General features: G+C 44.4%; 7 protein-coding genes, 1 long non-coding RNA gene and 1 pseudogene across 10 annotated transcripts; 4 read left to right on the top strand and 5 right to left on the bottom strand.

The window, feature by feature from the left end:
* Positions 1–89,851: 89,851 nt before the first annotated feature.
* On the bottom strand, positions 89,852–93,925 carry GCC1 (GRIP and coiled-coil domain containing 1). The gene is made up of 2 exons (XM_046021549.1): positions 92,517–93,925; positions 89,852–91,639 (listed from the first exon to the last, which is right to left on the bottom strand). Exons 1-2 carry the CDS (start codon positions 93,546–93,548, stop codon positions 90,344–90,346), a joined length of 2,328 nt encoding a protein of 775 aa, XP_045877505.1. The 5' UTR covers positions 93,549–93,925; the 3' UTR covers positions 89,852–90,343.
* Positions 93,926–96,822: 2,897 nt separating this feature from the next.
* ARF5 (ADP ribosylation factor 5) lies at positions 96,823–99,938 on the top strand. The gene is made up of 6 exons (XM_046020794.1): positions 96,823–97,001; positions 97,528–97,608; positions 97,959–98,068; positions 98,616–98,687; positions 99,211–99,336; positions 99,453–99,938. Exons 1-6 carry the CDS (start codon positions 96,935–96,937, stop codon positions 99,537–99,539), a joined length of 543 nt encoding a protein of 180 aa, XP_045876750.1. The 5' UTR covers positions 96,823–96,934; the 3' UTR covers positions 99,540–99,938.
* Positions 99,939–101,475: 1,537 nt separating this feature from the next.
* Positions 101,476–107,318, top strand: FSCN3 (fascin actin-bundling protein 3). The gene is made up of 6 exons (XM_046020135.1): positions 101,476–101,616; positions 102,547–103,243; positions 103,574–103,692; positions 106,020–106,179; positions 106,630–106,800; positions 107,113–107,318. The coding sequence occupies exons 1-6, from the start codon at positions 101,476–101,478 to the stop codon at positions 107,316–107,318; spliced, it is 1,494 nt and encodes a 497-aa protein (XP_045876091.1).
* Positions 107,319–112,460: 5,142 nt separating this feature from the next.
* On the bottom strand, positions 112,461–119,194 carry PAX4 (paired box 4). 2 transcript variants are annotated; one of them, XM_046021302.1, is made up of 11 exons: positions 119,080–119,194; positions 116,892–117,000; positions 116,381–116,511; positions 115,876–116,091; positions 115,509–115,584; positions 114,791–114,916; positions 114,496–114,578; positions 114,080–114,149; positions 113,527–113,648; positions 113,167–113,283; positions 112,461–112,817 (listed from the first exon to the last, which is right to left on the bottom strand). In XM_046021302.1, exons 2-11 carry the CDS (start codon positions 116,902–116,904, stop codon positions 112,719–112,721), a joined length of 1,053 nt encoding a protein of 350 aa, XP_045877258.1. In that variant the 5' UTR covers positions 116,905–117,000; positions 119,080–119,194; the 3' UTR covers positions 112,461–112,718. The 2 variants fall into 2 exon arrangements, with proteins under 2 accessions (XP_045877258.1, XP_045877259.1); XM_046021303.1 differs by having other exon boundaries at positions 113,593–113,648.
* A 23,749-nt stretch (positions 119,195–142,943) lies between these two features.
* On the bottom strand, positions 142,944–149,950 carry LOC123952142. The gene is made up of 3 exons (XR_006820565.1): positions 149,722–149,950; positions 146,234–146,421; positions 142,944–143,538 (listed from the first exon to the last, which is right to left on the bottom strand). It is a non-coding gene; the product is annotated as an uncharacterized LOC123952142 (long non-coding RNA).
* A 398-nt stretch (positions 149,951–150,348) lies between these two features.
* On the top strand, positions 150,349–568,704 carry SND1 (staphylococcal nuclease and tudor domain containing 1). Of its 2 annotated transcripts, XM_046021639.1 has the most exons (25): positions 150,349–150,645; positions 181,496–181,645; positions 187,845–187,965; positions 191,616–191,694; positions 194,419–194,579; positions 195,331–195,422; positions 196,056–196,214; positions 197,997–198,103; positions 200,696–200,786; positions 213,204–213,317; positions 301,074–301,163; positions 337,851–337,951; positions 376,042–376,152; positions 393,236–393,308; positions 415,370–415,511; positions 468,646–468,755; positions 552,094–552,282; positions 558,674–558,812; positions 562,246–562,369; positions 563,238–563,307; positions 564,302–564,415; positions 565,977–566,180; positions 567,949–567,993; positions 568,100–568,204; positions 568,443–568,704. In XM_046021639.1, exons 1-24 carry the CDS (start codon positions 150,568–150,570, stop codon positions 568,163–568,165), a joined length of 2,730 nt encoding a protein of 909 aa, XP_045877595.1. In that variant the 5' UTR covers positions 150,349–150,567; the 3' UTR covers positions 568,166–568,204; positions 568,443–568,704. The 2 variants fall into 2 exon arrangements, with proteins under 2 accessions (XP_045877595.1, XP_045877594.1); XM_046021638.1 differs by having other exon boundaries at positions 568,100–568,704.
* On the bottom strand, positions 351,785–354,844 carry LOC123952095 (annotated as a pseudogene).
* Positions 356,357–356,894, top strand: LOC123952294 (6-pyruvoyl tetrahydrobiopterin synthase-like). The gene has a single exon (XM_046021641.1). The coding sequence runs from the start codon at positions 356,357–356,359 to the stop codon at positions 356,798–356,800; it is 444 nt and encodes a 147-aa protein (XP_045877597.1). The 3' UTR covers positions 356,801–356,894.
* On the bottom strand, positions 503,883–507,761 carry LRRC4 (leucine rich repeat containing 4). The gene is made up of 2 exons (XM_046021640.1): positions 507,622–507,761; positions 503,883–507,431 (listed from the first exon to the last, which is right to left on the bottom strand). The coding sequence occupies exon 2, from the start codon at positions 507,329–507,331 to the stop codon at positions 505,379–505,381; it is 1,953 nt and encodes a 650-aa protein (XP_045877596.1). The 5' UTR covers positions 507,332–507,431; positions 507,622–507,761; the 3' UTR covers positions 503,883–505,378.
* Positions 568,705–576,716: the final 8,012 nt, after the last annotated feature.

The following is a 576,716-nucleotide window of genomic DNA, read 5'->3' as shown; positions in this document are numbered from 1 at the left end:
TGCAGGAAATATTAAGGGGGGTCCTATAAGAGAGGAAAAATCCTAAGAATATCATTGAACAGAAATACAGAAACAATTTATAGACAGAAAGACTTCAAAGGCAACACGATGTCAATAAAAACCTATCTCTCAATAATCACTCTCAATGTGAATGGCCTAAATGCGCCCATAAAACGACACAGGGTTGCAGATTGGATAAAACGACAGGACCCATCCATATGTTGTCTACAAGAGACCCATTTTGAACCTAAGGATACACCCAGACTGAAAGTGAAGGGATGGAGAAGCATCTTTCATGCCAATGGGCCTCAAAAGAAGGCCGGAGTAGCGATTCTCATATCAGATAAATTAGATTTTAAACTAAAGACTGTAGTCAGAGATACAGAAGGACACTACATAATTCTTAAAGGGACTATCCGCCAAGACGATCTAACAATTGTGAATATCTATGCCCCCAATATGGGAGCACCCAATTACATAAGAAAACTATTAATCAAGATAAAGAGTCATATTGATACGAATACAATAATAGTAGGAGATCTTAATACGCCTCTCTCAGAAATAGACAGATCATCGAAGCAGAAAATTAATAAAGAAATAAGAGCATTGAATGAAACATTGGACCAGATGGACCTCATCGACGTATACAGAACATTCCACCCTAAAACAACAGAATATTCATTCTTCTCAAGTGCACATGGAACCTTCTCCAGAATAGACCACATACTGGGTCACAAAGCAGGACTCAACCGATACCAAAAGACTGACATTATTCCTTGCATATTCTCCGATCATAATGCTTTGAAACTGGAGCTCAATCACAAGGAAAAGTTCAGAAGGAACTCAAACACCTGGAAGCTAAAGACCACCTTGCTTAAGAATGCTTGGATCAACCAGGAGATCAAAGATGAACTTAAACAATTCATGGAAACCAATGAGAATGAAGACACCTCGGTCCAAAACCTATGGGATACAGCAAAGGCGGTTCTAAGGGGGAAATACATAGCCATCCAAGCCTCCCTCAAAAAAATGGAAAAATCCAGAATACACCAGCTGTCTCTACACCTTAAAGAACTGGAGAATCAACAACAAATCAAACCAACTCCACATGCAAGAAGGGAAATAATCAAGATTAGAGCAGAGATCAATGAGGTAGAAACGAGAGATACAGTAGAACGTATCAATGAAACTAGAAGCTGGTTTTTTGAAAGAATCAATAAGATCGATAAACCATTGGCCACATTAATCCAAAAGAAAAGAGAGAAAGCCCAAATTAATAAAATTATGAATGAAAAGGGAGAGATCACAACTAACACCAAGGAAATAGAAACAATCATCAGAAATTATTACCAACAGTTATATGCCAATAAGCTAAGCAACCTAGATGAAATGGAAGCATTCCTGGAAAGCTACAAACTCCCAAAATTGAACCAGGAAGAAATTGACAACCTGAATAGACCGATATCTAGTAATGAGATTGAAGCAGTGATCAAAAACCTCCCAAAAAACAAGAGCCCAGGACCTGACGGATTCCCTGGGGAATTCTACCAAACTTTCAAAGAAGAAATAACACCAATTCTCCTGAAGCTGTTCCAAAAAATTGAAGCAGAAGGAAAACTTCCAGACTCTTTTTATGAAGCCAGCATTACCCTGATCCCCAAACCAGGCAAAGACCCTACCAAAAAGGAGAATTTCAGACCAATATCACTGATGAATATGGATGCAAAGATGCTCAACAAGATCCTAGCAAACAGGATCCAGCAGCACATTCAAAAGATTATCCACCATGACCAGGTGGGATTCATCCCTGGGTTGCAAGGTTGGTTCAACATTCGCAAATCAATCAGTGTGATAGAACACATCAATAAGAGAAGAGAGAAGAACCACATGGTCCTCTCAATTGATGCAGAAAAAGCATTTGACAAAATCCAGCATCCGTTCCTGATTAAAACGCTTCAAAGTATAGGGATAGAGGGAACATTCCTGAACTTCATAAATAAATAAAATCTTAAAAAAAAAAGGAATATACAACATTAGCAACAGTAATGTTTGTCAATATAAAGATGCATAGTCATCTTGTCATACCTTTGCATCATTTAATCATTACAGGAATTCTGCAAGCCGATACTGTTAGCCCCAGGTCACATGCTAAAACCTGGATTTGAAGCCAGGTTCACTCTAGCTCTAAAGCCTGCAGTCACATTACAAATATGGCAGAAAAATAACAAGTGTTGACAAAGAGGTGAAGCAACATAAAGTCACAGCTGGTGGGATTGTTCATTGTTACATTTCGTTGTTACAATCTGGAAAATATTTATTTGAATGTGTACACTGTGTGACCTAATATTCCTACTACTAGTTAAATTCCCTAGAGAAACTCATGCACATGTATGGGGAGACACATACAAGCATATTTATAGCCTTTGTTGGTCATAACACAGCAACAAGAAACAACACAAACGTCGATCAACAGTATAACAGAGCACGAAGTGGTGGTGTGCTCATTTATTGAAGTGACGTTCCCTAGTGAAAAATGAATGACCTGGAATAACATGTATCAACAAGGATAAATCTCAAAAATCCAAAACTGAGGCCAAGGAGCAAGTTACAAATGAATACCTCAGTATGACTGCATTTCAAGAAAGCAAAACAATGTGCTCATTAAAATGCATACGTGGGGGTAGAACTGTAATGAAATAAGACGGTATGGTACAAAAATTGAGCCAGGAGGAAAAGGAGTATGATCTGGCCGGAACAGAGAGGGGGCATTTGGAATATGGCGAGGCTCTACCTCTTGGCCTGGATGAACGTTCATTTTGGTCTTTTTCTTTTAACTAAAAATGCTTCCTTTGTACATGGCCAACCATACCCGTTGTCCTCCCTAGCACGTTTCAACACCTGCAGCTGGTTTGCCACACTGCAGGTCTCCGCTGATTGCTCGCCTATGGTCCACCCCGGCATGACAGGGCAGGGGGAACCGAGCTGACTGAGGTCCCTGCCCCCACACTGACCACATAACACTGAAGTCCATTGTTCACCTGGGCAACGGGCTCTAATAAGTGTTTGAAAATCTGTTATATCAATAGATAGGTCATTGCTTTCCTAAGGAATCTCTGTGAAATGACACTATTATTCAAACTTACTAACGTGAAGATACATGATTGTCCACTTTTCCTTTGCATCACAGGTAATCACCACCACAGATCAATGATAACCACAGTTTGCTAAATGAGTAGGCCTATGTTCAGCGTTCTTACAACAAGAAATAATAATAATAAAGGAAGAGGGTCGGAGGAAACGTTTAGAGGTGATAAACACGTTTATGACAGATTCTGGTAATGGCTGCATAGGCGCATACATATCTCCGAATTCATCAAGTTATGTACATTTTATATGGACAGCTTTTTCCATGTCAATCATCTCAATGAAATAGTTTTTAGGAAATCACCACCACATGCCACTATGAAATATTTCCTTAGAAACAAAAGACTCATCACACGGGTGTAGAGGTGGTAACCACAGTCTCTATTATGAACAAATTTAGCAAAATTTGTCATGCACAAAGGACAGTAAAATTGTGTTTGTAGCTTGGTACTGAAGACAGATGTAATGAAAGAAAATTTTCACTGCTTCAGCGTGGAAAGGTGACATCATTAAGGAAGAAAACAGTGCTTTTAAATAATGCATTCTATTTTGCAATACAGATATGCTAGGGCAAGAGAGAGTAAAAATGTCTTAAATTATCAAATTTTTCCACTTTCACAAAGGAAATAAATACAATAATTAGAAAAATCCAAGTGAAATATATTTTATTTCTACTCAGCAAAAATGCAGAGCAGAAAGACTTCTTAGGGTTTTTTTCTTTCCTTTAATAGTATGTTAATTTACAAATAACTGAAGAAAAAGAACTATAAATTATAATCTTTTTTCCTCTCATGTCAAAGCCAAGGTTTACTACTATTTTAACAGGTAATATTAAGTCAAAAAAATTAAAATTCATTCATAGGAAGGCACATTTTTTACCAGATTAAAATGAAACAGGAGGGGCACCTGGGTGGCTCAGTGGGTTAAGCCTCTGCCTTTGGCTCAGGTCATGATCTCAGGGACCTAGGATTGAGCCTTGCATCGGGCTCTCTGCTCAGAAGGGCGCCTGCTTCCCCCTCTCTCTGTGTATGCCTCTCTGCCTACTTGTGATTTCTGTCAAATAATAAATAAATAAAATCTTTTAAAAAAATAAATAAAATAAAATGAAATAGGAAGTTACTCATCCAGTAGGAAAAAACACACTGTCAGGGCAATTTAAGAGGGAAGTCTTTTTCTCCAGTTGTGAAACTTTATAACAATATATTTTTTAAAATTACTAGTTTAACATATTCCATTTCATCTTAATTTTATGAGTAATACATTCTAGAATCAGTTGATCTTCTATTACATGTGCTTAAAATAACTATCTTCAAAGCAAATAATAAAATCAACATTATATAATGAAGGTTCAGGTTTGCTTTTAGTAATATGAATAGGATTCCCTAGTAACACTCATGATCATTATTAATACAACACTACATTCCCTAAATCTTTCTGGGACAAGAGTAAATATAAGTAAAATATAGTATAAAATCAACTTCACCATGTTTGTGCTGAGCATTGTACATTATCCTAATCCTTACAACATCCCTGCAGGTCGTTATAAGCTCCATTTCAAACAGAAGGACAGGAGGCTTGGAGAAGACAAGCAAATTGTTAAGCACTGCACTGCTGGTAAATGGCCAGATGGGGATTGGAATCTAGTTGTCTCACTGTTTCCATGTTATTATGCATATTTATACTCATGTCAGTCAAAATGTGGCCTTTGGAGTACAGCAACTTTAACACAGCAATGCCTGCTATGGAATGCACAATTTGTCATGTCCCCAAAACACCATCATTTTAAAAAACATTCTACTCTAGGGGCATCTGGGTGGCTCAGTCAGTTAAGCATTTGCCAACCGCTCATGATCCCAGGGTCCTGGGATGGAGCCCAATGTGGGAATCCCTGCTCAGTGGGGAGTCTGCTTCTCCCTCTCCCTCGACCCCTTTCCCTTGCTGGTGCTTTCTCTAATAAATAAATAAAATCTTCTAAAAAAAGATTTAAAAAATAAAATTAAAAATGTTCTATTCTAAAGGTGTTTTTCTGTTATTTAAAACTCAACTAGAGGGGCACCTGGGTGGCTCAGTGGGTTAAGCCGCTGCCTTCAGCTCAGGTCATGATCTCAGGGTCCTGGGATCGAGCCCCGCATTGGGTTCTCTACTCAGCAGGGAGCCTGCATCCCCCTCTCTCTCTGCCTGCCTCTCTACTTGTGATCTCTCTCTCTCTCTCTGTCAAATAAATAAATAAAACCTTTAAAAAAAAAACTCAACTAGAACATAGATTTATTCTAATATTAAACCTTTGCATTATCCAAAGGTTAATAAAGATACATGTCCTGGACTAGCAGGCACTTCTAGATATTATTTTATATAATTAACTGGAAGAGAAATATTCAATAAAGATATTATTATATTCACTAGGAATCAAAGCATGATTTCAAGATAAAGCAATCTTGAAAAAGAACAAAACTGGAAACAGTAAACTTCCTGTTTTCAAGCTATATCTCAAAGCTAGAGTCATCAAAATGTATGACATTGGCATTAAAAACAGACATGCAGATCAATGGAACAGAATATAGAGCACAGAAATAAACCCATGCATATATGGTCAATTAATTTATGACAAAGGAGCCAAAAACACACAAGGGGAAAGGATAATCTCTTTCATAAATGGTGGGGGGGGGACTGGATAGCCACATGCAAATGAATAAAATCAGACCTCTATCTTACGCCAAATGCAAAAATAGAAGTCAAAATTGATTAAAGACTTAAATATAAGATCTGAAACTGTAAAACTCCTAGAAGGAAACACAGAGAGTGTGCTCCTTGACATTGGTCTTAGCAATTATTTTTTTGGACTTCACACTAAAAGCCAAAACAAACAAGTGGGAGGAGTATATCAAACTCAAAAGTTCTGTTCAACAAAGGAAACCAACAACAAAATGAAAAGGCAACCTATGAAATGGGAGAAAACATTTGCAAACTACATATTCAATACGATTAACATCCAAAATATAAAAGGAACTCATACAGCTCAATAGCAAAAAAGAAAGCAAAACAGATCATCTAAATTAAAAACGGACAAACTCAACAGATATTTTTCCAAAGAAGATGCAAATGACCAACTGAAAAAGGTGCTCAACATCACTCATCATCAGGGAAATGCAAATCAAGACAACCACGAGATATCACCTCACACTTGTAAGGACCGCTCTTACCAAAAAAAGAGATAGCAAATGCTGGAGGGAGTGTGGAGAAAAGGGAACCCTCATGCACTGTTGGAAGGAATGCAAACTAGTACAGCCACTGTGAAAAACAGCAAGGAGATTCTTCAAGAAGTTAAAAATAGAACTATCTTATGATCTAGCAATCTCAACTCTGGGTAATTTCCAAATGAAATGAGATCACTATCTCAAAGAGAGATCTGTACTCTAGAATTTACTGCAACATTATTCACAATAGCCAAGGTTTTGAAACAAACTAAGTTTCCATCAATGGATGAATGGATGGAGAAAACCTAGTATACACCCCACAAACACACACACTAGAATATTATTCAGCCTCAAAAAAGTAGGATATCTTGTCATTTGTGACAATATGGATGAAACTGGAGGGTATTATCCTGATGAAATAAATCAAACAGAAAGACAAATCTTGTGTTCATCACTTATATGTGAAATCTAAAGAGAAAAAAAGAAGTTGAACTCATAGAAATGAGAAGTAGAAAAGTGGTTGCCAGGGGTTGGGGGGTGGGAAATAGGGAGAAGTTGGTAAAAGGATACAAATGTTCAGCTCCAAGATAAGTAAGATCCATAAAAGGATCTAATGTATAACATGGTGCTGTAGTTGATAATACTGTACTGTAAAACTGATATTTGCTAAGAGAGAACTTAAATGTTCTCACCCAAAAGGGGAGGGTGTGTAAATATGTGAGGCAATGGATGTGTTAATTAACTAGGTGGATGTATTAACTAACCAGTGTTAATTAACTAGACATATAAGAAATTATCACCTTGTACACTCTAAATATCTCACAATTGTGTCAGTTATACCTCAATAAATCTCAAAACAAAGATCCAAAGCATAATTTCAAACTGATCTCTACTTGATGAGTTTAAATCACCAGATCCTTATGTAAGGGAGATATCTTTGGAAAACGACACAATCATTCATGTTCTCAAATAGATGAGCACACTACAGTTTGACATTTTTAAAAACACTGCATTAATAAAAGACACTGGCTCCAATAAATAACAAGATTGTGATTTTTGTCCATACTGAATTCTCATAGCAGCAGAAGGAAGAAGGAGGAAGTGGAAGAAGAGAAAAAGAGGAAGAAGGAGGGAGAAGAGAAAAAAGAGGAAGGGAAAGGAAAACAAAGACAAGGAAGAGGTGAAAAAAAGAAAAAGGAGTGGTGAGGAGGAGGAGAAGCTGCTATGATATTCTAACTCCAGATTGTTACTTGAAATTCTATTCACAAGTATTTGCAACTCTCTGAGCTGTCCTGGATACTTGAATTATGTATTATGTATTGTACTAGATCCTACTTTGGGGCAGATTTTAAAAGGATTGCCTGGGGCACCTGGGTGGCTCAGTGGGTTAAACCTTCTGCCTTTGGCTCAGGTCATGATCCCAAGGTCCTGGGATGGAGCCCTACATCGGGCTCTCTGCTCAGCAGGGAGCCTGCTTCTTCTCTCTCTGCCTGCCTCTCTGCCTACTTGTGATTTCTGTCTGTCAAATAAATAAATAAAATCTTTAAAAAAAAAAAAGATTGCCTAACAAGTCATCTCTGTCCCTCAATTTTGACACCACTGCTAGAGAGTAGAGGCTCTATACTATAAGTTGGAACTTGCCACATTAGGGAGTATAAAGTTCAATTTACCAAGAGGGGAAATAGAACCAATATTTCTGAATGCCTACTATGTAGCTAGGACTTAACAATAGGTATCTTTTTTTTTAAGATTTTATTTATTTATTTGACAGAGAGAGATCATAAGTAGGCAGAGAGGCAGGCAGAGAGAGTGAGAGGGAAGCAGGCTCCCTGCTGAGCAGAGAGCCCGATGCGGGACTCCATCCCAGGACCCTGAGATCATGACCTGAGCCGAAGGCAGCGGCTTAAACCACTGAGCCACCCAGGTGCCCCAACAATAGGTATCTTAAATATGTTTTATCACTTAATAACATTGATATTATTATAGCCATTTTACAAAGTGGAAAACTGAGGCTTGGAGGGGTTAAGTAACATTCCCATGGTTGCACCCAATTTGGCAGCCCAAAATTTAATCCTGTTTGAATCTTCTATGCTCATCTCTTACTTCACTGCCCTATATCAATATGGTGCTTGTTAATGATTCATTCTAAATAGCAGCTCAAGGCTCCTTTCTCTTATTTCTCCTTGAGAAAAGCTTATGTGGCCAGAAGTCAAAATTACTACTAGTGATTTATGGGATTATGGACTCAAGTTTTCAGTATGAGTTAAAGACTCTTGTGCCTTGGATTCCTTACTTTAGCCTCCCATTCTTAGCTTCTCACCTGTTTAGACTGACATACAGAGAGACAAAACCTAGCTGAGGGGAGGGATGGACACTGTGTGTCGTTGTCCATGGTCCTGAATCAAGGGTTCTTCCTCTGGGAAGAGGAGATGTGGCACAAGGCACAAATACAGGAAGGTCTGGCAGAACTAGACATGGTCCAAAGGAAAGGATGCATGGCGTAGATGCCTTAACCAGCACAATCCAATAGAATTTTCTGTAATGGTGATAATGTTCTAATTCTGCATTTTTCAATGTAGTAGTCATTAACTACATGTGGCCATTAGGCACTTGAAACGTGGCTAGTAGATGAGTAATCAAGTTTTTCTTTCATTTAATTTTAGCTAATTTAAATTTAAATAGACACATGTGTACCATATTGGACAGCACAGAACAGGTCGTCCGCACTAAGCTGTTTCCTGAAAATGTAAATTCTTGGGCACCACACCAGAAGTACTGGGTCACAATCTCTGGGATGAGTCCAGGGATGTACACTTTTAACCAGGAAATTCCTGTGCTCACTGACATTCAAGACCCACTGTCTTGCAGGATCAGTCTTCTGAAACTTCTCCCTTAAGCCCACTATTGCCTGCCATTTTCACTTCAGTTCAGCTTGTCCTGACTTAGAAAATTTAAGAGCCTCAACTCCACTCTCAGTCCTGCCTTTATACCTGGGACCCAGTGACTCAGGATGGTTGTTGAGTTTCCACATCCTCCCTCTTCATCCCAGTATTAATTAATTAAGGGCCAACATTAAGGGCACTCATGACATGGAAACTCTAAGCTTCTGTCTACCCTGCTCTAAGTTACAATACTTCCAAATTCATATGCAATTTCCCTCCCTACCCATGTATTTTTGTCTAGCCCAGAGAAACAAGCATTTGCCTTGGTTTCTGCCTCCTTAAGTTCCCTGTCCTTTCCCTAATTCCCCCTACTTGTAGGGATGGTTCCTTCCTAGTTTCCACCAGTCTGTCTCAGATGAATACTCATTTCTACAGTCTCTAATCTACAGTCAGGATGTGTGGAGAGCTCTGGCGACACTGACCACTACTCTTCTGACTTTCAAGTTAAACTCATTTAGAATGGACCTCTAGGTTCTGATGAATGACCAATTCCTAAATGTGATATATTTTTGAAACACTGAGCCTAGGACTGCTAATTCTCTGTAACTAAATCCATTTCTCCAAGCCTCATGTTTTGATTACATTACCCAGATTACAGCATGTTACACTTCTGAACACACCTTGACTGAATATTTTTAATATAATAATGGAAGTCAGAGATAAAACTAAATATTTTCAGGGCCATGAATTCAATATACACTGAAGTTTTCATATCTTCTCTCCATCATAACCACCACTCATATACACATACACACCACAGAGAATGTACACTGATATAACACTTTAAAAAATCATCTGCTATGGTTTGCCACATTTGACTGAGAGATTGGGTAGACTGTTAGACAAATCATCCCACGAAGAGCCTCCATACTGGGGCATAGGTTCCTCTCTCATGGACCCTGGGCTTGGTCAAATGACTTGTTTTGACCAAAAAGGCATTTAGCAAATATAACAGGAACAGAGATTTGGCAAGCACTTGCACCCAGAGACCTGCCTTCTTGGAATTAATACTATCAACACAAAGGAGGCACGCCTCTGCTGCTGAAGCAGCCAGACAGAGAACTGAGGCACTCTGCTGATGGTCCCTGCTGACTTCCAGGTGGGGTGTGGCTATGTTGGCTTATCTGGCTCCACTCAAACCCCCAAATCACTGTACATGCATGAGTGACCCCAGAAACCCACCAGAAGAACTGCCCAGCTGAACCCAGACCAAACTGTGAGCAAATAAATGATCATATTTGAAGCCATCAAGTTTTGAGCTAGTTTGTTACATAGCAACAGATAATGGATACACAGAAAGACCCCGGGAGATACTACCATTATTCCTATAAGTCAGGAATGTGAAGTTCAGAGAAATTAATTTATCCAAGATCTTAGAGCTAGAAAACAGAAGAGGATCTAGAATGTTAGCCTCTCCCCAAGTTCACTCCACAACACTAGGCTGCATCTATACAACCACCATTCAAGTAGTAAAGGGTCCCTCAACAACCCCAGTCCTTCCAGACCCCATTTGCTGACCTAGTCACCAACCTCCTGCATCCCTTTATTGAGGATAAGAGTCCTTTGACTCCCTCTTGGCCTGCTGGTGACCTCCCCTTGTTACTTTCATTCTGCAAAAACTAAGGCCAGGAATTATTTTAAAGGAACCACTTGAATACAGCTAGTGGAAGCATTAAGAGTGAGATCTACCTTATATGCAAAATAAATATTCTGGTCTACAGTGCTGACATATGTCATCATAACAGAGAAAAAGAGAAACAAATGTATCTGGTGTGCAGGAAAGCCATAAGAATTATTTAAGGATTAGAAGAAATTCATTAGTGGAAAACAGATTTTGGAATCAAAGTTCTTATTCATAGAGAACACTGAGTTACATTAATTCTTTAATGCAAAACTGAAAAATGAAATGGATTTAAATGTCAAAATCATGAAAATGTGACACAAAACTGAATAAAATTTTTAAACGGAAATCTTGGAGTAAATAAGGCCATGACAAAAGTAATTTTTTGAGATTTTATTTACTTAAGAGAGAGAATCAGAGATGAAGAGTTAGAAAATGAGTGGGGGGAGGGACAGAAGGCAGAGGGAGAAGCAGGCTCCCTGCCAAGCAGGCTCCCTGCCAAGCAGGGAGCCTGATGCAGAGTTCCATCCCAGGACCCTGGGATCATGACCTGAGTCAAAGGAAGATGCTTAATAGACTGAGCCACCCAGGTGTCCTGGGACAAATATATTATGAAAAAAAAAACCTCACCAGGTTTTGTACAGGAATTTGTACAGGAATTTACAAAAGAATAAGGAGATGTAATAGGTTTTTTATTTCTTTCGCCAATTCTTAAATAAGTTCTTCATGTCCATTAGGATAACTGTTGAGGCAAATTATTTTAACGAAATCCCTGTTTCTTGGCAAGAAGTGTGCTTACTTTGCTATCATCAATAGACAAGTGAACCAGTCTTCTGAGATTTTGGCTTGGGATCCCAAGACTTAATTTTAAAATGAAAATTTTCAGATCTGAATGTTATCTTGCCCATAGTGATAAAACAGTAAGAAAGCATCTAGCATAAATTAACTGAACCAATTTCCAATCATCTGAAGAATAACTCTTATTGTAAGGATGTGAGGTCATTATGAAAACTGGCTCACCCACAAGGTTCAAAAGACAGTATGGACAAAACGTGTGAGCTCATAAACTAGCTTTCTGAGGATGCATTCCTTTTCCTGCAGTCCTCTGTCCACACAACAGAGCTAGCAACTGCACAGGTGTGTTAAGTAGCCTATACAATCCGACTTGTGTTTGTTCCAGAAGAGCTTGTGTGCCCACATCATTTCACTCAAGGAAGGAAAGCAGAGTGGGCGAGTGAGGAAGCACCACTGCCTTTAACCCATCATTTAACCTCTCTGTGGCTCATCGTTCTGTAAAAGGTGGGTAGTAAAAGTGCATGCTTCCTACTTCACAGAGCTGCAAGCATGAAAAGTGTAAACGTGCTTTGAAAGAAGTTCAAAGTGCTGCGTGGATACAAAGGGCTTTATATCTGGTGAAGAATATAAAAAGGCAGCAGTCCCACCAGCCAGCCACAAGGCTGCTGGTGATGCCTCACATAAAAGCAGAGGCATCCAAAAACACAAAAGACCTAACAGGGAGCAGAAAATAAAGATATGCTGCTCGCAAAAGAAGGATTGCGCTTATTCTGGGATCCTCACATAAGAAAATAATATTTTGAAAAACTGTCATGTTAAATTTAAGCTACCCTTGGGTGACTCCAAGCTATGAAATTTGCATTTAGCACAGGCTTAATTATATCCTAGAAGAATTCCTCTAATTCTCATTCATGACAATAATCCCACAAAATTTAACTTGGATCCACTTACAAAGACTTATGCACAAGGTCAATGATAATGAATCAATCATTTCTTTCTTCCCACCTATTTTCTGAATAATGATTCCCTTTCTTCCACATGGTACAAGGGTTCCAAATCCTGTTTGCATACAAGCCACACATTTTTCCCGTACCTTATCTCCATTCATAATTTCACATGCACTAACACAGAAAAAAGAGTGCTCTCTGTTCAAGCCAGTCTATCTCATTCCATGAAATAGACTTTCTTAAAAATTATATTATTCTGGTGCTTTTCTTGTACCTACAACACATGTATTTGACACTGTTTTTGGCATTTAGAGGGGGAATACAGTTAGGAAAAAAGTCTCTGCATCCAAGAACAGTACTCTAAGAGAGAGGGTAAGAAAAAATCAAAACACTAATACAATCCAAAATAGAAGAGTTTTAGAGAGGTTTAAAAGGCTCTCAGTGGTAAAGAAAGAGATCACATCTTGTCTTGTCAGGATGAGGTTTCAGAAGGATGCTTTCTAAATAACCCTCAAAGCAGAAATAGAAATAGAAATGATGTGTTATTTGCCAAAAACCATGTTATTTGCAAAAATTAATCAAAGCTTGGGTGGGAAGAGGAGGAAGGACAAATGCAAAGGCTTTGTGATACCAAAGCAAAGAGCACAGTCAGGGTCTACTGGTGGTGAGATGGGGGTGTAGAGGACACCAGTCTCTACAAAGGGAAGAGTGGAGAGATGAAGCAAATGAGCTCTTCTTATTCTGAAGAGCCTTAATTGCTGGGTCAACAAGCAGGATGTGAGAGGGTCTTTGAAGAGAGGAAGGCAGGAACCATAAAACCATATCTCTTTCTGTTACATAATCATTAACACAAATCATGGATAAAATTATAAAATCAAATGTATACATTTGCATTAAAATCCTGATGAAATACTGCTTTACTATTTCATGTATGTATTTATAATATTATTGCTGGCTCTACCTGTAATTAACTTCCTATTTTTTAAAAAAAAAGCATTGTCATGGGGGTGCCTGGGTGGCTCAGTGGATAAAGCCTCTGCCTTAGGTTCAGGCCATGATCCCAGGGTCCTGGAATCGAGCCCTGCATCGGGCTCTCTGCTCTGCAGGGATCGTGCTTCCTCCTCTCTCTCTCTGCCTCTCTACTTACTTGTGATCTCTGCCTGTCAAATAAATAAATAAAATCTTAAGAAAAAAAAAAGGCATTGTCATGTTTCATTTTGTGGTCATCAAATGCTATCCAGTTATTCAGTATTAGGAAAATTTACCCCAATATAATATCAAATTGATATCTGGGCTTTATTTCCTTCCAGCAGTATGGTTAACAAAGTACCCTTCTTGATCTTCCTGCAGAAATCAAAATACAAGTTAAAATACAATAAAAATATTTTTAATACATCAATTATCTGGATTTTGAGTAAGGGGAACTCAGTGAAACTAGAAACCCAGAGAGGTAATCAGAGAAAATGAGAAGCCACTTTTCTCTTCGAGGGCATTTGCGAAACTGAATGAACACGCTCCTCGTTTTTTCCAAGCCCATAAAGCCATAGAATAAAAGCCACAAAGCCCAGGATTCACCCAACATGAGGGGTTTAATAGGAGATCTCCTTTCATAAAGCTTACCTCCAGTGTAAGAGTGAACAGGAAAATACTTCTGGCACTTACAGAACTGAAAACAAAATTACCTATCCAGAAATGTAGTCTCAGAGAGGGTGGGACTCTTCCCTAAAATTTAACTACAGTCAGTCTTCATATAGTTTTAAAGGCCAAATTCACACTATCTGGCATGTCCAATAAACCACAAGCTTAAAAAAGCCAGTTTAGACTTTGTCCTAGGCTGTTAACTCTCCCAGGTTCCTGGCAGAAACAAATTCAGATCCTTTTTGGAAAATTAGATTTATCACAGTTTCAAAGAATTCATGCAAATAAGTTCCCAGAAACATGTGGTCACCAAGTAAACCCCCACCCAAATACACAAAACACATGGGAAAAAAGAGTACCATGAGCAAAAGCCAATGTAACCGACTGAAGAAAAGTCTAAAAGGCTTTATATCTAAATAAATTTAAGAATGACTTAAAATAGGAAGAAAAAGACACCATAGAAAGGATGAAGCAGATATTTAAATTAAAAAATATATGCATAGTGCTTATTTTGGCAGCATATATACTAAAATACAACTTCTAGAACTAAAAAAAAAAAATTGTTTAACTTAATAGACTAACAAAGATGAAGTGTGAAATGCGAAGATAGAAACAATCATCCAGAAGGCAACATAGAGAGATCATGATAGAAATTACAAAAAAGAGATCAAAAGATAGGTCAAACCAGGGGTGCTTGGGTGGCTAAAGAGGTTAAGTGACTACCTTCAGCTCAAGTCATGATCCCAGAGTCCTGGGATCAGAGTCCTGGGATCATGTCCCATGTCAGGCTCCCAGCTCGATGAGGAGTCTGCTTCTCCTCTAACCTCCCCTCTCATGCTCTCTCACTCTGTCTTTCTCTCAATCTCTCTCAAATAAATGAATAAAATCTTTAAAAAAAAAAAAGATAGGTCAAACCAGAGCTCTAAAGGGAAAAGAGAAAAAAGAATAGGAAAAAAGAATATTTGGATGGATGAATAAGAATTTTTCACAAACAGTAGAATATCTCTTCCCAAGCTGAAGAAGCCTAATGAATCCCAAGCTTGATCATTAAAAAAAAAAATCCATACTTAGATATTTGTCTGAATCTCTGCACTCCCAAGATTGAGTCAGTTTTGAGCTTTATGAATTATCTCACCCATTAAAATTAAAAACAAAAAACAAAACAACAACAACAAAAAAACAGAGAGTAGCCTTGAAAATTCCCTGAGCAGACAAACCAGTTTTAGTCATACAAAATTTAATTTAGCTTATTTTGCAAGACTAATTTGACCTGGGTCATTTCTTGCTTATGCCTCTGAAAAATCCTAAGCAAGACTTAAATTGTTTCCCAAGGTTGATATTAGGTAATCATTGACTAGTTCCCTATCATTTAAGAGAATTCTTACATTCTGTGAAGAATAAAGTCATTGTTTTCTCACTACATAAGGTACCTTATGATAATATACTCCTAAGCCTTGTTCCATGTTTTCATTTGGGTGTTCTCAGTTTGCAAATTGTCTTATTGGTGTGTGCACAATAAACTTCTACTAATCACTACTTCGGTGATCCATTAGTTTTACCTTGGCTATTTCTGGACATTTTTGGGTTTTTTGTTTGTTTTGTTTTTAAATATTTTGTTTATTTGACAGACAGAGATCACAAGTAGGCAGAGAGGCAGGCAGAGAGAAGGAAGGGAAGCAAGCTCCCTGCTGAGCAGAGAGCCCGATGTGGGGCTCAATCCCAGCACCCTGGAATCATGACCTGAGCCAAAGGCAGAGGCTTTAACCCACTGAGCCACCCAGGTGACCCTGGACTTTTTTGTTTTCTTAAGATTTTATTTTTTTAAGTAATCTCTACACCCAACATGCAGTTTGAACTTCCAACCCCGAGATCAAGAGTCACATGCCCTACCTACTGAGCCAGTCAGGAGTCCCTGAACTTTTGACGCCCCTCTGGCAGTTCTTTTTTCCAAGCAAAAAAAAAAAAAATCTTTACTTCAAGAAGAGGTGAGCAGCCTCAGTGGCCAGAGAGTCCATTTCATAGCAACATCTACTTAGTATATTCTAAAATATCTTGTCACATAAAACCAAAGAAATACCCACCAAATTTCAGTCACTGAGGGTTGTCCCAAATGCTCTTTAGGTTCTCCAAAAGAAGCTTGTTTTGTGTCACATTATTTTTCTCCCTATTTGTGGGGCAGATTCAATTTGTCACTACTTGGATATTGAACACTTTTTGCAAATTAAAGAGAAAGTCACCTTAGGCAACTCTCAAATCCAGGCTTATTGGAAACTTGATGATACTGTAAATCATTACAGAGCTTAGGTTCTGTAGCACTGCCCTCACTGATCAAACAGAGGGCACTGCTTTGAAGCCAGCAAGGACCCCTGGGACTGGCCTAATGCTTTTTGCCTTCAGCTTCTAAAGTTTATCACATTACCAATGTTTGAGCTTCTGGATTCTGCTGGCTAGTTTAATCATCTTGAGGTACAATAATACCATTAACAGTGTTAGAAATGATTTATCCTTCGTTGTCCTATTTCCTTCTGCTTGATTCATTCATTTTATTTATAATTTTGCAATTATAAGTTTTCTTCCCATAATCCTTCTCTTTCTTCCTGGTCAAAGTAAAGAGCAAACTATCCCATCCCTTTTATGATCATCTGTTGCTATGGAAATAGAGTTTTCAAACAGGGATTGAATGATCCAAGAGTAATAAAGAAAAAAAAAGTACTTTCTAAGAGAAAAATGTGTTTTCAAATACAATGCCTTTAAATTAAGCTGTTACATAAACATCATGTAATTATTAATTGAGCCCTATATACCTAGCAAGGTGCTAAGTCCTAAGCAATTCAGAGAAACATAAAGTCCATAAAATTGTGTCCAGTCAAGGAAATAAGACATGTAACACAATGTGGTACTGTATATAATTCAGATGTTAAAAAAAAAGTTTGGGATCAAAAAATCAGAGAAGACTAATAAATAAAGGCAGATGGGCTTGATATGGATACGCCATTGGAATAAAGCCTTTAAAGCCAAAATCGGGAATTTTAATTTCATGATTAGAAGTTATGCTTAGAAACAAAGTGTAATGTGATCAACAGGCTGCCCAAGGAAGATGACTTCATTTATTCATTCAGTGAACATTTTCTGAAGGTCTAATTGACCTTGGGTCCTGGACTAAGTACGAGGGCAGGGAGAACAGAAAATATTGACCCAATATATCTTGGATCAGTTTCCCTAGAAGCAGAGCCTGAAACAGGGGTTTGGGTGCACAGGATGTATAAAGGGTGTGCTCCAAGGAAAGAGAAACTAAGAGAAAGAGAATAGGGCTGGGGAAGGAACTAAACTAAGATGTGTCAGCACGAGTCTCGCTTCAGCTAGATCCCTTCCAAAGCCTCCAGAATTGTTCCACCTTGAGGCAATGGTAAATGCCTATATTCCCCTATCAGGAAGCAATTGCCTGAGGCTCCCCAAGGGGTAGTGGTGAGTAATTTAGGAGTCACAGAGTAAAGTAGGCAGGAGTGAAGTGTTATAGCCAATGCTCACACCAGTTGATGGATGGGGGCCCTAGCCTGCTAAACGGGGTCTGAGTGGGACACCGGCCAAGTAAACAATGTTTTCAAATTAAGAGAAATTAATTTTGAATTTAGAATCTTATACCTGGCCCTCAAAGTACTCTGAAAGAATTACTTGAGAGCAATATTGTTGCTCAAGATAATGATAAGATAAATGAACTCAAGAAAGAAAAATGTATGGTATACAAGAAAAAATGATAGATAAGAAAATTTCTAGTTAATTCTAGTAATTGCTAATGCAGAAAGCAAGGAAAAATTGGAAATAGAATTCCAGATGCTGGTATAGGACGTATAGGATAGGGAGGAGTAAAATGAAAGTATCCTAAGGTGAGTAGCTGTGTAGAGGAAAAAATAAATACAGATTAATTCCAGGCCTGCACCCTCCAATATAGTTGTTAGGGACTGAACTGTGTCCCTGCAAAATGCGTATGTTGAAGCCCTAATACTCAGTATTTCAGAATGTGATTATATTTGGAGATAGGGCCTTTAAGGAGGTGATTAAGTTAAAATGAGACTGGTAGGGTGGGACCTAATCCAGTCTGGTGTCTTGCTAAGAAGAGGACTTGTGGATGCACAAAGAGTCACCACGGATGTATGTACACAGAAGAAAGGTCACGTGAGGTCCCAGCAAGAAGACGGCCATCCACAAGCCCAGGGAGAGAGACCTCAGGGGAAACCAAGCCTGCCTACAGGTGGTTATTGAAATGTGCATGAATTTGCATTAATTAAAAATAATTAAAATTAAAACTTCAGTTCCTCAGTTACGTAAGTCACATTTCGAGTACTCAACAGCCACATGCAGCTAACAGTTACTCTGCAATAATACAAGAAACAATCTTATCTGCAGAACATAAGGCATTTCCATCACCACATTATTTTCTACTAGATAGTGCTGCTCTAAAATTTGAGGGCAAATTTTAAACTTAAATATATGGGATAGGGTGCCTGGGTGGCTCAGTCATTAAGCATCTGCCTTCAGCTCAGGTCATGATCCCGGGGTCCTTGGATCAAGCCCCTCATCAGGCTCCCTGCTCGGCGGGAAGCCTGCTTCCCCCTCTCCCTCTCCCTCTCCCACTCTCCCTCTCTCCCACTCTCCCTGCTTGTGTTCCCTCTCTCACTGTGTCTCTCTCTGTCAAACAAAAAAATAAAAATCTTTTAAATAAATAAATGGGATAAAAACTGAAAGGAAAATGACTAGAAAAGAGAAACAAAATTTTAAATAAATAAATGGGATAAAATCTGAAAGGAAAATGACTAGAAAAGAGAAACAAAAATTAAATGAAGAAAGGTAATAAACACAGCAAAAACCTAAAAGGAAAAAAAGATCAAGAAATAATGATAAATATAAGATAAACTAGTAGAACTATAATTAACCATAACTATAATCACAATAAACACAAATATGTTAAGTTTCCCCCTTTAAAAGACAGAGATTTACACATAGGGTAAAGGAAGAAGGAAGAAAGGAAGAGAAGGAAGGAAGGAAGGAAAGGAAGGGAAGGAAAGAGAGAAGGAGGGAGGGAAGGAAAGGAGGAAAAGAATTATAAAGAAAATTTTAAAATAGAAGTATGGAAAATACACAATTGGTAACAAAAATAGCAAATTTAGCAATATTAATACTAAACAACATGAGATTCAAGATTAAAAAACAAAAATAGTAAATAAAACAAAAAAGAATTTTTTATACTAAAAAAGATATAACTGATTACAAAGACTAAATCTTGGAAATAAAAGGTAAAATTGACAAATCTTCAAATGGCTACATTCAGAAAGGAAACTTTCTCCTCACAAATGGAAAATACACTGTTGGATGGTAAGGAAATGTGACATATATCAGATCACAGGTAAAATTTCAATAAATTTCAAAAGCAAAAAAATTTACAAGCCACATTAACTGACCCTATCACAACAAAAAGATAACTTAACCACACACACACAAAAAAAGTATTTATCAACGGGGAACTATTTTAAACATCTTTCTAAATAATTCCTGTGATAAAGAGGAAGTCAAAATGTTTTTTAGAAACACCTTTTTTTAAGAAACACTATTTTTTTTTAAGATTTTATTTATTTGACAGAGAGAAACACAGCAAGAGAGGGAACACAGGCAGGGAGAGTGGGAGAGGGAGAAAGCAGGCTCCCCGCTGAGAAGGGAGCCCAATGCAGGGCTCCACCCCAACACCCTAGGATCATGACCTGAGCCGAAGGCAGACGCTTAATGACTGAGCCACCCAGACGCCCCTAGAAACACTATTTAAAAAGTAGTAACAATGAAAGCATGTATCTAGTCAAGATTCTTTTTTCCTTTTTAAGATGTTACTTATTTATTTGTCAGCAGGAGAGTGCCCAAGCAGGGGGAGCAGCAGAGGGAGAGGGTGAAGCAAGCTCCCTGCTCAGCAGGGAGCCTGATATGGGGCTCGATCCCAGGACCCTGGAATCATGACCTGAGCTGAAGGTAGGTGCTTAACCATCTGAGCCACCCAGGTGTTCCACCAGTCAAGATTCTTATTGGGAAGCAATAGAAACCAATGCTGACTGACTTAGGCAGAAAATGACTTTAGTAAAGGAAGCTGGTTAGCTCACAGAAGCAACAGCTTAGCAGGAGGACAAAGCTGAGAGCTGCGCAGTGAAGACAATGCCCAGGAGCGTGCCACCAAACTAGTCTGGCCAGGGAGATGCCCCTGCCGCCACCAGGGGCCAGCAGCTGCATCCAGCACCACCGCCCCTGACAGCTCTGGATGCTGAGACTGCCCCTGGCAGTCCTGTCACTGCTGTCCCAAGAACTTCCTCTTGCTGCAAGATGTCACCTGATGTCACCTGAAATCACTTCTGTGTATCGCTGACAGTCAGTTCAGACACCAGGGTAGCACCCCTATATTTGGAGCCTAGATCGTGTGCCCAAGACTGACACTTTCAGCTTTTAGTAGAGAAGGGGGTCTTTGTCTCCCATAAAATTAATCAACTCAAGAGCAAAATAAGCCCAAAGAATGTAGAAAAAAAGCAACTAAGGAGGACAAATACAAATATTAACAAAATGGAAAAGAAAGATAAGATAGACTTAATTTTTGAAAAGACCATTAAGGGAAGAGAAACACATTTTTGGGTTAACAAAAAGGAACATAACTATAGAGAGTTCTTGTTTTTAAAATAATGTTACATACAGGTTATTATCAACAAATTTGAAAACCTAGAGTAAGTAGATTTTTTTAAATATATAAAATAATTGAGTCAAGGGAAGGTAGAAAACACAAGGAGACCAACAACCAGAGAAAACAGAGATGTGATTCTAAAAATCTATCCCTGAGAAGGCATCAAGATGATCTAGATGGTTTTACAAGTGAGTTCTAGAAAAAGTTAAGGAAAAAAATTATTTCTATTTTATTTTTTAAAAAGATTTTATTTATTAATTTGACAGACAGAGTTCACAAGTACACAGAGAGGCAGGCAGAGAGGAGGAAGCAGGCTCCTTGCTGAGAAGAGAGTCCCATGCAGGGCTCAATGCCAGGACCCTGAGATCATGACCAGAGCTGAAGGCAGAGGCTTAACCCACTGTAGAAAGTTTTCCCACTTTATTTTTCAACTGAAACATAACTTTGCATACTAAATTGTACACTAAATAAGACAGTTATTGACAATATTATTTAAAATATAGGTGTAAAATTCCTAAACCAAATATTAGTAAATCAAACAGAGCAGTATATTAATATTATTAATTATATATATAAATTGACTAAGGTTTGTTGTAGGAATGCAAGGATGAGTCAGTGTTAGGAAATCTCACTGACAAAGGAGGAAATGTCAGGATTTTCTCCATTTTGATAGATACAAAAAGTGCATTTGAGAAAAGACAGCAGTTTTTGAAGTAAAAATCCCATTTTAGATTTCAGAAAACCTTTAAGAGATAGGAATAGAAAGAAACTTCCTTTCTCTAGGAAAGTTAACCATCAGAAACATGCAAATAATTTTTGATGGTGCATTTTTTTTTAATTTTTATTTATTTTTTTTCCATTTTATTTATTTATTTATTTATTTATTTATTTTTAATATTTTATTTATTTGACAGAGAGAGAGAAGTCACAAGTAGTCAGAGAGGCAGGCAGAGAGAGAGGGAGAAACAGGCTCCTCACTGAACCGAGAGCCCGATGCGGGGCTCGATCCCAGGACCCTGAGATCATGACCCGAGCTGAAGGCAGAGGCCTAAACCACTGAGCCACCCAGGCGCCCCCCATTTTATTTATTTTTTCAGCGTAACAGTATTCATTCTTTTTGCACAACACCCAGTGCTCCATGCAAAACGTGCCCTCCCCATTACCCACCACCTGTTCCCCCAACCTCCCACCCCTGACCCTTCAAAACCCTCAGGTTGCCCCAACCTCCCACCCCTGACCCTTCAAAACCCTCAGGTTGTTTTTCAGAGTCCATAGTCTCTTATGGTGCATTATTAAAGGCATTGTAATCAAAGCCAAGACCAAGAAAATGTATCAGGTAAAAGTGTCTGGGTTGCAAGCAACAGAAATCAGTTCTGATTAAGTTAATCCAAAGGGAGCAAGGATTTATTGGAAAGCTTGTAGAAAGTTCACAGCACCAACCAGAATGCTGGAGAACCCAGCTCAGAAACAGACAGGAATTCTTTGGTCTCTGGAGTCAATGAATTGCAGTTTTTCTTGCTCACTTATATATGCTTCATTTTCTTCAAGAACCAAAATCTAGGATGGTAAGTCTAATTGGCTAAGCTTGGGTTCTAGACTTGCCCATTGACAATGCAGGAGCACTGATGGGAAAGACCTAAGAAGAAAAAATCCAAGGGCCCCTTCTACTTCCATAATGGGAAAGCAGGGTCCCAGGATGTACGGTTCTTCCATGACTGCCAACAATGGGGGAGAGGTAATCCACAAAAACAAATAATTCATCAGTCAATCAAGATGTGATTAGGAGAAAGGGATGCTGGAAAACAAACAAAAACGCTACCACAGAGACACATGGGCAGCTCCGTCGGTTAAGCATCTGCCTTCAGCTCAGGTCATGATCCCAGGGTCCTGGGATAAAGCCCCACATCAGGCTCCCGGCTCAGGGGGGAGCCTGTTTCTCTCTCTGCCTGCCACTCCCCCCGCTTGTGATCACTTTCTCTCTCTGACAAATAAATAAATAAATAAAGTCTTTTTTTAAAAAATGGTACCACAACATCCTACCCCATGTAATAAAGACAAAAGAGTTTTTAAGAAAACGGGGCTATGGACATTGGGGAGGGGAGGCGAACCATAAGAGACTATGGACTCTGAAAAACAACCTGAGGGTTTTGAAGGGTCAGGAGTGGGAGGTTGGGGGAACAGGTGGTGGGTAATGGGGAGGGCACGTTTTGCATGGAGCACTGGGTGTTGTGCATAAAGAATGAATACTGTTACGCTGAAAAAATAAATAAAATGGGAAAAAAAAAAGAAAACGGAAATAAGTGGGAAAGATCTGAGAAAGACATTAAACACTTATTATTTGGAGATGATGTCACTGTCAAGCTAGAAAGTTCATTAGAGGGGTGCCTGGGTGGCTCAGTGGGTTAAGTCTCTGCCTTCGGCTCAGGTCATGATGCCAGAGTCCTGGGATTGAGCCCTGCATCGGGCTTACTGCTCAGCAGGGAGCCTGCTTCCTCCTCTCTCTCTGCCTGCCTCTCTGCCTACTTCTGTTATCTGCCTGTCAAGTAAATAAATAAAATCTTAAAAAAAAATAAAGTTCATTAGAATTTGCTGAAAAAATATCAATATATTATATAAATAATAGATATCTAGGGGATCTGGGTGGCTCAGTCAGTTAAATGTCTGACTCCTGATTTCGGCTCAGGTCATGATCTCAGGGTCATGAGATCCAGCCCCGCATCAGGCTCTGCGATCAGTGGGGAGTCCGTTTAAGATTCTCGCTCTCCCTCTGTTTCTCTCCCCACTAAAATAAATAAATTAAATCTTTAAAGAAAAAAACAGAAGTTCACTAAGGTGGCTAAGCACAAATCAACACACACACACACAAACATCAGTAAATTGCTTGCATCCCAACAATAACCAGTTAGAAAATGCAATGAAAAAAATATCCATTCACGAAAAAAAACAATAAAAAATAAATAACAAGTCAAAAAATAAAAATATACATTCACAGAAATAACAAAAGCTGAAATATCCAGAAACATCCCTAATGAGAAATGCATAAAGCTTGGTAAATAAAACACAAAATTTTTCTGAAAGATAGCCTAAAGAAGACCTGAGTAAGTGAAATATACCATATTTCAGAATGAAAAAATTTTAAATTATAAAACTACCTAATTAATCCAAAAATTCAATAATCTCAATCATGATCTAAGCATGGGAGGGAAAAAAAAAAAATCCAAGCATGGTTCTTATGGGATTTACAAACTTGTTATAAAGTTCACCTGGAAAAGAAAAACATGAATATATTTTAAAAAGAACAAGGGAGCATTTACCATACCTGGCTTCAAAACATAATGATTTAATGATTAAAACATTAAAACGTTATTAAAACATGTGGTATAGTCAACAGAGGACATGAGGGAATCTAGAAGCAGCCACTTTTCTGTTATCATAAAGGCAGCATTTTACATCAAATGGCATTGGCACAAATAGCTAACCATTTGGAAACAAAATTAGATCCCTACTTCCTGTGTTGCACAGAAATAAATTCAACATGGATTAAAGAGCTAAGTGTAAAAACAAAACTATAGAAGCGTCCTAAGAAAGTACAAGATCCTTTTAATATAATCTTGGAGTAAAAAGTTTTTATCAGATCCAGAGGTCATATATTGGCCATTTCATTATGTAAAAAAATTATAAACTTTTAAATAATACAAAGTACTTTGAAAAAAAAATAAGAAAAAGCAATGGAGTGGGAGAAAGTATTTGTAAGAGTTCCTACCAATCAGTTAGAAAAAGACAACACAATTTAAAAATAGGCAAACATATCAGAACTTTTCACACTGAACTTGTGAAAAAATTATTAGGATTAATAATTGATCCAAAGCATGCAAATGAAAGCAACAATTGGATACTTCTTACAATCAGATTTGCAGACATTAAATATTCAGTGCTAGTGCAAGAGTGTTAGGTCTTTATGAAAGTATAAATTGGCCACAGCTGTTTGGGAGACAATTTGGCAATATCTATTGAAATTTTCGATGCTCTTTGACCAGGAATTCCACATTTAAGTATCTGTCCAACAGAAATATGCTCTCAATTATGGCACAGTGTATGTAAAACTTTTTTTTTTTTTTAAGATTTTATGTATTTAGGGACACCTGGGTGGCTCAGCGGGTTAAGCCTCTGCCTTCGGCTCAGGTCATGATCTCAGGGTCCTGGGATCGAGCCCCACATCGGGCTCTCTGCTCAGCGGGGAGCCTGCTTCTCCCTCTCTCTCTGCCTGCCTCTCTGCCTGCTTGTGATCTCTCTCTGTCAAATAAATAAATGGAATCTTTAAAAAAAAGATTTTATGTATTTATTTATCAGAGAGAGAGAGAGCACAAGTGGGGGGAAGGGGGAAGCAGTCTCCCCACTGAGCAAGGACACTCCCTGCCCCATGCAGGACTAGATCCTAGGACCCTGGGATCATGACCTAAGCTGAAAGCAGCCGCTTAACCCACTGAGCCACCCAGGCACACCTGCAGAAAGCCTTTTATAGCAGTATTGTCTGTAATGGCCAAACTTTGAAAACAATCTAAATGCCCATTAGCAGAAGAAGGGGAAATTAAGCCTCTTCTATGTAAAATAATGGAGCAAGTTAAAGAATTATGTGGATGTGTATATACTGAGATACAAAGAATGCTAAGACATTAAGAAAAAAATTCAACTTGAATGAACAGTATGATCCCATTGTTGTTCAAATCAAATCCCACAGTTTATGAATCTATGAGTATATATAAATGCATAGGACAAGGGCCAGAAAGACTCACAACACATTGTTCATGGTGATTATCCCTGGGGAAGAGAGTGGGAGTGGGGAAATGAGACTCATTTCTTACTTAACCTTTCTGCTTAAATATTTATAACAAAGGGGCGCCTGGGTGGCTCAGTCAGTTAAGCACCCGACTTGATTTTGGCTCAGGTCCTGATCTCATGGGTCATGATGAGATCAAGCCCTGTCAAGTGGGGCTCCCCACTCTGGAGAAGTCTACCTAGACATTCTTCTCTTCCTCTGTCCCTTCACCCACTCACGTGCATGCTCTCTCTCTCAAATAAATAAATAAAATCTTTTTTAAAAAAGATGTTCATAACAAAAGTTGTACGAGTGCCTACTTGTACGATCTTACTATAATTTTCAAAAACTGAAAAATCACAGTGGTGGCAGAGTGGAGAAAAGATTATTGAGGAGCAAGATGAGAGAACGCTAGACCAGTGAGGAGCGTACCATCGCCAAGTGAGCAAGAAGGGACTGGCCCAGGGAGGGCAGCCGTCCCGGGGATGCAGAGGACAACGATTCAAGAGAGAGTGCACAGGTGTGGCAGGAACAGGAAGGAATATTAAAAGGTATGCAAGTTTGGGGGCAACTTAGTAGAGGGAGGGTATGGAGAACCTGGGAAGAGGAGCAGGTTGGGAGGAACTCTAATGAGTGCAGTTTAGGCATATTTGGGGATGCTCTGGAGTGGAAAAGTGGAGAAGCCCTGGACACAAGCCTGGAGGTACAGACGGAGTGATAGGTGCACATGTGATGCCTGGAGCTGTAGGTTAGAGGAGACCTGACTATGCCATGGCACACAGCTGGGGAAAGTAGCAACCCAAGCAGAGAGCCCGAGAGAACACTGACCCTGAAGGGGTGACCAGAGCAAGAGGGAACCAGAAAGAAGACTGAGAAGGAATGACCACAGAGGGGGGAGGTAAGCCAAGGAAAGGGGGTAACATAGAAGTGAGGACAGAATTCGGAGATGGGAGAAACGATCAGCAGGGCTTTCTATCACTAGGAGGAAAAGCAAGAGCCAGAACATGTAGAGGTCACTGGTGAAGGACAAGGTCAGCTTCACTGAAGGGCAGAAACATATGCCAGGACACAGGGGCTTCTGAGGGCCATGGGCCATGAAGAAAGGCAATAGCAGATGGAAACATCTTTTACAAGAAACAAGGCAACTCCTCACTCCCCAATGTTCTACAGAGAACAAGTATTACCATCATAATAAGCAAAGGAAGCAAAGATAATATTTTAAAGGATAATGTGATTTAAAATAAAAATTTTAGGGGCACCTGGGTGGCTCAGTGGGTTAAAGCCTCTGCCTTCAGCTCAGGTCATGATCTCAGGGTCCTGGGATCGAGCCCCACATCGGGCTCTCTGCTCAGCAAGGAGCCTGCTTCCTCCTCTCTCTCTGCCTGCCTCTCTGCCTGCTTGTGATCTCTGTCTGTCAAATAAATAAATAAAATCTTTAAAAAAAAAAGATTTTAAAATAAAAATTTTAAATAACTATTACAGAAAGGTGATGTAGGATGCATACAGAGGAGGACGCATGACTCAGGATGGGGAAAGATGTTCCTTAAAAGGTAGGAAACTGAACATTAACACAGACTGTGGAAGAGAAAGAGGGAAGACCCAAGAGAGCGGAAGGAGACAGTGAGGCGGGGCCACCAAGGACAGAAGAAGCTGAGCTCCTAATCCACAACAGGGCACCATCTCTCCTATTAGGACAAAGAGAAAGAGAAAGAACAGGGGCAGATGGTTGTGTCTTTCTTGGTAGAGGAAGATGTTCAAGGGGTTTGGCCTGACGGCCTCTCTGGAAAGTGAGGGGAGGACAGCCCCCAGAGATTCCTGAGGAAGAGGACAGAGAACAGCGCTGCGGACGGAAGGGAAATTTTATTTTTTTTAATTTGTTAAAGATTTATTTATTTATTTTAGAGAGAGAGTGTAAGCCACTAGGCAAAACAGATTTGAAGCCATCAATCACTTTTATTCTACATTAAGAAATACATTTTAGGGGCACCTGAGACTCAATCTGTTAAACATCTGAATTTGGTGCAGCGGTGTTCCCAGAGTCCTGGGATTGAGCTGCGGGCATAGGGCTCCCCGCTCAGTGGGGAGTCAGCTTCTCCCTCTCCCTCTGCCTGCCACTCCCCCAGCTTACACTCTCTCCTCCCTCTCAAATAAATAAATAAAATCTTAAAAAAAAAAAAGAAAAGAAAATATATTTCCTCACTTTCCCTTTGGCCCTCCCCACCCCAGAGAGAGAGAAGGAAGGAAGGAGAGACAGAGACAGACAGACAGATATTTTAAATTATGGTCCAATACACACACACACACACACACACACACACGTATAACACAAAAGATTCATGAAACAATACTTACACTTCCTTTCTGAGATAAATGCTCTCTATCCTATTTAATCTAAAAAAAAAAAAAAAAAAAAAAAAACCAAAAACCCACTAGAATGAGCTCATCAATGGGTGGTTACTCACAGTTTGAAAAACCCAATAACTCACAGTTGAGTGTCCCCTACATAGTTTCAGGTTCATCTAATTTTGTGAGTTTTCCTGCTCCACCTACCTGATAAGGGGGCAGAGAAGTTGAGGAGGACGTATTAGAAGGATAAAAATTGGTAGAGTCTACGGCGCCTGGGTGGCTCAGTGGATTAAAGCCTCTGCCTTCAGCTCAGGTCATGATCCCAGGGTCCTGGGATCGAGCCCCACATCAGGCTCTCTGCTCGGCAGGGAGCCTGCTTCCTTCTCTCTCTCTGCCCGCCTCTCTGCCTACTTGTGATCTCTCTCTGTCAAATAAATAAATAAAATCTTTTTTAGGGGCGCCTGGGTGGCTCAGTGGGTTACAGCCGCTGCCTTCGGCTCAGGTCATGATCCCAGAGTCCTGGGATCAAGCCCCGCATCGGGCTCTCTGCTCCGCAGGGAGCCTGCTTCCTCCTCTCTCTCTGCCTAGTTGTGATTTCTCTCTGTCAAATAAATAAAATATTAAAAAAAAAAATCTTTTTTAAAAAAATTGGTAGAGTCTAGGATAATGGCAAGAAGAGCATTTAGAGATGGACACAGGGCTGCATCAGTAAGACCAAGGACTCTAATGAGAACAAATAGGGGGTCCAGGACCTGGAAGTCCCAGGGTAACTGAACAGCAGGTGCAGTGACATCAGAGAGCAAAGTGACTCAGAACCATTTCTTAGTTCTTAGATTGAAGCATCAGAGGCAGTGCTCTGGGTAATGATGAGGCCCCGGTGTGACCCTCAGTTTCAGGATGATTCTAGAAGTGCTTTGTAAGGATTGAGAAACTGGAGAGAACAGACCGTAAAGTTCTGGTCGTAGAAGTCTAGGCATACTGGGGTGTCGCCTAGGTTAGCTGGTGGAGAACCTCAAAAGCTCAAGACAAATATAAGAAAGGTCTTGAGTCAGCGTTGTCCAAAGAATTTTGTCCAGTGCCAGAAATGTTCTGTATCTGGCCTATCCAGTTCAGCAGGCACTAGCTCCATGTGAGTCCTGAACACTTGAAACATGGCTAGTGTGAGTGCCAAACTGAAGTTTTAATTCTATTCACTTTAATTCATACAAATTTCAAGAGCCGCACATAGCTAGTGGCCACGGTAGTAGGCAGTACGCTTCGAGATGAAGAACTATTCGAAGACACAGCCAGTTACAAGTACCACAATGGGATGATTCTAAAGCACCGAGAATCTGCTGATACCAGCTACTTTGATGAAAAAAAAAAAAAAGCAATGTAATCTGTTTATTTTACTTAACAGAATGTTACACACACAGAAATGTACTTTAGAGATTCAGAATTCTTGGTCGGCAGAGATATAAGGTATTAGGGCAAGAGGTGTAGAAATACAACTTATCCATATAAGCTGGTACATAAATCGATGAGCGGAGGAGTTTCTCGAGATAGCAAAGGTGGTAGCAAACCAACAGGGCTTCATATGGCCACTGTCATGTACTTAGGGGAGCTTGTAAATTAGTGATGCGGGGAAGAGGCTGAGGGTTGATGTGGGAAATATTGTAGGACTGCAAAAGAAATATAAAATTGTAAATTATAAAGTATTTTAATGACTCAAAATATTCATTTGCACGTTTACAGCTCTTTCTGTTAAATTTTTCCACTTACTTCCATATGGTTTGTGTTTCTCCCTTTAACTTTTACGAAATTCAATTATCATTAAAAGCTATCCCAGGTTTTGAGTCAAACACGATCTCAGCCTGAACTCAGCCATAGCTCACCAGGCAACCACTTCCTAAGTGCAGGAATCTCAAATACAATGAAGCATCATACCCACTGGGTTCTGTATTGTGGCTATTTTTGGCTTATGACTCTTCCATATAAAATTGACAATCAGTTTTTCCAAGTCCCACCAAAAAAAGAAAAAATCCCTGTTGAGAATTTGATGGGCATTGCACTGAATTTATAAATTAATTTGGAAAGAATCAATGGTCCAGGATATTGAATCTTCTACTGTATCAACATAGGCTATCTCTCCGTTTATTTAAATCTTCTTTAGTATCTTTCTACAAAGTTTTATAATTTATTTCATAAGGTTTATGTACATATTTTGGGAGATTTATTCATAAGTACCATTTTTTTGTTGCTGTTATAAAGGGGATATTCTTTCTCTTGTTACATTTTCTAATTGTTGATGGCAAATAGTTTATATAATAACATTATAACCAACCACCTTCTTAATTCTATAATAAGCCTCTAGATACTTTTAACTTTTGGGGTAGAGAATCAAACAATATGCAAATAATGAACTACTTGCTTCTTATTTCTTGCCTTGCTATAAATACAATAAAATGTTAATGAAAACTAACAATAGTGGATGCCCTTGTCTTTTCTGGATCTTAAAAAGAATGCTTCCAAGATTTCATCATTAAGAATAATGTTCACTGCAGGGTACTGTTTGCTTAATAACCTTTATCTGGTTAAGGGAATATCCTCCAATATTTGGCTTCATGAGATTTTTTAAAAATCATAAATAGATCTTGAATTTGCCAAAATAATTTCTGCATCTACTGGATTATTTTTTCTCATTTAATCTCTCATTATAATGAATGAAATTTATAAATATCTGAACGTTAATCTATTTTTCTATTCCTAGAGGAAGCCCAATATAATCACAGTGCATTATCTTTTTTACCTATTGCTGGATTTTGACTTGTTAGAATTTTTGCACCAATGTTCAGGAATGAGACTGGCCAGTAAATTTACCTTTTTGTACTGTTCTTGCCAAATTTAGGTGTTAGGTTTATACAAGGTTCACAGAATGAGTAAGGAAGTATTGTCTCTTTTGCTATATTCTAGAAGGATTAGACTGAAATAATTTATTCATTAAAGTTTGGTAAAAATATCTGGGCCTGATATATTTTGTGGGAAGATTTTAACTACTCATTTAGATTACTTTTTCCTTTTTTCCCCCTCTGATGAGTTTGAAATTATGGAATCTATTTCTATTCTTTTAATAGTTACCTTTATAATTTTAAAATTTCTTTCTATTTTAATCAGATACATATGGACATAGCTTAGAGTCAAATAGGGTTTTGTTTTTGTTTTTAAGATTTTGTCCATTTATTTGAGAAGAGAGAAGGAGAGAGCGCATGTGTACGCCTGCACAAGAGCAGGGAGAGGCAAAGGGAGAAGCTGACTCCATGCTGAGCAGGGAGCCCAATGCAGGGCTCCATCCCAGGACCCTGGGATCATGACCTAACCTGAACCCTGAACCAAATGAGCCACCCAGGTGCCCCAGTCAAATAGTTCTTGAGTCAAATGCAGCCTCATATCCTGACCCCCCAGAAGTAAGTACTTTCAACTTTTTAACCAATTCTAATGTTATTTGTGCCCATATCTCTACATAACATGCTTATGTTATCACTTCTTGATTTTTCTGTTTCAGGCATTACCTATTGCCTTCCCACTCAGGAAAATAAAGACTTAACATACTTTCACATATACCCCCTATCCTCTTATAACTTATCACATACACACAAACATGGTCCCGCAATCCATACAACATAGTTATTTGAATTTTAGATAGAGGCTGCTCCTTTGCACACACATTCAGTACCTACACTTCAGTGTTTAAAGTGTAACCCTACTGCACCCCCAACTGTGCCTGCCCCCCTCCACCGCCAGCTCAGAGGTCATGAATCATCTTACCCATAGGAGATCTTCAGGGAGCTGGGGGGCTAGCCACTTCACAGAAAACCTTTCAACCACTCCTCCATCCGTGCCCTCACCTTCCCTCCACTGCCAGGAGATGCCTCACGACCCCAGGACCATCAGAGGATTCCTCAACCAGTTGCTCCTCAACTTCCTCCAACCATCCCACACGATGCCATTTATTTCTTCCGGGTACACATGGCATTTCCAAGACGGTCTTGTTGCTTTCCTTTTTTTTTTTTTTTTAATATTTTTTATTTAATTATGCAACAGAGAGAAATCACAATCAGGCAGAGAGAGAGAGAGAGAGAGAGAGAGAAGCAGGCTCCCTGCTCAGCAGAGAGCCCGATGCGGGACTCGATCCCAGGACCCTGAGATCATGACCTGAGCGAAGGCAGTGGCTTAACGCACTGAGCCACCCAGGCTCCCTGCTTTCCTTTTTATGCGAGGACATATGTTATTTCTTTCAGCAATTTTGTACCTAATCGGTGATTCCAAATCTGAAGTTCTCAGGGATCTAAATCATTTTTCATTGTTTCTGCTGACTCCTGTGCAGCTCGGGAGTCAGCTTTCCCAGGCCCTCTGAGAAAAAGATCACCCGCTTTCCTAAATGAGCTTCCTAGATTTGGGTGCTATTGTTTCCTCACTTGCTCCTATAGGATTCTGTCTTTGGGGGGGGTGCGCAGAGGGAGAGGGGGAGACAGACTCTTAGGTGGGCTCCATGACCCTGAGATCATGACCTGAGTGGAAATCAAGAGTCAGACCCTCAACCTGATAGCCACCTAGGTGCCCCTAAATGGATATTTTGAAAAGACAGAAGCCTAGATCAGCAGGGGGTCTATGTTTCCCCCTCTGTCCCTCCACCTGCTCATGCATGCACACACTCTTTCTATCAAATAAAATCTTTTAAAAAATTTTTAATAAAAATATCCATTTATGGTCATGCTTATGATTTGGGGAAGGGAGTGAAAATAAATGCAAGCGTCCAGTTGATAATGTTTAACTGGACATCTTCCATTCTTAAAACATCTCCTTCATATTTAAGTTAAATCCTAAAGCTATTCAATCCCATAGCCTTCGCTCCTGGACACCCTTCCCAATTTACAAGCCACTGTCCTGCATAATGTAACTCTAGTATTTTAATCCCCACACATAAGATGTTATTTTATACACATAAGATTCATTAGATCACCAGTTTCTTTGTTCACTAGATCTTCTTCCATTTCAGACCTTACTTCTGGAGACATTCTTCTCATTCCTTTAGAATAGCAGTCTCAAAGTGTGCTTTATGGACTTATAAGGGTTCCAAGACCCTCTTAGGAGGAGTCTAGAAGGTCAGACTACTTTCATAATAATACTAAGGTATTATTTGTCCTCTTCACTGCATTGACACACACCTTAACGGTACAGATGCTATGGTGGGTAAACGTGCTGGTAAGGAAAAAATGAAACAAGTTGGATTGGGAGGGAGGTAAACCATAAGAGACTTTTAATCTCACAAAACAAACTGGGGGTTGCTGGGTGAGGGGTGGAGGGATAGGGTGGCTGGGTTATGGACATTGGGGAAGGTATGTGCTATGGTGAGTGCTGGGAAATGTGTAAACCTGATGAGTCACAGATCTGTACCCCTGGGGCAGATAATACATTATATGTTAATAAAATACTTAATTTTTTTTTAAGTGCTGGCACCTGAGCACAAATCAAGACAATGGGCCAAACTATGCTAGGAATCGATGTGGCCTTCTCTGTCACCCACCCTTAGCAAATGCTAGTTCACTTGACAGTATGCTTGGTGAAGCAGAAAAGAACATATTAATTTTATTAAATCTTGGCCCTTACACAATGTCTTTTTAATATTCTCTGTAATCAAATGGGAGGTAAAAAAAACACTTCTCAATTCCGAAGTATGATGGTTGTCTCAAGGAGAACACTTGTGTGACTGAGTTGCAAGCTGACGTAACCAGTTTTTTCATGGAACACCATCTTTACTTAAAAGAATGACCGACAGATGAACTATGGCTATTCAGACTTGGATAACTGGCAGACATTTTCTTAAAATTGAATGAAGTGAGCCTGTTATTTCAAGGAATACAGCTGACAGAATTTGTTGCCAATGACAAAATTCAAGTTTTCAAGGAAAATTCACACCATATACTTGACAGCTTTTCAGTATATGGGATTTTCCTAACAAGATCAATGATGATGTTAACGAATATGACTTTTGTATCAATGTTAAGAAGACCTACATTACCAATGCTTTCCAAATTGCCAGTCCATGATATTACAAAATCATACACAGGTAAAAGATTCATCTAACGTTTAAGATAGAAAAACAAACTTTAATGTAATAAAATGCAAAAAAAGCTTACTGATATGGCCTTCAAATTCCACATTGCAACTAACCATTAGGAAATTATGATTTGTTGACTTTTGCTGCAGTATCAAGAATAATATCCACCATTATCTGAAAAGGCAATTAAAATACTTCTCCCTTTCCAGCTACATCTGTGTGAGGACAAATTTTCTTCATTTGTTTTAACCAAAACAACATACAGCAACAGAATGAATGCAGAAGCAGGTATGAAGATCTAGCTGTCTCCTATTTATTCAGACAATAAACAGATTGTCAGAAATACAAAACAATCTCTCAGTAATGTTTTTGTGTATGAAAATAAGTTGTTTTTTCTTAAAATACATCATTTATGCTAACATCAAATGTTTATTGTTGCATTTTTTTTTTGAGGGAGTGGGGAGGGGCAGAGGGAGAGAGAGAGAGAGAGAAAATCTTAAGCAGGCTCCATGTCCACCAGGGAGCCCAACATGGGGCTCCATCTCATGACCCTGAGAACATGATCTGAGCCAAAATCAAGAGTCAGATCTTCGGGCACGTGTTGTCACGAGCACTGGGTGTTACATGAAAACAATGAATCATGGAACACTGCATCAAAAACTAATGATGTCCTGTGTGGTGACTAACATAATAAAAAAAAAAATAAGTTGGTCAGAGAAAGAAACACAATATGATGTCATTCCTATGTGGAATTTAAGAAACAAAATAAATAAACAAAGGGGGGGAGTGAGAGAGAGACAAACCAAGAAACAGACTCTTAACTATAAAGATTTTATTTATTTATTTGACAGAGATCACAAGTAGGCACAGGTGAAAGGGGTAAGAATACAATTATCTTGCTGAGCACTGAGTGATGCGTAGAACTGTCAAATCAGCATATTGTACACCTGAGACCAATATAACACTGTATGTTAACTATACTGAAATGAAAATTAAAAACTTGAATATTAAAAAAAAATGAGTCAGATCTTTAACCAACAGAGCCACCCAGGTACCCCAAATGGTTTTTTTTAATAAATTAATAATTGTTTTTAACACTGTGGGTTTAACATCTAACAGGGAAAATACTAATAGATATAACCCACATATACAAAAGTTCTTTGGGGTCCTCAATAATTTTTAAGAACGCAAAGGATTTTTGAGGCCAAAATGTTTGCTTTAGGAGTTCATTTATTGAGGGCCTGTTGATGACAAACTCTCATATTTTCTATCTCTTTGTCTTTCTATGCTGCATTCTGGGTAATTTCTTTCAATCCATCTATCAATGATTCTCACTTCAATTGTTTAATTTGCCGTTTAATCAACTCACCAATTTTTCAAAACTTAACAATTACATTTTCTCATTTTGAAATTTGTATTGGTTCTTTTCAAATCTTCCTGCTTATTTGGGATAGTTCCTTACTGCTTTCTCATTTCTATGAGATACCAGGTTATTTCTTTAAACATTTCATACACGGTCATTTGATGTTTTACATCTGATAATTCTGAAACCCGAATTTATTAAGGCTCTAAATCCTTTGTTTATTGTTTCTGCTGACTCTTCTCGTGGTGAGACAGAGGCTTTTTCTTCTGTCATTTTGGTGATCTTTGAGTGTGAGTTTATATTTGGTGGATATTAATCTCTAGAAATCTTGAGGGTCAATGGAGGTTGCCTTTCTCCAGAGCAGGTTCCCCCTGGCTCCTGCTGGGGGCCAGGGAGCTCTAGTCCTGGAGCCTCCTTATCTCCTTTCCAGGGTCTGGACCTAGAATAGAAGTCTCATGTTCTATTCATTCACCTTCCATTGGACACAAAGCTTAGTCTCCTGATTGCATTTGCTTACTGCTCACTGTATCTGCTAGTCAAATTTCAACAAACTATTCTTTTTTACACTGTTAGACAGTTCCCTCATTTCCTACAAACAGCACTGCATTTGAAATCACGATGTTCCTCAAGCACATGTGTATCATAATGTAATCAAAACACAACTTTATTTTTGCCTCCCACTGTTCCATTAGGCTTTATTTAGCAGGGGTAATGTTTCCCTGGGCTTGAAAGAAAAACAGTGTTGATTCAGAAACTAGGATGTCCAATTCTGTATAATAATTATAACTCTGGGCTTGATTTAGCAGTAAATCTCCTCCTCTCCCAGCTCGCTTCTGCTTCGAGCTGAAAGCCTACAATGAGAGAGGCTGATTGGCTTCTTCCCTAATTCACTGCCTTGTGCTCCTCTACTCTTTCTTCCTCTTCCCTCTCCCAAGCTGATGTTTTGATGTCATCAGGGTCAAAGTAGAAGGATGACAAAGAGACATGCGACAAACATCCATACATGAACTGATATCCTCATGGGCTGAGGGTTAATGAGCTCTGTAGTGCTTTCTAGCAGTGGATATCTTTCTTTCGTAATATCTAGCTCCAAATGGGTGCCTTTATAACCTGAGTCGTCCTTAGTCTTTGCACACCAGTGGTATATAACCAGCCTCTATGTTCTGATATCTTCTCACCCATTGCAGATGGCAGGGTGTAAGAGAAACCACACTGGCTTTTTCACCCAACCACCCACGTCTAGTCTCTGAAACAATGAGACAGTTTCTGCCAAAAAACAAAAACAAAAACAAAACAACAACAAAAAACCCTCAAACAAACAAACAAACAAAAACTCCCAAAGTCTGCCACAGGGTGGTTGGTCTGCCCTTCTCTTGCCCTCTAGATTTCTGACACCAGAATCAGACTCCAGTCCATACACAACAAAGCTCTCTAGATGGTGTCATCGAAGTTCTCCCTGGGCCTGAGATGAAGAAGGAAGTAGCTCCCTCTGTGTGTGTGGGGGGGGGGGGGGGAAGCTGTGGGATTTATCACATGGCTTTCTCCAAAGATAGCCTCCTCACTCACTTTCCTCTCCCCTGCAATGATCTCTTTCGTGTCCTTGATCTACTACCTCATCGACCGTGGTTCTCAGAATGTTCTCCCTCTCTTTGGTATCTATCATGTAGGTTCTTCAGTCAAAACTCAGGGCTCGAGCTCTCTCTCTTTCTAAAATGAATAAACAAATCTTGCACCTGGGTGACTTAGTCAGTTGAGCGACCCGCTCCTGGCTTGGGCTCAGGTCATGATCTCAGGGTTGTGGGATCAAGCCCCACCTCAGGATCCATGCTCAGTATGGAGTCTGCTTCTCTCCCTGGCCCTCTAGCCACCGCCCTCCGCCCCTGCTTAAGTGCATGTGCTCTCCCACTCTCTCTCTCTCAAATAAATAAATCTTAAAAAAAAAAATTCTCAGTAGGAAGAATTTCGGTCCAACATTCTGTTACTCATCAATAAGTATGTTCTGTCCAGGAACTAGCTGAGTATTTAGTTCACCGAACTGGAGGAAGCAGGAACATGTTCTAATAAACTTACTCAACTGATTTAGATTTTGTAAATGTACGATCAAATACTTTAAAATAAGGCTGCAGTATTTAGTCATACATGGAAGGCCCTGAGCTGTGAAGAATAGTGTAGACACGCCCACAAATCAATGTCATTTCTGGAAAATAATGATCAAGTATACTACAGTAAAGGACCTGCCTTCTTCATTATCCAATGTGCTCCATGTACCCGCTTACATGACTGTGTCTCAACCCACTTTTACCTCATTTAGATGCACATGAGGCCGTTTATTCCTCACAGATACACATTGCATAATTATTTTCCGCTCTAGTAAATGAATAGCTTAATTAGCTCTTTAATTTGATTTTAAGAGCTGAAAAATATAAGTAATAGCACATTCTTTTTAAAAAATATATTCTAAATGACCACACTTTGTGGCTAGTTCTTACATATACAAACTGTGCAAAAAGAACAGAAAAAAAAAACAAAAAAAAACAGAAGAAAGCAACCTCTACTAAAAAGCTATTTTTGACAATTAAGAGGATTTCTCTTGTTTACATTAGAGGAGAAATAGTACAAAAGTAACTGAATACATGCCAGAATAATTAGCAGCTCTTGGCTCATTGAAATTATGTGCACATTGCCATTTTAATGCATTTTTTAAACACCCACTTGCAATTCTGTTTTATTCTCAGAAGAAAATTAATGGCTTTCCACTAGGTGTGACTAGTAAAACCAAATTTGTTTCCTGTTTTCTTGGAAAACATATATCTTCCTGGCTTTATGGACCCACTTTTAATAATAATTAAAAACATAAAATAATAATAATTGTACTTTGGAAGTATACAGTACTTCTGCATGAAAAGTAGAAGCATTCTTTTATGTAAGATAATGCCTCTATAGAGATATCATGTTGTTTCTTCACAATCACTATATAACATGTTGAATCTAAGGATAATCTAATGTTAATAACACAAGGATTAGGACTGTGATTTTCTGTTTTCTTTTTCTTTCTTTTTTTTTTTTTCAGGAAAATACTTCAGTAGCTCCCTAAAAACAAATTCAGGTCATGAATTTTACCTATTTTCCTCTAAATTTAAGGTCCCTGATGATTAGTCACAAAGTAGTGATTAGCAAGAAGTACATGCATAAGCATGCTTCATGTCCTAGGAGATAAAAACAGGGAACAAAAAGAGAGGAGACAGCCACTTTCTCCTTTATGAAGACATAAAGGCAGAAAATTTGGTCATAAAGACACCAGACCCACTGATCTGAAAACTGTAACCCAGACCAACAAAAGTTTTGTTGTTAAATGTTACAACATATACGGCTCCACTAACTATCATGATAGACCTCATTCAGACTTCAGAATATATAGAAATCATTGACACACTGTACCCAATCTGCTCCAGGCCCCAACCAGATGCCATGTGAAACCACAATAGGAAATGTATCTTTGAAGCAACCTGAGCCTTCCAGAAGCTCCCAGGCTATTGAGAGATACGACTGGTGCATAGGGAAGTATTCCATCAAGGTAAAGAGTTAGAGATTCTCTAAGACAGAATTGGACGGAGTGCTGAGGAAATTCACAGGAGGGAGCTATTACTTCTGCATGGAGGGGCTGGGGAAGGCAAACTCAGCCCCCAAGCATATGGCCAAATAAAGCCATGAAAGTGCTTGGGCTGCAAGAGGGGCCATTTCAGGCTAATGTGAGCATTTGCCACAATCACCGGAGAGGAACGGAGTCCCACTTCACTCATACGAACATTTGCATAAGCTGTACAAGAACGGAGCAAGAGCATGCCTATCCAAGAATTGTCCATAAGCCAAAGAGAAGGAGGCAAGGTCAGAAAACATGATCAGGTGATCCAAGAAGACAAAAAGCGGGGATTCTAGTTGGGTAATTACCCTGACACATGGTATTTTTACCTTTAATTCTAGATCCAAATCTTAAATAGGATATTTCAGAAGCAGTGATCTGGTCACACAGTGTTAGGGAGCTGTCATGCGAGGGAGAAACATGCATGTCATGTGACATGTCCATAGCCACTCAGATGCTAAGAAGGACAAGCACATGGGTCAAACCCACGTGGGTGGAGAAGGCTATGCTGTGAGCCTGAAAACACCAGAATTTTCCACCTTCTATTAGAATATTCACTTCCAGGTGCCTGGGTTGCTCAGTTGTTAAGCATCTGCCTTCGGCTCAGGTCATGATCCCGGGGTCCTGAGATGGAGCCCCACATCAGGCTCCCTGCTCAGCGGGAAGTCTGCTTCTCCCTCTCCCACTCCCCCTGCTTGTGCTCCCTCTCTCAGCGGTGTCTCTCTCTGTCACATAAATAAATAAATAAATAAAGTTTAAAAAAAAAATTCACTTCCAGGGGTGACTGGGTGGCTCAGTCAGTTTGGCATCTGACTCTTGATTTCAGCTCAGGTCATGATCTCAGGGTTGTGAGCTGGAGCCCTGAGTCGGGGTCAGTGCTGGGCATAGACCCTGCTCAAAGACTTTCTCTCCCTCTCTCTCTGACCCTCCCCTCAACACCAGAAAAAGAATATGCACTTCCGTCTTTGCCTTGAAAGAAGGAAAACTAATTATAATAGTGCCATCTTTATTTTTGGAGGCTTATTCTCTTCATTTGATGATCTACAATCAAGCTACAATTGTGGAGACCAGATACATCACCAAAGGGTCCTTGAAATGATGCATTCATCATTTCCAAGATACATGTGCAGCAATAACATTCATATTATTTTATCCTCTTTTTGACAACAAAATAACATGTGTAAGATATAGGCGTTAAAAGTAATACTTTTTACAGAAGCATATAAAGATCTGATTATATATTTAAACACTGCTCTTCTAGCTCATGCAGAACTAGTTCGTGAGCTGATTTAACCTGATGTGTGAGAAGTAATCCACATCCTGTCTTCAATCCATGCATGTAATTCCATTGATTTCAGCGGAATCCATCCTCAAGGCAGGGACAGAATCACTCCATAATTATCTCTACCGATCTAATCGTTATATTGATTACAAAAGCCACTTCACCTTCCGTACCGACTTTTGGAAACTCAAAAGCACATACATTATATTCTATTGAATTTATTCCTTCTGTATGCAGAGTATGAAATCCATCATGAAATTTATAATATCAAATCACCAGAACAAAAATGTATCTGAACTGATGAGAGTGAATACTTCTGAATATTTCAAGGGGAGGTACAAGTTCACATTTACTTCTTTAGTATATAGCCCAGGGTAGAGGGGGAAAACCCTCTGTGGGTCTCTGATTAACATTCAGAAATAACACCGATAATCCTTACGTGGAACGTAAGGATTCCTTCAAAATGGTGGGTTTTAGCTTTACCTTTTACAAATCTCTCCCTAATTCCTTTCCAAATTTCCTCTATGACTTGCCCCAACAGTACCCTCCAGCCATAGTCCAACAATATAATATGGAACTTAATTAGACGCTAAACACTGAAAAAGGCACCTTGTGCTTCTGAAACTAGAAGACTAGGTCATGAAACAATCAGTACTGAGACCATTAAACCGGTTCACTGAGCTCTTTTCTAATAAGATATCAGTTAAAATTACTCGAGCCCACAACAAATAAACGGAGCAAGAAAAATGTCATGGAATCTTTTTTTTTTTTTTTTCCAGAAAAGAACTACAAAGTCAGGTATTCTAATTTTTTTTCCCTTGAAGCCCCAGTTTAATTCTCTTCTAGTTAATGTCTTTTTTTTTTTTTTTAATTGGAGTAAGGAGTTTCTTTCTTTTTTTTTTTTTTTGAAGTTCACATGGAAAAAAGTCCAGGACTATGCCCATGGAAATCAGAAACATTTTACGTTTGCTTTGCTGTTAAAACCCATACAGTTTATTTGCAGGGATGTCTATTTTGGTATCAAATGACAGTCTTACCAAACAAGTACCACCATGAATATAATCTTCAGGAGCCAAAAGACTTTAAAATTAGCTCATATCACCCAATTTTTTTTTCTATTAAAAGTACTGACTCCTTCTAAACAAATTAAGTCACAAGGGATCATGGATTTAAATATAAACCATAAAACTACCAAACTTTTAGAAACCAAAAAAATAAGAAAACCTTCGGGTCTCGGATAGGCAAAAAGTTCTTAGACTTGACACAAAAAGCATGATCTATAAAAAGAAAACTCAATAAATTGGACCTCATCAGATTGAGGACTTTTGTCTTATAAAGGACCATGCGAAGAGGATGAGAAGCAAGCTACAAATGGGAAAAAAGTACTTGCAAACCACATACCAAACAAAAGACTAAGATCTAAACACTATAAAGAATTTTCTGAATTCAACAGTTAAAGAAAGGTAACAATCCATTAGAAAATGGGCAAAAGATATGAACAGATATTTGAATGAAAAGGCTAGACAGGTGGCAAATAAGCACATGAATAAGGTGTTCAACATCATTAGGCATCAGGGAAAGACACATGAAAACCAACCACAACAAGATTTCACCACGCACTGTGAGAACAGCTAAAATGAAACACAGACACCATCACGTGCTGACGGAGATGCAGAAAAAATGAATCTCTCCTACATCACGGGTGAGAAGGCTAAACAGCAGTCACCGTGGGAGACAATACGCCAGCGTGGCTGGCTAACTGATGGCCCCCAAAAGGTGTCCATGGCCGAATCCTCAGAACCCTTGAAAACTTTACCTTATGTGACAAAAGAGCCTTTGCAGATGTGATTAGATCAAAATCTTGAGATGAGATTATCATGGATTATCTAGTGGGTGTAACGATATCATAGGAGGGTTCTTAGAAGATGAAGACAGGTGTCAGAGAGAAGAGAAGGTGCTCCAAAGTGGGCTTTAAACATGGGGGGGGGGGGTGGGGGAGGCAAGGAATAGCTTCTCCTCTGGAAAATCCAGGAGGAATCCACTCTGCCCATCAGGTAAGACTCAATTCAGACTTCTGAGTCAATGTGTGTTGTTTTAGGCCACTAAGTTTGTTACAGCACTAAAAAATTAACACAGGAAGTTTCTTACGAAGTTAAACATACCGCTATCAGGGGACATCGTAATTGTCTCTGGGGTGTTTATGCCAGAGAAATGGAAAACTTATATTCACACAAAGGCCTGTGCAGAAAGAGACATAGCAGCCCTGTTTGTAATAGTCACTAACGGAGGCAGCCCAGATGTGCTTCGCCAGGTGGGTTCAACAGCAGTAGATTGTTCATAGCACAGAACACGACTCAGCAATACAAAGAGATGAATCATTGATACATGAAACGATTCAGAGGAATCTCAAGGGAAATATGCTGGGTGAAAAACCCAATCCCAAAAGGCTACAGGCGGTGTGATTCCATTTGTCAATCTTTTTTTTTTTTTTTTACAGATTTTATTTATTTATTTCAGAGAGAGAGAGAGATCACAAGTAGGCAGAGAGGCAGGCAGAGAGAGAGAGAGGAGGAAGCAGGCTCCCTGCCAAGCAGAGAGCCCGATGCGGGACTCGATGCCAGGACCCTGAGATCATGACCCGAGCTGAAGGCAGAGGCTTAACCCACTGAGCCACCCAGCCACCCCTCCATTTGTCATTCTTGAAATGCAAAGTTATAGAAATGGAAAAATGACCAAGTTTTGGAAAAGTTAAAGTTAGGGACAGAAGTTGTGGCAGGAGGGAGATAGAAAGATGTGCTTACTAAAGGGAAACACGGGATCCACATGATGAAAGCATTCAGGGTCTTCATTGTAGTAGTAGATACGTAAACCTACACATGTGATAAAACTGTGTAGAACCAGGGCCCCTGGGTGGCTCAGTGGGTTAAGCCTCTGCCTTCAGCTCAGGTAATGATCTCAGGGTTCTGAGATGGAGCCCCGCATTGGGCTCTCTGCTCAGCAGGGAGCCTGCTTCCCCCTCTCTCTCTGCCTGCCTCTCTGCCTACTTGTGATCTCTCTGTCAACTAAATTTTTTTTAAAAAGTCTTTTTTTTAAATAAAAAAAAATTTATTTATTTCTTTTCAGTGTAACAGACTTCATTGTTTTTGCACCACACCCAGTGCTCCATGCAATACGTACCCTCCATAATACCCACCACCTGTCTCCCCCAACCTCCCACCCCCCACCCCTTCAAAACACTCAGGTTGTTTTTCATAGTCAATAGTCTCTCATGTTTCATCTCCCTTTCCAATTTCCCTCAACTCCCTTCTCCTCTCCATCTCCCCATGTCCACCATGTTATTCGTTATGCTCCACAAATAAGTGAAACCATATGACACTTGACTCTCTCTGCTTGACTTATTTCACTCAGCATAATCTCTTCCAGTCCCGTCCATGTTGATACAAAAATTGGGTATTCATCCCTTCTGATGGAGGCATAATACTCCATAGTGTATATGGACCACATCTTCCTTATCCATTGGTCCGTTGAAGGGCAGCTTGGTTCTTTCCACAGTTTGGCGACTGTGGCCATTGCTGCTATAAGCATTGGGGTACAGATGGTCCTTCTTTTCACTACATCTGTATCTTTGGGGTAAATACCCAGTAGTGCAATTGCAGGGTCATAGGGAAGCTCTATTTTTAATTTCTTCAGGAATCTCCACACTGTTCTCCAAAGGGGCTGCACCATCTTGCATTCCCACCAACAGTGTAAGAGGGTTCCCCTTTCTCCACATCCTCTCCAACACACGTTGTTTCCTGTCTTGTTAATTTTGGCCATTCTAACTGGTGTAAGGTGGTATCTCAATGTGGTTTTAATTTGAATTTCCCTGATGGCTAGTGATGAACATTTTTTCATGTGTCTGATAGCCATTTGTATGTCTTCATTGGAGAAGTGTCTATTCATGCTTTCTGTCCATTTTTTGACATTTTTTTTTGTCTTAAGAAAAACTGTATAGAAACACACACACACGCACACAGACATAGATGAATGCAAATAAAATGGGGACAATCTGGATGAGAAAGGTGGATTATACCAATGCCAATATCTAGGTTGTGATATTGTACTACAGTTTTGTAAAGATGCTACCATTGGGGAAAGTGAGTAAATAGTACATGGGATTTCTCTGCATTCTTTCTTTTAAAAGAATATATATATTTTTTATTTATTTGACAAAGGGATAGCATGTGCCCATGGGGGAGAGGGGCAGAGGGTGATGTAAAGATGCTACCATCAGGGAGAGTAAGTAAATAGTACATGGGATTTCTCTGCATTCTTTCTTTTAAAAGAATATATATATATTTTATTTATTTGAGAAAGGGATAGCATGTGCCCATGGGGGAGAGGGGCAGAGAGAGAAGCAGACTCCCTGTTGAGCAGGAAGCCCAATGCAAGCTCCATCCCAGGACCCTGGGATCATGACTGGAGCCCAAGGCAGATGTTAACTGACTGAGCCACCCAGTCACATCTCTCTGCATTATTTCTTGCAACTGCATGTGAATCTACCATTATCTCAATAAATCTTTAAGATTTTATTTATTTATTTGTCAGAGAGAGAAAGCACATAAGCTGGGGGAGCAGCAGACAGGGAGAAGCAGGCTCCCCGATGAGCAAGTAGCCTGATGCAGGACTCGATCCCAGGACCCCAGGATTATGACCTGAGGCAAAGGCAGACACTTAGCCGACTGAGCTAACCAAGCATCCCTCAATAAATTTGCAATTAAAAAAGGCATGTATTACTATCTGCATACTAAAATGATATCTTCCTCCTTAAAAGACATTTTATGTCTATCATACAAACAAATACTATTAGCTACTTTTGTAACTATTACAAATGGTTACATATGGGTATATAAACTTTTTAGTCATAGAAGAAAATGACCCTTAAGTCAGATAGGGTTCAATACTCTAAATATCCACTTTTTATTCTTCCCATGTGTACATTCTTGTGTGCCCCACTCTTCTAAACCCTTCCTATCAACCACCGTGAGTAGAATGGTGTTTAATCAAAATATGATTTGATTTTAATCAAAATATGATTATTGGGGTCAAACCCAAGTTTCACTATTTATGACTTACATGTGCTTAAGTTCTCCATGACTTAGGTTCCCCCACTGAGAAATGGAGTGAAGACTAATAGCTACCTAAAAGGGTCATTGTGACAATTAAGTGAGTTCATAGATGCATATCAAGATTGGACACAGAATCTTACACAGAGAAAACAATAAATATTACTTATTATTCTGGTACATTACAGATACCAATCTGGTACATATGATACCAATAATGGTATCATTATTCCTGCTATTTTATCACTATCAGAGTATAGGGGTATACAGGTATATATATGCGGAGATACTCTATGACTGCACCCAGATGGGATCCACAAACCTACGGGGAGAATTTGTAGAGTAAAGGTCATGCCAAGACAAGGGAGCATCCATCCTTGTGATGACATGAATGGGACCACTTGCTGCCAGCTAAATGACTTATTCCTGGAAATCTTTAGGCTCTGTACTAAAAAGCCACTCCCTTTCTCTCTTGCTGCCCATGCTCCCACAGTCACATGACACAAGTTACTCTCTTTGATTAAATTGAATTCAGGGTACTTCTAAATAGTAACGGATTGTGTTTCCATGTTTTGTTTGTAGCTTGATTTTCTTGGAACTTAGAAGAGATGGTTTAGGTTTGTAATAACAGAAAAGGCAAAAAGTCATAACTTTAAAAAATTGTGGTAAAAAACATGTAACATAAATGTAACATAAAATGTACCATTTTACCATCACTTTTAGGTGCACAGGTAAATAGTATTAACCATATTCACACTTTTATCCAACAGATATCTACAACTTTTCATCTTACATCGTAAGTGAGATCACAAAGTATTTGTCTTTTTGTGGCTAGTTTATTTCATTTAGCATAATGTCCTCAAGCTTCATCCACGCACAGACACAATGGAGTATTATATATTATATAATTATATATATATAATTTAGTGTGTGTGTGTGTGTATATATATATAAAATTTTCTTCATCCATTCATCCACTGAAAACATTTGGATTGCTTCTACCTCTTGACTATTATGTACAATGCTGCTATGAACATGGGCATACAAACAGGTATCTCTTTGAAGGGACACTGGGTGGTTTGGCTCAGTCAGTTAAGCATCTGCCTTTGGCTCAGGTCATGATTCTAGGGTCCTGGGATCAAGTCCTGCATCGGGCTCCTTACTTAGCCAGGAGCCTGCTTTTCACCTCTGCCTGCCTCTTCCCCTGCTTATGCTCACTCTCTCTTCTGACAAATAAATAAATAAAATCTTAAAAAAAAAGTTAAAAAAAAATTGGATTCCTTCTACCTCTTGGCTATTATGCACAACGTTGCTATGAACATTGGCATGCAAACACATATCTATCTCTTTGAGATCCTGCTTTAAATTCTTCCTTTTTTCTGCTTTAAGTTCTTTTGGATATATATCCAAAAGTGAGATTGCTGGATCATGTAGCAGTTCTATATTAAATTTTTTGAAAAATTATTATACTGCTTTCCATCGTGGTTGCACCATTTTATAATCCTGCCAACAGTGCATAGGGTTACCAACACTAATTATTTTCTGTTTTTTTGAGAGTAAGCCATACGAATGGGTGTGAGGTATTAGCTCATTGTGGTTTTTGTATTTCTCTTATGATTCGGTGAGGTACAGTGTCTTTTCATGCTTGTTGGCCATCTGTCTTTATGTCATCTTTGGAGAAATGTCTATTCAAGTACTTTGCCTATTTTCTGAGTTATTTTTTATAGAAACAGTTCTTTATAAATTCTGGATATTAAATGAATGGAACTTTGAGGGACGCCTGAGTGGCTCAGTCGGTTAAGCATCTGCCTTCAGCTCCAGTCATGATCTCAGGGTCCTGGGATCAAGTCCCACATTGGTTCTCTGCTCAGTGAGAAGCCTGCTTCTCCCTCCCCCTCTGCCTGCTATTCCCTGCATGTGTGTTTGCTCAGTCTCTCTCTCCCTTTCTGACAAATAAATAAAATCTTGAAAGAAAAAAAAAAAAGAATGCAACTTTGAAGGTAGAAATAAAAGGGAGTGAATTTTTTGTAATATTATGAGTCAATAAGTACTATAATTGACTATGTCAGTGGCTTGAATGGCTCTTACATTCAGCAAGGTTTGGGGCAGGGTCTTAATGCTTTCTTTGTTTCTCCCTCTAGCACCTTATCAGTGCTTTATACCCAGGACCACCTTACGTTCTTTGTCAATGGCTTCCCCTTCCTCCCTATGGACAAAGCCAGAAACTCCACTCCACTTCTTATCTCCTATTTCCAACGGGTTTCCAAATACTATCCATTTCATCCATGACTAGATAACCTGACAGGAATATTAAGTACCTTCTTAGGACAAAGATGAAGCAGTCTCCAATGACATGAAAAAAAAATTTGACGGCACCTGGGTGGTTCAGTCGGTTAAGTGTCTGCCTTCGGCTCAGGTCACAATCTCAGGGTCCTGGGATCGAGCCCCGCATCCCATCTGCTCCATGCTCAACAGGGAGTCTGCTTCTCCCTCTCCCTCTGCCCTTCCTCCCTCCCCCCACTCATGTGTGTGCTCGCTCGCTCTCTCTCCTCATAAATAAATCTTACTTTAAAAAAAGAAAAAAAAACAAAATTCAAAAGAAGTGGATATTCGATGTTTCTATAAAAAAATCATAGTATTGTCATAGGCAAAAATCAGAAATTTATTGGATTTTATTATATTTATTTTACAGTTCAGTGCTGTTTTTATTTTAAACAATGTATGGGGGCACCTGGGTGGCTCAGTGGGTTAAAGTCTCTGCCTTAGTTCAGGTCATGATCTCAGGGTCTTGGGATCAAGCCCTGCATCAGACTCTCTGCTCAGCAGGGAGCCTGCTTCCTCCTCTCTCTCTGCCTGCCTCTCTGCCTACTTGTGATCTCTCTCTGTCAAAAAAAAAAAAAAAAAAAAAAATCTTTAAACAATGTATGAGGGCTGGGGGTTGCCATTAACTTGTCAGTGCTTAGGGTCTTTACATTTCTTAATCCAACCTAATTTTACCCTAAATTCATGTCTCGCTGTTCTTTGCTGTCCAACTGCCACTGCTCAGGTTCTGGCCCTACATTATAGCTTATATGACCTGCTCCTTTTTTTTTTTTTTAATATTTTATTTGTTTATTTGACAGAGATCACAAGTAGGCAGAGAGGCAGGCAGAGAGAGAGGGGGAAACAGGCTCTCCGCTGAGCAGAGCGCCCGATGTGGGGCTTGATCCCAGGACCCTGAGATCATGACCTGAGCTGAAGGCAGAGGCTTTAACCCACTGAGACACCCAGGCGTCCCTATGACCTGCTCCTTTTAAACGACAGCCCTTGCCTCTCCTCAGAATCGCGCTTCCGCTACCCAGATTACTTTTCGCAAAGACATATTATTATTTCCAGCTGGAAATGGCTTCCCACCACCTGGGACCCAGCCTAGATTACCTAGCATAAATTTGAAGACTCTCTGACATCTGAACCCAAAGTACCTTGTGAGTTTTGTTTTCTATTATGTCCTTTCACATATCTTGCCAGGCTAGACAACCTGTCCTCTGTCTTCTCCCACACAGATCACCTTCAAAAGCCCCCCTTTACTCATGTTATTCTCTTGGACTGGAATTCCTGGCCATCTCTGCCACACATATGCCCCCCCCCCCCCCCGCCAACCACCACCACATTTCACCCAAACAATGATCCATTGTTTAGATCAACAAAAAGTTGATGGGATGAATTCATGGACTGTGGTGCTCAGGCAGCCATGACAGCCATCAATTGTGACCCAACCTTGCCCGTGACCAACACACAAGAGCAAAAAGTTATTAGTTCTTTTCCCAATATATCTCCTATACACATGATATGCAGACCTTGATTCCTCCACATCTGCCTCATCAACAACCCCATCTCAGTCACTGACTAGTTGCTTAAGAAGGAATAGGGCACTCTTGATAACGTTGCCACTCACAGCTGGCCTTTGACCATTGGGGTCCAATGGGAGTTCTCTTGACTTTGTGTCTCCTGGTTTTGGCTTTCTGAGTCATGATCAGAACCTCTCCCACAACTTCTGGCAAGTCACTAGACTTTCTAGTATTATCTCAGCACAATTCCTGCTGCCAAATATGTACAATTGTAAGCTAAGTATCTAGCCCCCAGCATCCAGCTGCCATATTTCTGGTGTCTAACGTGGCTTCAGCCATGAACAGTGAGGATGACACAGTGAAATGTGCCACATCCAAACATCTCAACACATACTATGATGTCACTGGCATCGACCTTGTCTGCTGATGGAATGAGCTTCCTCACACTCTACGTTTGAATCCTCCTACTACATTTTATAGTCATCATGATTAGATCACTACCATATGAAAAACTTTCTCTTTCAGGTTTCCGGGACCCAATGGCCATGTGGCAGGGGCCAGGTGGAGGTGGGGTCCTCCACACTACCAAGCAATTCTTGGGACACCAAGTGGGTATCCATGAATTCAACTCAGTTCTGACACTATCTACCCCTAGAGAGCACCAGATTCCACAGGTTGGGGGTACAGTCCCACAACATGACCCTCCCCCAACCTCACACCCCACTAGCAGCCCAGATGGTTACCTGATTTCTGACCAACCCGCTACAGACTGGAGCTTCCCACAACCCACTCCTTGTATTTCAGACTCAAATCAAATCCAGGTTGTTATCGCACTTCCCACCAACTGGCTGTAAGTCTGAGGTTCCCAAGACCCTTCCCTTAAATTTGATTCATTTTCCAGAGCAGCTCACAGAACTCAGGAAACCTGTTTACTCACTAGATTACCGATTTACTATAAAAGGACAAAACTCAGGAACAGCCAGATGGGAAAAAATGCCTGGGGCAAGGTATGTGGACAAGGCACAGAGCTTCTGTGCTGTCTCCCAGCCATGCCACTCTCCCCCATCTCCCCAAGTTTATCCACCTAGAAGCTCTCTGAACTCTGTCTTTTTGGGTTTTTACAGCGGCTTCCTTACATAGCCTGATTGATAGAACTCAATCTCCAGCGACCCTCCCTTCCCCAGAGGTCAGGAGAAAGGGGAAGTCCCAACCCTCTGATCACACAGTTAGCTGCCCTGGCTACCCCATCCTTAGAAGCTTTCCAAAACTCGCCTCATTTGCATAACAAAAGACACCTTTAATGCCCTCATCACCTAGGAAATTCTGAAGGTTCTGGGAGCTCTGTGCCAAAACCAGGACCAAATATATTTATTTTTTTATTTTTTTAAAAGATTTTATTTATTTGACAGACAGAGATCACAATTAGGCAGCAGAGAGAGAGGAAGGGAAGCAGGCTCCCTGCTGAGCAGAGAGCCCAATGCAATGTGGGGCTGGATCCCAGGGCCCTGGGATCATGACCTGAGCCGAAGGCAGAGGCTTTAACCCACTGAGCCACCCGGGCGCCCCTATATTTATTATTATAAACCACAATGTCACATCTTCCAAGTGCTGAGAATTCAGTATTATCTCTACCTTGTAACTAGCTAAACTGAGTTCTGGAAATCGAGATTATTTTCTCCAGTACCAGCAGTCAGAGCCAAAGTTTCCTTCCTTTCAGATACAATGTTGCTCGAAAGAGCAGGTGGTCATATCTGGGAAGCCAGGCAACAAGGAAGGCCAAACCCTGAATAGATTTGAGAATACAGCATGGCAAGCCAGCTGCAGGTGTTGGGAGTACCGCTTCTCCCCCTTGACCTTGACCTTGACCCCTGTGTCATTCCTTCTTACCTGTGCTTTCACCAGACGGGGGCTTTACCTTGTCAACCCCATCCATAGAGGGAAAAAAAGTTAGACTAGGCCCCAAAAATTCAGTCTGCGAGCTCATCCCCATTCAGTCCAAAAGTGTGATATCCACAAAACAGCTGGGCCCCAGCCTCCGTGACACCTGGACATGCAAAGAGAAGGACTGTGCACACTATGCAGCTGTTGCATCTTCTAAATGGATGTAAGTTTTCAGAGGCTACAATGGAGACTGGTGAAAGAATTATTATGGCCCTTTTAAGAGCCAGTGACTGTGTCCAAAAAAAGATACACGCTAACATTTAGCCCATATATTCCTCACCACTGACTATTTTCCCAGTCCATTCTAAGACATTCATTATCAGTTTCACCCCAATGCTATCATTTTACAGTCTGTTGCAGAGTTACTCGAAATGACATCAGCTCTTGTCCATTCTCGCGATCAGATAAATGGTGTAGAAGCAGTGCTCTGTATGTAGAAAGCTTTCATTACAATGCACTCTTGCCGGCATGTCTTAAGGGGGAGAGAAAGCCGATGATATTCATATACTAAATCAGAGCCTTAAGTAGAGCAGGAGAGGAGAAGCCAAAACTCAGCCTCGGATCGCATCACAACACTGACATCTGTTGGCTACAAGCGCACTGGATCTTCTGGTCCCTCCTTTCTCTGCAACTGCAGGCCCGCTCCGTCAAAACTACATCTCCTAACAGCCCTCGACCATTTAATGTAGGTTATGTCCTTCATTCCTAATAGATTGCAAATTTGTGTTCAGCGTTTCTCATGTTAGCCTTCAACTCTCTCATGAAACAAGCCTTTATGCCATTTTAACTCTTCTCTAAAACAAACATTCGTGTATGCAATATCTGCTTCCAGCCAAACGCGAGCTGCATAATGAGACCGGTCATTTACTGATATGGTCCTGAAATGTACATCAGGAGGAAGATCACACAGAGCATGCTTACTGACCCATCCACCTGTCCCCCACATACATGCTTCCTGTTATTCACCTGCTAACTCTTCTCTCCTCCTTTCTGGACCTCATCCTCCTCTGTGTTCTTCTCTTCTTCGGGATCCAAAACTCCTCTTTTTCTTCCTCTGCCTAATTATGAGGACCCACAAAGACTCTCTCTCTAGGCCACCAGGGGCCCTTTAACTCACAGTGTCTACGGAACTGCATCTAAGCACACGGTTTAAGATCCCATAAAATAAGAACATAATGACTTTTCCTCTCCTTTATCCTCCAAGTTTTCAAAGACTTAGAATAAGAGGGATTACCTCCAAGGTCCCCTATTGAATGTTCTGTTTTATCAATATTAATCAATATCTGTATCAATACCTACGACCTTATCATAAACACTGAGCTAGTTATTGTCCTCTTCTGAATCAACACTCCATTCCAACTCCCCCATTTCTACCAAATGCAGCACCATCCTCCCTGGCAGTTGAACGCGTTGTCACGTTGTCATGGCTGGCTCCCCTCTTTTCTCTCCCACATTCCTGATCCCGAGCTACAGCGCTAGACTACTTGTTGCCCATGGACTAGAAGCTGATGTAACTAGCACTACTTAGCATTTACAAAGCTGACGGCCATCCCCAAGGCTCTTTTATTCCATCCACAGAACAGAGGGGACTCCTGGGTCTTAAAGGATGATGGGACCACGGGGTAGAAGAAGGCTAGGCCCCCGAATGAGACTCAGGACGCTGTCTGCCAGGAATACCCATACTGGGCTGTGTGCGCGGAAGAAACCCCCGGGAGAGTTCTGGGCTTGTCCCTTACAGCCCCTGAAGCACTCTCTGCCACTCCCTAGGTCAGGGCACCATCCCTGCTTCCCCCAGGTTACTGCAGGGGACTCTCAGCTGAGCTGTGCCTTCAGCCTTGTCTGCAGGCCCCTGGGGCCTAGAGGCTCCAGGGAGACAGAGGCTGGCTGGGCTTGTTAGGCCTGTGCGAGGACTCCCATCAGCTAGCCCAGTGCCTGGTATGTAGTAAAAATGACTAGGATCCCTTTCTTCCCAATGTGTCCCTAGCTCATGCTCTTCCTGTTTTGGTTTCTATTACCGTGTGCCCCTCTCTCTCTTACCCTGACACTCACACACACACACACACAAACACACACACACACACCCTCTCTTTCTCTCTCACCAAGAGTACACTTGAGCCCTCCTTCCAGTCCTAACGTCCCATCCCTTCCCATTCCTTCCTGCCAAGGCCCTTTCCTCTCAAGCTGCTTATAGCTCAGCTTCTGTGAATTTTTCTCTTGACTTCTCCTAGGACTGATTATTCTAACATTCAGCTGTATTATGTGCCTTGGCCTAGACCTCCCCTTGCATTTACAATTAACCCTTTGTGTCTGGCCTGTATTCTGTCCCACATCCTGGGCTATATGAGCCACTCCTGAGGGAAGAATTGAGGTTCACTCTTCACAGAGCTTCTCAGCAAACACTCAATAAATACAACCCACTGAAGCCAATAATTTGCCTTAAATAATACTCTACCTGGCATCTTCCAGATGCCTCTGGGTCCAGACATTTTTTTTCTTTTCATATATTTGAATTGGAGGGATTTTAATAAATGATACATAAATCTAAAATGAGACACACTCTTTACAAAGAAAAGCATCTCTCCATTACCTCCTTGGTGACTATGGAGTTTTCCAAAGGGGAAATGGATTGTTACAGTATGAAATAAGCAATTAGTTCCAATGTACAGTTATCATTAATAATAATTAATAAGTAAAATTATCATTCAGTGTCTATTAAACCACTGCCAGGCACACACAGTAAATGCTCTGCCAAACATCTCATCTAGTTCCAACAACAACCTGTAAAGTATTTTTCTTGCTGCTTCTGAATTGTATCAAGGTCTTCCCGAGCTTCCTTTCTCGAAAGAGTCCAGAACCGTGGAAGGGAGCTCTCCTTGAGACCTCCGAAAGGCTCACTGCAGAGGCATTGCAGAAGACACGGGGTCTGAGGAGCGCGCCAAGACACAGCTCGGGAAGAAGAGTCAGGGGCGGTCAGCCTCAGGGAAGATTCCCCCATCTTCGCGGAGGGGCGGCTGGGAAGGTAGGGCGACATCCTGGAGCCACAACGCCAAGTCCCAGACAGACACCAATATCAACACTGGAATCGACCCGTGTCAGATGCTGCACTCATCACATGGTCCGTACGTCAATGTCTGCCATGTGGTCAAATGCCATGCGTCATCTTAAGCCTATGGGAACTGTGCACCCCACATGCCTAGGATGCTGACACACAGGCCAGCCGGGACCCACCTCTCTTCAAACCATTCAACTTAGAACCCCCCAAAGAGACATAACCTACCTCCCAAGTAAACGTGTTAAAGCCTTCAGCCGTGCCTTACCAGGAATTTGAAAAATTATTTTTCATTTGCAAGCTGTGCGTTATCACTATATGATGCTGCACAAAAATAATTAATTGCTTATGAGTGACAGAGTAATCGGCACGACCCTGGTTATTCAGAGTTATTCATATTTTTATGCATAATAATTACCCACTTCAGTACACTAGACAGAATTTCATGTTCTTGAAAATTAATACTATTGAAGGACTTGATACAAAAACATGTAATGTTCTTAAATTAAAAACTTGTCACACACGGATAGAGTCTCACATTGTTGGCTATTTATCAACATTTTGCCTTGATCACTTCAAACCTTTTTATCAAGATACAGAGCCTGAAGCTCATGTCAATTCAGTACAACTGAATTCTAATCACTCACGATCTGGATGAAAGTTTGCAATAATAGTATTACATGTTTAATGTTGTCTTGAAGACCTAGAATCTTTTGCCTACTGACCTGCATTATGAGTTCCTTGAAAGCAAAAAAAAAAAAAAAAAAAAGGCATTTATATATGATCCTAGTAAGTGCCTGGTATGCTAAGGTTGCATGAAATATATTAAAGAAACAGAATAATATGCAATAATGATGCCCGTGAACTCACTAGAAGAAATTCCGTCTTCTGCAGTAGGTCTAGGTGTCATACAAGAGATAAAAGACATGGTTGTGAAGCTGGATGGGCTCCTAACCGACAGACATCCTTCCTGGAGTGAGAATACCAAGGTAGGAGATCTGTCATTACGCTTTTTTGATTGGGTATGGAGAACCTGCCCCCTTTAAAATGACTTAATCCCAGTCTCCCAAAATACTCGTGACTTCCTCTTCAGTGTTGTGGATCAATTTCTGCTTACTGCAGTCTCTTTCTTTTTTTAAAAAAGATTTCATTTATTTATTTTTTAGAGAGAGACCGAGAATAAGAGAGAGAGAGAGAGAGCGGGCACAGGCAGGGGAGTGGCAAAGGGAGAGGGAGAAGCAGGCTTCCCGCTGAGCAGGGATTCCCAGGCTGAATGTAGGGCTGGATTCCACCCTGAGATCATGACCTGAGCCCAAGGCAGACACAACTGACTAAGCCACCCAGGTGCCCAACTACAGTCTCTTTCTTTCCTCTTCTATTCTGTTCGCCTTTGTATTTTTAATAGCACAACAAGTTTTATAGGTTTCGTTGAGGGCCATTCATCTGGTAGGTCTTCACTCTGCCAGGGTCCCCCCTCCCACGAACTCCCAGGCCACACCAGCCATCTGGGGGTGGCTTTCCTGACTAGTCTCTCCTGAATTCATTTTCCCTGATCCCTCCTTCCTGATCCTGTCTATCTTTTTTCTCTTGCTCAGCAGCTGGCCAACATACGGAACTATGGCGAGCTTAAACTCGTAATTCTTAAGTGTTTCCATTGCACTTTCAGTTGCCCGTTCCTAATGCAAGAACCAGATTCGTAGACTCTTTTCTCAATCTTATTACTTTCTTATAATAATAATTAAAGTTATGTTTTACTCTTGTGGCTCATGAATTGTCTTTTTATTTCTGTTAGCAGAAGTCCCTTAATAGAAAATGATTTCCCATCCCAGTACAGTGGCCTAAGAGATATGAATCAAAGAATCATAGAACATTTTACTATTATTAGTTTTTTAAGAAAATTAAGGTTAGAAAAGACAGGGCTAGAATCAATTTTAAATGTGAAGCCAAAATTCTAATATTTCTTCACAATCGCATTAGTAGATTAACATAATTTCAAGGAATGGACTATATTGTTCTAATATACATCAATTTAATAATCAAAGTGATATCTGCCAACTTGATTAACTCCTCTAAACTTGCATGAAAAATGTTTTTTACCACATACTATTATAAAAAATCAAAAGGGATTATAAACCTAAGATTTTAGTTTTTACAATAATAAGAACTAAAACTACACATTTCACTCAGAAGGAAAAAATAGGAGTAAATCTTTGTGACCTTGGATTAGGAAATGTTTTCTTAATATGACCAAAAAAAGCACAAGTGACCTAAGAAACAGATAAATCGGACTTCATCGATATTAAAAACTTTGTGCTTTGCAGAGAGAGTCAAGTATCATATGGTCTCACTTATTTGTGGAGCATAACAAAGAACACGGAGGACATGGGGAGATGGAGAGGAGAGGGAGTTGAGGGAAACTGGAAGGGGAGATGAACCATGAGAGACTATGGACTCTGAAAAACAACCAGAGGGTTTTGAAGGGGCGGGGGGGGGGGGGAGGTTGAGGAACCAGATGGTGGGTAATAGGGAGGGCACGTATTGCATGGAGCACTGGGTGTGGTGCAAAAACAATGAACACTGTTATGCTGTAAATAAACAAATAAACAAATAAAAAAATTTAAAAAATAAAAAAATAATAAACTTTGTGCTTTGGAGAACACCAACAAGAAAGCAAAAAGACAAACCACAGAATGGGAGAAATATTTGCAAATTACACATCTGATAAGGGTCTACTATCCAGAATATAAAGAACTCTTCACACTCAACCCAATTAAAAATGGGCAAAGGATCTGAGTATCTATTTCTCCAAAGATGATATACGATGGTCAATAAGCACAAGAAAATATTTTCAACATTATTAGTCATTAAGGAAATACAAACCCAAACCATTATGAGATACTTCTTCACACCCTCTAGGTTGGCTACAATCAAAAAGATAGACAATAACAAGTGTGGGCAAGATGTAGAAAAACTGGAGCTCTCAGATCCTGCTGTGGGGGATGTCCAATAGTGCAGCCATTCTGGAAAACAGTCTGGCAGGTCCTCAAAAATCTAAACAGAGTTACCATCTGGCCCAGTAATTCCAATCCTAGGTGTATGGCCCCCACCCCAAAAGATGAAAACACACATTCAACAGCACACCGGGGTGACTCAGGCAATTGAGAGTCTGAATCTTGATTTTGGCTCAGGTCATGATCTCAGGGTCGTGGGATCGAGCCCCACATGGGGCTTGGCACTCACAGCAGACTCTGCATGAGATTCCCTCTGCTCCTCCCCCCAAATAAATAAAATCTTTAAAAAAAAAAAATACACCCATACAAAAACTATACATGAATGTTCATAGCAGCATTAATAAAGATAACCAAAAAGTGGAAGGACCCAAATGTCCACGGATTGATAAACAAATAAAACAAAATATAGTATATTTATGCAACGGAATATTTTTCATCTCCTAAAAGGCAACTGATTCATATTACAACACGGATGAACCTTGAAAACATTATGCTAAGTGAAGGAAGCCAGACATAAAAGGCTGCATATTGAATTACTCCATTTATTTATGTGCAAAATAGGCAAAACCATAGAGACAGAAAGCAGATCAGTGGTTGCCAGGGGTTGGTGATGATTCCAGCAACTCTGTGAATATACTAAAAACCAAGGAATGATATATTTTAAAAGGGTGAATATTGTGATATGTAAATTACATCTCAACAAGCTGTTATTTCTAAGTGCTTATTGCTAGCGTGCACTTTGGGATGTCATCACGGAAGGAGTTTCCCGAGATGGGGGTGGGGAAGTGTTGAAGGCCTAGAAGGCAGAGAATTCCATTCCTGGACACCAGGCTCTCCACCAGGCCTTCACCTTTTTTTGCTTTACTTAGTTAATTCAGAAAATCAGCCGTTTTTTTGTTTGTTTGTTTTAAGGTTTTTATTTATTTATTAGACACAGAGAGAGAGAGATCACAAGTAGGCCAAACAGCAGGCAGGGATAGAGAGGGAAGCAGGCTCCCCGCTGAGCAGAGAGCCCGATGAGGGCTCGATCCCAGGCCCCAGAGACCATGACCTGAGCCGAAGGCAGAGGCTTAACCCACTGAGCCACCCAGGTGCCCCAATCAGCTGTTTGTTGATGTCATTTTAGATACGCTAACTTCTCTGACCTCAGTTTTCTTTTCTAAGGCATCACCCCAGGGAGTTAGCACCTGGACATTCTCAGCACACACCCAAGTCAGGGGAGCTACCATCAGACTGGAGATCTGCTCATGTTAGTTTACCTGGCCAGGCCTCATTCATCCTCACTGAAAAATGGGGATAATTTACACTCACCCCACAGACTGTAGTGAATGAAACACTATACATTTATTGGGATCCTTGACAGGGACTGAGCGCTGTGCAAATGCAGCTTTTTATTGGCTCAAAGGCTCCTTCCTATTCTAAAAGTCTGCGGTAGCCAAAGGAAGTACAGCTTCCGTGGTGTACGGAATAAAAATAGTAACACCAACAGTTGAGAAAGTTGCAGTTGAGAAAGTTGTCATAACTCAGGGAAGTAGGAGCCCAAAAGGTTGGATTATAGAGCAAGAGTTGTTTAGCCAATCAGTAGAATATAAGAGCTTGTCATCTTCCGCATGCAGCAAATGAAAACTAAACAAGGGGGAAAAGAGAAACGAACACAGACTTAGCACTTAAGTCGACTCAACACAGAGATTAAAATAGTAAGAGAAAGCCGAAGTCCTTCTCTCCTTCTGTACAATCTCTGCCATTACAACGGGGTAGACTGGAGGCTTTTTTCCATCTTTTGCCTGATTGCCCAGAGAAAGTCGTTTCCATCATCTGGCTAGATTCTGGGCCATGACTTTGTTCTACTGAAGACTGCTCCGGTGGCTCATAGGACTGACGGATGGGTAAGTGTAAGTCTATGTTAAGCCATGGTAACACTGTCCTCTCTGCCCCTTATGTTCTGAGTCAGAGAGAAGACAGGCTGACGACGGCATAGGGTTTTTCCCTCCTCATTTGGATGCCTTCTTGCATTAGATGCTATTTCTTAGATCATCAAGCAAGCATGATCGCCATCATTTGCCAAATGACAAATGACACAGATGTCTCCCCTGACTGCTTTGATGGACTGACTTCTAGCTCTCAAGGTACCTTCCCTTTTCCTCCAACAATAATTTATCTAAAAGTTAATTACCACCCATTAGCTCTCCTACTGAGCTAGCCCAGCAGTCTAAGTTGAGTGTGAAGATAGGGGGGAATCATGTAAGTTACCCTCTGATTTTTCTCGAAAAACAGAGAAATAGAAGCAATACTAAAAGAGACTCTTAATACCAACAACAACAAACTCTTGAAAGAAAAATCCCTTAGACTGCTGCAAGATAACACGGTTTCATTTCATTTTTAAAGGAATAGGTGTTCCACTAAGAAACAGTAGCCTGTGATTAAATCTAGAGCCATTCAAATCCCTCCAAGCCTGGGAACATATCATAGAATAAAAAACATACTGGTGTTCATAGGTCAGCCTGTCTGTAGTAGATTTGCGAGCGTGGGAGAAGGGGAGAGCAGACACCTGCTTCAGATAATCCCTCTAAAACTTATCAAGGTTTCTACAGCAAGCTTGTCCTTCTTCTTCTAAGGTGCCCGTGGGGAAAATGACAATCCATGGACACAAACAAATGACACATTATCCGGAACCTTAATTTTAAATAAATGAAAATGATGCCATCCAACAAATTATTCCATAGTACCAGTAACTGTTAAATTACGCAGGCCTCATCAAAACAGCGGACACGCACAATGACATCTACAATAACATTATTGCATCTTAATCTAGTGTTGCCATTCGTGAGACTGCACAATTAACACAACCTACCATGGGCTACTGTTTTGGCAAACGGGAATATTGTATGTAAGTGAAATGGACACTTGATAGAGAAGTGGATTCAGAAAAGGGAACCAAACCAAATTCCAGAAAATTTGAGGCATTAAAATAAAAATATTCGGTATTCAAATAGATGACCTATTATAAAACTTCGCATTTGCATAGTTTTTTTGAAAGGGAATGAACCCCAGAGCCAGATAAACTGGGTCTGAACTTTGGTTCTTCTTTTTTTTTAAGATTTTATTTGTCAGAGAGAGACAAGTGAGCAGGAGCAGGGGGAGCGGGAGGCTGAGAGAAGCAGGCTCCTGCTGAGCAAGGAACCCTCAGGGCTGGTCCCAGAACTCTGGGATCATGACTTGAGTCAAAGGTAGACACTTGGGGCGCCTGGGTGGCTCAGTGGGTTAAGCCTCTGCCTTCAGTTCAGGTCATGGTCCCAGGGTCCTAGGATCGAGCCCCACATCGGGCTCTTTGCTCAGCAGGGAGCCTGCTTCCTCCTCTCTCTCTCTGCCTGCCTCTCTGCCTACTTACGGTCTGTGAAATAAATAAATAAAATCTTAAAAAAAAAAAAAAAAAAGAATTTCAAAGCTAAATGCGAGAACCCACAATGGGAATAAACAGACTTCATTTAAAAAAAAAAAAAAAGGTAGACACTTAACCTACTGAGCCACCCAGGCTGAACTTTGGTTCTGCTAAGCTACATGACCTTGGGCAGTTTAACTTCTCTGTGCCTCAGTTTTCTTATCAGTAAAATGGGTTTTGAAAAGCAAATTAAAAGAGTTAACCTGAGTAAAATACTTCAAACAGTGTCCGGTGCATGGGAAGTACTACATAGGAGTCAGCTGTCATTATGTCTACGGTACTAGATGGGGGGCTCCAGTAGGGTATCGTTTTGCATGAAAAATGCAAGTGAGTCCCTTGGCTTGGCACTTCCGGATGCTTGGGCCCCAAAATGCAACATGACTGATGATCTGAACCAATAGATGAGCTCTTCTATTAGCAACGTAAGGAAGGATTCATGAGTTCTGTTTTGTCCGGGTAACTTCAACTCCTGAACATCCAAGGGATGGGGAAGAGCATGGTCCAGATCAGCGAACGTTAATTAAGAGATATCATAACAAGACCATCCATGCATTACCACATCGCAGAAAATTGTGAAACAGTAGAGTCTACCCATAATAACATTTGTAAAACAGTTTTGACAAGTCAGAAAGCACTTCGTGATCTGAGCATTATTATGAGCCTTTGGGATCTCTATACTACAGAGGTATAAACATAGAAGAATATCGAGTTGAACTTACATTAACTCTATCCTAGAAACAGTCCTTTTTTTTAAACTAAATATCCTTGATGTGAGTGTTCTTACTTATAACTCAGCTTTGGGGTTTTTTGCTGCTCTTGTTGTTGTTATTTGGGTTTTTTTTATTTTTCCAGTTCACTGTGTCCTCTTTTTCTGTTTTTCCTCTGGCCCCTCAGAGAGTTTTTCCCAGCTCCCCTCACAGGCTGACTGCCCTCTGAATGTAGAACCCCAAAACCAAATATCCAGCGCTAGCGAGACCTGGAATAGCAGTTCCGAATATTCTGACCTCCTTTTATTTTCTTTCCCCACAATGTTTTAACAGATTTTATCTACAGAAATGCAATCAGTGGCTCTCCTTGTACTTGCTGAAGGACACTGAAGTGTTTTCCAGTGTTTAGCGATTACAAATAAAGCTTTTATGAACATTTGTGTACAGCTTCTTGTGTAAACGTAAGTATTCATTTCTCGGGGGTAAATGTTCAAGAGTGCAGTTGCTTGGGTATATGGTAGTGCATGTTTCATTCTATGAGAAACTTCGAAACTGTCTTCTGGAGTGGCTGTGCCATTTTACATTCCCACACACGACCTGGGAGTGACCCATGTGATCCACATCACCACCCGCATTCACTGAGGTCATTATTTTTCAGTATAGTCATTCTGGTAGGCATAGAGCAATAGCTCATGGCGGTTAAATTTGCATATCTCTAATGACTAGTGATGTTGAACATCTTTTCATGCGCTTGTTTGCCATCTGTGTATCCTCTTCAGTGAAATGTCTGCCCATGTCTTTTGCCCATTTTCTAACTGCACTATTTGGTTTTTCCTGTTGAGTCTTCAAAATTCTTTGTTTATTCTAGATGCTTGTCTTTTATCAAACATGTGGTTTGCAAATATTCTCTCCCAGTCTGTAGTTTATCTTTTCATCTTCTTCACATAGTCCTTCACAGAGCAAAAGCTTTTCATTTAGGGAATTCCAACTTATCCATTTTTCCTTCTACGAATCCTGCTTTTTGTGTCCAGCTTGAGAACCCCACAGCAGGAGTCACTGCACCAGAATTAAGGTGACCACCAACTCACCGAGGTTTGTCCAGGATGGGACTTTACTGGCTTTAACACCGAAAAGCCCCCCATCTTGGAAAACTCCTCAGTCTTGGACAAACCAGGACAGTCGCTCACCCAAACTAGAACCAATGGAGTCCTGCCCCTCTTTTGCAACAAAGCAGCCTCAACTGAGCAGTGGAGGGGCTAATGCCAGAGAGACACCCATCTTGGGACTTAGACTCGGGATGTGATATCACGGACACACGCATACACGTTGAAGGGTACACATGGTAACTTTGCCAATTCCTCTCTCACAACGATGGGCATGATGTTCTAGAAAGGCAGGCTGGCAGGAACTCTTTGGGCCAAGGATGCTCAGTCCTGGGTGCACCAGATTTGCCCAAAAGGCACTTCAACACTGCTGATGACCGTGCCCCATCCCAGACCAGTTAAATGTGCCTCTCTGCAAATGGGAGTGGGGCTCAGGCATCTTAGTCCCCAAAACTCCCGAAGTGATTCCAGTGTGCAGCCAGGGTGAGACCCTCCACTGCCAGCTCCGGGAGTGCAAACCGCGAGTGGCCAGGGATGCGAGCTGTTTGCCACCACTGTGCCCCCAGCACCTCGCACAGCGGCCCAGATAGTGGGCATCCAATATACATTTAATACGTTTTTTTAAATGAGGGAATAATATAGAAATGATAAAAGATTGGGACCAAATACCATTTACTTTGTCTCTCCTGCTGGGAACTAAAAGGATGAAAAGAGGAGCAAGACAAACTGTAGGATAAGCCTCCTTAAAACTCGACTGTCCCAAGCCTTTCCCAATCTCTCAAAAAGTTACGGGAGTTGAAAGGCCAAGAAATCCCTGATGGCCTCAATGGGCATTTCTCTCGCCATCATTTTACAGATGGGTAATTGGGCTGTGGGACAGCGAGAGCGGTACCTCATCTCTTTGGGAGTTGAGATCCAGCCCCTCAGCAGCATCCCTGGGGAGCTTGTCAGCAATGCAGATTTTCAGGCCCCATCCCAGAGCTGCAGAATCACAGGGTACATTTCAAGAAGACCCCAGGTCCTTTGCACCTCTTTAAAGTTTAAGAAGCCCCATGGAACACAAGAGGCTCAGAGGTCCCCATGGGAAAGAATCAGCTGCCTGCGCTGGGCCCCTGGCAGAGCCTGTGAAAGGAAGAGCCCCCTGGAGAGTGTTGGGGAAGGGGTGGCCATACCCTGAGGCCAAATGTCAGAGCTTTTTTAACCTTCACAAAACCCCCAAAGCATCTAAGGACTTGAATCCTTAACTCACCAAGTCTAAACCTTAAGCAGGCAAATTGACAGGGCCTGGAGGAAAAACCTGTAGAGGCCGAATAGTGTTTCTATTTACTTCTGGAAGGATCTGGGTGAATTTAAGGCCCTGATCAGTTACTAAGTATCCTCCTGAGAAGGATCAAAGAATGTGGCCCCTTCTCAGAATCACAGGGCTGAAGCAAGCTCTTTGGGGTTTGCTCAGCGAGGCTGGGTGGGTGGGCCTCCTCGCTCCCTCCCCCACGTGGCCAGAGTTCTGTAATTCCCACATGACGTCCACTGTGTTTGCTAGGCAATCCCCCCCCCCCCACCAACCCAAGCACCAAGATCCCTTAGGTACCCTGGCTCTCGCTGGCTTGTAAACCACCCCCCACCCCGCCCTGCTGGATGTTCCTTAGCCTAGGGCACCCTCACAGGCACTTGCCCTGGGAAGCTGTTCTTGTCATCATTGCCTTCAACCTAAAAGCAGCCCCCGTGGGGTTGCAGATGGGAGGAAGTGGCTGTGGTTGTCTTTTCTTTTGTATGGCATGGGGACTTCCACCTTCGAGGAAATCACTTACTTCTTCTGTTGTTTTGGTGTTCTGTTTTTTGGCAAATTCTAGATACCTTTATGCAAGTTTCTCCAGATTCCAGTATCACCTACCCATCGTTCCCTGCAGAGACAATAGCAGAAGTTTCCGGAGAACAGCCCCCAAACCAGTGTGAACATCAAGGGAAAAACTGAAGCCTCAGCTCCCTGCATCTGAAGCACCTCTTTGCCCTTCCTGTAACCTGACCATAGCTACACACACACACAGAAGCCCAGAACCGGCGCTCTTAGCTAGAAATCATTATGCTCTGCCCTCGACAAAACTCATTTAAACTTTCTGCTTTACAACATCATACACAGCAAACATTTTTCATGCCCCAGCCATGGCCCGAGGCAGTTTTTGCATTTTGCATCAGGAGGAAATTGATTAATGTGAATGTTTTAGCTGTGGTTGTTGTTTGTGTATAAACTTTTGTTAAAACAAGGACGGCAGAATAAATGACCTTTATGTAGACACCTATTAAGGCACTAAAAGGCTTGGCTACATTCATCTGAGACGCATACACATAACGAGTGGAACAATGAGGGGATCAGCAGCTGCAAGGAGTTGAATTGAATTCTTCAACAATAGAAAAGTTTTTCAGACCCAAATACCAGCAATCAAAGAGAATTTTTGCAGATAATCCGAGAGAAAGAAAATAATAAAATAAAAAAAAATGCTAGCCAACTTTGCGCCAGTTAGCATAAGGTTGCCATCTGAAACATGTCAGCTTAAGAGCGGACCGTACCACCATTCTTTTGCCCAACTGCAGTATTCAGAACTGTTTCCCCAAATAATCCCAGATGGCATGCCACAAAATTTCAATTCATTTTAAAAGCTTTCTTTGCTGTTATTATGTGATTGAAAGTGCAAAAGCAAGTTGCCATTCTCATGGCACTATTTGCATTGGCTATTATCCCCTAAAATCCCCTTTAAACAGCTACATTGTCAGCCCATAGGCCTCATTTAGAACTACAAAAAAGCCCAGATTAATTCGATCAAAGAAAGAGCCAAGTACAAAATGCACTTTTCAAACTGTATCAGAGTGGGTTCGCTTTACAGATCGCTTCGGGGCAGGAACGGCAGGGGAAAGAAAGTCCTGAAATAAAGCTTGGTTACGAAGCGAAATAACTAGGTTTGGCTCCTTCTCTGATTTATTGGAGCACCTCAAGGCGAAATCTCCAATTAAAAATTCTTAGAGGGAAAGATATTTAAATATAAATGCTGAAACAGACCCCCACAAATCGCAGCATCCCATGCGTACCCTTGGCTCTCCGCCACCATTCTTAGGAGGCCCTTGGAAGCCTCGCCTGGGTAACCTGGTTAGGAGGAAGCATTTGTGAAGTCGCCTACACCGCATTCAGCCCGAGGGCTTTGCACTTGTAAACATTTATATCCGACTTTCCTCGCCCCGTCCCCAGAGGAAATGTTTTTAAGTTACCACCAGAAAAGAAACGGCTGGAAAACAAAGGAAAACGGTGATGACAACATTTCTTTCCACAAAACAAAACGTGCCCAAGATTCAGGTCGGATTCCGGGCTTAGGAGCCTGCTGGCGGGCAGACGGGGCCGGCGGCCGGTCGCAGGGGGCTGTCGCTTTGTTTTAGTCTCACCTGGGGGCCTGGAGGTGGGGGAGAACGCTGGAGCTGGGGTCTCTTAGGGACGCTGCATTAGTGTCCTAGGCGGGGCGAGCCGCGTGCGCGCCCGCCGGAGCCGGTACCGCGGCGCTCGGCCGCCGGGCTCCCTCCCTCTCCGCCCGCAGCCGTGCCCCTTCAGCGGCGGCTTCTGGGCGCTGAGAACATTTTACTGGGGAGGGAAGGGCGGCACGGAGGTAGGGCTACGGGGCGGGCGTGCTGGCTAGGTGGGCCGCTGCCTTTTCGGGGACAGAGCGGCGCCAGGAGAGTGCGGAAAACGCGGGCAGCTGCAGTAAGTATCGGTCATTTGCAGGAGGGAGGAACCCCGGGCGGATCTCAGCCGGGTGTTTGAGTTCACGCTCCGGGAGGCACGAACTCCAAGTCCTGAGGGGTCTGCTGGTCCCGAGACCCACCCTGGAGACAAAAGGACGTCGTGCTGCTGTAATCACATCTCGTAGAATGTTTAGAAAGGGACACGCTTAGCCAGACGCTCCAGCCACCCAACGCCAGTCCCGAACCTCCTGGCCGCATGCTTAGCTAGAAACGCACGGGGCTAATAAAGTATTCCGTTGGCTCCTAGGTGTTCACCACCCCCCACCGCCAAATCCTCGTCCTCCTGAGAGTTATCCAGAGGAAACAGACACGGATAGAAAACCGCAAATTGGGTGCTGTCCACCTCCCATCCCTGAAGCAGCCAAACAAAGAAGTAAACGGGAAACACATGCACGGGAAAGAGAATATAAAATCGAGTTGTTCCAGTGAAGCAAAACACTCCATCCTTTCCCCAGATCTCCAAAACAGGTTATTCAGACTCTTTCCCTGACTTTTTTTTAAATATTTTATTTATTTGACAGAGAAATCACAACTAGGCAGAGAGGCAGGCAGGGACAGAGGGGGAAGTAGGCTCCCTGCGGAGAAGAGAGCCCGATGATGCGGGGCTCAATCCCAGGACCCCGGGATCACAACCTGAGCCGAAGGCAGAGGCTTTAACCCACTGAGCCACCCAGGCGCCCCTGATGCTCCTAACTTTTAACCACAGCAACACAGTACAAGGATTTAAAACGGTTCTGATTTTTTTGAGACCTGGATAAACTTTCTGAAATTCTGCAAGCCTGAGGGGAAAGACAAGAATCATCTGTTGATTCATTAGGAAGCAAATGGGAGCAGTGAGAAAGCACACCCACCCTAACTTCTTTCTGGTGACTTTCAGCAGACTGGTAACTAGTTGGAATGTGACTGTTCGCTTGACTTTATGTAGGTCTCACTGAAGTCCTTTTTTCCTTTTTTTTTTTAAGATTTTATTCATTTATTTGACAGACAGAGATCACAAGTAGGCAGAGAGAGAGGAGGAAGCAGGCTTCCCTGCTTGAGCAGAGAGCCCGATGTGAGGCTCGATCACAGGACCCTGAGATCAGGACCTGAGCCGAAGGCAGAAGATTTAACCCACTGAGCCACCCAGGCACCACCCCCCTATATAGGTCTCACTGAAGTCCTAACTGAAAACACAATTATTCCCCTTGATGGGAAATACGTGTTTGATAACCAGTCAAGAACATTCCAAGCAAAATGAGAAAGGAAGATCAGTGCCTTCTTAGTTATCACCACTGCCAACATTGAGACACCCAACGTGGTCTCATCAGGACTCACAAGGATGTTTTTAAAGGCAAATCCCTAGGGGCTTTTTTGTTTTGTTTTGTTTTTTGTTTTTTTTAAGAGCAGGAAACCAAAGGAACAGGTGAGGTGTATATTGTAAAGGCCTCGAGGCTCTGTTAGGAGATCTGAATTCTGGTCCTGACTCTGCCTCTGACTAACAGAATGACCTCGGCTTAGTTGCTTTCCCCCTCCAGATTTTACTTTCCTCATCCATAAAACAAGGCTAAACTAGATGATTTCCAAGAGCCACCTCAGAAATAACATCAAAGGATGAGAGCATTCCTCTAGAGAACGCAGCCGACAGTAATATAATGGGTCTAAAATTAGTTTCTCATGTTATGTGTTTTCTATGTAACAGAATAGCTTCACCGGCCCAGGGTGGGCTTGAAAGCTCTCCTCCTCACCTGCTAGAGACTGGTCCTCCCAAGGCTCCACCTAAGAATTAACTTCAACCAGGTCCATTTGAAATTAGCCACAAAGATTCTAGCCACTGGATGCAAAAACTGATGCCCGGTCTGAATCCTCCATAAGGAAGCCCACTTGACCTCTCTGGCTGTGGGACCCAAGCTGTTAGTCTTCTAGAAACAGTTTCTATGTTTTCTTCAGTCAAATGAAAAACAGGATGCCATTTTAAAAAATTATTTGACAAATATACCTCATAAACATTTTATATTTATAAAGGGGAACTCTTGGTTTAGTCATGAATTTTATTACATGTATCTAATTTTATTACAGGTGTCAGTATCTAACCATTCACTCAAGAAATATTTATTGAAAAAAAAAAGAAAAAAAAGAAATATTTATTGAGCACTCATGTTGCACCAAGCACTATTCTAGATTCAGTTCAATAAATATAAGAATGAAAAACAGTTAGTTCTCTGCTCTCATGGAGCTCACCCTTTAATGAGAGGGGCCAGGAAGAGACAGTAAACAAAAATAAGATTACTGTAGAGTGGTGGGACAGGAAGCCGGTGGGCTACCCCGCATCTGTGGACTCTTCAGGAAAAAGTAGCCCTGCACGGCTCAGGGAGGAACACGCTCCGGGCAGAGGGAAGAAGAGCTCGGGACAGAAAGCAAGCCAGCGTGGCTAGAATGCCCTGGTGGAGGAAGTGAGTGGCGTGAGATAAAGTCAGAGAGGTAGGCAGAGGTAGGCCAGAAGGCTTACGTGGTTGGATTTTATGCTAATTATAGGAGGAAGTGTATCAGAGAGTTTTAAGCATGGTGGTGACAGGCTGTGTGTTCCCTTTTTAGAAAGTACTCCTGCTCTGGGAAGAAGGGACTCTAGGTGGAGCATGTGTAGAAGGGAGGTTATTTCAAGAATACAAGCAAAGGTAAAAGCGGCTTCTGTAGAGAAGTGAGTGTATGCAAGACGTGTCTTGGGAGACTTGTTCCTGGAGCAAATGGGGATGAATCAAGGGAGAGGACACCGAGGAAAAGAGAGAAGTATAACTTCTAGATGTGAGAATTGAGCAACTCATTGAGAAAGAAGCAAGTCCGGTGGTGTGGGAGGAATTAAGAGTTCTGGTATGGCAACATTAAGTTTGAAACATCTTATTAAATGTGTACATGGCGAGATCAAGTGGGCAGTCGGACACATGAGTTAGGAGCTGCAGGGAAAGGTCACTGGGATAAGGTCAATGACAATCATGGTCAATAACTGATTATTAAATGATAATACATGAAAGATAAATGGAACAGAGGCCCTCCAACCCAATTCATCTGGGATTTGTAGTTGGTTAATAAATCAAATACTTTGAGACACCTGGGTGCTTCAGCAGTTAGGCATCTGTCTTCAGCTCAGGTCATGATCCCAAGTCCTGGGATCAAGCCCCACATCAGGCTCCTTGCTCAGTGGGGAGTCTGCTTCTCTCCCTCTGCCACTCCCCTTGCTTGTGCTCTTTCTCCTGATAAATAAATAAGTAAAATATTTAAAAATAAATAAATAAATAAAACACTTCTTTCGTGCTACTATGGTGCTCATGGTCTCAACTGAATCCAAGGATTTTGGTCACTCATTTAGACCCAGCTGCCACAGTGTCTACTTTTGTGCCCACACCCTCCATCTCTCACATCGACCTCCAGGTTTTTCCGGAGGGTCTCCCTATTGAAGGGGACCTGCCTGTATGTGTGTATGTGTGTGTGTCCAACGTACATGCAACTGGGAAGTGTGAGGAAATTAATGCCGCGTGGGGTAGGTCTTTGACTGAGGCAAAATGGCAACTGACAGGTTCTTCCTTCCACGGCATTCTTTATGAAAAGACCTGAAAACAAAACACAACAAAGCCTGTCAGAAAATGAAATCACAAGATTGAAAAATCAGTCATCCTTTTTTAAAAAATTATTTTATTTTTAAGGGCGCCTGGGTGGCTCGGTCAGTTGAGCGACTGCCTTTGGCTCAGGTCATGACCCCAGGGTCCTGGGATGGAGCCCCATATCACGTTAAGACCCATCTCAGGCTCCCTGCTCATCAGGGAAGTCTGATCATCCGTCTCCCACTGCCCCTCCCCTTGCGCATGCTCTCTCTCACTCTCTCTCTCAAATAAATGAAATCTTTTTAAGAAAAAAAGATTTTATCTTTAAGTAATCTCTACACCCAATGTAGCACTCAGACTCACAACCCTGAGATCAAGAGTCATGTGCTCCACTGAGCCAGCCAGTGCCCTGAGAAATCAGTCCTTCCCAGCTCCAAGCGGTGGCCAGTTGACTAATGCATGCTCATATGCACTCACTCTCCTCTCCTGCTTCCCTACCCCTTTTCCCTCACCTTTCTCCTGGGATTGGATCGAGGATGCAGGAGTCCCAGTGGAGGGGCAAGCTGCTCTGCCACCATATCACTCCCAGGTCTGGTGGTGCTGGAAGCATCTGTGGTGAGTTAAGAATACCGTGTGGCTTTTCAGAAAGCCGCAGTGGGAGAGTTATTGAAAAATCCCAGGGTGATAGAGCAAGGCGACATAATCTATGGCTAAGAATTAATTTCCATTTGAAAAACACCTCCTGGGATGCCCCTGGGTCCTGGTAGAGACTGATTGACCTTGGAATACCAACTGACTATGCAAATGAGTTTGAGAATTGCCCGTCCAGCTGGATATGATTAGATTCACTGAATCATGAGGTCAGGCAAGTACAGCAATCCACTAAATGATGGAAAATGAGGTCTAAGTAAATTACATGCGCAGGTCATCCAGACTCCCATTCACTTGTCTCGATGGCATCCATACCTCTTCCTCAGCTCACTCCCGTGGCCTCAAAGAGGATTCCTTAATACCAACTAACAGGTGGAGAAAGAACTCAAGGTTGATTCATAGATGGGTTAATAATATATTGGAACAAAACCAAAATAAGATAAAACAAAATAAAGCAAAAAAAAAAAATTCTAATAAAATAAAAGACTGCAGCTCCATTACTGAGGAACAGACCTAAAGGACAGGGATGAAGGGAAATTCTCCCTGTAGGCAGACCTCTGAGTAGTCTGCTTGGTTGCCCACTCCAGTATGGAATGGCCTGAAGTACAGATACGCAGAGATTCCTGGGCAGTGGCAAAGAATGGCCTGTTTGGTCAAGTCTTGAAAGGAACAAGACTGCACTATCAGGAGTAAGGAGGTCTGGGGAAAGAGGCATGTGAATGATCGAAGGAAGGAGATATCAGGTGTTTAGATCTTTGTGCCTCATGTTAATGTCCATAGGAAGTGAAGGCTCTCACCCACCAGATGGACAGAGTGACTTGTCTTATAGATAGGAGACAGCCTTTCTTTCCTGGCCACCATAGTGCTTGTACAATAGATCCATGCTGTATCCATGGTCTCATCCAAGGTACCATGGCATGGGTGGGTTACACAGCATGAATTACTCCCCATCAAAAAGGACACAGCTAATACCACTGCTGAACGCCCAACCTGCCAAGAGCAGAGACTGTCACTGAAGTATTTATTAGCATAGCATTATTCCTCAAGGAATTACACTTATACCACCTGCTACCCTAGATGAGGAACACTTGTTCTTTCCAGATGTGACATCTGCTTCAGTTAAGGTTTGCCTTTTGTCTCCACAATGCCTCTAAAAGCACTGCCAGCCAGGGTTTATAAAGGCCTGTTCTACGGACATTGTATCACACAGAACATTGCCTTGGTCCAAGGGACCCACGTGATAGAAGAGAAAATGTAACAAGGGACACATGACCATGAACTCCACTGTCTCACCAAATGCCTCATCACCCCAAAGCATTCAGGCTAATAGACAGTGTATTTGTGATATTAGGGAAAAGAGGAGAGGCAGAACACGTTGTGTGTGGAAATTCCAAGCCCCCCACCACATGCTTCTTAAGAATCTCAAGACAACAGCTGCAGAACATTAAATTCCAGGGGGTCGGCCTCCTCCTGAGTTTGGGGCCCTGTATGACTGCACTGGTCACCTGCCAGGCAGCCAGTTCCTGTGCCCATACGTGCCTCCATGGGAGTGTAAGAAAATCAGCACTCCATGGAGCAAACTTTTAGCCAACGGGAGAGGGGAAGCAGCAAGTAAATTCTTCTCCCTCTTTACTCTAGACATATTGTCCTGAAAAGCACCCATTTATCTAGCCTCTCAGAAAATGGTCCAGTAAGATCAAAAAATTGGTCACACATGATTGCAAGTGCAGGCCAGCTCAGTTTGGCACTTTCACACTTGTGCCCCCTCCTTCCTTGCCTCATGCCCCTCCTCTTCATTCTGCCTGGGTCGCATTCCTGGTTAAAGCAATAGCCGAGAACCCACTTCCACCAGCTCTGTATTCTGGGTAACCAGGCTAAGACAAGCCGTTGACTGAAAAAGCAAGGACCCAGGGAACATACTCTAAATATTTTATTTTAATTTAAACATTTACTTTTAATTTAAATGTTATCTCGATTTAAAACGTTGAAGCGTGCATTTGTTTGCCACTTCTCCAAGGGTTTTTGGGTTTTTTTCAAGATGGGATGACAGATTGAAGTTCTATTTTATCTTTGTTGACTCAGTCACAACCAAAGCGCGTCACTCCCAACTTACAGCCTTGATTTATTTAAAGTAAAACTGTCATTTAAAGACTCCGTTAAAGCAACTTGAAGGAATAATTCCTTCAAATTTTTATAGATTTTCATTCCTGGTCTTTAATAGTTGCCCCAGCAAACCAAACACTATTTTAGAGAGGACCTGGGCTCTTTTTGGCAGCACATACACGATTTTAGTGAGCACCTCTATTAAGTCCTTGCAAAAACGTTCAGCTTAGTTTCATAGTAACAACCCTTTTTTCAACTATTTTTCCATAGGTTGATGTGAGATTTAGTTAAATTACAACCACAAGTACGCTACATATAAACAAATCTACACTGTTAGAATTGTAAAGATTTTCAATGTTAGATTTTTTTATACAATTTTCAATGTAAAGATTAACAATTGGGAAGACTTACAGTTATAATAGTGTAAATTTCTAAATATAATATATAGACACAGATTTCAGGACACACGTAAATGATGCCTGGTAACATTCAGCTCTGCCTACAAGGACAGAAGACTGTGGTGTCCTTAGATCAGCCTCAAAGTGTGTCCCCAGACCCCAGCATGAGTGTCTCCTGGGAACGGACTAGAAATGCAAAATTCCTAGGCCCCACCGCAGACCAACTGAATCAGAAACTCTGGGAACAGAATTCAGAGTTCAGAGATCACTATGTTAAGTTCCCCGGGTGATTCTGAGCACAGGTAAGCTTGAGAACCACCGTCCCACAGTGTGTAGTTTAGTGGCAGGAACATTGTAATGAGCAACAACTAGCACACCTCACTAAGGAAATGGACAGGACCATTAATTTCACAAGGTCATTAATTGGCGGTCAAAGTTCAAAGAGCTTCTTCTGTGTTTTACTTAGGATTAGGTTTGGCTTCATTGAAACAAAAGCCAAAACGACAGCAGTTTGTGTGAATATAGTTAACACTACTGAAATGTATACTTAAAAATGGTTAAAGATGGGAAATTTATTTTACTTTTTTACCATAATTTTTTAAATGAATGAATACATTTGTTAAAAATTTAAAAACAGGGGCACCTGGGTGGCTCAGTGGATTAAAGCCTCTGCTTTCAGCTCAGGTCATGATCCCAGCATCCTGGGATGGATCCCCGCATCAGGGTCTCTGCTCAGCAGGAGGCCTGCTTCTCTTCCTCTCTCTCTGCCTGCCTCTCTGCCTATTTGTGATGTCTGTCAAATAAATAAATAAAATCTTTAAAAAAATTTTTTTAAACAGTAGCTTAAGCAAATTAGAAATTTATGTTTCTTTCATCTAAAAGAAATCTACACATAGACAATCCATTACTTACCTGGCACTCCGCAAAGTGATTGAGGACACAAGGTGTGTGCCGGCTCACTCTCCACCTTCCCTCATGTGGGGCCCTCCTCCTCCTGGTCTAAGAGGGCTGCTACAGCTTCAACCACTGCATATCCATCCCAGGCAGCAGAATGGAGCAAAAGAAAAGGCAGGGGTACTTCCTCCCTTAAAAAGAACCTTCACAGCGATGCCAAACAACCCTTTATTTCAGGGGCTCCTCCAGCGGCCTTCACGGCAGTCACATGGTCTTGCATAGCTGCAGGGACCTTAGCAAATGTCTTTGACCTTGAGGCACAATGTGCCCATTTAGATATTGAGATTCCTTTTTTTTTAGAAAGTTCTTTTTTTTTTTTTTAAAGATTTTATTTATTTATTTGATAGAGAGAAATCACAAGAGAGGCAGGCAGAGAGAGAGGAAGGGAAGCAGGCTCTCCGCTGAGCAGAGAGCCCGATGCGGGACTCGATCCCAGGACCCTGAGATCATGACCTGAGCCGAAGGCAGCGGCTTAACCCACTGAGCCACCCAGGCGCCCTAGATATTGAGATTCTATCGCTAAGGGAGAAGAAGGGAATAAGCATTGGGAGACAATTATCAGAATCTATCACATATTGTAACTGTAAATCATGCAGGCCATTACCCAAACCCCAAAGGAAGAAACCTCCCATGGAAACATTGCTGGGCATTGCTGCAGTAAAAATACACATAAATTCAGCTTTCTTTTGAGGAATAAGAGTTCTCCTTTTTCGTGAGATTTTAAAGGGAGAAAGGGGGAAGAAAAACACCCTTCACCAAGGCCCATGACATGCCAACTGTGCCTTTGTATCTGTCCTCGCGCTGATGGTCCGCCTGCAGCTACGGCAGGAAGTCTGACTTCCTGTGATAGGATGGGCTAGATTGAAAAGAAAACTCACTGGCTACTTCCTGGGAGGGAGATAGGGAAGTGAAGGAATACTCGAGAGTTCCTATAGGTCAAAGTAAGGGACGTGACCATGCCCAAGTTCTAGCAGGTGACCAAGTGCCAGGAGAACTGGAAACATCAGTTCCTAATGGCCCACGGGTAGAAGGAAGCTCCTCGACACCAGAAGCCGTGACTCACTGCCTTTGTAATTAGCATCTGGCCCATGTCCTCACACATCCAAGGAGCACGATACATATTGAAGTTGAACTGCTTGTTGATTCTAAGTTTAGAAATCCCCTCCTCGCCCCAACCTCACGTGAACTTCAATCTTCTTTCTGGAGCCATTCTTCTTCCCCAAGATTTAACTTCAGTAGCATTTCTTCTTGAATTCACCCAGGTAATGAAAAAGTTAGAAATTGCTGAGAAGTGGGCTCTACCCCATGCTGTCCACACTGCCTGCTGCCCAGGGGAGAACTCCCTGAGACTGTGTGGGCACCAGCCCTCTAGTGGAGGAAGCACTTACTTTGTTCTTCAGGCTGAGGGACAATTTGATGTGTCAATATTCTGCCTGCCCTTTTACAAGGCAGTAATAACAGATGTTGCTATGGGAATTACATTTTTCCGATAATTGGATTATATAGCAAACTAATCACTTTTGCTTTTATGAAGTGCACCACCACACAGCTGGAGTTGTTATTAGCGATTGTCAACTAAATCATTTAAGCGGTGCTGTTTACGTAGGTCCCTAATTACTACTGGGATTTGTGCAGAAGATAGAATTAATGATCTTTTCTGTCATCTCTCTTCTGCAATGTGATGACTTTTGTGAGCTTCCTCCTTCTAATTGCATAAAACAAGGCAAGCACTGCATTAAGGAAAAATGGGCAAGAAAATAGTGATGAGTAAAAACCCACCTAATTAGGACAGGAGTGCCAGAGCTGAGCCCAGAGCTGCTTGGGGGCACACTTCTAATCATTACTGGATGTCTCAAACACAAACTGTGCACGAATACACCAAGGGAAACGGCCAGTGTCATCCACCCAAGCATCCTCACCTGCACATTCCTGGGCCTCTAGAGGCAGGATTTTAACATCATTCGCAATGGGATTCGATAGCTTAACACCACATTTGGAAATAAGCTTTATTACATGTGTTCTCATCCCTCCAGCCCGCTTTGGATCCAGAAACACTTTAAGGTTTTGGGTGTGTGTGTGTGTGTGTGTGTGTTAATGACCGTTGGACCACTGCAGACTTTTGATCTTGCCTGTGATCAACAACACAGAGGTGTTTGCTGGCCTGGACGCTAACCTAAGGCAGCTAACGTGAGCAGCAAGGGAGAGCAGCCAGGAAGTACAGACAGAAGTGAGACAGCCTCAAAGCTCAGGACCATGACTACACAGGAGGCTCTAGTCTCATCAGCCTGCTGGGGTTTACCAAGAGCAAGGCCAGAAAGACATCATTGCAGAGGAGAAGGGCAGAACTTACCTGCACAGAGGAGGATGAAGACAGGGAAAAAGTACTTTTCCATCCACTTAAGGGACATCGAAGGGCTCAGGCTGGCCTGAGGGCAACACAAAGTGACCAAGAAGAGTAGCCTCTACATCAGGGGTAAGATCTGGAAAGCCACTCAGGTGGCTGGAAGGAGCTATTAAACACATTATATGTTGGCCTGATTTCCTTTAATGTATATTTGTGTCCTGAGATCCCCTTGCATCATAATAGAAGTTAGTATAGACAAGCTCTGTCAGTCTATTGATGGGGTGATTCCTACACTCACACCAAATGTGATTCTGTGTGTGTGTGTGTGTGTGTGTGTGTGTGTTTTACTTCCTTCAATACTGTTCAATATCTATATTTCAAATCTTCATTGGAAACTCTTTATGAATTCTTCATTTCAGAAGAGGGAAGGTCTGTGGTTCTAGCAGAGGGAAGAGAGACACATCAATCCAGTGCTTCGAACACCCCAAGTCACAAGGGGCTGGTAGGCCGGGTGGAAACCCTGCATGGGCCATATGAAGCTGGAGCTCAAGGAAGGGTCCTGAACTGGAACACAGCTCTAGGGGGTCACATGGTGGTGGCAATTAGAGCTAGGGCCCTAGAAACATCACCAAAGTCAAGAGGAGGAAGGGCAAAAATGAACTACTGGGACTTCATCAAGATCAAAAGCTTTTGCACAGCAAAGGAAACAGTCAACAAAACCAAAAGACAACTGACAGAATGGGAAAAGATATTTGCAAATGACATATCAGATAAAGGGCTAGTATCCAAAATCTATAAAGAACTTACCAAACTCAACACCCAAAGAACAAATAATCCAATCAAGAAATGAGCAGAAGACATGAACAGACATTTCTTCAAAGAAGACATCCAGATGACCAACAGACACATGAAAAAGTGCTCCACATCACTTGGCATCAGGGAAATACAAATTGAAACCACAGTGAGATACTACCTCACACCAGTCAGAATGCTAAAATTAACAAGTCAGGAAACAACAGATATTGGGAGGATGCAGAGAAAGGGAAACCCTCCTACATTTTTGGTGGGAATGCAAGCTGGTGCAGCCACTCTGGAAAACAGTATGGAGGTTCCTCAAAAAGTTGAAAATAAAGCTACCCTATGACCCAGCAATCGCACTACTGGGTATTTACCCTGAAGATACAAATGTAGTGATCAAAAGGGGCATGTGTACCCGAAAGTTTATAGCAGCAATGTCCACAATAGCCAAACTATGGAAAGAACCTAGATGTCCATCAACAGATGAGTGGACAAAGAAGATGTGGTATACATATATACAATGGAATACTATGCAGCCATCAAAAGAAATGAAATCTTGCCATTTGCAATGACGTGGAAGGAACTAGAGGGTATCATGGTGAGCAAAATAAATCAATCAGAGAAAGAGTTATATGATCTCCTGATATAAGGAATTTGAGAGGCGGCGGGGGGGTTATGGGGGATAAGGAGGGGAAAAAATGGAAAACGATGGGATCGGGAGGGAGACAAACCATAAGAGACTCTTAATCTCATGAAACAAACAGGGTTGCTGGGGGGTAGAGGGGAAGGGATACGGTGGGTGGGTTATGGACACTGGGGAGGGGATTGCTATGGTGAGTTCTGTGAAATGTGTAAGCCTGATGATTATCAGACCTGTAGCTCTGGGGCAAATAATACATTATATGTTAATTTTAAAAATAATAAAATAAATAAAAAGGAAAAAAAAAATAAAACCACAGGGCTGTGAAGGAGATCCCAGAATGTGTGTTAATGAGGAACTGCTCTATCACTGGGGACTGGAGGGATGAAAGAGCCTGAGCACTCAAAGCAGAGCCAGCCAGGGGTGTGGGGACAGGCACTGCTAGTGCACACCCCCCATGGAGATTAGGGACACAGGCAGCCCTAAGGGTCATCACCCTCCAAACAGATGGGTAAATTGCATGGTGGGCCACAGGGACATACCAGGCTCACAGAGCTCCTCCCCTGCACCATCAGGGCCAAGGACTCTCAAAGACATTTATTCTCTTAAACAGGAAGTCTCTCCCATGTGGGGACATTATCAGGATCAGGGGCGTGAACCTGATTCCATTCTGTGTCCATCAGCACATTCTCTCCATAGGGACCAGAAATGCCATCTCTCTCCCTGGCTGGGGCCAGGTAAGCCTCATGTAGTGAACATTCTGCTATTTGTAGTAGGGGAGGAGGAGAGGAAGGAGACCTAATACATGGGAAACACAGGGCAACCACTCTGAGGCCTGGAGAAGGAACTGGGGGGAGGGGAGCAAACAACCACCGGGAGATACTTTTTCAATCTCTTGTCTGTGTCCTCTGATTATTCATCACCGATTTTTGCCTCTTTGACCCTCCTAGCATGCTTTTAGTAACGTTATTGAGATATAATTCACATATATTGACTCACTTAAAAGTGTAAATTCAATGGCTGTTAGGGTTTTTAGCATATGCACAAAGCTCTTCAATCATCACCACTCATTCCAGAACACCACCCCCAAAAGAAACCCTGTGCTTATTAACAGTCACTTCCGTTCTTCCCTCCCTGCTCCCCAGCCCCTAGCAATGACTGATCTGTTTTCTGTCTCTATGGATTCACCTGTTCTGGACATTTCACATAAATGGAATCATACAATACGTGGCCTTTTGCATCTGGCTTCTTTCACTTGGCATCATGTTTTCCAGATTCATCCATGTTGTGGTGTGTATCAGTATTTCCTTCCTGTTTATGGTTGGATAATATTCCATTGTGTGGATTATACCACACTTGTATCCATTCAGCAAGCAGATGGAAGACATTTGGGTTGTTACCACTTTGTGGCTATTATATGTACTAAGAGCCCTTAGTGTACGAGTTTTTGTATGGAAGTGCGTTTTCAATTCTCTTGGGTATATACTTTGGAGTGGAACTGCTGGGTCCTATGGTAACTCCGTGTTGAACTTTTTGAGGGGCTTCCAACGACTACACAAATTTTTTCACAAGAACAAAAAATGAATTTCTCTGCTATGGAAGCCAGTGTTCTTTTGGGTTTTGATATACGTACAACTAAGCCACATTATAACTGGTACCCTTGGCCATGAAGTCTCTAGTGTTTTGTAAATGGATACATATATACGCTTTAATTGCCAGGGTGTGTCTTGTCTGCCCCAGAAGACTGGAAGCAATTTGAGGATGGAGACCGTGTTCTTATCTTTCTCCTTCTATCACAGAGCCGGGTATTGTACCATGCCCACCACAGAATTCATTTAAATACTTCTGGTTATATGCATGGATGTGGGGGCTCACAACGGAGTCTAAAGGACAGATTGGAGAGCTATGGATGAAACTTGAAAAGATTATGCTAAAAAAACAAAGCACGAGAACAGCTAGAAGAGAGAATCATCAGCCTTCTGCCTCTATGAGTGGTGAGAATTTCCTTTCTCCGCCCTCAGGCACGGGGCTGCACCTTGTATTCTACCATTTTAATTGCGGGACACTTTGTGTTTTCTGCTGAAATTTATTTGGAGAGACACTAGGTGTTGCTGGTTTCCCATGTAAAAGAGTATCGCTAGGAACCATCCAGTAGTGCTGGGAGCCTTTATTACTGGGAAGTTAGAGGGAATTTTCATTTTCCGTTTTTGCTTTTGCTAAAGTTCTTTCCAGGTAAATTATTTGCCAAACATATACTGTGGTGGGCAGACTAATGTCCCCAACCCACCCCCAAGACGTTCATTTCCTAATTTCCAGAACCTGTCAGGTTACATGACAAAGGGGAATTGAAGTACAGAGATGATCCTGGATTATCTCAATGGGCCTAATGTAATCACAGGATCCGTGAGAGTAGAAGACAGAGGCAGAAGAGAGCTAGAGAAAGGGGTGACTCTGGGAGAAAGGCGAGAGAAATGTCACATCGCTGGCTTTGAAAATGGAGGAAGGGGACCAAGGGAATGCAGGCAGCCTCTCGAAGCTGGAAGAGGCAAGGAAACAGCTTCCCCCTGGAGCTTCCAGAAGGAACAGAGAGCCCTGTGGACCCCTTGATCTTAGCCCAGGGAGACCTCTCTCAGACTTACAACTTCCAGAACTGTTAGGTATAATTTGTGTTATTTTAAAGTCACCAAGTTTGTGATAACTTGTTATGGCATCAGGAACGAATCAATACTTCTATTAATATTTCCCCCCACTTCATCCTTTTAAGACTATGAATCTATTTCTACTTCCTTAGGAAGACAGTGGAATGGGGGAGCCAGGCTGGAGGTTAATTTTACCAGCATGTAGTTAATTTGCCCATGTATCATGTTATCTCATGTATAAAATATCAGACATTAATAATTCTATTTTATAGTACTTTACACTTTCTTAAGATTTTATTTATTTGCTAGAGAGAGTATAAGCCTAGGGAGGGGCAATGAGAGACAGAGAAGTAGGCTCCTCACTGAGCAGGGAGCCCAATATGGGGCTTGATCTGGAGATCCTGAGATCATGACCTGAGCCAAAGGCAGATGCTTAACCGACTGAGCCACCCAGGTGCCCCAATATTTTTTTTTAATATTTTATTTATTTATTTGACAGAGAGAGATCACAAGCAGATAGAGAGGCAGGCAGAGAGAGAGAGAGGGAAGCAGGCTCCCTGCTGAGCAGAAAGCCCGATGCGGAACTCGATCCCAGGACCCCGAGATCATGACCTGAGCCAAAGGCAGCGGCTTAACCCACTGAGCCACCCAGGCGCCCCAGGTGCCCCAATATTTTACACTTTTCTAAAAAACTTAAAATACACTGCTTGATTTGATCATCACAATAACTTTGAGAAAATACGTAAATGCATTGTTTCCCCTTTTGACACATTAAAAGCAATGAGTCACAGGGTAACTAGGTAGCTCAGTCGGCTGGGTGTCGGACTCTTGGGTTCAGTCTGAGTTGTGATCTCAGGGTCCTGGTATCATGCCCCACACTGGGCTCCGTGCTCAGCAGGGAGCCTGCCTGAGATTCTCTCTCTCTCTCCCCGTCTCCCTCTGTCCCTCCCCAACCTGCACTGCACATGTGCGTGCGCTCTCTCTATATATCTAATAAATAAATCTTTAAAAACAAAACCAAAAACAAAACAGTGAGTCACAAAGTTCCCAGAGACAAGTGAAGACAAAATTGGTATCTTGTTTTTATCTCTTTCAGGAGTGATCCTCAGCCTTTTCTCTTACTCCTTCAAAGAACTTGAATCTCAGGGTGCTAGAAATCAAAAGCCCACTTTTCCTAAGGACACTTTTATGTTTGCAGGCATTCTGCCACCACATCTAGCTCTTATGGGAAGAGTTCAAAGACATTAAGTTAACTCAGCATTCCCACCGTTGGGCTTCTAGGCCATGACCTGAAGTCAGGTAGGCAAGTAGTCTAGGCATTCCAGACCTATCACAGTAGCGTGCATGGTTTCCACAGCAAGGGAACCCGAAGATGCTACAGGCTCCTTCCTTCCTCCCTGTCCTTCCCTCTCCCCTGGCCTCCACCCTCTTCTGAACCTTGGCAGCCCCTCTTTGGGCCAAGGGCTCACCATTTGGCTGACACTAAGCAGCTCTGGCTTGCACTCATCCCTCTGGGCCGTCCTACTCTGGATGCCAGAAGTAGAAAACCCCAGCCTGTGGGGCCCCTCCCCACCCAACTCCCCACACAAGTCAAACTGACACCTGCTGCATTTTATGCCACCTGCCCCCCCAGTCTCCAATCCAAGGCCCACCACCTTTCCTTCCTTCTTTCCTTCCTTCCTCTCTCCCTCCCTCCTTTCCTCCCTCTCTTCCTTCCTTCCTTCCTCCTTCAGCAAATATTGAGGGCATATCTCCTCTGCACACTGCACAGGGCACTAGGGATGAGGGGATAAAGAATAGACCCACTCCCTAGCCTCTCGGTTCTGACATCTATTGAGGAATGCACACGTACATTAAATAATTTCTGAAATGGGGAAACAGTGGGCACTCACATTCACTTAGCAAGAAAACTGTCTCCAGATCCTTCAACAACTTTGGATTTGGTCCTTTTAAGCTTAGCAGTACCTTTCTAGAGAGGCATTGTAGGGTAATGATTAAGAACCCCAGCCCCAAAGCTGGACGTTCTGGGCCCAAATCCTGTACCTCCTGTTTGCAAGCTATGGGATCTTGGGCAGGTTACTTAACTTTTCTTTGTCTCAGTTTCCTCAGATGTAAGGAGGATGATGAAAACAATGCTTCATGGGGTTGTTTTGATGATTAAATAATGAATAATTAAATTCATTGCAGGGAGAAGCTCTTAGATCCGGTCTTCCGTATGTACAAACGCAGTAACTGGCACGTTAGATTGCGACCATACGAAATCGCTGTTGCTCTGGGTTGAATGCCGGCAACTCTGTGAGTCTTCAACTTGGCAAACACAGCCTAAGTGTAGTTGCTGTCTGTTCTCCAAAGTGTTGGGGTGGGGGATGGGGGGGGTGAGCAGATGAAGGGGCAAAGGCGTGAGTGGCCAGGGAACCCCAGAAACTCAAACAAAGGAGGCCTCTTCCTTCTTTAATCACCACAGCCATTAAAGCAGGGGAGGGGACACATGGAAAATGAAACACATTATAAAATAATCTCAAGTTAAAAAAAGCCACCAAATTAGCACACAGACTATCCCATACGTGCAGCATAAAGGCAGGCACTCCTGTGGACAGAAATTGGAAAGGGAGCATCAAAATGAAAAAAATGGTTGCTGAGTCACACAGCAGGAATATGTGTGAATGCTGAAAAGTCATTTCAAATCGTGTTGGAATGTGGTTTAAAACTTGACAAGGCTGGGGCGCCTGGGTGGCTCAGTGGGTTAGTCTCTGCCTTCGGCTCAGGCCATGATCTCAGAGTCCTGGGATCGAGCCCCGCATTGGGCTCTCTGCTCAGCAGGGAGCCTGCTTCCTCCCTCTCTCTCTGCCTGCCTCTCTATCTACTTGTGATCTCTGTCAAATAAATAAAGTCTTAAAAAAAAAAAAACTTGACAGGGCTGAAGGTGCCTGGGTGGCACAGTTAATTTGGCATTTGACTCATGCTTTTGGCTCAGGTCATGATCTCAGGGTCGTGGGATGGAGCCCTGCCTCAGGCTCCATGCTCAGCGCAGCCTGCTTGAGACTCTCTCTCTCCCTCTGCCCTTGTGCTCACCTTCTCTCTCTTTCTTTCAAATAATCTTTTTTTCTTTTAAATAAAACAAATTAAAAAAATTTTTGACAGGGTTGAGCCCTCACTCCATGATGATTTCTTGAAAGAATTTCTTGAATTCTTTGACATCCCCTCCCTGGATTTCTCCTCCTTTTCTGGTTGTTCCTTATCTGTCTCCCTGTGCTCTTTTCACTCTGTCTACTTTTTAAATGTTAATGAAGCATTTAATATTAATGAAACATTAAAGGCCGCCATCCTGGGGTTCTCGCTGTAGAAGGAAACACAAATACAGAATGGGTGGATAATACAGAAGCACTGTGTGGAAATGGATTAGAATTGGACGTATGATGTGAACTCATGATTTGTGAAGTGTGTGGGCATGTGTATAGCCACATGCGTATGTGTGTGTGTACATTATATGCATACATTTCCTATATGCATATATTTCCTGCCTGCTGTGAGGACCTAAAAACAAAGATACTCCAGTAACAATGGGCTGACATCACTCCCAGATATTGGTTTCTAACACCAGTCTCCGCTAAAAGGAACCAGGATCCCCCAAAGAAATCACTGATTTCAGGACTAGGGTATAGAACCCATGAGCCAGAAACACATTTTTATGCCAGAAATGATGGGAGAATGTCACCAGAACATAGGAGTTTGAAGGGACTTTTACCAAATCTGAGAAATTTGAGCCAAAATAATTAAGGAAAATAGTGAATTATATAAACTGTGGAAAAATAGGAATACATCAGTTCATGCTAATAATAAATAGATAAGTAAACTATTAAATAAGCAATAGAGAAGGCAGGGCTCTTGCTTAAAAAAAAACCCCAAGGGGGCACCTGGATGGCTCAGTGGGTTAAGCCTCTGCCTTCAGCTCAGGTCATGGTCTCAGCATCCTGGGATCGAGCCCTGCATCAGGCTCTCTGCTTAGCAGAGAGCCTGCTTCCCTTCCTTTCTCTCTGCCTGCCTCTCGGCCTATTTGTGATCTCTCTGTCAAATAAATAAACAAAATATTTTTAAAAAAACAAAACAAAAAAAAAAAAAAACCCAGGGACCAAAAGATAAATGCTGGAGTTGAAAATCATTTTGCAACCATCAAGACCAAGAGAGTAATGATTGGATTATCATGGGTTCATGCTAAATTTAGGAGGGAAACTTTGATGAGGAGCAGGATATTTGCAGGGACTTAAAACATCTCCCCAGGGGCGCCTGGATGGCTTAGTGGGTTAAGCCTCTGCCTTCAGCTCAGGTCATGGTCTCGGGGTCATAGTCTCAGGGTCCTGGGAGTGAGCTGCGCATCAGGGCTATCTGCTCAGCAGGGAGCCTGCTTCCCCCACCTTCTCTGCCTGCCTCTGTACCTACTTGTGACCTCTCTGTCAAGTAAATTAAATATTAAAAAAAAAAACAACCTCCCCATAGATTGATTAGTACCAAGGCAGAAATACTAACCACGCAGTGAAGAAATCAGATATCTGTCTGGGTACCACAATTAATATCACCAATGAGGGGCAACGGGATAGCATTTGCTTCTAGATGTGATATTCTGAGATCATAATATTCTGGTAGGGACTGGACCACCAGCATCTAATCATGAAGAAACATTAAACTCAAGGCTGGGGGGGTGGGGCACCGTATTATCATGCCACTGTCGTAAAAGATCATGAAAAGGCGAGGAACTATTCCAGACTAAAGAAGACTAAGGAGATATGACAACTAAATGCAATGTGAGGCCCTTGACAGGATCTTTTACAAGAGGAAGACAAATCCTATAAAGAATATTATTGAGTTGGGTGCCTGGGTGGCTCAGGGTGGTGTGGTGCGCCCTGCTCAGCAGGGAGCCTGCTCTTCCCTCTCTCTCTGCCCTGCCCCCACCCCATGTCTCCCTCTTTAAAAAATAAAAAAAAAAGTACAGGAAATCACTGTGCCCAAGGTCAGTGTGAAAAAAGTGCCAAAGGACCTCAGAGAAGGAAGCACCTGCATATGGCTAAGCATAAGAAAAATCGACATGGAGGAAGTGACATTCCAGCTGCGCTGGAAGGCTTAAGAGCGTACTGCTGGGGCTGGCTTGGGTGAAGGTAGAAGGAACAGTGCCAAGGATCCCCGTTTGGGATGGAAACTGACCACGTGACCCCGCATAGGCCTGCAAACCTAACACAACAAGCTTGGCCTCCAGACTCTTTCTAGTCTCCACTCAGTTCACTAAAGCCCCACACTCTGCCCCGCAGAGTTAGACGGGCTGCTGAGACAGGATTCCACCACCCCCGGGGGAAGGGCCTGTGATATTCCCTAGACTGAAGCTGCAGTTTTTTGAGTTTTTTTTAAGATTTTATTTATTTATTTGACAGACAGAGATCACAAGCAGGCGAAGAGGCAGGCAGAGAGAGGAAGAAGCAGGGGATGATTCCAGCACCCTGGGATCCTCACCTGAGGCGAAGGCAGAGGCTTTAACCCACTGAGCCACCCAGGAGCCCCTGAAGCTGCATTTTCAGAGGCCTGGGAGCTGTTGAACTTAAGAGAAAGACAATGGACTCTACTCTAGCTTAGCTAGTACACTCCTCAGATATGTGTGTTTGCATTCTGATTTGGCCATCACCAGCCCTGGGCCTTGGGCAATTCATCTCATTCCTCCCAGCCTCAAGGTCCTCATTTTTAAAATAGATAACAGTTCCCAAGATTGGCGTGATTAAGTAAAACAATGTCTTCCCAGGATTGGTGTGATTAAGTAAAACAATGTAGGCCAAAAGCCAGCAGCGTCCTTCATAGCAGGCAGTGCACAAAAGGCCATTGTTGTTTCTACTTTCGCTTACAGCAGCACTTGTGGGTAAGAAACACTGGAATTAAATCCCGAAAGCTCAGCTTAACTTCTGTTCTGTCACTTAAATACTCTGGGGGAGGGGGGAAGCATCCAACGAACGTGGTTTAGCACCTACTTTGTTTCGGGTACTGGGCTGGTTCTTAATGCACTTAATTTTTCTTTTAAGATGAGGATAGGACCTGGAAATAGGTATTATCCCCATTTTAAGAAAATTAACTTCAGTAAGATTAATTTATAAGGTCACAGAACTGATAGGAGATCCGATTGAGATTTCAATCCAGGATGTGCGAACCTCGTTCCTTGCTCCCCATCCATCTGTCAAGGTGAGGTAAGCAGGCTGCCTAGTGAGGCACAGAAGACATAGGAGGGGAGGAAGTAAAGCGGATGGGAGATAGGTAAAGTGACCCATTCGTTAGCTCTCTATGTTTAATTCCCCAAGCTGTTTGCCCAGCTTTACTAGAGATTAGAGTTGGAACCCACTACAGCAGTACCCAGCCCTCTGCTCTGTTAGTGATCCAAGTCCTAAAAATGAGCAGTCATCTAGAGCCTGGGGGACCGGGCAGCTTTATAAAGAACCAGCGTTGCCTGTTTAGCTCTCCAGCGTAGCCACGTCACTTGCTGCAGTTGTACAGCTGGAGACTTTCTCTCCATTTGAACCCACCCAGTTCAACCTAGAGATCAGTCTCTCCAGACACAGCCTTCACCTGTGGAGACAGGCACTGACTCTTGAAAGTCCTGAGAAGACAGCACACCCAGACTGAGCCGCGCTGGGTACTCAGACCTGGTTTGGACACCTAACAGCTACATGACCCTGGGCAAACGTTAACACCTCAACCACTCTCTCCTGGTCTGTAAAAATGGATGATACAACACACGTGTGGAGTAAATGATGCATTGGGTGTGAATGGCTCGACACAGTGCTGGCGTGGTTGGCAAGAGTTCCCAAACACAGCCCTGCAGTGGCAGCTTCTCAAGAAAAGGCCAAGAGCCCTAGAGTTCTGGATAACAGATGGGGTCCCACATCTAGGGCATGATTATATGGCTATTTATTCCCCAGAGAGTAGATATGCAACAAGAGATGGGGAGCAAGGAAAGCAGAAAGCCCTTAGAATGATCAACTTGCCTTCCCGGCCCCTTCTCCCTGCATCTGTTCTTCTCAGCAATCCTCCCAATTTCTGTGGTAATAAACAATAAGGTCGTCTCCCTACTTAATGTTGACACACCTCATGCAATGTCTGCTACTGTGGAAGCAAGGCCAAGGGAAAACTTATTTTTCTCTGACTGTATCTGATCTCAATTCTTTTTCTCTCCCTTTCCTTTCTTAGAGTATCCAGCACTGGAAAACCAGTCAAGAAACTGGAAAATATACTTGGGAGGAAAATGTGGGGAGATAAAGACCTTGTGTTCTTCTTAAGAGTGGGAAGGGACCAAGCCTTTTCCTTCTCAGTAGGGAGTGTTCACAGGCTTATAAGTATTAATAGTTTTTTAAAAAATTATTAATCAGAACTTGACTTGGTTCTTTGCCTGTATGGTATCTTCTCAAAAGTCAAAAGCACAGGAATTATTAGTCCTAGGAAAGTAGCTGTGACCTTGGATCCTTCTATGCTGTCTAAAACCACCTAGAAATCACAATCAAAATATGTGCTACATTTAAGGCGATCACAATTAAGAGATGATGATTTTAGTTCAGTCTGAAATCCTAGAAACTTTTGCAGAATACTGTAAACCCGGATTTGAAGCATAACAGCATTAAAAGACTTGATTACTTCTAAAGTTTCAAGCAGCAATTATGGAAGTTTCAAGCCTGACCACCAAACCCAGGATAAAGTGTAGTGTAGCTGCTTACACACACACATAATTGGAGGTTGAAAAATTTGTTTTGTAATTGAGGTAGTTAAAGCACGGAGAGGTTCCTCTCTAGATTCAAGCTCCTGGTTTGTTTGTTTCAAGGTTTTATTTATTTGAGAGAGAGAGCAAGCAAGCATGGGGGCGAGGAGGGGCAGAGGGACAAGCAGACTCCCTGCTGAGCGCAGAGCCTGATGAGGGGCTTGATCCCAGGACCCTAAGAGATCATGACCTGAGCCAGAGGCAGGTGCCTAATAGACTGACCCACCCAGGTACCCCTCAAACTCATGGATTAATATATTATCTCCATCCCTTTTATTCACCACTTACACTCACACTCTGTATATGTGTATATACGTGTGTGCGCGCATGCACGTGCGCGCACATGCATGCAGACTGTTAAGAAAGCACGTAAGTCAGGTTGTTCAGATTTAACGACTTTGCGGTCTGTTATCATTTGAACACATCGCATCTGTTTCATTGAGTCTGCTGTTCGGAGACAGTCTAGGATATCCAGCCTCCCAATTAGAATATTTAATCAAAGTCTTCTGCACCCTAAACCCTCACAAAACAGCGCTCTGTGATGACAGAACAGATACATATTAGTCCAGTCAGTGACAAAGCACTGGTCTTTAGGGTCCAAAGATCTCTACAACCAGATCAAGAGCAGATGGAGGAAAGGGCAGAATAGGGGAACTGATATTGTCCGAACCCAACTTTTCTGAGTCCCTCCTTTCCAGACAGCCTGAAGCTCCCTTTCCTTATGTGCAGATTAAATCTACCAAACATTAAAAAAAAACAAACAAACAAAAAAAAAAAACAGGGAGGAGGAAGAATTATAGTAATGCATGTAGGGAAGATGAGGATTGTGTACTCAAACTCTGTGACCCGCTAAAGGAGTGGGCAAAATACCCTGGAGGCAGTAACCCATGAACACCCTGGCTTGCAGGGACATGAAGATTTAGCCAGAATGCTATCCACGGGGCAGCTGGCACCCCCAGCCCCTCGGCTGAATTTCCACCACCTTCTTGAGAGGGTGACAGAATCTTCTAAAATCAGCAAATCCTCCTCTTCTCAGTCCCTACAAAGGCAGAAACAGCTGCGGGGAGGTGAGGAGGTTGTAAATCTCTGAGCTAATTCTTTGTAACCAGCCAGGCTCAAGAGTTTCCCAATCAGATCCTCCACTGTAAGAAAGCCAGGGGTTTTTTTCTTAATGGTTAAGTTCAGCATTGAGGAAAAGCTAGCAAAATCATGTACTCGCAATCCCAGACCAAGCTGAGAGACAGGTTAAGGCAGGGTCAAATGCAAGAGGCCCACAGAAACCCTATCCAGGCCAAAAGCAGTTTACTCAGGAAATCCCTAAGACTGACATGGTGCTCGGGGCCCTCTACATACATACTACATACTTATAGGTATGTTTTGTCCAGACTGACCAGGCCGTACCTAGCCCCAGCTAGATAAGCTTCCCAGTTCCAGGACGGAAGAATCTGTGGACAACAGGGGACAATCTGTCACTATTTCAAACTTCTTGGCTCCTTTCCAGCCCTGATTTATGTCCCCAGAGAATTGGGGCAGCGGTGGGCCAGACTCAGATTATGAGATGGGGCATAAACAGCCGGTCCTTGTGAGTGTTTAGAAATTACTAAACTCCCTTTGGAGTCACATTAACTCCTGGTTCTGTGCTAGGAGTGTAATACTAAAACAGAAAGTCTTATTTTAAAATATTCTCACCACCTCCCCAACTTTGGCACCTCCCAGTCTTCATCTGTCCCCCGTCTTCCCCTCACAAGTGCACCATCCGAGTATTATTGGGACATTTTCAGTATCTCTAGGGCCCACGGACAATGTGGCATTCATGGCATTTGGCAGAAAATCCCATCCCACATTAAAGACTCTTCCAGTTCAACACAGTGAAGAAAAAAATTGTAATGTTAAGAGAAGGGGCAGCAGAAACCAGTCTGTCCCTTCCCACACCAGAGGCACAGAGATTTCAGGAGTCCTCGAAAAGGGCATTCATCTCTTGCCAGAAGGCCACCAGCCACCACCGGTGGGGAGGCGCGTGATGGCTTGCTTCTCCTCGGGACTGAAATGCAAGATGGTCAGGATGGCTGTGAGGGTCTGCTGGCGGCCCAGGCTGTCAGGCAAGGTCAGGAAGCGGTAGATGATGTTTTTGAGGTACTCCAGGTTGGCTCCCTCCCTGCTCTGATCCCTGATGTTCTTCTCAATGTGGCTCTGCAGGGCGGCTACCTGCTCGCGGTGCCGCTCCCCCTCTTCCAGCAGCCGGTCCTGCAGCTGCCGAACCTCCCCCTCCAACCTGTGCTTCTGCTTGCGCAGCGACGCGATCTCCACCTCCTTGCGGGCCAGCTGCTCGGCGTACAGGAAGAACGTGGGCTCGTTGGCCGCGGCCAGCTGCAGTGCCTGGGTCAGGCTGTCCGGGGCTGACGCGTCGGCCAGGTCCCCAGGCCCCCCGCCACCCACCGGGCTCCTGCGACCTGGCAGCCCAGAGGACAAGGCCACGGAGCGAAGCTGCTCCAGCTCCAGGTCCTTCTCGGCCAGCACAGCCAGGGCCCGGTCCCGCTGTTTGTGCAGCTCCTCTTCTAGGCGCAGCGCACGCTCCCTGAAGTCCAGTTGGCTCTGCTCCAGCTCCTGGCGGTGCGCATGCTGCAGCCGGGCCAGCTCCTGCTTCCAGTCCTCAGCCTCCTGCCCGTGCTGGCGCTCCAGTTCCTCGCAGGACAGCCGCAGGGAGATGTACTTCTCCTTCAGCTCGGCGAGCTGCTCCTGGGCCTCCTCCAGCTCCTTGGCCAGATTGCCGTCCTTGGTGTTCTTGCTCTTGAGGACCACCTGGGCCCTCATCTTGTACCTCTCAAACTCCTCCTTCAGCTGCTTCAGCTCCTGTTGGTAGTAGAGCGCCGAAGCCTTCTCCCCGTCAGCAGCCTCTGAGCCAGCCATTATCTCCAGGTCACAGAGCTTCTCCACGTCCAGGGTCACCTGGCTTTTCCTGGCCGCCACCTGCAGCAGCCTCTTCAGCTGCTCCATCTTATCCTTCAGGACGTTGACATCCAGACTGGACTCCTCGCCATGGCTGTCCAGCGGGGAGCGGCTGGAGGCGGCGAGCGCCAGCGTCTTGTTCTCCAGGTCCAGCTGCAGGATGCGCTCCTTTAGCTTCTGGATAGCCAGCTGGTCCTTCTGCTTGGCTTTCTCATAGGTGCCCAGCAGCTCGGACACCTCAGAGATTTGATTCTCCAGGGCCGCCACCCTCTGCTCCTCCACCCGAGATTGCTGGCGTAGCTGATCTTCCACAAGGGCTGTCTGTAAGGCAAGGGGAAAGATGGAAATGCGTCCAGAAAAGCCACAAAGGCCTAGAGCAAACTGAGAGAGCAAGAGAGGGGAGCAAAGGGGTCACAGGACTCAGATGGCCTGGTGAGAAGGGGCACTGGGGCTTTTCCTGTTGCTTTGGAAACTAAAGAACTTTCCTGTAACCTGGTGGGGTTCTGCTCCAGAGATACATCACAGCAAACCACATTAAGAACCTCCCGTATCTGTTCTGCTCTAGTGTCTCCTGTCATACACAAGGCTCACACGAGAACTGCGTTATCTTTGTCATCTGTTGCCCCAAATCCCACTAAGAAATCACAGGACATTCTTTTCCTCTCCCAATACTCCTGGAAGTTCAAAACTCAGTTGGATTTCTCTCCACGCTGAAAGGAGCACTGTAAAACAGCACACCTTTCCAGAACAGGCTAACTGACTAGAAGCAATTATAAGAGGTTGCTTCTGAGACTTCCTTTTGCATCATCTCCCCCTCCCCGCAGCCACCCTACCTACAGGGTATACCGCTCCCTGTGTAACGCATCTGCCTAGAGGCAGACACACTCCTTTCACCACACAGCTGAAACTATGCTTCCCCACAGAGCACAGCTGCTAAGATGCCAAGGCCAGAAGTTCAGAGGCGTCTCGCCCCAAACCAGCCTATACTGAGGAAGCCCATGACCTGTTGGAAGCACATTCTGTGGATACTGTCAACACCACACTGCACCGACTTCCCAGGACTCACAGTGCAACCTTCTGAATAGCATCAACAATGGACACGGCAGCCACTTAGTTCTAATTACCAAAGGAGACAAAACCCTGGTATTTCCCACTTTAGGCTAAATGACTAACATTTGAAGGAGATGACCGTAATTACCTTCCTCATTTCCTGCTGCAACTGAGCCTGGAAATGGCTCTTCAGGCAGGCAGCCTCTTCCTGAAGCTCCCGCAGCCGAGGGTCGGGCCGATTCTTCTCATCCCGAAGAGCCTGCAGCTCACCTTTCAAGTCCTCCACCTCACGGGTCAGCTGCTTGGTCTGCAGCTCAAACCCTTCCATCTGACCAGCTGCATATGCCCGCCCTGCCAGGGCTTCTCTGGTCTCTTCTAGCCGAAGCTCCAAGTCCTGGCGCTGGGTCCTCTCCTCCTGCAGCAGTTTCTGGAGCTCACGAAGCATCAAGGCATGGTCACTCTGCTCTTGGGCCCGATCATGCTGCTGGGTGATAAGTCGGGCTTTGGTTTCTGCTATCTGCTCCTGCAGCCCCTTCAATTCTCCCTCCAGACGGCCCCGCTCCTCCTCTGCCTTTTTACTGGTATCCTCTAAGTCCTGTTTCATCTTCTTCTTGTCAGCCAGGTAAGAAGCTTCCATGCGAGACTTCTCCTGGGTGACTGTAGCCAAAGAGCTGGTCAAAGTAGCCAACTGAGTCTTCAGCTGGTGCAGTCGTTTGTCCACTTCCCCACCCCCAGATGGTCCATCCCCACTGCTACTGCTAACTCCACTCTCGGACCCACTGGCTTCTTCGGACTTTGGAGGTGGGGGTCCACGAGCCAGCCTGTCCTCCTCTACCCCAAATTCACCCTTGGTGCTGGTGAGACTTGCCGCAGTATCCAAGCTGGTGGCGGTCCCAGTGCTATCCTCGCTGTGAGTAGAACATCGGTCATCCGCAGAGTCAGGAAAAGAGAGGCCTGGAGGCTGGACACCTGTGAGGCCCACATCCGCCTCGTGGGATACCGACAGCACCTTAATACTGGCCTCTAGAGCCTCCTTCTCTTTCAGGAGGCTTTTATAGGCGCGGACCACATCCTTAAGACGTGCCTGGTACTGGAGGAGCTGCTTCTTCTGCGTCTCAATGGTCTCCAGCAGGTCCTTCTTGCTCGGTCCGCCCCCGAAATTCATGCCAAACTTCTCCATGTTCAGAACGGGTTGCTCGACGTCGGCTAGAAGAGCGTCGCGAAGACCTTGGCGGGGGCAGTGAACGACGGGGAGATAACTATTCCCGAAGTCGCCCCTTCAAGCTGTCGGAGACCGGATGCCGGACGCGGGGCAGCCTGCAGAAGCGCCCGCCGGGTCCTAGGCACCGAGAGCCGCGACCAGTCCTATCCTAGAGGCGGGGCGACGCCGCCACAAGAGAAGCACACGGCCAGGATTCTCCTGTACTGTCTCAGAAGCTGCTTCGCACTCGCCCGGGCCACAGCAGTCCCCGCCGGCCCTCGGCCCACGGTCGGCCGCGGATTTAAATCCAGCGTATCCCCATCACGACTTTCTAAGTACAGCGGCCGGAGAACGGCGCTTCCGGGTCCCCTGGAAGTGACGACAGCGGGACGCAACAGTCTCCGCCCCCAGTGGGCGCGCGGTAGGCGGAGCTACTTCGGCGGGTGGGTGGGAGGTGGCCTGTTCTGAACCCAGCGGGGCTACGAACGTAGGGCAAGCAAAGTCGAGAACTCCGGGGTGTTCACGTTTTCCTAACGGCGCCCGAGCTTACCTTCGGGCTACGAGGAGCGAGGGGCGGGGGGGCAACGCCGCATGAGTCCTTCTCAAACACCCGGATGAGCGACGCTTCCCACATTTGGGGCTCAGTATCTCTGTCCCTAAAGATCAACAAGTCAGACTCCCATTTGGACTACGAAAACTGCAACCCTTGACAGGACAGTTTCGGCACCTGTTCGGTGCACAGTATAATAATTATTAGCACCCTTCCTGAGTTCTGCTGAGTTGATTCAACAAATATATGTGGAGGGCACCCTATGGCCATGACCTCCATCTTATGTGCCAACTGTACTCCAGAACCTTCACAAGAATTTTGTTATTTAGCCCTTGCAGCTATTCTGCTCAGTGGGTGGAAACTCGAGACATAGGTTAAATAACATGCCCAAGGTCACACAACTAGGAATCCTATCTATATCTGTCTACCTCTCAACATACCAAGTCCTGTTCCAGGTGATCACGACGAAGAGACAAGGCTCCCTCAAGGAGCTCCTATCTAGTGAGAAAGCAGAGATAAAAACACAAGTCCTGCTCTCATACCGGCATGTATGGGTATATTCAAAATGCTACAGAAGTTAAGAGGAGGGAGGCCTGTCTAGGGGAAGCAGAAAAGGTTCAGGGAAAATGCCTGGGGATCTGAAGCATAAGTAGCAATTATCCATCTAACTAAAGGCGAGGGAAACAAGCATTCTGGGCAGAGGGAAAAGATTGCTGGGACTCCTAGGGCATCAAAGAGCCTGGCTCACCGGGGAAGCACTGATAATCACCCCATGGCCATAGCTTATGGTATGTCAAGGAGGCTGGCAACAGATGGGCCAGGCACAATAGGTGGAGATCCAAATTAAGGCATTTAGACTTTATCTTGGGCGCTAAGAAGACACCAAAAGATTTTACTCTTGGGTGGCATCATCCAGACTTAAATGAGCAAGAGCTCAAGGAGCTCAAGGAGCAGGAAACTGGTAAGGAGGCTATTTCTGTCTTGAGGAAGAGATGGTAGTGAAACAGAGCAAGGACAGCAGGGACGGACAACAGGGATTGGCTCTTTTAATTAGAGTTAAAGATGTGGAACTGACCTGATTTCCTCACTACTAGTTCTGTTATTATATTGAGACTCTTAAATGCACTCTTCAACCTTGTAAAAAGCCTTCTTAAGAATGCAAGTCTATAGCTGAAGTCAAGGAAAGTCATGGACTCACTCATACCCAGTGCCCAAAGCCTGTTCTCTTTACAGACTTTTCAGATCAGGACAGGGCAGACCCTGGAGGTCTGTTCAGATAATTTGTCTGTTCAAACAATATCTGTGGCCCAGATAAAATCCAGCTGCACTATACAAAGCATTTAGATACATTGTTTCTCCTTTTGTAGAAAATAACAGGTTGTGAGGATCGTTGAAGCTAAGCCCTCCAAAAAAGGGGGTAAAAGGCAGAACTTGAGAATTGAATTGAGACCTGGACCAATGGTACATGGTAGGCATTCAGTCTTTGTTGAATGAGTGAATGAATGAAGGTTCTCTGATTCTCAGCTCACCTCACAATGTCCAGTCCATAAGCAATTGATCCTACAAGCCTACTGGCATGTAGGTTTCAAATCGCTTGACTTTGCTCCACTGAGCCGCCTATTAGATCATCCAAACCAAGTACTGTATTTGTTAAGCATTTATTAGGTGCCTGGCACTGACTCAGGCTCTATCGTAGAAGAAATTTAAATTCCTGACTTGCTATTCCCCCTCGTTGCTGAGTGGGGAAATTACTTGTGAAGCACTTTTGTCGAGGGTGACAAGAGTTTCATAAATTCCTGGATTGGAGGACATTAAAAATCCGGGTTCCCAGGTCTGTGGCAAAGTGAAGAAGCTTCAAAAAAGCTGCCTGGCACTGACTCAGGCTCTATCGTAGAAGAAATTTAAATTCCTGACTTGCTATTCCCCCTCGTTGCTGAGTGGGGAAATTACTTGTGAAGCACTTTTGTCGAGGGTGACAAGAGTTTCATAAATTCCTGGATTGGAGGACATTAAAAATCCGGGTTCCCAAGTCTGTGGCAAAGTGAAGAAGCTTCAGAAAAGCTGCCTCGGTCAGCTGAAGGACATTGAGTCTGGGGCCCTTCCAGGCAAGGGCCTGTTTCTCCTGTATGCAGGAGTAGATTCTGCTGACTGCGAAACCAAGAAAGCCAGCTAGCGCTGGGGCACCTTCTTTTCCCACCTCCCGCGCACTCCTCTCGAGATTCTACGGTCACTTGAACCACCTGCAACGCTCAAAGCCCCTCTCGGCGCTGAGGGGGCCAAAGAGAAGACTAAGACGGGAGCACAGAAGCTTCCGCTCCCCTAGGAGGGCGGTGCAATACAGTGGGTGATGCTAGTTCGCAAGAGCTAAACTGAGAGCAGGGTGGACTGGACGCGATGAACCAAAGCCCAGGGGCCGGCCACTTAAGCTGCGGGTCGGGGGCCGTTGTGAAGCATTATAGACTCTCCTCGGCCCCGCTCGGGCTGCCGGTGAAGCAGCCACAGACCTGCCAGCGTTCTAGAAACGGGGAGAGACCGAGACCCCAAGCCTCTTTAAAGCCCGCGCGGGACGCCACGAGCCTGCGGAGACTCTCCAAGCTTCAGATTTTGCCAGAGCCGGAGCCTGGGGGCGGGGAAGGGGCGGGGCGGGGGCGGGGCCCGGTCGGGGGCGGGCCCGCGATGACGTAGGGCGGGCCGGGACGCGCGGAGGCGGTGGCGGAGCCTCCTTCTCCTGCTGCTGCGCCCCATCCCCCAGCGGCCGGCCAGTTCCAGCCCGTACCCCGCGTCCGTGCCCGCACCCCCTCCCCCGGGCCCCGCCATGGGCCTCACCGTGTCCGCGCTCTTTTCGCGGATCTTCGGGAAGAAGCAGATGAGGATCCTCATGGGTGAGGCAGCTCTAGCGCGCGGCCCAGACCGGAGCGCCGGCCCCCGCGCAGCCCTCCCGCCTCCGCGTCCCTCCGAGCCCAGCTCAGCCGGGTCTCTGACCTGGAGTCACCTGCCTCCTAACCCCCCGGGGGTCACTGCTCTCCGGCTGGTCGCGGTCTGCAGCGCCGATCCCGGGGCCTGAGCCTGGGGGCTGCGGGCCTGGGTGGGGTGAAGCTCCCTCCTCCCCAGCCCGGCTGGGAAGAAGGGAGGATTCCGCCCTTGGAGACGACTTTTAAAAGGAGCGCAGCCCTCCTCCTATGCCCTTTCCCCCTCTGGCCGTCTCCCGCCTCTCGCCCGCTTTGGGGCACGAGTTGGTGCTCACCACCCAGACTGCTCTTAAGGCCTCGAAGGTAGAGAACAGAGCGCACCTGCAGGCTCTTGGGCTCTCCGCCCCCGTCTCCATCAGCTGTCCTGGCTTCTCCCCTTTCCTGGTCTCTAGAGGGCTCCCTCGCTCCCGTCTCCATCCCTATGCCCCTCTCGTTGCAGTTGGCTTGGATGCAGCTGGCAAGACCACAATCCTGTACAAACTGAAGTTGGGGGAGATTGTCACCACCATCCCCACCATAGGTGAGTTCTGAGGTGAGGCCGGGAGGAGCGGGAGGCTGGCAGCAGGCCTTCTCCGGGTTTGCTACCCATTCTGCCTGAGGCCCTTATCTCTGTGCAGGGAGCTGACCCTGACACCAGACACTGCTACCTGAGAAGTGGGTCACAGTTACCTTTAGTTGCTGGATGGTGCTGAGGCAGGGTGTATGTGACTTAGCCGGGCCTGGTCTGTGGACTGCCTGTTCTCTGGGGTTCTCTTCCCATGGGACTTGATCATTGCCTTCTGGTTTTATGTCCCCAATGAATCCACCTAGATTTAGAGAGTTCCTTTCTTTCGGGACTTTGTTCTCATATTTTTTTCCAATTATCTCCAGGCTTCAATGTGGAAACAGTGGAATACAAGAACATTTGTTTCACAGTCTGGGACGTGGGAGGCCAGGACAAGATTCGGCCTCTGTGGCGGCACTACTTCCAGAACACTCAGGTAGGGTGGGGCTCTCCAACCCCAGGAGAGAAGGTGTTAGGGCTGCGACTGAGATGTTGGCCTAGGCCTGTCTCGCAAGCCAGGGGAAGAAACCTTTACCTCCTCTCCATCCACAGTTGTAGCCTTACCTCTCCTCATCCTTCAGGAATGCCTTTAGTTTTCTGAGACTTAGCTACCTTAGCTTCTGAGAAGCAGAACTCTGGGGCCATGCTGCCTCATTTATTTGTTTATTTATTTTTAAAGTAAGCTTTTTCTCCCAACGTGGGACTTAAACTCACAATTCTGACTGAGGCAGCCAGGCGCACTTGTGCTGCCTCATTTAGCTCTCAATCTGGTCTTTCCCTGTTCCCTTGAGCTTTTTCTAACTACCTTGCTTGCCTGAGGGCAAAGGCTGTATCCTTTGCACGGTGTCTCCAGTTGGTGCCACCGTGTCTGCAGAAGCTTGGTGAAAAGTTTTAAGATGAGAAGGTTTAGACACAAAGAAACAGCCAGACTAGGTATGTCCCAGGTGGGAGTGATGGCTTGTCCGTTCTTCCTTCCCGCCCAGGGCCTCATCTTCGTAGTGGACAGTAATGACCGAGAGAGGGTCCAGGAATCTGCTGATGAGCTCCAGAAGATGGTGAGCACCCAGAGCCCTGGGAACGGAGCCCTCGTTTGGAGACAGAGCTCTGAGATCTCTGAGCTGGGATGAAAGTCAGGAAATGTCTCACAGGCCTTGACTGTGTTTCTCTGTGTGGACGCAGTCGCAAGGCATACCTCCCTGTGTTTTGAACTGGAGTTAGGTCAAAGCCCAAGACTGACTTTTTCCTTGAATCCTCACGTCTTCACATCCGAGGTGTTGGTGGGGAAAGCGGAATTATGTGTGGTGGAGAGAAACATCCTCTAAACATTTCTTGTTTTTCCATTGAGAAACGTTGCCGTTTTGACTAGGGCAAGTCATTTGAAAAAGGGTCTTTTTGGATTTAAGGCCAGATGGCTGCAAGCTGACTTATGAAGCTTGTGTTCAGCTCAGACTACACGATATTACATTTTTCACACAAATATGTTAGAAGGCAGAAAGGGGGGTTCCCCTGCACAGCAGGATAGGGGAGGCCTGGAGACTCTGCCAGGATGCCGGACTCCATCCCCTTCACCCGTCTCAGCTGCAGGAGGACGAGCTGCGGGATGCCGTGCTGCTGGTGTTTGCCAACAAGCAGGACATGCCCAACGCCATGCCCGTGAGCGAGCTCACCGACAAGCTGGGGCTGCAGCACTTGCGGAGCCGCACGGTGAGGGTCCCGCATCGCCCGAGGGTGTCACGGTGGGGGGGGGGAGCCGAGGGGCAGGACGTGAAGGCCTCCCCTCATCTTCTCTGCTGCTGAACTCTCTTTTCTTCTCCCCACAGTGGTACGTCCAGGCCACCTGTGCCACCCAAGGCACAGGCCTGTATGATGGGCTCGACTGGCTGTCCCACGAGCTGTCCAAGCGCTAACCCACCAGGGGCCGGCCCCTGCTGCCCGGAAGCTCCCGCGTGCACCTGGGACGGCCAGATTCCCGGACTCCTCAGGCAGTGTGCTTCTCTCCCACTCCTCTCCCACAGACACGGGCGTCCGCTCCAGCTCCCGCCTGCATGTTCTCTCTGTCGTTGGAGCCTGGAGCCTCGCTCTCTGGACCAAAGGAGTCCGCTCTCCTGCCTGCTGGGACCTGTGGAAGGGGGACTTCTCCAGGGCTAAGGCCCCTTCTTCCAGAGGAGGAGCAGGGATCTGGGTTTACTTTCGTTTTTTTCCATTTCCGGAGTCCCCTTGGGGCCAGGTGGGGAGGGAAGGTGAGGGCTCTGGTGGTGCTATGATGTGGCACTGGACATTGAGTAATAAATTTGCTGTGGTTTGTACACGTGTCGTCTGTAGCCGAGACGTGAGGGGGCTGGGTTGTTGGGTACAAAGGGATGAGGCGATCTGAGGGACGTCAGAGTCAGAGACTGCAGAGCGACCCCCTCCCCCAGCGTGCGCACAGACCCAGCTGCCTTCATCCAGCTCAGCTTCTCCCTCGTTATTCTTGAGGCTACAAGCACTCCCCAATTCCAGGGGGCCTTTGCTGAGGGGATCTACTTTCGTGATTCTGTAAATCTACATCCTGGGCCTTTCCATCTCCTAGCTACTTAGAACAGTGGTTCTTAATGATTACTGTGAACATTAAAATTGGGGGGAGGTAGTTATTAACAATAGCACCCTGAGGGGCACTTCAGAAAATATGACTCATTAGGACTGATCTGAAGCCCAAGAATGTGCATCTTAGAAATCACGCAGGTGATTCTGTCATTACTACTCTGTTAGCCTTATTCTATGAAACACCGTAGGGTCCTTCTAATCCTTGGGGATTAAAGTTCCTCACCGTGCAAGGCAACTCTTTCTATCTGAAAGACACCCCTGGCCCTGTACCACCTCGCCCCCACGGCAGGAAGGGGAAAGTATGTGCACGGAACTAGGTGTGGGCGGTTCTCCAGGTGTGGTTCACTCTGCCTGTTCTTTGAATCCCTGCGAAGCTTAAACAAAACCTGCCTTTGCCACCATTATTTCTTCTTGCCTTTCTCCTTTCATGTGGTCAGTTTCTCCAGGTACCGGCCTGATTTTCTCCAGGAGCTTTGTAGGAAGTGAGTCCCAGAAGCTGTTGGCCAACAGGGACCGTTTGAGGGGAAGGGCTGGGATCCTTAGGAACTGTGAGACGGGGGTTTATGAGGAAGATGCCCGGGGCTCTCCCTACCTAGGACATTGCCCTTCCCCTGCTCTGAGCCAACCCTTCCTGATGAATATGAGTTGTTTGATCCTTGCTGGTTATCTATCTAGGGTTTCCTCACGCTCCCTGAAAAGCACCTTCTGAGACATTTTGGCCTCATTCTCCCAAGGGCTGTAAAAATTAATAATTTTTTCCTGAATATCTTGAACTTGAAAAACACTTGAGTCCCAAGAGAGCCAAGCAGACCCCACTTCGTGGAGAGGAAAGAGGTTGGTTTCTATCCTGTGATTAAAATGAGAAACAGAAAGAATGGAAGACACTTGCCTGTAGTCACAGGTTCTCACTGGCCCAGGCTGGAGTTCTGATTCTCAATCTTAGCTCAGCTCTGTTGGTGCCTGGAGTTGCACGGGGAGCTTGACGCCAGAGGCCCTAGACCCACTTCCTTTGGGCTGTGGATTGACCATGGCCCGGCCAGTGCCATTTCCCCACTATGGATAAGAGGCAGCCCTCACAGTCACAATGCTCCCGGGTCACAGAGGCGCTGGGCCCTAGGCCAGCCTCTGCCTGAGAAATTCCCTCTGGGAACGTCTTCTGGTGGGTACTACAGGCCTGATTCCAGGCCCTATGGCCTGTGGAACCGCACCACTGGGGGGAAGGCTGGGCCGGACAGAGTCATCACCTGTGGTGCCGGCCCCATGGAGGAGGTGGAGTGGACGCGAAGACCCAAGCCTGAGGAGCTAAGGGTTGGGCTCATCAGCTGGGCAGGATCCTATCTCACTTTTGAGGCATATAAGAACACGGTCACTGCTACTGCAAAGGGCTTGGGCCGGAGACAGGTAACCTGTACGGGAGTCCTCTTTCCTAGTAGCCAAGCTCTGGTGTGAGTGTGCGCGCACGCGCGCGCGTGTGTGTGTGTGTGTGTGTGTGTGGTGGCTGGGGTACACTCACTATCATTTTCCTAGCCTTTGCCATTACCAGTCCGAGACCCTCCTACCCCAGGCTTTTGCTCACAAGTCTCGATCCCTCCCTCTCCCCCTTTCTCAACCTGTTCCGAGAGGCAAAGCCTCAGCCCTTGCTGCCTTGCCTTCTCTGGCTGCTTTCTTCGCTCCACCCTGGCACCAGGTGTGTGTCATCACAAAGAGGAGAGGTGAAGAGCCCAGGCTGGAAGGCAGGATTGTGGGCCTCCAGCGTGCCAGGGGCAGCAGCGGGGTTGCGGGGGGGAGGGGGGTGCGGTGCAGGTAGGGATGGACTGATTCTGTTCGGTTGTGGGTTGTGGTTTGGGAATCCTTATCCCTGGAGCCTGGGCCTGCCAGCCCCCGATGTAAAAGGTCTTGACTTTCTCCTACCCTGCTGGGGAGGTGGGCTCTGGGGAGGGGAGTGTTAGCTAACATGCTCTCCAGGAGCAACAGTGAGGAAGAGAGAAGTCAAACTTAAAGCACTTCTTAGAAAATTAGGCATTGAAGGAAGCCACCAATTAAGAGAGAAGGAAGTTTACCTTTGGTGAGCTGGGAGAGGCAGGTCCTTAGAACTTTTCTTGGGATCTTGAGACCGCACCCTGATTCCAGGAGGAGAGGTCTCCTGAAATCTTTTGATCAGTTGGATGAGAGTGTGTGAGAGCTGGCAGTCTCCGTGGAGGCCGACGTGGAGAGGAAGGTAGTTGGTCGCCATGAAGGTTCTAGGGTGATGTCAGGCGTGATGGCATTGGATACCCTGGCCTGGTCCTTCGGCAATACTGATCTCCTGCCTCTCCCTCCCACCGCCTCCAGACCTGGGAGATCTTGGTGAGCAATGAGCATGACGCGCAGGCCGTGGTCCGACTACGGGGCTTGCAAGGCCTTTACCTCCTGTGCGAGGCAGACGGCAGTCTATGCTATGGCCGGCCCAGGACCAGCCACCACGGGTGCTTCCTCCTGCGTTTCCACCGCAATGGCAAGTGGACCCTCCAGTGCATAATTAGTGGCCGTTACCTGGAGTCTGACGGGGAAGATGTGTTCTGCAACTCCAGGGTCCTCTCAGCCTACCACATGTGGACCCCCCGGCCGGCCCTGCATGTCCACGTGATCCTCTACAGCCCTGTGAACCACTGCTACGCCCGCGCTGACCCCACCGTGGGCCGTGTCTGGGTGGATGCGCCCGTTCCCTGCCTGGAAGAATGTGGCTTCCTGTTGCATTTCCAAGAAGGATGTTACCACCTGGAGACCTCAACACACTTCTTCTTGTCCCATGTAGACCGGCTGGTCCCCCAACCCTCAGCGCAGACGGCTTTTCACATGCAGGTGCGGCCGGGAGGGCTCGTGGCCCTGAGCGACGGAGAAGGAGGCATGCTGTACCCGCAGGGCACGCGCCTGCTCCTGGGCGTGGGCTCCAGTCCCCACAGGGGTGAGGAGTGGTTTGTCCTACAGCGCTGTCCCACCTGGGTCAGCCTCAGGTCCAAGACTCGGAAGTTCCTCTCCATCGTCTATGGCAAGTGCTGGGTCTAGGACAGCTGCGGAGGGAGGGAGAGCTGGCTCCTGGAAAGAGAAAAATGTATTGGAGAGCAGCAGATATTTTGGAAGCTGCTTAAATGGAGGATCCTAGGGTCCCAACAGGATCTCTTAGGCCATGGAGTAGCGTGTTAAGGCAGGGGCAGGAACTTCAGGGAAGTAGCTTGGGTGTTCTCCAGGCTCCTGTGGTCTGCAGAAGGTGGTAAAGGCTGAGGAGGGGAACCAGAGGGAACCCAGACAGAAGGAGGCGGGGCTGAGACTGAGTTTGAAACCAGACTCTGGCTCCTTCTGACATGATCTTTCTCTGCAGATGTTGAGGTGTGTGCTGCCTCTGAGCACATAACCCCAATGTCCTTGTTCCAGTTTGAATGCGACGATGAGAGCCCCACCTTGCAGCTTCGTGCAGCCAATGGCTGCTACCTAGCCCAGGTGAGACCTTGACCTTCCGCGCAAAGGAATCCTTCATCTCTGAGCTCTCCCATTCTAGACGTACTTTCTCCTTCTTCAAGGCAGGTGACCAGAGGCCGAGGTGGAGGACGGTGGAGACAAGGGTGGAGACCCTTGTCAATTTTCAACCAATGGGTCCAATTTCATTCAATGGGGCCTCTTTGAAAAAAAAAACACAACAACAACAATTTTATTGTGGCACAATTTATATACAATCAACTCTACTCGTTTCAATGCGCAATTCAAGAAGTTTTGACAAATGTATACACTCATGCATGTATACGCACATGTATACACCCAATCCCAAGTTAAAGATTATTTCCGTCACCACAGGAATTCCCTCTTGCCCCTTTCTAGTCAGTCCCCCTTTCCTCTTGCCCTCCCCTCCACCCCTGTTACTTTTCTGTCGCTGCCGATTAGAGTCACCTACTCTAGAGTTTCCCATGAATGGAATCACACCACGTTACCATGTGTATTCTTCCTTTCATCAGCATATTTTTGAGATTCATGATCCATGTATCAGTAGTTTATCCTCTTTTATTGCTGAGCAGTTTCCCATACTACTACTCATCAACACAAACATGATTTATTTATCCATTTACTTGTTGATGAACACTTGAGTCCTTTCCAGTTTGGACTATTGTGAATAAAGTTGCGGGGCACCTGGGTGGTTCAGCCGATTAAGCCTCTGCCTTCAGCTCAGGTCCTGATCTCAGGATGCTGGGATGGAGCCCTATGTCAAGCCTGCTTCTCCTTCTCCTCCCCACTTGTGCTCTCTCTCTCTCTCTCAATATCTCTGTCTCTCAATCTCTCTCTCTCTAGTAAATAAATAAAATCTTTAAAAAAGTAAAGTTGCAAGGAAATTTGCATACAATTTTTTTTGTGGGTCTGTATTGTCAGTAATCTTAGGGGTAGAAATACTGGGTCACATGATAAATGTGTGTTTATATTTTTATTTTTTAATTTTTTTAAGATTGCATTTATTTCCTTGGGAGAGAGCAAGCTAGAGAAAAAGAGAGAGAGCGCATGCACAAGCAGGGGTGCGGGGGAAGGGTGGAGTGAGAGGTTAAAACAGACTCCCTGCTGAGCAGGGAGCCCAACGCAGGACTCGATCCCAGGACCCTGGGATCATGACCTGAGCCGAAGGCATACACTTAACCAACTGAGCCACCCATGTGCCCCATGTTTACATTTTTAAGAAAATGTTAAATAGTTTTCTAAAGTGAGTATTCTATTTTACATTCTTGCCAGCAATGTATAGGAGTTCTAACTGTTCCACATCCTCATCAACACTTGATATTGTCTGTATTTTTAATTTTAGCCACTCTAATGGATGTGCAGTGACATCTTACTGTGCCTTTGATTTGCATGTCTCTTATAATTAGTAACATTGAGTATCTTTTCATGGGCTTATTGGCCATTTGCATATCTTCTCTGTGAGGTGTCTGTTCAAATCTTTTGCCCATTGGGTTGTCTTATGATCAAGTTGTAAGTATTCTTTCTTGTGTTCTAAAGTCAAAAGTTCTTTCTGTGTTCTAAAGGCAAGTTCTTTGCCAAATATATGTATTGTGTTTCCTCGCAACCTGTGGCTTGCCCTTTCATTTGCTTAATAGTGTCTTTTGAGCAGCAAGTTTTTTATTTTGATGAAGTCCAATTTCTCCATTCTGTAAATGATTAGTGATTTTTTGGTTCCAATAAATCTTTGCCTGCCCCAGTGTTGCAAAGAATTTCTCCTAGGTTTTCTCGTAGATGTTTTATGGCTTTGCTTTTATTTATGTCTTTGATCCATTTGGAAATGATTTTGTTATCTGGGCTGAGGTTTATTTCTCTCCATGTGGTTATCCAGGTCTTTTTTTGATAATGGACTCTGGGATATAGCCAAGACTGGGGAAGTGGGGGAGCTGAGACCACAATATGTTTTCCAAAAAGGATGTGAAAATGGGGCACCTAGGTGGCTCAGTTAGTTAAACATCTGCCTTTGGTTCAGGTCATGATCCCAGGGGATAGAGCCCCTCATGATCCTGGGATAGAGCCCCTCATCAGGCTCCCTAGGGAGCCTGCTTCTCCCTCTCCCACTCCCCTGCTTTTGTGCATGCTCGCTCTCTCTCTCTCTCTCTCTCTCTCTGTCAACTAACTAAATAAAATCTTTTAAGAAAGAAAAGAAAGGATGCGAAAGCATAAAGCATGCCCTTGGAGAATGAAGAAAGCCAGTGGGTGGGATGTGGGAAAGGGTCTAGGACTAAAAATGATGGGAAGAAAGCTGAGATTTTGTCCTCGTTTCTCTTTTCTGCTCCCTGTAATCTCTCCAGAGGCGCCACAGGACAGTGGTGGCTAATGGGCACCCCATGGAGCCTGATACCTTCTTCCGAGTGCACTGGAATTGTGGCAAGATCATCCTGCAGTCTCCCAATGGACGCTTCTTGGGCATCATAGACAATGGCCTGCTGATGGCCAATGCCACCATCCCAGGTGAGGAGAGTGGCCCTCCCTCCAGTAGCTGGGCTGTAATAGAAAAAGCACTGGAGCTGGGGTCTGTGTATTTGCTGAATCACTGAATTTGCTGAATGACAATGAATTTTTGTCATCATTTGGGCAAACACATCTTTCAGCCCCAGTTCCACTGGCTCCCTTACCAAGGGGGGTGATCTCCAACCCACCTGCCTCCCACGAGTTGTGTGAAGATTAAATAGATTCACACCTCTCAAAGGAAGGAAGGATATTAAAACCTCTTGGGCTCCACACCCTATTCAGTGTTTTGACAAACATTTCATAAGCACCCAGCCTAAGATCTGGCACCTAGTAGGTGTTCAGTAATTGTTTAAATGTTGACAACCTGCAATTCGTGTCCCTCCTCCTGTTTCTACCTGGGAAAGCATCTGGAAGCAGCTCATCCAGATAACTCCTCTCTGTTTCTTCCAGGCTCCAATGAGGAATTTGGGATTCGACTAGCTAACCGGCCCTTCCTTGTACTACGAGGTCGTTACGGGTATGTAGGCACGTCCTCAGAGCATGACCTCATGAAGTGCAACATGGACCAGCCCGACTGCATCCACCTGCTGCCTTGCCGCCAGGGCATCTACCACTTCCAGGGTGAGGAGCTCCTCTTCTCCGTGAACTTCTCCTGGGTTTACGGTCTTGTCCTGCCTTAGCCCCAACTCAGACTCCAATGTCTTCTGCTCAGAGCCTACTCAGCAGAAAAGGAAAAAATGGAGTTTCTCTTTGTTTTCAAACGTCAAGGCCCCCCGAGTGTGTTGGTAGACCGAAACCCAGCCCTCCCACGTTTCCATGAATGGACCTGACTATATAGGCGGAGTGGGGAAGTCAGAGGGGCTGGCGTGCTTGCCAGGAACCTCCTCTAGCCATCCAGCGGGAGGACTTCATCCTTTACCCTTCCCTCCCCAGCACAGGGTGGATCCTTCTGGTCAATAACATCCTTCGGCACCTTTCGTCCTTGGGGGAAGTTTGCTCTCAACTTCTGTATAGAGCTTCATGGGAGCAACCTGCTCACAGTGCTTGCGCCCAATGGCTTCTATATGCGATCCGACCGAAGCGGCACGCTGTTGGCGGACAGCGAAGAGATTACCAAAGAGTGTATTTGGGAGTTTTAGGTAAGATCAAGTGGGTCAGGACCAGGAGGTAGAGGAGAAGGAGCTGAGGGGCAAGGAAAGAAGGGAAGTGGGTGAGCATGAGACCAAAACACACCCGTAGACTGACTTCTGTCCCACAACCCGATCAGCTCCAGACATTTATTCCAAATCCAGACTCTCCTCTCAGGGCTTCTAGAGACTGACTTGCTAGAGAAAGGAGGGGAAATCAGATCTAGGTTTCTGATGAGGAGACCACACTGACACGTGTGTGCCAGCAAGCTTGTGGGGGACAGAATCAGCTGTACTCATGTGTTTATCTCTTTGTGTTAAGATGCAGAGCTTTGCCCCACTCTTAGGGAAGACAGATAACTTTGAGGGTATGCCTTCTAAACTATGCACTTTCTATCCCTGCACCCCTGGATCCCTGGAGTGCTGATGGCTCCCAGATATTCATCTGCAGCTCTGACCCTTCTCCTGAACGCTAAGCTCCTCTCTTTCCAACTTTCTGATTGACAACTGAGTTGACTTTGTCCTGCCATCCTCTCAAACTCAGCCTCCTCCCCCTCCCTTCTGCAGATGATTCTTCCGGTCCTCCCCCATGGCCATCTAGAGTGTTGCTGTCCTCCCAGATGCTCTGGATCAAGATCTCAACACCATCTCTCCTTCCTCCCTTTCATTCCCTTTACCAAACCCTGAAAACTCTTGGGTACTTCCATAACCATGACTTGAGCGCTTGCTCCTTCTTAACTACCTTTGCTACCGTGTGAATCCAGGCTTTTCACCCAAAGCCTGCACTGTGATGAGGGCTCCCCAGCAGCACTCCCTGCCTCCAGATCCGTCCACACCATCTCTTCTCCACGCCAAGTTTGCTTTCCTAAATCATTCCCTGTTCACAGGTCTTCAGGACACCTCACTGCTCTTTGCCCTGTTTCCTCACAGTTGACCTCGCTTTCCTGGCTTGGAAGAGCATGAGGATGTTGTGGGAAGAAGAGCTTTGGTTTTGGTATCACATAGACCTGGAACCTTGGGGAAATTGCTTTAACATTTTTAGGCCTTGGTTTCCCTATCTGTAAAATGGGAATAATATCTACTTCATAGGATGGTATGAAGGTTAAGTAGCCATATGGATCTAGATATGGACCCCCACTATATATGTTCACTCCTTTCTTGCATTTTCTACTGGTTTTCTTTTTTCCTACTGGTTTTCTTTTCTTTTCTTTTCTTTTTTTAAGAGTTTATTTATTTATTTGACAGACAGAGATCACAAGTAGGCAGAGAGGCAGGCAGAGAGAGAGGGGGAGGAAGCAGGCTCTCCACTGAGCAGAGAGCCTGATGCGGGGCCTGATCCCAGGACCCTGGGATCATGACCTGAGCCGAAGGCAGAGGCTTTAACCCACTGAGCCACCCAGGCACCCCTCTACTGGTTTTCTAAACAAACCCTTTGCTAGGGCCAAAGTGGAAAAAAAAAAAATCAAATGAAATTCCACCAGGCTTGTTTTCTTATCTGTTTCATGAAGGGTTTCAATGGAACTAAATTTCGCAGGCTCCTTCCAAACCATGACATTCCAGTAGACAATGTATCATAGTGGGTATGAGCTCATTCTTGGACATTGAACTGGGTTCTTATTGGATTTTTATCAGTTAAACTTGTTTGACCCTGGAAAAATGAACCTCTCAAATCCTGTTCCTGGCCAATAAAATGGGAATATAGTATCTATTTTGTAGGATTTTGTTGTGTTATGAGAAATAATGTTTATAAAATGTATAGTAAATAGCCTGGAATCTAGTGCAGGGTCCTTTATCAGAAGCCTTCCCCAATCCAGTTGAATTCTTAGTAAATCTTATCTGTTGACTATAGTATCCCTTTGAATTCTGATGCTATTTTTTATACCATTAATCTGATTAAAAATAATTTTTACTGCCTTTGCCTATAAATTAATTTCACATATATCATATACACATACACATACAACTTCACATTCATCAAGCATGGGACAAAAACAGGACAGTCAGTTGCCTAAGTGTCTGGCTCTTGATCTCAGCTCAGGTCTTGATCGCTGGATTGTGAGTTTGAGCCCTGTGTTGAGCTCCATGATGGGTGTGGAGCCTACTTTAATAATAATAATAATAATAATAATAATAATAATAATGGGACAAATCACTTTATTCTGTCTTTTCCCAGTTGATCTTACCAGATTTTTCCAGCAAATCAGCAAATGATTGACTCAAGGTTTCTGTTTCCTCTTCCCTTTCCAGGTCAATGGGATGCCACCTATGGAAATCCAAGTCCTCCGGGAGAAACTACTGCACTAAACACAACAGGAACCCCAGAGTCAAGATCCATGAGAATATCTGTTACACAACTTTCCCTACCCAGTTTAGCAAAACACCTGTTTCGAGCAACAATACACAAAAGGCCACCCCCAAGACCCCTTGTGTGCATCTGACTCTGTACAGAATAAGGGTCTGGAGGTGGGGGGAGTCCAAGGCCCCAAGCACCACCCCCCGCCAAGTTCTATCCAGAAGAGGCAAGACCAAATGGTAACCAGTGCTTCCATTGATCTTCCCCCATCCCTGCCAGGACCACTAGAATTTTTCCAGTAATCATGTGAGAAGCCAGTTTTGCCCTGAAGGATTCAGAATCCAGAAATGATTAGCTGTCCTTTGGGTTTTAAGAGAATGAAGGATTATGAGTCCTATGGGCAGAGGGTAATCATCATGATACATCTTATGCCTAGATGGCTTGAAATTTACCAATCATCTCACCTTTGATCTTGTCAGTTGGGCAAGACAGGTACTTTCCCTGTCATCACCCACCTTTTACAGGAAGTTGAAGTGAGGGTCCCATGACTGGGAGCTCTGACTCAATTCTTCGATTAGGGAATTGTAATGTCCACTACTCTTTCCATCAAAACAGAGCTTCCCGCAATGACCATCATTCTTGTACTGTCTTTATAACTTTGGCCTTCATCTATCTACCATTTGTTCTATCAATGTCTTTATTGACATAAACTTTTAAGTAATTCTATTTAGAAAGGAATATTTTAGAGGTGCCTGGGTAGCTCAGAGAGTTAAGTGTCTGCCTTCGGCTCAGTCATGATCCCAGGGTCCTGGGAATGAGCCCCACATCAATCTCCCTGCTCAGTAGGAAGCCTGCTTCTCCTTCTGCCTGCCCCTCCTCCTGCTTGTGCTCTCTCTCTCTCTGTGTGTGTCAAATAAATAATAAAATCTTTTAAAATAAAAAAGGACTATTTTAATCACTATCACAAAATAGGAGACTCACTTGCCATAAATAGAAAGTGACCTTAAAAATAAATACAATGGGGGCGCCTGGGTGGCTCAGTGGATTAAGCCGCTGCCTTTGGCTCAGGTCATGATCTCAGGATCCTGGGATCGAGCCCCACGTCGGGCTCTCTGCTCCGCAGGGAGCCTGCTTCCTCCTCTCTCTCTGCCTGCCTCTCTGCCTACTTGTGATCTCTCTCTCTCTCTGTCAAATAAATAAAATAAAATCTAATAAATAAATAAATAAACAAATAAATACAATGAAAACTAAGTGATGTTATCAAATCCTAGTTAGATTTCCCTCCCCACTGCAAACCTCAGAACCAGAGGTTCCGTTTCCCTCTGTTATAAAAAAGGTTAACAGTTGTTACAGAGGACCAAAATGAAAGCTTTCTCTTCAGTGCAATGAGATTTGAAAGGAAGTCAAAAGGGGAATAATGTTCTCATTTCTGACTAAATATTATCTAAAGCAGTGTCTACATGCCTCCTGAAATGTTCTCAAATACCAACAGTGATGTCTGACCCCCACTTCAGGAAAATTGCACCAGACCATAATGAGTGCCTGGTTTTTCAGTCTGTTAAGAAAAGAAGCTAAAACCACAACATGGGAGAGAGTCCATTTGCATAGAGGAAAATGACCTTGGGTTTTTGTAAGTATGTTTCTCCTCAAGAGATAGAAAAAAATTCTTTTATTTTTTTTAGAAGATTTTATGTATTTATTTGACAGAGAGAGAGACAGCAAGAGCAGGGGGAGTGGGAGAGGGAGGAGCAGGCTTCCTGCTGAGCAGGGAGCCCGATGGGGGGCTCGATCCCAGAACCCTGGGATCATGACCCAAGCCGAAGGCAGATGCCTAACAACTGAGCCACCCAAGCACCCCCAAGAGATAGCAAAGAATTTTGTAAAAATTTTAATCTAGCAAGCGAAGCTTTAGAACGCTAGAGCCCAGGGTATCCCTTTCCTAGAGAACATTAAGAATAGACCAGAGATATGAGTTGGAATACAGTACACTCTTCAGAGAGACTGGACCTTGGGGTCATTTAATGCAGAATCTCTTCCTGAGCATTCCATAAATGCTTATACAAACTTAGATGCATGAGCATTCATTTGCACGGAGATACACACACACACACACACACACACACACACACACCACATAGTCTGTTACCCCCATTCCCCACTTGAATGTGCTCGGCCATGGGGCTTCAGCGGGCAGCTGCCTTCATTGCTGACCTCAGTCCTACAGCTGAGTGAATGGTTTGTTCTCAGACCGTACCGTGTGGATTGTCACCCCCCAAAACCTCACCCCATTTTCCCGGGCAGTCTGTCAGCAGGGGCAGGGGTAGGGTATGCTCCATCACCCTTGGCATTTCACTCGAGAGCTGTGCTGGACCATAGAACTTTCTGTGGTGATGGAAATTCTAGATTGTTCTATAACATTTACTATCTGATACAGGAGCCAGGGGACACCTGTGACCATTGGGCATTTGATATGTGACTGGTGTGAATGAGGAGCTGAATTGCTCATTTTACTAAATTTTAGTTACGTTTATATAGCAACATGGGACTGGTGGCTGGTTGCTGAAGAACATGGCACTAGACTATTTGATGAGGAGATAAATGCTGGGTGAGTACCCCTCCCCGATGGGAGAAACCAGACTTGCCCTCACTCCTCTTATCCTGCTTCCCACCATCACCATCCTACCCCAGCTCTTCAAAAGGGAACAAACTGGAGGAATGAGCCCCTCCCCCTTCAAGATAAGATTATTGTTAAATATAGGGGTGTGAGTATAAATATTCATGGGGAAAAATCACCAACAGGAACTACTGCTAACTTAAAAAATGTTTTTATTCCTGCCAAGTCAAGGCCATTTAAGGCCAGTGTGAGTAGTGGGTGGGCACAGCTTCTCCAGCCCCTCCAAACAGCTGTGCTGCATCAGAAGCGGGGGGGCGGGGAGGGATGGGTGCAGCGAGGCAGGGCCACAGGTGAAGGAGAGTCACAGGAAGGAGGGGGCAGCAATAATGTGCTTGGGCAGGATGATACTAGGTCCTCCCTACCCCATCGCCTTTCCACTCTGGCTCTCCTCCCTCATTCCAGGTCTTGCAGGGGTGGGGAGCAGGGCCAGGGCCAGAGCAAGTCCTCAGGGGCACCAAGACTGGCATTGGGGGCAATGGAAGGAAGGACAAGGGTGGTAGAGCAGGACTGAATCCAGGGAGCTCAGCTGCAGGAGGCAGGTAGCCTGCGGGGACAAAGAGAGGTTGAGTTTAGTTTGTTGCTGTGATCCTACCCTTCTAAGTCACTGGTGGGGAGCACAGACTATATATATAAATATATATATATACATATATATATAAATGATGGATACATACACTCAAATCCCAATCCCATCCTCTTTTCCTGCTAAGGCTGTCAGTGGTACTATAGACCCTGGGGGTGCTAGTCTCCAACCTTGTAAGCCATGCAAGAAACGAAGAAAGCTGTGTCAAGATTCCTTGATGACCCCGACTGAAGATTTCTGCCTTCTCGTGGGTCAGGAAGTAAGCCTCCCCACACCATGCAGCAGTGAGGCCTAGCTTGTGGACTCTTACCCCAGCAGGGCTTGAGAGAGGCCTGGGGTGCGGTGTCACTGAGGCACCTGTCTGGTGCTGTCCCCCAGCACAGCTGATAGCAGGAGGGACCCAAGGATTCGAGGGCAGGCAGGACCACTGTGGGCACACTGCAAGGTGACTGCTAGAAAAAGCAGAGAACCCGCCCCCCCATGCACACACACACTGTCAGTGATGGCTCCTATTCAGCAGCCCTGGGGCTCTAAGGCTGACCCCGGCCTCCGGCTGTGTCCTGTACAACTCCGGAGGGCACCATTCACACGGTAGACTAGGAGGATGGTGCTTTCCGAAGTGTGCAGTGTAGGAATTTAGAATAGTCAGGAATTCTAGCTCAGGCCTCACTGGGAATGGGAGAAGCAGTGAGCTCTTGTCTTCCCAGGTCACCAACTCCCCTCTCTTCCTGGATACCTGTGCAGAGGTGGCCCCTGGGGAGGTACTTGGTAGACTCAGATCCTGGGAAGCACCTACAAGGTGAGAGCAGATCCACTCAGAAGGAGGAATGGGTCTAGGGAGTGGGGAGGAGTGGGGAGCAGCAGGGAGGTCCTAGTAAAGGCAGCAACTTCTGGCAGGGATGGGAGGAGATAGATGCTACAACCCTAAATGGCCTCCTCCCCGAGGCAGAGCCTTGGGAAAAACTGGAGAAGAAGGATTAAATCTCGGGGATGGTAAGCAGGGGACAGTGCAGACCTGAAGAACAGAGACTGACTGTGGAGTATCTAACACAGGGCCTGGCACATGGAAGATGCCGAGTAAATGTGTGGTGGATGGATGGATGGATGGATGGATGGATGGATGGATGGATAGGTGAGTGGAAGGATGAATGGATCCAATGCATGCATGGATGCATGGAATGATGGGTGGGATGGATGGAAGGATGGATATGCAGAGAAATCACCTGGAATCTGCATTTCCCACTTGAGCTTCTCTTGTCGGCGCCATTTGGCTCTTCGGTTGGAAAACCAGACCTGGGGGAAGGCGAAAACAGCGTAGCTGGCTGTGCTCCTCAATCCGTGGCACCTACTGCTCTCGCCACACCTTTGTGGTCTGGACCTAGAGCGCAGACCTGATGCCTTCCCTCCCTGCTTTGGCCTTTGTTCTCTGTCCCCTGCCTCACCTCAAAGGCTTGGAGTGGGGAAGAGAGGAGAACCATCAGCAGAAGGAGAACAAGGAGGATCTTGGGTCTGATTTCTGCTACAAACAAATCTGTTTCCACCTTCTTGACCCCTTTTCCACCTCGCCAGAACCCAAAGCCTTCTCATCAGAGACTCTCTTCTTGCAGTCTGTGTGCACCGTGTGGCAGAGCTCACTCACCCTCACGGTATCCTCAGGCAGAGAGGTGGCAGCGGCCAACTTTCCACGGGCCACTGAATCGGGATACTGCCCACGCTGGAACTCTGCCGAGATTGACGCTTGCATAGTAAGGGCACCGGGAGAGGAGCAAGGCCCGGGTCTCCCTCTCAGGCTCCACTTTCCCCTGCTACAACCCTAAACTCCCCTCCTCCCCAAGTCAGGGCCACCCATAGCCTCGCCCACAGGCCCCAGGAACATTGCCTCCATGGGTCACACCAAGCACCCGCTAACCCACCATCTGCCCCCACCCTGGCACCTTTCTCCAGCGCTTCGGCTTGGCCTGGGGAGAAGATAGTCCGATTCCGGTGGCCAGTCCCTGGGTGGGAACCCCGGGGATCCTCAGAGCCACCATGGGGAGTGTGAGGGGTGGGAGCCAAAACAGCTGTAAAGGGGGACAAAAGTTTGTGGTGGTTTGTGATTGCGATTCTTCTCCTACGATGGGTTACCCAAGCCCCTAGGGCTATGGACAGGAGGCAATATGAGTAGAAGAGCAGAGCCATGCTGGTGGAATATTTACAGCTCCTTGAAGTTTACTTCAGGGGCACTGAGTGGGGGGCATGGCCAATGCCATGGTCAAGTGCATGCTTAGTGTTTGGGGAAACAGCAGCAAGGCAGGTCCAGGTTTGCATGATCCCACAGAATGTAAAGGGTGCTCTAAGAAGCTGTGCATGAGGCAGAGGGATGGTGTGGAAGGTCCAGTCCTTCCTCTTCCTCAGCAGATCCTGTGAACCTGAGGGCCCAGGGACCTGGGTTCTGTTCCAGAACCTGCCAACAGCTAGCTGGTAACCTTGGGTATGTCCGTTTCCTTCTCTGAGCTTTGATTTTCTTCTGCCCAGAGAGAGCAACACTCCCTGCCAGGCCCTCCTTACTGTCTTTCCATGAGGGTGACACAGGAAAGAACAAGAATGGGCTTTGCAAACCATAAAATGCCGATGTTTGCTCTGAGCATCCCTCGGGACATCTCCAAGACCCACCTGGAGATCTGAGCTGTGCCCAGGGCAGTCTCTGGTCCTCCTGGAGTGCCCGAAGGACACGGTTGATGGAGGAGACCTGGGGGAGTCGAGGTGTTGAGTGAGGAGATGGTGGGTAGACCCAGGGTTACATCCTGAATCCTTTCCCCAATATCCTTTCTCTCTGTCTGGGACCCCACATCATTCCCAGGGCAGCCTCCTTTCTTCCCATGCTTTCTTCTTCTCACTTGTCCCACGACCCCACTTTTCAGAAGACAGTCCCTCAGCCCTGCCTCCCCAGACTGGGATGGCCTCACTGCCAAGTAAGAAGGGGTCTTCTCCCCGGATGGCCAGTTTGCCAGCCCCGGTGCCGGGAGGGGAGAACACTTACACTGGGAATCTTGTCCTGTGTGCAGAGCCCTTCGGCACAGAGCTGGCGTTGGATCTCCCAGGCAAAGAGGGCAGGACACTCACCCTTCAGCTGGGCAATTCGAGCTACCACAGGGGGTGTGGCCAGACGTGGCTTGCTTCCCCCAATCCCCTTGGGCTCCAAGACACCGGTGCGGTAGTAACGTGCTAAGATCTTGCTCACACAGCCGTTAGATACCTGGGTCAGGTGAGAAGCAGGGACAGATGATGGTGTGATCGGCAGAGGGTGAGAGTCCGTGAGGCAGAAGGAGGCTACAAGGCAAAGTGAGCCATACTGGCCCAGGCCGCAGAGTTGAGCATTCAGCCTTATCCCTGGGAGCCTGAAGATCTCCACCCCGGACCCCGAGGGTCCCTCAGGAAGTAGCCCAAGCCCCCAAAACCCTCAGAGTCTGCAACAGCCTCAGACTTGCCTTCAGAGGGTGCTGTGTCCCTGCTCCTTGTCCCCAACCCTGGGTAAACCTTACTACCTTAAGACTCCGGGAGATGTCACAGGGGCGCATCCCGCTGACCGCCAACTGCACGATCTGCTGCCGGGTGTCCAGGGGCAGGGGTCGGCCATTCACAAAAAGCCCCCCCAGCTGATTCACACTGCTGATCCCTGGGCATGAGAAGAAGGCGTCCACACACCTCCCCCTTCCCCAGCCCACCTGCGGCATGGAGGTCCCTGCTGGGAAGGGTTTCTCAGGCCACTCAGGTCTGGCTTCCCATTTCCCATCACAGAGAAAGTTCCCCCCCACCATGGTCCCCCAGCTCCCACTTTCTTTGCAAGGTGGCTCATGGGTAAGTCTTTGCTTTGAGAGCAGTTGTGCCGACCCTTGTGATCTAAGGGAAGCAGGTGGAGCAAGAAGGAGTGCCAGGATGAAACTCCCCCAGAACGCTGGCCAAGGGCACAGAAACGAGTGGAAGGAAGCCAGGCCCTGAGATAGCCCCTCCCTCCTTACACCAGCCTGTTCTTCCCACTTCTCCCAGGCATCTCACCATCCTGCGGCATGTTCCAGGCCGATGCTCTGCCCAGAAGAGCAGGAACTGGGAAGACTGGGGAGAGGGATTCCTTCTAGAAATTCCTTCTTTTGTCTTGGGGCTGGATCTGCAATGACCAAGGTTACTTGGGTGAAGTCTCTTGCTCAGAATGGTCTTGGGTGGTAGTGTTTTGTAATAGAGGGTCAGGTGTCTAAAATTTGCCAGCAGGTTTGTTGAGAAAATTCAAATTCTCGCTATTTATACCCTTCAGTGATGAACCAACATATCTCAGGGCCAGCGGAGTACAGGATCATAAGGGCTTGGAGGATGGGAAGGCTCTCATTTCTCACACTTTTCATTGTAAGAGGTCGGGGAAGTAGAAAAGGATTATGCATCCAAATACTCAGGCTTTCCCCTTTGCAAATGGACCTCTGTTGTCATTGATCCCTCCAAAGCCTTCTCAGCCTGGGGGACGCGCTTCGACCTCCTATGTTCAGATTCAACAGGGCTAAAACCCAAAACGTAGAATATTCTGCCCAGCCAGAAGAGGGCATCAGTGACCAAAGATCCCATTTGCCCTGGTCTGAGGTTAGAGACCAGGTTCAACACTGCCTCCACTATCATGCATCTCCTCAGCTTAGTTTCTCCAAACCACCAACCAGAAAACATTCCTCAGAGCACTTCAGGGAGAGTCTTGCTCTTGATTTTATTTTATTTTTTTTTTAATAGTCTCCAGGAAGCTCTAGGAAACATGGGGGCTCTGCTCCAGCCCCAGCACTGAGGCTCTGGTCTCATCCACTAGAAGTAAGGATGAACTAGAAGTAAGGATTACTAGAAGTAAGGAGCAACAAGCATCAAGTTCAGGCTTCTCTTGGGAGACACATCTCTTGGCATCTTCTAACCTGCTGGGGTTGTTGGTTCCTATCAATTCTGGAGAGTTCTAGATTCTGCAGTGAAGCAGCTTTACTCTCAGAGACCAACTGTCTGGAATCAGACACGCGCTCGTTGAACTACCACTCATGAAAGCGTGTTGTAAGAAGAAAGCGAGGAACAGGAGAGAGTTGCATGCTGACTGACACAGAACACAAGAGACAAGAGAGACAAGAAGAGACAGAGAAACAAGAGAGTCTCTGAACAGCCAAAGATGCAGCTCCTGGGCCACCATGCCTTTCTTGCTTTCACCAACAAGCAAAGGGAGTAGAAACCACCTCCTTTCTTGCCTGGTACCCTGGCAGGGCTGGAGGTCACCCCCAGAAAACAGCTCATGCATAGAACTTTCCTGCAGAAACTATGCCATCTTGGCTCAGCTCACTAATCTGCAATTATTTGCTGAATAAAGTATTAATCATCAGCACATGGCCAGTTGTTCAGGATGAAGGGAGTGAAAAGAAAAGGAACAAGGGTTTTTGCCCTCCAGGAGATTACAGTGCAGCTGGGAAGCAGACACAAGCACCGGAGAAACAAGGAACTTCCCAGAGTGTGGAATCCAGAGCTGTTTTTAACTGAGTGGCTGAATTGGCTTTTACTCACTCCTGTCCGGGGAGGTAGAGACATATTCCCCTTCAAGCTATCATCGTTCCAGAGAGCCAGGAAAGAAGACAGAGATCTTTCCAACAAGAAAGGTGAGACACAGATTAGGGTTCCTACAAATCTGGGGCCACCCAGGGAGTAAAACTCAAGTAGGGTTAGAAGCCAGTCCCTCACCAGAAGCCAAAACTTCAGCTCCTAATCCTGGGGCTCTTTGTCTTCACCCATCCCTGCCTCATGTTTGTGTAATTGCCACTGAAGCCATGGAGAAAGGAGAGCCAAGCTGGGAATAGATAGGGCTCTGCCAGGGTAGAGGGATGGGATCTCAGGATATCAGCCAAACCCTTGCTATGACAGAGTGTCCCCTCTAAGGGACCAGAACTCAGAGGAGGAGTGGAGACTCAGATTCAACATCCAAACCCAAATCATCTCCAAACGTAAAACTCACAAACAGAAACCCCATTCCCAACAGCCACCCCACTGATTCCCAACGTTCATAACAACTTGTCTGGTAAAAGAGCTGGTGCTCACAAGATGGCAAAGCAAAGTAGGGAGTTGGAGGGGCCAGAGGGGTGCTAGGCTGCCAAGACAGAGGAGGGGGGAAGTTGGCTTGGCCACACAAAGACATGGAGACAGAGCATGGGAGGCAGAGCAGACAATGAGGCTGCAGGTGAGCTACCTGTGTGGAGGCAATGCAGTGGGTGCTTCAGGGGGAGGGTCTCAGTCTCCTATGCTGGGCTCCCGAGACCCCTGCCGGCTCCAGGGGTGATGGTGGTCTGGTCCTAGGAACAGTCTCCACTCTGCTCCAGCTCCAGTCCTGCCAGGGGGTCCAGAGCTCCAGAGAGACCGTGCTCAAGAGCAGAGGGCAGCCTTCTGGGAGCAGCCAGTGATGTCACAGGCCATGAGCAGAGGAGAGAGGAGGAGGGAGGTGTGTATGGGGTTGACTGACACTGGCCCTGAGGCAGAGCAAGGCACAGCCAATGGCCCATTCTGTCCTTCCATGGAAAGTCCTCGGAGCCCACCTGGTGTCCACCTGCCACCTTAAAAGCAGGTACAGAGCCATGTCTCATGCAGACCCCCTGGGCCCCGAGCGCACCCACTCAGGGGGCCAGGACCCCTGGAGAGAATGGGGAAATATGCAAGATGGGGGAATTTCAGGCTGTATCCTCAAGGCTTTGAATGCACAGGAGCCCAAGGGTGACTTCCAGAACCTCGTAGAACTGCCCAGCCAGAATGCACATGCCAGGGTTTGGGGGTCCACTCCTGGGTCTTGTGTGCATTACTATAAAAAATAAATGGGTATAGACTCATCCCTAACACCGGCCAAGTTGCCTCCTAAGTCTCTGAGAGAACGATGGTCCATGTGGAAAAGCGCGTGTCACAAAGCACCAGCTCTCTCCACAGAGCGTCTTTACCAGTTCTCCAACTGGCTCCTTGACTGAGCTGACGCCTAGGATGGATTTTCGCCTAGAAATGGGGCACCCTGGATTGTAGAGCCCTGGCAACAGCGGTAGTGGTAACGAGCCTCCAAGGGTAGTGAAGGTACGGACAGGGTGTTTAAGAGGAGGCGTGAAGCTTGGGGGTCGTTCTTCCATCTCTAGATGTTATCAGGTTCCATTCCACCAGGGAGTTGGTGCTTTTGAACTCTCTGTTATGAATGACCCTCCAGCGCCCACAGAGGACACTGCAGGGTATCGGATCGTTGTTGGGGTGGGGGAAACCCGTAGCTGGCTAGGTGGTTCTTGGGGAGTGGGGTGCTGAGAGAGAAACATGGCCCAGCAATGGCAGCTTTGTCACCACCATGGTCTTGGGCAGATCCTTCATGAAGAACCCAACAGGGAAAGACCTTTGCGTCCATTCCATACCTTGGATTCTGTGAAACCCTCTCAGAAGTCAGGCTGAAAGTAAGCAGGGTGTAGGGCAATAAGACTAGACCCGGAGGGTGGAAGAATAGATTTCACTGGTAAATGCTTTGGTTTGGCGGGATTGGGGATGGGTGTTATACATTCAGCTTGATCCTAGGGTTGAGAACCCTTGTTCTCAAAGCAGGGCCAAATGTATCGCAGAAATGGGTGTTCTATCTTACCCCCACAAATACTCCCCTCCTCTTCTAGCCTCCTCCAGCTTCCTCAGGCAGGCTAGAGCCCCGGGCCCTGAGGGGAGACCATAGCAGGTGGCTTCAGCACCGTGGGGAGGACAGCACATCCACTAGTACCTACAGAGCCTTTCAATCCCTGGGCATCTGGGACTGCTTCTCATTCTACTCAGCCATGTCTGGGTGACAGAGGGTCCCATGGAAGTTCTAAGGTAGCCCTGCCCTGAGTCCTCCTGTCCTGCCTCCTCCCTTCCCCCCACATCTGCCCCTGCATCTGGGGGCACAAGGCTCCATGTCCTAACTTGCTATTCCCATAGACAGCTGCATGAGGGGTGGAGAGAGGGGTGTCAGGGGGAGAAGGGACAAGCCCTGGCAGATGGCGGTGGCAGCGATTTCCCCCATAAACTAGCATCTCCCCCCGCCTTTACAACGCGCTCTTGGGTCTGAACAAACAGAGGCTTTCGACCTAGAGTTGATGGGGGGAGGGAAAAGAGAGGAAGGGCCCTGGCAGGGGGGCCTAGCTAGCCCAAAGGCTCAGCCACTCAGCCCTCTGCCCAGCGCACCAGACTGTTTGAGGAGCAAATATCTGCCCGCACTGTCTGACTCTCTCAGCCTCCCCCACCAGGTTTGGGGCTAATTGTCCCTCATTAGCTGGGCCCAGGCTGCCACCAGCCCCCGCCATCTGCTCTAAATTATACATTAACTCAGAGGTCTTGCCACCCGCCAGCCAAGCTGCGCGCCCCTCTCCAGGCCGCCCGTGGCCATTCCAGTCAGTCCTTCACCCTGATGTGGAACCCTAACTCCTGGCTTCTCCTGCCCTCAGGAACTCCTAGTATAAGGTCGGGTGGCTGTGGGAAAAGATCAGTCCTCAGGAGGGGTGGCTGGAATTCCCTTACGCTCCTCAAGGGGCCAGAGGACAAGACAGGCACCGTGCGTAAAGCTGGAGAGGGCAGGGCGCAGGGAGGGCAGGGATGCCGGAGGCGGTGGAGGCAGACAGCTTTGGTCTGACACCTCACCTGGGATTTCTGGCACTCGCTGGGGGGGTGACACCCGTTCCAAGCTGTTTCCACCCCTCCCTGTGGCATCTGTTAGTAGGCTGTGGGATTCTGTCTCCCACCTTCCCTCTCCAGCAAGCACCATCTCAGCCAGCCCGCCGCTCTCCAGAGCGCACGGGCTAAGCGCCTCCTCTCCAAAAACCACTCTCTGGCAGCACGTGACTCAAGTTTAAAGTCATAGTGGTTTCCTTGCTATAAAAGTATGGGGAGTCTTCAATTTCCCTGCATGTTCCTAAACTTGGCCTTGAGCTTGCAGCCCCTCTCCACCCCACCCCCCAAGCTTTACATAGTCGTCCTGCTTTCTCCACCCAGACCCAGCTCTAACACTGCAAATCCCTGCACTTTTCGCTCAGTTTCTAGAATGCTGGCTATCCGGCTCCCTCCCTCTGAATGCGCCAGGGAGGCAGTAAAGAGGGCATCCTCCCAACTGTGGCTTTGAACTGGGGCATAGAAAATGCCTCCTTTCCCCCTCTTTTTTACCAAGAGCTGTTAGCCTCTGAGTTCAACCCTTCTCCATGTTTCTCTCAGGACTGGGCTTTGCGGGTAGGGTGGTGAGTCTGCACTTCCCTAAAGAGAGCTGGGGAGTTCAGGGGTTAAAACTGAGCCCCAGGAAGGCCAGGCAAGGAAACCCATGGGGGTATGAAGGGCAAGCTAGGAAGAGCCCAGCCCAGAGCCGCTGGGACCAGCACTGGGCACCTCAGAGTAGAGCAGACTGGGGCAGACAGATGATGCTCACTGGCCACCTGTGAAGAGTATGTCCTTGGGTCCCCGTGCGCACCAGCCCTGCCAGCATGGGGAAGTTGCTGTGTCCTGGCTGGGGTTTTCACACCCACCCAGTAACCTGAAATTCAATCAGTTCCCTGGAGACTGCCAGCTCTGTGCTCCCCAACACTTCCCTCTCCCTCCCCTCCCCCACCTTCCCAGAGGATCTGGGAAGGCAGATAGCTGTCCGCTTTTTATTTTTTATTTTTTTAAAAGATTTTACTTATTTATTTGACAGGCAGAGGTCACAAGTAGGCAGAGAGGCAGGCAGAGACATAGAGGAGGAAGCAGGCTCCCTGTGGAGCAGAGAGCCTGGTGCAGGCTGGATCCCAGGGCCCTGGGATCATGACCTGAGCCGAAGGCAGAGGTTTTAACCCACTGAGTCACCCAGGCGCCCCAGCAGTCTGCTTTTTAAATACACTTGAATAAACTTTATTTTTTAGGACAGTCTTAGATCTACAGAGAACTTTCAAAGATAATACAGAGTTCTCATACACCCTATTATTATTAACATCTTATAACAGTATCGTATACTGTAATGGTTGTAACATGGGACAATTTCTCAGACTCTTGTTTTCGATAACTTTGAAAATGTTGAGAAATCAGGTCTTGCAGAGAACATCCTTCAGTTAGGATTAGTCTGATGTTTCTCTCATGATTGCACTGAGCTTGTGAGTTTCGAGGGAGAAGACCAAAAAAGGCAAGTGCAATTCCCATCCCATCACGTTAAGGGTACCTGCTGTCAGATGATTTATCTCCGCTGATGTTGACCTTGATCGCCCGGCTGAGGTCGTGTCTGTCAGGTGTCTCCACTGAAGTTATTCTTGCACCTCGTGCCCCATCACTGCTTTTCCAAAGGAAGTCCTTGCGCACAGCTCCCGCTGAAGGAGTGGGAACTTACGCTTTCGGCTCGAGTGCGGACTATCTACGTAAGTCATTTGGATTTCTTCTGCCCAGATTTCTCTCTTCTCTCTCATTTATTTATTCAATAATTTCTTTATAGCAATATGGATTTGTGAATAATTATTTTATTCTTGGGATAAAAAAAGATTTTATTTATTTATATGATAGAAAACACAGCGAGAGAGGGAACACAAGCAGGGGGAGTGGGAGAGGGAGAAGCAGGCTTTCCTGGGGGCAGGGAGCCCCATGCGATGCAGGACTTGATGCCAGGACCCTGGGATCATGACCTGAGCCGAAGGCGGACACTTAACAACTGAGCCACCCAGGCTCCCCTATTCTTGGGATTATAATCCAGTATACTACTTTATACTTAAATTGTTCCAACTTTGGCCATTGGGAGCCCTTTCAGTTTGACTCCTGGGTCCCTTTGGTACAGCCCCATTATTGTGGAGTCCGGGTTTTATCGTGTGTGTGTGTGTGTGTGTGTGTGTGTGTGTGTTTCCTTATTTTTTGACACTGCAAGATGATCCAGGCTTATCTTTATATTTCCTGCCCTGGGTCTAGAATCAGCATTTCTCCAAGAAGCCTGGTAACTTTTGCTGGAGAACGGTACAGGAATCGAGGATTTGGAGACTGATGTGTTTGTTGCTACTGGGCTGTCAGTGCCTGTAGGTTCTCTCAGCTGACAGAGCAGAGAAATAGATGTGTGCGAACTAACCCGTGTCTATAGACATATCTAGAAACAGTTCTGTATGTAACCATTTGAATCTGTATTAAACGAAACACGAGTTTATGTTTAACTAAATATGATGTCTCCAATTCTAATCCATTATTATGTGAATCCGTCCCTCCTCGTTTCTGCAAACTCTGTGTAATATTCATGTAGCCTTACAGATTCCACTCATTTCCAAGGTTATTTAAATCAGCACCTCCCCTCACCATTCCCTTCTCTGAAGCTATTGCGTACATTTGTAATACAATCAGGTTAATTTTGTCACATTCTGCCTTTCATCTTAGGAACCCCTGATCTCAGCATCAGTTTTTAAAATTTGCATACATTAAAGTTCACTCTTTGTGTTATAAAGTCCTTTAGCATTTGATAAATCCATAATGTTATCTATTCACAAGTACTGTTATTATGCAGAATAGTTTCACTACCCTAAGAAATCCCTGGTGCTCCCCTACTCAACCTTCCTCCCTGTCCCCAAACCCCTGGCAACCACTGACATTTTTACTATCACTGTTTTGCCTTTTCTAGAATGACACATAAAGGAGCCATGCACTATGTGGCCTTTTCAGACTGGCTTCTTTCTCTCACTAATATGCATTTAAGTCTCCCCTATGTCTTTTCACCGCTTGCTAGCTTCTTTCTTTTTAGTGCCAAATAATATTCCATTGTCTGGATGTACCACAGTTTCTTCATCTGTTTACTTACTAAAGGACAGATTGGTTGCTTCCAAGTTTTGGCAATTATGACCGAAGCTGTTACAAACATCCACGTTCAAGTTTTTGTGTGGACAGAAAGTATTCAGCTCCTTTGGGTAAATAACAAGGAGGCAATTGCTGGATCATGTTATAACAGTAGTTTTGTGAAAAACTGCCAAACTGTCTTCAAAAGTGGGGGCACGATTTTGCGTTCCCACCAACAATGTGTGCGTTATTTGTTGCTCAATATCCTTGCCGGCATTTGGTGGAGTCAGTATTCCAGATGTTGGTAATTCTGTGTGTAGTGGTTATCTCATTGTTGTTTTAATTTGCATTTCCCTGATGACCTATGGATGTGGATTACCTTGTCATGTGCTTATTTGCCATCTGTGTATCTTTTTTTGGTGACATGTCTGTTATGCCTTTGGCCCATTGTTTAATCAGATTTTTGTTCTCTTATTGTTGAGTCTTAAGAGTTCTTTGTATATTTTGGATAAAAGTCCTTTGTCAGATGTATGATTTGCAAATATTTTCTCATAGTTTGTGGCTTATCTCCTGAATTTTTTTTTCTTGACACTGTCTTTCAAAGAGCAGAAGTTTTTAATTGTAATGAAATCCAGTTTATTAAATCTTTCATGGATCGTATCTTGGGTGTTGTATCTAAGAAGACATCGCCATACTCACAGACTTCATTTTTTAGAGCAGTCTTAAGTTGACAGCACAACCTTGAGGAAGGTACAGGGATTTCCCACAGACCTCTTGCTCTCCAACATATACAGTCTCCCCCATTCAATATCCCCCATTTGCTACAACTAATGAAATTAAGCTATAGGTTTTGTAGATTTTCTTTATCAAGTTGAAGAAGTTTCCCTGTATTCCTAGTATACTGAGAGTTTTTATCTGAATGGGTATTGGATTTTGTTAAATGCTTTTTCTACATCAGTTGATAGGACTTTTTTGTTCTTCAGCCTATTGATGTGGTGGATTATATTGATTGATCTTTAAATATTGAACCAGTTTTGCATGCTGGAATAAATCCACTTGGCCATGGTGTGTAATTCTTCTTTTTTTTAAGCTTTTATTGACTCATTTGAGAGAGAGAGAGAGAGAGAGAGAGAGCACGAGCAAGGGAGGGGCAGAGGAAGAGGGAGAAGCAGATTCTCCACTGAGTAGGGAGCCTAACACAGGTTGATGCCAGGGCTCCCCCCTCACCCCTCCATCATGACCCAAGCTGAAGGCAGATACTCAACCAACTGAGCGCCCAGGTGCCCCTATAATTCTTTTAATATATTGTTGGATTCAATTTGCTAATATTTTGTTGAGGATTTTTTCATCTGTTTTAATGAGACATATTGGTCTTTGGTTTTCCTTTCTCATAAGTTCTTCATATCCTTTGGCATTAGGGTAATTGATGTTGGTCTCATACTATGAGTTAGGAAGGTGATCCCTCTGATCACCAGCTCTGAGAGTGAGGGCAGGCTGTATCCAGCAGATGTAACTCATACTGAGAGACACACAAAACTCACCTCCTGTAACTGTATCCAGGACACTATGATGCAGTATTTAAGAGGAGGACTTTAGGGGTGCCTAAGTGGCTCAGCGGGTTAAAGCCTCTTCCTTTGGCTCATGTCATCATCTTGGGGTCCTGGGATGGAGCCCTGTGTTGGCTCTCTGCTCAGCGGGGAGCCTGCTCCCCCACCCCCGCCCCATCTGCCTCTCTGCCTACTTGTGATCTCCATCTGTCAAATAAACAAATAAAATCTTTAAAAAAAAAAGAGCAAACCTCAATTTCTATCCCATCTCTGCCATGCTATCTACAGGATCTTGGGCCAGTTAACTGTTAATTTAACAAATAATTATTGAACACCTACTGTATGCCCAGCACTGGGATAGCAGCAATGAGTAGTCAGAGAAAGACCAATCCCATATGAGTTCACTATATGTGGAATTTAAGAAACAACAAATGAGGAAGAGAGAAAAAAAAAGTAAGAGAGAGAGAAAGGGGGAGAGAAGTCAAGAAATAGACTCTTAACTACAGAGAACAAACGATGGTTATGGGGGGGTGGGAAGGAGCAGGTGGATTGGGAGAAATAGGTGATGGGGATTAAGGAGGGCACTTGTGATCTTGTGAGGAGCACCAGGTGATGTATGGAATTGTTGAATCACTATATTCTACACCTGAAATTAATAGAACACTGCATGTCAATGACTTTAAATTAAATTACGTTAAATTAAATTAAATTAGAAATATCCTAGCTCTTTCGGAGCTTTCTTTTTTGGGGCCTATATCTGAAAACTTTTTTAAAAAGATTTTATTTATTTGTCAGAGAGAGCACAAGCAGGGGGGGCAGCAGGCAGAGGGAGAAGCAGGCTCCCCACTGAGCAGGGAGCCCCATGTGGGACTCAATGTCAGGATCCTGGGATCATGACCTAAGCCAAAGGCAGACACTTAACCAACTGAGCCATCCAGGCATCCCACATCTTAAAATTTTTTTGTGCTTCAGTTTTCGACATCTATAAAATGGGATTATAGTAGTACCTACCTCATAGGACTGTTGTATTACATAAGTTAATATACGTAAAGAACATTCTATACAACGATTATATTATTATTGTCACTACTGTTCTTACTACTACTGTTCTGTGCCAGTAGGTAATCCCATTATCTACTAATCGAGTTCAGTAATTCTAGTCTAGATTTCCAGCCCCACCCTTGTTGTCCGTACTTGGCACTCTTGTCACTTCTGTCTCTATGGTTCTTCAGTTGACCCTCCTGATCTCTGGGTTCATTAAGCCTATATATGAAATCCCTCCCCTGACGTAGAGTTACCTTACCTGGGAGATAGTTGGGTGGCTATTTTTCTCCTGTCTTTGAAATATAGTAAAAGTTTTTCATTTTTGAAAGAGAGGGGATGAGAAACAAAAGTGATCTATGATCCAAGGTCTTTGCCTGTATGCTTTCCGAAGGTTGTGGGGGGTTGGTCAGGCCTAGGATAGAGTGAGAGGGGACTGTGTTAATTTAAGCTAGCCATCACTAAAACTAGACCTGTAGCAAGTCCTACAGAAGAAAGCTCAGTGTTCCAGCTTGGGTAACTTTCCATTGTTTAGCAAGACCCAAAGGCAATTGGGAAAAAAACTCCACCCCCCCAACACACCCCCCAAGGATAAGGATCTTACCTCTGTCTCAGAAATCCAGAGCTCTAACTTTTATTGTGCCTCCAAAGCCCTCCGAAGCAATACCACTCAGCCCAGCAGAAGTCACTACCCTATCCAGAGATCAAGCTATGTAAAGATAGATAGACACAAAGAAAGTCTCATTACTGTCTCTGGCTTGGCACGATCCAACACAATAACCAGATTCTGAGTGGCACAGGGTCGGGATTTCAGCCCTAGTCCCAGCTGGCCGCCCCTTCACCACCATCCTCAGCTTGCCTGATTCCTCCTTCCTGGCGGGTCGTCAGGTCCACTCTTGGTCCCACATCAAACTGCTCTTACTCTCAAGTCTCCACTAGCTGGAATCAATGATTTTAGCCTTCCCTGAGCTGCTCCACATACCGCCCCCCCCTTTTTTCCCTGGAAGACACACAACACTAATGTTCAGGGAAAGCCTCTGTTGACCCTCTAACTCTCTTTCTCCCACTCCAGAATTTAGACCGCTGACGGCAGCCCTAACTCACTCCACCCACTATGGCGGTTTTTCTTCAGCTTCCTGGTCCCTTGAGTTTTTTCTCTTAGTTTTCTTTACTTTTTTTGAAAATTTAATGTATAATAATAATTGTTCGACCAAACGGTGGTTGGAGAGAAGGCTGACTCGCTGCTGGACCCCACGGAGGTCAGCCTGCAGATCCCGGCGGAGCGCTGGGTCTGCACGCGGGCTCCCCCTACAGCCTGCCCAGTGCCCCTGCACTTGGTGGGGACACAGCATGACAGTTAACCTTGGGTGACCCAGGCTTCGCTCCTCACAGTTCCCCCTGAAAGCCCGAGCGGTGTGACTGGCAGGGGAGTCAGCACCAGGTCAGAAGCGGCAAAGGAGACACAGACCTGGACAAGACCTGGCAGCTGGGAGCGCTCTGAGGCGCCAGGTCTCTTTTCAACGCCACATCCTCCCCAAACCCTCTCCTGCATCACCATCTTTCTGCCTCCAGGGACGGAATTGAAAAGACAGGTTCTGGAATCCAACAGAGTAAAATCTTTTAGGTATTGTTGCCACTGTTGGAGGAAGCTTGGGTTTGAGAATAGAATTCTTTTTTTTTTTTTTTGAGAAAACAGGGAATTTATTTTAAAACAAACAGTAAAAAATCAAATTATTTAACATAATTGCTCAAAGGCACACTCAGAAAAAAGTTGTAATTATGTAGGATCTGTAGTTTAAAATGCTGGTTTTACCTCTAGTCCTTTTTTTCCCCGTTGCATGAAAATATGCATAACATAAAGCTTACCATTTTAACCATTTTTAAGTGTACAATTCAGTGGTATTAAGCCACAACATTCACAGTGTTGTACCACTGCAATCATTCCCCATTTCCAGAACTTTTCATCATCCTAAGTTCTGTACCCATTAAACTGCAACTCTGCATTCCTCCCTCTCCCAACCCTTAGACCTCTACACTACTTTCTTCCCATGAATTTGCCTATTCTAAGTACCATATATAAGTGGGATCATGCTGTATTTGTCCTTCTGTGTCTGGCTCATTTCATTTACCATGCTGTTTTTGAGAAGGGAATTCTTGTGCATTCTTCTACTTGCCCTCATCTTCATCACCCTGGTCTCAAAAAAAATTAAAGCTTATTTTGGAGCTATTGGTAGAACCATGGGGAAGAAGGGAGGTATCTGTCTATGAAGATGATGGGTAGAAGCAAAACAAGTCTATAAAGAATAAACTCCCTTAGGGTTCGGAGTTCACACATCTTGAGTACTGGGAGAGCCCCAGTCGAGAGAGAAGACAAGGCAAGAGAATGTGATTCCACAGAGATACCAAGTTAGTCCACGGAGATACCAAGCAATTCAAATAAGAAGATGGCAGCTGGGGCGCCTGGGTGGCTCAGTGGGTTAAAGCATCTGCCTTCAGCTCGGGTCATGATCCCAGGGTCCTGGGATTGAGCCCCGCGTCGGGCTCTCTGCTCTGCGAGGAGCCTGCTTCCTCCTCTCTCTCTGCCTGCCTCTCTGCCTAGTTGTGATTTCTCTCTGTCAAATAAACAAAATATTTTAAAAAAAAGAAGATGGCAGCTTATCTTCCTCAGATGCTGGGGGTTCTCTGCCCTAGAGGATGAGTCCCCTGAGCTTTAGTCTCCTTAGGCAGCTGACAAAGATGTAGAGACAAAATAGAGGAATGAAAATGCTCAGTGAGTCCTGCCTCCTACCTTTCAAATCGTTCCTCTCCCAATTCATTCCCACCTTTTAAAAACTCATGGAGTAGCAGATAAAAGGGAACAGTTTGGAGTAGGAAGAAGTAGTATGTGGGAGGGGAATGAGAAAGAGAAGACGTGAGAAAATCTATGCTCTTGACTCCCTGGCATCTTCTGTCCTGACCCATCAAGATATGGTGGGAGGACACCATTGGCAAGCGTGTGGAGGGCTAGAAAAAGTGATATTTAGGCCAAACTCCGCCATTTATTTGCCACTTATTTGTCAGTTTTCTATGAATAAACTAACTGTAGTTCATTTTGTCTTGTTATAGGGAGGCTTGTTGTTCTGGAGCCTGGAAGTCTGGTATCGAGCTGAGAGCAGGGCCATACTCCCTCTGAGGGTCTGGGGAAGGATCGATGTCAAGTCTTTCTTTTAGCTTATGGTTGTTCATTGGCTCATGGCTGCATGACTCCAGTGTTCCCATGGTGTCCTTCCTGTGTATCTGTCCTTTCACAGGCATTCTTCGATTAGGACACCTGTCATATTGGAATAGGGGATCACCATAACCATACTCCAGGATAACTCAACTTTAACTGAATTAATTACATCTGTGATGACCCTGTCTCACAAACAGTCACATCATATGGTACTGGGGGTGAAGACTCCATCACATGAATTTTGGGGGGACAAAGTTCAACCCATAGCAAGACTGATTCCATTGTTTTAACCAGGACCTCTTCTACTGTAACCTCTTAGCATTGGGGCTGGAGAGAGATAACCAGGCCCTTCCTGGCCACATCCCAAAAAGAAAGCATCTTCCACTCTATACTTCCGGTCTGGTCCCCAAGATGAGTTCCTACCCTAGAGCAGGGTAGTAACTCTAGAGCAGCAAGGCAGTAATTGGTTCACAAACATGCCATTTCTCCTTTCACCCTCACTTGCAAGTGCTTCTTGGTAGACCACTCCATGAGGCCAGCACCGCTTCGTGCTGCTCATCATGTTCTTACAAGTGCTTTTAGAACTCATTTTAGGTTCATCCTGTCTCTCCCTGGAATTTCTAGGCCCCAGTAAGGAGGAGATCAGAAGCTGTCCAGGATCCATCTGATAAACAGCCTTCAACTTAACTGACTGTCTCCTGCAAACACCTTGACTATCCTATGACATCCAGAATACATCAGTTGAGATAGAGAAAGAGGTCATAGGCCAATCACTGGGCATGCCCTTCCAATAAGGCTTTGCTGGGCAGCCAGAGGGCAGCATTTGGTCACCAAGTATCTGGAAGGAAAGAATCCCCAAGAGGGGGCAAAAGCCCTGGAAATGGAGATGGGACTGGAACCAGCAAGGACTATTAAAGTGAGTCTCTTCCTTAAAAATCATTCCTTGGGGGCACCTGGGTGGCTCAGTGGGTTAAAGCCTCTGCCTTCAGCTCAGGTCATGGTTTCAGGGTCCTGGGATCATGCCCCACATCAGGCTCTCTGCTCAGCAGGGAGCCTGCTTCCCCCCTCTCTCTCTGCCTGCCTCTCTGCCTACTTGTTATCTCTCTCTGTCAAATAAATAATAAATAAAAATTTTTAAAAATCATTCCCAGGACTTCAAAACCTTCTCAGATATGGTCGGCTCTGTCTGAACCCAAGAGGGAGTTTAGAGGAGACTCCCTCTAAGCTCTACTTTGTAAGAACAGAAAATCTCTTGGCAGAGAAAGGACAATCAAGTTAGATTAAAGGGGAAAAAAAATTTCCCAAGGAGCTAGATAACAGTTTCTGTAGGAGGAAAGCAGAGAATTGCCATAGTGCCTTGCAACAGTGACTCATCTTTCCAGATTTTTGTTTCTAGGACCGAAATAAAAGGATCATTTGGTGGAGAAAATAAAAGATGGGTAAGCAAGAGGACGGGTGAGCAAGAGGCCTAGAGAAATAAAAAAAGAATGGGCAGATAAGGTGAATGTTATTAAATGGAACAAGTTTTTGACAATGACCTCAACCTTTGGGTGGGGTGGAATGGACTCCAAGAGGCTTCTGAAACAATGATTCATGAATAAAAATTAATTGATAGAGGGACGCCTGGGTGGTTCAGTCAGCTAAGCGTCTGCCTTTGGCTCGGCTTATGATCCCGGGGTCCTGGAGTTGAGCCCCGTATAGGGTTCCCAGCTCAGCGGAGAGTCTGCTTCTCCCACTCCCTCTGCCCACCCCCTTGCTCATGCTCCCTCTTTCTCTCAAATAAACAAATAAAATCTTAAAAAAAAAAAAAGCATTAACTGAGAGAAGGATTAAGAGCTTGAGTTTAGGAGTCAAACAGACTTGGGTTGAAATCCTGTCCTCCCGAGCTTCAAGTTTATTGTCAATATAATGGAAACATTTCCTCCCTGGGATTCTTAAAGCAATTTCATGAGATTCTATGATAATATATTCAAAATATCTGGTACTATGCCTGCTGCATTGTAGAGACTGAATCAAAGGCAGTGTTTTTAACTTGCTTACATGCCAATAGAAGGAAACATGAAGCTTCCTTGTTATCAAACATGAGGAGCACGTGGATTACGCAGGCATACCTGAGTAAATGAGTAAATACTGACATAAATGAGTCTTACAAACATGAAGCAGTAGACAATAAAACCTTTTTTTTTAAATTTTATTTATTTATTTGATAGACAGAGATCACAATTAGGCAGAGAGACAGGCAGAGAGAGAGGGAAGGAGGCTCCCTGCTGAGCAGAGGGCCCGATGTGAGGCTCAATCCCAGGATCCTGAGATCATGACCTGAGCCGAAGGCAGAGGCTTAACCCACTGAGCCACCCAGGCACCACCCCAAAAAAACCTTTTGCAACAAAGTCTTTTGCAATTTTTCCCAGGCTGATGGCTTACAGTCATGTGGGACTCACTCCCATTCCTTCTTTCTCACCTAGGTCAATTCTGATCTAGAAGTTGGAGGGTGTACTATCAATCATGTTGTTACTGAGGAGAAGCAATCTGCTTTCTTTCCAGGGTGCACTCGAGGTCGTGTTGGCCAGTGGACAGGACTGGCAGGACCGAGTCCTGCAGAGTAGCCACACCGAGTGATTAGATGTTGATGTCCCTGACTGAGTGATTAGAATTGAACTTCTGGGCCCTTCTCTAGCGTTATACAACCAACACTCCCTGTGGGGTGCTGACCCTTAAAAAACACTCTTTCTATGGAGGCTGGGGGCAGGAGGGAGGTGAGGGCCCCTGTGAGCACCCAAGCAGTTCCAGGTTGCCTTGCTGGGGAAAAGTTCATCAGTACCGCCGACCTCCTAACCAACAGCTACCCTTTTCTGTGAGCATTTATTATGCTCCTGTTATGTTTTGACTCCTTTTCTGTCTCTTGCATTTCTTGGCCCTAAAAAAAGTTTTTACAATTTAGGTTGAAAATCTTAAGGGATTAAAAAAAAATGCTTGGGGGTGGACTTTTTGTATTGGAGGCGTTTAATTCCAACATGTTTATTTTTAGTTTGGAGAAAGAGATAAAGTCATTTAGGAATGCGAAGGAGTCCTAAGTAAGAGAAAAGATGAATGAGAGGAAGAGAAGAGAAATGAATGAGGATTCTGGGCAGCAGTTAACACTAGGGGGACAGAACAGATTTTCCCATTGGTCTGTCATGGCTTGGAAGAAGAAACTGGTCTCACATCTTAGAGAAGAGCGGGCTGGAAATCTAACTTCACTGGAATTCCATGGGTAGTAACTCCGGAGGAGAGAAACCATTTGCCTTCCAGGGGAACTCGAACAGTAAGATGTAAAGGTCTAAAGTACAGTTAAAATGCAGACACCCTCATGTTTGCCCCTAAATCTGGGAATCCAGAGTTCAGAAGAGTTAAATCACCTTGTCCTGGCCACAAGGGCTAGATGGGAATGGAAAAGTTTGTTTGTTTGTCTCTCATAGTGAGACAGGTGGAGAGCCACAGGCTCAAGTGGAACTTGGTTTGGAGGAGAGGTCTGAGATGGGGAGAGTATTACAGAGTTTGGGTCTCAAATGATTAAGTTGGACCAGGCTGCTTGAAGAATAAAGAGTTTCACTCTTCTAGGGTGACAGGAGTTTTATTTTATCAGTTGGTTTACAATTAAGAATTTCTAAGTTCTGAGAGCAGGAGAATATTTCCAGAATTAGGTCCTTTCTCACCCTCCTACCTCATTTTGGATTAGGATAGCATGTCAATGGCTACAATCCCAAAAGATGAGTTGAGGGAAGACAAATGATATGATGTCACAGTACCTCCCGGGATTGTTACTATTAATATGACTGGTAAAATAATAAAGCTCCTACGAGATAATACAGGAGAATATGTTTATGACCAAATGCCAGATACACATATGTAAAAATGCTAACCCATGAGGCGCCTGGGTGGTTCAGTCATTAAGCAGCTGCCTTCGGCTCGGGTCATGATCCTGGGATCCTGGGATCGAGCCCCACATTGGGCTCCCTTCTCTGTGGGAAGCCTGCTTCTTCCTCTCCCATTCCCCCAGCTTGTGTTCCCTCTCTTGCTGTGTCTCTCTCTTTGTCAAATAAATAAATAAATCTTTAAAAAAATAAAAATAAAAATAAAAATGCTAATCCTCATTAGAAATTAGGGAAATGCAAATTAAGACCATAATAAGATACTACTGTATGGGAGCCTAAGTTGGTACAGCACTCTAGAAAAAGCTTAGCAAGGGCACCTGGGTGGCTCAGTGGGTTAAAGCCTCTGCCTTTGGCTCAGGTCATGATCCCTGGATCCTGGGATCAAGCCCCGCATTGGGCTCTCTGCTCCGCAGGGAGCCTGCTTCCTCCTCTCTCTCTGCCTAGTTGTGATTTCTCTCTGTCAAATAAATAAAATATTTAAAAAAAAAAAGAAAAAGAAAAAGCTTAGCATTATTCACCTAAGTTAAAGATATTCACAACTTATGACCCCCGATTTTTCCCTAAAGAAATTCACGTGCATGAATGTTTATTTATAATATCTGAAAATTGCAAACAACACTGCTCCAGACACTGTTACTGTGTTTTAAACCACTCCAAACACAGAGGCATAAAACTACCACCATTTGGTTATGCTTAAGGATTCTGTGAGTCCGGAGTTCAGAAAGAAAGGATCTGGAGATGATCGCTCTGTAATGTGGCTTCTGCTGGGAGGCTCGAAGGCTGTGACTCAGTAGTGAGGGCCTGGACTCATTTAAAGGCTTTTTTACTCATGCATCTGGCTGTAGATGCTAGCTATTGGCAGGAATTCCGCTGGGCCTATTGGCCAAAAACACCTGAATGCAGCCTCTCTCTGAGGTAGCTTGGCCTTTCCCAGAGCGTGGTGGCGGGGTTCCCAATGCAAGCATCCCAAAAGAACAAGGTAGCAAATATCCAAGGCATATTTTATGAAGTGACTTAAGAAATCATTTTCACTGTAGTCTGTTGGTAGAGGCTGAGCAAAGGTTCACTCAGATTCAAAGGGAGAGACATAGACTCCATGTCTTACTGGGAATAAGGTCAAGGTCACTTGTAGGAAGAACACATATGTTGAGAGATATGTCTGTGGCCATCTTTGGAAAGTACAACCTGCCACAAACCAAATACCCATCCAAGTAGAATGGATAAATATATCATGGTATATCACTACAATGGGATATTATACAACAATGAAGATGAACACAAAACAGCTACATGAAATGGCATAAATGAGTCTCGCAAATGTGATGTTGAGCAAAAGAAGCCACGGGAAGGAATACTTATTGTTTAACTGCAGTCATAAATTCTTTTTTTTCTGCAGTCATAAATTTTTTTTTAGATTTTTTTTTTTAATTTGACAGAGAGAGATCACAAGTAGGCAGAGAGGCAGAGAGAGAGAGAGAGGAGTAAGCAGGCTCGCTGCTGAGCAGAGAGCCTGATGCGGGGCTCGATCCCAGGACCCTGGGATCATGACCTGAGCTGAAGGCAGAGGCTTTAACCCACTGAGCCACCCAGGCGCCACTCTGCAGTCATAAATTTTTAAAAACACAAAAAATTATAGCGTTTTGAGATACATACTTAGAACAATAATTAGGAAAGCAGGTTCTGGGGATGCTGCTGTCATTCTTGACTTGGGTGGTAATTATACTGATGTTCACTTTGTGATAAATCACTAAATTGTACATTGTTTGGGGCGTCTTCCTGGTGTCTTACAGTTCACAATAAAATAAGAAAATGATTCTTATGCTCATATGATGATTCTTTCAAAATAAGAAATTAATCTCTTGGCTCTGAGAACTAGGTTTAGTTGAAAAATAATTCACTATGAACTTTAGAGACAATAGCTATTATTGTCAGCAACCTGACAGATCATTAAGCTCTGTTAAAAATTCTGTTGGGTTATTTTTAATGCTGATATCTCTTCTTACCTTGGTATAATCAATACGCAGAACTCTTTTGCATCCTGGGTTTTTACATTGCACCATAAAGATAGCTTATACACATGCCATTTTTAAAAATAAATTAATTAATTTTTTAATAAACATATAATGTATTTTTAGCCCCAGGGGTACAGGTCTGTGAATCGTCAGGTTTATACACTTCACAGCACTCACCATAGCACATATCCTCCCCAATGTCCATAACCCCACCCCCCTCTCCCGGCCCCCTCTCCCCAGCAACCCTCAGTTTGTTTTGTAAGATTAAGAGTCACTTATGGTTTGTCTCCCTCCCAATCCCATCTTGTTTCATTTATTCTTCTCCTATCCCCCTAACCCCCCATGTTGCATCTCCATGTCCTCATATCAGGGAGATCATATGATAGTTGTCTTTCTCCGATTGACTTATTTCACTAAGCATGATACCCTCTAGTTCCATCCACGTCGTCACAAATGACAAGATTTCATTTCTTTTGATGTCTGCGTAGTATTCCATTGTGTATTTATACCACATCTTCTTTATCCATTCATCTGTTGATGGACATCTAGGTTCTTTCCATAGTCTGGCTATTGTAGACATTGCTGCTATAAACATTCCGGTGCACGTGCCCCTTCGGATCACTATGTTTGTATCTTTAGGGTAAATACCCAGTAGTACAATTGCTGGGTCATAGGGTAGTTCTATTTTCAACTTTTTGAGGAACCTCCATGCTGTTTTCCAGAGTGGTTGCACCAGCTTGCATTCCCACCAACAGTGTAGGAGGGTTCCCCTTTCTCCGCATCCTCGCCAGCATCTGTCATTTCCTAACTTGTTAATTTTAGCCATTCTGACTGGTGTGAGGTGGTATCTCATTGTGGCTTTGATTTGTATTTCCCTGATGCCGAGTACACATGCCATTTTTAATAGCTACCTAGTATTTTATTGTGTTTACATACCACACATTTCTTAGCTATTTTCATATCTTTGGGACTGTGAGTGACTTCAAATGTTCAAGATCACCACCACCACCACCACCATCATCATCATTATCATTCTCACCAAACTTACTTTTTTAGAAGATTTTATTTATTTATTTGACAGAGAGAGAGACAGCAAGAGAGGGAACACAAGCAGGGGGAGTGGGAGAGGGAGAAGCAGGCTCCCAGTGGAGCAGGGAGCCCGATGTGGGGCTGGATCCTAGAACCCTTGGATCATGACTTAAGCCGAAGGCAGCTGCTTGACGACTGAGCCACCCAGGCGCCCCTTCACCAAATTTATTAAGAGCTCCCTAGATCCCAGGCAGTGTGAGTAGAACTTCTCATTCATTATCTCATTTACTATCAGAACAACCTAATGAGATGAGTTCTATTTTTATTCCTATCTTACAGATAAGGAAACTGAGACTTGGAGAGATTAAGTAACTTGCAAGTTTTGCAAAGTATACATTTCACAAACAGTTCATAATTCTGACAATCCCAGTACCCTTACTCCCTACGCCTCTGTGAGAACACTTGCTTTGGACTCCTCCCATCCTGACCCAAGACATTTTTTTTCCTGGGGATTTCCCACAGTGGAATTGCCAAGTGGAAAGTCTTAAGCAATTTTAGAAGGCTTGTATACATCCAGATTATTCTCTATACACTGAACCAATTTACAATGAGATTGGGTAGGATTTAGTGAAGGGTCTGAGTCATGTCAAGTTTAGGGAATCCAATTGTACAACCTCTCCATACATCTTCCCTCAGCAAAACAGTATGTGCTAGCGAATGCCTTAATATTATTTTCACTTGACCCACTTAGAATATTATAGGTCTCATTTTCCCTTTCTTAAATGTTTTGTTTGACTCTCAGTACCTGGAAAGGAAGAATTAGTTACATTTGCCCTCTTTTTTTCAAGCATATTTTTTTCTTTATAATGATTGCAGTGTCCTATCAAACTCTCACTGAATTACTATCCAATAGTATTCCTTTAGATTATATATGAACTTTTAAAAAAGATTTATTTATTTATTTATTTGACAGAGATCACAAGTAGGCAGACAGGCAGATGAGGGTGGAGGGGAAGCGGGCTCCCCGCTGAGCAGAAATCCCGATGTGGGGCTCGATCCCAGGACCCTGGGATCATGACCCGAGCTGAAGGCAGAGGCTTTAACCCACTGAGCCACCCAGGCGCCCCCTATATATGAACTTTTTATAAGAAAGTGCCACACTTCTGCATGTTTTTCAAAACTCTCCTAAAAACATCACCCATTATCTTACCCACCGACTACTCTTTAGATAAGAGTCATGTAATAAAAACCTTCCAGAATTCAACGTCAAGGGAAAAGTTTGTCTCTTCCCATAAAATAGTGCACTTCCTTTAATCAGACAGGGAGATGTATATAACCTTAATGTGTCTTTTTTATTTTTGCCTTGGTTGCAAATACCTCTAATCCAAATTTAAAGTTCAGCCATCATAATCAACCCATCCTAATTTTCTGATATTAGAATGGAAGCTCCCAGAAGGCAGAGAGTTTGTCCATTTTCTTTCTTGTTGCAGGGACAGAGCTCCAGACAGAGTAAAACTGCTCAAGTCCTTGTATTGAGAAAGATGCTTTAAAAAAAAAAAAAAAAGGCGTGTAAACGTCACAGAACTCGATGGTTGTTCAGCCTGTCTGAATTGCAGCATAAAGCAACATCCTGTCCTCTGAAGTGCTCATAAGAGAGCAAACTCTATTAGCTGCTCTCTGTTGAGCAACAATTCTAATTTTAGAATTATCTTGCCTTTTCATAAAATCATTTCATATTGGAGTTTATGCCACTCTCGAATACATGAAACAAAGACTTGGGTAAGGAGAAAACAGAGGTGATTTTCTGACATCAGAAGGTCTCTGTGGCATTTATGTGGAACGTGGCTGAAGTAGGATGTACTTTACGTGAAATAGCTGTCCTTTGAGTGAATTAAGCTGGAGGAAATCCAGAAAAGGGCACCTGATAAAAATGCCCATTCGTGGGGTGCCTGGGTGGCTCAGTGGGTTAAAGCCTCTGCCTTTGGCTCGATCCTGGGGTCCTGGGATCGAGCCCCGAATTGGGGGCGGGGGGGGGTCTCTGCTCAGCAGGGAGCCTGCTTCCTCCTCTCTCTCTGCCTGCTTCTCTGCCTGCTTGTGATCTCTGTCTGTCAAACAAATAAATAAAATCTTAAAAAAAAATATTCATTTGTCCTGGAGCAGACCCCAACCCTGAGTCCCTTCAAACTGCCACCTGAACCCTGTCCTCTTGCCCTAGCCCCACCCCTGCTCTTTCAGCCCCAGCAGATGACAAGCCTGCCTGGACTCTGGTGGCTTAGTGCTGGCAGCTCGAACCCCACACACTCCAGCCACCCTGTCTCTGTTCCCCAAGCCCAGGGCCCAGTCCCCTACTTCTCTTCTTGGCCCCACATTCCCTTCCATCACCTCTCATCCCAATCCTAACCTCTTGCCATTCTTCCTCTCTTTTTTTTTTAAGATTTTATTTATTTATTTGTCAGAGAGAGTGAGCACAGGCAGAGAGACAGGCAGAGGCAGAGGGAGAAGCAGGCTCCCTGCTGAGCAAGGAGCCCGATGTGGGACTCGATCGTAGGCCGCCGGGATCATGACCTGAGCTGAAGGCAGCCGCCCAACCAACTGAGCCACCCAGGCATCCCGCCATTCTTCCTCTTGATCCCTCAGGCTCCTCTATGCTAACAGCTGACCCTGGCTGTCCTGGTGGGGACCATGCCAACCCACTCGAGAGTCCTGGCTGGGTTTGGATCAGCGGCTGGCTATTCCAGGCCACAGACTCTCCGGAAAGGGCCTCGTCTTTAGTCCTGGGGTCATGGCTCCCACAGGGACTCATCCCGTGTTCTGACTCCTAAGTTCTCCTAACTTCATGTGCAAGATTGAGAATGTCCAACGTGACCATCTCATCGTCCTTCTTCTCTTCCATGAAATGTCTCTGCATCATTCCATGGTCCATCTCCCTTTGCTCTTGACTCTAAAGGACAGGTGTGTTAGAGTCCCTGCCGATGGCTAGAAGAGTTGCAACCAGCCTGGGCCCTTGGGTGACTATGTGACTGGGCTGTTCTGTGAGAGAGAGTTATACCTCTGTGTTACTCAAGTCACCAAACAATTGTGAGTTCTTCTGTTTCCGCGACTGGTCTACTCTGAGACAAGGGGCAAACAGAAGTTAATGTATATGTGGTGGCCAGTGTTCCAGAAGAGGAGGGGACGCAGACAATTGGGGCAGGACTTATATAAAATTCATGCCTTGGGTGGGGGGCACCTGGGTGTCTCGGTGGGTTAAGCCTCTGCCTTTGGCTCAGGTCATGATCTCAGGGTCCTGGGATTGAGCCCTGCCTGGGGCTCTCTGCTCAGCAGGGAGCCTGTTCCCCCCTCTCTCTCTGCCTGCCTCTCTGCCTATTTGTGATCTCTCTCTCTGTCAAAATAAATGAATAAAATCTTTAAAAAAAAATTCACGCCTCAGACGAACTATCTTGTGTCTAGAGCTGTCCAGTGATGACAACGCCCACTATAATCCCCGCTTCTGCCTTAAATACCCAGACATTCTCAGTTTCAATTTCCAGAAAACATGAAAAAATATGTGATGGAAATAAGAGACGAAAAGAGGAAAGTAAGTCAGTCATCTCAGTCATTCAAACAGACTGGCTACTTCAGTTTTATTCCAAACACACTTACTGAGTGCTTATCCTTTACAAGGCAGTGCGGGGCCTACAGGGAACACAAAAACCAACAAGATTCATAGGAGCCTGTTACAAGCTCCCAGGCCAGCTCCGCTGTTGCACAAATAACTTTGACACGGGAAGAGTATAACGCAGAAATCGGGGAAAGTGGAACCCACGGGGCCTGGGATACAGAGGAGGTGGAAGTCACTTCTAATTGCAGGTGTCTCAGAAGATTTTGTAGGAAAAGCAGTAACTGCACCGAATAGAAGGGCAATCCGATGGAGGGAATTGGGCTCTGGGTGCAATTAGACTGAGGTTTCTGGTGCAGTAAGGGCTGCTGGGGCCGCAGTGAGCCACACAGGGCAATGCAACACGTGCTTCTGGCCTGCAGTAGATGGAAGGCTTTTCCACAGGCAGAGAAGGCAGAGCAGTGGAGGGAGTCCATGATCCCTCCACTCCACAGAGGCAGGGCCTTTTGTCGAGGAGGTGATAGGGAGGGCTAAAGTCCAGAGACAGCACACACGAAACACAGGCTTACTGCTTTGGGCTTTTTTAGTCTAGAAAGAAGGAGGGGACGGTATTCTCCCTTGAGAAAGGGAATGGGGCTTAGAAATAGGCCAGAGCTCCAGGAAGGGCTGACCAGGGCCAGAGGCAAAGAAGATGCCCGGTGCTCAGGCTGCCCCAGCACCCATGCCGGAATCCTCTTCCCTTGACAACTGAAAGGCCTTCTCAGCCTTCCCTGCAGCAGGGGGAGGCCTAGGTCAGGGACTTCTGGGAAGGCTTTTGCTTTCCTGATAAAAATGGGCAGATATTTTTCTGGTATTGGTCTCTTTCCTCTTTCTTGCCTTTTTCTTACAGTGTCTGGAGCCGAAGCAGGTATTTTGCAACCACAAGGGAAAAGCTAAGAGGATTACGGAGATACCCACCCTGAAATGGTTAAGCTTCTGAACAAATGCCTCCAACCTCTTGATCTGTGAAAGAAAAATATATACTTAGCCTATGGGTCACGTAGTTTGCTATTCCTTGCTCAAACGTTCCTAACTCTCAAGTTTGCTAGCCAGCGACTTCAGGATTGCAGGGATAGAGAAAAAGGAATCCTTCTGTTCTGTCCTAGCTTGATCGTCTCAGTTTGCAGAGAGGGGATTGCGATTCAGAGCAACACGCTATCTTGTCATAAAGAAGGCACACTGGCTGGAGCTGTCCTTATGTCTTTTTTCTTAGAGGTTCAATTATGGCAGGGAGGGTCCAAGGTGACAAAACATGATGGTGGTTAAAATGATGGCTGTAGCAGGAGAAAAATCAATATATAATTACCTAAGGCTATTGAGAACCTAGAGGCACTGATGAATAGCGTTTGGGAGAATGGAATTAAGGTTGATCTAACCCTCAAATGACAACAGGACAGGGTATAAAGTCCATTCATTAACTAAAAGATTTGAAACCATTGCCCAAATAATCATACAGTTGCATAAATGCGTATGACACCTTTATAAATCCTTTATGTTGACTTACTATTAGAGAGGGCAATTAGGAAGAATACATTATCTTTCTAAGGTTGATATGAATTTTGTTCTAAGGTTCATAAGATTTGAGAAACAATGTCTAAGTCTCAAGCAGAGGATAAATTGTTTCTTTTCTTTCTTTTTTTTCCAAAGAGGATTTAAGTTCTTCTTTTAATGTTATATACTTACTTGTTGTTTCTTAAGTTTTTTTTTTAATGATGCCTTATGTTATCATGCATTTTAATCAGTTTTGGAGTACATGAGGAATATAGAAAGCACTTAATTTAAAACTTACGTAGAAAATGATGGTATCAGATATTCAAGTTTTTTTTTTTTTAAGATTTTATTTATTTATTTGACAGAAAGAGAGATCACAAGTAGGCAGAGAGGCAGGCAGAGAGAGAGGAGGAAGCAGGCTCCCTGCGGAGCAGAGAGCCCGATGCGGGGCTCGATCCCAGGACCCTGAGATCATGACCTGAGCCGAAGGCAGCGGCTTAATCCACTGAGCCACCCAGGCGCCCCTCAGATATTCAAGTTTAATCAAGATTCAAGTTTAATCACATAGACTCGTGCTGTGTAATACATTAGTCACTAGCCTCATGGGGTGGTTTAAACTTAAATTAATTAAAATTAAGTAACATGAAAAATTCAGTCCCTCAATTGCACTAGCCAGATCTCAAGGGCTCATCAGCCACAGGTTCCTGGTGGCAATTGTGTTGGGCAGAGCATATGTGGAGGAGTCCATCATCACGGAAAGTTCTTCTGACCAGGGCTGATCTGGACAACTTGGGTTTGTGAGGCTTTTCTTTTAAGTAAATGCACAGTAGAACTTTGTATTAGTCAGTGTGGATGGCCATTACAGCATACTACACAGGGGCTGGCTTAAAAAACAGAAATTTGTTCTCAGAGCCCTGGAGGTTAGAAGTCCAAGATCAAGTTGTCAGGGTGGTTCTGGTGAGAACTCTCTTGCTGGCTTGCAGAAGGTCATCTTCTCAACTGTGTCTTCACGTGGCCTTTCGTCTGTGCATCTGCAGGGAGAGAGAGAAAGAGCTCTGGTCTCTTCCTCTTCTTTAAGGACTCAACCCTGTGAGGGGAGGGTCTTACTCTTACAACCTCATTTAACTTTCATTTTTTCCACAAAGGCCCTGTCTCCAAATACAGTCACACTGGGTGTTTGGGCTTCAACATATGAACCTGGGGAAGACACAATTCAGTCCACAACAAACTCAAAAAAGGAGGAGGAGAAGAAAAAGGAAGAGAAGGAGGAAAAGTAGGTCAGGGCCAGGTGGTAAGGGCCTTGTGTCCTACTCGGTGGAGTTGAAACCATCCTGAAACAGAAAGTGAGCCACTGCAGTGTTGAGGAGGGATTCTGTGTGACAAGATTTGCAGTTTAGAAAGAACGCCAGGTTATAAGTGTGGGGGGATGGGTTGAAACTGGAGGTGGGTCGAGAAAAACCGAGGCACAGTGAGTGAGTTTTCTAGCAGTGAGTTTTCTCCCCAAAGGAAGCTTACTAGAGAGTTGAAAACTCTTCCTTCGTCCTGCCTCTAGATCCTACACGTGCTGGTCTCCAGTGAGGAGGGCCTGTCTGGCCACCTTAGAAGCAGGCTAGTCAAACAGTTAGGAGCAGACGATGGTCAGAAAGTTCTGGACTCGAATTTTGACCCCATCCCTTATTAGCTCTTCACCTAGAGTTGCCTGCTTACCTCTTCTAAGCATTACTGTCCTTTGTAGAAAGAGATTGATTATATCCATTTCATAGGGCTGGTCTACGAATTAAATCATGTAATGCGGAGAAAAGCATTTAGCATAAAGTCTGTTTGGTGTATATCCTTGTGCTCTGTGCATTTTGGTTATTATTACTACTGGGGATATAGTTCTTAAATTTGCTCTCAAAGTGGGGTGCCTGGGTGGCTCAGTTGATTAAACATCTGCCTTCTACTCAGGTCATGATCTCAGGGTCCAGGGATCGAGCCCCAGGTAGGGTTCCCTGATCAGTGGGGAGTCTGCTTCTCCCACTCCCTCTGCCCCTCTGCTATGTCCCACTCTTGTGCTCTCTCTGACTCTCTCTTGTTCTCCCAAATAAATAAATAACATCTTTTTAAAAAAATTGCTCTCAGGGCACCCGTGAATCGGCCAGTTAAGGGTCTACCTTCGACCCAGATCATGATCCCAGAGTCCTGGCATTGAGCCCCTTGTCAGGCTCTCTGCTCCCTGCTCAGTGGGGAGTCTGCTTCTTCCTCTCCCTCTGATCCTCCCCCAACTCATGCTCTTTCTCAAATAAAGAAATAGTCTTAAAAATAAAGAAAAATTTCTCTCAAAGGAGTGCAGGAAGCAAGGTGTTTTGTTTGTTTAAATGAATCTTGTCCATCTCTAGAGTGTGTGTGTATGTGTGTGTGTGTGTGTGTATGTTCTTCACCACACAGAGGGAGTCAACTTTAAGGACCTGAAGTCTCTCTTTCTCTTTTTTTGTAAGCAGCTCCACTTATTTGAGTAAATAGCTTGTAAATAAATCATTGGTAAACATTACAAAATTAAATCATTTTCAAAATCTTGCCAGTATACATAAAAGTCACAAACATAGATCCTTTAAAAAATAAAATATACTCAGGGCCCCCTTGATAAAAAACGCCTGAGCCCTGTCTGAGGACCACGTAGAGACACCTTACAGTAGGTGTGTTTTCTGTGCAGAGGTGGGAGTGAGGGATGCTGGAGGGAAAGAAATTTGTATTCTGGCTTTTTACCCCATCCACACGCATCTGAATTTTGATCCTTCTCCAAGGAGCTGCTTTATAACTGAGAGACAGCTTAGGCACTTCTAGGTCTGGCTCCAAGCAACGGACTGGGGTGTACAGTTAGGACCAGGAGCTAGAGTTCTTATTACATTCCACTGACAGAAACGAGCGATGCGATCTCCTCCATGTTTCTAAACCAGCAAATGCTCCTGTATTAGCATTCTTGAGAGGAAGTGAGGCTTTCTCACCTCTACACCTGCTCAACGCTCAGTTCACCTCTCTGGTCTGATGCTGCCTGGGCACAGAAGTGACCCGAATCTACTTCTAAGGAAGATCAAAGTCTCTTTCTTTCCTATAAAAGTAAATTGATCGTGACCTGTAGAGTCACAAGAACTGGTGTCAAATCCTTTGTCCACCACTTATTAGCCCTGTGACCTCCAACAAACATCCTACATGAGTGTCTAGCTCCTTATAGGTAAAATGTGTATGATATCTTTTCTTTCATTCATTTATTAACCAATATTGACTGACCAGCTATCTGTACCACACATTGGGCTGGGAATTCCACTGTAAATAAATCAGACTGAGTCTCATGACATTTTAGAGGGCAAAGAGACCATTATGTTCCAAATCTGACAAGTGCTTTGATAGACCAAAAACAGGAGGAAAAAGAAGTAAACCTGTCATTCTTCTCAATGCCTTTCAGGGGAGGCACTGTGATTTCTAAGTGGGAAATTAAAGGATGGAGAGGTGGTAGCCCTGTGAAGTGAGTGGACGTGGAGAGGAGGACAGAGGGGTGGAAAGAGTGATGGGGCAGACACAAAAGTATGCAAAAATGCCTGAAGGCAAAGGAGGGCTTCCTAGAGAGAACAAAACCAAGTTCACTTGGCTTGTGTAGCTGTTCCACAGTAGAACTATGAAAGGAGATGTGGTGTGCAGAAATCCTAAGAGGGAATTGAGGAGAAGAGAAAGTGGCATAAGAAAACTCACTTTGGGACTCCTGGGTGGCTCAGTTGGTTAAGCGTCTTGACTCTTTGATTTCCGCTTGGGTTATGATCTCAGGGTTGTGGGGTCCAGCCAGAAATCAAGTTCTGCATCAAGCCTGTATTGGGCTCTGTGCTCAGCAGGGAGTCTGCTTCTCTCTCTCTCTCTCCCTCGTACGTGCGTGCTTGCTCTCTCTCAAATAAAAAAAAATAAATCTTTAAAAAAAAATGTCACTTTGGCTGCAGCAGGAAGAACGAATGGGGTGTGGGTAAGGAAGACTGCTGTTGGGGAGCTCTATTATAAGTCTGTATAGCAGTCCAAACAAAAAATATGCCAATATGCCAAGTTTAAGCAATAGATTTTTAATAATAACCATGAAGCATTTAACTTCATGATTGAGACAGTGTTCTATGTGTTTAACATATAGTAATTCATGTAACCCTCAAGACCAGAACAACCCTAAGAGGTAGGTTCTATTATCATCTTTATTTTACAGAAGATACAGTCCTCAAATAGAGATACCATATAACTTGGTGGTCTGTTTCCACGGCATGTGTGATTGATTATGCCCCTGTGGATCTAACAGATTTCAGAGGTTGACTAAGAAGTGGGAAAGTGATGATCTCCAGATTTCTGGTTGCAACTGGGTAACTTTTGGTGTCATTATTTGGGTTGTGACGCATACTAGGGAAGAGCGGGTTTGGGAGGAAAGATACTGAGTTCCTTGTGAGACATGTTGAATTTCACCTCCCAAGAACACAGCCATGGGCAGATATCCAGAGTATTGCTGAACACAGGATTTGGAGCTCAAGAGAGATTTTAACAGGAGTTATATGTCTATATTTGGGAATCTTTAGCATGCAGTCAGGGGAGTGGCGAAGATGTCTTAGGAAGAATGTTTCCAATTAGGAAGGAAGATGCCTTGAGAAGAAGCCAGAGGAACATCCATATTAAGAGTAAGCAAAAGAGGAGTCATTCACAACGGAGATAAGGAGGAACAGCTAGATAGATGGGAAGAATACAAGGAATATGCAAAGGAAAAATGCATTTCAAGGAACAAGTATTGTCAAATTTTATAGAGGGCTCAGCAAAGTGAGGTGTGAAAATTGTTCACTGAATGTAGTGATTAGGTCAGTATTGACCTTCGAGAGAACAGTTTCAGTAAATTAATAAGAGCAATAGAGTTCAGTGTGCTGATGATTGAATGCAGGGCGAAGATGAGGGAGGCAACAAACATAAAAAATTTCGCCAAGAGGGTTTGCCTGTGGGGTGGGGGGAGAAGAGCTACTAAAAGAGGGATGTGGAATAAAGGAAAGATTTATTTATTTTCACTATGCAAGAACTTTGAGAATATTTAAATGCTAATAAGAAGAATCCAGGATTACCTGAGTAGCTATAAAAACAGGAGAGGGAATTATCTATGAGGAGGATCCTTGGGGCACCTGGCTGGCTCAGTTGGTGGAGCTTATGAATCTTGATCCTGGGGTTGTGAGTTCAAGACCCGCTCTGGGTATGGAGTTCACTTAAAGGGGGGGGGGGCGGGGAGATACCTTGACAAGGTGAAGAGGGTAGATCCAGAACATAGATGGAGGGGTAGACTAAGCAGTAGGAGGATGTTTTTTCTTTGTAACAAGAGAGAAGATGAGGAATGAGAAGCAAGGTAAGTCTTCAGATCTGGTGTGGGAAATGAAGGGCGTTCTTGATGGCTTTAATTATCTCTCCCAGGTAGAAGGCTTATCACTATATGAGAGTGTAGGAGCCATTGGAATTGGAGTTAAAGGAAAAGAGGTTTAAAACAGACTGGTTTTTATTTTACTATATACCAGTGGAAGACAACAGGGATGAGGATACTGAGAGGAGGGGGCAAAAATGACAGAGGCTAACCAAGGATCCAGGAGAAAGCAGAACGAATGAAAAAGAATGGTGTGTGATTGGCAGCCTCTAAGATGATCGCCAGTGATCCTGCCTCCTGGTATTCACGCCCTTGTGTAAGCCTCTCCCCTTGAGGGTGGGCCCAACGGAGAGACTTTTCTAATGAATAGCATATGGCCAAAGTGATGGGATGTTACTTCTGAGATTAGGTTCAGAAGGACTCTCTTGCTCTCTCATTTGCCTCCTCTGACAGAAGCCATCTACCATGTGAGTTGGCCCATGCAGAGACCCACTAGCAAGGAACGGAGGCCTTCAGTCCAAAGCTCCTGAGGAACTGAATCCTGCCAATGATGACATGAGTAAGCTTGGAAGCAGATCCTCCCGGTCAGATAACAGATCTTCATGACACCAAGCTGCCACAGATGCCTTGATGGTAGCCTTGTGAGAGATCTTGAGGTAAAGGCACTCAGCTAAGTCATACAGATTTAAATTAATTCTCATCTGTAAAATAGGGATAACTATTGTATGTATTTAATATTTTTTACTGAGGATGGAATGAAATCCTGGCACGCAACAGTTAACCTGTATAGTCCACATCAACATTTGGCTAGCATTAGCTAAACACCTATTATATGCCAGTGTCTGGCACAAACTGTGAGATAATAAATGCTCATTGCTTAATACTTAAATTTTGGGGTAAATTATTCTGCAGCAGTAGATAACCATACAAGGTATAAAAGAAGTAACTGAATGAGAAGAGAGAAAGGTCAGTGATTATGACCAGAGAATGGGGGGTCTGGAGTTTACAATTTCAGCTATGGAACAATTGCCATACTTCATCTGTACTGAAGAAGGTGGCTAAACTGGCACAGAGGTCAAGTTTACTTAAGATAAGGTCAAGGAGCTCAGATTCCAGGGTATTGGGGCAAGCCAGGTTCATAAATGTTTAAGTCCTTCAGGGTCACTGGGTGGAGAAGTTCCCACCAGGTGTTGATTTCAAACAATGACAAGGTGGAAGTTGAGGCAGAGAAGACAACCACCTTAAATAGATAGTGGTATAAATCAGGTGGAATGAACCTTCACAAAGTTGTTTTAAGAGAGTGGCAAATTAATGGGATGCAAGGGACAGCACTAAGGACCTAGGCAGATGCTGATCCCCAAAACTTGACCCTGGGATATGTAAAGTGTGGAAGCATAGACAACCTCTTCTCAAAAGAGCTACAGGGGAAGTGGTGTCTGCAGTGTAGAGCCAGATTTGAAGATCAAGTGGTTTAAAGGAAAGGTTCTTGGCTCCACATAGGGGGCACAGGACAAGTATTAGCTATCTCCAAACATTCATTTAGACATTTCTATGCTCTTGCTCTGCACCGCTTCCCCAATCTCTTTATCTTAAAGAGACTAGGGCCCGGTAAAGGGCTGAAATGCGGTGGTTGAGGGAGGTGTGGCTCATCACAGGCGGTCTAGGGACTCTCTCGTCCGGGAACAGGAAGCGTCGGTACCAAGGCTTTCCCTAACTTCATCGGCGACTAGGAAGAGCCCCAAAACGAGGGTCATTCTCCCGCATGCACAAGGCACATCACCCCCTAAGAGACATTTCTCCCACCAACGAACAAGAGCCTTACAAGTGCGAGACACTGGCGACACAATTACGAGCGACACACACACTCCCCAAGACAGGGAGCGCGCCGGGCCGAGTTGCCGGTCAGCGCCAACAACCGTAGATTTCACGATGCTCAGACTTTTCCAAGTTCTCCCCACACTTTCAGCGGAGGTAAAATGTCGGAACTAGGTGTGCAGCCGGTACGCAGATCCCTTCAGGTCTTGGCCTTCATGGCTCCGGATTCCCCTATCTGCACTCCCCAATCCGGGTGCGCCCTTCAGGAACGCTGAGTACACGTGTGCTCCCGGGTGGCCCGCGGGGCGGAGCGCAATGGGCGGGGCCAGAACGGAGGGCGAGGCTGGCCCCGCCCTCGGGGCTCCCATGGCCCCCCGCGCCCCGCGGCCAGATGCTGACGTGTCCTTTCCTTCCCACTACACCTCCCGACACTACCTATTACGGCTGCCCCGGAAGTCCCGCCCCATACTTAGCCCGTCACTGCAAATCAGCTCTTTCAGCGCTTCCTGGAGCTTGTCTCCCCTATTTTGACTAAAGGGCGGGGCTCCGCGAGCAGGGTGCCTATTGGTTTGAGGTCCGGCGGGCTCTAGGCGCTAATTGGCCGGAGGGAGGTGGCGCTCTGGCACGCTTGCGCGGCGAGTAGAACGTGTGGCGGCGGCGGAGAACGCGTCTCCTCTTTCGCTCCCAGTCCCGCTGCTGCTTTCGTGAGCACCCGGCGAGTCCGTGCCGTCCATTGCCCGAAACCCGTCGCTTGCCAGCTCACTGCAGCGGCGGCCTCCCACCGACACCGACACCCACACTGACAGCTCCAAGCCGGCCCACCGTCTTATTTGCTGCCTTTCCATCTCCACACATGGCCTCCTCCGCGCAGAGCGGCGGCACCTCCGGGGGACCCGCGGTCCCCACCGTGCAGCGGGGCATCGTCAAGATGGTGAGAGCGGGGCCCGGGACACTGACCCCACGGCCCGCCTCCGGGCGGGTTTTGGCGCTGGGTCCTCTTCCCCTTCCGCCAGTCTGCATGGTCTCCCAGATCCCCTTTCCTCTGTCTCTTTCCTTACTTTTCACCCATTCTCGGAATTCCTTTCCTAGACGGTACCCAACACGGAATCCCCTTGGTACTTTGCTTCCCGGACACCCTGGCACCAGGGGTCGCAGTGATTTCCGTGGTCGCGGCGCTCAGATCTGCTGTTTACCAGGACAGATCGGTGACTTGATTGATTAACGGAGATCATAAGTTTATATCAGCCTTCCCATCCCCCCGTTCTTCTGTCCATTTTGACATCTGCTGAGCTGTGTGCAGCTTTTCAAGACCCTGACATCCGCACTTCCCTGAAACTAAGCGCATTTGGCCATCTTGAAGCTTTTCAGTTTCCACTGACGCTCACTTACTTACTACCAAGTTTTCTCGCTCTTTGGCCCTCATATTCCTTTTCTCTCCACCTCTTCTGTTAAGAGTGTAGTCCTGTAAGCTCTTACTATTTGTTCTCCCTCTCCTTTTGGCCCTTAAATGCTAGGCCAGTAGGAATTTTAGCGATCGTTACTGTTTCCTCAACCCTTACACCTAAGGAGACTGGTTTGAAGAGGGCAGTAACTTGCCTAAGGTCATCACGTGGTGGCTTGGAACGGGGCCAGGACCCGGGCCCAAGTGTTCCGATTCCCAGTCCACGGCCCCAACACTAGATTCTGCCTGATTTTATATCCCCTCTCTACCTACATTCTTGAATTTTGAATTTAAAACCCTGCCAGACTAATTTTTTAAAAATTTACCCTCTGGTTCCATGATAGTTTTGTAGTATAAATTCTCTTTATCCCTTGTCACCTCTGTTCTCCCCTGAACCCTCCCAGATCTTGGAACTTGACATTTCTTTGTTGTTAACAGATTTTCCTGTTAACAGGAACGTGTCCTTTCCTTCCCATTACACCTAATAGACTTTGGGACATTTCAGACCTCAATACTAACTTCCTTCTGGAACAGCAAATATCCTTTATGACATTTTCTTTCAAAGTTCCACAGTGGTTTTTTTTTGCAGTTGCAGAAAGTTTAAAACACATTCTGTTTTCTTGGCTCATTGTCTGTCAGGGTTAAAATGTTCTTTAGCTTGTGTGTGTGTGTGTGTGTGTGTGTGTGTGTGTGTGTGTAAATTTTTGAGATTTTTTTCTCCAGCCTAATTCTCATGTACTCATTTCTTTTTTTTTTTTTTTTTTTAAGATTTTTATTTATTTATTTGACAGAGAGAGATCACAGATAGGCAGAGAGATCACAAGTAGGCAGAGAGGCAGGCAGAGAGAGTGAGAGGGAAGCAGGCTCCCTGCCAAGCAGAGAGCCCGATGCGGGACTCGATCCCAGGACCCTGGGATCATGACCTGAGCCGAAGGCAGCGGCTTAAACCACTGAGCCACCCAGACGCCCCATGTACTCATTTCTTAATATTCTGTCACCAGCTGAGATTCCCAGGGTTTTCAGTACTGCTTTTCTCCTTTATGTGTAAATGGAAAGTCAGAATTTAGAAGCTGAGGGAGAAGGGAATATCCAAGGGCCACATATTTTTGCCTCTTTGAATCTTGTTCTGTCCCATGAGTAGCTTCTCTTACGTTAATTTTTTCATTTGCACTGATCTTTCCCTTCACCATAAGAACACGGCATCGCTTGATGGTAGGGTGGTGGTATTGGCAGCATTGAGTGGATCTTTCTGAATTTTTTCTTTTACTAAGGCTTGACTTTTTCTTAAAGGTCCCCCTCATTTGTGGGGTAGGAGTGGAATGAGGCTGGATATATTTTTGCTTGTATTAATGCTAAAGGCTTCCAGGGCATCTGGATTCTATGAGGTGGCCGTGCCCACAGATTACCCCCATGGATACTGAATATCAGCAATCACTTACTTATTAAGGGTTGGGTCTTGTGTTGAGTATTTTGTTTGTATTTACTCATTTATAACACCTAACAAATAGATAGTATTATTGGTTATAGTTTACAGATGTGTAATCTAAGGTTTAGAAAGAAAAGTTCACCCAAGATCAGGCACATTCACTGGCAGTAAGAGCCAGAGCTGGGACTTGAACCCAGGTCTGTCTGCCACAGCATGTGCTCTTGGACATCATGCTATGCTGCTTCTGCCTCCAGGGCATGACTTTAGTGGAGGGTTGGGCCAGTGATGGGTGACCACAAAATTGCAGGAAAGTGAAGCGGACTGTAATCACGTTGAGGAAGGATTAGATGTTACTCCTTGTCTTATCCTGGAGCTGTTATTGTGGTGAGTGACTTCATTTGGTGCTCATGGTCATTATGTGCATAGGAGTGTGGTGTGGAAGACACATTTGAATCTGGGAGGAAGCTTTTAAAATTCAGCCCTTGTGGGGCACTGGGTTAGGGGGGTGCTCAGTCAGTTAAGCATCTGCCTTTGGCTCAGGTCACGATTCCAGGGTCCTGGGCTTGAGCCCCACATCCAGCTCACTGCTCGTTGGGAGCCTGCCTCTTTCAATTCCCTCTGCCTCTTCCCCAGCTTGTACCCTCTCTCTCTCAAATAAATTAAAATCTTAAAATACACACACACACAAAGAAAATTCAGCCATCAAAAAGTCTATTCTGCTGTTCTTTTCTGTGACCAAATTGCAGGGATGGGTGGGTGAGTTGCAGGTAGGGGTTAGGGGAGGGAAGCCAGGTGAACTGCAGGGCAACGGGCAGATCTGTGCCAGGAGCAGAAGCCTTGTTTGGAATGAAAAATCGACCACTGGCAAATTGCTCTGTGTGAAGCTCTTCTGCTAAGCAAAGTTGTATTTTCCTGGAGAGTAATCATTTCCAGTGGTTCTAGGAACTGCTTCGTAAGAACTCTGCAAATGAAAATGGAGTTCTGTGACAGCAAACTGAGAAGGAAATAGTCTTATGAATTGGAAAATAGTTACTGCCTTTAGGGAGAGGGGTAGAACCTGGAACACTGACTAATCAGCCTTGTGCTTTTCAGGGGAGCCCTCCATAATTGTCTGGACTCAGGCTGAGCTGCCGATCTGAAACGGTATAGGGATGAGCTCTGCTGCAGTGAAGAGGAATCGTCCTTCCTCTTTTTAGGGGGCAAAAATCGGGTTATAGAGCCATAGAAGGTGCAAGTTTCTTCTAGTCTCTACCTTCTAATCTTAGTAAGTCCTGTGTTCTTTTAAGGTTAAAGAAGAAAGAACTCAGAAATCAAGTTGTAGGGCACCTGGGTGGCTCAGTTGGTTAAGCAACTGCCTTCCTCTCAGGTCATGATCCTAGAGTCCCAGGATCAAGTCCCGCATCGGGCTCCCAGCTCCACGGGGAGTTGCTTCTCCCTCTGACCTTCTCCCCCTCATTCTCTCTCTCTCACTCTCTCTCTCTCAAATAAATAAATAAAATCTTAAAAAAAAAAAAAAGAAATCAAGTTGTAAAAAGCCTTTACATTTGACCAGTTTTAAAAAAATGATGGTGACGATAGAGACTGTGTCTGCTTTTGAGAGTGGGAGCAAAGGGACAGCAACAGAGTTGGTTCTGGAATGTGTTTAAGGAGGAAGTGGGCAGTAAGTTGACACAAGCATTTTGGAGCTGTTCTCTTACTGCAAAGGCAGTGAGGATGATGGAAAAACTGAAGGTGGATTTATATTTCCTGAGTTGGGATGAGACTGGCAAGTGTGTGGGCAGAGAAAATATAACCTGGAAAAGTGAATGTCCCCGTCAAATCAGATACTATTTTCTTAAAACCCTGAAAGATTCTAACTCTGGATTTTTTTTGAATAATTTGCTAGACTTTCTTTAGCTGCAGTAGATTATTATCAGCACATGTTAAATAGATGTGACTTCGAGAAGTCTTGGAGTACTTGGTGTAAAATTTGGTCGCTCCACTTAGCCCCTATTTAGGGATGACTGTTTTCTCTGGTCTTACACACCTGATTCACTTTCTGCTTTGGGCCTTGAGCCCTTTTCTGTCTTTTCACCCTAACGTTCCGATTCTAACTCCGAAGACATGTTTGCATGTCTTCTCAAGCAGGAGTCACACGGGTTGCTTTCAGGACAGCAGAATGAGTCTGCCACCGTTCTTGAATCTTTTGTGCTTATCAGAAGCAGCTGTTGGAAGCCGCATATCTTACCCTGCTTATGGTGTGAAAGGCCAAAGGGAGGACAGTGCCAAATCTCCATTCATTTTCACCCCACTCCATTTACTTGCCTAAAGGAGAAAGGAAGCGCTCTGCTTTGGTTTTAGGCTGAGAGCCATGATTCTTTTTGGGTGACTAAGGCAGAGGGGCATTAAAAGGAGGAGATGGCCACAGTTTCCTCCTTCACCAGAAATTGTGCTGCCAGGTTGTTCTAAAGTGGAATGTAGACTTTCTGGTGAGTAGCTTAGTGGAAATTTCTCCAGTATGCAGCTTGTAGGAAATGATACCTGTAATTTAGATTATTATAGCTAGCTGTTTCTTAGGTTTCTGAACTAAGAAGTATGTGTCTTTCCAGAGTGCAGTGGGGACAAAGAGTAGTAGTCCATTGATCTGCTCCTTCCTCCGTGCCCTGAGCTCATGCAGACTGAAAGAAAAAAACATGTTTCCTAACCTACTTAAGTACTCTTACTCTACTACTCAGGGACAAGGTAGCTGAATAACAGTATTTTAGTAGAGCCATTTGCAAGGAACTAGGTAGAATAGGATGGAAGGCTTTTCCCTGTAGTTTTAAAATTGCCCACTTCTCAGCAGGTGAGCATAGTAGCTTTCAGTCAAGATTGTAAGTAAAGAAGCACTAAGTTTCTACTGTATCTTAAATGTTTTCTGTCATTTTTTTTTCCTGCATGAAAAGAAAGCATCCACGTGGCTCTAGTCACACTAACAGTGGCTGATGCCGTGTGCTAATGATGAGCAGTCATACTTCCTTTCTTTCTTGAATAAATTTTATTGATCATCTGCTGTGTCAAGCTTTGTGTGGGTATTGGAGAAACAGTGGTAAAAGTAGATCAGATTCCTGCTCCTCTGATTTTATAGAGGAGACAGACAATAAAAAGGTAAATAAGAAATAAGCATGATATTATAAGATAGTGATTTCCGGGGAATGAGACAGAGTGACTGGGAGCAAGGATAGGGATGTCTCCCGTAGAGAGGGTGTTCAGGAAAGGCTTCTCTTAGCATTTGTGCTGAGATCTGATGGACAGTGAAGAACCAGCTGTAGGGGAAGTGTGTTCTTGGTAGAGGGAACACCAAGTGCAAAAGCTGTAGGGTTCCCACTAATGTTTATCTTCAGTGTTTTTATAGTAGCTCTTTAATTCCTTCAATTTATGCAGAACATAAATGGTATGGATTGAACCTGAGCTGCTATTATATGTTTTGGGGTGATAGAAGGCCGAAAGGCAGTAGAGGCAGTTGCTGTCCTGGTACGCTGGTGAGATCGATTCCTGACATTAACTCAGTGTAAACAGTGAGAAACTGATTAAAAAAAAAATACTTGCTCTTGGTCATATTCATGTTCCTTACAGGGCCAAGACTAAGGTTTTTGACTTACTGTCAGCCAGTTCTGTGTATTCCTAAGGTCACCACCTTTCAGTGGAGGGTACTTAGTTGAAAAGATTAATGCCAGAAGCAGGCTCAGTGAGAGTCAAATAGCATGTAGAATTTGTTGTTGTTTATAGTTCTGTTAGCATCTTATACTACATGGAATGTTCTGCTGCTCTGGCCTCTGGCAACACTTTTAACCTAGCAAGCTTTAGTGACAGTGATGGTGAAAAGCAAAGTAGCATGCTTCCTAGCTCAAACTAATGGTCAGGAGGGAACTAGCGCATGCATAATGTGGCTTATTAACATGAGGGGAGACTCCTGAGGCTGGGGAGTGATCAGTACTGGTATAATAAGTGGGCAAATGATTTGATGGGGTCTCTGCCTCACTTTACTTGGAGTATGATATTTGGGAAATGAGTTGAAGGTTCTAAGGTCTGTTGTGTACTCACTGGTGTGGACTAGCTGTCCAGCTGACAGGTATGGTTCTAGGAGAGGGTGCAGTGAGATATCCTTTGGAATCTGGTCTTTGGATTTATTTTATTTTGTTTCTTCAAGGAATAGCATAGCTAAATATTGTAGGAAATTCGTTGCCTTTTCCGGGACAAGGCATGAAGTAAAGAGATTCAACTCTTCAGGGGCTTATGTGGTTTTTTCCTCCTATTTCTTTTCTGTTGCTAATTCCTCTCTTGGGAAACTGACATATGCATTTTGTTTTTATAGTAGAAATTGATGCAGAATCACAGGTTGTGAACATTTGATGCAGATGGAGTGTTCTGGGATTTCACTTAACTTTCAGTGAGACTCAATATGATAAACTAAGGTTTTCACACTTAGCTCTAATATTTAGGGAAAAACAGTGGTTTCAGTTGACATTTTTTGAAAATTCGGAAGTAAAACAACTTCATAGGTAAAAATCTAATGAAAATTTAGGTGATGCCTTTGGATATCATTTTTCAGATGTACAGTCTATGATATAAACTGGGCTTGGCACATTTTCTATTTGCTTATGATGAGTGATTGAAGGCACCATCTCCCCACTTATTCCTTAACACATTTTGACGTGCTTTAGCTTCTATATGGGAAGTAGTCTTCTCGGGATGATCTTGTAACACCACCCTCTTGTGTAAGAGGAGGAAGTGAAAAGATGGGAGAATCTGTGCCTAAAGTTAATAAACCTGATTTATTAATATTATCTTTGGGAAGCAGCTTGGCAGAGAAGAGAGATTGGCTTAGGATTCAGGGGAAACAGTTCTAGCCCAGGAGGTGCTATTCTCCACATGGGTGGTGTGGGGTAAGAGATTTCCCTTCTCAGACTCTTTCTTTCTTAAATGAAGTGGTAAACTCAGTCTCTAAACTTCTGACAGTCCTCAAAGGCTGTGATTGTATAAGAAACCTTATATTGCAAGATGAATCAAAACTGAGAAATCTATCGTATGGCAGGCTTCCCTTTGAATTGCTGCTTATCCCGCAATGAAACATGTTTTCTGTTCCTGTTGCTTGTTTTTTTTTCCTGAGACAGTAGATGAAATGTGAAATGTGGTTTTTGTACTCTAGAAGATGAGGGGGTTAGAATTTGAATTAGGCTAAGTGACTGGGTAGCGGAGTGGGTTAGAGGTGGTGGATAGAAATGAGCCAGTGGGTTCCTGACCTCGGTAGTGATAATCAGGATAGACTTGTGGGAGTACTTGTTTGGGACCCAGAGGAACATGCGAGCAGTGGCTTTTACTTATCATCTCACCTCTGCTTCAAAACAGCCTGACCGTCTCCTGGGGCAGCAGGTATTGACTTCAGAAGGATGGGGGTGAGGAGGGCATTCTGGAAACCCGTAGCTAATGGAGATAGTGTTTACTAAGGTCCTGCTCTTACATGGAGGAATCTGGGGGCACTTGGTAGGGTTCTGAGCTCTGCTTTTCACAGTTCAAGGCTAAAGCTTCTTCCTTTAGGTCATCCTAATTGTCTTTTGCAGATCTTTTCTACTTCATTTAACGGGCAAGTGTAGGAATCATCATAATCTATTTTTGGTAGTTCCTCACATGGTTTCTTTTCTTTTGAGTTGATTTTTTAATTGTTAAGCTTTCTTAATTTCTTTCTGGGAGTCGATTTAGAGAGAAGCAGCCCAGTGATTTCCTGACCAGATCCTTACTTCAGGACCACCTGAAAGGCCTTTCAGAGGCACTGAATTAGAAGCTCTGTGGGTATGGCCTGGGAATCTGTATTTTTTAAAAAGCCTCTTCTAGGTGATTCCGAGTCAATTTTGGATCAATTCAGGGATTGGCATTTGAGACCCACTGGTCTTGTTTAACTCCTTTTCTATATATAGTTGAAGGGGCAGGACACAAATGACAAAAAGAATTTCATGAGGGGAGGATACTAGTCTCTTTCTTTTTAGTGTTCGTTTTGATGGCTCCCAGGACACTTTGCATTGCTTTTAATCTGTAGCTCAGTGTTGGGCTGACATCCTCAGGGGTCCATTTACTGTGATCTGAGATTCTGTTCTTGGGTCACAACTGATAGCTGAGAAGTTGTTGTTTTACATGCCTGATTTCAGGCCATATGCTCATTTTAACACTCATCTGCCACTTTTCCTTCTATTTGCATCAATTCCCAAGATCTTCCTATAATTTGGCGCCAATAACTTGGCACATTATTACCATGGAAGTCTTTAATGTCATCTACAAACATGAAAATTCTGTGCTGCTCAGTTTCTGCTTTTGTAGTCCTTGGGAGCCACACGCTTGGGCCTTCTGGTTTGTTTCTATCCTGTTTTCTAAGCCCCATTCTTAACAATATCAGTAAAACCCTGAATGACCTCTTTGATGGTCTTCGTCTTTACTTTTTATTCCACTAGTTTGTCTGATGTGGAAATAAAATTTTCTTATAATTAAGTCTTCAAAGTCGTTTTGATTAAGGGTCACGTCTGCAGTTCCCTTGGTGACTTTTCCTCATTTTGATCAACAGTTATCTAGTTCATCCCTAAATTCCTTCAAAAAGTTCAGGTGAATGCCTACTAGCTTTAATAATTTAATAATGACCAATATTTAAGTTTTGGGTTTAATACCTGCTCATAGGATTTCAAATAGTATATAAGTATATAAAATTAAATACAAAAATCTCTCTCCCTCTGGCCTTATCACTCAGTTTTCTAACATTCATTCTCATTCCCCTAAGGAAATGTGTTTCCAAACTTTTCATGCAGAAATATACATTCTCCCTCTTTTCTTTAAGAAATAGAAATGGGGTCATAATATATGTGTCCTGCAACTTTTAAAAAAATGGTCATGGCTGTCTGTGTCATAATTACAGATCCTACCTCATTCTTTAATGGTTGAAGAGTATTCCATCATTTGGGTGTACTTATTTACCCATTTATTTGTTGATACCTGTTTTTGGTTTTTCATGATTCTAAACACTGCTGACTGAGTGTTCTTCTTTACATCTTTGTATTATTGTATTGGCATTTCCATAAGATGCAATGCTGGTATCTTTTAATATCACTTAATGTTTTTGGTGGTTGTGGAGTGGTTTTACTTACACCTCACCTGTTTATTTCTTACAAATAACATCGTAAGTAAAATTGGGGCAAATACAGCTTCACATCTCATTATTCATTAATCATTGCACAGGTGGTAGTGTTCTGTTTCTCCAGCGTATCCTTGAAAACCACTTTATCGCGTCATTGGAGGGCAGGGCCTAACCACATGGGGATCACTAAATAACTACTTTTTAATTGTTTGAAGACCCTAAGGTGTTTAAAGGTCCTGGTATTTATTTATTTATTTTTAAAAGATTTTATTTATTTATTTGACAGAGATCACAAGAGGCAGAGAGGCAGGCAGAGACATAGAGGAGGAAGCAGGCTCCCTGCTGAGCAGGGAGCCCGATGCGGGGCTCCATCCCAGGATGCTGGAATCATGACCTGAGCTGAAGGCAGAGGCCTTAACCCACTGAGCCACCCAGGCGCCCCTAAAGGTCCTGGTATTTAAAGGAGAGTAGATTCTTTAGCTTCAGTTGCTTTCTCTGGGTTCTAGAGAGTTCCATGACTAAGGAAGTGTGTAGCTTCCCAGCTACAGATGACAGGAGGAGCAAGGTCATGTGAGAGGTTTGACTTTTTTCTGTGGACTAGCACATAGCTTTTCTTCTTTTTTCTTTTTCTTCTTGGATAAGAAGGTAGGGATGGGAGGTGGTAAGTGTGACCACATCCTGTGTGGGGAAACCCTGTTTTTTTTAGAACTGTTTGGAGAGACTGGACCAGGGTGGTCAGTGTTGGTAGTCTTTCAGTCATTTGCTGATCCCAGCCTTGGTGTAATGGCTTTCCTTATGTTTCCTGGGCTCTGGATATATGCGTACCCTTACCATGGTTTTAGTACTGGAATACTGCCTCTACTTCTATTTGGTTTGAAAATCCTTTGGGCAATCAGCTATTTTAAAAGTTGAAAAAAAATTTTTTTTTAAAGAATTTATTTGCAAGAGAGAGTACACACGTGCACAAACACGGGGAGGGGCAGAGGGAGAGGGAGAAGCGGGCTCCCGGCTAAGCAGGGAGCCCAATGCAGGGCTCCATCCCAGGACCCTGGGATCATGACCAGAGCTGAAGGCAGACCCTTAACCAACTGAGCCACCCAGGCACCCCTGAAATACTATTTTTAAAGCAAACGTAATTTGGAGTGCCTGGGTGGTTCACTGTTGGTGTCTACCTTACGGTTCAGGTCACAATCTCTGGTTCCTGAGATTGAGACCCCCATTGGGCTTCCTGCTCAGTGGGGAGTCTGCTTTTGTTTCTTTCTCTCTCTCTCAAATAAATAAAATCTTAAAAAAAACCAAACAAACTTAATTTCACTGTTGGAAATGGAAAAGCTTTGTTACTTGCCGTAACTAGAAAGTACCTTAAATAATGCACAGTGAAGGGGTGCCTGGGTGGCTCATTCGGTTAAGCAGCTGCCTTCGGCTCAGGTCACAATCCCAGGGTACTGGGATCAAGACCCGCATTGGAGTCCCTGCTTAGTGGAGAGCCTGGTTCTCCCTCTCTCTGCCTGCTGCTCTGCCTACTTGTGCTCTCTCTGTGTCAAATTAAAAAAAAAACAAAAAACACACAATGAAAACAAAATATTACTAAATTCTAGCTAGGTCTCATGTCTTGTGGAGGGCTCTGAAGAAAGTTTAACAAGTGATGAGGGTGTGCTAAAGGCTTCCTGCCACCAAACTGGAACTTTCTTCATTTAATAGGAATCACTGAAAGAGAATTGGAAAGGGGACAGTTCTTATGTGTAAACATTAAATGCTGATATGTACAGGGTTCATTTACCCCTTAAAGCAGTTTTTGTTTGTTTTTAAACAGGCTCCCACATTGGGGAAACAGACGTAACTTGTGTCTTGGGGCAGAACTGAACTGATTTCTGGAGTGTCTGTGGTTCAGGTCATTAGCTTCACTGACTACTAGCCATATAACTATGGGCAGGTAATTTTACCCCTTTAAGTTCCAGCTTTGCCTGTAAATGGGTGTAATAACAGCATGCTGTTCATGGGGCTGTGGCTGATTAAATGAGAACGCGTGGAAAATGCTTGGTGCAGTGTCCAGCGCATGTAGCATTCAGCAGCCATTAGCTGGTCTTAGTCCAGCAGTTTCTGTATCAATCCTCAAGTCAGATGGGGATGAAAATGGAACTGGCTGAGCAAAATGAGAGGGATAAAGAAAGGTACCTGGCAGGTCTTGTGATGTTTAAGTTGTTTGATTTAAAGGACTGGTTTTAATTTTGAGATCATATTCTTAATACTTTTTCCTTTGCTGAACTAGCCTTTATTTTATAAATAATGTGATGACAGTTTTAATATCCTTGGCAAAAATAAAAACTAGGTAACAGGTTAGCCCCTGATTTGGGGGGGCAGGGGAATCTTACTTGTCTATGAAATTTAAAAGTCTGGGGTGCCGGGGCGCCTGGGTGGCTCAGTGGGTTAAGCCACTGCCTTCAGCTCAGGTCGTGATCTCAGGGTCCTGGGATCGAGTCCCGCATCGGGCTCTCTGCTCAGCAGGGAGCCTGCTTCCCTCTCTCTCTCTCTCTGCCTGCTTCTCTGTCTACTTGTGATCTCTCTCTGTCAAATAACTAAATAATATCTTTAAAAAAAAAAAGTCTGGGGTGCCTGGGTGGCTCAGTGGGTTGGGGCCTCTGCCATCGGCTCAGGTCATGATCCCAGGGTCCTGGGATCGAGCCCCACATTGGGCTCTCTGCTCAGCAGGGAGCCTGCCCCCCCGCCTTGTGATCTCTGTCAAATAAATAAAATCTTAAAAAAAAAAAAATTTAAAAGTCTGGGAACCCCTGGCACAGCAGAAAGGGTGTGCACCTGGCATATGTGTAACTCTTCTGAACTTCAGAGGTATTTCTTAATATTGGGAAAGATTAAACAAATTTAGGTAATGCGTGGAAGACTTCAGTTGTATGTATGAATACTAGCTGTTCAGTGGCACAGGAGTGGCTAGTTAGGTAGAAACTCAAGTGAGAAAAGTTCTGACTCCCTTTGGTTCCCTGCCTCCATTCTTCCAGCAACCCTCTATCCTCTGGCACTTTAGGACTAGCCTGGTTTTCATCCCCCTCCTCCAGTACCCTTATCACTGCTGTCTCAACTCCACCCCTGCCCAAATCCACATCAGAACTTAAAGTTGATATGGTGACATATTTAGAACAGTTTTTTCACTCCAATGCAAAACATTTTTTAAAAGATTTTACTTATTTGAGTGAGAGCGAACGTGAGGGAGAAGTGGAAGCAGACTCTTCCCTGAGCAGGGAGCCTGATGTGGGGCTCGGTCCCAGGACCCCGGGATCATGACCTGAGCCGAAGGCAGCCATTTAACCAACTGAGCTACCCAGGCACCCCTAAAACTTCTTTATAAATATTTTATTTATTTATTTTAGAGAGTGTACATGTGAGTGAGGGGGTTGTCAGAGGGAGAGGGAAGGAATCTCAAGCCGACTCCATGCTGAATCTGGAGTGGACTCAGGACTCGATCTTACAGTTCTGAGATCATTACCTGAGTGGAAACCAAGAGTAAGATGTTAACTGACCTAGGTGCCCCTAAATATTTTCTATTTCCTTCAGGGAGACTAAGTAATTCAAATTTGGTTTTTTGTTTTGTTTTGTTTTGTTTGTTTTCTGGGCTGGTTCCCTAAAACCTCAGTCTCTCAGGAAGGACATAAATTGATTCTTGGCAAGTAACAGCTGCTTACCTGGCCTTGGTACCTTTGTAAGAACAGGGCAGTTTACAGCCCAGTCTGCCTTGGGCTGTTGCTGTTCACACCCGTTGTCTTGACATCATTATCAATAACACCCCTTTTCACTTCAAACTGTCCTGATTGCAGGGGTAAAATGATAGTTTACTGTATTTTGTAAAAGCAGTCAAATCTGGGAGAGTGTGGCGTGACAAAGTTCACAGAGACCACTATAAACAGAAGGTAGATGTTTCTGTAAATCTAGCAACTGGGATGGCCTGACAGGAGAGTCACATGGCTAAGAAAACCTTTAATGGAGAGAAGGCAGCCTAGGCGTGAGACCCCAGGCTGTGTACTTGGTTGTGGGTAAAGCTTTGGGCTGATGAAATTTTAGTTGTCAGTCTCATTAAAATGTTGCTATTAAATAGAGGCAGGTAGCTTTGTTTTGTGATGGAAAGGGGAACTTGGGAATTTAAATACTGATGGTTTTCTTGGAGAATAGATGGGTTGGAAAATCAGATGTGATATTTTCAGATCCGTTTGTTTTAACAACCTTTTCTGGGGAGGTGGTGAAAGTGACAGGTCTTGACAGAGGCAGAGGAAGAAAATGGGTGAGATAAAAGGCAGGAGAAATGGGTAAGTACAGGTGGGAATACTCAGATAGTCTTGGAAGCAGCTGTGAGCAGTCTGGTTGCACTGTGCGGGGTTAAGGCAGCTTGCCTAAAGTGACTGTTGCTGGAAGTTTGTAGTAGAGAAAGGAACAAGAGGCTTCTCAGGTTTTGTTGCCAGTCTTTGGGATGCAAGGTTAGTGAACTTTTAAATTTGATGAATTCTGTTCCAGGAGAGGGAAAATTCATTATTTTATAGCCTTTAATACCAGGGGCATTTTTGTTTTTGGCAGCAACCCAAAACAGTGCGTTATTATGCCAAGTGTAATTTATCTGCTTACCTAACAGGACGCTCCTAGGTCCTCATGAAAAGTGATGCATTCTTTCCCTACCTCCTTTTCCTTCTGTGCGGAAGGGAGACTCTGGAGTTCCCGGGTCCTGGAATCCTGCTGAGATGTATTATTCTGTGTGCAGTAATTGCTTGTGTTATTACTCTTGGCAGGTGAGCCCTTTCACAGCCCAGAGGCCAGGAGGCTGCTTCTATTACTTAAAAGCTGAGTTATCTTGTTAAACTCCTCTCTTGTGAGATCTTTAGAATCTCTTGAGACCTCCTGCAGGCTCTATGTGGGGCACAGGCCCAGCTCCTGGGTTAGCCTGCCCTGCCCCAGTGTTGCCCTGCCTCACTGTTAGTCATCGGGATTCCAGCTCCGGAGGACTAACTTTCCGTTACATAGCAAGGCAGCAGAGGGCTGCTAGCTGGAAATGCTTGGTTTCCATTTAATTCTTAAGTGTTCCTGTTATCAGTGCTCTTAATGAAAGTACCTCTCTCACTCTTGTGTTAAAGAAAATGTGTTTCTTTGATTATCAACAGGAGAAGCTGAAAGCCAGTGTAGGGAGAAGCAGCAGTTTGGGGCTTAGATTATCTGAGGAACTTAGAAAATTGGTTTTTGAAAGTAGTTGTTGGCACAATGCAGAGTAAAGATGCTCCATGAATCTGAGCTGCCCATAAACTTGGATTTGAATTTTTTGTGCTTTATTTTAAAGAAACGTATTTATTTTGTAATTCATTAGAGAGTGTACTCCCTCTGCCCCCCACCTCCAAAAAGGAGAGGAGAATCAGAGCCGGACTTCTTCTTGGTTAGCATAGGATATGTAGAATGTTATGGATGATTTTATTTATATGCAGATATTTATATTTATATGTGGAAGAGCAGAGGGAGGGAGAAATAGACTCCCCACTGAGCAGGGAGCCCAACTCAGGGCTCATTCCCAGGACCCTGGGATCACGACTGGGGCCGAAGGCAGAGGCTTAATGGACTGAGCCACCCAGGCACCCCTGGATGTGTTTAATAAAATGCAGGAGCAGTGTTTTCTAGGCAGTACCTGCAGTTAAGATGACATGGGGGAATTCCAGATAGGCCAGTTAGCCTTCTGTTTGGTTTCTTGAGGAGGTTTGCAAATCTATGTGCATCGCAATGGAGGCTGGAGGAGCGAGACTGGGGCACCAGCAGGTTGCGGGAAAAGAATGACCACTTGTCTTGTGTTCTCAAGCTGTGTTAGATAAGTGGAGACTTCAGTTTTTACTCCCCCATGATAGTTTTCCTGGGATTTTAATGGTAAGAAGGATCCTGGGATGGTACATTAATTTAGCAATAAAGGACTCTGAAATGCTTATGGTAGATTTGTGATTTGTACTTTATTTTGACATCTAAAATTAAGCATTAACGTTTCAAATAGGAAAAGTTTCCAAACAAATCTGGAACATAAAAAGGGAAAAATTAATGCTTTTCATGGGTAGCCTAGAAATTCAATTACATGCTTAAGTTCTACAGTCAGTCCTGCATATAAACCAAAAAATATGTTAGATATTTTTTTTAAAGTTTATTTATTTATTTGACAGACAGAGATCACAAGTAGGCAGAGAGGCAGGCGGAGAGAGAGAGGAGGAAGCAGGTTCCCTGCTGAGCAGAGAGCCCAATGTGGGGCTCCATCCCAGGAACCTGGGATCATGGCCTGAGCCAAAGGCAGAGGCTTTAACCCACTGAACCACCCAGGCGCTCCTATGTTAGATATTCTTTAGAGTTGATTCACTCTGAGTAGTACCGAGTATTATGCTGTGTAAGCTAGTATCCCTTTTGCTCTAAGCTTGTCTTAAGGAAAAAAAAATGCGTAGGACTTTATGGCTGCAAACCTGAGAAATAATACTAAAGGCAATAATTTTCATTTCTCTCAGGTATTTCGGGGTCTCTGGTGTGCTTTCATTTAGCTGTATCTGGTGTCAGCTCTCCTTCCCCTCCTGATTACTGGGCTGCGATGTGACATTTTGTACTCTGGGCCACTGTGCCAGCAGAGCTGTGAGAAGTCAGAGATGGCAGCTACAGCCATGGGGGCTAGGAGGGTAGTAGCTGCCCTCTGGCCGCTGCCTCCCTGGATCAGGAATCAAGGGGCCACTTCCCTCCTTCCTTTGAGCATTGGTGATGCTGAGGAGGACAGAGTCAGAGTCGGGGGTGGGGATTGGACTCATCCAACAACCGAGTAGCGTCCGGAGTGAGCAGCTCCCAGAGTGCCAGCTCCCGGGTGCCAGCTCCCCGGGTACCGGCCCAGACTTCTCCACGCTGCTGTAGCGAGCCCTGCTTCGCCCACATCAGTTCCTCCAGGGTGGAGGGGTGGCCTCTTTTGTCATCAGGAACAACTTTTTCTTGGGTTTCCTTAAGAGAAGAAAGAAGAAGCCTTTGTGTTTGGGGAGCCGCATCTTCCACCTGTAGTGCGGACCCGGAAGTTTGAGAGGCATGTGATCTTCAGCCCTCCTCTCACGTGACCACACGAAGTAGTGCGGGAACAGTGTGGGCATGTGGATGAAATGTGTGTGAGCAGAAAAACCGCCTCCCTTATTGAACTCGTAAGACAGGCTGAGGCCAGATACTCTAGGAGTGTGTATTTTCAAGTGTTTAAGAAAAGGTACACATCAGTAGCTTTTTAATGTGCTTTCAGGGCTGTAAAATTTCTGGGAGTCCCTAACCAAATCTTGGACTAGGGCTCCAGTCCGTCATTATTTGGTAATCATTTTTACAGGTCGGGATGTGGAAAACACTCAGAAGGCACCGCCCTTGTCATCACTTACTGTGCTCATAGCTGGCACAGGAGCACATCTGTAAGGCTTTGTGCATGTACAGCGCTTAGAAGGGGCCTCTATGTGAGCCCTGGAGTCCACAGTTTGGTGTTTTTTGTGGCCACACTGGATGCCACCTGGGGTCTGGCTGGGGGACGGTAGGTTCCGGTGCTGTCAGAGACTGCTGTGCGCTGGCTCAGCGGTAGCCCAGGCTTGCTTGTGCCCTCTCTGAGCACTTCCCTCTCTGTCACAGCGTGCTCTCTGCCTATGCACTTACATTTCTCTGAAGATAAAAGGGAACTAGCATTAATTTTGTTGCTTTCAGTTAAGGCATTCAAATATATTTTTGTTACCTTGGTATTTGGATACAGGCTTTGGGGTATAAACCTACCGAGACATTCGTGTCTATTAAGTAAGAATAAATGTAAGAATCACGGAGAATATAATTGTAGAAGAAATTATCGCGTTTGCTTATTGTCCCTTTGGGGGATATAGGAAGTGACTGAGGGTAGTGGGAAGACAATTGAATATTGAACACTTAATTGGGAGATTCTCCAGTGTGGTCTGGGGTATAGATTCGAGTGGTTTCTGTTGAATAGAGTAGACTTGACAGCTCACAGGAAATAATCAATTGAGTAGTTAGACATGAGTTAGCTAAGAGTTTTTGAAGGAGGTAACAAGGGAAATTCGACATCTCCTAATAAGAGAACTGCTGAGGGAAGGGGGCTGAAGAAAATGTTCCCAGAAATAACACAAACTTCCTAGGGGTGAATGGAACGAAGCCGAAGGTAGTTGGGGCTGCATTAGGGAGGGCGGAGAGAAGGGCGGGCAAGGTAATGAGCTCTGGGAGTGGAGAATCCTGGATGAAGGCAGGAGGACTAAGGTGAGAACATGCCTCTCGGGGGGGTTGTGCCGAGGGGGTGGGTGACAGGCCTTCGGGCTGCTTGTTGTCATTTGGCAGAGAAACAGGAAAACAGCTGTGAGTGTGGCACACGCTCTTGAGATCGTTGCTCTTGTTAGCTTCATCAGAAATCTGCTAAGCTAGAAGTTGTTTAAGGACAAGGACCATGTCTTGATTGTTCTTGGCCCCTCTCTCCCGAGCCTGGCACTGTGCTTTATACACAGTAGGGCCACTCATTTACTAAAAAAAGTAGTGCTTCCTTTCTGTCTGGTCTTGTTCTGTGCTCTGGAGCCATGAGGATGAGTAGGGTAGACCTTGTCCTTGTCTTCATAGATCTTGTAGCTTTTTCGGAAAAACCAGTACTAAACAGCTCTTCTGTTTAGTGTTGTGATGTATTCTGTGGGAAGAAATACAGAGTAGTCAGAGAGTACATAAAGCAAAGCTATCCGACGCAGTCTGAGAATTGGGTTGGCCTCTTTGAGAAAAACATCTAAGCTCAATTTGCTGGAGAACATGTTTCTGAGCTAGGCAGTTAGGGTGGGGATAAAGAGACTGGCAATCAATAATTTTATTGTGCATACCCATCACTCAAGGGTCTTATTGAAATGCAGATTCTGCTTTTGGAGGTCCTGGGTGGAATTGGAGTGTCTGCATTTCTAACAAGCTCTCAAGTGATTGCTGGTCTGTAATCTTTTTCAGAGGTTCTCTGTGCATCCTTCTCACTTACGCATTTTTAAAATTCTTTTGTTTCAGTTGAAAGATGATGGGACTGAACTGGGTCGTTTTTCCCTCCAATCTGTAGCTGCGGAGGCTGCAGTGATAGAACTGGGCGGTGCTTTCTAGCGGGAGTTGACCAGCCGTAGAGACTCTTCTTCCTGTCCCCTCTGCATGATCACTGAAAATCCTACTCTACTGTCTTCCCTTTTGATCTGGACAACTTGCATTGTAGAGAAGGCCAAATGTATGGGGGACAGGAGGAGGAAACTTTAGGATTTTGTTAAGAACCAAAGAAAATCCAGTGTCTTGCATATTAACAGAATTTCTTTTGGCATCTCCCAAAACACCCCTCTAGATAAGCATGGGGGACTCAGGCATTGTTTTTGATAATCCTGTTCCTCTTTGATAATAAAAAAGGCCCACTCTGAGGGGTAAAGAGATTATTATAACCAGCTTAGAAGGTTTCACTGAAACTAAAAATGTGTTTGGTGCTCTTGTCTCTTATAGAATGTTCTCAACTGGGACGCCTGAGGCTCAACAGGTTAAGTGTTCACCTTTGGCTCGGGTCATGATCCCAGGGTCCTAAGGATCAAGTCCCACCTCAGGCTCCTTGCTCAGCGGGGATCCTGCTTCTGTCTCTGCCTGCTGCTCCCCCTGCTTGTGACCTCTCTCTCTGACACACACACACACACACACACACAAAATGTTCTCAGTTACTATTAACTGAACTCCCATCAGTTGTTTCTTAGAACTTTTGAGACATTAAGGAGTTTCTGGTTTGCTGAATATAAAACCTAATTAGATCACACATGTAAATTTTAAAATCCGCAGCAGCTAACTAACCTAGGAAGAAAGAGGGACTCTCCCTAAAACCTGAGACCCTTTTTGGGTGTGTTCACCTTTTTGAACTGTGCACTCAGAGGACATTTGAATTCTGTGATTTGAAAGCACTGTATTTTATTTGGAGGAAGAATGCGCGGCAGTGAATGGATCACATCAAAAGATGTCTTGCAACACAGTAACAACTTGACATTCACTTTCTTAGTGTTGTGTGCATAGAGCAGGGGAGGGAGGGAGGTGAGGAGCAAACCAACCACCACTTTCAGAACTACCAGTGAGATCCAGTTTTAGTGATTGTTTTGTCATAAGACTCTAAGGCAGCCTGTAATATGTTTAGCACCTAAAATTTTTTTTAAACTTTACTTGAAAAATTTCAAACTTACATAAACATTGCAAGGATAGTTCACATAACTTCTATGTTCCCTTCATTCAGAGTCCTCAGCTGCCATATTGTTTTCTCTGAATGTATTATAGTCCTTATTCATGGTAGTTCTGTTCTGTAAAGTTGTGAATGAGAGAATACTGAACCATCTCTCCCGTGAGAGGTACAGGGTTAGGTTCCTGCCAGCCTCTGGTCCTCACATTTTCATCGAGTGATAGATACCTAATAGATAGATTGTTCCGTATGTGCTTCTGTTTAAAGACATCTCATTTTAATATATATTGTTGATTCATTAACATTGAACTAATGACCAAAAGCACTATAACTCATGCCCGAATGAAATTTATCTACCCTTTTCTCTGTAAGGCATATCACAACATCTTCCTTTGTGCTTAAGATCACTTCAGGATGACACCTTGGGGCCACTTTAAATTTAAACAGTGAAATCTCCAACAAAAAGCCCCACTCACTGCAGTAATTTTTCTTTCCCTTTATTATAGGCCAAGTACTTGACCATAACCATTCAGTAGCAGGGTCAGAGTCCTTTAGGGATAATCTTTTATGTTCCGAAGTCAATTAATTTTTCTTCTTCTTCTTTTGGTAATTTTCACACGTGACTGTTGCTCACTTTGAAATTTTCTTTTGACAACTGGAATGGATTTCTGTGAAATGATGCTCACATTTGCCTGCCATATAGTTCTTCCTGAGTTCTTCTCTTATTTCTGAGTAATTTTCTCAATCTCTGGGTCCTTGACCACAGTGGAGCTCAGCATCGAGTAGCGAGGACTTGGTTCTGCAGAGGACTGTCATCCGGGGGATACCCCTGGTATGGGCTTCCCAGAGATTGAGTTACTTCCTTCATGGTGAGGCTTTATTTGTGCCGGAGTAAGCTACAACCTTGGCATTTTTATGTAAGCTACCAGTTTTTTTTTATTATTAAGGTAGAATTGATACACAACATATATTAGTTTCAGGTGTACAACATAACAGTGTGATACTGGGTAGTGTAAAATGATCACCATAATAAGTCTGCTTACTCTTAGTCACCATACATAATTCCAGAACTTTTTTCTTGTGATCTTTTAAGATTTCTTTTAGCAGGGGCGCCTGGGTGGCTCAGTCGTTAGGTGTTTGCCTTCTGTTCCGGTCATGATCTCGGAGTCCTGGGATGGAGTCCCGCGCGCCACCTCCCTTCTCAGCCAGGAGTCTGCCTCCTCCTCTGCCCTTCACCCTGCTGGTGTTCTCTCTCTCTCTCTCTCTTGCTCTTGAGTAAATAAGTAAAATCTTTAAAAAAAAAATTTTCTTTTAGCAACTTTCAAATAGGCAATACAGTATTATCTGTAGTTGCCATGCTGTATGTGACATCTTCATGACTTACGTATTTTTTAATTAGAAGTTTGTACCTTTGCCTCTCTTCACCTACTTTGCCCGCCATCACCTTTAGGCACCAATTTTTTGACTCACAGTTCTCAAATTTTAGCATTTGGTGTTTCCTGGGAGTGTGCTAGGAAAACCTGGGTTCTAGCTCAGCTGTACCACATAACTATGCTACAGGTTCCTCTGTTGCAAGATGAGGATAAATGTGCCTGCTCTGATTTGTTGAGGATGAAGAGGGGTGGAGGGTGGGGGTGGGGGAGGGAAGAGAGACCAATGTGCCCTTGACTTATACTTAGTACCTGCTAGGTGTCAGGTACTGTGAGGCATCTTACTTAGTCATCCTAACAACCCAGAGAGGATGGTGATAGTAATGTTGTCCTCATTTATATGGAGGGAATAGCCCAGTGCTTGGAATGCTTTTTCACTTGAGTTTGCTTTTAGACTCAAGACTGATTTCAGAGTTCATGGTGGTCTGAGGCTATGAGTGTCACCACACTTCATCAGGGATAAAGTTCAGTGCAGATGGAAGTTACAGTACTTCTTTACCATAACCTCTGAGGACAAAGATACTGACATAATAAGCACTTAAATCTACTCTCCTAGACTGGGGTATCTTAGCTGATAAATAGGGAAAGTAGATTATGGATTATTTAATCTTTTCTGATTGAATTCAGTTTTTGGTGACTTTTCCATGATTTTGATGTTTTATACTCCTGGAGGAAAGGTCCACTTTTTTCTATTGTATATACTCTTACAGTCTTTACTTGAGACTACACTTTGAGCCATTTTTCTTTTTTAAAGATTTATTTATTTTGGGTGGGGGGAGGGGGCAGAGAAAGAGGAAGGGAGTGTTCCAAGCAGACTCCCTGCTGAGTAGAGTCCGACGTGGAACTTGATCTCACAGCCCTGAGATCATGAGCTGAGCCAAAATCAGGAGCTGGACACTTAACTTAACTCCCTGAGCCATCCAGGTGCCCCTGAGCCATTTCTTAAGCAATACTGGCTGTTACTGGGTCTTTTGGCTGGCTATTTTTTTTTTTTTTTAAGATTTTATTTATTTATTTGACAGAGAGAGAGCACAAGCAGAGGGAGAGAAAGAAGCACACTCCCGTTCAGCACAGAGCCTGATGTGGGACTTGATCCCAGGACCTTGGTACCATGACCTGAGCTGAAGGCAGAGGCTTAACCCTCTGAGCCACCCAGGCGCCCCTGGCCAGCTATTCTTGTTCAGATTTCATTACAACTCTCATGGGTAGACTCCTATATTTTATGAATATTTATGAATGAGGAAACTGAGGCAGATAGAGCCAGTTAACTTTCAAAGGTCACCACTGACATTGATTTGATTCTGAAACTAAATTCTTACTGCCACATACCACTGTCCCTTCTCTGATTACAAAAAGGAGCAGTTTGTATAACTTGGAGTGGTAGTCCAGAATTTATTTTTGCTGTGCACTTGCTATTTAGACTACCATAAGACTAGTTTTCATCTCACTTCCTTGTCATAATACATCAGAGGTTGGCAAACTGACTCTGTAACGGGCCAGGTAGTAAATATTTTAGGCTTTGCAGGCCATACGGTCTCTGTTGAAGCTACTCAACTCTGCTTCTAGTGTGAAAGCAGCCATAGACAAACAAATGATCTTGGCCATATTCCAATAAAACTTTATTTATGGACACTGAAATTTGAATTTCATACTCTTTTCATATGTTACATAATACCCTTTTGCTTCCCCCCCCCCCCCCCAGCCATTTGAAAATGTGAAAGCCATTTTTAGCTCATGGATAGTACAAAAGCAGGCGGTAGGATGGATTTGGCCAGCGGGCTGTCATTTTCCAGTCCTGTTTTTATCGTTCTGGAGTTGTCTTCCTTTGTGTTTCCTTTTCGGGTGTTCTTTTGTAACATTGGACTCTTAGGTCTCTGCTTGCCTTGCATATGGTGGTATTTAAGAAGTGTTGGTTTGATTTCAGGCAGCCAGCCCATGGAAGCTTTCCTTGCTTAGTGATTTAGTCTTTGACACCTGCTCTGCTGACACATAAAAAATGGAGATTGTAATTTGGAAAGAGATTTAATCAGTAGGTAACCTCAGATTTAATCTGCAGGTAACTTCAGATACCGCTTAATAGGCCTCCACTCCCCAGATACTTGTTTCTGCATGTGTTGGCATAGTGGAACATCAGGCCTGGGGAACCTTGTGTCCTGTCCGTGCTCAGCCATTAGTACTTTTTGTCATCAAAAGTCATTTTACGTGTTTTGCGTGCAGATTTTTCATCTCTAAAATAAAAAGGCATAGATCAGGTGTTCTCTTTAGCTGCCCTCTCTCTGTAAATGTTTGTTATAGTCCCTGTGAGGTGTAAACTCCCCGATTTTCAAACTGAGGACCAGTTTGCTGTAGAGCTGGCCCGAGGAGCAAGGAGCGGGTGCTTCTGCTGGGCTCCGCTGAATGTGCTGGTGCGCCCAGAGCAAGTGAAATGAATGACTTGCCCTGAGGCCACGGGCTTCCAGTTCATCGTGTTTGAATGCTGGGCCTCTAATTTAGGTTTGCCTTCTGCTCTTGCCAGAAAAAGAAAGAAAAAGCTGGCTGTGTTGGCGAGATTCTGGGAAAGACCTCCCAGACCACACAGCTTATGTTCTTCCGGGATTGCTTGCTCTTTGTCTCAATGACTTTTTAATTTTCAAGTGATGATTCTTCTTGTGGAGGCAACAGCTCAGGCTGCCAAGAAGCTTTTTCCTGATATACTTCTGAAATTTTCCCCAATTTAGTTTCTCTTCAGTTACTCTTTAATTCTGTTGGTTTGGTTTTTTTTTTAATAGAAGTTTTTTGCTTCATGAAATTGTATCTAATAAAAGCTTTCCTACCCTATCCACAACAGCTCCTTCCCCATCCCCTGTTGGTGTTTTTAGGTAGAGAAAATGCCTGTCCAGGGAAGGGGCCCTGGCCTGCTGCTCTGTCACTCTGACATGCAGCCTCTGCCCCTGTAGCTTGGGGTATGACTGTCGCCAGTTTCCAGATGGCACCATGGCTCTTTCTGCCCAGTGACTTTCCTGGTTCTTCTCTCTGTGCCCCGGAGGGAAAGGAGTTCATTCTCCTTGATGTGTTCTTTCTTAGGAAGTGTTTATATTGTTTTCATCATTTTAGAGCATTGCAGATTTCGCTGAAGTTCTCCTTCCTTTCTGTGACTTCTACCTTGTTATTTATAGTGGACTTGAAAGTTTACAGTAGCCCTCCATTTTTTGGTGAGTCACCATCCCTAACTTTTGATTCTGAGTCAGCTGCCTTTTTAACACAATTTTTTTGTTGTTGTTGTTAGTGTTGATCAGCTAAGCATCTAATCTTCCTGCTAGATATGGGAATGCTCTATAGCGAAGTGTACATCTTACGCCACCAAGGTTTTGTATTTCCATGTTGGATGTTAAAAATTTTTTTTTTAACTGAAATAAATTCACACACCATAAAATTCACCCTTTTAAAGTATACAATTCAGTGGCTTTTACTGTGTTTACATAATGTTCAACATTGTCTAATTCTAGAATGTGAAAAGATAAACCCTATACCCATTAGCTCCCCTCCCTCCAGCCCTTGGAACCACTAATCCTCTTTCTTTCTATGGATTTGCCTGTCTTGGACATTGATATAAACAGAATTATAAAATGTGTGGCTTTTTCTGTCTGGCTTCTTTCAATTACTGTAATGTTTTCCAGGTTCGTTCATGTAGTATTAAGCAGTACTTCGTTTCTTATTTCCAAATACTCCATTTTATGGATATACCACATTTTATTTATTCACATTTGAAGGACCTTTGGGTTGTTTCCACTCTTTTTGGTTCTTATGAACTGTTGGAATAAATGTTTGTGTGCAAGTTTTTGTGTGGTCATATTCTCTTGGGTATAAACCTAGGAGTGGAATTGTTGGGTCATATGATAATGCTTTGTTTAACTTTTTGAGGAACTGTCACACTGTTTTCCAGAATGACTGGATTACCAACAATGTAGGGGGGTTCTAATTTCTCCACATCCTTGCAAACACTTATTGTTGTTCTTCTTGATTAAAGCTATTCTAGTGGCTGAAGGGACCATTCTGGCTTTTTTTTTTGTTAAGGATTTTACTTTTTTTTTCTTTTTAAAGGATTTTACTTACTTACTTGAGGGAGAAAGAGAGAGCACAGAGGGAGCGGGAGAAGCAGACCCTCGCTGAGCAGGGAGCTTGATGAAGGGCTCATTCCCAGGACTCTGAGATCATGACCTGAGCCAAAGGCAGACCCTTAACTGACTGAACCCCACCCAGGCCCCCCCCCACCCCCCGTCATTGTGGCTTTAATTTGCATTTCCCCTGTGACTGATGATGTTGAGTATTTTTCATGTACTTATTGATCACCTGTATATCTCTTTAGCAAAGTGTATGCACATCTTTTTCCCATTTTTAATTGTGTCTTTTTTTTTTTATTGAGTTCTAGTAGTTCCTTATTCTAGACACTGGATCCTCATCAGATATGTTTTGTAAATCCTGCCTTTTCACTTTCTTTATAGTGTTCATTGAGTCCCTAGGTTTTAATTTTGACAGTCAGTTTATCATTTTTTTTTTGTTTGCTTGTGCTTTGTAAGATGGCATCATATCTAGAAACCGTTGCCTAATCCAAAGTCATGAAGATTTATACCTGTATTTTTTTTCTAAGGGTTTTGTAGTTTAACTCTTACATTTAAGTTGGCTACTTTCTGAGCTAAGTTTTGTATGTGATGTGAGGTAGAAGTCCAACTTTATTCTCTTGCCTGCAGATACTGTTTTCTCAGCCCATTTTTGTTGAAAAGATTCTTTCCCAACTGCGTTATCTTAGCACCCTTTTTAAAAATCATTTGGCCATAAACATGTGGGTTTATTTTGGGCCTTATTGATAACATTAATATTTATCAGGTGGCTCCCCTTATTTATATTAGGTCTTCATATTGGCAGGTGTTGCTAAGCTAGTCCTCTTGAATCTTAATAGGCAGATATATCTGTTAATCTAGTTCTCCTTGCAGAGCTTAATGCGGTGTTCTCAGCTAATAAGATTCCATTCTTAGGCCAAGATGACTTTTACTCTTGGTACTGTGAAAAAAAAATACTGGCTTTATTGTCATACTTAAATGGATCTTCCTTTTTTTTTTAATAATTTTTTTTTAATATTTTATTTATTTGACAGAAATCACAGCTAGGCAGAGAGGCAGGCAGAGAGAGAGGAGGAAGCAGGCTCCCCGCGGAGCAGAGAGCCCGATGTGGGGCTCGATCCCAGGACCCTGGGATCATGACCTGAGCCGAAGGCAGAGGCTCCAACCCACTGAGCCACCCAGGCGCCCCAAATGGATCTTCCTTTTTGAAAAATATTTATTTATTTATTTGAGAGAGAGAGAGAGAGAGCATGTACAAGGGGGAGAGGTCAAGGGAGAGAGGAGCCCGAGCAGGCCCTTTGCTGAGTGTGGAGCCTGATGTGGGCCTCGATTTCACTACCCTGAGATCACGACCTGAGCTGAAACCAAGAGTTGGACACTCAACCACCTGCACCACCCAGGTGCCCCATACTTAAATGGATTTCTATATCATCATTTTCTTTTCCTTAAGTATATAGCATAGCTAAGGTTTTGTGTAAGTTTTTTCCGTCTTAATGTCTATGGTCTGGGGGTTAAGGGTTATGTGCACCAAATCATCTATCAGGATCTAGTAAAGTTTTAATGTGGTATTCTGTTGCTGGGTACATTTTAGTGGCTGCCTATAAAGTGTTTCACTGTAGGTAAATCTCCCTGTAAACCTGTAAGTGGGCTTGAACAGTTTGAGTCCCTATTTTCCTGCATAGCTGGCTTGTCTCAGCCTTTGTCACCATCTAACTTGTGCCTTGAAGCCAGGTCCTCTGAATCACACCAGTCCCTTTGCAACCTTTATTGGCAGAGCCGCGAAATGTCTAATCCATAACCTCAATCAAACTGATTCATTGTGACAGCTGTTTTCACAAACCTCCTGCTGTATCAGGTAGGGCTAAGATCGTTTTTCTAGAGTATGTCATTTTATTAATATAATTGGATAAAGCAGTTACCATATGACTTGCTTTTTATGCCCTATAAATTAGCAATTAAGGATAATTACTGCATCCATGAAAGTTTGCAACATGAATCAGTACAGCTTTGGCAGAACAATTATCTGTGACAGTTTCCTCTCAGTCTTAACATTATTCTTCTGAAATTAAAATTCTGATAAACACTGTATTTTATGTACTTATGTTTATTGTTTGTCTCCTCTTACTAGAATGTCAGCTCTCTGAGAGTGGATACTTTTGTCTGTTTTATTTCAATGAGTATGTCACTTGCCTAGAACAATACCTGGTACACAGTAGGCACTCAAATTTGCATATGTTTAATAAATGAATAAATGAATCAGTCAGTGAATAAAATTATAAATGTTATCCGCTTAGATGTCAGGTCTTTCAGAGAAGAAAAATGATTTGGTGCTATAGGAGATACAAGTTAAATTTGACATATAAATGCTTTGTCTTTTACATTTTTAAAGACCCTTTAAATATTTTTTTCCTCCAGAAGCTATTTCTCCTTAGCTTTATTTGGTGAAGAACCTTGCATAAGAGAAGACCATTAAAATATTTTTATTGAGAGGGACGCCTGGGTGGCTTAGTCAGTTAAGTGTCTAATTCTTGATTTCAGCTCAGGTCATGATCTCAGGATCGTGCGATTGAGTCCTGCACTGGGCTCCATGCTGGGTGTGGATCCTGCTTGAGATTCTCGCTTTCTCACTCTGCCCCTCCCTCCCTTCCCCCATCTCCCCCTCTGGTGCCCCCTCACCTCACTTTAGCTCTTAAAAAAAATTTTTTTTTTTTAATTGAGGAAGAACTTGAGTAGAGACTGTTGGCAAATAAGGCAGGTGGAAGGAGTTTAACAATCCTTAGAAGCTGAAATGGAGGTAGTTCAACACACACTACACCTCCTTTATGCGATTTCAGTTCCTGTAAATAGTAGGAAGGAAACTAGTTCTTCTCTTGTAGATAGGTCTCTTCTTTCTTAACGGTCTGCAGACGTAGTCTTTTCCTGCTTCTCTGCTAAGGCTATGGCTGAATGAGGGGCAGCGAGTTTCACAGGAAAGATGTACATGTGTCAGTGCTCTCCTCCTGGGGGAACAGGAATGGTGGTGCTTGCCACGATGAGCATCTGTTCTTACTGGTTAGGAGGTTGAATTGGTGCCTGCTGCCCGAATTTGTACACTCAGTAGTATAAAAGATGTCAAGTAACCTGTAAAGGAAGTCCTCTCTCTCCAATAGTAATCCAAGCATTGACTGTTGTCTGAATGGCATATTTAGTGCAATAATGCAGAGATGTTCTGAGTCTTCAGAATAGCATTCAGGGAGAGGGGAGGAGGTATAGAGGAAGTTTTGCAAAATTCCTATGCACAAGTTGTTTGCCAAAACACTTTATGGGGCCAGGGTAATAGTTATAGACCCATTACCCCCCAGGGATCTGGTTTACTAGGTAGAGGCATTAGAGGTAGCACCTTTCTGATATTTAGGGACAAAGGGATTTTTCTCATTGGTCACTCTGTTCTTGAGCTTTTTGGTGTTTTTTTGTTTTTTTGTTTTTGTTTTGTTTTACTTTTGGGTCAGACTTGAGAAATAAGCACCTTTCCCCCTCTCTAGCCTGAGTTAGTGCTCACTCATCAGGGTTTACCTTGGTCAGCTAAGGTGGGTTTTCTTGTAAATGGACCTTAGCTTTCCCAGCTGGGCTCACTGAGAAGCACTGCGTCTCCTGGGAATGCTTTATTACTTTTTGTGAAAGGTTGTCTACAACTGAGGGCCAGGTACTGGGGACAAATGCTCTGGTTTATATCCTGTATGTAGCTTGGCTCTTGTCAGCCCCATTCAGAACTTGTGCGTGAATGATTTCAAGCGCAGGCATCCTACAGTATGCTGTTCTTGCTTCTGCTACTGGCGGAGGCTGGACTATAAACGAATCCGATCCCAGCTCTTTTCTTTTATATCCTTTGGCGCTTCTCATTTCAGGAACACCAAGCATCCAGTGTTCTAGTATACCTGTTCTTTCCTGGCTTCACCTTGAAAGCTTGTCTTTTTAGAATGTCAGTTGCTAGGGATGGTGCCCAGGGCATGGGTTCTCAGGAGAGGCAGTTAGAAAAGCTGTTTCATTGGAAGCTATAGAGTTTAATTGCTGGTAGCACTTGATCAGAAAGGGTATAAATGAAGAGCATGACTTGTAACTAGATAAGAAAGACTGTCTTTTTTAGGTGTTTTCCTGATGTAGCCAGAGAAGAGCTATTTAGACCAAGGTCTATATGTTTAAAGTACTGAGGATACTGTCATGTTAATCAGAGCACTATTATTTTAAAATTGGAACATGTGTATTTGTTGGACAGTTTCTGTAAAAGTTAGTAGAATGGATAAAAATTGTTCATACAATGAAATATATAGCCATGAAAGTGAATAAACAAGTGTTTTACATCAACACAGATGAGTTTCGCCAAGAAAAACAAAACAAAGGCAAACAAAGCAAGTTACATATGGGCACACACAGTAGACTCAATTTATAGGGAGTTCAGAAATAGGAAAAAATGAAATCATACTGTGTAGAGATGTAGACATAAATGGTAAAACTATACAGGAAAGCAAGGGAAGGGTTGTCATAATGGTGGCAGGGGAAGGGGCTACAGGTAGTGGGGCACAGGGGAGCCTAGGTTCCAGCAGCGTTCCTAGTCCTTCACTTGGGTGGTGGTTACTCAGTTGTTTGCTTATTTTTTAATGTGTATGTGTGTATTTGAATGTGCTTCAGTATTTATATTTCACAATTTAAAGCACTAATTAAGGTGGAGAGGCGAGGGAGAAGTATTAGCTAAGCAAATGTATACAGGAGTACCTTCCTTTCTAGGCATCATTTCTTTACAGAAAACTCCATGGTATTGTCTACCATAGACCTCTCTGTTGGCAGAACTCTCCAACCTTCTATCTACTAATTTTTCAGCAGATACTTCTTATTTTGAAGCGTTGAGATTGAGAGTTTCTCAGATCTAGTGAAGCCAGTGCCTGAGCCCATCTGTTCATTAAGTTGTGCCTTGCTGAGCGAAGACAACTTGAATAGCCTGGGTGACATTTGTCATTTTTTTCTCTATGCCTTTTCTTCTCTTCTCCCACTTGAAATCCTCCCTTCTTCTCCCGTGCATATATTTTAAGTTAAATCTCAGTGAGCTTCAGAGCTCTTTTGCAAGTGGGTTCTATGCCTGGTGCCTTTGATTAGAAAGCTAAAAGGAGCTACTGTGCTTGGGAGCTGTAAGATGCCTCTTCGATTTTTCTGTTTTAATCCTGGAGAGCGTGGACTTTCTAGATCACTTCATATATCTCCCTTACTCTAGACTGAGTGCTGTCTGCAACGGAAGTGTAGCATTGCCCAATACTCACTTCCTTGCAGATGGACTTAGGGGCTTCTTCCTTCAGCTTCCCTTTTTCTTAGGTCTTCCATTGCTTGCCTCCATCCTAGAATTGGGATGTGTGGATGGGGAGACATTAACTTCTTAATAATTGACAAGAACGTGGTGGTGCTCACTGGGATGAAATTACAAACGTCATTCATCTCCATGTCTCATATGCCTCTTTATCATGAACAGTCTATTTATTTTATGACTGTTCCATTGTTTGTTTAATTCCTTCTTCTATCTCTGGGTCTGTCTTTTGAGAAGCTAGCCTGATGTTTCTGTAAGTATTTCTCTTATGAAATTAAAAACAGGGATGCCTTGGGTGGCTCAGTCGGTTAAGCCTCTGCCTTCGGCTCAGGTCATGATCCCAGGATCCTGGGATCGAGTACCCCAGCAGGCTCCTTGCTCGGCAGAGAGCCTGCTTCTCTCTCCACCTCTGCCTGCCACTCTGCCCGCTTAGGCGCATGCGCGCGCTCTCTCTCTCTCTTTCTCTCTCTCTCTCTCTGACAAATAAATAAGTAAATAAAATCTTAAAAAACAAAAAGAAGAAATTAAAAACAATCCCATTCATTTAGCCATTCACTAGTCATTCCACAAGTATTTGAATGCCTCCAAGGAGCCAAGTACTGTTTGAGATGTTGGGGATACAGTAAGTGAACAACTTCTGTTACGGTAATCTTACCTCTAGACAGTTAATTTTCTCTTTTTCTCTCCCTCTGTAGGTCCTCTCAGGCTGTGCCATCATTGTCAGAGGGCAGCCTCGTGGCGGGCCTCCTCCCGAGAGGCAGATCAATCTTAGCAACATTCGAGCTGGAAATCTCGCACGCCGGGCGGCCGCAACTCAGCCTGATGCAAAAGATACCCCGGATGAGGTAGGTGCTTCCAGAGGCTTCCCTGAGGCTGTGGACCTAGATTGTCACCCCATCTCCTTGACCGATGCAAGTTTTGTAATCTTTTCCTGTGTATTTTGGGTATTAGTTTTATATCGTGGGAGTGAGGGTCTGGACATACTTGTCATGGCTTTGCATGAGTTTACACATTCACCACTGTTAGCAATGATCCCGGTCTCTGGCCCTTTTCTCCTACCTTTTCCCATAAGCTTGGAGCCTCCTCTGGTTTGTCCATGTTTTCACTCCTTCTCTTGGCCTAGGTTGGAATATTTGCTAGGTTGTCTTAGTCATTTGAGGTTGCCATTGGTTATGACAGAGTTCTTTTATTAATTTGTTTGAATTCTTCATGTTCAAAATTCAGAAGGATAGAGAATAAGAAATCTAGTTCTCTCCAGGGACTACTGATGTTGTTAGTGTGTTGTATCTCCTTCCAGAGCTACTTACCACCTGTCCCAGCAGACACTCTTCCTTTCATAAATAGTAGTATACTGCATGCCTCTGCTTTATTACAGATTCTGCTTAATCTTGGATCCATGAACCCCTAAAGGCATTTTTGAACCCCCTGAAATTGTTTGCAAAGTTTTGTGTAAACATGCATTGTTAAAGGACGGAGTTTTTAATTGGTTTCTTAAGGCGGCTTGTGGCTCACAAGTAGTCAAGAGCCATTGTGTTATGGTGATTTGAGAGACTTCTGACCCGGTGTCCCAGCATCCCCTCCATTGCCCTGTTTTCCTGCCTCTAACGCCTGCCCACCTTGCCGTCTTTGTGGTCTGCTTTGGACTCCTTCAGTTCTTACATCTCCTAGCAACTACTGTGAGTCCAAATTTGGCATGGTTTCGTCTTCTTGGCTCCCATACTTTGAAACCTCAGTTCTTGTCTCTTCTTAAGTAGTGCTTGGCTATCATCGAAAGCGAAATTTCTGGATTGTAATTATTTGTCCTTTCCCCAACTTGATGATAATTGGGCAAGTTTGGTACCTCACCTTACCTCTGCTGTTCCCTGATATGGAAGTGAAAAAGAAAATTCAACTCTGGGGATCTTCTGTCTAAGGAAAACATGTAGTTTTTAAAAATCTATAATAAAGGAGCATTTTGTTTCAATTACAATAATGAATCAATATTCTAGAAAATGGAGAAAAGTCCCCCGTAATTCTGTCAGCAGAAATCCGGTTAGATTCTTGGGCTGATGACAAAGTAGGCCAAAGAAATTCTTTTTCACTGGTCGTCCATCAGTGACCACAAGTATTAGGAGTAGTGATAGTGTAGACATTGGGTTATTTAGTGAGGATGAAACAAGATCATGTCAAGTGTTTATTTTTAGCACGTGTCTATAAAGTGCTTGATAAATTTGTTAATTTCTACTGTAAATACTAGTACTGTTAGTACTAATACTGTTAGACCAAGCCCTGAAGATTAACTCTTTCATAGTAGTTTTCAGATTTTGGATCTTAAGTGCTTATCTTGACCAACATTTGGAATAGTTATTTTCCTTTCAGTTGTGTGTTGTGTAACAGCTCGAGTACTCATGAAAGGAGAGTTGACGCTGGCTGGCTAGGGCTGACTAAGTTCATTGCCCCAGAAGAAAGATGCAACATAGCCTCCAAGAAAGAAGGGTTGGGGTTTAATTTCCTGTTTCGTGGATGGGAATCTAGGGCAGAGGAACACAAGGCCAGCTGGAACTCGTTCTAAAATACTTTAACAGTATTCTGTGTAATAGTACGGTAAAATCTTACAGGAACTATCCTAGCTGAGGGAATACTACGGAATCTGATATCAGCGTTCATTCTAGTTTCATGTATTTGTACAGTGTGGTGCTTTTTTTTTTCTCTTCCAGAGCAGCTCCATCTCATTGTTTCTCCTGGTAACTCTTCAAAGGTCCTGGAAATGTGAAGTATTTGATGGTTGCAGATTTCACCCTTTCTCAGCCACAGTCACCACTTACCTGCCTGATAATTCAGTCTCTCTTTTCCCTGCTGTAATCCGCTTTTTCCCCACCCCCCTGCTACCTCGCTTTTGAAGCTGCTTTGGCTCAAGTGACCAGTGACACCAACTGGTAACCCAAATCAGAAACCCTATTTCCGGCGCCTGGGTGGCTCAGTGGGTTAAAGCCTCTGCCTTCGGCTCAGGTCATGATCCCAGGATCCTGAGATTGAGCCTCGCATTGGAGACTCTGCTCCGCAGGGAGCCTGCTTCCTCTTCTCTCTCCGCCTGCCTCCTCTTCTCTCTCCGCCTGCCTCTCTGCCTAGTTGTGATTTCTCTCTGTCAAATAAATAAAATACCAAAAAAAAAAAAAAAAAAAAAAAAGAAACCCTATTTCCTTTGCTCTTCCCTGTGACATGTAGGCCTTTATCAAGACCTAGAAAGAGTCCACCTCCTTTAAGTGATCTCTTCTCCATCCTTGAAACTTCATTGCTACTCCTGTTGTTCTTTCTTCCACTCTGATGGTCTGCTAGGAATGCTGAAATAATGGTCCTTCTGCCTTCATTCTCTTCCCCTCTAATCCTTTCTCCATATGCTCCCAGATCTTTTTGAAACAAAATTTCATTTATTCCCCTGCTTAGTGTTATTTCCACATTCATTCCATGTTTATATGTATGTCTTTGTCTACTCCACTGTAAGCTCTTCAAGAGGTGGGACCTTACCTCGCATTCCTGTTCTTGAGCCTCGTCAGTGCCTGACACGAAACAGATACACAGTGAATAAACATGTGAATAATGAGGTTAAAAAATCTGAGCATCTCCTTTTTGGGGATCATTGGATTATGGAATGTGGCATTATCCTTTTTCTCTGGTTTTCCTTTGTTTTGGAGCATGTTGTCTATTTTTTTCACGTTCAGAAGGAGTCAGGGTATGGCTCATTTGCTTCCCTTTGTATCACTGTCCCAAATATCATTTGGTTCCTTATTCTCTGCCTTCACTCATGATATCTTCTTTCAAAGAAGCCCCGTTCTCTTCTAAGTCTTGTGGTGGTAAAAACAGCTCTACTGTATGTCCCCAGTCATCACTGCCCTGTTCCAGGCTAATCCCCAGCGTTGCCTAGCTACTCTAGGCAGCCTACATACTGCATTGACGAGCACTGTGGGAATTACATACTTATTTCCCACAGATTTACTGAGTTCCTGTTATGTGTGAAGCCCTATGTTGGTTTCATGAGACATCCAGAAATGTATGTTACAATCTTGTGTTCAGTGGAGCCTTCAAGACTTAGGATGGTGGGGTGGTGAGCCATAGAGATATTGGTTATATCCCTTGGGGTACAGTGGATGGGGTGATTAGAAGATGGGATAAGAAGTATTGAGCATTGGGGCATGGAAAAAATTAGCTAGCTTTAAGGATTTACATACACTGAACATATATATACATACTGAACATACATCTCTTTAGTAGTGGAGGAGTCTACCTGGTTCAAAGAAAAGATTGGAATTAAAAAACTCATTTCCTTTAGTAGACTGTAGACCTTGCTTGAGGCAGGGAGCAGAGTGCAAGCTGCTAGCTTGCCTGCTGTTGAGCATTCTAAAGGGAAGAGGTGATTTGGAGTCTCAGCTACTTAACAGCCATTTGCTTCTTAGATTGAGTGCTGAGACATCATGAACAGACCACAGCTTTCCTTCCTGTGAGGCCATTCTGGAGCTCATTTGATAAATGCTTTGGGCAACTTTTCCTGTACTTGATTCCTAGAGTTGTTCTGGGAGGCTGTGTTGGGATAGCCTTCTCCAGCAGATAGGCATCTGTTGGCTGTCCTCCGTATGGACACTCGGACAAAGATTTGTCCTGGAGTGCTCTCTTGGCCTTGCGAGGAGTGATGTGGTCAGTCGCTTCCATGGGTCTCTCAATTGCCTCTCTTCATAGCTAAAATCTTGTGCGGTTTGGGAATGTGCCCAGCTCTGGGTGGAACACGACTCGAGAGGCTGGTTTTAAAAAAGTAAGGTTATAGAAATTAGGTTATTTTTTCTTATGGGATTAGATGTATGTCCTTTCTAAGACCTCCAGTGTGGCTTTCTCTTATTGCCCAGTGACTTACCGGCTGTAAAATATGAGGTCCTAATGTTGAAGAGAAGGATGCTCCTTCAGCGAGTCTTAAAAGCTTTTAGGACTTTTGTCTAGTTGGTAGAAATTGCAGGTTTCCCCATAGGTGCTAGATAATTCCTTGTGAACTGACCCTTGTTGAATGAGTCTTTACCAACGTCCTTTAGGAGTGCTTGTTTAGTCAGAGCTTTTCCAAGTATTTAGGAAAACCACATTTTACTGAATTTTAGATACTGGTGGGGCCTCAGAGCTGAATCCTGAACATGAAGTAGCTGTAGGATGTGGCTCAGGCTGTTGTAGAATTAAGTGAATCACTAAGGTCATCAGACTGGAGGAGGCTGGGTTTTAGTTTGTTCAGTACAGTTTTTGTGATGTGGTTGACAGTTGGGCTCATTTTTCGATTACAAGACTCTTTTTGGTGACAGGTGGCTGCTTTCATTTTTAGGGAGTGGAACAGGGAGTGGAAATGGGACATGAAAGTATGATGAACTTTGTAGGACTATTGAGTGATTGGCTCTTTTGCTCTTGGGTGCTTTGAGGAAAGAGCATTAGATGAATGAGGATAAGCTTGTTTTTGTGTCTTTGAGAATGCTTACACAGGATCAGGTCTTCCTAGAAGAATTCCCAACTGATGTTGTGTAACACTGCTAGTTTTGTGAGTACCAGCCCAATGGGTTGGTGGACTGCCATCTTTGGATTGGCTTCTGGTTTCTGAGAAGTCATATGGATGTTTTGCTTTTAGAAAAGCCTATTGGATAGACCCATGGAATAATCTTAATGGTCTGAAAAGGTTAGCAGAGGCTTCCTTTCCAGGCCAGTGATGTACTGTTTATGTTTACTCTCTGTAGCCCGAGCTCTGTGGCTCTGGGCAGTTGTAAACATGCACATCTATGCATACTTACCTTTCGTGCTTTGCGTTTTTTTTCTGCACACAAGGTCCTGCAGATCCTGTGTTCCTTGAACTTTTACCCCCTCCTTCCTCATTTCTGTTCTGAGGGAACTTGGGGGCACTGAGCTAGGTGTAGACTGTAAATTCAAGTGCAGGTGGCCTCTGACTGACAGGACTCTTTCAGAGGAGACCTCTTCCTTTGTACCATCCTAGAAGTGGTGGGGTGGGAGACTTTGCATTTTGTGGATGTGTGGCTCACCCCTTATGTCAGGGCCTTAGGTGGGTGGAGGGAAGAATGTCATTGTCAAGATGACTCCTTACCAGGGCCTGTTACTGGTGTCTTCCCTAAGATTCTGGTCTCTGGGTCCCACTGGTGCAGCCCCAGACTAGAGCAGGAAAAGAAAACATTTTGGGGAGACTAGTTCTTACCCTTCTCAACTCTGCTGTTCTTAAAAAAGGTGGAGGAAATGATAGAAGCAAGGCTCGTCCTTGAGCAGGAGACTCACTCTGAAATAAGAGTACTAGAACCTTGCCTATACTCTGAGGATGCCTTGAACTGGTTTCGGCTAGTGTAATAATCAGTGAAAGCACTTTGTAAACTGGAAAGAGGCAAACAAATGGAGATGGTAGTTGCTTATGTTTTCCCTTTGACTAGATGAGTTCCTGGAGCCTGGACTTCTCATTCAAGAGTGGGTTGATAAATATAAAGCATTTAGAGTAGTAGCTGGCTTATGGCAAGTGCTGAAAAATTATTGGCAAAATTGGAAATATTACTACTCATGAAGGAAACTATAGCTCTGAATAGAAAGTAGTGGAGGAGAAAGTCCTGCCAGAATCTGGGCAACTATGACTCCTGCTTTGAGGGCCTGTGCTAGTGAAACCAACTGCTGGATTCCACCCTCCCCCCCCTCTTAAAGGTTTTATTTATTTGACAGAGTGCAAACGAGCGTGAGCAGGGGGAGGGGTAGAGGGAGAAGCAGACTGCTCACTGAGCTGGGAGCCTGATGTGGGGCTCTGTCCCAGGACGGCAGGATCATGACCTGAGCCAAAGGTAGACACTTAACTGACTGAGCCACCCAGGCGCCCCACTAGATCCTCCTTTTTTATGAGCCCCGTAAAAATGCAATCTATGTTATGTGCATTTCATTTTTATATTCCCCTCAGGGCTTAATGTAGGGCCAGGATATTGAAGGAATGAAGTTGCTTGAATGCTGATTGTGGTCGGAAACTAGGCAGTTCTCATGTGACACATTTGTTTTGTCTTGCAGCCCTGGGCATTTCCTGCCCGAGAGTTCCTTCGGAAGAAGCTGATTGGGAAGGAAGTCTGTTTCACTATAGAAAACAAGACTCCTCAGGGGCGAGAGTATGGCATGATCTACCTTGGAAAAGGTGAGTTAGCAAGGAGAAAGGGACTTCTCTCTGAGTCCAGAGTTGCTCCAAAGATCAGATTTTATCTGGGGGAAGGCGGGTGTGAGTTCTGGTGGAGATAATTCTAGGACAGTTGGCTGTGGGTGTAATTGGAAGTCTTTTGAGTACTGGAGCTCTCGTGGTGCATAGGTGCTCCTGGTGCGGTGTCCCTGATTGCTGCTCCTTGTTTACTCCTGTGCCTGCTTGGCTGGCCTGGGTTAGGTGTGCGTAGTACCCATAGCATCCTTCCTTATATTTAGACCATCCGCCTGGGTAGCTCAACAGCTCTGTCCTTCTAGGACATCGTGCTAATTGAATTCCTATAGATTTCCTATTGCATCTTCTATTTCCTTTATCTGTCTTTTGGGTTTTCTTCTCCTGAGGCTTTTTAGGAAAGGAAGAGTTGTTTAGGACTCATGGGTTTTTGCAAGCCACATGGTTTGGAATGGAATGGAAAGAACACAGGCTTTGGAGTTGTGTAGATGTGGGTTAGAATTCTGGCTTCTGTTCCCATGTACTCTTATTTAACTCTTTTTTGTGTAAGTCCTAGTTTTTTCATTTGTAAGCTATTGAGAGAGCTGAAGGAGGTAGTGTGTGTGAAGTACTTGGCCCTGGCACAGAGTATGTACTCAGTAATGTGTGTGCACACGCACATATGGCTGCTGTTCAGCTGGGCCAGGTGGCTCATGTGGTAGGAGGTGTTCTGATCTTTTTTGGATTAGGGGGAGGAACAGAATAAGATTGTGGGATGAAGTTTGAACAGAAATAGGACATTGAAAAGATTGGTAGAGTGTTCTCCATAAAGCAGCCATTTTGGGAGTTATTTTGGGATCAGTTTTTTTTTTTTTTAATCTTTGATTAAATTCTGTGATTCTTTGATAAAATAACCTTCCCAATGAGCTGATGTAGATAATTTTTTGACTTGGGTAGTCAGTTAACTGGAAGTAAGCAAGCAGCTAACAGCATTCTCTTAAGATTCTGATTTTAACTGTAGAGGTCACTTTCCTAGTGAGTTGGATGACTCCAGGATGACCCTGGAGAGGTCTCATTTGATTTACCCGGTAGACAAATTCCTTTTTCAGCCTCCCAAACATTTGGCTGTCTGCTTCTTGATTGAATGGGAAATTATAGAAATATATAGAATCTTTTCAGAAAGAGAAGCAAATTTACCTTTTGCCCAACCTTCAAATAGTGTAATGGGAAGTAAACCGCTTAAACATTATTGTTAGATGGCTCCTGGTTAGAAAGAATAGAAGCTCATGGTCTTCAAAATACAGTTGCTCAGGGATTTTATCACCTATAAAACTGCAGTTCCAATACAGCTGGTCAGTCTTCTGTTACCCTGCCAGAGACCTACCTGAAACTACAGAAAATGGCAAGCACAGATAGCTCTATAAAGACACGACCTCTGAGAGTTCTTTTAAGTAAACCCGGTCTTCAACTAAAATGGTCTAAGTATTTTAAGGGAAGTTGACATTTAAAATTCTTTGTTGTTTTTAGAAGGTTCATTTTTAAAATTGACCCACATTATAAACTGGATGTATGTGCATGATAACATGCTAGTGTTTAGAATAAGACCTGGTGCCTAGGAAGTGATCAGTAAATACAGACTGAAAGAATGTTTGGAACTGCCTACACTGAATGTTTGGAATCATCTACATCTTTTAGTTTTAAAGGTTTAAATGACTTAAAAGTTTAATATTTTCACTCAGCTCTTTTAAGGAAATCTCCATGCCAATTCTAATGAAAGGATACATTGGCTTAGATAATCAGTATCCATATGTTTATCCTGTTTCGTGGCTACTCCCTTTTTGTGATGGAGAAGAATGGTAGAATTTGAGAATTTTTGATTGCCCTCAAACTTATTTTAAAAAAAATTAGTCTTCTGACTTTTGGAGAAAATATAGTCATCCACTTGCTCAGAATACCATCCCAGTTGTGACTTGGTCAGTTTTATAATTCGATAAGTACTAAGCAAGAATAAGATCCTTAGCCTACAAATTCCCCATTTCAGTATTCTATCCACCACATTTTGTTGCCGGAGTTCAGTCCAGGGATATACATTTTTCTCCCTTTTGAAGGAGCAATCAGAACTCACTTTTTAGAAGTGGGCCAGCCAAGGGCCATTTCAGAGCACCCTGTGCCAAGAAACTGAAAGCTATTTGGCATGCGCTTGATTGGCTGGTTTTGTGACCACACACCTTGTTTGTACCAGGGCTTCATTCTTTCTACTCCCTGACATCTTGGCACCTTATTGCTCAAGTTTTCATTTTATTGTTAAACCCTTCCTTTTGACTTTTTACTCTTTGGGATTCCTGTTGCTTTGAAACAACCAGTGTAATATTTGCTAATGTCAGATAGCTGTGTGTGTCTATGTCTGGCCTCAGCAGTAACCTCAGTGGAAAGGTTCTGGTGATCCATGCTCAGCCTCAGAACCTGAGAATTCGTTGTATAAATATCATTCATCTCGACTTGCCTTGGTAGGAGAAGAGGCTTGTAATTTGCTCCTGTAGCAATCTGGGCAATGCTAATGGCAAGGCATTTAGGCTGGATTTGGGGTTGGTGTGTATATTGTTACTACTTACCGAAGTCAATATATAGTGTATTAAATATAAATCTTACAGAATTTTATTCTTTGCTGCCAGTACCTATTAGCTAGACTCCTGTGTTTCAGTTTATCTGGGACCCTGTTCTCTGCCATATTAAAGATTTTTATGCAGCAGTTCCTTCACAGATGTCTTCCTTTATCGCTTTGTCTGACAAGCGGAGATTTAAGAGCATACAGAACCTGAAAGCTTTTTCAGTAGCATGGAAATGCAATTAATGTTTCAAGTGCCCAGGTAGAACCTAATCAGATTGGGTTTTAAGTTTACCTTCATTTTTCTTGCCTGCTATTATATGATAGATTAGAAATCTAGACACCACCTCTGCCCCTGTGTCTCTCAGAGCAGGAGAAGGTCTTTTGACAAACGGTGTAGCTTGTCTTGGTGTCCTCTTGGAGCAGAGAATAGGGCATCCTGAGAGGAATTAAGACTTCCGCTGTAAAACATGATAGACAATCCTAAATGAATCCATCTGATTGCACAGCAGGTGTGTGGACTAATTTTTTGTTTTTAATTCCTGTTGTATGTTGGGCACTGTGTTAGATTTACAGACATTGTGGTTTAATTTTCACAAGAACCCACGTGGTGGGTACACTTCCCATTTTATGGATAAATAAATGATGATACTGAGGGACCTTGTCTAAGCTATTAAGTGGTGGAATTTGTGTTCCGCTCCAGGCCCCTGCTGCATAGGTCAGTGTTCTTTATACTCTCCAGGGCTGCTGTGTGTGTCTTGCTTTTCTTTCAGTCTCCGTAGTTCCTGAGATTGCCTTTGGCTTGGGAGATACACAAGAAAATTAGAAACAAAGTCCTGAAGAAGATTTATAGACCTTTGGGTCTTTAAGACTAGACATTTTGGGAGAAGAAGTTTTCTGAAAAACCCAACACTGTATTTCTGCCTTGTCCAGTTCTCTGGCAACATCATTCTCCTTGAGGAGCTTAGGGTGAAGAGTGGTTCCATTTGAGCTCTGCTGCTTTTGGAGACAGATTGGCATCTTGTGTTTAATTAATTCCCTTTTTCCTCCTCAGATACCAATGGGGAAAACATTGCAGAGTCTCTGGTTGCAGAGGGCTTGGCCACCCGGAGAGAAGGCATGAGAGCTAATAAGTAAGTATTTATTACTCTTCCTACCCCCTCAAACTTCCTTTTCCACTGCGAGAGCTGGGGTCACTTAAAAGAGGTTGTGTAGTCAGCTCTACTGTGGCTTTGCTGCATTTTCTTTCCTGTCCCCGGCATACAGTGGATAACTGCTGGTGCTCTCCTGGCTTTTAGGACATTTCTTGCCCCAGTGTGGATTTTTCTGAGCCAGGAGGTCACTCAAGATTCACTAGTGGCATTTGACATGTGTAACTCCTTTAAATAAGGGAGTTAGAGACAAGGCACTTCCATTCATTATATTCATAAGAGCCAACAGGCTATGTCTTACGTGATAGACACTCAGTTCCAGAGTATTTATCCATCCGTCCCAAAAGATTTACTGAACACTTACTGTGTGCTGGGCTGTGTTCTGGGCACTGAGAATACAGCAGTGAACAAACAGTTTCTGCTAACATTTTAATGGGGAGACAGATAGGAAACCAATAAACAAATAGATATACAATATATCATGTGCAAAAAATAAGTGCAGTGAAAAGTAAAGTGGAGTGAATAAATAGAATTCAAAGCAAAATCTGTTGCTTAGGATCTAGGGAAACCGACAAGGGCTCAATGGTTCTGCTTTAAAGTCAGGGAAAATTTTCTGTCTCTCCAAAGCCTTTTTAGCCCATTTTGGTCTACCAGATCTGTAGATGCGTCAGTAGTAGGTAAAAATGTATTTGTTCAGCTAATGGCAGTGTGAAGATAATGGGAATGAGTGTTAGTTATGTAAGCTTTATAGCACATATATCATGTTCAAGTTCACCAGTGTTGGCTCACAGTAGGATGGATTGCAGCTGGCTTTAATTAACACTTTAGTCTCTGAAAAGTGATATATTACATCAGTAATTTGGAGGCTAAAGATGCTGTTTAAATCATTAAGTCCTTGTTATATTATATGACTGTTGTTGGTGTACAAAAGGCTTAAGGTAAATATTTGCACGAACTGTACTAGTGATGGGGATGAGCAAAGACAAGAATGTACTTTTTACATTCTTCCTGCCTTCGTAGACTTGAGGCCAACTCATTCACTATAAACTTCTGTGGGTCCTTTCAAACTGCAAAGAAACATTTGTTGGAGCCTGTAATTGGGGAGTGAGCATGTGGAAATTTTTTTTTTTTCTTTTTATTTATTTTTTCAGTGTAACAGTATTCATTCTTTTTGCACAACACCCAGTGCTCCATGCAAAACGTGCCCTCCCCATTACCCACCACCTGTTCCCCCAACCTCCCACCCCTGACCCTTCAAAACCCTCAGGTTGCCCCAACCTCCCACCCCTGACCCTTCAAAACCCTCAGGTTGTTTTTCAGAGTACATAGTCTTTTATGGTTCGCCTCCCCTCCCCAATGTCCATAGCCCGCTCCCCCTCTCCCAATCCCACCTCCCCCCAGCAACCCCCAGTTTGTTTTGTGAGATTAAGAGTCATTTATGGTTTGTCTCCCTCCCAATCCCATCTTGTTTCATTTACTCTTCTCCTATCCCCCTACCCCCCCGAGCATGTGGAAATTTAATTAAATAAAGGCCTTTGTCTTAGGTGGTGTTTTTGGAGGCTGAAGTTGTATCTTAAGGAGAACTATTGGCATGATTATGATTGCAATATTTTTTGGGAATCCAGTTTGCAACCAGAATGAAATTTTTAAAAAGCCCATAACTCTGTTTTACCATCTCAACAAAGAAATCTCTCTTGGAGTCCCAATCTTTTTTCTCGAAAGCTGTCTTGACTTCTCCTTTTTTCAGTTTCTGTGTTTGCTTCTGTCTCTTAAGCCACACTTTTTATTGAATTCTGGTTGCAGTCTTTGGTCCCCAAGGATGTGACTGTCTTTTTTTGGGGAAGAGGGGGAAAGAATAGTACTGAAGACTTCTGGCTTGAGAAATTATAGGTCAGGGATCTCTGTTCTGATATCCCTACTGCTTAAGGTGGGAGATTCAGTTTATGCATATAGCCTTTGATGGAATCAGGTGTTGAGATTGTGACAAGGCCTCAGAGTTCACTGTTCCCTTTAGCTCAGGGGTGTGTGTGTGAGGGTGGTGGCTGGGGGTGGGGGAGAGCCATTTTTGGTTTTGTTTTTTGGTCTATCTTCTGGTTTTCACTGTTCTCATATATATTTGGTTTCCTGCATCGTGAAGGAGGAGACTTCCATTTTCAAAATGGAAACTTTTACTGCTTTTGGCTTGCTGGTCTTTACTGAATGTGTAAGTAATTTTGGGGTGACATCTGTAATAACAGTATTTGCTCTGTATTCTCCAGCCCTGTTCTGTAGACAGTAGGGAGTAAGGGTGGTTCTTAGTCACTTTTCTTGTGCTGTGTCCTGCCGAGCTCTTCCTGGATCCAGTTCCTGAGTCTGGGGTGGTTAAATGAAGCTGTATCCCCTGGAGAGGCTTCCCTCTGAGCCACCAACTTGTTCTGTTGGAATCACTGATGGTGGCAGTACTGAGATGTGTGTTCTTTGCATCTTCTCATCAAATGCTCTTAGGAGCGAATTTGTTGTTTGAGGGAACAAGTCTGGAATCCGGAAATTACACTCATGGTGATTTTTCTAGTTGTAGGCTTGGGCCTGCAGCCATAGATGTGAAACAAATGCTTTGGTTTCTTCAAGGGGAGCAGATGCTGAAGAAACCCAGAGTTCAAAGAAGAACCTGATCCCCCCCCCCACACCCTGTGAACTCATCGCATGTGTTTCTTTTTCGTGTCCCAGTCCTGAGCAGAACCGGCTCTCAGAATGTGAGGAACAAGCAAAGGCAGCTAAGAAAGGAATGTGGAGTGAGGGGAACGGCTCACATACTATCCGGGACCTCAAGTACACCATCGAGAACCCAAGGCACTTTGTGGACTCACGCCATCAGAAACCTGTCAATGGTGAGGCTGGTGGGGAAAGACATAATACGGAGTGATTTCTGTTTGTTTTCAAGTTTCTCGAAGTTTATAAAAGCTGTTTTACTCAGTAGCCAGAGGAAATTGTTAAGAGTGTAACAGCCCTGTGGTATTTTGGAAGGTAACTTGAATCCAGTTATGTAGGTTACAACAGATGTGTTCTGACAGAGGTTAATCCTTTGCTGGTTCAGGGGAGTGGATTGCTGGTAATTTTCCACATTGGGTATCTTCCTGTTTTCTAAAAGCTACCACTTAAGTAACATCCCTGAAAGTATATTCTGTATACATGTGTAAACACACACACACACACATGTGTGTGTGCACATGCACTCATTCACACTGTAGTTCTTGGCCCAGTTTTGAGACTTATTAACTACAGACAGAGTAAAATAAAATGATTACCAAATCTGAATTATTACTTGTTTCTTGCTGTGTACTTGGTACTTAAGTGGTGAGCCAGCGAGCGTATGGATAACAAAGCTTAGGTATGAGCTGTGAGATCCCAGAAAGTGGAGAAACCTAGAAGTCGGTCTAATCTATATTTTTATTCCCAGGAATAGTTGTAGAAGAGTCTGTTGTATGGATGCTCATGATCTTCCAGTGTTTGATCCCTTCTCAGAGGGAGGCTTTCTGAGGGTTTTGGGGGAGATGAACTGTTAAATGCAATTTGATTGGGCATTGTTTATCCCTGGCACAACTTTGGCTAATGACTTACGCTCTTTGTTCTGTCACACAGCTATCATCGAGCACGTGCGAGACGGGAGTGTGGTCAGGGCCCTGCTTCTCCCAGATTACTACCTGGTTACGGTCATGCTGTCAGGGATCAAGGTCAGACCATATACTGGGCTATGGGCGTGGATTAAGGAATTGTGGAACTGTTCACTGACAGGTAGCTTCTTCTCCTCTGGGACTCTGGATTTACTGATTCTTCCCAGTGTTAACACTGACTAGAGTATTTTCTACTGTATACATTGCAGTGGGACTATTCTCTGTTAGATCAAATAAGATTTAAAAACATTTTTTTTTTAAACTACTTAGCGTTTGCTTCAAATGGGCTGTGTGAGGAGGTGGTTGAGATGCAAGAAGTGAACTTCAGAGCTTCCCATCTCCCCTGAGAATGACTGTCTCAATGTAAAATATTAATTTTGATTAAAAAAAATTAGGGATTTAAAACTAGACACTGGTGACTCTTTTTTTTGGCAAGGGGTAATTTTCAAATATAATTTAAAATTGCCCCATGATGGTGACATGCATTTTACTTACTTTCCTAAGAAGTCTGACAAGATGCTATTTCGATTCCCTTTTACCAGTATGTTTTAAAAAGGGGTTTAGAAGGCCTGATTTGAGACCTCCCCTAGCTTTACTTTGTGGTATTTGTGGTTTTGGGTGGCTCGGTGTGGTTTTGGAGTCCCTGGCACACACCTTGAGGCTCATTACCCACCTACCTTACTTTTGCTTTAGTGCCCAACTTTTCGACGGGAAGCAGATGGCAGTGAAACACCAGAGCCTTTTGCTGCAGAAGCCAAATTTTTCACCGAGTCTAGACTGCTTCAGAGAGATGTTCAGATCATTCTGGAGAGCTGCCACAACCAGAACATTCTGGGTACCATCCTTCATCCAGTGAGTGTGCCCATACAGACTGGGCTGGGTGGGGTTAGGGGTGCATTTGGTGTTTGATGGGCTATGGTTTACTTCTCTCTGTATTTAAGAACCACTTAAATCTCTTGGCAGGATTATCATCTGATTGTTGAGGCATTTTCTAGGGGGACTTCAGTTAACTGATAGAATTGGGCAGATCCGTCAAACTTACTCACTTTAAAAAAGGAACCTCAGCTTTTGAGTTTGTAAGGGGAAGAGAACTCCTGTTTCCTCAAGTGTTGGTCCTTGAGGTTGGGAATAGGCAAGTTGAGAGGCTGCCCCATAGATGAGCAGTTGCACTGAAGTGTGTAGAACAAGATTGCTGAGCTTTGTATGTAGGTCTAGAGGTAGCTCTTTAAAGTATTGATGGAGGGCGCCTGGGTGGCTCAGTGGGTTAGGCCGCTGCCTTCGGCTCAGGTCGTGATCTCAGGGTCCTGGGATCGAGTCCCACGTCGGGCTCTCTGCTCGGCGGGGAGCCTGCTTCCCTCTCTCTCTCTCTGCCTGCCTCTCTGCCTACTTGTGATCTCCTGTCTCTCGCTGTCAAATAAATAAAAAAAAAAAAAATAAAAAATAAAAAAAAAAAAATAAATAAAGTATTGATGGAACCAGGGACACCTGGGTGGCTCAGTCAGCTAGGTGTCTGACTGTTGGTTTTGGCTCCCATCATGATCTCAGGGGTCCTGAGATCGAGCCCCTCGTCGGGCTCCCTGCTCAGCAGGAAGTTGGCTTGAGATTCTCTCCTCTCTTTGCCCCTTGCTCTTTGCCCCTTGCTTGCTCGCTCTCTCTCAAAGAAATCTACGTATTTATTTTTTGAATTCTATCAAATATTTATGTATTTTAAAAAATATTTTTAAAATTTTTATTCTGTTAATTAAACATAATTCAAATGTTTAAAAAAATAAAGTTTCGGTAGAACTATGATGAGGAAACTTTTTTATGGAAAAAGTAGTTTGTGTACTTCAGGCCTTAGCAATTTACCTTCTAACTCTGCTTTTGAGCAGGAAATAGTTTCTTTATGTTCATCTAGTTCTTCCCATACGTAGACTTTGGTGAGTGGGTTCCTCTTGGAAGGAAGTGATGTTGTTTTGTACTACCCAAGTGCAAGTGAATTTTCATTCTTATAACCTATGTCCAGTATAGAATAAACTACTGTTACTTATTCTTTGACTAGAGAATACTTTCATGCTGGCTGTTGTGGAAGGCTGGGAGGCTTGGTTTGGAATGTGCCAAGGTCATGTTTTGTCTGGAGGACTAGCTGTCTGCTGTGCCCTACCAGATGTCACAGTAGAATGGAAATTGTAATTCACTGGGAAAATGTAGCTGAAGTTATTCCTTACTCAGCCTTCAGCTTTCTCCTTCAGCTTTCTCCTTATGAGAAGGGGAGTAAGTGCTGATCTTAGGGAAGGAAATAATAAGGTGTAATCTCTACTAAAGATTAACATCCTCCTCTGCCCACAAGAAGAGCTATTGAAATGTCAATTCCATTCAATGCCACTAACATTTATCCTACTCCTGTTAAGTGAGAGTTACTGTGCTGGGTGTTGTGGGGATGGAAAGCCAAGGCTGTTAGGAGTTGCCACAGAGTGATGTCTCCCACCTCAGAGCTGGTTTCTTAATGAGAGAAATGCTTTATTTCTTTCCTTTTTTTTTTTTTTTTTTTTTTTAATATATGAACTGCAGTATGGATTGTGGCTGTTGATTGTGTCAGCATTCTAGAGAAATGGATTCTCTTGTGCCTGCCTTTTCATGTGCCTTGTTTTTCAGAATGGCAACATCACAGAGCTCCTCCTGAAGGAAGGTTTTGCTCGCTGCGTGGATTGGTCGATTGCAGTTTATACTCGGGGCGCAGAAAAGCTGAGGGCAGCTGAGAGGTAAGGTCTGTCAGGGAAGGCTACCAGCCAAGGATCTTGTTGAGGATCTTTAGGGAAAGAAATCTAGTGATCTTCTCTCACCTATCTATGTCAGTATTTGTTATATTTCAGTAAAGGATTAAGGAAATTCCAAAAGAGGCTAAGATCTCATTGAGGAGTTGCTTAGTTGTAAGTCTTTGGGTTGTCTGATTCATTGCTCTGTGGTAAGGGCTAGATTTTCATTCAGCAAACCCAATTCGCTGCTTTACTGTTTTTGGGTCACTACCCACCCCCCAAACCCCTCACTGAAATTCTGGGTTTTAGGCATTTGGAATGAAATAAACTTGAGGCTCATTTGAGGATAATGTAATCTCTTATCAACTACTACCAAACAAGCAGGTTGGAGCCAGGGGTATGATGGAAAGATAGAGCCTTTGGGTCCTAAAACAGGACCAGTCAGTGTTACTGTGAGACCTCATGCCCTCATTTATTGAAACATGTTTTAATTAAAAATGTTAGGGTAGGGAGGGAAAACATGAAACAAGATGGGACTGGGGAGGGAGATAAGCTATAAGAGACTCTTAATCCCAGGAAACAAACTGAGGGTTGCTGGGGAGTGGGAGGGGAGGGATAGGGTGGCTGGGTTATGGATACTGGGGAGGATATGTGCTCTGGTGAGTGCTGTGAAATGTGTAAGCCTGACTACTCACAGACCTGTACCCCTGGGGCAAATAATACATTGTATGTTAATAAAAATGTTAATGTAACTGTGAGGTGCTGTTGCCACATTTTTAGCTAGGTGCTTTTTGATTAAAGACTATATAGAAAATAACTTATTTCTAGAAGAACAGTAGTTGGATATTCCAAAGATTGGATGGCTATTTCAAGTGTCAAGGTCAGGAATATCTAGGTGTAGGTGAACTTTGTTCACTTGATGGGGTAAAAGAAAGAAAATGAAGCAGGTACCAAGAGTAGATGAATGGAGATTATGCTTGGGGAAAGCTCCAGCCCACCATCTCCCAGGATACATTTAAGCAGAAGACCCACCAACTACTGATGAAAATGGTCCACTCAAGGTGTGTTGTATGACTTACTTCAGAACCATTAAGTTATAATGGTATTGACAACTTTACGTTTTTGGCCTTTGAGGCACACAGCTAAGAGATGTACAAGAACATGAACTGGATGAGTATAGTTTTCTTCCTTTGAGTCTTTTGTATCTTCCTGTACTCATAAACAGAAAGACTTGCAACTTTTTACAAAAGTAGATTCTAATCTGGGCCATTACATATGGCATATCTGATTTTAAAAATTATATAAAGTTTTTTAGTTTTTATGTTCCACAATTAAATTCAAAAGATAGAATACTCTTACCAAATACAGTAGTTCCAAATACCTCAGATTATTCAGTGATGCTCCTTTTTTTTTTTTTTTTTTTTTTTGGTTCAGAAAATTCTGTAAGTCCATTATTCTAAATATAATTTTGGTTGATCATTCTTTTTGCATTCTTAAAGTTCCTGCCTCTCTTTGAAGAAAGTGAGTACAATGGCAGTAGTATCTACATGTTTCGTAACATCTTTAGATTATATGGATTTTTAGCTCATCATTAAAACACAGGTTTAGACCAAGGAATGCAAATCGTATTTCAGTAATCTGTGATTACTTGCCTGCTCTTTTGCATGCAGTATTTGACTTGCTTGCATTGTTAAATCCGTGTCAAAATATTTTATGTATTTTACAACTACTACGTGCTACTTTGTCTCTTTCTCATTTTAGTGCTGCTTTTTAAAAAAAGGTTGCAAATAAATAAATAAAGTTTGCAATACTGTTTTTACAAGTAAGAGTTCCTTTCCCTTGCACGTGAGTCCATTTATCTGTAAAGACTTTTGTAAATAAAAAACACAAAAAGTGTATTTGAAATTACAGCTGTTCACTGGTTTTTAAAAATCTTTGCACATATTCCATTTCGCTCTCTTAGCCTAACTGAAAAAATTCCTAATGGCTTTGGTGCCGTAAAACCAGTGTCTGCCAACACCTTTTTTTCACTTTTGTCTGTGAACTTCTACTGTATTTTTGTCCTTTTTCTTCTTCTTTAGATGCACTATGGAGACCATTCTGTTCTTGTTTTTCACATAAGATTTGGTTATCTGATAATCTTTTGTTTTGGTATTCAAATGGAAATTGAGCAGGCCTGTGTTTTTTTAAAAATGTATTTGTTTGTTTAGATGTGGGTGTTGCACCCACTTCAGAGAGCCATTGCTCTGCGTCTGTCATTCTGGCGCCTGGCGTTTAGTAGTCCCTCAGGAGAGACTGGATAAGCTAACGAGCTATTCAAGATGGACTTGTACTGTCTGGGCTTGAGAAAGTGCATACCTAGACCCCGGTCTGCCAGCCAAGGGTGTATGGTCTATATCTGTGTTGGACAGTTCAGTTGCTGTATACTCTTTCCTGTGTCTTTCACACTTTGTTCTGGTTTCACAGGTGGCCTTTCTCTTGGGTGTCTCGTTGCTGAGGTAGAGTAGGGTTCTGTACTGTTTGCCCCAATGGTGATGGTGGATTCCATTTGCTGACCTATTCTTTCTGAAGGATTTCCATCCTTGTTTTCGTTGCCAGGTTTGCCAAGGAACGCAGGCTGAGAATATGGAGAGACTATGTGGCTCCCACTGCTAATTTGGACCAAAAGGACAAGCAGTTTGTTGCCAAGGTGAGTCATTCTTGGCATCTTAAGATGCCCGGTGGACATTGTCAGCTAGTGCTAATACAAAGATCTGAACAATCAACCCAGAGCTGAAACGTTTCTGTTTTAAGCCACTGGAGTTTGCATGCGTGTGCAGTGATTGCGTGTGTGTGTGTGTGTTTATTGCAGGGACTTGGAAACTGTAAGAGCTTTCTTATCATACATTTGCGTAACTTCATTTAAAAGTTCGTGAGTTAAAGTTGTGGACTATTTTAGGACTTCTGTCTGCCTGATAAATGGCTTTTTCTTCGATTTCCATGTCAGAGTGTATGCGAACTCAAACTTCTTTCTGTTTGGGGCCTCTCATGGTTTTGAGTTTTTTCTCATGTGATGTGTTTTTCTGAGAGCTCTCCTGAAGTGTCCCAGGATGGATTCCTTTGACAGGAACCAGTACTGTTGAATAGACTGTTTGGGTCCTGCAATGCGCTGTATTTCTTCTTAGTTGGTGGGTTTGGTATATTGAGTGGTAGACCAGTTTTCCTCACTTTCCCAAAATGCTGTGATGTTTTCCAGTCTGTTTTTACTTTTGGGAAGAGATGCTAGAAGCTTTGTTTTTTTTATGAGGTTAATTAACATATCTATCCACTTAGAGGTGGCTGGCCCATATGAGTTTAAGATGGGAAGCCACTAGGTGGCACTGTCAGCCTGAAAAAATCGTGGATCGGTTTCTTTTAGACTGGTAAAAATTTTAACAGTCTCTGAGGAATTGTCTGAATTTCTTCACTTTCTTTTTTATGGTGCCCAAAACAATAAGTCACAGAGTACTCAAGTGTCTTCTTTCCTTCATGTAGTAGGTGGTCCATCTCCAAGCAGCTGTCAAGTTAGCCATAATTGGGTGTTTAGTGGACATTAGTGGGAATAGTCCCTGGTTGGATTCTTCCCCATGCAGGATTCTCCCCATCCTTCCAAGTCTTGGTACAGACCAGAATGAAACCCTGCTTCCTTTCTGTGTGAGGACCATACAGCTTGGAAACTTGGGCACAGTTGTTCTACCTAACTGGAACTTACTTGCTTCTGCATATGTTTCCTGTATCTCTTCTGTTCTAAGACTATAGCCACAGAGTGAAAGAATAATCATTCACTCAACAAAGGAGTCAGGCCTTCCGGTTTTTACCATCACTTTGAGAGGCTGTGATATTAGTGATGTAGATGAGGCTTAGGGGAGTCCTGTTATCTTGTACTGTCCCTCCTGGCCTCTTTCCAGTTGAAACTGAGTTTATAGAGAAACCCAGAAGATTTTGGAGGATTTTGAGCCTTTGGTCATTGGGGGAACTCTAATGCATTGCTGAAGGTAGAAATTGAAAAGATTAGATGATCGAGTCTGTAGCTTTGTATTTTTCTTAAATATGACTTCATTGGTAACTAGAAGAGAGCTGGCACATTTCCTCTTTAAATCTAGGATTCTAGGATATGTGTGTTGTGTTTTAAAACAGAGTGAGGCTTTTTTTCATGATGATGAAGTTCTGTTTGTTAAAATGGTGGAATAGAGGAAATTGCCTTTAAAAACCATCTAAGGATTATGGGGAATAGCCATTTTCCTGTAGTATCTTTAATATAAATTTAGGTCATTTGAATGGAGGCCTGCTCAAAGAGCAGAGAGGGAGATGTATTTGTAGTTAGATAAGTGGTTTTAAAACTTCGTGAGTTTTAGATATTCTTCAGCATCACTATTATTCTTTTAAATAGGAGAAAAGCATAAAAAGGAGAAGAAAAAACTCTCAAACTAGATTAATCTACTGTCATACAGCGTTTTTTTAAAAAAAAGTTTATTATACTGTCCCAGGGTTGGCAGACTGTGGCCCATGGCCCAAGTCTGGCCCACTACTTGTTTTGTATGGCCTGTGAAGTATGGATGGGTTTTATATAGAAAAAATATGGGTTTTACGTGAAAACGATATGACATTTAAATATCAGTGTCATGAATAAATTAGATCATGGCCACAGTTTTGTTTGTTTACATGTTGTCTATAGCTGTTTTTGTGATACAGTGGCAGGGGTGAGTAGTTGTGACAGATACTATATAGCCTGCAAAGCCTAAGTTGTTTGCTCTCAGGCCCTGTCCAGAAGAGTATGCTGACCCTTTATCTCTACCAGTCCTACTCAGAGTGCAGTCCTACTCAGAGTGCCTTGATAGAATATAAGGAGCTTGAGCCAGAATGTAAATCAAGGCATTGCTTCTTTCATCAAGAAAAACTTGCTCCCGGAAAAAACATCAGCAATGTTCTCAGTGATGTAGTTGATTTATGTTCTGGTACAAGCTCCTTCCCTCATTGCAGACTGGCAGCCACTTTTGAGTAGTACTGAACTGTATTCTTTTGTGTTTAATTTTCAAGTTGGTAAGTTTTTATTTTTATTTATTTATTTATTTTAAAGTTTATAGTTTTTCTTTTTCTTTTTCTTTTTTTTTATAAAGATTTTATTTATTTATTAGAGAGAGAGAGAGAGAGAGAGCACAGGCAGACAGAGTGGCAGGCAGAGGCAGAGGGCAAAGCAGGCTCCTTGCCGAGCAAGGAGCCCGATGTGGGACTCGATCCCAGGACACTAGGATCATGACCTGAGCCGAAGGCAGCCGCTTAACCAACTGAGCCACCCAGGCGTCCCAAGTTTTTATTTTTTAATGCATAAAAGTTTAAAGAACTCTGCGGACATATTAAATGTGTTAGTCCGTTTTCCCGGTCCCTTTAGGCAGCCATTTTCACTTCTTGGCTGATCTGTATCTTTGAATAAAATGATTATATCACTCTTTCTTAACTTCCCAGTGTTAGGTATGACCCTTTTCCTGCATACCATGGAAGATGAGGATTCACATGGGTGTGCATGTACTTTTCCTTAATCCTTCCAATAGGACTGTATCCTAAATCTCGTCCAATCTTTACTTTGTAAATGCTAATTACCACCAAGCCATATGATACATTATGGTTACATTTCATTTTCTGCAGAGCTTTTTGTTTACCCTGGATTTAATAATTTTAAAAGTTTATGTATTTTTTATGTACTTAATAATTTGACCCCCAGACTCTACTTCTGTAAATCTCTTCTTAAGACATTGATTCAGCCCGTTATTTTTATCTTTTTCATTAATACTTTCCGTTATTTTTATCTTTTTCCAACTAGTCCAATCTGGAGTAGTTCTTTTGTTCTTCTTTTTTCATTGTTATAGAGCTGTCATCTTTGGATATCTTCACCATTTTCCTGGGGTTTTCTTTGCCTTACTCTGGGCTGGAGCTATGTTTGCTGGATCCCATGGCTTCTTTATAATTTGCTACTTTATTTCCGTGGCACACATTCTCTAGCTTCTTGGGAAGAGTGCTTGGCAGGTAAATGTTTTGAGACTTTTCATGTCTATTTTGTAATTACACTTGATCAAATGTTTAGCTGGATACAGAATACTATGTTAGAAATTATTTTCCTTCAGAATTGTGAAGGCATTGCTCCACTGTCATTTAGCTATTGGGGGTTTTTTTTGTTTTTTTTTTTTAAGAGTTTTGATACCATTCTGATTCCTCATCCTTATATGATTTTTTTCTTTCTGTGAAGTCTTCACATATTCTTTTTTTATACTGAAGTTTCATAATGGAGTACTGTGTTTATCCATGTGGGAGCATAGTATGCTTTTTAATTTTTAGTTCTTTTGTCTGGGAACTTCAACTATTTTTCATTGCTGATTTCCAATAAGTTTCTCTGGTATTTTCTAGCAGATGTTTGACTTTGTTGACTGGTCTTCTAATTTTTCCCTCCTGTTTTTCATCTTTCTAAGTTTTTTAATATTTACCTTTTGGCCCTGCTACTGAGTATTTCATTTATGATACTGTATTTTAAGAGCTTGCTCTTTGTTGTTGTTGTTCTCTGTTTCTTTTATTTATTTTTATTGAAATGTAGTTGGCATGTAGCATTATATTAGTTTCAGGTATGTAACAGTGATTTGATGATTCTATGCATCATACAGTGCTTTCCATAAGAGTAGTTACCATCCGTCATCATACGAAGCTATTTTGTAGTCATTGACTATATTTCCTATGCTGTACTTTCCATCTTCATTATTTATTTTATAACCTCTTTACCTATTTTGCTTTCACCATTTTCCTCAACCCCCGCCCCCTTCTAGCAACCACCAACTTGTCCTCTGTATTTATGAGTCTTTCATTTTATTTGGTTGCTTGTTCACCCATTGTGTTTTTCTGTTTTCTTAAGATTCCATGTGTAAGTGAAACCCTCTGGTATTTGTTTTTTTCTGTCTGACTTACTTCACTTAGCATGATATCCCCTAGGTTCATCCATATTGTTGTACATGGCATAATTTCACTTTTTAAGGTGGAGTAATATCCCAGTGTGTGTGTGTATGTGTGTGTGTTTGTGTACATACCACATCTTCTTTATCCATTCGTCTATCAGTGGTTAGGTTGCTTCGATATCTTGGCTGTTATAAAGCTGCAGTAAACATAGGGGTGCATGTATCTTTTCAAATTAGTGTTTTTGTTTTCTTTGAATATGATCTGTCTTTCTTTTCTTTTCTTTCTTTCTTTCTTTCTTTCTTTCTTTCTTTCTTTCAGGAACCTCCATCCTGTTTTCTGCAGTGGCTGCACCAATTTATATTCCCATAACTAATGGTGAGGGCTCCCTTTCCTCTGCATCCTCACCAACACTTCTTTTTGATACTAGCCATTCTGACAGGTGTGAGGTGATATCTCATTGTGGTTTTGATTTGCATTTTCCTGGTGATGAGTGAGGTTGAGCATCTTTTCATGTCTGTTGGCTATCTATATGTCTTCTTTGGAGAAATGCCTGTTCCAAGTCCTCTGTTTTTAAATTAGATTGTTTTTTGGTGTTGTTCTATTGAGTTCTTTATATTTTGGATATTAACCCTTTATCAACAGATATTTCCTTTGCAAATATCTTCTGTTCAGTAGCCTTTTCATTTTTGATGATTTCCTTTGCTGTCCAAAAGCTTTTTAGCTTGATGATGTAGTCCCAGTAGTAGTTTATGTTTTGCTCTTGTTTCCCTTGCCTGAGGACACGGATCCAGAGTAAAATATTGCTAAGGTCGATGACCAAGAGATTATTGCCCATGTTTTCTTTTAGAAGTTTTATGCTTTCAGGTTGTACAGTTAAGTCTTTAATCCATTTTTAGTGTATTTTTGTGTCTGGTGTAAGAAAGTGATTCAGTTTCATTCTTTTGCATGTTACCGTCAAGTTTTCCCAGCACCATTCACTGAAGAGACTGTCTTTTCTGTATTGTATATTCTTTCTTTGTTATAGATTAATTGACCATATAGCACGAGTTTATTTCTGGGTTCTTTATTCCATTCTGTTGATTTATGTGTCTATTTTCTCTTGTTATTTTTTAATAGTAATATCACTTGTTTCAGAGATGAAATACCATCTATTAGCTTTCAGAGGAATTAATTATAATTTTTTGAAAAATTTCTTTTCCCTGCATAGTATGTATTTTCCAAGTTGTTTTTAATTCTCTTTGGTTATTTTGGCACCCCCCCCCTTTTTCTTTCTTTCTTTCTTTCTTTCTTTTTTTTTTTGATATGAGATAGCTGGTGATCCTTGCTTATCTCTCTTATTTAAGGATGAAGTCTTGAACACTGGGTTAAAAGCAGTGAACTTGTATATGGGGTTTATGGTGTAGATCCGGAAATCCAGTATAGGTTTTGGTCCCATTTTCATTTCCACTTGAGATTCCTGATTTGACAGTTTCTTTGTGTTGGCAGGTGGAGGAAGTTTGCAGTGTAAATCAGATTGGCTATTATGTTTTCTTATTACTAGCCAGGATTCAGCTTCTGTGGAGTCTGTTACCACTCATCCATCTGCTTTCTAGCTTCCAGTGTTTTGTTGCCATTTTCTTCTCTTCCATTATCTTTATCCTATTGGACTTATGCCCCCAGCCCAAATCCATTTATTTTTGTTTAAAGGTATTTAGGGAGGATGCCAAAGTCAATGTTTGAGCTTGCTTTAGTTTGTTCATAATGTTCCATTGTAAGACTGCATAATTTATGTAACCAGTCCCCAATATGTCGATATTCATATAGTGTATAATTTTTCCATTATTCAGAAAATGGCATAAATCTCTATGTAAACGGCATTTATTTCCACAGGAATGTTTTAGAGCACATTTGCCAAATAGCTTTCTAGGAATGTTAACCATGTGTAGCCCTGCGTGTGTTCATTTTCTAATATGTTACAGAACACAGGTGGACCCACTTTTTCCTAAGGGACCATATAGTAAATACGTTGTTTTGTGGGACATGTGTCTCTGTTGCAACTACTTGACTCTGCTATCATAGCAAGAAAATAGGCTGTAGATATTATGTAGATGAATAGGCATGGTTGTGTTCCAGTAAAACTTTATTCACAACAATAGGCAGTGGGCTAGATCGCCCTTGGGTCATAGTTTGCTATTCCCCGTTGGGATATGGGATATCTACATTACATCCAAAAGGAAAAAAATGATCTGCATTTCTTTTCATAACCTAGAACCCATCTGCTATTTTGTAATCCTTTTACCTGATATAAAATGTCTGTTAATACTAATGCTACCTTTGGGGCGCCTGGGTGGCTCATGTGGTTAAGCGTCTGCCTTTGACTCAGATCATGATCTCCAGGTTCTGGGATCAAGCCTCATATCTGGCTCCCAGCTCTTCCGAGTCTGCCTCTCCCCCTGCTTCTGTTCCCTCTCTCTTTCTCTCAAATGAATAAATCTTTAAAAAAATTAGAAAATACTAATGCTGCTTTTTCAAGGAAACCTAAAAGGGTCCTAAGGTACCCTAGGACATCACAAACCTAATCTGACAGTCCTACAAGTTTTTACTGAAGGATTATGCTCTGAGGCTCATAGGACTGTAAGGCTGGAACAAATAATGACTCTCTCTTTAGCACTCATCTGCCCTGTGTCCTAGAAACTAATTGTACAGGGATCAGCTAAATAGCCTGAAAAAGCCTGCAGAAGATAACCTATGAACTCTTGAACTGGGTGCGTCTTGGGCTCTGTAGGTGATTTCTGGAACTGATGCTGTGGATGAGACGTGCTGGCCAAGAGTGTCACTTCTGTCTGAGCAACTTGAAACCAACAGAGTATTGCCTTGGTACATGCAGCCTGCTGAAAGAATGCTTTCCATCCTCTGCTTAAACAGTTGCACTTCTTAAGGAAGGATATGCAAGGGAGGGCTCTCCTTGTCTCTCCAGGTTAGCAGAGAAGCATGTTCACTTTCACAGCGATTAGCTGAGCCTGCTTGAGACTTTTGTGCCTGTCGTGGCTTGCCAGTTTCCTGCCTGCCTTCCCTGTGGCGTTTTAGCTGATCTGTGCTGTTTGTAGCCATATGGTCCCCTGAGCACGTGGCTTGGCTTCCCTGTCCCTGCTGCTGGATTCTTGGGCCTTGCAAATTTTACAGACCTGAATAACACTCAGGGGTGGTGGGAGGGCTGGGAAGTGACAGCATGTTTTCAGGAGGTGGAGTCTTCTCACTGCCCTGCCTGCTTAGAGGCCTCTTGCTTGGTTCTCTGTACCAAGTGATGCCTAAATAATTTGAGAAGGCACGGAAGAATGAGAAGTGCTTCCTCCTTTCAAGGAGCTTACCATCTAGGGCGCTGTCTGGAAGATAACCTTAAGTAGTCAGCTGTCAGGACTTGGTGGGCATGTGCAGTTTTGGAGGTCAGGTTAATGTTCTTCATGGATGCATGCAGTGGATTCTAAGACCGACTTGGTTTGGCCCTAATCATTTTTTGCTGTGCTTCTAGTCATAGCTCTGAATGGAGTTCATTGTCATATGCTTCTTTGAGATGGTTTTTAAGAAAAGCCACCTTTTAATATTTTTGGTCTTATCTAGATTTTCCATTGTATTTGCATTTGGTAATGTGGAGAGAACAAAAACAAAAAATACTAGCTATTTCCTGGACTTCTGCCATAGGGCTTTCAGGTGAAAATGAAATTCTGGGGATGGTTTGGTTAGGAAGGTGGCCTCTGCACCAAAAAGAGATCGAGACTTGGTTTGTAGCTTAAGTTACAGTAAACTGATTTGCTGATAAGAATATAAGGTTGAATTAGAAGAGATTTGTAAAAAATACCTACTTGTTTTTTTCCATTGAGATTTTATTTTTTAGAACAGTTTTAGAGTCACAGAAAAATTGAGCAGATGGTACAGAGTTCCCACATTACCACTGCCCTCCTAGTTTTTTCTATAACCTGACATGGGTATGGTACATTTATTATAATTAGTGTACCAATATTGATATGTTATTATCAAATGAAGTCTTTTCTTTAGTCAGATTTCCTTAGTTTTTCTCTAGTCTGTTTTTCTGTTCCAGAATCTCATCCACCATAGCACACTAAATTAAGTTGTCATGTCTTGTCAGGCTCCTTTTGGATGTGGTCTCTTGGACTTTCTTTGCTTTTGATGACTGTGACAGTTTTGCAGAGTACTGGTAGGGTATGTTGTAGGGTGCCCCATCTGTTCGGATTCATCTGATGCCTGGTTTCTTTTCAAGTACTTCTTACCATCTAGTCTGCTTACTCACGCTAAGGTGCCTGGAATTATGTGCATCAAGACATTGCTGGGCTTCGTCTTTTGCCAGCGGTACAGGATGGCCACGGTACCCTTCTGGGGGTGGCTCCAGGCCATTGCTGTAACAGTTACGGTGTACTCCCTTCTTACCTACTTCCGGTGCTGCTTCAATAGTGTTTCCATGGTTAGCTTGGGGGAGAAGAGACCAGCACACAGCCTTAGGGAGCAGGAGAAGCGGCTGGGTGTCATGATTTCAGACAGTAATAAGGGTATTTGGTGTCCCATTCCCAGTGGCCACATCAAGGGCACACCTCGGTGGCACCCAGAGAAGCCCTGGGTGTGCTGATGGTCCTTTAATTTTTGTCCAGCACTGATAATTTAGGTAGCTTTGGGAGTATTGGTAGTTGCATCTGGGGAGCTATTCTGAGGATCTCCTTAGCGCAGGAAACTGTTGATGGCTCTTTTTGCTCATTTTATATATGCTGCAGAGGTTTAGGAAGCTGCCCTTGGCCTCCCAATGAGCACTGTGGACGGGCTCTGCAGATGGGGAGTGTGGCAGCAGGCCAGAGTTGGGAATGGATGTCCCTTGCCCCTGACAGAACTCTGCACTTCTCTTGACTTGTGGCAGCCCTTAGCCTACACTCATCATCATTAAGGCATTCATTTTTCCTTTTACAGTTGGGCTTCAGGAAATGGAGAAATTGTCTTTAGGGCTTGTATTGTGAATACAGCTAGTGACTTTTGCTGTGCAGAAGCCCCTGTCCCTTAGGTTATCTCCTGGAGTGTGTGGTTTGGTAGGTGTGTATAGGGGATCTGTTAGCTTGCGGAGAGAGCAAGTGACGTGGGCATACAGGGACTTACCCTGGTGAGGGCACCGTAAGAAATAGCATGGTTGGAAATGTGGTCTGCAACGGTGCTGATGAGCAGGCTCTGAGCAGTAATCCACTCTGCATTTTACTTATTGCACAGTATGCGACTGTAACCACTATTCTATTGCTTCTTCCGTGTCTCTGCTCAGGAGCTGCTTGTTCTCTGGACAGTAATGACACAATTTAGAGAGGAATAAAAAGTCATAAACCCCACTTACATACACACATTGACACACACACGCACTCACCATACACCTCTTCATCAGAAGGCCGAGCCTCGTTAGGTTGCCAGCGTCAGAGTGTGCAGTTCCTGAAGAGGAGGTTTCTAATCAGGGAGATGCCGAGCTGCTGCTGAGGTCTGAAATTTACAGCTCGAAGAATCCATTTGCTGCTGCTGCTAACACATTCTAAGGGGTGATGAATACCAGTAACTTGTCACAGGGGTATGCTCAGATCTTCGCATTCTATAATCAGGGGGTGAAGGTGTGAGCACTACGGTGCTTTCCCTGGTTTTATTCTCTGAGCATGATGAGGGAATGGAGACTATCTAGGTATTTCTCATGTCTCGATTATGGGGATTTCCCTATGTTGTTGGCACTTGATAATTTAATAACAGTTAGTTTTGGTGTGAGAAGAATGTTTAGCTCTGTCCATCGCTGAGATTTCAAAATACTGGGAGGTGTGTACATTTGAGATGATGGTCTTGTCCTTTGAGGGAGGAGCAGTATTGATTTGCTGTCGTGGTGTTTTGCTTGGTATGGCTTTGTGGAATTTTTCTTCTCTTTGGTTTGAAGGTAGAATAGCAGAATAGCCTGTATCATGGATACGTTACCCTGCGAAAGTTTTGTATCCAGTTTATGATGCTTCTCCTTTTACCCAAATGTGGGATTTTGAAGGATAGAGAAATTACTAGCTGTGGTCTTTCTTTTTTGTTCAGGTTGTCCAAGCCATTACTGATATCTTTAGGGAGTAGGAGGAAGGTGGGCATTTTTGCTTGGCATTAATGTGCCTAGATGGTAATGGGAACAAGATGTACTCCTTTTCTCTCAGTTGGCGAGTCTGTAGTTTTGTTTATACCTTCTGGGCTGTTTTTAAGTTCTGTGTGATTATTCTTTGCTTTCGGGGGTCTGGTAGACTTTCTTACCAGCCATACCCAGGTAGCCAGCCCTGGCCTTGTGGTCCTCATGTGACCACAGATCTTGCTTTTGATTGCCCTTGGACTCCACCAGTTTTTTCTGGCCAGCTGAGTTTTGGGTTCTGGCTGTCTGGATTTTAGTGTTTAGCTTTTGCTATTCTCAGACCTGTCAAAAAGGTTAAAGCAGAATGGCAACGGCTATTTGAGACTGGTCTTTTGCCATGTTGAGGTTTGCAGGTTAACCTTATGTATTTGAAAATTAAAAATACCCGCTCTCCTCATCTATACCGTTCTTTCTCAGACCTTTCATTACTCTTCTGGTCACTGGCCTGTTTTCCCCTACACTTGCTTCCCATTACTTACGGTGGTAAAACCCAGGGATATCTTCCCATCTGCCAGCCATATAGTTAGTCTTCTATGGACTACAGCTGGATTCCAGCTGTCCTTGTTCTTTTTTCATTCATTCTCTCTTATGGCACTTTTTCCCTGCTATTTCCTGTCACGTATAATTTCTCACTTGCTTTTGGTTTTTGTTCATCCTTCACATTGTTGCTTCAATCAGTCCTTACTCTTTTTGGTGTGTGGTTGGCTGGTTCTTTGGAAAAGGTAGAGAATAGCCATTTTTGGAAGAGCCTGCAAGTAAATGGGTCTATTCTGTTTTAAAAGGTGTGAAGCCTTCCAGGAAATAGTTAGTGACGGCTCCTACAGGGTACTTATCAGTATGATATCCACCAGAGCAAAGAAGAGTCTAGCTCCTTTTGTTTCTCACATGAAAGAGAAGGGGAATTTTGCGAGTGTGCCCTCACCGTGGCAGCTGACCCTGTAGTTTGTGCAGCTGCCTATTGGCTCCTGATGGGGCCTGATTGAAGCCTGGGAGAGTTGGTTTTGATTCTGCAGACAAAGGGGATGGTGACTGTGATACGTAGTCAATAGCTACCCTGTAGAAAAGTATTACTTGTTCAGAAAAAAAAAACAAAAAAACAAAAAACCCCCCAAAACCCAAACAGCCTTGTAACAACAGCCTCTGAATATAATCGAATGAATTGTAGACTGCTAGATGAATTATGGGTTCTAGTTATAACCCTGATGTGGTCCTAGGTAGTTTCTGTCATTTTCCTTCTGTACACATTGGTGGAATGTTCTAATAACCTCCACAGAGGAATATTTGTGCTTTTGCCCTTTGAATAGATATCCTTGTAGGTTACCCAAGAGTGGAAGTTAATCTTCTTTCGCTGAGAGTGGGCTCCAATGCTACCGATATTGGGGTCTAAAACAAAGTTGCCCATAGTAGTGCTCTGAAGAGTTGGCTTTCAGAGTAATTGAAGTAATCTTAGCAATATAATGTTTCACCCAGAGATTAACAGCTGAGCCTTTCCTTTTCCACATTGTGATGACAGCTCTTTTTGCCCTTCACTTGTCTTTGATTTTTCTGCTCTCTTTTGGGCATCCTATTTTGGTTCTCATTTGGTGCTGATGTCTTCTCATCCAGTCCTTGCCTCTTTTCCTAGATTCACACTGAGCTAGGGATTTGATTTTAGTTTAGAACCTGTTTCAAGGAATATCTTGAATAACATAGAGACTAGATGTCCGGTAAGCTTTGTAGTTAACCACAAGTTTTGGTCAGGGTAAGAGATAAAAAAGATCATTTTTATGCTGCCTCATTGAGAAATCATAACAAGGTCTTTGGGGATTGATAATTATAGCACTGTTTGCTCCAACATCGTTGCACCGTGAAGGACGTTATTGGATCTACCCCCACGTGGCTGTTGATCTGACTTTTCTCCCTATGACTATGGTGGGTCTTGCTCCTTACCGTGTGTGCTGGGAGGTCTGGGCCATTGGAGCAGGTTTAAGCATTTTTGCCTTGTGCCCACAGGTGATGCAGGTGCTGAATGCAGATGCCATTGTCGTGAAACTGAACTCTGGTGACTACAAGACCATCCACCTGTCCAGTATCCGGCCACCAAGGCTGGAAGGGGAGAACACGCAGGTGAGAATAGGGAGGCAGCAGAGCCTCTTTATAAAAACCGAAGGGAAGGTGCTGGAGAATACTTACTTAAACATGGTACATAGGTGTGAGAATGCTAAAAGAAATCTCCAGGGTATTGCTTCCTAATCTCTGCAGCCTAACTATTGTTGGGCAGGCATCAGTTTCTCTTGAACCACACTCACTGCTCTGCTTTGTCTTGGGCAGGGGTTGCTGGCATTACTCCCTAAAGGGTTTGAGAGGAGTTAGGGCTGGGTAAGATGGGCAGTGGTTAAGGACAGCGGTTAAGTTTTATTTATTAACAAGATTTTACTTTTCTGAGAATAAGGAGAGGAGAAGTATCTGTATCTCATGTGCATGATTATAAGGCCTGGTCATTTTGATTTGAAAGTTCCATATGTTTTATTCCAGGAAGAAATGAATTTTGGTATACATATTCTATGGGGTCACTTGCTTATCTGTTGCAAGTAGTAAGGGTAATTAATAGTTACATTGTTTTGTGCTATTTGTTGGATCTTTTGGCAGCAAAGTTGCTTGTCTAACCAGTGTATATGATTGGGGTATATCAATTTTGAGAATGTTTAGAATCAAAATCGTAGTTGCAGTTAGTTTTTTTTTTTTTTTTAAAGATTTTATTTATTTATTTGACAGAGAGAGATCACAAGTAGATAGAGAGGCAGGCAGAGAGAGAGAGAGAGGGAAGCAGGCTCCCTGCTGAGCAGAGAGCCCGATGCAGGACTCGATCCCAGGTCCCTGAGATATGACCTGAGCCGAAGGCAGCGGCTTAACCCACTGAGCCACCCAGGCGCCCCACAGGTAGTTTTGTTTTAAATTTTCTCATCCTTTCCATTGTTATGAGAGGTTGGAGATAGGGATGAAAATTTTTCTTGAATTTGTTTGGTTATATCTTGCTTTTACAGACTTCTTTCCAACTCTTATTTTTTACCCTCTGATCACTGCAGGGTGGAACTGGTTGTAGAACTGGGTCCACTGTGAGAGCCAGTGCCACAGGCGGGTGTTTGGCTAGTTTTCAGAAATTAAGCACAGTGTGGTTGACATTAGTCCTCCATGCTGTAATTTATCCCTTTTGTAGTTCTAAAGACAGGATATTTGCTTTTCTGATGTTTTGCACGTATACATGTCTTGGTGCATTTACGAGTTAAAATTCATGCCCTGTTTTCATTTGCATGAGAGTTTACAGACAGCCCGTAAGAGTAAAATAAAAATACCATGATTGTCTTTTGAATCAGATCGTGCATAAAAAACATATACAGGATGGATTCTTTGAATGTCTGGCCAATCAGTTCATTCTCTCTTTTTCTCCCCCCGAGAGAGGAGGCAGTTTAATGCGGCAAATGGTATTGTGGTAAGGTTGAGAATTTAAATGCATGAAAGCCTAGAAATGCCAAAATAAGGTTCTCTCAGTAACTGTAGCTGTGCCTCATTGCACAGAGTAAATAGACATCTCCAATTTTATCAGTATTGGGAGTACTCCACGATTCGCATCTGTGCCATGCAGTTGGAATTAAGGTTCCCACAGCAACCACAACTTTGAAATTCTTGAACGTTAATTTTTGTGCCTGCATCATTGGCCAAAGCATTATGTTAATGTAGACTATGTAGCTGAATTTTAAGCAGTTTTTAAGGAGGGTGGGGATGCTGTAGCTTAGGTAGGGTGAATAGCAGGTTTTCAGGAGTAATAGGAACTACTCCTGAGAATTTTTAGTTTTTCCAGGATCCTTTGGAACTCCTCATGAGGTAATGGATGGATTTCCCCTTAGCCTAGTAGATAGCGGGAAGTTGTTAGAATATATTTCCTAGTTTAGCCAGGATCCTGTTTATGGAATTTCTTATTCTTTACCCAAGTAGGTTGTCTCTTATTTTTTATTTTATTTTTAACTTCTGTTCACTTCTGAGATCTTAACTTCATTTTAAGAAAGTTTGAATAAGTGGCGCCTGGGTGGCTCAGTGGATTAAGCCGCTGCCTTCGGCTCAGGTCATGATCTCAGGGTCCTGGGATCGAGCCCCACATCAGGCTCTCTGCTCCGTGGGGAGCCTGCTTCCTCCTCTCTCTCTGCCTGCCTCTCTGCCTACTTGTGATCTCTCTCTATCAAATAAATAAATAAAATCTTTAAAAAAAAAAAAAAAAAAAAAAAAGTTTGAATAAGGCTTAGCTGCAAGAGCCTATGATATATATGGCTTAGGTGAAGTGAGTGATGTTTTTTAAAATTTTTAAATTCCTTTGAAAGATTTTAATGAGGCAGTCACGTAAGAAATAAGTTAACATAATGTACTTTGAGTACAATGGTGGAGGGTGCCGTGAAGGACCCAGTTACAGTGGGCACTCAAGAGACTTCTCCCCAGGAGCAACTAGCATACCTCTTGAGTGCTCAGTGATGAGAAGTTGGCAGGTAGAAGAGGGGTACTTCTATTTTTTTTTTTAAAGATTTTATTTATTTATTTATTTGACAGAGAGACAGATCATAAGTAGGCAGAGAGAGAGAGAGAGAGAGGGGAAGCAGTCTCCCTGCTGAGCAGAGAGCCCGATGTGGGGCTTGATCCCAGGACCCTGGGATCATGACCTGAGCTGAAGGCAGAGGCTTTAACCCACTGAGCCCCCCAGGTGCCCCAAAAGGGTACTTCTAGACCAACGGTGCTCCATAGATCTATAATGTAAGCCACAAATATGAACTATATTTGTTATTTAAAATTGCCTAGTTATATTGAAAACATCCTTTTTAATACATTTTATTTTACATAATATGTCCAAAATGGTATCATTTCAACTTTTTTTAAAAAAAGATTTATTTTTTTTAGAGAGAGAGTGTGCCTGCTTGTGCTCCAGCACAGGCAGGGAGAGGGTTAAAGGGGAGAGAGAGAGAATCTCAGGCCAATTCCCTATTGAGCTAGGAGCCTGAAGCAGGGCTCGCTCTCTGAATCCAGAGATCATGACCTAAACCAAAATCATGAATTGGATGCTCAACTGACTGAGCCACCCAGGTGCCACTCATTTCAATATTAAATGAATGTAAAAAGTTAATAAGATGTTTTACTTGATTTGATTTTTACCAAGTCTTTGAAATCTGGTGTTTATACTTGGGACACCTTTCAATTTGTTCTAGCTTATTTCTAGAGCTGAACAGCCGCCTGTTGGTGGTGACTTCTGTAGTGGGCAGCATCGGTTTAGAACTTAAAATGACGGGCGCCTGGGTGGCTCAGTGGGTTAAAGCCTCTGCCTTCGGCTCGGGTCATGATCTCAAGGTCCTGGGATCGAGCCCCGCATCAGGCTCTCCGCTCAGCGGGGAGCCTGCTTCCCTTCCTCCCTCTCTCTCTGCCTGCCTCTCTGCCTACTTGTGATCTCTGTCAAATAAAATCTTAAAAAAAAAAAATCATGCTAGAACTTAAAATGAATGAATCGCTTCTTGGCCTTTTGGCTAAGATCAAGTATAGAAATTAAAATGAATGGGTTTGGGTTTGTCATCCTTGGTAAATATTTACTGGGTATCTGCTTTGCCCCAGATACTATGCTGGCGATGCAACAGGGAATAAACTTTCAGGGAATCATCGTTATGGAACTTTAGAACCTAGTAGGGGAAATACACAAGTAATTTCATTTATGTGAAGTGTTATTAAAGAAAAGTTTAGAGTTTATAAGAGTGTATAATCTGGGAAGGCTTCTTGGAGGAAGTGACATGGAAAGCCTCAACAGTGACTAGGACCGAGCTTGGTAAACTGTGGGGAGAAGACAGTTTACAAATGAGACAGCAGTAATGACAAGAGTTGGGTGAATTTGTGAAGAGGTAATGAATGGCCACTGTGGATACTGCATGAGTGGTATGATGCCTGTGTGGGTCAAAATGGGGACAGGGCCAGATCCTGCATGTCCTGTGAACAGCTCAGGATACTGATAAAGAGAGAGACTCGGGGGTATTTTGTATGTCTGGAATAAAGGGTAGTTAATGGTAGGGAGTGGTAAGAAATGGTCTTGGGAGTTGGGCAGAGGCCACATGCTGAAAATGTGTGCCATACTTTTAGATTTTTGTGTGAAGAATTTTAAACTAGGGAATGGCATGTTTGGATTTGAGTACTCTTGCGTTGGTGGCTTGCATTTACAAAACATGAAAGTGATTTGCATTTATAAGAGAAGATCATGCTAGATGAAAACTCATCTGCAAGGATTCTCCTTTTTCTTTTGCTAAGCCCCAGCTGACCAGGGTCCTGGGGGTGAATGGAGTACTAAAGGAGAACTTGGGATGTTGCTTTAGCAGTCTCTATACAGGAGGATTCAGAGTGTTTGCCTTTCTACTTAAAGAATTCCCCAGGACTCTGCTCTCTGCTTACCTTAAAGTTATCAGAGATCTACAGTATGGGTATAGGAATAAAAATCACCTGGGGAATCCCAGTGAAGCCATAGCTATATGTATGTAATGACCGGGAAAGCGGGCTTCTCCTTGGATTCTGGTTGGTACATAGTAAGAAATATTAAAAACCGTTTTTGTAACTACAAGGGGAGTCCAGTCAAGTACTCAAGGCATAGATGTTGGGGCTGAGCCCTCTGTTAGCCTGTGTGGCTTCCTTGTGTGAATTAGAGGTGCCCCTTCTTCCAGGTGGCCTCTTGTCAGGGCACATGGCTTGGCAAACAGAGTGGTGGCTGCATTTCAGCTCCCATTCAGCCTCTGTCCCCTTGGCCAGTGCCCTCGTGCACAAGAATATGTGGCTGTCATAGTTAGAACAGGACCGATTAGAATCTCCAGTGAAAATGTTGGGTATATGTCAGGAATTGGAATGGTCTTGTAGTTACAGAAATGTGGAGATGACAGATAAACTATGGAGGGCCTTGAGTGAGACACAGAGAGATTGTCTTCTGCTTCTGGAGATCATTGACTTTGAAACAGGGAAACAGCTAAATCTGACTCTTTATGGTATTAGAGCAGAGTAGGAGAAGATACAGGTTAAGGAACTGGAGGAGTAGATGAAGAGGCAAGGGGAAGTCTTTGCATGAGTTTCCTCAAGGGCAGGCAGATGGCGGCATTGACTCCTGCTGTGGGCTAGGCCTCCCTACAAGCTCCCAGATGACGACCCAATGGGGTTTGCCCTTCAAGTAAGGAGGGGAGATTCTTCCAGTGTTTATCTTACCAAACCCTAAAACCTCTAATAACCTGTCATCAACTTATATAGCTCTTCTGAGACATTTCTACATTGTGGGGATAGTTGGGCAAATTGGATTTTCCTTTTTTGAACACAGAGCCAAGTTCTTTTCTCTTGAATTAGACATGAAGGCAAGGTGGTTTTGCCCAAGGCTAACTGTATACTTCCACTCCTCTTTTTTGGTTACTTTGTAATGCAGCCAGAAGAAGGGCTTTGGACAAAACAGCATGATCAAAGGAGCTGTTTTCCTACTAGGCAGCTGCTTTCTAATAATATCCAGGAATTCATGGGTAGCCATTACTCCCAGATTTTGGTTAGAACTGGATTTGTTGCTGGAAAGTGTAACAGAGTTAAAAGCAAGGATGTGTAATACTTTCCTCAAAGGTTGGAGTTGATGTCTGAGGCTGTTGCTTCTGTTTCTGGAGTGTCATACTTCTGGATTATTTAGGGTGAATCCAGTGTCAATTCCTTGGGAATCTTCACTCCTTCAGGCTGAGTGCCTTTTGGACACTGATGTATGGTTCTCCTGAAGACCTGAAACCCTGAGGATCAGGGTTTCTCCAAAGGTATACTGTAGTTTGTTTGCCACGAAGAAACGAGTGCTAAATATTGGAGAAAGGCTGTGGGTTTTCTGAGCTACTGCTTAAGAGGAGACAACACATTGTGCAATCTTAGAACTTCCCAGAGAGTGTCTGGCTTTGATCTGAGACTGGGAAACCTAGTGCTCCTAGAGTCTAGGGCTGCCGTGACTTTGTGTCACACTTGGAGTGCTAATGACAGAGGATATATAGCCCCTCTGGGATCTGATGAAGAGACCCACGAAGTCGGTTCGGCCTGTACAGTGCTGTTGTAGTGGGCAAAGATAAAAAGCTGGAATTTACCTTGAAAAAGGTACAGAATTTATCCAACTCCTGGGTGTTAAGCATGGAAAGTTTGCTTTCAGTTGCAGGGCCTTCTTCCTCAAACTCCCTTATCCATAGAGCCTCTTTTTTCCTCCCTCCCCACCTCACCATCCCCACCACCACTTGCCCTCTCTACCTCTCTCATGTGTGTGGCTGCATGCACATGGGCGAGCGCATGTGCACGTGCACACACACACCCATATCCACACACACAACCCTTCCGCCTAGGCCTCTGGGAAGTCTGGAAACCTGAAGTTGGATCCTTTCCCAGTCCTCACAGCCCCAGGCTTTGAGCTTGTATTTGATTCCATCTCCCTGTCTTTCACCCTCCTCCCTGTGGAACTTCCTTAACACAGAATGTTCTTTCACAGCAGGTCTCTGGATATTCAGGTGTGGGCACGAGAGGATGTGTTTTGTTCCAGCTGTAATCTGCCTCATCTCCCTGGGTCCTTGCTGCCTTTCTTGGGAGGTGTTTGTTTCCCAGGCCCGACCCCACAGGGCCTCCTCAGTAGGCAGTCACGGCAGACAAGCTGCAGGTAGGCCCGTTAGTGATGCCCTGGGATTCCTAAGGGCTTTTTCTCAGAGGCAGGGCAGTTTCGGGTGCTAATAACTCCATTTGTTGTACAGGGCCCCAGGGTGCTTTGCCATTTAGACACGATTAAAAGCGGTTCTCAACCTATTCCCTTCAGTTGAGGTTTCTGAAAGCAAGATGACTGGTCCCTCTGGACCCTAAAGCAGATGACGCTGCCACTGAGAAGCATACCACAGAGAGCTGTGGGGCCGCAGTCCCCAAGTGAAGCCAGGGCAAACCAATAAACCCACTGACTGTGATCTCGGGCTTGGGACTGGGAGCATAAGGCAAATAGCAAATTAGAGCGGGATTCCAGCTTGGCATTAAGGACCTTGGAGAAAAGCAAAAGCTCTTTGAAATGGATGTAGCATTTCACTGGTTTCCAATGGAGAGACTTGGGGACTGCAGCAATGTGATCAAAAGACGTAGAATATGTCAGAGCGCTGGCAGAGGCATTCTGTACCAGTTTCCGATTTGTTTGATCTGGGCATTTTTGAGAAGAACTCTTGAAACCTCCTTTGTTAGAGGACTGAAAAAAATTACCATTCGGAGACTGTGGGTGGGTCTTAGCTCATCTATTTAAGATTCAGGATGTACGTATTCTGTCATTTTCAAAAGATTAATTCCTGTTCCTCTGCTGGCGAGGGCACTGGGGGGCAAGCCTGATTCTCTGTGAGGTCAAGACATTTGGTATCTGGGTAGATAGCAGGGTTCCTTAAAATATACGTTCCACTGATCTTTGTAAGTGAATTATAGCTAGGAAAAGACAGCAACTGCCTCTCTGTTTCCCTTTGATGTACTTTCTTCTCCCTATTACAAATTATATTTTCTTTTGTTTCCTTTAGTTAATGTATCCCCTTTCTCGTGATTTTGCCTATCCCCTTCCAATAATTTTTGTGGGATTTTAATAATCTCATGGGGCCTGGTGCTTCATCCTTCCCCTAACCATATATTTACCTCTTTCAGTCCATCTTCCTCTCTTTCTTCTCTCTTCATTTAATCATCACTATTACACAGTTCTATATTTTCAATTTATCTAAATCTTCCAAGTGCTGGTGTGTTCATATTTCTTGGCTCTTTTCAGTCCTGTGAGCTGCAGTAATTCTCTGTTGTTTCCAGAGTTGACAGCACCATCATATTTACTGTCCTGTGACCATTTACCATAGCTGCTGTGTGGAGGTAACGGTCTTTCTTACCCTGATTCTTGAAAGCTCCTTTAGGCCAGAGATTTCCATACACATAGTCTTTCCCTTCTCTGTATCATCCTGTCCTGTTTATTGATGTCCAGCCTGCTTTCTATTATGAAGCCTAAACTCCACTAGGGGCCGGAGCAGAAATGGTTTTCTTAGCTTCATATCCCCTCTCTTCTGGAATCTTGCAGAGTGCTGTGAATACAGTAGGCATTTAATAAATGTTTACAACAAAATATGTGCTGAGGTTTAAGACCTAATACATAGGTTGCTTTTTCTGCATAGATTGCATTTTTACCCTATCCATTGCTCATCTCCTTGACTGCTGCTAATAGTTATTCCAATTTGAGGAGTGTGTCCTGGTGTTGAAAGGTTCTGAGAGGGAGTGTTTGCACTCCAGGTTTTTTTCCTCCTTCCTAATTGGATTGTTTGTTTTGATGGCCAGGTCACACATGGCTTCCTCTTCACCACTCCCAAGATTCAGTGTAGCCCTGCCCCTCTCTGGGCGCTGGTTTTCCTCATAATGACATTCCATTAGCAGAATATGGATTGGGTTCAGTCCACCAGAGGGGTTAATTTCAGGATTTTAAGTAATGTTGCATTTAGTCCCCAGTTGACTTTCTACTCTTATTTAGGCTTTCCCAAATATCTCCTTCATGGCAGTCCAGGTGTCTTGATTCATTGGAGTTTTTAGGTGCGCTTTTTCCCCAAGGGCTATATATTTTTTTACTGTTGTCGACCTTGTTGGCTGTCAGATTATTTCTTTGCTTGGAACTAATTTTAAAATCAATTAGAGAGCTTTCCCTTCATCTTTCTCTTTTTATTTATGAGATACTGATTGCAGAGCTACCTACACTGTGTTTAGATAAATTACCCCCCCTTTTATTTGCATAACATTTATATTCAAGGCAAGTTTAATGCAGTCATCAGTGCTTTCTACTTCTGCAGGCCAGGGCTGTAGGTTTCATTCCTTGGTGGGCTAATTAGCTTTTTACTGGGAAAACTTGATTCGGTTCAAGAACCAAATGTTTAAGATCCTCATGTATTATAGGTGCTTTGGATCTGGGAAGTCATTTTTATTAAGAAAGTGTTCATAATTTTAGAAACCAAATCTTGAATCCTGACCAGTTGGAGTGTATTGTGATGACAGGGTAGACTTCGGACTGGATGATAGATTATGGAGGAAGAAGCATCATCTCATGTCACTGCTTTGGAAAAGGCTTTTCAGGACGGAGACTAGAAGGGGAAGCTGAAGGACACAGATGCTTGCTTTTTTTTCCCTAGTAAATGACAGGTCTATTGCTTAGGCATATTTTGGATGTCACTTTCTATTTCGGCCCTTCTTTGAAAATCTCCGGCCACTTTATGGGTTGTTCACATTTCATAGGCCTTCATTTCACCATCTAGTGTGAGAGCAGGCTGGTTTGGGCTGCAAATGCCTTTGCTGGTTCAGTGTTGTGTTGGTGGCCTGTGTCCCACTCCTGTTTGACAGGAGGATCTCTGTAGAGAGAGGAGTCAGTTGATAGGCTCTTGTTCATCCTTATTTCACTGTATGGGGTCCTTCATGAGGCTGAGCAGAAATATCTTCTTTTTGTGGGCATCTGTTGCACCTTTGGGTTCAGACATTGATACCAGAATTTGGGTTCTTCTTCTGTCCTGATTTTTACATAACCCACATAATGGATGCCTGTAGTTTCTAGTTTCTGCTTTATTATTTATTTGTTTATTTATTTTTAAGATTTTATTTGACAGAGAAAGATACAGCAAGAGAGGAAACACAAACAGGGGCAAGGGGAGGTGGTGGAAGAGAGAGAAGCAGGCCTCCCGCTGAGCAGGGAGCCTGATGCAGGGCTGGGTCCCAGGGACCTGTGATCATGACCTGAGCCAAAGGCAGATGCTTAATGACTGAGAGCCTCCCAGGCACCCCTCTGGTTTCTGCTAGAAAATGCTTTCACCCTTCCTTAGCCCTCCACCCCTTCCCACCCCACATCCTTACCCAAGTTAGGTTTTTCTGGGTCAGGTAGATTCCTCATTTCTTCACATTTATTGCTCACTCCCTTCCTAGCACATAGTTGATACTCAGTGTTTGTTGGGTGATGGTTCATTTCATTCTCACTGGCTGTCATTTACTCCTTGTTCATAATTTGGGACTGGGGGATGGGCAGAATACACCAACACTTGACTCTGAGTCTGTAGCTCTACCATTCTTAGGATATTTTTCTCATCAATACTAGGGAGGCTAGTAGGAAGGCTTGACTTTTTTTGTATGTGCAGTTGTCTTTTATAAGGTGGTCTGGAATTAGGAGAAAGCCACATTCTTATTCATATGGATCTGCCTTTAGCATCTGCTTATCCAGCTGGAGGGGCTTGTTTTAGAAACACTGCGGTGCAGAAGCCGTAGGTGGATCTGCCGGATCTCTGCAGAAGGGCTGCAGAAGGGCTGCTGAGGTGCCGAATGCCCAGGGCTCCCTTTGCAGCCTGCCTGCTCCCTCAGGCTCTGGCTGGAGGTTGGTCCCTGGGGCGGGTCCGGGGGCGGGGGGGGGGGAGGGGGGGGGCGTGCAGGCTGTGTGGTCCACCCTATTCTTATTGGACCCTCTTTCTTTTACCACTGTTACCTCGTAGCACAGCTGCTGTGAGTGCGCACACTTGTGTCCCGCACAGGGGAACTGGCAGGCGGCTCCAGTTGCTGGTTTTGGCCATTGGGACAGTCAGGAGTATTAAGCCCGTTTGTACTTTAAGAAGAGGGAGACTTGACATCACTCAAAACAGTTTGTTTATTTCTTAACTTCTTGTAGAGGTAAAAGAAGTCATCTCAGCCCTTTTCTATTTCTTTCCGTGTGTATTAAACTAACAGCTCAACATTTTTCTCTGGAAAACATCCAGGATTCCTCCCTCCACTTGGGCCAGGCTCTGTCCTCCTCTGCAGATTCCCTTGTGGTGCTGCCTCCTCACCGTTAAAGCTTTTTGGCTTCACCCCCTTCCCTCACCCACTTCCGGTCTATTGTCGGGGCAGTGAATGGTTCTTCCAGTCTAGACACTCCTGTTTGCGTACCGAATTCTAGTTCTTCTGGAGGTGCTTGGACTCAGTAATAGCTGAGTTCAGAAAAATGTCAGCTTCCCAATTGAAAAACCATTAAGCTGCTCCAGTTTGTACCAGCATTTGGGCTCCATGTTGTTATTTTTTAAAATTCAAGTCTAATTAACATAGTTTCAGGTATACACTGTCATGACTGAGTAGTTCTGTACATTGCTCAGTGCTCATCAAGATAAGTATATCTTAATCCCCATCATCTCTTTCTCGCATTCCCCCACCCGCCTCCCTCTGGCAACCACCACTTTGTTCTCAGTATTGAAGAGTCTGTTGTGGTGTTTTTTTGTTCTTTTTCTTTGTTCTTCGGTTTTTTAAATTCCACATATGAGTGAGATCATATGGTATGAATCTTTCTCTGAGTGGCTTACTTCAGTTAGCATTACACTCTCTAGCTCCATCCGTATTGTTGCAAATGGCAAGATTCATTCTTCCTTATGGCTGAGTAATAGTCCATTGTATATATGTATATTACCACTTTATTCATCTGTGGATGGACACTTGGGGTGCTTCCATATCTTGGCTACTTCAGATAATGCTGCAGTAAACATAGGGGTGCATATATCTTTTTGAATGAGTGTTTTCGTTCTCTTTGGGTAAATACCCAGTAGTGTAATTATTGGATCATATGACAATTCTATTTTTAATTTTTGGAGGAACCTCCGTACTTGTGTTTTCCACAGTGGAAATGTTATTATCCATGTTATTATTAGACATCCATAAAACACAGCAGGTAGAGATTAGTCATTGGAGCTCTGTTAGAGAGATATGTCTCTATCCTAAAAGATAAAGATTAGTCCCAGGTATCTGACCTGGTGGATGGGTGGAGCCTGACAAACTGAAAATTCAGCGTAAAAATCCTACAGCCTTTCATCTCTTACCCTCATTACCCAGTGAGAAATGAATTCCGAGGGCAGAAGCTGGTGGTGTTTAAGATCTCTGTCCTGGAATGTAATTGAATGTGTTCAGGTGGAAACATGCTCTCTCCTTGCTGCTGTGCCCACCTTAGAGCTGGGTGCCCCAGAGGCTTGTGGCCTGATGCTGCCCCTTTCCACTTAGGCACAGTATCTTCCCCAACTCAGGGTTCTCAAAAATTTTAATACAGGCTGCTGCCTGTTCTTTGTTTGCTTTTGTGTTTTGACTTGAAAGTATTTCTAAAGTATCTGCATGGTAGGAGTATTGATTTGTGCTTCTGCTCCTTCAGTTTTCATTTGGGTTTCTTTCAGTTATCTCCCCCATCCCCCACTGTGGTTCCTCCCATTCTCCTCTCCTACCCCTCTCCTGAAGTACAGACAGGGAGTTTGTAACTTTGGTTTGAATGAAGTCACTTTGGCACATGTGGTTTGGTCATTCTGTTACCTGTTACTGCACACCTTACAAAGAGCTTGTGGCTGTCCCCTGCATCCCCCTGGTCTTGAATATTGCTCTGAAATTCTCTGTGCTATGTTTTGGATGCTCCATGAGTCTGCAAACAAATGCATAGCATTGTTGAAGTTCACTGTTCACTGTGCCCTTTAGCTGCCTTGCTTTGGGTTTAGCTGGAAATAGAACCTTTTTTTTTTGGTCCAATTTTTTAAAAAAGATTTTATTTGGAATGTGCTCATGTGTGTGAGCTGAGGGGAGAGGGAGAGGGAGAGAATCTTTGGTAGACTTGAACTGAGCTTGAAGCCCAGTCTGGGGCTTGATCTCATGACCGTGAGATCATGACCTGAGCTGAAATCCAGAATTGGACACTTAGCTGACTGAGCCACCCAGACGCCCCCAGGAGTGGCACCTTTAACCTGAATTCACTAATGACATTGACAGCAACCAAACTGGGTTGCTCTAGTTTTCTTGGATAACCACATTTAAGCTCTTTATTAAATGCAATTTTTATGTTCTAGAAAACTACATTTGTTCAATTTAAGCCAGACCAGTATCCTTCCACTCCTAGAATTTACATAAGTTTATACCTTTCTTGGCAAAATCTCTAAATTTAGCTGATGTTCATTGGAAGAAGGTGCCTCCTCATTGCAGACAAATCTTTGCCTTTAGAGGAGTGCTTGAACCTGTGTGGTATGCTTGCAGTCGGGCAGGTTTTCCTTCTTTTGGCTTGTGCTAAAATTATGTATGACACTTGCTAAAGAGCAGTAAGGTACACCTGTTCTGTCACCACTGTGACAGGTGTAGGGATCCACAGTGGGGTTTTGAAGTGGAGGGAGAGAGCTTGGACTCTGAGTATAGCAAAGACAAGTGGGAATTTCTAATCAAGGAGCAGGATGCGGGGTGGGGGTGCTGAAGGTTGAGGAACCCAACCAGATATCAAGAGTAATCAGATATCAAGGGTGGGGAATTTGGGCCAAGCTGACTTTTAGCAGGATTTTTGGCAGAATTGGACAAGGCAGAGATGAACATAGTGCCCAGAAGTCAGGCCTAGTTGAGAAGGGAGTTAAGAGGAGCCTGAGTAGAGTTTGGTCACGGAGGGAATCTTTGTCATTTGTGATGTCAGTGTTGTTCTTCCTGTTTATAACTAGTGGTGGAAGGTTTCAGAGCTCCACTTCTTCCATGCTGCCTGTGGGAGGAAACAGGCCTTATACAATTGTGGCTTCAGATACTTTCCCCAACTGCTTTCTTGCTCCCTCTTTCACTGTCATCTTAACACCCTTCCCTCTCTCTAGCTTGCTCCTCATTTTTCGTATCTTGGGTGGTGGGCAGGAGTAATGAGAGGGGGTAGAGAATTAAGAATATATAGTTTTATTTCCCTTTTTTTCTTTCATCCTAACTCCACAGTAACTGTGTCTTTCTGTAATTTCATAGTCACCTGCCATGGCTAACCCAGGGATGTAGAGCCCCACACAGTAGTAGGGGTCAGAGAGCTTAATGCAGTTGGAGACTTGAGGATGTACAATGTAAGGAGGTGGTTTTTGACCCTCCCATCCTCATTCTGTAGATCTTACAGCATTGTGGTGATACTGAAGTGACTTGAGTTCAGAAGCTGGGGAATAGGGGCTCTTCGCTCTTTCTGGTGACTGTTTAACCCAGGCACATCTCTCTTCTGCCTCTCTCTGCTTCCCTGGTAGGCAAATTACACTTGTGTGTGTGATTCAAAGGTATCCCCTAATAGGAAGTCCTACAAGGGGCAGATCGTTTGATTGTTGACTGAGATTCACTGCAAATATGGCTGCTAATACTGTTGCTTCTCATTTGCTACAAATGAGCCCTGGCTTTCTGGGTTTGCACAGGACTACTCCAAGGACAGAGAGTAAGTGGATCCCTGTTGATGCCATATCTTTTGATTAAACAGCCGACTTGCAGTGTGTGTCCGGTCCTGCCACTGCCCTTCTCCTCCTGGTTCCCTTCCTCCCCACCCCCACCGACGCCAACCCCCAGCCCTAGATCAGATACAAAGGTATGTGCCCCTCTGAGTCTGACAGTGAGTTCAGGTAAGAGCATTTCTCCTAGAGAAGAAGCAAAGTCAGTTTTTCTTAGGGTGCTTTAGAAGCTACTTGTGTTTGGATCTCTGTGGTTAGAGCCTGATAGTTCATTTTTCACACTTGCCAGGTGTTTCCATTGTACTTCTGCTTGAGGCTGCTGTTCTTGGTTGTTGTTCCTAGCAATAGGAAGGTGGGGCTTTACCAGGGCTGGCTGTCCAGGAGTTTGGGCTCGAGAATATCATTTTTCTTCCTGGAGCCAGACTTAGACACAGGAACATCTCTGCTGTTTCCTGTATGAGCTTTTCTTCCCCCAGGTCTCAGAGCCAACTGCAAACCAGACGTATCCCTTCTTAGCTTAGAACATCTCCTGAGGATTCCAGTGAAAGGAGATAGAGTTTTGCCTGAAGACATTTATCTGCTTCAGAGAACAGGGCTGTCTGGGGGAATAGGGGAGTTTCTTGGGGTTTATTATATATGGTTTGAGCTGATGCTTCGGTGTGGTCTGTTCACAGTTTCTGGGTGAATTTCCTGATAAAAAATGTAAAGATTTATGAAGTGGTGCCTTGTTAGCTCTGGGTCACACATCACACCTCGTGTGCCATTATATTAACCGTGCCTGGTAGGGTGGCGAAGAGGGTGCAGGACAAAGACTGTGCTTGCCTTGAGCGTGTGCAAGCAGCCCTCGAATCATGGGAAGAAAATACAGGTGCTTCGGAGGAGCCAGAGTTTGGTCACGGTTCCGGATAGAGCATAGCGAAATCGTAGTGTGCCTTCTGAATCGTGACAGGTGCTCAGCAGTACGTGGTGCAGGGTTAGTGTTGTGGGGAGGGGAGGAAGTCTTGTCCATTTTTTAAAGGCCTTACAGAAAGTCTTCTACTCAGCTTGGCTGCTTTGTAGGTCAGCTCTGAGCTTTAGAGGCTGCGAAATGCCATCTGTTGGACTGGTTAACTGATGTGGGCTAAGTGAACTCACAAAGATGTGATTTAAAAGTCTGTTTGTAGATTTATTAATTTATGATGTAAAGTCCAGCTGCCAGACAGACCAGAATGTTCTGATAGTTGAGACCGTTCTCTTTCTTATGGAGGGAGTTGGTTTATTATTTACAGAATTCAAAGTGAAGAGGGTTGCTGGATAACGGAGGAAGGCTGAGGTCTCCTGGGTGCTTGTGTGGCTCATGCAGAGGATGAGACCCTGGGACAGGGTACGCACTGTCTCCATTCCCATCCCTGTTCAACAGATAAATAGATGCTTGGGAAGAGAAGAGTTTTGCCCAAGGCCTTTTCTTCTCTGGTAAGTGGAAGATCCAGGATTCTAACAGATGTCTGTTTCGCAGGTCTCCAGATGTGCCCCATGAACGTTCACATTGCTGGGGCTGGGTTAGTGACCCTTTCCCTTAGGCATGGCTACGGCAGCTTCTCTCCACCCTCCTGTTTCTCAGGATTTCTGCCATCTACCAAAAGCTGCTCCTGGTTGTCTTTATAACACAAGCTTTCTTATTTCAGTGTGTTTTTACAAATTTAAATATTTCCTGCAACCATTTTGGAGGTACCATAATTTTTATTGGGAGATTCTAATTTATCCTTTGAATGGGTGTTTAGCTTCAGAAAAGTGGGTGTTCTTGTTCTTGAACATTATTCTCAGTGTTCTTGTCTCCTGTAGGAAGTTTTTCTGGCAGTAATCTCATTGTGTAGAACAGTCAGGCCAACCCCAATGAAGAGAGAAGAGATTGGATTCTTTTCTAATAAGGAGTCTCAACACTAGTTGTTTTTGTGTAGGTTTCTGAACCTGCGAGCATTTACTTCTGTAATACTTCATTATTTTCACTATTTAATGTTCATGTACTAACCCCATCAGATAGATGGCTTAGGCTTCTGATTTCATCTGAATTTTCTACCTTAAATATTTTTTCCTTCTTATAAGTGAAACATATTTATTTAATAGGCTTTTGAAAATTTAAAGGAGAAAATACGAATTAAATCTTACTGTCAAGAGGCATCATCACCACTGTTAATATCTCCTGGACTTTTCACCTTCTTTGTGTTCATGTTTTATAGCGAAGCATCTCTTCTGGCCTTTAAGTAATTTTCCAAAACATGATTTTTTTTTTTTTAAGATTTATTTATTTATTTGACAGAGAGATCACAAGTAGGCAGAGAGGCAGGCAGAGAGAGAGAGAGGGAAGCAGGCTCCCTGCTGAGCAGAGAGCCCTATGCGAGGCTTGATCCCAGGACCCTGGGATCATGACCTGAGCCGAAGGCAGAGGCTTTAACCCACTGAGCCACCCAGGTACCCCAAAACATGATTTTTAAAGATTTTGTTTTTTAAACTAATATCTACACTCACTGTTGGGCTCAAACTCATGACCCCAAGATCAAGAGTTGTATGCTTTACTGACTGAGCCAGCCAGGCGCTCCTCCAAAACAAGATTTCTGATGGCTGTGCAGTTTTTTAAAAAACGTAGATGTACCATAATCGGCTTCCACTAATTTTTGTGTCTATAAATTATTTTCAGTTTTTATAGTTGTTCCATCTTCATTCTTCAAAGAGAAAACTTGCCTTGAAAAAGGAAGTATGAAATGCTCCATTCAGATCGGAGGTAGCTCTTGGGCAAGTTGGGCTATAGTAGAATAGAAGATATATGTTCCCACAGGGACTGATATTTAACCCCACTGCCAGTACACTCTCTAATCACCTAATTCCTTTTCTGTTTGTGTTATTTAGGGGTGGGCTGTGATCCAGGCCCTTTGTGTTTTGTTGCCAGGATGGCTCTCTCCCCCCAACAGCTGAACTTGCTACATCTGAAATAAAGGGTAGAGTAGATGGTAAATCTCCTGGGGACCACTGTTCTTTTCTGTTGCCCGGCTGGGATCTGATGAGACACTTTAATGGAAACACACAGGCTCCGTGGCAGCTTTGTGGGTGTGGCCTGCAGTGTTTGTTGCATCGCGTGAGCTGCTGTCAGGGACTTCCACAGTGCCATGGACTTGTGAGTATTGGCACGATTACACTGCACGCTATTGTGATTAAAAACAATTACCCCACAAGAAAGTGTGCGTAAAACAGTTATATTTAATTAAAAAGCAACAGCACTGGTGACCGGCAGATTTTAAAATCACTGTTGCTAATTTAAAGGACTATGCTACGCCCCAGCTTGGGGAGGAGGCTGCCGCCCATTCAAGGTTGGCAGGAAATGAGACAAATGGGGGTTCTGCACAGCCCTTCTGCCGCTCCATGTGGGAAACCCGAGCACTGGCCACGTTGCCTGGTTTGATCTCAAGAAGAGGAGGGTATTTACAGGCAGGGAGTTAAGGCTCAAATCTTTGAGCTGCTAAGCTACAGTCAGCACCACAAACATTCTTTGGGGCAAAAAGACAGCTGTCGACAAATGCAGACACGGGTACAGTGTACTACCTGTGTTCCATGTCACTCAGCCATCCAGCTGCTGCTTTCTTTATCGGCTAAAAACTGGGTGCCGTGGGAGCATAGAGTGTATTCTTAAACACCAACCTAGAAGTTACAGGAGCTCTTTATTTGTGTGGCTACCATCTTTTACAACATAATCAGAAGACCCTGTCAGAGTCTGTAAACTGTTCACATGCAGTTTTGCATTCTTCTTTCTACTTATTTTTTGTCTTTTCTCTGAAGGTTAGTCCTTGCTGTTGGCAGACCCCCACCCCCAAGCTGAGGACTGGCACATCTCCTTACTCCCAGTGTGTTCTCTCAGCCGCTGGCAGCAGAGCCCTGGCCACACTGAAAGCTGTTTCTTTAAGGATCAGCTCTGTATCTGGGAGAATCTGTCAGTAGGATTTTAGAGGGCCCCAAATAAAAGTTGCATCTGTTTAGTATTTTTTTAGACTGAGATCATTTTCAGAGAGGGTCGTCTCTTCAGATAAACATGGTCTGGGGACCCCAGGAGACTAGGGAGGGTGGAGGGAGAAGAGCTGAGTCACTGGTCTCTGACTGTAGGTGGTGCCCTGTATGACCCCAGGGGTGGGGTTCACTCTTTTTACCCGTGTCTTCCTGCTCCTGCTTGATAAACACTCCCTGTTCGCCTAGAGAGCTTTGGAAGGACTCTTCCAGGGTTACTTGGATCCGATCCACAGGAAGTGTGAGTGGAGATACTTTAATTTGTGCACAGGTGTGTAGCTTAGAGTGCCATTGGCTCCTTCTGGTTTGATTCTGATGAAACTGAGAGTGCTGGGTTTGTGCTGAAGTGTGTCTGCAATTTCAGGAAGGGAAAGAATGGGTTCAGGGCTGGTCATCATTTTCTGATCCTGTGTCATTCCTATGGGTCCTTCCTGGTGGTTCTGAGGAAGAAATTAGTATGGTGGTCATTTGAGAAAGTAATTTTAGCTCATAGACTCCCTGCTACACTCGAGTAACTTCTAGAAAGTGTAATATTTTACCCAAATCCCATTAAATGTTAGGCATTCTTTCTATATTCCCTTTCCTGTCCTTTAACTGATCAGTGAAATATTTATGTGAACCCAGAAGGCTGATTTATTTATTTTATTGTCCTTTTTAATAACTTGCTTCTCCCTTGTGCTGGGTGCTTTCTGAGGCCCAGACAGCTGCCATGATTTCTTTCTGCCATGATCCTCAAGGGACTGATGTGAGCTTTCCTGGCTTTGATGAAGCCTCTAGCTGTCCCTCCCCCAAGGTGGGCGGCAATAAATCCACCCCCAATGTCCCTACTAACAGACAGTGTAACTCATTTTGGGGTATATGGCAGATCAGTGGATAAGACTCAGCATTCTGCTCCCTAGATCCCAGGGAAAACCATGGAAGAGATGCCACATATCAACATGGACTTGGACCCCTTGGTCTGGGAGCCTTTTTCTGCCATGGTTAATTCACTGGCCAAGGTGCTTTGGAAATTCTTCAGCACCTGCCTTCAGGTGGTTGCTGATGAGGATGGCCTTTGAGATGTTACTCTGGAAATAGATCACAGAACTTGGGGGCTGAGTCCTAAAATCATGGTGGTAATAAAAGGTTGGTCAGAAGAGAGCCTCTGAGTGGGGAGATAGAGATATACTATGCACAATGCACGTCCTCCCCCACCCCTTGACCCCGGCCCCCCCAGCCCTTCATATTTGCCAGCATAAAGCACTTACATACCTTCCTGGCAGAATGCTCCTTGGTGAATCCGTGCTTATGTTGCTGTCCATGATTAAATTCTCCTTGTTGTCTGCAAGCCCAGATCCCCAGTGTTGTTTTAAGGGTCAGGGCAAAACATGTTCTGTATCTCCTCTGAAAGTAACTGGCTGCATTTGTTTGTAGTGGACACATGTCTGTCTCTGTGCAGGGAGGGAAGAGTATCATTTATTCATTAAGCATCTTTAAAAAAAAAGATTTTATTTATTTGTCAGAGAGAGACAGAGAGCACAAGCAGGCAGAGTGGCAGGCAGAGGGAGAGAGAGAAGCAGGCTCCCCACTGAGCAAGGAGCCCTAGATCCCAGGACCCTGGGATCATGACTCGAGCTGAAGGCAGCGGCTTAACCAACTGAGCCACTCTTTTTTAAAAGATTTTAATTGAGAGTGAGAGAGAGCGAGAGAGCACGCAGGAGCACACAAGTGGGAGAAGGGGCAGAGGGAGAAGGAGAAGCCGACTTCCTGCTGAGCAGGGAACCTGACTCCCAGACCCTGAGATCATGACCTGAACTGAAGGCAGATCCTTAAGCTTAACTCAACTGAGCCATGCAGGCACCCCCTAAGCATCTTTTGAATGCAAAGGCTAATAGAAAAAGACAGTAGCTTGGGTGTTCTTTTAAACATTAACTTTCTTATGTGTTGATTTGGAATCATGGCATGAAAAGCACACACAGCTTGGAACCTAATAAAAGATAAATGGGAAACAAAACCATGAACTCATCAGTGTCTCAACTCTACTAAATTATAGTTCTGAAGAACCACAGTAACTCATCTATGTGTCATGGAACAACCGATTATGACCTGCTTCAGATCTGACTCCAGCAACAACGCTCAGTCAGCAGAGCAGTGCGGAGTGACAGTGTTAAGTGGTGTTGCTTTTAATGCAGAAGTTCTCAAACCTTGGCTGCACATCAGAATCACCTTGGGAGCTCTTCAAAATCCTACGTGCCCCCATGTCTATCTACTGAATCAGAATTTCTAAGTGTAGGTTCCAGGTAGCCTTTTTTTCTTCCCCTCTCTCACAGATGAGCAACTAGGATTGAGAACCACCTTTTTTTTTTTCTTTTTTGGTCTTGGGTGGAACTGGAGATCTAGTGGGACTGATACTGAGGGGGGGTGTCTTATAATGAAAAGTGATGGCATCCAACCCATATGAAATTGGGTAGATACAAATCTTGTTAAGCTTAACTTATGAATTGTTTAAAGTAATCCTGTTCTTTTACACATTGGGGATTTATTTACTTTTACACATTGGAGAATTTTCACGTCACAGCCACTCATTTCTGACATGACAAGTTTAAATATTTCCTTTTGATAGGTCCCCCAATAATGGGTCCATGATAAAGGAGCGAGACTGATACAAAGTGAAGGTCAAACAAAGCTTTATTTCATGCCAAGCATCAAGAATCAAACCAAATGTTTGGGGCCGCACATCTTACAAGAGAGGGCGACCTTTCTCTGTTTCACAGACTAGCTTTTAAGGGCAAAGGCCATGTGGCCTGGCCACGCACAGGTGGCCAATGAGATTGTAACACACAGAGGAAACTCCACAGTCATGTTAGGTCACACATAAGTGACCAATTGAATTACAATTTACCGTATAGTAGACATTTGACCTAGCCTGTCACCTTGGTTAGAATTGGCGCCCAGAGGGCGGGGCCCATACTCCTTGGTAGCTAGGGAGACAGTATGCAACCCCCTACTAATCAGATGTCTCCTCCTGGCCTGACCCACCCTTGTATCTGGGCTTTGTTACCTGGGGGTGGTTTCCAGGACTTGTTTTTAAGTAAGTCCCCTGAGGGAAGGGGAGCAGGGACAGTTTAAGTTTTAGACAACAAAGTTATCCTTATCGTTTAACTGATGGAAGCACTCTGGCTAAATAGGTCCTTACACCTTTCTGGAAAGCTGTTCCCGTATACAGCATTATTATATATTCATGTCACCTCTGGAGGTAGGGAAAGAAAATCATTATCATAGTTGTGATATTGTGTGATCTATAATAAGAAATATGTGTTTGGTCTTCTGGCCTATACCTGGGGTGGAGCTCCTAAAAAACCCTTGGAATTTCTGGAGGGGTGAGAGTGAGCAAGGTTTTTTGTTATGTTAATGAGGCAACAGTGGAAAGCGCCTGAGGATGGGGGCTGGTTGCCAGAAGAACCAACCCTGAGGTCTGAGGATTGAACTTTCAGTTACATCCACTGAGAGGGGCCAGAGACTGGAGGTTGAACCAATCGCTAGCGGCCAAATGATGTGATCAGTTGTGCCTATAAAATGAAGCCTTCATAAAAACTCAAACGGAGTGAGTTTGGAGAGCTACTGGGTTGGTGAACAGGTGAAGGCTGGGGAGAGTGGTGCACTTGGAGAGGGCATGGATGCTCCTCGTTCTTTCCCCTTAGCTTTCCCATGCCACTTTTTAACCAGTAATTATTAACCAGTAATCTTGTAAGGAAAGCTTCTTTAGTTCTGTGAGCTGCTCCAGCAAATTAACTTAACCCAATGAGGGGATTGTTTGAACCTCCAGTTTATAGCCTTTCAGTCAAAAGCATAGGTAACCACCTAGACTCAAAATTGGCATCTGGAGATGGGGGGCCGTCTTGGAGTACTGAGCCCATAATCGCTGGTATCTGACCTTATCTTCAGGTATATAGTGTCAGATTGTTAAATTGGAGGACACCCAGCTGGTTTCAGATAATTGCTTGTTGGTGTGGGGCACCTCACCTCTACCCATGTTGGAACTGATAGCTGTTAATAGTTAATAATAAGTGCCCGACTTTGCCTTCTATGGTTTGGGCCAGTAGTTGCCTTAGAAGCTATAATGTATGGCCTGATTTATGAAACTTACCTGCAAAACTCTAATTCCCCTTGGAAATTCTTGTAACCTATACAGATACTTAGGTGGGTGTTTCATCTCATGTTCTATATATAATTAATCTTCTCAAGAAATAGAAATTAAAATGACTCTTAAATACTAAGTGTGATTTTAGTTTTTTCACTTCCTCTTTTATAAGCTATGTCCTTGAAATGCCCTTTCCATTGGTTATTTTTTGTTTGCTTGTTCCTTGTTTGTAACATTAAGTTAGGGCATTACATTAAAATTACCTATGGAACTTTTTTAGAAAAGAAAAAGACCAATCCCCAGGCCTTAACCAGAACAGTTAGTTAATCAAAGTCTTTGGGAGTGGAGCACAGGCATTGGACCACAGGTGATGCTAGTTCTCAAACAGGATCGAAAACCACAAACCACTATTTGAGTATTGCTTGGTGGCGTACCTCTCAAGCAGCCCTTATTCTTCTTCCTTCTTCCTGACATTCCCTTTAGCTGTTATCTGTTGTGGTCCTTGTGAGAGAGACCTAATCCTTTATTTTCTGCAGGTGACTTTAAAAGTCCTTCTTGTTAGAATGGAACACAGTAGACTCCTCTGCCTTTGAACTTAGCCTCTAATAAATGATAACACTGGGCTTATTTAGTGTTTTTTGGGGGGGGAGGGAGGCTCAGATCTCTTTAAAACCCTTATAATTAATCCCCACAGTGCTTCCCTAGAGTAAGGTTAAGGGATTTTTTTGCGGGGGTGGGGGAAGGTTTTAGGTCTAATTCCCGGAAATCACTGGGCCTTCCTACCTTGCTCTCAACTTGAATGCTACCCCGGTGGGTTTGGACTGGTTCCCAGATTGCCTTTTTGGTAATCTGAACAGGAGGATTTACCCCCTAGCTTTTCTTTAGCTGGAAGATAAGTCCTGCAAGGCCTTTTGAAAGGTAGTCTTTTTTTTTTTTTTTTTTTTTAAGATTTTATTTATTTGACAGACAGAGATCACAAGTAGGCAGTCAGAGGGAGAGGAGGAAGCAGGTTCCCCACTGAGCAGAGAGCCTGATGCTGGACTCAATCCCAGGATCCTGGGATCATGACCTGAGCTGAAGGCAGAGGCCTTAACCCACTGAGCCACCCACGCACCCCTGAGAGGTAGTCTTTCTAATTGTTGGTGAAGAGCTCTGCTTGATGGGCAGCTGGTGGCTGAGCTTGTATAGCCCTAGTTGGAGGGTGTTGTAATGTTAAGGGCGGTAGGTGAAAGTGGGCATGAAAGCCAAGCTGAGCCAAGGCGGAACCAGGGAGACCAGAGGACAACATGTGCCACCAAATAGGTCTTTGGCTGATGTTTAAATTGCCTCAAATTAAAGGGTATTTTTCATTCTCCATTGTGGTGTCACCAAAGGGCTGAATTAATGTCATTTTCAGCAGCTTTGAGCTTCTAGAACTGTCACTCTCCCTGAGGGTCACTAGGGGTAGTAACTCAGCATTTCACATTCTGAAAAGGCAAGAAGCTTCTCTGGAGGACTTCTTAGAGTTATCATTCCGGTTCTTTATTTCCAAGATTTTATTTATTTATTTGAGAGAGTGCTAGAGGGCCGAAGCAGGGGGTATGGCGGAGGGAGAGGGAGAAGCAGGCTCCCTGTTGAGCAGGGAGCCAGATGCAGAGCTCAGGGATGAAGTCCTGAGGTCTTGAGCTGAAGGAAGACGCTTAACTGGCTGAGCCACCCAGGGGCCCCTGTCATTCCATTTCTACTGAACCATACTCATTTTTGTTTTTTCCTGCAATGCCTTTTTTTTTTTTTTAAGATTTTATTTATTTGACAGACAGAGATCACAAGTAGGCAGAGAGGCAGGCAGAGAGAGAGGAAGGGAAGCAGGCTTCTGCCAAGTGGAGAGCCCGATGTGGGGCTCGATCCCAGGACCCTGGGATCATGACGGGAGCTGAAGCAGAGGCTTCAACCCACTGAGCCACCCATGCACCCCTCCCTGCAATGCTTTTTTAAAAAAACCTGTGGTAAGAAGTTCGTGTTAACTTCTGTCTGTCATACTTAAAAGAGAAAGGTATTGGGGTGGTGGGGAGAATGTGGCAAGCCCCATCTGCTTTTTCTTGTGTCCAAGTGCCTTAGAAAGCATGGGTCATAGGATTGTGTTCCTTGTCTGGTCATTTTCTAGCAGTGTAGTTCTTCAGGTACTTCCTTAGTCCTTCCTTTGAGGAGTGCATTGTGTTAAGGGAAGAGGAGGGCTGTAAAGATATGCAGGGTGAAACCCCGTGGTCAGAAGTTCAGTCTGGTAGTGGGAATAACTCAAGCACATGTTGAACAAGGTCATATATGCTACATGGTAGGAGAGCTATAAGACACGTGCTGTGGGGATTCTAAGGAGAGAGAAATCACATTTGATTTGTTCTTTACCACTTGAATTCTGGTTGTATTCCTACTTGTATCTCGTGAGGTGGAAATGCAAACACAGGCCATTTAGAGACCCTTACTGGGCAGGTGGTGGAGTTAACGTTATATTCCACCTACCCTCAGATTTTATTCTGGCTCCAGGGATTTCGTCTGATTTTTTCATTTAAACCTTTCAGGCAAATCCAGGGTTGCAGGAGCCACCCTCCTATCGAAACAAACAGCTATTGACTTTCCTCTTGGGGGAAGGAAAAAGATTCCAAAGATTGATGGAGAGCTTGAAACCAGGGATAGAACTGACTTGTAAGCTGGTCGAAAGCCCCAGGAACTGCAAAGTGTTGGTCATTAGTTGTATGTTTTCACTTTGAAGAGGTGTGTCTGTGGTGTACAAGAACTTGAGTCTGCAAGGTGTTCTCTCTAGAAGCTCTGCCTTTTACCCAGACATTTTGTGAAGGCCACTCCTCAGGCAGCCATTGTCGTTTTGCTGAATGTCAGCAAGCATTTAGTGTCACCACTCCGATGCCAGCGAGGAAGGTGACGCTTTTACTTTCTCACAGAATAGCCCCCGGCCTTTTGGTAGCTCTACATTTAAAGGTCAGCACCCTCTCTTTCCTTCTCTTGTCTCCTCTGTCCTCACTCTCATCTTTATAACCTGTCCCTTCTGGAAGCTGTTTTTGAAAAAAGCATTGGAGGTGTATTTTAAAGAGTGCGGTTTCAGCAAATCTGAAGGTTCTAGTGTTAACCGTGAGCTTGAGGTGGTCACCTTGTTCCTGAGGAGGAAGTTCATGATTTGTGATTTTTGGCACATGGAAGAAAGTAGTATTGATTTTTTTTTTTCTTTTAAAGGGGTGTTGTTTTTAAGCCATGTGTGCTTACCATCCTTGGATTGTTTCACAGCTTGAGCATATTGTGATCTTGCATAGCTGTCTTGTTGAAATTGGCCAAGGTAATCATGGTGGTTTTAGTGGTAGAATCTTCACCGCTTGTTGCTCTGTTTCATTACCCAGGCCTTGCACCTGTCTGTATCAACAGGCATGTAGATTACACAAAGATACAAATATTTTTCAAATGTGTAATGATGATGCTACTTCTAATGAAGAACCTAGAGTTGCTGTAAAAACTCATTTTAAATTAGGTTTGTATGTGGTGATTTTTAATGATAGTAGATTATAATATATTTTTCATGATGATGATTAAGTTGTAAGTTTAGTCAGACATCTGTGTATTTAAGCAAAGTGATGAATATTCCCTTTGCAATTAACACTGATTTAGGGAAGATCTGTATTTATAATTAATAGATATTGAAGGTGTGCTAAATATACTTAGGTTCCTCTTCTTTCCTCTTTCTTCAGTGTTCTTTTAATTTTCTTTTTTGTGGCCTTGGAGACATTCTCTGCTTATGTTTGCTTCCTTTTTTGTACTGAGCTTACGTTATTTAAAAAAAAAAAATCGTGTACTCTGAAATGCTCACTTGCTAGGTTTATTCTTTACAGCCATGCATGGCCAAGGTTAGCATTGTTGCATGTATAGTGAGCATGAAGTAAATGTTAGTGCCTGATAAGATACCCCCTCCCCCCCACCCAATTTCTTTGCCCTGTGTCTCTTGGCCTGGCCTGCACATGAAACATTTTGAACTGGGCCACTCAGGTTCCCATGTGAATATGTAATAATGATGTGCTCATTTCCCCTTAGCTGTCCTGTGTTTTCTCTCAAAGGAACCATCTGTGTGTGATTATCTTTTCCCTTCTTTGTGTTTAAGAAAATAATGTACTTGATAAAGTCCTTTTGTCAGATGATGACTTTTAATGTTCTCCTTCCTGTAAAATGCAGAAGTATAAGTGCAGAAAGAGAAGTGATTTCTAAAGAGTACAAAATAAATAGTGGGAAGAGAGAGTTTGGAGAGATAATAAATACTCCGGTTTATAAAAACATACCCATAACTCCCCTGACTGCTTCGATGGTCACTTGGAGTCGATTTAAATTCTAAGATGACCTCATGGGCAACTGATTTTTCCCTAAATATGGTCTCATTTGCATCTTGCAAATTATGTAATCCCTGAGCAGGATTTCCTTTTTAAAACTTCTATTACATTCATAAAGTGATATTTAGGAAGATTAATTCCAAGAACCTTAAACTATGTAAAAATAGTACTGTTAATCCTTTAAACACCCTTGATAAGTAGAAAGATACTCATGGCATGAGGTGCTTACTCAACTGTGTGAAGATTTGGGAAAAGGATGGAAACAAGGGACTTAATTTGTTCAGCTCTTTTTTTTGTTGTTGTAGTTTTGTTTCGGTAGCAGCTTAAAGATTGTTCCTGTATCTTGTTTTCAGAATTTTATTATTTTCTGAGTAGTATACGTATTGTAGCATGCCTTCAGTGACTCTTTAATGGTGGAGAGAGACTTTTTCTCAACACCAGGGTAAAGGAAGTTGGGATTAGGCATCTTTGACTCTCTGTAAAATTATAATTGATGCATACTTTTCTGCTTGCCTTCCAAGGGCTGGCACAAATTGAGGTAAAAGTGGTTTTATCTTCTTTTGCTTACTGAGTGGCTTCATCGTGGATATAAATAATTAAGTCTTTGATGACCCTTCCAACTCACAAAACCTTATATAGAGTCTGATAAAATGCTGATTACCGATAATAGTCCTAGGTGGCCTGAGCCATTTAAGGGTCTGAATGTTTGGGGAGGTGTCAGGCCACAGGGCCTCCAGCAGAGCCCCTTGCTTCATTCAGCTCCTGTCTGCCTGGTCTCGGCGTGTGGTCAGGTCTTGAGAAGGCTTTGAGGCCTGTGATTGTGTGCACACACCCGTGTGTACTGCTGTAAGCTCCTTAGTGCAGTGGAGAAACAGTAGGGAGTACTCGAAGGGAATGGCCATGGCTGATAATTGTGTCTTTAGAAATCCCCCTTTTCTTTCTTTGCTAACTGTAGCATTAATCTCTGTCTGCTGTTGTGCGATGCATTGTAATTTTACAACTACTTTAAAAAAAATCTATAGTTTGGCCCTACCATTGTCTTCAGAATCAGGCAGAGGTCTTAATTTAATTTTCTTACACATTTCATTTCAGCTCTTTCTTGCCAGCTAAACTAGCTTTTGAGCCCTCACCCTTGTGGTCTTAACATTCATTTCCATAACAACTGGTTGTTGTGCCTCAAACTCTAGGGATTGTGATTTGAGGTGGGAGTGAATAGCAGGAACCAATGAATGCTTAAATGAGAAATCTGTTTGTAATGTCACAGACTCATCAGAGGAGGACATGAGAGATGGAAGAGAAGAATGGAGAAACACAGACATCCTGCTGGTAGATTGAAAGTTTCCCTCCTTCCCAATTTTCTGTGCCTTATTTCATTGGGAGATGCTTCTTACTGCTTTATGTGACTGGTCTTTTCTTTACTATTTCTTACATCCTGTGAACGTTCATCCTTTGAGTGCAGTAGTGTTTTAGGCTAGACGACTGAAGTCGAGCTCTTCTAGTACAAAAATACCCATTTATGCTCTGGCTTGTGTGGCTTTGTTCCTACTCTTTCCCTTCAGTCCACACCACTTTGAGGGAGTTGCAGAAATGGCTAATAAAGGCAGCTAACATTCAGTCTTGGTACCTGAGGAGTCATCCTATGCTAGTAATGTTTGACTCTAGGTAACCAGGATGACTTCAAGGCAAAGTGCTCTGTGCGTCTTTGCTAGCACATTTAGTGCTCTATTTTCTTTGGTATTAAAATAACTTGAAAAAGAAAACCTACATTGGAATAATTGAATCAACACTGCTGAATGGTTTTGCACTCAGTACACATAAGGTGTCTTTTGACTGTGTACGTGGAGGATGTAGCTCTGGTGGCAGAGTTAAATTTTATAGAAATGAAGGAAAACTGTGATCTGCAGGGCTGCTTTCCAGCTTGGCCGAGTTCTTCAGATTGATCAACATCTCTCTTCCTTTGTACCATATCATTAAATGAATTGTCAAAGGCCCCGTGTCCTATGCTTTGGATGTTAATAGCACACATGGCTATAGAAAGGACTCTGTTAAGTGTAAGGCTGCCTGTGGCAATTCCCACACTGTTTTCCCAGAGGGAAATCATGGACTCAAAATATTTTTTGCTTCTGTTTTTTTACTCCTTTAGATCACCAATACTTGTATTAACATGGCCAATTACTATAATGCATCGTTCCTTTTCCAGGCTTGCAGGGTATTCCAAGGAGTTGGCATTCGGTATTGAGGGATGTTTCTGTGAGAATGGGTTCTCTGGTCATGAATGATTTCTCTAGTTACAGTCTTGGAAGGAAGTTAGAGTCTAGTAATCCAAAAACTTCATGTCCAGTTTGAAAGATCCTCTAGAAAACAGTTTTTTAAAAATTTTATTTATTTATTTGACAGAGAGAGATCACAATTAGGCAGAGAGGCAGGCAGAGAGAGAGGGGGAAGCAGGCTCCCTGTTGAGCAGATAGCCCGATGTGGGGCTCAATCCCAGGACCCTGAGATCATGACCTGAGCTGAAGGCAGGGGCTTTAACCCACTGAGCCACCCAGGTGCCCCGAGAAAACATTTTTTTTTTAACTGGCAGTGGGTATCACAGCCTGGTTAACATTATTGACAATACTGAACATTAGTGGTTTGAGGAAATGACTCTTACTTGTATAGGCCCACAGCGTGGTGTGTGTGTGTTTTTTTTTTCACAAGGACTAAATTTTTTAGGATACGCCACTGTAATAACTTCTAGCAGTGCTTTAACTGAAGGCCACTGATGCCTTTCCATTATCCGTGTCACCATATTGTATTGTCACTTACTTGGGCTGTCTTTTTTGACTTTCATTTGACTAATGTAAGAAGAAACTATATGTTGTAGACAGAATAGTGTATGAATTAATACATTTTTGTATGATGATGGCCAAATGTAGGTATTGACCTCCTCCTTCACCCCTTTCTTTGTGTGTGTTGTATTGCTTCGGATTAGGAGACCTCTTGGTCCTTTATATCTTCCTTACATATTTGATTGCCATCTGTCTAAGTTAATGTTGTGCTAACTTGTTCCTTTGACCTTGTTTCTGGCCCAGTGGAAGCACCAGCTTATATGAAAACAGGATATTGAAGTAAGAACCTGGCACTTATGAGAGTCATTCCATCGTGGACTGTGCCTGTGGTTCTTTCTCTTGCTTTCCTGACCTTGTCTCCTGTATCTTTGTGTTGACTTGCCTCCTGGCTTCGAATTCCATGCAAAAAGATAAGAACACTTGGTAATATGATTTCTTTATGTCTTTGGACCTTTTCTTAAGATGGACAGTATGTGTGTTTTTGTACGTCCAGAGCACTGACTGCCACCCTGCTCTAGGTACTGGTCCATAATCAGACCAGCCAGGTGGATGCTGGCAGCTGTTTGTGTGACTTGGTAGCCATAAAGTCTCTTAAACCTCTGATATGTGGCAGAGGTAATTTTAAAATCAATTACAGGTTTTCAAAATATTCCCTAATAGAATGCAGGAGAATTAAGCCAAGTACCCAGTGAAGAATAGAAGTGTTTAAATATGACTTTCTCTGAATTACGATCTAGCTGAACAAGCTGAAACATACAACAAGTTTTAAAAGAAGTGTCTTATCAAACATTCCTGTTTCTGTAGAAGACTGTATGAACTGGTTGTTAGAAATTGCTGTAGTTAAGAGGCAGAAGGAGTGTTTCAGATGGGTTAGAACAGTCTGGCTTGGTAGAAGAAACAGCATTTTAGGAGGACTTGAAAGGTGGATGAGTGAAGGTGCAAGGCATACATGGGTACTGAGAGTAAAAATGTTTTTTTGAATCTTTTTTTATTTTTAAGTAATCTCTACACTCAACGTGGGGCTCAAACCCACAACTCTGAGATCAAGTCGCATGCTCTACCAACTGAATCAGCCAGATGCCCCTAAAATAGTTTTTCTCTGTCAGTGGCCCCCAAATCATGAATGTACATGGGAATCATAGACAAAGAGCAAAAATAAGGAACAGTCTGGGACAGCAGTGCTCTTAATTAAACCAGGATATCTGGGATGGGGGTGGATATAGACATGGAGATACATCAAAAGATTCTCCGTTGATTCAGATGTATATCTGGCTTTAAAATGGTAAGCTTAGAAATTTTGCTTAGAACCAAAAAATTGAAAGGTCTCAAAAGCTACACTGTGTGGTGGGTAGTTTTGGCTTCATTCTGTGGACTGAGAAGCCTTTGAAGGTTTTAGAGTAGGTATTTGTGATCAAAGAGAAGCATTAGGAATATTCATCTTGTGGCAGAGTGCAGTTTAGACTGAAGAAGATACTACAGGAGAGGGCCAGTAAGGTGGGTTTTGGTGGTGTTAATGATGAGTAGAGAGTCAGAACCAGGTAGTAGACATGGGCAAGGAAAAGATGCAAGAGTGTTTATGCCATGAAGAGTCAGCAAAGTTTGTTGATCCATTAAATTTGGGAGGGGATGGTTAAATTGTAGATTAGTGGGTATGGATTTGTCTAAGATTTTGATGTTAGGAGATAAGAATTTAGTTAATGGGTAAATAGAAGTAGAGCTGACTTGAGAGACAGATAACCACAAGAAGTTCAGCATAACTACAAGTTGGCATAAGCTACAAGTGGGAGTGTTCAAGCAACGAGTGAGACAAAGGTGAGGTGTAGCTTGATAAAGTGTGTGGCAACAAAAATTTTCTTTCCTACACTGAAGTTCATTGTTAATCTAGTGCACACGCTGCAGATAGGTCAGAGAATAAGTTTTGAGAAAGCTTGGTGGAGGGGGGGTGCTAGAGGATTCGGAGACACTCAGTGCACTGGTTCCCAGGAGTGGAAGGAGTCCCAGCTGGCTACTGGTGGGAGTGATGAGAAGGAGTCACGAAATATAAATCCACAGTCGCCAGTCAGAAATCTCCTTAGAGTCTGCTGTTTCTGAACTCAGAGGCTCTGGGATTTGAGAAAGGTTATAGTATGTGGTACAGGTATGGTATATTAATTGCACAATGCCCTCAGTGGAGTTGTGGATAGCAACCCTCTAATCCAGCACGTTCGTGTATCTGCAGTGAAACATGGGTATTCACATGACGTCGGGTAAAGACTTTAAAGTGGCCTCACATCATCTGTCAGGTTAGGTTTTGCAGCAGCTCGGTTCAGGCTAGGTTAAGTTACAATCTTTTGGTTTTTAGAGGTTTTTAAGAGTTTAAACTGTGGATAAAGGAATATTAGACCTGGAGTCTGAGGCTGCTCTTCTAGAGAGTTTGGACAATCACTACCAGCACCTACACTCCTTACTCCCCAAACCAGAAACTGACAGAAAGTCAAAAGTATAATGTAGGAAATGTCTTTAAAAAGATGAGTTTGTACTGGTATCTTTGCACTCCATACTCTTCTTCCCTTCCATTTATGAGTCCTCATTCTGGGCTATGTGTAACATTAATAGGGGTTGGTAGTAGGATTTTTCTGGTTTACCAATGGGTTTGTTGAGGGCAGACCATCCTAGTTGTTTTGATGTTACTGAAGCCAATCTAAAGAATTGGACAATACAAGCAAATACATCCACTTTAAGTGAGGTTGGGGTTTTGTTTTTATGGCAGCCTTTTTCTGGTCAGGGCCCATTCCATCTCACTTCTTGTTGAAAGGGAAAAGGATGGATGGTCAGATTATGGATGGTCAAAAGAAGCATTCTTAGCTTCCCTGGCTGACTTTCATAGCTTTTCACTTGGCTTTGAGTACTTGAGGCATTTGGTTTCTTAGCCCATTACCTAGGTGGTATGCATTGTTTAGAATATCAGGTGAAGAGGAAGGGAAGCTTGCCTTTCTGACTGCACTGTCCATGTCAAACTCTGTACCATCCCCAGTGTTTTCTCTGACTTTATATATACGATATGAGGGATGAATTAGAATGGGGAAGGTTTTCCAAGGCAGACAAAGCTACTGATTTGGGAGGGGGAGGGAAGGAACTTGGTGAGGGGAATCTTATGTTCCTAACTTTCATTTGGCCTGTGGACCTTCTTTCTAGAGACACTGGCCTCAGTGTCCTCATTTGTTTGAAAGACAATGGTCTGGTGTTGTGTGCGACTCACAGCAATATCCCTCCTTTGGCAAATCCTTGGCGAGGGCAGGATTTGGAAAATAAGGAATGCCCTTGTAGTTTTCCAGGATTGTTGTTATGAACAAATGACCCTATTGCATTCCCTGGTTCTTAGCACCCTCTGGGCACTGGCCTAGTCATGGGCAATTGGCTGTCCAAATAGCGTGAGCAGGTTTGCAGCCGGAGCTCTTAGTGAGGACGAGGCACAGCTCTTCCCCAGCTGACTGCTCGCGGGAGCATTACCCAGTGTGCAGCTGTTGCCTGAATCACAAGTAGCACCGAGTGCTAGCCTGGCACTTACCCCACTCCCCTTCCTTTCTACTTGCTGCTTTGATATTATCTGATCGATGGGGCTGTGTGTTGGCTGGGATCCGGCTGAGCCAGCCATGTTTTTACATGTAGTGTTTCAGCCTCTCCCCTTCTTGTAACATCCTGAGATCCCGTCTTCCAAATAGAACTGGAGAGTGTATTACAGCAGGAATTGTACTGGTTGTGCTGGTCTCCATGTAAATCAGAAGAGTGGTTTTCATTCTGCTCTCTTGTGGTTTCTAAAAATGAGCATGTAGAAGTTTGGAGGGGGTGGGCGTGTTGGTAAACCTGTGGGGGTGGGGAGTTTCATGACAGAGCCGTCAGAATGCGTGTGTTCACAAACCATCCGCTGACACACTATATTAAATACCTCTGATGCGCCAGCCATGGGAAACCTAAAGATGAATCTGACTGCTCTCCTCTAGGGTCCCAGCCAGACTCTCACTGTTGGACAGGCTGCTCTGCTTCTCCATGGTTCGAGTGGTGAGCTCTGGGCTTACAGATTCTGTTCTTGGGGGGAGCAGAAGGGGAATTCAGACAGTAGTAGGTAGGGGTTGGTACATTTTCTTTTATAAGGGACTGGATTTTAAATAGTTTAAGTAAATATTAAGCTTTGTAGGCCATACAGTTTGGCTTCTGTATCTGACTTGGCCTTCTTCTCCCCCTGCTGCTCTGTCAGGAGTGTTTCTTTAAAGACAGCTGGCTTAGCATTGATCGGGAACTGTTTTTTGTCTCAGTTTTTGGTTTTGTTTTCCCTCTGAACTCTTGTTTGTGTGGTTTGGCAGCTTGGAGACAAACATGGTATTGACCCAGTGATCTCAACTCACTCCCAGCTTTTTTAGGGACAAATAGCATCCCCCTTCAGGGCTTCAGAGGACCAAAGGTTCAGTGCCCGCTCCTGGGTAATGAATTCTTGTCGGGTATCTAAACTCAAGAGTTTGAAATAGAAGAGACTGGGTTCTGAACGACTTATTTTACATTCTTGCTGGAGTATGTTGTGCTTTTGGGAGGGTAATTTGGATGGAAATTTTTACTAACAGCCATAATGATAATAGGAAACAGTGGACTTTAATCTTGCAAAGAGTAGAGGTGGTACACAACAGGCCCATTGGAACCTTGGATGCTGGGAAGCCAGATGTTGTATGTAGGTGTGTTGGGCATGAAAATTGAGATGTTGATTTTTCTTAATTTTTTTTTTAATTGAAAAAGTACCTTCTCCCCACACTCCCTACTCTAGCCCCCAACCAAATCCTTTCTTATTCTGATCATTGGCTGTGTCAAAGGGCTGTGGTAATGGTAGGACAAGAAGGGATCCTAAGATGCATAGTGCTCCTCATTTCTGATAAATCTCCCCGTCATTACTTTCATTGAGGTACTGTTTGTTATATTCTGCCTTCTTAGGACTCAGAATTTTCCTGACCCTGAAATATGCTTCAACTCTATACATACCTTATCTCTTGATAAAATTTTGTCATAATCGATTCCTGCTAATACGGTTACTTCCTTTGTCATGCCTCACCTTGTCCCAATCACAGTGAGAAAATAAAGTTTTGACTTCTAAAGAGTGAAAATAGATACCTTCTTAAAAATTAGCTTTCATTGGGGCATCTGCGCAGCTCAGTTGTTAAGCATCTGCCTTTGGCTCAGATCATGATCCGGGAGTCCTGGGATTGAGCCCCACATTGGGCTCCCTGCTCTGTGGGAAGCCTGCTTCTCTTCCCCCTCCCCCTGCTTTTGTTCCTTCTCTCGCTGTGTCAAATAAATGAAATCTTAAAAAAAAAAAAATACTATCTTTCAGGGGCTCCTGGGTATCTCAGTTGGTTAAGTGGCTGGCTCTTGATTTCAGCTCAGGTCATGATCTCAGGGTCCTAGGATCAAGCCCCGTGTTGGGTTCCGCGCTTAGCAGGGGGAGTCTCTTTCTCTCTCTCCTTCTGCCTCTCCCTCCACTCGTTTGTTCTCTCTCTGAAATAAATAAATAAAAATCCTTTAAAAAAAAATTAGCTTTCAGTAGAGGCCCCTGGAGCCCTCAGAGCCTATTTATTCATATTTTATTCACATTTAGCCCAAAGTAGATTATCAATTAGAAGTGAATTGGATCTAGCAGCCGTATAGCAAGATAGGAAGCAGAGAAAGATAAAACAGATACTAGACTTTCTGAGTATGTGTTTCATTTTGCATCACAGTATTTTCTGTTTTGAGAATAGAAAATGATTGCGGTGTTGGAATTGTATAGATTATCTTCTTGAATGAAAATAGGGCCCAGGTTGAGGAGGTCAGGTAGAATAAAAAAATTTTGCTTTCCTAACATGAGCCATCATTCTTTGGAAGCTCCTGTTCTGCTGCTGATTTTTACTGCAGTGTTTGCTAGGACCAAATTTTCTGTAGCCTTTACTTACTGCACGTTAGCTAAGTTCTGTTGCAGTTACAAAGCTCAGAGCTTATAAAAAGTAGAGGTTTATTTTTCACTCATCTATCCATCATAGGTAAGCTCTGGCTCTGCTTCATGTATTCTTCACTTTGGGACTTAGGTTGATGGATCATTCATTATCTGGGCTCTTACCAGTATCATAGCAGAGAGAAAGACAGACATGGTAACCAGGAGCTGACTCATTCTCATTTCACTGGCCATTTAGAATTCACCAGGACAGCGATGTATAATCCTTCCTTAAGGAAGGATTTTATAAACCATATGGCCACATTGGACAGTGAGGTAGGAGATTCTTTCTCTCTCACTGGGAGAGGATGAGAGAGAGAGGGGGAGAGAGAATATTTTGAAACAATACCACATATTTGATGGATGGCCAGATTTATCAGGTCCTAAGTGGAGAACCATTATTCCTTTACTATGGGGAGAAATGTCAAACTACTTTTGGTCTGCAAAAATTCACACTGGTCTGGTGGGTATATAGGGAATATAGTATTCAGGTTGTGGGTCTTATTTTCAGGAGCATTTTTACTTTTCCAAAAGCTCATTTCTTTTAGATCTGAGCAAATCCCTTTGGGTTCATGGACTTGCTCTGGTTTGCCTATCAGTACCTAGCTCTGGGGCCAAGTTGTAGAGGTGATTTCTGTAACCTACAAAAAAACAATTAGAATATGGTCTTCCATCTGCCACCAACTTGTATTTTGGGTGCATGATGCCAAGAAGTGTATTTTGTAACTGGCATCTTCTTTCTGTCACCTGAAATACTGGTGTAGATTCCTGCCTACCAGTTCAGTGCGGCATTGTTGCTGTTGGGTAGCCTGGGTCTTAAGAGGAGAACTGTCCTGTTCATCTGAAGCCAGAGGAGCGACAGCTAAACGCCCACCACTGTCCAGTTGTGTGGAGGCCTCTGACAGAAGCCGAACCAGAACCAAGTTCTGCTGTTTGCAGCGGTTCATTTCTCCCCTTCCTTGCCCTCATCCCCTGCCTTTGCTGGAGAAGAGTCGACCATTTGGTGATTTGGCACGAACCAAGTGCTGATGGGACAGCCCACTGTTCCATCTCACCCTTGCAGGCCAGAGTAGCCTCAGTAAGCTGAAGCTGCCTTATCTCAGAGGCTTCTCGAAACAGAGTCCTGCTGGTACCAGGAAGCCATAGGTGCTTTGTACCTGGGAGTGAGATTGAAAATCTCTTGCTGGCTGTGAAGAGCAGGAGATATGCCGAGTTTCTGTGTCTGTGCCCTTCAGAGGGGGCAGCGACTGGCAGTGACGGCTGCTCTCCCCCGATGTGGTGGCTCCGGCTCTGTCTGAGAGCAGAAGCTGCTGGTTTCAGACCGGCTCCCTGTAGGATAATGAATTGTCATGCCTCTGCTGATTATCTAACAAGTTTGTACAACGTGTAACACAAGCTGACAAGACAAACAATTTTATTAATTTAAGCCTGGGGATAATGGGATTGCAGCGCAATACGAATGTAGGAGTATCACACGCAAGTCCAGGGGTGTGCTACCCCATGAGTGCTTGGGTTCTGGGTTTGGCAGTGGAATAGTCTTACGAATTTTTAAAAAACATTTGTCCCCAATAAAATAATATTCATTTGAATTTGAATAGAAGAATACTTAAACGAATGTTCAGGGATTTGCGGAGCTCAAATAAAATGAGCTCTTGTATCAGCCTTTGAAGTATTAGAGCTGATAAATGCCGGTGGGCAGTAGATAAACTTTGGTTTTTACAAACCAATTATGACTAGAGGAGCTTTGGTTTTAAATCTGTCTGGAGTTTGGTCTTCAGTTGGGCAAGTGCTGGGGCCTTTGGGGAGATGAATTATATTTGTATGGCCTCTGATCTGCAGTATTTTAATTTCGCATTCTCTCGTGTTCTTACATACACATGTGACAGTTTGAGGTAGTTGAATCTTGGATTGTTGACTAGAAGTGATTAACCTTGTTTATGAAAGAAATTCATCATCCAGGAGAAACTGGGTGGGTCCAGGTAGATAAGAAAGAGGTTTCTTAATGAGTTGTGTGTAATTCAGTTCTGGGTTCTGAGAGATGGGTTCCCAGAATGGAAAAGGATCCAGCGTGAGAACTGGGGAGTTATAGAACCCATGAGAGTACACAAATGTGGGGTAATTTCAGCAAGAGTGGTTACATTCCAGAGCTTCAGAGATAACAGTGAGCTTCTCCTTTCAGGACTTTGGGTAAGGAAAGTAACAGGCTCTTGTCACTTGGGTAGCCTCCCAACGCGCAGACATTTAGGAGTGCAGGCTTTAAAATGTGCCAAGTTAATGCAGCAGGCAATCAAGAATTTAGGGCACTGGCATAAAAAAAGTCACTAAAAAACAAAAAACTAAAACCAAAACCAGCCAGTAAATCTAAAGCAGCAAGAGATGGAGGCTTTTGGAGTCATGCACTGTTTATATCCCCACAGTTGTGACCTTGCTGCCTGCCCTCCCTTCCTCTCTCCCTGGCACCTCCTTCATGACTGCTTAGTGGCAGCTTATGTACAGTTGACCATTGAACAACATGGGTTTGAGCTGCACAGGTCCACTTACACGTGGATTGTTTTTAATGAATAGAATATAGTACTGTAAATGTATTTTCTCAAGATTTTTCTTCTCTAACTTACTGTTATAAGAGTATGGTAAATAGGGGCACTTGGGTGGCTCAGTGGGTTAAGCCTCTGCCTTCGGCTCAGGTCATGATCTCAGGGTCCTGGGATCGAGCCCCACATCCAGCTCTCTGCTCAGCAGGGAGCCTGCTTCCCTATCTCTCTCTGCCTGCTGCTCTGCCTACTTGTGATCTCTCTCTTTCTCTCTGTCCAATAAATGAATAAAATCTTTAAAAAAAAAAGAGTACAGTGTATAATACTTAAAGCCAACAACATACATGTTAATTGTTACTGGTTAGGCTCTAAGCTACTAGTAGTTAAGGGTTAAGTAGTTACGCTATTAGTAGTTACTGGTCGGCAATAAGCTATTAGTAGTTAAGGGTTGGGGGTCCCAAAAGTTATACATGGATTTTTCAACACAAGGGAGTGGTCAGTGTCCCTAACTCCCGCATTGTTCTAGAGTCAGCTATGCTTCAGACTTGTGTGCTGGTGTTAAAGCAGATGGGGGAGGAGGGCAGTAAGGACTACAAGTACGTTCTATAAGTGCATGTTGTACAATAAAAAAAAAATTCACAAACTAGAGAATAGTTGTTGGTTATGTTTCCCATTTTGTCTTTATTCTTGAAGCAGAAGCTGTGTTCCCAGAATACATAGCCTCTATTTCTTCCAGTGTCCTTCCCCTCCTCCTTGGATCTTCCAGCATGTCTTCAGGGTCTTCTTACCACCCAGCCTCCGCTTGAGCCATTCCTCTGAGATTCATGCCCTCCAAGTGGCAACACAGAAACTGGGCTTCCCCAACTCGTATACTTGCCCCCAAGCAAATTAATACGCAGCTTCATTTTTAAGAGGTAGAATCTGCCAGCTGCTACCTAAAAGTAACTATTGTTTCTTATTAGCATAGTGGTACAAATTTCAAGTAATTTCCAGATTCTACTCCCAGTGCTAATATAAGTTACTCTTCATTTAAATGTAATGTAAATGGTATCACTGCCTATCTTTGCCACTTTCTGAAAACTTTTTGGTAAAGAAACTTTTTTGAGATTAAACATCCAGTCATGTGTATTAAGTGCAGTAAATTTTAAGTATACAGCATGATGAATTTTTCAGTATATATATATACCCATGAATCCACCACCCAGATGGACACAGCATATTCTGTCATATCAGAAGGTTCCTCTTCTCAGATAGTATTTTTTTTAATGCCACAAGGTGACCGTCATTCTGGTATCTGTCATTATCAGTTAGTTGCGTCAGTTCTTGAACTTTCTGGAATCCTATATCAGGTGTCCTTTTGATTTTGGCTTTTTCATGAAACATTATGCTTGTGATATTGATGCGTGTTATTACATGTATCAGTAGTGGTTCTTTTCTTGTTTTCAGCTTGGATCTGTTGTGTTAAAGATGCCTGTGAACATTCTTGTGTGTCTTTTGGTGAACATGCACATTTATTTCTCCTTGAAATGGTATTGTTGGATCAGGGGGCAGATGAATGTGGATGGATTTTTTCATGTAGCAGCTTCATTAATCTGTTCTATTTATTTATTACTGGGGTACTTGATGATGAATGGCAAAAGAACGGACTTTAAAGGATTGGGATAGTGTATATATCTGAAATCAGCCTACCACTAGCTCTGAGGCATTAAGAGAATAATGAAATCTGTTTTTGAATCTGTAAAATGGGCATTATAATGATGACTTTTCTTGGCTGTTGTGTAATAAAGGAGATTGAATTAAGATAGTGCATAGGTGGGACACCTGGGTGGCTCAGTTGATTGAGTGTCTGACTCTTGATTTTGGCTCAGATCATGATTTCAGGGTCATGAGATCGACGAGCCCCATGCTGAGCCCTACATCTGGCTCCACTGCTGGGCCAGAGCCTGCCTGAGATGATACCCTCCCACCCCGTCCCTGCCTGCATGCTCTCTCTGCATGCTTGCTCACTCTTTAAAAAAAAAAAAAATTTTTTTTTAAGAATGCATAGGGGACATTAAATGTTCCTGTGTTTTTTGTTTGTTTTATTTACTTTTTAGAGAAATCTGTTCACCCGATGATAGGCAATTAAGAGGAAAGCATTTAACTTTTAACACTATTAATTTTGAACTTTCCTAACTTTGCCTAGGACAGTCATCTTTGTGCATTCACCATCATAGGAAAATTGGGTCAAGAGGTTAATGTATAACTTTCTCAGTCTCAAAAGGCACCTCTCTGCTATATGGTTTGTCATGATATCTTCTTTTTGCCATTGTTAAGGGATTCGCCTCTGCAAACTCTTACTAATTATCTCTATATCCAATGGTTCTTTTTAAGTGCTAGCTTTTTGTTCAGCAGCTTTCTCTTCTTCAGTTGTTTCTTCATACCTTTAAGCATTGAGACCCTCTGTTCAGGAATTTACTAATTGCTGGTATTGTAACATTATGGACTTGATGAACTAGAAACTGCATTATAATTGCAAACTGTATTCTGAACAAATTTGTGTGTCGCTGCAATTTCAGTTTATAGCACAATAAAATTTTTGGAGCACATTTAAAAAGTACAAAAAGATTTCAAAAATAGATTCCAAGTGGTTTATTGCTCTCCGTATATACCTTAAGTAGGACTTCTTGAAGTCACTGTTTTCATCCTGTCTCCATATGGTTTTCTAGGCCACCTACCACTACCGTTTTGGCCATCAAGTAGAAGATCAGCATGCTGAAGAATTTTGAATATTTTGCCTGACTCTAATTATAATTCAGCTTGCTCCTACTAAGTTAATCTTCCCCAAACCCAAACAAATTTCTTTTTTTGTGAAGGGTGAAGGTTTTGAGGGAGGAGAGTGCTGTTACCATTTACATGTAAATTCCTATATAAAGCATATCCCTAGACTTGAGTGGTTAATAGCTAATGCTGTCCATGGTTATTGTTCGACCAGTTGCAGTTCTGTGGATTATTTTTGGCGAATTTCAAGGTGAGTAAGCTGTGCCACCATCTCATCTGGTATATTGGGATACTTTACCTCCTTGATTAGCTGAGGAAGTTTCAACTAAGAGCGGAAAGCTAAACAAAGAAATACTTCAAATGCCAAGGATAGAAGATTTATAGAGACCTAGATATTTAAAATAAACACATAGTCCTACTTAAACTGTTCTGTAACACTCACCAATCTCTTCCATCCTTTTCTGTAAGTTATCAGCTTTGAGAACCTGAAAATTTTAGTTTTCATTAAATTTCTTTATCTGTGGTTCAAAGCTAACATCTTTCTGTATTATTGGTCATTTGACCTCATTCCCAATACCCAGTTTTCCTTGAAAGCTGTTAAAATTAGCTTCATCTCCCTGCCAGAAGCAGGTTCTTCCTCTCATTCGTTCAAAGCCCTTATGTCTTTAAATTATCCTGTTTTTCTTTGAAGGTATGTCTTTTTTATGGAGGAACGATTAGTATAGTATTCTCCAAAGCTTTGCATCTAGACACATTGTTGTTCAAAATTACTGGCTGATTTGAGCATCTTCAAGAATTGTGTCCCAGAAATTGATTTAAGATTAAATTGTGGGGTTTTGGTATCGATCTCAGAAATATCTAGGCCTCTGATTTGTAATTATTCTTGTAATACGATAGAAAGAGCTTTGGTGTGCCAAGATCTGTTTTTCCTCGATCTTCCCCTTGTTTTGCAATCACAGGTGAAAACTGACTTCAAAGAGATGGTTTCCTTATCTGTAAAAGGAACATTTGGAGTGGACTGGGAAGAGAGCATGGAAATATCTTTGGGGGTCAGATTGGTAACCAGTAGTTTACTAGGGCTCCAGTGACAGCATACAACAGACGAAACAGCTTAAACCACAGAAATTTATTTTCTCAAAGTTGTTGAATTTAAGTTCTTCTGGGGCCTCTGTACTTAGCTTCCAGGTGGCTGCCTGCTCAGTTGCTTTCACAGGATCATCTCTCTGTACATGTGTGACCCTGGTGTCTCTCTGTCCTCATCTCTTTTTATAAGGATACCACTTACATCATTAAGTGTCCATCCTACTGACCATGTGTTAACCTCATCGCCTCTTTAAAAGGTACTGTCACCAAATGCAGTCACATTTTGAAGTTTAGCATCTGAATTTGGGGGAGAGACACAGTTTAGCTCATAACAGTAACCTCAATTTACCAGGCGGCATAAGCCCATCAGAGAGATGACTTTGCCCTAGACTTTATGTTCACAAATATGTCTTGAGTCCCAGGTTAGGCTTGACACATGATGCTGACTCTCATCTGAAGAAGGCTAGACATTTCTTAAGTAAATTCTAAGTTGAACTCATGGCTGTTTCAGGTTTGTAAAATTCTCTTTATTTTTAAGGAATAATTGAAAAAGAAATGGGATATGCAATGGCATCCTATCCTTTGTTGGGCCTTGCAGTCAAACTGGCTAAAACTGTGGGTGACTTTTAAAAAGGTACATAATTTTTATCAGAGTAGTCACCCTCATAAGGCTCTGTTTAAGGAAAGGATTTAAAGGAAGATGTCTACTGTAGCACGATCACTCGGAAAAAGTAGTAGTCTAAATAGCCAGAAATAGGGACTAGGTTAAGAAAATTCTAGAGTATCAATGGTCCATTAAGGTTTTCTTGAAAATTTTTTTATTTTTTATTTTTAGTATAGTGTAGAAACCTTAAATGTACGGTTTACTCAACCTTTACATTTGTATATAGCTGTGCATTGCAATTCTGTATCTATGAAAATGACAGATTATCTACTGGGAAGATTATTTAGGTTCAGTGTTAAGTGATAAAAGGCAAAGATCATTCTATTTGTACTACAATTATAATTGTAGAAAAGCGTCAGCATAGAGTAGGACTGAAAGGGAACTATTTTTAGAGCATGGTTAAATTTTGTGTTTGGATAAAATAGTGGTGTGTTTTTTTTTTATTTTAATTTCCTTGAAGGCTTTCTTTTTACCGGATTTGTCTATATAACGGACTCTCCTATTTCAAAGGTGAATTTTGATGAGGAAAAGTCCACTAAGGCTTTCCTGCATTGGGCCTCTCTCATGCTGTGGCCCTGTAGTACACCTTTTGAGTTCCTCCAGAGCAGTGGTCCTTAACCTTTTTGATTTGAGTACTCTTATATAGTAAGTTTATTGAAGACTTTTATAGTAAGTTTACTGAAGAGCTTTTGTTCATATAGCTTAATTATAATTCATTAAAAATAACAGTAATAAGCATGTTATGTTAACATAAGTTTTTATGAAATACATTTTCCCCCCAAAATTGAAGAGAGACAGTAGTTCTATTTTGCAAATCTGCTTAGTGTGTGGCTTAATAGAAGACAGCTGAAATCTTAGCTGCTTCTGCATTTTCTCTGTTTTGATGTATTACTTGGTTGAAAGCTTTGAAGAAATTTTAGCTTCACACACCTAAGTAGTTGGAAAGGGAGGAAGAGAGAGGAGCCGGGGGCCTTTGGTTTACATTTGAAAACTGTGCTAACAGGGTGGTAGGTACTTCCCAAGTGACATTGTCAGTCACACTGAATGTACTACCTGAACCTTGTAGAAAGCTTTTGACTTGAAGTGTATGTGGCTGTGGATTGTGGGTGGTACTGTTGATAAAGAGAAGGTACCATCTATAAATCAGTATCTTCTGACAGTCCACTTATGTAGTTCACTTACAGTTGAAACTTAGATAGAAGTAGTCACCTGAAAGAGCGAATATGCTCTCTAATTACACCTAGGGAAGATAAATCCGTGGAATTGTTGGCCAATCACTGGTGTCAGAGAACAGAAATACTCTGTCTGTAATTGTGCATCATGTGAGTTCCTTGTTTAAGATCTAACATGAGCTGTTTTTCTGAACTTTTGGGACTCTGCCACCATTAAGTTTTATAAATACAGCACTGTTCCCAAACATGTTCAGGTGGCAAAACTCCTACAACTCATGGTCTATGGAAATATTTAATGCTGTCGTTTTAATTCAGGACAATTCTCCAGGTTAAAAAAAATGTATTTTACATAAGTCATACAAAATCAAGCATATGTGCATACCAAAATATGCATTGTATTAATAGTAATTAATGTAATATGCTAGGAATAATAACTTGCTGTTGGACATTGATTTATTGCCCTTTGACATTTGAGAGCAGATGTTGTTTTTTATTAAAGAAAAAGGGACAAAGATCCCAAACTGAGGCTATTCTATTTACTAACCTAATTTTTGGTAACATTATTTTAAATGATGATGACACTTTCTTTGCATTCTGTTTCAAAAGCACTAGTGTTCTAGAAAATCTACTAAAATTTGTTAGGGCCTAGTAAGTCTAATTTCAAATACCGATATAATTATGGGGTAGAACTTAATTCCAATCTGAATGTTATGGCTTTTGCAACAGTAATCCATTGCAAATTCGCGACTGACTTTTTACCTGTTGGTATTAAAGTGTTTCATTTCTTTTGCTAGAGGAACACTCTCCCATCCCTTGCCCATTCCTACATAATGGGTACTTTCACATTTCTTTTGGTGAGCTCCATTGAGCAGGTGCAGTGTGTGCATGTGTGAGGTACTTGAATAGGGTGATTTGGCTTTTCATGGTCCTTAACTCTGGAAGGAACTCCTCGTCCTCATTAGGTTTCTGATATTGTTGTATAGTAATGGCCGTGCAAGGCTTCCCCTGCCCTGGGCCGCCATCTTCAGTTTTCTTGGTGTAGAGTCAAATAACAAAACCAAGCCTATATGCATGTAGCAGACTGAGATTTTTATCATAATGTCTTTTTATGTTTGTATATTTGAGCTCATTTTCAGAAATCCTGCCCTTTCCTTTTTTGCATTTCTACGTCCAAGTGAAAGATTTGGGATCATAAAAAATAATTTGTAAGTTCGTACGAAATGATGTTTCTAGGACTGGCTTGTAGGATCAGATGTGAGTTTTTCAAATTAGAACCTTTTCTAATGGGCCCCTGGGAAGAGTCTTAGCTAAATTGCAACAGTGACTGGCGAAGTCGATCGAGGTAAATTGCTCCCATTGCTGAGGGTTCAGAAACCAGGCAGTTGAAGCTAAAATTCTTGGGGAAATCGGGCAGAACTATTGCAGATGGTTTCCACCCTGAATAGAGAAGGGGGTTGGTGTCACTGTTGATGAATGAGAGGAGATTAAAGCCTGATTTTGCGATGAATTTGTAACATGGTTTTTGGGAAACTAAAGAGAAATTTATGAAAAGACCATCAGAATCATTTAGGTGGTTCTTTTCAATATTGTCTACAAATGATATCTGAGAACACATCGAGAGAGCACATCAAGTAGTTTGTATTACAGAAAAGTAGCATCTGAAAACTTACTGTCACGTATACCTTCAGTGAGCTCAGAGGATGAGGGATTGTCCAGATGATTTCTATTACCTAGTAAGGCAACTACTGAGCACTTAGATTTGCATTTAGAAAAAAGAACCTGACTGGGTTTTTGAAAATTCTTAACATAATTTAATTTTTTTAGATTTTATTTATTTGAGAGAGAGCGAGAAAGCACACAAGTGGGGGAAAGGGGAGAGGGAAGAAGCCAATTCTGCTGAGTAGGGAGCCCAATGGGGGCTCAGTCCCAGGACCCTGAGATCATGACCTGAGCTGAAGGCAGACACCCAATTGACTGAGCCACCCAGGAGCCCCATCCTGGCTGTTTTTGACTGTTGGTAATTACGTTAAAATAGAGGTCATCAAGAAAGTACTTGTGATTGGTATTCTGATGACCCAGCTTATATTTTTCTCAGACACCTACTGTATATATGAGAAAGTCTTAATCTCTCAGCAAAATGGAAATAATAGTAAATCACAAAGTTGTGTGACATTGGGTCTTTTGTAATTGATAAAACTCCATACTAACAACATCTCTCTGTCCATTGTGCTGAATCTCTAGTAAGTACAGAGAGCACTAAGTTAAGGACCAAGCTAATACTTAAATGAACCATTTTGAGACTGAGGTCTTTCTGAGATATGGCTCATTGGGTTGGTGGGGTATATCTTGAATGTCTTGGAACACAAATTTTTGTGTGTTTTGTCAGTGGCATTTCGTATGTGTTAGTTTGATGTCTCTTGGAAATGCTTTGTAGAGGTTTTGGAAGCTCAAATCTTTTGTTTATCTAGGATGACAAAGGACTTGATGGCTCCTTGACTTAATGAGAATCGTGTAACTATCACTTGTAAGGGCTGAACTTCATATACTTGAGGTTTGCAGTTCTCCGAGCCCGGAAGATCATTTTTTTCACCTGTTTTTCTTTCTTTCTTTCTTTCTTTCTTTTTTTTTTTTTAAAGCATTTGGGTGTTTATTCAGTATTCACATTTTAATATTACTTGGATGAACTTGTCATCGTGTGATTAGAAAACCATAATTCACGTTTAATGCCAAAGGTGGAAATTGTTATAGAATTGCTGAAGCTTTGGATTACTGATGGGTTGATTCTGGTTTGTGTAAATTCTCCTACAGATCATGCCTTATTAATTAGTCACTTTCTTACTGCATCCCAGATTTTTTCTTGCCAAGAATTCTATGCAAGGAAATATTTTCCTGTTTTCCTCACCACTCTGTCCACTTCTAATTCGGTCTGAGTTCCTCCAGGCTCTAGTGCCTATGTTCTGTGGTTTGTAAAGTGCTGTGTACTTTTATAGCCTCTATAAATAACAAAATATAGCTCATGGCAATAACACTGTGGCACCCTAGATGTTTTGAGAGTGTATGTTAGAAAGACAGACATATATCTTGAGTACAAAATGTCTGGCATGCAAATCTGTTCATCTCACATACTTCAGTACTGCTTCTGGTTTTTGTTCATTTGTTAGTAAGTGACATTCCTTGATCTTTGGGACATTTTATAGAGAGAAACTAAGTGTGATGCTGCTCTTCTTTCTCAACTACTCCTTCCCCCCCTTCATATGGCAGAGATGAAGAGGGGAAAGCTGGTTTCCAGTGTGGTGAGATTTCCACCCAGATGCGTGTGTGCTGGGGCCCCAGTTTCCTATCCTGGTCTTCCTGGTTTTGTTCAGTGGGTCACTACAGATGTCATCACATATTTGGGAGATGTGAAGCAATTTCTATTAACCCCGTCAATATAGTTTGATAAAATGCAAATGTCTTTAAAATGGGTAGACTTCCAATTAAAAGGCTCCAGCAGGGAGTCTGTTTTGATAATGAAAGTGATTAAGAAGGCTCTATTTTTTTTTCCGTTGGTATGAATGTTCAGCTAAAATAGCTTGGTTTTCTCTCTGTAATTGGACTTTGCTAATGAGGATCTAATAACCGAGGTTCTAATGATTTTAGCAAATCTATTAGCTATCTTTGGTGATCAGTGCTGGAGATCCAGACATAATTTCTGGATGGTATTGGTGTAAAGTTGTTAAGGCATAAGGCGTTTCTCCTTCATTCTAAGAAATCAACAGGAGTTAGTTTATTTTCTTTAATTCTGTAATCTGACTGTCTCCATAAATCAGTATTTATGTTTGGAAATGCCTTTAAAACCTGATATTTTATAGACCTAGAAGAATTGGTTTTGATGTGTAAATTGAGGAAGGACAGAAAAACACAGTTGTGGATTAATTGCAGACTGGCCTCTTTCTAATTTCTCCAGTGTTTTTTAGTCTCTGGACCCTTTCTTCCATACGTAGCCCCAAGGAGGAACATGGAAGAGGATAAAACTGGTAAAACTGTTGAAGAAGTAAATATACTGTAGCATAATCTGGGACATATTTTGAGCTAGACTAGTTGTCAAAGATGGGTTGCCCTGTTTATCTCTCAACACCTCATTAATAGCCTGTCACCCTCCCGTTTGTCCTTAATAGGTCACTGTTTGTGTTCTCTCTGATTTTGTTAAAAGTCTGTCCTTTCACTGTCTATTTTTCTACCTGTTCCTTGCTCATTTCCAAAGGACCTAGATGTTTGTTTTATATCACTCTCTTATAACAAACTTTTGAGCTAGGACAGGATTACAAAGACGTTAGGGAGGAAATAACTGTCCTGGGTATTCTCTACAACTCAGAATGGTCCCCAAATTTGCTTTGTTATTTAGATTCATAATCATTTTTCTTGCCTTTTTTTTTTTTTTTTAATGAGGTACCTGGATTTTGGGGACCTTGATGTGCTGTCTCTTAGTTATACAGACAAGGCCATAATTGTAAGATACTGAATGGAATCCGTGGGGACTATTATAGAACAAAGAGTTTTTCTCTAATCTTGATATTTCAAGAGAATTTTTTAATGAAATGATAAAAATGACTAAAGATTTGCAGGTGATTAGTCTTGACTTTGTGTGAGCATTCCTGTGGTTGGAAAAGCCATTTTTCTCTGGTGTCAAACTTAAATAGATGATGTTCATACTCTCCATAGCCAATTAAATATAAGGGAGTTGTGGTTTTTAAATTTAAATATTAGAATAACAAATCACAGTGAAGTTGTAGCCTACTGGGAACTGGAGTCTAAGGTCAGAGTATGAGATAAAAATTGTGTATAGTAAAAATCACCTGTGAAAAATTCCTTTATTGGGGTGCCTGTGTGGCTCAGTGGGTTAAAGCCTCTGCCTTCAGCTCAGGTCATGATCTCAGGGTCCTGGAATTGAGCCCCACGTCGGGCTCTCAGCTCATCATGGAGCCTGCTTCCTCCCTCTCTCTCTGCCTGCCTCTCTGCCTACTTGTGGTCTCTGTCTATCAAATAAATAAGTAAAATCTTTAAAAAAAATTCGTTTATTGTCATTTTGCACAAACAGAAAGGCTTTAGGATGGTCAAGTACAGTGTCTGGGACCAGGCATAGTTTAAAATCAAGTTTTTTCTCTGAGTAGAGTTGGGAGAGAACGGGGATGGATAGACAGCCAACAATATATAAACATATAAAATATATAGCAAATTCTTTGTCTTCATTACACTTCTGGAATTCATAAGAAATTTCCTCTGTAGAAGTAAATCCCTTAAGTTTCATGTTAGGTATTAAGAGAGTGAAATGGGGACAGATAAGGTCTTGATACTACTAGTAAAACTGTGTCAGCCATAGACCCACAGTTAAAATGGTCAAGAGGGAGGCCTTCGGCTTGTTTTAAGAAGCCCAGAAGCATTAGGCAGAGTGTTTTTAAGAAGTGCCAGTGCTAAAAAACTGAATGCTGCTTTCTCTGGGCAGTGACTAATCAGAAGCCTGGGCTGTCTGGCCACGGGTTGGGCAGTTGTATGCTGTTTGCTCAGGGTAGGAGAGAAAGGTGTTTGCCCAGCTCTGTTGGATTCTTTGTGCCATTACTGAGTGACTTTCTACTTAGGGTATTGGGTTATTGCTTAATTCTGAGGGCTCTTTTGACTTCTTTCTAGCAATGTGTCCGATTCCGGTTATTTATGTTTGTTGCAGCCCCTCCCTGGCATCTCATTTGTTAGGTGTGTTCTGACCAGCTTCTCTTCCCTGTCCAGGTCTAGTCCATGTATCTTATTCTTGAATGAGGTCATTCAAGTTGACCTTTTTCTGGTATGATGTTGGCAGACTTTCTGTAAATGTATGTATGTAAATTTAATATAGAATTCCATATGTATGTATCTTCTTCTATCTTTTCTATTCTTTTTGTGTTACAGATGCAGCTTTATTAACTGCAACAGTGCCCTTTTGTAGCTCACTACTGGAGTGTGTGTTGCTTAATCCTCTCTTGCTTTTTAAACTTTCAGCCGGTAATGAATTAAATAGTTTTTGACTCTTCCTGATAAGGATATTTATGGGTCAGACTGGCAGAATTCCACAGAAGCACATTAGTGTCGTCTTTGAGTGGAAGCACTTATGTAGAGGCATCCTTATGAATGGAGGGAAATGGAAATGCTTTGGGACGGCTTGCTGCCTCTGGCCCGTCTAGCCTTCCAGCTTTGTTCCACTCACCTTCACCAGAGTGTGGGATGCCAAGCAGTGAATACCAGCTCTTAAACCTGCAGACTGCTGTTCATTCATGCTTCATTGCCTAGATATTTCTTCAGCTGCTTTAAAGAGCTTAAGTATTTTTCAGTGCCATAGTCATTTTTGAGGGGGTACAAAGATGTTCCTGAATGTGGATGGGGGTGGTAGGTGGGTGAGTCTAAGATAAAACACAAATAAAGACAATACAAGGTAGAAGAAAAGTGGTTTAACAAACCAGTGAAATTCAGAGCCAGAAAGAGGGTTGAGGGTTGGGAAGTGCATAGCTTCATGGTGCTATAACTGGTACTAATGATAAATAACATGAACCATTTTGAATCCCCCACCCACCCTCCCCACCCCGTGCCAGATAATTGTTAAGAGGTTTTCTGCACTATCTAATTCTACACACAGCCAAGGCCCTATGAGGTAAAGGCTTTATTACCTTTATTTTACATGTGAGGAAACTGAGGCTTGGGAAGAAAGGTCAGATTAATTTGTGCAAAGTCAGACCACTGGAAAGTGGAACCCTTGGGAATAGAATCCAGGCCTGTATCAAAGGTTGTACTTGGAACTACTACATCTCACTGTTTAAATTCTCTTGATTTTTCAATTTAGTGCTTTATCTAGGTCACCAGTTCTTTCAATTAAAAAAAGTGTGGTGAAATGAATGTGTTGAGTAATTTGTGTTGTGCTAAATGCTTATTGCTATTTCATGCTATACACTTAATTGCTTCTATATGCTTATTGCTTAATTACATAAAATGCACTAGTCCCTTTATCATCTTTCTGCAAAACTGCTCCTTATTTATTATGACTTAAGCCAATAAAAAAAAAAAAAGAGTGTGTGCTAATTTTAAATTTTGGTGGCCAGATTTCTTGTAATGTTTTCTTTATGAATGCACTGATACTTCATTGGTTAAAGAGTGTGTCTGGTCAGAATGCAGCTATTCAGGATAGAAGCATGAAACAGCTGTCACTGTATAGCATCTTTCCCAGGCACCAGGTTGACATCTGGATTCAGTATTTTGGTGCAAGAGAAATGGGTCTTGGTAATCATGTTGTCACAGGATCATACATCAAACAGAGCTGGGGGCTGTGTGTCTCTGCCAATTGCCTTCTGATCATTATTCACTCTGAGTTAATGCAAAGAAAATGATCAGCTCGGGGCCACAGGCTAATTCTCGGCATATACATACTATTGGTTTCCCAAAGGACCAAATTTAAGTTTATATTCCCTAGATTGGTGTAAGTGATTTGGATGATGCTTGGCCAAGCTGTAAGCTACCTAGGTATCTTCTATCTTCTTCTGTTTCCATCTGGTTGGAACATAGAGTTTTAACTATTTGAGGTCTACTTGCTGGGAGAGTGATTATACTTGATATAAATGATACATAATGAGCATAAGGGGTGAAAATAGCTATAAAGTAAACTTGCCAGTGAGATTTTTTTAACTGTGATAGATGAAAAGTGAAGGTTTGCATTTATGAAATAATCCTGCCTTCTTGACCTTATTGGAAATACACTGCATTTCTTTAATTCTTAAAAGAAATTCTTCCCTGTCCTCCACTTTTTAACATATCAGAATTCAGAATGAAACTTAACTGTGGTAACTGACAGCTTTTAATGGCTCATAAAATAATAGTTTGTCTTACAATAAGTGAAATTTTAGATTTAAATAAATAATGATAGTTGTATTCATCATTACTTGGTTATAACCTCCACTGTGATCTCTATTTCTGTTGACTTGGTAAATTGCTTAGTAGATTTGGAACACCTGAGTTCTTTTGGTTCTGGCCTGTTTTCCTAAAAAGATGTGTTACTCACTTTAGTCATTGGTGTTTTCCTGCCCACTGAATAATTTTTGTAATATTTCAGAGCTCTTCTGGCATTTGAGAATTGTAGGTAATGGAAAAGATGCTGTCTAATGTAAATGCACCAGAAGCGTAGTCTTCGTAAATATAATCAGTGCAGATGGACATTAAAGGAGGGGAGCATATATTTCAGCAATAATTTATTTGGATTTAATGCTGTTTACCAAGATAAAGAAGGAGCAGTAGCTATGTCCTTGAATCTCAGAGAGACAAAGACCTGGAGGAGATTAGGCAAAGATGTCTTTTCTCACAAGTCAAAATTAGATTTAAGTTCTTCTAATGAATGGTCCTTTTCCATATGAACAAAGGTTTAGTATTTCTTCACCTACTCTTTAAGAATATTTTCCTATGCTTAAAGTACTTTTAGCCTAGATAATGGGATTTGTGCTCTTAGTTTTGGAGAGGTGTCTTTGTTTGATATATCTAAAAAACTAAAAAAAAAAAAAAAAAAACAAAACCCAAACAACAACCATGTTATCATGTTTTTGACCACTATCCCACTTATGGATGGTAATTTTTAGGATTGGAAGAAATGGGCAGTGTTATATCTGGTATCTGTTTATACCAGATCTAGATCCACTCCTAAAATGTTAACCACATTTCATGCATTATTATGAATCAGCAAAGAAAAAAGAATCACCCTCTTTCTCATCTATGCCACCATGATGCTGACAAATGTAAGAGGGTACCCTCTCTCATCTTTGCATCTGAGAGGTTATTTGAGTATCTGGTGACTATCTTAGTCTTCAGTTTATTCCTTAGTGGTATAATGGGTTTAATCACTTAATTTCTGTTAATAAGTATTTCACTATTTAACAAATCTTCTTTTATATTTGAAAATCTAAAGGATAGAAATCAGTTCTTTTAGTGTATTCTGTATTATGCTAAGTTTATTTGATTGGTACACATCAGACATTGTGAGGAGGAGAAGACTCTTTGAGCCATTGAGAAATCCTTTACCCTTAGCCCTGTAAGAATGTAAGCGTATATTCCAACATTAATATTATGCATATGTGTAAATGAGTATGTATGTAAACATGTTAAAGATCATGAAACACCTTTATAATAATGATGGCTCGGAAGGACAAGACTACTACTCCTGTAGAGGCAGATTTTTTTCTGATTTAGATGAAACTGTTTCCCAACCCTTTCTGGTTGTGAAAGTACATATGGTCCCTGACTTAATCGTGGCTGGACTTAAAAAAAATTCTGCTTTATGATGTTGCAAAAGTGATACTTACCTAGTAGAAACTAGTGCTAAATGCTTATTGCTATTTAGCAATAAAGCTATTTATTTTGAATTTTGATCTTTTCCCAAGATAGTGATATGCTCTAAGATAATCTCTGGTGATACTGGGCGGCAGACCGTACCTACCTGTCAGCCAGCCACTCGATCATGAGGGTAAAGGACTATACCCTTACAGCATTCTGGACTCCTACAACCGGTGTGGTTTTTACTTTGAGCACAGTATTTGATAAATTTACATGAGTATTCTGAGTATGTTTAAGGTGGGCTAGGTTCAACTATGATGTTTAGTAAGTTGGGTATATTAAATGCATTTTTGTCTTACGATATTATCAGTTTGTGATGGGTTTATCAGTATATAACTCTGTTAAAAATTGAGGAAGATTTGTAGACTTTTAGCCTCTAAAATTGAAGCGATAAATTTGAGATTAAAAATTGTTGTTAGTCAGAGAATGGATGGAATAAGGGTCATGGGTTGTTTGTTGCACACATAATTTTGAAGTCAGAAACAAAAAGCAAGCTGATTTTTGCGTTTTGTTAGCCATATTGAAGTTCTTTTGATTCAAAATGAGATGGCGACAGTGTGTATGTAGGAAAATATTTCTTGCTACATTAACTAAAATTTCATTATCCCTCATTACTGCCTCTTTGAAGAGAACTTCACTGTGTTAGATGTTTGCCCCCCTCCATCGTTTGTTGAATTTTCTTCTACCAATGATGAAGTTCTGAGTATCTGTGGATAGGACATTATTTAGATATAGGGTCCTTGCAGCTGTAATTAAGTCAGGATGAGATCATACCAGATCAGGCTGGGCCTTAAACCCAATGACCAGTGTTCTCATAAGAAGGTCCACTGCACACAGTTGGAAGAAGGCCATGTGACCACAGTGGCGGAGATGGGAGTGATGTGGCTGGAAGCCAAGCACTGCTGGCAACCACCAGAAGCCGGAGGAAGGAAGGATTCTTCCCTAGAGTCCTTGGAGAGAGCTTGGCCCTGCTGCCTTGATTTTGATTTTGGAATTTGGGCTCTCAGCCTTGAGAGAATTAAATTCATGTTGTACGCCACAAGATTGTGGTAATTTCTTATGGTAGTAGCCCTAGGACAGGATTCTTGAGGGTGCTGCCTGCCACCATTTGTTTTGTTTGTTTGTTTTACATTTCACATCTTCTAAATAAGAATGACTTCTCTTTCTTTTTTTTTTTTTTTTTAAACAAAATTGCACACTTGGTTTTTTAAGTGAACATCAGGTATGGCAAGGCACGCTCATTTGGAATTTCAAAATGTTGTTTTGAAATGCTTCAGTTGGTCTTTAAAAGAACTGGCATTTGTGGAAATTGTGAGTGGGGGCTAATTTCTAAACATTGTTTTCCCTCCTGTGGACAAGATGTCCCTTCATGCTTCACCTTTGGGAGCACCCTGGCTACCCTAGTGAAATTAGGAAGCATTTTTTTAGCTTCTCTGTTTGTACTTCTTCCAAAGCGTCTGTCTTATTTCCAGTGTCTTGTTATTCTAATTGTTGGCACTGGTGAAATTTAGTTGAGAGTGATGAAGGCAGAACAGAGGTTGGCGTCTTATGAATTGTGTGGTATCTGTTTCTCTCCTGTGACCTTTTCATATGATCATAGGCAAACTGTCTCCCAGCTCTTGTTTCTGGAAAATAAGAATAGCCGTTTAAATTAAATTAACTCTGGGTGTAATTTTTTTTTAAAAAAAGGTAATTAAGTAAAAATTCAAAAGACTTTAATAAACTTTATGTAGATCACTCTAAGCTTCTGATGTTTATGATTTGTGTATGTGATACTTTGTATTCTGATAGTTAAAATTGTTCATGCAACCACTTTTTTTCTATTTTTACAAATAGCTTTATTGGGACATAATGGATACGCAGGAAAACTGCACATATTTAAAATAGTTTAGTAAATTTTGAGAAACATGTATACCCATCAAATCACTATAATTAAGAGTGAACATGCTCATTCTCCCCAAGTTTTCTCATGCCCTTTTGTATCTCTTCCCATACACCCTCCATTCACTGATCACATTCTGTTATCATAGTTTGCATTTAAAATGGAATCATACAGTATCTCCTCTTTGTAAATTTATTATTTTTTTAAAGACTTTATTTATTTATTTGACAGAGAGAGAGAGAGATCACAGGTAGGCAGAGAGGCAGACAGAGAGAAAGAGGAGGGGGGAAGCAGGCTCCCCACTGAGCAGAGAACCTGATGCGGGGCTCCATCCCAGGACCCTGAGATCATGACCTGAGCCAAAGGCAGAGGCTTAACCCACTGAGCCACCCAGGCGCCCCTCCTCTTTTTTTAATCTGCCTTTTTTCAGTCAGAGTAATTACAGATTCATCCATGTTGTGGTGTGTATCAGCATTCCTTCTTATTGCTAAGTAGTATTCCGTTGTAGGGCTGTACCATGGTTGGTTTGTCTGTGTGCCTGGTGGTGCTGATTTGGGTTGTTTCCGCTTGCTCTCAGTTTTTAGCTATTCACGTGGAAAGCTTCTATAAACATTTGGATATATGTTTCCTTTAGATATATGTTTTCTTACCTCATGGGTAAGTAGCCTGGAGTGGGATGCTTGGATGATCATTCTTTCTAATGCTTTTCTGTGGTTCCTTCCCTGGCCTCAGGTGGTTGGTATTTTCTGCACAACCCTGTGCTAATCAGTACTATGTTCAAGGGGGACTCTGCAGATCTCAGCAGTTCTCCGTCTGTGCTGGCTCTCTTCTCTTCATGTGTGCTGTGAACCCTAGCTATCTTGGTCTCCTCAGACCCTTGTCTGTTCCCACTAAAAACTCTAGGTAGTAAGCCTCCTTAGGGCTCATTTGTGGTCTGTCTCTTAGGGTTTGCTGTTCTTTGTCGCCTGTTATCTAGCATATTAGAAACCATGTTTCAAAGCGGGGAGTCTACTTCTCCCTCTTCCTCTGACTCTACCCTCAGCTCATGCTCTCACTTTTTCTCTCTTACTCTCTCTCAAATGAATGAATAAATTTTAAAAAACTTAAAAAAAAAAGTGGCTTTTTGGGGGGGGGTCTCTTTTAAGCAGGAGGGAAGATTAGATCCTTGTTCTATCTTGGTTAGAAATGGAGGTCCATATTTTTTTAAATTAAGGCACTTTTAATTTTATGCACACACACACATATATTCCATTATGCGAATATCCTGTTTTCTAATTATTCCCTTGTTCCAGATTTCAGTTTTTCCAAATAGTACTAAACATATACTTTTTTGTCCTATTTAGGATATTTATTTTAGAACTACATTCTCAAATTGAGTTAATAGGCCAAAGGATATATAAGCTAATTTTCAGACTGCATCCTGTAAATACTTTTCTATAGATATTTTGGTTTGGTTTTGTCACTATTTTTGTTAGATTTCTCAGATTAACAGGACCTTAGAGTTGTTTTCATTTGCATGTAATATTTGTAGTAAAGATGTGCATTTTACATGTTTTTTACCACATTTCCCTTTGTGTATACTATTTATCTCCTTTGATTACTTTTAAAGGAGAATAATTATTGTAGTGATTGTTTCTTTCTAGTGTGGCTCTTTTTTTTTTTTTAAGATTTTATTTATTTATTTGACAGAGAGAAATCACAACAAGGCAGAGAGGCAGGCAGAGAGAGAGAGAGAGGGAAGCAGGCTCCCCGCTGAGCAGAGAGCCCGATGCGGGACTCGATCCCAGGACCCTGAGATCATGACCTGAGCCGAAGGCAGTGGCTTAACCCACTGAGCCACCCAGGCGCCCCTCTAGTGTGGCTCTTGAGTGGGTTTCAGTATGTAGTTTTTTCCCCTATATTGGAATATTTTATTTTATTTTTTTATTTTTATTTATTTATTTATTTATTTTTTTAAAGATTTATTTATTTGACAGATAGAGATTACAAGTAGGCAAGTAGGCAGAAAGGCAGGCAGAGAGAGAGAGAGGAGGAAGCAGGCTCCCAGCCAAGCAGAGAGCCCGATGCGGGGCTCGATCCCAGAACCCTGGGATCATGACCTGAGCTGAAGGCAGAGGCTTTAACCCACTGAGCCACCCAGGCGCCCCTGGAATATTTTATTTTAATACATTTCATTTTATAAGACTGTTTTTTTGATTGTTTGTTTGTTTTAGAGCATGGATCATTTTACGTCCTAAATGTATTGTCTTTCCATAGCTGGGCTTAAATCTTTCTTAAATCTTTCTCCATCCTATCCGCCATTTACTTACTTGCTTGAAAGCTTAATTTTGTGATACAACTGGCAGTTTATTGCAGTGCCTGTTGAAACAAGCAAAGTTCTTGTTAGAAACCAACTCTCTTGATTATGGAAGTAACTGGCATCCCAGTTCATTTCAGCCCAGCTCAAACCATCCCTTTAAAAACTGCTTGTTGGAAGCCCTGGTTTTTCATTCAGCAAATTGCTTCTCCGAAACAGTCATACAGATATTCTGGAAGCCTGCTGAGCTTCAAGAACTCCCTAGTGATGAAACACTTGTGTTGCTTTTAGTGCAGAAGTTTAATCATTTCTGAAAATTACAGTTGGCTATAATATGGTCATTGGCCAGTGCCTGAGGTGGTTGGAATCCCACTGAGTGTCGTGAATACGTATATGTAGAGTATGTGTGCGTATTTCCCCAAGTTGCTAGCTGCTGCTTCAAACTCTAAAGTGGCCTAGGTTTGAATAGCCAACGGCCTGAGTTTGATGGCTCCCAAGGTGCCAGGTACCACTTCTGAGTACTTGACATATATTATAGATTTAATCCTAATAACAGTATGTGGTTGGAAGGATTTATGCTCACCAGTTACAGATGAGGAAACTGAGGCACAGATAGTTTAGTAAACTTGCCCAAGATAATGCTGCTAAAAAAGTGTTAGCCAGTAAAGTTTGAAGGAAAAAAAGTAATTTTCTGATATTATACTTCCTTTTGAGTCTGAAACTGCAGTCTGGAATCACAAAATCGGTCAGGGTCCAAATCAATCAAGAAAAGTTCACAGTCATGAAGCACCGTTTTCGTGACTAAGCAGGTGAGACTCACTGTCCCCACCAGGGAGCAGGAGCAAGATGCTGGCAGTACGTGGTGAGGCTCAAATTGTGCCGTCCAGCATGTGCCCGTTCTGCTTCCCCTTTTTCTTTGAAGCTAGAACTTTTTTTTGCAGAAAACTGAACGTTGTTAGGATTATAATCTTTATCATCTTAATAGAAATTTGCTGGGTCTCCGTAATAGAAACTTACTGGCTTTATAATGAACAGGTACTTATAACTCCGCTTTCTAATGAGCACATGAATTTATATTGACCCTTTCATCTTGTGGCCAGACTAGCTCACAATCTTCATTTCATTCATTAGCTTTTGTCCCGTTGCTCTGGGGCAAGGCCCAGTCGAATCTGAGTAATTCATTTGTTTGGACTGACCTTTAATGCACAGCATAGCATTTGACATTGCTCTGGTAAAAGCCTTTGCCAGTTTTCCTCATGACTTTTATGTGCCAACTTTGGTTATCTGTTAAAACTCAAGTTTATATTTATCTTGTTTCATTTAAGATTCAGTGATTTATTGTTGTTTTAAGAAGATGGGAAATACGTGGGGCAGTGATGCTTTAAATTAGAAGATGAATGTGTTTGAAGTTTTTGTATCCTGGAGGCCAGACCCTGCAGTGTGGTTTCCTGGGCACAACAAGAATATTTTAATAAAATACTCCTATTACCCAGGAAATAATTCTTCTCTTTCTACTCTTCACAGCTTCCCTGGGGATAGTGTAGCAAAGGCCTGTTAAGTATAAGTATTAAGTAAAATGTGTCAAAATGGTATTACCTGTGTAAGTGGCTATAGTGAAGAAATTAAGGAGAGAGACTTTATATGTACAGTTCCAGTTACTGTGCTGTTTAGACATCCAGGTGCAGGAGTTAGTGTGAAAAAGTGTGTATTTCTTAAAACCAACAGTTCAAGGCACTTATGTCCAAGCCACAGGAGCGAGGATGTCAGGGTAGCATTCACTCTTCCGGGCTGGTGGTATGCAGAACCAGGCTCCATTTAACTCCCAACTCAAAACAGGTATTTCTGGACAATTTGGTATTAAGAGTGTGATGACCTTTTATCCTCTGGGATCTGTGGATTTAGGGACGGTACATTCCTTTCCTGTTCCCATCCACAGACTTGTGATATCTTTCCTGCGTGGTCGTCACACCCACCTCCTAATTTTTAGCCACTAGGGCTCTTTTTATTCTTGCTCACAAATGGTGAATTTTATAACAAGTTGTTATATCCAGGGACCCAGGTTGTTAAGGGAAAGTCAGAGTTGTTGCAGATTTGTCTTAGGATCAAGGCCTCACTGTACCTCCTCCCCACCTTCCCATAATGAGTGGAAAGAGGAAGTAAGGGGCGCCTGGGTGGCTCAGTTGGTTAAGTAGCTGGCTCTTGATTTCATCACTCAGGTCATGATCTCAGGGTCCTGGGATCGAGCCCTGCATCAGGCTCTGGGCTTAGCAGGAAATCTGCTTGAGATTCTTCCCTCTCCCTCTTTTCTTCTCTGTGCTTGTGCACGTGCACCCTCTGTCTCTCTCTCACTCTCTGAAATCTTTAAAAAAATAACTAGAGGAAGTGAGACCTTCATACAGCAGAAGGGATTGAATTTAGGGAAAAGCTATATTGTTGTTAGACTGATATCTTAATATGATACGCAAAATATCATCTTGTAATCGGCAGAAATAATCATCGAAAAACTCCCAGGTAGAGATGGTAAAATTATTTGACTTAAGGGAAGATTCAGTAGAGCAAGCTACTTTGGAACCGAGATTCTTATAGCATTGACTTGGTTGTTCATTCCTCCTGCTTACCGGGATAAATGCAGAGTGGGTTCGGTTGTCCTTATTTGGGGAGAGTCGAGAATGGGCAGAAGTAAAAGGATAGCTAATATAATACATGAGATTGGATTGTATGTTCTTGATTTCAAAAACATACAGTCACAGTATACTGTAGAGTGGGATGTATTTTAGGGTGTTGAAAGGGAAAGTTCAAGGTATTTGTCAGCTTACAAAAGAAAAATCGTTTATTTTGAGATTTTTATACTCTAGCATAGAAATTTTTTACTATCGCAGGCCACATAATGAACCCTTGTACGTTTTGTAAGGGAAAGGAGAAGGACCCCTTGTTTGGGGGCTTATTACGTATCCCACTGAAGACCTTGCTGAAAGTAGGTGTCCTCATTCCTCACAGTTGCTGTCGCTCAGCCTTGTGACTCTGTCATGCTTTCTCTGCAGTTTGCACTTAATGTTAGTTCTGCACCCTACCTTCTACATAGAGTTTCTTGACCCTAATGTTTTTGTCTGCCCTCTTGCCATTCCCATTTACGTGTGTCTTCAAATCACTTCTTTTTTTTTTTTTTTTTTTTTAAGAATTTGTTTATTTGTTTGAAAGAGAGAGAATGAGAGAAAGAGAGCATGAGGGTCAGAGGGTCAAGAGGAAGAAGCAGACTCCCCGCCGAGTAGGGAGCCTGATGCAGGACACCATCCTGGAACTCCAGGATCATGACCTGAGCCAAAGGCAAACACTTAACCAACTGAGCCACCCAGGCGTCCCTTGCCTTGTCATTGTTAATGTTAATTTCTGAATTGAGTGCTGTATGTCGAAAGAGGACAATTTGTAGTCCAACTGACCTGGATTTCGAGTCTGTTTTGGTGACCGAGTAGTAACTTTGGTTGAGTTATTTAATATATTTGAGTTCTGGCTTCCTCCTTTGTAAAGTCATATTGTTGAAATCTTCATCTTTGGAATATTAAGTGGGTCATACATAGTGCTTGTGCATATTAGGCATTCAGATATTATATAGTTATCTAATAATTATTTTTGTCAGTCAAGCTTATTTAGTAGCTCTGACTCACTTTGGATCCCTAAATAAGAAAGTGCCTAAAAGCAGCTTCTGGCTTTTCATTTATCGCACATCCACCTCACCTAACTGGGAGCTGCTGGCTGCTTCCCTCAGGTCTGATGGTTTTTTCGCCCCTGTTGAAAGACTTATACTAATAATCTTGGCTTGTATTTTGAATGGCCTATTCTCAAGTGTCATTTTAAGTTGATTTGTTATGCTAATGGCTTCACAAATAATGTGCGTCCTAATTAGTCCATATGTAATAAGGTGAGGTACTGACCTGCATACTTTCATACCACATTTTCTATGCAAAAAACCCTTAGCTCAGCTTTGCAGGGGGTGGGGTTATTATTGCTGCACATAAAGAAATCTGTTCTTTCTTGGACATGAATGGTAGTGACATTACACAAGAGTAACTCATGAAAGCTAGGGATACATGGTTGTTGGAGTCATTTAAAATCGGTTTGGACAGTGTGCTCTTGAACAGAACACCTTATGAGTAGTTCTGGTCCTAATTATATCTCCCTCTACCAGTATAATGGCCTCCTGACTGGCCTCCTTACCTCCAGTTGTCCCTCTTCTAATCCAGTTCTATAAATGGCTGCTAGATTAATCTCCCTGAAATATGTCTCTGATTCTACCCCTCTCTTTATCCTAAACTTTCCTAGAGAAAAGGGCCAAACTTCTAAGGCCCCATGATATGGCCTAAGCTTTCAAACTTACTTGTCAAAATATTCTTTATATACTGTTCTTTTTAGAGTAGTTTTTAATGAGAAGTTGGAAGTATGTATAGATAGTTTTGTGTGTGTGTCACGGGGGGAGGGGGGGTTAAGGTGCCAGATGGGACAGTCCTACTCTTGGCAGATTTTATCTAGCCCAAGCGGCCACTTGTGTACCCATTGAGGAGTGGTGTGGCACAACTCTGACCAGCTGGATTGTGGTTTTCCATACATGCTTCATGATTTCTTTATACTTTTCCTAGTCAGTCTCCAGCCTGGAATACTCTTTCCCCTTACCGGTATACAAGTTTACCCCCTTGTCAGTATTCAGATGGATAGGATCATCTGCACAAACCTTCCTCAGATTCTTGTCAAAATCTCTCATCCTGAGCCGCCATAACATCTTATCCATAAACATAAACCTATCTTGTTTTATGGTACCATTTTCTATTTTGCATTGTAGCTACCTACCTTATCTCTATTACTAGACTTTTAGCTCCTTTGAAGGTAGATTTTATGTTTGATTCATGCTTGTATCCCCAGCATATGCAGCATGGATCCTTGTAGGTCATGAACACATGCTTTATTTAAGTGGATGAAGACGTCTGTTCCTGCCTTGAAGCAAGAATGAGGTCAGGAATTGCTGCTGGTTACTTAAGAAGCCCCAGTAAGAGGCTGAATCATTTTGTGGTAGTTTTGGTTTCTCATATGTTTCATGTGTTTTATAATCACTCCTGGATCACACCGACTAAAATGTGGTAACTTCTACTTGTGAAATCTTGCCAACATGTGAAACAATTAGAAGATTGTTTGTTTTTGTGGTGAGTGAGATTATATTCTTTGGAGGAGGCGGTAGAATAGAGTCAGAAGTCCTTTTACTAGTTAGGATAATGTGGTATCAAAATTGCCAGTTCTTTTAATGTGCATGGGTCCAGTCTCCTAATGTTAAAACTGTCATTTGAGTCTCAGTGAGGTTAACTTGTCCAAGGCAACAATAATGAATCCCAATGGAAATAATTGCAGCATTGTCGTATTTGTTTTCTTTGACATCTCAAATTTGTACTTAGAATCACCTGCCTCTTTTTCTTCTTGACATAATGAAAGCCGATCCCAGTGTTTTCTGCTTAGGGTTTAACTCACTAATCATAATGACACTGTTAGTCTTTCTTATCTCTTTTGGTAGAATTGCTTCAGTGCTTTAACTGACAGATTAGACAATGAGAAGAAGAAATCCTTAATTTTAGATCCCTTTTTGTCCAGCTGGGTCCCTTAGATTAGAGCAACAGGCTGTCTAGTTCATGAAGAATGGGTTTCACAGTGCACTGGGATTTAGTAGCCTAAGCTGCTCTGTGGTGGAAAAGTGAGTTCTTTATGATTCTGGCAGCATTTAGAATCTGACTGCATTACAGAGAACGCAGGTTTTATGACCTCTTTGTTAGGCCGCACTGCAGAGAAATTCTTCTGTTGCCTAGTCAAGTAAGAAAGTTTACTAAGTTTGTTCTGTTGAGGATCAAAGAGTAAAACCTTAGGACCAGTTACAGGGAAACCTACTGAAGTTTTACTAGGAAAAAAACAACTTTCTACACAAGGTGTTTAATAAGAAAGTGTGCTTGTTGCCGCAGGAAGTTAGGGTTTTCCTTTCATTTAAGGCATTTATACAGGGCTGAATAAATATATGGTAGGAATGGCATGGAGAGGATTTGACGGTGATTGGAGGCTAGATGTAAACTTTGAAGTTTACATTCTTCAAATTTTTATTCTTCAAATTTAAATTCTTCAAACTTTTGAAGTTTCCATTCAACCCACAGACCTTGTGACTCTGGGGTTTATAAATTCATGAACTTGGTGAGACTGATTGATTTCACTATGGGAATAATGCATTTGCACCTGTCTTTTATTTTTATTTTAAGATTTTTTATTATTTATTTATTTGACACAGATTGAGAGAGAGAGAGATCACAAGTGGGAAGCAGGCTCCCTGCTGAGCAGAGAGCCCTATGTGGGGCTCCATCCCAGGACCCTGAGATTATGACCTGAGCCGAAGGCAGAGGATTAACCCACTGAGCCACGCAGGCGCCCCTGCACCTGTCTTTTTTTTTTTTTTTTTAAGATTTTATTTATTTATTTGACAGAGAGAAATTACAAGAGAGGCAGGCAGAGAGAGAGGAAGGGAAGCAGGCTCTCCGCTGAGTAGAGAGCCCGATGTGGGACTCGATCCCAGGACCCTGAGATCATGACTTGAGCTGAAGGCAGTGGCTTAACCCACTGAGCCACCCAGGCGCCCCCTGCACCTGTCTTTTTATGCATTTGTTCATTACATGCGAGGTAGCTGGTTCTTGTTAAAGCTTGCCTCCACCTTGTGACTACAGTGTTGTTTTTCCTTGTTCATTATACTAATCAATATAATTAAACTATAGAATTCATCAAGAAAAATGGAAGCTGGTTTACTGCCTGTGATTCTGAATTTCCTACCCCTGGTTATGCCAAGCTTCTGGGGCAAAGATAATAGCAGTGTTTTTGACCTCTTAGGAATTAAGAAAGGAAGGAGAAAACTTTTTTGCTTGTTTGAATTTTCATTGGAATAGAAGTCAAGGTCTGAACCTTGTATCTTAGTTTGATTTATAAGTCCCACTTTTCAATCCCAGGAATGACTTCTGGCTAGCCTTAGAGCAAATTAGCCAGATGCTTATATATTTGACAGAGTTTTCTCTTCTATTATTAATCATTAAAGTAAAAGTAATCATAATGAAATGTCATTCCAGTAATAATGAAAATATTCCAAAGCTTATTTAGACTTGTAATCTCAAATACATGAGAATGATTGCCTGGATTATTCACAATAATCTCATATAGGAGAAACAGCCAGGATACTGCAATTAGGGAATCATTTGCAGAACCTAGACCAAATTCCCTTTTTTTACTTAAGACAAGTTCCCATAAAATTTGCCTGGGTTTTATATACTAGTTCTCTAAGTCCTGACCAGTTTTTTTTTTTTTTTAAAGGTATCTTTGTAGGTTTTTTTTTCCTTTTGATATCTCTTTAAGGTATCTTTAGGCATCTAGTGGTGGTAGACAGAGCTGTACATCTTCTATAAATGAAGGCAGAGGGTAGTTTCCTGCCATGCCTGTCAGGCAGTAACTCTTCTTACTCCCGTATCTTATTTACCTGTCTGGTTTCCTGTTGTATTTTGATTGCCTCTTTCAGGCCAAGGAGATTAATTTAAACACATTGACCTCCTTTGTGGTTGTTGAGGATGATTACCATTGAGGTCTGATTTGTTTTCCGGGGGAAAAGGGAAGTTAATTTAAACAGATCTTAATCAGAATAGTGTTTCCTGTGATATGTGTGTATGATTTTGAAGATTAGTTCTAGGGTCCTACATTCTGACATGAACTCACGTGCTTTTTGCCAGGGACTCTGAATAAGATACTGGAATTCAGAGGAGATGTGTAATTCCTTTGAGGTTAAGACACCTTTGAGCACCTTGGAGAGCTTAGTCTATTTAAACCTCTTTCTGTCATAGGTTACCATCCTCTGGGTTGTTAGTTTGCTGAAAATAGAACTTAATTGGCTACTGTACAAAGCAATGTTTTTTAACTGGGCAAGAGAATCATAATTCAATCAGCCTGTTAAGTCTTTAAGATTGTGTGAAAATTAGAAAACGTAACCAAAACCTCATGTGGACCATGACTCCTGTGTAAACTAGGCCCATAGTCTTCTCTGTGTGATTGTGGGTTGTGCCCACTAGAGTTTCTGACCATTATGTGTAGCTGGAGCGGGCAGTATCTGCCCCACCTCTGAGGCATGTCCGTGACCATGTTCATTGTCCAGGACTGAGTTTTTTCAACTGCTCTGCATTTATTTGCCATAGAAATACCAAGGACTAGAACTGTCCAGCTGATGAAGCATTATCTTCCTCCTTTGTACTTTGGATTTTCCTATTTTGCTAAATAGGAAAGAGTTCTGTTGGGGGTGGTGTAGTAATGTACATGGCCAGTCATTTCCTCTCTATTTCAACAAAGATGTTGCAGGAGGGTGGGGACTTGGGGTAAGTGGGATATTGGGGAGGGAAATCCATTCCGGCTGTATGTTCTCTAAAGAAAGCGTGGTTGTCGATACCTTTATCTTCTGAGGCATGCCTGAGTCACTTCCTAGTGTGGCACCCTTTTTCATTTGAACAGGTAGAGCTATTGTGACTCCTCCCAGCAGACACTGAACCAGATGTGCCTGCTATTATAGAAGTGAAGTCTGACAGCTGTAACCTAACCTTTTTAATATCTTTATTCTATCTACTTCAGCCATTTTAGATTTTTGAAGCCTTATTAGATATGAGCAATTTTTGCTCAAAGGAACAGTCTTCCTGTTTCCAGTGATTGACAAGATACTGGTCAGCAGACAATGATTAGCAGTATGCTGTGGTTCCCATTTTCCCCTGATGAATATTTGTGGTTACAAACTAACAGCAGCTTTGTGCTACAGCACAGTTGTTTGGGCTCATAGGGCAGTGGAGTTCCTTCCAGTTCTAGCTTTTATATGCCTGTACTTAATGAGAGATGTTGGGTGCTCTTAACACCTTGATAATTAAGGTTGCCAGAACTAAAGGGATAGGCCGCATAGTTGCGTGTTCCTGAGGACTCTTGTCGCAGCTGTACTTGGACTTCAGCCTTTTGTTATTCTTCCACTGCATGTGACAATTCATGAGAGAACTTTCTCTTCAGTCATCACATATTTACTGAGCACCTCCTGTACCTGGATCTTTTCTGTGCTCTGCCTTGAAGATGTCTTAATTTTTCTCTAGTTTGGTTGTGACTTTAGTCATGTTGTGAAAATACCATAATTAGAGTTTGGATAACTAGTGTTCTTTAAGGTGGGAACATACACCAGTTATCTCATTTTGGCATTTTTTGGTGTACTGGGAAGAAACACGTTAAACCAATCTTTGGGTTTTTAATAGATATGTATGGCTTAATGAAACTGTATCTAGATGGGTATTCCTAGGTATAAAGAAAGCAAAGCAAACAGAAAGGTATTGACTTATGTTGAATTCCCACATGTGGGTTATATTGTGGTGACCTAGGCGCTTGGTATGTTCTGATGGATTGAAACTTCAGAATATTATTTCAGAACTCTTCCCCACTGTTGAAGCCTTGTGCTTTGTTTCATGTGTGGCACAAGCGTCTTGGTTCCCTGTTTCACATATCACTCTCTCCAGTCTGTTGTTCCATACTGTTGCTTATTTGGTCTTTCTGAAGTTCAGACCCCATCATTCTTCTTCCCCCAAAGTTTTCTGTTTCTATATTCCACAGGTTAACATGTCTGCCTGGTAATTAATAGTAGGCCCCTGATATCTGTCCCTTGGCTCCCTGCCAGCATTGCTTGCTTTTTCAACTCTGTCTTCCCTACTGCTTATCTCATCCCTCTCTCTGGAAAAGTACCTGGAGAACAGTGCCTTCCTACCTCCAGCGTTACTACTTCTTAGCACAAAGAACTAATTCCCCAGAGTTAGAAAAAGGCGGGGGGGGGGGGGGGTGTCGTGCTTGACTGGCTCACTTGGTAGAGTGTATGACTGTTGATCTTGGGGTTGTAAGTTCAAGCCCCATGTTCGGTGTAGAGATTACTTAAAAATAAAATCTTGAAGGAAAAAAAAGACCTAACAACATATAATTTAAGAATAATAGGCCTGCAATAAATTTGTTCAAATCCAGATTCATCACTTTGTTCCCACTTTTTGATTTTGTGAAAACCGGGAAATCTTTATTATAGGCTGGTCCTAATTCACCAACTGTGTTTTTGAACTTCTTATGTACATGGTGAATTTAGCAGAAAGGCCAGAGATGTGAGGACGTGAATAAAGGACAAAAAATTTTTTTAAAGGTTCTGTTTATTGAAATGGAGACTATTGGAAGAGGATGGTTTTAGAGAAAGCTGTAAGCAGCGTGAGAGCAGAAAGAAAGGAGGAAACGTAGTAATCATGAAGAGGGGGGTGACCTAAGGAAAGACATTTTAATTGATCAGTAGAAGGGCGGTTTGCGGTTAGTCAAAGTAGAAATTAATTGGAAGATGAACAACACATGGAAAAAGGGGGAGACATGAAACCCTCCTTCAAGATTGTTTAATGACTACTTGGAGTTGATTCCTGATTATACAAAGACAGAAGTGATATTGATTCATTTTGTGAATTCTGATGGATGCTATTCAAAGAGGAAAGAAAGAAAATTCTTTATACAAGTTTACTGTAGTGAAATGATGTTCTTTAAGAAATACCATCCATGGTGACTGCTGGGGAACCTGGCCTTCTAATAATAAGCCTTTTGGCCTGAAAGTAATTTAACCATTAAGTATCTTTCTTGGTGATTATAACTGCGAGATATTCGATAGTCATGAAATTTAGTTAACATTCTTGCTGTTGAATTGATTTTTAATGTTTATTTGCAAAACCTCAAATATGTTTTCAAAGCCTCGAATGCTTTCCCAGAGTTATCCATTGTACACTCCCTAGATATGAAATATCAGTTTTACAGGCTAGCAAAATGGTATTTAATGGTGGCTGACAGGATAGTGTTTAAGGACAATATGTATTGGATACTTAAATTTTTCTATTATCTGACTCTTGGCACAGATCATTGAATTTAAGTTGTACTGAGATTGCAGAAGATCTGGCCGCCTTAATAACCCCAGCTACGCTGCATGTTTATTTAGTCTCTGGACCTCCCTGTGCCTTTCTGCTTTCTAAGCATGTACAGAAGAAAATAAAACCATTTTGGTTTCTACCTCCACATCTACTTGCATTAGGAAAGATGTCTAAAAAATGTGAGGGACATTTTCAGGCCGCTTCTTGAAGCCTGGAGCATACCAGTTTTTTGGTGACGTGTTGACATCAGTTTGTTTTTTCTTTCTCTAATGTTTGCCTTCTCTGATTGTACTCGAAGACCAAAGGTTTCACCACATTCCCCCTTAAAATTTTGAAGCTACATTTGGCAGATCTACAGCTCTAAAGATATTTTGTTTCATATCTATACATTTTGCCTTGAATTTCATTTTAAAATTGATTACTGTATTGTAGGCATATGAAGTGTCGTCTTAATGGCTCCTTGGATAAAATACATTTTTCAGTTAGATAAGTAAATGAAATCGTCTGGGTTATTGAGCATGACTCACTTAAAACCTCAATGATTTCTCTTTCCACCCATTGTTAACCATATATCCTGCTGGTTTGTGGCACTGGGACTTTGCATAGGAGTTAAAGCATGAAGTGTAGATTTGTGGATAACAGCCCCCTCCTCAGCACAAAGACGGCTACTTTTACCTTTTCGCTTTTCCTTTGATCTCTTTTTGGCTTTACTTTTATCCTTTGCTATAGGATTCTTAGCTGCTTGTTTCTTTTTTCTTAGAAAAGTGTGAGCACATGAGTTAAACTACAGGGAATTTTGGAGTGATTTGATGGATGTGCTATCCTACACATAACCCATATGGGTTGTTTGAATAAGAAGCCCCTTTATGATAGGCCCATATTTGCATATTTGCTCAGAGTTTCTCCACTGAATCCTGTGGGGGTTCCTGTGGTACACAGTGTAAGCTTCCCATCATTGCCATGCATCCATCTGCTCATCGGAATACTTTCTGCTTCCTCCTCTGCCCCTGCCACTCATAATTCTTAAGTTACAACCTCAGTGTGGAAGGGAGAGGAACATAGCTCTTATCATCGAAGACTGAAAGCTGTTGAAAAAAATGGGATGAAAAAGAAGCAAAGCCATCATTGTTTTCTTAATCCCTTACATCTGCTTTCCTCTTGAACAGTTTAACTTTACTGTTGCTAAATTAAATAATGATAATTTGTTAAATTTATGAAGACCTAGTTTAAAGGCATTGGAGGCAGAAAGAGGGAAGGTGTATAGCTCCTCACAGTAATGTTCCTGGAATGCTGCAGATAAAAATGACTTTTGGTAAATCAGTTTATGCTTTAGAAGTGGTGGGAAAATAACTTTGTAAAGAAACAATTTTTAAAGTTTCTATGTGTAGAGAAGAATCCTTTTATAACACAAATAATCATTGTAGCATTTTTTTCGCTGTTAATTTGGGTTTTTTCCTTCTGTAAATTTTAAACCGTGCTATTTCAGTTTGGATTGATCAACTAAGTGGTTGTGGATCAGTATAGAAAATAGGACAGAGTGGTGTGATTTACCAAGTTTGAATACACCACTATTTGGGGATTCAGTCTATGTTCCTTGAAAATAATCCCTGGTAAAAACTTCATTGTTAAAACCTACAACTTAAATATTTTCTGTGGATTAAGTCTGATTAAAGCCTGTCCCATCTGTTCAAAATCCATGTAGATAGAGTCCTATTAGTTTGCATTTAAATTCTGCTTTTGCAGGTTGAGTAGAGTTCTGGAGAAGGTTGAACAGATTTGAGGGACCAGTATGGGGAGGTACTAGGGATGTAGGGGATAGAGATTGTGGTGGTGGTGAGGTGTCAGTCACAGTTTCATGTCACTGACTCATCAGAGTCTGGTTCTCTCTGGTTTTCTGGTTTTTCACAGCAATAGTGGACATAGTTGACTTCTGATTTTTAACGCTGTGTGGTTTTGTTGACAATGGAAATTGGCTCTTCATTTGAGTGCTTTGAGAAACTGTTGCTTAGTGTTGATATTTTGTCTCACAAGTGCCTGCAGATTATAGAAGACATCTCCACTTTTGAAATTCAGTTGTTTCTTTTGGTTGTTTCCCTCTCCTTCCTCTCCTGGCTCCCTAGCTCCTGATTTGGATTAAAACTTTTTAAACAAGCCTCGAAGACATAAGACATTTACACAGTTGCAGATTTATTACCTTTGAATTTTTAGAAATGAACTTTTAAAGGTTTCCTTTACATTTTTAAAGTTTCCAAGTAGTGCCCATATCTGTGCAGACTGACAGTTACATTGGAAGAGTGGGGGAGGGCAAAGAAGTTAACATTCATCAAAACATTTTCTGAAGATGTCTATCTTCTGTTTCCTTCTGTGATCTGATTTAATGAAGATATTTTCACCTCAAAGGACCATCTACTACCAAGGATTAACATGTAATCTCATTGTTAGGTAAATGGGTGTGACTTTGTCCTCATGCCCTTGCTTAGCTGTGAATGTTACAACATGGGTTATTTTCAAGGAGTCAGACCCATTTTTATGTAACAGTTACAGACTGGTGGGCATTTATAGCTAGAAGGAACATCATTTAGATCCAGCCACCTTCTCCCACCCTCCGCCCCCAGGAGGAAATTGAAGCCCAGAGATATTAAGTAATTTTATTCAACAAATACTGAGCGTTTGCCATTATGTTAGACCCAATACTAGGTGCTGGGGGCTACAGAGATGAGTAAGTGTTAAGTCCCTCCTGGAGATTAAACACGTAGTTCTTAGATCCTACAGTTTGTAATTAGTGGGTCAGAAAGTAGAATATTTATGAAGCCTTCACATTCAAGTCTTTCTAACTTGATAGGACAAATATTATACCATCCTTTTGTTCATTCTCCTGCCTTTAATTTACTGAATCATTCAATAAAGATTTTCACTTACTTATTTTTAGAACAAAATTCAGTGTTCTCCCTTGACATCAACACTGCTTGGCTAGTGCTCTTCCTTGCAAGATTAGTGTCCACCAACCATCTCCGTTTATTCAAGCCCCCAAAGCCTGACTGAAACTACTGCTGAAGCCACTGCCGCATCTAGGGGGCATATTGCAGTTTTTATCTTGACTGCGTGTTGCTGTGTCTTCTTAAAACTGTCCATTGGATTATTGGTGCTCCAATTGTCCTACCTCTTTCCTTTTCAGTTTCCCTTAGAGTTTCTGCTGCCCACTTCTTATTCCCCAGAAGGGCCCGATGTTTGCACAACTTACAGAAACTGGTCATTCTCCTTGAGTTAGGATCCCTGAGGAGAGGGTCTTTTCGCCATCAGACCTTTTCAAGGTTGTAGGTGCTTCCATCTCTGTTCTAATAGCACGTTGTACATATTTCCTAATCCTGTAATTTTATGTTATGCGTTATCAAGGTTTTCTTTGGATTTTTTCCTTAAGAACTGGGACCATTTTCTTCAGCAACTGGCATATGATAATGTTTTTTAAAATGTAGTTTAATGCAGAATGACTCCTCACTGGCTCAGGCAGTCCATCCCTTTGTTTCTCTCTCCAGCCCTCTCTGCTGGGCTCTACGAGCTACATTGCTGCCAAGAAACAGCTCGTGGTGATTTGCTGTTAGTGGTAGATTTATAGTTCTATGAATTGTCAGTGTATTAATTCAAGTAAGAAGCTTAAACACAACCCTTAGTTACACCCAAATCGATGGCAAACCTTTTTTAAAATTCATAAATCACATGTGCATAAACTTGAGCCCTCATCTGTTTGATTAAATCTGCATTTGTAATTTGTGTGGGACAAATAAACAAAATATTTTACAGCTAAAACAAGGATGTTTTCCAGTTCTCACTATGATAGTGAATATCCTACATGATGGTATTGTTTCCGTACTTAACGATAACCTAAACATTGGTGGTTCATTTGTGCTGGGCAGTACTCCATCCTACAAAAGACAGTTTCTGCCCTTAAGGAAATACAGTGTACTGCAGTTTAAAAAAAAAAAAAAAAAAAAAGTGTGTAGATTGATTTTCCCCAATGCCTTGTTACGTGGCATGATAGTTCTTTGGAGCCTGTTATCAAGCTGACCCATTTGCTGAGCTAGAATGTTTATCTCTTGTTTCTCCATTTCGTTTGGGTTGCTGACCCTTCATCCTTTGCTGCACACTTGTCCTTGATTAAAATTAGATCAATAAAGCTAAATCAAGGTAAAAAGGGGGAATTTCCTCAGGAGTATAAGTGACCATATATTACAATTAAACTGTCCAGAAGGAAATATAATGTGTGTGTGTGTGTGGTTTTTTTTGTTGTTGTTGTTTGTTTGTTTTTGCTTTATTTTTACTCACAGCTTTTTCTTTTATTTCTGATTAGGACTGATAACAAGCTATGTGGGTTATACCTTATTTTTTGGAAGTATGGAGGGAGGTGATGTGGATTTTTAAGCTGGTGTTTCTGAATTTTTTGTTTTGTTTTGTTGTCCTGTAACCTCCTGGTCTTGGGTTGTGTTCAAATCTGTAAGATTTATTAGGTGAACATTCTGTAGCTAAGTGGCAAGATGTTCTGGCTTCTCATTAGCAGTGACCCTGGGTAGTTTTCTCACATTCAGCAGCATTTGTTAGGAGCCACCCAGCATTCTTGTCACCAAGTGGTGAGGCTGAGCTGGAGTTTTGGGTGAGGAGGTCACCTTGCACATATCTCCCCGGGGGAGGCAGGGGGGCTTTGTAGGGAATGCTCAGGCTAACTGATTTCTCTCTTCTTTCTGCACACCAACTCTGCTCTTGTAGAACAAAATGCTTAGTGGTTGAAAGAAGGAGAATGGCTCTTTTTCTCCTTCCCAGAGCTGTTGGAGGAGCACACAGGGTCCTTAAATGCCTTGTAGTGGAATCCAATAGCTATGGATTATGGAGTCAGAGTTCCAACTTTTGCCCCTCTATTTTCTCCTGGATAGACCTCGGTCTAAATTACACTGAGCCTCATTTCTTACTCTGTTGAATTGTTCTGAGGATTAAATAAGTACATTTGGGTTAAAAAGGTGAGTATGACGTTGTTTTTAACCTGGAGTGCCTTCTAATCACCTATGTGATGTAAGAAGTTTATCTACATACTGACTTGGGTGAGATATGCAATGAGAAGAGAAAGGACATTTGGTTAGAGAGCTCCGAGAAGTTTTGCTGACGGGGGTAGATGGCATTTGAATATGGCCTTACAGAATTTTTGTCATTTTAGTAAGCAGAGTCTACTGCTAAGATAGTAGTCACATCCAGGCATAGGATATAACATAAAAAGAAGAGTAGAAGATTCCATTGTGGTACTTGTTCAGGAAGGAAACAGTTTGGAATATAGTTGTTGGGAGCAGAATTGCCCTAGCAAGTTTGATTATATTCATAAATAGTGACTAAGTAATCTCCTTTTCTTTTTCTTTTTTCTTTGTGTGTGTGTGTGTGTTTGTGTGTGTGTGTGTGTGAGCTGTCAACCAGAGATCTGGAATCATATCTGAAAACTTGCATGTTAACTTGCAGTTTGATAGCATGTTCATGCTTCTCCCAGATTGTAGAAATCAGACTGTTACCTTGAATGAGCTCTACTTTTTTTCTGGTAGTTAAAAAAAACAAAAACAAAAAACAACAACCAAAAAACTCTCCTAACTTAAAATTGACCATTTTCCTCATTTATTTAGTGTGTAAGTCAGAAGTGTCAAATATATTCATGTTATTGCAAGACAGATTTCGAGATTTATCTTGTAGAACTGAAGCCGTATACCCATTAAACATGTTTTCCCCCTTCCCCTCAGGTCCCTGATAATCATCGAGCTCCACTTTTTTTTGGGGGGGGGGGGCTGGTGACATAAAAGAAGTTTCTAGAATCCATTCAGTAACCTCTTAATGAAAAAATATGTACTATAAAACCTGGTGTTATTTTTTCCATTTTGTTGTAGTAGAAAAATGACATGTTGTTAGTGTTCTAAGCCTATGAGTTTGGCCATCTCTATTAACCCTCACTTTATTTCTATTCTTCTTTATGCTGTAGTAACCACCTTGAAACATTTAAGGTTTTTACTTTTCCATCTTTACTATGATCCCAAGAAATGAAACCATAAGTGTAGCCTTGTTATGGTTGACCTTTTTAAGATCACAAAATGATTCACTATCCAAGAGAGCATTTAACAATGTATCAAGTAGAAAAAGTTTAGGATACATTCTTCTCATTGTTTAAATGAGTCTTGTTGACTTTATGGTTTAGGCACATACTAGCTTGGAAATCTCTTTACTCTAATGTGGTACTTGTGTTACCAGGTAAATCTTGCAAGAATTTCTCTCCATCACCCTTTAAAAAATATATATATATATATAGAGAGAGAGAGAGAGAGAGAGAGAGAGCATGAACAAGGGAAAGGGCAGAGGGAGAAAGAGAATCTCAAGCAGACTCTGTGCTAATAAGCACAGAGCCTGGGATCATGACCTGAGCCAAAATCAAGAGTCAGATGCTTAACCAACTAAGCCACCCTGGAGCCTTCATCTGTTTTAACTGTGGAAGCTTTTCATGCACACTCCTTACATTTTTCTTGGGTCTTTTATGTACATTTTTGCATTGTAGATGGCCAGGTGCATAGTCTAGAACAGGTTAGAGGTGGTATTCTCTGAGGGAAATGTTGGTTACCAAAAGAGTATTGACCTATCTGATAGTTGCACGTTTCTTTGTCCAATTACATAGCAAGGAGGCTTTGGGCTGCTGTTTTGGGAGATGGAAACCATACCGGTTGTTTTAACCGATGCAACTTAATATAAGAAATTATTAATCAAGCATGGGAATACCATAAAGGCAAAAAGAGAACTCTAAGGTTCACGTAGAGGTGTTCGTTACAAGATGCAGCTACTGTCTGTGGGGTTGGGAGGACGAATAAGACACTGGAATATGAAAACTTAGAAATTTGAGGATGGACCCAGTGGAAGGGGGATGCTGGCCTCTGTTGAGCTGATGTTTTTGTCTCTGAGCTTGACGGAGAAACACTGCGGAGCTGGGACCCAGACCTGCCAGGAGGGGCTGCTGGTTAATTGGTTCTGGAGAATCTGAGGAGGTATGATGAGACGACTTCTGGGAGTGTTGGGCAAACTGTAAGCTGGAATCAGTTACTGCTCCTGGAACAGACTGCCATTGCTGAGGGGAAGAAGTGTAGCTCTGGAGAAGCTGACAGGAATAAGAAAGAGTTTGTCCCTTCTTCCTGTCCATTCTCCTGCTAACATCCCCTATTGGCAGAGCCTAACAGGGAACCAGCTGGCAAAGCAGAAACGTGCTTGGCAGTTTTCCCATCTCAGCATCACAAAGTGGAATTTAAAAAAGGTTAGGTTTGAAACTGAGTGACAGTAGCTTCATAACTGGCACAAATACTGTGTCCAACTTACTTAATCTCGATGAGCTTTCCAGGAGCTGGTGGCTTTGGGTGGGCATGCAGTACTTGCTGAAATGAATTGACCTTTTCAGGTCTGTGGGGGATTGGGTGTGGAACCAGACAGGAGCGAAAAGCCTGTGGGTAATCTGTCTGTCCTTGCCACCTCAGTAGTACTGGGGAGATGAGAGAAACTCGTATGGGCTCTGGGGCCGGATAGATCTTTTTTGGGATCTTCTGCTCTGACATATGTTATCTTGAGCATGTTTTTTCTCTGGGCATCTTATTTGAGCAAACTAGTCATTCCAGCTTAATTGGTTGCTGTGGGGATTAGAAATAATTTTTAAAGTACCAAACACATAGTAGGCATTCACATGGTTTGGGATGTTTGTTTTGCTTTTTAACAGAATGTTGGAGGAATTGAGAGTGGAGCCATCCATCTGTGTTAGGGAGTTAAGTCAGAAGGCCGGCAGTAGGAACAGTAAGCATGTGGTTGTCACAATGGGATGGTGATGTGATTGACATAAAAACGTCAACTAGGCACAATTAAAGTTTTGTTTGTGGCTAGGAGAACCAGGGAATTTCGAGTGGTGTGACAGAAAGCAGGAGCTTAAACTGCATTCGCAGTGACCAAGGTACTAGTCTCAGCTGGACAACAGAACCATGGATGATCACCCCTGTTGCAGAGCTCAGGGTGGGGAATCCCCTACTAAGGCCCTCGTGCCCTCACTCGACTCTTCTGGGGATCTGGTCACTAGAAAGCTTGCACATTAGGTGCAAATGACTGGTGCAGAGTAACTTCAATCCCTTCCTGACTGTGTTTATTCCAGGTTGGGTGAAAGGATAGTCTCTGTCCCGGGAGCAACTTCTAGCAAGTCTGGCTTCAGCCTTGTCAAGGTCTCTTCCTGTGGTGGGGCAAGGCATGATGTCTCTAGAAAGAATTGCCTTGCCAGCTGGGCAATGTCCGTGCTGTTCACGGTTCTGGGAACTTGATTCACCTGTGTTTCTCCATGGTTGTAGTGACTGATAAATGTCGTTTTCTGATTGACAGCAGGTAGGCTGTAGAGTAAAAGAGAGTCCTCTTTGTTCTGTAGGGCTAGAATGATACCTGTCCTGAAGGCATAGGCCTTGTTTTAGTGAATTAAACCCACACGGAGAGTACTTTGAATTTGGTGGATAAAATATGTAGCAGTAGACCTGGCAGCCTGATTTAGACCTTGGAGTGATGCAACTGGCAAGGCAGAAGCTCGGTGTCTAGAGGGAGACCTTAAGCCGTGCACTTACATAATTCAGTCCCAGTTTTTGAAATGCATCACAATTTATTGCACAAATTTGACTGGAAATCTGGCTCAATTGAAGGTTCCACTGGCACCAGCTAAATAATGGTGTCATATCCAGCATCATTTTCTCTTCTGTTGTAGTTCCAGGAAGAAACTTTAATAATTATTTTTTAATATGGTAAAGAAGGAGAGGCATTCACAAAGAAACATTTCTCTAACAAAAAATTATCTTCTGAATGGGCTTCCCTGATCCTGCGGTCTGTTACGGAGAAATTGGTTTCCTATTGTAAGAGATTTATTTTCTTTTCCTCCTTTTCCTTCCTCCCCTTCTAGAACTGTGGGAGGGCTTGTGGCACGTCACCGTGCTGGATGGGTTTCATCTGGCATGTAGCCTGTACTTTAAGTAACGGGGTTGTCTCTTCTCAGGGTATTGGCTCTCCATTTTTAGCCTGGGGATGAAGGGTAAGAAATGTGGGAGATTTCTCCATTACTAGAAAACATAATTTGGGGCCAACTGGTTAATTATGAGCTTCCAGTGTAAAGGAAGACATTTCCAGAAGGGAAGAGCCAGTTGTGATATACCGGTCCCTGCTGGTTTCCATTACCTCGCAGACCTCCAGGCCTGCTTTTGTCCTTGAAGATGCTTTTTCCTTGCTCCATTTTCCCTTCTGTTTTTACACTCTGGTTTCTTATTTGCACACTTTTTGTGTTCTTTCCAATGAAGGGGTTTCCTATGTCAACGTTGATTCATGTTTGCAATCAATCTTCAGAACTCCTAGCTCTGTAGAAAGAGGCCCTACTAGAGAGTCACTCGTTATTTTTTATTCCTTCCCAGCCCTGTTTGTTCATTTGAACAGCAAACGAAGAGTGCGTGCGTCATTCAGCATCGCGATGAACCTGTTAGGATTGTTGCAGATCAGTCTCCAGAACCTAGGAAGGGTCCTGCAGTCTTCCCCGGCCTTCTCTTTTCTCTCATTTTAGCCACCAGAAACATCACCCCAGCACATCTTGTCTAGGCTTAAGTTTAATCTCCAATTCATGAGTTGGGGGAGGGGGGCTCTGGTACTTTGATTCCTCATTAGGAAATCTTTTATGTTGTAGTTCAGTATTACTTATTTTAAGTGTTGAATTGTCACACTTGATATTTTAAAAATATCAGTTCAGCTTACTTAAATTCTGAGTGGTGTTATGTGCTCTTACAAGGATTTCTGGTAACCATTAGCTAATGATCAAGAGTATTTTCTTTCTTCTTCAGAGATTGTAAGTAATAGAATTCATTATGTCAGACTTGCAGAGAGAACAGAAGATTGCTTTAAATTCTCAGCCAGGTCAAAAGAGAACAAACCGATTATTTGGATTTTGTACACTTGTTTTTTCCAACATTACACACAGCAGTTAGAATATTACTTTTGCATCACCGCTTACAGAGAGCCTCGATTTTATAGTTTGGTACAGTGAGCTATCTAGCCTGGAATCTTTTTAATCATTATTCAGTAATGCCATTTGTGTAGTATAGCATCTTACTTGGTAATACTGGCCAGAAGGTAGAGACATGAGAAATAGTTCACCTTCCAGTAGTGTTGTATGGGGAGCATTCATTCAGTGACTTTGCTGGCAGTGGTATGAGCCTACAGTGGTAATTGTCTCCCCTCACCCCCCCTTTAAGTGCATTTAGTGTTTATTAACCAGTTCCCTTTATTCTGTAATCACAAGAAGTACAGTTTGAGTTTTAAAAAATAAATCTTTTAGATAGGACTTTTTGTTTTCCTCATTTTATTCTCTCAGTATGTTGAATTTTCTAGGAATATGGCACTATGCTAGGCACTTTCTGGGCAACATAAAGATCTTTTTTTCTCTCACAGTGATCTTTCCTTGTGTGGTCTGGTAGGGAAGATAAGACCTATATGGAGTAATTAAACTGCAGTAATAACAAGGCAGAAAGTGATTAGTGCTGTTGCTTTGGCTTATCTCTTCGTCTCTTGACGTTTTAGCTCTTGCTAACATCCCTGCTAGATGATGTAAAACTTAACTAAGTAGCTTTGTTTCTTCTTAACACTGAAAGTGTAGATTTGGTTTTCCAGTGGAGTTTACATTACCTAAAATGTTCTTTGAATGTGAACTTGGAGTTGCCTTAATTTGTACTAATATATCTAGCCCTTTTATGATCTTTTCAGGGTTTTGAAATAATTTTGCCTGCTTCCCACTCTTTTCACTTGTATAATGCCAGGTAATTCTTTAAATTGCTGCTTCTTAGGAGGAAACTGAGGCACAGGAGCAGCCAGGAGCTGCTGGTGGCAGAATCGTTGTTCAGAGCCCAGGCTCTTATTCTGTTGGTCAGCAACAAGCTGCAGACTTAACTCTTGATCATTTGTTGCCATCACATGCTTGAGGAGTGTTCGATTTCAAAGTCCAGGGCAGCTCTTTCGTCTCTGACTTCAGGAGTAGTGAACTTGAGCTTTGTTCTCTTCAAGGATCTGATGCCCTTTCTGTCTCATTATCCTGGTCTTACCGGCAGAATCCTCACTATTCCTCTAGGAAAGGTGGCCCAGACTTACTGCCCCCTTGGAGCAGACTTCTATTTTCAGAGCAGTTGGTGAGTGGGGGAAAAGATTTTGCCCTCTTGCTTGTTGGAAACCGTCCCTATGCAGGGAGAAGACGATGGGGCAGGACTCCAGAGTCTCTTTTATTTTCAGTTTTCTTCGGGGTCCAGGAGCAGCTTTGCTGTGGATCGCACAGCTTCTGACTTGTGAGCCTTGGCATTCTTTAGCCTTGAGGTCTGTGATGGGTACTGCTGCTCTTTTCTTTTATTCCCTCCTATGCCGGCAGAAGTATTTGCAGCCAAGTGAAGGGACCCCATATGGTTTGGCGCTTGGATAATGGTTTTGGAGCCCTTAGAGCCTTTAAAGTATTTATTCTTAAAGCCTTGACAGGGTCTTGGGGGAAAAAAGCCCTGATATTTGGCTTCTTGCCACCCCCCCCCTTTACCTCCCTCAGCCTTATTGCATCTGAGCAATAAATAGCAAGTCCTTCTGAAAGTGCTCATAGTTGGCTAATGTAATTGAGTAGAAGAGCAATCTCCAGACACATTTTTTCCCCCTTTCATGATGGTCTTGAAAATGGTACTTTAATTTTGGGATGTGCAGGTTCCTGTGGAACATAATCATATGCTGTGCACTGCAGATGACGGGCGAGTCCCTTCAAGGACACGAGGCTGCCGAGAGCTGCTCGGCTGCTTTCCCTCTTTGGATGCCGTGAAGCCGGTTTCCTGGCAACTTGCCAGACTGTGACTGGGCCTGTTTTGGGGAACTGTCACTCCCTCTTTTCTGTTGTCACCGTGGCTAGTCTAGGTCTAGACCACTGTGTGTCTGAGGACAGGCAGACAGGAGAGAGGATACACCCTCTTTGGCTGGTCCCTGCCTGTGGGCAGGTTGGTTTTCTTTCTTGATTCTCGGATTCCACATTCCATCTTCTTACAGCTGGACTCGCGGAATATTTGAAAATCTTGTTTCGTCCCTGTGACTAGAACGTTTTAAGTTGTTTTATCCATGTAGAAGTTTAGGGAGTATGTTGAGTTACTTTCAGCTACGTACAGATGCACTTGGATTCCCCAGTGATTTACTTGTTTATTTTTGTTTAACTGTTTGCCATTAAACACTTCAGTATTGCTTTCTGACTCTTAAAACCTTTAACCTCCTTTTCTTGCCATTTTTTTAAGTGGGCCTAGGCACTCGGTATATACAGCACCATTTTCAAGGTGTGGCCCACAGACCTTCTTGCTGCTTATTAAAAACATAGAATTATGGTAATCACACGCCAGACTTACTGAATCACAGTATCTAATGTGGGCCTGGCAGTCTGCATGTTTACAAGCTCCCCAGTGATCCTTAGGCACACCAAAATGTGACAACCACTGACAGGCGATGATTGCTTTTTGGAAATAACAAGCCCGAAGTATAGTGTCCCACCCACCAACAGTGAGCATAGGCCTCTGAGATAGCTGCGTCCAAAATCCCAGCTCTTCTGTGACCTGTTACATGATCTAGGAACGTACCGTTTCCTTGCTGTACAATTGGAATTTTACTCCTCGCCCCCATGATCCAGGGAGCATTGCTGTCAGCAATCAGCCTGCTTGATAGGGTTGTTGTAGGGGTGATAGGTTTGTTACTGTAGGGGAGGAAAGTTTTCCTTCCCCCAAAGGGTCCCTGTATGGGTCCTAAAATTAAACTGACAAAGACAGATTAACAGGAAAAAGACATGCGGATTTATTTAAGTTTTATGTGACATGGGAGCTTTCATAAGAAGATAAAAGACTTGGGGCACCTGGGTGCTCAGTTGTTAAGCATCTGTCTTCAGCTGTGGTTATGATCCCAAGGTCCTGGGATTGAGCCCCACATCGGACTCCCTGCTCAGCGGGAAACCTGCTTCTTCTCCCACTCTCCCTGCTTGTGTTCCCTCTCTCGCTGTCTCTCTCCCTCTGTCAAAGAAATAAAATCTTTTTTAAAAAATTAAAAAAGAAAAGAAAGGCTCTAAGAAACAGACCTGAGTGTTTTTATATTAGGTCAATGGAGAATGGACTGCTGGGTAGAAATATGATAGGTGAAAGAGTATGAGGAAAGTGCCAAAACCTGTTGGTTTGGATTCTTTGCAGTGTTCTCTTTTCTTTGGCAATAAGGATGTTTTTTTCCTTCCTCCGGATATACTAAGGACATCTCTCCCGTGAGGTTTTATGACCTGACCTGTTGGAGGGGAAAAGAGTAGGGAGAAGGTCAAAATGACCTTCCCGTTTCTACTATTCTCTCAGACTCCTTCAGCTTGAACCTCACCATTTATAATAGCATTGATTATCAAACATTAAATTCCAGTGTTTTTCATACATGTTATTAGATCCTTAAACATGGTATCAGCAAGGTCAAATATGCTTGTCAGAAAAATTGAGAAATTTGAGGGATCTGTAGAAGCAATGAAACACTTCAGGGGCATAATCACGGGGTTGAAAGATTAGCCCCTTCCGGTCTTATACCTGTGAATTTTTATAATCGCTTCCCTCCCCCTGCAGTTTAAGTTTCTATTGTTTACCATTCCCTCTTTATTTCCTGGGGATATGTATGAAATGTATTGCGTTGTGGATTTGGGACTACGCAGACCGTGTCTCTTCAATAGACTCTGTTTACCTTCGAGAGATGCTTTGACTGGCGGAATGAAATGAAGCTAATTGGGAAATAAGTATCTTTTTTTTATGAGACAACTCCTAGAGAAATGTTTGTATACGCACTTAATGTATATATTCCTTTAGAGAGAGTGGTACAAGCTGACTTCCACTTGGCCAAGGCGGTTACAATTTTGAACCTTTCCCCAGGTGCTGACTGTAGCTTTCCAGTTAACTGACCACCTTTATTAAAAATATGCTACTCTATGGACTAAGGACGATAAAATAGTGGATATCCCCGTGGATTCTGTCTCCTGGCTGCCAAGGGAATTGAAAGGTTCTTGATTGTAAATATGCCCAGGGCATGTGGTAATGTTCCTATGTTCAGTCTATAATTCAAATGGAAATAGCAGCCTTTGTTTATTAAAATGGTGTGTGTGGCAGGGCAACTGGGACTGGTCCATTATTTACTGTTGGAGATTTTATCCATTTTAATCGGATCATGTCTGTTCTTATTTTAGTTCAACAGTCAGTTTTAAGATCTTCAAAGAGTACAATTCTGCTTGGCTACTTTAATTAATATTATTATAGTTCAAGTCTCCTACTAAAAATAAAATCAAACTTGTTTTTGACCCTTGTTATTTGAGAGCACATTTGTAGTTAAATTATTCCGTTCTGCCTTGTGGAAGGATACATTTATGAACTTTTTTTTTTTTTTTTGGAGGGAAAAAGTGGAATTTAATGCATTTTTTATGAGGAAAAGAATGACCATTGTTTCATATTTTATATTGTTTCATTGTTTCATATTTTATTCCTCTGCAGTAAAACACTGTGAGCAAAGGGAAAATGTTGACCAAACAAGGTTTGGGGTTTCCTATCCCTGAATATTTTTCACTTAAAAAAAATTCCAACATTATAGAATAGTATAACAGGCATTCCTTTTTCAATCTTGGTATTATACCACGTATTCTTCAGATCCTCTTTTTCGCTTTCTTTCAAAGACAGAAAACCTCACAGAGAAAGCTGGAAGTCTCGTGTACTCATCCTCAAACCCATTTCTTTCCCCCTGCTTCTTTTCTTTTTCCCATTACCCATCCTTCATCAATACCCATTGTCTTTCTTTTGCTCTCCTTGTGCGCGCACACTGTTGTAGCTACAGTCGTGTCTTTGCTGCTCCTTGAACCCACCAGGCATGCTTCTAACACAGGGTCTTTGCATTGGGCATTCTCCCTGCCCTTCTCCAGATGGCTCCATCCTGTACCTTCCTTAAGTCTTTATTAAACTCGAATGCGCCCCCCGTAAGGCCTACACTGATCACATGACAGCTATGGCTCTGTGCTGAACTCCCTCTCATCCTCCTGAGCTTTTTCTGTATCTGTTTCAGTCATCAGCTACTAAACCTTTGTACTTTGGCCTGTCAACTTTGCTCATTAAGTTTATTCAGTAAAGAACTGCTTTTAATTTTAGTGGAACCACATTTATTAGGCTCTTCTCTGCCCCATCCTCCCTTCCCCTGCCGTGGTTTATTTTTAAGCCTTGTTTAAGAAATCCTGCAATATCTCTGGGACATTAGATTTTTGCTACAGGAGGAGCCAGATAAAATTTGGCCTGAAGTTGAAACCCACAACTGGGGGTTGAATATAAGGCCTTGATTGGAGATTTCATCCATTCCCTCCGAGTGAGCATTGAACAGCAACCACATTTTGGCAGCCAGCCAAATATAACTTCCTATAAAAATGCCAAGTGGGTTTTTAGATGCTGAGATGTGGGTGTTGGGCCTCCCTCTCCAAACGAGTGAGAGGTACAGATAATTGAAGTTATCTCTAATGTGTGAGTCATTGCAGGGCCTACATACAACGTCATTTCTCAGGATGAACAGTGATTACAGCACATACTGGTTTTTTGTATTATCTGCCCACCAAATAAAGCAAGCATTCTCTTCTGCTTTTATTTTTTAAAAAAATATTTCTGTGTAAATTAGAATCTAAACTAGATAGTCCTTTTTAGCAGGCAAGATCCCGCTAAAGTCCTGTTTTCTCAGAATACATTCCATACCTCAATTGCCTCTTAGAGATTTCAAAGGCTTTTATGTACCTGGTAATTTGGAGGAATTGCTTTTATTTTGTGGTTTCCTAGGGACTTCTAATATCTCTCTTGTAAGATGTTTGCAGATGTCAATAGCTACTAGCTCTGAAGGGTTAGAGTAACAAGATCATTCTGTTTTCACTTGTGATACCTTGTTTTCTGCTTGTGCTATTAGTTCTTTCCTAGCTTCATGACAGACATATAATCATTCAGAAGTTGCCCGGATTTTTATTGGGATGTTTCTCGATATACTCTCTATTTTCTTTCATTCTTCTGAGAACATTTTGGCTTGGGCCAGTTCTGTTGAGTGTCTTTCTTTTTTAGATAGTCATTTTCACTCATTTATGTATGCCTCATCTCGTGATCTTCATTTGAATATTTGTTAAAGCTATTTATTTCTTAACTTTCACTCATTGTTTCAGAATTCAGTCAAGTCATACTGCCTTATGATCTCTGTGGTGTTTCGGAATAAGTAGGATAAGGTTCACACATTCAGGTTCTGTGATAAATCATGAGGTGAGGCGAGGTAATTGTCAATATTTTGTTTACTTCACTCTTTATAATGTTGTTCACTTAGGCTTGTGTAATAACACAAATACTCTCTCTAAATAGATTGTCCTCCATTGCATGGTGAGCATAAATTATCATTGGCACTTCTTTATTCCCAAGGATTGATTGTGATAACTGTTGATTTTTGTCATTATTAAAAATACCGTTCATTATTGGCACGTAGAATCTTCGGTCGAGCAAGCATTCTTACTGTATCATTGACTATCATCATAAACTCTATTTTATGGCTTATATGTTATACTTAGCTCCTCAGGAGTGACTCCTATTTTGATTTGGCTGCCTGGATGTTTAAAAAATATCCATAATCCTGTATAATTTGCCCTTGTGTTATGCAGAACTCCCCTACCCCAGCAACCCTCATGTATCCTGTTTTGACCTTTTTTTTTTCCCCTTGCAAAATACTTCATGTTTAGGGCCATCCCTCACTTACTAGACTGTGATCGTGACACCCCAGGAATTTGATCCAAGTGTGGCAGTCTTATTGTTTCCCTTAAGAGCATGTGGAGTCCCACACATCCAAGAAGGAATAGGAACTCGCCTTCATTTCTGAACGTACCTCCTTAACCTCCAAGAAGAACACCCAGTGCTGAAATGCTGCTGCCACCTTGTTGTTACTGTTGTTTTTACCAGAGGAGCTAGAAGGCAGTGGGATAAAGAATGTGGAACTCAAACTCAATTCTGTGCATTCTCATAGAGATTTTTCTTGGTGATGTCAATGAATTGTTTATATGATGCATTCTGGACACCAAGGCTTGGTTAGGGTATAGGAGGAAACACCTATTTCAATTCCCTTGACCTCATATTGTCATTAGGATTAGTTTAAACATGGGGTATTAGAATGATACAGCTTCTTTATTTAGGAGTAGTTAGCTATTTAAGAAAATAACTTGAATACCTCTTTCAGTATAGAAAGGATTATAAAGAGGTGAGGCCAGAAACTGTGGAAAGAACCTAGATGTCCATCAATAGATGAATGGATAAAGAAGATGTGGTGTATATACACACAATGGAATATTATGCAGCCATAAAAATGAAATCTTGCCATTTGCAATGACGTGGATGGAACTAGAGGGTATTACGCTAAGTGAAATAAGTAAGTCAGAAAGACAATTATCACATGTTCTCTCTGATATGAGGAATTTGAGAGACAGGGCAGGGTGTTGTGGGGATTAGGGAGGGAAAAAAATGAAACAAAATGCGATCAGGAGGGAGGCAAACCGTAAGAGACTCTTAATCTCATGAAACACTGAGGGTTGCTGGGGGGTGGGGGGGAGGAATAGGGTGGCTGGGTTATGGACATTGAGGAGGGTATGTGCTATGGTGAGTGCTGTGAAGTGTGTAAGCCTGATGATGCACGGACCTGTACCCCTGGGACAAGTAATACATTATATGTTAATAAAAAAAAAAAATAAGGAGGTAAGGCCAGGTGGGCTAAGTATACAGGATGGGTAAGCAGCTGCACAACTCTGGGTTAGTTAGTCCTTGATTTTCTTTTTATTTGTGAATTCCGTGCCCACCCACCCCCCCCACCACTACCATGATCTGGGTCCTAGAGATTCTGAAATCTATACATGTCATTCTGTTCTTCTAACATACTTGATTTCTGTGTATATGTAATTTTGCTATTTCTTTTGTAGTTAGTTCATCCCAGCTATTATTTGAGCATGTACTGTAGAGAGGAGGTACTCTGCTTGTTTCCAGGGTCACAGAATAACAGAAATGGACAGGATCTCCATTCTTGTGGAACTTAGGGGCTAGCTGGGGAGAGACATTAATCAGACCTAGCAATCTAGCCAGCATCTCCGTATTTCTTGTAACATCGTCCAGCCCTCCACAACCCCCATCAAAAGGCAAACTTCTTTTGACTTCATATGCATGTCATCATTTATTGGATTCTTCTTCTTTTATTCCCTCTATCCATTCTGTTCATTTGTTCTCCCTTCCTCCCTCCCTCCTTTCCTTCCTCCTCTCCTTCCTTTTTACGAGATTTTATTTATTAAAGAGGGAGAGGGGCACAGAGAGAGGGAGAAGCAGATTTCCAGCTGAGCAGGAAGTCTTAGGACCCTGGGATCATGACCTGAGCCAAAGGCAGACACTTATTCGATTGAGCTGCCCAGGCGCCTTTGTTCGTTCATTTCTTAAAATCCTTCTCGTATCACTTTAGTTCCTATCCATTCTCTTTGTCAAGCTCCTCTAGAGCTTTCTCCCGTATTCTCTAAAAGTTACATTGCTTAGAACAGTAACCTCTTGGGGGGGAATTCTGGGACCAGCAAGATAATGAAAGAATTGTGTATGTTGATGTTCATGTGTGTGCATATTGTGTTGAAATACTATTTTTTCCTGCCTCCTTTACTTGTTCTGTTTTTTTTTTCAACTCTAATTTCCTTTCTAGTTTTTTCTTATCCTGTAAACTCATATTAAGTCAATGAAACCATGTCACCTTGTCAGTGAAACATTTCCTGATTACTTCTTTCTTTCCACTTCCCTGAACTCTGATAGCACTTAGTCCCTAGTCTCTATCACACAGTTTAGCACTTAGTCCAAACTGCTTTGTGTTGCCATTTCTTATCTGTTGCCCTGTCATAGCTTTTCTTGTATTACTCTGTTAGGTTGCAAGAATTTTGAATCTAGGATTATAACATATATTTACACAGAGCTTTGTGTGAGGCTAAGAGTTGGTGGATCCTTAATGGCTTAAAGAATAATAGAGCTAGATTCATAGTGTATCTATAAATATTTGAAGGGCCCTAATACTTACTGAGCTGCTTCTATCCCGCAGTTTATATAGGTCTTTTCCTTGTTGATTAACACTTGGTTGTTTCCAGTTTAGATAATTACAAACATTTCGTTACTTATTTTTGAGTCTGTGGTATGAAAAAGATAATCTTATTTGCTGCAAAGCATTCCATCCAAATATCTATTAATCATTTCCTGTGTATTGGCACTTAGTTAATGTTTGTAATACTGGGAGGTAGCATATTTCAGATGTATTCTAGTATTTTTGTTTTGTTAGCTGTGTTCATCTGTGGGTTTTTTTAATGTTTGTTTTTCATTTCTGATGTGATACTTTGTTTTTCTTTTAGGATAAGAACAAGAAACTACGTCCCCTATATGACATTCCCTATATGTTTGAAGCCCGGGAATTTCTTCGAAAGAAGCTTATTGGGAAAAAGGTAAATGGGACAGAAACATATTTACAAATGGTTGGGGATTGTTTTAAGCTGGGCCCTTGTGATGGAATCCCAGAGACCAGCAGATGACACCCCTCTGCCAAGTCAAGCGGAATTACTTTGATACGACGAGGGGCGTGCCTGTGTCTCAGGAAGTGGTATCCCGTGGGAGAGATTTAAAATTGGGGCCCTGACCACAGTGTGATTGCCAAAGCTCTCACAGCATGTTCTTTCCAGGGTCCAGGCTCAATTCCAGTTTCAATAATTGCATATTGCCCTGAGCTTCATTTCCTTGACTCCCTTGTTCTCTTCAGCCACCTCCATTAAAAGTCAGTGCCGCAGGATATGCTATTGAAGGAAGTTTGCTGGGTTTTTCTGCCTGCCTTCTGAGGAAAAGGTTTGGTTGTTGAGAAGGGGGCTCTCCTGGAACGGAAGCATGCTTACTGAAATGCACTCTGGGGCGTATGCCACCCCCACTTCTTCAGCTGCTCATACCTCCTGTAGCTTCTGTGGCAGGTGCTAGGGCAGCCTTGCCGGGGAAAGGGCTCTGGTTTCCCAGTAGTTCCTTTGGAGCCTATGGTGCAACACAGTGACTTTCTGGTCTGGTGCAACAGCCCAGAGGCCCAAAGAGTGCATCTCCTTGTGTTCTTAGAGCATATATTCTATGACAAGCTGCAGAACGTGCCGTTTTGGGGAAGCTGAGAGTGAGCCTCTGAGCATTCCCTATTTTTCCCCTGACTCCCCACCCTAAATATCCTGGGCAGGTGCCTGTGTCCTCGAGGAACAAAGGAAATGAGTGGCGTGGTTCCTTTGATGGCGGTTGATGGAAGTTTTTCAGAGAGGGACTGTGATTTGCCTTTTCTGTACTTTGCTTCAGTGAGGATTCTTCTGGGAAAATACCATGTTTTGGGCCAATTTTTCTCATATCGTGAGAAAGATAAGGCCATTCTGCTGTATGTCTGGCCTTAACACACATCAGTGCCACATTAACATTCTTTACCTAAATGCAGATTTTTAATGATGTGACAGGTTTTATAAGGCTCTGGCTTTTGAACTAATGCTGAAGTAGTCTGTCACAAACATAACCAGTTTTATTATATACCATAGTCACTAGAAATGCAAATTACAGCAAAGAGATTCTTAAAGTTGGCATGGGATGAAACTGCTAACTTTGAAGTAGGGAAACTAAACTGGATTCCCTAAAATGACTGTTTAATCTCCTCAGGTTCCTTCAGAGAAAAGGCTCATTTGTCATTGTATAAAACTTGACAGAATACTGTATTCATTCATGAAGTGTAGTGCGAATGATGGCTTTAAACCTCTTTCAATTTCTAGATTCTGTTATCTGATCTAATGTCGACATCTCTATTTCACCAAGTTTTATATCCTATCACTCATTTGCTGGCTTATAAACAATAGCATAGAAGCAAACAAGGAATTCCCTCGAAAGTTGGATTTCTCTGGAAATCCATCCAAAATTAACCTGAGGGGAGTGTTGGCGGGGGGGGGGGGGGGGGGGTGGTTGTGCAGCCCTTCCCTCAGTCCTGTGCAGATCTTTGTACACAGTGTGTTAGGACATCCCCCCTGGCTTCTTTGCATGTTGCCCTCACCTGGTTCTGTGTCATGCCTGGGAACCTGGACCGCAGCTTATTGCAGCCGCTGCTGAGTGGTCCTGGAAGGTTAGCCCTGCTTGGGTTCTGCTCTCAGACATGTGCCAGCCCTTTGCAAAGACCTGGATCTTAGGATAGAAGGGCTGACGTCAAGTGCCAGATAAGGTGGCAATTCTTAAGCAATTAGGTTCCTTCTTGGTGGGAGAAGCCTTGTTTACTGATTCTTCTGCATAAGAGTTGATTGGATTCAATTTGTGCTGAGCCCAAGTTTGTCCCCTACGGTGACATTGTATAAATGATGAATACTGTATCCCTGCACAGGGAGTAGGATGCTGCTCAGCTCTGCTGGGCTGGAACATTCCTGATGCAAACTGCTTTTCCTGACTCACCACCTGAAACCACTTGCCTGTCTTCTGGGCCCGTCAGTTGCGACAGCGAACACCCATGTTTTCTCTCGAGTCTGGGAGCAGGCAGGGCAGTTGCTGCCTCGGGGGTGGCTAGCACATCATTGCACATTTCTGCCAATTCCCTTCAGACCTTTGCAGCTGCTCAGCGTGGCACGTGGTGATTAAGAGGCACGGAGAGGGAGTGTGTGTGCCTCTGTGCACGAAAGCTGATTAGGGCAGCCTGTCACAGCTTACGCGAGGTAATGGAGGTAAAATCATCTTCTCTGCCCAGACTATTATTTGACCATCCCAGAGAGTCTATAATATGACAGTTTCATGGAGTTTCTAGAATGTAGAGAAATAAGATTGAAGGTAAACTGGTAAGGTTGCTTTGTTAGATTCAATGGTCTCCATTTCAGTTATGGAAATTCACTTTGATTCACTCCCAAGATTTAATTCTGGCTAAGTGCCTAGATTAAAATAACCATGCACCTCTCTGAGCCTTGCTTTCATCACTTGTGAACTGGGAATATCATTTGCCTTCCCTGTCTCATGGGGTTTTTATAAGAATCTAGGATGATACTAACCTTTCATGTTTTTCCAGATGCCACTCAGGTAAGTTGTGTTATTTTGTTTAATAGTGCTGCTTTTTAATAGAATCTAGCAGTTCCTTTTCTTCTCTTTTTTTTTTAAACTGACTCTGAAGTTGGGGATGTGAATCAGTGTGCAGCTACTTTGACGGACACCCTCCCATTGCACAGATTTATCTGAGTAGCATCTAGTTAGATGTGGCATCAAGTTTCCAGCTTCCACAAAATGAGGGTCTTCTCACGCAGTTCGTGTATGTGTAAAGTGTCTGTGTGTTGTGTAAAATGTATGTTTGTGTGTTCTCTGGTTTGAGGGAGATGTGGAAGAATACGTGTGTATCTTGGAAGTGTTTCAGAAGCTGTCTGAATTGCCATACTGCCTGGTAGAATTCCCTCCCCATCCTCTGTTTACCATCTGCCATCTGTGCTCTCACTAAAATCTTGACTAAGGAATATGCCTGGTGAAGAACAGTCTTGCTGATTTCTTCTGGGCTTCTTCATGGCCCCAGTAACATAGTGGAGAAATGGAATCCATGGTAACTTTCATATGTCTTTTAGTTTTGTGGCATGACGTCCTAGGTGTGTAAAAGACAGTGAGATGGATGCCCTAAAATAACCAGGGCGACAGTCCTCTTCTAGTAGCAGGAGCAGTGTCTTTCTGTGTACGTATATTGTTTTTAATGCTTAGAGAAGGTCAGTCCATCGACAGGCAGAGTTTGTGTGCCTAAATCATTTTGTTCTCCGTGAAAGAAGGCAATAATAACTGAGATCTTCATTGGGAGTTTCTCCAGCAGTCTCGTAGAATCTCTAAAGTAGAATCTTGAAGTATTTTAAATCCATGTAATATAGCATTTACAAATGACATATGAATCACTGCAACTCCTGTCTCTTAATTGTACAATTTCCATCACCATGGGAACTGTTGTGTTCGGACCTGTAACTTGCTTGGACAATTGAGGGGTCAAAAATGAGCGTGTAGAAGGGATGGAATTTCAAGAAGCAAGAGTGCATAGAAGCCTCAACCCTGGCACAGTCTGCTCAGTCCAGGCTTCTACTGTCTCCAGACTCCTCGGCCCAAAAATAAGTGTGTGCTCCCAAAAATTTTTTTGCCAGTATCTGTTGAATAAGCAGATTTTGGAGATGAAGCTCATTTGTAAACTAACTGCCGACTTTGGCTTTCATGCCATCAAAATTTGTTCTATGAACTAGGCTGACTCTTTTTTAGGCACTTAAAATGGAGTGTTTTTCTTGATAAATGCAGACATTTGGGGAGTTATTGGGCTATAAATAATAGTGGCAGTTATTTCAAATTCATATTGCATTAGATGATTCCTCTCTTTTGGAAACCTTTCTTTACTGAAGTTTGTACTTTGGGGGCAATGAGCTCTTTGGGGTAGATGGAAATTATCCTCCTTTGCACCAAGATTCATAAGTCTGAACTCATAGTATTCTGTCAGAAACTCTGGACCCATCCAGTGTTCTGGAAATCACACCTTTATCATGCCTTGCTGTTGCTGTCAGAGACATCTTTGATACCCTCTCTTCCTTTATCCCCCAACCCCAGTCCCCCACCAACCCCTGCTGTGTAGATGTGTGTGCTTCCTTTTGCTGCTGCTGCCTTGTCTCAGATGCCCTCTCACCCAGACTCCTGGAACCTGCAGCCATTCTTTCCCACTCCAGTCTGTTCTGTACCTGCAGCTGAAGGGAACTTCACCAATGACAGACTTTTGGCTTCCGGTTGCTTCCTGTGGCCTACAAGATCCAGCATAATCTGGTTCCAGCTTATTTCCTAGAAGGAATCCCCTACCCTTATCTCATCTGCCTCCTCCCGCCCACCTTTCTGGCCTGCCTTCCTTAGGTGTGTGAAATGTCTTCTGCTCCCACCTCTGGACGTTTGCACTTGCAGTTTGTCCTGTTTGGGATGCTCTCTTTGTCCTCCTTTCCCCTTATTTATCTCACGGTTATCCTTCAGATTCAATTTAAATGTGACTTCCTGGGGAATTTGGCCCCAAACAACCCCCTTTCTGAAATTTGTACATGATTTTTCACATCTTACTGTATTTTGTGTTAATCTCTCTCATCAGATTTATTATATTAGGCCAACTGGGGCCCACATTTGTTTGCTCACTACCTGGGGGCTCAGTATGTACAGTTTATGATGCACAGTAGGTGCTCAATAAATTTGAGGGAAAATGGGAGCATTAGGATGAAGGCTGTGTGGACCCAGATAAGAATATATTCAGGGAGCTAGAAATAGACCCTACCTGATTTGCCTGGGGTTAGCCAGACATGGAAGGAGTAGCACAAGATTGCCACTTCCTGTTCAGACTCTCAAGTCAATCTGGAGATGGTTGATAATATATGTAAATGATCTTCCCTCCATTCTGGGTTAATGTGCTTTAAGAACTGGTTGGCAACCCAACTACTGTTAAAAGCCTTGCTTCCTTGGGATGCCAGCTATTGAAGATGTGGCTCATTTGCGATGTGGTGAACACCTCTCTATGATTTTCATGCTTTGTCTCAGATGCCCTTTCACCAAGACTCCTGGAACCTGCAGTTTGTACTGTGAACTAGACAGGCTTCTTAAGACATTTCATATAATGCTCATTTGAGCATAACAGGGTCAGGGCTGTCATTTATGGAGTAGTCTCCTCATGGTAAGCACTGAATATTTTCATTTTTACTTAATTTTCACCTCCATCCCAAAAATGTTTGTATGCATTCCTATTTTTACAGGAAAAGACACTGAATGAAGCTCATAGAAATTGTTTTATCCAGGTGTCTATGCATTTAGTTGCTATGCTAGGTTAAAGGCCATCTAGAAGTTCCCACTTCCATGTTGTGTGTATTGAATAATATAGATAGCCAGGGTCACGGTCCTTTTTTGGGGTAATGTCTGTTGTTGTATATAACACGTACCTTACGTACTACAAGAAGTTGATTCTCTTTCGTTGTATTATCCTGGTCTGCAGGTATCAGCAGGTGGTAAGAGCACCATAGATCAGCCCACGGAGTGCCTTCAGCCCTCTAGACATGATCTCATTAGTCTTTGAGATGTCCCTGTGAAGTGATGTTTTATCAAATTGTTCTTCAGAGAAACCTGTGTCAGATTACATGTTCTTCTGCTAGTTACACAGACAGCATGAGGTCATTGGGTAACATTGCTAACCCAGTGCTGAAGATTGATTTCCTTTTCTCTTTGATCTCTTGGCATAGGTATGACTTGGGAGCATCTGGGAGAAAGGAAAGGTCAGGTTGCTTTTTCGTCTTGGCCCAGAGCCAGGGAGAGGATGAGGAGCACCCAGTGCTCTTTTCCTGTGCAAGGACAGATCTTTGAAGGTACTTGGAGTGACATTCCTTAGCAGAAGCGGTTTTTCACTCAGCCTATGAAAGCTCTTCAAGGGCCTGGAGCTTTCTTGAGGAGAATCTCCTTCACTCCTTGCTGGCTATTTAACAGGGCTATCCTTTTCCCTAAAAACACTTGTAAGTTCTGTCTTTCACAGTGTTTTGCTTAATCAGCTGTGTTAAGTGCAAAGCTGGCAGTCTGGGGATTTTTGTTCTTAATTACCTCTGATGTATTTTAGTTTGGTTTTTATAAACATACCCTTTGTCATCTCCACATTTCCCATTTCATACTAATTTGATTCACTCATGCTACGGAAAAGTCCTTTACATTAATGATCAAAACAGGCCCTAAGGTGATGAATGCATTGTGATCTAAATTGACAGGTTTATACAAGATTGCTTGTCCTTGCCTTCTCTGTGCCAGCTGTTATCATCAACGTGGCTGTAAATTTTTTGAATAAATGACTGTAGATATTCACCAAATCTGGAGATGTTTTGAATGACTCATAATTTCTGACCATGCTTTTTTCTAGTAAGACTTATCCCACTTAGACATGTGTCAGTGTGCACTGGAAACCAGGAGTCATCTCGATGCCCTTTAATCCTGTGGGTTTGGGGAACGATCCTTGACACGTTAGTTCCCTTGTCTGGTGAAGGTAATTAACAAAACTGTAGAGTTGTCTGTTTCTGGAAATTTGGCTGTTCTGGGCAAGGTAGCTTTCTACCTGCTGCCACCTAAATGCTCTTTTTGGTAATGAGAGCACTTGAGTGTTTGATCTGTAGGTTGTGAAAAGTACCTCTGTGCCTTGGGGGCTATCAGGGTGTGGAACTGAGCAGGTTGCTTCTGGGTGAAGTGTAGTGTTTGAATAATGTCTATTGTAATATCCTTTTCAGAAAGCATCTCTAAGTTAAATGAAGAAACTAAAACCTCTAACTGCATTCCTGGAAATTTCTGTATGCTCACCTGTGGGAAATGATTCTCTAGCTACCAGAATCCTTGAGATTCTCATATCTCTGGGTAGTACTCATATATTACATTGCTTATTATTCAGGGCTTTCTTCCCCAGACTCCCAAGTTGCTCACAGTTTTCTGGTGCTAGTTCTTACGTTTAGAACATGATTTGTGGCCAGTCTCTCTTAAGCCACCCACTCCTGATCTTTCCAGCTAGGTTTCTGAAATGTTGTCCTTGGGGCTGGAACTTTCCATGCTTATTCTCTGCAAACTAGGATTTTATTTTAGGGGAGATTTGTGCTGAATCAGCTCAGCTGTGTTTGGGGGTAGGGAGAGGACAGGCTTTTTTTCCCTCTTTAAAAATAACCCTTATGTGCCAAAAACCTTACAAAATGTGCTGAATTGCAAATCTTCGAACTTCCTATACCTCCTGGTTCACAGAGAATGGATTCTTTTGCAGTTGGGCTCTATGATAGTGTACAGAGTATCTTACGTCGTAGAAAAGTGTCAGGTGAGACAGGGTGCAGATGTGTTCAGTTGGAAAGGAAACTCAGCTCTTGCCGTCTTCTCTCAATATTTTTTTCTTCAGTAGTTTCTTTTTCTTAAAAGGATCTGTACAGAGATAGTACATATAACTTTTCTAATAAGAAAAAAAACCTTAAACAAAAATGTTGTATGTTTGCAAAATAACACATCATTCAGGGTGGGCGAGTTACATTTTTAAGCACCGACTTTCCAGGGTTTTTTTCTGTGTGACCTCTGCTTTTTTTTTTTTTTTTTTTTTTTTTAATGTTCAGAGAGTTAGGCTAATACTCCTGGTTGCTTGTGTATTTCTTTCCCGAGGGTTTGAACAACCTGTGCGTGTACAAGAAGGTAGTATACGCAAGCGTCTGTTGGCTCTAAGGTGGGAGTTCCATCAATTCTTCACAGTTGGGGGAAAGAAATGGTGTTTTAGGGCTGTATCTTCATAATTGGGACCATGTAGTTCTAAGCTGCATGTTTTAGTGTGTTTAAAATCTGAGTGAAGTTTTTTGCTCTTATCTGAAACACCTGAAACTGCCTTCTTGTTTTCACTTGCTAGTTATCTTTTCTCTGGCAAATTTTTAGGTATTTGTAAAGTGCTGCAATTCTGTCTCTTGTAGATGGCTGACTGAGACAGTCTTTCCTGGTGTTTTCATGATGATAAGTGTAGTGGGCTAAATGCCCATTTGGAACCTTCGAAGATGATCTTATTTGGGAATAGGGTCTTTCCGGATATTAATTAATTAATTAATTAATTATTTTAGATTTTATTTATTTATTTGACAGACAGAGATCACAAGTAGGCGAAGAGGCAGGCAGAGAGAGAGGAGGAAGCAGGCTCCCTGCTGAGAAGAGAGCCCGATGTGGGGCTCGATCCCAGGACCCTGGGATCATGACCTGGGCTGAAGGCAGAGGCTTTAACCCACTGGGCCACCCAGGCGCCCCTAGATATAACTTAAAATGAGATCATACTAGACTGGGTCAGGTGGGCTGCACACCCAGTGACTGGTGCCCTCATCAGAAGGGGATGGGACACAGGTACAAACAGAAGTCCATGTGACAATGGAGGCGGTTGCAGGCAAGGAATGCCAGGGATGGCCAGGAGCCACCAGAAGCTAGGAAATGGCAAGGAGAGATTCTTCCCCTCAGCCTTCAGAGGGAGCATTTCCCTGTCAACAACTTAATTTTAAACCTGAAATATCCAGAACTGTGAGAATGGGTTTTTGCTGTTTTAAGCCAACCAATTTGTGGGATTTGTTATTGCAGCCCTAGGAAAGTGATACAACAGGAAAGTAGTGAGCTTCTTCATGTATCTGGCCATTCGGCTCTTGGTTGGAGTTCTTGTTTCTGGGTCTATACTTTGGTAACCAGCTCCTTTGCAAAACTGATCCACAGGAAAGGGTTTGAATGTGTGATGTTCTTTCACCTCTGGTCCCCTCTCCTACCTGTCTTATCCTTGCTTTTTGTATTTGTGTTTATTCTTTTGTCCTTACTGATCTTGGCTTTATGCATTGTTGTCTCCAGGCTAGCGGACACTTGCTGTAGAGTAACTGACTAGACTTGAGAGCATGCTTTTAGTTTTGTCTGTAGGCTCACCCTCACACTTGTCCCGTTTCCCTTCCTTGGAGGATGCATGCTGCTGTCCACTTAAGAAGGCTGCCATAGTCGGGGCCTCAATCACTTCAACTTCAGTAATTAGCAGCATTTTGAAACATGGCATGCTCTGGGAGGGAATCATTCCTGGCTGTAGCTTTTGATGAACCATGCTCATCCCATTCAAGGCTGATAAATAGAACATTAGGAGTAATTGCAAGTCTCTTCTGAAGCACCATGTCTAAAGTTTGTCTGCAGAGCTATGCCTCCATTTCCTTTGGTAACTATAGGAATCTCAGGTTTTGTTTTCAGTCAGGCCTTTTTGAGCCAGGTTTTTTTTTGTACAGTTTCGCCTTTTTTTTTTCTTCTGGTTTCAACAAGTGTGTTTGTTTGGACTGGACGGACTGGGCAGATGAGCAGGTAGTCTTCTTATGAAGACAATGCTCAAGTGGATTTATTCTCTTTGAGGACTCAGTCTCTGAAGCTTTGGTCATGCCTAATCACTTGATACGTTAAGAAGGCCAGAGGTGATAGCATAGTGAAATCAGTTCATTTTTATTCATTTAGCAGATTTTTTTTTAAGCAACCACTATGTGCCATACCTTATTCTAGACATTGAGGCTAGAGCATTACAAAACAACAGTTCTGGTGGAATTAATATTTTAGAAAAGGCACATATGGTTATTAGGTACCTTTATGGAGGTGAAGTAATGATGAGTAAAATGTGTTCTGTGTCACAAGTTGCTTACTGTCTAACTAGGACAAGATTACATCAAAAATGTGTGAAGTTGGGGGCGCTTGGGTGGCTCAGTGGTTAAGTCTCTGCCTTCGGCTCAGGTCATGATCTCAGGTCCTGGGATTGAGCCCTGCATCGGGCTCTCTGCTTGACAGGGAGCCTGCCTCCCCCTCTCTCTCTGCCTGCCTCTTTGTCTATTTGTGATCTCTTTCTCCTTGTCAAATAAATAAATAAAATCTTAAAAAAAAAATGTGTGAAGTTGAATAGGAACAGAATGGAATAACAGGTGAGACAACAGAAATGTGTCTTTTGGCACTACGGGATTAACATTAATGTGGATTGTACAGATCGTCACTGTCTTTCGGAAACAGAGACGTCTCACCTGCTGTGTGACCTTGTGCACTTACTGGCTCCAGCTATCGGCTTGTACTGCTGACTCTTAGGAATGTTTCCACTTGTAACTTCTTTCTCTTCCCACGGATCTGTTTCCAGCTGCTGACCACTGGGTACTCAAATAGATTCCAGCAAACAGGTGACATCTGTTATGTCCAAAATACAGCTCATGGCCTCCATGTGATTTTTCTTCCCTGCCCACAGATGGCCTTGGCTACCTTTGTTGTTGGTCTTCAACAATGTCTCCCCTGCCCATCGTCCTGAACATTAGCGTCCACAAGTCTCCTCATCCTAAGTTAGCCTGATTTTTTCCACAGTTAGCTCTTTCAGATCTTTGTTTTGGCAGTTCTTCTGGTGAATGGTAGTCTGTTTGCTCCTTGTATCTCAATCAAATCACGGTAGGTGGTTGGTCTGCTCCTTCGGGTCTTCGCAGTCTTTCACACCATTGGTCAGATTGCTTTCTACGTGCGTCCATACTCCTTTTCCTTTCACAGACTCTGGGGATCCCCAGATGTCTGCAGAAAAGCATCTCATTCCTTCAGTGAACGTAAAATCAAAGGAAAGGCAGTTGTGTATAAAATATCATAACGTCCTTTGAGGATCTTGCCTTCATTTCCAGTCTTACCTTTTACTCTAATGTCCGTATAATACATCACAAAGAACTTATCCCCATTCCATAGACATGACCAAGCCTTTTCACAGCTTCTTGCCTTCACACTTACTTTTCTCTAAGAATCTTACTGTTGTCCTGGATTCCTGGCTCCCCATGTGAAGTCTGAGCTCTCTGTCCTCTTAGTAAACTTTTGTGCCCCCTTCTTCAGGAACAATTCCCAGTTCCGACCTCTCTCAGGCAGGGCAAAGATCTTGTCTTTTCTTCAGCTCTTGGTCCCTCATGTCAGCAATCCGGTTCGATCCCCATTAAGTCTTCACAGAAGAGGTGGGATTTGTAAACTGGTACCTGGAAGGTCTTAAGAAAGAGTGGGGATATCTGGATATAGAGAAATGATATGGAAAGCTCATCCTGTAGTTCTAAGCTTTGGAGCTAGTTTCCCTGTCGCCTGCTTTCTTTGATTTCCTAACACTGATAAAGACTTTGAGCCTGACTTCAGTGAAACTTTAGGCATAGCATTGTCTGAGAGACAAATGAAAGCCTTAAAAATACATAGAATAAGTATGTTTTTCTCTTGGTTTCCTGTATATGGGTTATGACCGTGAACTCACCTCTCCACTGGATCGGTGGTCGTACGCTCGATGCCTTGTGTGGTCCAGCCCTCACTGTCAGCTTGCTCTTTGAAGCCTTCATGTGGCTGCCTGAGCAGTCCTTCCCTAGTGCTAAAGGTCTGGTCTATGGCTATTTCTGTGTCTTCACTTCATAATAAAAAATACGCAGCATCTCTAATTTGTTCTCTTTTAAAATGATCTGACAGATTTAATAGGCAAAATTATTATTTTTTGACTTGACTCTCCATTATTTTAAAGCTCGAAATGACAGAAGCTTGATGGCCCCCAACTACTCCTTGCTGTTCCCAGCCCCCCTCACTTGGGGTTCGTAATAGCCCTGTTCTCCACTAATAGTCTGAACGAGTTGGAAGTAAGTCACTGACTTGCTTCACTTTGCCATTTCTGCAGCGTATGGGGTACCTTTTAGCCTGGCAGGCGCAACTTTGATGCATGGTGGAGTACGGAGAAAAGAGAGGCCAGTTAGAGCATCTGACTTCGCCCCACCAGGCCAGGTTTCCACCACCTCTGAACCTCTGGCCCTGCTTTATTTAAAAAAAAAAAAAAATGTTGGAGGGAGAAGAAAAATAAGGAATACAAGAAAAGAAGGGAAGAAAATCACAGAAACAACTTGAGCACTGATTAGAAATTAGGTGAACAAGTTTTGGTAAAATGGTACTATATGTCACTGGAGAAGTTCTTTAGTTTTCTGGCTGAATCTCAGCAGCTAAGAGATGTAATCTTAAGTGTAGGGTCTGAGTGTTCCTGAAGCCTCTTTATTTGCAAAAGGAGAATGGTGTTTTGACAGCCGTGATTCTTCTGGCCTGCTAGTATAGAGAGGGAATGGAAGCAGAGCACTGTATTAGGAATAACTGTTTTAAGTTCCTTAGGATGGAAATACAAACTAGTATCTCAAATGCTGACCTCCAGCCTGGTCTACAGTTACAGTCCACATTATAGTGAAGAGGTAGGACATTTCTGTGACCTCAGAAGCAGGAAGATAGGCAGCTAAAGATTATGTATGTTCATATTCTTACACTAGGGATGAATTCTTTTCGTGTTCCTTGTTTTCTTAAATTGTGAAATGTGAAGGAATCTATTTTCTATCCTCTAAAAAGATACTCTTACTAAAAAAATATGCAGAAAGCCTCAATTAGTCCTCCTAATGTCTCTAATCAGACTCTGATATAATTGTATTTACTGACAAATGTGTTACTTCTCCCAGTAGAGACTCTGGGAGGGCCCCTCCTAGAGAAGCTGGCAGATTTCCATGGCCTGAGCTGGCTTCACCTCACAGGATAGATTGAAGGTAGAAAAACCCTGGATTTCTGGACCCCCAAGCCTAAAGCACATCTTGTCCTAACTCTATGACCTTAGATGCTTCTCTAATATTAGTCCTTAGTTTCCTTATCTGTGGAAGGGGAGTGGACCGGCAATCCCGAAGACCTGTTCCTAAACCTAGTAGTGAACATGTTTTGCCCTGTTAGCAGTGATTGACCTACCTGATCCTTTTTCATTTCTGAAAGTTTTATCTTTTGCTACCAAGAGTTTATTTTAAATATCCATGAATGTGAGTGTGTGTGGTAGACAAAATGGTAAGATTTGAGGGAGGGTATTACACACACACACCACCCCCACCACCCACCACCCAAGTCTTATGGCCACTGGGTGATTCTTTTGAAGGCTAGAGGACTGTTTGTTGGTGAAGTTGTCATACAATTCTTTACCACCTCTATGAAGCAGCTCCACTGATCTCTTACTCATCAGTTTTCTCCCTCCCCAAGAGAAGACTAGGAGATTGAATTTATTCTTTTCCTACTTGTGATTCTGTTACTGAGTTGTAGTCAGAGCGTCTTTTCCTCTGAAATGTTTAAATTGTTATGGCTGGGTTACAATATAGTTTCTACTGGGGCAAGGGCCTCTTTTCTGCTTTCCTAGGACCTCTGTCTTCAAATGATTTTCACTTTTTTGAGAGCTTGTATTTGTTTCCTTCCATTACTCATCAGTTCACTAAATTTTGAAATGATGGCTTTAGAATCCAAATCTATCAAAATGATTGATTCCTTGACATCAGCCTGGCACTTTTCCACACTTCCACATTGTCCACCAGTTTCTATCCTTGCCAGTGGTCTTGCCAGCTTTGTGGAAGAATAGCAGCATGTGGTTTGAACTCCTCCTGTATGAAGGTTTTGAAGATAAAAGACAAAGATGAATCGTGCTGCTCTTCAGTTTTTCTGGTTTGGTGCTTGCTAATCATAGCTTTCCAAGGGGACAGTGCTAACAGGATCACTAAGCCTAGGTAGACTTAACTATTTTCTCTACGATTGAGAGAGTAAAAGTGGTATTGATGGTTTCTTGATCCTCCCTTTACAGACACAAAGTCCCTCTTTCTTTCCTCCTCTCTTTAACCTCCTTGTAGTTTTCCTTCCTCCCTCAGTTTATTCTTCCTTTTTTCCCTTTCATCTCTCTGCCTTCCATTTTCCATCACCCTCCTCACAGGTGCTTAGACCTTCCACATGAACAACTTCAAAATTCTTAGCTTGTAACAAGCTCTCATTTTCCAGTACACACACCCCATCTGCCATACTGTCTGACTTGGCCGTTGCAGAGGATCCCTGGGACCTTTCTGGCCTTAAGAGGAAAAAAGTGATTTGCTAAATGTCATTTTTTCTTGTTTCTGTTCTTCCTCTCAGCAGCATGAAACTTGGTTCAATACCAAAGTTGATAGAGTATTCGCTTCTCTCTGAAGAAGGTCCACTTAGTTTGCTTGATGGTTCCGATTTCTCCTTGGGCTTGGGTCCTCTTGGAAGAACACAAAATTTTCTGGCACAGATAATACTGTGGTATGTTTAAAATCCCTAAGTGCTTTAACTGTCGTTTCTTAACTTGTTTTTGGAGAAGGGAAAACATGAATGAGGAAGCAATTGTTGGTTACTTTTTTTAGTCTGCATTTCCCTTCCCTGAAGGTTTCCGTCTAGTTGATGGGCCAGGATATTTATGTCCTTGCTAGGTGCTCTTATGCACCTTGGCTTGGTGCTGCCCTGAGTTGCAAGTACAGGTGTGGTCCTTGAACATTGTATCGGTTACAAAAAGAGTAACTATTTGCATGACTTTCAGTGTTTGGGAAGCCTCTTTTCCTTGCATTGGTACAGCTTCCTGGAATTCACATTCAGGTTTGTTTCTTCCTTGACTCCATGTCAGCATCTCTGTCCTCTAATCCTGTGTGTGTCCAGGGTGATGAGAAGTAGTGCAGGGTTGATGGCTTTGGGTCCCTGTTTTTTCCCCTCTCTTTGGAGACTGCGCTTTGCATTGGTGTGATTTCCATGACAAGGCAAAGATACTTTTCCTTATAGGATTTTTTAAATTTAATTTTTAAGCAGTCAGGAAGACCTAATTTAAAACATTTTTTGTGGTTTTATTTAACATAGCAAGTTCCTTACTTTAAAAAAAAAAATAGATGTAGATAACATTTTTAGAAAGCACGTATATGGATAAAGCAGTGATTCTTTTTTTATTTTCTCCTAAAGATTTTCATAATCAAATCAAGAAACTGAATGCTTTGGTTGCTTCATTTGCTGAAATAGACATTTTAAAGTCATTTGGCAAGAAAGCCAATATGGAAACCTAGGATATTCTTTGACAGACTATTGTATAAAATAGGCAGACGTTTAAATTAGTTACCATATCTTTTATCTTTTTTTTTTTTTTAAGATTTTATTTATTTATTTGAGAGAGAGCACAAGCTGGGGGAGCGGCAGAGGGAGAAAGAGAAGCAGGCTTCCCACTGAGCAGGGAGCTCAATGCGGGACTCTATCCTGGGACCCTGAGATCATGACCTGGCAGATGCTTAACTGACTGATCCACCCAGGGACCCCATATCTTTTCTCTTTTGGATACTTTTATTTACTAGGAAACTAGTAACATTGACTTAAGTTTTTCTCTCTTTGGTGTGGTATTCACTTCTTATTTTAATTATTTTGTGTAGGCAATCTATTTTATTTGGTTCAAAATTCAAATGATAATACAGGGTATATAGTTGGAGAGCTCCCTTCTGCCCTACCCTACCCTACCCTGCTGATTCAGTTTCTTCTCAATCATTATTACTACTTCCTTGTGAATCTTCCCAGAGATATTTTGGGTCTATAAGGGCAGATGTTTGTGGGTGGGTGGATATTCTTCTGCCTTTTTACACAAATGCTAGCATCATAAATACAGTTAAAATTTTGTACATATAACAAAAAATAGTATCCTTGCGTTTGTATTTCACTTTTACATGCTTGACAGTACTAATGCTTGTCGTTGTTGATCTGTACAATTTAGGGAAAGCTTACAATTTTCCAGTGAAATTTCATCCTAGTTTTCTGTGTGGCCGTAATTTTCCTCCTTGAAAATGTAGTTGTGTGTTCTGCTAATATTGGTGATCTTGTCCCTTCTATCTTGGTTTTGATACAGAGTTTGTTTTTGCTGTTGCATTACAAATAACATTTAGTGCCCATTTTGTTAGTCACAAAAGCAACACTGTTCTATTCTTAAAAAAAAAAACATTTTTGAAAAAAAAAATTAAAGCAAAAGGAAATGACCACCCAGGGGGAGCGTCTGTTAATACTTGAATGTATATATTCCAATCTTCTTTTTATGTATTTGAGTATTTGCATAATTTTCAACTTAGCAGTAATTATATGGTACTTTCTGTTTTGTAACTTTCATTATGATGTTTTCCTTCTGTCATTAGACTTCTACATGAGGCTCTTTTATCATTTAATATCAAGTGAATGTTTAATCAATATCCTAATGTTGGCTATTTGTAGTGGTTTAGCATATGGACTTTGGAACCAAACAGATAAGGTTTTGAATCTCTGGGGTAGCATTACCTAACTCGGGCTTGTCATGAGCATTAAGTGAGGTTATGTATGTTAAGCATTTAGTGCAATCCTCCGCATATCCTAAGAACTCAATCAATAATAGCAAACTACTGAGTCAGGGCTTGGGAAAATTAAGAACAGGGAGCAGTATATAATATGACAAATAAAATGACCTAGTTCTGTTCTGTGTCCTGATAAGGCTGATAGAAAGGGAGCTGAAAGGGGAGAACTGGGGGAGAGGGGACGACAGAGAGTGAATCCTTCTGAGGGACAGCAGCCAGCACTTTTATTTTCCTTAGGCCCTGTTGCGTTCAAAACCAGTCTAACAAGATTATAGTCTGTTGTTTGCCCTTCTTCTTGAGATTGTCTTTTTGATCCCCTGGTGCTTATTGGCCCTGATTTGGGTCGCCCAATTCAGAGAGGAAATGGGAGTGGGGCCTGAGTAAGGAAGAGCTTGGAGAGAATGCTTAACATCCTGTTTCCTTCTTTTCTGAGAATTCTGGTACATTTTTCACAGCCTGATAGAGTTCCCATGGGAACTGGCAGGAGAGCTGATGAGAATTCAATTTACTGTGACCCAAAGGAAGGGAAATAAAGAGCCAAATATGTCCTTATCCAGCAGTTCTCCCGCCCAAACTTGAAGCTCAGACTTGAGGTGTCTCCTAAACTCTCACCTATCCAGTCATACTGTTTGATCATTGGTTAGAAATAAACATTTGCTACCCTGCTTTTCAGCTCCCCAAATGAAAGTTCAATTAATTAAATATTTCAAGATAGTATTTATTTGCAGATTTGACACATCTACTTTTAAAGGCCGGACTGTTGAAGAGTAGTTAATTCGGATAGTCATTAAATTTGAGGTGATGCAATGAAGCAGGTTTGCTTCGAATTCCATAGGCAGTACATTTTGTTGACAGCACTGTACCTGATACACTTCAGATGAGAGTTTTGTTATGATTTGTATTAAAGAGTGATTTTTGGTAGCTCATATCTTAGTCAACACTTAAGCAATTAAGGTTTTACCCTGGTGCTAAGCATGGGGTATATTGCAAACAAAATGAAGTAGAAATGCTGCTTTATTATTATTTTTTTAATGTAGGCATACTGGTTATACACATACAGTGTTATATTGTCATTTCTCCATAGTGTCACTTGTGTTTCCATTGATCTGATGGCATCCTTTTTACCATTAAGTGCATATTAACCAAAATTTTGATTGAAATAAATGACCAGATTTTATTTACATCCTCAGCATTATTGTCATTTGTTGTCCCACAAAAATTATCTTTGTCATAGGAAGATAGTTATAGAAAGCTTGATATTTAGGAAAGTAATGAGGTTTTATTTTGTTCCCCAATGTAATTAGGTCTGTTTCTCTCCTTGGTTTTTGGACACAGAACAAGTGTTAGATGCCACCTCTGTGATTGCCTTCATGTTATCTGAAACTTTAGAAGCCCTCTTCTTTTAAGGACTAAACCATCTTAGGTTTAGGATTCCCTTTGGCTAGATGGCCTAGAATGTGAATTCTCATCTTTATTCATTTTCACTGTGCTTAGCACTTTATCTGGTTTTGTCATTACTCTGTAGAACTAGCATTCCCACTGCTAGGAAAAGATGGATTCCTTTGTAGTTTCCATAGATACAAATCTCTTTATGTGTTCCCATTTTTATTTATTTAAGTTTATTTTTTAAAAATGATTGAGGAATGAATTGTCTTCATTTGGGATAGTTCTAACCATCTTGCTAAGGTTTATCATCCTATTCCTTTAGTTCTTAAATTTGAAAGCTTTTCAGACCTCTAGTGAATAACCCCATTGACTTCCATCTTAGCTTGTGATTTGCCAAATTTTTTATCTGTGTTTTTGGCAGGGGAAGGAGGGATATGTCCTATGGTTACCATTGATTTGGAAGTTATTTTTGAAAATAAGGAGGTAAGAACATATGAGCACTGAATAAAAATTGGTCAGTTGATTACAAGCCTCACAAAGACCTACATGCAGCCAGAGAGTATAGTCTCCCCTGTTATCAGTGACATGCAGCTTACTGTTTTTCAGGAATGTCACTAATGTTACCTTAGATTATACCTTAACTATGATGATCTATTGCTTTTCTTCTTTGGTTACTTTTTTTCCTGGCTGTAAATTCAGTGTATGTTCATTATAAGTTTGGAAAGTATAAAGGAAAAATAAAAGTATTTTAAATTACTGTAAACATTTTGGGATTTTTCTAAAATTTCTATATATTTCTGCTGGAATCAATCTATTTGACCTTATTTTTTTTTCAATTTACTGCGTAACCTGAACAGCTCCCTCACATCCTTAAATGATCTTTTTTTAATAATAATTTTTTATTAATTTAATTAATTAATTTATTTATTTGGTGGGCAGCAGAGCAGGGTTTACTGAGCATTAGCAAAAGTGATAGTCAAAGCTCCTGTGGTGGGGAGGGGACTCAAGAGGGTTGCCCTTCAATGACCTTTTAATGTAGTAATTTTAATGACTGTCATTTAATTACACCAATTGAATCATCTTGAGTTTTTAGACCTATAACAGGGCAGTTTTATTTTATGTTTTAGTAAACAGGGTATACTGTATAATAGAATCAAATAAATTCCCTGAGCATACAAAATCACAGACTTTTACACCTGAGAGGATCTAAAGTTTAGAAGAGTCATCCCATGTCTTTTAATTGATGGTATTGAGTACTTTTTAAAGATAGGATTTGGTCATTTAAGAAGTATACTAGTTTCTCCCCCTTCAGTTGTGTGCATTTCATCTCATTCAGACAGCTTTGTGTTTCCTGAGATTTTAATTGTCTAATGGCAAACTTGAATTTTATTCCTTTTATTTCCTTACATTTCTTTTTTTTTTTAAATTTTTTTTTATTTTTTAAAGCTTTTATTTATTTATTTGACAGAGAGAGATCACAAGTAGACAGAGAGGCAGGCAGAGAGAGAGAGAGAGGGAAGCAGGCTCGATGCTGAGCAGAGAGCCCGATGCGGGACTCGATCCCAGGACCCTGAGATCATGACCTGAGCCGAAGGCAGCGGCTTAACCCACTGAGCCACCCAGGCGCCCATCCTTACATTTCTTTTAGCCTGGTTCTAATGCTTAACTTCTTTAAAAGATTTTATTTATATTTATTTGTTAGAGAGAGAGAGAAAGAAAGAGGGCACAAGCAGGGGGAGCAGCAGGCAGAGGGAGAAGCTGGCTTCCTGCTGAACAAGGAGCCCGACGCAGGACTTAATCCCAGAATCCTGGGATTATGACCTGAGCCAAAGGCAGATGCTTAACTGACTGGGCCACCTAGGCGTCCCTGAGGCTTAATTTTTAAACTTTGTATTGTCCTCTTCACTATTTAAAAACAATGTAACAACAAAATAGTCTTTGTAATTTTATTTTTTGTTTGTATTGTAGATTAGTGGGGATAGCTGTAAGCTGGGTAGTTTTGGAGGAACCAAAGTTAATAACAGAAGCTGGAGGTCTAGGTCTGAGCCATCTCATAAACTACCCTTTAGCCACTTGCTTTGTATCATCCATTTATTTTAAGAGTAGCTTCTGAAATGACTCAGACTTGGAAGTTTTTTGGGCTAACCCTCCTAGACTGTAATTCTCTCTAGGCATATAACAGACTTAATTTACTGAAATGGCTTCATTTTACTGTGGATTACTGTTCTTGTACTCTCAGATTTTATTTGCTCTGATATTTAGGATCTAGTTGTAACTCTTTCACTGAATTGCTGTTTAAATTTGGAGAATTCATATAACTCCACTGAATCTGCTTTCTCTTGTATAGTGGCATGTGTTTGCTTTATGGGATAACTGTGGTCCCTTTCATTCTGATTTTAAATGGCATTCCTTTTACTTTATCCCTTAAAAGCTCAATCAACTAATGCAGAGTTGGAATTTTAAAAATGAAATCTTTATATAATATAAATCTTAATCATTTTTTAAAGTAACTTACTATACAGATATATTTTCTATTTCTACTCTTTCTAAGCGAGCCTAATTCCAGATTGTATGACTTTGCCATTTTGCATTGCAGAAGGCCACTATTGCATATTTTGGGGACATATTATTTAACTTGTATGAGTAACTGTTGTTGATGTTACTGTGTCTTCCTTCTGCTCCACAGCCCAGCTGCTTCCAAGCAGCTAAAAAAAGTATTCTTCCAGTGTTTAAGAGAAGCAAAAATGAAGAAAGGGGTGGGGCTCTTGCTTACAGATATTGGTCGACTACTAATAAATTGTGGAATTATTAAAAATTTGTTATATTCATTGTTTTCAGATTTGGGAGTTGCCTATTAGATCAATACCAGTTAATTCACCTCTGTTCTCCTTGTTTGCTCCAGATCAAAGTATCTCAAACATGCCTACTCTCTTATTAATTATGGGACTTTTTTAGACTTTTGAACCCCATACTTATCATTGAATATTTTACTGATTTCGTTGCTAAATTATGTTTATCTTTTTTTTAAAATTATGTTTATCTTGATGTTTACTTGTAGGAATTTTAGCAGGTGTCAGTCACTAAGAATATTCACTTTATTAGATAGGATAAAGTATTTCAATTTATAACCTTCTGTCAGTTATAACCATTTCTTTTGTACATTATATTTGTAAATACATCAGTTTTTATTTATTTATTTATTTTAAAATTTTATTTAATTATTTGACAGAGGGAGAGAGAGAGATCACAAGTAGGCAGAGAGGCAGACAGAGAGAGAGAGGGGGAAGCAGGCTCCCCGTCGAGTAGAGAGCCCGATGCAGGGCTCGATCCCAGGACCCTGAGGTCATGACCCAAGCCAAAAGCAGAGGCCTAACCCACTGAACCACCCAGGTGCCCCCATCAGTTTATTTAAACTAAACATATCTGTGCATATTGGTTTATCTTTTACGGTGAAAATAAGGATCTTACTATGGACCCATCTTTTCTGTTTCAGCACTTAATTAACCTGAAATTTCAGTGTTGTTCTTTAAATATATTTAATATGTTATTTGCTTTCGTGTGTGTGTGTGTGTGTGCGCGCGCGCGCGTGCACGTACATGTACATGTAGCAGTTTTGCTTGATCTTTTTCTAACATAGTCAGTTTGATTTCTATTTCTTATACCTAGCGGTTGTTCTGGAAGGTACTCTTTAAATGATTGGGCTTTAGATGATTCTTTTGAGATTGAGAAGTCTCTCCTTTAGGTAGTTTGCATGAAGATTGTGACCAGTGGTTGCAATAAAGTCTTACAGCAATAAACCTCAATTGCTGATTTTCAGTGTCATCTTGGTAGTTGTGTCAGGAGCTGCTAGAAGTTTTTGCTTTGTTCTTATTTCCCATGAAATTGTCTAAACTTGTGTGGTAATTCTGTATTTGACAGAATATATTAAATATCATCACTGTCTTGTTAGGCTGGTCTTATAATGAACAGATTAATTTATGACTCAAAAAATTACCTGATGAGTAAACCAACTGTCCTGTTTTTGAGATGACATCTCATAAGAAGAGAGAGAGAGAGATTTTTCTTTAGTAGCACAAGAACAAAAATTCTTTCCATGCCAAATTATGGAGAAGGGTTCATTGGGTCTTTCTGTTTATTCCTACACTACTGTGCTGTGGAAGAATTTCTCATTAGTTTTTCCATTGTGGACTCTTAGAGGTGTAGGCAGGAGAGGTATAGGTCAGCTGGTAGGAAAAGACTCACATAGAATTTACCATATGTGACACATGAGGGAGAGATGCATCGCCATGTGTACCAAGGATGTAGTCGAACAGGCCAAGTAATGAAGATGTAGGAGTCCTTGAATTCTGAAATGTAGTCCAGTTCATTTTAAGTGAGTTGAGTGTGTGCAAGAAAACTAGAAGCACACATAGCGGGTGAGAGGGTAGAAGCCTATAGGGTTTGTAATTTTGGGAAGAATCTTTACATAGACTCTGTATGTAAACCCACAGATACTGTATGTGAACATACTGTGTCTAAACAGCAGTGCCGGGCGGTTTGTCCTAACCAAAGGACCTGTTGTGAGGAAGCTTGTGCTCCTGTGAAGTAGCTGCTCGATTGGTTGATGACTCAGGGAGCACCTCCTGAGACTTAGGCATCAAAAGAATTCTTCCTTCTTACCAAAGAGTGGCTTTTTTAAAAAGATGGATTTGGCTGAGGTTCTCTGAACTGGATAGATGAGGGGATTAAAATCGTTATCTTATATGATTTGATTCAGAGGGCTTCCTTGTGTTTGTTAATCTTCTGCATATGCTATCAGTTGCTCTCTCAGCTGATTCTCAAGGCACTTCATGGTATTACAAAAAGCAAGATTATTGTTATTAGAATAAGATCTTATTAAAGTGGTTCTCCATGCACTTTCTCTTATTATGGCTGCAGTCTCAAAAGTGTATCTTCAGGGGTGCCTGGGTGGCTCAGTGGGTTAAGCCTCTGCCTTTGGCTCAGGTCATGATCTCAGGGTCCTGGGATTGAGCCCCACATCCGGTTCTCTGCTCAGCAGGGAGCCTGCTTCCCCCTTCCTCTCTGCCTGCCTCTGCCTGCTTGTGATCTCTCTCTCTCTGTCAAATAAATAAAATCTTTAAAAAAAGAAAAGTGTATCTTCATAGATGAAATATGGTATACACACGTAAGTACACATACTCCGCCATAAAAGGACATCGAGTACTGATCTGTGGAACAACCTGGACGGACATTAAAAGCATTATACCATGTGAGAGAACACGCAAAAGGCCACTTCCTCTATGTTTCCATTTATGTGAAATGTCCAGAATAGGCAGACACAAGGAGATAGTAGATTAACATTTCCCAGGAGCTAGGGGAAGGAGGGAATGAGGAGTGACTACTTAATGTATAGAGGATTTCTTTTTGGGTGATGAAAGTGTTCTGGAATTAGATAATCGTGATGGTTTACAGAGTTGTGAATACACTAAAACCCACTGAACTGGTATACTTTAAAATGGTTACACTGGGGGCACCTGGGTGGCTCAGTCGGTTAAGCCTCTGCCTTCGACTCAGGTCATGATCTCAGCATCCTGGGATCAATCTCCACATCTAGGCTGTCCCCGCCTCTCTCTGCCTGTCTCTCTGCCTACTTGTGATCTTCCTCTGTCAAATAAATAAATAAAATCTTAAAAATAAAATAAAATGGTTACACTGGTGAATTTTATGTAAATTTTATCTCAGAGATGAAAGGGTACATCTCTCTGCTGGTGGAATGACTGCTGAATGAATGATGAGAAGCACTTGGTATTTGTTTCTTGGTGCTATTGCTGGTTGACATTTTACCCAGTGAGTTAAGTAATGGATAGTAGGGGCGGCCCTTGAAATGTACGAGGAGTCTCCTCATTAAGGGAAATACATACTTGCACAGTGACTTGATAATTCATGAAAGTGCTGTTGGATAATCACCTTTAAGTTCCCATTTTTAATGGGAATGCAAGACTCTTGGTTAACATGTGTGATTGATTCCATTTGTATGTTCACTATGTTTTATCTAAACTTGGTTTTGAAAATCTCCGGCTCTCCTTTTTGGAAACTAGTTACTAGATTGTTGCCTAGGTATAGCTAGCAAGCCTTGTATTTTGAGATTCTCTGTTAGATACAGACTGGAATGTATGAGTTAGAGGTATAGTAGGGCAGTGACTGGTGGCAGTTTATTGGCACACCAGACATATTTTACCATATTTGGTTATCTTCAGATTATTTGCTGCTATGAGACAGTGGTCCATTACCACCAGTTCTTGGCTCATGATGTCACAGCCTTCGCTGATCTGTACAGTACATTACACTAAAAAAGGAAACCCCATGGGTTGACATCAGGTTTTATTGACTATTCTGTGATGATTTAGGGAGACAGAATGAAGTCAGTTTGTTGCAGTGGGAAATCTGTCCTCCTTGTCCGCTCTACCAGTGGGATACAGGATCAGGGCATGAACTGGGGATGGGGCACAGCCCTTCAGACATTACTAACTGTTGGCCTTAGAATAAAGAAAGAACAGCAGGTTAGCCTGCTGCAAAATACTGGGGCTTAGTGAATGGTCAGTAGAGTAATATTTTGTATCTTTCATCCACTGTTCCTCAGCTACCTGAAGGGCTGCAGCTAGATATAACAAACATAGACCAGTAGTGTCGGACTTGTCAGTGACCAGCATGCTAAAATGCAGTTCCTTGTTACGTGACAGGTAGAGAAAACATATGGCAGGCAGGTGGTGGCAGCAGCATCATTATCAGCTCACAGTGAGATTGGCAGTTCATTTGCAGATAGTGATGCCCACCTGCCATGGAAACAGTACACCACTGGGCACCCGGAAGCCCTCATGATTGTGTCCTTCTAACATGTTTAGCCTGCCCTGCATAATTCTTATTGGTTGGCAGACACTACCAAATGGTGACACTGGCCACAGCCTGGGAACTAGTATGATTCAGCATTGAAGTGTCTGGTTTGAGCAGGCTAGTTTCTTGTTGTTGCTCTCAATAAAGGTACATGTTCTCTTTTTTATATTTTTATTACAACTAGCCATTTTTTCCCTTAACTTTAATCTTATTTTTCCTCTTCCAAATGTAACTTACAGATTTTAATCTTGGAAATTCATGGTGTAAAAAGAACTGAATGTACCCTATAATTGTAGATATATTCCTACAATTTGTTAGGTATGTTCCTCTGGATTATATTTCTGTCTGTGTCCTGAATTTCCCCAAATAGGATTGTATTATATGTACCATTGCACATTTGCTTTTTTATTTGGCCATGTTTCCAAAACAGAGTGCGTAGATCTCCCTTGTTTTCAACAGCCATGGGATGCTTACTGAGAAGTGCTGGTAATACACTGGTGGAAAAAAAGAGCCATGGCCACGACCAACTTGGAACTCGTGGGCTGCTATGAGAAATAGATCACAACTTGTAATTATGCTTTGGTGCTAAACAGAGTCCTTGCACATACATCTTTGTTTCTATAGACTAAATTCCTTAAGTAAAATTGCTGGGTCAGAGGGCATCTACATAATAAGTGTTGGTACAGTTGTCAATTTTACCTCCAGAGATATTGTACCAATTTCTGCCAACAGTGGGAAAATAGTGCTTAGAGAAGCACATGAAAATTGAAATCTCGTTAGATAAAAGCATGGGCAGTAGTGATTAGATTCAACTGGAGAATCAGATGGGGGGGTGGAAAAATTATGGTGGGACGCAAAGAAAATTCCCCCCAAATCTAGATCTGCACTTTCAGATCTCTAAGAGGTCTATTTTTCCTGGAGGAAAATAACAACCAACACATCCAAAATTATTTGACAATTTTATAGGAAGTCAATGAGCTGTAGATTACTCTGTCTTACTCTATGACCACTGCTGAGAAATGGTGAAGTAGGCAACATTTGGTTAGACTTGTGGTACCTAGACATGTAGCTTGAATTCACTCTTCTGTTTAGAAAGCAGAAAAATACATAAAGGTATTTCATATCCTGAGAAGGGTGAAATAATTTGTCCTCCACGACCGCCCGAGACTGCTCCTTTATTTCAATGGGTTATTGGACATAACTTCTCATTATTATTGCCTTTGGGTAAACATCTGTTTTCTGGGAATGTGATCGGAGTATCCTCTTGAGATTCTGGAGTTGGCTAGGTATGAGATAAGAGTTGTCTGACCTTTACCTGGCTGCTGCTGCTAGATTACTGCCTAATGGAATGTGCGTGGGTAGAAAATCCCAAGCAAAAAAACAAACAGAAAACATGTATTTAATTGTGGTAAAATGCCCATCACAAAAATGTATGATCACAACCATTTTTAAGTGTACCATGTGATTGCAGAACTCAGCACTACTGAACTCCAGAACTCTTCCATCTTGCACAACTGAAGCGGTTCACCCATTTAACAACATTTCCCCATTCCCTCCTCACTCTAGCCCCTAGCAGCCTCCATTCTGCTTTATTTCTTTGAGTTGGACTGCTCTAGATACCCTATGTAAATGGACTCATGCAGTATTTCTTTTTGTGACTGGCTTATTTCACTTAGTATAATGCCCTTGAGGTTCGTCCAAGTAATAGCATGTGTCAGAGTGTCCTTCCTTTTTAAGGCCATGGTATCGTATTGCATGTATATACGACATACACCACTTTTTGTTTATCCATTTATCCATCAGTGAACATTTTTGCTTCCACTTTTTGGTTATTGTGAGTAATGCTGCTGTGAACATGGGATACAAATATCTCTGAGGCCCTGCTTTCTATCCTTTTTTTTTTTTTTAAATTTATTTATTTTTTTACAGAGAGAGAGAAGAAGAGTGTGTGTGTGGAACGGGGTGGGAGGGGCAGAGATAGAGGCAGGAAGAGAAACTTAAACAGACCTCACGCAGAGTGGGGAGCCATCCCACGACCCCGAGATCACCACCGGAGCCCAAACCAAGAGTCAGACCCTTAACTGACTGCACCACCCAGGTGCTCCTTTAATTGAAGATACCCAGAAGTAGAATTGCTGGTTCTTATGGTAGTTCTGTTATTTATATATTTATTTATTTATTTATTTTTTGAAGAATCTGAGCAATTTTTCTGCTTCCTGTCTCTGAAGAGTTAGCAGTGGAGACTGGGGAACCAGGAGTCTCGGAGAAGACTTCTCCGTATAGCTGCCTAGAGCTCAGTTGCATGAATTTAGGCCGTTAGGTATGCAAGTGTAATGCATTTGACGTAGGGTTATCATCCATTTCTATGTTCACCTGGTTTCCAAATATGTATTTGTGGGGTGGGGAGTTGACTGTATGCATATAAACTGTTTTTTGCTGTTTTGCTTTTTATTTTTGGGGGGGAGGGTTTGTTTTGATTTTTTAAACAGTGGCTGCATACAAGTCAAAAGACCTGGATTTGGAGGTGGACGCGCAGATGCATGTAGGATGGTCTTTGATCAGGCTCTGTGTGTAGTTTCAGGCATTGACCTTAGGTGTTATTGCTGTGTGCACACTGTGCCTTTGATCAAGGAACTTCGTTTCATTTAATAGGCCTCTGTCTTTGTGAAATACAGGGAGAGGGTGATCTGCCTAAAGGAAGAAAGACCTATGATGTTAACATCTGTTTATCTTGCAATCTTTTCTTTGCATCAGAACCAAGAATAATTTATATAAATACAGAAGAGCTATATCCTTTGGCTATTTTTCTTTGTGCCATTGGCAGGCATTCCTTAAGAATTACTATATGTTCCTTCCTAATTCTTCTTAGCGATCATGATGATACTCTTCTTTTAGTCCAGTTCACCCCTTTAGTTAATTTACCTGAATATATATTCCCTTTGTCTGAGTGACTTCTAAATGCCAGCTCATGGGCATGCTGGAGAAATGGGTGTGCTTTGAACTGTAGTGAATGCAGGATGGCTTTTCTCTACTGGCTTTGCTCACCCAAGCAACACCTGGCCCCCAGAGCAATAAGGATTTATTGGAACTCTTGACAAGGTGAATACGTTAGACCCCACTTTATTGCTTAAGTTCCCCTGTTTGGCTTTTGGTGAGAGGAGACATTTTCTTCATAGACTGGCATATATTTGCAGAGAAAATATAATTTTTGTTTTTATCCATGTCTTAATAATATCCCCCTTTCCCCCAGTAATTCTTCTCAGATGCCATTAAGCAAATCCTCTTTCTTCATATCCCTGAGCCTCTCCGTTTTATGACTGCTGTTGTTTTAAAGACTGAGTGACATTATGTGTATTCTACACAAAGGCATAAGGATCTCTGTGTATTTGTGCTGCTTGTGTGGCTGGAACTCCTCCAGGGAGAGTTCTGGACGAAATGATTTAATTTCCCCTGACTGCTGCTGACCTTGGAAATTTTGGACACAGATCCCTGTGACTGACACTTATACAGGGGAGAAAAAAAGACCCTCACGCAACTTCCATCCTCTGGAGGAAAGCAGTGGGAGATGGCAGCTCTGATGAGGAGTAAGAAGGACCATATGGGAGACACAAGGGGCAGTTTCCAGTATTACTTGCGGGGCCTCACTATTATAATTAGGTATTGGGATGAGTCACACCATGATATGGTAATGAATAAGATGATGGAGCATTCATGTAAACACAGATTATACTTTTTATATATATATTTGCATGCTTGTGAGGACTGAAGATTCTAGAGGATTAATGAAAATACTGGCAGCTATGAGGTTATTTTCGTATAGTGGTCTCTGTTTTTCTGTGATCCTCATCAGATTTACTTGAAATATTTTCAGTTGTCAGAGCTGTGTTTTCGAAACTGTGTATGTCCCGTTATTTACCTTATACATAAACTAAGGAATCTTTTGAGACCATTTTAATGTTACGGTTGTCAAGTCACTACTTCTAGCAATCCTTGCCAGTCTCTAATGGGTCCTTATATGAAATGTTTTCATACGTATTTGTGGATCTCATGCCTGTGTATACTTTTAATTAAATATTTACCAAACTGAATGTTTATCAGGAAGCAGTGATGTCCACTTAAACGAATGCTTAATGTCAGTAGAGACTCTCAGCATCTCCGCAGGCCCTGTGTTAAGCTGGATTTCTACCTTTCCTCTCAAAACAGATAAAAGAATCTGCCCATCCAGCAAGGTGGTGGGGGGTAAGGAGTTCATTTTGTCAGAAATACATCAAATAAAAATGCTCCTTGCCTTTACGCTTGTAGAGGTTTGTAAGCACCATAGGTTAACATTCCATTGATGGAACTAGAATGTGCTCAGAATAGTTCTGACTCTGGGGGAGTTGGGAAGGGTGATTATAGATGGGGGAGAGCAACATAAATATATGTGAATAAACAACCAGCCTTAGCCCCTAATTACAGTGATTTCAAAGTGGGGGGGGCGGTTTACACAGTACAGCAAGGCTGGATTGGAGAAGTAAGAAGGGAGGATTCGTTTGTTTCCTTAACTTTGCAGTGTAGGTGTATAATTTTTTGTCCATTATCTGTAAAATTGCTTAGGTTCCCCGGTTTGGCCTTCTGTAAAAATTGTTTTAAGACAGATCTGAGCTCAGTGATATCCTAATGAAACATAAATTTCAGCTTTTTGATTGTGGTTATAAAAATAAATAGTTCACATCCACCAATTGCTCAGTTTCTTTCTAATAATAGCAATCAATACTCAGCAGAAGTATTCATCACCACTACAAAAGTATGTATTTCTTTAACCTGAATTTCTAGTCACCATCCATCCAGTAAAATAAATTCCAACTCCTAAGGTAAAGAATTCTAGAATTATGTCAGCAAATCAAGAATAAATAAAACTTGGCCATTGGAATGGTAGAAGTGATTGAAAAGTATCTTCATCAAATACAGAACAGAATATATTTTACAGTGATAGTCATAAATTAAAGGAATTTTTTTTTCCCCTTTGTACAAATTTAGTCTCACATCCAAAATTGTTTTTAGGAACCGAAAATTCCAAAGCTTTCTGGTCAAGTCCAGTAACATTTTTTTTTTAAAAGATTTTTATTTATTTATTTGACAGAGAGAGAGAGATCACAAGTAGGCAGAGAGCCCGATGCAGGGCTTGATCCTAGGACGCTGAGAACATGACCTGAGCTAAAGGCAGAGGCTTAACTCACTGAGCCATCCAGGCACCCCCAGATTTTTTTTTTAAGATAATGAAGGATAAACTTTTTTATTTTTCATACCTGGTTTTTCATAAGATGTTTGTTCCTATTTGGTTTCAGAGTGTTTACAGGGAATTCTTAAGAGAAGATAGCAGAAGCTCCCAGGAAGAAATGGAGAAAGTTAGAATCACAATAGGTAGGTTCCTATAAGAGAGGATGAGGTTAAGACTCTTGTGCCTGAAGGTAGAGTCTGGGTGTGCGCAGTCCCAGGTGGTGACAAGAGTGGCAGGTGGCTCCCAAGCACTTAAAAGGTGCGTGGTCTGGATGGAGATGCGCTAGACCCACAGCATGCACACCGATTTCAGTGACTTTGTATCAAAGGAAAAATAATCTTAGTATCTTTCTCATGTTGGTTATTTGTTGACATTTTTAGTTAAATAGGAAAGACTAAATATAATTTCATCTTTTTTTTCCCTTTTCAATGTTGCTACTAGAAAATGTGAATGTCATGTGTTGCTCTCATTTGTGACTCATGGTCTTCTTGTGACCCCGTGCTATCTAGGGGGAGGTACGCGTGATGTCCTGTTGTGGGGGTTGAGTGGCTCCACGAGGCTTGTATCTGAGTAGCTGGCTTGGCTGGGAGGTAAGCTGAGCACATGCCCAGAAGCAGGACCAAGCAGCCCCTCCTCAGCAGTTGTGTTGAAGCTCAGTCTGTATCTAGGTGAATGGATAATTAAGATTTGTTTGAAGATGTAAGAATATGCAACGTATATATTGTTAAATTAATACATTCGGTGCTTTTTAGCAGAGAAGAAAGATCAAGCATACATAAATATTGAGGAGTATTCTGGAAGGTCCTGTTTTGTCCAGATAAGTGGAGACTTGGTCTCTTTGTTCATTGTCTTCCTGATTTAGTAAGGCAAGGAGTATCCTCTTAAAGTATCTTTAGTTAACCTATTAATTGAGAATATTCCCACACTCTGCTTTAATTATCTTTGGTAAATAAAATCTTTAATAACTAGTACCTACAAAATTAATCTAGAAAAGGTATAAATAAATACTAAATAGTGTATCATTCTTTAAAATAAGCCCCACTTATCTCTAAGTTGGGATGAATATGTATGAAGTACATATTCTTGTTTGCTGTGGCTCCTTAAGGAGAAAAGTGTATTTAATTGAGTCTTTCTACCTAATGATTTCAGTAGTCTAATGATTTAAGTAAACATGCATCTTATTTTTGCATATATGTATGTATTCGTGTACTTATTTATCTCACACTTATTTAGCACTAACTTTGTGCCCAGCTCTCTAAGAAAATCAGTGCATGTTTATCTAAACATAACTGGCACATTGAGCTTACCCTGAGTCTGGCTCTGTTCTAAATGCCTTGTGTTTATTAATGCATTTCTTCCTGTAACTGTGAGATGGGCAGAGTTACCCATGTTAAACTGAAGCACAGAGGAGTTAGGTAACTTATCAAAGCTCACACAGCTCTTACGTAGAATTGCTGGGAACTAAACCTTACAGCCTGGTGGGCTCGAGTCCGTGCTCTTATTTAAGCTGCGTAAAATAGTTTGTTCTACTTACTTTTGTCTTCTGGGTGCATTTAGCTGGACTTGCCCAGACAGTGATGTTGTCTTTTCTGGGGTACACAGAAGCTTTTCATAACTACCTGGGAGTACTGTCATGAGAGTGATGGATCATTTAAAAGCTGATTTCCAGAGGCAGGGTATTTATTACAGCTCCTAGTGAATTTATGATTGGCCATGTGGAATAATGGGTGGGATTATATGATGCTTATGCAAAATAGCCTTACATAACAGCCCTAGTTATATTAATACTAAACTCAGGCTGTGACCTGGAAATATTGTGGATATGCGGTTGTGTTCCTCTTTCCTTGTCCTTTATACACGGTTCAGATTTTGTCATTTCATTATCATCACTACCATAAAGTCTATGAAGTTCTTTGGTAGTTTGGCTTTTTGAGAGATCAGTTGGATGAAGAATATCCATCCATAGATGCTCATAATTCTTTAGGTGTGGCCTAAAGCTATTCTGTTGAACTAAATTGCTTCCATGCTTTATAAGAGATTGTGATATAAATTTGGTCTTAAGTTTTCATCTTCATTTCTCTGCAAGGTCCTTGAGAGGAATACTCTACAATCTAATGGACCAAGGATGGATCAAATTAGATTGCCCTCTACCCTTTTTTTTCTTTGAAAATGTGTTTGAGAAACAAATAATACAGGAAATTACATGTATTTTGCTTGTTCAACCTATTACAGGAATGGCTGTGATTAAAATTTTATCATGATTTCAAAATACTCCTCTCCCCTCTCTTTTAAATAAATAACATTTTTGTCATATAAAACAGCAGAAAGGTCAACAGCTTGACAAAGTAGTTCTCAAAATTGATCCTTTTCATTTCAAAGGTGTCCTTTAGGATTTTATGTCTGAAAGGGCTCCTGGTTACATGCAACAGGTATTTACAGTATACCCAGCTACTCCTGTACAGGCCCTGTGACAACAGTGTTAGTAAAAGGCATGACCTGCCTTGTCCTGGAGCTTATAATCTGTGTGTTCCAGTATATTGTAAATGTAAGGTAAGAATTACAGAGGCGTAAGAAAATGCAATACAATACACCATATCTGACTGTCTTGGAATTCGAGAGTTCTGTGATACTGTAAAATTCTAGTCTAGTGCTCTAAATTTTCCAGGTGAAAAAGTAAGACCCAAAGATGGGATGTGACTCTTCTGTGAGAGAATGACAAGTGGAACCAAGCAAGAGCCAGGGCTCCTTGGGGTCATTGCTGTAAAGAGAGATCAGAGATCAGGCCCTGTCTTTGTGTTATATACATGTAAAATACTTGTATACTAAACATTTCCAGGAGTATCTTTGCTTGATAAACGAGAAACCTATCTGCAAAAACTGCTACTTTTTAACTCCTGCCATTAACTAGTTATCAATTATTCAAAGACCTTGCTAAGATTTACAGTTTTAATTGAAACTGTTTAAATTGTGGCTCTTTTTTAAGTGATTGACAAGTCAGTGATGAGTATCTAGAGATGGCTGCAAGGTAGAGAAACAGATCTCAGAATCCACAGGAGAGGGACATAAATGCTAATTATACAATGACTTTAATTCTTGGTTTGTCATGGCTGCCTGCAGGTGTGTGTCTTGGCTGTGGGCTGTTTTCAAGGCCTCATTTGTATTTGAGGTTTATTTTAATAATGATCCTTCCCCAGATAGCTCTTTTTTAATCTCTTACTTTCAGTTATTTTCATAGATAAAGGAAGAAATTAACTGGGAGATGAAGGTAACTGATTCTTTAGGTTAGTGAAAATTTAAGTTTTGTTTGTTTGGTCTTCCCACTTATTTTCCTGAAAATCAGTTTTGGAATAGGATGTCTTTTGGCCTTCTGAACTGGAGGATGGTCATATATTCATTTTTGTTAATTATCATTACCCATCCACCACCACCACCATCATCATCGCCACCATTACTCACTTGGCCTTCTGGATGAACTAATGCTCTCCTTGTAAGAGCTGATGTTACTCTGTGCAGTGTATTTGCACTGAAGAGCTACTGTCCTACTCTCCTGTCTGCTGAGGTAGAGGCTTGGTATTAGCAGGTGCAAGGTAACCTTGAGATTCATAGTTTATTTTTAAGCAAGGAAGAATGTTTCCATTGGAGTAGAACTGTGGGTTTGAGCTGGATCAGGTGAGAGCACAGATATGTGGACCTCTTTCCTCAGTTCCACATAATTTTTGGCTTCACACCAAATGCCCCCAGTTCCACCATATTCTGTGGCTATGCCCTTTTTAAACTTAGCCCTAAATTCCTTTACATTCCATGGTGTGGGCACCTTTGAGGTTTAGCTCCTGTATACTGCCATTTCTTGTGTGATTTTGCCATGACTTAAACAGATTTCCATGTGCTCTCCTGGCTCTCTTCCTGCTTCTATAAGTTAGTTGTAGGGCCTTGCCAGGGTACAGAGTTCCAGGATGTATCACTGCAGGTAAGTTGGGGACAAGCTTTTCCTCTCCTAGGAATTTGAGTCAGCTGTGATGCTATTTGTAGCCCCTCTATTTCCTTGCTCTGTCTTTGGCCTGTGTTAACTCTGGCTGCATACAGGGAAACTATTAAAACCTTATTGAAGGAGGGCCTAGTTGTTAAATCCCATTCCTGCCCCTAGTATGATCATATCCCTCAAAGGTACCCATCTCCTTAGCTTTAGACAAGTCGATGAGACCTAGCAACAATTTCAGTGTATATATCTGACTTTAAGGGTCTTCTGTATATTTTCTTCTTGTCTGTCTTGTTGTGTTCTGTCAGTACTTCTCATAATTTACCTTGCCTTCAGTCCTTAACTGACTTTCTCTGTGATAGGGCTCCCTGTTGCTTTTAAACCATGATTAGATATAGTGTTCAAATGAGTGATCTGACAGTCCGAATTTTGAGGCAGCTGTCCTTTTCAAAATTTCTGTATTCATTTTTAAAATGAGTTTTTGAGGAACAGACAGTTTGAAAGAATTTTAATCGTGCTCACCAGCACTGTGGCTGAACTTGATGTCTATTCAATATGCTGTCTTTAAGCTGATCAGTGGGAACTAAAGACATGTTTAGAAAACGAGATTCTAGACTTTGACTATGAGGATGGCTTCAGGATGCTTGATCTAGTGTATTTTCTTTCATGCAGATTTGTAAGTCTTGGCCATGGCCAAAACCAGCCATATACCTTAATTCTGTAAAACAGACACTGCATGTTTATTGATGGATACTACATATTTGTTCCTTCTTAAATGTTTTCATAAGGAAAGCTCATCGTTCGGTATGCCCATATCCTTATATTGTATATTAGGATTCGACAGCTTTCTCATTTTAGGTTCCTAGCTTCCTAACCTATGTGTACAACTGTCCTTTCTTCATTTGAAATTTAAAGTTTTTCTGGCCCATTCAGTCGTTATTTTTCTCTAAACTTCCTACCTTCAACTGTACTGGTACTGGTTAGCTGTGTCGTTTTATTTATGTACTGTGATATCAGTCCCGAGCATCCTTGTGACTGTCATCTTGTTTGTCTTCCTTGATGTTTCTTAACTTGGTTCTGGAAAAGTTACGGTAGACTGAAATAATATGCAGTTTTCTGTAGAGGCATTTCATATTTTTAAAAAACAGATCTTCAAAGGAGTCTGAAAAGGTTAAAGAACTGCTCTACATAATGTTATCTAGGAGTCCTGCAGGAATATTGCCAACCTCTTTTCTGTCAAGTGTAATATCCGTGAGACCTTAAATGTCCGGCCATTTTTCTTTCTCTTTCGGTATCAGTCTTTTCAATTTTTAGAGCAGTTTTAGGTTCATAGCAAAATGGAACAGAAAGTGGAGAGTTCCCATTTATGCCGTCGTTCCTCACAAGCACAGCCTCCCCCACTGTCACCAGCCCCTACTAGGGTGGTACATTTGTTACAATTGATGAACCTACGTTGATAGATCACCACTTAAAGTCCATAGTTAAATGGGTTCACTTTCAGTGTTCTGCGTTCTCTGAGTGTTGAGAAATGTGTAATGGCATGTGTCCATCATTACTGTCTGATAACAGAATAGTTTCACTGCCCTAAAAATCCCCTGTGCTTTTCCTGTTCATCCATCTCTCTTTCCCCTGACCCCCAGCAACTGCTGATCTCATTCTTTATAATTTTGCCTCTTCCAGAATGTCACATAATTGGAACCATACAATATGTCCCTCTTTTTCAGGTTGGCGTCTTTCTCTTAGCAATAGGCATTTAAGGTTCCTCTATGTCTTTTTATGGCATGAGAGTTCATTTCTTTTTGTTTTTTTATTTTTTTTAAAGAGTTTATTTATTTATACAACAGCGAGAGAGGGAACACAAGCAGGGGGAGTGGGAGAGGGAACACAAGCAGGGGGAGTGGGAGAGGGAGAAGCCGACTTCCCGCTGAGCAGGGAGCCTGATGCAGGGCCCGATCCCTGAACCCTGGGATCATGACCTGAGGCGAAGGCAGACGCCTAACGACTGAGCCACCCAGGCGCCCCCTCATTTCTTTCTGGTGCTGAATAATACTCCATTGTCTGGATATACCACAGTGTGTTTGTATGTTCATCTGCTGAAGGATAACTTAGTTGTTTCCAAATTCAGCAGTTATGAGTAAAGATGCTGTAAACATGATCCAGGTTTTTACGTATGGTAAAATATGTTCAGTTTTTTTTTTTTTTTTTTTTTTTTTTTTTTTTTTTTTTTTTTAAAGATTTTATTTATTTGACAGAGAGAAATCACAAGAGAGGCAGGCAGAGAGAGAGGAAGGGAAGCAGGCTCTCCGCTGAGCAGAGAGCCCGATGCGGGACTCGATCCCAGGACCCTGAGATCATGACCTGAGCCGAAGGCAGCGGCTTAACCCACTGAGCCACCCAGGCGCCCCCAATATGTTCAGTTTTATAAGAAACCACGAAACTGGCTTTGAAAGTAGCTGCGCTGTTTTGCATTCGCACTAACAATGAATGAGAGTCCTTGCTGCCACACACCCACGCCAGCGCGCGTTTGTTGTCCGCGTTTAGACGTGGACCACCCCAGCATAGTTGTAGCACGGTAGTTTTGTAATTTCTCTTTCCCCAGTGATACACGTTGGAGAACATCGTCGCCCTCTGAAGGCCTTCTTTGGTGAGATGTCCAGGCCTTCAGCCCATTTTTAAATCAGTTGTTCATTTTCTTACTGTTGAATTTTAAGACTGCATATTTTGGTGAACAGTCCTCTGTCAGATAAGGCGTTTGCAGATATTTTTTCCCAGTCTGGGGTTCAGCTGTCTTTCGGCTTTTGTTTTTTAAAATTTTCGGTGCAGAAAATCCAGCTGGGTGAGGTGATCTTTGACAACTGGATAGGCACATGTAGCTGCTAGTGAGCTGTGTTGCAGACTCTCAACCTTAAGTCCCTTGATTCTTTATTTGCAGGTCAATGTGACTGTGGACTACATTAGACCGGCCAGCCCAGCCACGGAGACGGTGCCTGCCTTTTCAGAGCGGACATGTGCCACTGTCACCATTGGAGGAATGTGAGTGTTCTGGCCGGCAGGGACTCAGCCAGAGCTGCAAGTTGTCCTCAGTCACGTCTCTCCTTTCTTTTCTCCCTGATTTGCTTTCTGTTGCTCTTAACACAGTGCTTCTTAATTATTATGTCTGTGTAGCACTTTATATTTGCAAAGCATTTTATAATCATTCATTAGCTAATCATATTCTTTCATTATTGTTTAAGATTTATTGGGCTCTGTGTGCTTGGCACTATGTAGCATACATTATTACTATTAATAATGCCATTTATTGTCAGGCCCTAGGTACTGTCCAATGTTAGGTGGAAGAATTATCTGCACGTTAATTTAGGAAGTTGAATTATAGACACACACACGAAAAAAAGGGGGGGCAGGGGGAGAAGGGTTCGTTGGACATTTTCTTTATATGGATGTATGTTGTCAATAGATGATGGGGCCTTTCTCTTTTGTACTGGCTATATCCTGTTCTATTCCAGAGTCCCTTAGGAACTTGGTTGATGAATAGTCTTTCAAAGGAGGTATCTGACATGGGAAGGAGGAAGCCTGCAGCCTGCTGGGCCATGCTTCCACAATGAATATTAAAACAGTCAGTCAGTCCCCAGTAGCAGTTCTTACTCTGTAAAATATACCAGCATGATCATTGTTTCCATTTCTAGTTAACAATCTTAAATGCTGTTTGTTACCAAACTGGTATTTTTCTTCTCTTTTAAGGGGGCATAGTAGAGGGGAAGAAAAGAATAGGTTTCCCATCAAAACAGGGATTGTCTTACTGAAAGTACAATGGAGCCCATTAGGAGAAACCCCTCTAAGCTACTGTGTGCCTCTGAAAGGAAAGAGAGGCTCTAGCAGCTAATTTACCTCCCAGAAGCTCTCGTATCAAAGAAGAACCTTTTCTGTTCATTCGCACTGTCACACTTTGGCAATAACTATTTTTGGTGACTGTTAGCACTCCTGTATTTATATAAACCTTACTGTTCACACAACAGTCAGACTTCATGAAGAGGAACTCAGTACAGGCTTTTGTCACTACCTTAACACCATCACAAGTGACACGCTTTATTAGAAGCAGAATCTTGACAAATCAGTTAATATTTTTGACATGGGAGGGACTAGGACATATTTTGGTCATTTTTCTGTCTGCATAAGTTGCACTAATGATTATTACCACTTTGCACTCCTTCTCAGGAGCTAGATGCATGCTACTCTGTTATGGAGAGCTGGGAAGTTAGTGTTCCTGTATATTAAAATTTTAACTGTCACAAACAAGGAGTCCTGTCAGTAAATAACTGCTCCTGCTATCTAATACACTAGTAAAAAACAAGTGTCACTACTGTAAAAATCCACATCTTTATTTTTGTAAGATGTTTCCACCCATGTTTAACAATCCACTAGAGTAGGTTATTTCATTTAGTTACCACTGAGGTCTACTTTTAAAGTAAATTCACACTGCTTAAAATTTGCATAATCTGAGTGTGTTACAGAGATTTTTCTTTTTATAGGACAGTTTGAAACAGCTCATTTAAAAATTCCATAGTAGGGTGTTGTGGGCATGCTCCATGCCATGAAACCTTGAGTTTTCTACTGTGTTGATCTTAGCTATAATGGAGATTACTCCTTCAGACTAGCAATCCTTTCTGCAGAGGTTAGGTGGCTCTCTGTGCAGCCTAGGTTTTGGTTAGATTCTCAAGCCTTTGTAAGAAGGTATCAATCATTTTTTCAGTTTGGTTGGTTAACACAAGTTGATGGTCTTAACTGACAGCATAGACAATCTGTACTTCAGGTTCATGTCAGAGGTGGTAACCTTGACCTCTCTCTACCTCTCAGTTGTTATAACTGGATTTTAAGAATATTATTTTGGTATGATTTACCAAAGTACTTACCAGGATATCGATTCTTCCAGATACCTAAATTGTCCCCTTGATTAGACCAGCCTAGCAAGGTGCCTGGGAAGAATGATGAGTTTCTTCACAGAGTTGTTTCTACTAAACTGTGTGAAGCAACTGCTAGGCTGCCTTCAGGAGAAATAACCAAGATTTATGGATACTTTTGAGACAAACTCTCACTGGACCGTAAGCTCCCTAAAGATAGGGATTTTTGTCACTTATATTCCCTGTTGTAGTCTCAGTATTCAACATATGGTTGGAGTTTCAGTAGTTTTTTGAATTATTTGTTTATTATATTGCATCCTTTTGTGAAGCATAACAGGGAATACTGGGACAGTTGTTTCTATTGATCCCTGATTTTATTATTACATAATCAGTACTGGAGAAATTGTATTGGATAGTTTTCCCTTTTTGCTTGGTTATTGGGTCATCCTTGCCAAGGACAGGTTTTTTCTGGAATATGAACCTTTTAATGCTTCTTACACTTTTTATGTTCCATTCCTACTCATAGCTTCTCTTTATTTTTCCCTTTGCCTTGATTTTGTTTTTATTCTGAATTTTCTGTCCTTTTGCAAATCATTCCAAATAATATTATAAAAAAGTTGTATGAATAAATAACATTCAAATACTCAGCTAATAGTCAGAATTTAGATATACTGACAGCCTTCTTTCTGAGTGTAATGGTTAATTATTCAAAAACATTGACTAGAGAAGGATTTTTTTTAATCTAAAATATTTTCATTTAATTTTAAACATAAAAATGTACATATATTTCCAAATCTTTGGTGTATGGGCAAAGTAGATCAACCATTCGATAACCTGATAAATTGCATAACTTCTCTTAGAATGAGTACTTAAAAACACTAATTATGAAACCCTAGATGTCTGTGATTTACATCCCCCTCATTTATTTCACAGCCATTTTAAAGCCATTCATCTTATTAAACCTTTTAAAAGTATTCATCTGTTTTCATAAGCACACTTTTTTTGTGTGTACTTCTATTTCAGTTATTAATAAAAATATTTGATGGAGTACATAATTAAAAATAACAAGCACAACCAGTATAAATAGTTATGAGGACAGAAACAAATGGCTCAGCAGGTTGGGAAAGAAGTGCACAGGTCTGGTGGCCCTCAGTCCCTTGGTCTGGCATTGGGTGAAATCCTAGAATGTACAGGTCAGTTCAGGGAAGGTCATTTGGGAGAGCTCCTTTAGTAATGCATCAGCTCTCTGAAAGGCCGTCTGTGTTCAGGCTTGTAGAATGTAGAATTAAGAAGTCATCTGATCCAAATGATGCCTATCGTCCTCTGTATTTTGTAGCCAAAATACAGGCTGTTACAGCATCTAGAGGCTTTCCTGTTGTTGAGATCAGCTGGGCTCCTCTGGCTGCACGAGAGCTTCTCTCGAGCTGCTGATCACAGGCTAACCAGGTGGGGGAGGCAGATGAGGTGGAGTCTCTTGCAGTTACTTCAGAGCAGATTTTTTGGTGTATTTCACGTGTCAAAGTGTGTGAATTGGCTCTGTCCTCGGTTAGGGTTCAGTCTAGTCCTTCTGTTTTTCTTTTTGGTGTGTAGGGGAGGGAGTTGAGTCACAGGATCTCTGTGAGGCACCTCTTGTGTGACAGTCTTCTGTTCCTATCTCTTGCCCTCTAGAGAATCAATGAAAACGAGGTTCATCTTTCTTCTAATAGATTAAAATTTTTTTCTTGATTAACTTCACTGTAGAGTTGGCAAGAGTTGTTATCTGTTAATCAAAACAGTTTAAATAAAAAATAAAAAGATCAAACTTAGAGTTGTTTCTCATTCTCTGGCTCCCGGGCTGGGAATTAGCTGAGCCTTTTAGGCTTGGTTTGTGACATGAAGCTGTCAAGATGGCGCTTCCTGTTAATTACTTTTTATTGTATTTAAGACACTTAAATAACTCTCCTTGTGATTTAGTCTTCTATGTAATTAGCTTCAGTGATTAAAATCTCGTTCTTTCTTTATTGTCAGAGCCTTCTTGAAGAGTGAGATTTTTCTGGGGTGACCTTTTCGTGTGCTGGACTTCCCAATTACTTGGAGCTCCAATTTGGCAAACCCATATTATAATGTATTAACTGGTTGCTCACTCTTTCTGCATGTCACCTTTTTAAAGAAAGGTATAAAAATTTGCTCACATTTATAAGGAGGCACCTAAAAAATACAACTTGAGAGCTAAACCTCACATAATCACATTCACACTTAGCACCACTCCAGCCCTGGAAAATTCTAGCAGATCCAGCAGATACAGTATCACTTAAGATATTTTCCCAGTGTTTCTCATGTGAAGTATTTCACAATGGTAGGAGACCATTGACGTGACCTGTTCTGGGGAAGTAAATGGCATAGAGATGAAACTGTAGGATAGGAACAATTAGAAAATGTCTGTTTTTGTACAATGTCCTATTTGGGGGGGTGATTTTTTTTCCCCCTTTAAAGTTCTTTTTGAAACCATGTTTACCACTACTGCTTTTCTGCTTTGCCCTTTTGCTGTCTGCTTCCTTGATATCCACACTGGTATGGGGCCTTGTTCCCAGAGGTATTGTCAAAGATCTTTTGGACTTGGGACATCTTCATTACCTCTTTGTTCTAATGACAACCATCCAGTAGCCTCAAAGCCATCCTTTTAAACTTTCTTTGTGTCTTTTTGGATTCTTCATAGAGCTTGTCTTGTATTATATTTATGTAAACCAGACAGTCACACTTGCAAGGAATGAGACTTCTGCTTCTTTTTTCTTTTTCTTTAGTTCCAGTTTGCAGGAATACTTCTTTCCTAAAGTCTTCTAAAAGTGACTAAAACTTGAAGTCAGGTCTAGTCCTTCTTCTAGAATAATCTTTTTTGAATCCTCATTTTGTTTTTCTCAGCCACAGTAGGAATAAGTGTCCTACAATCCTCAGTTTTTCTGGCTTGAGTGTTTTTCTGTAGCTTTAAGGCTTTCACAATCAGGCCAAACCTCCTGTCTCTCAAGTTTTTAAATTTTAAAACATACTAGTATCTCACTTCCAAGCTAAACATAGGAAGAAAGTGGCTTCTTGAAACCCAATTTTCTGGACCTTGTGTTCTTACTTAGAACTGCCTACAGCATCCTGAAGATGCTCTTTTAGCATCTGAGGAAGTACGGAGATATTATTAATGTCACCGACTGGACCACTGCCTCCCACAGATGGTCCCATGGAAGCATAAATGCTCACTTCTCAGCTGTGTCTGCTTTTTAATTTTTGGACAGTTATCCTTACAGCTTTATAAATTAATACTACTAATTTAAAAATGTTTAACTTTGAATTGTATCTTTTAGCTTCCTTATATGAAAGATAAATATTTTTGAATGTTTTCACTATTCCTTCCTTTAACCCCCAATTTTGTTATATTAAGTTTTACCATTAGTGAACTTTACAAAATTCAGTTTATTGTTTCTAATTAACTTTATCGAGTATTTCCCTCTCTGAAAGATTAGAAAGTTAGAATGCTACCTTTTTCAGACTTCTCCTTCCTTTTAAAAGTTTTTCTTCCAGAGCGCCTGGGTGGCTCAGTTGGTTAAGTGTCCAACTTTCGATTTCGGTCCCAGGTCATGATCTCAGGGTCATGAGATGGAGCCCACCCTGCCATCTGGCTCCACACTCAGCTGGGAGTCAGCTTGAGATTCTCTCCCTCTCCCTCTGTACCCCCTCCCCCTGCACACACACTCTTTTGCTCTCAAAGTGATAAAAAGTTTTTCTTCTATTTCAAGATTTATTACATTACTCCTCTGTCAGTGTAATTGTCTTCTAAGCTTTGCTTGCAAGTTTAACCCCAAATTTTACCCTCCACCCCCACACCATAGCAGTTCTAAGTTACTGTTGGACCTAGTATGATGGAGTGAGAAGACCTACAGAAACAGAAATTCTATGTTGTTTTATCCCCAGAGAAATGTTAAATTAATTCCCTTTGTGTGGTTTTCTCTATGTGTGTATGTCTGTCTCTTTCTCCATTTTGTACTTCTTTTTTTGTTGTTGTTGCTGTTTTTTAAGTAGGCTCCACGCTGGGTGTGGAGCTCAACTTGGGGCTTGAACTCAGTCAGATGCTTAACCACCTAAGCCACCCAGGTGCCCCCATTTTGTACTTCTTCATATGCACCTGCCACTTGTATCTCAGTTAAGTCTTTTTGTGGTATTTCCTTTAGATTTGGTGAAGAACCTGGATTTTACATGTGTGGGTGGTAAAGCTTCTGAATTTCTGCATGTCTGAAAATGTCTTCATTTTGCCTATAATCTTGATTGTTAGTTTCTCTATGAAATTCTAGCTTCAAAATTATTTTCCCAAGAACGGTGAAGGCCTGTTGTTCTATTGCTTCACCAGTGTTTATGAGAATTCGATCTCCATTCCTTTACATTTCTATTTTTTAACAATTTTTTTTTCTGACTCTGGAAGATTTTACAATTTTCTGTTTATCTTTCGTTTTCTGAAAATTTATTAAAATATTTCTAGTGTGTCCTTTTTTGCTGTGTACTCAATGGACTGAACACTCATCTTGGAATTTTTTTTTCTATTCGTTCTTGAATTATTGTCTTTCTCTTTTGCCTCTGACTCTAGAAATTCTGTTGGTATTGTGCCTTATGCTTTGAATCTCTGTAAATTTTCTTCCTTTTTTTTTTTTTTTTAAAAGCCTGCCTTTGCATTTTTGTTCTACATAAAGGAGCTGTCTTCAACTTTACTTTTCAGCTTGCTTCACCAGCCAGCCATGCACTCTCTTATTCACTCATCTCATTCATTCACTTACTCATTAGTTCATTTATCAAGTAGTCATAAAATGCCTGGTGTGTACTATGCACTGTGTTAAGCTTTAGGAGTGTATTGGTAGTTCTGAAATGAAATGATTTCTTCTGCTGTGAAATTCACAGAGGTGATTCTCTCAATCTAGCCCATTTTAATTGCTTTTTATTTCAGCACTCATACATAAATTTTTTGTTCAAGTGTTTTAATAGCATCCTGTTCCTACTCCACAAATATAATACTTCCTCTGTCTGAGAATAATATTTAAAATTTAAAAACCCTCTTCCACTCAATTATCCCCCATGTTCTGTTTATTTTGTTTCTTTTCTTTCATAAATCCTCAGATATTTGGGGAACCTTGATTTATATACATGAAGGAAGGACCAGGTTGGGGTTGGATGGTGTCCCTGTGCGGTTGTGCATGCCTGCCTCCCCAAGATGTCTCTGTCATGACAGGGCATAGGTGAGCAGGGACTATCAGAGGCAGCCTTCTTTGTGGGGTTCCTGAAACACGGAGGAAGAAGGTAAATTTCAGACCCCACTAAAACTGTCACTGTCATTGGGGTAGAGTGAGAAGGTGATGTGATGTGATTATCTGACTCAGTCTAAAATGCTGTGCCTCTGTGTTTCTTACAGAGCCTCCCTCTAAGTTCCTTCCCTGGTTAAATCACCTACCCTCTGTTCTATAATCATGAATTGTCCTATACATGGCCTTGGTAATCTGGGGAATCTCACTGGCATAATGTTGAAGTCGTGTTGGTTTAGAAATGATATTCCCAGATACTTTAAAATATTGAATCGGTAAGTAAGCCTTCTCCCAATTAAAGGGAGAGCTTTAACAATAGAGAGACTTAGAAAAAAATCTCAGAATGCGAAGTTGAGAAATCTACCGCCGTGACTTCCTTTAGTGTAAGTCATGACTACTTAAGTGTCTTTCTGCTTTCTGCTTGGTTAACTTCAGTAGCATCCTGCTAGGGTAGTTGAAAAAGCTGTGAAGATACTTCCTCCAGTATTTAAATAGTGGATTAATGAAGAAGACTACAGCCTGAGTTGGATTTTATATTTTGATTAAAATGGTCTCTAGTAGAAACTAAGCCCCCCTAGAAGGAAGAGAAAGCATGGGAGCCCTATGATTTATGGCTACTCTGCCAGTAGAGGTTTAACTATACCCCTGTTTCTATTAAGGTTGTTTTTGCTAGCACTTGGGCTAGAAAGTTCCATAGAGTTTAAGTAGTCTACACATAATCCGGTTATTCTTTTCAAGCCCTGTTTGTTTAGGGGTTTTGGATAGTTTTATAGAATGTGGACTCTTCAGGAACACAAATGGTATGTGATAGAAGAAATGCCTATGCTTGCTGGGAGATTATTTCTTGGGTATTTGCCAAGGGTCAGAACCCTCTGCTCTTAATAACTTTGTGGGGAATCATAGGGGCAGGAAAGAGGCTGGCTGATCCAGCTCTTTTGAATGTGGGTTCTGATTAATTGCTCAAATGATGTTCCCAAAGCCTCCTCGCTGTGGTGCTTTGTATTTTGTCAATAAAGGCCCTTGAGGCACTGCCAATACTCCACCAATCAGACCCCATCTGCTTTCTGTCTTTCAGAATTTGTGCAAACTTTCTGATATGCTGGTAACATACTTTCTTGTTTTGTAGCACCATTAGGGCTCTATTCTTGTCCATATCTGTCTTTTCTGTCATTTCAGTGGGACCTTGTAAAGGATGTCATGTGGACATAAGTTCTCAGTCTGCCATTCTGACCTCCCTCAAGCATTCTTTCTTTATTCTTTTGGATAATGCAATTGATGTGATAAGGAAACGACACATTTGACATGGTTACCAATAAGCAAAAATTCTGTGTCTTTTATATGCCATTTCTCTGCACCTTTCTCTTTACAGTTCCCATGGCCAGCGCAGTACAAAGTGGTAAGGTAAATAGGAATGGAGTTTTTGTAGATTCTGCTATCTCCCAGTCGTGATGCTGCCTTACAGGGGATTTGCTCCAGTTCATACTGAGTGAATTGATTTTTTTTTCTAAGTAATAAAAAATTGTATATGCAACTAATGACTCATTGAACACTGCATCAAAAACTAATGATGTACTATATATTGGCTAACTGAACATCATAAAAATAAATAAATAAAATAAAACCACAAAAAATTGTAATGTTTTCAAAAGTTTAGGAAATAAAGGGAAATTATCCATTGTTTAATCATGCTAGTGTAATAGCTTTTATGTGGGGGGTATTCCTTTTGAGTGATGGTTATTTCTTGAGATTTGAATCTGGGAACAGGAAAATTGACTACTTGGCCAAGTGTTGACATGAAGTCTAAAGCAAGTTGTTGTTGGCTTAGAGATGAACAGATGAACAGATGTGAAGTAAAACCGCAGCCCTGCTCCCAGACAGCTGTGCAATCTTGGACCTTAGTTTTTTCGTATGTAATTTAGATATAATAATCTCACACCTCATTGAGTGGTTGTAAGAATTAAATGTACTAAGGCATTTAAATGTTCAGCATATTTACTAAGACCTAACAGTCAGGTTCTCACATCAGCTCCAACCTCTGAACTCGACTGGTCACCATTGATGTAATGTCATATTTAGTGACTTCTGTCCTTTCTCTCTCTTTTTAAAGTTCACTAATTGGGGCGCCTGGGTGGCTCAGTGGTTTAAAGACTCTGCCTTCAGCTCAGGTCATGATTTCCAGGGTCCTAGGATCGAGCCCCACATCGGGCTCTCTGCTCAGCAGGGAGCCTGCTTCCTCCTCTCTCTCTGCCTGTCTCTGCCTGCTTGTGATCTCTCGCTGTCAAATAAATAAATAAAACCTTTAAAAATAAATAAATAAAGTTCACTAATTATTTATTTGAATAATCTCTGTACCCAACATGGGGCTTGAACTCATGACTCCTAGATCAAGAATCGCATGCTCCACTGACTAAGTCAGTCAGGCTCCCCTTGTCCTTTCTTTTCTTTATCCTCTTTCACACACTTCTGGCTTTTTTTTTTTTTTTTTTTTTTTTAAAGAACTTTTTATTGAATGTTTTTACATTTCATCCTCTTCTTAGTCTTCACACTCTTCCTGGCTAAGCTAATCCAGTGATAAACTGTTACCTCACAGAATGTTCTAAGTATTAGCTTAAAATAAAATATAAGAAATGCCTGGTACGTAGTAGTTGCCCATTGGTTAATTAAAAAACAAAACAAAATTCCTCATTGGATTATGGCTTAGATTTTCTAGTAGTCCATTGTTTTTAAAGATTTATTTATTTATAATAAAAAGAGAGGTAGGGAAGGGGCAGAGGGAGAGGGAGTCAAGCAGATTCCCCATAGAGCACGGAGCTTGATGTGGGGCCAACCCCAGGACCCCAAGATCATGACCTGAACTGAAATCAAGAGTCAGACACTCAACCAACTGAGCCACCCAGGTGCTCCTTTAGTAGTCCATCTTTATTGTTCCATGCCAGGCCCTTCAGTCGGATTTATCTCTTCTCTCACCTTCTTACAAATTACCATGATGGCTAACTTATATCTGTTTTTCCTCTAAATCTTTTTTTTTTTTTTTTAAGATTTTATTTATTTATCTGACAGAGAGAGCACAGGTAGGCAGAGTGGCAGGCAAAGGGAGAGGGAGAAGCAGGCTCCCCACTGAGCAGAGAACCCCATGCAGGGCTTCATCCCAAGACCCCAGGATCATGACCTGAGCCGAAGGCAGACGCCGAACCAACTGAGCCTTCTGGGCGTCCCTCCTCTAAATCTTAAAAGCATACTATGTTAATACAGTAATGATTGATAAGCACTTGTATACCGGTACAAGTGGTATTCATAAGTAAGTTTTCACATTTCAAGAAGTTTAATGCACATACAATTTATCCCCTATTAAAAGTAATTATTGAAAACATCTTCGGGCACTTGGATGGCTCAGTCGGTTAAGCGTCTGACTCTTGATCTCTGCTTAAGTCTTGATCTTTGCTCGTCTTGATCTCAGGATCCTGTGTTCAAGCCCCACAGTGGGCTTCACAGTAGGCATGGAACCTACTTTAAAAAAAAAAAAAAATCTTTCAAAGCGAGAGGTATGCTAGCAAGCACCCCCTGTCTGGATCCAGTGCTGTGGCTAGTGACCTGCCTGTCTCCATATCTGAAGTGGTTGAAAAGGCAGAGGGCTCCTAATGTTTAGTGTTTTAGAAAGTGCTAATCTGTGCCCGTACACATGAAGAGCTCTACTGGAAGTTGTATTTTGTGGAACTTACTGAATCACCCTCTCTGTTGTGACATGAATTTTTGTGCCATCAGTAAAAATGTGTTTACAACAGGTAGAACTTGGAGAGAGGAAATAGTTGGACCTTTGAAGTCGATGTGTATGATAGAATTTGGAGATGTTTAATAACAGCATGCACTTCCTAACAGGTAAAGGAAACTTGGGACTGTCTTCTATCAAGTTCCCAGTGTGGGTTTTACATGGAGCCTTTTAGATTTCTGATTTTTCTGCTTAAATATCAACTGTGACTCAGCAGACTTTTGCTTTAATGTAAGTTTCTATTATGTTAAAATTGTGATGTGTAAACCATCACATATTAGGTCAACAGCAAGGGGAATTCTGTTGTACTTGTTAGATCATTGTTAGACCACCTCTTCTTTGCTAGCCCCTGCCCCCAATCATGTTGGCATTGATTGTAAAATCACTTTTTTCCTTTAAGAAGCAGCTATACAGAGCATTTATTCTTGTCACCACTTTCTCAGAAAACTCCCTCTGAAACTGTTCCTTCACTTGCCACTTAGCACAGCCTGTGGCTATGGAAAGATCAGACCATTGAGTGAGGGTTGACCACAAAGGCCCTGTAGTGGTTTACTGTGTTTCAAAGCCAGGAACCAGAATAACCCTGCCCTTCCTAAAGAGTAGGAGAGAAGAAGGAATTTCAAAATCCTTAGCCTTTTTGTGGGGCTCATTTGTTGTTTATATTAGAGCTACGAATCAGTTTGTGAAAAAGTACTTCGTTTTCTAATTCTTAGAGAAAAATGTTGACCACCAGAAGACAGTTTGGTTTTGACTTAGTTTTGTCAAGTGGAGACTCACTTCTCGAGCTTTTACTTGCAGAGATTCTGAAAGCAGTTAAGTCTAAAGCAGTTACATATTCTAAACCACAATCACACTGACGTTGAGCTTGGTCCAGTTGCTAATGGCTTCTGGGGAGTAAGAACCTCAGTCTCCTGTTCCTGTGGTACCCGCTGGCTGGGTTGTGGACTGTAAACTGTAACAGGACAGGTTGTGGAATTCTTTACTGGGCCCTTTTTTTCTTTCTGACCCATATGACAAAATTTCTCTTGAGCTTCCACCCTAAGAAGCAACCTGTGCCAAAATAATTTTCTTCTATCTTCTCTACAATGATTGGGTTTGCTAAACAAACATAGAGTTACTCTTCTACTTAATAATGATTTGGTATTTCTCAGAGCTGCGTGACAACCTTCTAGAACCTAGAGTATTATTTTGAACTTCTTCCTCTAAACAGCATTATTTATGTGTCTCAACATCTGCCTAAACTATAGAGGACTTGAAAATTACTTTCTAGGGCTACCTCATGCCCATTTTGGTCTTTACTAGACCTCTGTGATTTGGCTGGCTCTACTTTCACTGTCAGAGCAGATCATTCCAGATGCCATTATGTAATTTTCTGTCTTGGGGTGTGTGTTTGTGTGGGCGGGTGGTTTTGTTTTGTTTTTAAGTGGTGTTTAATGTCAGGCTAATAATAAACTGGGTACGTAGGCCTGGTTTTGTCATAATGGCCACGAGTTTGCTTATTTGTCCCTTATTCCCCTGAGAGGCGGAGAGCTCCCCCCTCCCCAAGTAATGCCTAATGTTGGAGGGGGCTCATCACAGCTGCCTAGAAAATGCCTCATGGCAACTGGCAGTTCCATTCTGAAGAGACAAAGATGACGACTCTGAAGAATCTTCTTTCTGGTTGCTCTCGCAACCTCTCAGTTGTCTCTCTGTGACCTAAATTGAACCAATAGGAACGAATTTGCTATTCCTGAACCACTTCCAGAAGTTGGTCTTTGCTTACCCACAATTCTTAGGTTCTTGTTCTTTGGGGAGTGCCAGGTTCTTTAACACATTTATAATTCTGGGGGCCTTAAGTTATGTTAGGTTACAGTTGAACCTTTCTGTCTGGGTACTTTTCTTCAAAATTATATGACAGAATCACCCAGGGCAGTTAAAAAAAAAAAAACCAGTGGTGCCCCATATTGAAAATCTAGGTACCCATATTTGTTCCTTTTCTTTTTTTAATTAGATTTTATTTATTTGAGAGAACAAGCAGGGGAGGAGGGCAAGCATGAGTAGGGTGAGGGAGGGAGGGGCTTGAAGTAGACTCCTGCTGAGCCAAGGAGCCTGATGCGCAGGGTTCCATCCCAGGATCTGGACTGAGCTGAAGGCAGACTGAGCCACCCAGGCTCTGCTCCCCCCCCCCCGCCATTTGTTCTTTTCAAATTACTGTTCTTTACCCCTAGAGATTCTGGGTTTATTGGTTTGGCATAGGACCTGGCATTGCTATTTTGAATGGTGATTCTGATATGCAGGCAGTATTAATAAGCACTATGAAAAGAAGTCTAGAGGAAACAGGAAGTTCCAAAACCAACATTCTTCTCTATTCTCGGATAAGTATAGATACAGGTAATAGGAAGAATAAAACAAACTTTATAAATTTATTTTTTCTCAGATCAGTTTTGATCCCAGAACATAGCCTTTTACCTCTACTAATTTCTGTCATACCAGCTCATTTAGAATAAGTACAGAGTGGCAGAGCAGTGAAGGGGCTAAGAGGGTAACGGTTATTTCTAGCTCTGCCTCCGCCCTGTAGCGTGACCTTGGTAAGTCATTCACCCACCCTCTTTTCCTAAGGCCCTTATCTGGCCTTTTTTCAAGGAGAAAGAAACAAACAGAGTTGCTAATATTCTTTAATCTCTTAGTATCTCTTTTTAGTAATCTAAAGTTTCTTTAAACCTCTTCTCAGATGCATAAGAAAGAGAACTTCAGCTAGGGGTGTGTTGTGGGGTTAGAGAAGTCATAGCAGTGAATGAAGCCGGACATTTTTCTGTTGGCTTTCCAGAAAGTCCAGCTACAGATTTTTGGGATTTTGTTTCCTCCCCAGAGCAAAAAACACCTTTATTATGTGACTGAAGATAGAAAGGAAGAAGAGTCATTTGCCTTTCTGGGCTTTGATTGTCCTCAGATAGAACTCTAGCTCCTTGCCCTCTAGCTCATAGCACCTGCTTAGTTAGGCACACTGGCCTGGTCTTGAAGCGATGCGCACACGAACTTGCCTGCTGGAACTGCCCCTCCAGAAGACTGCAAATTTTGGCATTCTTCTTCCTTTCATCATATTTCTTAATTTTCCTTGATTGTTTTTTGTTTAAAATCTCTTCCTCCTCCAGAGTCGACTTGGCCTCCTTCTTGCGGCCCAGGGGCAGTGCATGGTGGGACTCCTGCCACCATCTGCAAGGTGTGGGGAGGTGTGCCATCGGTGAGCATGACCCCATTCTTCACCAGGGGTTTGTTGCTGACCAAGTGGTTGGCAGATGCATTGTCAACAGCATCAGTACTCCATGTTTTGTGGGCTCAACACTCAGAGCCCCAGGAGAAGTTGCCCACGTCCAGCCTTAAGGCACGGCTCTTCTTATTGCCTCCCCCTAACACCGGCTGTGTGTGCGTGGTGGGGACCAGCCGTAGTATGGCAGCGGGGTGTCCCAGCTCCTACTTCCTGTTCTCATGGTAGGGCTTTCTCTTGCCCCTGGTCTTGTGGCACTTATGCCGGTTGCCCTGAGAGATGCCTAGGGCTCTCCGTGTTGACTGTGAAAGAGCTAGCCAGGGATTTTTCCTTTTATGTAGCCCTTCCTCCCCAGGACTTTGATCATAAACACTAGATTTAGTTGGAAGTCTGTGGATTTGCAGAATCAGAGTTTATTCCAAGTAGTTAACTCTTAGTTATCACTGCCAGTTGACTTAGTGGCCTCACTGCCATTCACCACTAACATCACTTCAAGTTAAATTGTTTACCTAAAATAACAAGGCACAACATTGGAAAGAGCTTCAAATTTATTTTTACTTTTTTATGATTTTATTTATTTATTTGACAGAGCACAACGGCACAAGCATGGGGAGCAGGAGAGGGAGAAGCAGACTCCCTGCTGAGTAGGGAGCCCATTGTGGGGTTCAATCCCCGGACCCTGGGATCATAACCTGAACCGAAGGCAGATGCTTAACCCACTGAGCCACCTAGGTGCCCCAAGAGCTTCGAATTTAGACCTCTAATATTCCTTTACCTTTCTCTATAATTATCAGATTCATAGATTTCATCTAGTTGACAGCTGTTTGTTTTGTTGTTGTTCTTAATTTTCTCCTTAAGAGGAAGTCTTTGGCAGTGGAAGGTATTGTTAGTATCTTTGTTGTTGGTGGCAGTGTTGCTAACTAACTCAAACTGTATCTTTTAAATACTTGTGGGGACCAAAGAAATTCAAGTATAATCTATTTGTTAGACTCAATAATCGCCAGTTATGGGGTTTATTAAAGATTCAAGTCAATAGTTAAATATTTAAGAAGCCCTAGAGTTCATTGTTTTCTTTTTTGGGTTATAGATTGATGCATCTGAAATTAATGATGTATGTTTTGATGATTGAGGCATAATTATTTGGCAGCCTTTAATCTATACTAATATCCTCAAATGATTTGCTATATTATCCTGATACCCTTCTAGATACAGCCACATTTTTGACCCTGGCTTTTTTCTAGCATACCTTTCTATTTTTACAAACAAGGCTTATATTCATCTGATATATACAGGTATGACAAACTCTAACCAGTGCCATATGTTAAATATTTTGAATATTATCTGATTATAGCACCTAAGAATTTGCATTATGTCCCCTGGTCTCAGAGAATCCTTCAAGACCTGTTTTCAGGGAGAGGTATCAGTCTTGTCTCACAGTAGCTTAGCAGAGAGGAGGAGAGTGGAGAACAAGAAGTATTCCTGTTTTGGTTTGGATTGTTTGGATCGGAACTATTTTCCATGACCTTGCCTATACTAATGAGCCTTGTGTGTTGAGAGGGTGCGGTTGAAAGTCCTTGCCTATAAAGGATTCTCTTCATCCGAGCATCTACTTGGTGGCATTTGTTTTTCTAACTAGTACACTGCCCTAGGACAGAACCGTTAATAAGAAAGCAGAAGCCTCTGGAGGCTCTGTTTCTCCTAGTCAGAAACTTGTGGAAACTAGAGTAGGTCAGAGCCTCGCCACCTGAGCCAGTCTCATGTTTTTCACCATATTTTATCTTTAGATTATATGTTGAGGGCTTTTTTCACATTGATAGATTATGTTCAACAGTAAGACAGTGCTCATTGTGGATGAGAAGATAGTTCATTGGTATCAGCTCATGTCCTCTCTCAGACTGTAATCAGAATGTGGTTATTCTTTCTAGATTAAATTTGTTTCCTGGGCATAAAGTGTTAACAGTGCCTTCCCTTCAACACACATAGGTGCTCGCGTGCACACACACACCGCACTCAGAATTTAAAAAGAAGTAAAATCTGGCTGGTGTCAGGACTCACTTTTCCATCTTACTGTCTTTAGGAAGTTATTTACTCCCAGATTCTGTTCCCTGTGATTTTGAGATGATCATTTCCTACCCATGACATAACTTGTATGTTACCCACTCTCTCTTTCTCCTGTAATAACAAAATTGCTGTGATAGCCATCCAGTCAATTTTTTTAAGAAATCAGGTAATTCATTTCTAAATTGGAACTTGTTTCTTTCTAATCAGCCTTGTAATATATTACAGACATCACTCTCAGCATTGGCTACAGGAGTGATTTAATGCCGGGTTTTAATGACTCCTTCATTAATCCTTGTATTCTGGGATTTATCACTCACTGGCCTTTGACCACTGGAAATGATGAAAACTTTGATTTCATGCATATTGGATAACACTGGCCTGTTGCCGCTGGAGCCGTGAATCTCGCCTCCACAGTGGCGTGTGTGATTGAGAGCGCTGCGGATGGATGGCTGCTCTCCCAGGCCATACGCTGCTGCCGAAGGGGTGAGCTCGATGTCTTTATCAGCTCAGGGTGACCTCTTCCCAGGCTCGCTGGATGTGAAGAAGGAGTCTGCTCTGATAGCTTCATCTCCTGGACAGGTCTTGTGAAGTCAGGCTCACCTTTTCAGCTAGTTCCTGAAAAATGCTTGCATTGAGAACGTGTATCTTCATGGCTGCACATAGAACATTTTTTTTTCCTTCTAGTAAAATAGATTTTATAGTAGGGAAACGTGTTTAAGACTGTCTAGTCCACCTCCCTCATTTTATGAACAAGGGCTGAGTCCAGGAGGAGTGACGCAACTAGGGCAGTGTCAGCATAGTGAAAACCAAGAAGAGTGATCAGAAGCACACAGCACTTACTATTTGCCAGGCAGACCCTAAGTATAGTCTTTTTTTCCTTACAACAGCTTCATGAGGTAACATTCATCTACAGCAAGTCCAGTTTTCCATGTGCCTTTTCTCTGTACCACCTGCCTGCTGCCATCGCAGAAATGACAGTGTTGGTGGCTTTCCTTACTCTTCATAGTAGCATTGTGAGTGTTCTCAGAAGAGAGGGGCTCATTTATGTACTCTGGAGTCTTGTGGCTAGAGGTAATACCCTACGTAAACACCAGTGCAGGCCCCACTGCCCACCGGTGCTCAGAAGAGAGGAAGTCTTCCTACCTTGAGTCTTCACAGATGCTCTCGTGTTGCTGAGTGCTTCCTCAGTTAATTTTTTAAATTTATTATTATTAGTTTTTTAAAGATTTTATTTATTTATTTGACAGAGATCACAAGTAGGCAGAGAGGCAGACAGAGAGAGAGGGGGAAGCAGTCTCCCCGCCGAGCAGAGAGACCGATGTGGGGCTCGATCCCAGGACCCTGGGATCATGACCTGAGCCAAAGACAGAGGCTTTAACCCACTGAGTTACCCAGGCGCCCAATTTTTTAAATTTATTTTTAAGACTGATTTTATTAGAGTGTGTGAGTCAACGTGCCTAGTGACTGAGAGGGTGGTGATGGGCAGAGGGAGACTGAGACATAAACAGACTCTGGGCTGAGTGTGGAGTCTGACACAGGACTTGATCTCACAACACTGAGATTACAACCTAAGCCGAAACCAAGAGTCATCTGTTCAACGGACTATGCCATCCAGGCACCCCAGTTAGTTTATTTTGAACACATCAGTGAGCTTTCTAGAATCTCAGTCAGTGCTACATGAAGATCACATTGTGAAATCATTAAAAATGAGCCAAATTTTTTGCACAATGTAACAATTATTCTGGTGAGTATGTCTGCATGACTGCAAGTGCTGGGAGTCATAGGAAGTGACTATCTATCTATCTATCTATTTATTTATTTTATTATTATTTTTTTTAACCAGTCTCTGTGTCCAATGTGGGGTTTGAACTCACAATCCTGAGGTAAGAACAGTTGCATGCTCTATGACCAAGCCAGCTAAGTGCTCTAGGAAGTGACCTATTAAAGTTCTCCTTAAAAAGCAGTACTCAGAGGCAGGAGTGGACAAACCTTTTCGGTAAAGGACCAGACAGTAAATATTTCGGCTTTGCAAGCCATATGGTCTTATTGCAACTGTTTGGTTCTGCCTTTGGCAGCCATAGACAATATGCAAACAAATGGACATAACTATGTTCCAATAAAACTTTAATGAAAAACTGGCCAGCCGAAGGAGGAGACGAGGCGATGAGAATGGCGGGCGCCGGCGAGGGAGGACACCTCCAGGAGCGAGTGTCTCGCCTCGTTACCTTCAGCGCCACCCACCGACTCCACAGCAAATCTCTGAGTAATGAAGAAAATTTGAAGCTGTTTGGGAAATGCAACAATCCAAATGGCCATGGGCACAATTATAAAGTTGTGGTGACAGTGCATGGAGAGATTGATCCTGTTACAGGAATGGTTATGAATTTGACCGACCTCAAAGAGTATATGGAGGAGGCAATTATGAAGCCCCTCAATCATAAGAATCTGGATCTGGATGTGCCATACTTTGCAGATGTTGTAAGCATGACAGAAAATGTGGCTGTATATATCTGGGAAAACCTCCAGAAATTTCTTCCTCTGGGAGTTCTTTATAAAGTAAAAGTGTATGAAACTGACAATAATATTGTTGTCTATAAAGGAGAATAGCTTTTAGGGATTAATACTGTAGAAAGACTAATTTCTTTCCATATTTGACAAAGGTCTTTATATACCCTTGGACTATTACGAACTCATCACATACTTGTTATAACTCCACATTGTGTTTGGAGTGCCTGACTGATTGAAATCATTGTGCATAAAACCTGTTGTGAATTCAAATCTATCTTAAAACCAAACTTGTAGGGGCATCTGGGTGGCTCAGTGGATTAAAACCTCTGCCTTCAGCTCAGGTCATGATCCCAGGGTCCTGGGATTGAGCCCCGCATCGGGCTCTCTGCTTGGCAGGAAGCCTGCTTCCTCCTCTCTCTCTGCCTGCCTCTCTGCCTACTTGTGATCTCTGTCAAATAAATAAAAAATCTTAAAAAAAAAACAAACCCAAACTTGTAAAACATCCTGAGTGTCATTTAGAGAGTCTTTTATTCATAGATTAAAAATCACTTCATTTTCAGTAAAATGTTGTGTGAAGTTTAAAAGTAAAATAAATCAATTTTATTTTTCCGTTAAAAAAAAAAAAAACTTTAATGAAAAGCAAACTATGAGTCTGCAACCCCAGTTCTCAGGACTCACACTATGGAGGAATGAATAGATACTTACAGAACAAGTGATAAAACCAAGTGTCCAAATGTTAGGAAAATGGATACTTGTGACTTAAGGAAACTATTTCTGATAGCAGCATTATATGTAGATTCCAAAATAGTTATGTGTAAAAATTTTGGAAGAAGTTGAAAGAAAACAATCTTAGAAAGTGGCTGTGATGGGGCGCCTAGGTGGCTCAGTCAGTTGGGCATCTGCCTTCAGCTTGGGTCATGGTCCTAGGGTCGTGGGATCTAGCCCTCCATCGGGCTCCCCACTTGGCGGGGAGTCTGCTTCTCCCTCTGCCTGCTTGTGTTCTCTCGCTCTCTCTATCAAAATAAATAAAATCTTTAACAGAAAAGAAAAGTGGCTGTGATGGTGGTGTCCATTGTGTGTTGCATACACTTGTAGAGAGTGTAGCTTGAGAACAGCTGTTCCTGAAATGTGGTGTTTTAAACAATACCTCTAGGTTAATACATGTTTTAAATAAATACTTAATGATTTCACTTATATTCAAAGAGTTATATATTCAAAATGAACAAGAACATCTTTCCACATCTCCACTCCCCACCCCCGCCAGAAACCTGGTATTCCTTTAGGTGCAGGTCCATTTCTTATAGTATTTTCTCTTGACCCTGGAAGCTCACTTCTGAGGAAATGCTGGTTTTGGAAATTATTTGCAATACATTCTCATGGCTTTTCACTTCCTTCTAATTGAACCGTCTCTACTGGTCACTGGTGATAGGACAGTTCACTTCCTCTGTTTGGTGCCACAGGCAGCTGTCCCTGCTACTTGTTAGTGATGGTGCTCTTCTAGTTATTTGGTCCTATGAACATGTCCTTGATTTTCTAGGTGTCTGATTCCCATTTTTTGTTAAATGCTACCCTGGGTCTGTCTAGAACACCTGAATCTGTAAAACAGCAGAGTCTTTCCTGTTAGTATTGTATTGCTACCCATTTAATTTTCCGATTTCTTTCTTTTTGCTTTTCTCCCTTTGTCACTATCCCCAGATCAGTTCTGACCTAAACTTGTGTCTTCCTTTTGAAATTTTCAACCCGATCTAATTCAAGGAGGCACTGCCCTACACAGTGGTTTTGCCAGTCTCCTGGAGACAGATTTTCTTTTTGTTCAGTATGCCCCTTTTCAGATGCATCTGGAGTAACAGCTGTATTCCCACTCCTGAATAAAATATTTTAGGAAAGTGTCTCATGGTAAAGCACCTGGACTTTTAGCAAGATTGGGGGTAAACTCCAGACCAGATCCATCACCAGCAGGGTGGGAGGACCAGTTTTGATGGGGTGGGGATAAGACCACATGAATGAGGATATGACTGAACTGGTGTTGTAACACTGCCATTTGTATCAGTTAAGTGTAAGGGATTAGATAATCTGTCATTATGCTAATTCTGCATAACAGATGGTGGAGAGTTCTGCATCTCAACAGCAGTATTCACCGTGGGGGAAATTAGCTTGCACCCAGATCAGCAGTCAGGCGGGAATTCCATTGAAAGAGAGACAGTACTGGTGATTACATTAGTGTGTCCCTCTAAGGACATCCACACATGTGCTGGCTTTCTTGAGTATCTCTGGAGTTTACTTATTTTTGCCCATTGCCCTTTCTAAGTTACCGGACCTCTTTACTCCTGTCTATAAAGAATTGGAGGTGATTTCTCTCCATTTGGTTAATTTAGGAAGATCAAGATTAGAAGTAGGTTAGGTAAATGTGGCTCAAAGCAGTAGCATATTACATATTTCTTCAGAGAAAAGATGCCATACAGCTATTGAAAACATTGTTGATTATCAGCCTTTAGAAATGAACTTCAGAGGTGAAATGAGAAGCAGGAAAATGGATATGTTCTTTCTAAGTGACATACTGTGCCCTTGATAATGTATGTATTTAAGAGATATAATTAAGTCCTTTGGCTTCATATTCTCGAAGGGTCAGTCTTGATCTTGGTATTTTTTTCTCTGTGAATGGCTTCCCTTCAGTATTTTATTAATGCAGAGCTTCACCTATCCCCTGAATGGTGATGATTATCAACTCTATTTTTCTTTGCTTATCCCTCCTAACTTAACCACACACTTGCTTTCCATTACTATTTGTGCATCCTTTTCTTATCTCAAAGCTAATATGTTTAATACTAATATTGATTTAAAGTGGTGGCTTTCAAACTTGTGTGCCCTGGAATCACCTGTGTAGCTTATTCAAAGGCGCCCTGGGCAATGGAGTAGACCCCACTTTTGTAAGTCTTCACTAACTGACTTTACTCCTTTTCATACCAGCCTGTGACATAGTGAGCTTGGATAGAAGCCAAGATTCTAGACTATAAGATAATTTTGAAGAATTGTCCAGGTTGATCAGGCAGCTGTCAGAATTGATCACTGTTCATAAAGAGTATAGTTCCAGAAGTGCTTTAAATAGGCATGGTCATTGAGATTTAATGAGTCGGTACATTGGATTATGCGCCATCATTCCAGAAACAGAGCAAACATTTTGGACTGGAATGCCTAAAAGTCAGGGGCGAGGCAGGGAAAAGCCATCCATAGCTTCAGTTCCCACCAGGAGCTAAAATAACTGAGAATGTTTGATCCTGCCTTTGTGACTCTGGAGACCTTGGGAGAAGCAGTTTAATTAGGAAGGGGTGGTGGATTTGTTGATTTGCTAACCAATTCCCTCATGGGCTCTTCTCTGTTCCTTTTGCCATCATTCCGTGTAGTCCACGGCTCAGACCTTAGTGAGTTCAGTAGCCTTCTCCTTCAGCCTTTCGTCATCTGTCCCGTCTCCAGGTCTTCCTCCGCACTGCTGCTGCTTGATTCTCCGTAAGTGCTGTTTTCATGTTACTTTGCCACAAGAGCTATTTCAGATTTTCACAGCTATATTCAGTTAAGCCCCCTACTCTCTTCTTCTCTCCCCTCATTCTCAGCAGACAGCCTCATCTCCTGCTTTCTGGAAAAAATATGGACGTATCTAGAAAACACCTTCTCACAGCTCCACACTTGTCTTTCCCCTCCTTGCTTTTCTTATCTCCTGCCTTCCCGTCTCCATGGAAGATTTCAGCCTCTTGCTTTCCAAACTCATTTTTCTACATACCTGCTCTAAATTCTCTCCTTTGGTTTCCTGGGGATTTTGTGCCATCAGTTATCCCTTTTCTTTTTAACTAACTTTTGAAAATGACTCTCCAGTCTTCTCTCTTTATTGTAGCTACTTTTCTTCTTCTTGCCTTCTCTTCACAGCTAAGTTAATTAAAAGAGTTAAAAGAAGTTTTAATTCTTTCTCCATTTGCTCTTCGTTCCTTTACCATCTGTTTTGACCCCTCCACATCATTGAAGCTGTGCTTACCTAAGAGACGGTGCTTCCCTCAAGGACACTTCTCAGTCCTTGCTTATATTTGATCTCTGTACTATGTAAAACTTACCACCATCTTTTTTGAATCTTTTTCTCTTTTAGTGTGGCATACTTGATGGGATTTCCTTCTACAGCTCTGCTTACTTCTCTTCAGTCTGCTTTTGAGTGCTCCTTAAATATTTGTGCTTCCCAGTCTTGTCCATCTTCTTACTCCACCTCAGTCTCCACGGGTGATCTTTCTCATGCATCGCATTGCTTCCGTTTTCAGGTAGATGTTGCTGATTCCCAGACCTAGGTCTCTAACCCAATTCTTTCTTTCAGGCTCTCCCCACCAGCATATCCAGGTACTGCCTGCGCCTCACTTCTGAGATACTAGAGCGCAATATGACTAAAACTGAGCTCATGTTCTCCCCTGTAGAAAGCTAGTCCTTCTCTTGAACGATCCCACATCTTGATTGATAGTGCCACCATTTAGTCAGTCTTCTGTTCCACCAAACTAGTGTCATCTTTCTCTCTCCCCTCTCACTCTCCATACCTGATTATCTGCTGGTCTCTATCAAGTTCATTCCAGCCTTTTTCTCCTCACTGCCCGGTTTGTGCCGGCTCCTTACTGGTCCTAACTCCCTGCTGATCCGTTTTCCACACTATTGTTGCAATTGGCTTTCTGATACACAAATCTGATTGTTATTCTACTGCTTAAGAGTCTTCATTAATCATCCACAGCCTCTAGGATTAATACAAACCCATGATCTGGCCCTTGCTTACCTCTCCATGTTTATATTTAACATTCCCTGGCTCTCATCCATCATTTCTGTAAAAAACAAAAACAGCTTAAACTCACTATTCTTGAAGTCATTCTGCTCTGTCTGGAACATACTTTGCTTCTAGATAGCTCCTACTCATCTGTCAGCATTTCACATCGTAGGGAGGCTTTACCTTAGGAACCCTGCCCCAACAAGACCCTGACCGGGCGTCTGTGTCTGTGCTTCATCAGCACCCTGCACTTACCATAAGGTTTGCGGCACTTACAGCATTAGGTCATGAGTCTCGCTTTTTTTTTTTTTTTTTTAAAGGTTTTATTTATTTGACACAGAGAGAGAGGAGGAAGCAGGCTCCCCGCGGAGCAGAGAGCCCGATGCGGGGCTCGATCCCAGGACCCCGAGATCATGACCCGAGCCGAAGGCAGCGGCTCAGTCCACTGAGCCACCCAAGCGCCCCGAGTCTCGCTTTTTTTACTCCCAGTGCATACTACAGTTTTTGCCACCTACAGGGTCTTTGAGAGAACCAATGCTCAGATACCTTCTGTAACTCCTTTGCAGACTTACCTGGCCTATACCTGAAATGCAGATATTCTCTGCCTCACATGGACCCATTGAGAATTTTAGCTTTGTCTGGGACCCTAGAGGTTCTTCACTTTAGGCCCCTTGGTATGATAGCACAGAAAAATGGGACTTAAAAGGTAAATGTCTTTTGCCGGGTTTGTTCTGATTAAAGTCAGAATTGGTCTCATGATTACAGATCTGAATGAAATGCAGCTTCATTTATATGTAATAATAAATTGCACCTTTTCCTTAGGCCGCATAAACATAATGTGTTTGTTTTACTTTTCTACTTTGGTTTATGTTTTGTTTGTTTGTTTGTTTGTTCTTCCTTTTTCTTTTCCCTTTCTGGTCTCTTCAGCGGGTTAATTCTTTAGTGCACGATGTACCAGAGAGAAATCTGTCTTTTAGGTGAAAACTTACATTCCATTGGTGGCAAACAAATAAACAAAATATGTAGAACTATGTAGAGGTCAAATTCTGTAGAGAAAATAAAGCTAAGGAAGGATAGAGGAGGTATTCCAGGGTTGGAAGGAGACACATTTTTAGTAGGTACTCAGGCCCCACTGATAAGGGGACAGGCTCAAAGACCTGAATGAAGTGAAGGAGCAAGTGGTTTGAAAGCAAAGAGAACAGCAGGGACAAAGGGACAAAGGTCTTGTAGTGCAAGTGTGCCTGGATAAAAAGAATGCCTTGTGGAAGCAGGGGAAGCCAAGATGGGGGCAGTGAGAGATGAGGTCAGTAAGGCCAGAAAGGGGGATAACTGACCAGAGAGATTCTTGTAAGCCACTCCAGGTATTTGGCTTTTGCCCTGAATGAGATAGGAGCCATTGTGGAATTTTGAGCAGAGAAGTAAGAGCGAGTTTTGTTGACTTTAATTTTAAGGATTATTCTGGATGAGGATTATTCTGATTGAGAATAGAGCTTAGAATCTTTGGTGCTTTTGTTTTCCTTTTAGTAAGCTCAAGTTCTATTGACTTTTTCTTTTTGAACTTTTATTTTGAAGTCATTGTAGAGTCACAGAAGTTGCAAAAGTGTACTGTGGTCCATCCCATGTACCTTCTAGCCAGTTCCCCCCAGTGGTTGTAACAATATAATTATAGTAAAATATCAAAGTCAGGACTGTGGTGTTGGTGCAGTATGTGTGTCTGCACGTGTATCTCACGTCTAGATTTATCACATGTATAGATTCCTGTGCCCACCATCATTACCAAGACAGAAAACTATTCAGTCTTCAGAGGGATGTCCCTTGTGCTACTACCACACCTTTCCCCCCCCATATCCATGACAACCATTAATCCATTTTCCATCTTTATCGTTTCATCATCTCAAAACATTGTATAAATGGAATCTTAGTGTGTGATCCATTGAGGTTGACCTTTTTCATTTAGCATAATGCCTTTGAGATCCATCTGAGTTGTGTATGTAGCAATAATTTTCCCAGTCTTTATGTGGAACTGGAGGCAGGTCATCATGGTAGAAAGGTGCTTGTTTTATGACTTGAGATCTGAGTTCTAATCCAGGTCAGTCACTAAATAGTTTGCTAATCTGAGCTTCGGAGACATTACAGTCAGTAAGATGAGTGAATTGGAGTAGAACACTAAGACCCTTTCAACTCTAAACTCTCTGATTATAATGAATGAAGTATTTCTGATATTTCCTTATAGTCTATAGTAATGAAGTGTGCCTCTCTCGTTAATATTTACTGTGCAGTAATCTTATAGTCTTATAAGGACTACTTAAGAAACAGCTCATAATTGTTTTATTGACATGTTGCTGCTACTTATATTACTCAAGTGTAAGCTTGACAGGCCAAAATAGTACTTGGCAAACTGTAAATATAAAGGTGATTCTTGGATTTTTCTTCTATGTCCAGTGATTAAGATCAGAAGTAAACCTCCTACTCTACCTAGTGAGCCTCAGAGATTCAAGAAATCTAATAAATTCCTGTTAAATGTCAGTTTTACTCTTAAATCGGTTCTTTGAACACATTTCTACTAGTGAGTAAAGGCAGTTTCTTGCCATTGGAAAAAATACCTAGCTAAAGTATAAGGAACTAGCCAGCGAAGAATCCAAAATTGGTCTTCAGTTTCCTTGGTAGAAAATATACTGTATACATATATACTTTTATTCGCTCATCCCTCTGTCCCCTTTTTTAATACCCCAGAATATTTGGGTAATGCATTATATATTTAAGATTTTATTTGACAGGGGCGCCTGGGTGGCTCAGTGGGTTAAAGCCTCTGCCTTCGGCCCAGGTCATGATCTCAGGGTCCTGGGATCGAGCCCCACATCGGTCTCTCTGCTCGGCAGAGAGCCTGCTTCCCCCTCTCTCTCTGTCTGCCTCTCTGCCTACTTGTGTTCTCTGTCTGTCAAATAAATAAATAAAATCTTTAAAAAAAAAAAAAAGATTTTATTTGACAGAGAGATCACAAGTAGACAGAGAGGCAGGAAGAGAGAGAGAGAGAGAGGGAAGCAGGCTCCCTGCTGAGCAGAGAGCCCGATGCGGGACTCGATCCCAGGACCCTGAGATCACAACCCGAGCCCAAGGCAGCGGCTTAACCCACTGAGCCACCCAGGCGCCCCATGGGTAGTGCATTATATCTTAAAGAAATAGTAGACATTAAACAGTTGAATAGAATAAATACCTGTCAAGAATAAGTAAATATTTGTCAAGAATAAATAAATTTGTCAAGCATCCTGGCCTCCCACCCTTTTCCACCATTTTTTGGTGTGCACAGAAAGGATAGGTCTCTTATAGTCCCTAGTGGAAGGATTGGAAGAAATTGTGCCTGCTGCCATAATATTCTACAAACCATAACCAGAAATGTATATAAATATACCTTAGTGTTTGTATACTTACTGAAACCATACATAATCTACTTTGCCTTGAATATTATCAGCTAGTGCTATATAAAAATATTGGCAGAAAGATGAAGCTATTATCAAATATGTATGACTCTTGATAAGTAACTGCTAGTTCATTTTTAAATTATGTTCTAGCTCATATATTCTAATTTATTTTGTAGAGTATTTAGATCTACTCCCTTATTTTATAGATACAGAAACTGGTACAGGCTTAGCTCCTGTTTAAACCGCCGGAGAGCTGGGGTAAGAACTGAGATCCTCTGCCCTGAATCACTGCTCTGTGCCATGAGTTCCTTAGGAAACAAGCTCATCTTTGCCGTCTATGGCCACAGAGGGCTGGAGCAAGTGGGAAACATTAAGCAGCTTTCACTGTTGAAGAATAACTATGAATGCTCTGTGTAATTTCTCTCTTGTCGGATGAAGGAGAGTTGATCAACATTTATTCTTAACATTTCTTTTTTATCGTATTCATTTGTTTTACTGTGTCACTCTTCTATTAAGATACAATTATATCTTAAGCAGGCTCCATACCCAGCATGGAGCCCAACGCAGAGCTCGATCTCAGCACCCTGAGATCATGACCTGAGCCAAAATCAAGAGTCAGATGCTTAGCCAACTAAGCCATCCAGGTGCCCCCTATGTTATATAGAATTTTTAAAGGACAACAGTACCATAAAGGAAAAGAGGCTGAGAATCTGAAGGATCTTAGATGCCCGTTGTAATGGTGTCACTCTCTGTGTTTCTTTAGACAACCCATTTAAACATGTTCAATTTCTCTCTGGGTCTGTCTGCATCTGTATATGGAGGTTATTGGCTTGGTTTATCTCTTTGGGCATTTTTTGCTCAAAAATTCCATGACTCAGTTATTACTTTGTTTTCATCCAACGCCCACAGAACCCCTTGGAACTCGAGTGAAATCAGTCAGCTAGCCAATAAATATTTATTGAGTGCCTACTAGGTGTTTGGCACTTAGATAAGATATATATATACACAAAGGGAGATAATAAGATACAGCAGTACAAGATGAGTGCAAAATGAGTAGCACAGCCAACAGTATAGAGAGCAGGAGAGTGTAAGGTGCTTGCTTGGTAGTGAAATGGGCTGAGATTGAGCAGAAAATTGAGAGATTAATGGACTAGGTTTAGAGAGGCAGATGAGGCTCTGTTACAGAATACCTGTAATAGTCTGTTATCCTGTAATTTGTGGCACTGCTTAGCCAAAGGAAAACTGAAATTGGAATAAAAGATTGGGCTTCTAACCATGGCTCTGCCACATAGAAACAAGATTGCTTGTGGTAAGTCTGAATCGTTTACTGTTTGTACATACCATTGTGTGCACTGCAGGCAGGAGCAGGTTAATGTGTTAAATGCCTGTCCTGTAGTAAACTCAGAATAGATGGTCATTAAATCTGAAATTATCTTTTGAGTGAAAATCAAAGAAATTGTTCTGTCATCTGATGTTTACAGCATGGGGCTAGGGTAGGGTGATTAGCAAGATCCTTTTTATCACTGGAATGCCAAGTCTCTGCGTAGCTTTTCTTGGTTCTAACTATCACTCATGACCTTTAGAAACTTTCAGTGCCTCACGTTTCTCATCTGTAAAATAGGGATGATAAGTGTTCCTAAATCCTCAGGATTTTGTAACCATTAAGTGGATTTAATAAATATGTAAAGCACGTAGAATAGTTCTTTAAAAGGTCAGTGTTCCCTCCTTCCCTCTAACCATTTTCTTTCTCCGAACCCTAACCCTCTCCTCCTCCTCCCTTCTCTCCCTCCCCACCCAAAACCCCCCTTCCCCCTTCACCCCCTTCTCCTCTCTTTCCCCTCCATCATCATTTCCATATATGATAACTTAGTATTGTCTCCGTATTGGAAAAGGTCTCTGATTGTGGTGGTTTTGAGAATGAGGATCGCTCTCAAGGCCAGTGCTTTAAGGGGCCTTGATTGACTGTGTTTAGAATCGGTGGGCATTGCAAGGAAACCGGGGAGTTGGGACTGTCATAAGTAGTCAGGTGAGAGGCAGTGAGAGCCACAGCCGGGAAAAAGAAAAGAAAGCATTGATGAGAGAAACATTGGAAATTTGAGTTAAAGTTTTGACAAATAATTTTATGTGGAAATATTAGATACCGGGGCCTGGGTGACTGGGAGTATGATGGCCCTACAGTTAGAGTTAGAGGCCTTAGGAGAATGATCTGATTTATGATTTAGTAGGTTTTAGAAATGCTTAATCTGGGAAAGAGAGTTGTATTTTTGAAATGCTGAGTCTTACATGGCGATGAATCATGTGAATTCATATGTCCTGCAAATAGTTGGAAACGTAACCGCATGGCATTTTTAGCATTGAGGGGACCAACTCAGCTGGGTTGGGAGTACCTATTTGTTAGACAGTTTACTTTCTTCAAGCTGGATTCAGTTTTTAATTGCTTAGTTGTTTTTGAAGGATCTGTTTGTGTCCTGGGAAAGAAGCATGTTTGTCTAAAAGACGGAGTGTCGCTGTGGGTACATACTCTACATTCTGTCCTGGAGTATAAGGGAGATTCAGAAAAGTCCATGCAGTTTCTGTCTATGAAACTGGCATTTTTTTTCGTTCACTATTTTTCTTCTATCTTATTTTGAGGGTTGGAGATTGGGGAAAATCTCAGGTATTTGAAGGTGGACATCATTTTATTGCCACTTGTATTTAATATGGCCCTCCTGCTTCATCCAGCATTCCTCATTGTCCTCACTATCTCAGATATGACTGGTAAGTGCAGTGAGACTCAGAGAAGCTGGCATAATAGAGCTAATACCACAGATATCCTTGTCTTAGAAAGCCATATCCATGATATTGCTGAATAAATGAAACTGTCGTGTAAGAGGTGGCAATAAGATTACAGCACTGCAGAAATCCCGGGGGCAGAATAAAATTGTCTATTTAGTAAGCATAACTATTTTATATAACTATTTGATGTTACACTTCTTCCCCCTCCTTTTCTAAATCACTTTGACCCATATTTTTCAGCACTGTTCTCTCCAGTAGTCAGAGTTATATAGCAGGTTAGATGTTTAATTCTGCTGCTTCCAAGTATATTTCCATCTTATTTTCCTCCCTGTTAGTTGTTCTTTCAGGAGATCAAGAGTAGGTGTGACCTCACGTGGGGCGTGAGTGGAAGAAGGTAATGGGTAGGATATGGCTCAGAGACACCTCGGAGTAGAAAATGAGCTATTCTGGACAGGTTGAATATGAAGTGACTTCTCTTCATCACCCACTTTTGAAACCCTGGTCTCTAGATATCTTTGCTTTTATTTCTTTCCTTCCTAAACTCAAGATTACTGTTGGTTGTTCAGTGGGACATGGCCTCTGAAGCTAGAGAGGCTTTTGTCAGTGCCCAGGAGTAAGCCTGTTATCAATAATGAAGTTTTGATAGATGTGTGCTGTGGGGATTCAAGGATTTATCTGTCAACAAAGCAGTCATTTATTCATTGAATTTTTTTTTCTTTTTCTCGCCCCTCCATCTTCCCTTTCTCCTTCCTTCCCTCTTTCTCTCCCTCCCTCCTTTCTTCCTTTTTTTCTTCCTTTCTTCATTTCTGCCAGCCTACTAGTTTATGGGTCTCCTTTGAGAGGAGTCTCTCATTTGAATGGTGTATCCTTTCAAGTTCTTCAAATTGAAGTCAGTCTCCATCATTCTTCATTCTTCCCCTGCATATTCCCCTCCTGCTGAGGAAGAATGATTAGGATTCATTAAATTAAAAAGAGAAGACAGAGCTATAGTTCCAAGAGTTCTTGACTTTTCCTATCTCAACTCCAGTCTCTAGAAAATGCTCTCAATGACAGAACAGTTGTGTTTAAAACCTGTACATCTTCTGAATGATCATTAAATGTGAACTGAAACCTACTGGAGAGTTTTGTTCAAAAGAATGGGATTTCTTTGTTTTTGTTTTGTTTTGTTGCTTCTAATGTTCAGATCAGTCTCATTCCATACTTGCCCGTTCTTGAGTCCGACTTTCTGGGTTCGTGCTTCTCTGTGGGTCACGCTGTGTCTTGTGTTCCACGTAATTACAGCTGGGTTGGTGGGTCTAAGTGTCAGGAGCAAGGATGTCCTCTCCAAAAACTCCAGGTGCCTTAATGCAGCCTTTGGTAACCATTGCTTTTCTCCCTTATTTCACCCTAGTCTCTGGCTGAGCCTTTTTAGGGACATCAAGGCATTCGAATCTTCTTCTTTCTTTTCAGTCTGTGTCATGAATTCAGGGAAAGTCTCTAGCCACTGTTCAGATCCTTTGGTGGTCATCCTGGTGATAGGACTTATTAAATGAAAAAAAAAAAGGAGCCTTTAAAGGTTAAAAGATTTTTTTAAAATCCATCTTAGTTATTTTTAGAATTACATTATTTCAAAGGGGGAATGAAAAAAATAGGGAATGTGTATGGTAGGAGAGAGATTCAGTTAATCTATAAAGGATGGTGTGTGCCACCTCAGATGTTGCTAATTACTGATGCTTCTAAAACAATCTCCTGTCTGCATATGCCGCTCGGTTATGTGGGAAGTGCCTCTTGGATGTGTTTTAAGAAAAAAGTGGGGGGGGGGCATTATTGTTCTGGATTCATGGGACCTCAGTCAGTGGAGATTGGAGGATAAAGACACTGGGTGGGAGGGGCAATGTGTTACCCCCTGAGTCATCACCATACTGGGTTCTGGAAGCTACCTGTTGCTACTTTTTCCTGGTTTGAGGCCTAGCTAAAAACCAGTAATATGATGAAAGAGACCTGTTCATTGCCCATTGTCTATAGATGCCTCTTATCTAGAATTTCACTCTCTGCCCCTTATAGCCTATTTTGTCAGCCTATAAAAACCAAGTCTGTCTCAAGCCTGGAATTGTCAGGTTCCTGTCTCAAAGGGCGTGGATATTAGAGGTCTTAGTGTGAACTTATAAAGAAGATCTAAAGAGAGCCTAGCTTTTGGGTCTGTTAGCTGTTAATCATTTTCCCCACTTCTGCTCTTTTAGAGCAGAGAGCCAACCATCTGAGTATAGGTGGACCTAATATTCTAAAGAAAATAGCTTTCTAGTTCTTGCTGCTTTCTACCTTCTTATCAAATTCTATGGTGACCTTTCTCTCCTTGCTTTTCTCTTACCTTTTTGTGAAGAAAGACATCAGTACCCTGTGGCTTCTCTGGTTCAGCCCCACAGTAGAACATCCCTGTATAGCCAAGGAAAAGTGAGATGAGCCCTCTGGTATGTTAGAAATCAATATTGGAACCCTGTCAGCTGGGGATCTCCATCCCCGAACTTGTGAGGAAGCCTGGGCAGAGGTACAGCCAATGTGAAAAGGATGTGAAGGCAGTTTTCTGGCTTTAAGACATTGGAGTCTTTGAGGGTCATGGGTGACAGAGGGCCAGGCTACATGCCTGATGTCTTGTCATTTCCATGTTCTCACAGTGAATAGCCATGGGGTGAATGTTGTGCTTAGTTTATGAAATTTGAATACAGGGCCTTGAAGTTACTGTAGAGACATTGTTTGGAAAGTGTATGTGTTGGGGATGCATGTGCACATATGAAAGATGAACCTCTGATCCAGACGCTGTGACTTCTGTGAATGAATTAAGCTGCTAATTATCTTTCAGCCCTCTCTTTTGCCTCAACTGGACTATAGTTAGAGGCATTTCTTTTTAGGCTTACATTATTCTGAATATGTCCATGTCTATTTGCCTTGAGGAAAATATTCTGCTTTTGCAATCTCCATGGACACTTCAGTGGCTGATAAAATGTAGATGTTTTCTAAGTGGAAGCTGTTGAGCTCAAACAGCTAGATGAAGCTCTGTGAGCCCAAGCCATTGAGTTATCTATTATCCCAGTCAGATGGAGGATGAGAGGGGGTGTGCAGGCATGGGCACAAGTGTGTGAGTTATGGAATTACTCTCTGTGCCCACTCTTGAAATACTTATCCATGTAACCCAGGTTCTGTTTTATCAGGTTTTGCATTCTCTTTAAGTGAGCTCTACTGTTAGGACCAAATCATGGAAGTCACAAAATGTATGAGTGAGTGAGTGAGTGTATGTGTGTATTTAGTAAAGGTTTTCCTATAAGTAAAACTATTAAGGATAGTGGAAGCCAGGTTTCTGTCAGAAGGGAAAGTACAAATATAGAAAGGAAGAAAATGAAAATGAACCCTGTAGTGTTGGAGTGGGATTGTGGGTATCTTCGTGAACTCATGGCATGTTGGTTCAGGTTTTCTAAAAAGCTGATGCCAAGACAGAATTAGACATGAAAGAGATTAATTGGGGAAAACCCTTGGGTGAGAAAATGGGAGGGGAGCTAAGGAGTGCCATCAGACTGCAGTACAGTCCTAATCTCTTTTGCAAAAGGTGGGAGGAAAGGGAGGTTGAATTGGAAAAGTCTCAGCTGCCCAAGTTATAAGAGAATTACCGCAAAGCCAACAAGTCCTCAAGCCAGAGTTGCCATCAGAGGAGTCCCACATCTCTCAGCAATAGACCTGCCTTAGTATCTGCTGTGCTCCGGCAAGAAGCAGCTGGTGGGAAGCATAGCCTTGGCTGAAACAGTGATGGATTTCAGAGCACAGCAGCTGGGACTGTCAGTCAATTACACTTCCTGCAGTCAGAGATCCGAGAGGCACATTTTCATGACTGCTGCACATGGTTTTCAGTAGTTATAGATTGATATAGAAATAAACGTATAGAAATAAAGATGTAAATGTGGGCTATTCAGATAAATGGCTAATTTCAGAGCTGCAGAAAACCGTACAAGATAAGCCTGGAACATGTTGTTACACCAGAAAGCAAGGAAGTGCTCAAGGAATGATGGCGGTGGGGGAAGGTCCACTGGAAACAGAAACCAGCTTGACATGACTCCCACTGGCCAAATTGGGAACAATTTCAGTATCACAACAAATAATGATCGTTGCGGATTATGACTTTAAATAAAATGACATTCCATTACCTTATACTGCTATAATTAAATAAATGAATAACTTGGGACTTTGAGGGATGAAAATCACATAATTCAACGGGTCTTCTTGGAAAACACCTATCCATCATAAAGTGGAAAAGAATAACTTTACAGTGGAGAAACCTGATAGACACTACCCTAATGAAGAGATCAAAGTGAACAATACATCCATCACTTCTGTGGTATTCCTGCCAAAGATGCATAACTTGCATCTGATCACAAAGAAACATCAGACAAACTAAAGTAACTGGCCTGCACTCCTCAGAAGCGTCAAGGCCGTGGGGCAGCCTTAGACAAGACTGTGGAACTGTTCTAGACTAAGGAAACGTGGATCCTTTTTTCCCCTAAGCATTCTGTCGGAATAATTGGCAAGATTTAAATAGTAAATTTGTGGATCAGATGGTAGTAATGTGGTCTTATTGGTATCGTGGTTCTACTCATTATTTTTTGATTTTGTAGGAAAATATCCTGGTTTGTAGGAAATGCACACTAAAGGTTTTGGTGGTGAGGGTATAGCAGGTGGGTTACTCCCTGGAAGATGGATCAAGGAAGGATGGCCTGTTCTTTGTTACATACAGTATGTCCAACTTTCTTTAAGTTTGTTTCAAAATTAATACCAGTTAAGTAATCAGGGTAATCTTAGACAGTTATCTGACCTATCAGTATGTTGCTATTCCAGTCTTGGGGTAGGGGTTAGGAGTGGGGAAGTCAGGCAAAATTGTGACCAGTTATAAACAACTATAATTCAAACCTACTTTTCAAGGATTCTCTTCTCATGTATGGGCATAGAACACCTGTTGACCGTGTTGGCAGAGTATACTACCGCATGGTTTCAGAGGTATCGTATAACGGGAAAGTGTAAGCTTTTTGCAACCTGCTGGCTGGGGTAACAAGTGGACAGGGAAGATGTCAACTACATGCAGATCTTTTGAGAAGGCCTGTATGTGAGGTCCAAGTTGTTTGTGTTTGTATCAGGAGCACCTGATCCTGCCTGATGGCAACGGTTCACTTTTACCAGAATCTAAATTTCTCTTAGTTTTGGAGAAGCATTTCAATCTCTGCACTAATTCTTTGTGTTTCTAGCTGATACTGAGAGATGATTTCCTGTTAGACTTCCAAGGCTGTTAGGTCCTTTTTTGTATGCTGATTGTGAATTATCCATTTGAGCCAGACATGTGTAATTGGAGTAGAATTACTGATACACTCAAGAAAGCAGAACTTATAAATTTGTCTAAAGCAGCCTAATGCCATAGCACATAATTTAATGTTCTCTTTTATTCACTGGGCAACTGATCAATACACCCCTGTCGGGTTCAGAGCCATCTTTGGCCAAGAGGAAAATCTCCTGACCTTTCATTAGTAGCCAAAAGAAATGAATGAGAGAGTCAAGTACATGGATCTGGGCTAATTCCATTTTCTTCTCCCTCCCTTTCATTCTCTTTAAATTCAAATTTTAGATAACAGGGAGGGGAAAGACAAAAGCTGTTAAGGCACATAGAAAGCTTTTGTCCTTGAGTCTAATGCTGGCCAAGCTTGGTTAATAGTTGCTTAGGATAGTAATGTTCCAGGGCTGTATTTCCAAAACGATTGGGTGTTCTTCTGATACTCCAGAGTATCTCAAAATTTTCAAGATGTATTAAAACAAAATTAAAGGGCTGTACTGTAATTTTGCCACATTTAATAATGATCCTAAATAAACTAAGTGCATTCAGAAAATATGTACTGCCTACTTTATGTCAGCTTTTGAGCTAGGCCCTTCAGTGCAGAAAGATGCAGCCCTGGCCCTCTCAGACGTCATAGTTTAGAAAGGAAGACAGATAGTCAGTTAATAATTTTAAGATGGTGTGATGAATCCTCACCGGGGAAATATACACCACGAAGAAAATACATGTGATATTGTTTTCACATGCCTGGCTTGTAGTAAACACCCAGTAATGACAGCTGGTATTTTTTCATGTGGTTTTACTCTGCTCACTGCTCACTAAGCACCAGCACCACTGTTCCTCCAGGAGAAATCTGTAATTAGGGGTAAGAAGTGAAGAGAACATGGCTTACGCTCTAAGCTCTGGAGAGCTAAGGGGGAGGCTGGTAGTGGGCAGGTTGTGGAGTGGGAATTTGAGGCCTTATCTGCTTTGTCTAATAATGTCTGTTGGCTGACAGGATACAGAAGGGAAGGATTGTGCCCTTGGTTCTCTGCTGGCCTTGTAGGTACTCAGTTCAGTTCTGGGAATTGATTTGAGCAGTATTAACAGGGGTGGATCATTAAATGTTTGTGCTGTTTTGCTTCGCTTTCTCTATCTTTTCATATTGAGGCTTATTTGTGTGAATCTTTTCTTGCCTGCTCAGTCATTCCAGCTTTCTCTTCCAGACTCCCTGTTTTGACTGTAAAATGTCAGCACGCAGAAGTTCAAAATGCAGTAACGAATATGTCTTTGTTCTTTGGGCATTTCCAATCACCCTGGGGCGGGTGGCGCTATCCCCCAGTCTCCTCTCTGACCCGTGCTGGGTGGAGCTGCTCTCCTGCCCTCCGGGGGCTTCTTGGTAACACCCTTAAATTCCCGCCGCAAATCAATACCTACAGCTGCTGGTTCGGGGCTGTTGGCATTCTCCACGCTGCCAAACAAAACTCTGTGATCATGACAGCGTTTGCCAGCACGCTTCTGTGGTGACTCAGGAGACGGGGAGGCCAGCAAAGCAGCCTCTTTGTGGGAGTGGATTTTGAGAAGTGCTAATTCCGTGGTGGTTTGGAGATATTAATATCGTGCTGGCAGTAGATAAACAGGCAGCAGAGGGGCACATAATGAGAGAGAGTCAGCCATAACATCTTTTCCTCTTTTCTCTGCCCGCACATATTTTTTTCTTCTTCTTTTAAAAAAGTAAATTCCTGGGTTTTGATGAAGAGAACCCTTCAGTGGCTTAAACATGCACATACAGTGGTTAGTCCAGCTTCCAGCATCCCCTGGGGTCTGAGGTTCTAAGAACACTACTGTGTTGAGGGTTAACAACATTCCTAAACAACACTAAATCATAGCATATGGTACAGTAGCCTATTGCTTATCCTACCTCCTCCCTGAAGGGCAGCTAACCAGATGGTTTGAGTGGGGCCTTTGGTGTAACCGTGACAGACACAAAGAAAGCCATAACCATCTCTCTTCCCAATAGTATGCCTCTTGTCCCCAGTGCTTGCTACAGGTCATTTTTGGAAAATTTGTTTTTGCAGTTTGCAGCTTATTTTGCTTCACATCAAAGGCGTCTTTCTGGCGTGGGGAGGAATCTTGCAGATAGGTTTTACTTGTTGTCTGAGAGTCCTTCCCAACGTACTCTTCTCTAGTTAGAGTATATGGAGCCACTTACAGTGGCACCTCTTATTCTGGGGAAGAGAAGATTGGACACATTTGAGAATTGCTTGAAGCAGGGTTTTAATCTGAGTCCTTCTGTTTGTCCTGCAAGGACTCTTTATCTGGAGCATGGTTCCAAAGCTGGTCGTCGCTGATTCTATACTTTTTACCTGATTCTCCCCCATCTCATGCCATTTCTTCATAAAGAATTTTTATTCCACCGTAGAAACACTACCCCCAACACCCCCCCCACCCCCACGTACCTGCGCCTGCCACCAAGTTCATTCATAGCTTTACCTTCTAGAAGCCCCTTTTGGGTGGAAGAGCTGCTGTCAGGAGCTCTGAGGAGAAGAGAAGCACTGGGTGTTGTTATGTTCAACTAACCTTTGTAACATTGCCAAGCTGGGAGCAAGGCATTTTTCTAGTTACTGTATAGGCTAGAAAGGAGATTTTAAGAAATTTAGGTCATGCTTTTATGTGTTTTGTTTTTTATCTGTGTGCCCGATATTTCAGAGAAGACTTTTCTTGAGGGTAGTGGCTTGTTTATAACGATCTGTAAATAGCCCTGCCTAATGTGGGCTTTTTACAGATATTCTCTGCTGGTTTTTCTATATGGATTGGTATAGCATCTGACTGTAGTAGTCAGAAAGATGCTGAGCTAGGGGACTTTGTTATTCCACCTCCTGTTCAGGGTTCTAGCTTAGCGGCTCATTGGTCTTGAAATCCTTGGCTTCTCCCTCCCTGTGTCAGGATTCGTTAAGACCGCCAGGTGCTAACTGTTATTATTTCTGTTGACTGAGCCCCATATGCACCTCTAGTGCTCACTGACCTGTCTTTTCTGTTGCAGAAACATTGCCGAGGCCCTTGTCAGCAAAGGTCTAGCCACGGTGATCAGATACCGGCAGGATGACGATCAGCGGTCCTCTCACTATGACGAGCTGCTTGCTGCAGAGGCCAGGTGAGATGAAGCATCCCAGTGAACACCTTGAGACCTTGAGACCAACAGTGTCGCTTTTTTCCTTGCCCACTATCCTGTCTATCCCTGAGCAGAATGTGATAGAAAGCAATACACTGAGAAAGCTTATAGTATGCTTTTATCCCAGTTTTGCCCCTATCTGAAGAAAAGGGGCACACTTTAAATGTGCTGTGTAACCTTGGTTGAGTACACTTGGGCCTTCATTTGTTTAAATCTACAAAATAGGCATATAGTAGATAGGTTCTCATGTAGATGTCACATGAATCATAGGTTGAGAGTACAAGATATTTTTACCACCACCATCCTCTCATTCCCTGGGCCTAACAGTGAAGCTCTGCTTATGTGTGCGGGACATTTGCTTCAGGTTCTTACCTCCAGCGCCCTCTGCTCCCTGGCCCCTCCCATTCATCACCTCTCAACCTTTTGTCGTGTACAAAGGAAATGAAAACATTTATTAGGAAATGAGTTTTTGTTTCACACTTCTGACAGCTGGCAGGAGAGCATTTGAGAAGCCTGGTGACATTTTACTCCTGTCCTTCATCCCTGTGGCTGGTTGCCCCAAGGACATGCATACTGCTCGGTGTTCTTTCTTACCAGTGACATTCCTTGTGGGCTCTTACTCAGAGAGATGTCTGTCCCTGGGTGGTACTGGTAGTTTAGTGATTCCCAGACTTCCCAGGAAAGAGCAAAACATGAGATGTTGGCGAACTGAACAGGGTAGTTCAGCAGACTGCTTGGTCTCAACCAAAATATGGCCACTGTTTGAAAGAGGCGCACGCTGCCCTCAGCCACTTGTTTAGTTCTAGAAGTTTGCTAGTTTCCAGGTTATGCTCTGCGGTTTGAGGAGGAACGAGTTTGGGCACATGTTATCTGTGCTTCAGACTTTGTCACTGAGATCACTTCTTTTGCTCTTTGGCCCAGAACAGTGCCCTGATACATGACACTTACCTCTAACACCATGTCACATCCTGATGGATAGAGCATCTGTAGACTGTCACACAGAATGTCAGCTAAGAAATCAGTCTGTCAGACTGTTGTAGGTTTTTGGATTCTTTCTTGTGGGTTTTTCCCAATAGGCCCTGTCTGAAACATAATTCATGTACGCAGAGAGTTTAAGGCTCTTTAATGGCCGGCACAAAATAATACGATACGTAATCCATAATTGGTATTTCTCTCAATCCTCCCTCAGTTCTTCCTTCTCTCCCTGTCTGTATTATTACTAAGGCAGCCTGGCTGGAAGAACCCATATTGGGAAATGCTTCTTGACATCGCTAAGTACCACCTGATGATCTGACTCCTCCAGGAAACGGATAGTGATTAGACCGCCCTTCAGCAGCATTCGGAGGACAAGTCTGTGCTCAGCCTGTGGGTGGGCTCAGCGTGACCTAGTGGTAACTTGAAAAATAGGTTATAAGTTTCCAGCATAATAGGAGCACTAAGCAGTACAATGGGATCTAGACTCCTATTTTCGGCAGGGTGTCACTCTGCCACTAGTGAATATTTGTGACTGATAGACATGAAAATAATTTGCATAGCTGCTCTGGAAAGTAAGACAAAACAAACTTTCTTCTTCTTGTTTTTATCTTTTAATTTTTTTTTTAAAGTAAGCTATACACTCCATGTGGAAGGCTTGAACTCATGACTCTGAGACCAAGAGTCGTGTGCTGTACCGACTAAGCCAGCCAGCCACCTCAGCAAGCTTTCTTCTTATGCTGTTGGAAATAGCTACATGTGCTGTGTTTAATGGGTATACATAGATAATGAAAGGGTTTTTTTTATAGATTATGTTCTAAATATATTTTTTATTTAAATTACAGGTAACTGGGGCACCTGGGTGGCTCAGTGGGTTAAAGCCTCTGCCTTCGGCTCAGGTCATGATCCCAGGGTCCTGGGATCAAGCCCCGCATCGGGCTCTCTGCTCCTTGGGGAGCCTGCTTCCTCCTCTCTCTCTGCCTGCCTCTCTGCCTAGTTGTGATTTCTCTCTGTCAAATATATAAAATATTTGAAAAAAAAAAATTACAGGTAACTTACAATGTAATATTAGTTTCAGGTGTACAATATAGTGATTCAGCACTTCCAAACATCACTCAGTGCTCATCACAACAAGCACACTCCTTTATCCCCAACACCTATTTCCCCTGTCTGCCTCCCCTCCGAAACCATCAGTTTGTTCTCTAGCGTTAAGAGTCTGTTTCTTTGCTCATTTGTTTCTTAAATTCCACATATGGGTGAAATCATATGGTATGTGTCTTTCTCTGACTGACTTATTTCACTTAGCATTATATTCCCTAGCTCTATCCATGTTGTTGCAAATTGCAGGATTTTGTTCTTTTTTTATGACTATTCCTGTTTGTGTGTGTGTTTGTGCATACACACACATACACACCACTTCTTTATCCATTCATCAAGTGGACACTTGGGCTGTTTCCATAATTTGGCTGTTGTAGATAATGCTGCTGTAAATATTGGGGTGCATGTATCCCTTCGAATTAGTATTTTTTCTTTGGGTAAATACCTAGTAGTACAATTGCTAGATCATAGGGTAGTTCTATTTTTAACTTTTTGGGAGACCTCTGTACTGTTTTCTTTTTTTTTTTAAGATTTTATTTATTTATTTATTTATCAAAGAGAGAGAGCGAGCACAAGCAGGTGGGGGGGCACAGGCAGAGGGAGATGCAGGCTCCCTGCTGAGCAAGGAGCCCAGTGTGGGACTTGATCCCAGGACTCTGGGATCATGACATTAGCCAACAGCAGATGCTTAACCAATTGAGCCACCCAGCAATGTCCTTCCATGCTGTTTTCCTGAGTGATCGTACCAGTTTGTATTCCCACCAACAGTGCAAGAGGGTTCCTCTTTCTCCACATTCTCACCAACACCTGTTGTTTCTTGTGTTGATTTTAACCATTCTAACGGGTGCAAAGTGATATCTCATTGTAGTTTTGATTTACATTTCCCTGATGATCAGTGATGTTGAACATCTTTTCGTATGTCTGTTGGCCATGTATATGTCTTCTTCGGAAAAAAATGTTCGTTATTTCTGCCCATTTTTTAGTTAGATTATTTGTTTTTTGGGTGTTGAGGATAGTGAAATTTTTAACTTTGAGGTTTTAGGAAGAAAACAACCTTTTTAGCACTCATTTTAAGCAGAATCAATGTAACAACATGCTTGTCTGTTAAAGCTGTGAGCAGCCTAGAGATAATTGTGTTGAGCCATTGCCTTCAGACTGGTGGTGGAAAAACTAGCTTCAGGGTCATTGCACTGTGTGGGTTGAGTAAACAGAGAGGAATTAACACTTCCCCAAGCCTGTGAGGCATTGCCATAGGGCAGTGCAGACCTCATAAAGAAGTAGGAGAAATGGCTAGCATGACCTGCAAATCTTCCTTTAGACGGTATTGTTAGCCCCAGAACGGCAGCCCAGTACCCTCTTTAGATAAAATCCCCCAACAAGGTTAATGAAGACCCGAGAAAGACTGGAACACCCGCCAGATGGGAATGTGGTTCTGTAGCCATTAAAACATGTTTTCAGTTCAGAAGGTACTCTCCCCCCATTTTAAGTGGTGGAGTTGATCTCGCTTGAAGCCCACCTATTTGCTGGCAATCTCCTTTTAGTTTGCTTTCACTTTGAAGCACTCCATTCCCCATGACATATTCCTCATGTTCCCTTAGCATTCTTACGTGGTTCTGTCACATTATAGCATGTCAAAGGTCGTTTTACATGTTTCTGCTGCCCCTTATCCTGCCTGTCTGTTGAATATGATTTGAGTTTAGGGTTGTTTTCCCCCAGCTAGATCAGCTGTTTTTTCCAGTTGAACTCTGCCTTGTAATTTTATGCCCCTGTCGGTGTGGTTCCTCCACCTCCCAGCTTAGTGTCCTCTGCAGATCTCATTAGCGAGTTGTTTACTCCTTTCCTGGGCCCTGAATAGAACCCCTAACCAAGAATGGCTTTGGTGTTGACCCCAAGTCTCTCACTGCATGGACTGTCACTTACCTATCTTTTGATTATCATCCTTCAGCTACTTTTTAATCTTCAGTGATTGTGTACTGAACCAAGCCAATTTGAATTAATTTCCCAAGTACAATTTCTTGAGGTGCTGTATCTAATGCGTTAGCAAGGGCCAAATTAATAACATCTGCTATATTCATATCAGTCTTTCACCCTGGAACTCGTTAGGTAAATAATACGTGGGTGAGGGTAACATAGCGAGGCCGGCACTTTCTTCAGCCCTTCCACATAGGAGTGTTGATTCCCACGGCTTGCTCTGTCCCTGACTTCTAGAAACCTGCACTTTCTCCCTCTGGTTATCACTAGTGATACCAGCACTGGTGCACGGTGCTCTTCCTGTGACTTTGCTTGGCCACTAATCTTTTAGAGCAACATTGTAAGCTTTGGGGAAAGGGCAGCCTGTTAATGCGGCTGACTTTGTGGGTCAGGGCAAGCTGCCCAGGAGTTGACAAGCTTTCTCGGGGCTCAGTGGCCACTGCTTCCCTCACAGGGGGCTGTGTTCGCCGCACTCCTCAGACCATAGGACCAGAGCTCCAGGAGTGATGTGTAATGCGCTCACTGGGAAGCCAGGAGAGAGACAGGGAGGAAGGGCCCCAGTTTGAAGTTCCCCTGCTACTTCCGAGCGTCTCCACCTGCCAGCCAGAAGCAAGCTGCGACCACCTCAGCAGCTCTGATCAATGTGTTGACCCTTCAAGGCCCCTTCATTCACGTGCCTTTCTGCTTTTGGGAAACCTTCGTTATACCTCCAGGAGCTGGCATATTTAGAGGAAAGTACATCTTTTTTTGTTGGAAGGATAAATAAACCCCTAATTCCCAGTAGGTGCCTTCCTTTCTGATTTAGTTGTCTGTCATCATCTGCCTCCTCCCTCATTACCTTGTGTCCCGGCAAGATAAGGTTTTGGCATTTTTGCTGGTGCTCTCACACCTTGTTTGTCTCGTGGGCTCCATTGAAAAGCCCTTGATTTTGTCCTGGGCTTCTGAGAGTATCAGTGTGTGTAGGTCCTGTTTTTAGTAAAAAAAAAAAAAAAAAAAAAAAAAGGCCTTACATGCAGCTGACCTACGCTTTGTGTTGTCACTCCTAAACTTGGTTCCCCCTTTTAGGGGCCTCATAGGCACTTCTTTGGGAGTCTGACAGATCATGTCTTTCCTGCACCACCCTAATTTTTCATCCCCATATAGACTTTCCAGCATTTTCAGTTTCGTTTTATTGCAATATTTCTCGCTCACCTGGCTCACTGAATTACTTGGTTTGATGGGTATTCTGAACTTGAGGTGGGGCTTCTGACGTCTTCAGAGAATCTGTCTTCTATCCTTCTGAGGTATTTCTAAGATACTGAGTCATTATTGGGAACTTTCGTATTTTCTCTCATACTCTAGCCTGTGTATTTGGCATAACACTTCCAGTTTAATTTTAAGTAAGCCAGAATATGAATTTCCTTAGCATTCTAAGAGGTCTTCCAAGCAGGGTTTTGTTGGGCTTGCTGTGGGCACTGAAGAAGAGCTGGTAATGCTTGGAGCCAGATCAAAGCCTGGCCGTGTGCCTTGTTTTCCTTGGACACCCAGACCCGGGGGATATCATCTGTGTGCATTCTCCTGAAGCTACCAGTAACTTGATTTAAAAATGTAATATTTTAAAATTTCTTAGAAACTGTTAGAATCTGTGGCTTATTGCAAGAAAACACAGAAGTTATGTTAGCTCAGTGTTGGGGCTTGATTCTTTTAAGGCACCTCATAATTCTAAGATTTTGTCATTTCAACATAAGGATGTATATAGTCAGAAAAGAAATTGATGCCCCAGCTTGACTGTGGGAAAGAATTGCATAGAACAATCTAGTGTCTGAGCAGATTTAAATGAATTTAGATTCATTCTGGACATACATAATGAGGTTAGGGTTATCTCATGAGAAGAGAAAAGGGCAGACTCTCCCTTATCTTTTTGTGTGGATCCTCTTTCTTACCGGGCACACCGCAGATTCAGAAAACTCGTGGTGTCCTGCATCTTTGAAAGGCAAGCAGAAGCCTTCCCCCATCTCAGCTCTGCCTGGGACTGCCTGTCTTTCCGGGCTCCACAGGGACATGTGTTCCTCATGAAACAAACCTTGCAACATTCCCTTTCTTTAAAAACAAAAACAAACAACTAGTGCTCCTGTCTTGCTGACCTCTGTACCTCTAATCTCCAAACCCATAAACACCAGTCCTTGATTAAAATCCTGTCAGATGTCTCTTGCTTTTACCTAGTGTGGGTTGACAGCGCCCTCCCTATTGCAGACATCTCTCTGCCGGAACCTCTAGGAAATCTGTCCTGGCATTTCCATCACAGGCTTTGATGGGGAGGCTAGAACTTACTCTTTCCTAGGCAGATATCAGTAGTCATTATTAAGAAATGAAACTGAAGTAACATTCTCTCTTGGTGATGTAGTTGTTGGGGGCCAAGGTGAGCTTACCATTTTCATGCATTTGTAACATTGAATTGTAAGTGTATTTTGCATTTCCACTGAAATGCTTTCAATACCACTGGGAAAGAAGTGCTTTTGGTCTCCTACTCTTCCTGTAGCCAGAGCAGCTCCACTTTTTTCCTGATTTGTAGATGTTTTTCCACAAGATTTCAGTAGGTGGAAAAAAAATCATTTAAAGCTGTTTCTTCAAAAAAAAAATACAGAACTTTTGGATAAGGTCCCTCCTCTCTGTATCTTTAATTGTCATTTGCAATACTAGTTATGAACCAAATGTGATGACTTCCTCACCAGCACTTTCCATTGCTAAGTTAAAACGTCTGGCTTTAGGATTCTCAAGTGGAAGAAAGAGCTCAGCACTACCAGTTTAACTATTGGTTCTGATTTGTTAAATGTCTTAATAAAAAGCAAGTTTCATCTGTGTATACCTATGCAGGGAGAAAATGGGGATTTGAACTTGAGTATGTGTTTTGAAATTTTAAAACTAATACATCCTATCACAGTGTATAGATTACATGAGTTAACTGGTTCTCTAAGAAAACAGACATTCCTCTTCTGGGAATAGTTGTTGAAGGCAGGTTTATCTTGCATGTGATGGCTTTGCATTCATTTCTTTTCTCCATTCTCATTTTCTTGAGTGTATCCTGGGTCCCAGGCATTGGGGATAATAGTAATGAAGAAAAAAGATAATAGACTCAAGCCTTACAAAGCATGTAATCTCAGAGGGACCGACATTAAATAACTTTAATAGTACCTCTGGAAATTGTGATTTTTTTTCCCTATTTCTTCGCTTTTCCTCCTGTTTTCTTAGCCCCTCCTCCTTTTTCCCTTTCCATTATTAACACGGCCTGCCTTACATCTTTTTTTATCCCATCTCTCATTTCTATTAAATTTTCCCATGAGAGCATTTCCCTGAAATTCATCTCTTCTATCCGGCCTCTGTTCTTATCTTCTCAATAGTTTAATGGTACAGCTTTAAATAAACCAAGATTTCTCACTTTCAATCTAATGACCTCAAGTGAAATTTCTCTTTGAGTAAAACTAAGTCCTACTGAATATTGTGAAAAACAGCTTTGATTGGAAGTTTTCCTCTTTCCTTTACTGTTTAGGTGTAGAATTCTGTAACCCTGGGGTGCTGTTGGGTTTTTAACCCCAGTGTGCTGGAAAGCTGGTGTTGGGTGAATGGTCTTCTGCCCTCTCCACTCCACTGCATTACGTCATGCCAGCACAGGTTGGAGGCCAGCACAGAAAAAGGAGACTGTTCTTTCTCTTCAGTATCCTCATGGCCTCCTTTCTTTTTTAACCCTGAAAGTGCACACCCCGCTACATTTTGGGCTTGTAGTTATGTGTCACGGTCATGAGGTTGTTAATGGGATTCAGCACATGTCAGTGGGGCAGGGCAAGGGGGGGTTCACTCTGGAGCAGTAGGGTAGATCAGCTATTGCAAGTGGATGTGTTAACAGGAAAATGCATTAAAAGAGCTGGTGTGGGGAAGTGATTTGGTGATACAGCTGAATGTGGGGAAATTTAGCTTTTCCCTTTCTTCAGAAAAGATGATGCACTCAACATCCAAATAGCAGTAATCAATCTGCATTTAAAGCAACACAAATGGCCACTTCTGGAGAGCTGCATAATGTCTCCAATTCCAGATAGTTTTCTCCTTCAGGGTATTAAGAGGATCTGCTCACTCTCTTTATCCTATCCTTCTCTTCCCTCCCTACTCCCATTCCTTCTAGTAGAACTCAGGCTATGGGATGTGTCTTGATGACCAGTGTGAGGGTTTAGGGTACAGTTGGAACCCATTAGGTTTTTCTACTATGTTGTACACAGGGCCATGGGTGGTTCTACAGGTCCTGGTCAAATAATGAACTCATGACAAATCTTCCTCACCCAATCTTTTCTGTAATCATTGGTCTGCTCTGGTTATATTCATTCAGAGAAGTTCTAGTTAGCTTTCTAGATCATCTGGTTTGTCTGCATATACCGCAGAGCAGTTTATCCTTCTCACTGTTCTCTTGGCTAAGGGGCACTGCTTTCTTAACACAACATCTGAATATTTGGTTTCAAAATATATTTCAAATATATTTTAAAATAACATTTGAAGATAATCATACTGGAAATGTAATTTTAATCCAAAATGAATTGTAACAGCAAAGTGAGAACACTTGATCTTGACCATAGTCTCTTTTTTAAACATCTTACAAGTTGACTCCCTAAACCGTTGGTTCTCAAAGTATGATCCTCCAATCAGCAGTGTCATTGTTACTTGGGAACTTGTTAAAAATGTAAACCCACAACCCCCCCGCCCCCCGTTTCCCCCTACCTGAGACCTACTGAATCAGAAGCCCTGGAGTTGAATCATGTCAATCTCTTTTAACACATACTTCAAGTAATTTTGATACACACTAAAATTTGAGAACCACTGCCCAATTCCTGACCACTGTAAAACAAATCGAAATAGGTATCCTTTTATGGAAGATTAATAATCTTTATTATAATTGGAATTAAGATCATGGTTCTAAGAAATAGAGAGCAAACCAGAGAACAGAGAACCTTTGGATTTCTTTGACTTTGCTACCTAGTAGTGCCTTCCCTGTGATCACAGCCGTGCTTGTTTCCCACCAAGGCAGTTGAATAGCTGCTTCTTCCCTTTGACTCTTGTCTCTCTCCCCTTCCTCATACTTGTCATTCATGGCCCCTCGGTTTGATTCCTTCTGAGTAGCCTCCACCAGCTCTTGGCTAATTTAATATGAAATCATCTTGAGGGTTGCTGTGCTTACTTGATTTGGCTCATCTGCAATGTCAGGTGGTTGAGTGGGTTGGAGAGCTGAGTCTCTATTACCGACATCCCTATCCTACTTTTTTTCTAATCCTTGGAAATCTCTCAGGACAACTCTAGTTCAAATAATTAATCACTGATACATCAATGTGCAGAATTTTATAGCTGCTTGTGAAGAGGAAATCCTCTTCATAGCTTTCTTTCATTTGCAGGATTCTTTGCATCTAAATTTCTTATAAACTCTCTCATGCACTTCTGTTTTATCCTAAGCTGCCCTTGACTCTCCCCCTCCAGCTTTGGGCACAGAAGTTGAGAAGGATTACTTCCCATTCCTCTTGCTTTTGCATCAAGTTCAGAGAGGTAAATCTCTAGTGGAATGGCAACGAATCTTTTCTAGTAGGTCCCCGTAAATGTACCTCACTTTGGAAAAACCATTTTCTAAACAGTGAGTCTGTTGCTTTTCACTCAGTCAAAAGATACATTAAAACTTTCTCTTATTTGTTCATATTCCAGTGACAAATATTTCATCAGGTGCATTGGGGATAAAAACAAACACATGGTTTCATGGGGATTTGGATGAGCAATTAAATCATTACAAATATAGTTGTAAGAGTGGAGATATATGTAGGTATCTTAATGCATAGAGAAGAAGCACCTAAATCACAGCCTGAATCCATGAGGCAAGGCACATTTTGCTGGTTCATCTTAGAAAAGGGAGACAGAAACCAGAATCAGTGTGCATTGCCCTATGACACAGCAGTTCCACTTCTTTGAATTTATCCTAAGGAGTAATTAGGGAAGCACCCAATAGTTTATTTAAAAGTTATTCCTCATGGCATTATTTATAGTAGTATTCTGTTCACATCAACTTCTAGCGATAAGTGATTGATCAAGTTATGGAGCTTGCATCCATGTGATGGATTTATCTTCAGCTATTAGAATGATGTAAAAATTAATAACGTAAGGAAACATTCATTTAATTATCATTTCTAGCAGAAAAAAAGATACTACAAAACTATTCTGCAGTTTTCTTAAAGTATAGGTGGACAGCTGTATGTGTATAAGTGCTTAGAAATTCTGTTAGTGGGGCTTTGATCTTGGAATAAAATCATGGATCATTGTTTCACCACTACTTCTTCTTTTTTAAAAAATTTTATTTATTTGAGAGAGAGAGAGACTGAGAGAACGAGTAGGAGGAGGGGCAGAAAGAGAAGCAGACTCCTTGCAGAGCAGGGTTCCTGACATGGGACTCCATCCCAGGACTCTGGGATCATAAAAGCCGAAGGCAATGCTTAATCGACCATGCCACCCAGGCACCCACTGTGTTTTTTGTTGTTGTTTTTGCTTTTGGGTTTTTTTGTTGTTTTTTTTTTTTTCCTGATGACCATGTATTGTCTTTGTGTTCAAGACATGGATAATTATAAAAGCAAGGTCATTGGGGCTATCGTTGCTTCCGATCTCACCTTTTTTGAGGCCTTGTCCTCTCAAAAAGGCTTTAGACTACACAGCGGTGATATAGTCCTTTGGTCCTAGTCTGGGCCAGTGAAGTTTGCTTGTGTTTCCCATCAATCTAGCAGTGGGGTACTTCTTTTCTAGTAGTTGTCTGCCACAGAGCTCACAATCTGTCCTGCCCCCCCACGTCCCCCCTTTCCTAAGCACTGCAGATGTGTTGTCACACCTGGCACAATGGCATGTGTCTTGGTTTCTTCTTATATTCGTTTTAGATGGGATGATGGCTTAGGGTTCTTTGTTATTTGCTTTATTGCCTCATAATACCTATCTGACTCATTAGTCCGCCTACCTTCCCTTGACCGTAGGATTCACTTTTCTCATTTCCAGTCCATGTACTCTCCATCTTTTCTGTCTTCCTTATCAGTAATTCTGATTTCATTGAAAATCCAGCTGCACAGTCTTAGCACCCCCATCTACTATTGTGCACCTGTGCCTGCTCTGTATCTGATTTTCTGAGCATCAGGACCCTATTGCTTCCTCCAGCTGCCAAGGAACTGTAGAAGGGCCGAAGGGATTGCTTATTGCTGCTGTTTTTCATTGATATCTATATTTGGTTCATGATGAAACACTGTATTCATCAATGTGACCTGAAACACAGTGAGAGGTGCTTTAGAAGTTTAGTAAGTTATTTACTCTTTGTTCTGTTTTTTAACCTTTTCTGTTGTTTTCCTTTCCCCTCAGTCATCTATCCTGTGCCGTCTGGTAGGAGTTCCATATAATCCTGCCACTTTGTTCTGTTTCGTTGTTTATTTCATTGGTGGTCAAAGCTTTGCTCCCACTCACTGCCATTCCTATTGTTGCCCATCTCCTTTAGTCCTTAATGTACATCTGCTTCTGCTTAGGGGCCAGGCTTTAAGCTCCTCTGCTTTGCACCATCCCAAATAGCAAAACCAAGGTGCCTAAGAACTGGAGCATAGATCATGAAACTGTATCCAAGAGAGCCAGCAAGCCTCATTCTCCTGCCCTGCAGACACTTGGGCATTATCTGTGTCTCCAATCTGAAGTATTTTCAGTATTCTGCATTAGTCAGTCATGTCATTTGCCCAGCTTTACTTGGCACACCGTGATCGAACCAGATGACCCTGAGTTATAGAACTTAGGTGAACACTATAATAATGTGTTAAACACCATAATAAATATTAAGGACAGAATCCTAACCCTCAAAGAGACTACCTATAAGAAATAAAGAATAACATGTAGTGAACTTTGAAAGTAGTGTATTACATTTCGTAATTGCCTGCTGAACTGAGTAATACACAAAGACTCACATATAGGTGAAAGATAATAATTATATATATAAGAATATGATTCTGCTATCATTTCAAAGTATAGTTCATAGAGACTTCCAGCATACAAACTGCAGTCTACTGTGACCCCAGGTTAAGTATTCCTGAAGTGATCACTGATATGATTGTGGTGAGGTTGTTGCTGTGGATACACTATGACTCTTTTCATTCTATAGTTTGGACCTGGCTAGGCACCTGTAATGAATAACTTACACAGAGGTCATATGGAGACAGTGGGCCTAGTTGGATTGAAAGGAGCAATATGGAAATCATGTGAGGACATAAACTGGGACTGTATGATAGAGGCCCATGAAAACCAAGCATTGTATATTTCACTCGAAGTCACAGGCTGATAATCTTTGTTTTGGATATAAAAGTAGGTCAACAAAATAACAGATCTTTATGGAGAAGTCATGCAACAGCGTGTGCAGTGTCAAATCAACATGATGATGTGCAGTATCAAAAGGGATTGAGTGAGTTTAATTAAAAATTTCCTGATGTTATCTTGGAATAAACTGGGAGGGCCTGGCCCAGTAGAGTTACAAAAAGGCCACGTGAGTACAGTTAGGAAGGAAGAAAATATTGGATGTAGGTGATGAAACAGAAGCAATTAAGGGACATTTTGGTTCCTAGATACAAGAAAGTGTTGTTAAGTGGAAATTGTGGATTCAGGATCTCCCGACCTCAGCTCTACATCCTCCCTTGCCTCTCACTCCCTGTCTGTTGTATGCCACTTCTGCTTTCCATCACTTGGTTTTCTTTAGATCTCTTGAGTGTATGAAAGTAGTTCTTATGAAACCCTGTTGGAAGCTCCTATTCCCAAAAATTCCCATGTGTGATTCTGTCATTTTAGGGCAGTTTATAAATAACTCCCAGGATCCCAAGTGTGAAGCACACATATGTCCCAGGGTAAGAATTCCTGATCACTGTTCTATGATCGGGTCAGGTTGGATCTAACTGTAAAGCCTTAGGCTTTCTTTGTAATCGCTCAAAAGTATATATTGAGAATAACAATATACCATCATTGAATTGGATTTAAGACCGCGGCCTAAAATATAATAATAAAAATTGAAAGATAAATCTGGAAAAAAAAGACTACGGCATGTTTGTTAACACAAGATGTACTGTTGTACGTTAATGGTTTGTTGGAGAAGCTTGGTCCTTAGGTGTTACTGCCTGAGCAAGGGACTTTAAATCCTTAGAGCAAACTCTATTCCTTGACATTGAGAATGCTAAGATTCTAGTCCTGTGGTGTTGAGGCAGTGGAGGTAATCTCGCGTAAACAGCGTTCTTACCTGTCTTTGCAAAGTTCGTGTTTTAACTTCAACTGGGGAGACAGTAGCATTCCATACATGGCAGTTTCAAACTTTAAAGAAAGAAAAGTGTTTTCCAGTGATTGGAATGGGATTCCTTTCCCACACAGTGGCTTCTAGATGCTTCTAGAAGTAACCTAGAAAGCTGAGTTTTTAATCCTTCTTCTGCCCTGTTACCCCTTTGTGTATGTAGGTGGACATATACTCACTTTTCCTGTCTGGTGGTGATTTCTGCCCATTATTGACACCTCTTGGCTTTGCCATCTTTACACGGCTGCTTCCTGGAGACGAAAGCTTCTGAGAGAAGCAGGCTGTGTTCTGCCCCACTGCTTCCTTTCTCCTGGCTGGCCTGAGCACCAGCCTGCTTTTGTGAGAAAGCAGCTATTAAGCAGACACAGCAGGAGAAGTTTAGAAGTCAGGAGTTTCATTCCTTGCCTAATGAAAAAGGATGTTGAGCTGTGGTTGCAGTCTGCAGGGAGGAGAGGGAGTGTGGGGAGGGGAGTCAGATATTTGCGTATTTGCTCTGTGGTGCCCAGTATCAGTGGAAGCACACTGCCACCTGACTGGCCTCCCAGCTTCCCAAACCCAGGGAAACATGGTTACATAAGACGCAGGGCCTCCACTGAGAAGTGGTGACAAAGCAGCAGACTTTGGATCTCCACTTTATTTACCATTTATACAACAGTTAGTAGGCAGTCATGTTACATATCCTTAGAGTCCTGGAACAAGATGTATATTCTATTTCCTTTGGCAAAGAACCACAGCAAGCCTGCCACTCTTGGTGCTCGCTCCTTTCCTCTTCGAGCTGCACGCATGGATTTCTATACAGAGAAGCTGTTGCTGTGGCATCAGCCTTGTTTCAGGCCGAGGGAGGTTTTCCGGAGATGCCTCCCAGGTCATTTCTGCAGCAGTTTGGGAACAGCCGCCAAAGCAACCTCAGCACAGGGAAGGAGACCCACACTGAATTAGACCGTGTAGCCAATTTCTCAGAGAGCCCTCATACCCGGCTGCTGGGGTCTGGTGTACCACTTACCCTTTAGAGTGCTTCCTAGGTGGGCATTATTTTACGTAGTGTTTATAAATTATTCTTTCAATTTTTTCTCTTAAGAACAGTGAGAACTGTTTATCTGCTTAGATATTGTGATAATAAAATACTGCTTTCTTGCTGCTTCTTTTTTTTTTTTTTTAATATTTTATTTATTTGACAGAGAAATCACAACTAAGCAGAGAGGCAGGCAGAGAGAGAGGAGGAAGCAGACTCCCTGCAGAGTAGAGAGCCTGATGCGGGGCTCGATCCCAGGACCCTGAGATCATGACCTGAGCCCAAGGCAGAGGCTTTAACCCACTGAGCCACCCAGGCACCCCTCTTGCTGCTTCTTTAATGTGTCTGAAATTGATCGAATTTAGCAGTCCTAAGTATGAAAAAGATAAAGTGTTTGAAGGTTGTTCCAAATTAATGCCTATATGCAAATAAATGACTGATCCTTTTTAGGAACAAGGTAGAGCATGAAGAAGTTTTTCTTTTTCTCAAAAAATTTTTATTAAGGCTTAATTCTAAAGATTTTTGGTTTTTAATTCATGTTTTCTGGTTTTGGGGTATTATTTTTTTCTCCCTTAAGCATGCTTAATCTTGGTTAAGTCTTGGATTTCTGCTCTGGGCACAGAGCTGCTTTGGGGTCACTAAAAGAAAGCAGAATTTTAGTTTATCACCTCGCTGCTTTTGCCTCAAGAACCTTTGTTTTCTAACTTACTGCTCAGGCCCTGTTCTTTTTTCCCCGTAGTTTATGAGGTGCTCTCCAGGCCCCAGGAAAGGCCACAAGTTCAGCAGTGCTGTCACATGAACCCATCTGTTTATAGGGCAGGTCCATTTATTTTGGTTGTCCTTGTTGTTAGAAGAGGATAAGGCTGTAGGCATTTTGTGCCCCCAGAGGACTTGCAGGAGGCTTAGCAGGCCTTGCCTTGGAGGAAGGTGAGTTACAGTCAGGGCGGCTTACCTCACAGAGGCTTCTTGTTCTCAAGGCTGCTCCTTCGAGTTTATGGTAGCAAAATGAAGAGACCCTGTTGGTGGCACAGGATGTATGCCCGGCTGGGTAGAAGAGTCAGGTCTGTTGCTGGCCTCCACCCATTGGTTTTCCATATAAGTCATCCTCCCATCCTCTGCCATTAGTTTGTAAATGCCAAGGTACTAGCAGCATACCTTGAGAACCAGCCCTAGTCTCTGATTATTTAACACATTCCCTGAATAATAAATCAGTGGACTAAATTGTAAATGGAGAATTCTGACCCACTTACAGTTTCTAAGGCTAAAGGCCTTGATTTGAATTCGGGAAGAACCATGGGAATTCAAGGAACTCAGAAGTGCTTTATCAGTTAGCAGCGCAGATCAGAGTGACTCTTCGGCTTTGTTTTTCTTATTAAACATCTGTACTTTCATTTCTTACCCTTGTCATGGAATAGAAAGTAAACCGTAAATTATTGCTGAATAGAAGGTGTTTCAGATTAGTTGAGTGAGAGATCCCCAGAGCTGGAGGCAGGGGTGAGGGGTGGATGGTAACATCCCAAGTATATAAGAAGTAGGACTGTGCCACTTTGCACTAGGCAACTCTCACTCCATTTGGTATATGTGAGTTTGACTTAGAAAGTTAGGACCTGAAAGTAAGCCCTGCAGAGTAGTGGCCTCTACTTCTGGTCATTAATAAGTAAGAGCATGAGCAGGCTATGGTAGAAGTGTGGTTACTTCTGTGTAGTGTGAGGGTCCGACATACTGGTCCCGGTCTGGGCAATTTTCTCTACACTTTGTCTGAAATTCAGAAACTTTCCAAAGGCTAAACAGGAGAGTGGGTACACCCCTGAATCTCTGTTTTTCATTCTCTAAACTCAAATATGTTCCTTGCTTTGGTCTGCAGTGTGGTGGCATAGGAAGGTCTTACCTTGCGGTGTAGTGACTTGGTGAATTACTGATCATTTTTTCCCTCTGGTCCTTCATTGTTACAGGAGTGATCACAGGCACTGATGCTGCTTCGACTTCCTGAAGCTAGCACTCAGGGGATTAGGAGATAAAAGATGGGAGACTGGAGCAAACCAACCAGTGATCAGATGTGTGACAGAGTTCCCCCAAATCCCTTGCTAAATCCGCTGTGGTTATAACCTGAAACTGATTTAAAATGAGGCTTAATGTCAGTTACATAGTTTTTGCTAATTTTTTCCCCACTCTTAAAAATGACTTTTCGGTATAGTGTTTCTTCATTCAGGACAACTTATCTTTTTACCTAGGAGGAACTTATTTCCATTAGAATTGGAACACTAGCTGCATATTTTGCATTTAAAATGTTTCATGTGATTAAATGCAGAAAAGAAACATTATTACTTCTGTTTCTTAGGAGTGTGCTCTTCCAACTGATTCTTCTTTTGTGCCTGGAACAATGCCTTTAATTTGGAAACAAGTTCGGGAGCTCTCTCTGATTACCAGGCACACTGTTAGCTGAAACTAGCAGCCAAGTACTCAGTCCTGGGCTTAGAAGAGCAGGCTTGTCTTCTCCCCTCTACCAAATGCTCCTGCAGAGACTGGCTACTCAGCAGTGTGCAGTGTGACTTGTGTAATGAAACCCCCCCTCCCCAATTTGAACGACCTCTCTTCTCACCCCTTTTTTTCCCATCCTCCCACCCCTTCCTAATGTGATTTGTATATTAATTAGGTTTTTTCTTCTTCCTTTACAGAGCTATTAAGAATGGCAAAGGATTGCACAGCAAGAAGGAAGTGCCTATCCACCGTGTCGCAGACATATCTGGGGTGAGTTGTGTCCCTGAATAGAGCTGTGTGGCTCAGAGGCGCCAGGAGCTTGGCTTGCTTATTCACCAAAGGACTTCAGCTTATGTGTTTTCTATAACTCGTTTGTTTTCAGACACAGAATGTGAATTTTTCTAGGGCTGCTGCATATGCATCTATGGAGATCCTGTTTTATATTCTGAGAAAGCAGAATTCAAACTAGGGCATAAAACCTCCTCCTGTCTCTTCACCTGAACTGTTACTGTGCTGCTTTTCCATTCTTTCATTATGAGGAGTTAGAGATACTTCTTCCCAATCATAGTAAGAAAAAATTACCTCCTTTTAAATCCCTGTTTGGTTATCACTGTGACTGGTAAGTCTAAATGGAGAAAGGTCAAGTGTAGATTTTAGGACAACCTTAAAAATTAGTGGCTTCTTTTTCCTCAGGTCATCGCTTAGAGGGAGGCATATGCACCTGTCCTGTGAGCTAATACATACAGAGGATGTAGAGGAACGGAAGGTGCAAATATTTCCAAGCCCCCAAAGGGCTGTGTCCGAATGACAGCTGAGTGCATAGGACTTTACCCTTGCATATTTCGGATTTCTTGGCTGAAGACGATACCTGTGTCAGTTAAGAAGGTTTATTCATTTATTCAGCAAGTATTTGAGTGCTTACTGTGCCTGAACTGCTCTAGGCACTAAGAATGTAACAGTGAACCAAACTGATAAAAATCCTTGCATGCGGTGGGCAGGGGAAGTGGCAGTGTCGGACAGCAGGCAACTGCTGTGAAGAGAGACAGAACCAGCCAAGAGGAGAGTGAGCTGCCAAGGTGTTGGTTTGATCCGGGGCCCAGAGAAGGCTTGTTGGCTCCTCAGTTTACCCTCTGTTCCTGGGACACACACCATCCATCTTAACTCCATAGTAACTTATGGTTAAGGAGGGGATTCAGGCCATGTGTAAGGGGGACCACATCGCCTTGGGGAGATGACTGAGGAAGGGCTAGTAAATCTTAGCTTTTGGAGACTCAGGGAGCTTGCCTTGGTCACCCAGAAGAAAATGCTTCTATAAACAAAAGCTTCTAGAGCTCAGCCTAGCCCACAGCAGTGACGGATTAGAGTGTATTATCTTCTTGTTATTTTGTGTTCCCAAGCCTAGCTGAGACTTTGCTTATTGTTCCTTGTGATTGCTTATTATAAATGTGTCTGGTCAGCTGTCCCTTGCCCAGGTGTAGCGGTACCGTGTTCATTTGAAGCAACGGGATTCTATTGAGCTTTTCTTACTCTGGCCCGTCACTTCAGACTACAGATTAAATAGTGTTCCCTACATTGAGTGGACTTTTGTCAAAAAGTCATGCCTCTGTTTAATGAGTAAGGTACGTTGATACACATTCTTTGTAGCTAAGATTCCTCTGAGGCCCAGAAACCTATTGCCAATGGCCTTCGAGCGCCAGGTGACTAAGATGGATGTGCTAGGGCTCCTTGTTAACAGGTGGGACTCCTGGCTTGCTGGTCATAGGCCTGATTCCCCTGTGGCTCACCTTGTACTCTTATTGTTGACATATGTGATCATTGTTGCGTGTGTCTCCTGTGCGATTATCTACAATATTTTCTTTAATATTCTTTTATTGAAGATGGTGGAGTAATCAAAGGGCAAGTCTTTGGCTTTTCAACTGGAGGGAGAAGAAAGTTATAAATAACTGTTTTGGAAAATAAAACGTTGATGACTCTGCACCGGGGCCAGATGTGCCCATCCAAATACTTATGTCAGGTCTGCATTCCAGGGCCTTCTAGAGGCTGAATTAAACCTTGGGGATAGTGTGATGCCTTTTGGCCTGAGCCTTTTGCTCAGACTTCCCATTGCCAGGGAGGGGAGGACCTCAGCAGGTTTTTGAATAGAGGCCCGCTCACCTTGGGGCTGGGCTTCTGGCACCTGCCAGCCTTGTGTCCTAATGCTCTGTTGCTGTCTTTGAATCTCCCACTTACACCTTGATGTGTTTTGGTGTTGTCTTTTATTCCTTTTTGCAACAATGGTCTTTATGAAGCTTTTCATTTTTTTTCTTCCTATTTTTTTCTCTCCTCCTTCCCCAGCTATAGCTCATTTTCATACATTTCTTTATTCTCCTTTCAGTCTTGATTTTGGAGAATTGGTTTGCTCTTCTGGTATTTAAAAATACATGTGAGTTAAATCTCCCTCAGTTATCACATAAATAAACAAGGAAAGCTTGAACAAGTGGGAGAGAGAAAGTGAAAAAGCTGTTCCATTTAAATAGATGTCAGAGTGACCTTGTCTACCTCCATCACACATGATTCAGCTCCGCAGGCTCTTTTTTTTTTTTTTTTTTCCAGTGCCCTCTGTAATAGAGGAACTTTGTCTCCCTGCTTCTAACCCCCGCTTCTTTCTGTCACACTGTTGTGTTAAGTATGTGTGTGTTGGGCTGCCTTGTGCCATTTATGGCTTTTCGGCTTCTTGCAGCATGCTGGCGATGTTACTGTCCAGGGGATAGGTGAGCGTGTGAGATCAGACAGGCAAATCATTTAACAGGCGGATGAGGACCAAACACCCCCAATAAGAACAATGAAATACACACATTCATAATGGATTTGTAAAACTTTCTGAGTCTTTTTTTTTTCTTTCTTTCTTTTTAACTGGGTCTTTCCCAAGTTCATTGTTCCTCCTCTTGGCTGTAGGTCATGATAAATGGAAGTTTGTTGAGCTGATGGGATATGCAGTATGTGGCCAGAATAACTTAGTGTAGACCAGTATTTATGCATAATGCCTCCTGTCATCCCGATATACGTCCTTGGAGCAAAAAGAAAAGACATAAAAAGAAAAGTGATCACACTTTTGTCTCCTAAACACCCTCAAGAAATACGCTATATAGAAGATCTTACGTCGTCGTGATATAATTTGCTCTAGGCTTAATGGCCTAGAACAATGTTTAGGGTTGAATCTCTTCCCATTGTCCGTATCTCCTCTCTTGTACTTTCAAAGATGATTTCACTGTGTAAAGGTCAAGAGTGCCTTAAAAGGCCTGGTATGGAGCCATAGCAGGTGTTAAGGCCTGCATGGCTGACTTCCTGTGTTAGGAAGGGAGTAATCCCAGCACAGGAGATAGAGGAAGAACACCTGCTTTGGGAAGCGAGAGAGGCTAGCCTCTGGGCAGTGAAACAGGGAGGCCTTTCATATACATTCATTGGCTTCCCAGGACTGGACTGGACGTATGGGTTACTCGACACGTGTTTTCACTTTGTGTTCGGCTCTGCCATTAGAGCCCCTGGCACCACGTCCTATATTGTGAGCTTCTGACAGGTTTTTGATTTTTCAGAAATGTTGTTAGCTCCCACCTTTTGGGTGGTTCTTTTCTCTGTTGTTTTCTTGTTAACGTAGATGATTTTTGCCACTAATGTCCACTGAGTGCAGTGTTTTCCATAAGTTAAACCGCATTTGCGTGTAACGCCGACTGAGTGGACCCCACCTTTAGGATAGGGGTTTGTTAACCCTGGCTTTTCTGCATCTTCTGCATCTGTTCTCAGGGTAACCACTAAGGAAAAAAGTACTGCCAGTCTGGTGATTTGGATCCTGAAGAAGTTAATAATTTCCGTTATTTCTGATTTTTCAAGGTGAAGAGATTGGAATATTTTAAGTACTGGTCATTGTTTGTCTTTTCTGTAATCATCTGGTTTCCTTTTAGGCCAGTATGTTCCTATGAATTTGAAACCAACTAAGAATTTGACAGACTTGGCACTAGATCTGATTTGATTTGGAGGATGGTTCTGTGGGGACTGCTTCACTTCATAGATTCACATTTTTATTCTTAGTGGGGTTTGTTTTTTCCTCGATCCAGTCTCCACTCCCTCCCTCACCGGCAGACAAAAGTTGGAATGTGCGTGTCAGTGGAATATAAGGCTGTTTCTTATCTTGGGTTTATTATTGTTTTTGCTGTAGTCTGTTCTGTAATAAATATGATCTCCTGCAGATAGAGAATGTAAAACAGGCAATAAAATGGGGCTGGTGCGTGGCTTACTGTTCTGGTAAATCAGACAAATCAATTACTGTTCTGAGGAGCTGCCCACTCCTCAGGTTGCAGCTGGCACGGGCTGACTTCTTCCTGCGCCCCCCTCCACTCCTTCCTTTTCTGTTGGTGCGTGAGTAGTACTCAGTGAGTCACACTATCTGTTTCACTCTTCCTCTATTGCCTGTTGCATCTGTTCTTTCTTTCCTGGTGCGTGAGGAGTTAGGGACTTTGTTTATTGCCAGCAGGGCAAGAGGACAGAGCCGGGGCCAGCAGCCTGTCCTGTCTAGTCATGCTTCTGTAGGTCCCTCAGATGGAGTTTCCCTTGTCTGAACATCTCTGCCGCTTCGTGATACAGAGTCGTGCAGCTCCTCTGTGGTTTTTTTTTTGTTTTTTGAGTTTTGGTTTTTTGGTTTTTTTTTTAAGATTTTAGTTATTTATTTGACAGAGAGATAGAGATCACAAATAGGCAGAGAGGCGGGCAGAGGGAGAGGAAGAAGCAGGCTCTCTGCTGAGCAGGGAGCCTGTTGTGGGGCTCGATCCCAGGACCCTGGGATCATGACCCGAGCTGAAGGCAACCTCTTAACCAACTGAGCCACCCAGGCACCCCAGCTCCTCTATTAATACTGCTGCTGCTTGCTTTCCTTCCTTACCTTCAGTAAATCCGATTCTGTGTCGTCTTTTCTGTTCACTGCTGCTATGTTCACTTGGACTTTGGTTCCTTGCTCTTGTTACATGGGAACTTTCTTATAACCTCTCCATGATGATTTTATTGGACATGTGTAGTATTAATGCTAAGAATTTCCTTAAAGCAGAGCTTGGAGTGATCCAAAGACTAGCTCTGGGGGTAGGAAGTAGAAGGTCAAATTTTTGGGTCCCTCTTGCTCTAGTAGGTCACGAAATGTATACTTGTTGAATTGACCAGTAAGATGCTAACTTGCAGACATAAAGGATCAAAGTGTTTCTTTAAAATAAATAAATAGGGGTGCCTGGGTGGCACAGTTGGTTAGGCATCTGACTCTGGTTTTGGCTCAGGTCATGATCTCGGGGTCCTAAGGTCCAGCCCGTGTCAGGCCCTGTGTTCCTTGCTGATTCTGCTTCAGACTTCTCTCTGCTCCCCCCACCTGACCCCCGCATGCTCTCTCTCTCTCAAATAAATAAATATATTCAAAAATAAATAAGGAAATGGGATTTTTCTCTAGCATTTTCTCCTGACCTTTTCCTTCAGCTCCTAGTTTTCCAGTGCTTTCTTTTACGTGTTGTCCTCTTTTCCTGAGGGTATTTAAGCTATCCTCCTTTTGCATGAGGCTCTAGCCCCTTTACAGAAGTTCTCTTTCCCTAACTCCCCCCATGAATCTGGGCCTCCCTGGAAGAGTTAAGTAATAATATCCTTTTTGGCTAAAGGGAAGTTAAAACTGGTTTGCCCTGTAAGTGCAAAGGTGAAAATCATACCATCACCTAGAGGCTTTGTAAGTTAGGTCAGTGTGAAATTGGTTTCCCTTTCCATGTCTTCTGGCCCACGTGTGTAGATGGTCTTCTTTCATTAATCTATAGTTTTTTTCAGCCACCTTTCTATTCTTTCTAATCATCGTACCTTAATGGCACCATTGCTCATTTTTTGTTGTTGTTTTGTTGTTTTAATAGCTCTTCCCTCTCTTACTCTTTCTTAGCCTCCAGTCTAGTTCTGATCTCCCTTTTGTACCAACTACACAAGGCCAAAGCCTATGGTTTCTGCGTGGTGGGCTTCTGTAACCTGGAGGGTTGCTCAGAGCTAGAGCTCCATTCACACCATCACCACTGGCGCCACGGCTGGGCTGTGCATTTGCCACCCTGGAGAAATCCCATAAGAACTCTCACTGGCTGCTGACCTTGCTCTCTAGGGCAAGCATGATGTGCTCCCTAAATATGGTGGCACCTTGTGGGGAAGCCATGATGAGTAGGTAGTGGGTTCTTGTGGTTGTTTTCTTTCATGTCTCCTGTATATTTGGAAGTTTAAGATGTTGCTAATCTTGCTCCTCGGTTCCCTTCCTCCATCCCCACTCAACGTTCTTGAACTTCAAGCGGACTGCAGCGTGCAGCTCCTTGACTTGGATTCTCACAGCACAGAAACATGTTCTGCAGCCCTGTGGCACAAGGTACCTGTGATTCCCAAGTGGCAGCTGCTCTGGAAGTTTCTCAGCTGCTAAGATGGATGGGGGTGTCTTCTTTTCTCTTTACCTTTTTCCTCTCTTCCCCACTCCTCCCCTCCAGGGTTGGATGTTGTTAAGGTGACCTTGACTGTGTTGGGGGAGTTTGTTTCAGCTAGTTGCTCTCCCTGACAGTTGAGGGCATTGCTTCACTGTCTTTTTGTCCATTGTTCTTTCAGCCATAGTAGTCCTTTGTGGCCAACTTAAAAACAAGTGTTCTTGTTTTTGAAGCTCTCTGTTCAAACTCCCCAGAACTGCAGGGGTATCCCCTTCTCCTTCTAATAAAATTTGAAAGCATTTATGCTCAGTGGGCAGAGGAGAGAAGTCTTTCTCAGACTGAATGAGTTTCTCAGTGAAACCTGGAAAGAAATGCTGGAGTTATTTCAAGATTATATTTCAGTGTTTACCACAGTTAGTGATGGTTATGTTTAAGGTACCTCCTTTTACAAATTTAAATCCACTCTTCCACTGAGTTCTGTTCCTTTTATGTCTGTGTGCATGGTTTTGTTAGCGGGGTAAGTTTTGTTTGTTTGTTTCTTCATTTTGCACCATAGGGCACTAAATTTAGGACATAGTATCTCATCTCCATTAGTTGGGAGTATCAGGAGAAGTTGTTAAAGACTTTGGGACAGGCACAAAAATTACTCGGTATTCTTTCAGAGGAATTCTGGGTTCTGCCTGGTCAACCCCTTGGGGTTATCTGATTCTGTCGGGGTCTGCTTCTTTGTGGCCAGGCAGTCTTGCACCTCTGCAGGGAGAGAGTTTAACTTGTGAAGGCCTGATGTGATGATGCAGATGATTTCCTGCTTGTAAAAATATGGTCCTGCACATACAACATGGTTAATTTCCACCCTGTAAAAGAAATTATTTCAAATGTTACATTTTCACTCTAGTTTTACTCTACGGTTTTGCATCTTTAGTCAATTCACTTCTGCATCCTGGTTGCCTTATATATATGTGGTCTTCAGATTCTCTTTTGAATAGTTGTAGTGTCTTCTTGGGTGCCACATTAATTAGTGGATTAAAATAAATATTTGCTGTGTTCATTTTATATTTGTATTTAAGTGTCACGATTTGGGGGTACCAGGGGAACCAACAGGCTCTGTTGGTTGAGTTGTCCAACTCTTGATCTCAAGAGCTGTGGGTTCAAGCACCACGCTGGCCTCCACAGTGAGCGTGGAGGCTACTTTAAATAAATAAATAGTCATGATTTTTCCATTTGGGGGAATTATTCTTTAAGAGGAGAAGCAATTGCAGAAACAAGATAAATAGAACATCAATTTATAAATTGGGCAGTAAGAGATCATGTAATCATGTGCTTTGAAAGGTCTTTGATTGCTTGCTGTATACCCAGAAATGTGAAGAGTCATTTCGTTGTGAAAGTAATTTTTTTTTTTAAGTTGTAAAGTGAATGTCTCTTTCATCTACAGAATGCCTGCTTCTATGCCCTGTACCTTACTTGGTCTACCATTATGTTCACCAATAGGTTTTTGTTGTGGAAAATTCAGGCACCCTAGCCAATGGAGGTAAAGAGATTAGACATTGAAGGCAGGGCACAATTTGACATTTGCGGAATGTGTCCCAGCAGTGCAATTCAGCACCTCTGAAGAAACATTTGATCAAGTGTCTTGCCCAGAGGTGGAGCACGATCAAAGGCAGGCATTGGTTGTTATTTGTTGCGTCTGATGATAAAACCTCTTCTTTCCAAAATAATCAGACTTGATATGTCCCTGCACTGAACTCTGTTTCAGGAAGTTTTCTGCCACAGATTTTTCTATTTCCCTTCTGATTCCTTATTTAACTATGACTTCACACACAGGAATGCATGCAAATGAGCCCCTTAGAAACAGGGTCCTGGCTTTCATTTAAGTGTCCTGAACTCTAATAATGACTTTCTACTTTCTTCCTTTAGCCAACAGAAAGAGAAAGGAAATTGAGGGAGTTCAGGAGCTTCTTCCAAACAAAGTGACACCTCTTACCACAGGGAGCAGCCTCTAGTATAGATTTGGGTATTGCTGGTTCTTGCTCCTGAGTTTTCTTTCCTCTTCTCTGGATGCATGTGGATATTCTTTGATTCTATTTCATGGGTCCAAATTCGTTAAACGAGCCCATTACAGGCTTAGCCAAATGAATGTTAGGATATTTTGAAGGCATTTGATAAAATTTTTGATTCCCAGGTTCAGGTGTGTGTTTGGGTTGTCTCCTCTGTCTCGTGGCTGCTGAGTGATGTGATAGAACTTGAAATATTTCTAGCCAACCCTGGCTTCACTCTCCACTTCACCACCATAACTCTGCTTAGCCCTGGATTGAACTCGTTTTGTCCTGTGGCTATTGCTTATATAAACATCTCAAAGTAAGTCATTTTACTAACATAGACATTCTGCTTACTCGTATTTTAAGGCTTTATTTAGCATGCTTCCAACATACTCCCTACAGAATATGTTGTACAGAATTTTGGACTCTCTTTGCAGTGTTGATGTCCAGAAAAATATCCTTGAATCAGAGCGTAGGGTCAGCTTGAAATTACCTAGTAATTTTGTGCCTCAGTTCTTCAAGAAATGGTGTTCTCAGGGAGAAATGATAGAATTCCTAAGATAGTATCAGGTTTGGGGGTGTCTGAGAATAAAAAGATATTACCAAGGTTTTGAATTTAGAGTTCTATTGATAATACATTACTGCAGCATGTCCAGATACCTCACCCGCTGCGGAAACCATTCGTTTTCCTTTATGTCATTCAGTCCATTCAGTTTCTCAGTGTGGACTGTATTATTAATTAGTGTTTCTTGAATGGCATTTCTTCTTCTTGGAGGACTCTCTTCACCTCTCCTGACCATGCCTTTCTCCTCCTTCAGGGCATGTCCTTTCTTCTAGGCAGTTTCCCCTTTCTATCCTTACTGCCTTCTGCTCACACCTTTCTTGGGCATTTACATAATCACTTATTACCTTGATTTTGTGCTTATTGGTGTATTGATTGGTAACTATTCTCAAGGTGACATGTGCAGTGATTTTCCGCACTGGTTTATAAACTCCTAGGAAAGGGAGGTCTTTTTTTGTATCTCTTCACAGAGCCTCGTTCAGATTTGATTTGCCAGGTGGTGACCTAAAGCAATATGATACTGTTCAGGAGCTTATGTGACCCTGACTGCTAGGTACAGGGTTAACTGTAGGTTGGTACCTAGAAGTGGACAGGCTTGTAGAAGGATGCAGTAGAAAGGGTACTTATTTACTACAGTATAGTGGCAGTGTGGAGTCATGATCTGTAGCATGGGTCCAGTATCAGATGAGCCAAGCTCAGGTCCTGGCTCCACTGCTTATGACTTTGTCACCTTGAGGAAGTTATTTAACCCCTCCATGCCACAATTTTCCCACTGTAAAATGAATAATAATGGCCCTTACCTCATTAGGTTGTGGTGTGATCAAATCCCTTAGTATGTGCAGAGTACTCACAGCCGTTGACACAACAAGAGCTCAGCCGAGGGCCCTGGTTCACATGGTAGTGGTGATTATTAGCAAATTGCCGAGCATATACTGAGCAGATAGAAAGTCCTCTATGCATGGTAACTACCATTGCCATCCTCAGTTGTATTTGTATTCTAAACTCTTTATCCAATTCAAGTCCCACATCATAAACCTCCCTCTTTTGAGTACTTTAGCCACCCCTTTATCTCTTTAGACATTTAGCATATGCCATCTGGCCTTATTTTAAATGCATTTGTCATGTTGAGTCAGTGAATGAATGATCAAACCGTAAATATTTATTGAGTGCTGCTTATATGTCACACACAATGCTGGGTGTTGAGGATATGACATCAAACAAGACAGTTACAGTCCTTACAGGGCATATGCAATTTTTCTTTCTTTTTTTTTTTTAAAGATTTTATTTATTTATTTGACAGAGAACACAAGCGAGGGTGCAACAGGGAGAGGGAGAAACAGGTTCTGCACCCGCCCCCCAGCAGGGATATGGCTGGGGACTCAATCCCAGGACCCAGAGATCATGACCTGAGCCAAAGGCAGACACTTAACTGACTGAGCCACCCAGGCACCCCTGCAATTCTTTCTATAATTACGCTTGTGCTAGTAATGAGTGTGTGTGCTCAGGGCCAGAGCTTATTCCACATGGTCAGACAAAGTCTTTTAAGTGATTATAAAGTGAGGTCTAAAGAAGGAGTCCATCGAAGATCTTGTTTAGGGCTAAAGAATGAAACTCTGTACAGAAAGGTCTTGAGGTGGGAAGTTGCTTGCGTCTAAGAGGCAAGGCCACCATTGCTGGAATATTGAAGATAGTGATTGGAATTAAGACAGCAAATGATTGAAACATTTACTTTGTGATCCTTGAGGAGAACTTTTGAAATTTGTCCAAAAGAATAATGAGAAATCATTAACAAGGGAGAGACTCATTAGGTCAGCATTTTATAATTATGTATCATCCCCTCCCCCACCCTACTGCCCCTGCTGCTGGAGATAGACTTGAGCAAGAGTGGCTTTAGGACACTGGTTACTGGAGTACTGAACAGTAGCTGAAACTGAGGCTGTGACGGTGGATGTGGAAAGACAAATTTGAGATCTAGTTTGGTGGTAGGACTGGTAGAATGTGGTCATTGCTTGCATCAGGGGGATGAAACTGGGCGTCATGCGTGAGCACTCTAAGTGTCTGACTACAAACAATAGGTGATTTGGTGGTACTGCTTTTCTCATATGGTAGATACTGGTGGTGTTGATTTGGGGGGGAAACTAAGAATTTCTGGACACGTTAAATGTGAGGTACCGGGAGCCATTCAAATGGTCCAGGGCCCCAAAAAGTGGCCTGGGCTTCATGCATGAACTTAGGGATGTTGGGTATATATGTGGTGTCAATATACAAAATTCGCAGAGAATATCAAGAGAAGAGCCTCTAGGCCAAGACCTTTATCTCCAAAATATAAAGATCATACATTGTTTGGTGGGTATAACCCACCAAACAAACGTAAAAAGGTGTTTCCTGAGCTATCAGAGGAAAATCCTAGTAACTAAGAAGAGAGAGCCTTACAGCACAGGACTTAACCATGCTGCTTCAAGGTGAAGAAGGATGAAGATTGAGAACTATCCAGTGGATTTAGCAAAACCAGTTACTGGTGACTTTAGAGCAGTTTTTGTTAACTGAAGGGGCATAGGGAGCAAGAGCAAATTTTCCCAACTGGATTATCCCCAGGAGCAATGTTTTATGGCTCTATGCCATCACTGTTAAGAGAGTTTCCTATGAATAGTAAGTAGATAAATGTATGTAATCATGGTGTCTGTGTGGTTTTCAATGTATAAGAAATTCAGGGCATCCATAATTACCTGTATACTCTTAGAAAAAGATATGACAATGATGGGAGATCCTCCAAATTCGTTTGGGTATGCTGATCAGAACTCTGTCTGAATTCTCTGCCATCACTCATGCATTCTCGGGTGCATGGTTTCCATTGATAAGTTAGATCGTTAGGGTTGTACTTGAAGAACCCCAGTACAGTATCTACATGTGATTACATTAAACCAGAGTTGTAATGTCACTAGGTGAGACAGTGTTAAATCTGTATTTTTCTTCAGGAGGAATTAGAATTTCTCAGTACATCCAAAACACTACATTTCTAACTACCCTTTTCTGTAAGGGTAGTTTTATTACAATTTAAGCCTATTATCATTGTAGAAAATGTTGAATTTGGCTCCTAAAAAACTGGGGAGACAGTTTTCTGACCTGAGTAATTTGTGAATTTATCTGGGCAGAGCTGAATCAGCACTGACTGTTAATGCATTTTCTTTTGAAAACAAAAGCTTACACATTTTTGTACCACAAGATTTCTGTCAAAATTTTTTATTTTAAATGCATCAAAAAAATCAGTAAGCCAAAAAGAAGAAAATGATCTCTACTGCTACCATCAGAATTTTGTCAGTAAAAATACATCTATCTACCAAAATATGGGTTTTTAAAAATTTTCCCCCCTCCTCTCCCCTTTAAATGATATAAACTGTTTTTAGGACAGAAACTTTAATTCTTAACTATACCGTCAGTGCCTTGAACAATGCCTGGCACATAGTAGGTGCTTAATTGCCTTTTCCTGTTATATTTTTGCACATGAATGTCTTCTTGAACCATACTTTTAATGTCTACCTAGTCTTCTGTCTTCTTGATGTACTGTAATTTATTTCATGAGCTTCTGGATACTTATTCTTTGGAATATCCAAGCTTTCTGGATATTTATTCTTGGATATTTATTTCAGTTGTTGTTTTCTTTCAGAAACAACATTTTAGGGGCACCTGGGTGGCTCAGTCAGTTAAGCATCTGCCCTCTCTTCAGGTCAGGATCCCAGGGTCCTGGGATCAAGCCCAACATCGGGCACCCTGCTCAGCAAGGAATCTGCTTCTGCCCCTCCCCCTGCTTGTGCTCTCCTTCTCTCTCTCTCTCTCTCAAATTAATTAATTAAAAAATAAAAAGAGGGGCGCCTGGGTGGCTCAGTGGGTTAAAGCCTCTGCCTTCGGCTCAGGTCATGATCCCAGGATCTTGGGATCAAGCCCCCCATCAGGCTCTCTGCTCAGCAGGGAGCCTGCTTCCTCCTCTCTCTCTGTCTGCTTCTCTGCCTACTTGTGATCTGTCTGTCAAATAAATAAATAAAATCTTTAAAAAAATAAAATAAAAAATAAATTAAAAGAAACAGCATTTTTATTTCTTTAGCTAATTCATAGTCTGTAATTATTTTCTTAGAACAGTCCCTTATGTGGACACTTATGCCAAAGGATACCATATAGTTTTGTGTTTTTTTAACATCATCATTTATAAATCTTTATTGAGTGAAATGATTAGATTTTTAGTTTGATATATTCTTCAAAACCAATCATTTTCTGTCTTAATTAATAATAAACTTATGCCATAATAGTTGTCATTTTTCTCCATGTCTCAAAAACTAGAACTTTCTTCTCCAAATTTTTTAGCTATCTATTTTATTAACTCTTTAAAAACAGAGGGATTTATAACTGATTAATAACTGGACTCTACCTCTGAAACTAATGATATACTGTATGTTAATTAATTGAATTCAAATAAAATATTTTAAAATGTAGAGCCTCAAGAAAACGAATTAAACATAATAAAAAAAGCTTTCTTTAAGATTCATTGGACCTAAATTGGTATGTCTCCAGGTAAAAATGAATGTTCAGAGTATTTTGGGGGTGTTGGAGTTATTTTAATCCTCTAACCTTTTATAATAAAATCATTTTGATTTTTTTAAAATTTTATGTCACAGGTTGCTTACTGATTTTTTTCTTTATCCTTTTCTGAAGTTGGATTCTTATCTCAGGTGAGGTAGAGTTTAGCATGGCATCAATTTCCTTGCCCCGAGTTCTTGATTTGCCCATGAAATGAAACTTGTGCTTCATCAGACTGTCTTTTAAATTCTTTACTCTGCACATATTATTTTAATTATCTCTGAAGCCATTTTCTGCTTCTATAATAAATTTTTGCCTCTTGCCTATAGAGGAGACTTTGGAAGTGATAAAAATTGATCTGAAACTTTGAAAGAAAAAAATGTATTTCAACCCTATTATTTTTCATCGTGGCCTGGTAATTGACATCCAAAACAGGAGACCAGTTAGTTGCTTTGTTTCAGATTCTTACTGTCACCTACCACGTATAAGCTGTGCTTTTAGACCAGTCACATGCCCTTTTTCAGAAATGTTCAGGACGTCTGTGATGGTTTTCCAACAGAGATTCCTCATTTCATTCTTAGAAAAGGAACAGCACAGTTGTTTTTAAGATTTTATTTCTGTGAGCGGAAGGGAGAGGAAGAGAAAATCTGAAGCAGACTCGAGGCTCAGCATGGAGCCTGACGTGGGGCTTGATCTCATGACCCTGAGATCATGACCTGAGCCTTGGACACTTAACCTGAGTTGGACACTTAACCTACTGAGCCACCCAGGTGCCCCAACAGCACAGTTGTTTTATTTTTTTTTTTAATTTTAAAGATTTTATTTATTTATTTGACAGAGAGAGATCACAAGCAGACAGAGAGGCAGGCAGAGAGAGAGAGAGAGGGGGAAGCAGGCTCGCTGCCGAGCAGAGAGGCCCATGTGGGACTCGATCCCAGGACCCTGAGATCATGACCTGAGCCGAAGGCAGCGGCTCAACCCACTGAGCCACCCAGGCGCCCAGCACAGTTGTTTTAAATGTAAATGGTCTTTTTCTGTTGTCATTGTTTGTAGTTATCTTTACCAGTTTAACATAGAAATGTTTGCTTTAACTATTTTTTAATCAACTTAATTCTGTATTACAAATCAGATGTCTACAATCTGGATAAATTACATGTTTTTTTGAGAAATATTTAACCTGAAAATAATTGGAAGATATGTCTTCCAGTGTGAAGTTCCTCTAGATACTTTATTATTGTGCTGATGAATAATGAAAGGAATTTATCTGTTGACTCAGAGTATTTATGGATAGTGTTTTTCCTGACTGAAACTACAAAAACAATACTGTATTAACTTACCTGACCTCAGAGAGAGAAGACATTTTCTCCATGAAATAAGAATAAGATTTTTTTTTCCTAATGGAAGTAAACCAAGAAAGAGGAAGTTATGGATCTAGGAAACACAACCCAGGATAGGATGGGAAGGGAATTTCCAGGGTTTAAGAAAAAATTGTAATAATCTGTTGGGAAGTTAGAGTTTGGAGAAATGGGAAAGGGACAGTTTGGGACAGGGGAAGGAAGGTAGGATTTATTTTTAGAAACTTTTCTGGACCTCACAAATTACGAGTCATAACTTTAAGATAGTTCTGTGGTTTGGCAGACTTGACGAAGGACATCCCTTGGCATACCACCTCAATGGGCTTCCCACCTCATCCAAGTTAGAGAAAGAGGATTGAATATCAGAAGAAAGCAAGCTTGGATAGTTGATAGTTTATTCTAACTAGGTAAATACTTACTTCTCTACTTTTTATATGAAGCACACATGTACCACCATCTGTTCTTTCTGTTCTAAAGTTACAGGAGTAAAAAGGTCTTGTAGAATAGCCAAGGGCATTGTATTTCCTGTTGATGATAAAATGCAGATTTTTCCACTAAAAGGCAATGACTTCATTTCTAAAGGTTAAATTGAATGGTTATCACAGTATAATTTCAGCTGGTTAAATTTGGGAAATTGAAAGTCATTCAATAAAAGAATAATCTGTGAGCTAGTATAGAATTTTCATTTGATAAAGAAGTGGATATTATTTTATTCACATTAAGCCATATCACATGATTTTATTTCAAGGTAGAAAAGAAATGTCAGTCTGGATATGTACTTAGTAGTACTTTTTTTCTTCATTTGAACAAAACATTTCCTCTGCATAGTCAGTTGAGGATGGTATCATGCTTTCCTTTAACTATTGCCTAAGAATTAATACTTTCTTATACTGCTTTTGGGAAACCAATAAGATTTTTTTTCTGTGCTCTTCTAACCTCATGATTTTTCTCATCTAAACTATTTTCTGCTTGAATTTTTAAAATACTTTAATTCATTGAGCAGTTAGATAAGGCAGTTTATCTGAAGCATGAAAAGTTCTTCATTTTGAACTTGTAACTCTGAGATACTTACAAATTAGTTGACTAGGAAAAAGGTTTTCTTAAGTTAAAAATTAAAATTTTGCATAAACTACCTATCTAGGCCAATTTTTTTTATTTTTAAAAATTTAGGTTTTATTTATAAAACTATATCATTTGTAGTATATAATTCTGTCAGTTTTGACAGACGTACATTTTGAAAAGCAGTGTATACATGTAATCATCACCATAGTCAGGACAATAGAACTATTGCATCATCCCACAAAATTCTTCCATGCCCTTGGAGTTCACCTCTGGCCCTTCCCCAGGTCCCTGGCAGCCGCTGATCTGTTTTCTGACCTTCTACTCTAACCTTTGCCACAGTGTTCTAGAAAAGGAATCCTGCCTTTGAGAGCCATCTGTGTTGTTGCCTGTATTGTTTTTCCTGCGGAGTAGTGTTCCGTTGTGTGAGGACCACAGCTGGTTTATCCAGCCCCCGTTGAGGGAGTTTTAAGCTATTAACAGTTTGGGGTGATTACAGTTGAAGTCCAGGCCATATTCTGGGGTTTCCTAATCTATCTTTGTAATGCGATATGACTTTTTCCTACTCAGGTTGCTGTTGACCGTCCATCAGAATGCTACTTTGCCCATTTTTCTTCTAAACACAGGTTGTGTCTTCTCATCTCAGCATTGGAAGTCCTTTCTTTTATCATTATTGGACCTTTTGGAAAGAAAATAGATGGTGGATAAGACTGACCAAATACAAATATTACAAACACCTGTCCTTTGCAGTGCTCCTGAGAGCAACAGTCCTGAGAGCAACAGGCAAAGTTTCTTTCAAGTCTGATTGCAGAGAAATTTCTTCTCCATATTTGGGACATGAAGCTCTGACATGCTCTGTGGCTTTCTTCGAGTTTGGGAAGTGCTGCTCCTTCTGCCCTTTGGTCTGTCCTTAGCTTGCAAGTTTGGAAGTTTTGCCTAGCCACGCCATCCTAACCTAATAACTGGTAAAGGAGGAGAGAGTCAGGGGAGAAAACGGAAGGTTGTGTTCTCTGTTGAGGGTGCCAGAGATTGGAACGCCAGCCTCCCAAGCTCAAGGCTGTCACACAGCCTAGTGCTCCTGCAGATGTCCTCTTGATTCATGCTCTCAGGAGTGGAGTGCAAAGCACGAAACATTGTTTCTCCTACACTTCGACATGTTGGAGGCCTGAGTGAGGTTCTGTGCCAAGGGAGTAAATAGTGTGAGAAACTGTAAAACTATAGACAGCACTTAATGAAAGATTATTGATGGCCTAGCTTCAGCACCTTTTTTTTTTTCTTGTTTCCTTGTAATGTTTTCAGTCAGAGTGTTTTTTTCTAGGTTCTCTGCTATGTTTACTTCATTCCTGTTAAACTTGCACCTCACTGATGTTTCCGTCCCTAGTTCGCTCACACAGACCTCTCCATGAAACATTGACAACCAGCCAAGGAAGGTTGGTTTCAAATTTTTAAGTGCTTTGTGGTAAATGTTGGAGCTGGAGGGCATTCTCAAGCATCTCCCTCCAGGGTGCCATTTATATTAAGAGATTTATATTATATATTAATCTTATTATCTTATTTATATATATCATGTAATATATCATATATATATTATTTGTGTTATATATTAAGAGATCATGCTGTACAGCTGGTTCCTCACAGAGACTCACAGCCTCGTTCTGTGTGTTCAAATGTCAGTGGGGGCCATAGAGCCCAGGCTGTGGAAAAGAGGAAGAGCACGGAGTGGTGGATGACTTTTTTGCCTTTCTGATAGAGGATGTACTTCTGATTTGTCTTCCATATAGCTGTGGGAAAAATCCTCCTGGTCTGGGGAGCCCTGAAAAGATCTATTAACTATGGCCATGAGTTGTCACAATACAACTTAAAAAACGAGTGTGTTTGCGGCCTATCCTTAGGTATTAGTTCTGATCTCCTCGCCTTTCCTTCTCTTTGTATCTGTTCTTTTGTACATAGAGCTTCTGCTGCTTGGGCATTAAGATTGATTGGACCCAAACAGCATTGTGCTCTGGAGGCCTAGCCTGAGGCTGGCCAATGGAGAGGATAGTCAGCGCAGGCAGGGGAGAAACCTTCAGGCTTCGCTGTAGCCAGCCGTGCAGGGGACACGGTTGTAGTGCCAGGCAGCCTAGTCAGGTGTGATGGGCCTCTTCCCAGTGTGGTTTCTCAAGTGCTGGCAGAACACCCCCATGGTACCCTAATAAGCTCTGCATGTGTTTGTTTTTAGTTCTTTTTGCTATGATGTTAATCAAAGAGTGATTGTGATGATGAAAACTAATTAGTGAGCTTCATTATTAACAGTTCCCTTTTGAGACTTGCCCGTGATAATCCTGATTAATGGTTAACTAATAGGTTTACTCTGATTCCCATTTCCCTGTGCTGTTTTGTGTGTTGTGATGTTTGCTTCTCACCAGTAAACTATGTTTATGCCTACTCTATGGGTATTTTCAGTGGAAAAATCAAAGAATTCACTTTGCTAACATCAAGTACAAACTGACAGCCTAAATCCTGTTCCAGAATTCACAGAACTTTGATTTATATAAGTTCTGCTCTTCTAGGATGCAGAGGACACATGTGTCTATTCTAGGATGCAGAGGACACATGTGTCTAACTAACATGCTTGTGGACCTTGGTCCTGTGCGTGCCATGTAAGGATTCTGCTTCCTCTGCCTTTCCCCTGCCCTCTTCTGCCCTCAACTGTCCCACTCTTCCAAACTTGGTAATTCATCTTACTAAATTATTTTCAGCATGTGCATACTTACATGTGGTACTTTGTAGAGACAGGTTACAGTCTACCTGCTGAAGGGAATTTCCTATAGGCGTTGACACATGTAATCTGCATTTGGAAGAGGTTTGGCCTCACAGGCCGGAAATGAGAACAGAGTGGGAGTGTATAATTAAGGTGCCTTTACGACCTTTCCCTCTCTCTAAGGATCATCCTGCCTTTCTTCGGGGTCATTCCAAGCCCTGTTCCACTAAGTGTGAGGTATAGATATTAGCATCCTTTGAAATGAAGTCACCCCAGGCACATTTGTTGCACCATTACTTTCTCAATTTCAAGGTGCATTGAGGAGGCAGAAACATTCCTTAAAGAGATGCCATCCACAATAGCAAGTTAAATGTAGCTAATGCAACCTTAAATTAGCTTCTCTAGGATTACAGGAAAATACTTATGTGTGGTTTGTTTTCGAGCACAGGTAATGTGAAAACTAGCAGTGCAACAAAAAAAGACTTACCTGCTCAGAAGTACAGTTGCTTCTTGATTATTTACACCAGTGGAGGGGAATATTGGTGCAGAAAACCATAGCTAATTTATCTGCTTGGATTCTCAAAGCCTTGAGCCAATGTCATGCTGGAAAACTGTGGCGAGTAGATGCCCAGGCCTTACCCACATGAGTCACAGCATGGAAAACCTGAGGATGAGAGTGTCTGCAACTAGACTTCTAGACAGAAATACTGGACACTGAATAGTCTGCCTTGAAATGAGCCTCCTGTGCCTCAAGTCTCAGTGTTGTTACCTGTTTAAATCCGAGGCCTTTAATCTTTAATTTTAAAAATGCCTTTTGGAGTTAAAAGATTATAAAGAAATCTTTGATTTCACTAAATCTCATTAGGTGCTGCTTCAGGATTATCGGAGAATTTCAGATGTCATCTTAATGTTGTCATTTGAACTTGATCGCTGTACTGTCCTAAAGATGCACCTGGCATCTTCAGTTCTTCAGTGGGGCCTAAACTGCTCTCTGTTACACCGTTCCTCATCATCAAGTTTTCTCTTATTTACGTAGTGTTGAAACTTAGAAATGAGTGTAAGAGACTGAAGTGCATGGACTCTTTGGAAGACAAATCAATTTAACCATATTCAGTCAGTTTTATGGTCATAACAATCAAAACTCCTAAAATAAATAAATTCCATAGCTAAAGTAGCAGGGACTGATGTGCGGCTCCATCACCTGAGGGAACTTGTCAGTCTGACTTGCCAGTCTTTTCATAGGAGCCACTGAGACAAATTTTAAAGGTTTCAAGAATTTTGATGTTGAAAGGAACATGCCAAGCAGGGGAAGCGCTTGAGATGACAAGGAAGATGGACACCATTGTCTGCCTGTGATAGAGTTTGAAAGAGCTGACATGTTCTAGTGCTTACATTCAATTTAATTGACTTGATAAGAAATTTTTTATTCTTAAAAATCTATGAACTTGGGTAAAATTGTGTATCTTTGACCTTAGCGGGTGGTTCGTAGGCATATCATCTTCAAGCATTTGGAACGGTGAGGGAGCTCCATGTGTTATCTTGCAATTTGGCCTCTGGAGGTAAACATGGCCAGTAGTGGTAGGCTTTTGAAATTTGTCGTCATGCCTTCAGTTGTCATGGTTGGCTTTCACTTACAATCTTTGTCATAGTCAGTAGCATGTCATATTCTCTTTGCTATCTTCCCATATGTTGTTGTTTCTGGATTAGGACTATTTAATTGTAGATTGAGACTCAGGAAGAGTCAGGAACTTTTTTTTTTTTTAACATGGCTGATAGTAAGGTGCCTCCATTTCTCCTTGGTTGCCAGTCTGAGAAATTCTGTCTTTTGGTAAATTAAGTAATCATTTAGCAAAATAGGGTGAGAATCTGCTCTAACCTTCTTTTTGTATGAATACCTATGCGTATGTGTGCTGTTATTCCTGTAAGCACCTTTTTTTTTCCCAGATAATTACATCCATATGACAGTGAGCAAAAGTCTGTTTCAGAAAAATATAGATTACTGCAGTTTTGAGGGGAAAGGCCCTCTCTTCAGAGACATTAAGTTGCCTCATGATTTCTGATAATCAATTTGATAATTGTTGTTGACTTACTGGTTCAGCTCATGAATAATGTCCCAGATTTAGACTAGTGTGGCAAAAGGATTTTAATCAGGTAGTGCTTTCTTTCCCATGGAGCATTTGTCTTGCTTGACTGTTCTGGACTTCAGCCAACTGCCAGAAAGGCCTTGTCCCACTGTATATGTAGAGTATTACATGTGTTGCTTAAGTGTTCACTGGGGGAGTTCCCAACTCGCTAAAGCTCATTGTTACCTTACCTTTTTACCAGTGTGCCATTAGAGACGCTGAGAATGGATGACTGTCTCTCCTTTTCTCTGAGAATCTGTTTGAAGGGAAGGATGAATCTCATTACTATAAATACTGTTTTCATCCCAGCCTACCTCACTGCTTCTGAATGAGAGGAGCCCCTCTGGCTGCTGTGAAAGCTCTCAAATACTTGATGGCTTGTTAAATTTTCATTATCTAATGTGCATTAATTTAGATACAGTAGCTCTGTTGCTAGGAGCAGAGTCAGAAAGGAAGCGCTTGGCAGAGTGCGGACTGCTTCTGTCGCAGGAGTCAGGGAAGTATGCAGAGCTCGCTGTCCTCAGAGGGAGTTTACAGTTCTGCTGGTTGAGCTGAAAACCTCGGAAATTTGGATGTGCCCTGACTATTCGCCCAGCAACATGCACTGTGATGTTTTGATGCTTGCTTACTCTGTCATCTGTTTCATTAGGTTGAAGGCTTTCCTGAAAGGATTTGAAGCTCTCTAGCTGAGAGCTCAGAGGTTCAAAATGTCCATGGTCTGGTTACCCTTGAGGGTAGAGGGCATGCACTTTGTGTTTTATGTGGGAAAAAAGTTTTAAAGTGCTACTTGGCTTCATGATGTAGAATAGGTCCCCACTGAGTATGTCTTACTGTTAGAGATTTCCCCGGCTAGGAACAGGACAGTCTGCTCAGGTCCCAGCTCACCCTTGAAGAGCACATAGACCAAGGCTTGCTATGTAGGCACCCAAAGAAGACTGCACTCTTGATGTTCGGAAACAGCTCTGAATCTACAAAACCCAATGAAGGTTAAAGGTGAACTGCTTAAGGGGCTTTATGTAGCACAGCTTGAGAGCTTTTTTTTTTTTTTAATGAAAATTAAACGTTAAATTAACCTCCATGAAAGGCTGGTATAGTCTTCTCCCCCTCGATTTTGTTGAAGGAAGAGAAGCCCTTTTTTGCAACGCACGAGGAATGAAATTTTCATTTCAAAGCACCTTCCTAACTTGTATATTCATGGAGTGCATAGTAAAAGAACAGTGGGAAGCACACAGAATGTTCTGTAAATTTCAGATTAACTCTGTTTCTTCTGTGGAAGTCACATGATTATCTTCCCTATGTCATAGTTTCAGGATTATCTGTTTTTCTGCAGTTATGTGCCAAGCTTTCTATGGTTTGCCAGACTTTTTGCCCTAGTACAGAGAGAGAATCATTTCCTTAGATTTTATTACTTTTTTTCTAACAATCCTTTTCTTTCATCCACCAGGATACCCAAAAAGCAAAGCAGTTTCTGCCCTTCCTTCAACGGGCAGGTCGTTCTGAAGCTGTAGTGGAATATGTCTTCAGTGGTTCTCGTCTCAAGCTGTATTTGCCAAAGGAAACTTGCCTTATCACCTTCTTGCTTGCAGGTAAGTCTTGTGTGTTACCATGTTCCAATAATTCCTCCTGGAGCTCAGAGGTCATGCCTGGAGGTCACATGCCCTCCAATGAGACCTCGAACCAGTCTAGGTGGTTTAGTGTCTAATTGAGATGTGAACACAAAATTGCTAGATTTGATCCGTCTGTCACTGCAGACCCAGCACTGGGCCCTCTTCTGCTCCTCATTTCTACCAACCACAGGGCATTAGAGGAGAGCAGCTTGAAAGACAACATGTATCTTTTCACAGCCCGAGTGAAGGGAATTCCAGACAAAGAAAAATACTAATGATGGAATTCTCACAGTCGGTATTTCCCATTTGGGGTAGACCACCACTGCCATGCTAGTCATGGGTAGTCCACTGAGGAGCTGAGACACCCTTCCCTTATGTCTCCTGGGCAGTGCGGTTTGTCTCTCTTTTATTCTTTTCAGCTGTTATTAGGATCCAGATCCTTTGTGAAACGTCAAACTATGACATTACCTTCCCAGGCTTCTGCATCTGTAGTTTCTCTGTTGCACTAAGCTTGATGTGCTGGGGCAAGCCACCCTTTCTTTGCTGACTGAATACGCATCTCTCTTATCCTATCTTTTCTAGTAGCTTGATATTTCACAAGCCAGCAAGACTGTATGAACTGTGTTCTTTGAGCAATTTACATTTATGCATTCAAGGAGCAGACTGCTTTATTTCTTCCCCGACGGCTGAGAATAAAGTTACTTATTTCCAGTCAGTACTTCACAGAGACTGTGGTCTTTGAGAGAAGGTGTCATTTTACTTCAACACCCCATACCCCACCCCTGTACACACAAACATTCACTCACTCACTCACAAAGGACATGATACTCTGCTGCGTTCTTACCGTGCACATTGCCTTTTCTGCTGACCCTGCTCCCTCAGCACTCCTTCTGTTGGGATTCTTGAATAGATTTTGCCATGGGGGAAGAGAAACAGGAGCCATGCTTGCTGTTCCCTGCCAGATTGCCTTGCCTCCTTTTCCTAGAAGGCCCTGATAGTTTCTTCTCTGGATGAGGGTCTCCCTCAGGCCCTAACTAAATGGGCTGTTACGTAGATAAATCACTCACTGAACACATGGCCGTGATGTTCTCTGCTGCGGCTGGGCCACCACTTCTGGCTGAGGCTCTCTCACACTCTGAAGAAGTTAACGAACACTGCACAGATCTGCAGGCTTTCTGAGGGGACTGACTGAGGTATGACGTGAAGCTCAGGGGCAGCTGCAGAAAGGAAGGGCCAAACAAATCCATGCCGTACTGGAGGGCTGTACTTGGTGCATCGTAGTAAACTGAGGGGCATTGTGGCAGTGTGTGATAGATGCCATTTGTGCCCTTTACTAAAGATTTCCAGAGCAGAGAAGTTTCTTACCAGTGAATTCCTGTGGTTACAGAGTTTGAAGTAACAACCTGTCCTTTGTTCTATATCTATAAAACAAAAGTATCCTCTGGGCAGTGTGGAGCTTTATCCCAGAGGTGAACAAGAGAAAAAGTATGATTCTTTCTGGAAAACTTGGCCACCGGTCTATAGGGGAAAGAAAACATTGAAGGTCTGGCTTCTAAATTCAAAACTACCTGAACGGAACCAGCTCAGAGCTAGACCCATCCTGGCTGGAGTTCTGCAGAACCCTTCTGGTTGTACTTTGTTTCCCATGGAGCATTTGTCTTGCTTGACTGTTCTGGACTTTAGCCAACTGCCAGAAAGGCCTTGTCCCACTGTATATGTAGAGTAGAATATGTGTTGCTTAAGTGTTCACTGGGGCAGTTTCCAACCCACTGAGGCTCAGACACAATGCAGCCTGGTCACCCAGTTCCTGTGTGTACTTGGCATTATTCTAAGCTTAGCGATTCGAAAGATAGCGCCCGAGTTAACTTCTATTCTGAAAGATAAATTACCAAAGCAAAATATAAGATTTTACATTTTTCTCTTGCCATACTATGTGTGGTTATATTCTGCATCTTCTAATTTCTTTAGAAACCTGGCAAGGATACATACAGGACAGGGAGAAGTTGTAAGAGCACACAGACCTCAGTTTGAATCACAGCTCTACTCTGCACAAGCAGGTGACTTTAAGGAGGTTTTTTACTCTTGAAGCCTTAGCTTAGATGTCAGTTAACTGGAAAGTGTTTCTTGCCTCTTAGGATTTTTGTGAGGGTTTAATGAGATGTATAATGGGTTCAGAATAAGGCTGCCATGAAGTAGATTATCCATAAATCTGTTTCCTTCCTCTTCCTCACGATGACTTGGTAAATTCATAGCTAGAGCTCTTCTTTTTTATATATATATATATTTTTTAATATTTTTTATAGATTTTATTTATTTATTTCACAGAGATCACAAGTAGGCAGTGAAGGGGGGGAGCAGGCTCCCCGCTGAGCAGAGAGCCTGACACCGGGCTTGATCCCAGGACCCTGGGATCATGACCTGAGCTGAAGGCAGAGGCTTTAACCCACTGAGCCACCCAGGTGCCCGGCTAGAGCTCTTCTTAACTCTTATGTGCAGTGGTATATTGTGCAGTGTGTTTGCACGTAGCTGTGGCTCTACCATGGAGACTTTGACCTCTCAGTGGAAATAAATCAAGCAAAGTTGCTGTTCTAGCCTCCTCCTAAATGAGCAGAAAGCTCATTGATAGGAAGGCTACTGGCTTTTCCCTTTGAGTTTAGAAGGAGGAACTTTACTTCCTGGTAAGACATCATCCTAGGTCTCCAGAAGCTCTGGAGGTTAAGACAGACATGTAAGCAGACTGCAGTATTGGCCTCTAGGTGAGAGACTTCTTTATAGGGCACAGAAGTAACACAGAGGAGGGAGTGATCAGTTACTTAGAGGAAAGTCAGAGCTGTCTCCTTGATGAGCTGTTCCCTGAGCTGCTTTTGAAGGACAAGTAGGAGCTGGCAGTGTTGCGACAGGAGGGGAAAAGGAGATAGATAGAGTAGAACATTCTAGGTAGAGGTTAACAGCATGTACAAAGGTGTAGAGGTATTATCTGTCCTGGTGTGTCCAGGCAACTGTGCCCCGTTTGGTACTGGTGGAGTATAAGGAGTGAGGGCTTGGTGTGGGAATAAGCTGGAAATGCACACAGAATGTACCATGGACCCTCAGAGTCACTCAGGGTATTGAGCAAGAGAGCGACATGCTCACACTTGTGTTAAAGTTTATTTTGGTGAATACATTGGAATAAATGAGGCTGGAAGCAGAGGAAGTAGGTACAGAAGCAAGAGGATGAGATGCCTAAAATCTGGCAGTGAAGAAGAGGTTGGAAAAGTATTTAGGAGGAAGACTTGATGATTCAGGGAATGACTGGGTTTTTTGGTCAGAAAAGGGGGTGACATCGAGTGTAGGAGGGTAAGTAACTCGCCCAAGGCTTGACTAGTTGGGCAGACTAGGATATCCACCAGCAAGGGCAACGCCAAAGTAAGTATAAGTTTTAGGAACAGATAATTGGTGGTTGGAGAATTAGGCGGAGAATCCTGCAAGTAATGTTCAGGAATCCAAGAGAAGAAAGAAGTCCAAGGAGTTGGCAGTGTCAGATTTTACCTAAAATATCAAGTCAGTAAAAACTTAAGAAGTGATTTTATACTTTTACCAATTAGTAAGTCACAGATGACCTTTGTCAGTGCAGTTTCATCAAAGTTGGTTCAACTAAAAGCAGATTACAGACAATTAGGGTGTAAATGTGGGAAATGAGGAGCAGAATCAAAAATAGAGTGCTTGTCACAAAATTCTAACAGAATGCAAAAGGATGCATAAAAGTGAAAGCTAAGGGGTCACAGTAACATTCTAAGGATGTCAGCAGCTTGAGTACTTTTGTAACTAATTCTTAAGGTTGCAGCAGAATATGGCATTGAGTTGGAAAAGCTCTTCAGTATACCTATTGTTTTCATAATACCAATTACAGCATGTACAATGCAACAAAATCTTCTTGGCAAATAAGGATATAAAAAAGATGGAGTGAGAAAGTATCATAGGGAACATGAGAAGCACTAGTCTGAATCCTAGGGAGAAGAAACAAAGAAAGGCTGTAAGGATTTGATTGGCAGAGCGATGAGCTAAAGGAGACAATAGGAACGAAATGGCTAGAGAACAGGATGGAGGCAGTATCCTTAGAGGAAGGTCCCTTGGTCTTCTGAAATCAGCTACAACGAACACTGAAAGCGAGTATAGACAGAGACACGGCGTTCACATTGTGCGGTGGTTCACCTGGACAGTGACCCTCATGGCACAGCCTTGCAGGTGTCTGTGGGGTGTCCTCTACGTCATAGACAAATGGCATTCTGCTGGAAATGATGTCTCTCTGCAGCCAGGAGGGAGTTTGGGCTGTGATTCTCAAGGGGAAAGTCAAGATAATTGTTCAGCAATCCCGTATGTGCTGCTCTCATTAATCCCAGCCTTTCAGAGAGCCCTCTGGACTTCAAGGTGAGGTGGACACTTTCCATTTTTATGTGGCCTTTTTTGGGCAGACGGCCCCACAGCTTGATAGGGAGTGGCATTTGGCCCGAGCCAGCTGGCCTCTCTGTCACGGTTCCTGCACCCCTGTATGTGGAATGATTGCCTGGTCAGATGGGATAGCAGGTGGGGCTGGGCAGAGTCAGCTGTAGCTGACAGGTCAGTGCCTCCTGAAAGCTCTTGCCCTTTAGTCCTCTGAGCACCTGGCTTAGGTTTGGTCGGTGAGCAGGTGACCTTACAGCATCAGAACAGAGACAGTTGACGGTCCCTCTGCCTGCCGCTGTGGCCTCCTGTGCAGACTTCTTTCAGCCAGAGAGGTCAGCCGGGGCGTGTCCTGAGCTCTCAGGGAAGCCAAGATCCCGGGCCGCCCACATTTGTTTGAAAGCATCCTTTTTCCTCATCTAGCATTTAGTGTGCCCCCATGCTTTTCCTCCCGTTAGAACAAAAACAGTTTACCCCCGTCTTTATTTTTCACTTATTTTCACTTACCACATGTTTCACATTTTCATTTCTTGTCTAAAGGGATACTGAGGTGCACATATTTGCATATCACTTGGCCTTTGGTTCACATTTTTATTTAACAGCACCGCTGGGCATGGAGTGTGTGTCCCGGCGCTAGGTATGACCTTCACAGTACATTTCCTTATTGTGAATTATTATCTTGGCTCTAGGGTGTCTGGGGCATGCTAAGGGCATAGTCTAGGAGGTAGTTCCGTTGACTGTGCAGAGGCAGGGATCAAGTTTGCCTGGGAACCAGCTGCCTGAATTGGAAGAGAGTAATAATTTGGGGTTTCATTGCAAAGTAATCTAAGTAGTCTCGTATGAATTGTTTGATGTCTTCTGCTGAGTCCCTGAGCCCACCCCATTTGCATTTCCATGTTCCTCAAGCTAGGACAGCAGTATGTGTGAGAATGAGGGACTGAGGCTGGTTCAGAGTGTGCAGGGGGTGGATGTCAGTCATCTTGGTTGGATCCCACGGTACAAATCACCTAGAAGGCAGCAGCCACCTGGCAGGGTTTTCCCATGTAGATCACAGCAGGTGACTTCTAATTAACCAGTTACCTAGTCATATGAAACAAGACTAGAAAATGAGACTTCCCTTTGCCTGCCCTTTGGCATTTTTTTCAATTTTTTCCTCTCTTTCTCTCTTTGATTACAACTCCCCTACTGGAGCTGCATTATGACAAGGGATGCAGAGAGGGAAAGGTCCTAGGTATCTAGGGTTTGGTAAATTTTGATGGGGTCGTGTGCATGATGGGTAAACTAAAGGTTTGGCTGTGTGTCCTTCCACCCAAATGCCTTTGAGGAAAGTATCTCATGTTCTTCTTTGATTTTTAACACCTCTTCTCCAGCAAGTCCTAATAGAAATATCAACTGCCTGTTTCAATAGCCCAAAAACTTCTAATGAGAGAGGAGAGAGAAGGTGAAAAGGAATATCCTCCCCATCTCCTGGCCCCAGGAATGGTGGATCCCCATTGATTACCAGGGCCTAACCAAATTACACAATTAAAGCCAATGTATGTTTAAGTGAGAAATCCCATTCTGCTATCACGAGGTGCTAATGAATCAGGCAGTTATGTGGTTGTGTTTGCTGGGCTTCTATCCTTAATTAAGCAATTACAGGGTCTGCTGATACTTATGAATTCCTTTCAGATGCTTTAATTGAATTGCAACTTAATGGGTATTTGTAAAGTGGGGTATTCTTTCTCTTGGGACTTGCCAGTTTGATTCCGTCTCCACCACCTACTTGCTTTCAGTTGGGTCCCATTACCAGAAATGGGCAGCTTGACATGAGACTTTCCTGGAGTAGCTGTAGTCTTCACTTTTAAAGATACCATTGTATGAATTTTATGAATTACCTTCATGTCAGGAGGTCCTGGCAGATCACTCGTTAGGAAAGCATTAGCACAATAAACAGGTTGGGGGAGCCTTTTTTAATGAGGCCAAGATTTTGCAAGTCCACTATAAGAAAAAGTAGTCTTTGATAGGTGGATTGTGGGTGATGCATAAATTAATATGATAATTTCTGCTTTCCTGAGTAGCTTTTAGCCAAGTAGTGTAGACAGCCATAGGAAAAACTTGAACAAGGAAAGATAAAAAGGAGTTATGAAAAGTATAAGCAACATACCATGGGAGTGCAGAAGAAAGAACAATTAATTGGGGAATGGCAAAGACTTCACAAGGGAGGTGGCATTTGAGCATCCAAGATTGCGAACACTTTCTTTTCACAGGCTAGGTGTGATTCATCTAGGCAAAACAACTTAGCCGGTATCATTAGTTCTCAGAAAGAGTAGCCTCAAAGAAATGGATGCACTCATCAATCATTTTCCTCTCACTCTGCCTTTGTTTGGGCGTGGAAATCTCTGCTCTTCTGCTGCTGAGCGTGCAGTGCCCTGCCTTCTGCTGCTGTCTCTGCGCGTGGACCGTACTGCCACCCCTGGTCACGTCATGTGGATGAAGTGTAGGCCTAGCCTGATTATCTCTCATCTCTCAATCGTGAATCATCCCCAGAATGAGCCTCGTCATGTTTGTGGGTCATTCAGTGGCATGGCTGTTTAATAATGTATTTCCACTGGGCAATCTGCTAGGAATGTAGAAATACCTAAAGTCCAGGCTTCAAGCAAAGTAGTTATGTCTATTGAGGTAAAGAATGTATAGACAGGAAGAAACAAAATGCATTTTTAAGAAGGTAAGAGTAAGAGAAACATGCCTTTAAGACCATGTAAATGAAAACAACTCCGATTTTTATAAAACAATAACAGTATTATATTGTGATAACTGTCCAAAAGGCTAAGGCCATCCTTGTTTCTAAGCCAGCAGTACAGCATCTGGAGAGGGGTGGGGTTGAGTGCTGGTCCAGCCCAGGACAGGGCAGGCCTGGAGTATGATCTTCTCTCTGGGGACCACCCTTTTGGGAAGGGATTCTGCAAACCACACAAGGATTAGAGGAGAGTGACCAGGATGGTAAGAGACCTCAAAATGCCATGACCCGAGGAATAGTAGGTAGTAGGAATCAAAGGAGACTCCCAGGACATACTGGAGTATTTCAGGGTCCAGAGGCAAGGATTTGATCTGCTCAGGAGCCATTTATTTTGTTTTGTTTTGTTTTGTTTTGTTTTGTCTTTTTGAGTCAGAGTAATAAATAAAGTCATCAATAAAAATAAGATTTGTGGGGCACCTGGGTGGCTCAGTGGGTTAAGCCGCTGCCTTCGGCTCAGGTCATGATCTCAGGGTCCTGGGATCGAGTCCCGCATTGGGCTCTCTGCTCGGCGGCGAGCCTGCTTCCCTCTCTCTCTCTCTCTGCCTGCCTCTCTGTCTACTTGCGATCTCTCTCTGTCAAATTAAAAAAAAAAAAAATTAAAAAAAAAAATAAGATTTGTTCAGCATGGTTTAATGGCAGTCACAGACCTTGGAGCTAAAACACTTAAAGACAAATTCTTGCTCTCCTGCCTCCTGATTAATTATTTCCATCAGACGGGCCTGCTCATCTTGGTGTGATGCTGGGACCTGGAGGTGAGGGACACGCCAAGGCCCGAGTGGGACCTGCAGCTGAAGGGACATTGGTGGCAGCTGTGCTGCCTTCTGAGCCCGTCAGACTGCTGGGTGGGGCCCAGCCTCCTAAGTGGGGTGCTCAGACCTTACCATCTTGGTTGGGTTTTCTGTGCCAAAAAAAGAAAATGTTGATTTCTCCTCAGCTGTTGTTGGACAGGCCCATTCATTCTGACTGGATGGATGGGTCAGAATGAAAAGAATCCTTTCCTCCCAAATCCTTGGACTCCTGCCTTCTCCTTTTTACTCTTGATGCTTTTGAGGGTTTGGTTTTGGTTTGGTTTGTGGGTTTTCTGTTTTTGTTTTGTTTTGTTTGTTGATATGAGGGGGAAAATACTCCTGGTGGGAATCAGGCAGAGCCAGTAAGAGCCAGTGGAGTGGTACAGAAGGGTCAGACCCCAGAGCTTTTCTCCCCGGGAGCCCCTCGTCTATTCCTTCTCCTCCCCTCCCACTTGACAATTCTTTCTGAGTCTGTTTAAGGTTATTTGGGCTTCCAGGTCGTGGGCATGGCAGGTATGGAATGGGAAGCTTGCAGAAATCCGATCACTGTTCTCTGCTGGTGTGTTTCCAGTACCAGTGCCTGTCTCTGGTTGTGGCCAGATACCTCCCTTCTAATTCCATCCTGTGGCTGTTCCGGAAAAATCCATTTCAGTGTGGATCTCTCGTTGTCATCTTGTTAGCCTGTTGGCATCTGTCAGCAGCCATTTAGTAATAGTGGTGGCAAGCAGCAGATCCAGGATCGGGCTACTTACCACTACCCCTGGCCTGTGGGGTGTCCATTTGGCCAGCCTAACAGTGGAAAATGGCAGGACCTGGATGCAGGAGAGGGAGTGTAAATTGTGTGGTAATTTGAAATTAAAGGGAAATGCTTTGAAATCTGGTAATGGGCAGCCCCAGGGTGAATATAGTGCACACTGCCTATAAGACTTAATCCTGGTTGCTATGGGAACCACCTCTCACATCCCCCTTTCAAACTGAGATATGACTGGGTTTAAAAAAAGAGTTCCTCATCATGAAAAACTATCTTTGCCCCCAAACCCTAGACCATTGCTCCCCTTGGATTCCTTTCAGAAAGTTTTCCTGAGGCTTCCGCAGCCTGGGCTGTCTATGCCAGTCTAAGCCTGGCCCTTTGTATTAAATTTCAGTGAATGGCACTGACGTGAGAATTAGAACACACTGGGTGCCCAGTATGGGCAGCTGGCCCTGGCACACCTTCCTGCTGCCCCTGAGTGGGCACCACGGGTTTCTACTCAAGGAACTGGATAGAACCACTGGCCACATGTTGCATGTCCTGATGCCGCCTGCCTGAGGGGCTCTGAGGAAGCCCAAAGATCTGCACTTAGACTCAGTGCTGTGGGATTGGTCCCGGATTCTGATGTAGGGCTGCCAAGCACAGAACTTGTAGGAGGAAAACAATTCACAGAAGTTCCTTTCATATCTGGAAGGCGTCCGAGACACAACTGCACTCTCTGTCATGTTTTTTCGTCAGAGCTTTTCCCCATTTTTTTAAATTACCACATTAATCCAGACTTGGTAAGTTTGGGGTTTTTTTTAATTGCTGCTTTTGCTGTTTGTTTGTTTGTTTGTTTGTTTCTTTTTTAACCACCCTTTGCCTATGATAAAATAAACGAGGTCTGCATCTCTCATCAGTGGCTTTTGATTTTTGGACTTAAGGCTCCCTTCAAGGTTGGCTTCTAGCCTTCCAAGTGGGCTTTGGAGAAAATTTGTCTAAGCTTTCTGGATTCTCTGTAGTTTTTCCTTATTATACTTGTGCTTTACAATAGTAGTCCTGAATAAACCCTAGTAACTCCCATGCTTACCTTCACTGTATGTAGGAAGTTATTTAAATTGGCTACTTAGTCTACAACGGGTGGAGAAGTTCCCATTTTCCTGCCCTGGTGTGCCTCCTTTTCCTGAGCTTGTACATCTGCTAGTGATTTTTCTAGGGTTAATTTGGGTGTTTTTATTTTTAAATTGGAACATGGTGTCTGTCTCTTCTCTGTGTGTGTTTTGGATGCAGCCCCTGTGCTAGGCATGCGGTTATTAACTCCACTGATATACCAGTTCGCTCATTAGCATTTGCATTTTAAATTACAAGCTAGAGCAGACGACATTTATGCTATATTTGTACCATTGCCTTCTTCATGAATGATGTCGTATGTGCAGGGAATTCAGAAATAACTCCTCTAGGGCCCTGATGTATTTTCGTCTCTCTTTCAGCAAACTGCTGTTTCTTTTCCACTCTTGATTCTTATTGTTTGATGGGGATTTTTTTTTTTTATTCTGTTCCAAGTTTAGACCTATTTGTGAGTGCTCTGATTGGGAAGTGCTAATGACAACCCAAACCTTTGTATCAAAATAGGCATATTGCGTAGAGTGGCCATCTTTCCCTTTCGCATTGTGCTCCTGGGAGGCAGTGTGCCTTGATTAGAAAGGAAGGAATTTTCTCCTCCACAGTCCGGTTTGTCGGAAGACGTGGTAAAGGGTACTTGTTCTTGCTTGGATTCATGCTTCCATCCCTCTTTTTTAGAGTTGATTGATCAGTGGGTATCTATTAAAGCTGTCACTGCATGGCGCCTACATGGGGAAGAAGGGGAAACTTCATGCCTTCAAGGGGCTTAATTTTGACAAGAAGCATTTAGATGGCACTGCAGGACAGCACATACTCTAATACGGGCGTGCATGAGACCGGGTGGGAGGTGAGCTGCTTAAGTGAAAGTTCAGTCAGGCCTCTTGGGGGAACTGTTGCTCTTGCCCAATGGTGACTTCAGCATCTCGATCACAAGAACCAAACGAGAAATGCCCAGCCGTGGATCATGGACCTGGGAGTGGAGCCTTACTCGGCATAGGCATGCGCAAATTAGCCTCAGCCAGTGCTTTGGATGGTTTCTGACAGCAGATTAGGGGCAGAGCTCTGGCAGGTAGGTCTGCGTTTTTGCCATTGTGCTGTTTCTCTGTGATCTGAAATTCTGGGTCTCTTGAGTTCTGTCGCAGGGACCCTTCCATTTAGTGAAGTCTGACTTTTGAAATATCATGAAAAATCCAGGGAAGTCACCCTGGAAATCGTGCATTCTGGGCAAACAAGCAGAAATTTTCCAATTGACACAGACAGTTTTTATTTTCTCCCCTCTTTCCCCCTGCCCCACACCTTCTCACTAAAGATCTTCTCTCATTTAGTCCTCGCTCTGCAAATTAGCTGCTGGAATAACCAAAACGTGAAGAGTTGCTTTTGAGGCTTATGATCTGAGTACAGATATGTTAGTTTAGAACCTGATTCCATTAAGGCGTGTCATTGCCCCACATGGCATTTCAGACAATAATAAAAGAAATTATAGGGTTAATAGCATTTTAAACCTACTCTTCATGTTGATCCATTTCATGCTGTGAGAATGGCCTCATAGTAAACACGCCACATCGTATTTACTCTTTATTCCCTTAGCAGTTAGGTCTTACCTGTTGGTATGACTGCTCGGAGGTTAGTAACTTTTTTGCAGTGTCAGATTGTACTTCACATCTGATACAGCTCTACATATTTTTCTTTGATTCTGTTCATTCATCTTGTAATAATTTCTTACCTAGAAATCTGCTTGATTCAGTGTTATCCAAGAAACTCACGTGAAGCACTACAAACATTGGCGTCGGATCTCCACATGGGCTCTGCCGTCTTGTGAGGGGCCCATAGTCCTGCGAGGGGTTCTTCCACAAAATCTATAAGAGTTCAGGGATGATTCTCCTTCACAGCTTTACATTAGTTCCTTTAAAACAAAAGCACTCATGAAGTTCTTTCACAAAGGTCACAAATAAGACGAAATTGACAAAGAATTCTTACCTACCCTGTATCCCTTTTCTTCTGTGGAGATTGTCCCTGTTTGGCACACTTCTTATTTGATGTGCACCCAAGTGGCTTTTGTGAGCTCCTAGCTCCAGAGCCATGGGCCTTTGAGCCTCAGTGTTTTCTGTTAGTCTTTAGCTTCTTTTACTCTCCAGCCTTTTACCTGGCGGAACTGTTCTCCATGAACTAAGCTGTGCCTACCAAGGTGTACACAGATCACACTGGGAAGTGCCTGGATCCCTGGAGCCTGGGAGTGCTGAGACTGGAGTCACCTGCGCTGTCCAGTGAAGGTGCGTTTGGTTGTACAGTGGCAGGCATCTAGAGGGCATTCAGAGTGGTCATTCAGTAGCATCTGTAAATGCCGCCTAACAATGTGGGTGGAAGTAGTTGAGACAGATGGCTCACTAAAGAGCAGAGAGATCCCACAGACTGTCTTTCGTGCCTTCATTGCTTATATTATCCAGGTGAAGGGCTGATTGCTGCCAGTCACTCCCCATCCCGCCGAGCTGGGGCTCCAGAGAGGAGGGCTGGGGCTGCCTGCATTCCCCCAGCTGCCCCGCCATCCAGCCCTCTCACGCTCCTTGGCACCTGCCTCCACTATGTCGTCGGCCTCTGACAGAAACCTTGAATTAAGTGGGTTAGGAATCAACTGCTTGAATGCGTTTGTGCAAGATAGCTTCTCTCACCAGCTATCTGAAGTGCTTTTTGAAATACACGGGAGCCCTTTGTAAGCTGCTTTATAAGCTGTGAAGTCCATTGTTGCTGCTCGCTGCAGCCAGAATGTCTCTAACCTAAGGAATGTCTACTTGGATCCGGTCCAGGGCTTGGTATTGGAAACTCGCGTAAGCAGCAAAGCCGCCCACCAGAGTCACTAGCAGCTGTTGCAGGTTGGAGGATTTGCAGAAATTGAGATTGCTGTTCCCAGATATTGGCACTTGCCTGGTGATGAATGACCGAGTCTGTGCGAGGGGCTCTGTATGCTTTCCTTCGGACTTTCTTCTCAGCCATCCATTGTGGCGCCTGCTCAATGGCCCCTTTGTGGAGGAAGGCGGCTGAATGCAGGGCTGAGTGGCCCGCCTCTGCCACCATCCCCTCCCTCAGTTGGCCTCAACTGAGACATTAATAATAGCTCTTTGATCCCCTCAACTTGTTCTGGGGGCAGGAATTTCGTGGCACCATAGCACAGATGCCAGGGGCTAAGCATCTAACCCCCAGAGGGTAGAGAAATGAACTTCACCTAAAAGAGAGTGATGTGAACTTTGTTTTGATTACTCTGGTGTCCTTTTGTCTTCACCTGCCTATCTGCACTAGCAGAGCCAGGGAAGTAAGACTGAAGACCAGAAAAAGTTTATTATGATAAAGTCATAATGGCTAGCGTGTTTATTTCTGATATGATTGCCCCAGAGTGAAATTTCAGAGGGTGCTGCCACTTCGTCTAATTTCTTCTTATCACATGTACTTTTGCATATTCATGTATGCATATGCTGAAACCAACGTTAGAATGTCATCTTCCTGGAGATTAAACTGCAGAAAAACCCACACTAGAGACCTCTGTAAGACACTTCCGCCTTCCCGACTTCTACTCACTCGCTCGTGTCAACTTTTTCTTCTCTTTGTAGCACTTGCCATTATCTGGAATTACCTGGTGTATTCATTTGCTCTTTTGTTGACTCATTGCATCACCAGAATGCAGGATACCTGCAGGCAGGCAGGCACCTTATCTGTCTTCTAGCTGCTAAAACCCTGTAACAGACCCTAACACATCTCCTGACTCAGAGTTAACGCTCAGTGGACAGTTCTTGGGTGAATGAATGAACGAACACTGAATTTTCTGGGCTAACACTCAATTAGCTTATTTTAAAATTCGGAAAACAAAATAACTCTGTTCCCATAGAAAATAAGTGCTAAAGCCACAGCAGCCCTAAAATAGCAAACAATACCAAACTGGGGAGCTGTCCAGAGAGCTGTCCAGAGAGTCCAGAGAGACTTAGAACTGTCCCCAAAGTCACTTAGCTTTGAATAAGTCACATAGCTTCTCTGGGCCTTGGGTGTTTTCACTGGGTTGAGGGAGTGGATTGGGTTTCTCTAGGGTTCCTTGTAGGTCTGAATCTCAAATAATAATAGGTTTAACTTAATAGATATTTATGCTGTGGTTTAACTCATTTAATTCTTACCACAGCCCTTTTAGGTGGATATCATTACAGTCCCCATTTCACAAATGAAAAAACTGAGGCTTAGAAGGTAATTAACTTGCAAAATAAACAGTGCACACGTTCTTGATCCTACTGTATGTGCTGTCATTTAGAGTGCAGTGCCCAAGGTGACGTTGAACTTGCTCTTCCCCCGTTCTTAGCCTCTTCTCTTCTTCCAGTCTTCCTTCCTTTTGTTGCATCTGCCTGTTTTCTCTTGTTGGCCAGGAATCAGTCCCTCGGGGATGACTCAAAGAAGATTAAGGGGACGTCGGTTGTGGCCCTCTTTAGGAAATGTAGTAATGAAGGCATGAGATTTTAGTTGTTTTGGAATTTCAATTTGTTTTTTGGCCTTCCAGATGACACCGATGGGAACACATCTAAGATGAGAGCGTGGCTGGGCCATGGGATTGTGAGGGGCAGGCAGGTCAGACCTGTGGGATGGGTTTATGAGCTGGGGCATTTACGGACAAATTAAACTTTAGCCCTGAGTAAGCAAAGTCCTAAGCCAGTTATTACTGCTCTGGCACTTCTAATGGGTCCTGTGCAATCCTTATAAATTATTCAGCTGCTTTACTAATAAAGTCTAGTCCTGGTGATACTTAAGCATAGCTTAGAACAGGTTAGAGGGACAGAGTATGTGCTGACCATCGAGGCGCCCACTTTTCTAATTTGAAGACGAAAAGGTTGAACTGACTACCTTGAGTAGCAGAGTTCTGAGAGATAATACGTGAAACTGGGGTTGAAATGTTAACCTTGTAGACTAACAAAGGGCTTTCCTTGGTTGAAATGGCCCGCTAAGTTTCCCTGGACCCATCTACTGCACCTTTCACAATGTCATGATTACAGTGATTAAGTGCCCCAGGATATCCAACGTTTAAGCCTCGGGAGTTGTTGGGATTTTTTAAAAAATAATTCCTTTAACTTAATTCTGGTATAGTTTCAAATTTATAAAAAAAAATTAGACAGTAGCACAAAGATCTTCCATTTACCTTTATTGAATTAACCTGTTGCCCCATTTGCTGTCAGTGTATTTTTAGAATCAGAAGATTCTTGCCAGGTTGCTTCTCATATCTGTAAAATAACGTGAAATAATTTCCTTCATCCCATACAGGATATACTTTAAAAAAAAGTTTGTGTCATCACCTTACTTGCTCCCTGGCAACAAACATGATGTTTCCCCAGTTTGGAAGGTGGGCTGTGGCAGCCATACATCCTGGCTGGGCCATTTGCTTTCAGGTGTTGTGTTCAAAGGTCAGGCCTAGTGTCAGGCCAGTGAATCTTTGTGGTCCAAAAGATACCCTTATAACAACTTTGGGGCCCTGTGAGGCTCCCTGCTTCCAGGGGTGAGAGAGTTGGTGAGGTGGTTCAAGCCCCGTCTGGAAGCTGCTGGGAGTGAGCACGCCCTCGTTTCTCTGCATGCTTGTTGTCTTGAGTTTTGCATGCTGCCCCTAGAAACGATAGGGGCTTGATAATCTCACTCCCTTTGAGATTTCAGTAAATAATACATCAGATTAAAGCAAAATGATTCATCTACATATCCCTACCTCCAAGTATGTTGGGGTTCTGTTTTTTAAGGTGTGCTGCAGATATCGTGATTTCTTGATGAAGTCTACATTTCTGTGAGTTGTAAGCTGCTGCAAACTGCGGGACACCACGGAAAGGAATCTCAAGGATGATGCTTCCCAACATGCCAGCTAAAAAGCATGACAACCTCTATTCAGGGACCCTGACTGCTTGTCTAATGTTTCATGGCACAGAATTTTAAAAGTCTCTTTTCTCTTTGCTTTCAACTTTGCACATTCTTTTTTTTTTTTTTTAAAGATTTTATTTATTTATTTATTTGACAGTGAGAGAGCGAGATCACAAGTAAGCAGAGAGGCAGGCAGAGAGAAAGAGAGAGGGAAGCAGGCTCCCTGCCGAGCAGAGAGCAGAGAGCAGAGAGCCCAATGTGGGACTCGATCCCAGGACCCTGAGATCATGACCTGAGCCGAAGGCAGCGGCTTAACCCACTGAGCCACCCAGGCGCCCCAACTTTGCACATTCTTATTATCATATTTGCTCTTTTGCATCTACTCCCTGACTTAGGTCTTCCTGAATTTTCACTGAAATGAAAACTGTGTTGGTATGTGTACTTGTTCTAATTGCTTGTGTCTCTTTCAACATCACTGGGCTCTTTTTTTTTTTTTTTTTCATTCATTGGTGAATGGCCTTGATTTTATAATAGCAAGAAGTGTCACAATAATGAGACTGGCATTATTAGCATTTGTACATCTTAGTCAAGCATTTTGCCCCCACTGCTTTCCATGATCCTATAGGGGACTTCAATGGGATCGTTACCTTTCAGTATAGCAGGAGATTACTCGGCTTAGTAGAGCTGAGATAGGAAGCCTAATTATATGGGAATAAAGTAGGTGAAAGGTGAGTTTGAAAGACTTTAAAGGAAAGTGGGTAATAGAAAGTTCATCGGCCAAAGAATTAGAAGACCTGGTTTCTCATCCAGACTTTACTGCTTACTGTATGTAACAAGGTTCACACAGGTGTCTGCCCCCACTTCTCTGACTTCCATTGGCCTGTACTTTTACCGGTTCTACCCCATTATTGTTAACTCCAGGATATGGTCCTAGCTTGTGGCCTAGGAGTGTTAAATGGTAGCTAACTTTCTTTCAAGCCCTAAAAAGCCATAATCTTATGAGCCCTTCCCCCTTACTCTTACATTTTGTGTTTGAAAACAAGTCAGCTGACTAGTAAATTGAGTTGATAAAGTTTTCACCTTGACATAAATGTGATCTGTGCGAGTAGGAGATGACAATTTCAAAGACAGCAAGCGTCTTCTCTCAGTTCATCAGATAAATACTCTAATTGGTTGATAGACGTCAGTTTTCAAGTATCCTGTGCTCAAAGGTGAGCTAGCCAAAGGCTAATGCTAGTGCCATCGATCCAGTTCTAAGAAGAGCAATTAGGACCGTAATGAGATGAGGACCGAGGGCTTCTGGGACAGCACCAGAGAAAAGTCTTGCTGCTGTGTTGAACTGCCTTACCTGCTTCTCTGGAGGCAACCTGCTTGTTTGGGATGCACCTTTTGCTCACGTGTCTCCCATGTGTTCATATAGGATCTGGGCCCTTGATTGGCCCAGCTGTCTAACATTTCCTAGTTCTCTTCTTGGTGGAATTATAGATGTTATGCTAAGCATTGGCTTTATCTGGAATTTGTTTTTCTTCTTCACCTGCCCAATTTTTTCAAAGCTACAGATGTAAACACACAAGCTGAGAAACACTTCAGCTTAAAATTCTGTTAGAATGCTGATTCGCCCACTTCACACATGAGGTATATTAAGGGTTCACCTTTAGCAACTACCCAATTAGTAATCGCCAATACTGCTTATGTACAGTGTGGGATTGTTAACAGTTGCTATGAGAACCTTAATTTTTGCATTCCCTGACTCATTTTCCATGAACAATGCAAATATGAAGAGATTGGGGGGGGGCAATGATTAGACATGGAGCTGACAAATAAATGAAGGGCTTCTTTCTTGAATCATTTGAATGGTAAGTTCTCAGTGATCATTCAGTTCTTCCACCTCCTGCTCTTATGGAAGTCTGTTTTCCCTAAATCTTTAAGAAGGATGCTCAAATAGTTTGACCTTTATTTGCATTGAGCTTCAAAGCAGTTCAGGTTCAGTACTTAGCAGGAAGATTGCCTTTAATGAGCCACGTTTAGAGGAGGTGGATCTTAATCTCTTAACGTTTGGAATGAGATGAGATGCACGTTTGGAAGGAGATGAGATGCGTGTATGCAGTGAAGAAAGTAAGTTTGCAGCCTTAGCTGTTAACATTAGAAACTGAATCACTCTCCCAAGCAGCATTTAAGAACAACAGCAACAAAAAAATTGTGTGGGTTTCTTTTTGTTGTTGTTTTGTTTTGCAGGGGCAGAAAAGCATATCATCTATAGCATGTGCCTGTGTTGGAATCTTGAATTTAAAGGAAAAAGAAAAACAAACAGAAAAAACACTCAAGCAGCTCAGAAGTCCTCTTTCCTTATTTTGGACTTGATCTGAGAAAGAAATTCCGCTTCCAAACCAGGCTCTTTCCCCTTCTTTCCAGCTCCCTCCCCTCCTCAGGGTGAAGTGTGGGTTAGATTCTCTAAAGAAGGAAAAGGTGCTTCCTCAGCCTTTGTCAGCGTTAATTGCCAGCTGTGTTTATTGCTCTATCACTTTGTTTTTTCAATCCCTTGTTATTTGGTGAGCCTGGTTTTATGCTGAATAGATGATAAAGAAGGCTTAGTTATCCCTCCCCTTCCCTCTCACTCCTCCTCCTCCTCTCCCTGCATTTGAAAGGAGATTGTCAAGCTGGGGTGGAAATTCTTGATTTGCAGCTTGGAGCGGGAGCTCTACGGAAGGGCTGGGCCTGCAGTTGTCAGGATGGGCTGGAGACTGGCGGGTTCTGACCACTTGTTGCTGTGCACTGTACTGTGTCCTCAGAGTCACAGAATGGCTCCCTGGCATTTCCAGCTGTGGCTTGAAAGCTCATCACCCCCAGTGAGTTCTAGTATGTGCTTTGCAAACCTGTTCAGTAGGTCTGGAGCAGGGCCAGGGGTGTATGTGACAAGGTTCCAGGTGATGTCATTGCTGCTAATTTGCATACCACTCTTGAATGGAAATGGTTTAGAATGTCTTCCTGTTCTGGAGATTTGAAATATCCATTGCACACACCAAGCCTTAATGGCCAAGAAAACAGGTTTTGGAGCCAGTCCCCTTCTAGTCTGAGTGTAGGCTCCCCACTGGCTAGATATTGAAACTCTCTTTCCTCATTTAAAAAGGTGAGGATGAAATGGTGTTACTGGGTGATCAGCAAATCGATCGTGTGAGGTGCTTCTTATCCAGTGACCAGCAAAACCCTAAGTGGCCATTTTGACCCATACTTGATGCATGATTTGAATTCTGTTCACAGAAATGCCATCAGGGGAGGCCCCATCCTTCTGATATTTTAGGACAGTGCTGTATTTGAACCAGTGCCCTACTTAGCTTTCTCTCTCAACTGTAAACCTCGAACTGTGGTCTTACAGTTACGTTCCCCCCCTCATGCTCACGTTAACCCTTGCTTGTTAAGAGGTGTTGGGCCCCCAGCACAACATCATAGGCTGGTCTGTCTGCGGCCTCACCTTCTGGAGCTGTAATGGATTCCTGCCTTGATTCCTGTACTCAAATCCTCTGTGCAGAACGGCAGAGTGGGGAAATTAGCCCTCCATGAAGGGTCCCCAGGCGTTGTCTTCAATAGGATTGGTAGTTGCCGATTCAATCTCAGATGTACATGGCTCTACACTCTGAAAATAGAGAGATTCTGTGTCTGCAAAAGAATTCTTTCCAGGGAATAAAGCTTACTTGTTTAGGACAGAGTGTGATGGTTAAATGTGGAAGATGAAAATGTGGGACTGAATTGGTTGAAGAGCGTGCCCGAGATCATGGGGCCTTTCACACATCCTGGTCCATTCCTTTGTAGTGAGTGTGGGAACCTCAGCAAACCTCAGGTATTCTCTTGTATTACGGGGTGAGGGGGGCCCTACTTTCTCTAGGAGAAGATGCTTTCATTCTTACTCGGACTTACTTGGCTTTGCGTTTGGAAAATCCACATTTGCCACATTGAAGTGTAACTAGCTTCTATTCATCCTCCACTTTCCTCCACTTCTCTGCTGCTCATTTTTCCCAGAGAACTTTTCTGGCTCCTGGACTAGAGTGAGCCCTTCCCTCGCATGTATTCCCTTCTGCTCCATTATATTTCTTATGTAAGTCCTCTGCAGTAGATGCTACGCTCCCTGAGTCTTTGTGTTGCTTGTCTCTGCTGTGCCCCCAGTGCTTATTTAACACAGTCCCCAGCACGTAGTAGGCACTCAGTAAATCTGTGTTGAGTAAGTGGAGACTTCATCTACTTCTGGAGCCATGCATTCTTCAGTGGAAAATGGGGAGCAAGAAAGTGATGCATAGTCTTACATGCAAGTTCGTCATGTAGCAGCTCTGACCTTCCATTTCTCTTGGATATCATTGCCAGGATGCTCACAAATTTTTGTCCTGTAGTTGTATTTGTGGCACGAACATGCATTTGTAAGATTCTCTTGAGAGTATATTGTGCCTCCAGGAACCAGGACTGTACATAAGTAGAGATCATCACTGATTTCCAAAGAGCAGGCATCAGCCACAGAGGGTGCAAATTGATGGAACAAGCTCAGGGAGCAGGAGAAAGCAAACTTCACTTAGAAGCTATTAGCTCTAGGCTAAAAATTAAGAACTCTTAGCTTTCCTGTATTTTTCAGACCCCATAGCCTTTGCAGCCTCTGGAGATTCCTGAGCAGATCCATCAGGCACAGAGGAAAACAGCTATGTTAGATTTTATGGCCGTTCGCTTTAGCTTTCCATGTTACTAACTCTTTTTTGACATGACAGTCTACAACAATCCAGGTTTTTTCTGAAGTTGCTTATCAAAATTCAAAGTGTCAGATACCCAATATTTTGAGGCCAGTAATTAACTAGGACATTTTTTGTTTATGTAGATGCCTATAAGACATCTTTATCAATACAATCTTGACCTTTTTTTCCCTAGTATGGGTGATTATAACGCAAGTAAGAAGATCATACAGTTAGAGTGAGAAAAGTGATTGACTCACTCCAGAGTTTCCCCTCCCTCCACCACCACTGAGGTCTGCTGATAGGAGCAGAGGGCCGTGTGCTAGAATGTTCTTTTCCCTCCCGTTGAACTTTTCCTCCCTCCAACTTTACCACCCACACACACTTCTCATTCAGAGATTCCCCTTCCAATCTCTTGTATTTCCTCTTCACTTATCCCAGTTACTCTTCTTTTTCTTGCTCCTAATCTTTTTTTTCTTTCCCTCTTCCCCCTAGAAATACACCTTTCTTCTGCTTGGCTTCTGAACCAGTGCCTATGTTTAGTGCTTTTACAGGGATTACTCATTTAATCTCTCTTAACTTCCTCAATCTGCCCTTTATTTAATTTACTGTTGCAATGATAGTTTGGGGGATAGTAAAGGAAATCAAGGAAAAGTTTTAAATGCTTTGAATCAAATGAAATTTTTTTTCCTCTTACCATCAGTGAATCCTTTTCACTTAGATTTGAAGCTATTGGAAAGCAAGTCTTGTTAATTTTCATTTATTCAGAGGCTGCTTATCCAATTTGGCAATTATCACTTCCTTCTCTGCGCTCTCCTGCTGCTACTCTTATCTTAGCCTTTTCACTGTTCCTCCTCCACTGTAGGGAAGGAGAGGGGAAAAGAAAGAAAAGAAAATTTAAACAGTAAATGTTGTTCCTTATTTTTAATTAGATTATTCTGAGGCAATATGTAAAAATTGACAACAGTTAGGTTTAGGAAATTGGACTCTCAAATTCACTGTCTTGTAAGTCCTCTTGGTTTTGTGGCCCAAGATGGATTGAGTGATTGATGGAGACAAGGAGACACAGGGAGCAACTGCACGAGTTCCTCTCGATGGAATGAATCTGGCAGAACCTGTCTCCCTCCCTCCCTTCCTACCTTCCCTCCCTCCCTCTCTCTGACGGGTATTTATTGAATGTACACTGTATTCCAGGGACACAGCAGTATACAGGACAAGAGCCCACCTTCATGGAGCTGACGGTGGGCTTTTGTATGGCGTTGCAGTACTGAAGTTTTGATTTGTGGAAATAGTATGTTGATTCCCCCCACGATGTAGCACATGGACCTCCTGAGAGCAGGAGCCTTTGTTGTTAGTACTCAAGTAAGATTGTCAGTCTTTCCTTCATTGCTGCTGGATTTCTTCTGTGTGATTAAACAGTGGCTCCGCTGCACTCTTCAAGCAAGGGATTGCGTGAGACCCTGGGGAGATTCATTTCATCCTCTAATCTCTTATGTCTTCAGTTCTGTCTCTGTTCCCCCGGAAGCTCAGTCTCCATCCATGTGACCACTCTCCAAGAGCGCTGTGTTTCTGTTGGCAGAAGTTAGGATCTGGAGAGCAATACTTCTTATGGATTAATTGCCAAAGTAATTATATTGTAAAATAATACGCATGATTGATACTTAATATATCCCTCTCTAGGGAGCTGGAGAGCTGCATTGATTTGGAGAGAAGAGCCAGTTGCTTGTTTAGGAGTAGAGCTTTGTGTGAAAAGCCAAATTAATGGCCTGGACTTAAAAGCAGAAGCAGATGCTAGGAGGTGGTTAGAGGTTAACCACCTTCCTTGTAAAGGGTGTTGCACAGGAAGGAGCCCACCGGTTATGCTCAAGAAATGTAAATCTCTTGGGCGAGCCGGCTGGCAGGTGAGAGAAGAGGTAGCAAGCTCTCTGGCCGAGAACCAGCGTCCGTGGTGTCTGCAGTGGGATTGCCTGATTGAGAATCTCCTCCCGGGCCCTCCTGCCACCACAGCTGGTGCTGGTTTGAAGGATACTGGCTCTGGAGCAGCAGCTCTGTAAAGTCTCTCTTCTTTCTTGCTGGAAAGAACACATGCAGTTTCTCTCCGTGTGGGCGACGTCCACATAACGAGAGTGCCTTCTTTATTTTGAGCCCATGAGCTTGCGTAACGTGCCTATTTAACACCCTCCTAAAAGTGCTTTTCAGCACATGAGCAAGTAAGGAAACCCACTAAATCCTGCCTCTTCTGGGCCCGGTGGGCTGTTTAAGGTTGTTCTTGCTGCCGTGTATTTATGGACAGGGGCTGGAGTTATGACATTTATCTCTGTGGGTTAGGGCTCTGATCTGTATCTGCCTGCAGCTCCCACGGAGAGCTGCGCCTCACCTTGAGAGTGAGCTGTGCGAGTACACCCAGAGCTCATCCGGCATGGGCCCTGGGCAGTCAGTGTGGGCACCGACTTTACCCCTGCCATGACGGGGGCAGCACATGATCACGCTTACAGGGGCGACTTTGGTGAAAAATGATCTAGGATTTAAGAACAGAAGAAAGGAAAACACAGCTCCTAATAAATTCTCCTCAGGGTGGCATGTTTTGACCTGCTCCCTGGCATATTCTCCCTTCTCTTTGCTTTAAAACTTAAAGATTCATGTTTAAAAGAAAAGTTTGAGTGATTTATTTTTCTTTCTGCCTTTTGTTTTAAGGAAATGCATGGTAACTACCGAATATGCGGAAATAGTCAGAAACGCTAAAAATGAATAATCACTTACACCTCTGTCGTCCAATCTCCAGCTCTCTTGTGTGTGAGTGATCTCCCTGTTGTGTACTCAGCCTGTTCCCTGCCAGCTCTGAGGGCCAGGAGAGACCTAGTTCGATTCACGAATCTGATGCAAAAGGACCTCAGGAACTTGGATTAACTTGTCTCTGCCCTGAAAATACAGGACTGGTAAATTTAAAGGCAATTAAGAATAGAAAACTGAGTGGAGAGAGAGCTGGATAGAAGACGGGCTGTGTCCTGTTTTATTGTTCTTGGTCCTGGCCCCCAGAATTTGTGGTCGAGCAGAAACTTAGGGGTCCTCATGAACTTCCGAGACTCAGCTTTGCAAGGACCAACAGCCACCCCATTTCTCAGATGTATTATCAGAGATCCTTAGTGTATAGAATCAGTTTATCCGAATCTTCCTTCCCGGATAGGATCCCAGTTTCTTTTTTTTTTTTTTTTTTTTTTAAAGATTTTATTTATTTATTATTTCACAGAGAGAGAGATCACAAGTAGGCAGAGAGGCAGGCAGAGAGAGAGAGGAGGAAGCAGGCTCCCCGCGGAGCAGAGAGCCCGATGCTGGGCTCGATCCCAGGACCCTGAGATCATGACCTGAGCCGAAGGCAGCGGTTTAATCCACTGAGCCACCCAGGCGCCCCAGGATCCCAGTTTCTTGTGAGTCTTCCTGCTGCTGTTCTCATGAGCCTCCTGGACTGCCTTCCAAGTACCAGAGAAATCTTTCAAAAATGTGCACCTGCTCATGTCATTCCCCTGCTTGGTTCTCAGTAGTTTCTTTGTCTTCAAAAAAGGCATTTATGGCCCTCTGTGATCTGAGCCCTGTTGGTCTTTGGAGCTTTGCCACCATCCATCCCCTTCAGGCCTCTTCCTGAGCAGAGGTACCTGAAGTGTCCAGGAGAGTTGTTGGGCCTTGGAGGCTGTACACATTTTGCTCACTCAGGTCACCATCTGGCCCCTTCTTTCCTTCTGTCATCACCCCTTCACCCCCAGGAGTCTGGCTCACGTATATGCCCTCAGAGAAAGCTCAGCCGAACATCCGGACTCTCAGTGCACATGTCTGTGTGTCCTTGCTCATCTCTTCTGTATGCCATATGCCATATGCCCAGCCCTTAGCCCGCTGCCTGGCCCAGAGCAGGGCTTGGGTCTGTGTGTGCTGCGTGAAGGGAGCGGTGCACGCTTCTCATCTGGCAGTCTCCTGCCAGGTCTTTGCTACCTTCTCCTCCCTCTCGGACTGTGTGTGCTTCCCGAAATCCAGAGCCCAGTTGTTTCACCCCACTTGTTTCCGTTCCTCCGCTGTGTGCAGAAGAACTGTGGAGGAGACATCAGATGGCATCCAAAGGAGTGACAAGTCCATGTTGGCGAGGATGGCAGGGAAGTGAGGCAAGGCTGAGATTACAGCCTGGAAGTTGGTGTGAGGAGAGGTGGTCGGGAAGAGCTCTGTGGAAGGCCTAGAGCCTCAACAGAGTCCTGAGACCTGTTGCCTGGTCTGCCAATGATTATTATTGGCCTACTGCTGAGTTCCAAGGACAGAAACAAACCACAGTTTAGGACAAACATCTCGTCATCCTAGCCCCGGTCACTAGGGTGATCTGTGGGTGCGCGTGCACATGTGTATGTTTTGCTGTCCTCTCCCTGGCACCCTCTGTCTCCCTCTCTTCACTGCATGTCACTCGTTGTCAGTCTGTACAGTTTGCTTGTTTACTTTTTCCTCCACTCAAAATATAAGGTCCATGAAGGCAGGGATTCTTTTCTTCTTATTTACCACCACAGAGGGAAACCTGCCTAGCACCTAGAACATTGCCTAGTTTAGAGTGTGTCTTGAGTCAACAGAGACCATTTCACTAAAAAAGGAAATGCTGTATGGAAGGCCATACAGAAAACTAGCGGTTCCCAGTCTGCTACTCATTGTTCCGTGGCCAAGGGAAACTGCTAATAATTAAACTGCTAATAATTAAAATGCATGTTCCTAGAAATGCATGTCCCCAAGAAAGTCAGTCCAAGTACAGTTTTTCTTCAAAGGTCCCTTGCCATGTCGTCCCTTCTGCTTCTGAGCAATGGAACTAGAAAGGTGACAGTGTTGGGACCACATCAGCATCGCATTTGGAGGCAGCCATAACACACTAGCTAGTGTCCTCTGCGGCAGAGGTTTCAGCAGCCTGCCTGGGACTTGTCCTGGTGGAGCCCAGTCCTTCTGAGGCACTGGTCCTGGGCAGGTGGTAGCCAGTTAAGTGGCCATCTCACTGTGCAGGTGCCTCTGATGAATTATAGCTCATCCCCCCGTCTGTTCTTCTGATGCCTCAGCTGCCACTGTGTTGACTTAAAATGGACTGAGAATCTGACCCCGTAAATTCTGTTTCTGACCGTCGTGTTCCTTGGAGAGCTGTAGCTTCTCTTCCATCTGCTATGTACCTTTTCAACAGCAGCAGGATGGCGGGCTTGTCCTTGCTAGTCTGGGTGTACAGCAGAGGTTGCGCAGCTTCTAGGGATGGCTCGCTCAGGATTCTCAGACGAGAGGATGTGTGGTGAGGATGATGGCTGCCGTTAATGGTTGTGGTCAGGAGGTGTTGACTGCTTCCTCCTGCCGCAGGGCTCTGTGTGGGAGGCTGAGGGGACATGAGGATCCGTGGTAACCTGTGTGGATCCACAGGCCCAGGTACAGTGTGCGTGAAGACCAGAACAGATTCAAGAGTCAGGTCACCTGTGGAAGCCTCCTCCCTACCAAATCACGCCGGCCCTTGCGGCACAGGGCTTTCGGATGAAGTGGTTTTCTCTTCTGACATACTTTAGTAGGCACTTACTAGTCCCCCCAGTTAGATGCTTAATAAACAGTAGGTTATCTGGTTCAGTCCGTGTACTGACCCTATAATGCATTTGAACTTTGATCACATCCACAGGCGAGGAAACTGATACCCGTTGTCTATGCACTTGGCACCCCTGGAATTAAGCAGGGCCTGTGGGGCGCAGCAATGCATGGCAGCTCTGAGAGGCAGCATGGGGACTCCCCAGAACCGCTTGGAGCACTGGGGTTGGCAAGCAAGTCAGTGACCGAGTCCTCTAAGACCACAGTTCAGATTCCTTCCTCACAGAGAGTCAAGCTTCTGCGTGAAGCTACTAGAGGAATAGAACACATCCTTCTAGATGGACTGTTCCATCTCATTTCATCCAGTCTTAGGTGTGCAGGGTGCCTGCACTCTGTGGAGCTGTGTCTGCTCCATGGGGAGCGAGGCAGGTGGGCCTGTCCTGTAGCAGCGCTTGCCTCGAGTGGCTCCGCTCAGGTCTGTGTGGAAGGCAGCAGGGGAAACAGAAGCTGCGGGTCCACATTCTAGAGCCACCAGGCCCGAGTGGCAGACTGGAAGCAGTGAATTCTCAGCCGCCTGGCGTGTGTCTGCACACAGAGAGAGTAGGACCAGAGATGAGAGTTGAGGGGCCAGGGATGGAGAGAGGGGGGTCGGCACGCTGGCATGTTCACAGATTGCCACTCTTCTTGCACATCTGAGGCAGTGTTAAATCAGCCAATTAATAAAAATGAATATGCCATTGGAAGTTACATTTGTGTGGGGCTTTTTGTTGTTGTTGTTAAATTGGCTAATTTAACACCATCCGCGAATGGTAGTGATTGTAATAGCAGCAGCCCACGAGCTCGTGAGAAGGTGGGGGTGATTCCCTCCAGAGCTTCCCCAGGAGCTGATATGTGCCCTGCACCTTTTTTCTAGAAGGTGGTTGGGGGAGTGGGATCTGCACACCAGCCGGCACGTGCAGCGTGCTGGCCAGGTCCTCATGGTCCTGGGGAATTGCTTCAGAGCTGTCGCTAGCACATGACATTGTTGTACCTGCACAGGTAGCTCTTTGTCATTCTCCTACTGGCTCTCCATTTCACTCAAAGGAAAATCTAGAGTTTTTACTGTGGCCTACAAGTGTGGCCCATCTGCCCCTCCATAAGGTCTGTATTCCCCACACAGGCAGCTCTGCTTGGCGTGTGGTAGGTGCTTGGTAAATATTTGTCGAATGAGCAGATTCTGATAGCCACAGTGCTCCGCCGTGATGGGGAGATCGTGCAAGCTGAGCTTGTGGTCATGTTGTGAGTATAGATTTTCTTTCTTTTTTTTTTTAAAAAAAAGATTTTATTTATTTATTTGAGAGAGAGAGCATGAGAGGTGAGAAGGTCAGAGGGAGAAGCAGACTCCCCACTGAGCTGGGAGCCTGATGTGGGACTCGATCTCAGAACTCCAGGATCATGACCTGAGCCGAAGGCAGTGACTTAACCAATTGAACTACCCAGGCATTCTGTGAGTGTAGATTTTCACTTCATCCTCAGTACTTGGCAGATGCCAACCAGTGGAAGAGTCCGTTCATGTTCTGCCTCGCTGCCCCCACCCCTTCTCCCCCAACAGTCTTCCCTGTATTTTCATCAGGTGGGGAGGAAAGTAGAGATAGACCTGCTCTTCTAGCTCATTGGCTCTCTGGAGCTGACTGATGGAGAAGGTAGGGCCAACGGTGCCTTTGCTTCTGTCACTTTCCTTTCCCAGTCTCACGTGGCAGTATCTGGGCCAGTATCACAGCTACTGGCTGAGACACCCTGTTTTTCTCAACTTTGCAGAATGGATCCTCATCACTGACTCCTAGCCATACTGGAGGCACAGGCTTTCCCTAATACAGACAGCACATTTACTGTGTGGGATTGCCCAGATCCAGGAGCATGGGTCTTTGTCACTAAATGCCATTAGCAGCTCCACTCCTTCTAGTCATTGCAACAAACAAAAATGTTCCCCATGTATTTTCAAACTCCCTTTGAGAATTGATACAGCTCCTAATTAAGAGCCACTGATCACTAGTAAAAGAAGAAGGAAAATATCACATCTGTCTAGAAATGGGATAAGGTACAGAAGTTTGGCTGAGCATCATAACTTTTTTTTTTAAAGGCCTCAGCTGAGGTTAAATAAAGATGAATCAATAATGAAGTCCTGTCAACCTGGTTATAGGGCTTATCCCATTCAGGTATGCTCTGCAGCCCCAGGGGCATGACTTGCTGAGAAAATAGACTTAAATCTGTATTCACCATGATCCTTCTGTGTTGATCCGTGCAGCAAAATGGACCAGGTTGCCATCTCTAGTCACATCTTCTCTGAGTTATATTTTAGGAGGGAGATTAGGGCCAGACTGAGAACTTTAAGGGATTGTATCAGATGCTGCAGTGTTACAGTGAAATTGGAACCAAAGCTCAACCTCTGAGAGGCTCAATACTAGGCCGCCAGCTGCCCAAGAACATCCTAGGATGGAGCTCAGGGGAATCCCAAGTGGTGACAGGTCTTGGGATGGACTTGGGAGGCCTAGGCACGTCCTTGTCAGAGGTGCCGCAAACCATAAAGAGTAGACTTCCTTTCTTTCTGCCACGAGAGGCAGTCATTGAATGCATCCCCATCCTTTCGAACCATGTAAACCCGCACACATGTGGGGCCTCTCCAGGTTTCCCACAGTCAGCATTTTATCCAGATAGCTAATTGAGTTTGTGGATAATGAGAAATAAATACTTACCTACTTTGCAGGATTAGGTAATTAAAAAGCATGAAGTTTTAACGTATTACCAAAGTATACTTCTAAAATAATCTCGTTACAGTCAATCAGTGGCAGCTTTTTTTCATACACTAGCTACAAGTGGTGTTTACTTACAAATATTTTTTTCTCTTTTTTACAAATGGAGCTACATGATGATGAGGTCTAGATTCAGGTATCTTCATTCTGAGCTGCTTAAAAAGCAAGCTGAAGTAAGAGAATAGAAGAAAACTTTTGTGATGATAACAAAGCAAATAAAATTAAATTCTTTGATTGCCACTGTGCAAACACGTGCAAAAAGTACTCATTTTCAAGAAAGGAAAAAAAGCAAAACCTAAAACCAAAACAACCAAAATTTAAATACCACTTTTGCCATGTGAAATTGTCTAATCAGCCTCATTTTCTTCTTTTGACATCATCAGCTTCTGTTTGTTCTGATGCTTCATTTTTAGTATCTCTATGGGCTTATGAAAGCAGAAAGATTCCCTGGGTTGGAACAAGCTTCTCTACCATTTCCTGTGGGTCCATTCTCAACCAAAATAAATCAACACAAATGCCAGTGTCTGCTCCCTTGCCAGGCTGCTGAGACCTACTTGGAAGAAAAAGGGTATATCTTATCAAGCTAGGTGAAATCAACAAACAGATTTAACCCAGAACACACTCCTGCAGCTGCACCATTGCCCTTTGGAGACCGCAGGGCATCCGACCCTCACCACAGATAGCTGACCAGCTGCCTTCTCAGCACATAACTTGTGAGTTGCAGGGATCTGATCCTATAAGCACAGTAAGATCATTTTGCGTAACTTTTAAAAATTAAGAGAGTATAAAGGTAGGATTAACTGCACTGGTGGCATTCTTTATGCTTTTTCTCATTGTTATCAAAAAGAAAAAGTGATTCCAGAGATCCTAACGTAAAGCCAAAGTACTTTTTACATAAAGGAGTATGGTGGATTCTCTGGATTCTACTTGGAATTGCTACGCTGGAAGGAAGATGGGGAGAGGGAATGAATATAGTCAAATAAATTAAGCCTCGAAACCCAGGTAGTGCTGGGTAAGCAAGCTGACTGCAAATCAAACAGAGAAGTGTTTGCTAAAGAGTATGTGATCTTAGTTGAGGCTGAACAAAACCAGCCTCTTTGTACATATGTGTATATTTCTCTTGACATGTGCAAAGAGTTGTTGCATTTCTACTCCTGCAGTCCCAGATTTCTTTGGCAAAAAGTATCCACCACCATGAAGAAGAAAACTTGCAAAGCAGATTTCTCCAAATGGCAAAGAGTAATCTTTATCAAATGTAGACAAGCCCATTGGCAAAGAGTAAATGGGCCTTACCAGCATTTTCTGGCTTTAAGGATCCCCAGATTTCCTGTTTGTTGATTGTTTTTAATGTTTCATTTCTTAACATTGTTCTGGCTAGCAGATGTCATCCCTGGAACATCAGGTTCTGGTGTGGGTCACAGTGATCAAGCCCAGTGTGTTTATCAGGCCCATCCTGTAGGCAACTTCTGAGAGCCTGTACGGAGCAAGTACTGAAAACCATTCAGCTTCTCGTTTTACAGAGGAGGAAACAGAGGCACAAAGAAACGGAATGGCATTGTCATGGTCACAAACAGATGTATTTGTAATAAAGCATGGGTTTCATCCCATGGACTCTCAGCTCTATAGCCTGCATTCTGGCAGAACACATTTCTTAATTCACCTTTTTTGAACAGATTGCTCCCAACTCAGAGCCAAAGCTACTTTAAAAAGCATCAGTTCAGATGATACTGTAATCTCTTGGAGTCTCTAGAAAACTTTGGAGTGAAGCATATTTTCCTTCTTAGAACCTCCAGTGAAATCAACAATTACTTTATAGCTTATTCTGATGATTGCATTCTATTTGATCTATTTTTCTCTAAGTTGTTCAACAGCCTTAGGCCAAAATCATTATGTTCTGACCTGAACAAGGAGATTGGGGCAGCTGGGTTTGAAACTGTGAAATGCAGAGCATGAATAGGGTGCAGCCAGGCGTCATCTTGGAAGGAGTGTTGACAGCAAGTGAGGGAATACTGGGAGGGAAGACTGTAGTTGCATATTTCTCACCGGGGGAGCCATAGTGGCATCTTGCGTGGACTAGTTCGCCCTTGTCTGGACTTCCCATGAATTGCAGAGTGTTGAGCATCTTAGCTTCCCCTCAGAAACACCATGGCACCCTGTTTCATCAGGAACATTGAGCATGTCAGTAGACCACTCCCACAGTTTTCCAAGTGCTCCCAGGGGATTTTGTAAGGAGAGATCTGTTGTTTGGTACCAGCAATGGAGAAGGCGAAAGGTAGAAACAGAGGGAGCACTGAAAACTTCTCCTCCTAGTTCAGGAGCCGACAGTATCCTTTTCAGCTGGACCAGTGTGTACTGACAGTGGCATCCAGAAAGCTCGCTGCTGTGGTGCCCTGATGCATCGTGCACAAGATAGTGGCAGGCACGGGAGTGATGAAAAAATTTTTGCTGAAATCACAATGGAAAAAATCAGTAAGGAAGGTAATTTCTGTTTTCATGTAACTATCACTTGTTGCTATCTGTGCTGTAGCTTTCCGGGAGCATGAATAACAGCAGCTTGATTTACTCTCTTCCTGAATTCCCAGCTGTTGTCTGTTCTTCATGCTTCACAGACCTCAGTCAGAAACAAGTCCTGGCATCTAGGAGATGCAGGCCCTCTCTTCCTGTGCACCCTACCCTCCTGGCTGATCCTTACTCCTGCCATGCTCACTAGAATGGCAAGTATGCTCAAATTACATTTATCTATACTAAGTTTTTCTCTTGGTATCCTTTTATATTAGGTCTGGTTTACTCTGCATTAACTAAATTTCCTAAAAATATTTCCAAGAGGGCCAACAGGTGTCTTTGGGGTTATCTAATCTCTAATCATCAATGTGGCCATTTTTAAGCAGTGGTTTGGGCCATGGTTAAATATGCTAGTATTTATCAAGACAATTATCCTCTAGCAGTATCAGTTTGTGTAATAATACATACCCTCTAGAGTATTTCCACGTTCTTTGTCTTTATTACAGTGCTATGAGGTTGGGAGGGCGGTTGCGCCATGTAACAAGTGAAAACGTGGAGACTCAGAAAAGGTGTTTCTTGGCCAAGGTCACACAGCTTAATTAAGGATGGAACTGGCACTTACTCCTCCACCATTTCCTCCCTCTCCCTTTCAGAGACTGAGGGAGGAGACCAATTTGATTTGTCCTCTTTGGATGTCAGAACAATGTTTCTTTTTTTAAAAGAATATTTTAAGCTTTTCAATTCCGATCTTCCATTGAGACAAGTTCTTTATTCTTCTGCCAACGAATTGTGACCTCCTGTCAATCAAGTATCTCTGTCCCCCTTTAACCCACCCTACTCTTGGTTTTGAAAGTTGTCTGAGTAACAGAGACCTGCATCCCTGTTGCCTGGTATATGTATGTAATGTTGGAAAAAGCCATCTCCATAAGAGTAGGAAGCTGACGAATTGTGGAAGCTGTGGATGAATCCTAATAAAGGCCCCTTTTTACTCTTTCAGCCGCCTTTGAATTTCTCTGCAGAGGTCTTCAAATAGTTCATACTTGTAATGAAAAAGAAATCCGATAACATGAAAAGCTGTGTTTATATTGTAGTTATACATGCAGAGTGTTTGAATAGTAATTATCTATTTTGATTTTATGAAATTATAACAAAATTTGTTGGGACAAAGAATGCATAGGAAGCAGTGAGTTGTGTTTTACTCAGCCGGTACCTTTTCTGACATAGAAGTGAGTCATGGCAGGAAGATTCGATATTGTGCTTTCCTAGAGATCCGCTCTCATATGTCCTGACCTGGGCTGTGGTTCTCAGAAGGAACTCGAGTGACCTGCCAGGGCACATGGGTACACTTGGCTCTCGCGCCTCCTCCCAAGTGCCACAGCACCCTTCTGCCCCTCAAGCACTGGGAATATCCCCAGTTCCCCTGGCCAGTTACTCATTCTTTAAGGTAGATGAGAGTGCCAAAGTTAATCCTTCTACAAGTCCTCCCCTACCGTGTTCCCACGGCATCCTCTGCTGCCTCTGCCCTCGCAGGACCCTTGTAACTGCATTGTCATTGCATTGCCTGGCGACTCTTGCTTCGTCTGGAGTATTGATACCTGGGACCCCATAGGAACTCAGTAGGTGGGTGATCTGTTGGTCAGCCTACGCAGCCACTATGTCCAAAGGAAAAATGTCATTATGGAGTGTCACATCTCTCTAGTCAGTCACTGTGAGCGCCTTCAACCAGGGAGAGGGGGTGAGCTGAGCTCATTCTTGGTCTTCTATCACACATATCCAAGCAAGCAGAACTTGCAAACTCACATGGAAGGTGGCGTATAGGAAATGATTTAAGAGGACACTCAGTGTCTCATCCTGGCTCCGCTCCCTCATATATAAAATGAGAGTGGTGGACAAAGAGAATCTCAGGGGTGTCTTACTTACTCCAGCTTCAGGAATTCTGTGATAGGTTCCTTTTTGAGGAAGACACTTGAGTGGGTCTAGAGACACAGGAATAGGCCCAAATTCTGGATCTTTGATTTATAAGCCCCATGGCCAAGGACACGGTATTCAGCCTGTCTCTGCCTTAGTTAATCTGTAAATTAATTTACTGTCTGGTGCCTGACACAACAGAAGTTAACACTCAAATTATTATAGTGGCTGTCGTTGCTCTACTAATTTCTTTGTGATCAGTCTCTATTCTCTTGATATATATCAGAAAACTTTATGTAAGCCTAGCTGTGATACTAACAAGTATTTCTTGGTAAATTTTTTAGAAGCCCAGTATAGCCTGTCGGATTATCCACTCAGGAGAGACCTCTAAATCCAGAATTTCATAGGCTAAACCAGGGCACTGGGCAATCTGAGTGAGATGACATAAGTTCAGCCTGAACCGATAGGGATAGGATTCAATGGAAGAACAACTGTCTATCAAAAGCTATGGCTTATTATCTGTACCTTATAACCAAGTTGGCCTGTGACCTTATATAGCTCGTTTAACTTCTCTGATTTCCTGTTCCCTTGTCTGTAAAAATACAGAGTTGGGGCTTACCATTTGTAAGTTTCTTTCCAGCTATAAAATGTTGTGATTCTGTGAATGCGTAAGTGATATATCCAAGTGTCTTTGCCGTCATTCGCTTTCCTTTTAGACTGGAAAGCCTGGAAAGCTAGGCAGTTTAAATTTCTCTCCCAAGTTTGCATGTGTGTTCTAGATGCTTTATACGTGAGCTTGTATTAAACTGTGGCACCCACCCCACCACCATTTTCTGCGGAGCACTGGATGTTAACCCTTTTCAGTAATTAGGTTTTATTTTATTTTATTTTATTTTTTAAAGATTTTATTTATTTGACAGGCAGAGATCACAAGTAGGCAGAGAGAGGGGGGTAAGCAGGCTCTCTGCTGAGCAGAGAGCCCGATGCGGGGCTCAGTCCCAGGACCCTGAGATCATGACCCGAGCCGAAGGCAGAGGCTTAACACACTGAGCCACCCAGGCACCCCTCTTTCCCTCATTTGTGATTAAATTTCTTGATTAGGCCCAAGTGCCCACTGTCATCACTCGATCATTTTCACAGGACCATGGGGGCAGTGAATTCAAGTGTTCACACTCATTCCTTTCTTCTACAGCCTTTACTGAGCTTTCGCCCAGCCCCAAGCCACCCTTTGCCAGGCAGATGATTTTGCTGGAATTCAGCCGAGTTTAGATGTCACCTCACCCTACGGCTCAGTTTCCTTGCTATTTGGGGTGGTCCTCGACCTTTATAGACATCTTAGAAAACTATAGGCCTTCTCTCTAGAAAATGCCACAGACGTGACCGGAGAAAAAAGGGTGTGCCCAGCTAAGGAAAGAGAAGGCCTTGAGAAAGGATTGTTTTTCAGAAGTGGAAAAAACAGGTTAATGTGGCTGTCTTATCAGTTTAGAGAGGGACAGCGGCTAAAAGCTGGTTTGGAAAGTCAGATACCCCAGTCTTTGAAGGGCTCTGTGTCCGCAAGTTTGCTTAAATTGTACTGCAGAGCTAAGTTGTTGACAACTTTGAGTCACGGCCATTCTTAGCAAATATGAATCTGAAGAAGCCTTTTGGTCTTCTCTTCAGAAAATAAATGTATGCACAGATTTCATACAGTTTCATTAGATTCACAAACACTAGCTTCTCCTTCAAGCCCATCCTTGACCACAGTTCCTCCTTCCTGCCCCTGTAGGAATTCCTAAGGTAAGATCTAGGAAACAATGAATGGTGAGTAATGCATTGTCATTTTTAAAAAATTTGGTTATGACTATTACATAGTAAAGTACACGCATCTTAAGTATACAGCTTCATTAATTTTTATGTGTATAAAAATATGCATATAACCCAAAGTCATGTAGCCACCACCTACATCAAAATATAGAATATTTCTAGCACCCCAGCATGCTCCCTCATGGCCATTCTCTCCAAGATAACTGGTATTCTGGGTTTCTTCTCCATAGATTAGTTCACCCTATTGTCTATGAGATTCATCTTGTTGTTAAATGTAGTGTCTTTCCGTTCTCACTACAGGATGTATTTGGAAGCAGTTGGTTTTACCACAGTGTGAAGACTTAGATTGGGGAGGATCCAAACTCAAGTCAGGAAGTATGGGTAGGAGGTGACTGCCATTGTCCTCTCAAAAGACACGGGAGCCTGAATGAGGCTGCAGGGTGGGAATGAAGAGGAAAGAGCAGAACCGAGAACCGTCTAGGAGGGTTCTCATCTATAGAATTTTGTTGGTTGCTTGATAATGAAGGATGGGGGGAAGAAAGAGGACTGCTTTTTAGCTAATAAATAATGGAATATTTGCAGACTTGATACATTGAGTGTTGCGTATGGATATTTGCAGATTAAAATGAATTCAGTAGGAAGGTCAGAATTAGAGATTAAAACTTTAAGAGTCACCAAGTAATGGTGGAATTTGAAGCAGAAGGAGTGAATTTAATTGTGTGGGAGTTGGGTTTAAGCAGGAAGCAGCTAAGAACAGAGCACTATGAAGCTGCAAGGCTTAGGAAGGGTCGGGAGAGTGCAAGGTTTAAGAAGGGTCGGGAGAGCGGCTCTGGAAGCAGAGGCTTGGAGAGGTGGGGGAGCACCAGGAGAAAGGCTTAAGAAGCCAAGGCAAGGTCCATGTCACAGAGTCCTTAGATTTGGGAGGAGAGGAGACTTGGAAGATACCTAAGGTCATGGTTGTGTAACGCCCTCTTCCTGCCCCTTCTATAGCTTTGTATCTTGTCTGTATTGGTGCCTGTCATCTGCAGTGAACTGCGTGGATTCCTAAAGGAGAGGAGCCGTGTTCTTCCTGTTCCTCATTACTGTCCAAAATCTACCAGGGTCGACCTTTTACATAGTACGTGGTCACTAAATATCCAGGTTGCACTTGTCTCTGATACAGCCCCATATTGGATGACCTTCCCAGATCTGACCGCCTGCATCTCCTTGGGGCTCTCTTGGTCAGGGAGCTCAGGCATGGCAGCCAGCCTGAGTTGCGTGCCGCTTTTTGGCCAGGGACAGAGATGGGTTTAAAGCCCAGCTCTGCAGAGCCTCTGGGGCCGTGAGCAATACCGCTCTCTGGGAACGCCCTCCTCTTCCAGCAAGCGACGTGGCTCTTTTGGTTACATAAGATGTGTGTGTTCTGGCAAGGAAGAGCTGCCTGAGTGAGTGTTTAGCAGAAATGATTTGTGTGGAGTTATTTTGAGACCCCAGGGGAGGGAATGGCAGCCAAACCCTGCAGTATTTTAAACCGCATCACTCATCTACAGAGATTAATACATTACAGAGTTTCAGCCAGAACGCCACTAATAGAGAAGTAGGAAAGCTGAGGCCCTTTCCAATTGTAAGTGCCGGCTCTCTCCTCTGTGTACACAAGGTGACTTCGGGGGTTTGGACCCAACTCGGTGCCTCGAGGTTCTCCCAGCCTCCCTTGACCCTGTTCTCCTTGAAGGCAGGAATTGGGCATGGGGCTCTCTTTCTGTGGGGTCGGCCTCTGCTCACTTCAGAGCTGCAGTCTGATTGTGCTCTCCTCCACTGTATAGGGAGCAAGTTGGTTTTCTACTAGAGAAGTGAGTCCACTTTTTGTGGCAGCCCAAAATGTGACATCATTTAGGTGATTGAGCTCCTTGTGGTTCCAGGCTGGCTGGGAGAAATCCCTTCTTCCCCTTCCAAAAGCATTCACCTTTTTCTCCCTACTCAGGCACAGACAGCTGTCTGCTAAGGGTGGGTGAATTACAGAATGTAGGATTTTCCAGCTTAGTGACATTGGGGGAAACAGCCTCCATATGAAACACTTCTCTGTTTTTGTTTTTCTCTTGCCTTTAATGCTGTGGAATTTGCCTCCTCACTCCCCCACCCTTTTTTGCGACAACTGTCCTCTCTGCCATTCAGGAGCTGGTGTCTCCTTCCTGAGATGGCTGTGTGAGATGGAAAGAGCCTCCTCCTTTCTGCCCTGCACCAGCAGTTTTAGCCGAAGAATTCCTTGTGCAGGGAAACCTAATTGCCTTCTGATCCCAGGGGGTCCATTTGGGCCAGGGGACATCCAGGCACTTGCTAGACTTTGGAGGGAGGACCCAGAAAGAAAGAACCGCATCCATAACTGTCCATTTTGCTTTATATTTTTAGAAGACCTACTGTTACTTTAATGACAAAAACTATGGAAACCGAAAAATATAGTTACATAAAGCAGGCAACCACAAAGTACACAGTTTCCCAGGGTCCACAAAATTCCCTACAGAGATGCTCACCCTGACATATTTCTTATAATTTAGGTGCCTCCTCACAAGCCTCAGGGACCCCAGCACTGGGCGCGGTAGGAAGATGTGAGGGGGGCAAGCTGATGGTGGGGGACAGGGTGCAGGTGGAAAGAGGGAGGGATTCTCCTACCATCTGCACCCCCCAGCCAAGGAACCTCAGTCGAAAAGACTTCTGCTTGTGACATTGGATGGGTCAGGCTCGGTGGGGAGTGGGCTGGGATGTGGTGGAGAGGGGCAGGAAACAGGAGTGAGTGAGAAGGCGCAGACACGCCAACATCTAGTGAAGTTTTCAGGTTGGTTAAAGGGTGCTGGCAGACAGCCTAACACTTTGGACGCGATGTGAAGGGCATGAGGCAGAAGGGGAGGCTCCTCTGTCCTTGTCCCTTGGAACGAGGCTGTATTCTCCTGTATGCTGTGCTGAGGACTCCACCCATTCCTGTGTCAGGTCTCTGCCACGTAGGACACTCCCACTGAGTGTACGTATGCATGTTGCTGGTCCGTAGGTATGGCCCTGGTCCTTCCCCCTACTAAGTAGCAGTTTCTGATCTGGGCCCTGTTACAACAAACACTGTCTCCTGTCCTAGGCTCAGACCCATGAGCTCAGCCCTCGGAGGCGGCTCCCGCAGTTTCTCCCATGCTACCCCCCTCCCCCCCCACTGCCCTCTTTCCTTGAGCTAGTGAGCACACCCAGGTGTGCACACACTAGAGAGGCACACGGGTGCCCTTGGTTTCAGTGGGCACCAGGAGTCGTCGGGCAGGCTGCCCGCCTGTGAGCTGCGTTCACTGTGTTCGGGATGTCTAGCCCCCACTCCCTCCCCGCACACTCCACCGCCACTCCCTCACCTGTCATGCTCTTCTTAACAATCAGGACTTTTGGCAAGCTTCTCGCCCAGGGACTTGGGCTGTCCTTCAGTTGTGCAATAAGCAGGAGAAGAGCAGCTCTCTTCTCCCTTGAAGACAGGCGTAGCCTGATGAGACCGGTTAATATCTCTCATTCGGCTGCAAAAAATCAGGAAGCTTGTCTGTCAGTACCTGGTTTTCTCTCTCGCTGTCCTCCCTTATCTCCCGCTTTTCAGCTGAAGCTTTATATCCAGCATCACAGTTCAAATCCTGGTGCTTTGGTGCCCTGTTGCCACACTGTGACAGGAGCTAAAAAGCCTCAATTAAGTGCAAGCCATGCTTTCACTGTCCCAGTGGCCATAGTGATGACTGAAATTGTCGTTTCTGCAACGTTGCATCAGTGGGAAGTAAAGGATGCAGAAATCCTGTTCTTTCCCTTGGGTCTCCCAAACAGGGAAAATAATCACTTCAGTAGAACAGTCTTTCCCTGAATTCTGTGAAGTGGATTCTAGGCAGTGGTTTGGATTTGCTCTTCCCTTTTATCCCCCAGAGCCCAGTGAATGAGAGAAGGAAATGAATAGACTGCTTGTCACAACAGCGCCAGGGTCTCCACAGTGCCCCGGGCTTCTGCTGAGACACAGAGAATGGAAGTGGGCTGGAAGGGAGGCCAGGGCAGCAGGCCGCCTTCCCCAGGACGGGCTCCGCCTCTTCCACACAGTCCCTTGAGGGCTTCCCTTCTCCCTCAGCGCAGGGATTCCTCCTGCACTCGGGAGCTGTCGGTAGCACTGCAGCATCGTGCCTGGAGTAGAAGTGCGACTCTGCCCGCTCACAGGGAGGGAGGGCTGGGATGCAGGCTCCCCACACCTCCCCTCCACCCCAGGCAGGCCCACAGAGGCAACACCTTTCACCTCCGATGAAGGCTGTCCACAGCAGCATGTTAGAAGGGACATCCCCATTGCACGTGGCCCAGCTTCCTGTCAGAATTTTAATTAAGTCAACTAGAAAGGTATTTCCTGTTGACGATACCCTTCATATTATCCGGGCTGCGAGAGGAGAAGGAGTAGAAGGGTAGAAAATCAAAACCCGTGTCTTGTGAGGACCTGGCAATGTTCAGCTGGGAGAAAATAAGACATGAGGACGAGAGGAACTAGAAGTACTATCTTTACATATTTGAGGGGCTATCAAATGGGTAATGGATGTTTTATATGGTTCCAAGGAAGTGAGCCAGATTTTAGAAGGCCTGGAATGTCAAGATTGTGGAGTTCTAACTTTATAATAGGTAAACTATAGGAGGCCACTGACAGAGTTTTGAGCAGCATATTCTGCTTCAGGAAAATTGACCTGATACTATGTGTAGGAAGAATCCATATAGGGCAAAACGAAAGGCAGGCAGGTAGAAGGTTCTTGCCTAGAAGTGACAGGAGCCTCAACAAGCAGAGTTACGTTGACAGTTGAGAGGATTCAGTGGACTGGACAAGAGCTTGTGGAGGTGAAATGCCTGGAATTGACAAGAGGTGGAAGTCACTGAGTCATGCGGATCAACTAGGGACAAATCAGAGGTGAGGTCTTTAGACTGGATGGTAGTACCGAAACCGGAGCAGGGGACAAAGGAAGAAGAGGAAGAGCAGTTTGGTTTTAGACATCCTTAGCTTTAGGTATTGGCAGGCCCTCCCAGGAGGTGTATCTGTGAGCCATTTGGGATTGGGTCTGTGGCTTAGAGGATGGTCTGTGGGTTCTGCAGGATCACAGTGATGGAGAGTGTGAAAAAGGGTGAGCCTTCCCAGAGATAGCACAGACCATAAAAAGAGAGGGGTCCAGGACATAAGGGAGGGCAACAGCAGGGGACAAGACAAGCAGCCCAGAGAGCTAGGACACCAGTCAAGAGAAGCCAAGGGAGGAAAGAGTTGCACTACAGGATGGTGCTGAGAGCCATGTGGAGATCACTAGGGCTCCCACAGAGAAGAGGTTATTCAACTGGTAAGTGAGGCGGTTACTTTTCTAGGTAGTTTCAGTCTGAGTACAAAATCATAGGAGTGAAGGCTTTCTGTGCAAGTATGATAGCACAAGTATATTATCAGGGAGTGGAGAGGAGCCATTGTGGCCAGGAACAAAGAGTGGCAACTCTGGAAACTTCAAGTTTAGAGCCTATGGGGTGTAAGTTTTGAGTGGGGATATTGGAGTCTGGTGGCAGAAAGTGGGAAAAAGGGGGAAGAAAGATCACACATATAAGAGAAAAATGAAGTGCAGGAGAGGAAGGTCGAGGGCATACACATGCCTGTGATTTGTGTCAGCTGCCCCAGCCACTCTCCTTTGAGCCATGTTTCCTTTCCTCTTGCCTTCTCTGTTACAGGATTGTAGGCTCTTTTTAGTATTGTTTTTATTATTTAAGATATTCTTACACTGTCACCTGTTCTGATGTTCTAGTCCTGAGAAGTCGAACTCTGCCTTGGGTAGGTTTTCTTTTAACCAGCAGACAGCTTTCCTTAGAGCAGGAGTTGGCAGACTTTTTCCGTAAAGGGCCACATAGTAAATGTTTTAGGCTTTCTGGGCCAGATAGTCTCTGTCACAAATATTCAACTCTTCTGTTGTACCATGAAGGAAGCCATAGACAACAAATGAGCGTGGCTCTGTTCCAGGAAAATTGCATTTATGGAGATTGAAATTTGAATTTCATGTAATTTTCACATGTCACAAATTTTTTTTTAACCATTCAAAAATGTAAAAACCGTTCTTACTTAGCTCGTGAGTTGTCCAAAAGTAGGCCGAGGCTAGATTTAGTCTCTAGGAAGTTGTCTGCTGACCCCTTATGTTATGCTAACTAAAAAATAAAGCCCACAGCCCAGAACTCAAGCTACTTTTCAAGGATAGAATGTATTTATGTGTCAAGATCAGCCTGTGCTCTTGAAGAACCTTAACCTTGTCCTTTCAGAATTCCTTTCTTTTTGCTTGTTTTTATTTATTTATTTATTGCTAAGTTATGTTAGTAAGGTAAAGGGCTCTTAGTGAGAGATTCTCTGCTGTCAGAGTTTTATTCATTGCCCTTGGTTGGTTGGGTCGGGGGGGTCTTAGTGTTCCTGACACCAGCTGGTTTCTTTTGCTCCAGTTCTGCTAGCCGCACGTACTGATCAGACATTTGGATTTCACTTTGCCTGAGGAGAAGCTCCGAACAATTTTCTCTGAGTGAAGGCTCTAGAAGGGCAATAGATTGGAAGTATACTCCACACATCTCAGAAGCATTTTGTTCAAATAACACAACACAGCTTGGTTTAGAAAGTCACTCTAAATTTATTCAAGTAAGTAGCTTTCACATTTGGCTGCCAGGTGGGTGTCAGAATACCTTCTGGAAGCTTCTACATGCAAGATCCACGTGGGTATTTCCTGTGGCTTTCTCCTGACCCTGTGGCTATTCTCTATCAGCCTGGACAGTATATTCATATTCTCTTTCTCTATTAACATGGAATTGAAAAGACCAAGATTAGAATTCTTCAGTGCCAAAAATGAAAGCGGGAAAAAAAAAATACATCTAAGTTTTATTTGATTCAAAGATAAAGTTACATGTTTAAAAAAGTCAGAAAAAGCAGAAGTTGAGGTTCTCATAGAAACCAGCTCCTCCTCGTTGCTCAGACCTGGGGTCTGTGCTTATCGGGCGCCGTCTCCATGGTGCCGCCGTGTTACAGAAAAGCCTGCACCCTGTTGATTTCTCGTCCTTGGAAAGACCATTGTGACCCTTGCTTGGGACCTCCAGGGCTTCATTTTCTAGGTGACGTCCATATCATGAGGTGGTGGTTCTGATATGGGCACTGAAGAGGAACTCAAGGGGCAATTGGGGGTCGGCACAGTTCTTTCCTACGCCCGCCTGTCTCATTCCTCTCCAAGCTGCTGGTGGTGTTACTGCGGCTGCTGCTTATAGCAAACCCAAAACAAATCTGTGTACTGGGAAGCAGACAGCCTGCCATCCCCAACCCGCCCCCCCTTCCCCAGACACCCCCAGAGACAGCCTGGCTGGATTGTTTATGGCCATGCTCTTAGGATGCCACAGGGAGGGAACGATCTTGTTAATCAGTGAGAGTTTTTCCTCCATTTAAAAGTCCTTGTGTTCTGATCCTCTCTGTAATGGGGAGAATTATAAAAGGTTATTCTGATGCTGGCCCGATTGTGATCTGCTGCACCAGCACCATCTGAATTTTTTTTTTTTTCCCCTTTTGGGAATGATTCTTCAGTGTCTAAAGCCGATGATAAATCAAGTTCGGTGAAGCCAATTCTGCACACTGCCTGGCTAGATTTCGAGCCAGAAATTCAGCAGAAGGCCTCTAAGCCATCCCTTCCATGTCTCCTCCTTAGAAGTGGGCAGTGGTTTAGCCTTGAACACCCACTCGCCTTAGAGTCCTAGAAATAAAGTTACTAGATTTCCTTATGAACTCACCAAGTGTCCTGAATAGGACATTGTTACAACAGGTTTGTTGCATCTGTTTCTGCTAGGCTTAACATCTCTGGCATTCATTTAGGAAAAACAGTTACTGAGTATCAACTGTGTTCTAGATACTGGGGATAACACAGAGATCTGGCATTTACTTTACCTCAGATAATTGTAGAGTGGGGATCCACTATCAACAGGCTAACAGCAACTGGAGATGAGACCTGAGAAGGCAGCCTGGTCCTAGTGGTATAATGCCCATGACTTGTATCAGAGAGTCTTAACACATGTTTAAAGCCAAGCACTGTACAGCACCTCCTTAGCCATGGAGGAGTTGTTCCAAGACTGCCAGTGGCTGCCTGAAAACCACAGATAGCACCCAACCCTATAATGCGCTATGGGAGTGCTGTGAAGTGTGTAAGCCTGACGATTCACAGACCTGTACCTCTGGGGCTAATAATACATTATATGTTAATAAAAAAATAAAATAGAATAAAATTTTAAAAAAAAGAACCCAGCCCTGTATGTACTGTGTGTTTTCCTATATGTACATATCTTTGATAAAATTTAGTTTATAAATCAGGCACCGTAACAGATTTACAGCAGTAATACAATTGAACAATTAAAACAATATACTGTAATAAAAGTTATGTGAATGTGGTCTCTCAAAATATCTTATTGTACTATACTCAGGTTTCTCGTGATGATGTGAGATGATAAAATGCCTACATGATAACGTGAAGTAGGGGGAATGACGCAGGCACTGTGACATTGCGTTGGCCTACTGTTGGCCTTCTGACAGTACGTCAGAAATAGGATCATGGGCTTCTGGACTGCACTGGACCGTGGGTAACTGAAACCACAGAAAGTAGAGCCATGGATTGGTTGGGAGGCTACTGTACCTCCTTTCTGTAGATGCCTTTCCTTCACCCCCTTCCTTTCTTCAGGGAAAGCCACAGTGCCCATCGCGTCATGAAGACTGGGTCATGTTGCTTCTCTTCCCAATTAACTTCAGTTTCTGGTCTTTCAACAAATGCATCAAACATTACCAAATCAGAACAACCCAATAAAAGTTGACCCTTAACAATTGGAATTATGAACTAAAAACAGCTTCGGTCTCTGCTCTTCCTCAGTTCTGACTGACTACAATTACTACCTAAGGAGCTGGATCCCTTTAATTAGGATCCCTTCATTCTTCTTTTATCCCTTTATTCTGATCCCCGAAAGAGCTTTAGCAGTGACATGTTCCAAAATTGGCCCACAAGATGCTGCCTCCTCTGAGGTAACAACAGCAGTTCAGAGAGTGAGGGAGAGAAAAAAGAATTTGAGACCATGCAGAATCCTTGTTTCATTTCTGACCCTTTTAATCCAAGTCAAGGCCTCATGTCATGTAGAACTCACTCTTAGGAACCAACTGGTCCACCATTTGCCTTGCTCTTTGGGCCATTTTAAGAAATATAGGACCAGCTGGCCCTAATGGGATGATTTGCAGCTCTCAATTGTTAACAGATTCACTGACAACATTTGCAGTTTGAGGTCTCCAAATTAGTTCTGATTTAAAGCTTATGAGAGAGAACTCAGAGCAAGCTTTTGGTGCATGAGCTGTGTTACGTTTCTGAGAACTAACAATGTGGTCTGTTAATTTGGTTTTATATGTATATTCAGGTGATAACTACATTCCTTAAAATTAGGCAGATGGCCTGTCTGCCTCTGCATTTTGTGCCATTGACTTCAGAGTTCTGGATTTTTTTCTTGATGCTTGGGGAAGAAATAGCTGTCTAAACGTTGTTAACACCAAAGAATTTTTGAAATTGACTTGAACGTAGTTAAGTGTTACTTCTCTAAGGCTACATACAGAGTTTCAGTGTTTTATTCTCGATACATACTTGTGTTTTGCTTTTTGGTGGTGGGGAGGAGGAGGATGGTAAGGGAAAGTATAGAAATGGAACTAATTGAATCCGGGGCTAAAACTCTGCTGAGAGTCTGTGAATTATAAATTGGCTAGCCGCAGCAGCAGGAACTCAGGCAGAGGCATTGGAGTGCAGTCAGTGTGACAGGAAGCTTATTTTGGTGTTCTTTCTGTGCCTTGCCTTGTCCTTGACGTTTACTCCAGGGGACTGTGTATTTAAAAAGAAGGGAGAGGTGTCTGCAGTTTCCATCTGGGAAACTTTTACAGCATTCTTACCCAGGGTCTTTTTTTTTTTTTTTTAAGATTTTATTTATTTATTTGACAGAGATCACAAGTAGGCAGAGAAGCAGGCAGAGAGAGAGGAGGAAGCAGGCTTCCCGCCGAGCAGAGAGCCCGATGCGGGGCTCGATCCCAGGACCCCAGGATCACGACCCGAGCCGAAGGCAGAGGCCCAACCCACTGAGCCACCCAGGGTCTTAAAGGCAAAGGATGAAGCTGTCCTGCTAGATGAGATGGTGTAGTCTCCCATCCCTTTCCCAGCTGTCTGTTACCCGGCTCTGTACCCAGCCCCACTTTAGCTGTCAGCCAGGGACGTGGCACCTACAAAGCAGATAACGCCAGTGTTTGTTCTGGAAGTCCCACCAGGACAGCCATTTTGTCTGGTTTGATCAACCAAAAAATGTGCTAAAATTTTAGGGAGTAGCATTTAAAGCAGAGATACTTAAATTTGAATATTATTCAAGAAATCTTTCCCAAAATGTAGAAAACAATATACCAGCTCCCTGGTCTGGGCTGCTTTCTTCTAAGCAGAGGGATGGGCTTAGTCGCCACATTTCAATTTTAGGGTCAAAAAAACAGCATTTTCATTTCAATTGGGAAGCTTATTTATAACCCAGTAGTCATCCCCACGCTTAGTTTTTCTGATATTTTGTCCTGATTTTTCTTTCCCCTAATAATTACACCCCGCATTCTCCAGCTAAGCATTTTCCCTCCTTTCTCGTGTTTACACCTCTCAAATATTTGCAGATTGTTATCTTGTCACCCTCTTAGTCACCGCTTAGCCGAACTGTACAGATTTAGCACCTTTTATCTTTCCTTTAAAGGCAGGCCTCCCCGCCCTTGAGTCATTTTCCACTGCTCCCTTGAAATGTGCTCCAGTTTTCTGCATTTCCATGGGGCCACACAGCTTCCTATAGCAGAACACGGGGTTCTAAGTAAGGATGGTTTCCCTCCTTTGTTGCATGGAAACTGAGCATCTCTGCTGTGCTCCGTCCTCCAGCCTCACCGGCACTGCTGGTCAGTGCTGACCTCTCCCACGCTGTATTTCGGCTGCACAGCCAAGTGTGCCGTTCTGAAGACCAGTGGGGTAAATGAGTGTAGCTGTGCTTGCGTTTTTTTCCTTGAAGTGTTATGTAACCGTGGGAAAGTGGGATGTACGGAGTCAGGGATTCTTCCGGCCCCTCTCCTGGTATTTGCATAACGTCTACATTAACCCTGACAGTTCGTTAGCCATTTCCTTTTCTGTGTATTTACTTCTTTCCAGAAGTATTTTCACCAATACTCACTTACTCAACATTTCTTGAGGATCTCTGTCTGTGGTGCCACTGTGTGCTCGGCAGCGTTATCGGATGTTGGAAAGAATAAAATCTGAATGACACAGTACCCAGCCTAAGCAATTCGATTTTAGTTTTATTTGGGTTGCAAATACCAGGTTGTCATTTAGGCTTGCTGATGGCAGAGCAGTAAGGGGAGAGCAGATTTCTGGGAACATACCGGAAAAATCTGACAGGGTCCAGAGGTCCAGAGGCTGACTGTGGCTCTGCAGTGGCTTCAGGCCCTCCCCAGTGGGACTCCGGTGGTGGTACTCCAGTGTGGATGCCACTTGGTCCCCTTTGCTTACTGCCTTCTTCCTCTGGCTCCTGATGGGCTTATGTTTTGCACAATGCTGGGTTCATATTCCAGAAAGAGAATCTTTTTGGCTCGCCCGTTACCTCCCATTTCTATTTGGACAAAGCTCTTTGCCCTCTGCCAGACTGAGTAGAGATCAGCCACCTCGAGTCTCATGCAGCTGCAGCTCTCCCTCTCTCCCCCGGCCAGCCCCCTGTCAGTCCCCACCTTCAGCTTTGACCACTGTCCCTAGTTTGTGGTGTGGAGAGAACAGAGGCCAGGGTTAAGGGCTAGAGAACGTAGTTGCCTGATGCCTTAGCAAGGCTTGGCATGGTGAGCCCCGTGATTGACTTGTTGCGTACATTCTACCAAGAGGCTCCCAGACGTACATGCCCCTGTCTCCCGTAGTCCACTTAGCACGTGTTATTTCTTAGCATTCTGCAACCTGTAATCTTTTTTTTTTTTTTTAAAGATTTTATTTATTTATTTGACAGAGAGAGATACAAGTAGGCATAGAGGCAGGCAGGGAGAGTGAGAGGGAAGCAGGCTCCCTGCCAAGCAGAGAGCCCAACGTGGGACTCGATCCCAGGACCCCGAGATCATGACCTGAGCGGAAGACAGCGGCTTAAACCACTGAGCCACCCAGGCGCCCTGCAACCTGTAATCTTAATAGTAAATTAAGTCACCAATCACAGGCCTTACTCAATGGTAGAGGGATAGAATGTTTTCTTGCTGGTGATTAAGCTTTATTGGCATAAAGGCCTCTTTTTCATCAGTGAATGCTCCGCTTCCAGCACAGGGCCTAACCCAGAGCGGGCACCGGTGTGGGTGGATGGGTGTGTGTGAGAGAGAAGTGGAGGGAGGGGAAAGTCTGCTGAGTGAACTGCAGCATTTTGCTGTGTCCTGACTGGCAAAAGGCAAAGATCACGTCTGTGAGCCTCCCGCACCCCTCCCTCAGCAGCATCCGAGGCGGTAGTGAACACACTGGATGTGAAGTAAGCACCATTGACTAATGCTTCCAACTGGTTATTGTTTCCACTAGGGTTTTGTTTCCTTTAGTTAATGCCTGGTCTCTTGTTTGCTGGACAAAGTGCCATTGGGAAGCTGTCACTTCTAGCCAAGGCAGATTTGCCACACTTCCCTTTAGCTCTCAATAAAGAAAAAAACCAAACACACTTTGAGCCCAGAGGCTTAATTATCATAAAATTCAACATACAATGTAAAATGTTCAGAGCGATACATGACTCTCACATAGCCATCAGTAGAATCCCCTATATAGCCGTTATCATATCATTAACAAGAATTTGTACTTCTTGTTCGAAAGCTAACCAAAGTGTTTGTGCTAATTGACCTAGTTAGTCAATGTCTCTGAATGTATAATTTCTCTTTAATAGAATGCTTTATAGCCCAGCATTTTAAATTTGAAAGGGGGCACCCTGAATTCCAAGAGTCAAGCTTCAGGTGAGGAATCCCAAAAGGGCATAGCCAAAATTGTAGAATTTTATCTCCAGGGGAGACTTTGGAGTTCCTTTATCTTATAGACAGAGGCCATGAGGCCCAGAAAGGTTTCATACTTCATCGTGGCAGAGCAGAAGCCAGCACCATGATGTGCTGATAGCTGGTGATGCACTCTGTCTTCCTGAACCACACAATATCAGGCACGTCCTCTTTGTTACTGTAAGTCATCTTGGGCAACCATCATTTCCCGGAAAGCATAAGAAAGGCATGCAAAATAATGGGTTTTTAGCTGTAGGCAGACAGGTCTGTAGGGCTTTAAAGAGGTCAAGGAGCCAGATGGATTAGGAGGGAATGATGCGTCTTACCTGCCCTTCATGGACATCCGCTGAAAAACCCCACAGGGTACAGTATCTCTTCATTCTGGCACACTCCACAGTAGGGAAGGAAAATGTGTTAAGAATGTTTGGGATTTTTTAATGTAATTTTTTTTTTAAAGATTTTATTTACTTATTTGACAGACAGAGATCACAAGTAGGCAGAGAGGCAGGCAGAGGGAGAGGAAGGGAAGCAGGCTCCGCACTGAGCAGAGAGCCCGATCCCAGGACCCTGGGATCATGGCCTGAGCTGAAGGCAGAGGCTTAACCCACTGAGCCACTCAGGTGCCCCAATGTAATTTATTTTTTAAACAAAAATTGTTTTTGTTTTTTGGACAGCTTGTATGTGTCTGGGGTAGGTTGGCAGTTAACCTGAACCTGGGGCCTTTGAAGCCCAGCAGAGCTGATTATGTCCCCAGCAGCAGACACTACTGTGCCTGTGCATTCTCGGAAAGACAGCTAGTAGTGGCAATGTGCGTGATCCAGAATCGCGGGTACTTTCTCACCTGGCTAGGGAGAGCTTCTGGAACTCCAGTCATCTCTTGACTTCATATTTACAGTCTAGGGAGCTCTGCATTGCTGCCTGTCAGTCTGCGCTGAGCTGTGGCCTGGCATTTGCTTTCTGAGAACCCAACTTTCTTTGCCTTGATCTGTTTTCTCTAATTCTTTCCCTCTTTCTTTTCTTCTCTCTCCCTTTTTCCTTCTCTTCTCTTTTCTCGCCTCTTCTCTTCTCTCCTCCTCTCTTCCTCTTCCTCCTCCTCCTCTCTTCTCCTCTCCTCTCCTCTCTCCTCTCTTCTCCTCTCCTCTCCTCTCCTCTCTCCTCTCTTCTCCTCTCCTCTCCTCCCCTCTTTTCTCCTCTCCTCTTCTCTTCTTCTGTTCTCCGTATTGGTAACAGAGCAGCACACCAGGGACACCAGCCCAGTAGTGCAGTCTTTGTTTAAATAAAGTTGCAGCAGGGACTGGGCAGACAGTCTGTGTCTTCCTTCACCTGGTGTTCAGCAGCAGCAGCTGTCCTTCTGGCTTCTGGAATGTTAACACTTGTTTGCTTTCCTCTCTTAGTGGACAGTGTATTTCTTGCCCTGCTCCCTGATCCCTTGGGACACAAAAGCAAGTCCAGAAGCTGAAAAAGCAGCACTCACTGTAGCCTTTGAACTCTGTAAGGGGGCCATCAGGGCTCTCCCAGGCTCCTATCTTCACCCGTTAGTTAGTCTACACCACTGTCAAGCTGAGGGCCTTGACCCACTGGAGTTTTAATTCAGTGTCATAACCATCTTTTTTTCTCTTTAATGAAATGGAACAGAGGAGATACAGAGCATACCACATGTAGTCAAGATTAACCATTGTTTTGTGAAAACTTTGTTATATGTAAGTTATATACCCATATATAAATGTATATATGGGTCATAATGAAATTAAAGGTTTGAAAACATCCAACTACACAGTTCTTTATCTGTAGAAGTACATTCTGCCTCTCCCTGCTCAGGCTTCGTCTTGGCAGTCTTCCTAGTGAGGAGTTCCCCCCCACTTCCCCCGCCACCTAGCACTTCCTCTGCCCTGAGCATGGAAACTGCTACCACGGTGGCCCTAGTGCCCAGCGCCCTCCACTTTATGTCCAGACCCTGGCTGTGCCTGCGCTCCCTGACCCTGCTCACCTGCTCAACGAGAGATGGAGGACCCAGACTCTGAACTCCTACCTGGTCTCCATTATGGGTTATGACACCCTCTAATTACAGTGTTGTTGAACTCCAGAACTGGACTTTTTCTCAGTGGCTTTAGCATCTGGCAGTCTAGGATTCTGAAAGGCCACTTAGTAGCCTTGTGATTTCGGGCCTTGTACTTTTATATATAGAGGGTACTCAATAAATACTCATTTTACACCTCTTTTTTTCCCCTTAGCACTCATACCCAGGTTCCCACTCCCATAGGATGTGTTTTTTAACAACATACAGCCTCTCCCTCTCTGTCCTGAGCTGAGAGGTGACAGTTTTGACTGGAAAGGGGTTACTTTGGAGGAGACAGAGGAGAGACAGCCCAGAAGAAAAGGAAATAAATGATAAAAGCAGAGATAATACTCTTGTTCTCAAGCAACTCTTCTATTCCCTCTCCTCTCTTTTACCTGTCTGCCTGACAGGAATTAATGTGTGTCAACGTGTTTACTTATTTGCACTCAGAAAGGGGCGGGGAGACCACCTGCTTGTGCTTCCTCCTCTTGAAGAGCTGAGGATCAGCCGCTGGCAGGTGGAGGGGCCGCCTCGGAAAGGCCCTCCTTTGCCTCTGAGTCCACACGGAGTGCTTGGGTTTTGGTCACCACAGGTCTAAAGGTCTGTCTCCTGAAAGACATTTTTAATCCATTTCAGCTTGATTGGTTTAACTCCCTGGGCTTGTTGAGCCATCTTGCTTTCTGGATTTACTCACTTTGTGGCCTTCCAGGTTTCATAGAGAGCTACTAGGGTCTCTAGATTTCTTGAGAGTTCTAAAAACCAAGATCGTGATCTAGGGTAGAGTGGGTACATCTTCCAAACCCGTGAAACTCAGAAGTCTTCTGTGCTTTTTTTTTTTGAAAAGTCCTTCCCCCAATTCCTGCTGCCTAGTCACTTGTCCCAGCTTCCTCTCCGTCCCCAGTTCGTAACCACCCCACCACCACCACCTAACCCAGCCCCACCCAAATGGCTGCTAAAGGTCAGAAACAAACTGGAAACTTATTTTAATGTTATTCGTGTTTTGCAGCAATGTTTTATCTGTGGATATGTGGCCAAAAAGTTCAATAGAATTGTTTATTTTTTCTCTCTGACAATTCTGTTCTTGCTTAGTTTGCAGATGAAAAGTGTTTTTGGCTGTTGATGTTGTAGAAATCATGGGCTGTCTTTCGTTCAGTTTTACTCTAGCCCCATCTCTCCCTTCAAGGTTAATCTCAGGTTCTTTGGCTCCGAGTTTATTGTTCTCCTTTACAAAAAGCAGTTCCACTTCTCCCATGCAGCCTGGTGCTGAAGTGCCCAGAATGAGGCAGCCCTAGCGATCTTCTTGCCCATGGGACACTTGGGCAGGGCCTTCGGCTGTCCCACGTGTGCCTTGGTGGGAGAATCGCCCTGGCCACCAGCCCAGGCTGCTGTCCTGGTACAGTTGCTGGCCTGCTGCTGTTCTCCCTCTCTGCTGCTTCGTTTGATGTGCTGTATTCCTTTTGTGAGGCCTTGAGGCTTGGAGAGAAGGCTCTGTTCTTGAGCTTCTGAAAACCCAAGGTATAAACTATTCCCTTTCCTCTGAGCTTCATGACCTTGAATCCATGCCGTGGCCAGAAACATGAGCAGCCACTTGGCTGCATCTAGCAGAGATATGTATTCTGTCCCAGCAGCAGTGGCCCCTCTTCACCCAAAGGCTCCCTGGAAGATATATTTGCAGTACCCCCGACACCCTGTGCCAGGTGTCTTCTACCTGCACCTAAGGCTGCTTATAAGTGAGACCTAATACCTCCCGGTTCTGCCTTAGGCTGCGGCAGGAAGGACCTGCAGCCTTCGGAGACCTGGGCATTCTGTGTATCCTCCCCCATACTTTGATCATTTCCTTTCACTGTGTCTCTAGCCTAGTTCAGCTTTTTGCATTAAAATTACAGCTGCAGTATGAATTTTTTGGAAATACTTCCAAGTAACTTGGATCTCAAAATGTGACATATTTCATGGTCTGTCTCCAGTGACCACTGTTTTAGTGATAAATACATTTGCAAAACGAGTGCCTGAATCAAAGAGAGAAAGAAAAGGCAGTCTGAGTTGGTTAGTGAGCACCTGTGTTGTATAAAAGACTGTCCTCAGATATAAAGAAGTGTGAAGAACGGGATCCTCAGGGATCTTTCAGGCCAGGTATGGAGTGAGAGACAACTGAGGTTATAAGCGTGGGTGATTACTACAAGCGGTACTACTAATAATAATGGTGAAACAATAAGAGGTAAAGCGTACTACACCTCTCCATATGCCAGGCATTATGCTACTGCGTATTTTACATACATAATCTCCCCTGGTTCACACAGCATCCGAGTGAGGTAGATAAAATATTCTACCAGTTTTACAAATACGACAACTGAGGCTTTGAGTGGTTCAATAACTTGGCTAAGGTCAGAAAGCAAATAAGTGATAGAATTAGGATGTGAATCCAGGTCTGTCTACTTCCAGACACCTAATACTTCCTCAGTATTCTGGTTTTTTTCTGTTTCTCATTCCAAATGAAAAACTGATGGTACTGTTGTCCAGACTATAGCCAGAGGACAGTGGGGGAAGCTTATGAAGAGAAAACGACACTGAGTTAACACTTGTGAATTTGACGTGAAAATCGGGTGGTTAAGAGAAGCTATCTAAGAGTCCGCTGGAATGGCTCTCGGGAGGCAGAATGGCTGGGGAGAGCAGTGTAATTTAGGTGAGAGAGCCATTTCTAGAAGTGATGGTTAAGGCAGTGAGACGATTGGACTGTGAGGAGCGAGGAGCACAAGATGGGGTGCACCCCACATCCGCGTGTGCCTGTGTTCCCTGCACATCCTTATTGGAACTCCCCAGGTCCTCCGATAGTCGCCCGGTGCGGGGACTGAGAGCCCCTGTCCGTTGCTGCGGCGCTGGCAGTGTTGGGTTTTCCCTCTGGGGCACCGTATCTCAGATGTGCTGGCATTCTGCTCTGAGTCCTGCCCTGTTGGAAGGGTCAGGGGCACTAGGCCTTCTGGGCCCCTTTTCATCACAAATTCTCCTTCTCTCCTGAAACAGGCATCGAATGCCCCAGAGGAGCCCGAAACCTCCCAGGCTTGGTGCAGGAGGGAGAGCCTTTCAGTGAGGAAGCCACACTTTTCACCAAGGAGCTGGTGCTGCAGCGAGAGGTGGGACATCTTACAGTTGCTTCTTGTATGAAGAGGGGTGAGAAAATGGGGCTCCCTTGGTCTGATGTCTTTCTGCCACGTCAGAGATCAGTCTGTCACTTTTTCCAGTGCTCAGCCTTCCACGTCCACCATCCGTTGTGGGTCTGCCCACCTCCTGCTTCCTTGAGCCCTGCATCATTGACCAGCCACCCCCAGATCACCCCTCACCGTCGGCAGCCTGGGATACGTGGCGAACACCAAGCCCGCCTAGCCAGCACCCTAATGCAGAGGGCTTACGGCTTTGCAGCTCTCCTCCTTGGCGAATTAGCCTGAGCTGCCTGCCTCCAGCTGGATTTAGAAGCTTGACTAACCCTGTCAGGGGCCAATTTTCTTTGAACATTTATTTGTATCTTTGAGTAATTGCATTTTCTGTAGCAGGTTTTCTGACTTAATTTAATTGTATTTCTGTTTCTGCCTGTTGGGCTGGCTCTCACAGGCAGGAGTTAGGCTTCTCAGCGGCCGTGGTGTCCGTCTACCTGCTAATTTTTTATCAAGTTGTAGTCAACGGATCCATCTTCTTTCCAGGAGTGTTCCAGTCATTCATCCTGCTCAGTGGGCATAAGAAAGGAACAGTGGGGGAGTGTGCCGGGCTTAGGCTGAGGATTTTAGATCTGCCTTTGTCCTCATTTCTTTTACAATCAAACCCATAGGGTCCCTTCAGCTTTCAGGCAGTATCATAATATGCACAGAGCTAGAAGATTATGGGTTCCAGGAGGTTCACTTGCTCCTGGGTCTTTGTAGGTCTTTGAGATCAGACATGTGGGCTTTGGGACGTTCATAAGCTTCAGCATCTCTCATTTTGATTTGAATCACCAGTGAATATATTGGGTACTAGAGGCACAAGAGAACAGGGTACCACGTTGGACTGCCCTGGCCTGCAGAAAACCCCCTCTTTGATTGCTGGCTCAGCAGTACTATTTGCTTTTGGTTGCCATCTTTCATATTTCTTTAGCACTTACCTTCCCATTTCGTGAAAGAAAGTGGTGTGGCAAAAGACGTCCTGAATTCTTAGTCTAGGAGCTGTAGGTTCCAGTTCCCAGAAAATGAACTGCAGCTTCCTGGGCATTGCACCAGCTCTGTCAGCCGTCGGAATGGCGGGGTGGGGATGCCAGTGCTTGCCCCCTCATCATCTCTTCAGTCTCACATTGACCCCTATTTTGGTTTTGGTAAGAGGAGTTCAGAAGAAATCCTCATATTGGCATGCAAAGTGACTTCCCCTACCCCTCTATTTTGTTTTTGTTTTTGTTTTTTAAGATTTTATTTATTTGTTTGAGAGTGAGACAGAAAGCAGGAGAGGGGAGAGGGTCAGGGGAGAAGCAGACTCAGTGCTGAGTGGGGAGTCTGATGCGGGACGCTATTCTGGGACTCCAGAAATCACAACCTGAGCTGAAGGCAGTTGCTTCACCAACTGAGCCACCAAGGCGCCCCCTCCCACCCCTCTGTTTTGTAACTGCACAATGTAGCTTAAACTTTTATCAGTTAAAGATAGCCACTGCTGGAGAAGTATTTTAAGAATCCAAACACTCCAGTTGTCTCTAGGTCCCTGTTGCGATGTGGGGCGTGGTCATCAGGTAGAAAGGGGCAGATATTTTATAATTTCTTCAATGTGGGCCTTTGGATAATGAACTACAGAGCACTTCTGGGTTGGAAAAAGCAGGGGAGTCCCCCTGGGGTCTGTGACTTAAAGACATCCCGGAGGTAGCAGCAACAGACGCTGGCTGGTCAAAGGGAGGAAGGGTCTTCCCGGGTGGCCTGAGAGCTGCAGCGGCCACATTCTCATCGCTTCCCTGCCACACGCCACTTCTCTGTTCCTCTCACGTTTCTCATTGCTGTCTTCCCCAGCTGTTTCACATTTCCCGAAGTTTCTTTCCTTTTCTTTTTCAACTCTCGTTTCCCCAGCCACTTTTCTACCTAATCATGTTTCTGACCTGCTGATGGTATCCAAAGGCACAAGGGTGAATGGAGGGAGTGGCCCAAAGCTCTTTTACTCTCTTAGTTACTCTGAACTTACCTTTGTCTGTATGTTTGCTGATATTTGATTGTTTAAAAAAGATAAATTTTTCCCCATCTTCTTGGATGCCCCTGGCATGTGAGTGAATTTGCAGGTCTTAGTCTAATTCAGATTTGATGCTTAGCTTTCTTGGTTGTAGTGCTACAATCTTGCCGAGCCCTAAGCTGGGATCTCTTGATGTAGAAACTTTCTGCATTTTCTTAGCCACTTATATGATTACCTGGCCTGACTGCTTTGAAAGGTCTTTATCCACAGGAAAGAGGAGTATGGCCTAAACTCAGGATAACTTGGAAGTTTTTACTAAAGGAACCAGTTCTAGCCTGTCCTCCTAGGCATTTCTCTTCTATATATATATATATATATATATATATATATATATATATATATATATGAAAACTGTTTTCTGAACAGTGTAGGAATGACAAGCAGTTTTTTTTTTTTTTTAATTCTAGGTTTATTCACTTAACTTCAGTCTATATTTTTCTTCCATATGTTGTCCTGGAGAACATTTCTCTTGGCCTTCTTTCTTCTACCCCCCCCCCCCCACCCGGATCAGAAAAGCCTGATGGATTGGCATTCCTGGATGCAGAGATGCCTCCGCCCTTAGGAGAAAGCACCACGTAATTGTCTGGATGCCTGAGTTGAGGACTCATAGCCTCGCACCCAGTAGCTCTTACCTTCGGGGCAGCCTCCGTTGTGCCCCTCCGGGGGTCACTTCTGGGGCAGAGCTGCTGCTGTGATGGCCCCGGTTGAGCAGGTTTTTTTGGTGCCTTGTGCCTATTCCTTGACAATCAGCTTTTAGCTCAGGTAATCAGGTATTGTGATGATGTGATTGCCCTTGACCGTGCCCCTATCCCTCCCCTTTAAATTTTTCTTTTTTAGTATCTTACTTTTGACGAGGATTTGTCTGTCCCCTGCCTACTTTTCCCAGTTACTTGAAACTTGGAGTATCACATAGGAAAGGAGAAGCACACCGATGCTGTGATTTCACAGCATGTCCTGGGCCCCCTTTGTGATTTCACAGTGGTGCCTCCGTCAGGTTTGACTCACCTACATGAACCGGTAAGCTGACTGGGAAAGGATGTGGTGTGGGAGAGAGCCTATAAAGGACCCTGCCCTTAGGGCAGCCCCCCTGCTGGGGAGCAAATGCAAAGCGGGGGTACAGGAGCCTGACTCCCTGTTTATGAAGTGCATTTTCTTGGCTTTGGGTAGCCAGAGCAGAAATTGGCTGCCTGTCTTTTTCTCTGTTTTGGTAAAGAGAGAGGTGTAGTCTTTCCATCCCATAGCCTCCTGTAGAAGCTGCCAGAGTGTCTCACAAGTCTGTTGTTTACATTTCAGATGGCCCCCGTTATCTGGAGACTTGATAGCCTTGCTTTCCTTCAGTGTGTTTTATAGTGACACCAGTTAGCACAGAACTGCTGACCTTCCTGGCCACCACTCAGCCCCATTTTCCTGTCTTTCCTATCACCTTTCATTGTATTTCTTCTTTTTCTTCGTTTTTCTTTGTGATCCTTCTCCTTAGCCATTGGTTCCCATTGTCTTTTTTCTTTTTTTTTTTTTAAGATTTTATTTAAGATTTTAAGATTTTATTTACTTATTTATAAATATTATTTATAATATTTAAGATATTTATTCTATTTATTTAAGATTTTATTTATCTCTTTGAGAGAGAGAATGAGCACAGGTGGGGTTGGGGTAGGACAGAGGCAGAGGGAGAAGCAGGCTCCCCGCTGAGCAAGGAGCCCGATGCAGGACTCGATCCCAGGACCCCGGGATCATGACCTGAGCTGAAGGTGGACGCTTAATTGACCAAGCCACCCAGGCACTCCAGTTGTCTTTTGTTCCTTTCCTTGAGCTAGGGTCTGGGTGTTCTGGCCTTGTTGCTCCAGGGCAAGAGAAAAAGCGATTTAGACACCAGCTTGTTACCTCACTCTTTGTGGCCTTGAAGGCCAAAGCAGCCAAGGAACTCTGAAAGGACTTCATACTTAATTTTACTCAGAGGAAATCCAGTTAGCTCAACAGTTCTTCCCAGGCTGACTCAGTTAGGATGTAAGAGGGGTGGGCAAGTCAGCCCACTGCCAGAGTTCGTGAATAAAGTTTTAGCGAAACACTGCCACACTAATGGTTTTATGTATTGTAGTCTACGGGTTTCATCCTCTTAACAGTGGAGTTGAATAGTGACAACAAAGGCCATAAGGCTTGCAGAACCTAAAACATTTACTTACCTTTTTATCACAAGAAGTTTTCTGTCCCTTGCTGTACAGTAAGAATATGCTGTGTTGGTTGGTTTAAATAGCTTGCAGCCCTGAAAGTGACAGTTTGCTCTCAAGGCCTCTGCCTCTGAGGCTAGGCTCGTTCTGGGCCACGCAGAGTGAGATCATTGTGTCCATTGCTGTAGCTGGGATTGTGAGCTATATGAGCGCTGTGTCCCACTGGATGGCATGAGCTGTGGGCCCCCCTCCCGCAACACAGCTGCCTCTTTCAGGCAGTTCTGTGCCGCACTGCCAAGGACAGGAAGATCTGGTGTAGCTTCCCAGATGGGGAACTGTGCCCATCGCTAGCATCTTCCCAGAAGTAGTGGTGAGTGTTAGCTAATGGGTAGATAACTGGCTTAAATGTGCAAACTCCCAGTTTTCGAGCTCCAGTTGTCATGTGGTTCTGGGTAACTCTTTCCCGCCTCGGTACTCCTGTCTAAAACATTGATCTGGCAATCCAAAGCCATCCTCTTCCTTTTGAGGCTCTTCCTGTGAATAAAGCAGTCACGTGGGATCTCTTCACACCTTGCCAGAAGGCCAGCTCACCAGCACTCGTTCACTGACCCACTGCTGCCTGCATGGCACTGTGGTCGCTGTCAGCAAACCGTGCACTCCTAGAGAAGGGGCTCTAAGGTGTGAAAAGAGATCAGTGCCACAGTTTAACCCTCTTCACAGTTCGAGGCTATAAGAGGTACATTTCCCCGGGGCAGGAGGTGGAATGTTGGAGGTTTGGAGATCATTTCAAAGACCTTTCTCAGTGACCCCTTTGTCCTCTTGAGATCTCAGAAATTACCCTTTGCTGCTGCCTGGAAAATGTCCTTGTGCTGGACAGCCTAAGCTGAAAACTCTGGCTGCTGCCCTGACCTATTTCCCTTCATCCTTCTGGCATCGAAAGGGGGGATGCCTCCCTGGGGAGCCCCTGCTGCAGGTCGCAGCAGGCAGGTCAAGAGTTCTGGATCCCCTTACTCCCACGACCCCCTGGTTATTTTTTAAACCAAAGATGCACAAAAGATCACAAAAAACTGTTGCTGTCTGAAGAACGCATATTTACGTTTCAGAGGAATACGGACTTGGCGGTGAATACTGGTGTGTATTTATGGAGAGATGTTTGGGAGAGAAACCTTAGAATAAAAGAAAAATGGTTTCTTGGTTTTTGTTTTTACCACCAAGTGTGCCGCATCTTGTCTGAGAAAGATAATAAACGGTCTAAGCAGTTTACCATTGAAACTGTTTCTCCACATTTCCCCATATTGCTACTGTATATGCTCTCACCCTTCCTGTTCCCAACTGCCCATGCAGGTCCCTTCCTGGTCCAGGAGACAGGTAGGAGGAGAAACAGTAGCAAAGTTAAATTCCTGGATGAAAGTAATAAGGATAGTTCAAGACACAGGGAAAACCCAGAAGAGTGAGGGCAACCCAGTGTCCGTAAGACCGGTGAGACCCTGCTCTCAGACTGTCCCCGTGTTCCGTAACCCTCGCTGAGCCACAAATAATGACCTGCTGGGAAGGCAAGCCAGCTGTCTACCAACATTTCACTCATTTGCAAAGAGCACCCTATTCTAGATTATCTCTGCCACTGCCCAGGGAAAAGGGAATGCAGCAAGGTCACCTTTCTAAGCCACCCTCTTACTCTGGGAGGTGTTAAGGGCTGTTGGAGGCTCTTACCGCCCCACACACTCTTGATGGTTCATCCTCCACTAGTGGTCTTTCAGTTTGTTTTCCTTAAAGGCTATTTTCTTTGAAGGGGGCTCAGGTCAGGACCTCCTGTCTTAATAGTGATCAGGCTTTCTGTTTATATAGTATTTTCTAGTGTAAAAGTGTTTTCATATGCAATCTTTCATTTTAATCTCAAAGCAAAACTACACGAGAAGTATTATCCCAGTGTCACAGTTCAAGAAGCTGAGGTGCACAGCGACCTGCCTCTATTCACAGAGTTTGTTATAGAGCAAACACCAAAACCCAAACATCTACACTCCAAATCAGGTGCTTTTGCTTCCCCAGATTTTGCCAATTTTTTAATTAGAATTTGGTCGTTCTTTTAGCAGTGTTACGTCCTTTCTCAACCCTCAGATATCTGGACCTAATTAATTTGAAAAGAACGTCCCTAGAGGTCCAGCAATTAAACTGAGAGTTCCTCTCCAGTACAGAACAACTGAGTCTGCTTCTGGAAGCTCGCAAGACTCCAGAGGGATCCGAGAGATTTGCTGGGGCCACACCTTCCCAAAATACATATTCTCTTGTCACAGTTTTTACATTTTTCAATTGCCTGATTCTGGCTTCATCTGTTGGTTTGACTTTTGTGGGCTTTCCTTTTTCTTTTCTTTTTTCTTTTTTTTTTAAGATTTTTAAAAATTAATTTATTTGAGTGAGAGAGAGCATGAGAAGGGAGACGGTCAGAGGGAGAAGCAGACTCCCCACGGAGCTGGGAGCCCAGTGCTGGACTCGATCCTGGAACTCTGGGATCATGACCTGAACTGAAGGCAGTCGCTTAACCAACTGAGCCACCCAGGCGCCCTCTTTTTTTTTTTTTTTTTTTTTTTTGTTTTTGTTTAAATAATGATTCCTCTGACCTGTCTTGCTCCATTTCAGGTTCATCACATATATCCATATTCCTGTTTCTAATCTTTCTTAAAAGACATACCTAGTAAGTGCATCAATTTGGAAATACGTAACTCCCCATTGCCTCTAGGATAAAGTCTGATCTCCTTAGTTTACATATATTCTTGATTACCTCTCCAACTTTGTGTCTTACTACTGCTCATTTCACCCACCTTATTCTCACAGTTCCCCATATTTACCATTCCATTTCATCTCTCTTCCCACTCTTTAGATCAACCCACGCTTCCCCCCAGTATACCAACCATCCCCCTTTTTTGCTTTCTTATTCCTACCTATCCTTCCAGGGTACACCTTTTCTGGAAAGGTTTTCCTTGATCTCCCAGAACTGGGTGAGATGCCCTTCCTTTTGTCCCCTTAGCTTCCTATGCACACATCTGTCATGCACTGACCGGTGATTTTACAGGGATCTATGTGTCCAGATTGTAAGCTTCTCAAGGACAGGATCCATGCTTTTGTCCTTGTGTTCTTTGTACTTTGCCTAGTGTATAGGAGATACTTAATAGATGGACATTGATTAAATCTACTACTTGGTTCCCTGTGACCTAACTCTAGAGATGGGGGAAAAGGACTGCTCTTTCGTTATCCTTTATAGTTCTTTGGGAAAGTCTTTAAGCTCAGCATTTGTGGGCTGGGGAGGAAGACAAGTGTTGAGGCCAGACACAGTGCACTTCTCATTGAAAAAGTGCATTACCAAGACCTGACTCTACTCTTACTTTGGGACCCTGGGTCTCCCAAGCTTTCTAGCCAAGATACTTAAAGGTAATGAGATCATGATGTGTGAGTGTTTTGAAAAACTTGCAGTGTTCAAATAGAAATCATTAATGTCCCTTTGTCATATTCCCAGTAGGCTACTCCTCTCTTTTCCTCCCTGGTATATTTCCCACCCTTTGCTTTTATGGGTCAAACCATTAAGTGAGGCGAAGGGTTTATTTTGAAGTTTAAGTCAACCAGTTCTTGTTCAGTGATAGGCTGTAAGCCCCCTGTGAACACTAGGCTGTTACTTCCCTACTTAAAGCCCCTTCATTTCTGGGTTCTTGGCCCTTGCCAGGTATCTCTAAAAGCTGGAAGGAAGGCCCTCAATTCCCATTCCGGCCCCTAAGTGAAAATGGCATCCCGATGAGAGGAGGTGAGGTAAAAGTGAAGAACGGAGGGTACTGTCATGTCGCCCTGTGTTTCCCATCCCCGGTCTGCTTGGGTCTCCCCTCTCAGCTTTTACACTCCCGGGCAGCTAGTCACCAGTAGCCTTCCCCAGGCTAGCTCAGCAGCATGTGCTGATGGGTGCCAACAGCGTGCTGGCTCCAGTGGGATTCCTCTCTGCAAAGTTGCTGGCTCAGCTCGGCTGTTGTCTGTTTCCCTGTTCTTCTGCTTGGAACTTTCATAGCCAGTCAAGCATAGAATTGCATCCATTCTTCTGAAATAGCTGCAGGGCCTAATTTTTCATTGGCTTGGCCAAGATCCTGTTACCTGTAATTATGTCATACAGGCTGACTGGTAAAGTTTGATAGGCCTCACTGCCCTCCCGAGACTAGTGTTCACATCCAGCCTGGCTGTTGGGACTGGGGACAGAACAAGGTAGAACAAGGTTTAGGGCCACAAGAGATTTGGCCTCCTTGGGGACATGTAGGGAAGGTCTCAAGGATATAATTGACTCAGGGAAGAAAATCCTTTTCGGCAGAGGGATTCTTCCTTTCCCTGAGGAATTGGTCCTTACTACTGTAAACTCTTCCTTAAGAGACTCTGACGTTTCCTCTGCCAGTTCACTTTGTTCCTACCAGGAAAAAGGAAATAGGAAATATAGCCCCTAGACCTGACAGATGTTGTTTCCTCCATAAGCAGGTTCCTTTGCAATGCCGAGGTGGGTCCCTGGACTGATTTTCCTCTCCACCTTTACTTCTGACCCACATCAGTCAGAGAGTAAAGATGCAGAAGGCTCAAGCATGACTTCCTCTTGCATCTTTCTGCTAGATTGGTCCACAGTGCTTGATATAAACCTCATCTAAATTGAAGCCTGGAGGGACACCTGGGCAGCTCAGCCGATTAAGCATCTGTCTTCAGCCCAGGTCATGATCCCAGGACTCTGGGATCGAATCCCATGTCGTGACTTGTTCAGCAGGGAGCCTGCTTCTCCCTCTGCCTGCCATTCCCCCTGCTTGTGCTCGCGCACACACTCTCTCTCTCTGGCATATAAATAAATTCTTTAAAAAAAAAAGATGAAGCCTGGAAATGAGTAAACTGGACACTGATTGCCATCAGAGATTACACATATTGGTTCACCACAAGATTATCATTACAAACACAAGGTCATGAAGAGCCTTCAGACAGAGCTTTGCTGAGCAGAACTCCGGCTACCTATGGTATTCAGTATTATCTGCCTATCTGACATCAGTTTCTTTATGAGCCATCCCTGTGGACAACGGCTGTTGCCAGGCACATCATTCTGTATAGCTATGTAGAACCTGTGACCCAGAACGAATGGAAAAATTCTGTCAGGAGGTAGCAGAGTTCTGGACTCCTCATAGGTAAGGATTGTGCTAGGAGAGCTGGGTGCCATTTATTTTAATTTAGTTGAATCAGATGCCCCTAACAATAATTCCTGGTTTGTCTCACCTCTTCAGTCATCCTGAATATTCACTGCTTCTTGAGCTTTGGTAAGGGTTCTCTTTAAGAGAGAAAAAGGAAGAAAGACAAAAGGAAGCTAATATCCTTAATGTAATAATATTAGAAAAGCAGCTCCAAATTTTTTTTAGATGAAATCCCTTATTTGTGAAGCCTGTCCATTTCCTTCTGGGAGCCTAACTTGGAAAATAGTTCTTTATTTCATATCTTCTTACTGGCAGATCATACTTACTTTCCACACTTAAGATGACCTCATGCAGACTTGCCCCATTCTCTTGTTTCCAGAAGAGCTTCACACAGGACCCCAGCACCCTGGCCAGCACACCATGTAGATTTGAGCGTGAGCTTTCATGCTGGCGTGTTTGGGGTTCTTCAGGCATCATAGCTCCCTTTTCAGTTTGTCCTAACCACCCAGACACACGCAGTACCTGAGTGTTAATATCTTCTTGAAATTACATAATTCAACTGATATCTTTTTAGAACACAGCCCTTAATATAAGTAGCAGGGCTGCCAGAGCTGCTAGCAACGAGTAAGCAGACTGTACATTTCATTTGCTCTCCAGGTAATATGAACATTCTGGTGTTTCACATGTGACTCCTCCAAGGACACAGTAGTGACTGTTCTACTGGATGAGCCAGCCGTAACCCTGCCCTCTTCTTGCCATGAGCATGCCCACTCCTTGTGTCTTGCCAAGGACTAGACAAGATCCTCTGTGTTCTAAATCTGGCTTTATTGATGAACTTCCCACTTGCCACTCCACCTGTGACAGTTTCTGGTCAGCTGAACTTAAATGGATTTTGGAAATGAAAGTGACCAGTGGTCTGTTATGAAATGCTGTGGTGCATGAAATAAGATTATGAGCAGGCTTGAGAATTAACAGCAGATACCCTAACCTGGTCTGAACAACACGTGTCACTTATTCAGGAAGGGTAAGTTCATCCTCAGACCCATGTCCAGAACGTTTAGGAAAATTTCCCCCCCTCCTGGTCACTTAAAAACTCTTGTTAGTAATGTGTGCAGAGTCAGACCTGCTTTCTTGTTCCAGCTTCACCCTTTACTAAATGCCCTTGGACATGATCCTTAGTTTCTCTAAATCCCAAGCAGGCTCAGCGCATAATAGAATTCAGTAGAGTGGTGCTCCTAAGGTTGCACAGTACAGCGGTGTTGCTAACTTACTCCCTCGTCCACAGCAAAGGCACCTTCTCTCTAGGGTTGGTGTGGAGATCGTGTAACTAGGTAAAATTCCCAGGACTGGTGCCCTGGTAAGTAGTAAAACACTTGGCGAACAGCTTGTATCATTATTTTTATTATGAATGAAAATTCTCCTCTCAGAGTTGAGCTAAAATCTAGGACTAGAGCTTCAGTGTGGACAAACCATGATGCCCAGAGTAGGGAGGCAGGCCAGTCATGGGCATGTGTGTTGGGAGCAGCATTCATATTAGAATCAACAAAGAACAATGGTTAGTCCTCATCAGTGCTCGCCACACCCAGTTCTGTCTGTTTAGGCCCGTGATGGCAAGGGCGTTTGCTCCCTACCCCGCTCCCCAGTCTGGTGCCCATGGCAGACCTTTCCAGTCACACAGCATTGCTTTGGCTTAGGGCTCAGAATCTTCTCCAAACAGGGCTCCTAGGAGCTGCTGCCCGTTGAGTGGATTTGGCACTTAGACTTCTGAGTTCTCAAAAGACTAAGCACCATCAAGGGTTAGCCAGTCATTTTTCTCTGAAGAAAGGCTAAAGAAACAAGGTCTGTTTTGCCTCTGCTTCTGCATGGTCCTCCACGTTAGAATCTCTTCTTTTTAGGCACTGTCACATTCAGTGGGAAAGTAAAGGTCTGGAGGTGATGCCAGAGTCCTAACGCATGCACAGAGCCTCTTCTAGACTTGACTATGGACAGATCAGGTCAGCCATCTCCAAAGCCTGTAGTCTACAGATGCCTCATAGACATCTGAGAAATAATGGCCTGAGTATCTTTGCCATGCGGTTGAACTGCCATACGAGTATTCAGAGGATGATCTGCCAGTACTCAGGGCTCTCTCTGCTTTCTTTCCATTTACACGGGACTTCTGACCTTGCTCATTTCCTGGTGTCACTGTGACTTGAAAATGAGGGATACAGGATCCTAGCTGGCCTGGGCTTCCTTACCCTCTGATGGAATAGCATTTGCTCTTTTTTGTCCCCATACCACCTTACCATGGCCACACAGTCTAAGATCGCCCTAGGTGTGTCTCTGATCTGTATTAAATGGGAGGGTTGGAGCATAGTGGAGTGCCAGGCACAAGCTCTAAAGAAGGATCTAGGTGTTAATCAGGATTGAAAGGGACAAGTAAAGGACCCAAGACGAATCCTTTGGGACAGTCACTGCAGCAAGAACCAAAGCCATCTACTGAGCCAGGAATAAAAAGTTGAGTTGAAAACAGCTTCACCGTGCCATTTTTCCTTCCAGGTTAGCATAATGCCTCCCTTTTCTCCCTTTGCCTTCTCTCGATACAGCGGAATCCTATCTGATGGTACCAGAAGAGGGTCTTGGCATTGAATGTACAGCTAGAAGGGGAAGATTATGCAAGTAAAATCCAACAGGTCCCTCCACCATTACCAGCAGCCTGTATAAGCTGCTTCTCTTCCCTGGTTTTTCCAGTGCTGGCAGTGTGAGGATGCTGGTACCTCTCCGGTTAAATAAATCTAAAACTACTGACCCAAGATTTTTATAGCAGTACTGCAGCCCTATATGAGGAAATGCAACAAATAGTCCATTACCACTGATTGGATATGGATTTTTGGCCTGGCCACTTGCCACGTGGTAATTTTAGAATAGGGTCACTTTCGGAATTGGAAGATTCCTTGTAGGAGGGTACTGGTGTTTGCTAAATAGTGTTTCTTATCTTCGTGCCCTCTCACAGCCATGCTCCCACCTCCTGAGTGTAGGGCCAATCTCTCTGCCCGGCAGAGACAGCCAGAGCTCATCCTTCATCAGCTTACAGGGCTGCAGACGTGGCCATTTCCAAACACCCAGGGTGCACTTAACCACTTCCTCCTTCTAATATCAGCACTTCCACTCTAACCACATCAGCAGCTTTGTAACTTGCATTTTATTTTGCTCTACGTTTTGGCCCTTCAGGTATCTGTGGGAGGAAGGCGGGGGGACTGGCGAACTGTGTTGTCACTGATTTCAGAATTACACAATTACACCCTGAGTCATTGTCTCTGGAGAATCATTTAAGCAAAAGTGCCAAGAGCATCCTGAAGGGCTCTTGCCCTTTTCACACTTGGGTTTTAAAGGTTGGGTTCTCTTTCATATTGGATATGTGACTGTCTGCTTGGTTTCATCATCTGCAAAATGGGAGCACTTGGCCCTGTTCTGCCTGAAGAGAGCTAAAAGGTGACGATTAAGGCATGGCACTGAGGAGCCCTAGTTCTTCCCACTCACGTAGAAGGCAAATAACCACACACAGGCTGAGGTCGCTGTGTGACCTGGACGGGGACCTGTGGTTGCTTTGTTTTTTACCTTCTCACCTACATCTGAATAATTAGACCTGGTTGATAAGATAGGGGATGAACCTGTGATCCTAAACCCCGAGATGTGTCATCTTGCCTGTCTATGAGCGGTCCTTGTCCCAGGGTGCAGATCAGACCTCTCACATTTTGACCCTCATCTTTATGGGGTCCTCTGATCTTTATGATGTATGTCTCAGCCCAGGGTGTTTTAGAGGATAGGCTTCAGCCCCAGGAGCCATGATCTTTATCAAGTATGTTACAAGACATATCAAGTTATGTCTTTATCAAGTATGTTACAAGGCAGTTCTACTTTATTAGCTTTCCGTCTAGCTTTTTTGGGCTGTTAACCCAAGGCTCGGGATCGGTGTGGCAAAACTGGAGTTTGCCCTGGAAGCTTTTGATTCTTGTTTTCCCCTCCAGGATTGTATGAGTTGTTGAGATAGCCCAGCTAGACACCACTCAAGTATGACACCTTTAAGAATTCATGAGGCCTGGGGACCCATAGCGCCTCTCAGCATACAGACTTCCAGCCTGGCATCAAGGGGAGCCATATGGTTTCCCACGCCCTGATGCCTGGCAAGCCCATGAAGTGCAGAGGGAGGCCCTGAGACGACTCTCCACGGCCAGCTCTTCCGGACATGAGGAAGGGCTCTCCCTGACACCCAGCGACGTGGAGACCAGCCCTGGGAAGATGCCGTGTTCTCACCCTGCCCCGACTTCTTTCATCTGTCCTTCCTCCCTGATGCTTTCACCCTCCGCCTTGTGTTTCTGTAATTTGTACAGTATCGTCGAGAGGTGTTGAAGAGATCAATAGCAATTCACCTTTTCCCTTATTGATTAAAGTGATGGCAAGTAAAAATAGCAGGCAGTACCAACTCATTCATCATGAGCTATCCATCTCCTACCAGGCCACCAGTGACCTCTCCCTGCCTGCTCGTGGCTGAGCTGCAGCAGAGATTACGCCTGTGTCTAGGCTGCGTTAACAGGAATGAGAGAACCGCTGGGTTTGGCTCCTGTAATCAGCGCTGAGTGAGGAAGGCGACTGCAGGTAATGAGCAAGGAAATGACTGTGGAGCCTGTTGTCCAACTCCGTGGCTTCATCTGAGGGGTTCACCGCACGGGCGGTACTCCCAGGAGGAGTCCGCGTGGCGTCAGTGAGCGGACATCGCCGCCTCACCCAGCACTTCCTCTCCCGTTGTCCCAAAGGGCACAGCCTTCCTTTATGATCCCACAGAATGTAAACTGCGTGTGGGGACTGAAAAGTCCGTGGCACCTGTGAACCAGCTCTGGTTTTGCTGCCCACGCAGACTTTTGTCACTCTCTCTGAGACGTCAGGTAGTCACTTGGGCTCACCCTGCAGGAATTTGGGGTGCCTAGGGTCAAGTTTGAGTCAGACGGTGAAGGAAGAGCGCTTAGGAGGGGTCTGTCTGTAGCTACCAGGGGGTGGAGAATGGAGACCGTTTCTATCCACTGCTTTCTCAGTTTAAGGGTGTGTGTGTCTGTGTGTTGGTCTCTTGCCCCTCATGAAATACCCTCTGATTCTCCGTTGGGAAAGGTGACGGGAACACCCACAGCCCAGGACATTTCCGGGGCCATGCACTGAAGAGCTCACTTTTAAAACTGCATCTCGAATGCCAAGTACTTACTGCTTCACTCACCTGGTGCGATGACCAGGGGTCTTTGAATCCCAGGGGTCTTTGAATCCCAGAGCTCTTAAAAGGGAAGTTCGCACTGACTACAAAGGCGAAACATGCTTAACTTCGCTGCTTTTCTCTTGATGTACTGTAGTTTGAATTCTGTTGGTTCTCTAATGCATATAGACACAGAAGCAACTGTTGCCCACCACACCCAGCAAGTCCTTTGTTTAGTGCTGCAGAGGGCCAGAGGGAGGTGGAGTCTGCTACCTGGCACAGCGTGAACCAAGTCCCAGAAACTCCTGTGGGAAGAGTGTTGGCTGAGGGGAAAGTACTTGGGGGCCTCCCAGAAGCTTACCCTGCGCCATGACCTCTACCCAGCAGAGGGAGCTACTTACCTGAGTGGGCAGAGAATGGTGACCAGCGGGACTGTAGTTCCCAGAGCTGGGAGTTGCCGTCAGGGAGCTTACAGTCTTTTGTGTCAGCCCAAGTACACACAGCCAGGCTTCCAGAAGAGCACTGCCATCACACTCATGTTTCCTGAGTGTCCAGTGGGTTTAGGTCACTATTTTGGACACCCTTTTCCCAGTAGGAAGATTTCACTAGAAACCCGGTGTCACTGCGTCAGGTAGCTCTGCAGTCTGCAGATGCCAGACCTGGAGAAGGCAGCCGGCTCTCTGTGAAGCTGCTTAATTACATGTGAAGCTGCCAGCAGGATGATTGTTCTTTTCCCATGGATCATTAATAAACCATTCTGGCCTGTGTCGATGGGGCAGGGGAAGTCTCTGACAATTCCATCACCTTCCTCAGCTTGGTTGGACAGGCCTTCCTCCCTTTCCATCTAAAGCATTCAGAATGGCTGAGAGTAAGGAGAAGAAGGGAGAAGAAAAATCTATTTCCATATAACGCACATGTTTTTCTCCTAAGATGGAAAGTGGCCTCCTGCTTTCGGATTGTCCTAACAGCCTGAGTGCAGTGCACAGGGTTCAAGGTTTGCCATGGATGGGAAGTGCTAGTGGCTCAGCTCCTAATATTTGCAGCAAACTACAAACCAGGCCTGATTTGGAGATGAGGCAACTAGTGCAGCAGATGGCAAACAGTCCTGCCCCACTGGGGCCCGAGATCAGCTCCATCTTTTCCTTCAGCCAGGGCAGCCTCATTCCTGCTATGCCTCAGCACAGAAAGCATGTATGGCTTTTCAGAAACTACTTTTGTAGGCAAAGACGGAAGAAAGCAAAGCAAATATAATATGGGAAACTCAATGTAGTTAGAAATATTTGCCTGTCAAACAGCCTAAAATAGAGCTTCTCCTTTGTTGGATAGAAGAATTTAGAATCTACATTTCTCCATAGAGCACTGAGTGCAAAAATTAAAAATGGATTATAAATAGAAATAAAATGACCCGTTCAGTTTCCAAGGACTTGAGTCTACAGGCTTCAGAATTCTGAATGAGAGCATTTGAGAGCTGTCGAGCCTCAGAGCTGATACAGTCTAATCAAAGCAGCTCACGGTATTTGAGAAACTGAGGCATGAGGAATTTAATCCATGGGACACACACAGCCATGCACGGGAGAGCTAACTTGTCCACGTTCCTGTTGTATTGATCTGACCTGCTCCCTCACCTGCCTGCCAGACAGCCACCTGTTCACGTGCCCTGGCAGTGCAGATAATAGTGGAAGAATGCCAGTGGCACAGAAAAGGGAGTGGGGTGTACGTGGGAGAGGTGGACAGAAGATGTGACCACGCGCATTCTCTAAATTGCATTCTTTTAGTGAGAAAAGGACATGAGGCTAAGTCAGAGGAGGAAGTCGTCTGGAGCCTCAGCATTCCTTAAAGAAGACTCTTAACTAGACAGGGGTGCAGAGAGAATGCACACAGGATGAGAAGGCATGCCAGAGAGGGAGGAGTACAGGTGTCTCACAAGCCTGGAATTTTCCATTTGCTTTTCCTGATTAGTGATCATAGAAAAGCTGTTATCTTTCCATGCCAAAAGTTAAGCTTCAGAAATGCCCAAAAGAAACCAAGAGGTACTAAACCATTTTAAATTAAGGGGCTTTGTTTTTCCTTTTGGGGTAGTGGGGAGGCTTGCACTGTTTGCTTTTTTATTTATCTCCCACCACTACCACAAAACTGAGAGAGTTGCAGGGTAGGAGTGAAATGGATTGCCCTCTAGCTCCTTGGGTAGGACTCCAGCTCAGGCACTTTTCTGGTCACTTTCTCCCAGGCCACAAGGTATCAACCCTTGCCCCCAGCGTGCTGCACTCTTGGGCCTGCTCCCTCTATTCTCTCAGAGCAGGCAGATCCAAAAACCATGTCGTGTTAGCAGGCTCTGGGCCTTGCCCCCACCTTATAGCTGAGGCTGGTTACCCATCTCGTTAGCAGTGATGTCTGTGTGTCTTTCAGGGGCTTGTCAGCTTGGGGAGGAACAGATCACATTTTCCGGCAGTTTAATTTTATTAACTCTGATTTTTCCCCCCTTTTCCAAAGCACAGCTAAATGGAGCTAAACATACACACAAGGGCTATATTTAGTCCTGATGGTGTGATAGAGTAGGGAAGGCACAAACACAGAGGTTTATCTGCTACGTAGTAAACACAGGGAGGTGTCAGGGCTGGAGAATTCAATAGTAATAATAAGCATTTATATGGTACAATGACAACTTCGATACAGGGCATAATTTTCTGGGGATTGCTATTAATTGTGCTTCTGCCTGTGAGCGGCCCCCTAGTGAGGGGCTTGGAACACCGCGCAGAGTAAAGCTATATTAAACATCAATTAAAACAGCATAGAATAGAAACGAAATAAAATATGCAAAGGTCAGAATGGCTGTGAACGAGCAGGCAAGGCCCTGAGGGGAGAGGGGTTAGAGTCTAGTACACTAGGGCATTCATGCTCCTGGTTGCTCTAAGCTTCTTTGAGTTCCAAGGTTAGCAAGTTTGCTGGACTAGCTTCCCCAAGTTCAATTCTTTCCCAAAGGGGCTAAGAAACAACTCATTATGGCCAGTAAGAAATGCGAGAGGACAGCCAGAGTCTACCTGCACTGTCCAGTCAGACTCTCTGCAGTGATGGAAATATTCTTTATCCCCATTGTTCAGTATGGTAACCACTAGCCACATATGGATATTGAGCCCTTGAAATGTGGTTAGTGCAACTGAGGCACAGAATCTTTAATAGCATTTTAATTTTAATAGCCACACGTGACTAGTGACTACCATATTGGACAACACAGGACTCTAGACAGTCTTCACCTACAATAAACACTCCAGAAACGTTCAGCTTGCATTGCCCTCTTCTTCCTAAACCAGTGTGTACCTTCCCCCATACCTCTGAATATTTAATGCTTTTTTTTTTTCTTTGACCCAGTCCTCCCATGCTTTTGACTTAAGCTTCCAGATTCTTTCATAAGGGTCATAACAATGCCAAGAAATGAGAAAGGTCAATGTCTGCATCAAACCAGACAGCTGTGGCCTTATTCTTGCCCCCTTTTCTCCATCCCCCAGTCAGGCTAATACCAGGCGTTTCCCACTCCCCCAGGCAGAAAAGAAGGGAATGGCTGTGGATCTCTGGCTAAATGAAGATTATAGATCTGTGGGGGAACGTCTCATCAGGTGCTGAGTCTGACCCTTGAATTCTGCAGAGCCAGGGGATTGTAAAATTCCCAGGTCATTCAGGGAACTCTGACCTGACATTCCTTGGTCCCTTGAGCACCTAAGCTGAATATACCTTTTCCAGTAGCCCTTTAAATACTCGTTGAATGCTTAGAATGGATCCATTCATTGGGATGACATAGTATAGTAGAACAAAGCACTGTACTTGTAATAAAAAATCCCATGTGTAAGTCCTGGCTCCTCTATTTACTGAACATGTGACCTTGACCAAAAAATCACTTAACCTTCCTGAGGCTTCATCTTCCCACATAAAAATGAGTATGCTAGATTAATGACCTCTAGGCCCGAGAGGACCTAGCAGAGAGATCCAGAGACAGACACCCTAGTTGCCATGAGGTCCTGTGCCTCACTCAGTCTCCCCCTTCAGCTGTCAGGCCTGCCTTTCAAGCCCCCCTCCCCTGAGTCCACCCAAACCCCCATCTGTGTCTAGTTAGCACCCGCTCAAGCTGGGAAGTGGGCCGACAGCATGGACACGCCCAGAGCCAGACTGGGCGGCATGATTGCCTCTGATGTTCCTCGCACTCACGTGACCTTGAGGAGTCCCAGATAGCCTGCAGGGACTTTGAGGCACCCTCAGAGGCAGCAGTGGAAAGAAAGCAAGAAGTGTCTTGGCTTGGCACTGGGACCATAAAGCAAGAGGGGTCACCCCTCTTGGCCGGCTGGCTGTGCGCCAGCTTCCCTCTACCCAGCAGTAACTGGTCACTGCTCCAGGGGTTGTCCCCAGCCACCCAGAGCCCCTGGGGAGCCGCCAGCTCTGCGCAGCTCACGAGGGGCCTACCGTGTCTCTAGCCGACGGGCTGTGAGCGGGCGCCATCGGTCAAGGCGGTCTTAGCTGCAGTGTTTAAGCCTCGTCATATCTGCTGCATGTTCTGTTTAGTGAGTTTTGGAATACTATAAATAGTTAAAATGGAAGGCTGTGGTCCCAAACCCTAGTGCCAACACCCAAGAAGCTTTGGCACAGCCCTCAGCACGGGCCGAATTAATCCTGTCTGAGCCCAGGTGCCGCAGCTCTTGAGTTTGCTGGGCTATGAGGCCAGAGAGGCAGCACGTACAGAAGGGAGAAGAGCTGGAAGCGGAGGAGGCACAGCACTGGCTGGCCTAATGTGAGGTGCTGAGGGCCCTCCGAGTACACTGGGCAGCTGAGACAACTCTTTTCAGACCTCTCAGACCTTTGTTGGCTCTAGGGGATTGAGGGAGCAGGCCTCAGCTCCTTGAGTGATTCAGTGGATCCTATTCTGTACCTTGCGAACTTAATGCTTTTGTTTTCCTTCTCTTCCTGCCCGCCCCCCCCCCCAGAGAGGGGGAAGGGGCAGGGGCAGAGTCAGAGTCAGAGTGAGAATCTTAAGCAGGCTCTGCCCCCAGCACGGAGCCCAACTCGGGGTTCAGTCTCAGGGCCTTGAGATCAGGACCTGAGCCGAAATCAAGAGTATGACACTTAACCGACTGAGCCTCCCAGGCGCCCCTTGTTTCCTTCTTTCTATCCTGTTCTGTGACTTGCCACCTTTTCCTTGGCTGTTTTTGTTGTGTACCATGTGATCGGGGGCGAAAGCTTGCATTAAACCCCTGACAGCAGGATCCCCGGTCGACGGAGCAGTGGTTCTCAACCCTGCACACTGGAATCACAGAGCATGGGGGGTTTAGGACAGATACTCATACCTGGGTCTCCCTTCGAAGATTCTGGTTTCATCAAGCACCAGCTTTTGATGTTCCCTAGACATATGAGGTGATACCAAGGAATAGTTTGTTGGTTGTATTCAGTGTGATAATGGCATTGTGATTATGTAAGAAAATGGCTGTGTTTTTTAGAGATGCATACTGAAGTATGGAAAGGTGGGGTGACATCATGTCTGGGCCGTGCCTTCAAATACATCAGCAAAGAGAAAGGGGGCTAGCTGGGGCAGACCTGTTTTGAAAACTACTCAATCTGGATGGTCAGTATATGGGAGTTCATTACTATTCTCTAGTTACAGTGTTTCGAATTTTTCTCAAAAGTTTTCTTAGTAATAAAAAATGTTTTTAAAGAAACTTAGAATCTCTCCAGGGGATTCCAGTGTTCAGCTAAGGTGGAGAACCAGTGGTTTAGAAGATTAAATTTGGATCCCCACACCCTAGATCAGTTCTGACTTGGGGCTTTGTGTAACCTAAGAGTGACCTTTCAGGATAAGTTCCTGTAAGTAATCTGGACCCTCGGCTCTTGAGGTGGTGAAGAACAGCGTGGATACAAAGAACAAATGACACCTAGAATCAGGATTCAGAGTAGACAGTGAGGCAGCTTTGTCTGGTCTCAGTGACCTCAGTATCACCCAGCCCCAAAAGCTTTCGTGCTTTGGGCTTTACCTGCCTTGTCAATTGCCAGCACTCCTGCATACCACCATAAGGACCTCTCTTGCCACGCTAGGGCCAGAAAAGACCACTGCATGGTGACACCCGCACAAGAGGGTCCTGACTTCCTCAGTGTTCAGCACTTTACCTACTGGGATTCTGCTGAAGCTAGAATGAGGGGAGAGGGGGCTGAAATTGCACCTCTCTGTCCTTCCCAGGAGTCCACATGCTCTCGGTTCTCTGTGCAAGTGTGTCAGGGCTCTTCTGTGTCCTCAGCACCTGCCTCAACTCCTAAGCACTGTTTTGCTGTGGCTGCTCAGCAGGTGGGATAAACAGAAGCTTACTGCAACCCAACTAAAGGGTACTCTGGAGTTCTGGCTGGAAGCTTCCATGCTACATTTTTTAAAAATATTTTTAAAGATTTTATTTATTCATTTGACAGACAGAGATCACAAGTAGGCAGAGAGGCAGGTGGGGGGGTGGGGGCGGGGAAGCACGCCTCCTGCTGAGCAGAGAGCCCCATGTGGGGCTCGATCCCAGGACCCTGAGATCATGACCTGAGCCGAAGGCAGAGACTGAGCCACCCAGGCGCCCCCCCACCATGCTACATTTAAATACCACAGCCTGGCTTGGGACCCTGACTTAACACCTCTCTGCTCATGAGCAAAATAATCTCCTCTTCCTTCAGTGGGCTTTGTGATGTATACCTATCAGCAAGTCGGAGTATTGCTAAGGGAAGCTATAAACTGCCCAAGGTCACTAACCAGCCCAGAGCTTTGCTACCAGTAGTATTTACTGAGTGCATGGGTGTCCTTCCCACTCCCTGGGGAAGACTTAGAACAGTCCTTTGAGCAAATGCCAGCTTGAGAAAGGTGTAGAAGTCACCCCTGCCCCTCTGTAGGAAGGCCCAAAGCATCCGTCTTTCCCCAGGTTCTGAATCACTATGGGTCCTACCACTGTCCAGTGCCTACATCCAGAATTCAGATGGGCTGTTTCTTCCTCTGCCCACTCAGAGGAACAAGTAGCCTCAGAGTCACTAAAATGGGAAACTCGGGGCTTTGTGGCCTTCACTGGACTATTCGAATGGGAGGAGACAGAAGCTTTCCTGACTGTCTTCTGCTGCCTAGTACATCTCTCCCCTCTTGCCACCCTTAGGCTATCCATCTTGCTGTTTCCCCCACTGTAGGAACTCCTCAAGGGCAAGAACCAAGTCTTTTATCTCCATTGTTCTCCAGCCCCTGGCACAGTGCCAGTCACTGTACTTGCTCTAAACAGGCATATAGATGAGGAAGTGAGCCGAAGCAGGGCTGTGGCAGGGAATGCCACTAGGCTAAGGGTCAGAAACCTGGCATTTTAAAAAGTAGTTTCTCATTCATTTGGGCTTATGAGCCTGAACTGTGCCCCACCTCGCCTGAGTTAACTTGTAGAGCAGCAGCCTGTGAGATGAGGGAGGGTTTCTAGCTGGTAATGGCTAGAGAGAAACACTCTATTTGGTTCTCTTTCCACTTTCCTTTGGAATAAATGGTGGTCTCCCTGTGCCTTGGTGTCTCCCCTTTGATTCATAGGCCTCTGAGCAGTCTGTCCCCTCCCCCTCCTCACCTGGGGCTCTGAGGAGGGTGACATGTTTGTAGGAAGGTTTCCCTTTGTTTTTTTTCCAGGGCAGTCAGTCAGTTGATACTTGGCCAGCTCTCCTGGAAGGGACCTCTCCTGGAGCTCAGTGAACCCTCAGGGACACTCGCTCAGCTAAAGCAGAACCAGGTACAAGAAGCACTTCTGTTGTTAGTGAGAGGACTGTCCTCCCTGTCAAAAACCAGCGTGACCCTTGAGTCTTTCCCTGCTCCCTCTAGACTCGAAAACAGAGGTCCTAACCCTGAACCTGCCCTTGAATCACCTGGCTACATTTTAAAAATATTGAAATCCTGTCACCACCCCTAGAGATACCTCCATATTTGATCTAGAGTCTGAACGTTGGTATTTTCTAACGGCTTCCCAGTGCTGGCAACATATAATTGGGACCAAGAACCATTATCTCAAAGAGTCTTCACTAGAAGGAGCTATAATAGCACTTGAACCTTCCACCACTGGCCTTGCCCTCCCCACCACCACCGCCCTGGAAGGTAGAAGAGGAGAGCATGTACTTGCCTCTCCTGCACACCCCACGTCGCCTTCCTCGGCTGGTTCTGAGACACCGTTCCCAGACTGTGCGATTGATGATGCCATGTGGTTGTGTCCCCCGCCCTCACCCCACACACACCCTCTCACACGGCCCACTGCTCTTAACCTTGGGCAGGTGATTAAAGCAGAGAGAGATGATCTGGGGACAATGGTTTGATTTTGTTTTAGAGGGCATTAGTGAGGGAGAACAGTCCAGAACTGTCTTCGCAATTTAAGAGGAATATTACTTTTGTGATTTTAGCCCAAAGAATAGCTTGCCCATTGGCTTCCAAATATCACATCCCGTCCTTCGGTAGCAGAAGAGTCTGCCTTAGCCGGGAGAAGCAAGACCAGACACCAGTTGAAATCCCAGACAGCTTCCTACCCTCCCTCCATATCTTGTCAGATATTTCAAGCTTTAAGTCCTTATTCGTGCTCTGCCTACTTGGCTGGCTGTTCTTGCACTTGAGCGGCTTGTTTGCCTGGACAGGTCCAAGCTGTCTGAGCCATCAGCAGCTGCACCTCCTCCCTCGCGCCTTCTGTCTGAGCCAACCTTGATTCACAGTAGTGCAGATGGCCACAGCCTTATCCAGCGATGTCTGCCACTCCCATTCCTCTCCTGCCCTGCTTTCCCCCAGATGAAGGGGCTGAGCCAGCCCTTGCCTGCTGGTCAACCTGCGGCCAAGAGGAAGACCACTCTTTGGTCATGCTCTGGCATATTAACCTAGGAAATATGACAGCAATTCTATCTGAAGCACACAGGACAAGGGTACAGGAGGGTCTGAGTTCATGTTGTGTTGAAAATACTTTTCAGGCTGCATCGGAGCTAATCTGTTTTTGCAAATATGCTCAGTCCCACCCACTCCACTTCCTAAGTATTACTGGGAGCTGAGAGCAAGAGGAGAGAGCAGGTGCCAGAAATCACCTTTCCTTCTCTTCCTACCCTTTCCTCCCTTAAATGCAGATTTGACAACGTCTCAGTGCACCGCCGCTCAGTTCCTCAGTCCAGATCAAGGTGCTGAAGGGTAGTGCCCTCTAATACACCACTGTAATCAATTCATTTCCCTTCTCCTGGTCCCTCTGCAAAAGAAATGAAGTGACAGGTAACAAATGCGAGAGGGGTGATGGGTGACCTTGTACATGAGAAAGATGGGCTGCAGTAGCCCTAGGGCCTCACTCTGCCTTTTCTTGTAGCACCTCACTGCTGAGCTGTGGACAAGACACCAGAATCAGGGTGTCCCCTCTTGCAGGCTGTCTCTGAGACAGACCTACAGCCATACCCTCTAGCAACAGCAGGCACCGGGGAGGGAGTGCTATGGCAGCAGTCTCCTGTACCTGTGTGGTTAGGGACAGGGCCCACAGCGAATACACCAGCTCATCTGGGTCATCTGTAAACCTTAGGGACCCCATTATAAAAAAAAATCAAAAAAAAAAAAAATTCCTTAGGGACCCCAGCAGCTTTGGAATGCCATAGGTTCAGCAGTACTAATATTCACATGATTCATCCTGAGGCTTCCTTTGCTGTTACACACGTTATTTCAAGGCTTTTTTCTTGATGGAGAAAACTATCCCAATCCTAGGTTGCTTCAACAGGAACATAAGCCCCCAAAGCCAACCCTTTTTATAGGGTAATGTGGAGACTGAGCTCTGTTAGTCCCTGGGGTGTTTTCTTCAGGATAAGGATATTTTTAATCCTTTATCATGATAAAATGTCTCAGTTGGCACCCAAGGACCAATAACACACTGACTAAAGAAGACAGGGACTACCTGAAGAGTTACCTGCTTTTATCTCCATAGTTCGAGGCCAGGCACTTGGTGAGTGCTTTCTGTCCCAGTGAGCGAGGAGCCATTTGGGTGGAATGGAATTAAGGGGAACCTTACTCCACTACAAATGTCATGGCTCCTACAGCCTAGGGATGGGGTCTACTCTCTTCTGTCCCACTGGGCATGTAAGGAAGAAAGATCTTTGGGCATAGCCCAGTACCAAGGAACCTTTTTGTTTCTCTGAAGCCACATGATCAAGGTCACCAAGATGGTCAATTTCCTGTTCTTCACGACTGGCCCTGACCTCGTGGGCTGCCTTCTAGCATTATACCTTGCTGACTCTTCCTGCTACAATTGTTGCTTAACCGCTTAATTAGAAAACATACTCTTTTGGATTCATTGTCTTCTCCTTTGACGACATTTTTTTTTCTTCGACGACACTTTAATGACCTGCCTCCTTTTGATTTTGATCCACAAATTCTAGTCAGTTAAAACTGCTGGGCTGAGAGTGATTCATGGGCACCGTCCAGGTTCTTGAGTTGGGTCCCAAGGACCCAAACTGACAGTATTTGCCTTAACTTTCAGAGTAACCATTAGATCTGTAGCCAGAAACCTGCGGCGGATCCACTGCCAGACCCATCCCCAATTATACAAAGAGAATGGCCCTGGAATTGCTTGGCACAGGTCAGGAGGACAGAAGAGCTCCAGCAGGGGGATGCCACCTTCCCCATCCTGCAGGCCCCTAAGAGCACCTTCAGAGGCTTGGAGATTGGGAGTGGGAGGCTCTGTCCCCCCACCCCGCATCTTCTGCCCTTTGGACTTACCGTGGCCCTGCCTGCCTTTAAGCCTGCCTCGGCTCCCAGAGCTGCCCACGCTGCTCGCATCACCCCGGGAGAGCGGGAGGGCGGGGGGCTCTGCTCAGTGACAGGATGCCCCGGACCCGGGAGGGTGCATGAGAATAAGTGCTCAGTGCCCAGATGTTTCCTGTTGTCTCCGGCTCCAGGTGTTACATTCGCTGAAATTTTAGGCATGAGAGTGGCTCTGTTCTCTCAGAGGACAAGTGGGGAAAGATTCCCCAGCTCACATTTCTGGGGTCTTTTTTTGTTCTTTTTAAGATTTTATTTATTTATTGGACAGAGAGAGAGAGATCACAAGTAGGCAGAGCAACAGGGGCAGGGTGAGCCTGAGCAGGAAGCCTGACGCGGGGCTTGATCCCAGGATGCTGAGATCATGACCTGAGCTGAAGGCAGAGGCTTAACCCACTGAGCCACCCAGGTGCCCACATTTCTGGGGTCTTACTTCCAAATGGACAACCCCATTAGCTGGCTCTTAGTGGCTCCTGCTCTCCACTTCACACCTGGTACCGCCTCAGGCCATTTCGCACCGGCAGCAGCACTACCCAGGGCAAAGTCTTTACCCTTGTAGTACTTTGTAAACCAGAGTAGTGAGGCCTCCCTTCCATACCAGAAACGACACGGAATCGCTTTGTGGGGTGGATGTGTACAGCACAGGCAGCATTCGTGTGTTGATTTCCACATATTAAGTGGTTTTAGTTTCTGCTGAACTTCCTTGCCTCCATGTGACCATCAGGCTCTGTATCAACCATGGCATTTGTGCAGGGACAGGGGAAAGACAGCTGTGCAGCTCTCCTGCGGCCTCTGAACGCAGCTCCCCGTGCTACACGGCCTTGCCAGCGAGGGGCTGCTGAAGCAGCACTCAGGAGAATCACCAGGGAGACCCCTCCGTCTCCTGCCAAGCTCAACAAATCCTGCCCTTGCTCTCCTCTGAATCACACCTCTCTGTGGCTTCAGTCCTCCTTCCTCAGCTCCGCATAGGGCGCCGCCTGACGGGAAAGGCCTGGGTGTCAGCGGGAGAGGCATTTGAGGAGAAATGAACTGATGTCGGAAGGGGGAGTTCCGCTCAGTCATCTTTTAAGTAGAAAGGAAAAGGTCATCAGAGCCGGATGGGGCCCCGGCTGGATTGTTGTTGACGTGGCCTGGCTGTGGCAGAGGGGCCAGCACCATGCACTGCCAACCCCATCCAGCTGCTGGCAGCCGGGGCACAAAGCAACGCATGCTCTGTGTCCACATATGGGTCTGCGTGTCAGCGTGAGCCTGTGTTTAGCCCTTGCTTAGGAAGGGCAGCCCATGACATAGTAATTTAATTAAATTTGCCTCTCTCCATGGCCCACATATTTGCAGAGGTTTGGGGGGAGATGAATCTGGCTGAGGAGCGTTACCCTGCCGCTCTGGCCCTGCCCCAGAGCCGAGCCGCGGTACCATAAAGGGTCTCGCCGTCCTGAATCCGGCGCAGGGCATCTGTCTGCACTGCAGGCTCTCTGACCGGGCTGCCTGCTGGCACATCTGGCAAGGCAGCCTCTGGAAGCATTCCGCCTCCATCACAAGGAAGCCACCAGGGGCAAAATAAGGGGACTCCCCACCCCCTACTCAAGACCTGCTGGCAGCAGCCTCAGCAAAAACCAGAGCCGCAGAATGAGCTTCTACACTGATCTCAGTGTAGAAGGGAGAGGGCGGAATGGGAGGACCCCAGCCCTTCAGCGGACACCGCAGCCTTAGTCGCAGCTGTCACCCCCATTTCAGTGGTGACCCACATTCCTGTGCTTCTGTCCTGGAAAAGACCCACATTTAGGGGTCCAAAACTGATTCCAGTGAACCGATCACTATGTTCCACATCTCAGATGCCCACCAGTTCTTGTCCACTGTGTCCGAGCTCAACCCACAGTCCACACCCCGGAGCCTTCCCCCTGCCTCCCAGCCAGCCAGTGCTTGTCTCGTGTGGAGTTCCTCATTCCTTAGGAGGCACCTAAGCTTTCACTTTCTCTTGTCAGAGTGTCTGCCCATTTTATCTTCTCACTAAACTCTAGCCTCGCGCTCAGCCTTTTATATCCTAGGTCAGCAGTGCCGTGCCCGCTGGAGAAGAGCATTCTTTCTCGTTATCCTCGCCCCCACCAAGAGCACGTCTTCCTAGCTGGCTAATCTCTCCTGTGTAACAACAGCAGCACCTCCGAGAGAAAGGGAATTTCTCTGGCACAGTTTGTCTCAACACCAGCAGAACACAGGCTGTTGCTTAGGAGTGGGAATCATTAGAGTCAGGCCATTATTGGAGGGGACCAGTCTCTAGGGGAGCTAGCAGAAATTACCACTCCTTAATAGATGAAAACTCATTTGCTGGAAGCCCCCGCCCTCCTCTTTATTTCTCTGCATTCTCCACCTCCCTTCTCCTCCCAGCTTTGAAGTCAAAAAGAGAGGTAATGCTATCCCATCCAAGATGGCAAATTTCTGCTAAATTAACTTGGTTAAAAGATCCTTGGTTGAAAGCGGCTGTTCTTTTAGAATGTTTCTGCAGGGACTTGGCTTGAAACCATCATGAAGGAGACAGATTCTAATTAAATGTACGTGATAAAATTATAGCCAGGACCACTCCATTTCCCAAGAGAGGATTTGTTGAGGTGGTTGGGAGAGGAGACAGTTACTAGCTTCCTAGACCATGTTTCAGAGAAGGCCTCGGAGTCAGCCTGGGCTCTGAGCCTTCCCGCAAGGGTCCCCTTATTTACACAGTACCAGGGAAGGTGAGAGACGTGGAAGCAGGACTCCAGACTTCTCTGCTTCTCTAGTGGTCATCTTGACCTTGAACAGACCTCTAACCTGATACTCCTTCTATATGCCTTCCCTGCACAGGGATACACGTTCTTTACCTTGTAGCTCTTTGCTCTTGTAGGAGAATGGGGGGTAGGCGGCATAAAGCAGCAAATGCTTCTTTTTATTTATTACCTGTTTGGGCTGCCATCAAAACTCACACACCTTGGAACATTTGTGGTGCAAGAGAAGGGAAAAGTTGCCTCATTTCTCAGCTCTAGTTGTGTGAATGAAGTCACGAGTGGGCACCATGTCAGAGCGTTAAGCACAAATAACGTACTGGAGTAAAAGGCCTTCCCCTTCTCTCCCTCCTCTCCCTAGAAACAAACTGTAAGGGATTGCACCAAATTGCAAACTCTGGGGGACACTAATCACTTTGTAGTTTCTGTAAATGGCGCCCCCTGGATTTGTCATTCACCGTGGCCCTACTGGTGTTCCGTAGTACTGCTGGGTTGAGAACCCAAAGCCCAGAGATCTGGTCCCTGCATCACCAGCTATGTGACACCTGAGCAAGTCACATCTCTCTGGCCTTCATTTTCCTCGTAAATAAGTTTTCTGAATTAACTTGGAAATTAAATTCCCTTCTCTGTCTCTACATCCCTGAATTTTGAAGCTATAAACCATCATTCTGTCCTCAGTGTCTTGCCATCCCAAGGTTGACCAGCCTTGATAAGACACCCATGATGTGAAGGTGGCCTCCGCTGGCCATGAGAGCACTGGTCAGAGCAGATGTGGGCTTCAGACAGGAACGTGGCAGAGGGGGCTAAAGAAAGGGAAAGCTACCCTGCAGGCACAGCAGGCTGGAACAAGAAGGCGTGGCTTAGGCCAGGTCCCCACTCTCCTTGTTTTCGTACTTGTCTGTGACTTCAGAACCTTCTGACACACATGTACACGGTACACCCCGGAGGTGCAGTCACTTCCCTCACCAGAGTAACGAAGTGAAATGCAAACATGCTTTGAGATCTCTCAGTCTGGCCAGGTATCTCCAAGCCTCCCTCCCTGTTTCTAATTAAAAACTTTTCTTCTCTTTCCCTGGTTCCTTTAGCACTGTCTTTCTTGGCCCTCCCTCCTTTCTTACTCCAGACTCTCCCAATTCATCCCAATTCATCCCCTTAAAGAGATGAATTGGAAGAATATGCTGTCATGTCAGAAGGAAGCCATTGTCAATTCACACAGGCAAAGCTAATAGGATAAAGTATTATCCGACTTCCTTTAAGTCCAGAAATTAAGTCTTCTTGCAATGGTAATAGATTAGAACTTGTAACCACTACAGCGGGTAGGCTGCAGGAACTGGCTGTTAGTATATGAGGCCTCAGCTCCATTTCAGGGCCTGTGCTGGGCCTTTTGTGAGGGACGCACTGAGCATTCCTGCAAACACTGCTGCACTCTCTGTGCCGGGACCCGCCTCTGGAGAGCTGCCTATAACTCACTCGGTTCATTTACAAGGCGGAATCTGAGTGGAAGAAGCTGTCCGATTGGTCTTAACAAACCTGGATGAGTAGGGAGGTGAAGGGAAGAAACCAGGGCATTGAAGACTCTAGGAAGAAGTAGCCGGAGGCCCGGAAACCAAACTTTGCACAGAGAACAGTTACTATGTGAACGCTCTTCTCAGTCATCCTTGCTGACTCATTGAGCAGGTAGAGTGACTTATCTAGTGACTAAACCAGTACCAGCGCAGACGTAGGGAAACCAGAGGTGAGATCTTAAAGGAATTTTAAGAGACTAGATGAAGGACTTGCCTTGGAAGAGGAAACCACATGAGAACTATTGGAAGAAGAGTCATCAATCTTGTAGAATGGAAGGATCTTGCGAAAATGTCCTAGGTCCTGTCATGGCAGATGATTGTACTCAGATGGGGATTATGGAGGGACACCCCCGATAGAACAGTTACTCGAGGGCACTGCTTATTAGTGGGATTATAAGGTGGATGGGTATTAAAGAAACGAGTGGATCAGTGACTGTTCCTTTGTTATTTAGTGATCAGAACTTTTGTAATTGTTCTAGTACTGTTCCTGGGTACACAATGAATGACCATGAAGGTATCTCAGTACTGCTTCACTCCATGTAGCCCCACACCGGGTGTTAGAGCAGCCTCCCAGCTCAGTGGTTCCCTACTGCAGGGTCAAAAATCTTCACGGGATAAGTTAAGGAAGACACCGTCCTCTCAAATGCTAACACTCTTTGACAAGAGAGTTGCTCCCAGGGATATCCCCCACAGGCCCTGGCCTAATCTCTCTGACTCACTGCCAGGGTCCATGTGCACTGAACTCACAGTCATCGCCATTTTTATGGGAAACCACAATTTATATAATACCCTCCCTCTGGATTAATACTCCTTTTGTGGATAAACAGTGACTTGCACCAATCTCTTCTGTGAAGAAAAGTGAGGGACTAGATTCAGAGCAGACCCCTTAATGAGGCTGTCAGGGTCAGGATTAGATTACAGGCCTAAGTAAGGGCTGGCTTGCTTCCCCCAAGCAGGGGACAGCCTGCAGGATAGAGAACAGGACTGTTGTGGGTAGGTGGTTTGGCCCAAGTACTGACAGCAGAGCTGGCATGTACCGGAGGATAAAACCTGTGATCATCCTAAAATCTAATTCTAGCCACTCATTAGGAAATCAGAATGTATTCTCTCTTAGGCTTCTCTTGGAGAGTTGATCTCCCTGCATTTCTTCTCTGTTCCATGCCATGAATTTCACACTTAACAGTCCTCCCCCATCTGGGGTCCAGCCAGCCTCTTGCTAGCTAGGACAGGAATCTCCCTGGCTTTCCTCCTTAACTGCATTGCAGACCCTTAGCCTGTGTAGCTGCCATAGAGCTCTGTTCTGTTCTCACTTGCTCAAGTTATGGTGCTTTTTTTTTTTCTTTTCCTGTCTGTACTTTCTCCAAGCCCTCTAATTCTGTTCTGAAGCCCCAATAGCTCCTCTCTCTGCTGCCTTCTCCCTCCTGGTGCCTCTGCCCTCCCCTGCCCTTCATAAGGTATCCTGACGGTGAAACGGAGAGGTGGAGAAGACTCTAGGAAGTTTATCTTCTCAGTAAAGGACCAAGGTTTCTGAGATAAATGTTTCCTGGCCAGCCCTCAGCTTGTGCATCATCAAGAACACACCTTTCCTTTCTACCCGGCTTACTGCAAGGAAAGGTAATCTATTCCCGGACTAAAAACAGTGCCTTGGGCCAGCTAGAGAGCTGGATTAGGGAGGAGAGCACAAAGCGCTATTTTCCTGGGGAGAAAGGACAACCCATCTTTCCCACTGGGTCTGTGCTTATAGAGATAGTGCTGTCCCACTGTCTCTGACTTCTCGATAAGCATCCTTCCTTTCCGGAATAGCTCCATAAGCATGTTCTCTCTCTGGGGACAGATGAGGTTCTAGAGTAGAGGTGGTGATTGAGGAGGGCTGGTCAGTTGGTCTGTATCCTTACGTTTATCATCAAATAACTACCAACAATACAGCACTAAGTTACCATTCTGAGTGTGATTTTATGTATATAATTTCAGTTCTCACAACAACCTATGAAGTAGTGAAGTATAGATACTGTGATGTCCATTTTACATATGAATAAGTGGAGTGTTTGTCCCAGGTCACACAGGTAGGAAGCAATGGAGCTGAGATTCAACCCAGGAATACCAGACCCAAAGTCTGTGCTTGTAAGCATTGTGCTCTGTTGCTCTGCAAATATGTATGTTTCACTGGTCTGGTCCCTGAAGCATTTATCCCTGCTCCAAGAAGTAGCTCACTTCATTTTAATTTAAAGCAAAGATGAAAATAACCTTAATCTGCAGCGGGAAGGGTTCTCACCCCCTCAGGGGTAATGGGTGCTTTCTGAATGATAGAGACCAGGAAAGGTGCTTTTGGGCCAAAAGCTGCCTTGCACTTTAGCTGAGGCAGGATTTAGAAATGGCGTGAATAGTGCCTGCATTAGCCGATGGCATGGAGTGCTGAGTGCCAGCAGAAGAGATAAAATCAGACATATGTTTGGATATAAATGTTCTCTCTCTTTCTCTCTCTCTCTTTCTTTTTCTCCAATTTTAATCCCCTGCTGCTTTGTTGCAGTAAAATGTTGGGGCCTTAATTGTGGGCTCTGGACCCCTGAGGTAGTATCGCCTGGGCTGTGTGGCCTGTTTAAGTTCCCCTTAGCCCTCTCCTAGCCACCGTCCATCTCCACAGAAGGAAACCAAAGCTCTCCACCGTGAGTAGCATAGACTCTGGACCTCTTCCCCGCCACCAATGGGGATCGTTTGACCAGGGACTCTACGACATTGTTCTACCAGCACCCAGCAAGCCACTGGCCTCAATACCTGTTAAACAGCCACAAGAAAGCTAATGTCTCCAGGCCTTACAAACTATCCTGTCTGCTCTCCCTTCTCTGATAATAAGATGCAGCATAAGACCAAGGAGTGACAAAGGCCTAGAGGAGATGATGGGAGTAGCAGCCGCAGCATGGCACTTACGGAGCTCGGGTGGGGTGGGTATTGTGGAGGAGAGGAGTTAAGGAGCTCTTCCCCCACACCCCGGTCCCCCTCTCCCCGCACCCCTGGTCTCATTGTTGAGCCAAATAGGCAGAAGGCATTCCACTATGGAGAACTTATTCTGATAGGTGCTTTAAGACCTCTGTCACTCCTCTACCCAGCCAAGCTTCCAAGGCTGAGGTTGGGAGAAGGCCAAGCTACCCTTCCCTTTGTGAACACCCTGCCTTATCGACGTCACCCTGTCTCTGGCAGCCATCTGCCGTTGAACCTCAGGATCAGAAGCTGTTCTGTGCAGTCCTGAGAATTGAACTCCTTAGTCAGCACATGTGGCCCTCGGGCCAGCTGTGGGGCGCCTGTGGTCAGAATTCTGGTCAGACCCGGGAGGCCAGTAGAGCCAGTCCTGAAGGAGACTGAGCACCTCTAAGCAGAGTACACATCATTGTCTGTAGGGAGGTGTCCCATTTCCACTGCGTATCAGCCAGGAAAGAAACAGGTTCTTGAAGGCTCAGAAGAGCCCGAGTAAGGAAGCCCCATTTGCCTCAGGAGCCCAGAGATCTGGGTGTCAGTCCCACCTCTTCCACTAAAAGCAGTGCGACCTTGGAGGTATCTTTCCATTTCTCTGGGGCTGTTTCCTTGACCAGACAGTGTAAAAAGGATTAGACTAAATGATCTTTCAAGACCCTTAAAGAATTCTGTAACTTCGTAGAAGCAGCAGCAGTCTTTCCCTCTAATGTGCTGCTACAACTACTCCCCTGAAGAACTACCAACCCATGTCCCATTCTTAGGTGACAAACCCTGTAGCTTGGCCGCTGGGCCTGAGGATGAGTCACCAACACAGCATGAAGGCTATTGGTACTCATGGGACTCCTCTCTGAAAAGCTGTCCCAGGTGCCTGCTACAAAGGAGGACATACCCAACGTTACGGCATTGGAGGCTTGCTGTCTAAAAGCTGAAACACTGTCCAAGTCGAGGAGTGGACCCAGTGGGGAAGAGAACTACCCTTGCAGCTCTAAGGAAGCTTATTCCCAGGAGCCATATTATCAGTCTCCCCCACCTTTCAGGTTCCTTCTAGAAAGCACTTCTCCCTCAGATTCCAAGATGGCAATATGCTCAGCCCCAGGACATGTGTGTTTGTTTTTACGACTCTTCCGCAGGAATGTTTTGGGAACATTTCTGTACCCCTGCCCTCAGATCTCTAGTTCAGCCACAGACACTTGGCCATTCCAGAGCCACTGTATAATCCAAGACTACCCAAAAGGGAGGGGCGGGAGGAAATCAGCCCCACACCCTCTGTTCCTGAAGCAGCTACTTTCACCACAGTTGCCCCTGAGTGTGTCCCCAGGAAGCTGCCCTAAACAGCCTGAGTTGCCTTGTGGCACTGGGTAAGGGATCTTTTCTCGCCTTTCCAGCTGGTCCTGGCCAAGTCCCACCCTGTACTCTGCTGCAGTTTTCTCCTTGTGTTGGGGGTGGGGTGGCAAAGGGGAGGCCAAGGGAAACGTTTATGTGGAGCCCAGAAATGTAGTGGCAGTATCTAAACGTGCACCACGCACACATGGCTGCCATACACCCCGGTACCCAGAAATTACACAGACCTCTACCCAGGGGACGAAGAATTGGCCCTTTCTTAGCCAACTGCTGCAAAGTGCTGCCTGCCTCTCTGCCCGCTTAGTGCCAGAGAGCTCACACCCACTCAGTGCCGATTCCCTGCATCAGTATAAAAGCGCTGAAGAGACGCAGGGTCCCGGTTCATGCAGCTTCCCTGGACGTCATCACTCGGGAAGCGTCAGGAGACAGACACCCACCACCACCACCAAGACATGTTTGGCTATTTGGCACCCAGAGAACAGAAGGAACATTGCCTGTGGGAAATTTAAGCCAAACAACATTACCGCAGACCTCTTAAATCCAGGTCCCCCAGGGTCCCTGGGCAGAGCCGGTGCTGCCTGACCAGCAGCTTCTGCTGAGGTGGCATTTAACTTCTGGCCCGGTCCCAGGAGCTGAGGCTGACCCATTTCCCCTGCTTTTCCAGGGCATCAGGAATTTGGTTCTACCCCCAACAAAGCCAGGGACTAACACACTTAGCTGGTGGAAGGTGCACTAGAATCGGGGTGCTTTTATTTAAGCTAAGGAAAGATTGTTGACAGCTTTAGCATTTTTAACATTGCCTTCCCCTCCCACCTTACCTCTCCCCTCCCCTCCCCTTCCCTTGTTTTCTTTAAATAGAAATGACTTGGTTGATGCTGGTAAGAACCTATATGATCTTATTCAATTTAACCCTTTGGGGACGTTGAATTAAAAATTGAACAATATTTATTAAAATACAAAAATACACTTTTCTCACATTACAATCAGTGTTCTTTTGTTGGCATTCCCCCCCACCCACCCATCCCACCCCTTTCAAATCTGAACCCTTTATTTCTTTTTAAAGCTAAAATAATAAATGAAAGAAGTTACAGCATTAAGTGGACCAGAATAACAGAGATCTCTGCCTTCACCGCCCACACCCACCCTTTCTCCTCCACCTCCTCCTGAGGTAGGCCTGGGAGAGGGAAGCCTTCCCCCCATTGCACTACGTTCAACAGGACTCCTTGCAGAACTCGCTTCTTGTGTGCATGTATATCACTCTTGTTTTAACTGTGGATTTCACATCTTTTTTGTGAACCATCCTGTTCCGTCAAGGCTTCACTGTACTTTAAATGAGCCTGTGCCCTTTTTCTCTCTCCACTTATGTTCTGTCCCCACCCCATCACCACAACCAGTTGACATCAGCTGTAATAATCCCTAATGAATCAGCATTTAGAATAGTCACCAAATCACAAGCATGAGAAAAGCTTCCACTCCCCCAAGCTCCCCAGTCCCAGCCTCTCCTCCTTCTCCACCTTAAAACAAACAAAACCTTTATGAAAAATCATAAAATGCCATCATTGTCTACAATCATTTGTCAGATACCGGGAACAACAGGTGGACATGGCACAATGCTAATTTATGGCCGCCTGTGAATACATTCTCTCTGCTTCTGCTCTCCCTTCCCACCCCCCTCTGCTGCCGCACCCCCTTCAGGGGCCTCCTCCCTCTCAAGGGAAACCCTGAATAGACACATGCCCCACAAAGAGTGGGTTAAACCCATCTGCAGGAATCTGGTGCAATGTGAAAGCATTTGACTGAGAGCTACGCCAGCTCCCTTCCTTCTCTGCTCCTTCCTGAGGCGCGCTGTCAGGCGGGGCACACGCGTGTCCCAGTGCACAAACCCAGGGGACTTGTGCACATGGACAGACGGAAAGACTGAGCCCCTTTAGGGAGTCATTTGAATTTTGGTGGTTATCCTGTTTAAAACACAGTTACAGAGCTATCTTCCCCTCGGCTTCTGAAGAAAAAAAATTATTGCCTCTCAACATTTTGGCACAGTACAAATTCTTGGTGCTTTTTTTGTATTTTTTAAAATAAGATAAATCTGCAAAGACAGCTCTCAGCTTAAGAAAGGTGTCTATAGAAATGGGTAGTCCTGTATGCTATGAAGCATCTTCTAAAACATGGCAGCCTGCCCCCCTCCCCTCAGCAGCCTGCACCTCTTTAGGGATGTTTGTTTTAGCTTAGCCTAGCAGTTTCAGCCTCAGATCAGAAATCCCTTCTGGCATCATAGCAAGTTGACTTGCGGCTTCAGCCCCACAGCGTTCCCAAGAACCCCACTCCCCGTTTAAATAGAACTTACAAGTTAGAAAATAGTTTTGTTTTGATTTTTTGTTTTTAAATTTTAATATAATCTGTTTCTTTTACCAGCCCATAGATTTAATATATAAGCATATACAAGAAAAAGTCTCTCCCCACTCTGTACAAAAGTTGCTGTCTCGTGTGTGTCTGTGTGTGTGTGTGTGTGTGTGTGTGTGCATTCTATTGCATTTTATAAGTTTTTGGGGGGAGGGGGAGTCATATTTGAGTTTCCTGTACCTTGTCCTTGGTATGGGTCTGAATTATATAAGGTTCAGAGATTGTGGTGACTGTGGGGTGCAGAGAGTTCCCCAGGCTGTTTTCTGTCCAGTGGGCCCCATGTGCTGGTTTGTAGGTGTTGTAGTTAATATGGTCATGAATTGTGGGCAGCACTACTGCCCCCTCACCTGATACACTGGATGGAGCTGCTGTTGCCGCTGCAGACGCTGCCGCTGGGATGTCTTCATCCACCTGGATAATCTCAACTGTCCGGGCGGCTGTGACCGTACTCCTCTGCTGGTGCCGCTTGCGAAGTTTATAGAAGACAATCAGCATGGCGGCAGCTAGCAGAGTCACTGCCACAAAGCAGCCAATGATGATCTTGGTGGTCTTCATGACTTCATCCAGGCTGGTCTGCATCTTATCATTGGTGTCTGTCGCGGGTACCTGCTTGGGCACACGGGTGGTCTGGATGAGCACCGTGGTAGAGGTGGTATACGCCGGCTGATAACCAGTGGACGTAGTAGGAACAGGCTTGTACTTGCGCGTTGTGTCCTCAGGTGAGATCTCGGTGGTCTCCACTGTGACAGTGGTGAAGAAGCTGTAGTTGGAGGTGTTGAGCTCGGCCGTGCTCACGTTGAGGTAGGCCGAGGCGTTGGAGTTACCGGCCACGTTGGTCACCATGCATGTGTACACCCCAGTGTCTGAGAGCAGCACGTGGGAAAAGTTCAAGGTGCCGTCATTGAGGACAGAGATCCTTGGGTGGCGGGAGGCGTGGCTGAGCACTGTCCCATTGGGCAGCAGCCACTTCACGGAGGACATGGGGGGAGTCCGACACTTAAGTTCCGCCATCCGACCCTCGGAGATGTTGAGGTCCCGCGGGGCATCCATGATGAAGGGGGCAGAGCACTGGAAGGAGGCCTGGTCCACCTCCACCAGGTAGCGGCCCCGCATGTGCAAGGGAGCGTGACAGCGGCCACAGCAGGTAGAATTGGTGGGTATGTACTCCCGAAGCCACCAGGCTAGCCACAGAATGTCACAATCGCAGTTCCAAGGATTGTGGTGCAGGTGCAACTCCACCAGGTACCTCAGTGGGGTGAAGAGGTCATGGGGCAAAGAAGAGAGGTTATTGTGGGCCAAGTTGAGTTCCACAAGCGAAGCCAGCCCATCAAAAGCATTTCGCTCAATCAGGCTGACCTGTGAGTTCATGACCCACAGCTTCTTGAGGGAGCTTAGGCCATGGAAGGAGCCAGGCCTGATCTCAGGGAAGTGGTTGCCTGACATCTCCAGCTCCTCCAGCCCCACCAAGGGGGTGAGATTGGGCATATCTTTAATGTTGCACATGCCCAAGTTCAGGTACTTGAGGTTGAACAGTCCTTCAAAAGCGCCCTCGGAGATATACTCCAGCTTCTTGAGCTCCCCCAAGTCCAGGCGCATGAGGGAGGGCACCCGGTTGAAGGCATAAGAGGGGATGCTTTCTATGGGGTTGTTGCGAAGCCAGAGCTCCCGCAGCTTGGACAGGTACTCAAAGGCCCCACTGGGGATGACGGTCAGCCAGTTGTCGAAGAGCTCCAGGGTGTTGAGGCTGGCCAGGCCGTTGAAGGCCCCCACCTCGATCTGCCGGATGGAGTTCCTGCCCAGCTGCAGGACCTCCAGGTGGTGGAGGTGGCGGAAGGTGTCGGCCTGGATCATCTGGATGTTGTTTTCCATGAGGTTGAGGTACCGGGTGTTGGAGGGGATACCCTGAGGGACCTCGGAGAGGCCCCGGCGGGTGCACACCACCTTGCTGAACTGGTTACTGCACGAGCAAACGGATGGGCAGTTCTGGGGCCCGGCGGAGGCGGCAGCGGCGATGGCTGCACACAGAATCCACACTTGCGCCGCGAGGTAGACGACGGGGAGCAGGACGGCATTCCAGGTGTGGTGCACAGTTACCTGCCACAAGAGCTTCATGGTGTGGCACGTTCATAATTCACCATCGCCTGGGATTTTGGCTCGGAAAGGAGAACCAGCCCTACCCCGGCTTAAATGAGCTAGGAGCTCCTCTTTCCATCTGGAGAAGGAGGTGGGGAGGGGGCGATTAGAGAGACGGAGCAGACCAGCGGGGGGCGCGGGGGGGGGGATCATGCCCAACTAAAGCGTGGCCCCTGCCTCCAGCCTCCCCTCAAGGCAAACCCTCGGAACGCCGCGACTTTCTCTCCCCCGTGGCAACCATCCCCACCCAGTGAGTCGCTGTCACCTACCTCGGAAGGAAGGAATTGGCGTGGTGTCCTTAAGCGTTCTCCACGGGAGCCGGCCACGTCGTTGCCATTCTTACTTCTTAGTTTTAATTAACAAAACGGGGAAGTCGAGGGGGTGGGGAGGGCAGAGGGGAGGGGTGGGGAGGGGAGGGGTGGGGGAGACAAAATGGCTTCTAGTAAATCCCGAGCAGGCTACGGCGGAGCGGCGGAGTTGAGGCGCGCCGGGGAGAGCCAAGGCCCGGCGGGCTATGCAGGTGCATGCCCCCCCCTCAGCCCGAGGAGCGGCGCCACCAGCGCTTCCCTGCTTTGTCCTTGGACCCTGGCACCGGCTCGCACCAGTCGCGGGGGAAGCCGCTTCATTGCCGGAGCGTGCCTCCGGCGCCCCCAGCCCGCTCCCGCGGTTGCCGCCCGGGGGGGTGAGGGGGCGCCCCGAAGCCTCCCAGGCCGCGCTCGCTCGCTCGCTCGCTCGCTGCTGCCGCCGCCGCGCTGCCCCCCCCCCGCCTTGGCCGGAGGCAGCTGGTGCAGTCGTTCACTCGCGGGGTTGCGAGAGTTAAGAGGAGGTGTTCGAGGCTCCTTCGCCCTCCCCAGACACACACCCCCTTCTTTCCTCGCCTCTTCTCGGAAGGGTTAAAAAGAATCAAAACCGGGCTTAGTTTCCTAGTCCGCCGCGTGCCGGCGCGAGGAGCAGCAGTTCGTCCAGCCCCCGCGGGTCAGCGGCGTGGAGGCAGCGCCGGGACTGGCTCCGCCGGCCGGAGGAGCGCGCGGCTGCCGGGTCGCGCCCGTACCGCAGGCCCCTTCAGGGAGTCCGGGGGCGGGCGCGGGTCCGGCGGCGGCGGCGGCGGCGGCCTCAGCCCCCGGTGGCGCGCAACCGCCCGCCGCCGCCCGCCGCAGCCGGGCTCCCGGCGCGCCGCCGGCTCGGGCTTTGTGCGGAGGCAGCGAGTTCCGGGCTTTGGCTCGCCGCGCCTTCAGTGGCTGCGCCGCCCGCGGACTGCTGCAGCGTCCCGAGCGCTGGCGGCGGCGACGGCGACGGCGTGAGCAGCGGGGGTCGCGGCTGCGGGGAACGCTCCGGAGCCGGAGAACATGGTCCGCGCTTGCTAGCGGCGGCGGCGGCGGCAGCAGCGGGTCCCCTGCGCTCGGCGCCCACCGTCTCCTCCTCGCGCCGGGCTCGCGGTGTTGCAGGCAGCAGCCACGCAGACTGCTCTCTCATCCTTTTGTCCTTCAGTCAGAACGTGAATGTACTGCTGACGCATACTGTTCTGGGGAGAAGATTAGCGTGATGCAGTGCTCTTATGTGAAACACCGCTCCCCCTCCGCTGCCTGCCCTCGAGGGGTTAACGCCGGCGCCTTCCAGCGCCGCGCCGCGCAGCCCCGAGCTCCGCGCCTCCGTCCGACTCGCTCCCTCCCTCCCTTCCTTCCTTCCTTCCTCCCTTCCTTCCTCCTTCCTCTCTCTCCCCCACCCCCCACCCCCCTCCCCGGCGCTTCTTCCCCGCCCCCTCTAGACGAGCGGAGCTGAGCAGAGCGGGCGAGCGAGCGAGCCGGAGTGAGCGTCAAGTGAGAGGCCGCGCGCAAGTCGCAGGCGTTCGCAGCTATTTTGGTCCGGCCGAGGGAGCCGCCGGGTGGCCGCTGATAGGCTGGAGCGGCAGGGCTGCGGCGGGAGAGACCACGGCCGGTGCCCCGCCCCCGGGCGCCGGCCCCCCCTCCGGCTCCGGACGCGGTGGGCTCAGGGGGCCGGGAAGCGGGCGGCGCGGCGGGGCTGCTGCAGTTGGCCGGCCTCCCGCCCGGACCGCGTCATCCTCACCCCCACCGACTGCTGACGGGGCGCCTGGCCGCGCGGCCTGGGCAGCATACGCGGAGTACGGAGCTGCACGGTGGGGACGCGGGGGTGGCTGGGGCCGCTTGGAGCCAGAGGACCGAGAGCCTGGGCTCCGCGGCCCACCCCGTACTACTGCACGGGTACCTCTTTGTCCTGTCCCTTCCCTTGCAAATTTCCTCACCCCTCCTCGGCTTTAACTTTGAAATAATAGTTTTCCTAATGAGGGTTGCAGGGAGGGCAGAAGGTGGAAGGAAAGACCAAGTGCGAGGAATCCAGGCAATGACGACCTGGGACAGCACAGCAGCCTGCAAGAAGGATTGAGATGAACTACCGGAAACCACGGGAGAACCCGTTCACTCACGGAGCCTCAGCCAACACTTCCCACTCTTTTTACCTCGAAGTCCTGGGTCGCCCTTTCCCCTCCCCAGGCCGGGTGAATGGAAAGGGGTGGGTCTTAAAGCCTTCTACCCCAGGGCTTCACTAGCTCCTCTTCGTTGCTGGATCTCCCTGAGAACTGCATAACAACCTGCTCCCACTTCAGGGGAAGAGACACCCTGGGGCATTGGACAGACCGGTGCAGGAGAGCAGGACTGGGTCAGCCTTTTCCCCCTGAAAAAGACTGCCTTTTTCTCTGCCCAGTGGATTGGAGCCATCTGTGACTAAGCCCTGGGAAAGCCGTAGAATATGGCATTGGTTTAGTATTGCTTCTTGGGGGGGGGGGGGTTGCCTCCAGACTCTCCTACCTTGTGCCCCGCCCCTCCACCTTGACATTGCTTGCTCCTTAGGTAAACCCCCATCACCTGCATGTGGGCTAATGCCAAAGAATGAGGAGGTCGTGGATTTCCCAGCTCTCAGTATTCTACCACACCGGTATCTCGGGATTGTTTGCTGCCCAGTAACCTGGGTTAGGGAATATGCCCTTAAATATGCCAGGGAATTCTTGAATTCCTAGAAAGAGATCTACTGTAAGCAAGCTAGATTCCCCATTGATTACCAAGACCTTTTGATCATGCATTTGCAGTAAAATAGTAACAACTTTAATAGTTAATATGTTACCTAAAATTACACAGTAAGTGGCAGAGCCAAGATTTGAACCTGGCAGGTAGGGGATGTGTAGAAACTTGGGCTTGGAGGTAGTTCTCCAATTTGCTCCCAGTCAGTGAGAATTCTGGTTTCACTTATCCACCTCAAAAGTCATTTACTAGGATGTTTATCTACTACTGCTCTCCACTATAGTAAGAATGGACGGTTGGGTGGAGAGAGAGAGAGAGCTTTCTGTACCCTTGTTTAATCTTTGTTTCTCCAGTGAAGTAATTGCCATAGTTGCCTCCATTTTACAGGTGGAGGTCCTGATCTTGGGCAGGCAAATAATACACTCAAGGTCATATATCCACAAAACAACAAAGCCAGCATTTCAACCCAGTCCTCTAACCCTAAGCCCCGTGTTTTCATCACTAGCAGAAGTGTTGTGTCTGCATTGTAGAAAGTAAATGACAGAAGTGGGGGTGGGGTGGCTGTATAAAAAAAAATTCAGTGACGGGTATGTGAGAAATAGAACAGAGGGTGGGAGAGGAAGGGCTGAGAAAATACATCTTTCAATTTGTTGTACTCCCAGTGACTAGTCAAGAGAAGAATGAGAGAAGTGGAGGTGAGTCAGACCCTGATACTAGACTTCATCTGGGCCCTTTGGTGGCTCCTTTTGCTTTCTTGTAAAGCCCCATCTGTACATCATCAGCTTCAAGCAGGACCCTACCAGCTTACAGACCAGGGAATGTAAATCCTATCCTGACAGGGATCTGGGCCGGAGAATCAGAAGCCCACTGGTGAATGGTTCCCGTCCTTCCCACAGCTGGCATCGAGCTGGTAGGATGCCAGAGGGCGCCCCGGCCAGGGACTAATGGCACCCTGGAATATGACTCCCTTTACCTCCTCAGGCGAAAGAGGGGCTCTACGTAGACTATTTTCTGCCAGTGCAGGCAAACTCAGACCCCATCTGTTCACTCCAGGCACTGCAAATGAAAGGTGGTGGCCCCATATTGTGTAGGTGGATGGAAGGGCGGGCTGCCTTGGGTAAAAACCAGTACTTAGTTATGAGGTTGTCTCCCAGTAAATATTTGTGAGTGATGGATGACCATGAATAAGCCCAAGCTTAGTGCAGCACGTGGAGTTCTTGATGGGGCTGTTTTGCCCTCAGTAGGCCAGCTGAGCTAAGAGCGCACCATAGAAGCTGTGGGCTAGACTGAGGTGGCTCTGGAGCCATGGGGACGCACAGCCTCTTTTAACCGAGAGCAGCTCCGAAACCTCTAACCCTGTGACCTGAATGTCATCTGGCCATCATCCGTTGCTCTTCACAGCCCCAGGTTCTGATAGCTCCCTTGATTTGGAATGGTACAACCTGGAAACAGAAGAGGAAGGCTTCAACTTTGAGACGAAGAGAAGGAAGACACACTGGGTTGAGAATGTTGTCACTTGTGATTTCACACAGAGAGACTGCTGTGACAAAGCCAGAGAGAACTGAAGAAGCCAGCCACTGATGAGGCAAGGCTTTTGTCCGCAACTTTGTACCTGCCCTAAAGTTGGGATACCTGAGTTCTACTCTCCTTTCTGCCACTGGCTAGATGCTGTTACAGATCTTAAAACAGCCCCAGACACTGGTTTCTTCATCTAAAGGAAATAGACTAGAATATTCCCTCCAGCTCTCATAATCCCTAGTTCCCACCTCTTCTCAGATACATAGATCCATGAAGAAGGTTGATCCATCGGGATGACAGCCAAGACTTGGAAATGAGCCATACAGTGGAAGAGAGTGCTTCCTTTAGTTTATTCTAGAGATCACAGTGCCAGAGCAGAGTAGACCACACTTTATTTTCCCAGCTACTATAAGGCTGATAGATGACGGAATGTTAAAAGTTAAAGGTATCTTGGAGATCATCTGGACTCGACCTCTCATTATTGTCATTAATAAAGTTCAGAGAAGTGTAGTGACTTGCTTAAAGCCACATGATTGACTAACATCAGAGCCTGTCATTTCTGAGCTCCATAGGTCAGTTGGATACATCCGACAGTGTATTAGCATTGAAGCCTGGGGCTCGAAGATATTTCCAAATGCCTGTCTTCTGTGGTCTTACATGCAGGTGCTGTCATTATACTTTGTTGGACTGGGATCAAGATGGGTCTTTGATAGAACCAGTCTGCCATTCTGAGTGACTTTGGAATCCTAATAAGAGAAAGAAATGGACCCCCAGGGAACTCACTCTAAGGGGACCCAGGACTGCCTCACTCAGCCAGGGTAATTGGGCTCATGGTAAAGCCCAGAGCTAGACTACTCGGCACCCTAACATGCATCCCTGAGCCATTATCCCAAGCAGCCACTAGATGTCCACAATGCCTCGTAGGGTTTGCCAGGAGTGAGCAATCTTCGGCAGGCTACTATTTTGGCCTTCCAATAGGCTTTTGGGTCCTTTACGATAGGTCCATCAGTAGAAGATCACAGATGCTCTGAACCTCTAGTTCCCATTTTCAGTACCGTTGGGCTGCCAAACCCTACTCAAGCACCTTTTTCCATTTTTGTACCTTTTGTTCCCATTTGAGCAAAGAACAGAACAAGAGCAAAGGAAGAAAATTGTTTCAGAAAACAGGCAGAAAGGAAGAGAAAAAACTGTTTGGAAATTATCCTCCACAAATGAAGGAAAGACATCAGTTGATTGGTGAATTAGCAACAACAGAACAGTATAAGAAACCATCTGTATGGAAATGGTCACCTCTTACCCAAGGCAGTGAACACATCATGTGTGCCCGAACCCCCTTGCATTTGCATCTCTCCCTCTCCCCCATGTATGCAGCTCCCCCTGCAGGGTGAGCAGGTCACGAAGTCTTTAGTGGATAAGGTCGTCATTGCAAAATAATAGTAAAGATTCGTTTTCTTGGCTGTGATCCTTTAGCAAAGCCGTGGCTGTGCTGTTACTGCACACAGTCATAAAGGAAATGGATTTTAGTCCTTGAGCCCAATGAGTCAAGGTGACACAATTGTTCTGTAAGGACCCACTCTTCCACGCACCCTCAGAATCCACTGTTCTTTTCCCCCAAGAACTCTGGTCTTCAAGGAAGTCAGAAGGAGGTGGACAAAAAAAGCACTTTCTCTGCAGGTCCCATCCAGAGCAATTTGCAAAAACCTTGGCAAAGAAGAGACAAGATGCTTAATAAGAATGGCAGAAAAAACTCTAGAATGGAAGGGCCTTTGCCTCTCCTGAGGCTAGTTTCCTAGGGCTTACAGTTTCTTTGTGGGCTGCCAGGCCTGAGTGAAGGGAGAAACCTCCCAATGCCCCCTATGGTCTCCTCTTTTGGAATAGTCGGTTTGGTGCCCATTTTAGCCACAACCTCCTGTGTGTTCAAACACACCAGAGATCCAGCCAGAAGCCTTAGAAATGTTCACCTCTGCGGGTGCACTGGCCCACTACAAGCTCTTGTATTCTGGCCTTCTCTTTAACTCCTTTTGTATGGCAGTAACAGTAATGATGTGAACAGTGGTTTTTGCTTGGGAGTTCTTACACACGTAATCCTCACAGCTTTCATATGGTGGGTATCATTAGACTCCCCATTCTGCAGATGAATTTAAGCTGCTTTCTCAGGGTCACAGAACTAGTAAGTGACTGTGGTAGTTTCTTGAGGCTGTCATAACAAATTACCAAATATTTGGTGGCTTGAAACATCAGTAATGTATTATCTCACGGTTCTGGAGGCTTAAATCACAAAATCTGGCAAGGCCATGCTCCCTCCAAGGACCCTAGGGGAGAATCTGTTCTCTGCCTCTTCCAGCTTCTGGTGACAGTTGCATTCCTTGACTTGTGGCTGCATCACTTCGATCTCTGCCTGTGTGGTCATGTTGACTCTTACTATTCTCTCTATCTCTCTCTCTGCTTTGTGACTTATAAGGATACTTATCATTAGATTTAGAGCTGACCTGGGCAATCCAGGATGATCTCATCACAGGATCCTTAATTATATCTGCAAAGACCCTTTTTCCAAATAGGGTAATAGTCACAGATCTGGGGATTAGGATGTGGACGTATTTTTCTGGGGGTTCATTCGGCTTACGACAGTGACTCAGATCTGTCTAGTGCCCACCTTCCAAACCACTGTGAGCTGCCGCTTAAGAGGCAGAGGAAGAGAAGGGTACATCTGACAACCTGTAGTGTGGCTCCCCCACACACCTGTGCTGGAGGAGTAGAGGGGCGCCACGTGAGCTGGGTGGCCACGGGGAAGGGAGGTGGTCCCTTGGTCAGCTCCACAGTTAGGACAGAGCACCTGAGCCAAGTGGAGGGGGCAGGCCAACCAGACAGACTTAAGGCATGTGCATCCTGTTGTTTACTTTATGATTCTCCTGTCTTTATTTACCTGGCCTCTAGATTTTATCCCAAAGATCTTAGGACATTTATGCATTTACCAGTAATACTAGAAGTATCTTTTGACATTACTACAAAATCTAGCTCACATATAACTGTCTCACATAAATGGTGAACTTCCTGCTCGTTGAAGATTAAAAGATGCCTTAAGATCAGAGTCCAGCGGGTATGGGTGTGGGACTGGGAATTATGCATAGAATGGCTTTTCACATATTACCTTTGTAAATTTGATCCTTAGGTAGGGGTCCCTGCCTGCCGTTAACCTTTTCATGGACAGATTTGCCAGGTGTGTATAAATGGGTTCATTTTTTGGTTGGGAGAAGCCCAAACAAGTTTTTCCCCCAAACTGACTCCTACAGGAGAGTTTGGAGCTTGAGAGGAAGAGGTGGGGTGTATGTGTGCTTGCACATGCTCTGGGGGGCATTGTAGTGGTGGTTATGACAGTGTCCTGGAGTCAGACGCCAGGTTCAAGTCCTGCTTCTGCCTCTTGCATACTGCATATGGCTCGAATTCTTCGTGTGTGAAGTGGGATTAGTAACTGTAGCTACTGTGTGCTATTACTGGACCAGAAGGAAGTAAGGGAGAACGCAGTCTGTCTTAGCAGCTATTATTTCCTCATATGGAAACTAGCATAGAAATGAAATAATTTATCCAGAATCAATTATTGAGATAATCCTTTTTTCCTCTCCCCCTCACTCCCCGGACTTACCTGTTCTTGGTAGCATACCTAATTTAGACCTTTTAGTCCTACGTTAACAATAAGAGGGTGGTTTTTGTTGGTCTTATCAGTTAATTTTTTTAAGATCTTTCTTGACTTACAGGTCAGAAAGAGTGCTGATATACCCTTCTCCCAGCTTCCCCTAATGTAAACGTTCCTAGATGATCACAGAACGTTTCTCCAAAACTAAGAAATCTACTTACTAAAGACATCACTTTTTACTCTTGCCCTCTACACTGTATTTTCCCCAGCCGCCCAAGTGCTCTGTGTGACATTCTATCAGATTGTCATTGATTTGCTTAAAATGCTCCTGTCTTCCCTTCATGATGGAAATAATAACCAAACTGCTTACCGTGGACCACAGGCCCTAAGCTATCCTTGCCTTGCCTACACCTCAACCCTTATATTTTTATCATCTTCCTCATTTCCTGTGCTTCAGCGCTACTGCTCTTCCTTCTTTTAGAATACTCTAAGCCTGTTCTCCCCATTAGGGCCTTTGCTCTGTCCTCCCCCTGGAGTGTTCTTCCCCTACTCTTCAGGTGGTTGTCTTCTCCAGAACAGGTTCTCCGGAGAGACTCTCCATGACTACCTTGTCTTAAAATAGTACCAGCAGGGGCGCCTGGGTGGCTCAGTGGGTTAAAGCCTCTGCCTTCGGCTCGGGTCATGATCCCAGGGTCCTGGGATCGGGCCCCACGTCAGGATCTCTGCTCTGCGGGGAGCCTGCTTCCGCCTCTCTCTCTGCCTGCCTCTCTGCCTACTTGTGATCTCTGTCTGTCAAATAAATAAATAAAATCTTTAAAAAAAAAAAAATAGTCCCAGCACTCACATACGCTAAGGGTTTTATTTTCTTGTTTTATTTTACCATTATCTGAAATGATCTTGGTTTATGTGTTTGTTCGCTTATTTATTACACATCCCCATGAAAGCAGAGGCCCTTCCCATCTTGTGTCCAATACCTCGATCATAGTAGTGAATTATTTCAGAGGAAAGAGAAGGATTCTCAAGCGTATGTGAATAAGAGCTCAGGCCTCCCTAGCCGTATATCAACCGCCCAAGCCCTGCTCTATAAATCTTTGCAAAGATAGGTGAAGAATCACCAGGGTTTGGTCTTGTTTTGTTTTATATCGGGAAAATTGAGGAGGATCCTAGTGACCTTGTGGTTTCCCCAGTCCTCAATTTTTAGAATTCCTCACGCCTTGGTGACAATGGGTGAGAGTTGTGTGGAGTTAGAGAGGCTCACGCATTCTTGGCAGTTGCGCTGTGTGAGGCCTGGGCAGAAGAGTGAGGATGGGTGCACGGATACACTGGACTGGGCTCAGATATACGTGTGCCTGTCATTTTCAAATTTGCTAAAGTGCATTTTCTCCAAAGGGAGTGGGGGCTGTTGAGCCTGAAATAGGGAACACCAGGACAGTAAGATCAAATGCTTTGAAAGTGGCTGTGCCAACGCTTTTTGCTAATTAAAGAATGTTAGGACAATCACCACTAGCAGCAGTAAAGGGCACCCCATTACCTCTCTTTATGGAGAGCTGGGTAAATTTAAAGGCAGCTATAAATATCCCACTGAGTGCCTGTGCTGTAGCACAGTCGGTGGGCATCCAGCTGGGCCATGAGAGGAGCCCAGAGCCTCTGTCCAGGGTCCTCATCTCTATTAGCTGTCAGTCCTCAAATTCTGCATGACTGAAGAACAAACAATTCCATCAACAAACTCTTAATTTAAAGCACTCAGGCGGAGATGATGCAAAAACAGCTGTGCGGTGAGCCTGACTGGGAGCCCAGGCCCTCTGGGTCCCTCTCCAGCTTTGTCATTGATTTCCTTTCCCCTTTTGCCTTGAGGGAACATGTTTCTTCATGTTGCAACTCCATTTTCCCCAACTATGGGTGTGTCGCAGAATTTTTTTTTTTTTTTCAGTCCCTTGGCTTTGAGCTAACCTTCCGGGACTGTTCTAGGGCCCCTTATGGAGCAGCTCACTGCTCCAGGGGAAAACTTAGTTTAGAAAGTGTGGACGAGATGAGAACATACTTTTTATGCTTATGCTGGGGAATTTCTGACTGAATTTAAGAAGTATGCTCAGGTTGGAACGTTCGCTGTTTCAGTCGGTTGAGTTTGGCTTGAAACCTGTTGTGTCCTTTCCAGCATTTTCTTCTTGAATCTCTTGTGTGGCCTCCAAGCCACTCTAATCCCCTTGGTTTATAGAACAGTGCCGTTTGGGCACTGCCTCCTCTCTGCCAGCCTTCTTGATCTGCTGTTCAGTTTCTTTGTGGGGTGTGTGGCCATTAAGCCGCCTCACACAACTGGTGCGTTGTTTCCAGTTTTATGCTGCTAGCTTCATCCATGGCTAGAGTTTTCCTAGTTCAGTTGCCATGGCCCGTAATGTGGGTTCATTTGATCCTATCTAAGGAGCTTCAGAGGTAGAATTGGAGGGACTCTAACAGAAATATGGGCTTGAATTTAGTATGTTAGTTGATACTGTGACCACCCTCACTGTGCCACCCCCCGCCCCCATCCTTGAACAGAGGGACAGGCTCTTTACCCTTCAAAGTGAAGGGGAGTGTAGCTTTGGGAACACCAGGAGACCAGCCTGGAGCTCACACCACTGGCTTCCCCATGAGTCATCAAAGGACTGATGGGTAGGTTGGCTGACACCCAGGTTCCTGGAGTCTGCTGCATCCTTTCTCATTGTGATGTGAGCCTCTTCAGGAGTTCTGTCTCCCCAACTTCCAGCCTGTTCTTTGATCCATGTTTTTAAACGGGAGTTCTATCTGCACATGCTTCCAGTGGGAATCACCTTTGTATCTAGAGGAATTTGGGGTGGATGCACATGGAATAAAGAAGCTAGCACCCTCCATTCCTCTAGCAAATTTAGAGAGAATTAGAATTCCTCGGTTGGTTGGTTGGTTGGTTGGTCAGTTGGTCTGCTTATATTCATATTCTCTTTCTTTCTTTTACTGCCTGTCACACACAGTTGAATTTGGCCCGAACTGATAGATCTATTTGTTTATACTCAAGGGTAACATGACTGCCTTGAAACGTACGCTCCTTTACCTCAGAATACCGCCCCCTGGCTATGAACCCTGATTTCTCAGTTTTTGCCTCGCCTCCAACTGGGAATGCTAAGCAGTATGCTCCCGGGGAGCCTGTCATGTTGGTCTACTTTACACCGTTTCTCTGAAGGACAGCAGACTGAAATGGCTGGTGTGCTAAAGCCCCAGATTTTGTGGGGCGACGAGCTGGGGATCTGGAAGCCTTCTATCACGATATCTGGATGCTGGCAGCCTGGCTAGGAGGAGCCCTTATTCTGGATCACTCTCTCTGTAACTAGGGCCAGTTTGTGTGGCAGCCCAGTGAGGCTGCTTGATTTGTATTCGGTGCACAAACCATGGGGGGAAGGGGAGTCTGTTAGGAGCCCTGCCAGCCAGTAACTCTGAAAGGATCCTTTGTGTAATTGAGCAGTCTCCGGGCTAGAGAAGGGCAGCCACCCTACCCACCCCCACCTCCCCAGCTGGCCCCTCTGGCCTGGCAGCCTGGTGGTGCTTTGGAGCTGGCACCGCGCCCTTGGGATCCCTCCTGGAGAGGAGGCCATCTTGGGGTTCCAGGGATATGGAGCAATTTCAGCTTCGTCCCTCCTGCCGTGGCTTCTGGCAGTCTGCCCCCGAATGCCAGTCCGTGGGATCTATTGAAGGCCACATGTGTGCACGTGAGACAGTAAGTGAAGGAGAGATGAATAGGAAAAGACCAACCAACCAACCAACCAGTTGGGGATATTCTCATTCTCTCTGGAAACCTCAGCTAGGACAGAGACTGTGTCTGGCACTGTGTTCGACTGCTCCACCCAGCTCTCAGGGGGCCGGACCCTCTGCTGGCCTGAGCCTTTTCAGTTTCCTAACCACTTAAAGCAGTCTTTTGCTCCTGTATCCGCAGGGGGACAGGAATAAGCTCCCCTGCTCCTGGGTACCTGGCAGCTGCAGGGGAAAATTCTTTGTCACCTTGAGACCAAAGGCGTCCCCACTCTGATAGGCCAGGCCAAACTCTGGCCTTCGGCACCACTGCCCACAGCTTTAGCCCACTTTCAGAGCCACCTGAGGAGTTGGCTCCCCGCCCACTCCTGTCTCCGCCCGAGTCTGTCCCTTTAAGAATGTTGTTTGTTATTAATGAGTTTTCTAAACACTTAAGCTTGACTCACTTGCTTAGGTGAACCAGCCCATTCTCATTAAATACTGTTTTCTAGGAAGAAGAAAAATTAAGTAGGTATTGAATTTTTCTAAAGCCTCACATGTAAGCTAAAGCGCAGTAGCGCTGGCAAGCAGGACAGGGGAGGGGGGGTGTCTTGGTCTCTGACCCCCTAAACATCTTCATGTTAAGCTGTACCTTTGGTGGAGAAAGCCAAGAGACTGGCTGAATTTCGTCTCATGGGGCCCATGTCAGAGATGACTCCAGTTCTCCCTGCCCCCTCCTTTCAGCACTGCTGGCTTTCTCTGTCAGTGGCTCCTTTGTCAGGGCTAAAAGCCCCTTTGTATGTCATTTGCCCAAACTGTCTTGAATATTTTTTTTAAAGATTTTATTTACTTATTTGACAGAGAGATAAAGAGTACCAGCAGGCAGAGGATCAGGCAGAGGGAGAAGCGGGCTCCCCGCTGAGCAGAGAGCACGATGCAGGGCTCGATCCCAGGACCCCGGGATCCTGGCCTGAGCCAAAGGCAGCTGCTTAACGGACTCGGCCATCCAGGCGCCCCATTCTTGAATATTTTGATCAAGGACCTGATATCCAGCTCTTCGGACAAAAATATGACCAAAAAATATGGTTGCCCATGTTTTAGTCTGTCCTAAATAACGTACTAAACATCGCAACACTTTGTAAGGAGTGTCCATTAAGTAGGACAGTGTCACCCGACAAATACTTTGCTATCGTTAGAAACCTCTAGGAGGGGGCACCTGGGTGGCTCAGTGGGTTAAGCCGCTGCCTTCAGCTCAGGTCATGATCTCAGGGTCCTGGGATCGAGTCCCGCATCGGGCTCTCTGCTCAGCAGGGAGCCTGCTTCTCTCTCTCTCTGCCTGCTTCTCTGCCTACTTGTGATCTCTCTCTGTCAAATAAATAAAATCTTAAAAAAAAAAACAAAAAACCTCTAGGAGGGGCTGTGGGCCTGAGAGGGGCTGTGTGTGGGACCAAGAAGCTAGCAGAGCAGGGTGTCCTGCACTGGCCTGTACTTAGCCTCTCCCCAGGAACATTCTTTGGTCCCCAAGAGGAGCAGACATTGCCTCACTCAGGGACTTAGCCACAGACTCAGTGCCGCCATATCCAGATACTTGGAGAAGAAGAAAACGCAGGGAAATATGTCCATTCAGCTGAAGGAATGTTCTCCCCCAGACCCAGCTCCCATGCCCGGTGCTCTGCAGCCACACTTGAGCCAGTGAGCGGCCCCTGTGCTTTATGTGTTATTCACTTCTCTGCTCAGTGCGGTCGAAGAGCTTTGCCACCCTGATGTGTAGCACAGAAAAATTTACTCAGGCCCCATCCACAAAGGGATGGGGAGGCTTCTGAAGAAATGGGCTTTGTAGACAAACGCAGCCCTGCCTCGCTCATAGAGACCTTTGTCCTCACCCCTGCCCCCTCCTGAAGCAGGTCAGGGTAGCAGAAATTTTGAAACAAGTAGCATGAAAGCTGGTGGCCAAGGAATTTTCTGCATGGCCCCATGTATAGGCAACATGCTTTTTTTTTTTTTTTTAAGATTTTTATTTATTTATTTGACAGCACAAGTAGAGCATCAGGCAGCAGGAGAGGGAGAAGCAGGCTCTCCATGGAGCATGGAGTCTGATGCGGGGCTTGATCCCAGGACTCTGGGGGTCATGACCTGAGCTGAAGGCAGACTTTAACTGACTGAGCCGCCCAGGCGCCCCTACATGCTTCTTTTTAAAAACTCTTCCTTCCTTGCTCTCGCCTTGCTGAAGTCACTCATTTTTTTTACCTCAATGAAGATAATAAAAACATTTTTTATTTATTTTAAAATTATTTTTATTAACATATATTACTTGCTCCAGGGGTACAGGTCTGTGAATCATCAGGCTTACACATTTCACAGCACTCAAAACAAGCATTTAAAATAAAGAGAGAGGCTTGTCTTCCTTCCCCCACCTTTTATTCCTCCTCTCACTCCTACTCTCCAAACTTACAGTTTAAGAGAACCTTCAAGAAGGGATGGCTTTACTCTCCTCCTCAGCCTTTTCCCACTCAGTCCTTTCTTGTTCCCCATGGTTCATGTGGAGTAGAAGGAATGTGCCTGTTTCTGTATTGATGGGTCTCATTCGGTCACTGTGTACATTTGTCTCTGTGGCCTGCTAATGCCATTTGAGTTTCCAAAAATCCTTATTTTTGCAAATCCACTTGTGTCCTGGGTTTAGCTCCCAATTACAGGATTAGCAGAGATTATAGAGTCTGTCTGATATCCTCTCCAAGCTTTCTATCAGATTTATGGCTATGAATTGAGGAATTGGTGCAATGATAAAATGGAAACTAGAGGCAGATAGGTTCTGCCCTGGGGGTAGTGGGGAGGGAGAGAGAATCTCTTCTAAAGAACAGGAGCGGTATACGCCTGATATTTAGATCAGAACCATTTAAGAACCTGAAAACCTAGACTTTCTGACTGTCCCTTCACAGCTATGCTGGACCAGCTGTGCCCTCTTCCCTAGACTGACTTCATGAACCCTGACTCTTCTTTCTGTCGTTGCACCCCGAGGAAAGCTCTAAGCAGATGCTCTGGGTGGCATCCTCTACGAAGGGCTCTCCTGTCATCAGTCCCTGTGGCCTCCATCTTGTCAGTTCCCATTAGACCGCTCTCCTGCTCTACCCTGAAGAGCCCGAGAGGCTGGCAAAAGACCGAGATGGGCTTGGGATACAGAGAAATCCCTATGCCTCAGAAATATGAGGGGATCCGGCTACTTAGTTTTGTTGCGGAGGTTGTAAAAAGACCTGTAACCATGGAAAAGGCTCATGGTGTTTAGGCTATAGATGGTTATGCTGCAAGTAATAGAACATCCAAGCGGGAAATTTATGATCTTATGTAAAACGTCAGTCCCAAAGGAGGGGAGCTCCAGGGTGAGTTGGTTTAACTGAGATGTGGCCCCAGATCAGAACAGACACCTTGGTTCTTCCCATCTTTTCTGTTGTGGCTTTCTTTCAGCATGACCACAGGTGTCTTTCTTGGCTACAGAATAGTTGCCATAGCTCCAGGCTTTGCATGCTCACACACCAATCTCCAAAGGCAGGAAAAACACAGTTTATTTTATGCCTTCTCTTTTAAATGCAAAAATATCCTTCCCCACATGCCTTTCACATGACTTCTTATATCTTATTATCCAGATTGGGATGAGACATCACCTTTATGTAGGACCAACAAAGGGTGTTCTCCTCTACCCAAATGATTGGCTGAGACTAGGCATTCATAGGGTCCATGTATTTGGATGGGGGAGAAATTATATCTTTATTATTAAACTCTAGCTCAAATTTAGCATTTCCTTTGAGTAGGAATGTAAACAACAAATCAGTAAAACTAGCATATCTATGACTTTATGACCAAAAGAAATCAGAAATATTTTCCAATCATATTATAATAGTAGCAGGAATTCCACAATACTGTTTACTCCTATCACTGCCTTGAAATCACAACTCTTAGACCTTCTGTTTGATCTTGTTATTTAGTGTGTTAATAAAGAAACACATTTATTTACTATATCCTGATTTTAGTGGCTTCTAAAAGATATTTTTTATCTTTTTTTAAAAATTTTATTTATTTATTTGACAGAGATCACAAGTTGGCAGAGAGGCAGGCAGAGGGGGGGGGGGGAAGCAGGCTCCCCAGTGAGCAGAGAGCCCAGTGCGGGGCTCAGTGCCAGGACCCTGAGATCATGACCTGAGCTGAAGGCAGAGACTTAACCCACTGAGCCACCCAGGCACCTCTCTAAAAGATATTTTAATAACTTTTGGCATCGTTGGCGTTTGCAATCCTGTACATTTTAATTTGTATATTCAAAAATATTATTCTGTTTCCCTCCCTCCCTGTCAGAGAAGTCCATGGCACAAACAAAGAAACAAACAAAAACATTAGACTCATTATTTTCCCGAGTCACATACAGTTGTCACAAGGAAAAAATGATCGACAACGGCCAGTAGGGAGAAGGGGAAACGGCTGTTGAGTGGGCAACCTTTGGGCAACTCTCGGGTCCCCAGAGTGTCTCCCGCCCTGGTCTTGCCTGCCTATATTCAGTTTCCAACAGAATCTCCCAAACTCCACGAATTTTTAGACCACCTGCATGCTATTGCCAAATTCAAGCCCTGCCACACTGTTATTTCCCTAATGCTTTAAATCTCTGTGTTCTTTCTGAAATTAGTTATTTTAAAAGAAACTTCCTTAACTGGAAATGTATCACTTGCTGTAGATGATAGGAAAGCTTGAACACAAACGTGGAGAACACAGAACAGTGATACTGAATTCTGGCTAAGGCCTGTTTGCCTGCAAGCCCCTGAGCCTGAGGGGTGCCGTGCCCTCTTTTGTTAAAGACAGATTAGCAACAAACCGAGACTTTCTCCTTAACTTCATCAGAAAAGCTGAGAAATAACTGAGAGAGGGATACGTGTGGTTATCATTTTATGCCCTGTCACACCCCCACCAAAACAAAATAGTTCAGTTCCCTGGGGAAAGCAGGCTTATGGTAGACCCCCTCATCGTATGACCTAGTAACCCCCACCAACAAAGAAGATAGGGTTAGTCTCACTCATGTTTCTGAACTTGTCATCTCTTAAAGATCAATGCTTTCTAAGAGCTCACAGACCACATCTCAACAACTGGGTCTGGGATTTGGTCCAGGATAGACTTTAAGCTTTCTTACCTGTGGTTTGTGAATTCACCATTTTTCCTTTCCTTCGCTCTGATCTTTTTTCCCCTTTTTAAAGGTCAGACTAGCATTTGCTGTTTCCCTGCTAACAGCATCTCTTCTCTGTGATCCCTGAAAGCATACAGACTGTAATCTAGCAACTTTAGGTGAGCTGACTAGGCTTGCTGTTATACGATGGGACTTTAAGGGGGAAGGCATCGGTCTTGGAACCCCATGGCAGAAGAAGGCCCTCCTCCCTAGGCACAGCCCCAAAGCTCAAAGGGAAGCAAACTAGATGAGCAAAGGCCCGGGAAGTCAGACTGCTGCCCCAGAGTTCCAGGCTGTGGTCCCGGCAGCCGAGGCACCTGCCCAAGGGGGGATGGAACGAACCCTGAAGGCACAGAGCCAGGGGTTGGAATCTGTCTGTTTGAGAGAATCTAATCCCTTCCCAGGAGGAAACACAAACTCAAGAAGTAAGTGGCTTGCCTGAAAGTCTCCCTGGCAGAAAGTAGTGGCAGAGCTAAGATCGGGACTCAGGGGCTCTTTCGGTTCATTGTCTGAAGTCTCATGCCCTTCAGCCCAGGGTCAAAGTTGATCTGGGGTCACTGGCCCACCTCTCTCCCCTTCCTCAGCTCTTCTTCCCCTCTCCTCCCTTGTCACTGTCATCGCTTTGTCCTCACTTTCTCCACCAACTCCTGAGGACAGAGCAGCACTCCTGAGCCTTCTTTCTGGGGCCTCCTAGGGTTTCTGTTGAAGCTGCCAGACAGGATGTTCTTGGTGGTGTGGTCAAACCTTTGTGCCCCATGGACCGCTCCTTTATGTAATGCTGGTGCTTACAAGCTTCTCTTATGACAGCGGAGATAGGAAGGGAAGCCCAAAAAGGTACAGGAGGGAGCACTTCTTTCTCTGCCCCCTGCCTCCTCCCGTAAAGGTTCTAGCTGCCAAGTATGGTGGGGTCTGAGGTCTGCATTTTTCTTCTTTCTTGTTCTTTTCTGGACGTCCAGAAAAACAAGAGGTGGCAGCTCTTGGTTGGGGAGGGATCAGCGCACAGGCCCTGAGTTAGAGCCGGGGGTGGGGGGGTGGGGTGTGTGTGTGTGTGTGTGTGTGTGTGTGTGTGTGTGTGTGTTTTAATTTAGGAAGCCCTGTTGAGAAAGACAGCCTGACCCTAGCTGACTACTTCCGCACAATTTCTCCTGGAACTGTTAGTCGTGTGCGCGTTTGCACGTTGAGTGTGTCTGGTGGACACACTCGTATGTGAGTGTGTGCTGCCATCCCCTCCCCCCACCCCAAGCAGGCCTCCTGCATACTGCCTCAACTGAGAAGCTTTCCTTAATGGTTTGAAACACAAATGTTATTGTCTTTGAGTTAAGTGGTTCAATTAGTGCTGATTGGAAAGAGTGGGATGAACTGGGGAAACATGCAGCCTGTTTGTTAACAGCCTCCGGAATCATCAGAGGAAAAGGAGGGAGGGAAGGTGTTGCCTCAGAAAACTGCTTCAGGGGGTGGCCTGGCCCACTGCATGGCTTCAGGGGAGAGCTGCCAGAGCTCCCAATTTTTGTTTGGGGCGCAGGAGAGCAGAAAGCTGTTAGGAGAGGGGGAGTGTCAGGTTCTCTGGCAATTTGGAGGGTATGTGGGCCGTCCAGCTGCAAGCGATCCGTTCTCCGCATAAGCGAGTCATCACTCTGCTGGGAGCTGCCTCCACCCCACGGGCTTAGGGCTGCTCACTTGCTTGTAGTGGGGAATCCTTTCTCTGGTTTGCAGAACCTCCTTCCAGCAATTCGCACGGGTGTCTGTCTTTCGGTCTCCCAGAGAACCCCTTTGGGGAAGCCGAGCAGGATTGCTGAGCCTTTCAGAACTTAGAAGCAACCTCAGAGATCTTGGTCCTGTAGTCATTCCTGGGAGTAGATGTGGGGCCTGGACGTTCACCCCTGAGGATCTGCTCCCTCTCCGGTCTTTTTTTGGCTACCACAAGAGGAGCCAATCCAGCCATCGTTTGAACCCCCAGGATTGATCATTCTTCCCTTTCCATCCAGGTCTTTTAACTAAAGTACTTTGGAGAGTTCGGTGATTGATCTGTTGTTCTGTCCTGAACCCCAGAAGGTTTCCTCTTTCCACTCTGGGTAAAAGAACAAAGCCCGGCTACCCCCTGCTTTTATCCCCCCACCCTCACTCACACCCACCCCCCCACCCCCCCAGCCGCCCCGTTTCAGTTCTCACACGGCCTCCCTAGGAGGACCGCTTTCTTGTTAGGTGCCACCCTTACACAGGGCCCGGCACTTCCCCTCTTCCTTCTCTCTCCTCACCGGCCCATGGTGGTTCTAACCGCCCCACCACCTCTCGACTTACAGATGAGAGTGGAAGACTTCAGGGGCTTCACGTGTAACGACCTGTCTGTGTAACGACCTGTCTGCGGCAGGATGGCGGGATGCTTAGCACTGGGGACTTAGGAATCAGACTCGCTTTTCAGTTCCGGTCTGTCGCTCACTGGCTGTGTGGCCTTAGACCTGACGGCACTGAACCTCTTTAACCTTCAGTCTCTTCCTTGTGAAATGAGGATATTATTAGGAAGTACAGTTAGGAGAAGACAGCGTCCAGAGAGCTTAAGGTGAAGGAAGGGAGAGAATGGTGAGGTCTCGGAGCAGTAGGTCTCTGGTGGGGATGTGAAGAGGAAAGGTTTCCCAGGGAGCAGTGCATTCTGAAGCAAGAACTAAGCTCAGGGACACCCTCTGCCCCAGGCAGGTGGCCTCAAGGACCAACGTCCCATTCACTTTTTATAAAGGGGCTGAGCCAGGTGCGTGCGTGCGTGTGTGTGTGTGTGTGTGTGTGTGTGTAAGGGGAATTAATAGAAGGAGATGTTTACCCAGTTTACCCTCTTCTTTCTCTCTGTTTTCTTTTTGGCATGTGGAAAATTCTTGTTTGAATACCCCTATGGGGATAAAGAATTTCTGCAAAAACCACTGTATTCTGGTGACCTTACCTCCATTTATATATCATTTATAGACAGATTGAGTCAGTGTGACCCAGCAGGTCCTGAAGAGTCTCCATACCTAATCATTCCACTGCTGAACCCCTTCCCCAAACAACCCTTGCCCCTAGAGCCTATACTCACTCTCCCACCAAGGAAAGAAAGCTTCTGTAAGTTTTGCCTTCACTGGCTTGAGCAATTCAGTTACTGTGCTGTATCAGGGAGATCACTGGTATCAAACCTTCCACACACAAGACCTTACTACTATGTAAAATCTAGGGGGTTGGACCCCTAACAAGTCCCACATGCCCTTGGGATGTCCAGGGGTTTTGCCATCAGAGCAGTCTATAAAGAAAGCCCACTTTGGCCTCAGGTTCCTAGCTGATTTTTTCTCTTGGTCCTCCCTCACACCATTTTCCCCTGGTCTTTGGGCCCAAATCCCTCTTCCATTTTTCAAGTCACCTGCAAATCCACTTTCTGTGCTGCTGCCAAGATCCTACTCTGCATTCCTACAGCCATCTACCTGTGACCCAGCCAGCCTTCCCCAGAGAGTTTCTATAATTACTTGAGAGAACCATTGTTCCAAGAAGATAGGAAGAGCTGCCGAGATGAGGGGCTCTGGGAGAGGACAGAGCCAAGTCAGCCCTCCTGGGCAGAGGAAGAAGGAAGTCATTTCCTAGGTATCTCTTAAGTCCTTCTCTGCCTGGTCTCCATTTTTAACATAGACTCTTACCCCCATATCCATCTGCGAGTTCATGTAAATGGCTGTAGCCTTACTTTTCTGGAAGCCTTGCATCTAGTAAATATGCAGGGAAAAGGGTCTGGGTTTCCAGAGGGTAGAATGCAGAGCCTGTCCTTCTCTGGTTGTGCCCTACCTCAGGAGCTCCCCACGGACTCCCACCTTAGGGTTTATCTTCTTGAAAGCACTCACCAGATCCTTACACATTGGCATCTTGGAACCCCGGGACAAGTTTAAGTTTCTGCCCGTGGGTCTGTCTGCCCTTTCTAAAACGGGCAGAGCCCAGAAAGCACGCTTATCACATTTGAGATGAACAAGACTGTGTTCTGTTAGAACAGAAAATCAAGGTTCAAAATTTCTTACAAATATGAAGAGAGATGGGCTGCAACTTAAAACGTGAAATGTAATTTACCAGTTGTGACAAATGCCAAGTCCTGTGTTTAAGTTCAAAAAAATCAGTTACACAATTACAAGATGAAGGTGACCTAGCTTGATGGCAATTCATTTGAAAATTACCCCAGGGGGTTTTGTTTACTACAAAGTGTACACTAACAACAGTGTGAAGTGACTGGTGAAAATTGCATTAATACAGAAATAGTGTAGATCGAAGGAGACAATTATTCTGCTTTGCTTAAGCAGCATCTGGGATGTTGTGTTCAGCTCTGAGCTTTGCATGTCTAGAGAGTTCTTAATAGAGAGCATTCCCTGGAAAGGACTGGATGGTACAGTATGTGGGATCCAGGTTCAAGGAGTCACGGAAGATGGAAAGAGAGGACAATGAATATGAATGGTTGTTTCACGAGGAAGGCAGGGGAACAGGCATTTTTTGTAGACTTGCTAAGCACCGTGTTAGTCGCTCATAAATGTGTCTTTTCTCATGTAATTCTCAAAGCAGTCCTCGGAACTAAGAGGAATTTGGGTTCAGAGAACTGTATTTCCCGGGTTAATAAGAAAAGGGGATCAGATTTGTTCCAAATTGCTCCATACTACAAAACTTACACCAACAGGAGGAAGTATAGGTAGGTGGGTTTCAACTTGAAAGAGGATTTTTTTTTTTTTTTTAAGATTTTATTTATTTTTATGACCTAGAGATAGAGATCACAAGTAGGCAGAGAAGCAGAGAGAGAGGAGGAAGCAGGCTACTGCCAAGCAGAAAGCCCAATGTGGGGCTTGATCCCAGGACCCTGAGATCATGACCTGAGCTGAAGGCAGAGGCTTAACCCACTGAGCCACCCAGGTGCCCCAAAAGAGGATTTTCTAAAGCAGAATGGACTCTTAAAGCAGAGCACTCCCTGGGATGGGATATTTTGGTAGAAGCTGATCATCTCCCAGAGGTGTGAGGAGGACATCCATCTATGTTGGGGATGATCATGATGATCTTTGGTTCAGATAGCACATTCTGGAATTCCCTCGGGCTTTCCGAGGGCAGCATCCGGCACAGGAGAGCTGCTTGGCAGGAGCAGAGCAAGGCAAGAATGGCCAGCACCCCTTCTGCCCAGTCTCACGGATGGCAGGCTGTTTATGCCAGCCTTTGCCTGGTGCCCCTCTCTGCTAGTCCCAGTACCCCAGATAGGCTCTCTTCCCAGCACCCTGTCTCTCAGGGCTGGATCTGGCCCTCCTCCCCTTTCTCACTCCATTGCCACAGCTTGTCTTCCCACCCAAAAATGGGCATGTTGAGGAGGCTCCATCCAATCTCCTGTTTGCCGTCTGTGGAGCCTCCTTTGGACAGCATCCGGCGAGGGGAGAATCAGCAGCCTGGCCCCAGACAGAACTGCTTCCCGAGCTGGGTATGCGGGTGAGGACTGTGTGAGCGTCTGCATGCTCACGCTGCAGCCTGATCGATGCCTGTCAGAGCTCAGCATCAGAGTGACAGCTGCGTGCCGGGCTGTTTGCTGAACACAACTCGTCCGTCAAAGGAAATCAGACAAAATCCATCTCCTTGTCCAAAGCCTGGCCCGATGGGCTGTGTCTAGAATGCCAGTCTTATGTTCCACCCAATTTTGTGCCCTGAAAATCATTTCCCCTGGGATTTCAGTGTTGCACTGATGGGCCTCCTGGGGCAGGAGAGTCACAGCCAAGAAAATACCGTGCCGATACCAATCCCAGCCCCTGCCCATTAGGGTCTTACAGTTTAGAGCTCATGGCTGCTGTATGGATGGTGTAGGCCTCACACATATATGTGGTTCTCTCAGATCGATTGGTATAGAATAGAGCATAAATAAAATGGATTTGATTTAAAATTTTGCGGATGTATTTTGAGTAGGGCATGGCCAGATGGCCTGGTGTGTTGTAGACAACTGGTAGAGAAGGGTCTCTTTAGAAGGTCTCATTAGAGCAGCAATTATGAGGTTTTAAGGCTTTCAAATTGACAGGGACAAGTGTTGGCAAAGGTTCTATGTTTGTAAACCATTTGGGGCTGCAAGAATCTCTGTCACCCTGTATCTTGGCTGGAAGCCAGCCAGCTGCTTCTCTTTGCTCTCCCTAAAGCCTCTTTATCCCATACAAGGCTGTACCTGAACCTTCCCGAAGACCCTCTCTAACTCTCAGCCACTCCAGCACTCCCATTGCCCCAGGCTGCTGGCTCTTAGGTGAGGAACTCTCCTGTTGCCCACCCCTGGCTGTGGCCATGCCCACTAATTCTCTCCCCTTTGCCTGCCCTCCCATCAGGGGTCTGAATGACTTGCAGGTGTCAAAGAGAAATGTCACAGGAGGCCAGTCACTTTGGAAGGTAATATTTTTCTCCCACTAGCTAGAAGACTGGAACGGAAAATTGTTTAGAAGATAGAAGTGGGATGTCTGGATGGTGAGGGAAAGAGGTCAGCCTAGGAGCAGGAGGGTGGACCATAGCAGCCAAGAAAAATGAGGTGTTTTTGCGGGGTGGGGGGGTTGTAAAATCAGCAAGCAGAGGGCAGGGATCCTGGATGAATGGGACACTAGGGAGAAGCCCGAGTTTGGGCTTCTCTTCTAGCAAGGGAGTGGCCCCTTGCTGCCGCCGCTGCTGCTGGTGGTCCTCAAAGGGCCTTTCAGACTCCGGAAGAATTCTCTGACATTGCTTCTCGGGTTGTGGGGGTGCCTGAGGTAGTCAGTCCCCTGCTTGGGCCCCCTCGCCCCACACTGCCCTACTTGAGCAAGTGTAGCTCTCCTCCCACCCCAGGCCTGTGGAGCGCGGCAGTCACAGCTTTATTACCCACACACAGGAACTGCTCTGCAATAAAATAAAATAAACCACGGTAATGGGAATGACTGGTGCAGAGGGCGACCCCCCAGAGAGCTGGGCCTGCTGCTGCCCCTCTTCTCTGCACCAGTGATCACCATTAAGGCTGCCGTCAATAAGTCATCTGCAGTCCCCTAGGCATCCTTTCCAGGGCTGAGTGAGTGACCCCATGCAGTGGCTAGTCGTGGGAGCAACGGCAGCATGAACACAAGCGGCCTTGTTCAGCACTCCGCAGACTCCTGGCCTCGGGGCCTTGTCCACAGCCCTCTCAGGGCAGCTAGACAGGGAATCTCACCGATGGCACACCAGGGTAGGCAGGAAGGGACTTCTGCCCTAGGGTGACCCCAAGACAAGCCATCTTAGTACCTACTATCTCTGCTGTCCTGTTCCTGGGGTAAGTGCCTGGGAACCCAGAACTAGCTGCAGGAGGGGGAATCGTGGGCCTATAAGTGCCCCAAGGGAGGTGAGGGGGCGGCACAAGCACCTGGCTGACCGCCAGCCCCAGGTCCCCACTTCACACATACGTCATTCTGCCCAGAGCTATTTAGGCCTCGCACAGAGGTTGGCATGTAGCAGTGGTTCAAAGTCTCCAATAATTTTCATTTTGTCATGCGCGGCATCTGGCCCTTTGACCAGAGAGCTTTTAAATTCCTCCTCCCCAGCCCTTTCTTCTCCCTGGCTCCCTGGCTCCTCCGTCCCCGGCTGGATCCAGACTTGTTGATGAGCCTCAGCTTTCCCCCCACACACAAGCCACTAAATCTTGCCTGCCTGCCTCCCGACCCACCATCATTTCCCAAGCTCACCTACGCCCATGAATGCTTAATTTAAAACTTCTGCTGCCATGCAGCACTTTGTAATTCCGAGGCCGCTTTCAACAGAAGACACAAAAATGGGCTGATGAATGTACTCAGAAAGGTGAGCAGAAAACCATCCAGCATCTCTGTGATGTGGGGAAAGGCTTTTCCTTAACCATTTAGTTTAATATGATGGATATCTCAGTGTAGAGTAATCCTAATAGGATGGATATCTGCCTGATCTATTGGCCTGCAGGATGGTTATGAGTTTTAGATTTCCTCATCTCCACAGCAATAAATTCTCTGGGCTTTTCAATTATAAACAAGTTTTCAGTGGGGCAGCAGGAAGGATTTTGTTTTGGTCAAAGGATTAGAAAGGCAGATCCGGTTGGGGCTGGGAAGCAGCGTGTGTGCTGGGTTTGGCTCACCTGTTCACCTTCACTTTCCCCCCGGGGCTTCCCCGGGCATATCTGTGGATCGCAGTGTCACTTGTCCTTATCAGCTCAGTGTGGCAGGTGTTGCCACCACAGGGATCTACAGGAGCCCCTCTATGGCATTCGCACTGCAACCTACTGACCTCACGACGAGGGCATGGCCCTGCCTGACCACCTCCCGATGCATGCCCGAGGGGAGGGCTTGCTGGGAGGTGAGGATGAGTTCCCAGGGCCGGGCTCATGCTGAGCAGCCAAGGGAGAGTAGCTGCAACGAGTTCCAGAGGGTAATGAGCCCAGAACACTGCTAACTGGAGTACTCAGTGTGGGATCATTGGGAAAACGAGCTCAGGCTAATCTGTGTGGAGGGGAATCAAGGCTTTCTTGATGGCTTTCTTCCTTTATACTGACACGTATCACCTCTTGGCCCATGAGTAGCATGGCCAGGGCCAGCAGGAAGACCAATGACTTTCCACAGGTCCACTTCCTGGCCTTGGTCGGCATTCCTTTGTCCCCCACTCCCAGCCCCTAAGGGCCTCCCACTCCCTGGGTGAGAGCTTCAGAAAACTCTTAAGACACCTAAGAGTGTGATTCCTCTGGACGTCAGCAAGTCATTCTGCCCACTGGGTAGTGACAAGAGCCAGGCTCCACCATTAGGCAGGACTGTCTTCAGATTCTGTCTCCTCTACTTACCAGATGGACTTGGATAAGTTCTTCAGCCTCTCTGAGCCTCTGTTTCCTTATCAGTAAACTGAGACTAAAAACAACCCCATCACAAAAATGCTACAGTGCATGTCTGTCGGAGAACCTCATTCATTGTGTGGTACACGGCAGGTACTCGGTAAATGTTAATTCCCTTCCCCCTTCCCTATAGTGAGGAGCTGCCGGTCTTGCTTTCAGATGTGGAAGTGGGAACTACAGAACCTTCTTGCCCGGAGCATCCATGATCTACCCCGTTCCTAGCCTGGCTGTCTGACAGAGCTCGTGTTCAGGGCAGTAACTAGAAGGGGATAGCCATAGCGCCCTGGATCCTCAGAATGGGCCTCTGCCCCAGATACTGTGTGCCAGGGACTGTGTCGGGACCGGTGATAAAAGAAAGGCCATATTTCTCTGAGATTATCATCTTTTCATGTTGTTTGGATCAAACATGCTTAAAAGTGAAGACAGGGGTGCCTGGGTGGCTCAGCGGGTTAAAGCCCCTGCCTTCGGCTCAGGTCATGATCCCAGGGTCCTGGGATCAAGCCCCGCATCAGGCTCTCTGCTCCGCAGGGAACCTGCTTCCTCCATTCTCTCTCTCTGCCTGCCTCTCTACCTACTTGTGATTTCTCTCTGTCAAATAAATAAAATATTAAAAAAAAAAAAAGTGAAGACAAATCAGTGGATAAGTGCCAGTAATTGGCATGTGGGTTTTCTTTTCATTCAGTTCATTTAACAAACACGTACTGACCTTCGACATCGTATCAGGTGCCATGCTAGGAGTTAGGACCACCAAAATGTAGTACTTTGTGACGAGGTTTTCTGCCATCAAGGCATTGGCTGGCAGGCTCAAGAGCTCATCAAGAACCAGAACACAGGGCACCTGGGTGGCTCAGTGGCTTAAGCCTCTGCCTTCGGCTCAGGTCATGATCTCAGGGTCCTGGGATCGAGTCCCGCATCAGGCTCTCTGCTCAGCAGGAAGCCTGCTTCCTCCTCTCTCTCTCTCTCTCTGCCTGCCTCTCTCCTTACTTGTGATCTCTCTCTGTCAAATAAATAAATAAATTCTTAAAAAAAAAGAAAAGAAAAGAACCAGAGCACAGAGTGATACTTGCTCTGGGACTCCCAGAATTCCCTTGGAGCACGACGAAGAGGGCGGGAAAGAAGGCTTCCCAGAGGCAATACTGCTTAGGCCAAGTTTTTTTAAGGATGAGTAGGCATCAGCCAGACCAAGGGTAGAAGGATGTGCTTTGCAGGGAGAAACACTAATATATCAGTTAGAAATTACATTCAATTGCTAATATAGTTCAGAAACAGCAATTGCTTAAGCAAAATTAAAGTTTGCTTCTTTCTCGAGCACCTGGGTGGCTCAGTGGTTAAGCATATGTCTTTGGCTCAGGTCATGATCACGGGGTCCTGGGATCGAGCCCCATGTCACTCCCTGCTCAGCGAGGAGCCTGCTTCTCCCTCTCCCTCTGCTCCTCCCCCTGCTTGTGCTCTCTCTCTGTCAAATAAATCTTTTTTAAAAGTTAAAAAATAAAGGTTACTTTTTTCTCATGAGAAAAAGTCCAGAGATAGACAGTCCTGATCCAGTACAGTGATTCTCGGTGTCAACAGAGATTGAAGTCCCTTCATCCTTCTGCATAGCTTTTAGCACACATGGATTCTATCCTCGTGGTCCAGGATGCCCTTGGACCTCCACCCACTCACACCCGCTCTCCAGTCAGGACACCAGAAGAAAGGGGAAAACCCCCTGGTGTCAGATGCTCTCAGAAGTCCCATCCAAAATTTCAGCTAAATCTCAGCTGTGTGCCCAGTGAGGACAGTCTTCACCTGGCCCCACCGACACCTGGGCTAAAAGGATGCTAAGAAGGAAAAACTGGATTGTGACTTGACATTTCAGTACCCGTTCAGGGAGCACCTAGCTCTGTCTTCCTGAATCCGCGAGTCCACATCGTTGGTGTAAGAGGGATAAGGAATGGTAGGACATGAGACTAGAGAAGCAAATCCACATTTCCCTCTTGGTATGGAAGCTCTGTTTTTTAGCCGAACAGGGAAGCTGCCAGAGCTCAGGCCAGGTTGGTCAGGTGGCATCTGCCAGGGCACCAGACTAGGGTTCAGCTCCTCCAGTTCGGACCCCTCCCTCTCGAAGGAAGGCGCCCTGGTGGCTCTAGAATTCGCACAGGCCTTGTGCACTGCCAAGGCTAGGCCCAGGCAAACCGGACTGTACATTGGCCAAAGGCCAAGCAGAGTTTGGTTAGTCTGTGACCTAGGCGCACTCCCCATACATTTCTGCTCTCCCTGTCAACACTGAACCCGGTAAGAAGCGGGATATTGAGTGCTTATGACATGCCAGACGTTGTTCTGAGAGTTTCATGTATAACAACTCATTGAAACCTCACATTTTTCTTAGGGGGGTAGTTAGTTTTATTGCTCCCGTGTTAAAGTTTGAAACTGAACTGTACACTTAAGAAGAACTCACCCAGTTTACTAAACAGCAGAGGCCAAATCTGAAACCAGTTAGTCTGGCTCCAGAGTTCTCCCTGGTAACCATCGTGCAGTCTGCTGATTGATGCGGCCCCCCAGATCGGGATGAGGCAGGCAGATGAAGGTAGGACCAGGCACAAAAAGCCTAGCCCATCTGTTATGCAGGGAACAAGCGAAACTCATGCTAACAGACCAAGCCTGGTAAAGGTTTTTCTCCTCTTTTGAGTCCCTTGTCTCCTCCCCTCTTTGCATTCTCACTCCAGTCAGCATGATCCATGAACAAGCTATGCTACGCCTTTCTGTTATTCTCATTCCTGCCTCCCAGCCACTGTCACTGTAACAGGACTTCTGGGCATCTTGTTTAGGTTTCCATCCTTCCTGCCTTCCTCAGAATGTACAGAACCCACCCCCTGATCCATCTGTCCCAGATCTATATTAAGAAGGGGCTGGGGCGCCTGGGTGCCTCAGCAGTTGAGTATCTGACTCTTCATTTCGGCTTGGGGCATGGTCTCGAAGTCCTGTGATCGAGCCCTGCAGTGGGCTCCGCGCTCAGTGCAGAGTCTGCCTGGATGCTTTCCCTCTCCCTCTGCCTCTCCCTGCCCCCTCTCTCCTGCTTACACCCCCCAAAGAAAGAAGGGAGGGATGGGGGATGGGTCTGGGCTATGAACTGTCCCATCACCCTGTCCCTCAGGGTCACCCTCCTGAGTTCTTCTGAGCCACACACAAGTCTTCCTGGCCTCTGCTTTCTCTTTCACCCCCCACCTCCCTCAGTCTCTACTTGACCTCCACTGACCTCAGCCTCCCTTTTCATCCTAAAATCCTACCTCGTGCCTGCTTTGACCCTACCAGTCACGCGTTCTTTCCAAAGGATGACCCAAGTCGTTCCATATGCTAGAGCGTGTTTGCTCGGCCCCACCTGTGGTGTCCCAGCCAGCCCCTCCCTGGACTTCTAGCCCTCAGGGTCGGCGGTCTCCCATGAACCCCTCCAGCACCTGCTTTCTGTACTACCAGTCCGTGGTCCTGTGTTGTACGTGGCATTTTATCACTAGCGACAAATGTGGCTTCATCATGTCTTCTCAACTTAATCTTAAGCTTTTTTTTTTTAAGATTTTATTCATTTATTTGACAGAGAGGGAGGTCACAAGGAGGCGGGGGCGGGGGGGCAGCCTCCCTGCTGAGCAGAGGGCCTGATGCAGCGTTCGCATCGGGACCCTGAGACCATGACCCAAGCCGAAGGCAGAGGCTTAACCCACTGAGCCACCCAGGCGCCCCAATGTTAAGCTTTTTGAACACATAAGGTTTTTTTTTATTTTTTTGGTTTTTTTGCCCATTTGCATCTATTGCAATGCCTGATACAGTGCTTTTTTACTTAGTAGATGCCAAAGAGCTATTTCTTGGTTGGTTGATTACAGAAAGTCCTAGGTCTTGTTACATGTCCTTAATGATTTTTATACATTTCAGCTCCTTCAGTGTTTGTCTTTCCATTTTGAAGAATCCTAATCATTTCTGGATGTTCCCATCTCTTTAATGAGCTCAACTGGGCATCCCTGGTCCTTCTCCAGCCCTGCTGTATCTTTGCAGAGATGCAAGGCCAAATCACAGTGATTTCCCCTTTCAGGGTACATTGTACTCTATCATAACCATAACCTGCATTTTCTGCTGCTTGCCTGGCCTTGGAAATCATCTTTGTTAGGGAAGCTCTGGGCAGCAACCAGGAATATAGCCGTGTAGAAGGAACTGCCCAGAAACAAGAGAGCCCTGACAAGCACAGTCTCTCCCAGGAGCCCAGGAGCCCCCTCCAGCAAGCACCTTCTAGCACTGCCTAGAATCCTGATGCTTGGGCCTACAATGTGGGGACTAAGGGTGGGTTCAAAAGAAACCGGCAACAGCCTCATTTGGAGGGCGTAACGTAAAAGCTAATGGATTAACAAGAACAGTCTAGTTAATTCAGGACATAACATAAGCACTAAAGACGGAGTTGTCAGGGAAGGCTTCCCGGAAGATGTTGTGGGGGAGTTGCCCCTTGCAAACAGCTTCACACATGCCTCTCAGCACTCCTGGGCAGGGGTTGCCTTAGCATTCCCTTTACTGGTAAATGACCCGACATCTCCCTGAGTGTGCCCTGCACGTCTGTGCCTCCCTTGGCAGCTCAGGGGCTGTGGGGCATCTGGCTTTTAGAGCTGAGATGCGGGGTCTGGCAGCTCACTGAGCAAGCAGGTTAGTGTGCCGGGGGCCGGGGGGTGGAGGAAATGAGGTTGGCAAGAAGGGATGCATGGTATACTTTGAGAAGGTGCATGGTGCTGAGTCTGTCCTCACAGCACTTCTCGTTCTTTCCATCCTCCCTACAGCATCCCTGTGAGCACCTGCCTAAGATACAGGATGCTGCTGCCCCCCCCCCTTTTCTTGTGTTGCTTCTGACCTGCCCACTGTCCATTTCCCTGCCCACTGATTCCAGGCAGCAGCTCAGGCATCCTCAAATAGCATTCAAAGAAATCAGGGACCCCTGCATGGCTCTGTCGGTCGCGTGTCCGACTCTTAACTTCAGCTCAGGGTCCTGGGAGCAAGCCTGGCATCAGATTCATCAGACTTGGGCTCAGTGGGGAGTCTGCTTGAGATTTTCTTTTTTTTATTTTTTTTAAATATTTTATTTATTTATTTGACACAGAGAGAGGTCACAAGTAGGCAGAGAGGCAGGCAGAGAGAGAGGGAGAAACAGGCTCCCCACTGAGCAGAGAGCCCGATGTGGGGCTCGATCCCAGGACCCTGAGACCAGGACCTGAGCCGAAGGCAGAGGCCTAAACCACTGAGCCACCCAGGCGCCCCTGCTTGAGATTTTCTGATTCTCTCTCTCCCTCTGTCCCCTCGTCACCGCACATGCATGTGCGTTCGCTCTCTCTCACCCTCTCTCTCTCTCAAATAAATAAATATTTTTTTTTAAAAAATCAAATTGCTTAAAGTGATGTTTACACTGAGCGTCAGGGTGAGGGTAGGAGTCTCCAAGCTTCTTTGCAAGGACACGGGCAGAAAGTTTCCCATGGGAGAAGCCGTACGACAGCAGTTGCTCCCACCGAGCCATCTTCTATCAGAGGAGCCTTCAGCAGGCAGCAAGGCTCAGGCAAGTGTCAGGCTCACCGTGCTTCCTCCACAACCAAAGGAATTGTCCTTAAAAGCTTAATTGTGACTTCCAGAAATCTTAAGCCAAAGATGCTGAGCATCTTCATTTCCTGTCTCCATTGCAGAACACACCTACATTGGGGGTAGCACTCCCCACGTAGAGCGGAGAGCAGGTGTCAGCGGAATTTGGCTTCCTACAACCAAACTGGGAGGTGGAGCAAGGCAATTGAGGTCACCCTGGCCCCATTTAGGGGAACACAGGCCAGCTACTCCCTCCTGAGAACAGGGCGAAACCAGCCTAAGCAAAGAATAGGGGTGGGAGACTACCCACTAGCTCCCAGGGCCTCATTAAGCTGAATATTATTTGGGATGTTTGGTTGAAATGGGAGAAAGAGGAGTCATTGTGATTCATGGCACCTTGACTCCTGTCAGGAGGGTGGACAGAGAGTCGTGTCAACAACTGAGCTGCCGACCCATCCTATCTATTGTCCTTTCCTGCCACTTGTACTTTGTCCTCTCTTACCTCTGCTCTCACTCGGGTGGCGTTGAGTACTTTCCGGAGGTAACCAAAAGGCCCAGAACAGCATAAGGAGCCCGTGCCCTGGGGAATGGGTAAAGACGGGGACGAAGAAGGGATCTGGTCCCAGTGTGGAGAAGCAGTGGAGGCTAGGAGCCATTGCTCCTAGCCTTTCCCTGGACAGAGATGGCTGGCGCCGGCTGCAGACAGAGAGGGGTTTAGGGAGGCTTCTAGGGTGTGAGAGCTCCACTCCGGCAGGACGAGCGGTGCCATATTTTAATTGTCATTAGCAATAAGAAATGAGCAGTGAGGAAACCAGCCTCAGCCCACAGAAGAAAGCAGAGGGCAGGCTCACTGACCAGGCCGTCTGGCCTCTGGCATGCTGCACGTCTCCCAATCTGGGCTGTACATGCTCGGGCCATTTATATAGTGGCCTTATTATGGGTGGCTTTTACCCAGAGGCTTTTCTTTGTATTATAGACAGGCCAGAGAGAGCACAGGCCCACCAGGTCAGAGCGAGCAAGGATCCGGTCTGCCCGTGTAACAGCAGGGTCAACCCACGCCAGCCCTTGCCCGCTGGTGCTGCTGAGCGTGAAGACTGGATCACCTCAGAGGAGTTTTTGTTTTCCTTACTGTGTTGAAATAGAGTTGGGGAGAGTGCATGAAACAGAGGCCCTGAAGAGGCCTGAACCTCCTCTCCCCTGGGCCTAAGAGAGCCGCCCTTGGGTGTGGCGAGAGGGGAGCAGGGGTCCCTCTCTCTGGCCCGTCCAGGGATGTGGAGCACAGGGCTGCTGGCCGCCCTCCGCATGGCCTGCCCTGGGGGCTGGAGCGCACGGCCTGCCGAGGACAGCGGACCCACGCCAGGCTTCCTGTTGGCAGGTGAAGGCAGCTGCATTTCCAGGAAAGATATGGGTGAACGCAGGGGCAGGGGGCTTCATAAGAGGAGCCCAGAGGAGATGGGACTTTCTTAGCCAGTTGAGGAGAGCGGCCCCTCTCATCCTCTTGGTGCCTTTAGCTGCGCCTTCATGCCGCTGATCTGAACGTTAATAAGGAGGAATGGGTATTCCATGTTTTTGTGTTGAAATTGGTTGCTATTTCTTATATTCAGTGTAATTAAAGTAAACTGGCTGGCCTGTAGCTACAAGTATAGGATTTTTATCTGTTCCAAGTCCTTTTCTCTCTGGTGCCCTTTCTCTAGCTTGCAAGAGGGATCGGTGTCTGTGTTCCTATTTCTAAGAGACTGGGAGCTGGCGAATGAGAAGGAACTCAGTGTCCCCTTTCCCCCAGCATAGGACATCCTTTGCCACAACCTGACAGCTTTTGAGTAGTAGCCCCCAAGGCGACAGCCCAGTTCTGAGAACACTGAAGTGACTGAGCCTGGCCAAGCCCCAGAGCAGCAGTTGCCTTTCCTCGAAGATTTCCTTGAGGGCCTGAGACCTGCCCACACTGGCAAGGGACTTGTGGCTGAAGGGTTTCTCAGCCCTGTGCTCAGATGCTCCCTCAGGCGACCGAGGCCTAACCCCGGGACATCAGCCCCACCTTGGCTTGGAGGACTTAGCAAAGGGGGTCCAGGTTCCTGTCCTGTCCTCACAGCTCTTCCTCTGACTGTATCATGTCTGCTTTTGCTGTTCACCCCTTCCTTGCTCAGGGATGGTGGCCAGGAGTGGTGGATGTGTAGGAGACCAGAGGGAGGCATACACAGCTGCTGCCTGCGCTCATGCCTGGGTAAATAGAGGAATCCGTCCTCACTCCAGTTATATTCAGTACAGGCAAAGCCAAGTGCGAAACAGCCCCTTCTGCTCGTGACGTCTGGGAGCCTCTGAGTCATCAGGACTGGCTGCACTGACCAAGGCCAGTTTCTGCCCCTCTGGGCTCCTGTGAGCAGACCAGCTCCAACAGGGCTAGCTATGGGCCAGCCCTGACCCCTTAAAGATGTTCTCAAAATAGGCCTTCTCCAGCCGGTCTGGTGCTCCCCAGATTTCCCCAAAAACGGTTTTCTGTCCCAGGAACTTTCCTTCTCTAAGTTGTCTGCCAGTGATCTGGAGAAGCCAGGATCTTTGACCTTTTATCATCTGTTTACTGAATGCCTACCGTGTGGCAGTAATAAGATACCATTGAGAAATGCCCATTATAAACTGTAATTAGTAGTGGTATGAGCAAAGTGCTGTGGGGAAAAGCATTACTAAGAAAATAATGAAATGGTTTGAGTGAAATCCCATCTGTGCAGAATCTTAATGCATTGGGTAGGAGTTACAGGTACAGTATTAGGAGGAACATCCTAGCTGCAGGGAATAGTGTGCGCAGAGGCCTGGAACAGCGCGTTATGTCTGGAGCTAAAGTTAGTTTGGCATGACTAGAGCAAAATAATGAGGGCCAAAATGGTAGAAGGTGAGACTAGTAAGAATCCAGTCATAATGGGGTGCCTGGGTGGCTCAGTGGGTTAAAGCCTCTGCCTTCAGCTCAGGTCATGATCCCAGGGTCCTGGGATCGGGCCCCACGTCGGGCTCTCTGCTCAGCAGGGAGCCTGCTTCCTCCTCTCTCTCCCTGCCTGCCTCTCTGACTAGTTACAATCTCTGTCTATCAAATAAATAAATAGAATCTTAAAAAAAAAAAAAAAAAAGAATCCAGTCATAAGAAGCTTGTATCTTGGCGCGCCCAGGTGGCTCAGTTGGTTGAGCGTCTGCCTTCGGCTCCAGTCATGATCTCAGGGTCCTGGGATCAAGTCCCACATCGGGATCTCTGCTCAGAGGGATGTCTGTTTCTCCCTCTCTCTGCCTGACTCTCTGCCTACTTGTGATCTCTGTCTGTCAAATAAATATATAAAATCTTTAAAAAAAAAAAAAAAAAAGGAAGAAGAAGAATCTTGTACCTTGCTGTGCTAAGGAATTTGGACTTTATCAGAGAACAAGGAAGGGGTTTCGGCAACAGAAGAAGTGATCAGCTTTGGGGTTTTTTTTTTTTTTGGTTACATAACAGCAGTCACTGAGCACTTACTATACAAAACTCTTGAGTGTTTAACTGGAGTTAGTTGGTTGGTTCTTCAATCAAAACCTTCAAAAAGTAGGCACCATTATTGTGCCCGTTTGACGAAGAGGAAAAACCTGTAACTGGAGGGGTTCAATCAGTCACCCGAGGTCTCACAGCTAGTAAGTAGTTGTGCAAAGGTTGGCCCCAGACGGTCTGGCTCCCCGGCCCAGCTATTGCACTGCACTGTCTGTGACAAGTCACACCACAGCACTGCGGAAGGGCCATTAGGAGGACACAAGACTGGTGGCAGGGAGAACAGAGGAGGGGACTGCTGCCCTCAGGTAGGACCTGAACCCAAGGAGTGGCAGTAAGGATAGAGAAGAGGGGAAGAATTCGGGAGACATCTCTGAGGTAGGATTAGCATGACCTGGAGGTTGATTGTGAATGTAAGGGAGCGAGGCTGATCCCCACCCAAGCTTCTCCTGCTACAACTGGGATAAGAAAGGCAGATGGAGGACCAGGTTTTAGAGTGAAGATAGTAGACTCACGATTGGACATGTTCCATTTATAATCAGTCAGGTGGAGGTGAATTCTGAAGAGAGGACTGGGCTGGAAATAGAAGTCATGGTGTCCTGTAATTCTGAAGCAGTGGATACAAGGCACTGCACGGCTAAAAATGGCCCCCTGGCAAATATCCATACTCAGGGAGCATGTTGGTGGGAAAGAATTCACAACTGAAAATAAGAGCAGGGAGAAGAAACCATGGTTGGGAACCACGGAGGCCTAAAAAAGAAACTTTGAAATGGACAAGGGGTTCTTAGCTCTGTCAGATCATTCAAAAAGTAAAAAACAATGAAATGTGAGAAGAAATTGTTAAAATGACAATTACGGGGTCCTGAGTGACTTTGAGGTGGTAGTTACATTGGAGTGTAGACGGTGGTGAGCCGCCACGTTGGGTGAGGAAGGAAAAGGGAGGTGAGCAGAATCCTCTGGGCAAGGAGAACGACGTCAGCTGGTGGACATGAGGCACGGTTTTCTAGGTTGGGCGAGATCCTCGGGCAAAGAGGCAGACACCGACAGGAAAGGGAATTGGAATAGTGATGGTAGAAGAGAGGTGACTAATAGATGCCCAAGGAAGCAAAAAACGGTGTAATCTAGAGCCGGGTTCCTTTCTTTTTCTCCAGGGCGGAAAGGAAAGTAGTAATTATGAATGGTAACATAAGGACTTTTTGAAGGCGAGGTGTGGGAACCCTCAGCAGTTCAGGTAAAGAAGCCTGACGATTGGGGTCAGCAAAGCAGAGTGTGCCTGCCTCAGGGTCAGGAGGATACAGGTGCTTGCAAACGGGGAACTGGCACTTAAATTTAACCTGATGGAACACCATCCGGGTACTTTCAGAGCAGATCAGACATTTGATAACCACGTGCTCTTATTCCACAGGTCACACACACCCTGATCAGTCCTGACAAGAGGCTAGTTGTCTTCTGGCTGCTAGCTCAGTGCCCACAGGGCTCGGGCCCAGCCCTGGATATTCTGGCTGGGCTTTGGAGAATGCCACTGTGGTTGTCTCCATGGCCCAAGCCAAGCTTCAGGACAAAGAATGATGTCTGGGGGCCCCTCATGAAAGCAGCCTGGCCTGCTCTTTTGGGCTGGCAACTTCCTTTCTCCAGCCAGGGAACATGGGAGGGCTGGTCCATTCAGGTGCGCCCCACTCTCTGAAGGAATTCCAGAGCTAGCCTCAGGATCAGATGACCTGTGGCAACGGGTGCCACCCATGTTGCCCCGGAGGGGGCGCAGAATGTGGGCCTCCTGATTCAGCTTCATTCCCTGCATGAACCTCAGGGAAGAGAGAGTTAAATCTCCTCCAGGCTTTAGCGCTGGGTTTTCTTGGGAAGATGAAAATCTCCTTCCTTCATTGTCTGCACCAAAGGAACAGATTGCGTCAGTTTATAAACTGTGTTACCGCTTGCAAAGGCCTGGAGTCAGCAGGTTTACTTTTCCCGGCAGACTCGGACGAGCCTGATCGCCTTGGCTGCTGCCTCTCCACCTCAGGCGGGACCAGGAGCTGCCCTGCGCCCCGCACTCCTACCCCATCATCCCACCCCACACCCCTGAGGTATTGGAGGAGAGAGAGAGAGAGAAACACGGAGCTTCTAGCTGAACCATCTTGTTTGGGTCTCAGGCCTCCCATCCATTCCCAGGAGCTTCTCGGCCCCTCTTGCCACCGTGCCAGCCCGGGCCTGATTTCCAGGCATTTCTAGGCTTTGGCTTGGGCCAGCGCACGGGTGTCAGAGCGGAGGTTTTCTGGAGAACAGTTGGCGCTGTGGGCTGGGCTTGCAAGAGTCATCTGGTGTGGAGGTGCTAAGGGTGAGGAGCCCAGGCTCTGGTGAGGCGCGGGGAAGAGCTGCACGGCTGCCTGCGCGCTCTGCCACCCGCTCCCCGCTGGCAGCCGCCGATAATGAGGCCTGGGAGGCATCTCACGGCCACTGCCTCGCCTGCTCCCAGGGCCTTACATTATTAATTGCATCGCGTTCCTGTTCATCGTCTCTGAGAGACGCTTGGTGTGTCTGCGAGTGCAGGGGACACGGTGGCTGTGTTAAGCTGCTACTATATTAAGGGGAGGTGTCTCTTCGAGTTCACAGCTCTGGCTGTGGCAGCACCTTCCAGTGGTGAGCCCAGCTCTGTGGCGACATGGCTGCCTCTGTGTAGCAGGCAAGGGGTCCCAGTGGTAGTCCGGTTGCCCTGGATCACGGCTCACGTTCTGGCAGAGAGCTCCAGTGGGAGGCCCAGGGGAGGCAGGGGCTGGAGTGCCTTTGAGCCCCCTCTGCGAGTTTGCCACAGGGCTGGAGGGTTCTCATGGGGCCTCCCGGCTTGCCCTTCTCCCATGTTACCCGTAGTCCCCTCTTTCCTCAGTCCCTAGTCCTACCGGCCCACACCACCAGCCCCAGCTCTAACCTCAGCTACTTCAGAGCTTGAGGAACTTAAAACCCTGGTTCTGCTCTCATCTGCACATGAAGAAACTGAGCCTGGAGGGGATGTGCCCCCCCACCCCCACACACACACCCAGCCCAGATCGTAGCTCCAGTCCATGGCTTTTTATTGGCTTTTTCTTTCTCCTCAGCGGCTTTTCCCATCCAGGCTTTCCTGTTGTTCCCAGTTCCAGGCTTCTGCCCAATGCGTGTTGCTGATGACTCTGGGGCTATTTCAAGCAGGCCTATGACCAGAAAGCAAGTAGAAAGGATAGAAGCTTCTGCCTGTCATTAGGGCCCCCAAGGTCGCCTCCCCAGAGGCAGCCCAGAGTAGTCTGCTCTCCACCTGCTGGAGGAACTGGCGGACTGTTCCCCCACCACTCCCCTCCCCTGCACCAGAAGTCTTCATTTCCAGGTGCCCCGGGGCAGAAGTGGCCTGCCCGGTTTCACCTGTCCTGCCTGAGACCTCCCCCGCAGGAGGGAGCATGCTCTGGGCTGTTTTCCCTGGGCATCCCACAGCCTCCCAACCTCAGAGGCTGGCTTCACGCAGTGTTTCCTGTGCTGCCTCAGGCACTGTGCCCAGAGCTGGGGCAGGGCGCTTGGTGGAGATGGAACCTGTTCTCCATCCTCTTGACACACAGAAAAACGGAAGGTGGGTACATATGTGTGGGCTCTCTCTGCTCTCCCTCATTGCCAGTAAATCCCCTCTCGTGCTGTACCTCCTTCGGCTGCCCTTGGTCACCTCCCAGAGCCTGCAGCCCCCTGCCATGTGTTCCGCTTGTTCCACATTTCAAAGTTTCTTTGTCCAGAGTGTTGGTTGGGGTGGGGGGCGGGGCAGCACCCAGCTGACTTAGTCAAGCTTGCCTTCTCCCTCCCCTGGCCCACCTCTCTCCAAGACCCAGAGAAGGCTGCAGGAGGACCTATGTCTTTCCAGCTTTGCCCCAGGCTTGGAAAGAGCAGGCATCCAATTTGGTTCCTGTATCAGGAGAGGTAGGGCAGCTAAATGAACCTCCAGGGCGGTCAGAATTTCCTCTTGTGGTTTTATGGTGACCTTTTAACTGATCTCTCTCTCTCCCTCTTTCCCTCCCCCTCCCTCTCTTTCCCTCCTCCCTCCCTCTCTCTCTCCTCACCTCTCTCCTTCACACACACACTTCACATAAGATTTCAGAATCTGAGGCCAATTGGCCCGGAAGGGCCAGAACAAGTTGAGGGAGAGGAGTAGTATCTGTAAGGCCCTCACCCCCTGCCTGACTTTCACATCCCTTCCTGTGACCCCCTGCACTGTTCCAGCCCCACACTGTCCCCAGGCCCAGAATGTGCCACACTGCTGAGAGAGGAAGACTCAGACCCCACCGCCTACCTGACTGAAGCAGTTCCTAAGTTAAGAAGTCGGACAGAATCCAGACAAGGGAAAGAAGGAGCATTCATGGAGGGGAACAGGACAGGGACCGAGTATATTTCTGGGGGCCAAGGCACTCCAGCCACTCACTAAGGAAAGGACCACAGGCAGGGAAACGGATTCATGGCCACCACACCTTCCCTCCCTCATGTGTTCCCAGCCACAGAGAGCAAGCTAGGGGTGCTCCGCTTCTCCCCTTTCCTCCTTTCCCTTCTCCCCCTCCTCACCCACCCACAACTGGGAAGGCTGAGACCGCAGCCCGTCTGGGCGGGCACTGAGGTGTGTGTTGCCTGGGCATGGGAGCTCTTCCTCAGTAATTAGGAGACATGCAAATTAACAGCCTGTGCCGTTTGTATTAATTTGGTAAATAAGCCAGAACAATTTCATTAGTGGCACATTAATGTGCTTGGGAGCAGGAGGACGTGTCCCACTGCGAGGCGGCAGGGCCCACTGGCCGCCCCAGCCCCCCGACAGGCCAAGTCCAGTGTGTCTGGCTCCTCTCCGACCACGGCTGGCTGGGCTGCACGCCCCCCCCCCCCCCACTTTGGCCCTATGGTGGAGAAAGACCCCCCCCACCACTGAGCAGGAAGGCATCTGCTTGTGCAGCTGGGTTTGAGGACAGTCACACATTAGCTCTTCCCACTTGTCTTCCCTCCATTTTGTATTTTGTATGAGGCTACCTGGGTTTAAGAAGCCCAAAGCTTTGCTGGATGGGGGGAGAGCTAAGGGGACAGGGCTCAGCCTGAGCAGGGCTGCTGCTGGCCAGTCGTAGATGAAGGGAAAGAAAGCAGTTTATGTTACTTCTTTTAGTACATAGGACCCGCTTCTCATTCTATGGAGAAGGAGACTGGCTAGGAGAGAAAAGAGGTCATCTCTTCCCAAAAATTCACAGCCAAAGCTAGGATTTGAACCCAGGTCTGTCTGACTCCAAGACACATGGTCTTCCTGCCACCTCTCTGCCCGGTCGGTACACCCAGCTCTGGGGAAGATTCAGAGTATAGAACAAGCTTTTTTCTCCTTGTTGCTGACAGTCTACTTGGACAATTAAAGACATTTGGAAGTGATATAACCGCTTCTCCTACTACAAAGTAAAAAGTCAATGATGAAACATTTATGCATCCAGTACTCTTGTAAGTGCTTAGTATCTTTATATTAGCTCATTTAATCGGAACAAACCCTTTGAGATAGGCAATATTGCAATTCCAGTCTTACAGCAGAGACACAGAGAAGTTAAGTGACTTGGCGAAGGTCATGCAGTTGGTAGGTGGATTTAAACCGATGCAGTCTAGCTCCATAGTCTGCGCTCTGAACTTCTGTGCTATATGCTGTCCCCTCAGTGCCGAAGTGTGGGGTAGCCCACAGGTGTCAGAGGGATTCACATGGTGGATTAGGGAAGCCTTCACAGAAGGGTGGTGTTGAAGCTGGAAGCTCAGCTCATAGGGCCTAGTTCAGACCTCAGAATCCCCACCCACTCTGTCGGCCTCAGGCGGAGGACAAGAGGTGCTGGCAGCTGGCCAGACCCGTGGGGGTGCTTAGTGAAGAGGTGCGAGGAGAGGGCAGCGGGTCTGACCTCAAGGCATCTAGGCTGCCTGCTGTTTCACACTCCCCCAGCAGAATGCTGTGGCCCCCCCACCCCCACCCCGTCGTTGTCTCTCAGGAAGCCTTCTCCTCCCCTCAGCCCTGCTTTCCTATGCCTGAGTGTCAGTGTGAACATTGAGGAGGGGAAGGAAGAGAAGAGGCTCCCGTTGGTTCCCCACTGACACTGCTTGTGTCCACGTGTACGCACGTTCTGTGGTGCCCTCAAGGTCACATCAGCTCACACACAAATCAGACATTGGGGCAGCCCCTGATAGTCAGCCAAGGCGTGAGCTCCCTGGTGTCCCCTGCCGTCATTGGAGGCCTCCCAAGGGAAGCTGTTGTGTCCACATCTCTCCCTGAAACATTCGGTGCTGCTGAGGAGACAGGCAGCGACACTGTACAGCACTCTGCAGTTTACACAACACTCGGTGAGCAGTGGGTCTCATTAATACTGACAATAGGCAGAAAGAACTCAGAAAAGGTTTCCTGCGTCTGACCAGAAGGAGCCTCTCCTCACTCCTGTCTTCAGTTTGAGGCAAACTGGTAGGAAAGAGCTTTCCGTGGTCTCTGTCTAGTCAGTCCTCATTATATACGATTCCATATTTGCAAGTTCACTTACTTCACTTACTGGAATGTACTTATAGCCCCAGATCAGTACTCGGAGTGCTTGGTCATCTGAGCGGCAAACACTTTGAGTGTCCAGGTGAGTGTGCTCCCAGCCGAGGTCGCAGACGATGGTGCTCCCCTTCTTGTTTCAGCTCTCATCCCGGCAACAGGTGTCCTTTCCGTCGTCTCCATAGTGCCGCGTTTCCCCTTTTTCTGATGTGTGCTTTTTCCTGGTGATGTTGCAGTTTAAAATGGCCCCCCAGCAGAGTGTTGAAGTGCTGTCTGGTGCTCCGAAGTACGGGAAGGCTGGAGTGGGCCTTGGGGAGAAAATACACGTGTTAGAGAAGCTTCATTCGGGCGTGAGTTCTAGTGCTGTTGGCTGTGAGTTCAATGGTAACAAATCATCAGGATATATTAAATAAGGTGTCTTTAAGCAAAAACGTGCACAGAAGAAGGTTGTGTATTGGTAAATCGTGACCAGAGTCTTGCAGTAACCGATCCTGTGTTTCCCCTGGAAGCACTGGTTTAGTGTTCATGGTAACTTTATAGACTATCACAAATAACAAGAATCAACTGTATCTGTATATCTCTATAGGAGTGTGTGTTTATATGTTTTTTTTTTTTTCAGTTAAGAGAAAATATCAGTGTCTGGGTGGCTCAGTCGGTTAAGCCTTTGACTTTGGCTCTGGTCAGTCATTATCTCAGGATCCTGAGATCAAGTCAGGCTTCCTGCTCTGTGGGGAGTCTGCTTGAGGATTCTCTCTCCCTCTGACTCTGCCCCACCCCCCATTCTCTCTCTCTCTTCCTCTCTCTCTCTCTCTCTCTCAAATAATCTGTAAAAAAAAAAAAAGAGAGAGAAAATATCAAAAACACAAGTCTTAAAGTTGATCAGAGAAATAGAGCATACAAAGACATTGGCCCACAAAATGTTATTGTCAAGGCACAAATCCCCAGCAGTCAATCTAAGGAGAACCATGATGAACACGTACCAGCCTGGGAGCACCATGCTTAACCCTCTGCTTGCTGACCATGAAACTCTCCCAGAACTAGAGAAGGGTTAAGACTTTGGTCTTCACATTGAATTCTATGTACCCAGAAGGATAGACACAACACAGGGCTTGGCTAGAGAGGTTATAAGCCAAGAGACTCCAAAGTAGCCCCCTCCTTTCATTGAGCCCAGCCCACCTTCCCCTGAGTGCCTTTGAGAAATCATAGTATTTGCAGCAGCCATAATAAAAGGGAAAGCGGAAACCCCCAGGCTGCAGCTTTATCTCCCTTTCTAACCCCAGATGGATTCAGCAGGAGGGCAGTGCCCAAGGCTAGAGACTTCTTTTCCTCAGCTGCTGGCTGGGCCCAGGGACCTGTCAAGCCCAAGTTAGCATATTGATTACAGGCAGGGAGAGGCTGGGTAAGTGTGAAGGCTGTGCTCACCTGCCAAGAGAGTTGACAGCGCTGACCTCAGGCATGGCTACTAGTCACCAGAGTCTCCCACTAGTACGAGCCCTTGGGAGGCCGGCATCTGGTTGGTAGCCTCCGAGGGGAGGTGTGGATTGTGGGGTTTGCTAGGTGGGGTGAGATCTAAGTGTGGGCACCTTCCAGAGTGAGCATGATTAGACTCCCCAGGTGCTTCATCAGCCCACCTCTGAGGTTTTTGCCTCCATCCTAGCAGCCCCGCCCCGAGCAGAATGATGCAGGTGGCCATCAAGCTTCTTGTCACAACCACTTGGCCCACCACAGCCTTCTCGGAACTGGAGGGAGGTCTTGTGCCCCAGCAGGGCAGCCGTCAGTTTCAGGAAAGGACACTTGGCTGCTAACATGGTGAAAGATAAGAGGTCCAGGAATGGGGGACCTATGTACCCACCGACAGAGTCAACTTGGAATGGCCCTATAGAGTATCTTTGTTATCTAGCTCTAGTAAACTCTTCTGTCTGCTTCTGGGTCACGCCCATACTCCGGCAGTGTTCAACTTGCATTTCCACTCAAAGGGTTAACTGTAAGCCTTAATTAAGTAGGGTGTTGAAGAGGGTGTTCAAGGATAGGGAGAGGTGGGGGCCCTGCCTCCCTGGTCCTGCCCCTTCTTTTTCTCCCTGCTGCCTTCTTTCCACATGGCCAAGCCACCTCTGTCTACTTAAGGGGGGTCCTGTCACCCACATGGCTCCCCACTCGCCTCTCTAACCCTCTGGCCCAGGCTGCTGCCGCATGCTCCAGCCCAGGCTTCAGAGGATTCCCAGGTATTTAGACATTCATTTTATTGCTTAATCGAGCTTGAAGCTGTTTAAATTAATACAAGTTTTTCATATTTGGCAGCAAAGGCTTTTACAAGCCCCTTTAGCAGAGAAAGGAGGTTGCGAGAGAATCAAAGAAGAAATTTACCCTGGGCCATTGCCTTCATGAGGTGGGAACAGATCAGCCACTGTAAGGGCTGTGGCACCAAGGCCGCCCTCTTGAGGGAGCAGAGTCAGGACTGTGTCTGGGGTCCTATGTCTCAGGGAGGCCTCTATAGAGAAAGCTCAGAAGCTCTTGAGCCCCACAGGGGTCCCCAAGGGTTCTGAGGTCAACCCCAGCCCACGGCCCCAAGGCCTGGGCTTATGGCAGTGAGGTCACCTTTTCCCTTGCTCCCTGTCAGGGGCAGCCTCCTGCTGGCGTCACCCCTTTAACCGCCCACTTATGCACTCCCTGCTCACACCCTTCCACCCACCTGCCCCTCCCCTCCTCTCTTTGCCTGGCTTTCATCCAGCCACTTGCAGTACCTTTGTTGAGCATTAATTCCCTCAGCTACGCACCCCTCTTCCAGGGGATTGCCTTGCTCCTGGGGCCTGCCTATCATGCCAGAAGAGCTGGGTTGGGTGCGTGGGCACTGAAGAAGAGTCAGACATTCCGGGAGTAGCTCGGGTCTGCCGCTTCTCTCACTCCTGACCCCCAGGCAGCACGCACACATGCCCACGGCTGATGCAACCCCCTTGCTCAAGCCGAGGGATGCCGGGTATACCCTAGTAGCTGAGTTTTGAAGTCGCTCGGTCAGGGATGTTTCTGTAAGGATAATTCTGGGCTGTGAGAGGGTAGAGAGCCTAGATCCCACTTACAGAAGTGAAGCGAAGCGTTCTAAGAGGATCATCAGCGCCACAGCTCCAACAAGCTCCTGCTCTTGGTCCCTCCTGAGCCCCTCCCCCTGCAGGCTGACCCTCCCCCTTTCTCTGTTCCCCAGGTAGAGGTGGAGGTGGAGAGCATGGACAAGGCTGGCAACTTCATTGGCTGGTTGCACGTTGACGGCGCCAACCTGTCCGTCTTGCTGGTGGAGCATGCGCTGTCCAAGGTCCACTTCACCGCAGAGCGCAGCGCCTACTACAAGCCCCTGCTATCCGCGGAGGAGGCCGCCAAGCAGAAGAAAGAGAAGGTACTGGTGTGGAATTGGGCCTGGCTGCGGAGGAGGCAGGGGCCACCCTGGAGCTCGGGGCTTCTCACCTTCCCGCACCTCTGCCAAAACACCACAGCCCCTACACGGGAAACCGGGCGGTTTCGTCATCCCCCACCTGAGGGACCCTGGTCAGTGTTGGTCTCAGATGCCACATCGGGAGCCACACGTGACCAAGGAAAAGGCTGCCAGCGTAGGCATCCTCAACTGTTGGCCTGCTCTGGTGGACCTGGTAGAGCAGAGCCACGTCTGGAAGGCAACCTTGCAGCCATGAGGGGACCGATGTGGGGAGCCCCTGGTGAGCAGGAGACCGGGAAGTTGTCCCTTCACCAGCCCTTCTTCGGTGCCCTCAGAGTGACTGGGAGACCCACAGCCCACTTCTGACTTGCCTTCACAAAGGCCTACAGGGAGGCCCATTTCGGCAGCTGCCCCAGGAGATGCATAAAGCTGTTAGGACAGCAGATTTATAGCCCATCAGTCTCTGCAGACAGTGCATTGAAAAGACAAGGGGGGTGGGTTGGAAAGCAGCTTTTGGAAACAAATGGACGATTAAGGAACCCGGTGGTTTGGTGGTGGGAGCGGGGCTCCGCACCCCCCGACTCAGCCTGTCACCACTGACTTACAGCCTGGCCCTAATAATGGGGATAAATCAGCCGGCCACCAATTTGTCAGGGCTTCTCTGGGCTCGAGGAGGATTTCATGGGACAGCCGTGCTGAGCCATAAATTTGTTCCAGGAACAAACGTTTCCTTCCCCATGGGGCAGCCATCTGGCTTGCAGCTCACCTCCCAGAGCCAAGGGCCAGACACCTGCCAAAAGGAGTAGGGGGCTTCAGGGCCCCCCGGTTCTTCATTCTCTTCCAACCCAGAGCAGCCACCTCCTCCCTCAACCTCTTCCCAATGGCCTTCCCTCAGGAACCAGGCCCAGGGATGCCCGCCTGCATCTCTCTCTACCTTTTCTTCCCATCCTCTAGGAGTGAAGGCAGGTGACCAACCCTAACGGGAGTGGAAGAACTCTAGAGAGGGGTGACCCAAAAAGCTTGGGATTGGTTGAAAGGGGCTATTCATGCCTTAGAGGACTGGGCCCCCAGGAGGCCTTTCAGGAGGCTTCCCCCTTGTCCCAGGCTGTTCACATTAAACCCCATCTTCATACAGTGACAGGGAGCGGGCAACCTGAGCTCCTACCGCAAAGAAGCTTCCTCTTGGGTTTCCTGTTAGTGACAATTGAACTTAAGGCTGCCACCCCCATGTCCTCTGCCTGCTGCAGGGGGAGGTGCCCACGTGGTCCTGGGGCCTTGGTGTGGAAAGGGCTGAACCTTACTGAAGAATTAGCAGCTGGGAGGTAATTGGCCCCTGAGGCTCAGACTCTGAAAGGGTCTTTGCCTCCAGGCGTTGCTCTCTGAGATTTGAGGCCCAGGAAGGACCCAGGAGAAGACAGAGGACAATCTGGCCTGAAGGGGAGGGATGTGTGCCTTGCTGGGTGTTACACTGGGCGTCACTCTTTACTAGATTTGTCTGAAAGAGCCCAAGTCATGATTCCACTGGGTCCACATGATGATGGTGAGGAGTAATCATCAGTAATTACTTGCTTACACAGGCTGCATGTTTTTATTCCAGTCCAATTAAAATGCAGTGCGCTACTCTCAGGGCGAGGCCCCACCGGCCTCCTGGGTCCCTCTCCCGCACACCCCATCCTCTTCAAGGATCCTGGCAGAACCTTGTGTCTTGCCTCTTCTGGTGAGGGACTGGTTGCCAGGAGCAGCATGTGTGGAGCCCTGTGGCACCCCTCAGAGTTGGCTGGACTCAGCGAATTTGGTAGCCAGCTGGAGGACAGCAAACTGCATTTTGAGGTGTCCCCAGGATTTCCAACCTTGCCTCGCTTGCGACCCTAGGAGGGCTGCCTTCGCTGTTGCAGACAGGAACGTGTGGGGTTAAGAGATCGTGGTGGTATGTGTGAGCTAACTAAGGAGAGGTAGTACCGAGAGCTTTTGTGAGACGAGACCATGCAGAAGTCTTCGGGAAGTGAGACTCTGTGCGCATCTGTGAGCAGGTGCATCTGAGGGAACCTGGCCATGCTAGTTTCCTAGCTTTGGGAACTTGGCTGCCTCCCTGCTGGGCCTCGTTCTTTCCTGTGCCCTGCAGACTCCTCTCCTCATGAAGAGATGCTGGTTGGGCCCTCCCCTTCCTCTACAGGAGGCTAATGCTGGGTTATCCCCTCCTCCTCCAGGAGTACTGGGTGGCTCCGACCACCAGAGACTGGAGCCATAGAGAGCAGGCATCAGGACTGCCCTCCCTCCCCAGCCTCCCTTCTGTCCCCGCAGGGCCTGCACCGTGCTGCATTGGCTATTGATTACCTTTTGTTTGTTTGTTTGTTTATTTTCAACATAACAGTGTTCATTGTTTTTGCACCAGTACGTGCCCTCCCTATTGCCCACCACCTGGTTCCTCAACCTCCCACCCCCTCCACCCCACCCCCCTTCAAAACCCTCTGGTTGTTTTTCAGAGTCCATAGTCTCTCATTACCTTTTATTGAACTTGCCTTCCCCATCTCGAACTTGAAGGCCTTCACCGCCCTGGCCCCCTGCCAGCCCCACCCTTGGAGCCTCCCAAGGCTCCAGCCAACAGTATAAAATAGGATTTAGAAAGGAAAGCCTCTAGTCACTAGAGCCTCAGTCCATATCGCCCATCTCCTGCCAGGAGGAGGATCCTGGGGCTTGCTGGGGAGGAAGTACAGGAAAGAGGGAGGGCCAAGGATGGGTGAGGACAGGAGAAGAGACAGCCTGTGCTCCTAACCTGGCCCCACAGTGTCGAGGGGACCCAGGTAGGGCAAGAACTAGCACGAGAGACCAGCAATGGAGCAGATGAGGGAGCTGCCACCCTTGCCCATTCCCCATCTGGGTCTATAGCAGAGCCACGGAAGGGTTACAGAGGAGCCCCGTCTCAGGACACAGTGCCATCTGGCCCCAGCCTGACCACAGACCCTACCGCAAACCAGAGGAGCTGGCTGGGAAAGGCCTTTCCACACTAACATGGCCGGGAGGTGGTTCCGGAGCACAGCAGGTCCGTCTTGGGTGGCTCTCCCAGCATCCTTGGGTCCGGCTGCCGAGGCCCAGCTCAGGCTTGGCGCCACCAAAGGCCAAGAGCATTCTCAGCCCCCGAGTCCCATCCTCTGCTCACCGTGCAGGTCTTTTCCCCAGCTCCTCCATCTGCCCAGAGCCTGCGGGGAGAGCCCTCAGGCACTGAATCACTGTTCTCCCCGGAAGGGGTCTTACCTTGTCTTCACCCCGTGGGCCCAGGACGAGGAGCATCCCCCTGGGAACTCCCCAAAACAAGCTCCTTGTCAGGGATCTGAGCTGAGAGAGGGCTGGGCATGGCTGTGGGGAAGTGGCACCCATCTGGCAGGTGCCAGCCAGTGCGTCTGTCCCCTCCCTGCCCCGGTTCTGCCAAAGGGCAAAATAGCCAATATGGGCAAAAGATGCCCTTGTTCCAAGGGTGGGCAGCCTCTCTGCTGACTGACTCGTTGCCACCAAGAAGCCACCTAGCCAGGCTGCATTTACCAGCATGCCCAGGCCGCTGGGAGCCAAGTCCCTGGGAATAGATGGTCACCTCCACCTCCCGAGGGAAACCTGCAGTGCTCTCCTATTTGAGGGGCCAAGCCAGCCCTCTCTCAGAAAGGAGTTCCTTTATCTGAGGAGCAGTGATCCACCTCATGCTTCTGGTGTCTTCTCACATTGAGAGCCAGCAGGGTGCCTACTGTGCCCCTCCTAGCACCCAGGGAGCTCTAGGACCCTCCTGGTGGGAGCTGGAGGCCTAGGGGGAGGGGGTCCTCCCCAGGGGCTTTTGTTTGCATCATCCTTGACCTCAAGCTTGCTGGCCCACCTGCCTTCCGCCTGCTGGAGGAGGAGCTCCACCATTCTCCCCCAAGGAGGAAACCTGATGCTGTCGCCCAAGGCGCCTTTGCTTGACGAGTCATTAGCAGTTTCTGCTCTCACCTTGTCAGTCTGTTCCCAATTCATCAACACTGCTGCCCAGGGAGGCAGGGCGGAGTTAGGCTGGAGCCCAGAACGGCTCCCAGGCGCAGCCCCCACTCTTGAGCAAGCACAGAGCCCCCCTCCCCCCTCTCCTGGGCTGCCTGGGTGCCAGGAAGGCCAGGAGCCAGAGGAGTCAAGTGGGCAGGGAAGTTTGGGGGGGTTGACCATGGCGGGGGTTGGGGGCACACTTGGCTTCTGCTCCTTTAAGGCAGTGCTGGCAGTCTTGTGTCTCAGCAGCAGTGAGCGTCCCACCCTGGGAGTCACTGACTGAGTAGTCACTGCCCTGGGGAACTTCCTAGCGGCCCCAGGGAGAAAGTCCACCTCAACCGGATATAGGCCTTGGAACCAGAAGTCACTGCGACTGTCCCCCATCCCCCGGAGTGCCCGCAGCAGTCTATGCCATGGCCTCTGATTGGAGAGGCCCTTTCACGGGGAGGTCCGAAAGCTGGAGACCTCCTTCAGCCAGGAGTCTCTGATCTGACTGCCTCCTTTCCTGGGGCAACCAGGGACGGGCGTGTGGAAAGCAGAGGTGTCTGGCTGCTGCTGGGGTGGGAGGTAGCTGTGGCGGGGTCTGTGTGGGGAGTAGGTGAGCGATGGCGGGAGCTGTGTGGGTCCGAGCCCAGCCCCAGAAGGGCATTGCTGTGCATGTGGCTGGCGGAGGTTTGCACCCGGATGAGGTCTCTCCCATCCCCCTCAGCCACTCCCCGGCGGCCTCCCCAGGACTCAGCCCCTGTTGCTCATTCCAGTTCTCAGGGCCCGGGCCTCACCTTCTAGTGGAGGAATGCTCACACCACAGTAAAGGCAGGAGCATGGCCTTTGCAGGTGTGACCCAAGGAAGTTCAGCAAATCTAACATTCCTGCCCTTTGGCTGCTTCCACGTGGCGTCGGGGCAGCTGTGGGTCAGCTGAGTGGTCATGGCATCAGACTGGCTCATCTTACAAGGGAAGAAAAGGAGATGCAGAAGGCACATGGCTGGACTGAAGTGAAAAAGCAGATCAAAGGACAGGAGCCCAGTCTCCCACCCACAACTTTTCCCACTGCTCGGTGCTGCCTTCTGTCTCTGGAGGCCCAGTCAATGCCAGAATGCCCTCTAGAAGATCTCTAGCACCCAGATACCTGGGTTCAGGCCCTGGTTCCACTGCTTCTAGCAAGCCTGGGTGCCTCCGGTTCTCGTCTGTGAAACAGGGTAACCTGAATACCTAGTCAAAGGGTTGTTGTGAGGATTCAGTGAAATACTACTTAGAATGTTTAGGATGGCACCTGGTACCTAGGACGCATGTAAGTTTTGGCTAATACTTTTATCACCCCCTGTTCTTGTGTGTCTGTGGGACCCTGTGGGTGGTCCTGTCCCTCACTCTCTTCTCAGTGCTCAGCGGGGCAGCCTCTGCCCTCTGCTGTCCTGACAGGCATCACTACCAGGATAATCTCCTGGCCACAGGACTGGTCTTGACGGGCTGTCACAGTGAATCAGCTTTGGAGCTGCTGTGGCCCTGACAGGCAGGACCAGAGGAGGTGGGGAGCAGGGAAAGCAGAAGGGAGCAGTGAGGACGGAGGGCAGCGGCCCAGCTTCTGCACTGGGGTCAGAGCAACCTGCTTGAGGTGAAAACGGAGAAGTAGCTGAGAGGAGGCATTCTTGAACAGTGATGAGCCCTCCCCTCCACGGCCCAGGGCTGTCGCTTGGAGAGTCTCAGGGGCACGATGGCCCTGGACAGTGCTAGGGCCTGGAGAGTTCAGAGCGACCCCTGCAGGGTGGTGTCAGGGGAGGGAGGTGGGGACTCCACGGTTCTCACACTCAGTGTGAGATTGCCCAGGAGCCTGCTCTGGTTTGCTTTACTTCCTAAGTGCAGTCACGACAGATTCTAACTTGGTAGGCCTGTACTGAGACCAGCATTTCTTTTTTTTCTTTTTTTTAAAGATTTTATTTATTTATTTGACAGACAGAGTTTACAAGTAGAGAGAGAGGAAGGGAAGCAGGCTCCTGGCTGAGCAGAGAGCCCGATGCAGGGCTCGATCCCAGGACCCTGGGATCATGACCTGAGCCAAAGGCAGAGGCTTTAACCCACTGAGCCACCCGGCGCCCCAAGACCAGCATTTCTAATAAGCTCCCCAGTTGCTTCTGCTCCCTGCCCGGATCTGAGACCTGACTGACCAGAAGAACTTCAGAGCACTGTCCTTACCCACTGAGAGTAGGAGAGTTCGAGGGCAGCTCGGTGTGATGTGAGTGTCCTGCAGGGACCTCCACATTCAATCACCGCAGGGGTGACTCCACTTGCCCAAAGTCCCTTTCCCCATGTCCTGTCTGGCTTCGCTTCCTAACCCCTGCCCGTGGCGATCCCCCATGCAGGTCTGGGCCCACTACGAGGAGCAGCCCGTGGAGGAGGAGGCGCCCGTGCTGGAGGAGGAGCGCTCGGCTAGCTACAAACCGGTGTTCGTGACCGAGATCACCGATGACCTGCACTTCTACGTGCAGGATGTGGAGACCGGTGAGTAGGCTGGCCCAGCCCGCCTCCAGAACCCCGTCAGTTCAGCGGGAGGGCAGGGCACAGGCCCCCCAATCCACTCCCAGGGACCTCTCCCCAAGAGCCTGTGGCTGCTGCCCCTTCCCCTGAGCCCCGCTGCAGCTCTGGGCCCTGGGGCATTTCCTGCCGTGGAGTGGACAAGGCTCAGTAAGGCCTCTGCAGGCCAGTGAGGTGACCCGTCTTGTCTGGGTGGTACTCTGAGATCCTTGGAGAACTGTTCTGCTCTCAGACACCCCTGGCTGGGCGAGGCATTGGGATGTGTAGCCCTTGGAGTCTGTCAGGAAGCAGGGAACAGATTGTCTCCTGTGGTCGGGAAGCACAAACCAGCATCACTTAACCCTCCTCCCCCTCAGCTTCCTCGGGAAGGCAGCAGGAGAGAGGAGAGGAGCCTGGGCTTTTTTCTCTGGGGTTTCTCCTCTAGATGTTACCATAGCCCCGAGTGGTAGCCAGTTGCCATGGAAACAGGCTTCCGCTCTAGGGGAAGTGATCCCCGGGCAATCTTTCTGAAGGACCCTCTGTCTCCATCCTCCTCCTTGCTCCTGCCCTCAAGTCCTGTGCACGGGGGCCTGGGTCACCTCAGCAGACACCTCAGGCTTCTGGAGGACAGTGGGTGGTAGAGGCCACTCTGGCAGGGGGGCCCTGTGGCCCTTCCGGCTCAACTTCCCACTTCCATTCCCTTCGCTCTCTCTACCCTTCTCTCCCTCCTCTCCTTGACTCCCTGTGCAGGGAACCATTTTAGTTGAGGGCAGAGGAAAAAGCTCTTCAAGCCGCCTCTGGGTTCAAGGAGCCAGATTCTTACAAGGCAGAGGGGCCTGAAGATGTCCCTGGCCCTCAAGGCAGCCCCGTGGGGGGCAGGCTGTGGCTCGCCCAGCCCCATGTGCCCTACCCCCAAACCCCTCCAGTTCATCAGCCTCATCTCAGCCACTTCCCTCTAATGACATTTCCCAGGCAGCTGGTCTGTGGCCATGTCAGGTCACCAAGAAAAACCAACCTTCCCAAGCTCTGGGCTGGCTCTACTTGGGAGGGGAGAGAGCCGGGGATGGGTAGAGATGGACTGATGAGCCTTCAGCATTCGGTTCCCTTGAGGTCAGCTGCAGTCCTGCTGAGAAGTGGCCCAGCACCCCGGGTCTGGGTGGTGTGGCAAAGAAAGGGATCCTTCCGTGCTGGTCCAGGCAGGATGGAGAGCTGATTCTGAACACAGGAGCCAGAAAGAAGGGGCCTCAGGAAGCTCAGGGAACTCAGAGAAAACCCTGCCCAGTGTACGACGGCTCCCCCGCAGGCTCTTACCTGGCCCCTGGATCCTGCAGGGTAGGACCCACCTTGGTTAAGAACAGGGCCCTGAATTCTCCAGGGGACAGAACTCGAGGGTTCGAGGACTTGAGCCGGTAATTTCAGAGGCTTCCTGTGCCTGCTCTGTGCCTGCCTGGCTCTCTCTGGCGGCTGTGGGCAGCCGGGGCACTGCAGCAAGTAGTGGCCAAGGCAGAAAATCGGGAGAAAAGGAACCAAAGGAACAACCACATCTTCTTGGAACACTGGAGAAGGGAGTGAGGCCCATGTTGTCGCACTACCTGGAGGGCCGCAGTGGGCCCCAGAGAAAACCTGACCTCAGTTGGTTCCATAAAATCCACGAAAATAAACTTCAGCATCTACAGCCTCCCTCTTCAGAAACCTTTCATCCTCTCTTGGGGGACATCCTCTTACCCTGTGTCTCTTCTCTTAATTAAAGCCTGCCTTCAGGAAGGAGCTAATGAAATGATGAAAGCATTGCCATTAGCTGTAAATGACCAGCCAGGCTCAGTGCAAGGACCTGTTTGCAGGAGGCAAAGTCTGCTTCTGTTGCCTTGGAGCAAAAAAAAATAAAAAATAAAAATAGATCAAGTATAGGAAGAATTTGTCTGTGTAGAGGGTTTACTGCTGGATGGGGGGAAGGGCAGCTGCTTCCTAAAAGTCCCTGTTCTGAAACCAGGGTCCGTGAATGCTGAGACAGTGGCCCCTGCAGAGGCCCCAGAGCAGGCACATTCCTTGTGCACATGGGCCACACAGAGTGCATCTCCAATACAGCTAAATTCTTTTTTTTTTTTTTTTTTTTTTTTTTAAGATTTTATTTATTTGACAAAGCAAGGGCTCTACTTGCTTGGGGGCGTGGGGGGTGGCAGGAGAGGGAGAAGCAGACTCCCTTCTGAGCAGGGAGCCCTATGTAGGGCTCAGCACTAGGACCCCGGGATCGTGACCCAAGCTGAAGGCAGCCGCTTAACCAACTGGGCCCCCCAGGTGCCCCGAATACAGTTGAATTCTTAAGCACCCTGCATGCGTCAGGCAATTGCTAGGCCTTGTAAGAGCGAACAGGACCAAGTACACGATGGACCCTGAAGGAGCTCACAGAATAGTGGCAGAAACATAAGCCAGACAAGGAGCATACAAGGCCAGCTGTGACAAGCATACCAACAGCCAGCATGTGCTAGGCACCTGTTACAGTGTAGCTTTGGGCCCCGAGGTGGAAAGAAGAACCCCATACCCGCCCCACAGGAACCCAGCTACCCTTACCACAGAGAGCAAAGGGGCCCCAACAGGCCTGATGCAGAGCTAGAATCAGGGCCAAGCTGGAGGGAAAAGGGAAGTTACTAGGGACTGATGCCTAGTGGAGTGGGGATGGGGGACACAGCAGAAAGGAGCAAGGCAGGGAACCCGAGAGGACCCAGGGTGTTGCCAAGCCTGGTGATCACCAGCTGACAAGCAGCAGAGAGGGAGCCTCTCTCCCCGCCCAACCAAAGCAACCACTGAGCTGGGGGGCATGGTTGGAACCCCAGCCTGGCAGTAGCAAAGTTTGCTTTTGCACATACTTCACGTGGTGAGCAAGGTTAGAGTGGCCAAGTTTGCATATACTGAGATTGGGCCCTGCTCCCCGAGTTGCTCCCCGTCTTCCATGGCTCAGAGTCAGAGGCCTTTCCTTGCCCAGGGTTATATGTGGCCCCTCCTACCTCTCCACGTTTGCCCCAGGAGACACTGGCAGAGAGTGGCTGTTGTCAGCCATCTGTGGCCCAGGCTAGGCTGTGCTTGCAGGAACAGGTATAAGTTGGCCCACGCCCACCCTGGCCGAGGCTCACAGGCCCTGCTCCCCATCACCGCGCTTCACCCACCTCAGGTGGAGCCCAGAAACATTTCCAGCGGCTTCCATGGGCCTGGCCAGTGGATTAGAGAGCTGAGGTTGGAAGGAAGACTGTGTGCTTCTGAAGCCCAAAGTGTCAACAAGTCCTCGTCCCGCTTTTGAGAACAGCATGACCCTCTTGAGCAGAGACCACAGGGGACGTCCCTATGGAACGGGGCATGCCAGCCCTACACAGCACCACGTCCTGCCTGCTCCCCAACCCAGGGCTCACTCGCTCTTTCTCCCCTGCAGGCACCCAGCTGGAGAAGCTGATGGAGAACATGCGAAATGACATCGCCAGCCATCCTCCTGTCGAAGGTTCCTACGCGCCCCGCCGGGGAGAGTTCTGCATTGCCAAGTTTGTAGATGGAGAGTGGTAAGCCACTTGGACGGGAGCGGACCAGAGAGTCTTAAGCAGGAGCGATAGCCGGTCTGTGCTTAGGACACACAGGCCTGCAGAGCTACCTGGTAGACTTCAGCATTTGCCTTAGCAACCTGGTTTCCATGGGCAGTGGTGCTTGACCTTGGCCGGTTCTCCCGTATGGCCCTCTTCATTGCCCGCAGCCCAGGCAGCCTGGAGTGTACAAGCGGTGTCTCTCCTCCTCATTTCTGGGAAACTCTGGTGGGAGAGCCGTGGCTGACTGAGACTCTCCGACACAGCCCTCGCCCCACACAGGGAAAATGATGTCACATAGGGTGGGGAGGGCAGAGACGGGTTCTCAGTGAGCCCAGACCCGCCACCCGACCCTCCACCCCAGCTGTCTGGGATATGAGCAGGGGCACTCACACGTTGCAAGAAGGTCACTATATCTCATCTACCAAGAGTAGGGCCCACGGCCTTCCCGGGGTGACGAAGTGACTTGGATGTGTTCCCTGCTGCGGCTCCCAGACAGATCCGCTGGCTAATTACAGCTGCTGTTTAGTGTGCTGGCTTTAAACAGCAGACATCAATCTAGTCATTAGTCTTGTTGCTTTATGCCCCAAGGACACATTAATCTGCTCCACATGCTCCCTTCTCCCTCCCTCTGCTCCCAGCTATGCTCTGATTCCATTAGGGGGTAGCCGTAGCGCCCCGAGCCTGGGCGTTCGTGGAGTCTGAGAACTGCCCTCCATGACACCCATGGCTCTTCACCCTGAGCCCCGGGCCTGGCGGTGTTGTGCCCCTGCCCTGCTGTTGCTAAGGCTCCAGGGAGGCCAGACTCGGCAGGGCTGTCGGTTGAGCTCTGCCCGCGCTGCCGTTGCAGGTACCGCGCCCGAGTGGAAAAAGTCGAGTCTCCCGCCAAAGTACACGTCTTCTACATTGACTACGGCAACGTGAGTGTGGGGGACCTGGAGGTGGAGGACTAGGCAAACAAGGGGCCCCGGGGGGCTGCACAGTAGTCCCCTAGAGCAAGTCCCCACAAGCCCTGACCCCTCAGCTGACAGAATGGTGAGCACGTAGACAGCGCTGCTGTTGGTGGAACAGGCCACTGGACTCCGAGAAGTCTCCCTTCCAGGCCCCCAGGATGAGTGCCCAGCCACACCCACCATTCCTGTCTTCTGCCCAGCTTCTGCGAAGAGCAGGTCCGTGGAGACCCTCAAGTCCCTGCGGCTCCTGGTCGTGCTGGACCAGGTGCCTGTGCAGTGGCTTGCTGGGAAGTCACAACGGGGCAGCGTGACTGGCACCCTTGAGAAAAGCCCCCTCCGGCTGGGCCTGGGAATCTGTTAACAATTCTGGGAGGTTCCCTGTGGGCAAAGCAGCAAGTAGGAGAGGAAGTTATAGTTCAGAACCACACCATTCCTGTGGTGTGATGATGGTTGTCCACTTTCCACAAGGACTAGCACTGAGGGTCGATGAGCCAAAGCCCAGAGTTGGGGGCCCTGCTCCCAACTTGCTACCAGGAGATACACACAAGAGTCCTGCCCCGTTGAGGGACTGTCGGGACCCTTGTCTCTGCCTTCGCAGCAGAGCACACCCTAACCTGTGGGAAAGCATTCCAGGAACCCATGTTGCAGAGGGAAGGCACTGGCGAGAAATGGAAGTCATGGTTGGAGACCAGGCACCAAGCTGATTATTTAGTAGAGCACCCAGGTGTGCCAAGCCCAGGCTCAGGCTGAGAAGGAATGAGCCGAGGCTGTCTGCCTCCCCACCTGCAGCAGGGGGCCAGCGTGCCACGTGCCCCAGGGCGTCACCGACCAGGGCTAAGCGGGAGCGAGTCGTGGTGGGGGCCCAAGTTCGAATTCCAAAGGTTCAACCACAGGAGTCGTCCCTGTGAGAACAGTGGGGCATTGAGTGTGTAATGCTGCCGGCCTGACGTGTCCTCTGCAGAGAGAGATCCTGCCGTCCGCCCGCCTGGGGACCCTCCCACCTGCCTTCAGCACTCGTGTGCTGCCTGCTCAAGCCACAGAGTATGCCTTTGCCTTCATCCAGGTGCCCCAAGACGTGAGTCTGCACACCTCCCCCTCTCCCTCCCTCCCTCCCTCCCTCTCTCCCTTTCTACCCTCCCTTCTTCCCTGTCTATCTCCCTCCCTCGCAAAGGATGACACTCAGCCACTGATGCCAGGCGTTGGAAGCAGTGACAAATGGTCTGTCTGTGAGATGGGCGTGACGGGGGAAGCTGAGGGAAGATGCCCAGAGGTGGCGGCATCGGAGCGTCTGAACTGGTTCTTCAGACGGATGGGCCCAGTGGGCCCAGGCGCTTTGGGCAGAGACTAGTGCACACAGTTGGGAGTCCAGGACCTTGTGGGCAGTGGCAGGAGAGGAGAATGGAAAGAGAAGTCGGGGCCTGGGGGTGGGGCAGGGTTTTCAGCAGGGTTCACATGGGCAGCTCTGGTTCTGCAAGTTCCTTCAGGTGCCATCATGGGAGACTGATTGGAGTCCTGGGAAACTGTGGCACTTGGAAGTCCAGGCTAGAGACAGTGACAGTCAAACCAGGGCCACGCCAGAGGGGCCCAGTCTCAGTGCTATCTGGGGTGGGGAGCAGGGAATGCTGAACAGAAGGTAACTGGGTTTCTTACATGTGGCTCTGATGCTGTTGGCCAAGATGCAAGGATGTAAAGGAGCAGATCAGGGGCTGTGGGAGCCCCAGGTGGCTTGATAGTATTGCTTGGAAAGAGAGAAGACCTAGAATCACGGACTTGTAGCTAGAAGGTGGACGCACACAGGGCGAGTGTGTGGAAGACAGGATGTGGAATAGAGCGAAACTTTGCAAGTGCTGGCCTTTTCTGATCCAAAGAAGAACCTGAGCAGAATGTGTGTCCAGAGAGGAGAATGTGGGTTGCAGAGCCACCCAGTTTCCCAAAGCAGGGAGCCCGGTCTGCAGTGTCCGGCTCCCCAGGGAGGTCAGGCTTAAGGCTTGGTTGGTCCCCTCGGCTTGGGCGCCAGCTGAGGTCCATGGAGCTCAGAGCGAGTAGTCCGGACAGTCCATGTGGGGCTGCTGCCAGACGCGGGGTGCTAAGGGGCACAGTGGGGTAGGAATCTGCGCCCTAGAATGTTCTGTCTTTTCATGAAATCTGAAGGGCAGAAGAGAGACAACAGGAGAAGAGTCTGACAAGATAGGTCAAGGGCAGTCTCTAAGCGTAGGAAGACATGAGCATGGACAGAGCCTGAGAGGACAGTGCATGCACGAGTGTTAACTATGAGGGTTCATGGTGCTGGGGCGCAGTCCTGCAGAGGTGGGGGTGCGATTGGGACCAGGCAGCAAGTGGATGGTGAGTTTTGGATGGACAAAAGCCACTTTTTCACAGAGACACAAGGCAGGTGGGTGACAAGGATGGGATGTATGTAGATAGGCTTGGCGGGAAGGGAGAGGACAGGACAGGGAGAGGGGACATTTCCTGTCCAGAGGCTGTTTCCTTACTCGTTAGGATGTGAGCAGGAAATGAGATGCCGGCACCTGCTGGACACGTGCTTAGAGGTCCATGAACAGGACCCGGGGCCCACATGGCTGTCTTTAAAGCTCGCACTTCCCTCTCCCACTAACCTGCCTGTGTCTCTGCTCCAGGAGGATGCTCGAACAGATGCCGTGGACAGTGTGGTGCGGGATATCCAGAACACTCAGTGCCTGCTCAATGTGGAACACCTGAGCGCTGGCTGTCCCCACGTCACCCTGCAGTTTGCTGATTCCAAGGGGGACGTGGGGCTGGGCTTGGTGAAGGAGGGACTGGTCATGGTGGAAGTGCGCAAGGAGAAACAGTTCCAGAAAGTGGTACGTGATGTAAGGGCCGGCTCCTAGCATCTCCCCACCTGCCATCACAGAGGGTGCCAAGGCTGCACCAAGAGCCAGTGACGAGCAGGGAACCCTCCATCCTGCTGCTTCTGCTGGGGAAAGATAATGGATTTGGGTTTGTTGGGGTTTAAAAAAAAAAGCTAATTACATCCCAAATTAATTGGCCACAAGCTTGACTGAGAATGCAGCTATAAGCTAGAGCGGGAAGTGTCCCTTTGCGGGTGTCCCCAAGTGGCAGGCTGGAAAGCCTTGCCCAGGGGTGGCCTGGGGAGGGCCCCAGCCTGTGCCTGCCTCTGCCTCCTTCCATCACTTCCTTCTCTCTAATGTAAAAGTCCCGAGTCCGGAGCCAGCTGCTAGCACGCACTGCCACCTGGAGCCAGACCCAACTGGGACAAGGGGCCCAAGGGACTATCCCTCTAGCCCTCCAGCCTGTCTGAAAAGCCCCCAGGGCGTGGAGCCGGGCCCGGCCTGAATCTCCCCATCATGAGACAAGGAGGGAGCCACAGGCTTCACTGCTTCACAGGCTGGACTGCGAGGGGCCCACAGCCGACAGCTGGGGACTGCCTGCACTGACTTCTTGCCCTCAGGACGGGCTGGTGGGAAGCCTGTGCCAGCACGGCACTGGCTCCGAGCTGCTCCCCACCACCCTTTGAGAGGAAGGAGGAGCACAGCAGCTGAAAGCCCCATTCTCGCTCCACGGTGCCTGTCACTTCATCTTTACGCAGGCCTCTCTCTCTCACGGTCTGTGGGTCTGTAGCATGGGTTGTGCAGGGTCACCACCGTTGTTCATTTGGAATAAGATCCCAGTGTGAATTGCTGCTGTGTCTCCTCGGGACAGGAGAAGCATGACACCCCTAGTCCTCTCAGTGGAGACCCCCAGTGTCTTGAGTTTGCCCTGGGAGCTAGCCTCAATCTCCCTGTGGAAGCTTGAGATCTCACTCTCTCCCCTGTGAAGCTGCCCGTAATTTCTCTGGTGTCTAGAACATTCCTTTGCCTGGTATCTGAGATAAACACTCTACAGGTGTTCATTCATTCATTGATTCATTCTTTCAGCAAGCATGTACTGAGGGCCTACGTATCTCCATGAACAAGAGACAGCATTTCTGCCCTATGGAGCTTACGTTCAAGCAGGAGTTGACAAAAACATATATACTAAATCAGTGAAGTTGACTGATAAGAGATAAATGTAATAGGGGTGCCTGTGTGGCTCAGTGGGTTAAGCCTCAGGTCATGGTCTCAGGGTCCTGGGATCAAGCCCCACATCAGGCTCTCTGCTCAGCTTTCCCCTCTGTTTCTGCCTGCCTCTCTGTCTATTTGTGGTATCTCTCTCTCTGTCAAATAAATAAATAAAATCTTTAAAAAAAGAAAAAAGATAAATGCAACAGAAAAAGAACATAGAAATCAAGGGAATGCAGAGTGTGGGGGGAGTGATTGGAATTTTAAATGGGAGCATTTGAAACTTCATTAAGATGGTGATGCTTTATGGAAGACTTGAAGGAACAGGAAAGGTGGCCAGGTGAACCTGAAGGGAGAGCAGTTCAGGCGGATAGAACAGCCAGCACAAAGAGGCAAGGACCCCCAGGGAGGACCATGTGACAACGCACTTGGGATTTTACTCTGGGGGAGCTGGCAGTCCGCTGAGCAGGGGAGTGAGGCAGACCAGCCCCAGGCAGTCTCCGGGGTCATTCCAGCTGCTCAGTTGCAAATGCCCTCTTTGTGACTTCCCATTCTTCCCTGGTCCCTCCAGATCACAGAGTACCTGAATGCCCAGGAGTCAGCCAAGAGTGCCAGGGTGAGTTTGTACCTCCAGGGTTCCAGGGGAAGCTTAAAACGAGGGCTTAGTCCCGGGGTTCCAGTGGGTCCCACCTCCCTCACGGTCATTCTCTCCCTTCTTACAGCTGAACCTATGGCGCTATGGAGACTTCCGGGCCGATGACGCTGATGAGTTTGGCTACAGCCGCTAAGGAGAGACGCGGGCCTGGCCCCCAGCCCCGCTCACACCGGTACCTCCTCCTCTGCAGGGAGGGTGTCTTCAGCTCCAGACCCCAGATCGGGGGTGTAGATTGGGTCCAGCTTTGCTTCAGTGTATGAAAATGTCTTGTGGGGTGGCATCTGGACTGGAGGTGGGGTGGGGGAGCCCAGGGCTTTCAGGGGGCAGACCACTGTCTTCTGAGATGACAGGCACTGCCGTCCACAGTCTCTTCCAGCTGATTTTGTATTTTTATTTGGTTTTTTTTTAAGTTGCCCTCAAATCAGGAAGAAACATGAAAGACTTTGTCCTAACGTAGGGCGTGATCTGACCCCCCAAGGCCAGCCGCCAACTGCCTCCCCACATCTATCCCAGACTGCCCACCTTCCCAGCTCTGTCCAGCTGTCGATTATGTGATTCCTCTGATGCGTCCGCTCTCAGATGCCAGCGTGTCTACATCTGCCCCCTGCCAGCCCTCCCCACTTCTGTATTTAAAGCTTTCGAGGCCCAATAAAATAGTACCTGCTGTCTGCAGCCCTGTTTGGTCATGGTGGAGTCCAGCATGTGGGATCTTGACAGCCCCAGCAGGAGGAGACTGGGGCACTTGAGTGACCATCAGCACAGTTGTCTGCATGCCCGGCCTCAGACCTAGGGGCCTGGGAGGCGTGATGGTGCCGTGGCCGTCAGGCAGAAGGCTGGAGATCTTCCTCTGAACTCATCAGTCAGTCCAGACCCCACTGCACATGGCCGCCCACAAGGACCTGGGAGATTTCGAGCAGCTCGGCAAGCAGTGCCCAGGATTGGCCACACGTGGGAGGCTGGGCTCGTCTCACCAGGCCCTTGCGGAGAGTCGCCTGTCCGTCCTTGGCCAAGTTCTGCTGGAGCCCCAGCAGGGGGCCGGAGGGAACTTTCCCTGTCCTGCTGTGGCTGGAGTGAAGACTAACATGAGAGAAGCTGGTACAGCGTGGGTTAAGAGCAGGGGCTTCGGTGTCTGCCCGGCTCCTGAAGTGTGTTTTCGTTGGCAAAAGGAGCCAGAGAACAGGGTGGGGGACAAGGATGGGTCCAAGAGGGGTCATGACTGCTCGCCAAGGAGACCCTCTCTCTCCGGGTTAGTTCTTGCGCTGTCTGACTTAACGAGGTATCCCCCAGGTCCTCAGGGGGATACCCCTGGCCACCGAGCTCAGAAAGCCCAGGCCGCTCCTAGCCCCAGATGGAGGCGGGAAGCTCAAGCAGCCGTTGTGCAGCTGGGGGAGGGCCAGGGAGAGGAGGTAGGTGTGTGATGGAGAGGTCAGCCCCAGGGTGGGGGTGGGGGGATCTGCTGTTCTCCTAAGCCCCACAGCCTTATCTGAGCTGCCCCGCCCATCCTAGGTACATACTCCTCTGAAACATGGCACCTCTTCCTGGCGGCCCCACATTCAGCCCCCCATTTCCAATCTGGGGTGGCACTCCAAGCTGCCATGAAGATTGGTCCCTTTGACCGTGGGGAAAGTCAGGGGAGGTGGTGGGGTCTGGCTGGCCAGTTCTCATCCCTAAACCAAAGGTCCTAGGCCCCAGAATATTCTGGTTCCTGGGAGTTCTGCTCTTCTACCCACTTGTTGAGGCCCAGAGTTCACATGGGGTTCTACCCAGAACCTGTCTTTAGGGAAAAGAATATGTGCTTCCTGAACTCAGGGTGCGCTCCAGCTAGCTGAGGGGAGAAGGGAGTGGGGCAGTGGAATCTCCAGAAATCCATGTGCTCCCTTCCTCCCAAGGAGTCCCGTTTGTACCTGCCTGAGAATCCCTCTGGGTTAGCCGGACTGAGAGCTTATGGTCCTCCAATCGGACCCTTTATGGTCGAGTAAACTCTGTTTCCCATGACTTTGTACAGCCCCTAATGGGACCCAAGAGGTCAGCTGGCGTGTGAAGGACCGCGTCTGTCTCGCTCCTGGAGAAGCTGTTCTCCCCACCCCCACCCCCGCCCTCTGCAAGCCCACGCGCTGGGGGCTTACGTTTTCTGGTCATGCGTGGTGGAGGCTAGTCGTGAAGAGAATGATCGCCTCACCCGTTTCTCTGCCTCCTGGTGGGGTCAAGAGGCGGGTCGACGTGTACCTCCCGTGAGCACAAGGGGCAGGGGGCAAGATGCCAGCCTGCTCTCTCGCAAAAGGGTCTGGAATCGGCTGTCTCCACAGTTGCCTTGGTTACATCTGCGCCCAAGGATAAGCCCTCCGTGGCTCTCCAGTTGAAATGATGCCCGCACCTTCCTACTTCTTTTCTTTCTCTTCCCAGGCTGGTTTCAACCCAGGTCAGACCATTGCTGGGCTGGAGGGTGCCACTGCCACTTCCTCTCAGTTCCTCCCCCATCGTGTCTGTTGAGTTCCTGGGCTCTGTTGTGGGCGTGCGGGGCTGGACTGGGAGCCGGCTGCGCAGGGGGCAGTTTCTGGGAGCACTCCGCGCAGGGGTGCATTGAAGGCTTTGCCTTTTGTACATAGTTGAGTCCAGTCAACACCAGCTTTTGAGCCAGTGGCACCAAAAACCTGTCCAGAGTTCCTCCCCCTGCCAGAGTTACAAGATGTGTTCCCCCATCCCCCTTTCCAGTTGAACCCCAAAGCCTCTTGAGCGCCTGTTGTCCATCCATCCACGTAGCCCCCAAGCACGGATTAAGACCCAGGCAGCACTGGGTCCAGTGGGTGCTGAGGCTGTCTCCGTAGGCTCTGGGGGCGTGCAGGCCAGGTTGGAGCCACCAGCAGATGCTGGAAGCTCCAGAAGGAGCCACAGCAGTGGCCAGTACACCAGGACCAGGGGCTGAGGCCCCTGCCCAGTGACTGGGAAGGTGTCACAGAAAAGGGCAGAGTCACAAGCTAACAGGTGGCAGGAAAGCAGCATTGCTGAGCTCTGAACAGGCTCTGGAAGTTTCCCAGCCTCTGAGGGCTGATGCATCAGAGCCCAGGGTTTGGGTGAGCCACCAGGGAAACTATCACCACCCAAGACCCTCCCTGGTAACCCTTGTCTGCCTTCTCCGCCAGCAAGCAGGACCAATAGGGAAGGTGGAGGGCGGTGGGAGCTGGGAGGTGGAAGGAAGGGTTTGTGCAACTGCCTCTACTCTATTTATGGTTTTGATTATTTCTGCATCCCATGGAGAGTCAGTGGACCCCTTTTCTTACATTAGCCCATGTTGGGAAGCATCGGGGCGGGGCTAGGGAACTGGTGCCTCAAGAGTGGTTATTGATGTCCTAATTACAAGAGGATGCTAATTTAATTTGAACCTAATTACAGTGCACTACCCTGGGTGGCATGTGTTTTAATAATTAACGTCCTTAGATGCGTAGGAGTATAATAATATTTACACTGGGTTGGCTCGCAGCCTGGGGAGGCGGGCTGGGGGCCCATCCGCCACCCTCTCCCCGGACAGCTTGGCTGCTAGCAGGTGGGGAAGATGGCATATGAGTCTTGGTTGGCTAGTACCTTGTCATCCTTCCCAGGGAATATGCTTGGGCCTCATTTCCAGCTACTTCCTTGACCCAGCAGGCTGCTCTGCTCTGTGGGGCTCCAGGCTGGAGCTCTGAACCACGTGCAGCTATCTGCCCTCCCCCAACCAGGCCCCAGGCCGAGCCATGCAGATGCCAGCCCCATCTCCGCCTTCCCCTGCCTGCCTGGGCCCATCCTGGAAGGCAGGGGGGAAGAGAGCCGCTTGGTGTTTCTTCCTGCTCTTTTGATTGGCAACACTTGTAAGGAAGTAACATTCGGAAGAGCGCACAAATTACAAGGACGCAGCAGCTCAGGTGTTTGCAACGTGAACTTACCTGTGTACACACACAAATAAAAAAATAGAACATCACCAGCCCTTCACACTTGCTCCCTCTGTTGACCTTTATCCCAGTAGATGGGTCTTGTCTGTTTTATTTGCGGTGGTTTTGGTTTTCAGTTTTGCCTGGTTTTAAGTTTTACTCCTTTAAGTTTTACTCTCCTAGGTGGAGAACGGCCAGGTAGGTCCTTGCATGCCTGCCCGCTCCCGCTGGGCATTGTCCGTGGCCTGTGTCCTTGGTAGCTTAGTTTTGGTGCGCGCCTCGTTTCCGTATGGACTGTTGTAGGAATCCACGCCTTCTTGCTCATGAAGAAGTCAGACGCTCAGCAGTCTGCTAGAGCACGAGCTCTCCCAGTCCCCACAGGAGAAATCTGCTCCTTCTAATTATGCAACTGGGGGACAGAAGGTGATGCTTGATGCGATGGGGTAGCAAGATGACAGGGCAGGGCAGTTCCGGCCACTACAAACAGGGAAGAATGTGGCTGCCCACATGCCTTCCCTGCCCAGCCTTTCTGAGCTCCCGAAGATGGGGAAAGGGTCTGTCAGCAAGTTCTAGAAGCCAGGCAGACCGGCCAGGAGCATAAGAGATGCCCTGAGGAAACTTGAGTGTCTACCCCGAAGCCTCTCTCGGCCAGTGCTTCTCTAAGTGTGGCTGGTAGACCAGCTGGCTCAGAATCACCCGAGGAGCTTGTTAAAATGCAACTTCCAGAAAGGGCCAGGTCCCCACTGGGGAGTGGGGCTGGGGGTGTGACTGAGCCTTCTGTCACAGTGGGAGGACAACGGGTAATGTTCGTGGGGTTGATAAAAGAAGAACTGGCCTGTTGTTTAGCAATAACGGTAACCACCAGAAAATCTAGAACAGATGATGAAGTGTTTGCCTGTAGGGAACAGCTGAGGGTTGGCAGTGCTTATTAGAACTCCCTGTGTACCAGTTTTTTCACCATCGGTGAACATTTCCAATTGTTTGTTCATTATCAGGTAAATCTGCACGTATCACTTCCCATTCCAGAACTGCTCCCTCAATTCCTATGGTCCAGGGCCTGGGACTCTGCAAGTTAAATAAGCTTTCCTGGTGATCCTATTAAGTTATCAAGCTCAAGAATTAGCTATCACTGTCCAAACTCATTTTATCTGGTAAGAAGGGAGACAAAATGACTTGCCCAAGGTCATCCAGCTTATTTATGGCTGAGCCAAGAATAGAAAACCGGTCCCTGGCCTATGTTCTCTGCATCATGGCTTTCACCTTGGTGGGTGTCCTTCTTGGTGGGCCTGGCCCCCAGGGACCTGAGGGACGAGCTGAGGACCTGGTTCAGAGGAAGGGAGCCAGGGTGCCCTTGCCTGGGTGCAGGAAGGCGACCCCTCCAGCAAGCAGAACACTCACAGCCTTGCTCTGTGCGGAGCCGTTGGAGGGCCTGGCATGTGCAGAATGCCGCTGCGCCAACAGCAACGTCTCAAGTTGTTTTCTCAGTAGGAATGGATCTGCCTGAGCCCATAGCCCCCTGGCAGTCTGGCACTTAGCATTTCCTGAGCACCTCCCTCCTAGCTCCAGGCAGTTTTAAGTGCTGAGACAGAACAGTCAGCCCTTACGTCCTTGGGCCCACGGTCTACTGAGGACCGCAGATACTGGTGATAGGAAAACCTAGTTAACTTGTAACAGTTAACTGTGTCAAGCTGACACAGTGCATGCCCCAGGATCCAGCAATCCCCTCCTGATTCTGCAACCAAGGGCTTCGTGCACATGTGAGAACTGCCCCTGCCGGCAAGAACGGTCCCTGGAGTTGAGTTCCTACTAACACAAAACTGAGCACCACAGACACCGCAAGGTGTACCCACACAAGGGAGTATTACTCAAGGAAAGTGTGGCCGCACAGAGTAACACAGATAAATCTTTAAAACAAGCACATCTCAGATGACTTCATATCATATGTGCCATTATTCCCAAGTTCAAAACCAAATAATAGACTACTGAATGATCATTTAACTTCTGGGATGTGTTTGAGAGTGTAAAGGGACATTTAAATCCTTGTATTTGGGCCACAAACATAAACTGGCACTTTTTGAGTAAACTGGGACACATGGACACCTTTGAAATATGTACTAAAATACAAACCCGAAAAGCAGAAGGATGATAAACACCAAAATCTGAACAGTGGTCCTCTCCAGGTGGGATAAAGAAGGATGTGAGGGAATGTAAGTTCCTAGGAATGTTTTAGGTCTGGGAGGTAGGTCAGTTACATGTTGATTACATCACTCATAAGGTGGTGTGGGAACGCAAAAAGAAACATTTTTTCCTAGGAGTTCGGGTTCGAGAAACCTCAAATAGGAGCACTTCAGTCTACCAAGGACAGTTGTGGAAGGTTTTTCAAGGACAAGGTGGCTCAACAGGTTTTGCCGGCTGAAGAACGGGTCTGGTTGAGGGGGAACACAGAGCAAAGCCTTCTGCCGGCCCGCCTGGGTTCCAATGTCACGTGCACCGTACTGCTAAGGACCGGAGCTCAGGACTGGCATTGCCAGCCCTGGCTGCTGACCAGCTGGAGTTCCACTACCCCTTTGGGGAAAAGCAGCCAGTGTGGATTGGGAAGGCCTACATAAGACACTCCAGGGCTCCCAGATCGCTCCTCAAGTTGATGTGTCACTTCAAGGTACACTAATCCTAAGTATCCAGCTTGTAGATGTTCATAAACCAAACCCTTCTGCAACCACTCAGATCGAACTGAAACATCAGCCGCCCAGCAAGCTCCTACCCCCACCGCCAAAAGTAATGACAGAACTAGGTCACCCTAATTTTGACTGTTCCTGGTGCCAGGGTCTTTCAAAAGACATTTTTTCCAAAAACAGTCCTGGGAAAGTGAGGGTGTCACAGTCTCTAGAGACCTTTGTGGGAGCATCTAAACCTGGGATTGGAACCCATGCCAGGCAGGATGGGGGCCTTCCAGCTTGGTCCTGGCCGCCTCAAGACCTTGGACAAGGCCAGCAGGAGGCCACAGTCCCTGTCCCTGCGGCCTGAGGGTGTCAGCTGCTGACTCCTGGCAGCACAGATCCATCATCCCAGCTCAATGGGGTCATTCTATGCCCTGGGCCCAGTCGCTGAGCCCTGAGAGTGGGTGACATGGATGTGGTTCAGCGAGCAGGCGGTCCCAACCCAAAGGAATGATGTGGGTGCCCGGGCCAAGGACGCAGCTCGCCCTTGACTCTGGGGCAGGTCAGGCGCTTTTCCGCAGCCGCCCAGGTGCTGCTTCAGGATAGAGGAGAGTGGCCCAGGGGCAGAGGCTGTGGCCTGAGCATTTCATCTTCCCAGTTGTCTGTGCAGAAGCAGAAGCCAGAGCCGCCGTTCGCCTCCGTGGTCTCTGTATGGGGCTCGGAAGGTGTTCCTGTTTGCATGCACAGCTGGCCGTGGACAGCATCGTCTGGGCCTCAGAGGCTTCACGGGGGGCCGTGGCATGGATGGGGCAGGTGGCTCGGCAGGCTCAGCAGGCCACTTCCTGGCCACTGCAGCCCCCTGCCCCCGCAGCGCCCCACTCCAAGTTTGGGACTCAGAATCTCTCGCTGAGCCTCGCTAGAGAGAGGGCACCCAGATCAGTCATTATTAAGCTACATTGACGCTGGGAGAAAATGTGGAGATGAGATTCCCGTCAAGGAGTCCGCACAGCTCGGTGGGTGAGGACGCGGCTCTGAGGACAGTCAGGCTGCCCCTGCTTGCCTCGGTCTCGTGGGGTGCCCCGCAAGCAAGCTGTTAGCCTCTGAGGCTGTTTCCTCAACCCTAAACTGAGGGTCAAAACCTAACCTTTCCCGGCAACCCCAGAACTCAGTGAGGGGCATGTAAGGCAGCCGTTGGGGCCCAGTGCCCAGTCAGTGTTAGGGAGCGGCCACCACAGCTCTGGGGGGGGGGACACGGAGTAGCCCGCACTAGTGGGGAGTCGGGAGAGCCCCCGTTTTGGTGAAAGAACTAGGGACAGCGCTATAAAACCCAGAGGCCTAGAGGCCACCTGCCATCGTGGGAATGCTGTGCGGTTCAGACAAGGTGGGAATCGGGGTGTTGGAGGGGTGGCTGGGAGCTGAAGTCCCAGAGGTGAATCCCCGTGTGTCTCCAGGGAGTGGCTCACACTGGCTCCGGCTGCAGGGCAGTGGGGGTGGCGGTCGTGGACCCTGGGGGCCAGCAGCTCAGTCTGCTCACATGTCCTGAGCCCCTGTGGTCTGAAGACACAAGAGTAAACACAGCAGAGGCCTGACCGTGGCCTGGTGAGGGCGCCTGCCCGTCCTGAGAGGGGACGTGGGGGGGGGGGGCAGCAACCAGCTGAGAGCCCCACCCGGACTCCTTTCCGCAGACCTCACTCTGGGTTCCTGAGCAGCAGGAAAAAATGTCTTTTCTTTCTGACATGGGTGAGTATGCTGGCACAGCTGGGGGGCAAGATGGGGATGGAGAGTGGGGTCAGCTGCAGGGGCTGCACTAGGGGACTGGGGTGCTGTGGCTCTCACGTCCCCTGACCCAAGGCAGGAACCCTAGTGCTGGCACAGTGCCAGGGGGGACATGAGAACATCTGAGTGTGCGCTCTTGCTAGATGCCCCTCGGGTCCACCAAAACCCTGGGGTCAGAGGGGAATGCTCCAGGACACCACAGTGCATGACTGTTGGGGGCCTTCCCATTTGACAGGCTAACAGGAGAGGTCAGTGCCCAATCCAGAGCCATAAAGGGCATGAGAGCATCGAAAGCCTCCTGGAGACCTGCTATGCTGGTCACTTGTGTGGTCTCCTAGCCCCCTAGGAA

Source organism: Meles meles, chromosome 10 (assembly GCF_922984935.1).
Source record: "Meles meles chromosome 10, mMelMel3.1 paternal haplotype, whole genome shotgun sequence".
Classification (NCBI taxonomy): domain Eukaryota; kingdom Metazoa; phylum Chordata; class Mammalia; order Carnivora; family Mustelidae; genus Meles; species Meles meles.
This window is presented reverse-complemented; position numbering and strand designations above follow the sequence as displayed.

What these genes read in the sequence shown, in the direction of transcription:
- SND1 (XM_046021639.1), top strand. Translation starts at nt 150,568, where the DNA reads ATGGCCTCCTCCGCGCAGAGCGGCGGCACCTCCGGGGGACCCGCGGTC. An exon ending in TGGGTACCATCCTTCATCCA is followed by an intron (nt 196,215 to 197,996) that starts GTGAGTGTGCCC and finishes CTTGTTTTTCAG; the next exon opens with AATGGCAACATCACAGAGCT. An exon ending in TCTACATTGACTACGGCAAC is followed by an intron (nt 563,308 to 564,301) that starts GTGAGTGTGGGG and finishes TGTCCTCTGCAG; the next exon opens with AGAGAGATCCTGCCGTCCGC.
- FSCN3 (XM_046020135.1), top strand. Translation starts at nt 101,476, where the DNA reads ATGGAGGAGGTGGAGTGGACGCGAAGACCCAAGCCTGAGGAGCTAAGG. An exon ending in AGGGCTTGGGCCGGAGACAG is followed by an intron (nt 101,617 to 102,546) that starts GTAACCTGTACG and finishes CACCGCCTCCAG; the next exon opens with ACCTGGGAGATCTTGGTGAG. An exon ending in GGCCAATGCCACCATCCCAG is followed by an intron (nt 106,180 to 106,629) that starts GTGAGGAGAGTG and finishes TGTTTCTTCCAG; the next exon opens with GCTCCAATGAGGAATTTGGG.
- ARF5 (XM_046020794.1), top strand. Translation starts at nt 96,935, where the DNA reads ATGGGCCTCACCGTGTCCGCGCTCTTTTCGCGGATCTTCGGGAAGAAG. An exon ending in CTGATGAGCTCCAGAAGATG is followed by an intron (nt 98,688 to 99,210) that starts GTGAGCACCCAG and finishes CACCCGTCTCAG; the next exon opens with CTGCAGGAGGACGAGCTGCG. An exon ending in AGCACTTGCGGAGCCGCACG is followed by an intron (nt 99,337 to 99,452) that starts GTGAGGGTCCCG and finishes TTCTCCCCACAG; the next exon opens with TGGTACGTCCAGGCCACCTG.
- PAX4 (XM_046021302.1), bottom strand. An exon ending in GGCACAGCTCAGATCTCCAG is followed by an intron (nt 114,917 to 115,508) that starts GTGGGTCTTGGA and finishes CCCCCTTTACAG; the next exon opens with CTGTTTTGGCTCCCACCCCT. An exon ending in GTGGGAAATGCAGATTCCAG is followed by an intron (nt 113,649 to 114,079) that starts GTGATTTCTCTG and finishes CTCACCTTGTAG; the next exon opens with GTGCTTCCCAGGATCTGAGT.
- LRRC4 (XM_046021640.1), bottom strand. Translation starts at nt 507,331, where the DNA reads ATGAAGCTCTTGTGGCAGGTAACTGTGCACCACACCTGGAATGCCGTC.
- LOC123952294 (XM_046021641.1), top strand. Translation starts at nt 356,357, where the DNA reads ATGAGAATGGCGGGCGCCGGCGAGGGAGGACACCTCCAGGAGCGAGTG.
- GCC1 (XM_046021549.1), bottom strand. Translation starts at nt 93,548, where the DNA reads ATGGAGAAGTTTGGCATGAATTTCGGGGGCGGACCGAGCAAGAAGGAC. An exon ending in TGCAGCAGGAAATGAGGAAG is followed by an intron (nt 91,640 to 92,516) that starts GTAATTACGGTC and finishes CTTGCCTTACAG; the next exon opens with ACAGCCCTTGTGGAAGATCA.